Source organism: Carcharhinus amblyrhynchos, chromosome 28 (assembly GCF_965287045.1).
Source record: "Carcharhinus amblyrhynchos chromosome 28, sCarAmb.v2.hapA, whole genome shotgun sequence".
Classification (NCBI taxonomy): domain Eukaryota; kingdom Metazoa; phylum Chordata; class Chondrichthyes; order Carcharhiniformes; family Carcharhinidae; genus Carcharhinus; species Carcharhinus amblyrhynchos.
This window is the reverse complement of record NC_137351.1, coordinates 10,858,564-11,346,150: the sequence shown is the minus strand read 5'-3', so window position 1 is coordinate 11,346,150 and position 487,587 is coordinate 10,858,564. Positions and strand designations below refer to the sequence as shown.

Below are 487,587 nucleotides of genomic sequence, written 5' to 3'. Positions count from 1 at the left end.
TGTCTGCCCTTGTGGAGATCAGCTGACAGAACAGGCCAGGGATCAAATCTGCGACCTTCATGGTCCATATGGCCAAGGAACAAAATGCAATTGTGAACTTCCCCATTAATGAAACATTTTAAAAAAAATGGATTAAAATAACATTTGGGCTAGATTCAGTTCATTCACAGTCAATGGGCTAAAAATCAGACCCCGCATTAATATTCACAGAGCTTAGCGTCCTGTTCAATGACATTGTTTATTAATGCTCATTGCATGTTAAAGAAGCAATTAAAACAGTTTTTTTTGTGCTGGATTTCTGTTCTTTGTATTCAAAACATTTTGCCCCGCGTAGAACATATATATCTGAAAAGGATGTACCCCGGACATTGTCCCAGAAGATACCTATCAAATAGACAGTAGAAAAAGATTGTGAAAAACGCCAACACACAGGAGGTTAGGCCAGTGCACTAAACAAAATTGGTTTGGCCTATGCTAATGATTGGACTTGAACATAAATGCTTCAGGGGTTATATAATTGTTTCTGCCACCCCTATAAATATCTGAGTAACAATAAAATTAATGTGATTTTTCTTCCTAAATAATTTATGCTTTACAATGCATAAGTACCTCATGAATCACTAATCACAGAATGAGTACTTATCCAGGGATGTATTTTATTTCTGCCACTTTTAAATAGAACATTTGTAATTTTAATTATGTAGTTTTTCAGTAAATGATTAAAACAAAAAAAACCTCACTGTTCTATTATAAATAATTTAAATAATTGCTTAAATGCTTTAGTGATAGGTGAGCAGAGTATTTTTCTGTTTTTAACACCATGTCTTTTTAATGTTTTCAGAAATAATGCACTTAGAATCACAGTTTATTTCTATGCATCATTAATGTTTTACTTGTATTTTCACTGAACCGTGTGGCCCTTAGTGATGCTGACTTCAAGAAACCTGGAACCTCTTTGTGGGGAGATCGTAACATAACAGAAAACAAATAGTTAGGGAGGACTTTGGCAGGGGAAGTATTAGAAATAGTGGACTTGTGGAACAGGCTCCAGGCTCACAAATTCCTTCAAATGAGAGTGGAACCTGTTTCTGGCTGGGGTGGAGATCTCCTCATACCAAGGATAGGTTTTGTGTACTATTATCAGGGTCACATAGGTCTCATGGACAAGAGTGATTTCTGATAGTTTCTCCCTCCACTAATTGATGTGTGTTTAATGTATTATCATCTCTCATTGGGCTTGGCATCGTTTTGAGTAGGATAGGAAATACATATTATGATACAACAGGTATTCTGTGCGTGGATGGAGCAGGAAGTCTTTTCCTGCTAGTCACTGTTTATGTGCTTGTAATGCAGTTGCCCCAAGAAAACATTGATAAATGCACTGCACACTGTGAAATTGCACCATTTGGATCCAGCAATGTCTCTGAGTCAATCTCCAGTCTCACAGCTAAGTTAGCTGGGGCATGCGGTTCGAGTGCCACAGTTAACTTCAGACATAGCTTCAGCTGTGACACCTCCAATAGTTCAATAGCCTGCTGAAATAGTTTAAATCACAGATGAAGAATAGCTGCCTTGGGGTGAGGTTGCAAATTGTGAATGGAACAGTTGCACTAGATCCCAAGCAGATCGACCCATGGAAATAGTTTCAGAAGTGGTCAAAACTGGAAATGTTACCAATTCAGGCCAAGGAACAATGTTTCTCCGTTTCTGAATAACATTCACTTTGACTAAGAGTAATAAACAAAACTCAAGTGGTTTTACAGTTTACCCAGCAATGCCACTTTACATAGAGTCATGGCACGGTTAACGTGCAGAAGGAGGCCATATTTAAAAAATTGTAACCTTGAAAGTGTTAACTCCATGAATCAGCGAACTAGTCAGTTAGACCACTCTCTTCTGTAGATCATATTACCAAAATGATTAGCTAAATGCCTTTTAAAAAAGCCAGTTATTTTTATACACAGAACATGGGGCAATTACAGAAAGTGCATTCATTATGCTTCACTTTGTGGTCATACAGTCTGGCAACAGTGTTCAAATGGTCAGGGCAGCAAATATTAGAAAATATTGCAAACAGCATCATATTGCATTATAATTCCAAACCTCAAAGGAAATAACCTTTCCCAAACTCAGGCAGTTTTCAGTATCCTCTACAACAGACTTTCATCCGTCAAAATGCTTTATTCTTGAGGAATGCAGTTGCAAGGTCAAGGCTCATTGTAACAGGACAGCAGTGTGGTTAAAGGGAGCAGCAGAGAAATGGAGATAAATCAAGAACTCGTCATTAGGTGATGCTAACCTTGGATTTCAAACTGCATTCAGACTTTATAAGTTTAGCATTGGTGTGAAGTGCTCCTTGCACAATGCTAAACTTGGATTGTAAATCAAGGCGTTGACACCTGTTTCAGGCTGTTTTTTAAAACTGCAGCATCAGTGTGAAGTGAAACTGCATTGCGTCAAGCTGTACTTGTACCGTAAATCCACCCTTAAAAGCCCATAGGTTAGAAGGTTGATGAAGGCAACAAGTTGCAGCATGGTTAATTGTGCAATATATTGCATGAATTTAAATGCTTACAATATGCCATCACTGCAGCAAGTTAACAGCCTAGAGCAAAACAGTTCATGTTTGAAAACATTTTCTTTGTTAGAAATTAAGTCAGAGAATTGTGTTCCCGACATTACAGTTAATTTCTGGCAGGTTATTGGATAGGATATTATAAACAATTCCTGTATGAACATGCTAACTGGATTTCATTAACTGTCAGTAGATCTGATTATATTTTTATTTAATGGAGTGGAATCCCTATTAGCATATTACTGTATTTAATACAGCTTATTAGTTACTGCTGATTATTTCTCCAATAGCAGTTGTATCATGATTGTTAGAATCATGAATAATACAGCAAAGGAGGCTATTTGGTCCATTGTGCCTGTGCCAGCTCTTTGGTAGAATTAACGAGTTCCACTCCCCAGCCCTTCTCCCATCGCTGTTGAATTCCTTTCCTTCATGTATTTGTCCAATTCCCTTTGAAAGTGACTATTGAGTCTTTTCATGATCCTTTTAGTAGTGTATTCTAGATCACAACTCATTGGGCAGGATTTTTCCAGCCATGCTTGCCCCAAGATCAGGAAATCCCACCCGAGATCAACAGACCTTTGCATGGTTCTGTCCCACCCACTACATTTCCCACGGTGGGCAGGATGCAAAAATTCCACCCATTGTGTGGAACAATGTTTTGGGCATGGACTTCATGGGTAAAATGGGCTCCTACGTATTATAATGACTTTTAGACTCCATGTCACCTCTGAATCTTTTGCTGGTTAACATAAATTTGTGTCCTCTTCCTACCAACTCTTCTGACACTGGAAAACAGTTTCTCAATATTTACGCTTCATTAATCCTTGATGTGAGTGCACAACTTTGCCACTCTGCATCCACTATAGGGACTGCTGCTGGCTATAAAGAAATCAAAATCCGAATATAATTGTTCTCCATTTTAATTAGCATCTTGGAGAACAATGTAGATCTACCTAGCCACAACTGTTTTCCCCTGGATAACAAATGGTATAGAAACTTAAACAGCCTAAAATGAGTGAAAAAATATGCAAGTACAGCAAGCAATTAGGGTTGAAGTACAAGGGTAAGGAAGTTTGCTTTAGTTGTTCAAAGCTTTGGTGAAACCTCATCTGGGGTACAATGCACAGTTTTAATTTCTGGACTGAAGGAAGGATATACTTGTCTGAAAGGAATACAATGAAAGTTCACTCAATTGATTCATAGGATGAAAGGGTTATCATGTTAGGCCTGATTGAGTAAAATGGAGTGTGGAAGAACAAGGGATGGTTTCATTGAAATGCACTGAGAGGATGCCACAGGGTGAATGCTGAATACTTTCCTATCTGGTGAGTTGAGAATGAGGGGGCGGAATCTCAAGATAAAGGGTTGACCGTTTAGGTCTGAGATGAGGAGAATTACTCAGAGAGTTGTGAATATTTGGATTCTCTATCTCAGGGGGCTGTGGATACTCAGTCATTGAGTATATTCAAGTCTGAAATTGATAGATTTTTGGATTCTAAGGGATTCAGGCAGGTCAACGAGTTGAGGTCAAAGATCTTATTGACTTAGTGTAGCTGGCTTGAGAGTCCACATCGCCAATTCCTGCTTCTATTTCTTATGTAGGTCTGTAGGTCATTGGGTCTGAATAAGTGCTTAGTTTGTTTTAAAGAGGTTAAAAAATCTAATATATTGGAATTTTATATTCACAAGTAACTGTCCAAACATCACAAGTTTTGCAATAAAAGCAAATATTATACCCAGTAAATGAGATCTTACTGTAGCAAAGATGCAGTTGTGGAAGCAGTTATAATGTAACAGAAATTGAACTGAACTGTGTCATAGCAGATGGCATTGTCAAATGCAGCCTTTACCCTGTCATGTTCTGCAAAAACAAAAAGAGCTGTGAATATTGATGAGATCTGCTACAATTTAAATTATCCACTGCACAGATCTATTACACTCAATTACATTGTCCACAGCAGTGGAGTGACTTATTTTTCATCTGAAATGTTTCAACAATTGTCTTCCTGATTTCTTATGTGTTCTGAGTGTGAAAGGTTTATCGCTGGAGAGAGAATGTAGAGCATGACACACACACCAACACTGGGACTCTCAATTCAACTGGTTTTGTGTATGAAGGGAATTAATGGTACATTTGCACAGGCTTTGCTTTACCTCTTTTTCTCTATACTTTTAACATTTAACTTTTAACAACAGCAGTTAAGTATCAAAAGCCATTTTCCACCCATCAGAAGTTTTAAGCTTTGAGCCTGGGACATTTGCTCTGATATACAAACGTAAGATGATAAATAAGCTAAATTACTACATAAATATAAGTTTCAGCATAATTTAAGTTAATTCAGTTATGTTGTCAGAGTAACCTGAGCCTACTTTTATGAATGTTCATAAATTTCCTCAAAAGTGGTAGAAGTTTATTTCCAACACTGACAAACAGTTGGCTTTAAGAACTGTGATGAACAACATTCATTTGCAGCTAATTTAATGATACAGTATCCAATATTATGAGAGGTTCCAATAAAGGATTTTTTTAAAGAGGGAAGTGGATAATACTTGAAGATCGAAAATTTTAAAGACTACACATGGCAAAAGTACAATGGAATGAGATGAAGTGGATAGCTCTTTTGGAAAGACAACACAGGCATGATGTGCTAATTTAGTAAGGCTATATGATCCCAAGCTGACTGGTATCATTGTGAACTCATTAAAATCTTTCTACTTGGATAGATATTTTACCTCCTACGTTTTGCCATTTCTGTGCAATTTTTCCTGTACCAATGACTGATCATTTTCAACATTGTTTCTGATAGGACATTACAAATCCTAACTACCATTTGTATTATCTGATATGCCCCACACAGTTACGTCTTGGTGACTCCTTACTGCACCATCTTCCTGACTTTGATATCCTTCCTAAAGTAAGACTCCAAATTATTCGGGATATTCTAACTACAGTACAAACCCACGATTTGCACAGGCTTTGCTTTACCTCTTTTTCTCCGTACTTTTAACATTAGTTTTTTAAAAATACAGTCCTTTTATTTACTTTTCCTCCCACTATATTGAAAAGATTTGTATTTGAACCCCTGAATCTTTGTACTCCTCTAATCCTTTTAGAATTTCACTATTTAGTGTATGTTATTCATCATCCTTAGATATATCACTTCACATGTCATATTTCAGTCCTTTATGGTTAGCTACACCCCTTAATTTTATCATCTGCAAATTCTATCATTATGCCCCCTGTATACACAACATACATTTTATATTAGAGTAGAAGATAGTGAAACACTAGTGGATTTGAGTCCAGAGAGAGATCAGCCATGATCTGATTGAATGGCGGAGAAGGCACGAAGGGCTGAATTTGCTTACTCCTGCTCCGAATTCCACTGTTCCTATGGATCCACGGCATTGCACATAACAAGTTCCATGACCTGCTGTTGTATAATTACAAAGTACTTCGCCATGTATTGCACAATATGTTATTCTGCTGCTATTCCCTTTAAGGGTGCAACATCTGATTGCTGTGTAAAAAGTACTGTATTTTTAAATTATTCATGTATGGGATTTGGGTGTCACTGGCTGAGCCAGCATTTATTGCCCATCCTCAGTTGTCCTTGAGAAAGTCGTGATAAGCCGTTTTGGACTTTAGATGGAGAAATCGGGATATAAAGGCAGATATTGGCTGCAGTTAAAAGTTCAGAAGTAAACAAGAGAAAAAGTCTCAGGCTCTGCAAAGCTTGTCTCAAAAGCAGGGGAAAGTGAAAAGCTGAGATTGCAGATCTCAGAGTCTCCAAGGGACCTCCCTGCACTAATGAGGCTACAGGTGATGAATATTGTCAGTTTTGGGAACAAAAGAAGTCCTTTGGCTGTTTGAAAAAAAGAAAATTGGTTAAAAAGTTAAAAGAAAATAGTGGTTCTGAAAGAACATAAGAACATAAGAAATAGGAGCAGTAGTAGGCCATCTAGCCCTTCGAGCCTGCCCCGCCATTCAATAAGATCATGGCTGATCTGTCGTGGCTCAGTTCCACTTTCCCGCCCTCTCCCCATAACCCTTAATCTTAACTCTTATCAAGAACCCATCAACCCGCGTCTTAAAAATATTTAGCGAGGCAGCCTCCACCACTTCAACGGGCAGAGAATTCCAGAGATTCACCACCCTTTGAGTGAAGAAGTTCCTCCTCAACTCCGTTCTAAACCGCCTTCCCTTTATCTTGAGGCTGTGCCCCCTAGTCCTACTGTCTTTTTTGAGCGGGAAGAGTCTCTCCACCTCTATCCTATCCATCCCATTCATCATCTTATACGTCTCAATGAGATCTCCCCTCATTCTTCTAAACTCTAACGAGTACAAGCCTAGTTTATTCAGCCTCTCCTCATAGCTCAACCCCCTCAACTCTGGTATCAGTCTAGTAAACCTCCTCTGCACTCCCTCCAATCCTTGCGCAGGTGCGGCGCCCAAAACTGCACACAGTACTCCAGCTGCGGCCTCACCAATGCCCTATACAGCTGCAGCAAGACCTCCCTACTTTTATATTCAATCCCCCTCGCTATGAAGGCCAGCATCCCATTCGCCTTCCTGACCACCTGCTGCACCTGCAAGCTGGGTTTTTGCGACTCATGCACAAGGACCCCGAGGTCCCTCTGCACCGTCGCCTGCTGCAGTTTTTCGCCACGTAAGTAATAGTCCTTCCTACCATTCTTCCTACCAAAGTGGACCACCTCACACTTGCCAACAGCGCTGATTTCTCAGAGCGAAATTAACAAAAAGAACAGCATGTTTAGATTCAGAAAGAATGTTCTCAATGGTGGGGGAGTCCAGAACTAGGAGATCATAGCTTGAGGACAAGGGGTAAACGTTTTAGAACTGAGGTGAGGAGAAATTTCTTCACCCAGAGGGTGGTAAATGTGTGGAATTCACTACCACAGAGAATAGTTGAGGCAAAAGGTTGTCTGATTTCAAGAAGAAATTAGATATTGATTTTGATGCTAAAGGGATCAAAGGATATGGGGGGGATGGGGATCAGGATATTGAATTTGATGATCAGCCGTCGAATGGTAGAGCAGGCCTGAAGGGCTGAAGGGCCTACTCTGCTTCTAGTTTCTACGTTTCCATTTAGAGGGGGAAAAAAGGACTTTCCAGCCAGCCAGGAAGCTGAGAAAACTGTAGAAATCAAAGTAAAAGTCTTATACCCTTAGAAAAACTTTTAAAAGTTTAAAATAGGGTCCAAAAAGTTATCCAGCCAAAACTTCAAAAGGGTGGAAAAAAGCACAGGCACAGAGAGAAACAGCAAATGTGGTAGTTAAAAAGAAAGCTGATTGTCTTAAAGCAGTAATGCATTTAAAGTTGTACAACATTTAATGCAATGAGCACAAGAAAGAACAAAAGGCAAGGGGCAGGAAAATCAGAGAACACCCCAGATAGAGGGCAACTTAACACAAGACCTCAAAAGAGGAAATTAAGACCTCAAAAAAGAGGCAATGCTAGAGCTCAGAGGAGGTGATAAGCCTTTAAGCAAGAGACAACACCAGACTAAGCATAGGCAGTAAAAGTCCCCTGAGAGGGGAGCTACCGAAATACCCCAGGAGGACAATGAAAGGTTTCCAGGAGGGCAACAAAAGACCCCAGGAAGAGGGCACCAAAAAACCCTAAATGACTAAGTGAAGAGTTGAAAGCAAAAGTGTGTCCCATCCTTTTATGTTGAGACATTCTTTGAAGTTGTAGCAATGAACTACAAGCAAATAATAAAGCTGTAATCCACTTAAGAGTAAGACAAGCCACAGTAAAGAACAAGTATGAATGAAAAAAAGTTATATGAACTTCACCAAGAACTACAGCAAACAGAAAATGAGGTAAAAGTTTGTAATCTTATTCAAAATGAGAAGTGGCCCAGCTACGTCAAAGCTAAGGGAAAGAAACAAGTGTTGTGAAAAGGGTGGAAGTAACTTGGAAGTCTATTAGGACCAGTAAAAAACAATAAGGCATTCACCTGCATGTGTGAGAAATTGGAATTAGAGCATGAAGATGTAAATAGAAAGTAAAAGGGTTGATAGACAAAAGCACAAGTGGAACGCAGCAACAGAGATTATACGGAACTCAAGAAGAGCTAATGAAATCCCATGTAAACGGATACTATCAATTTTGTGATTGGTGAGAGAACTGCTTCTCTTTGCATGAAGCACCTCAAGGATTTGATCCATGGCACTCTTTGAGATATCGTGTCATCTGTTACAGTATCACCGTACTGTTGAAGCAGAACTATCATTCACCCATGTTAGCAATCCTTTAGAGATCCAACTGAATTATCAAACTACCAGTTGTTAGGGACCAGATCTGAGACTCCAAGGTATATTATGAAGTGAGCCCTAGACATCAACGTTTTTTGATTTTGGCATCTGCGTGAGCATAAGGCGTTTTGCTCCAGGTATATGATTCAGTCAACCCACTAGGAAGTTTTTATTAAAACAAATTTTATTTTAAACAACAGTTACAATATAACACAGGGCAGCACAGTGGCACTGTTGCCTCATAGCGCCAAGGACCTGGGATTGATTCTGACCTTGGGTGATTATCTGTGTGGAAAGCAGAAACAAGAAGCAGGGGTAGGCCATTCAGCCCTTTGAGCCTGCTCCACCATTCATTTGGGGCAGCAAGGTGGCACAGTGGTTAGCACTGTTGCTTCACCTGGAACCTAGGTTTGATTCCCAGCGTGGGTCATTGTCTGTGTGGAGTTTGCACATTCTCCTTGTGTCTGTGTGGGTTTCCTCCAGGTGCTCCAGTTTCCTCCCACAGTCCAAAGATGTACTGGTTAGGTGGATTGACCATGCTAGATTGCTCCTTAGTGTTGGGGGACTAGCTAGAGTAAATGCATGGGGTTGCGGGGATAGGGCCTTTCTTCTGAGTTCAATTATATGCTAATGACTTGTGCCAAGCAGAGATCTTTAAATATTATTCCTGATTAAATCTCATGTAAGTAATGAAAAATTACTTCAGTTAACAATCAATAGAACTGGGGCCTTAATCACTATATTTCTGTTTTATATTTTGCGATCTTGTTGCACAAGAGGCTTCTCGAAGTCCCAATCACCATAATGATACTGTGGTCAATGCAGTCTTGACGGGCTAAATGTCCTCCTTCTGCACTGTTGGAATTCTATGTCAACATTTCCCCCTCAACTAGCACCACCACACAGATAAACTGGTCATCTAATCTGTCTGCGTGGGTTTCCTTCAGGTGCTCCGGTTTCCTCCCACAGTCCAAAGATGTGCGGGTTAGGTGGATTGGCTATGCTAAATTGCCCCTTACTGTCAGGGGGACTAGGTAGAGTAAATGCATGGGGTTGTGGGGATAGGGCCTAAGTGGGATTGTGTTTGGTGCAGACTCGATGGGCTGAATGGCCTCCTTTTGCACTGTAGAATTCTATGATTACAAAAATAATTAACATAATTTATACCAAATGGAAATACTTAAACATGACAATGTATATTTCTTAACAGCTATCCATCCCTATTGTTTCAATTTAAGCAGCATCCTCATAGGCATAAATGCCTCTTCAGAATCAACACAAAACAAGTATACTCACAGGGATTCTATGTTTCCAGTCTTTTAACCTGTGGACAGTTACAAAAAGACACTGAGCTTCTGACTTGCAAATGGAAACTGTGACAATACTGTGCCTTTAAGAAATGTATCTAATCGTGTTTTTCTGCAGGACTTTGTCTGCATCATGTTGTCTGCAACTGGTGTCCCCTAACTGTTACTGAAACAATATAATGGACATCTTGCTGATTTTAATCTGAACTAATGCAGGGTCTTATGGTTTTTAATGTCCCTTGGGATTGCAGAGCAGAAATTAATTGGGATAATTGAAAGGTCATGTCATGTGACTTTGGACAGCTATGCTTTTACAAAGAAACAGCTTTTTTTTCAGACGCTGTATGGATTTGAGACAGAAAGCAGTGTCTCTTGTTTTTTTCCCCTCTCTGGAGCTGGAAATTTTGTTGTATGTATGTTACTGTTGTGGAAACTGCAGGTAGAGTGAGATATCCTTTCCTGTCTTTGAAGTCTGAAGATTGGAAGCTGCTAGAGAACAGGTTTGCTTATTGGTTTTGCTGTCTTAAGGATATACCCTTCTTGAAGGCCATTGGTTGGATCTCTGTCCAAAATTGTTGCCTACTTGTTTTTGTGCTAATCCTGAAGGGTGTATGTATGTGGGATGGTGTTTATCTTAGAACAACAAAGATAGCTGGCTGTTAGAGGTTATACTGTCATATTTAAATTTTGTAATTTGGTAAAAGTTATGCTAATTCTTTTTATTATACTTTAACTGTTCTTTTATAAACTTTGTTTGATAAAAGCTTCTTAGTGGGTCACCTGAATCATCCTGGAGTGAAACATCTTATGCTCACCCATGCCAAAATCAAATGTAAAACTTAGGGTCTAGGCTACCTGCATAAAATACCTTGGAGTTTCTGGCCTAGGTTTTCACACAACCTCCAAAGATCCACCCCTCCCAAACAGTAGCATCTCAGAGAAAGACCTATTTTCTGCATATCCCAGTCCCAAAAAAAAGACAGAAAACAACCTCTACCTCAAGATACCAAGCAGCAAACTGAGCTTGATTTCGCTGTGTAACCCCAGCTCCACCCAGTCACATGATTTTACTGTCAATCAAGCTAATCAAGGCCTACTCAGCAAAATCCCAGGGGACAAAACTAAAATAACAGAACAACATTAATCCAGGTTAGAACAAACATTTTAGAAATTAGGATTAATTATGTTGCTGCAGAAACAACAGAGGCTGCTGTGTACAAGTAAAACGGCATTGATACTTAGAACTGCCTGCTTAAAAAAACCCTGCACAAGATGCATGACACAAATACATTTCTTAAAGACAAAGTATCATCACACAGTCATGTGGAATTCACATGTGTTGGAGAAATTGGCATTCTGCAGAGAGGCAAAAATTCTGTGCTGAGGAAGATATAGCAATGGACAAACCCAAAGATAGAACACACCTGTAAGAACAAGTTAACAGTTCAGGAGAATTGTCTAATAAATATAACACAAAGAAGGAAGAAATGATGAATGTAGAAGTAGAGTTCGGTGCAACTACAACAAAAGGAACATGTCAGTTCTCTGAAAATATGCAAAGCATGAGAAGCAAGAGATTGTTATCAAATGTTGTTAGGAGGAAATAATGGACTCTTGGAAGAGACTCAGAAATGGATAAACTGAATGGATTGCAAAAGCAGATGCACAGAATAAAGAACAACTCAGGTCTAAAAAATTGGTTGATACAGAAGGAAGAAATTGGCAAATGAAGTCACCCAGCTGAAGGAGATGTTCTAAATCAACAGCAGTAGTTCAGGCAGAACAGGAAATTGAGAATACGTTCAGGAACAAGACTGCTGACATAGTTAATAGAAATGCATAGGAACCCCAATATGATAACAAAGTCAATGATTTGGATGCCAAATAGAAACACGAGGAAGAGAAGACATTTTATCAGACCAGAAATACAAAATCAAGATCATTTCCTTCACAAGTGACAGACCACATTTGTGGATCAGCTGTCAAAATATAAGGCTGTATTACATTGTGATTATGGTATTTACATGCATGTAAGAGCAAGTTCCTTTACAGAGAAAAGGATGAACAAAGTTTGGAGAGTACATGTGCGCAAAGTAGCACATAGTCCTTGGTCAGCACAGTCTAGAACAGAACTCAGAAAACAACAAGCATTTTGGAAGATTCCACTACAATGCTATATTTGGAACTGTGCATAGTTGAAGCTTTCTAGAAGTATTATATTAAATGCAAGCATCAAGATCCTTCCACTGAACAATCAATTTAAAAATGTGTATATGATGCTTAATTGATTTTATTATTGTCACATGTATTAGTATACAGTGAAAAGTATTGTTTCTTGTGTGCTATACAGACAAAGCATACAGTTCATATAGAAGGAAATAAGAGTGCAGAATGTAGCTGGGGGTGGGGGTGGGGGGGGGTTGGTAAAGAAAGATCAACTTAGTGTGAGGTAGACCCATTCAAAAGTCTGATGGCAGCAGGGAAGAAGCTGTTCTTGAGTCAGTTGGTACGTGACCTCAGACATTTGTATCTTTTTCCCGACAGGAGAAGGGGGAAGAGAGTAAGTCCAAGGAACGTAGGGTCCTTGATTGTTCTTCAGAATTCAAGGGAACACAAATATCTAGGCATTAGGGAGCCCATTTTCAGTACATAAAATTTAAAATTTATTTATTAGTGTAACAAGTAGGCTTACGCTGGGCACCGCAGGGGCTGGGATGTGTTATAGGCCCTGACAATCACATTTTGACTTAACGTTTTAAGTTTCCTTTCAACTTTGCTTTTTGTTTGGGCCGACCCCCTTCCTTTTTGGGGGGCTGCCCCTTTTAATTTGAGTTTGTTTATTTGTTTGGTGTGCAAAAGAGCTACAAGCTTACATTAACACTGCAAAAAGGTTATTGTGAAAATCCCCTAGTCGCCATAAAAGCCTACTAGTGGCTTGACTGAATTACAGACCTGGAGCAAAACACCTTTATTCTCACACTAATGCCAAAATCAAAAAACATTGGGGTCCAGGCTAACTTCATAATAAACCCTGGAGTTTCAGATGGTAGTTTATTTATTAGTGTCACAAGTAGGCTTACATGAATACCTGCAATGGAGTTACTGCAAAAATCCCCTACACTCTGGCACCTGTTCGGGTACCCTGTGGAGAAGTTAGCCTGACCGTTGCTCATCGTTGGAGTGTGGGAAGAAACCCACACAGACATGGGGAGAATATGCAGACCCCGCACAGACAGTGACCCAAACCGGGAATCAAACTTGGGTCTCTGGCGCTGTGAGGCAGCAGTGCTAACACGCTGTGCTGCCCTTTCTGAAAAACATTCAATGTTTTGGTCTCAACTGTTTTCTGTGGTGGAGAATTACTCTCTGGGTGAAGACGTTTCTCCTCACCTCAGTTTTGTACCTAATAAATAAAATGACAGAGGGAGAAAAAAAAAGCCAGAGCTTATTTTCTATATGCTGCAGCAACGATTTTACCCCCAATTCTCAGGCTGGTTCAGTAGCCAGAAAGTGAATCTTCAACTCCTGGAGACTCCAGGGTAGCCCTGAACAAGACGCCCTAACCCTGTCTGGTGCACAGGGTAAAGCACTCCGCCGGCTGGAGGGGGTAGAAAGAGGGCACCTTTCCTATCACGTGTCCGGGCAAGCTCCAGCCCCATCATTTTTGTTCCGGTTTACAACGCAAGAGACTTCCTTTAAATTTAAAAGCGTCGAGTAAAAGCTGCGAGGAGGAGAGAAAAAATAAATAAACAAGCAAGCAAAAGCACCAGGAGAAATCTAAAGCTTGTTAAACGAGAAGAGGACGTTTGGTTTGCTGGAAGTGAATAAGGTGGGCGGCTCGCAAGCGCGGAGAGGAGCGGCCAGAGCGCGAGGCCTGGGTGGCAGTTGGCCGGTGATTTTTTTTCTCCCCCCCCCACCCGCCCCGGCGCGAGGCGGAACATGCGGCCTCGCGCCAGCGATGCTGGTGCCGCGTGAGATGGAACCCAAGCTGCCGCCGCAGCCCCAGCAGCTGGTCATCCGCATCAAGGTACCGGACGGCGGTGATGTGGACTGGAACATCCCGCTCGGCTCCCAGCTGCTCTTCAGGGATGTGCTGGTAAGTGGGAGGGGGAATCAGAACTGAGGGGCTGCTGGGAGGCTACTGGTTTCCCACCCCACCGCGTGGGGCTGGGGGCTGCTGGTTTTCACACCAGGGGGCTGCTGGTTCTCCCCGCCCTCTGGGTGGGACTGGGGAGGGTCTGCTGGTTTCTGCCCTGGGTGGGACTGGGGAGGGTCTGCTGGTTTCTGCCCTGGGTGGGGCCGGGGGGTCTGCTGGTTTCTGCCCGGGGGGGCGGGGTCTGCTGGTTTCTGCCCGGGGGGGGGCGGGGTCTGCTGGTTTCTGCCCGGGGGGGGGCGGGGTCTGCTGGTTTCCGCCCTGGGCGGGGCTAGGGGGATCTGCTGGTTTCTGCCCCGGGCGGGGGGAGGCTGCTCGTTTCCCTAAAAACATAGAGAATAAAAGCAGGAATGACCATAGACTATTATCTAAATGGGAAAAGGCTTCAGAAATCTGAAGCACAAAGGGACTTGGAAGCCCTAATTCAAGACTGTCTTAAGATTAACATGCACTCGGCAATTAGGAAGGCAAATTCAATGTTCGCATTCATTTCTAGAAGGCTAGAATACAAGAGTGGGGATGTACTCCGGAAGCTGTATAAGGCTTCGGTCAGATCCCATTTAAGGTTTTGGGCCCTATAGCTAAAGAGGGATCTGCTGGCCTTGGGGGTGTGAGCAACAGGTAAAGATGCTGTTCACACATATATCTGTACACCATAGAGAAATAGCCTAAAGTTAGGTAGACTGGATATAGTCAGGCACATTGAGAACCCACATTATGGAAACAACTGTGATCTTTGTCACAAACATAGGACATAAAATTCGCTGCTGCTAACAGAGCAATAGTCAGGGACAATAAAGAAACTGCCTGTGATGTAGGAATAACACCAGATGCGTGGTGTGCAGTGAAGCATACACCACATCCTGAAGGAATGTACGAGGTCCAAGTTATAAAAAGCAAATGGTATACAAGATATGTTGTTTCTACAACTAAGCCTAAAAGGGGGAAAAAGGTCACTGAGATAGTTGGGACAGCAGTGATTAAAGGATTGATTACCGCCAATCTGAACTAGGACATGTAACAGTGTTAGATAAGATGGATGAGTTTGCTAATGCACTCTTGTGATAACAGGAGACATTGTTAGATGGGGAGTAGAGGGGATGGAAACTTGGGGCACCTCGAGCCAATAGGGGAATGATAACACATAGGTGGGACAGGGACCACCAATTAGGGGAGAACAACACATTGCCAAGCCATTACAATGCTTGTAAAAAAGTATAAAATGTGCTGCAAATCTATGTAAGGTGTGCTTATTTTATTGGACACCCGGTCTTGCAAGAACATTAAATAAAATATCTTGCCCCTTCAGAACTTGACTAAATTGTTTGACTGTGAGCTGCGTTTCTCACAGGGGTCCAGAGGAGGTTCAGGAATGAAGGGTTTGGCATATGAGGAGCAGTTGAGGAGTCTGTGCCTATACTTGGAGTTCAGAATGATGAGGGAAGGAATCTAATTGAAACTCTCAGAATACTGAGAGGCCAAGATATAGTGGACAAGGAAAGGATGTTTCTACTTGTGGGAGAAACTCGAGGTACAACTTGAAGGGGTGCTCCTTTAAAACTGAGATGAGGAATTTCTTCAGCCAGAAGGTGAACCTATGAAACTCATTCCCACAAAGGGTAGTGAAAGCCAAGTCCATTGAGTGCATTTTAAGACAGATGTGGGTAGGTTCTTGATCAATAAGGGAATCAAAGGTTACAGGGTGAAGGCTGGGGAATGGGGATGAGAATGATATCAGGCATGCGTGAATGGCAGAGCAGACCCAATGGACCAAAAGGCCTAATTGACCCCTTTCTTATGGAAAGGGCTGTTTAAACAAAGAACATCCCAGCACGGGAAACAGGCCCTTCGGCCCAACGAGCCCGTGCCGCTGCATCTTCCCAAACCTACCCCGCCCTGTGTGTACATGAGTGGAACATCTAATGTAGCCAGATTCAGGGGAGAATAGTGTCAATTTGGTACACCAATCAGCCTAAGAGCACATCTTTGGCTGTTGGTTTTCCCCCGGAGGTAGAGGGCTGCTGGTTTCCCCTCCTTCCCTGGGGAGGGGGCTGCTGGCTGCACTCCCCGGGGAGGGGGCTGCTGGCTGCACTCCCCGGGGAGGGGGCTGCTGGCTGCACTCCCCGGGGAGGGGGCTGCTGGCTGCACTCCCCGGGGAGGGGGCTGCTGGCTCTCTTCCCCTTGGGGGGGGAGGGGGCTGCTGGCTCTCTTCCCCTTGGGGGGGGGGGGAGGGGGCTGCTGGCTCTCTTCCTCTTGGGGGGGAGGGGGCTGCTGGCTCTCTTCCCCTTGGGGGGGAGGGAAACACGGTTGAATAATGCCACCATTGCTGAAACTAGTTGTATATTTCAGATTTATTAATCGGTTCAAATTTCACCAGCTGCCATGTTGGGATTTTATTCCACGTCCTCAGAGCATTAGTCTGGGCCTATGGATGACTAGTCCAGTGACACTAGCAATCTCTCACCACAACCTCCTCCCACCTAAAAAGTTAACTTTTTGCATAGAAATGCTTAATTTGAAATGAATACATATTGCAACACAATAGCAGGCCAGTTACTCATCCTGTCCCATTACATTACTTTATCCCTGTCTAATTTTGAATGTTGAATTTTTTTTTTGTCTTCGCTACTAGTCCTGAAAGTGAAGTCCACAGCTTTAAAAAGCCTGCCGGAAGTTTCTCCTGCCATGCTCTAAATTTCTTGCATTAATCTTGCTTCTTGTTCCTACCCCATAACTACTCGAAACAGTTTGCTGATGGTTTTTTTTATGTTGTATATTTATTCTATGCTTTCATAGCTTTCTTTTAGAAACAGTAACTGTTTGCTTTGTAGTTCTGAGTGTTCATTTCTATCTTGAATCCACACCATTTAGCCTTCTCCTCATCCTTCTGGAATCCTCCGTCATCCAAATGGTATTGATTGGATGTCTTATTTCTCTTTACACTGTCTTATACATGATTCCTATTTAGATACCAGAGACATGTAAACTGTTTTGTATATTGGCTGACATGATGACTGGAATGTTGTGAGATGAAAAGTTAAAATTGGTGTTTTAACAGTGAATATTGTCATTAGTTGGAATTTATAATGAATAATGGAGCTGAGGCCCAATGTTTTGGAGTCAAAGTAGTGTGTTGGATGTGGGTTTATGTGTGTGATCATCCATTTAATCAACAGCTACTTGAATTCCCAGGAATCTGAGCAATAATCCTTGAGGGAAAGTATGTTTGTGTGAATGTTGGTAGAAGAATTCATCTAGTTGAGGTATAAGGGCTTTCACTATCACCAGTTTTCTAAGTTAATGCACGAACAATGGACATTTGGTGAAGAATCAAAGAGTTGTTTGTATCTGTGGCCGTTGCCTCAACAATAATTATTGCGTTCAGAATTGTAAAACGGAAAGCCAAGTAGATGTGTGCTTCTCAGATGCACAGAAATTCCCAAGCTGCAATAGATTTATTTGTCCAACAGACCTTTTGCAAGCATTCTTGCTGTCAGTGATTTGTTGCTAATCATTTTTGTCTAACACACAATGTGTCGAGAATCCGTGTTATCCATTGTTTCCCATATAAGAACATAAGAACGTAAGAAATAGGAGCAGGAGTAGGCCATTTAGCCCTTCGAGCCTGCTCCGCCATTCAATAAGATCATGGCTGATCTGAAGTGGCTCAGTTCCACTTTCCCGCCTTCTCCCCATAACCCTTAATCCCCTTGCCTATTAAAAACCTATCTACCCGCGTCTTAAATATATTTAGCGAGGCAGCCTCCACCACTTCAACGGGCAGAGAATTCCAGAGATTCACCACCCTTTGAGTGAAGAAGCTCCTCCTCAACTCTGTTCTAAACTGCTCCCCCCCCCCCTTATCTTGAGGCTGTGCCCTCTAGTCCTACTGTCCTTTCTGAGCAGGGAGAGCCTCTCCACCTCTATCCTATCCATCCCATTCATCATCTTGTACGTCTCAATGAGATCTCCCCTCATCCTTCTAAACTCTAACGAGTACAAGCCTAGTCTATTCAGCCTCTCCTCATAGTTCAACCCCCTCAACTCCGGTATCAGCCGAGTGAACCTCCTCTGCACTCCCTCCAAGGCCAAAATATCCTTGCGTAAGTGCGGCGACCAAAACTGCACACAGTACTCCAGCTGCGGCCTCACCAGTGCCCTGTACAGTTGCAGCAAGACCTCCCTACTTTTATATTCAATCCCCCTCGCTATGAAGGCCAGCATCCCATTCGCCTTCCTGACCACCTGCTGCACCTGCAGGCTGGGTTTTTGCGACTCATGCACAAGGACCCCAAGTCCCTCTGCACCGTAGCATGCTGCAGTTTTTTGCCATGTAAGTAATAGTCCTTCCTACCATTATTCCTACCAAAGTGGACAACTTCACACTTGCCAACATTAAATTCCATTTGCCAGTTCCTGGCCCATTCGTCCAGCCTATCTAGATCCCTCTGCAGACTTTCCACACCCTCCGCACAATTTGCCGTTCCACCAATCTTGGTGTCATCAGCAAATTTCGACACCATACACTCGGTTCCCTCCTCCAGATCATCTGTATAAATGATTAATAGCTGTGGCCCCAGCACCGATCCCTGGGGCACTCCACTAGTCACCAACCGCCAATCTGAATAGCACCCATTGACCCCCACTCTCTGCCTCCTATTTGACAGCGAATCCCCTATCCACGCTAACACCCTACCCCCAACTCCATGCCCCCTAACCTTCTGTAACAACCTCTTGTGCAGCACCTTATCAAACGCCTTCTGAAAATCAAGAAACACCACATCCACCGGTTCTCCTCTATCCACCGCACTAGACATATCCTCATAGAATGCCAATAAATTCGTCAGACACGACTTCCCCTTAACGAAACCGTGCTGCGTCTGCTCTATCAAATAGTTCTCCTCAAGATGCTTCGCTATTTTCTCCTTGATTACGGATTCAAGCGTTTTACCTACAACAGATGTTAAAATAACCGGCCTATAATTCCCTGCCTTTTGCCTGCTACCCTTCTTAAACAATGGCGTAACATTAACCGTTTTCCAATCTTCCGGCACTTCCCTGGAATCCAGTGAGGTTTGGAAAATAATCATCAAGGCATCCGCTATCACCTCCGCCATTTCTTTCAGAACCCTTGGATGCATTCCATCCGGTCCTGGGGACTTGTCCGCAGTCAGTCCCTCTAGTCTGTCTAGCACTGCCTCTCTAGTAACAATAATGTCATTCAGGCCCTCCACTCCTACCATCTTTCCATCGCTAACACCCGGCAAACTATTCACGTCCTCCTCCGTGAAGACCGAAGCAAAAAAGTTATTGAAGGCCTCAGCCATTTCCTCATCCCCCACCACTAAGTCCCCCCTCTCATCCTCTAAGGGTCCAACGTTCACCCTAGCCAGCCTCTTCCTTTTTATATATTTATAAAAACTCTTACTATCCTTTTTTATATTTAGCGCTAGCCCAGCTTCATAGTTTATCCTTCCTTTAAGAACATAAGAACATAAGAAATAGGAGCAGGAGTAGGCCATCTAGCCCTTCGAGCCTGCCCCGCCATTCAATAAGATCATGGCTGATCTGTCGTGGCTCAGTTCCACTTTCCCGCCCTCTCCCCATAACCCTTAATCCCCTCTCTTATCAAGAACCCATCAACCTGCTTCTTAAATATATTTAGCGAGGCAGCCTCCACCACTTCAACGGGCAGAGAATTCCAGAGATTCACCACCCTTTGAGTGAAGAAGTTCCTCCTCAACTCCGTTCTAAACCGCCTCCCCTTTATCTTGAGGCTGTGCCCCCTAGTCCTACTGTCTTTTTTGAGCGGGAAGAGTCTCTCCACCTCTATCCTATCCATCCCATTCATCATCTTATACGTCTCAATGAAATCTCCCCTCATTCTTCTAAACTCTAACGAGTACAAGCCTAGTTTATTCAGCCTCTCCTCATAGCTCAATCCCCTCAACTCCGGTATCAGCCTAGTAAACCTCCTTTGCACTCCCTCCAGGGCCAAAATATCCTTGCGTAAGTACGGCGCCCAAAACTGCACACAGTACTCCAGCTGCGGCCTCACCAATGCCCTATACAGCTGCAGCAAGACCTCCCTACTTTTATATTCAATCCCCCTCGCTATTTCTTTATCAACTTCTTCATCATTCTTTGTTGATATTTAAACCTCTCCCAATCCTCTTCTTGCCCACTACTCTTAGCCACTCTAAACGCATCTGCTTTTAATTTAATACTCTCCTTTACCTCCTTTGTTATCCACGGCTGATTATCTCTCCTCCTATGATCCTTTTTAACCATACGAATAAATTTCTGCTGAGCACCAAGAAAGATCTCCTTAAAGATCCTCCACTGTTCCTCAGCAGACCTACCTTCCAATCTGCTCCCCCAATCAACATTCGCCAATTCCTCTCTCATCCTATCGTACTCCCCTCTGTTCAAACAAAGGACACAGGTTCGGGAACCCACTTTCTCCTCCTCCATCTGCATCAGAAACTCCACCATACAATGATCACTCTTCCCAAGAGGATCCTTCACCACAAGGTCCCTAATTCTACCTGCCTCATTACATAACACCAGATCCAAGGTAGCTCGCTCCCTCGTTGGCTCCAACGCACGCTGTTCAAGGAAACTATTCCGGCAGCATTCCAAGAACTCTTCCTCAAGCCCACCGCGTCCAACGTGGGTCGACCAATCAATATGTAGATTGAAATCCCCCATAATTATTGCCGTTCCATTCCTGCACGCCGCATTTATTTGCGCGTTAATAGCCCGCCCCACCTCCAGATCATTATTTGGGGGCCTATAGACGACACCCACCAGCGTCTTCCTCCCTTTGCTGTTCCTAATCTCCACCCACAACGATTCCACATTCTGCTCTTTGGCTCCTATATCTTCCCTTACTACCACCTTGATGCTATCCTTAATCAGCAGAGCTATGCCCCCTCCTTTTTCCTCCCGTCTATCCTTCCTAAACACTTGATACCCCTGTACATTCAGCTCCCAGTCCCTGTCACCTTGCAGCCACGTCTCTGTAATGGCCACCAGATCATATCCATTTGTGCTGATCTGCGCCACCAGCTCATTCACTTTATTTTGAATGCTTCGTGCATTCAGATAAAGTGCCTTCATCCCAGCCTTCACCAATTGGATATGGAATCCAATTATGTATCCTTAATTCAACCGAGTTGGTGTTTAGCCCTTCGAGCCTCTTCCACCATTAAATGAAATCATGGCTGATCTCAGACTGAATCCCATTTATCTACCATTACCTCTCAATAATGTTGTTTAACAAAATACATCAACCTTAGATTTAAAATGAATGTGATATTGTATCGTCTGCAGTGTGCAGAAGAGAGTTCCAAGTTCTTATCATGTTTTGTATATTGAAGTGTTTCCTGATTTCATTCTAGAAAGGTTTGCTGTCTTGCCTCCGAGTCCTATGTTCCCAACCAATGATAGTTTCTCTCTATTTACTCCATCTGTTCCTCTTAATATCTTGAAAGCATTAATCAAATAACCCAATAATGTTCTAAATTCAGGGAGTTTTGTACAATCAATCGATATGTACAGTAACTAATCAATCAAAAGAAATGATAATTCTTGAAACATTAGAATAGAAATTCAAGTTTTACTTTAATATAGAAAGAGCTCCTCCAATTCTGAACTCTTGAGGATCCCCAATTTTAATTACTCTGCCATTGGTGACTGTCTTCAGCTAAAAGGTTCTATTAAGCTTTGGAATTCATTTGCTAAATATTTTCTCCTCTCTTTCCCTCTTTCTGCCTTGAAGACCCCTCAAAACTTACTGCTTTAATGAAGCTTTTGGTCATCTACCTTGAATATTTTTATGTGGCTCAGTGTCAAAATTTGCTTGACTATTCCTCTGAAGTTTTTGGGATCTCAGCTGCTGAAAGAGCAGTGCTCCAAAAGCTTGTGATTCCAAATAAACCTATGTTGGACTTTAAGCTGGTGTCGTGAGACTTCTTATTGTGCCCACCCCAGTCCAACACCGGCATCTCCATCTCATCTTTAAATAAAAGTTAAATGTGCTATTTTAATGCAAGCTGTTGTTTACATTGTAAAAGGAGGCTGTTTGGTCCATCATATGTGTCTGGCCCTAACATTAGGAACAGGAGGAGACCACTCAATCCATCAGTTATACTCAGTTGAATGATGACTGATCTGCATCTTAGCTCCCTCAATTTAGTTATACTCAGTTGAATGATGACTGATCTGCATCTTAGCTCCCTCAATTTCATTTCCCTGAACTTTGCTGATGTCTTAAAATCATTATCTCTCAAAAATCTACCTATTAATCTCAGTCATACCAGCTCCATTTGGCCTCTAACATTCACAGCCTTTCAGAGGTTAGAGCACCAAATTTAATGCTTACTGCGGATGGCATCTTTCCAAAGCTGCGTGCAACTGTAACATAATTTCCTCTCTTTTGTTCCAACTCCTTTGAGACAAAGGCCAACATTCCAATAGCTTATTTGATTAGTTTTTTGCACCCTTTCATCAGCTTTTACTGATTTTGTGTAAGAGAACGCAACTTATCACAGCTGTTCAGAGTACCTATACACTATTGCCACTCTGTGTCTCCTACCTGCCAACTGGTTTTTAAATCAAGTTTAAAAAAAAGTTTTAATAAGTTTTATTTATTATCACAAGTAATGCTTATGTTAGCACTGCAGTGAAGTTACTGTGAAATTCCCCTAGTTGCCATACTGTCCTCCAATTCCATAAATTCATATTTTTAAAAAATGTCAATTATTAAATGCCTTCTGAATAGCCATATAGATAAGAACCATAGACACTCCTTTCATTCCTCAAAAGTCTCAAAACGCAACTAGATTAATTAGACATGACTCATGTTTCACAGTGTCATACTGGCTCTCTCTGATCAGCTGATATTTAACAGTAATACTAAACATCCTTGACCAGGCTTCGTGTCACTGCCATTTAACAATATAAAATGTTAAAAATTTGAAATTTGATAAGAAACCTGTTTATGAAACCATAGGTTATGAATGGATTCCTATCATATATATTTTAAATAAATCAGACTGCTTGGTTCTTGCTATCATGTATTATCTTGAAACTGTTCAATGAAATCAGTGGCTTGTGGCTTACTGACAAGCATCCTTAGAAAATAAGAGTAGAAGTAGGCCACTCAGCCTTTAAGCCTGCTCTGCCATTCAGTATGATCATGGCTGATCATTTATCTCAACGCCATACTCCCACGCCATCTCCATACTCCTTGGCACCTTTAAAGTGTAGCGATCTACCTATTTCCTCCTTAAATATATTTAATGTATGTAACCAGTTTATTCTTCTTGTAGAACCGGAGCAAATTTATGGATATTCCTGAAATGTGATACACTCATAGACACATTGTTTCCCATAAACACAATTTCTAAACAAACTGAAGTAGTCATTTATTTTGAGGGGAAATTGTTTTTATTCATTGTACCTTGCTTACCCATACTCATTGTTTATAGGTAATAATGGTATAAATATGACGTAACTGAGAACTTTCGCATTGCTGCTAACTAGTTAGAAAATCAGTCAGGGCTTTCTTCACATTTAGAAGAAAATGGGAAAATAATCTGGGGTTTGTTTCTTTGCAGCAGGAATTGACCTGTGTCAATTTGCTGTTGTAATATATTTTGCACAAAATTTAACATTTTGGGATCCATTGCTATCTTTTTAGGAATAATTCGGCAAAATGCATGCCTCTTGCAATGCTTGATATTCTGGTTTTCAGCAATAATGGTGTCTTCCTAAAAGTCCTGAGGCTTGATTCTGATCGGTGCTCAGCTGTTGTCCAATGAGTTGGCAAATGAACTTGAATCAGAATAAGGTATGCCAACTTCCAACAGCTGAGCACTGCTGCGAGTGGAGTCCCAGAGCTGTAATGATTGTGCGGCAGTGATCATCAAGGGTTAAATCATTTTCATCATTTATTTATCCTTCTTGAAAAATGCAATCCATTATCAAAGAGACAGAGAGCTAAAGCAACAGTATCTCTTCAAGACCTTTGGTTGCAGTAGACATAAAAAAATGTAATTTTCTCCCTATCCAGAGTAGTATTAAGTATTGCACGCACAAGTGTTGCTGTCATACTCCAAATATGAAAAGTTCTTGAATCTATTTTTTAAAAATCAGACATTGGGATTATACATAGCCATAACTCTTAGTAAATCTCGGTTTGAATCAAGGCAAGTTTTGAATGAGACAAGAAAAGTACTTTCATGCGGGGAAAATCAAATATTGCTCGAAAGTTTTGTTTTCTCTGAAAGGGCCTTTGGCTGACCTGAAACACCCAGTAGCATTTTCAGGAGCTGACAGTCATTCATTCTGTGTTCAATGTTGGAAAGCAATGAATAACTTTGAAAAATGTGAAGAAACATCAAACCTAATGTTTGAAGATGGAATGACTGTGTGCTACATTACTGGGTAATTATAGGCCGGTGAGCTTGACGTCCGTGTTAGGGAAATTGTTGGAGAGGATTCTTAGGATGTACGTTCATTTAGAACGGAATAATCTCATTAGTGATGGACAGCATGGTTTTGTAAGAGGAAAGTCATGCTTCACAAATTTGGTGGAGTTTTTTGAGGAGGTGACGAAAACAGTTGACGAGGGTAGAGCCGTGGATGTCATCTATATGGATTTTAGTAAAGCGTTTGACAAAGTCCCTCATAGCAGGTTGGTGCAAAAGGTTAAATCTCATAGGATAAAAGGAGAGATGGCTAGATGGGTAGAGAACTGGCTTGGCCACAGAAGACAGAGGGTAGTAGTGGAAGGGTCTTTTTCCGGCTGGAAGTCTGTGACCAGTGGTGTTCCACAGGGCTCTGTTCTGGGACCTCTGCTATTTGTGATATATATAAATGATTTGGAAGAAGGTGTAACTGGTGTGATCAGTGGATGACATGAAGATGGCTGGACTTGCGGATAGCGATGAACATTGTCGGAGAATACAGTAGGATATAGGCTGGAAAATTGGGCAGAGAAGTGGCAGATGGGATTTAATCCAGATAAATGTGAAGTGATGCATTCTGGTAGGACTAATGTAGGGGGGAGCTATACAATAAATGGCAGACCATCAGAAGTATAGATGCACAGAAGGACCAGGGTGTGCAAGTCCACAGATCCTTGAAGGTGGTGAGGAAGGCATATGGCATGCTTGCCTTTATAGGACGGGGTATAGAGTATAAAAATTGGTGTCTGATGTTACAGCTGTATAGAATGTTGGTTAGCCACATTTGGAGTACTGCATCTACTTCTGGGCGCCGCGCTACCAGAAGGACGTGGAGGCTTTGGAGGGAGTGCAGGGAAGGTTTACCAGGATGTTGCCTGGTATGGTGGGTCTTAGCTATGAGGAGAGATTGGGTAAACTGGGGTTGTTCTCCCTGGAAAGACAGAGAATGAGGGGAGATCTAATAGAGGTGTATAAAATTATGAGGGGTATGGATAGGGTGAACAGTGGAAAGCTTTTTCCCAGGTCGGAGGTGACAAACACAAGGGGTCACAGGTTCAAGGTGAGGGGGGTGAGGTTGAACTCAGATATCAGAGGGACGTATTATACACAGAGGGTGGCGGGGGCCTGGAATGCACTGCCAAGCAGGGTGGTGGAGGTGGACACGCTGGGATCGTTTAAGACTTATGAACACATGAGCAGACTGGGAATGGAGGGATACAGAAGAATGGTCTAGCTGGACCAATGAGCGGCGCAGGCTTGGAGGGCCAAAGGGCCTGTTTCCTGTGCTGTATTGTTCTTTGTACATCATTGTCATGCACTGTAATGATGCTTTGAGATTTGACTTTTTGTCCAATACAAAAATATATATAATACTTCAGGTGAGCAAAGGTTTAGAATAGAAGGACGTCTTTGATGTTCACAGGTGTGATTGTTTAATAGATCAAGATAGGTGGTGAGCTCCACATTGTCCTGTCCTTGAAGAGAAAGTCTTACTCTCTCCTGGAGTTTAGCATCAGTAACAAGCTGATACAGTACAACAGCACCAATAAATAAGCACAGCACTAACATTGTAATCCCACAAGAGATTTCCACTCAAACCGATGAATTACACATTAAACATGACAAAGGTTATTTTGTTGAAGGGTTGCCAGAATCTTTTCCCCAATTTAGCAATAGAATTGGCCTAGTCTCCTAATTTTTTTGAAGAATCAGTGAAAAGACATACTAATTACATAGTTCCACGAACTCTCACAAAATGGACCAGAGAATGAAGCATTTCTTTTAAATAATAAACGTCAATAGTTAAGAACATATGCTACAAAAAATCTGTAAAATATTCCATACATTTTTATATTTGTCCTTGCTGCCTTCTGTCGTTTCCTCCAAAGTAGTTATTTCTTAAAGTTTATTCCTAGCTTTGACATTGATTATTCTATTTTCCATTCAATTTCTTCTTAACTTCATATTTATATTTGTTTGATTTCCTTTACGTGCTTTTGGCTGGTTGCTACTGCATTTCAGAATTTCTGTGAACGAATGTGTCAATGTCTTAATTCACAGCAGCAGATAAATAACTTATTCTCCTTCTCAGACTACAGTATAGGGTTTGAAACCAAAGAAAAAAATCTGATCACAATACTGCAAAGTCTCAGTGTTAATGATATTTATACAGCAAATAGATCTTGCATTGCTAAAAGCAACCTTGGGAGCCCCAGTCGAAACTCTGCATCCATTCTAGAAGCAGTACATTAGGTTATCAATAGTATGATGCAGGTTTGGGCCTTTGTTTCACATGCTGATCTCAGTCATGGTTCAGTGGGGTGGGGGAGGCGAGAATGAGGGCAGAGGTCAGACACTATTTAAAGGAAGAGAAAATTAGAGGAAAGGTAGTCTCTGGTACAAGTTGAGAGTAAATACCCAACATTTGTGCAGGGAGGAAGGCAGGGAATTGTGTTTTTGATTAATCTTTGAAAGTAAAATCTTCTCAGATCTACTTTAGAAAATGACCAGTTTTGTTTGTTTCTTTTAGGATGTTATTGGCCAGGTGTTGCCAGATACAACAACCACAGCATTTGAATGTAAGTAAATTAATGGTTAAAATGTAAAATATATCCAAATTATGGGAATATACATTATCCAGTTTCTGTTTTTGTTTTTGTTAATTTTGTTTTAATGGCAGGTGTTCTATTGTCTTCGTAGAAATACTTTGAGAGAAGTGTATAGGACAAAGCACCCCATCAACTACTTTAAACACTCACTCCTTCCACCACTGATGCACAGTAGCAGCAGCGTGTACCACACACTAGATGCACTGCAGCGACTTGCCAATACTCCTTCAGTAGCATCTTCTAAATCTAGAAAGACAAGGGCAACAGACCACCTCCAAGCAAAACACCATCCTGGCTTGACGGTTTATCTCCTTTACTGTCGCTGGATCAAAATCCTGAAGCTCCCTGATAACACTGTGAATGTACCTACACCAGATGGATGAAGTAGGTTCAAATAGATGGCTCACCACCACCTTCTCAAGGGCAATTAATGATGGACAACAAAATACTGGTGCTGCTATCAAAGCTAGCATCCATGAAAAACAATTTTTTTTTTGTTTACTTTATTCAAATCCAATCAAGTCAAATTAAAGCCAATTCAGAGTCCCAACAAGGTGGGACACTACTGATCCAAGCTGATGAGACAGGGCTCTCACCACCTATCTTGGGCTTGATCTACATGATCCAAGCTGATTGGAGTAGGCCTAGCTCCTCCTCCAAGGCTTGATCTAATTTGCATCTTAGCCAAAAGGCCGAGATGCCACTTTAAAAAATGGCTTCAAACCTAATCACTTCAACCAAGTGCAGCATGTCGATACCGCAATTGATCTTAGACAAAAGGCCGATAAACAAATTTTTTTTAAAAACTTTATTCCAATCTAATCAAGTCAAATTAAAGTCAATTCAGAGTCCCAACAAATTGGGACATTCCCGATCCAAGCTGACAAGACAGGGCCCTCACCTCCTGTCTTAGGCTTGACCTACATGATCCAAGCTGTTTGGAGTAGGTGTAGCTCCACCTCCAAGGCTTGATCTAATTTGCATCTTAGCCCAAAGGCCCAGATGTCGCTTTAAAAAATTGCTTCAAATGAAGCTGAAATGTAACCTAATGACTTCAACCAAGTGCAGCATGTCGATACTAGATCTTAGCCAAGAGGCCGATAAACAAATAGTTCTTTCGTATAAAGAGTTATTTATTTTTGGCTGCTTACATATTATGACTGTGCACAAGTCTCAGGTGTGACAAACCACTTTTAAGTAACTTATTACAGAAGTTCAAGAATTTTAAAGATTGGAGAGTACCTGCATTTGCCTACTATGTTGCATTTTTTGTGATTCAGTTTAATTCTAAGCTTTAAAAGGTGCAAATGCGTTTGGGGACTGGGTTGGTTGGAGAAGGAGAAGGGGATAGGATTGGACCAACTTGGATCTTAAAAAAAAATGCATATATCTATCAACGTTCAACAAGTTTATGTACTGAAGTTTTATATACAGAACACTCTTATGTAACATGATTTTCTGTAACAATAGCGTCATTATGCTTTTCTGTTATCCAAGATTATTGATTTTTTTTTCCTTTCCTTTACTTGAATGTTGCTGTATGGGTGCTTGTTCAGGAACTTTTTCTTCACTCTTGCCTGATCTCTGGTATTGTTTTTCTATTGGTCCAGTATGTCTATCATAGCCAGTGCATTGCTTATTGGGTCCTTGCTTCCACTATTTGCCACTGAACGTTCCTTCTCCCCGTGCTCACAGACTCCATAATTGATTTGCTCCTGCCATGTTTTAAAATTTATTTATTTAAGGATGTAGGCTTTGCTGTCTAGACCACCAGTTGTTGACCATCTCATTGTCCTTGAGAAGGTGGTGGTGAGCTGCTATTTTGAACCACTGGAGCCCATGTTACATATGAACATTTGCATTTTGGAAGGGAATTCCAGGAATTTTGATCCAGCGACAGTGTAGGAGCAATGATATAGATGGTTTGTGGTTTGGAGGGAAACTTGAAGTGATATTCCCATTGCATCTGCTGCTCTTGTCCTTCTAGGTGGTAGAGGATGCAGGCTTGGAAGGTGTTGTCAAAGGGACCTTGGTGGGTTCCTGCAGTGTACCTAGAAAATGGTACACACTCCTGCCACTGTGCGTTGGTAGTGGAGGGAGTGAATCTTGAAGGAGGCGGATGTCGTGCCAATCAGTGTTCTCGATGGCGTCAGGTTTTTTGAGTATTGTTGGAGCTTCACTCATCTAGGCAAATGGCAAGGATTCCTTTACAATCCTGACTTGTGCCTTGTAACTGGTGCACAGGCTTTGGAAAGTTAGGTAAGTTACTCGCCACAACATCCCCAGCCTCTGACCTGCTTTTGTAGCCACAGTATTTATATGGGCTGGCCAAGTTCAGTTTCTGGTCAATGATAATCCCCAGGGTGTAGATGGTGGGGGCTTTCAGCAATGCTAAGGCCATTGAAGGTTATGGAGAGATGGTTAGATATTCTCTCTTGTTGGAGATGGCTGTTACTTGTCACTTATCAGCCCAAAGTGAATATTGTCCTCATGCTGCATGAGAGTACAGACAGCTTCAGAATCTGAGTTGTGAAAAGTGCTGAATGGTGTGTAATCATCAGTGAATGCTGCACTCCTGATGTTATGATGGAGGAAAGGTCATTGATAAAGCAGCTGAAAATGACTTGGCCCAGGGCACTACCCTGAGGGAGGGTAGCAAGTCCCATTATTTCCTTCTTGGTTCTCCTATATCCCAGGACCACCACCTCCAATGCCATAAAATTCTTTGCTATGACCATTTTGTACCAGTGTACTTCTCCATTCTTGTCTCATCTCTCTAGCTCTTAAAGATTCTAATAGACCTCAAGGTTACCTTCACAATGTACTTGAGTACAGGGCATTTCCACTCACTAATAGTGTCGTGGTACGCAGAATATGTGTGTGTGTGTGTGTGTGTGTGTGTGTGTGTGTTTTATGTACGTATATATCTAATACATCTAAATATACATATATGAACACAGTCATTGCATTCTTTATCAACATCCATGGTAAGCTACTGCAGAAAATACGGATGCATGGGATTGAGGGTGATTTATTGGTTTGGATCAGGAATTGGCTAGCCGATAGAAGACAGAGGGTGATGGTTGATGGGAAATATTCAACCTGGAGTTCAGTTACTAGTGGTGTACCGCAGGGATCTGTTTTGGGGCCACTGCTGTTTGTCATTTTTATAAATAACCTAAATGACGGTGTAGAAGGATGGGTTAGTAAATTTGCGGATGGCATTAAAGTCAGAGGAGTTGTAGAGAGTGAGGATGGATGTTACAGTTTGCAGAGGGACATAGATAAGCTGCAGGGCTGGGCTGAGAGGTGGCAAATGGAGTTTAATGTGGAAAAGTGTGAGGTGATTCACTTTGGAAGGAGTAACAGGATTACAGAGTATTGGGCTAATGGAAAGACTCTTGGTAGTGTGGATGAGCAAAGAAATCTTGGTGTACGTGTGCATAGATCCTTGAAAGTTGGCACCCAGGTTGATAGGGTTGTTAAGAAGGCTACAGTGTGTTAGCTTTTATTGGTAGAGGGATTGAATTTCAGAGCCATGAGATCATGATGCAGCTGTACAAAACTGTGGTGTGGCCACACTTGGAGTATTGCGTACAGTTCTGGTCGCCGCGTTATAAGAAATACATGGAAGCATTGGAAAGGGTGCAGGGGAGATTTACCAGGATGTTGCCTGGTATGGTGGGAAGGTCTTATGAGGAAAGGCTGAGGGACTTGAGGTTGTTTTCGTTAGAGAGAAAAAGTTAAGAGGTGACTTAATTGAGGCATACAAGATGACCAGAGGATTAGATAGGGTGGACAGAGCCTGTTTCCTCGGATGGTGACGGCTAACACGAGGGGACTTAGCTTTAAATTGAGGGATGATAAATATAGGACGGAGTCAGAGGTAGGTTCCTTACTCAGAGGGTAGTAAGGGCGTGGAATGCCCTGCCTGCAGCAGTAGTGGATTCATCAATTTTAAGGGCATTGGATAGGCATATGGATAACATTGGAATAGTTTAGATTTGAGGGTCATTAGATTGGTTCCACTGGCTAGCGCAACATTGAGGGCCGAAGGGCCTGTGCTGTAATGTTCTATGTTCTATCTTAGAGTGTGATTAAACTCAATTGACCAATTAAGTTTAAATGGTCAGTCTTTAGAACCCATGGCTGCTGCCTTTAATTATCCACCACCAACTCGGTAGTCATGTTATATGTTGTCAGAAGATTTTTCAGAGTATCGATCAAGGCAGTTGAAAAATATGCTGTTTTATCTCATACGCAGTGCACTATGTTGTATACATATTAGGAGCAGGCCACTCAACCCTTCCAGCCTGCTGCTTGTAATGGTATAATGGTTAAATCGGGAAAGCACTCCAAGATGTTGATAAAGGATGCAAGTAATGTGTTCATATATATGTGTATTTATATATATTAGATATATACATGCATTCTCTGTACCACTACACTATTAATGAGTTGAAATGCCATGTACATTGTGAAGGTAGCCATGAGGTCTATTAGAATCTTTAAGAGCTGGAGGGATGAGACAAGGGTGGAGGAGCACACTGGTAGAAAGTGGTCGTACTGAAGAATTTTGGTACCTGAACCCATGGTTGTATGATCTCTCTCTAATCCACTTCCTCTCACCCAATAACCTTATTGTAATGAGTGAAATATCCTGTTACACTGCAATCACTAATTAATTGTACAACAGTGTAAAGCACAATGGATGACATTTCTGTGTAATTTTATTTCAAAATAGCACTGAATTGCTTGAGTTTAATTGCTGCTCGATGCTCCTCCCCCTTGAAATAATTGTAATATTCTTTTAGAATGGATATGATACTTTCCTTTTCCTTTCATTGAATGTTGTCGGCTTCTAGCTGCTGTGTTCAGTTCAGCAGTCACGTAATCTTTTAAAAATAAAATTCACCTACTGGAATGAGTTAATCTCAATGACATTTGGTCACATTTATTGTATTAACAATAATAGTGAGTTGGATACAAGTTATTTGTAACTTTATGTTCTATTGAATATTATATACCATGAAAATATCTCTTTTGAAACTTCAGATTTGTAACACTTGCAATATTGATTTGAATGTTAATGAAAACATGTATATCAAATTGCAGAATAGTAGTTTAAGATGCTAAGTGCTTCAGTCTAGCTGTTACAAAAATACCATTTGTATCAACAGTATTAGACAGACAAGGTATGATTGCAGTGAGCCACATGAACAATTTGTATTGTATTGTAGATTCAAGGGAACTTACTGTTGTTTGTTGTCATGACATTGGCCTAGAAAGAAAAAAACATTTTTCAATCAAATAAATTTACAAAGGTCACATAATATAATGCAAGATGGAGTATGTCTCTGATGTCATTTTATTGTTGTCTTATAATCCATTCCAAACTTTGTTATTCTCTGTATCACACTCCTAGCATTCTCTTACTTAATACAAATTGCATTGATTAACTAAATTGGATTCAAAATGCATTTTTGTTTTTAAAGATGAAGATGAGGATGGCGATCGAATCACAGTACGCAGCGATGAGGAAATGAAAGCCATGTTGTCATATGTAGGTACATTTAATCAAAGCCTTTTATAAAGCCTTCCAAACATGCACACTGTGAATGAAAGGAGCACTTCTCCCTGTAGAGTGCTTGTCAATTTTATGTATGTTATTAAATACCATGATACAATAAACCTTAATAGAAGGGATAGCTATTTGGTTTCTCATGTTTTGTGTTTGGATCAAAAGTGATCATTTCACTTTAATCTTCATTGATATAATGATTGTTGCTACTCTGCCAAATGGGTTGAATAATTCCCTCAATTTGCTTTTTTTCATTAAATCTCATCTGCAAACACAAGCTGCATTTAGAAATGCTTTTTGAAGGTGGAATCCAGAGACAGAAAAATGCTAATAGAACAGCGTTCAGTGAAGAATCCAGAGACAGAAAAATGCTAATAGAACAGCGCTCAGTGAAAATATCTAGTAAACAAATTATTGATTATAGTTTACGATAGTGAGGAAAAGGTAATTCATATGAGCTGAAAAGTTGCACTTTACAATAGAAATGTAAGAAAAGCCATCAGAAGCTGAACACTTGTTTGATCTTCCCCCTTCAAATGCCACTGAGAATTAGCAGCAAATTCATCAGAGACGAGGAATGAAACCTAGAATGTTTTGCTTGATACAGCATAGTGCTGCAGTGGGCAATACCTTAATCAACTTTTTCTACAAAAATTACGATAGCTTGAAGCAGAAAATGATCTATCAATGCTAACTTTTAAATTGTATTGATTGTACAATAAGGAGGAGAGCTTATGGTCCATTGTATCTTTGTTGGCTGTTGGTAGATCCAAGCAAAATGAATTCCCTATAGCACTGTGAGCTGGATTTTACTGGTGGAAGGGAGAGGGGGGATGGTTGGGGGCGGTGGTGTTTACTGATCATGCCTCACTCATTGAGGAAGAAAAATCGATTCAAATCTAATCGACTTTAAATAAAGCTGCCTCTCAGTAATAACGTGCTCTTGGCGGCCTTAATGAGCCAAGGACTTGACTTCCACCCTTCACCAAAAGGAATCTAGCCCTTGGGAGCTGCTGCCTAATCCAATTGGCCAACAGCTCTAGCAGTGTCAGAATGTAGTAGCGGCTGCTACAGTGACTGCAGGCAGTTCCACGCATAAAAGCGATGGTCCTCCGACCCAGATAGGTCCCAAGTTTTGGGGCAGGAAGGGATTGGTGCCATGGGAAGGGCCAGATGGGGAGGTACAAAGCAGAAGTAACACATTTTGGGGAGGAGGTACCCTGGTTGTGCATAAGACACTTCTGAATGACTTCCTCTCCCTTCCTGCTTGCCTTTTCAATAACTTTGTTTTAAAAAAAATGCCTTTCCACTTTCATCTGTCTGCACAACCTAGTGCATTATGGCAATGGAGGCAGATTGAGGGCTTAGACTAGGAAACAATCAGCCACTTAAGGCCCTCAATAAGCCCAAGTATAGGGTGATTAGTGAGTACCCTACCCATTCCCTGTATTATGAGGACCGTGTCACAGGTGGGCAGGAAGACTGGGCTAGCCACCCAACATTTCGCATGCTCCCTGTCCCAACCTCTGTCATAAACATGCCTGATGTGAGTATGCTGGCGTTGGACTGGCGTAAACACAGTAAAAAGTCTGACAACACCAGGTTTTAGTCCAACCGATTTATTTGATAACTATCCATTCACCTGACGAAGGGACTAACCCCGAAAGCTTGTGAGTCTATTATCAAATAAATCGGTTGGACTAAAACCTGGTGTTGTCAGACTTTTTACTGTATAAACATGCCTGCCAGGGATCCATAAAATCCTGTGTTTTCCTCTGCTTCAAATATTTATCCACTTCCACTAAAATGCAGTTGTCTCTGTTTCAACTCTGGAAAAGAATTCCATATTCCACTAATTTTTTTTGTGCTGAAACTTCCTCTCAGTTATGATTTTAAATTGATGATGCTTTTAGAACCAATTTCCAATCCAAAGAAAATAACCTTACTTTAGTCGCCCTGTCAAAGCCCTTCATAACTTAAAACAATTCTATTTTAAATCTTCTCTTGGCCTTCTCTGTTCCAGTGGAAGTAATCCCAATATCTCGAGTCTCCCCATAACTAGTTTCACATCCCTGGCATAATTCCAGTTACAGCTTAATACTTTCTTGGTAAATTGTACGATATCAGAATATATAGAAACAGTTATATTTTGTGTTATTCAGATGTGACATAATTATGGCACTGTGCTTTTATCTAATGTGCCTACCTGCAAAGATAGAAACTACAGAAGATGGTTTATTTTTTATTAGTTGAGTAAGATCTATACAGATAAAGCAGTAATGGACTTGTGGTTAAGATGTTAACAAATCAACCAAGCATTTGTCGTACAACCTGTGATGTCCTTTTGTCTCAAATTTGTTCGTGGCTTGGAATGTACTCAAGCCTATACAGCTTTGCAGATTATCTTTGAAACTGTAAGTTTTTAGGAACAAAAAGAATATTTGACCCAACATATCCATCCCTTTTTCAGAGATTGCCACGCTTAATTTGCTAATTCTCAGCATAATTCTTAAATTATATTGTTAATTTTAAATGACTACGCCTGGTAACCTATTGCACAATAAACTTTGGGTCATAAAATTCTGCCTGAAATCACTTTTTAACTTCTAATTTCCTAATTCCTTGTGCAACCGTGATGGCATTGAGCATATGCAAATTGAAGCTTGAATTGCAAATTGATCAGACCTGTAGATTGCTAGGGATTTCCTTGCATCAAGATTGTCTGCATAAGGTTTTGTTGACATTTGGAAATGATCTTTCTTTCAGTTTTGGTGTCGTAGAAGAGATGCTCAAATGACCTTTGAAGACCTCTGGTGGGGGGGGGGGGGGGCAGATAATTCAGGATTTCATTTAACCATCATCACTGACTCCTTGACTTGTCATAAGCTGTGATTCTATAGGTGTGGCTTGGCAGTAACAATGCTGTAACCTAGCTCTTGAAATTGTATTTCTTACATCTTGCTGCTTCCAGATCAAAAGATTAGCTTTGAGGTCTTCTCCTGGAAATTGATGTCAAGAGCATTAGCTTTTTTGCTACCTAGGTATTGTGCAGCGTAGTAGCTGAAATAAAACCTTTTTGTATGACATGTTTTTGTTTATTCCTCCAATAAGGCAAAGGCAGAACTTTTCCTCTTTCAAAATTGATGCTCATGAGTGATTTTTTTTTTGTGTGAGATACCCATTTTACAACGGATTCCATGTCTTTCATAACTTTCTTTTGAGTTTTTTTTAAACTGACAACTTTAACAAGGAAAACATATTTATTCAATAGTTAAATAGGCAAAGAGAAATCAGTTATAAATATTGGAAAGCTTGTTTAACCACAAGAGTTATGCACTGGTTTTCACATGGATATACAATTCACTACTATAATTGACTAAATTTCAAAACAAATGCATCTTACATTTCAGTTAAAAAAAATATAGAAAATTATACCATTTAGCTAGGAAAAAAAAAACTTAACAGTGATGCCATTAACCCTAAAAATATTGAATTTATTTGTTGTAAAGCTGGGGTATCATAAGTCTGCACCGATAATAAGTTAACCCTAAAGTCATGCTAATCCCATTATTCAGCACTTGTCCCATATCCTTTGCCCACACACAGACAGACTCACTGCTTGGGCATATACTCCCCTCACCCTCTGGTACTTGTCCCAATCACCATAAACTCCCTCACCCATAATGTTGATCTCTCGCCCTCCACCCTTCCTTCCTCTTCCCCGACCTCCCAACCTCACTCGCCCACTTCCCTTGTCCCCATCTTCTGCCTCTCTGCCCTCCTTCACCCCCTGCCTGCCCTCTCTTAAAAATGCAATTTTCCAGCTTCCATCTATTGAGGTAGAAGACTTGTTAAGGGTTACCAAGATTGCTTGTGGACACCTTCAGCCATACACATCTTGGAACTCACCGCAAGTATTGCAGTGTTTATGCTTCCATATTTTAATCCATTATCCACCAGCAGAATTATAGATAAAGCTTTTACAAATTTGCTGCCTCTGTTTCTTTTGCCAATTAACAATGGTGGCACAGTAATTAGCACTGCTGTTTCACAACACCAGGGATCCGGGCTCGATTTCCGGCCTGGGCCACTGTCTGTGCAGGGTCTGCACATTCTTCCCATGTTTGCATGGGTTTCCTCTGGCTGCTCCAGTTTCCTCCCACAAGTCCAAAACACGTGCTTGTTAGGTACATTGGCCATGCTAAATACACCCTCTGTATACCCGATCAGGTGCTGGATTTTCACAGTAACTTCATTGCAGTGTTAATATGAGCCTACTTGTGACACAAATAAATAAACTTAAAAACTTAATTATGCATGCACTGATTACTGACACTTATGTGGTGAGAAACAGTTTCTCCTTATTTACTTAATCAGTACCTTCATGATTTTGAACATCTTTATTAAATCTACCTTCAACTCCTCTGCTCTAAGGATAACAACCCCATTTCTCTCATTTCCACATTTGACTCAGATTCCTCATCCCTGATTATAAATGTGGCTTTTGGAATTTATAATGTTGAAAAGTGGATGAGACACACAACAATATTTTTTAATAGTTTATAGATACATAAATTTATATAAAGATATATATATTCTAGTGGGTAAAAGTACTCTTGAATCAATTATTATGCCAATGCAGACCTGAACTCAGCTGCTTCAAATCCTGGTCAGTGCTGTCAGCTGATCTGGTGGCTAACACTGCTACCTCACAGCGCCAGGGACTCAGGTTCGATTCTAGCCTTGGATGACTGTCTGTATGGAGCTTGCATGTTCTCCTTGTGCCTGCATGGGCTTCCTCCCACAGTCCAAAAGATGTAAGTGGATTGACCATGTTAAGTTGCCCCTTGGTGTCAGGGGGATTAGCAGAGTAAATATGCGGGGTTATGGGGAAAGGGCCTGGGTGGGATTGTTGTCGGTGCAGGCTCAATGAGCTGGCTGTTCTCCACCTGCACTGTAAGGATCCTATGATAAACCAAGACTCAGCTGGAATTAACTTCCTCAGCATCATTAGAGGGACAGAAAAGAAAGAAATGGTTGAAAGTGCATGAGCGCCAAACAACCTGCCAATATCCTGTGTGCAGAACTGCATATGAAAGATGGCTGCTTGGAAAAGGTACTGAAGGATTGCCAGCACCCAGGTCACTGGGCCTCAGCAAGAATCAGCACCTTTGGGGCAAGGAAATGAGAAAAATGGGAAAACAAAATTTTATAAAAGTTGACAACCTTTCGAAAACAGTTCTAAAATCCAACTGAAAAATTAGTTTTAAAATTCCAGTGTATATACTTGGAAAACCAAAATGCAAATCAACTTGAATAATCTAGTTAGTAATTTTGAATGCACACTTGCCTTATGCTGCTATTAGATCTCCATGTGCGCTCATCTCCTCTAACATGGTGGCTGTGCTCCTTGAGAAACATTTCTCTGGTGACCAATCATAGGCCAACTTACTTTAAATTACTTCTATAGGAATGCGTGCTGTGGCTGCATACCAGATCAGAAGCTCCCATGGACCATGGTTTTCCCACCCCTGATGTGAGTTATTCACAGTTCAACAAAGTTGGGAGATGATCCCAAAAGTTGTGAAAAAATTCTAAAGCAGAACAACCAGTCAATACTGACAACTCTGGCACTCTGAGTATCTATATCGAGCACATCCGTCTTCCCAGGAGGTCCAGCAAATCCAACAGGGAAGTTTGGCAATGGTAGGTTACAATAAAACCTGATCAGTAGATGAAAATGTATTGATCACTGTGATTGAAAATTTTGTAGGCAGGTATGCATTTATGCAGGGCTCTTTGTAATGATCAAATGCACACATTCAAAAAGGTTTAAGATAACTCTCCACACAAAATGCCACAAAGTTTTTTTTTGACATTTTCAAAAGTAGTTCCATAGTTACTGATCAGATCATCAAGAACATTAAGAAAAATAGTTTTTAATGATTTTTATCATTATATAATAGCTATATGCGCCATAAATTTTAGTATCCTTTATGCATTACTTAATAGTTACAGCTCATTAAAAATGAGCCCCCGGGCTTTTTTAAATAACACTTTCCACAGGAGATGACTTTAACCCCTAAAAGACTATTATGAAATTAGTCCATGATGCTCTGTGGGATAAGAGGTAATAACTTGACAGTGTTGTACTTTGAATTGGATTAAACTGCTGATATTTCATCGAAAGTGTGCATACAAATATCAGTTTGAATATTTTGTTTGAACAGGTTTCTAACTGCTGCAAGCACACTTTTGCAAAGTTTAAATCTTGTTTTTCCAATCTTCCAATCCCATCCATGATCGACTATTTTTTCCAGGTTTGGTTAATGGTGACAGTTTGAAGCTTTAAAGTCAAACCATTACCACTGATTCTCAATATTTTTAGTTAATATTAATTAACAGTAATATAATCACTCCAGCATTTAGAAAATGCAAGGCAGAAATTCAGAGGGTGCAAGGAAACTAACAGTTATACTATTTTTCTGTGCAATGCATTATTTTTCAGTTCAAATGGGTGAGCAAGACAAATCTGTGCCTGACTTCATGAACTCAAATTATCTTTATTAATCAGATTAATCATATATTTATAGAAAATCAACTTGGTGCATTTTCCTCAACCACTGTCCACACTTTCCAGAAGCAGTTGATAGAAAATGAGAGGGGAAGAATATACTTTGGCTGGTTTATGGTTGCACCACTGCCACTGGAGCAGAGGTCAGCTAACTCAACACAGCTGAGATTCTAAACTTGGGAGGTTTTCATCCAATGGGTCATTAATACATTGATGCCACGTTTGCTCCCTGAACCTGTGGAAAGATTCTAACACACAAAAGTTGACTGTTGCATTTTGTGTAAGATAAAAATATAATGGCCAGAATTTTACCGCCCCATCCGCCTCAGAATTGGAGTGGAAAATCCATTGACTCGTGTGGGATTTTATGGTTTCAGGACGAGCGAGGCCATAAATCCTGCACAACTGAAGTTGGTTAACACTTTTTTGGCAATTCTTCTCAGCAACCAGAATATAAAAGCACATCATTAGCTTCCCCTTCTGAGCATTTGTGTAACTCAGCAGTGTGTCTTTAATTCTATATCTAGTTGAATTTTAGAGAAAGAAGTCTTTTTTCCCCTTTCTGAGACATTTGGCTGTTAAAATTGTACCTATCTTTTGATGCTGTTTGCTATCAGGATTGCCACAGTATCAGTGGTATCTTGATCCTGTGCAACACTAATGAGTGAGCTATGCTATTAGCTACAGTTTGGTGCTTTTGTTTCACTATTGTTTACTAACCATTCAAGTTTCACTTTTGCTTTTTTTAATCAAAAATAACTGATTGTTATCAGCGTAATGCACTTTTAGGTATTCTGTTAAAAGAAAGCTCTCATCACTTATAGTCCTAATTACTCCATCAACTGGAGTATTATCTTTCAGTGTAACTTCTAATTTGTATTATGGGTATTTTTGAATGTTAGATACCAATTTCATTCTGCCCCCAGCATCATTGGCACTCCAAATTGTTCACTGTTGCTGGGTCTTGTGCAACCAAACTACAAAGCTACTGGCCCTAAAAACTACATAAAGGTGGATCTTCTCAACAATTTGCCTTAATAAATGCAGTGAGTGTGCTTTATTATTTTTGCACAAAACCTATGTATTGGGAGCTTGTGGCGCAAGTCCAATATTAAAGCAACTTTATTTTCAATAGCAATATTGTTCAGAGACTATAATTTCCTGCCTGTTCAAACTGTTGAGGCAACAGGGCGTTTGTGACTTTGTAACAAGGGAGGGGAGGAGATTGCTTCAGTGATAACGGAATTGTAACTTCCTTTCTCATTTCCCAGTTATCTGAACAATGGGGCTACTTTAAATGGGTGATTTTGTGGGTAAGCACATGGCTGTTTAATTTCTGTCACCAATCTTCTAGAGATGAGAAGAAAGTCTGTTCTCATTTGTGAGTTTATCAAGAGAAATAAGTTGAAACAGCTTCATTCAGATTCCTAATGTCTAACAAAGCTGCTTACAATTAAGTACCATTTGGTATTAAGTTCCATCTTACTCTGGTTCTGTGGCATGATAGAGAAAGGAATTTCAGAAGATCAGTTGGAAGATGTAGTAGTGGCAGTATAGATTAACTTAGGAGTAACTGATGATGCAACTGGATGCAAAAAGTGGAAATGTTACATTCCCCTATGATTAAGCACTAAGATTTAACAATGCTGTCCCATGAGAGAAGCCTCAAAACATTTTTTGTTTTCTGTAACAGAATGCACATTGAGCTTCAAAACAAAATGTTACAATGAAAATTTGATATGCTTTCAAACCTTTATTCACCCTAATTTATTCATATGCTTTCAAACCTTTATTCATCTTCTGGTTCCACGCAATTCTTCCTCAGGTAAAGTTAGTTTATTAGTCACAAGTAAGGCTTACATTAACACTGCAATGAAGTTACTGTGAAATTCCCCTAATCACCGCAGTACAGTGCCTATCAGGTAAATGCACCTAACTAGCACGTCTTTCAGGCTTTGGGAGGAAACCGGAATATCCGGAGGAAACCCACACAGGCACGGGGAGAACATGCAAACTCAACACAGTGACCGAAACTGGGAATCGAACCCGGGTCCCCGGCTCTGTGAGGCAGCAGTGCTAACGACTATGCCACAGTTTCATCACCATGCCATTTCTGTCCCTTTCTGTCTCTGCTTTCTCCATCACTAACCCCCCTCCACACAATGACCTGCCACGTGCTGCCACTGGGGTTCTCTTCCCACATTGCCTACTGTGCTCTTTCCTCCCCTGCCCCTATCAGGCTCTCCCCTGCTCTCTTCTTTTTCCTCTTCCTCCTCCCCCCCCCCCCCATACCTATTCTGATGGTAGTGAACAATCACCTTTCTTCCACTATTGTGGCAAGTTTAGTAACTTTCACAGACCAACAGATAAGAAACTGTCTTCTCAATGTATATTACTGACACCTTTACTAAAGACTGCTGAATAAATTGCATACAGCAGTTATATGAATAATGTCTACTAAGGTTTTTCTGCCTATTCCTTTTTTATGGATCAGCTGATTCTCATCTTGCTTATTGTAGGGCTTTGTTCATCATCTACATCATTGAGCAGTGCTCTGGTATTCCCAGAGCAATGGACAGTGAATACTCCAGTCTTGTGATAAACGCATTATGAATTATTTTAATAGCTTGTATTCCTTATAGGATCCTCAAGCCCATTATTTCTCTGATGGGAACATGCTGATAGTAGGCGATCATTTTATGCAGGCGCTAAAGAAGAAATATGGGTCTTAACATCTAATGGAGGGATTGAATGTTTTCACTGCATGATGTAGAAATATTTTTGTTTCAATTTGTACAGTATGTTCCATAATTTAGTGTTAGTTTTACCAATGGAATCAATTATTATAAATTCCATGAATCAAACTAAAATTAAACTCATTGTATGGTTACTCAGCAAATATTGTAATGGTTAATGTTCTGTACTTAATTCATATATAGGGCTTGGGATATGCTGAAAATCATTAAAGATTCTCATTTTTTAAGTTTGAGTAGGTCATCATGGACCTGGATAGCTTAATTATTGGCTTAGAGCAGCCTAAAAACCCACACATTTAAAACTATGTGAATTGGAATCAAACCTAAGGAACAATGTCAATTTTATAGTTGAATCTCAGAATCCAACTGATTCATAAAGAATGAACTTGCATTTTTATAGCACTTTCCTAATTTGTGGCTAATTAAATACTTCAGATTTTTAGGCATTGTTGTAATATAGGCAACCATGAAAAGTCTGTATGGTTTTATACTGTCATGTAAGCTGCTTTGTGTTATTCTGCAGTATAAATCTCAGCTAGTATTACTATTGAAGGAATAATACTTTTCTCTGATTAGCAGACCATTGAAGGAGGAACCAGTCTATTACTCTCTTCTTCACCCCCATCTCGTCTGTTGGAGACTAGTCACAAATTTTACTGTTAGCCAGCAGGACAATTCTGAAATCATGATTTGAAGCAAGCTGAAACAAGACTTGTTATTTCCTAACTCTCCCACCTATGGACTAGGACATTATTGGATTAGATCTGAGTTTTCCATCTGTTCCACAAATGTTTTATTTCTTTGAAGAATTTTATCTTGAAGTGGTAGATTGAAAGATAAATAGAATCACAGAAACCCTACAGTGCAGAAAGAAGCCATTTGGCCCATTGAGTCTGCACTGACCACAATCCCACCCAGGCTGTACCCCCATATCCCTACAACTCTCTAACCTACGTATTTCAGAACACTAAGGGGCAATTTTAGCACGGCCAATCAACCTAACCCACACATCTTTGAACTTTGAGAGGAAACCGGAGCACCCAGAGGGAACCCTTATAGACATGAGGAGCATGTGTAAACTCCACATAGACAGTCACCCAAGCCAAGAATTGAACCCCGGTCCCTGGAGCTGTGAAGCAGCAGTACTAACCACTGTACTGCTGTGCCACCCAGATTCTAAATGTTTACTGGCTCTCCTCTAATCCTTCAAATGATTGTTTTAATATTTCCTCTTCAACCATTATGGCAGTGACTGGCTGTATTTGTAAAGTGAAAACCTTCACTCTGCTGGCAGTTTCTGGGGGCTTTATGGATGAAGTGTACCCCCATGTTTTGCAGAAAAAAAGTAAAATGATTGGGTGGTGCTGATATTTATAACATTCCTATATATGTAAAAAATGGCCTATCAGTACTGGTTTTCAATCATTCAGAAGATAACATCAGGAAAGGCTTAAATACTGTATATGTGGGTTACAGAGGGAGGCTGGACATTATTCAAGGAAGGTTTTAGTTTATTTCAGCACCTGATTCAACAGTGTTGATTGAAGTCAAGCTGTTGGGTATGATATTCAGTACTTTCATTGTCTTTGTCATTCTCCCATACTTTACAAGACGTGTATCATTCTAAAATAATATGAATTTAATGATGGCATGAATCCCAGTATTTGCTAGCTGTTTAAAATATCAGAAATATAAATGACTTTTACAGAAAGAATATTGTTTCTTTGAGTCTTCAGGAATATATTCCTCTGAGGTTCTTTCCTTATAATCTATAGATAGATATTGGGGTTGGTTTTGTAGTTCTGTGTTGTGTAACCATCCCTGTATCCACTGCATTTATGTGCTCCACATTAATGCAGTGGTTTTGTGTACTGCGTAAAAACCCTGTCATTCTGCTTTGCAATGTGGAATCCCTCTACATTGTTGCAGGTGACATGGGAGGTAATTGGTAATTAGAACCAAAGAGTGTGACTTTCTGATAGAATAAGCTTTAAAGTTAAAAAAAATGCATGTTTATTGCCTTATGCTTAATTCTGGATCCTTTCACAACATTGTTGCTATTCTTGAGGAGGCTAAAAATGCCACAGTTACACATTTCTACTAATACAGTACTGTAACTTTACTACAGGGGTAAGGAGTACACTGCCCTGTTTAAGATGCAGCTGTAGCACAGTGTGCATTGTTCTCTCGAGGGTAGGTAGGCGTGGGCAACAGATGCTGGCCTCGCTAGCGATGTCCACATCTGATGAAAGGCTAAGAAATGTCTCTCTTCTCATCACATTTACATAAATGTTCTGTGCCCTTTGGCAGACCAATTGATTCGGAGCAGAAAGATATAAAATTCAAGTCTTTGGAATTTCTTTCCCAGTCAACTTTTTATTATTTGTCATGTCCCCTTCTGGAGGCACTTTCCGCAAGGGCCACTGCACAGCAAATAGGAGCAGAGCTTCTTTATTTTTTATGTTCTTCTCTATCCCACAAGCACAGGGGTCAAAATTTATTCTAATTGGTATTTTGTGAGAGCTCAAAGAAGTTTGTTTTACGATAAATCAGTCAATCTGCTGTGTGTTGGATTGATGTAAAGTGAACACGCTGCAATAAATGGTTAAAAAAGTTTTTTAAAAAATCCCTGTGGAAGTCATTGGAAAAGATCTTGAAATTGTGTTATTTATTCTGAATGCGTAAGGTTTAAAGTTGTGACTTAAAAATGCTTATTTCTATAGTCCTAAAATAATTAGTAATAAAAAGGACATGTAGAAAAAAAAGTCATTTTAATTGTCTTTTCGTTTCTCTTTTAAAAAGTTTTTGCAGGACAGAACTATTTAACCAATCATTTGAGTGGAAAAATAATGATATTTGGAGCTGGTAGTATTGGTTGTTAATGAGTATCAAAATATTATAGTATTTTGGGCCTTGAACGTAGCATCCTTAATGACTTAACAGTCCATCAGTCACATTTTTCTGCTGCATTGTCTTTTGATTAATATCCAGTACATGCCAGTTAATGGCACAGCCTGTTAATGGGAACACTCATTTAAAGGGAAACATTTCCCCAGGCACTGATTCATTCCCTGTATAGTCTCTGTTCCTTTTTGTTGTTGTTGCATCGTGGAAATGATTGGATAACGGGAATGTTTTACTTAACACAAACCTGTTTCCACTAGACAAGCCTTTATATATTTACTGTAAAGTATGATCTGTCAGTTGCACTTTCTCTCCACATTATTGAGAAGCCTAGCGGAAAGGCAAAGAAGCAAATTCAGAAGTATTGTCTGGTATTCTGATACTCATTATGCTGTAAATTTTAAAATGGAATTAGTACTGAGAGATTTAAGGTGTTCTGTAGTCTCTTGTTTGGGAACAGGAGGGTGGGTTACATTTTCAGGTGTGGGACAATTTCAAATGGGCTATGTGAAGCATTTTGTCAGTAATTGTTGTTTAGCTTAAAACAGGTGCTCTGTTAATCTTTGAGCACATTGCAGGTGGTATTTGCGTGAAGAGATGGTGGCTTTATTCTGCAATTTTGGCTAAGCATTGTAGCTATAAGAATCTGCTTTAGCAAGAATGCCGGGGAAGGGGGGAGGTAGTGGTGCAATAAAATGGCATCCAAAACACCACTGGTTTATCACCTACATCCAGTCTGTTGTCATTATGTTCTTACTGGACCTTCTTGAAATTTGATGTAGTCCTTTACTTGCAACTTACCGAACGTAGAGAAGAGAAACAGAAAACGGGGTCACATTTGATGTAGGAGCTTGGGTTTCATAGGTGTTGCTTATCTTTTATTGTGTGTTAGCTGTGGCACACTCTCATCTGAGTCAGGAGATGCTAGGTATAAGTCCCACTCCAGGTCTTGAACACAAAAATCATGGCGATCACTCAGTGCAGCTGTGAGGGAGTACTAGATTGCAAGAGGTGCCATCTTTCAAATGAGATGAAATTGCGGCTTCATCTGTCTTCCCAGGTAGATGTTAAAGATCCTGTGGCACTACTTTGAAAAGAACTGGGAAGTTATCTCCAGCGTCTTGGCCTATATTTATTTCTTTATTAATATCATAATCATAGAATATCTAGCTATTGCTGTTTGTGGGAGCTTGCTATACATGTGTTGGCTGTTGCAATCCCTACATTAAAATAGTGCCTACATATCATTGACTGTAGAACGCTTTGAGACATTTGATGGTTATGAAAAACATGATCTAAATGCAAGTTGCTCTTATAGCTAGTCTTGAAATGTAACCTTAGCTTTGCCATTATTCAGCATGATGTGGCGATGTCGGTGTTGGACTGGGGTAAGCACAGTAAGAAGTCTCACAACACCAGGAGCCTGGTGTTGTGAGACCTTTTACCATTATTCAGCATGGCAGCCAAGCCAAATTTTATTCTCACCCAGCATACTTTCCAGCAGGTGTCACAGCATGAAGCTCAAGAACATAATAAAGGCAGAGTTCATGCTTTCCCACTTTTATTGTAGTGCCCTTCCTGCTGCTCTGCTGAAATCGGTTAATTCAGCACCAACCAGTAATTGAGGTGGGACTTTTTTTTAGGATTAATTGCCTCCAGCGTAAAGTTTAATCATTTTTGGGAAGTGAATGCTTTCTGCAGAAGACTTGGAAGGTAACAGATATATGGAAGTCTGTGTTCAAAGTGACAAGAAAAAGCTTTGCAGATATATAGGGACTTCTCCAACTTTTATATTTGGTTATTCAGGTAATCACAGTAATAATCAGTCATCCATAAATTAATCAATTTGGCAGTATTGGGGAGACTGATCAAATCAAAATGTAATCACAGTTCACCATACACAGCAGACTGAAGAACAGCTTTCCAGTATTAAAGCATGAAGATGTCATGGCAAGGGTCCTCATTAATAACACTGAATGACTACAGCCAGTTCCAAAATACTATGGATATCTGGAGCACATTCTGAATAAGTGGAAGTACAAGTAGTTTGGTTAAATTTGCATTTGTTCTTTTCAGTGACTTTTTTTTAAAAAGAATGTTTGGTCAGATTCACTAGTTAGTAGTGAAAGAACTGCGCGAAGTGTTCATTACACTTGTGTTCGTGCACAGACCGTCTATGGACTTCTGCACTGGAACCTGATGTGATTCAAAAGCCATTTCAGTGTTGCATCCTTTGCAGATGGGACCTGTATGAACAAAGCAGGCAGTCGTAGGTCTTAACCAATTGGATTGGTGAATTCGTAATGTGGTCTGCAAAGTCTGAAACAGGAAATGTAAATTAGAATAGTTAATTCAGTGCCAAATTATGTACAGAAATAAAAGTAAGAGCAAAGGAAAGTTGGAATTAAGAAATAATGATAAAAGAAAGGGAAAGAGAAAGGAAAACAAAAGCCTTTATTTAAATGTTTTGATTTTTAAAAACCTCCAATAAGTAAAATACGAAAGAATGAGACTCTACACTTATAAAAGTTAATTTTCGATGCTGGAGAGGTTGTTTTCAATAATTAAGACTTATCACACCATTAAAAATTTACTTGCCCTCCAAGCCCCAACTTCTCCTGGCAAGTTTAGCAGGTATCTATCACATAAGCACTGTAACTGCATGTCTTTTCATATCTTTTAATATTGGGCCTCTCTGCAAGATTGTATCACAGCTTGGTGTGGCTCCTGCTCTGCCCAACGCTGCAAGAAACTACAAGAGGTCGTGAATGTAGCCCAATTCATCACACAAACCAGCCTCCCATCCATTGACTCTGTCTACACTTCCCACTGCCTCAGCAAAACAGCCAGCATAGTTGAGGACCCCACACACTTTGGACATCCTCACTTCCATCTTCTGTCAGGAAAAAGATTCGAAAGTCTGAGGTCACATACCAACTGACTCAAGAACAGCTTGTTCCCTGCTGCCATCAGGCTTTTGTTTGAACCTACCTCGCATTAAGTTGATCTTTCTCTACACCCTAGCTGTAACTGTAACACTACATTCTGCAGTCTCTTGTTTCCTTCTCTATGAATGGTATGCTTTGTTTGTATAGCGTGCAAGAAACAATACTTTTGACTGTGTCCTAACACGTGACAATAAATCAAATCGAAAGATACTGTTATGTTAAGGCTTCTGGAGGAGCAGGACAACACAACAGAAATTTCCTAATTTGTGTGTAACTGCAGTCAACTGATGGTGTTGTCCAAATTATAACTTAAATGCAGTGAGAGCAAAGATCCGGCACACTTTTTTTTAACTGACAAAACCTGAGCCAATATTTTATATGAATTTGTGAAGCAAGAACAGGAACCAACGAGTTCAGTTGTATACTTGTAGATATCGCAAAAACAGTTGATTGGTGGAATATGAATTGTAACAGAAGGACCTTTACTGAATTCCTATTACCTTGAGCCACATAAATACTGTGGCAACACCAGCAGGTCAGAAGCAAGGAATCCTGTAGAGAGTATCTCACCTCCTGATTCTCCAAGACCTGACCACCCTCTACAAGGCACAAGCCTGGAGTGTGTTGGAATACCGTCCACATTATAAATGAGTGAAGTCCCAACAACAAGCTTGGCTTATCCAGGACAAAGCAACCTGCACCCCATCCACAAACATTCACTCTTGCCACCACCAGCATAGTGTACCATCTACAAGATGCACTACAGGAACTCATCGATGTTCCTTAGACAGCACTTTCCAAACTTTTTGTTATTACCATCTAGAAGGACAAGAGCAATAGACACATGAAACACCACCACTTGATAGTTCCCCTCCGAGCCACATACCATCTTGACTCACCGTTTCTTCGTCAAATCCTGGAACTTCCTCCCAAACAGTAATGTGGGTGTACCTACACCCCAGGGTCTGCAATGGTTCAAAAAAATGCAGCTCACCACCACATTCTCAAGGGAAATTAGGGAAGTGCAATACATACTAAGTGGGTCAGTGACACCTACATCCTATAGATGGATAGAAAAAAACTGAGTGATTTCACATAATAATAAAAATGTTAACTTAGTTTGGATTATGGTGCTGACTTACTGTGTACCACCCAATGATAACACTGTGCTTTTGTATGTTTGCACATGTGTATATGTGTGTGAGGTATTCAGAGATAGGCAACGCATTCTAGTTATAGTGAAACGTAATTTTAATTAAAGTGAAAGTTTTAATTTTTTAACTATTGACTTTTTCGTAACTGATGCAGCAGTCAGTTTTTCTGAGGGTTGGTAATTGTGTTGGTCACTGTGGCAGCTAACTCTGGATATTGGAATGTCTTATTTTGGATATCACGGTCCCTGCTGAGTTGGTTAATTTCTGCCAATCAGCAATTGCAGTGTTTGAATTGGTCATGGTGATCCTGGGCTAGGAAAAAGACAAATAGCCAGGGTTCCTGTTCTGTAGTTGCCATCGAATGGTCCCTGCTGAAACGTGTTTGCATTTGAAAGTGATATGAAGGCACAGTCAAGCTTGACTGTGACACCTCATGCAATTAAATAGTCTGTTGACCCTTGCTGTCTAAACTCTCATGAAGAATGGCCATAGGAAAAAGGGGGCTGTTAATGACCACAGTAGGAAACTGCACTTTAAAGAGAGGGAATTATTAGGGTGGGGAAATGACTAGGACAAAACACTTCCAAAAAGTTAATTTTTACTGACAGTTCTTTTTAATGTTTTATTTAACTTTAAACCCTTATGATGAATAATGACTTCAAACATTGAATGACATTGACGGTCAGCAGTGTAACCCAGTGGAAAAAATTGCTTTGTGGATTGGACATCTAAGCTTACATTGTTGTTCATTGCTGCTTAATTTTTCTGTGTCTTTACTGTCTGGAAAATAAATTGGTTCTGTCAGTTGTCAACCTTCATTCAAAGAATTTTTAAAAAATCTTAATTTATTTATAAGAAGTGCATTGTTTAGCTATGATTGTAGTTTAGAGTTGGTCCCTGTTGGCAATGTAATAGGAAAGCTAAGCATAAACTGATAATAAAAGAATGGTTGCAAATGCAAACATAGATCAAATACACCTAATAAAATAGTATTTAGTGTTATGCACTCCTGAGTGTTTTATGTTTTGGTTGTAAAGAGTTTTTCTTAAACATTTTGCAGATTTGGAGATAATTTTATGTGGCTTGGAATTAAGTTCCATAATTGAAAAGCAGTAAAAATGCTGCAAGATTTGCCAAAGTTGCTTTTAACAGCAGGATGCCTGCAATTTGCATTAGTGAATGATCTTATGTTATAATGTGATGCTAATGCTATTCAAGACAATCTACTGGATGGCTAAGAAAAGGCAGCATTATTAAAACATACAGTACTAGTGTACTGAATAAACCACTTGGAGTAAATTGAAGACATTTGGAATTAACTTGTCACAATCCTTAAAATAATTATTCCTATTCTGGCAACATATTTTCTGTTTCCATTCTGATCTTGATTTTAATGGGAGCTTAACATGGAGTCTTGGTTTGTTAGAACTGCAGATTTGAAGGTTATCTAGTTGATGTGGTGAGTCACCCCAAGACCCAGATTGAAATGCAGCCCAGAGTGATGCTTGCTGAAAAAGTTCTAGGTGAAAAGAGTTTGGGCGAGTATGATTTGTTTCAGTAGGTAGGATGAGTAAGCCAAAAATGCTCTATTTGATTCTTGTTTAAAATCTTACTTTAGAAGTAACTAATGTGGAGAACGTAAAATTCACACTTGTAGAATGAGGAGTTATCTTCTACGGTAAGAGTAAAGTATGTTATTAAGACAAAGTATTGAGCTTTGTGATGTAGCTTACCTGTGCAATACTTGGTAATAGAAGGGGTATAGCATGCTGAGAATTTTGCATTTCTTAAACAATAATATTTGTCACTGATGCGCAAAAACACACCTCTACCTTTCTTCCAAGTACAATGCTACTCTTAAGACTTGGATTTTTTCCTATTCAGTCAACTGTACAAATTAGATGAGACTCTTTCTGTACTGCAGTGGCTTATCTGTGCAATGCACAGTACTTAATTGCCAATTGATAGAATCATAGAACATTAAAATGTTGATGTTGAAGTCACTAGCACAGAAAAACAAAGAAGGCACCAACCTGTAGCAATGTGTGAGTTGAAATCAGTGTCTTAACAACATGTCTTTGTAAAAATTCCTTACACAAGTAAGCAGTTGTTGATGTGAGAATCTGGCATGCACTATTGGTCATGGACATCAAGAACATTAAAGTGGCTGGATTGTTTTAAGATGCCAAAGTTCTATCCATCTTAATGTAGAAATCCATTATATGGCTGTCGTTGATTCGGGGTGCCACCCATTGTAAAATGTTGTTTGCACACTAGGTTAAAAAAAAGCCTGGGTTTTCATATCCAATTTTAAAGTCTTACATGATTAGGCTATAGAGAGGCAAGCGGCAGCCTAAGCTTCGGACATCCAGCTGATTGAGACCAGCAGTTTTAGTTTAAAACCATAGAATTTCTCCAATACAAAATAGTGGGGTCCCTCAGTTGTGACTTTTGGCTACCTACAATAGCTCAACATGAGGAAATGGGATGCAGTCATGGAGACTGTATTTAATTTTGGGCAAGTCCACAAGCGGGGTCACTACATAATGATCAAGATCAAACCATTTTTTTATTCTCTATCCCATCCCTCAGGTCATTGAGACCAAGTTTAATACTCCAGTTACTGTCCCCATTTTGATCAGTTAACAATGCAAACTGGAAATCAAACTTGAATCCTTTTTTCCTGAATGGCTTCAAACCATGAAGTCCAATACCGGATTTCAAATAAGGGAACATCAAAATTTCTATTGTTGATTCTGAAGCAGTATTTGTATGACAGCTGTGATAAAATGACCATGTGTCCTTCACTGTAAATATAGAGAAGATAGCCACTGCCAATTCAGTGGGTTAGAGAGTAAATTATTGCCCCTCCTGTTTAGTGACTTGCATAAGTGTGTGCTGGTGGTGTTAAGCAAATAAAGAGGTGGGCAACATGCCTGTAAATCTTGTGATTTTTGACAGCTACTGATTGGAAAGTTGCTTGCAACTAGAATAGCTGCCTTAGGCAGACAGTACAAGCTGCGGATCAATAACTGGCAAATTTCCTATTAAAAATACACGAACAAAGCTCAAAATAGCCACTGGCGTCATATTTTCTGTGAAAATTGCTACGTTTAGAAATGTCATCGTATTTCAGCAAGACTTTATTTTGAACTGTTTTTCGAAACTACTTGTTAACATTTATTACGGCTCTAAAAGGTCGATCTATAAAACTGTTATCATTAAAACCTACTTGTCTTGACCATTTGAGTAACCGACAGCATCAATTATTTTTTTGCAAGGTAATAAATGCTTTTGAAAATAAGTTTTCCTCAGCACACGGTGTTAAGGTTGGCTTTTTGTTCCCAAGTTGTTGGTATGGGAGAAGGAAAGAAAAGCAATATCAACTCTTCCCACTTTGTTGGCAGCTGAAGATAGCCACTAAATAAGTTGCAAATTCAGGGAGGGAGAAACAAAACTGGGTCAATATTCTGTTTGTTTCTATTCACCATTCAATGTTTTGATTATCTCATGACTTCAATTCATATGGCATTGTGGTAAAATTCATATCAGTGTTGTGATTAGCTACCATATCTTTGGAAAAACTTCCGCCTTGCATTGTAATAGTGACCACACTTCAAAACTACTTAATTGGCTGTAAAATCCTTTGGAATTCCTGGTGGATGTAAAAGACACTATGTAATTGCAAATCTGTCTTTTTTTATCTATATTCTCTATTACTCTAATCAGGATTCACCAGCTCTTACTTGTAACTTATTCTTTCCCAGGACTTTGTAAATGGGGAATTCCTTAGACTTCCCTCCCATCTATACTCTACAGGTTTTTAAAACTCACTCGATTACTTCGCAATTTGATTTATCTCAATTTCTCCCCTACTGATTTTCATTTTGATAGTGTTCTGCATTTTGGGGTCTCTTGCATTCTCTTAACTATTCATAAAGCTATATTGGTGAAAGTGGATGTCTTAAACACTGTTTCATTAGTATTCTTTCAAGAGGGAGACTTGTTCTGCTCAGACTGGCTTGTCTGTGACTCTGGCTCCAAACCATTACACTTGACTCATGTCTGCCCTTTGAAATGGCCAAGCAAGCCACTCAGCTGTCAGGGCATCTAGGAATGGGCAATAAATACCACCAATGTCCACATCCTGAAAATGATTTTATTTTTAAGAAAGTAACCAAAAATTGTGACCTGTGTTTTTTGGAAACTCTTTCTTTTGCTGACTGTGCGTTAATACAGTCATTAACACATATGGTGTGACACAGATTATATTCTCTCTGTGCTACTCAGTTCTCAATTTTTTAGAAGCAGCTCAGTATTTCTCAACAAAGAGATGTCAGGAGATAAGATTATTCCTGTACTATTCTTGTGCAGTACTGGTATCTTACTGAGTGTAGCATTGGTGGAGCAAGTCAGCCACAAATACTGTGGCCGTGGAGAATAAAAACAAAATAAATGAAACTTTTCCTCAAATCTTAAAAAACAAATCTGTCCAAAGTCAGTACTAATAATGCACGTTTACCAAGAACTTATATTTAGTCCTTGCTGCCTACATTTAAAGAGCAAGACTTTCTAATGACTATAATTAATAAGAGTGCATCAGTGTTGTCCACTATTTTCAGTTAGTCGTCGTTGCCTGAAGGTTCAACTTCCTCCAGTGAAATAAAATTTCAAGTTATTTTGCTGTCACTTTCCTGTTTTCATTTATAGTTGCATTCTGACAATTGCCATGAAATCTGTCTCTCTATCAGAATTTTTGGCAACTGGTACTGTCCAGATTGAAACAGGGAAAACAAGGGTAAAGAAATATGGGGAACAGGTGGAGAGGTGGATTTGAGGCGAGGGAGAAATCAGCCATGATCTGATTGAATGGTGAAGTAGGCTCGAAGGGCTGAATTTGCCTACTTCCACTCCTAATTCCTATGTTCCAATGAATCTTAAAAAAAAATTATGATTTTAGCTAGAGGGGCTATTGGCTTTCTACAGATGGTTTTTCAGAAATGTTTAACTTTGTACCTATCTTGTAAATCAGTGGGAAGAAGTGAAGTGCTGGAAATGATTTTTTTTTTAACATAATTGTCACTAGGAATTCACTAATGTCTTATACTGGACATGAAAACATTTTGTACAATGCCCATTTGATCTGTGAAAAACATAAGACTATTAGATTACAGACATTATTGTTTCAAACATTGATTATGCCTGGGGAGAAAATTTTGAGCCTGGGTGAAGTAGCAATGGTTATACTTTTGTTATGGGATGGAGGGAGCAATTTAAGGTGATGAATTAAGGATACCATGCATAATTTGTACTGTTTAATTAAAGCATATTGGTTTGTGTACATTTTTGACATAATGTTTCTGCACTAACATACCAAATAAGCCTAGAGATAAAGAACAAAGAAAATTACAGCACAGGAACAGGCCCTTCGGTCCCCCAAGCCTGCACTGACCACGCTGCCCGACTGAACTAAAACCCCTTACCCTTTTGGGGACCATATCCTTCTATTCACATCCTATTCGTGTATTTGCCCAGATGCCCCTCAAAACTCACTATTGTAACTGCTTCCACTACCTCCCCCGGCAGCGAGTTCCGGGCTCCCTCCACCCTCCGTTTAAAAAAAAAACTTGCCTTGTATATCTCCTTTTAAACCTTGCCTCTCGCACCTTAAACCTATACCCCCTTGTAATTGACTCTTCCGCGCTGGGAAAAAGTTTCTGACTATCCATTCTGTCCATGCCCCTCATAATCTTGTAGACTTCTATCAGGTTGCCCCTCGACCTCCGTTGTTCCAGTGAGAACAAACCCAGTTTCTCCATCCTCTCCTCATAGCTAATGCCCTCCATAGACAACATCCTGGTAAATCTTTTCTGTACCCTCTCCAAAGTCTTCACATCCTTTTGGTAGTGTGGTAACCAGAATTGAACACTATATTCCAAGTGCAGCCTAACGAAGATTCTATGAAGCTGTAACATGACTTGCCAGTTTTTAAACTTAATGTCCTGGCTGACGAAGGCGAACATGCCGTGTGCTGCTTTGTTTACCTTCTCCAACTGCGTTGTCACTTTCAGGATTCAACAGAGTGGTGGGACATTTGGAATTAAAGTTTCCTATATGTGGCCACAGTAGTTCTATATACTATTAATAGTTGCTACGTTAAATTTTATTAGAAAAATCCTTAAAAATGATCTCCTATCTCTGTAATCCTGTGCATTTATCATGGCCACCCCACCTAATTTACCCTAATTAATTTGACATTGAGAATGTGCAAATTCCGCACAGTGACCTCTCCAATCAATTTTCTCCCTACTCCCCTGAGCTCCTTGCCCTTCCTGTCCTAAAAGCAGTGGCACATGAGGGAAAATTATTCAGAGTTCAAGCACTCTTCAGATGCTTTGACATTGGCCATGGGATTAAATGAGAAGGATTGATTCTTTGACTGTTCGTTTGGGGAAAGGAAGAATCTTACAGCACAGAGAGGAGACCATTTGGTCCATTGTGCCTTTACAGGTTCTTTGAAAGAGATACTCTCTGCTCTTTTTTTTTACTTTTTACCAGATTTTAAATCATTTGCAGGATGTGTGCATTGCTGGCTAGGTTAGCATTTATTGCCCATCCATAATTGCCTTTTAGAAGTGGTTATGAGTGGCCTTCTTGAACTGCTGCAGTCCCTGTGGTGTAGGTACAACCACAGTGCTGTTAAGGAAGGAGTTCCAAGATTTTGACCCAGTGACAGTGAAGGAACAGTGACATGTTTCCAAGTCAGAATGATGATTGGCTTGAGGGGGATTTCCAGGTGGTAGTGTTCATATGTGCTTGCTGCCTTTATACTTCTAGAGGGTTGAGTCATGGGTTTGGAAGGTGATGCCTAAGAAGCCTTGGTGATTTCCAGCAGTGCATCTTGTAGATGGTACACATTGCTGCTACTGTGCATTGGTGTGAAAGGGGTGCCAATTAAATGGCTGCCTTGTCCTGGATAGAGCTTTTGGAGAAAACATTCCATCAAATTTGTGCTCTGTAGATAGTATATTTGTTTTGTGGAGTTGGGAGGTGAGTTATTCACTACAGAATTCCTGTCTTTTGACCTGTTCTTGTAGCCACAGTGTTTAAATGACTATTCTAATTCAATTTCTAGTCAATGGTAAGCACCAGGATGTTGCGAGTGGGGGATTTGGCTATGGTAACGTCAAGAGGCGATTGTTTGATTCTCTTTTGTTAGAAATGGTCGTTGTCTGGCATTTATGTGGCACAAATGCTACTTTCCGTTTGTCAGATCAAGCCTGGACATTGCCCAGGTCTTGCTACGTTTCGATATGGACTGTCTCAGTATCTAAGGAGTCACAAATGTGCTGAATAATGTGCAGTTAGCGAATGTCCCCACTGATGGTATTGGAGGTTTCTGGCAAAGCATGTCTTCAGACATTTCGGATCCCAATTATAACACTTCTAACAAATGTCATTTTAACCACGTCAAATTAATATATGAATTGTTTGAATGCTAGTTTTATAATTCATGTATGCAAAATCTTGAATTTTGTCAGCCAGGGAAAACACAATCTGAATTTTGTTTCACAATCATTTTAACATTGTTGTTGCGATGATTGATCCAGTTTTAACTTGGAAAATAGCAGTGCTGTGAATCTTAACCCAGATTTGTAAGATCAAATTATCGAGTGGATGTTAAATTCTATAACGACACTTTATTTTGCAAATGGAGATTATAGTGTTAATCTTGCTTTTTAATCAGTGTATTAATAGGCAAGATAAATGCAAAATATTGTGGATGCTAGAATCTGAAATAAAAACAAAAGTGCCAGAAAATCTCAGCAGGTCTGGCAGTATGAAGGCTCAATGTTGGCTGTACTCTCTCTCCACAGATGCTGTCAGACCTGGTGAGATTTTCCAGCACTTTCCTGTTTTTGTACTAACGGGCAAATTGGGTCGACAATGGTTTTCTTTAATTGGCCAGAAGCATTGTTGCTTTTAAAAAGTAAACTGCAGAATCCTAAAAATCTGAAAACATTAGCAAGACATCACAGAGAAAAGACATTAATACTTCAGGTAGACAGCCTTCATCAGATATTAGTTCTGGCAAAGCGTGTCTCCTGACCCCAAGCTAACTGATATTGTTAATAGATACCTTTAGCTCATACAAAATATCACATTTCTTTTTATCACTATCCTTCCTCAAAAAACCCACTCATAATCCATCCAATCATTCCAGCTACCATTTAATCTCTAACCTCCCTTTTCTTTCTAAAATGTTCAAATATATCATGCTAGTGTCAAAATATAATTTAAAAACAACAAACTGTTTAAGTTCCACGAGTTTAACTTGCTTGTTCACAGCAGTTATGTTTCTTACGCAAATGTATAAATTACTTTCTTTGAGACTGTGATCTTGGTGCATTAACCCTTTACGTCCCTTATATCACATTTGATCTGGCTGATACTGTTCTATTTGGTCCAGCAGTCATATAGTTTGACTCCTTCAAGTACAAACTGTATCTCCAGGATCTTTTCCAATTGCCGTACGGTCATCTCCAAAGTCCCTAAGAATCAATGCAACTCACTTCTTGTTTCTTATTTGCATGCTGCTTCTTGGCTCAAAAGGAGCAGGTGTTTGATCAGCTTACATATGTGTGTAAATCCTTTCCCCACTTCCCATGACCTCAGAATTATCTCTGTTGTCAGTGTATGACTTGAAGTCATGGATGAATTAAATTTTCCAATGGAACATGGAGAAGCCCATTACTTTTGGGCCCACAACATAAATACTGTCTGATGCTGATTCCATTCCGCTTTGTACCTACTCACTTAGTCTGATCTAGACCATTCAGAATCTTGGTAGTTTTGTTTGCTTCCAGCCAAAGTGAAAATTTCATGTCCCATCCACCATCCAGACTGCATGTTCCCATCTCCGTGAGATTACTCCCATCCTTCACCCATTCTCACTGAACCCTTACCAATTGTTTTCTTGGATAAAAGCAAATTATTGCGGATGCTGGAATCTGAAACAAAAGCAGAAAATGCTGGAAAATCTCAGCAGGTCTGAAAGCATCTGTGTTGAGAGAACACATGTAAGATTTTAAGTGTGGATGATTCTGACGAAGAGTCATCCAGATTTGCCCACCCTATCCCAACAGGTTGAATTTGTAACGTTATCTTCATATTGCTCCCTGGCCTCCTCAGTCCACCCTATCTCTGCAAGCCCCTTCAGTTTTATATATCCATGTGCATCCTTCAATCAGCTGACTCTTTTTATTATCTTGCCTACCCTATGCACCAGCTTTGCTGGTAGACCTTTCAATAAATTTGGCCCAACTGTCTGGAATTTGTTTCCTTGCTTCTCTTCACCATTAAAAATCTTCTTGATATTCATCATCATAACCAAGTTTCCAGTTATTGTGATCCAAGTTTACCACCATGGTTATTTTTCTGTTCTTTAAATTAAATTAATTATCTTTCACCACCCTGTACCCTATCCTGCCTAATGTCTTGAAATATTTTTCTCATTATTAAAGGTGTGTGTAGAAAATACTAGATGACCTTTTCAATGTACTTTAATGTTTGAAAGACTAAGTTATTCATTTTTACTTAAACTTGAATGTGATCATACTTGTGTGCTTTTTTTTTGCAGTATTATACTACTGTGACAGAACAGCAAGTTAATGAAGTAATGATTGAACCTTTGCAAATATATCCACGAGGTAAGAAGATTGACTTTGCCTCTATGTTCTGAGTAAGTAAAAGGCATAAATAAATCAGCATTTGTGTTTTCTCTGTCAGTTACGTCAACGCATAGAATCACAGAATTGTTACATTACATAAGGAGGCTATTTGGCCCAATATGTCTACACTGACTCGCCAAGTGAGCACATGACGTAGCTCCATTCCCATGTCCCTGCATATTGTTTCTATTCAAATAATCATCTAATGCCCCCTTGAATGCCTCCATTAAACCTGTCTCCACCACACATCCAGGCAGCGCATTCCAGACCCTAACCACTTTTGTGAAAAAGTTTTTTCTCATCACGTTTGCTTCTTTTGCAAATCACTTCAAATCTGTGCCTTCTCATTCTTCATCATTTTACAAGCAGGAATGGTTTCTCCCCAGCTAGTCTGCCCAGCCCCCTCATGATTTTGAGCATCTCTATCAGTTCTCCTCTTGGCTGCCTTCTCTTCAAAGAGAACAGTCCCAGTTCCTCCAACCTATCTTCATAACTGAAGTTTCTCAGCCCTGGAACCATTCTTATAAACCTCTTCTGCATTCACCCCTTCCTACATCTTTAATAATTAAGCTAAATTTTTAATCTTTGATGTTTGTGCACATTCTTCATCCTTATTTGCAGAATGGAATTTTGGTTGGAATGCCAAATTTTCCATTCTAATTTGCAATGGATCTGGCCACAGACAAGACCAGGGAATCCTGCCCAATATATTGTGGGCATATCCACACTGGGATGTTTTAACCTCAGCACCTATCACGATAATTTCGAGCAAATTAAGGAACCAAGTGAAGAGTAAAACAATAAATTCTGCAATGTATTGTTATAACGAGTACATGGGAATTATTTAGATTCTGGAATCTTTTTCTTGCTAACTTTTCTAAATTGCCCATTTTTCTTCCATGTCGTCTATAACCCTCGATGCATTAGTGCTTCCATATTTCTCTGTAATTGTGTGAGGTGCTCAGTTGATTTATTTTTAATACACTGTCACAATAGCCAGATGGTTTAATAAGTGAAACTGAGGCAGTGGTATTAGCTGTTCTAACAACAAAATCTCTAAATCGATTTCTACTGTTCGAAAGTATGAAGGGATTTGAGTTAAAACCTGTTATTGTAGATCTTAAATATCTAGATGAAAGTGAATAGGAGACAGTTATTTAATTTTGAAATACAAGTGGCTTAAACAAGTTCCACAAGCTGTTGAGATTTCCAGCTTCTCCTAAATGTCTTAATTGTAAATTGCTACCTTGATGCAGCCAAATGTATTTTATTAGACATAAATATTCTATATTTGATGTTAATTGGATTGTTTTGCTAATTTCCAATTGGAAACAATAATAGTTATTGTTAAAGTAATGGTTAAATGACTCAGTAGCTAAAATTTATGTAGTTGCTTGACCAAATGCATCAAATAGGCAATTTTGTTGATATTATAGCACCAAAAAGAGTTATTGTTTGATCTGCTAACACAACAGTACTAAATATCAGCACATGTCTTGATGAAAATTAAATATGTCAGAAGTGTTACCCATGTCAAAATGTGCATAGAGACGGAAGGAGATTATTCACCCCCCCCTCAAATCACACAAGATAAAAGAGTACAGAGTAGGTGGGAGGATACAGAGAGATGTGGAGGAAGTCAGGGAACTTGGAAGTTCATTTCCATTGATCCTTGAAGGTAGCAGGATAGGTCTATAAGGTGGTTAAGAAGGCATATGGAATGCTTGCCTTTAGTAGCCAAGACATAGCATATAAGTGCAGGGAGACCATTCTGGAACTATATAAAATGCTAGTAAGATCATAACATGATTACCATGTGCAGTTCTGGTCAACTCATTACAGAAAGGATGTAATTGCGCTACAGGGAGTGTGGAGGAGATAAATGAGGATGTTGCCAGGAAAGGAAATTGCAGCAGTAAGGCAGGATTGGATAGGCTGGGTTGTTTTGCTTGGAACAGAGGAGGAGATTTTCAAGATTGTGAGGGGCCTGGATAGAGTGGATGGGAACAATCTTAGCAGTGGTTCTCTTAGAATATTCGTTATCAGGGAGGGCAGTAATGAGGGAATTGATTTAAAATGATTGATAGAAATATTGGAAGGGAGATGAGGAAATATTTTTCACCCCAAGGGTTGTGGGGATCTGAACTCATTGCCTAAAAGAGTAGCGGAGGCAGAAACCCTCCACTTATTTGAAAGCTGATTGGATATGCACCCTCATATACTGTAACCTCCAAGGCTATGGATCAAGTACTAGAAATGGGATTATACTGGGGTTCATTTTTCAGCCAGTATGAACACAGTGGGCAGGCTGGCTGCCTTCTAGGCCATAAATCTTCTCAAAATTTTCTAAATATTTGAAAAGGTAGTATGTGCAGTGATACGGTGAGAGGGTGGGTGGAGTGTCTGAGTTGCTTCTCAGGAACGGCAGCGTAGACAATGGGCTTGATATTCTTCTTAGAAACATAGAAAATAGGAGCAGGAGTAGATCACTTGGCCCTTTGAGCCTGTATACCACCATTCAATATGATCATGGCTCATCTATCTTAATACCATACTCCTGCATTCTCTCCACGTCCCTCAACACCTTTAGAGTCTATAAATCTATCTGTTTCTGCGTAAATATATTCAATGACTTGGCGTTCTGTGGTAGGGAATGCCATAGGGTCACCATCCTCAGTGAAAAGCATCTCCTCCAATTAGTCCTAAATGGCTTACTCCATATCCTGAGAAGGTGACCTCTTGTTTTAGACCATCCAGCCAGAGGAAGCATCACCCCTAGATCCAGTCTGTCCAGCCTTGTCAGAATTGTACAACTTTCAATGAGATCCTCCCTCGTTTTTCTAAACCCCAGTGAATGTAGGCCCAGTTGAGCCAATCTCTTCTCGTCAATAATCCCAAGAATAAGTCTGGTGAATGTTCACTGCAATCCCTCAATGGCAAGTATATCCTTTTTTAAGGCCAGGAGATCAAAACTGCACAATATCCCACCTGTGGTCTCAGCAATGCCCTGTACCATGTAGCATGACATCCTTACTACTGTACTCAAATCCTCTTGCAATAAAGGCTAAAATATTATGCTCCCTGCACCTGCATGTTTGCTTTCAATGATTGATGTACAAGGACACCTAGGTCCCTTCATACATCAACATTTCCCAATCAGTGGCCATTTAAATAATATTCTGTCACCCTGTTTTTCCTATCAAAGTGGTAAATTCGTATTTATAAATGTTATGCTGCATTTGCTTACTCAACTTGTCTGAATCACTTTGAAACCTCTTAACTCCTTCTCACCACTCACTCTCACCAAGTTTTGTGTCATCATCAAACTTGGAAATATTGCATATGGTTCCCTCATCCAAATCATTGATCTGTTTTGGAAAAACTGGGACCTAAGCATTGGTCCCTGAGGTACTCCAGTGGTCACTGCCTGCCATTCTGAAAAAGACTCATTTATTTCTACTCTTGTTTTCTGTCTGTGAACCAATTCTCAATCCATGCCAATATACTAACCCCATCCCATGTGCTTTACCTTAGTGCACTAACTTATTTTGTGGAACATCATCAAAAGCTTTTTGAAAATCCAAATACATCACATCCGCTGGTTATCTCTTGTCTATTCTGCTAGTTACGTCCTCCAAAAATTCCAGTAGGTTTGTCAAGCATACTTTTCCTTTCATAAATCCATGTTGACTTTGTCTAATCTCATTGATATTTGTTAAGTGCCCTGATATCATATCGTTTAGCATTTTCCCTGCCATTGATGTCAGGTTAACTGGTCTATAATTCTGATTTCTTCCTCCATCTTATTTAAATAACAGGGTTGCACTTGCTACCTCCAATCTGCTGGGATTGTTCCAGAATCTAGTGAGTTTGGGAAGATGACAGTCAGTGCAATCACTGTTTTCATGGCCACCTCTTCTAGTTTCCTGCACCTTTGCTGCAATGATTCTAAGGTCTGCTGCACCATTCAGTTAGGTTAAGACTTGCCTGCATCTCAATTTCATTTATCACTTTGCTCCATATTCCTTGACACCCATATCAAACAAAAATACGTGCACCTTAACCTAGAGGGCTCCAATTTTTCTAGATCTTTTGGGCAAGAGTATACCAGATGTCAACTACTGTCTGTGATGAAATGCTGCTTGATTTCACTCTAGCATGACCTAGCTCTAATTTTAAGATTATGCGCCCTTGTTGTGGATTTCCAATCAGGAAAAGAAGTTCTCTAACCTATTGAATAATTCTTTTAATTATCTTTATCAGATCTTGCTTCAAATTTCAAGGAAATACACACCAGGTTTATGCATAGCTCATAATTTCACCTGTTAAACCACAGTACCATTCAGGAAAAATTGCACTGTAACATATCATAAGAACATAAGAACATAAGAAATAGGAGCAGGAGTAGGCCATCTGGCCCTTCGAGCCTGCCCCGCCATTCAATAAGATCATGGCTGATCTGTCGTGGCTCAGTTCCACTTTCCCGCCCTCTCCCCATAACCCTTAATCCCCTCTCTTATCAAAAACCCATCAACCCGCTTCTTAAAAATATTTAGCGAGGCAGCCTCCACCACTTCAACGGGCAGAGAATTCCAGAGATTCACCACCCTTTGAGTGAAGAAGTTCCTCCTCAACTCCGTTCTGAACCGCCCCCCCTTTATCTTGAGGCTGTGCCCCCTAGTCCTACTGTCTTTTTTGAGCGGGAAGAGTCTTTCCACCTCTATCCTATCCATCCCATTCATCATCTTATACGTCTCAATGAGATCTCCCCTCATTCTTCATATCCATATACCTTTCCTCAGTTCTAGTCTCCAATATTTCAGATGAAGTCTGATTAATTATGTTCTGTCTACCCACTGACTTGTAATTTGTGTACGTAGATGCCCAAATCCCTTTATTGTTCCTGGCCCCTCCATTTTGAAAATAGTATGATTTATCTTTCTTGCCCCAAAACCTTGCACTTGGCCACAGTGAACACCATTTACCATAGTTTTGTCCATTCACTCTTTCTAAGCCCCATTGCAACTTCCTGCACCACTCGCAATACATTCTGTTCCTCATTTACATATCATCTGCAAACATTAATATACATCTGTTTATTCCTTCATCCAAGAATAAGTATGTTAAAAGTTGAGATCCCAAACACATACCTGAAGAACACCACTTGTCACATCCCTCCAATCAGAGTGTATATTCTATCCCTATCCTCTATGTTTGGCATCCTTTACCACTTTCCAACTCAAGTCAAACAGCTACTTCCAATTCCACACGTTAATTTTGGTCTTTAGTTTTTTGCCTTTTTTGAAATTACCTGTGAATTGTTTATCATAAAGCTGTTGAACTGTTTTTAAAACTCTGTGGCATTAAAGAAAAAAACACCAGTTACAGTTCCTTCTGGAGGGCTACAATGCATGTTGTCATTCTGAAAATATAGTCACTTTCTCTTTAGAGTGTTTCTTACTTTAAATTTTTAAAAGAAAACAAATAAATTAATCAAAACAACACCAAAATAGCCAAAGATTGTTTTGGGATAAAATGAAAAATAGAACTTCTGGTTATATGTTAAAAAAACGTTCAAACAAAATGTCATGTTTCATTTAAGACGCTTCCAGCTCCCATGCATTCTTCAATATTTTGTTTTATGAACAAATAACTAAATAACTTTAAAATAAAACCATTTTTAATAGATGTAATTAAAATGTAATAATTACAAAAGAAGGGTCTATGCTAATATTGTTTTCCTATTTTAGATAAAACATGCTTCAAAAATGTATTTTATATTTCCAGTCCATTAAAAGTATTGACTGTTCCTTATCGTTGTGACTATGACCCTCTACCAGGATTTGAGAGACCAATTGCGTTCAGTATCCCATCCAGGTGCCCAGATCAAAAAACATTACACTCATTTTGGGATTCTGTGCTTAGGAATAGAGTTTCATTTTCTAAACAGATACAGGAAGTGAGAATGAGCTTATCAGCAAGCTTTTAAAATGTTTTAGTTCAGTAACCAAGGTTTTTGGACTCAAATAGCCAAACTTCAATTTTAAATTTAGAGAACGTTATTGTGCTTTCAACTCACTGCTGCAATGGGAAAAGTTTAATACTAAACAGAGTATGTTCATTCTTTTATAATTGAGGTACAAAGTCATAAATGTACACTCAAAAATATTCTTAAGCATCTCGAAGTATATTTTTTGTAACAAAAAAAATCTTGGGACTGCTCAGGTTTTTTTGTCATGGATGCCCATTGTGCAATGTATATTTTCTGTTCTCAATATCTTTGATAGTTTTTTGTTCCCCTCTTTTCCGGAAGGTGTTGCCTTCTTATTACGGAACAGTTCTGTGTATGCTGGTACCTTGGGTACTTTGCCCAACTAGTGAGTATGGTCATGAGGATAGCAAGCCAAATCCTGATCCTTATTGATGGCTACGTGTACGTTTCCAACAGAAGTAACTGGCTGGTGATCAGGGATTTGTGGCGAATCAGCCCCCTCTCCCTCCCTCCCCTCCACCACCATTAATCTTTGGCAATGAATCCAGTTGTGGCTCAGACGAGCTAACTGCACAAAGCAGGAACTGAATACAATGTTATCTTTAAAAACAAATTCAAAACCTATGTGATATATATTTTACAATTAAAAATTGCTGAATTTTGGATTAACTATATCACTTGGTATGCCGTGAGAGTGAAGCAAATAATCATTTGGGGAAAGATGAAGAAAATCGAATTTATCTTGGTGAGACAATCAATCAAGATTGACAAGTGCTTTAACATACCATTTGTGGCATTGTATTTCTGCAGTGAGTTCAAACCACAGCATCCAATATATCCACAAGAAAATCTTTAAGCAGGAACAATTACTTTCTGGTTAAAAAAAAATCAGTTAAATGAGCATGGCTTAATCTAGTATTTAAGGAACTCTCATTTAGTAATCTGTTTACCAAGAATCATTTCAATTTCTGATTATTCTCCGTCAAACACCCTTGTCTAAACAGTGAGCAATGACCTCAGGTACTTCAGAAAAGTTGCTGTATCCAGTAGAGCTAGAGTGTGAAATATGTAACAGTTGAAATTACATCTTTGTTGAAATGCCTTGGATTAACCTGTGCTTATACTTCAGTTGTTTCAGTGTTACATTCAGTAACTAAACAGGATTGTGCCTTCCCCCAACCCCCGCCAAAAAAATTAGCCTATTAAAACAGCTTTCAAACAAACCACCAAAAATCTTCAGAACTTTTTCTTGACTGTTTTGTTGTCTGTCAAATTTAACCAAAAAGTAACCCATTCACCTCAGATGAAACAAAATATTTCTATTGCATCACATTTAAAATTTTACTCTTGCAGGTTACAATTTATTAATCCCAGCAGTGGATTCTGTCATCAAGTTATATTATTTGCCCATGTGTTAGATTTAGTCTGTTTTTTAATATATAAGATTAAAAACTGAAGGTTGAAATAGACTGCTTGTATTTGTAATCTTTTAATCTTTATTTGAATTTTGTCCTTTATATCTTTTATAGACTACATCAGGTTTTTTAGTGTTCAGTATTGCAAGGTGGAAACACATGTTTAAAAAAAATTCCCTATACATGCTTCTGAGCCCCTTTTTCATCATTTTCAGCTGCTAATTTTGGTGTCAGTCTCATTTCTTTCAAATGATTCATTTTTAACAAATTTGTAAATGGCCCTGATGTGTTCTGCAATTTAGTCAATTACTGTTTCAGCCTGCAAGCCACCTGGGAAACGGAACATACATGGCCTGAAGGTAATAATTTCAATAATTGTTTCAGTAAAGTTGGGAATGGATTTGTAATGCTGTGTTCCAGTTATTGAAATGTCATCTGAAAACCTTGGCTCTTCAAACTCTGACAAGCAGGGGGTCTCTTGTTATACAAAGTGGGGAATATTTCCCATGATTTAATCACACAGCTGTGAATTCTTGTCTTATTTCCATTGAAGCAATTAGAGTTACAAAATAGGTTATCATTTTTAATTTTTTATATTAAAAGGTGGTTAATTTTTTGTAATGTACATTTTAATGAGGGACAGAAAGTGATATGATTAAAAAATTATACTCATTATATGAATCTTCACAGCTCAGAAGGAAATAAAACGATTTTTCAGCTTTTAGGCAAAAATATTCCGGAGTTGTTCTTCATAACCTGTTGCGTATGTAATCTCCAAGAAATATTTGGTTAGGAAGTGAACAAGAGGAAGGAAGGTAGTTTTGCATTGGCTTTTACTGTTTAAATGAATGAAGAAAAAAGCTGGAAATGAATACAACAAAACCAAAATTAGCATGAAATAAAATGTTTTATTTCTTAGTTTATTTATTTTGAGTGCTAAAACTGGCTTCTGTGATACTTCAGAATTGATACTGCAATGCAACTGGGAAAAAAGTCAGGATTCCTTCTCTTGATTGCTATTCAGCAATAGTTTAAAAAAGTGTGTGTGAACATCTGGTGAAGATCAACACTGGGGCAGCTTTAATGTCGCTTATAGTAAAAAGCCTGCTGACACTCACTACCTAGGCATTCTGTGTCCCTTTGGTTAGAGATCAGATTGCCTGGAGCCATATCCTAGCAAGGATCTGTAGGAGGGACTTGGGAGGGAAAAATTTCATTTCCTTGATCTACTGTAAAGTTTGTGTGTGCAATATGGCAAATTTTGATTTGGTTTATTATTGTCACGTATTAGTATTGTTTCTTGCAATCTATAGAGACAAAGCATACCATTCATAGAAAAGGAAACAAGAGAGTGCAGAATGTAGCGTTACAGTCTTAGTAGAGCATAGAGAAAGATCAACTTAATGCAAAGGCTCGAAGGGCTGGATGGCCTACTCCTGCTCCTATTTCTTATGTTCTTATGTTCTTATGTTCAAAGAAGGTGACCAGGCCTCTTCAGTTACTGCTGAATGACTGATTAGTAACTATGTGTACTTGATTTAGATGAAGCCTATCTATGTTTTTTGTTTCTTCTCCCTCCCCCCACCCGTTTCAACCCATCCACCATGGAGAAACATCCCAGAATAATATCAGCTTCATACATTGATTTCTCTGATTTAAGAAGAGCTCAAGCTCATTTCATAACTCGGTTTGATTTTTTTTAAGTAAAGGGATGTCTCAGTTAGGGCAGGATGTTGATGATCAAGTGCATTAGGACTTAGGTGCTGGGTTGGTAATAGAGCTTGGAGTTTTTGGAAGATGAGAATGGAGTAAGGGCAAGGGAAATCCTAGAATAGTCAAAGCTGGAGATAACATAACTATGTATAAGTACTTTCAAGGCTCAAAGTTTTGAGTGCAATAAAATGACTTTGGAAATGCATAGGATAACAGTTTAAAGTTCAGTTTTTGCTCTTACTACACATGATGGAGTTGATACCAAAGAGATAAATAACTAGACAATCTGTTTAATAATGTTGGTTAAGGAACAAGTATTTGCAAACATATAAAAAGGAAGATAATAACAAGTAGGAATTATTTTAATGGAAAAAGCATTAGGCCATTTTTGGGGAGCTTTATCCAGGGACAAAAATGTTCGTAGACTCATAGGCTTCTCTGAAATTATTTATTGCAGTGGTGATGCCATAGGATAGCTTGGTTAGATAGACATCACTGCAATGTGTTTGAAATCAAATTAAAGGAAAAAAGTTTTCAGACAGTTTTAGATGAAGATGTAAATTTACAGAACTGTACAGGTTCAACAATTGGGAAAGACACAGGTTGGGTATCTTCTGTCTAGCAAAGAGAAGACTAAGAGGTGACCTCTTATTTTTTAAAATTTATGAAGGGGTTTGATTAGACATAGAAAAAATATTTTCACGTGTGTGGGAATCCAAAACCAGGGGCCATGAACACAGGAGTGTGATGCAGTGGTGGAACCCACTACCACATGGAATAATTAAGAACATAAGAACATAAGAAATAGGAGCAGGAGTAGGCCATCTGGCCCTTCGAGCCTGCCCCGCCATTCAATAAGATCATGGCTGATCTGTCGCTGCTCAGTTCCACTTTCCCGCCCTCTCCCCATAACCCTTAATCCCCTCTCTTATCAAAAACCCATCAACCCGCGTCTTAAAAATATTTAGCGAGGCAGCTTCCACCACTTCAACGGGCAGAGAATTCCAGAGATTCACCACCCTTTGAGTGAAGAAGTTCCTCCTCAACTCCGTTCTAAACCGCCCCCCTTTTATCTTGAGGCTGTGCCCCCTAGTCCTACTGTCTTTTTTGAGCGGGAAGAGTCTCTCCACCTCTATCCTATCCATCCCATTCATCATCTTATACGTCTCAATGAGATCTCCCCTCATTCTTCCAATTAGCATTGAAATATTTAAGAACAAAAGCCAGCTAAATTTATAAGGGGGTGGGGGAGGAATAGAAAGATCTGTTGATGTGGATATGATGAAGTAGAGTGGGAAAATGCTTCTTTGGACTAGAAACACTGGCACAGAGTAGTTGAGTTAACAATAAAGAGATTGAATATTGCTAAAAAGAGATACATGTTTCTGAAACTTTGCATTTTGTACTGTCAAGAAAGATGCAAGAATGTATAACTTGAAATGTTCACAATTTATATCAATTGACTTTGATTGGTAAGAGACTACATGGAGAAAGCTTTGAGAAACTATAGGTTCCCCATGCTTCTGGGTACTTCAAAAAAAGCCTCCAGAATCTTGAATATTTTAATAACATTGTCTTCCTTTCTTCTAAACTCCAGAAAAAATAGAACCAGTTTGCTCAGCTCTCACATAGGACAACACCCCCATCCAGGGAGCTAATTTAGCGAACCTTTGTTGAATTGTCTCCAATGCAAGTACATATTTTCTTAAATGTGGCAGCTAGAACTCCAGATGTGATCTCACCAAAATCCTGTACAATTCTAGCAAGACATCTTTATTCCTGTACTCCGATCCCCTTGTAATGAAGGCCAACATGCTATCTGCCTTCCTAATTTCTTGTTGTATCTGTGTTAAACTTTTTGTATTTCTTGTATGAGCACACCAGTCTTCTTGAACATCACGCTTACAAGCTTTTCACCTTTTAAAAAATATTCAGCTCTTCAGTTCTTTTGAACAAAGTGAATAACTTCACAATTTGTTACCTTATAATCCATCTTGTTTTCATGCTTCAAGTTCCTCTCTAGGTATGAGGAGTTGTCTTTAACTTTGGCACCAGGAAGGCAGCATAATCTTTGGAGATCTTGGTTGTGGTTATGGAGAACAGTTTCTACCCCTTGAGTTTTCTGTTTTATATCGCTACCACATTCCTTCTCGCTCCTCCCCACTTGAATAGCATCCTTCAACCTGGTGCCATGGCTAATCCTTCTCATCCACGCAGATAGGAAGCACCTGTTGTTGTCTGGGGTTGAGGCTCCTCCATCACTACTTGCTAGATCCCCTTACCTGCTTGACTCACAGACACACCCACCTGTCCCTGACTGGTGACCAACTCAAAAGATCTGCCTTGCCTAAGGGATGTGATTCCCCTCCTGGGACAAAATGTCCTGGTAACTTTCCCCCTCCATGATGCATCCCAGTATCCACAGATCTGCCTCCAGCTCAGTGATTCTGAGCAGACACCCCTGAAGTCACAGACAACTCCTGTAGGTGTGTTTGCCCTGAAGAAGATTGGTATCAGGAAACTCTCGCATCCCGCAGTTGCAACTCATCACCTGCCCTGCCCTTAATATGTTCACTAAGTTCTTACTTTTTAATTCATTTTAATTAATAAACCCAACTACTCCCAGTAAGTTTTTTTACTGCTACAAACCTTACACAAACCTTACTACAATTAAACCTTGTTACCAACAAATTATATCAGTTCTTAAAAAGATAAACAAGCAAAATACTTATCAACTAGCCACTTAGCTGGTTCTCTGCAACATCACTTGATTTTGTCTGAATGCGGACAGTGCACAGACTAAGCCCCACTTCTTGCACTGGGTCCACTGGAACTCTTGCTGCCCTTTAACACTTTTTAAAGTCACTGGGTTCCCTGGGAGTCTTGCCCCCACCTCCTGTCATTTTTTGAAGTCTCCAGGTCTGCTGGAAATCTTGCTCCCTTTTGTGTTTTTGAAGCCTTTGGGTTTGCTCCAAGACTAATGTGATGCCAGATAAGTAGGCTATACATCCCAAAAATTGGTTAATCAATTTAGAAAACATGTTCAGCAACTTAATCTTTATTGGTAGAGTACAGATATACTCAATGTGCTTATAAAATCCTAAACAAAATGTTCAGTTAGATGTGATTTTTGCAATTGAACATAGAACATTACAGCGCAGTACAGGCCCTTTGGCCCTTGATGTTGTGCCGACTGGTGGAACCAATCTAATGACCCTCTAACCTAAACTATTCCAGTATTATCCATATACCTATCCAATGACCATTTGAATGCCTTTAAAGTTGACAAGTCCACTACTGCTGCAGGCAGGGCATTCCACGCCCTTACTACCCTCTGGGCAAAGAACCTACCTCTGACTACATCCTATATTTATCACCCCTCAATTTAAAGCTATGTCCCCTCGTGTTAGCCATCACCATCCGAGGAAAAAGGCTCTCCCTGTCCACCCGATCTAATCCTCTGATCATCTTGTATGCCTCAATTAAGTCACCTCTTAACCTTCTCTCTAACGAAAACAACCTCAGGTCCCTCAGCCTTTCCTCATAAGACATTCCCACCATACCAGGCAACATCCTCGTAAATCTCCTCTGCACCCTTTCCAATGCTTCCACGTATTTCTTATAATGCGGCGACCAGAACTGTATGCAATTCTCCAAGTACGGCCGCACCAGAGTTTTGTACAGTTGCAACATGATCTCATGGCTTCGAAATTCAATCCCTCTACCAATAAAAGCTAACACACTGTACGCCGCCTTAACAACCCTATCAACCTGGGTGCCAACTTTCAGGGATTTATGTACATGGATATCTCTCTGCTCATCCACACTACCAAGAGTCTTTCCATTAACCCAATACTCTGTAATCCTGTTACTGCTTCCACAGTGAATCACCTCACACTTTTTTCCACATTAAACTCCATTTGCCACCTCTCAGCCCAGCTCTGCAGCTTATCTATGTCCCTCTGCAAACTGTAACATCCATCCTCACTGTCTACAACTCCTCCGACTTTAGTGTCATCTGCAAATTTACTAACTCATCCTTCTACACCGTCATCTAGGTCATTTATATAAATGACAAACAGCAGTGGCCCCAAAACAGATCCCTGCGGTACACCACTAGTAACTGAACTCCAGGTTGAATATTTCCCATCAACCACCACCCTCTGTCTTCTATCAGTTAGCCTATTCCTGATCCAAACTGCTAATCACCCTCAATCCCATGCATCCGTATTTTCTGCAGTAGCTTACCGTGGACGAACCTTATCAAACGCTTTGCTGAAATCCATATACACCACATCAACTGCTTTACCCTTATCCACCTCTTTAGTCACCATGCAAAGAACTCAATAAGGTTTGTGAGGCACGACCTACCCTTCACAAAACCGTGTTGACTATCCCAAATCAAATTATTTCTCTCTAGATGATCATAAATCCTATCTCTTAAAATCCTTTCCAAAACTTTGCCCACGACAGAAGTAATTTCCAGGATGGTCTGTACTCCCCTTCTTGAACAAGGGGACAACATTTGCTATCCTCCAGTCTTCCAGCACTATACCTGTAGCCATTGATGACATAAAGATCAAAGCCAAAAGCTCTGCAATCTCCTCCCTAGCCTCCCAGAGAACCTTAGGATAAATCCCATCCGGCCCAGGGGACTTATCTATTTTCATACTTTCGAGAATTGCTAACACTTCCTCCTGATGTACCTCAATCCCGTTTAGTCTAAAAGCCTGTATCCCAGTATTCTCCTCGACTACACTGACTTTTTCCTGCGTGAGTACTGTCAATATTTGTAAAGTGCCCCATAACAACTACCCTGTTACTTTCGCTCCTATCCAGGATCACCTTTGCAATCCTTTCATCTACATCTCTGGAACTTTTTGGAGGCCTGTTTTTAAAAAAAACTCACAGCAGGGTGCCCAGGCAGCAATTCGGAGTGCACTACTAGCTACACTAACAACCTACTTAAGATAATCAGTTGAACGTGCACATTAACATATGAATTAGGAGCAGGAGTAGGCCATTTGAACTCACAAGCCTGCTCTGCCATTGAATAAGATCATTGCTGATCTGATTGTAACCTCAGCTCCACATTTCCACCTACCCCCTATAAACTCTAAATTTCTTATCAAGAATCTTATCTAGCTCTGCCTTAAAAATATTCGAAGACTCTCCTTCCACTGCCTTTTGTGTCAAGGATTTGCCTAACAGTAACAGTAACAAGAATTTTTAAAAGGTCAAAATCTACCTAGAAACCGATTACTCAGCCTTCAGGAGAACAGTGACCACGACACCACACAACTCTGCCACAGCAATCTCTGCAAGACGTGCCAGATCATCAACATGGATTCCATCATCTCACGTGAGAACATCTTCCACCAGGTACATGGTACATAATCTTGCAACTTGGCCAGTGTTGTCTACCTGATACACTGGAGGAAAAGATGTCCTGAGGCATGGTACATTGTGCAGATGCTACAGCAACGGATGAATGGACACCGCTCGACAATCACCAGGCAGGAGGGGAACACTTCAGCAGTCAAGAGCATTCAGCCTCTGATCTTTGCGTAAGTGTTCTCCAAGGCGGCCTTCGTGACGCGCAGCAATACAGAATTGCTGAGCAGAAACTGATAGCCAAGTTCCGCACACACGAGAACGGCCTCAACTGGGACCTTGGGGTTCATGTCACACTATTTGTAACCCCTATGACTTGCCTAGGCTTGCAAAATCTCACTAACTGTCCTGGCTTGAGACAATTTACATCTCTTTAACCTGTGCTTAACCCTCTCTCCACTAGCGTTGTCTGCACCTGTAAAGACCTGGTTACCTGTTAAGACTCTCATTCCAACCATTATCTTGTAAATCGAGTCTGTGCGTAAACATGCCTTGTTTGTGACTCCAACTCTTCACTCACCTGATGAAGGAGCAGTGCTCTGAAAGCTTGTGCTACCAAATAAACCTGTTGGACTTTAATCTGGTATTATGAGACTTCTTACTGTGCCTACCCCACTCCAACGCCAGCACTCCACATTGTAGGGACATTAACAGCCAGTACTTCTGGGGCGGGCAAGCCTCAAAGTAATCAGGGCGTACCAAAGGCATGAGAGTATCTACAGATGATCAGATGTGAATTGCTGTAGTAGGATAAACAGATTACTTTGAAGTGCTTTAGAAATGTTAAGTTCCACAAGCAGAAACAGTTTACCTAAATGACTGGGCGATTTAGAGTTATAAAAATGTTGAGCTCCACAGGAGGAAAGAATTTGAGATATGTCGACAGCCGACTCTGGAGTTTAAAATAATAAAAGAGGAAACAGTATAACCGTTACCCGCCACCCCCTTAGAAGCAGAGCAGCCAGCCCATAACTGACATCCGGGAGGTTAGGATTTCACAGACAAGGGATCCTGTAGCTTTTCCTTCTCAGACATGCTACAGTGTTGCTTCTAAGTCTTAGAGCCCATGCGTTGCAGGAAACCTTCATAAAGGCAGTTTAAATATTTTCACTGGACCAGGAAAATATGATTCCCAGACTTGATCATTAGCCCTGTACTGTGTGGTAACCACAAGCTGGATTTGATTTAGAGTTATTTAAGTTGGATGTTGTTTGGAAAAGGGAAGTCTTGGTGAGTTCAGGGATCGTAAATCGTAACAAGGGGGTAATTTTTACATAAATGGTGTGTGTGTTTAGGTATTCGTGTGCTTGAGTGTCTTAGAGTATTGTCCTTTTTGTTGTATATTTTTTCTTTTAAGTTAATAAATATTCTTTAATTTTTGTTTATATGATGATTGTACTAGTTCCTTACTTGGGTTTTACATGATTCCTCACAATATTCCTAAAAACTATACACCTTCACGAACTGTTGTTTCAAGTTGGGACAACCTCACAAGTAACATCAGTGCGGTTTGTAACAATAGATTAGTGACCCTCAGTTCTCCTCATCTTTGTCTTGAATGTGCAACCCCTTATTTCTTTTGTTTACACAGTCCTGCACATGAATGCATGTCACTTCTAGTAAGTGTAAATGAGCCATGTCATGGAAATATGTTCAAGCGTTGTGCTACTTTCAGATCATCTGGGAACTTTGGGAGCATATAATTCCCTGTTGCTTTCTCCGTGGCAACTCCTCAGCTAATCAGAGTCAACTTTCCAACCAGCACATATATTATGGTATAAATTGTTGTGATCGTTTGAAATTTGAGATTTTTGCATTTGTTCTGATGAGTGAAAGACAAAAAGCTTCAGCAACATGCCTCTTTTCAACAATATTCAAGCTCTAGACATTAAGAATGTTATACATCGCGGTTAGTTATTTCAAAGATTTTATTTTTAAGATTAACAAAAAAATTGTTGTTTAATTTTTTTGTTCCTTTTTGCAGATAATTCTGTAAATGAGGATTCGAGTTACCTTTTTTGTTTTTTCCAGAGAAATATTCCACAGATTCTCTACAGTGCAGAAAGAGGCCATTTGGTCCATGAAGTCTGCACCGACTCTCTGAAAGAGCATCTTACCCATGTTCAACCCTATCCATGTAACCCCACATATTTACTTTGGCTAATCCACCTAACCTACACATTTTTAGACACTAAGGGACAGTTTACATGACCAATCCATTAACCTTTGAACAAGCCATTTACTTTTATTGTAAGTTGTGCAGTTGAAATTCAGTTTTTGCATCCACGTTTCCAGAGCTTTCTACTAGATAGTATCAAAATTGAACCAATTTTTAACTGCCCCTTCAGCTGAAAATCCTCTAGAGCTTTTCAATAAAATTTATCACCACCAGCAGGGAGAAAAATGAAATGAAATGAAATGTGAAGTATAAAAGGAAAACTGCAATTCATCTGTTGGAGGATAAACACATGAAATAGCGTAGCCAATTTTCTTTACAGATGGTGACTGTCCTATGTGTTTCCAATATTTTCTATTTTTATTACTGAAGTAAGTACACCCCTCATACCAATGTGATGTAGAGTCCACACATTGGAACTTATTTACCTCAAGAGAATTGTAAAATATATTACCCTGTCCCTGCCCTCTGGCTTTCACTGGTAAAAGTTGACAACCCTAAAACTGGTGTTAACTAATCTCCTTGGGACCCGTAGAAGCCTGGAGTCATGGTTTGGTTGTGTTGAAATGACATTTTTGAGTTGTGCCTAGAAGTCTTTCATGTGAATCAATATGTAGCTGAGAAATGAGCATAATCAGTGAAGAATGAATCTTTATTGTGTCAGTGATTTTGAAGTATTGATAAACATGTGTTTGAAGTCCTTAATTTATTTCTCAGGTTACAGTGATATTTACTTTTCAAATGTCTTATCAGAATGACTTCCAAAAACCTGGTTATCTAACTTGTGGATGTTGCTTATTGTTCTGCTGATGCAATCTCAAAAGTAATCTTGATGTGAATGATCATATCAAAATGAATTTCAAGACCAATTATGATTAATTTAAATGATCTGATTACATTCATTGATAGCAATTCTAATTAAAGTTTTAAAAGTTTATTTTAGTGTCACAAGTAGGTTTCATTTTATAGTAACTTCATTACAGTGTTAATCCCTTGTCCCACTTCGGGTATAAGGAGGGAGAATTTAGCATGGCCAATGCACCTAACCAGCGCATCTTTCGGACTGTGGGAGGAAACTGGAGTATCCGGGGGAAACCCACGGAAACACAGAAGGTGCAGACTCCGCACACTCAGTGATCCAAACTGGGAATCGAACCCGGGTCTCTGTGAAGCAGCAGTGCTAACCACTGTGACACCGTGCCACCCTATTTGAAGTATTAAATTCTGAATTATTTGAAGTATTAAGTTTTTTTTTTTAACAATCCGCCCTGGTCTCCCCCTCCCCACCGTGCCAGCACTTTAGTTAAGAAAGCCCACCAACACCTCTACTTTCTCAGAATACGAAGGAAACTTGGCATGTCAGCTACGACTCTCACCAGCTTTTACAGATGTACTATAGAAAGCATTCTTTGTGGTTGTATCACAGCTTGGTCTGGTTCCTGCTCTGCCCAAGACTGCAAGGAACTACAAAAGGTCGTGAATGTAGCCCAATCCATCACGCAAACCAGCCTCCCATCCATTGACTCTGTCTACACTTCTACACTTTGCCTTGGCAAAGCAGCCAGCATAATTAAGGACCCCAAGCACCCCAGACATTCTCTCTTCCACCTTTTTCCTTTGGGAAAAGGTACAAAAGTCTGAGGTCACATAACAATTGACTCAAGAACAGCTTCTTCCCTGCTGCTGTCAGACTTTTGAATGGACCTACCTTGCTTTAAGTTGATCTTACCCTAGCTATGACTGTAACACTACATTCTGCACCTGCCTCTCTATAAATGGTATGTTTTGTCTGTACAGCGCACAAGAAACAAGACTTCTCACATGTTAATACATGTAAAAATAATAAATCAAATAATCAATTTTTTTGCAGGTTTCCTGCCAGTATAAGTCAGTTTTCCTGTTTATCTTGAACATAGAACATTACAGCGCAGTACAGGGCCTTCCGTCCTCGATGTTGCGCCGACCAGTGGAACCAATCTAATGACCCCCTAACCTAAACTATTCCAATGTTATCCATATGCCTATCCACTGACCATGTGAACGCCCTTAAAGTTGGCGAGTCCACAACTGCTGCAGGCAGGGCATTCCACGCCCTTACTACCCTCTGAGTAAAGAACCTACCTCTGACATCCGTCCTATAACTACCACCCCTTAATTTAAAGCTATGTCCCCTCGTGTTAGCCATCACCATCCGAGGAAAAAGGCTCTCACTGTCCACCCTATCCAATCCTCTGATCACCTTGTATGCCTCAATTAGGTCACCTTGTAACCTTCTTCTCTCTAATGAAAATAACCTCAGGTCCCTCAGCCTTTCCTCATAAGACCTTCCCACCATACCAGGCAACATCCTGGTAAACCTCCTCTGCACCCTTTCCAATGCCTCCACATCTTTCTTATAATGCGGTGACCAGAACTGTACGCAATACTCCAAGTGCGGCCGCACCAGAGTTTTGTACAGTTGTAACATGACCTCACGGCTCCGAAATTCAATCCCTCTACCAATAAAAGCTAACACACCGTACGTCGCCTTAACAACCTTATCAACCTGGGTGCCAATTTTGGCACCCAGACCAACCTTGGTCTGCTGATACTTTCTTATGTGATTTAACTGTCATTTCTCATTGCTGTGCTGTGATTGCATAAAATGATTTAACTTAAATAAAAAAGTAACTAAGTGGCATGGCATGTGAGCTTGTACACAGATCTCGATTTCCTTATATTCAGGCAGGCGATGGCCATGAACACTAGATGGAAGTGAGGTGTGGGGTTGGTTGGGAGGGACAGGGTGCAGTGCAAATTCAAGTGTGATTGACTTCTGAGGTTTTCATTATTGAAAACTGAGTGTACCATCCACTATTTAGTTTTAGGGAATAGGTGGCACTGCCTCAAGAGAATGCTGGAGACCATTTTGTGGTAATCGCAATCTCTGACAACTGCTCTAATGTAAGATTTATAGTATAAACCTTGCCATTGCCTCTAGCAGCCCTGTCAGCAACAGATCCATACAAAGCTGGTGGACAACATGAAGGGAAACCCTACGAATACAACATATGGTTCGAGCATTTTGAAAGATATGAAGCAGTCTTTAAAGAATGCTGATGTTGGTTTTAATGTATCTTTTTCAGTGTTATCCATCTTAGAAGAGCAGCATGAAGTAAAGCTTATTTTTGTTTCCAAGAAGGCTCTGTGATTTAGTATGCTAACGTCATGTACAAATAGAATACACAACCGTCTGCATGCCTAGCAACAAGCCAATTAACCTTCAGATGGAAATGAGAAATCTGTGGTAAATTACAGGTTAATTAGACTGCTGTCCTCAGCCCATGAATGACTGATAAAAACTCCTTTATCTGCCTGCAGGTAAATACACGGGCAGGGTCCTCTAATAATAGCTGCCCAGCAGTCACTGAAGGCCTGCCGAACAATAGGTAAGAGTCAAGAGCAGAATCAAAAACGGCTTATGAGATATGTTCTCTGCATGATAACGAATAGTGCTAGATTCAAAACTGTTATACTATATAATTTTAGAAGTGTTTCTGCTGGGAATTCTTAACAAAAATGAGAAGAAGACTATTATAAAGGGCAAATGATGTTGGAATTAATATTTATCATTGCTTCTGTCATCTCATAACTGTTACTCATTAAAATATCTAAGATTCAGTATAGTATTTTCTAAATAGAAAAATAGATGTTGCTGTACTTAAGATTATTAGAAAATATTTAGATGAATTTCAATCTCAAATCAGAGAAGTGCAAATTATTTAATAAACTCCACATTGAAATTTATAATAGTATTTTGTTTTCTTCCTGATTTTCCTCTATCTTCCTGCTCTTGTTAAAGGAGTATAGTTTCATGGGTATGTATTGCCCACTAACATCTTGCTTATGTTGGTATTCTTCATAAGTAAGCCTTCATTGTAGTTGTTATTGGGCTAGTCAACTGTAATAATATCACACGTGAGCTTGTCCTATTCACACTGACGAGCACATATTCCAGCAGGGGTCATGGGAGAGCATTCAGGAGCAAGAAATCTAGCTGATGTTTATCTTCTTCAGACCCTGAGGCCAAATATATATCCCTGCTACTACCCTTACTGAGATATTTTAGTTCAACATCTCAGAGCTGGCTAGTATGTATGACTCAGTTTCACAGTAGGCAGTTAAGTTACAACGGAGAAGGGTCTGCTTTTTGAAAATCATTATTTATTTTTCAGAGTGCTGGGGAAGGGGTACCTTCTATAAAGATACAATTAAGAGAACTTTGCCATCTTTCTGATATGATGTAATTCTGATTTGTGGATTAAATGCAAACAGCAGTTAGTGCCCTTTTATCCGAAAGAATAATTACACAAAAAATTTAGCTTGATGATATTTCTGAGTTCTATGGAATACATTTTCTCTATTGTTGTGTTAATTAGATTAGATTGTGTATTTCTATGTGGACATGTGCATTTTTATATCTGCCTTTGCTCTTTTTCATCAGCTTGAAGAAATCCTCTGCTGAACTTAAGAAAATACTGGCAAATGGACAGGTAAGTAGTTGGTGGAAGCTGCATGCATGTAAAATTCCTGTATGTTTAATTGATATTTAATTTTGCACTAATCTGCTTTGAATAACTGCAAGTTGGAGAAGTGTAATAACTTCATATGAACGAGTTAGTTCACACTATGGATGGTGTCTGAACCCAAAGCATATGTTAGCTTTAGAATGACTTAAAAATAAAATTATATTTTAATTTTTTAAGTTTGTTTTCAGTCCTCCAACTGCTGAAACCCTCATCCAAATTTAACTATTTTAAATGCTCTCCTGGTAGGTCTGCTATCCTCAAACTTCGATAAATAGCAGTGAATACAAAAATGATTAGTCACCTTTATTTTTGCTGATCTATAACATTTGGTTTACCATCTGGAATATATGGTATAACATAAGGAATACTGGAATAATTGCAAGGTAGAATTGAAGTGATATGCAGAAGTTTGAGTAATCAAGTGTTTTTACCTGAGCCATGCGATATGCCTAACTCTTCAAAGTCTAGTCACCTACAATTATTTTACAACGTGCAATTAATGAGATGACTTTCCTTTCTGCTCTCTTCACGTTCCCTACCGGTTTTGAGGTTGGTTTACAAGATATTTGGCAAAAATCAGTAGTATTTTTCATGTAGGACTCTTGTATATCATTTACTCTTCTGATTATTCTGCATGACCATGTGGCACTTTCTTGATGGAATTGAAGTGGCCTTTCACTGTTGTTGCTTTGATTTAATTCCAACCCTATAATGTGAGGCATAATTCAGAAATTACTCCACATAATAGTGTCATACTAAAATGAAATGCCCATGTCTATAGTTTGGGTAGCTTTCCTGCCTCTCCTAGTGTTATCAATACATGCCTAAAGTGTCCTGATGCTTGCATGAAGTTTTCAAATGTGTATTTTTTTTAAAGCATCCATTTCCATTCAGTCCCCATAGTGTTCTTACACAATCTATACCCAGTTTTCACTTGAGATCCCAAAGACTGAACCTTTGACAATTATTAATTCCATTCATATTTTGCCTTTCTAAAAAAAAGTGTCTTTATGAAATCATAAAGTTCAACACAGAGAAAAGTTATTCAGACAATTATGCCCTAAACTGGTGCCAACTCCATATCCAAGGCATCTACTCTTAATCCTATTTCCATGCTCTTTCTCAAGTATTTCACTCCTGTGTGGCTGACGAGGTTTCTATAATCCCATTTCACTTAACATTTCGAAAAGAGGTCCAAGTAAAAACAATTCTTATTCACTGATTAAAATATGAATGAATTAATCCTTCCTCCTGTTTGCTCAGCATTGAAAATATCCATCATTAATGTAAGGTAGATGAATCAAGTTGATTATCTGTAAGATATGGTATGAATGAGGTATCAGTGAGTTCATGTAGTGAATTTGTATCCACATATACAGTTGGTAAAATTATGTACAAAGCAGCACATTTAATGTTTGTTAAGCTGCTCCTATTTCATCGTCTTAAATTGCTCCACTGTTGCCACATCAGTGACAAATCTGTAACTGGTAGTATTTCACACAGCTAAAAATACTCCCTGCAGGCAACCCTAGTTTTAAAATAATACAACCCTTGTATGTTTTATAAACAGTGGCTGATCTGTTTGTAACCTCAACTCTACATGCCTGCCTGTCCCAATAATCTTTCACCCTGTTGCCAATCAAGAGCCTATCTATCACTGCCCTAAAAAAAAATTCAAAGACTCTGCTTCCACCATGCCTTGAGGCAGAATGCCACTGTTTCACTTTTTGTGCCATTCAGGTAGACATAGTAGGATCATTTTGCAAACATACTATTATACTTTACTAAAATAATGATTGCAAAGTTCGGATTTGATTTGAAAAGAAATAAACCACCAGGTGAGGCTATGTGAAATCGGAAGATCAGTGAGTTAAATAGATTGTTGCTACTACTTGCTTATGTGCAGCAAACCAAGTCCTTTCATATATCTTGTTAACACTAAACATTCACCAATTTATGAGTTTGAGAATTTTTGAAATAAAAACTACTGAAGCAACACAATGACTTTGCCAGTGGAGACTTAGAAGAGTGGAAGATTATATACTTGTTAAAATTGGTGTACCTAGTCATGGAAAAGTAGTTGTACAAATCATTATATGGAAGAGTTCTAATTGTTGACCAACTCATAGAAGAGTAAGATACAGACAACATCCTCGTTTTTGTTACTGGTTGATTTTCTATGGTATTGCATACAGGGAGTTTAGATTAAATTTAGCCTATGGGTAAAGTTGCAAGGCAAGGAGTGCTTGGACCAGGGTGCACAGACCCTGATCCAAATTTGATCCTTATTTTCATATATTTTTGACTTATAATTAAATGGCAAAATGTGGAAATTTGGGTAGCAGCAGGATAGATTTGATTGAAGCATAGGAGTTTTCTGCAGTATAAGTTGAGGAGTTGAGAGATATGAGGCATTAAAGCGCAACGACTCACAGGACAATGTAATTACAAGATAAATTTATATATGCGTAGTTTCAATTATAAATGGGAACGCACAAACTTAAAATGGAAGTAAATTGGCAGAAGTGCCACATAAGCAAGTAATGTTTTATAAACAGGAACTATTTGCAAATATAAATTTATCAGTAGATTAGTATAATAAATTTAGTCTCATCATGGGCATTGTTGCAACTTTTTTCAGTGTAAGGAATAGAAGTTTAAAAATGTGATGCTATTTGTTAAAAATGTATTGGTTTCAGAACTAATCAGATGGAAATTAAGTAATGATCCATCTACAGTGTATTAAAGTAATTTACTGCTGTATCAAAATGATTGTTTTATTTCATTCTGTCGTTAGTTTCATTTTGCTATTTCCTTAATGGATAGGCTACTTTCTGTGCTCTCTTCACTTTAAAAATACTACTTTTTCCAGCACCCTGGGAATGACTAGTTCTGCCTCAGTGTTTGAAGTATTGTTTTCTTGCATTCTCTGGTGGTCATTGTGTTGTGTCTATTTAAGTCAATATCTTCAAAAGTTTCTTTTATGGCTCCTGATAAGGGCAATTTTGATGTCAATTAACATACATTAAACGGAATACTCTTCCATCAAATATTTTTTCTGAATGGGACAGTAACTGTAAGTAAAATAAAAATCACATTTGGTGTACATAACTAATCAGTGATGTCAGCGATCCTGAGGGGTAGCTGAAATTAGATGGAAGTAAAGTTGGTAATAGGGAGTAGAAAAATGACAAATGAAATTAGAAGGTAGGTAAAATGAAGGCGAGCGTCAAATAAACCTAGAATAATGTCAAGAAGACTAAGTTAAGGGCATCTTAACTGCACACAGCATTCGCAAAAAGGTAGAAGATTTAAAAGCAGAAATAGAGGTAAATAGGTATGATCTAATTGTCGTTAGGAAACATGGCTGTAGGGTGATTAAGACTAGGAACTAACATTCAAGAATATTCAACTTTTAGAAGGACAGGCAAAAAGAAAAAGGAGACGTTGTTGCGTCGATAGTAAGGGCTGAGATCAGTACATTGCGTTGTTTATAGGCCAGTAAACAGTAGTGATTGTGTGTGTGCAGCATTGTATTGATCAGGAGATTAGAGAAGCATGTAGCTTGGGTAATATGGTAAACATGGGTGACTTCAATCTGCATATAGACTGGGTAAAGTTAATGCGCATTAATGCCTGGGAAGACATGTTTCTGGAGTATGTTAGAGATGCTTTTCTAGAGCAATACGTTGAGATCCAACCAGAGAACAGGCTATTTTAGATCCAGTAACGAGAAAGGATTAATTAGTAATCTGGTTCTAAAAACACCTTTGGGGATGAGTGACCATAATAAGGTAAAATCTTACAGTATGTTTGAAAATGATTTACATAAGAGCATAAGAAATAGGAGAAGGAGTAGGCCATCTAGCCCTTTGAGCCTGCCCCGCAATTCAACAAGATCATGGCTGATCTGAAGTGGATCAGCTCCACTTTCCCGCTGTCTCCCCATAACCCTTAATTCTCCTGTCTATCAGAAACCTATCTACCCGTGACTTAAATATATTCAGCGAGGTAGCCTCCACCACTTCAACGGGCAGAGAATTCCAGAGATTAACCACCCTTCGAGTGAAGAAGCTCCTCCTCAACTCTGATCTAAACTGACCCCCCACCCCCCATCTTGAGGCTGTGCCCTCTAGTTCTGCTATCCTTTCTAAGCGGGAAGAATCTCTCTACCTCTACCCTATCTATCCCCTTCATTATCTTATACGTCTCTATAAGATCCCCCCTCAGCCTTCTAAACTTTAACAAGTACAGACCCAGTCTGTTCAGTCTCTCTTCATAGGCTAGCCCCCTCATCTCTGGTATCAGCCTAGTGAACCTTCTCTGCACTCCCTCCACAGCCAGTATATCCTTCCGCAAGTGCGGCGACCAAAACTGCACACAGTACTTCAGCTGCGGCCTCACCAGTACCCTGTACAGTTGCAGCAAGACCTCCCTGCTTTTATATTCTATCCCCCTCGCTATAAAGGCCAACATTCCATTCGCCTTCTTGATCACCTGCAGACTGGGTTTTTGCAATTCGTGCACAAGGACCCCCAGGTCCCTCTGCACCATAGCATGCCGCAGCTTTTCGCCCTTTTAAATAATAATCCCTCCTACTATTATTTCTACCAAAGTGGATAACCTCGCACTTGCTAACATTATACTCCATCTGCCAGGTCCTCGCCCACTCGCTCAGCCTATCCAGATCCCTCTGCAGACTTTCCACACCCTCCACGCAATTTGCTTTTCCACTCATCTTCGTGTCATCAGCAAATTTCATCACCCTAGACTCAGCCCCCTCCTCCCGATCATCTATGTAAATGGTAAACAGTTGAGGCCCCAGTACCGATCCCTGCGGCACTCCACTGGTCGCCGACTGCCAACCAGAATAGCACCCATTGATTCCAACTCTCTGCTTCCTATTAGACAGCTAATCCTCTATCCACACTAACACCCTACCCCCAACTCTGTGCACCCTAACCTTCTGCAGCAACCTTTTGTGAGGCACCTTATCAAGCGCCTTCTGGAAATCTAAAAACACCACATCCACCAGTTCCCCTCTGTCTACCGCACTAGTCACATCCTCATAGAAATCCAATAGATTAGATTTAGTTCAATCTAAAGTCAGGGTGTTAAATTTGAACAAAGGAAACTATGAAGGAAAGAAGAGCAAATTCACTTAGGTGGTTGAGGAAAAATACATTAAAAGGCATGACAGTACACAGGCAATTGACAGTCTTTACAGAAATATTACATAGTTTACAGCAATTATATATTCCTGTAAGGCACAAAAAACAAGAAGAAATGGCAGTCAACCATGGCTAACAAAGGACGTTAAGATTTGTATAAGGTTAAAGGAAAAGGTTTATAAAGTTGCCAGAAATGTTAGTAAACCTGACGATTGGAAGGATTTTAGACTTCAGCAAAGGAGAAAAGAGACTGATGTAGGGAGAATAGAATATGAATGTAAACTAGCAAAAAAACATAAAAATGGATAGGTATGTAAAAAGGCAGCATTTGTCTAATACAAATGTGGGTCAATTACTGGCTGGGTCAGAAGCATTTATAATGGGAATAGAGAAATGGCAGAGATGCTAAATGATTGGGGAAATGATTGGGTCTGAAGGTTGACAAGTTACTAGACCTGATGATAGGTGTGGAGATAGTGGATGCATTGGTGATCTTCTTCCAATATTCTGTAGATTCTGGAATGGTTCCTGAAAATCAACAGGAAGCAAATGTCACTCCACTATTTAAGAAAGGAGAGAGAGAGTAAACAGAGCTAAAAACCTGTTACCCGTACATCAATAGCAGGGAAAATGCTTGAACCTATAATAAACAGTATGACAAATGGGCGCTTGAATAATAATCTGATTCAGCATTGTCACCATGGGTTTACGAACAGGGAAGAAGGGAGTGCAGAGGAGGTTTACTAGGCTGATGCCGGAGTTGAGGGGGTTGAGCTATGAGGAGAGGCTGAATAAACTAGGCTTGTACTTGTTAGAGTTTAGAAGAATGAGGGGAGATCTCATTGAGACATATGAGATGATGAATGGCATGGATAAGGATAGAGGTGGAGAGACTCTTCCCGCTCAGAAAGGACAGTAGGACTAGGGGGCACAGCCTCAAGATAAAGGGGGGGCGGTTTAGAACAGAGTTGAGGAGGAACTTCTTCACTCAAAGGGTGGTGAATCTCTGGAATTCTCTGCCCGTTGAAGTGGTGGAGGCTGCCTCGCTAAATATTTTTAAGACGCGGATTGATGGGTTTTTGATAAGCGAGGGGATTAAGGGTTATGGGGAGAGGGCGGGAATGTGGAACTGAGCCATGACAGATCAGCCATGATCTTATTGAATGGTGGGGCAGGCTCGAAGGGCTAGATGGCCTACTCCTGCTCCTATTTCTTATGTTCTTATGAATCATGTTTGATGAACCTGTTGAAGTTTCTTGCAGATATTACTAACAGAATTGATAAAGACAGAAAGGCAGTCAGTGGATATGGTATGCTTGGATTTTTAGAAGCCTTTTGGAAACTCCCTCCATTGGAGGGACGTGCTGGTGAGGTGCATTGATGTGAACAGGGACCGGAATATGGTTACTAGGGAAATTTGACAGTAACTTCATTGCAGTGTTAATTAAGCCTTGCTTGTGATTAATAAATAAACAAACAAGGTTTGTTAATAAAATTAAGACACAAAGGATGTGAGATAATATATTGAAATGGATTAAGGATTGGTTAACAGTCAGAAAACAGAGTAAGGCCGTGTGGGTCAAAAAGCAAAACTTTACAATGGAACATGGTTGTGTTATGGTATTGTTGCTGGAATTGTAATTCAGAGTCCGCGAGGTAATTCTGTGGGATCCAGGCTCAAATTCCACCATGATAGATGGTGAAATTTAAATTCAGTAAAAATATCTGGAATTACCATGAAACCATTGTTGTAAAAAATGCATCTGGGTCATTTAATGTCTTCAGGGAATGGAACCTGCCACCCTTACCTGGTCTGACCTACATGTGAGTTCAGGTCCATAGCAATGTGGTTGACTCTTAAATGCCCTCAGTTCAAGGGCAGTTAGGAATGGGCAATAAATGCTGGGCCAGGCAATGATGCCCACATCCCATGAATGAATTTTATAAAAGCTGTTTTCTATATGTACAAGAAAGTATGTGTCCTGAAGTCAGGAGCCACAAATTCAATGACACCTTTGGAGATTTTAAATATTTAATTTAGACTTGTAGCAAGAAAAGAAAACTCATTTAATATATTTAAAAAGTTAAAATTAGTCTTGCCCCAAAAGACTCTTACTTGTTTAGATTCACAAATGACCATCCCTTTAGGCAATAATCCTTATAGATGTTTAATCTGTAAAGTTCAAGTAATTTGTGGTGCAGGCTTGAAGGGCCGAAGTGCCTGTTCCTGTGCTGTACTTTTCTTTCTTTAAAAGTACCACAAAGGCCAATCCGCTATGGTTGTATGGGTTCATAAAGCTTCACTCATGCTGTCACTTGGCTGTTAAATGTCAAGACTTTAAACCAAAACCCTGTTTTCTGGAATGATAGTGGTAGGGAAACTATTGGAGAAACTTCCAAAGGAGTGCATCTACCTCTGCTTGGAGAGGCAAGACTTGATCAGGGATAGTCAGCATGGCTTTGTCAGATGGAGGTCTCACCTAACAAATTTGGTTGAATTTTTTGAGGAGATGACCAGATGTGTACATGAGGGTAGTGCAGTTGATGTAGTTTATGTAGATTTAAGCAAAGCCTTTGACAAGGTCCCACATGGAAGACTTGTAAAGAAGGTAAATGCACATGGGATACAGGATAATTTAATAAAGTGGATTTAAAATTGCCTCAGCTGTAGGAGACGGAGGGTGTTGACAGAAGACTGCTTTAGTCACTGGAAGCCAGTGTGCAGTGGTGTACCACAGGGATCTGTGTTGGGTCCCCTTTTATTGGTTATTTATATAAATTAGATTGATGACTATGTGGTGGGTAGGATTAGTAAGTTTGCAGATGATAAAGATTAGCCAGATAGTCAACAGTGAGATTGAGTGTCTTGGACTACAAAAAGATATAAACAGAATGGTCAAATAGGCAGATAAGTGACAGATGGAATTTAACCCTGAAAAGTGTGACAGCATGTGAGGAAAAACCTTTTTTATCCAGAGAGTGGTGATGGTCTGGAATATGCTGCCTGGGAGGGTGATAGAGACAGCTTGCCTCAAATCCTTTAAAAATAATCTGGATGAGCACTTGGCACATTATAACATTCGAGACTGTGGGCCAAGTGCTGGTAAACAGGAATAGATGGAAGCTTGGGCGTTTCTTGTGAGTTGACGCAGACTTGATGGGCTGAAGGGTCTCTTTATGGAATGATTCTATGATTCTAACTGGACACTTCTCTGGGGGTAGCTAAAGTCTGCTCACTTCACTTCTGTGCAGTTCTGTCCCAGCACAGAGCACACTCTTCAGAATTTCTTATATGGCCACATCTTAGCACAACTCCCAACCTCCAATTAAATATCTGTTTTCTCTCATCTTTTCCCATTGCTCTGATCCTGCTTTGAAGTTTACTTTTTCCCAGGATATAACGGTTATCACTTTAAGGTGAAATAAAATTGAATAAATTTGCCTCCTGACCTCTTTTAAATTGTAAGCTCCTCTTATCTACCTTTTGAAATTCAACAGCTAAAAAGCCAAATCATCACTTATCTTATAATGCAAATTGCTAATCATGTTTTACTTGCCTGTAGAACATTTAACTCTGCCCTATTCACTTCAAATATCTGCTTTCCACAGCTAGCCCCTTTGATTTCCTCAACTTAGAAAACTCAGTCCCCAGCTTATTTAAATTAGCCATACACACACCCACCCCACAATCCTGCTTTACAGAATACAAGCAATAATAAAAAAAACTTCCTTCACATTCCAAGCTCACAGGTGAGACAAAGCTGGGTGGAATGTGTGTTGGAGGAAGATACAAAGCGTTTCAGGAGGATTTGGACAGACTTAGTAAGTTGGCAAAAACGTGGCAGATGGAATATAATGTGGGAAAATATGAGGTCATCCACTTTGGTTGGCAGAACTGATATGCAGAGTATTTCTTAAATAGAAAGATATTAGAAAGTGTAGATGTACAAAAGGATTTAGATGTCCTTGTCAATAAGTCACTGAAGGCTAACGAGACAATTAGGAAAGTTAATGATATGTTGGTCTTTATCACAAGAGGGTTTGAGCACAGCAGTAGCAATGTCTGTCTTTAATTATATAAAACCTTGGTTAGACCATTCTTGGAGCACTGTGTGCAGTTTTGTTCCCCTTACCGTAGGAAAGATATTATTACCACAGAGGAAGTGCAGTGAAGGTTCACCAGACTTGTTCCAAAGGTGGCAGGTCTGTCTTGTGAATAGAGATTGGGTAAACTGGGTCTGTATCCTCTGGAGTTTTAAAGAATAAGAAGCAATCTCATTTAAACCTACAACAGCAGTAGAAATGACAGATGCAGGTCAGATGTTTCCCCTGGTTGTGGAATCTACAACCAGGGGACAGAATTTTAAAATAAGGGGAAAGATATCTTGGGCCGATATAAGGGAAATTTTTTACTTGGGGCTGGGGGGTTTGGGTTTGAATCTTTAGAGTTCTTGCCCCCACAGGGCTGTGGAAGCTCACTCATTGAATATGTTTAAAGGGTGAGAAATTTCTAAATACCAATGAAGTGAAGGGATCATAGATACCCAACAGTGCAGAAAGAGGCCATTTGGCCCACTGAGTCTGCACCGACCACAATTTACCCACTAATCCCTCTAACCTACACATCTCAGGACACTAAGTGGCCATGCTAAAATTGCCCATCAACCTAACCTGCACATCTTTGGATTGTGGCAGGAAACTGGAGCACCTGGAGGAAACCAATGCAGACATGAGGAGAATGTGCAACTTCCGCACAGACAGTGACCCAAGCTGGGAATCAAACCCGGGTCCCTGGAGCTGTGAAGCAGCAGTGTTAACCACTGTGCTACCGTGCCGCCCATATGGGATATGGGAAAAAGGCATTGAAGTAGATGATCTCGTTAAATGGCAGAGTAGGCTCAATGGGCAGAATGGCCTGCTCCTGTTCCTAACAGTCATTGTTTAGACAGTCGTGTTTCTGAAAATTATTAAATCTGTAATGCTGCATCTGTATGATTGTTGGGCAATCATAGGGTTTATATTTGTCCACTTTCATGTACCATGCCCGAAGAGGAACTTAGCAATCATAGACTTCAATTAGACAGTCCATGATTATGTTTGACAAAGTACTGCAGTGGTCTGTTATTGCCTTCTGCAGTATGGCTGACCAGGGAACTTTCCCACTCTTTCCACGTGCAATCAGACATATTAGAAGGATTTATAGGCTGATGATTAACCTGCTTTGGCCACGTAATGAATGCATCTCCCAAGGCCATCAAGTCTTGAAGAGAGACTCAAACTCAAAGCTTCTGGTCGCTACCACTGCACTACAAGATCCCCTGATTATATTCTAACATTTTATCAAGCAGATTCCCAACTGCAATGTGGTTTGCATATTTTAAATAAACTAAAACTTCATCTCTGTATTTAGTGTAAAGTGCCAGCGCCAGTAGTGCTTAGCCAATTCAAGTTTCAGCATACTATAATGATGGTTTTATGGTTCAGGTTAGAAACTCCGAAGTGTTTTATGAAGCCTGCCTGAATCAGAAATTTTGCATCTTGAGTTTGGTTAGGATAAGCATGATATATTCCACTTCAGGTGTGAGTCAAAAGACTTACTCGGGAGCTTTTATCAAACAAAGTTTATTTAAGAATATAGTTAACACATATAGTAAGAAAATTAGCCATAACTTTTATCAATTACAAACAAGAAGCGAAACAATCACTATGATATCTAACCATTAACAAAGATATCTAATGTGTTCCATTCAAACCAAAACCCTTGCCATAGACAAATCCCTTTAAATAGGTTCAATACAGTAAAGTTTACTGCTCACGTGATAATGAAATTGAGTCCTTTGGTTGAAATTTGCAGTTCTCTGGATTCACTCTGAACAATTTGAAGATAAGACAGCTTCTTAAAACACCAGAGAGACTCTGGCCCAGCCCCCAACAACAGCAGATTTTCACCCTTCAGGAAAACGAGAGAATTTCCAAAGGGGTAAAAAACAGGGAGAGAGGGAAAACACTTCTTTTTAGCTTGCTGTCCCTTCTAAAACTAAAAACTCAAACCTGCAGCTCCAAACTGAAAATGAAAAAAACTGTTTAAAAACACATGACTATCTCCTAACAATGCAAGATTATAAAACTAATCCCAGATAAACACAGCCAACCATATTTAAGCCATTTTAGTAGCAAAAAAAGGACATTTCCAGTCAAGCTGGCAACAATGACATCACTGAAGCTGTGAGCTGCAGAAATCACGTTTCAAAAAAAAACCTTTCTTAAAGGTACACAAATGTCACATGGTATAAATACTTCGAAGAGTTTCTCTGAAAATGGTGCGTTCTGACATGATTTTTATATTGAAACTAGTTGAATTCCTAATTTTTTAACTGTATATTTTTGAAAGCCTGCATGCTGGTGGTTCTGTTAAATCATCTTTTGCACCGGCGATTGCTCAGCTGGTAAAATTGGTAGTTAGCTGAGCCATACCAACCATAAAGGTTTTAGGTTCGTGACTCTATGATCTGTGCAGAGTTGCTTGGTCTCTGCATGGATGACTGCAGAGGTAGTCTCTACCCTGGAGTTGGATAAGGGAATGTGAGCCAGGATTCTTGATGCTGATCACTATCCAATGATCTTTTCTGAAAGTGTGGATGTCAGGTGAAAACAGGATGAAGGAAATTAATTGTGATCTATACAAACACTTTCCATGAAGAGTCATGATCTGGTGATCAAGAGTAAGAGCATTACTCGCCTTGTCCAAAAGTGCTGAGGTTAGGTGTAATGCACTGACAGAGTAGCTGATTCAGCATACAACAAAGATGTTATCGAGAACATTTTGGGCTGTGCTGTATGTTTAGCCTGTTATGGTAATGGAGGAAATACTGAACTTTAAAAAAACCTATGTTTTGAATTTTGAAATGGAACCAATCCTGAAGCTGACTCAGATAGTAAAGTTAGTCAGTGTCAGGAATGGCTGCCGAGTATTTCTCAAAGGGACAATGGAAACCCTCCTTGAGTTATCAGACAAGGTACTTCTAAAAGCATCCAAAGACTGATTACCATCCCCAAAAAGACAAAGGGACATAATTGCCATCCTATCTCGAAGGCCCCGGTGTAATTACCTAGATCGACTGGTGTCTTCCAGTTTCCTCTCAGAATACACAAAGAATGGGGTTAAAAGCTAACTAGGAGAGCTGCCTAGGACCTGCTTGCTACCTGCCTGCATCTATCTGCTGTCAGGCTATATGTGTTGTGAGGAAAAGCAGCTGGAAGTATCATACCTTCGGTGAGGGACATGCTACAGGAAACAGTGACCCTGGAAATAGGAAATAGCCATAGCTGGAAAAAAAATTGAAATATTTACCAAACCACAGAACACCTGATGTGAAGAATCAGCTTTTTGCTTTTACAAGTCAGCTATATTGTAATCAATTTGTAATGGCCACATGTGTCATCATCTACTTCTGGCAAATCAAGGACTATTCTATATAATTTCTTATTTACATTTACCTACTGTTGGATTCGACTCTCACTTCCATCTGTGGGAATGTTGATGTCTGTTTTAAAGTGAAGGTTTATTTATTAGTCACAAATAGGCTAACATTAATATTGCAGTGAAGTTACTATGAACATCCCCTAGCTGCCACAGTCCAGCAACTGTTCAGGTACACTGAGGGAGCATTTAGAATTGTCAGTGCGTCTAACCAGCACGTCTTTTGGACTATGAGAGAAAACAGGAGCACCCAGAGGAGATCCACGCAGAAATGGAGAGAACATGCAAACTCCACACTGTGACCCAAGCTGGGAATCGAACACAGATCCCTGGTGCTGAGAGTAGCAATGCTAACCACTGTGCCACCATGCTGCCAGTTTTACCAAATGATTTTACCATTTCTCCTTGCCATTTTGGTAGTTAATAGAGAACTTCACCTGGGGCTGCTTGTAACAACCCACTAGCCTATGGAAGAGCTTTTTTTTTTGCTTCAAGTGTTTTGTGATTTTAATTGGCAACTACTGTGCTGGAAAAGAGACATTGACCTGATTTGACACAATAAATAAAATTGATTGTTAAATATCATATTTGATACTTACATCTTTTTGGCACACTAGCATGATATGTCATAGAGTGACAAGAAATATGTTCATGCACTTGTTTAAAAAAGAACATAAGATATAGAAGCCGGAGTAAGCTATTCAGTCCTTGGAGCCCACTTCACCATTCAGCGTGATCATGGCTGACCATCCACTTCAACCCCATTTTCCTGCACTGTTCCCTTATCCCTCGATCTTTAGGTAAAAATCTATCAATCTCAGTCTTGAAACACTCCAACGACTGAGCCTTCACAGTGTTCTGGGATAGAGAATTCCAAAGATTCACCGCCCTCTGAATGAGGAAATTCCTTCTCATCTCAATCCTAAATGCCTGCCCCTTATTCCAAGACTGTGTCCCATTGTTTCTAGACCCAGAGCCAGGGGAAACATCCATCCTGCATCTACCCTGTCCAGCTCTAAGTATTTTGTATGTTTGAATGGGATCATCTTGCATTCTTCTAAACTTTGGAGATTAAAGACCCAATTTACTTAATCTTGCCTCATAGGAGAATCCTTCCACTCCAGAAATTAGTTTAGTGGGCCTCTGTGGCACTCCCTATATAAGTATATCTTTCCTTTGGTAAGGAGACCAAAACTGCGCACAGTACTCCATGTACAGACTCACCAAGGCTCTATAAAATTGCAGTAAGCTATTTTCAGTCTTAAACACAAATCCTCCTGTCACAAAGGCCAACATAACTTTTGCCTTCTTAATTGCTTGCTATACCTGCAAGTTAGAACATAGAAAAACTACAGCACAAACAGGCCCTTCGGCCCACAAGTTGCATCAATGATATCCATACCTACAAGGCTTACCTATAGCCCTCAATTCTATTAAGTTCCATGTACTTCCACAGGGCTCTGTACTGGGACCTCTGCTATTTGTGATATATATAAATGATCTGGAAGAAGATGTAACTGATGTTATCAGCAAGTTTGCGGATGACACGAAGATAGCTATCCACAAGTCCAGCCATGAACATTGTCGGACAATACAGCAGGATATAGATAGGCTGGAAAATTTGGCGGAGAAATGGCAGATGGCATTTAATCCAGATAAATGCGAGGTGATGCATTTTGGAAGAATTAACGTAGGGGGGTGTTACACAATAAATGGGAGGGCCATCAAGAGTATAGAAACACAGGGACCTAGGTGTGCAAGTCCACAAATCCTTGAAGGTGGCAGCACAGGTGGAGAAGGTGGTGAAGAAGGCATATGGTATGCTTGCCTTTATAGGATGGGGTGTAGAGTATAAAAGCTGGAGTCTGATTTTGCAGCTGTATAGAACGCTGGTTAGACCACATTTGGATTACAGTTCTGGTCGTCGCACTGCCAGAAGGATGTGGAGACTTTAGAGAGTGCAGAGAAGGTTTACCAGGATGTTGCCTGGTGTGGAGGGTCTTAGCTTTGAGGAGAGATTGGGTAGACTGGGGTTGTTCTCCCTGGAAAGACGGAGAATGAGGGGAGACCTAATAGAGGTGTGCAAAATTATGAAAGGTATAGATAGGGTGAATAGTGGGAAGCTTTTTCCTTGGTCAGAGGCGACGATCACAAGGGGTCATGGGCTCAAGGTGAGAGGGGCGAGGTATAACTCAGATATCAGAGGGACGTTTTTTATGCAGAGGGTGGTGGAATGCACTGCCAAGTCGGGTGGTGGAGGCAGACACTCTGGCATCGTTTAAGACTTACCTGGATAGTCACATGAGCAGACTGGAAATGGAGGGATACAAATGAATGATCTAGTTGGACCAATGAGCGGCACAAGCTTGGAGGGCCAAAGGGCCTGTTTCCTGTGCTGTACTATTCTTTGTTCTTTGTACTCATTCAGAAGTCTCTTGAAAGACCCTATCGAATTTACCTCCACCACCAACTGATGGCAGCCGATTCTACTCACTCACCACCCCCTGAGTGAAAAACTTACCCCTGATATCTCCTCTGTACCTACTCCCCAGCACCTTAAACCTGTGTCCTCTTGTAGCAACCATTCCAGCCCTTGGAAAAAGCCCCTGAGAATCCATCCTATCTATACCTCTCAACATTTTATACACTTTTGGTCACCTCTCATCCTTTGTCTCTCTAAGCAGAAAAGACCGAGCTCGCTCAACCTATCCTCACAAGGCTAGCCACACAATCCAGGCAACATCCTTGTAAATCTCCTGTGCACCCTTTCAATAGCTTCCACATCCTTCCTGTAACGAGGCGACCAGAACTGAACACAGTATTCCAAGAGAGGTTTGACTAGGGTCTTATAAAGCTGCAACATTATCTCCCGACTCCTAAACTCAGTCCCTCGATTGATGAAGGCCAGTACACCATACACCTTAACCGCATCCTCTACCTGCGAGGCCAATTTAAGAGTCTTATGGACCCGGACCCCAAGGTCCTTCTGATCCTTTACACTGCTAAGAGTCTTACCCTTGATATTATACTCCTTCATCCCATTTGACCTGCCAAAGTGGACCACTACACATTTACCCAGGTTGAAGTCCATCTGTCACTCCTCCACCCAGCCTTGCATCCTATCTATGTCATGCTGCAACCTCTGACATCCCTCCAAACTATCTACAACACCACCAACCTTCGTGTCATCAGCAAACTTACCAACCCATCCCTCCACTTCCTCATCCAGGTCATTTATGAAAATTACAAACAGCAAGGGTCCCAGAACAGATCCCTGGGGCACTCCACTGGTGAACGACCTCCATGCAGAAAAAGACCCATCCACAACTACTCTCTGCCTTCTGCAGGCAGTAAAAAGTCTGACAACACCAGGTTTTAGTCCAACCTATTTATTTGATAATATACTCGCAAGCTTTCGGGTTAGCCCCTTCGTCAGGTGAATGGAGAGTTCTGGATCTACAAGGCAACAGCCTCTTTGATCCCATGCCCTCTCACTTTCTCAAGAAGTCTTGCATGGGGGACCTTATCGAACGCCTTGCTGAAGTCCATATAAATCACATCTACTGCTCTTCCTTCATCAATGTATTTAGTCACATTTTCAAACAAAATAGCTTTCAGTGACTCATGAACAAAGGCATCCAAGTCTCTTTGAATTTCAACACTTCACCAGTTTCTCTCCACTTGAATACTCTGTATTTCTGTTTTTCCTACTAAAATGGATTAACTTTTATTTCCCCACATTGTTTTCTGTCTACTAAATTTTTGCCCAGTTGCTTAGCCTCTTCAAATCCTATTGAAGCATCTGGCGTCCTCCTCACACACTTGATATTGTGTCATCAGCAAACTTAGAAATATTACATTTAACCCCCATATCGAAATCATTTATATAGATTGTGAGTAGTTAGGGCCCAATCACTGATCCTTATAGTACTGCATTAGTCACAGCCTGCTTACCTAAAAATGACCCCATAATACCTACTTTCTGTTTTCTGTCCATTAACCAGTTATCAATCCATTATTTTCCCCCAATCCCATGTGCTCTAATTTTGTTTACTAACCTCTTTGGGGCATTATCAAATGGTTTTGAAAATCTAAATACATTACATCCACTGGTTTCCCCTAGTGTATTCTGCTAATTGCATCCTCAATAAATTCTAGCAGATCCATTAAAGAAGAATTCCCTTTTATAAATCCATGTAGACTCTACCCAATCATACCATTAACTTGTAAATGTCCTGTTATCACATCCTTTATTATAGATTCTAGCATCCTCCCTACTACTGAAGGCCAGCATGTCTATAGTTCCCTATTTTCTTTCTCCCTCCTTTCTTAAACAGTGGAGTTATGTCTGCCAGCTATCAATCTGCAGGAACTATTCCAGAGGCTATTTTGAGTTTGAAAAATAATCACCAAAATATCTACTATCTCTGCAACTATCTCTTTAAACATTCTGAATGCAGATCACCAGGTCCGTGAAATGTATTTACCTTCGGTCCCAGTAATTTCTCTCCTTTTATTTAGAAGTATTAATATCTTGAAGTTCCATGTTTACATTAGTCCCTTGATTCTCCATTATTTCTGGGAGGTTTTAGTATCTTTATAAGACTGGGACAAGAATTTGGTGTGTTACTTTGTCTTTTTCTTATTCCCCATTATAAATTCTCCTGACTTGCTCATGATGGACCCATATTTGTTTTTGCTAATCTATTTCTTTTTATATACTATAGAAGCTTTTCCAATCTATTTTTATGTTTGTCGCTGGTTTGCTTTCCATTCTATTTTCCTCTTCTTAATGTTTTTCTTGGTCCTCCTTTGCAGAATTCTAAAATGCTCCCAATCCTCAGACATACCATTTTTTGGGCAACTTTATCTGCTTCTTTCCTTTGATCTAAAACAATCTTTGCCTTTTTTTGTTAGCCATGGTTGAAACACTTTCCTTGCTGGGTTTTTGGTCAATAAAGAAATGTATTTTTGTTGTAAACTGTGTATTAGTTCATAAAGGTGTTTATATTTGTCTTTAAATCCAACATCTAAACATGGCCAAAAATTGCACTGCAACAATACATGGAGAATGCTTAAAGCCTCTCAGAGGTAAATATATAGTTTACATGTAGATAACAAAGAATAATCAAATGTGTTCTTTGATATGGAGCTGCTTTTGAATAGCCAGTGGAATTTATTATATAATTTTGCTGTGATACAATGCAGCATCTGATTGTATAGAGTACAAAGAAACTATGATATGGTGTAACGTCAAACAGAACCACCAGCATGCAGGCCTTCAGAAGGGCCAAAGTGAACAATTATACACTTGTAACACTGTTCAAGAAGGTGTACTCAGTGAATCTGATTGAGAACTGTTGTTTATTCTTTTATTTTGTCTTTTATTGTACTAAGGACAATTTTAGTGCAGAATTGATACACTGCAAATTCCTATCTGATTTTACTTTATAACACACATTTTCCAACCAGCTGACAACTGTCGTTTCCTGAAATTACCCAGATTTTACTAGGTTGGAGAAGAGGCTCTACGTAGAGGAAAGCTTTGATCCATCCCTGTGACTGATGGAAAACTGAAAGACTTTTAATGTGGATTGCAATTGTGAACCATTGATAGGGTGGTTTTGGCTGAGGTAAATAAGATGGCTTTTAGTTAAGGAATTAAACTATAAATGATAAATACAAATATAAAATAGTGATAGACAAAGATGCAAATGAATAATATGCAAATAAATGGATCTACTGTTCTTTGTTGGCCTTATTGGGAAGCACATTCATGTTTCTTACTTTATAGCTGCTAGTATGCATTAAGCTTTTATAGCTGGCATTTTGATAAAGCTTCTTACTGTTAGGAAGATAAAACTCACGTCCTGTAGCAGTATTTGTGAATTGCTGGTTTACTATTTTGATTTCTGACATCCTGCCCTCTTGCTGCATGGGAGAGTTTGACTAAGGTTTATTTAATGAGATGCCGGTTAATTTGTATGATGTCGTAATCCCCTAGTGTTGCAGAATTTGGCTGATGCTAAATCCGCTTCTGCATAATGGGTGTGATGCGTGGATTACTGATTCACTTTGAGGTGGGATTAGATTAATTACAGTGATGAGTAATGTAATCTATCAAAATGAGATAGGAATTGATGCTGTAATTAGCGAACATTGTCATAAAGCTGGAGATGCTTCTGTACCTTAATATGACCCATTTCCTATGGTGCTAAAATTACCCTGTTTATGTTCTGAGTTGGATTCAGCAATACCAGTGCAACATGTGCAGTGTAGACATATATGTAGTCTGCTTTTGTATTTTACGTAGACATAGTTATGGTAATGCCATGTTTGCAGCTCAATCATGCTGACTGTGGATTTTCTAAAATGGTGATGGAAATGTAAAATCAAGGTGCAATATTGTGCAGTTAAAGTTAAAATGATGGCAGCTCTTTGCCATTTGATTCAATAGTGAAATTACCTGCCAAAGGCTGATTCACTTCTTCTGATATAACATCATGTTAGTTACTCTACAAAAATGTCCCTGACATTACACTTTTAGTCAGAAGACATCTATAATGTAGGTGCTTCGAGATTGGTTAATTTTCATCTGGGTTACCTGGACAATTGTGGTTGCGCATGCTTAGATCTTTCCACATTATATAAATGATGGGTAAAATAGTTTGTTAACTGATTGGAAAATTTGTGTTAAAAAGGGAAATCTGCACTGCATCAATTCTGTACTAAAATTGTCATTAGTACACTAAAAAAACAATACGGACAGTTCTCATTCAATATCATTGAGTATACCCTCCTTGAATACTGTTGCAGGTGTGGATGTATTCACTTTAGCATTTTTGAAGGCTCTGCATGCTGGTGGTTCCATTTGATTTGATTACACCATACCATAGTTTCCTTGTACTCTATACAGGCAGACTTTGCAGTGCATTGTAGCAAAATTGCATGATAAATTCCACTGGCTGTTCGGAAACACTTCCATGTCAAGGAACACATTTGATTATTCTTTGTTTTCTATATGCAAACAATATATTTACCTCTGAGAGACTTTAATCATTCACTGTGTATTGTTGTGATGCATTTTTTGGCTATATTTAGATGTGGGATTTAAAGAAAAATTAAACATGCTTTATTTCTATCTTTTGATATTTTTATTGATTCAGATACTGTAAATGTAATTGTGTTAATATATTCTAAACATGTCTTTTTGATGTTTTTGTCAAAGATTATTGTTATTCAGATTATAGTGTTTCAACTATAACTCGCTGTTCTTCGTGGCATTAAGAATTCAGCAGTTTCAACTTTTTTATTACCTCACAACAGCAAGAGTGCACAATATTGTAAATCAAAGAAAATTGGCCAGATTTTATCCTGTGGTGTAATTGGTGGGTGTATGATTGTATCACATGATTTTACACAAAACTGACATTGCCACTCACGATCCTGGCCACAAATTGCTCTGTTTTATACACACATTGCTAGTCAATTTAATCTATCTTTTGAGATGTTTGTATTAATTTTAAAAATCTTTCTGAATTGCTAAACTAACTTTCTGTTATTTAAATACTAACAAGTAATTAACGAGTAAATGTAGTCTCCTCATTGTCTTTGTGTTTGCCATCCACCCTACTTCTCATTTATCAGTGATGCTACAAAATGGTGATTCTCAGATTTTCTATTTATGCTTATTTTCATGTTTAGAGAATTAATTTCTGTCTTTAAAACTTAAAGGGGTCGTAACAATTAGTTTAAATGGAACAAATTATACATTGATCTGCCAAAGCTAATTTCTTTCCAAGCGTAAGTCGATTTTGGTTAAATCTTGGTCCTATCAAACTTCATTCATTTAGCCTTGTGGGTGGGTAGAATAAAATGCAATCTTTAGATAAAATACAAGTGTAACATTGTAAATGAAATGTATCAACATTTGTAGCACTTTTCCAGTTTGCTCCAGGATTCAAAGTATTCTGTGTGGTTGGTTGGGATTTTGCTATGAACAAATGGTTCGAAGATCGGTACTTTTCAATTTAAGATAAAATAATAGGAGCAAATTTGCTCTTCAGTTGAAACTGATTATCTGTTGTTTTATGCAGCTGTTGATTAAATGATTAATTTGTGATTTAGTGTCAATTATTTTTATTGATGACATTCCTATTAAGTGACTTGGGACTTATTTTGCTACGTTAAAGATGCTACCTAAATGCACATTGTTTTGTTTTTGGTGTCTGGATATCAGCTTGTCACTAATTATCAAATACATCACCATTATGTCAAATTTCCATGTTTCTGATCATCTAAAAGCAGATAGAACACAGAGCTTTGGACAGTTATACATCATAGTATTTTTATTGTGTAGAAGTAACAAACAAAAATTTTACTCTGGTTTACATTGTGAAAATTACCAGATGGGTAGAAATGGACAGTATACTGCTAAGCCAGAAGGTCCAGTAGAAATGATGACTACATAAGTGATCGGGTTAAGCTGCAGTGATACTTTGCTTACCTAATGGACTATTCAAGTAGCTGAGAAAGTGTTTTGAAAATAGCTGTTGCGATTTAATAATTGTTTACACGTAACTTACTGTCAGTTTGACTTGTGCATTTAAATTGGTCACAGTAAATAGATTATAATGGTGCTTTTAAGGTGGTGGGGAGAGGTGAAGCTTTTTTAAGAGACCTTTGAGGAAGGAGGGCATCTGTCCATTGTTATCAGACTTGCTTATTAAGTTGTATTGACTGAGACATTTGTGTCACTGCAAATGAAAGATGCTTATTGATTTTCTAACTGCTGTTCACATCCCTTTCACACTTTTTAGGATAAAAAGTTAATCATCTTGGATGCGTATTCATTCTCTGTGAAGGGAACAGACTAAGCCTTTTTGGCATTTCATGAATCAAGTTGTTCAAGTTGAGTGTGTCAAGCAGACAATTACCAGCTTGCTCTTTACGCCTGTCCCTTGATATCACCTGTAACAGAGTAGCCTAATGGAGGGATGTCCCCTTGACATTTGATAGTAGTGGCAGTGCTCCAATCTTGTTTGTTTGCCAGAGAATCAATTCAGTACAATTCAGGACATAATATAACCAAGCATTAAAAATGTGCTACCTGGTCGTTTAACAAAATTATCAGTGACAGTTCAATATTGACTTCATATTAGGTGTTAAAAAAAGTTAAAATTATGATCCTCCTGCTTGTCATTGAGAAAATCAGTTATTGGCATGTTGAAAATAGCTTTTTGCTGAGTTTCATTGACACAGGTTATGTGATATAAATATTTATTTCATATCTGTCACTCACTGGTAATGCCAACTATTGATTCCAGTATTGATAAAATGCCACTGGTTCATTGGAAGCATTTGACCATGTTGTGTTTTTGAATTACTTGCTGCTGTATAGAATGCTATTTGCTAACCCTCCTCAATTGCTCGCAATTATGCTTGAATTAAATGGTTACTACAGTGAACAAAGTATTTGGGTTATTTTAACCAGAATGTTTTTATCCCAGCAAATGTTCATTGGAGCTATTAATAAAATGTGTTTATATTAAATAGATTGGTTTAGCAGCGATTGTTTGCAAACCAAGTATAATGTTTAAACATTTACTCACTGGATCAGTGGTAATAAGCCAAACTTTTTAAAAATTAAATTAATTTGACATTTCAGTTTTTGTCTTTGGCAATTGATTTTTAAACATAGATTTTTCATTTATGCTAAAGATTTATCACTTTCAGAAAGATTTGTAGGAGCTCGCATCCTGTTTATTTCATCTATTGCTGTTTTTTGTCATAGTTGATGGTTATTTATAGAATAACCAATAGCTGGGAGTAATTGCAAGGCAATAATTGAGGAATATAGATAATGCTCCTAAACTAATAGACCAGACCTAAAAAAAATTTGTAAGGATTGTTCTGAGATTCTGTTTCAGGTTAAAATTTTGCAATAGCTATCTGGTATTTTTATTTGTGTTTCATGTAATACATTGTTTTAGTTACTATGTGTTTTGGGAAGTTAATCTGTTCTTGCTGGGTTCAACCCATTATGCATTTGATATAACTGTGGATTTATTGAAATAATTTACAGTTGATTAGTATGACATTTTCCTCGAGGCTGCTTATCAGGGTTATTTAGAACATTGTTACCTTTGTATGGAAAATCCCAGTTAATCCCCATGTATATCTCATTCCAGTGTATTTTTTGTGTGACACTTGGTTAACCACCTGGAATTGCTGCCACCAGTAATGATAGACCTGTAGCGCTTCAGATTTTATCCTGCTATTCTTTCCTGTAATTTGAAATGTTTCCTTACACAATCCAAGTTTGGAAGGACAGAAGATAACACTGTAACACAACTTTTCACAGTTGAAGTGGATACCATAAAGTTAAAAATCTTTACCAAGATCCTACTGTGTGCAACATGTTATATCTGTCAGAATTATTAGACTGCTGTTGAAAGGAGGAGTAGCCAGCACATCCAATAAAAACTCTTATCAAAAGTTTTTGCTTTGCATGTAAGAAAACTCTCATATTAGGCATTTATGCATCTATGAAACGAATCTCAGTGGTAAAATTTTACTTCTAATATTGTCTATCTTGTGTGCCAGCCTGTTGGGCAGCTTAAATGTCCCAGTGACAAATTAATTGAAATAGTTAAACTCTCTAGAATTAGGTAACTGCAAATACCAGCAGAAAAAAAACCCAGGGACATCTGTTTTTAACATCACAGCACTACATCACATATGGAAAGATTGAGTTAAACTGAACTCCTAAATAACACTGCAATTATATCATGCACACAAACTGGAATACCTGATGTGTACCCATGACAAATAAAAGAACAAACGTCAATTGAAGACAGCAGAAACATGAATGGTAGAAATTTGAAATAAAAACAGAAAATGTAAGTCAACATTAACTTGCTTTTATGTAGAAGCTAATGTAGAAAAAGTAGAAATGTGCCCTAAGATACTTCATGGAGGTACAAGGAAGAAAATGAAAATGAAGTTGAAGAAAGGTATATCAGGGGGATGACCAAAAGCAGTGGATTTTAAGACGAGCCCTAAAGAATAAGAAGGGAAACAAAAGGGGGAGGAATATAAGGAGGAAATTCTAAAGCAAGGGCCAAGCCAATGAAGGCATGGCTTCATGCCATGCTTTGTGCAGAATAGGATATGATGAGCTGAAACTTATGAGTAGTGCAGGATGGGAAGCCACTAGAAAGAGAAAAATAAGTTACTTCTTTGTGGGCAACTTTTCAACCTAGTATGTAGAAATTCATTTTGTGATGAAAATACCCCTTTAGGTGATCCTTCAAAGGTGCAGTAGCACTGAAAGCTGAGAATGAGGTAGCAGTTAGTTTTGCCACCTAGCCTCCTAAACAAAAATTATTTGATGTTTGGCGATGACTAGAATACAGTGAAGGATAAACTGGAGGGAAAAGTTGGCACACGTTTTTTAAAAACTGTGTGCCAAACTGCTGTAGGGATTACTTCTTAACTTGCTTACCAAGTTGCAACAATTGAAGTCTTTGACATTAGCACTTCTGCAGCACCTGTCTCTTGTTTCTATGTGACTGGCATTGAACGCTACAGACTTTGACAGCAGTGACACGCGCTTTGAAGGATGGCTGCATTCCTACTTGTTTGTAATGAGGACTGAAGCCATTCTCAGCTAAATTAAATTTTCAGTTTTGAGGCAGAATGGCATGATTTTATACCGAATTCTCATTTTTGCCTTTGTATTGCCCTCAGGGTATGAGTGATGCCAGTCACTTCCCTTTCCTTTCCATCCGCCCCCACCCCCCACCTAACCACCATTTAGTTTCCTCACACTGACCCACCTAAGCCATGTTATATCATTCAGTTTTGACATCTTTTATCAAACATTAATGAAATGACCCAGGCAAACAAATTGTCATTAAACTTTCCATCACTTTGTCCCTTGGTATTGTCTTTTATAAATTGAACAGCAAATGTTGTATTGATCTTTCCCCACTTGCTGCTGAACTTGAAATGACCTGGATGCTTGTTGTTTATGGCCTTGAGTTACTTTTCCTTGACATTTCTATATGCTTGCCTGACATTACTAGCTTTTTTTTCCACCTTCCCTTCTTTTAGATGAATGAACAGGACATTCAGTATCGAGACATCCTCGGTCATGGCAATGGAGGGACAGTGTACAAGTGAGTATCTGCCTCTACCTATTACCACGAAATGTGTGAGAAATGTTGGTAAAGGGTTTTTTAATGTCTTTCCAGCATCCATCAAACAGTTTTGGCTGAAGGCATGCATATCATATTGATTTGATGTTGAAGAATGAAAGCGATTCTGTGGGTGCCTTTCTGTGTACACTTTATACTCAGTCATTTCCATTACAGCTATGATGTATTATCAGTGTTCAGCAAACATGACAAGGTGACACAGGTCGCTGAACAGAAATTTCTACTCCTGTTTCCACCTGAATCAACTATTATTGAAATAGTTTATTGAGATTGAGGTATTGATCACTGCTTGCACTAACCTTGGCTTAAAGGGGGACTGTTTACTCTGCATTGCTCTAACTTTTATAAAAGAAACATCCCATTTATTTTTACAACTACTTAAATTTTATTGCAATGGGTTGAATTACTTTGTTGTTTCTCTTTCATTTCAAAACAATCACACTGTTCACATATCGGGATTAGAGTTCACCGATTCCAGTTGCTAATTAACAATGCATTTTAAAATGCACTTCTTTTGGTGGAGGGGAAGCAGCATGTAAGTTATGACTTGCACAACAAGCAAGCTTATGTACTGTTGGGCCAATAGGACTTTCAAACATTTACCTAAAAATGAGAGATTCTGGCATCAATACTTCGTCATCACTTTCTCCGATGCCTGTTGTGTTGTGCAAGTAGCTTTCCACTCAACTGAGTACAGTTACAATCTGTCCTTTACAGCGTTATCTTGTGTTATATATGCTAGTGAATAAAACCCCACTGCGTCAACCAGAGATTCACTTGCTTGTTTTGTGCATGTAATGAGGTAGGTGTGCAATTTTTTTTTACTCCAGGTAACTGTTTAGCAGCTCATTGGAGCAAAGAACATGGGAAATAGTGGAGAGAAAAGAATAATCACTGCAATCTAATTCTCCATTTAGTATCTTGACTAATAACTTTGTTTTCCAAACACTTTCCACTCCTGAGTATAACTAGTACATAAGTAGTTTTAATCACTTATGTAGTTTTAATCTTAGTTGGAATGTAAATTACACAGTTGAATATGATGTGTACTTGCCAGAGTAGAGTTACAGTACCAACAGTTGTTATGCAAATAAATTGATGCTGCAGCTGGAAAGCTTTTTTATATAAACGGCTACATCAAGCAGTTGGAGATTTTAAAAAAATCTCCTATTACATATACTTTTTTTTTAAATAAACGAGAGAAGTGAGTGATGCACGATGAGCTGGCGCAGTAGTGCACTTAGAACACAGCAGGCTTGTTTTATATTCTTTATTGTAATACCAGACAGTGGAATGGTGTTGAGCAAAAACAAGTCAGCTCTACATAGAAGGGAGGAACAAAAATTATCATTGCAGATCTCTGGTGTGCTTCCCAGCGCTCAAGTTGAGAGGTGCTGCTAAAGCCAAGGGAGCAGATTTATGTATGGCCCCAGTTACTTGGAAAATCAAAGAATTTCACAACTGCTAAAATATAATCAGGAAATAACTTGGAATACGTTGTTTCTTGAGAATGAATATTAAGGTTTGAATTTCATTGTGATTTGGGAATTATTATTGTTTCCATATTACTCTCTCCCTAACTAATACCCCTCCCAGTATTTCTCCTCTCTCTGATGTACTGATTTCACACCCAATTTCTCTTTTCGTATTTCCTGATTAAATTTTGCCAGTATCCCTGCACTCAGCCTGCAATAAGCGCACGAAAACAATGCAGTGACAATTATTTCTTTTTCTGTGTAGAATTGGCCTTGTTATATCTTTGCAGAAGCAGTTTGTTAGATATTTAAGTGATAATTTACACATGTATTATTTTCAATTGTCCCCATCAGGAACCATGAAATTGCCAACATGCCATATCTGAAAGAAATGATGTTAAAAGAAATCTGTGTTTATTGATGAGCTGGAAAACTTGTAGGTTTTAGATTTGCAGTATCATACTGAAAAATACTGATAGTGAAGTCCAAAAAAAGCTTTGATTGATTGCAAAGGGTATGTAGTGTGTGCTCCATTTAGAGTCCGGAGTAATTATTCAAAACACTAGATTTGTAATAAATAATGGATATAGAGTTTTGAGATTATAATTAGTATGCACTCTGGTTGCATTGCTGCCTCACAGCTGGCCGGTTTCTTTGTTTTTTTATTGGAAAGGCCTAGTGTGGAGGCCATCACCCTGGTTCAGAAGTACAGGAGATGAATCGCAATAAAACAAGTGGTTAGATGTTGATAATCTTAAGTTTCATATGGCTTGCGATTATAGGAACAAGGAAAAAATATTATAGTTGCAGGTATTTGAAAAAGAATCAGTTTGAATTGGAGCTTGTACAATTCATTATTGCATATAGCTTTCTGAAATTCTGTTGAAATTATAGGCTTACACATTCATGACCATTTCTATCACCTTGAGGGCAGTTTTTAGCACTTAATTTTTTTTTTAAATCTGTAATTTTGATGAGGGACAAAATGCTGAAAATTTGAAAAATGAAAGAAAATGCTTAAAATGCACTTCAGGACAGTCAGAATATAAAAGAAAAGGATAGATAAAGTTTCAAATGTATTCTTCATTTGAAGACTAACTACCCTATCTGACATGTTAACATATTCTTCTTTCTTAGATGTCATTTAACCCGTGCACTCCAACATTCTCCATTTTTATGTAATTAATATGGAATCTGTACAGTGCAGAAGGAGCTATTTGGCCTATCGAGTCTGTATGAAAGAGCATCTCACCTATGTCCCCACTGCCCTATTCCTACAATCCTGTGCATTCACCATGGCTAATCTGCCCAACCTACACATTCCTAAACACTTGGGGAAAATTTACCATGGCCAGTCTGCCTAACCTGCACATCTTTGGACTAAGGGAGGAAACTGGATCTCCCAAAGGAAACCCATGCAGACATGGACAGAATATGCAAACTCCACACAGTCCGTCACCCAAGGCCAGAATGGAACCTGGATCTCTGGTGCCATGAGGCAACCATGCTAACCACATTCTAAAGATTTTAATTACCTTTTCCTTCAGTTACTGAGTATTTTAAGCTGGATAAATTCATTGTACACCCTTCAGATATGATGTTAAACTCATGCCCCATCTGCCCCCTCAGGTGGATGCACAAGGTCCCTTGGCACTAAAAGTACAGGAAGTTATCCCTGGCATCCCAGTCACGATTAATCCCTCAAATCAACATTACAAAAACAAAGTATCTTGTTATTAATTTAGTACTGTTGGTGGGAGTTTTCTGTTTGCAAACTGGTTTCAGATATATTTTATTAACTGTAAAAGTACTTTCAAACATCCGGTAGCCATGAAGAATGCTATGTATTATTTTCACACTTAATGCATAGGGGTCACCGAATAGCTCTTAGAAGATAGGATGTTATTTTTTGCTCTACCCTATTCCAGGGAGACATGAATAAATTGAAGTGCATGACCTGCCTGAGATCAGTTAAATCAGCACTGACTCCAAGGATAGTATCTTAATAGTTTTGAGTTCTGATTCCGTGCTTTGGTAGGCAGCTGCAGTCTAGGCCACTGGTGGAGCTTTGGATGACAATTCTAGAATTAAAGCACAACAATATTGGAAAAGAATATTTCAAATTTTAGACTACTTGGAATTTTTTAAAGAGTTAGTTATTATCTTGATTTAAATCGCAGTGTTGCTGACATATTGTGTTGTGAATTTTCATTGGACATACATCATCTATCTACTTACCAACGTACGGAACAATTTTAGCAATGCTTCCAAAGGTGGCAAAGCTTCCAAATGACTAGTTTAAACAAAACCTTTCCATCCAGATGTAGAATATGTTTATGTTTCGATTTAGACAGATTCATTGTAAGCTGTGTGGACAGCATTCAGAGCCTACTTGATAAAACTGTTCAATTAAAGCAAAAGCATTTACATGGTGTAATTTACCTAAATTGCCAGTGGGCCTCTTACACACTAGCAGTGTTAGAATTGATTTAAGCAATTGATTTTAGCTGAAGCTGATAAATTTCTGCTTGTTAGTTACAGTAATTTTGTAGAAGACTTTGTAAAGCAGTATTGAGTGTGCATTTAGCTGATGTTTAAAAGCAGTGTTATTTACAGTGGGTTTTTACTGTTTGTTTAGATGTTTGGGCAGTTTGCCAGCCTAGTGAAGCTTAAAATTTTTCTTCTTTAAATATTTAAACAACAAATTATCCAATTTTCCCATTTGCACTGAAAACAAACTCCCTATGTAAATAAATAGACAGATAAATTAATTCTTCTGATTAAGGGAAATAGCTTCTGGGCTCAGAATTAAGGCAATGTAAAGTGTGATGTTAAAAGCATATATTTTCAAGTTTGTATCATCAATTCATAGTTTGTACTATTGTAGTCTGTGCTAGAATAGTACTTAAGTGAGTACTGAGAGGATGCTAACTTGTGAGAGATGCCATCTTTCGGGCAATTTTTAAACCAATACGACTCAAATGTGTGGTATGGTCTTCTGTCCTATAGTGATTCCATGACTTTAAACCAAAGATCATTCTGTCTGATTGGATAGACATTAAATATGTTGTTTCACTATTTGAACAGATCATGAAGTTTTCCTAGTATCCTGGCCAGCATTACTCCCTCGGTAAACACCTTCAAAAACCGATTAATTGCTCATTCATCTCATTGTTTTTCATAAGACTTTGCTGCACACAAATGCACTGCAGCATATGTTTAGTCAGTTTTACTTAAGTGTAATATATTGTGTGGGAGATATTTGAAACCTGATAACGTTTTCTATAAATTGAATCTCTATGACTGCGTTTACATTAAGAAAGACCCATACTAGTATCACTAATTCCCTAGGGTGAGATGTGCAGCCAGTTGCATTCCAATTGTGACTTGTTAAGACCACCTGTTTGCGAAGCCCTGTTTTAGTCAATCTTTTATGATGGTGGTTTGAACATATCCCAACTATTTTGTATTCAGATTGCACTGAGACCTAAACTTCAGTCAGTGGCATTACTTAGTGCCAGTTTCATTCAGTGTAAAAGTAACTTCAGTGTCTTTTTATGAACATTATGACAATATTAAAGCAAAAAATGTGCAGAAAATACTCATTGTTACTTTCTGAGCAAAGTTGAAATGTTCATTTTTTAATCCTCAAACAGGGGAACACACAAGAAATAGAAACAGGAGTAGGCCACCAGGCCCTTAAATCTTCCCCATCATTCAATGTGATCATGGTTGATCTGTGCTGACCTCAATTTCTTTTCTGTGCCATTTTCCCATAGCCCTTTATTCCTCAATCTATCAAATATTCACCCACCTCCACTTTGAATACTCCTAACAATCCTGCCTCCACCACCCTTTGGGGCAGAGAATTCCAGAGATTTTGGTCACTTAAAACTATGCACCTCAGTTTTAAATGACCAGCCTTTTACCTTTTACCTTGTACCTACGTCGCCTTGTTTGAGACTTCCCCACTAGTTAACATCTCACCATCTACCCTGTCTGAGCCCTCAAGATCTTGTATGTTTGAATAAGGACAGCCCCTCACCCTTCTAAACACCAAGGAATACAGAGCCACGCTAATGATAGGGCGATCCTTTCATTCCAGGAATTAGCCTGGTGAATTTCCTCTGGACTGCCTTCAAAGTTACTATTTTTTTTCGAGTAAGGGACCAAAACTGTGCACAATATTCCAGGTGACCCTTCACCAACACACTGTACAATTGCAATAAAACCTTCCTATTTTTAAACTCTAGTTGCTTTGCAATAAAGGCCAAAATGCTACTTGCTTCTTAACTACTTGTTGGACCTGCCTACTAGCATTTTGCAATTTGTGTACTGTGGAACACCTAGATCCCTCTGTTCATCACTCACCTGCAGTCTCTCTCCATTTAGGTAATCTGCCTTTTGATTCTTCCTACCGAAGTGCATGACCTCACACTTCCCCACATTAAACTCCATTTGCCAGGTTTTCGCCCAGTCACCCTAACTATAACCCGTTGCAGAATCACAAATCCTCATCACAACTTGCCCTTTTACCTACCTTTGTATCCTCAGTAAATTTAGAAATCTTACATTCTGCTCCTTTCTCCAGGTCAACAATGTAAATAGTGAACAATTGTGGACCAAGAACTGATCCCTGTGGTACTCCACTAGTTAACCTTTTTCCACTCTGAAAAGGACCCATTTATTCAAACTCTCTTTCTTACAGCTAGTTTTCAATCCATGTTAACACACTTCTTCCATTTCCATGGACTTTTACTTTGTTATTATTATTATTCCAACTCATTTTCCATGTAATAATTTCCCAGCAATGATATATATATAAAGTTAGAGATCATAATGACGAATATTGTCTCATATAACCTTCATTAATGCGTGTTAACAGCCAGTTTTCACGATTGCAAAGAGCAGGAAAAATGAAATGTCAAAATTCTAAACCACTATTTCATCATGAGTTTCAATGATTGCTTGATCTTGGTCACTACAATCAAATCAAGCACCTGTACAACATTTAGTATTAGAAAGGCCAAAGTCATTGTTTTTGATCACTGCCCCAAACTCTACAAACTGCATCTGCCTCCATGTACAGTCTGAGATTAAGCCAGTCTGTTCACAACATTAGGCCTGGATTATTGCTCCAAAGGTGGGTATCTTAAATCCAGAAATTTCCTAACTCGGTATACCTGCCTCAGGAGAAACTACCCTACTGACAGGTTCTTTGTTTTGGGGGGGCTGGATGTTCGATGGAGCCTGGCCCACCAGCTCTGGACACGTGTTGGAGGCAGCCACAGGGTCTGCAGATTGTTTAAAAGGTCCACCTTGGTTCTCTGGAACGATATCTTGTTGCTTTTTTATGTTTCAGACCCTTCAGTGTTCACCTCTTGGCCTCTCATGCTTCCCTAAACTTGCCAACTCATAGCACCATCCACCTTCAATGGCACCTTATACCCTCTGTGACAATAATGTGCCAACTCATGTCACCCACTCACCCTTTGCCCTTACACTCTCCATGCCAGCTCAGCTTTCTGACAACACCAGGTTTAAGTGTGTTTACCCCAGCTCAGCTTTCGCCATGGACAGACATCAGAGACCATGTTGAGATGAAATAAAGGTCTAAATCTATTGATTTGATTTATTATTGTCACAGGTATTAGTATACAGTAAAAAGTATTGTTTCTTGTGGGCTATATAGACAAAGCATACTGTACACAGAGAAGGAAAGGAGAAAGTGCAGAATGTAGGATTATAGCCATAGTTAAAGAGTAGAGAAAGGTCAACTTAATGCGAGGTAGATTCATTCCAAAGTCTGGTGGCAGCAAGGGAGAAGCTGTTCTCGGGTCGGTTGGTATGTGTCCTCAGACTCTTGTAACTTTTTCCTGACAGAAGAAGATGGAAAAGAGTATGTCCAGAAGCGTGGGGTCCTTAACTATGCTGGCTGCTTTTCCGAGGCAGCGAGAAATGTAGACAGTGTCAATGTATGGAAGGCTAGTTTGAGTGATGGACAGGGCTTTGTAGTTTCATGACCCTTTGTAGTTTCTCATAGCCTTCCCTATAATAATACACTTACATTCATAAAAATTCATTTGAAACTTTTACATTTCCTAAAATTCTTAATCCCTTCTAAAAGTAAACTACCATTCATAATCCCATATCAAAGACAGCTCATCTTTTAACAACTTTGTGCTGTCAATCAAACGTAAACTTTTAGAGCCACTACTGTTTTCCACAGGCTGTAACTTAGCTCAGGCATCCCTTCATAAAGACCCCATAGGATAATATCAACAAATAGCTATTATAGCTGTTAGCCTCTCATTGATGCAGGCAGGCAGTTTCATTTAATTTTTAAAGAGCTGGGAATTTAAATAACTTCACAGTTGAAAGTTCAACAGACCTTGTCAGTCCTTCAAGAACAATTATGCTTACTTCGTAAAGTTGTGGCTTCCACTTTAGCAGTGAAAATGGGATTTGTTTGAACTCCATAAGGAGTTCAAATGGCTCTGCTGAGTTTCAGTTTCATAGAACATTACAGTGCAGTACAGGCCCTTCGGCCCTCGATGTTGCGCCAACCAGTGGAACCAATCTAATGACCCGCTAACCTAAACTATTCCAATGTTATCCATATGCCTATCCACTGACAATTTGAATGCCCTTAAAGTTGGCGGGTCCACAACTGCTGCAGACAGGGCATTCCACGCCCTTACTACCCTCATGTGCAAGTCACACCTACCCACAAAAATGGGATTTGTTAAAAATGGAGCTGAGATTTCTGAATCGGGATCCCATCTGCCATTTTGGAAAGGCTGTGGAGTATCTATAGTTCATCAAAAATCTGGGCCTTAACTTACAAGATTCTGACCTCATATTCATGCCATCATTATGACCATCTATTTCTACCTCTAACATTGTTCAACTTTGTCTGAGCTTTTCTGCTGTAAAACCCTTCCTCATCCCTTAATTACATTTAACATGATGTGGCCCATACCTCTGGAGTTCCCCCAGCGCTACAACTGTCCCACATATGTGCTCCTTAATTCTTGCCTTGTGCATCCCTGATTTTAATATCCACCTGTTGCCTGGGTCCCAAGCTTGGAATGCCCTCCCTAGAGCTCTCCACTTCTCTGCTCCACTTTACTCTTGTAAGACATTCCTTTAGAGCCTACTTCTTTGTCCAAACTATTGATCACCTGACCTAATATCTACCTTTGTGGCTCAGTGTTATTCTTTGTTTTACAATGTTCCTCTGAAACGTCTTAAGAGTTATTGAATGGTTACAGCACAGAAGGTCTTGGCTGTGTTAATAGTGCTATATTTTTGTTGTTAATTATGCATTTCTAAATTTGTTTCTGACAAATTTATTGCTGCACAACACTTCTTATGATTGGTAATTATATATAATCTCATAACAATTGTCCAAGAAAACCAATGCCAAACCACTGTTTTATTTCATGGATATTAGTGATTTTTTTAACTGTGCTAAACAGTGGTTTTACTGCAGTGAACACAAAATGTCAACAGTAGCTGCTGACAACCTTTACTGTGACCCACACTTGAAATAAATATTTCTTTATGGTTAAAAGGGACATGACAACACTATCGATGCACCAAAAGATTCTTAATCCTGTCAAGCATCCTTTCCGCTATTTAAATGATCATTTCCTGCTTTCTTTGCTTTTTGTATCCTTTATTTCTCTATCAGAGTTTCTCTCTTTCGGATGTTGACTGTCCAGCTGTGCGTTTCCAGAATTTAAAATAATGATTTCAGAATTCCAGCATTCAGATTATCCTTCCTTTTTCTCCTATGCTGAGGCAGTGTGTTACTCTCTATCTAATGTAAAATATTAGAAGAGAGCCTGTCATGAGTGCTGACCTTTTTTCCCCTGGTGAAATATATAGACAATGGATACTTCATACTGAGATATAAGGCTGTAATCTAATGAAAGAGCTCAGATATCCTAAATCAGGAGACCAAACCTGCAGCATTTCATAACTATTTGAGCCCTGAGAACAAATTTCAACCTTGAACTCCCTCCTCAGTACAGGATCTGTTCTCTTTGTTTTGTGTGCCTTTTAATTTAGTTTTCCAGCTAGCTCTCTGCCAGCGATGGTAGACCAACATTATGCTACATCAGGTCCATGGTATTTTCACTTTGAATGATTGCAGCAACATGAGAGCACTTTTAACCTGCTCTTGATTGTTGGATTTTCAAAGTTAATTGTGTATTACAAAAATTAGAAAAATTGGGAAAGTGAAGTTTAGACATGTTACGTCGGTTCATATACTAAAATCTTTGAAGGTACCAGGTTGTTTGCAAAAAAAAACATACAGAATACATGGATGTATAAATAGAAAGCTAGGAAGATGTGATAAACCTTTCTTAAGGGTTTGACCTCAGCTAGAGTAAGGTCAACTTCTCGGCAATACACATTAGTGAGAATGTCAAGACCTTGGAGAAGGTGGAGAGGGTATTTATTAGAATGATACCATGAATATGGGACTTAAGTTGTCAGCTTTGTGGATAGACCAAAGAAGCTGGAATTGTTATAGAGGTTTTTGAAATGAGAAAGATTTTGATAAAGTAAATAAAGAGAAATGGGTTACAGATAATCTTGGTGGAAATAGGACAGAAATTTAAGATAATTCACAAAAGAACTGGAGGGGAGATGAGAATTATTTTTGACATGGTAAGTTTTTATGATCAGGAATGCACTAAATAAAAAGGACGGTGGGAGAAGATTCAATAGGGAGATTGAAAAAGGAATTGGATATGTATTTGGAAATGAAAATGGGACCAATTGGATACTTCTGTCAAGGAGATAGGCCTGATGGGCTCAGTGGTCTCCTTTTGTCCTGTATAATTCTACCCTATGGTGTACATTGAAGCTAAATTGCAGCTTTTACTTGTATGCATCATCTAAAATTTTGATACAGATTGTTATCTAGATTCCTAATGCACTATAGATCACTTGCTGCTTGCCCACACCAAACCTTGGTAGACTCCATCCTTTCTCACCAGTCCCTCATATATACTCCCCAATACTTCCCTTCCTCCTCGCCCACCACTCACCCACCCTCCATACTCCATCCTCTCTGCCCCATATTTTTTCTTTCGCGCTAATCTTCTGCCTGGTTCCAGACTCTCTGTTCTGGTGACTCCAGCTGGTTTTGTTACTGGAGAACAATCTATGAAAAGGAAAAGTAAAATATCACTGTGAAAAGAGGCGCAAAGAGGAAACCCCAAACTTTGACAAAGGATGAATTTCTCAAGTGTTTCCAGAATAATTATACAGCACAGAAGGAAGCCAGTTAGTTAAAAGTACTGTACTTTGGTTTTCATATTACATGCATGTCTCCTGTCACCCCACCTTCCTCATCACAGCCTAGTGGGGAAGAATCCTTTTCTCAACCCCTTCTTATGTTAGTAAAGTGGATTTCATGCACAAGTTACCTGTTATAAAACCGTGACAAGGAAACTTATTTTTAACATGCAGTATTTTTTGTTGTATTACTTTTTTCACATCCGCCATTACTTTGTGTTATTGGGTGGGAATGGGGAATGTTTTCTGCTGTGGTAGTCAGTGGGAAACCACACTAGGGGTTTAGAACCATAATCTATGGCAGGTTGGGCACAGTGCTCTGCATATCACACCATCATGTCTATATTTAAAAGGTGCCCGACGTCACTGACTTACCATTTGAAGAAAGGAGATGGGCCTCTGAAAAAGAAGCTGGATCTCTGGGAACATCCTTAAGACTGGACCTCCTCAATAATACTGAATTTGGAAGATGCACCTATAGATGCTCTCCCCCCAGTCCACTCACCCATTGCTGAGCTGTTCTGGGGTCCAGCATTTTTATTGGCCTCCATTCTGAGCTCCAGAGGCAGCCCCAGGCATTGTTCAGATAAGTCCTAGCTTTTGCATGCCATGTTGTTCTAGATGTGTTCTGTTTTCCCACTAGTGTTGTGGAGAATTGGTGTGGGTGCATCCCCTTGGCAGGATGTAAATCAGTTTCACGCTGGCCTGTAGTGGATTTCTCGGTCTGCCATGGTGGGGATCAACAGAAGATCCTCTGGGAAATTCACGCCAGTGTAAAAATTATTTTTGGACTCCTGCCAATTTTTCCCTGTATGCATTTAACCCACAGACAGGGCCATGTAAAATTATGCCCATTATTTCTGCTCTACAGCCAGATTGGCATAAAGTTTAACAAAAATTGGGACAGGAGCATCAGTTGGTAGTTAGTCCTGGCTAAGCCAATAGGTCATAAATGTCTTCTGACATTTGGTTGTGAGATGATTACATGCTTGCAGCATTCTGGTTCTGGTAGATGTCAGTCCATGTGAAGTTTCTGATCTTCATTACAAATTAGAACTAAATTGGTATTCTAGGTCTGTAGGACTTGGTGCAGGGAGTGAAAGATTTGTGGTAGATTGTGCAATAGGGGAGTCAGGTTTTAAAGCATATTGTTGAGGAAAAAAGAGTTTCCTTGAATTTCAAAGCCTACTGAGGATTAAAAATAGAAGAAGACGATGATTCCACTACTCTGTCTTCTTGATAAGCACAAAACATTGACTTAAACAAAAGTAATTTTAGAAGATTTCCCTGTTTAATTAACTTCCAAGCTGTTTATTTGTATAAAATTATCTGTTCTTCCAATGTAATTACGGTTTTTTGTTTTCCGGGTTGTTTTATGTATTTAATCACTATCAATTAAGTAACTAGTCTGTTAAATTGACTAATGGTCACTGGTTTCATTTTCAACATTTTAAAAAATCTTTAGAAACTTAGAAAATAGGAGCAGGAATAGGTCATTCGGCTCTTCGAGTCTGCTCTGCCATTCGTTATGATAATAACAGCTGACCATCCAAATCCGTAACCTGTTCCCACTTTTCCTCCATCCTTTGATCCCATTAGCCCCATGAAAGATGCTTAATTCTTTCTTAAAAGCGTACAATGTTTTAGCCTCAGCTTCTTTCTGTGCAAGAGAATACCACAGATTCTCTGGGCGAAGAAATTTCTCCTCATCTCAGTCTTAAATGGTCAGACTGTGACCCCTGCTTCTGGACTCCCCATTAATGCCAACCATTATTTCCTACATTTCTGTTTTTAAATTCAAAAAGTTTGAAATCCCTTATAGTAATTTTACCAATTGTACCATTGTAGTTCGATTGAAATATTTTCAATACTTCTCATTTCTGGAGATAAAGGAAAAATATAACTTCAGGAATGGGTCTGTTTGTTATTCAGTCCCTTCTTTGTTAATTTCTCCACATTAAATAAAATTGTTCTATATTTTTTCTGAAAGCATCAGCACTTACTAGTATGTGATTTCAAAAACACCAAATACCCTCTGGTACCTCATCATTCTTAATCTTTGAGCCTATCTTATGGATCTTGGCAGTCTACTAGATTATGGAAGGCACAACAGCCAGGCATGTGCAGAAATCTTAGGTGACCATTTGTGCTTGTTGGTTGACGGGGCTAATTTCACTTCACCAGATTCTACCACAGCAGACTAAGAATCAAAGCTGGCGATGTCAAGTCCATGTTGACTTAAGCCAGTTATACAGGTATTTTATAATTTCGAGGCAATGGTGTCCCAGATTCTTCTGCCAAAATAATGGTGAGACTAATGGTGCCCACCATTATTTGTTTGGAAATAGTATAACAGCTTCAAGCAAGGGACAGACAATGCATTATAAACATGACTATAAATGATGGCTGAGCTGTCTTAGCTTTGATATGGCCTTTCCCCTGGAGAGATCTGATGTTAAATCACACGTATTACAATTTCTTACTTTACAGACAAAGTGTACCATATATAGAGAAGAAAAGGAGAGGATGCAGAATACAAAGTAACAGTCACAGCTAGGGTGTAGAGAAAGATTAACTTAATATAAGGTAGGTCCATTCAAAATCTGATGGCAGCAGGGAAGAAACTATTCTTGAGTCAGTTGGTACACGACCTCAGACTTTTGTACCTTTTCCCCAACAGGAGAAGGTGGAAAAGAGAATGTACAGGGAGTGTAGGGTCCTTGATTATGATGGCTGCTTTTCTGGGGCAGCGGGAAATGTAGAGGCAATGGATGAGAGGCTGGTTTGCGTGATGGACTGGTCTTTATTCACAAACTTTGTAGGTCCTTGCAGTCGTGGACAGAGCAGGAGTCATACCAAGCTGTGATGCAATCAGAAAGGATGTTTTCTATGGTGCATCTGTAAACGTTGGTGAGAGTCGTAGTTGACATGTCAAATTTCCTTAGCCTCCTGAGAAAATAGAGACGTTGGTGGGCTTTCTTAAGGACAGATTGTTGGTGATCTGGACACCTAAAAATTGAAGCTGTCGACCATTTCCACTTTGTTCCCGTTGATTTAGACAGGGGCATGTCCTCCACTATGCTTTCTGAAGTTGACGACAATCTCCTTCATTTTACTGACATTGAGAGAGAGATTGTTGTCGTCACACCAGTTCATCAGATTCTCTGTCTCGTTCCGATGCTCTGTCTCGTCAGTGTTTGAGATCCAACCCACTACGGTGGCATCTTCAGCAAACTTGAAAATCGAATTGGAAGGAACTTGGCCACACAGCCATAGGTGCACAAGGAATATAGTAAGGGGCCGAGGACACAGCCTTGTGGGGCACCAGTGCTGAGGATAATCGTGGAGGAGGTGTTGGTGTTGTTGCCTATCCTTACTGATTGCAGTCTGTGGGTTAGGAAGTGTCGGATCCAGTTGCAGAGGGAGGAGTCGACCCCTAGGCCACGGAGTCTGGAGATGAGTTTTGTAGTAATAATGGTGTTGAAGGCTGAGCTGTACTCAGTAAATAGGAGTTTGATATAAGTGTCTTTGTTATCCAGATGTTCCAGGAGAAGAAGTGGCACATTGTTGAAGATGCAAGCTGTTAACACCACAGCAAGGAAAAGCCAATCAACTGGAACCTGAGAGAGTTTTAAACATATAACAATTAAAACAGGGTTGAGTGTAGGGATAAATGTTAATATTGCCAATCAAATCTTTCTGGACGCTGAAATTAACCATATGGATGTGAAGTTTAATTCCTTCATGTTTTAATTGTTATATGTTTAAAACTCTCTCAGGTTCCAGTTGATTGGCTTTTCCTTGCTGTGGTGTTAACAGCTTGCATCTTCAACAATGTGACACTTCTTCTCCTTGCTTCTGACATCTTACAGCTTTACAAATCTAAGTCCCAAGTTGGTCAGTCTAGTCACAGCACAGATGGCTTGCCCTGAATCCTGAAGCAGATTTTCATAGGCTATGTCTATTTCAGTCTGACATACAGATGTCAGACAGGCGCATACCGAAGCAGCTCCTTTTTGGGGAACTCTGCTGGAAGATGCTTGCTTGGAGGGCAGAAGAAACGTTTCAAAGACACACTCAAGGCCTCCCTGTAGTCGCTTGACATAGACACGACCATCTGGGAAACCCTGGCACAAAACCACCCTACCTGGCGCTGCCTCATCCTCAAAGGCTGTCAAGTTTACGAAGCAAGGTGTATTGCTGAAGCACAACTCAGGCGCGAGTTGCGCAAGTCCAAAGCCACCAGCGCAACAACTACAGTGTCTACACAAGTCTGTCCAATATGTGCCAGGACATTCCGTGCCCAAATTGGCTTGATCAGTCATCTTCGGATGCACCACACCTAGCCTCAGAATGACTGGTGTCAAGGTCCTCATCAATGACGATGGACGAACAACAACTATTTCAGTGTTGAAGTAATGACATGGGTTAAAAACTGTATGGACTATGTGAGGATGATCATGTCCCACCACACTAGTCTGTATAGCATGCAAGAAACAATACTTTTCTCTGTATCCCAATACACGTGACAATAATAAATCAAATCTCAAAACATTGTTTATAACCTTGCACTCAATACACTAACATCTTACCACATAAGTTTAATAAAAAAACATTAATCTGTCATTTTTGAATTTGAATCAATGTTGCTATTGAGGGGATATGGTTATTTATCAATCAACATGAGCAATGAAGAGAACAATAAACATATCATAAATGTTTAATGTAGAATTTGTTTGGTTTCCCCATCCTTTCCTTAATAGTCTTGACTCCTTGGTATCATGGGGCCACAAGAGCTAATACTGTCTGGTGCCAGGTGACCATACTTCATGTTTTAACCTAATCAGTAAGAGTAGGATTTTTCCGTAGGCTTCAGGACTTCAGTGGTGGTGCAAAATGCGTGCTCTAAATACCAGTTTATGAGGAAGCAGACCAGCGGAGCTGTTTTCCTTGGAGTGTCCAATTAAGGGTGATGGGTGGGTCCTTAGTTTGGAAGGTCAGCAGGAAGCCATTATGTATTGAAAGATTGGCAGCCCCACCATCAGAACTAGGTGCTATTGAAGTATTTTCGGAAGGCATTAATTATGCAAAATGCCTGCCCACCCTGGGCAAGTACTGTAGTGGTAGGAATGCATTGAGTATCTGTCCCTGTGGATCCCTGCTACTTTACCAGCCCTCCAATTGCAACCCCATCACCCTGGGGCCAGGAAACTTCAGCTCTATGTGTCTATGTGACTGCAAGAAAATCCTTACTGAGCAAATTCTGTCTTCACCTGATGTTCACATTCAACAGTAATAATTAGATAGTGATCAGTTGTCTGAACTCTGCATGTTTTCCCCTTCTTGAGCCAAGTGCTTTGAGTCAAATTGCAGTGCCTCAGCTGAGCTCAGTTAATTTAATACAGCTGGGGGCTTGAATTTCTTGGTGAGTATGACTCAGCTACTTGATATAATAACTCACAGTTCCCACCTGTTTTTAAACAAAAATGTGAAATCCAGAATCAGAAGTTATATTTTGGTCCATTGAGCACGCTCCTTCCATATGGGCCATGTACAGTTCGCACAGTTGCGGGTAGTGCAGCTTCCTTCATCCTGGGAGAGATGAATATCCACAAATAAAATACTAAAGAACAGAAGACAACAACTAAGTGCATCATCAGGCATTTAAAACACATTAGCAGTGACATGACACATTTAAATATGCTTGCTCCTTGGTTTTTATGCAGCTTAATGCTGTGCCATTTAGTTTTTGTCTTTTGTATAGTTTTTTATTGTAGTTGTTGGGATACAGCAGCCAGGACAGAGCAGAAATCTTAGGCAATCATTTCTGCCTATTGACTGATGGGGCCAATTTAAGTGCACCAGATCCTACCACAGGGTTTTTGTACAGTTTTTGTATTGCAATTGCATAGGACAGGCTGGTTGGACCCGAGAACTTTTCTCTGCATGTCTTTTATGTTACTGTGCTATAAAGGGAAAATATAGGGGTAATCCTGTCATAACAGTAATTATTTCTCCTTCTAGATTCAGGCCCAACTTTAGATATCTCGTGTAACTCTGTTCCTTCTGTCTAATCACCCAGTGCTTGGTGAACTAAAATGCTAGTGCGTACTAGCAACATAAAGCATTTTTCTTAATTTTGGTGAACTTTACATGTCTTTGTCGACAGTGAAATATCAATGATTAAAATGTGCATTGCATGTCCACTTGAAATCCATGTTGCTGTCCAAGTGAGCAAGAAGGAATCACTTAAAATGGTAGTTGACCATGCAATGTCTGATGACGACTCTCTGATGCTGGAAGGTAATTGAGTGAAAGATCTTTGATATATGATATTAAATACAAGGGAGTGATTTCGAGGCTGTAATCTAATCTTTAGATTCAGGTGGATGTTCATAAACTACTTGAGTTTCATTCTTGCGATTTATCTCATCATCTGAACAACCTTGATTAGGTTACATCCTGATAATCACTCCCTGCTATCACATTCTATATTTAATACTGATCACAGGTAAAGGGTTATATGCATAACTAATGAAGTAAAACAATGTGATTAATTATTCATGAGTAGTAATTATACACAGTCATTTCTACATTTTAATTATCCATCTGGTATCTCTTTCCTGTCTAGCTCTTTTCCGCCAGTGGTGTTTCAGAAGCTTATAATGAAGGCAGTTTTCAATACCTATTGATTATATCTTGTATATAGGCTTTAAAATTTCCTTTTTATCAATTGCAATTTTTTTTGCTAATATATATATGTTAAAATGAAATTTCTGAAGGATACTTATCAGTTGTTATGTATATCCTGCCTCAGTAACCATTGACAATTTGATTGTTGGTGCAACCTTTGTTTAGTAATGTTAGTTTAGCTCGGATGGTATCATTCTTGCCTTTCAACTCAAAAGATTTGTGTTCAAGCTTTATTTCAAGATTTGATTTTAAAAGTATAGCATGGAAAAGTGTTGAATTGTTAGAAGCACCATTTTTTCAAATGAGATACACTTGTTCATTTGGCTAGAAATTAAAGATTCCGCTGTTGGGAGGAGAGTAGAAATAAGTCATGGTATCTTAACCAACATTCTGCCCTAAACCAACATCACCAATAACCTATCATATCAAATAACTGATCATTCAGTCCAGTTGTTACTTGAGATTCTGTGGTGTGCACGTGGCCTTATCTGTGCAATAACAGTCACTGCACTTCAACGATAATTTGTTGGAAGGGATGTGCATCCTACGTACATTATTGGATTAAATATAAATGCAAGTCATTCCTTTCATTTCCTTAAATAACATTTAGTATAAGTTACTGATATGGAATTTAAAAAAAAACTGGAAAACATAAACAAATATGGTGCACAATTAAAGGAAACAAAAACTGCTATTAGATTAGTCAAAACTCAATTGAGAAATTATTACTGGACGTCTGTTGGAAATTGCAAAAGCTTAATGGCCAATGTCAGGAGTAGGAGGACCAAGTTGCACAATGCCATTGACACATTCCTTAGGATAGATTTGAATTGACTCCCAGAGTATGGGAGAAAGTTTTTGACTACTTTTCATCTATCTTCACATCTGTGAACATGCTCACTTACCAGCAGAGTTGTGTTGTCAGCATCAAAATTGCAAAAATTGACGAGAATATAATCTCAGAAAAAATTGGGAACAATACACTGGGCTCTGGTCAGGTGATGTCTAGCCAAGGATCTCTAAAGGGATGGGAGCAGTGTTAGCCTCTTTCCGATATATTTCTATTGCTCACTGATTTTCCCTTAGGTTACAAATCTGCTCATGTAGTTGTGATTTAAAAAAAAAGAGTGACAAGTTGTTATCAGGAAACTATCAGCCCATTAGTTTGATCTCTGTCATCATCGGCAAGATGCTGGAAGGAATTAGAGATACACTCTATGATCACCAATATAGAGAAGCTATCAGAGATGCTCCGCATAGCTTCTAAAAAAAAGTTTAGCTTATTGATTTGATTAAATATGTTGAGAGTGCTAATAGTTTTATATACGAGGGTATTCCCATTGTCCATTTGAATTTACAAACAGTCTTTATTGGCTACCTCAGAACAGGTTGGTCAATGGGATAGAATTGACTGAGTAGAGAGTTACCATAACATATTAAGAGTTGCTTGCATTTCTGACAGCAGGAAATGGTTATTAATCGTTGTGGATCTGCTTGGAGACCAGTTGCCAGTGGTGTCTCTCAGTGATCTGTGTTTAAGGTTGTTACCGTTCACCATCTTCACCCATGACGTGAATGTGGTGTTGAGAGTAGTCTGCAAGTTTGCAGATGATACTATTACCAAGCAACAACATAACTAAACTTCTCAAGATGCTTCAGAGGATTTTAATAAAATAAATTATAACAACAAGCCGCAAAGCAGATATTAGGTCAGATGACCAAATCCTTGGTCGAAGAAATAAGTTTTATGAAACCAAAAGGGAAAACGCTGGAAAATCTCAGCAGACCTGGCAGCATCTGTAAGGAGAGAAAAGAACTGGTTCGAATCCCGAAGACCCCCACTCAAAACTTTGCTGTATTTATACTAATAGCTTTGACAAACAATCATCTGGACTTGAAACATCAGCTCTTTTCTCTCCTTAACAGACGCTGTCAGACCTGCTGAGATCTCCAGCAATTTCCCTTTTGTTTTCAGATTTCAGCATTGGCAGTAATTTGTTTTTATTTAATAAATTTTATGAAGTGTCTTTTAGAAAGAAAGTGAATTAAAGGAGTTGAAAAGTTAGAGAGAGAATTTCAGAGTTGGACAAAGATAACTGAAGGTTGGACGCCATTGGGAAAGCAATTATGTTACAAAGATTTATGCAGGTGTTTGGGCTGTATTTTTTCCACGAGTCCAACTTTCTTTTTATTTAAACAATTTGTTCAGATATATTACAGTTTACCCATATATATCGTAAATTACAATCCAAATACATTATAATTTCAGTCCATTTTATCAGCCTCTTCAAAATAGGTGCTGCTGAAACGTGGTTGTATCAACAAGCTGGCAGAATTGGCATGTCGTAAGAACAAAAACAGCCCAGGAAACAGGCCCTTCGGCCCAACAAGCCCGTGCCACCATTTTAACATTACCAGTCCCCCCCTCCACCCCTGACCCTTATCTATGCTTATGGCATTCCACATTGAGGGAAAACTAATTTAGGGGCAATTTATTACCTCCAATCAGCCTAATAGCACATCTTTGGGGTGTGGGAGGAAACCGGGGCACCCGGAGAAAACCCACGCAAGCACGGAGAGAATGCGCAAACTCCCACAGACACTGGCCCACGTCCATGTGTCTGCACAGCAAACAGTGATAGTCACTGAGCTGTCGTGTTACCCAGCATCAGGTCCAGTTTAAGCACACACTAACGACATGAAGTACTAGGCTATTCTCGAACATCCAAGAGCAGCCCTTGTACAACCCATCACGTGTATTCCCCTCGTTGGACAACAAGGCAGACCAACTTAAAACCTGTGAATTAAAAGAGAAAAACATTAGTATCATTCCACATCCTTATACATTACCAGGGACGCCCCAATGCTAATGAACCTTATTTAAAACAATCTCCTATATCCTTCCATCTCCAACCCACTCATGTGCCTGTCTAAGTAACTCTTAAACAACTCCAGCGTGCCTGCCTCCACCACCTTGCTTGGCAGAGCATTCCATACCCCCACTACCCTCTGTGTGAAAAACCTCCCTCTAATATCCGTGCTATACCTCTTCCCCCTCACCCTAAGCCCATGGCCCCTCGTACTGTGCGTTCCTAACATAGGAAATAGCTTACCACTGTTTACTCTATCTATACCCTTCATAATCTTATATACCTCTATTAGATCCCCCCTCAGTCGCCGCCTTTCAAGGGAAAACAGCCCCAATTTGCTCAATCTTTCCTCATAACCCATACCAGGCAACATCCTGGTAAACCTCCTCTACACGCTGTCCAGGGTCTCCACGTCCTTCTGGTAGTAAGGCGACCAGAACTGGATGCAGCACTCCAAATGCGGCCTAACCAACGTTCTATACAACTGCAACATTAAACTCCAGCTCTTATACTCTTTACCCCTTCGTATAAAGGCTAACATACCATAAGCTTTCTTCACAACCTTCTCCACTTGTACTGCCACCTTCAAAGACTTGTGCACTTGCACCCCCAGGTCCCGCTGTGTTTCGATACTCTTTGTGGATTTATCCTTTATCATATAACTCCCCCCTACATTATTCCGGCCAAAATGCATCACCTCACATTTATCAGGATTAAACTCCATTTGCCATATATCTGCCCAATATACCAGCCTATCTATATCCCATTGTATTGCCAGACACTGCTCCTCACTGCCCACCAATCCAGCCATCTTATTATTATTATGTTATTATTATTATTTTATTATACAGTCCCCTTAGATTATTTTTTTTTCACATATCGAGGTAAGTTGAACTGCATTTCAAAAAAGCACCAATAAAATACAGGGAGTCAGATTCTTTTCATATAATACGCATTAAAATATAGTGCACAACTTCAGTTTCATGTCTTTTTTTCACTCCCCAATTTTCTCCATTCCTATTCTGAAATATCAAATAATAATAATAATAATTAGTGTCATCTGCAAATCTGCAAAAACCCTCTTCCAAGTCATTTATATATACACTACAAAAAGAAGTCCCAGTACTGAGCCCTGCGGCACACCACTGGCGACAGACCTCCAGCTAAAAAAGGACCCTTCCACTACCACTCTCTGTCTCCTCTTACCAAGCCAGTTCTCAACCCATCTAGATACCTGGCCTTGTATCCCATGAGCCTTAATCTTTTCAACCACCCTACCATGAGGGACTTTGTCAAATGCCTTACTGAGCTATTAATGAGGGTAAACTACTGCAGGCAGATCTTGACTAGATAGGAGAATTGATAAGCATTTGGCAAATGATATTTAATTTGGACAAAGATTTGTATGTGGGCACATATAGTTGCATGCAACTCGCACAGAACTGAATTCTGTTTAAAAATGAAAAGATCTTAGCATTTGTGCACAATTCTCTTAAAGTTCACAACCAATGCCGTGATGTATTAGCTAAAGGAATTAAAAGGTTCACAAGTTAATTCTGTGTATTTTTATGTAGACATCTGAGCTAAATAGTGGTGAGGTTAAATTGTATTTATCTTAACAGATTATTTCAGATAGGCTATGTTAGATATTAGGAAGTCCTTTTTTCCCCAGAGGATCATATACCTATGAAACAAGTTGCTGATTCATACCTCAAATAATAATTTAATAATTAAATAATAATTTATAATTAAATTATATTTAATAATTTGCTGTTTACCTTCAAAAAAGAGCTGAGCCAGTTATGAAGTGGAAATCACAGAATCCACAAGACGGATAGAATACTAAATAATATTAGTAATGGTCATTGTGTTGTCTTTGACCAGTTTTAATTGCTTAGGGAGATCAAAGAGATTTTTTTTTCAATTTCTTCCTCCCTTTCAAGTCTTAACTGTGCAGAGCAGCTCCATGGACCAGTTGGCCCTGCCCCATCTACTTTATCATATGTATCATATCTTGTTTAAAAAGCAAGGGAAGAAGTTGAGTATATTTACTCAATGTGAATGAGAAACAGACATCTGCCAACTAATGTATTCTGGGTGAAGTTAAGAGAACAAGCTAATCTCCCTGTGGCAAGTAAATATGTGGGTCATAGGTCCAAACAAATAGAACATACTTGGGAGCACGTTAAATGTTAACTTGTATGAGTGACGTTGAATGTTACCATAGATAAACACACTTTCCTTTAATCTCTGGTTTTAAATCTGGCTTTTACCACTGAAATGAAGTCTTTTCTGAATCCATTCAGGTTTCTAGGCAAGATTATTATGAGAAGTCACAAATAGCCTGCATCTTATTGGATGCAGGCTGAAATACAGAGCGAGTGTAATTTGGCACTAACCTAACAGTCCCACTGAAAAATGATGGTGCACGAAGAGAAAAATTGGTGAGGTGCTCTGTTGAAGTTTGGGTTTAACAGAGGGAGCACTACTTGGCATTGTTTGTCTTGGAGTGCTTGACGCTTACGTGGGATGTTAGAAGAGGTAATGTCTTTTTTTAAAATTTTTTAAAAATTCCTAAATAGGAATTAAAATCAGAATTTTTTTTTAATTCCTAAAGTACAACACCAATGCACAGAGAAGACCAGACAAGCTCTTCATCCATCTCCTTGCTTGCTGTAAAAACCAATTCAAATTAAATCCAATACATGGTCCCCAGAAGAGAAACATACAAGATCCAAGCTGACAAGAAAAGGCATTGTACCTGATCTTCGGCTCGATCCCCAGTCAGCTGTTCCTCATCTTAATGAGCACAAAGACTCCCCTCACCTAGGGAAAAAAGAATTTGCGAATAGAAGGGTAGAGGATAAAGTAGAAGTTTTACATGACTGTTATTGGAAATTAAAAGCTTTACTTTTGAGATGACTGGTATATTATGTGGAATTGTGGAAGGGAGTTGGAATGTTTAAAGGTAATTTGTGTGATTTAATATAAATTAACTTATTTGACACAAATCCTTTGGAGATGTGAGTGGCCTACTGTATGTATCATCTTGACTGTAAGAAGATATGTACAGAGGCAATTTGAACTTCAAAAGTTCATCAAGTGTTGAATAGGTTTCAAACAAAGTACATTGGAAATCGTTTGATTATGTACACATGAATATATTATCAGCCAGTGGGTTGGCTTCAAAGAAAACATGTTGAATGCTGCTTCTCTCAGGTTTCATGCATGTGCAATTGCACGGTAAGTAAGTATAGACAATTAGATAATTCCCCCCCCTCCTTCCTGGTATTTTTTTTTTGTCAAGAATGGAGCTGATAATTAAAAGGAATAATTAGAATGGTCACTATTTTCAACTTGGAACTGTGAGTTGTTAATTAAAGCACTACGTGAGTGTTGGATTGTATTCTAGTGTAATTGTACCTTTTGCGCAAAAGTGCATTAATCACTTTGCAACCCAAGTGCTGAAATGTGTTGGTAATGCAGACATTTGAAAACCTAAGATCAGTTTGAAGCAGACAAATGACTCTATCACAGCTAATTTACAATCGGAAGAAAGGATGGAAAGTGCGCTTATTGCTTTTCAATTTTGTGATGTAATGCTACAAATTGTTAACTGAAATAAACTGTTAAAATAGCACAATAAACTGGAAGATGGTGTTTGTAAGTGAGTCCTGGGCCTGAACCTTTATTGGAAACTCAAACCCAGTCTTCATGGATGAATTAACGTGCATCATAATTAAATCATCAAGTGCTCCCTTATTCTTCAGATAGTAACAGTAAACCATCGTTGTTTCAGGAAGATCATCTTTCTTGTCAAGTAACTGACATGCTAATTAACCTGTTGAGATCCTCCAGTGGAAGAGCATTTAAAACTGCCAGACTTGGTATAGAAGTTCAGAGCATTTACTTATCTTCTAATGATCTGATGGTAATGGCTTCTTACTTACTGTAGGTTTATCTTTACTTACAGAATAGGATGCAAGCCCTTATTTAACATAATAGTTGTTGAACCACAAAAGACTTGATGATGAATGTAAAGTTAGATATGTATACAGTCCCCTTAGATTAATTTTTTTTCACATTTCCAGGTAAGTTGAACTGCATTTCAAAAAAGCACCAATAAAATACAGGGAGTCAGATTCTTTTCATATAATGCACATTAAAATATAGTGCACAACTTCAGTTTCATGTCTTTTTTTTCACTCCCCAATTTTCTCCATTCCTATTCTGAAATTATCCTGTTATGGGGTGCAGACAGCCATCCATTGACTCGTTCACATAGTCATTCTTCGTATGTACTATTAAGGATAGCATTACTGTTGGACTAATTGTCTACTTACTTAACATCTATGCCAATATGCAATTCCCTGCAGTACTCAATGGTTATTGTTCAAAGAAATAACTTGCATTTATGAGGCACTACTAAAGTATCTTAAACATCCTAAAGTGTACAATAAATTGCATTGTGCAATTACTGTTGTTATCTGTGAAATGCAGAAGCTATTTTGCACATTGCAACGTTCCATAAATGGCAATGAGATAAATAATCACTTGATTTGATATTAGTGATGGTAGTTGAGGAGGCAGTGACAGTTAGAGCACTGGAAGAATTACGTGCTAATTATGGCCAACAAAGTCAGAAGTAGACTTAGGAAGAGAACTTCGATGTGTGGGATCATGATGAGTGAAATTGCTGCCATCCATAATGGAGCAGACAGAGGAAATTAGAATTGTGCATCAGAGTTAAGTTATAAGCCTTGATGAGGCTGGCTGATAAACCTTGGCGGGATTTGTAGATGAAGAACAATGATATTGATGTAAGCAAGTGTAGGATAAGGTGAGTTCCAGAAGAGCTGGAATTTTTGTATGGAACTGTTTGAGAAGCTGTCAAAGACAGCTCAACCATAAGGTGACAAAGATGTATTTGCTTATGCTGCTCCAGAATAATTTTCTGACTAAGATATTGTTTAGACTCATTAGTATACTTAATATACCTAATGTGTCAAGGTTACCAAAGAGCAGGCTGTGATATAAAGATGCTTTACTAAATCTATGACATTAAAGTGTAGAACGAGAACTGCAATTAAAACAGAAAATTAAACCAGAAAATATAAAATGTTATCAGGAGGTTAAATGATGGAAAGATAAAAATAAGGTTATAGAAATACTGCAGAAGAAATTACTGGAGTTAAATAATTTAATTCATTGGTCAAACCTGTTTAATGAAAAGTGCTCACAGAGTAGATGGGGAATTTCACACTAGACTTGGATGTTAAAAGCTTTTTGATGCTTTTATACGTTAAACTTGAGCAAATTGAGGTGCTTTAACCTAGAGTCCCCAATTACACTGGAGACTTTGTATTGGTATAAATCTGTCCTAAATTTAATCAGAATTAAACTGCACTGATATAAATCTGGTATTAAAATTCACCCCCTCTTGTCTAAGGCAGAGCTGTTTTAAGGTTGGCATCCCCAGTGTAAACCGACAAGCGGATCTGAAGTAGAAATAGTACGAATACTGCTAAACGCTTTGTAATCGGCATGTTTTACATTATGACCCTTTAAAGTTAATCTGGCCAGGACCTGGAGCAATTTGAAGCAGAAAAGCTGCAGGTCCCTGCATAAATAGGGCTCCAGAAACATTTATGACCTCAAATGGGCTTTATTAGGGGAATAGGAAGTGGTTTGGTGTTTGGGGAATTCTGTAAGTGGGTTATGATATAAAACAGCCTGATCAGTTTGCTGTTACAGAAGTGAATAGATATGGTGCATAGGGATTTTGTTCTTTAATTGGGTATGCATTTATACTGGTTTGACCACACTTGGAAATTACCTGACATCCTGGTGACTAGCATTGTGGGTAAGGAAACAGTTCTTTCACTCACTCTTAGGGCTTGCATTTGAATGTGGCAAAGTCTGGTAGTTTACTTTTGAAGTTTCCAGGTCTGTCTAGGAGGGTACTAAATTACATAGCCAGTCCTGATATTGTAAATAAACCTGTTCCTCTATTGCTACATCTGGAGCTGTGTGGTTGGGCATATACTTGTGCCATTTGGAGCCACAGCAATAAAAGTCAACTTTGTGGAAACTTGCAGGTATATGATATGATAAAAATCTCCTTTCCCTGTCTCTACAGTTAATTAATTGACTGTGGGCACAAAAGCGTCAAGTGAAATGACAGACTTCTGAATAGGTATGGGTTCCATAACTTATGTGGCATTAATTTGGCAGTCGCACCAGGAGGATGACTGGTGTGGAAACTAGAAATATCACTAGTACTTTTTTAGGTCAAGGCATGCTTGAGGCATTATAAAAGGGACCTTTAGTTTGCATCTAACCTGTGGTATTTCTATTGTGGAAGTGGTTTGTGCTGACAGTGCATTCAATCAATAGAAAATACTAAATTCTTTACCATACTCATCCCTCACCTTAAATTTCATCATTTGTCTTTACCTGGGTTGACTTTTACCCAACAAAGAGCTTAAGTGGTTCTTGTGAAATTTAGCTTGAATACTGCAATATGTAGAAAATAATTGGATACTCAATCTTTATCTTTCCTCCCCTCTGTTCCAACCGTGGGACCAATGTAAACATGCATTGAATCACCCTGTTCTTTCACTTATTCTCACTGCTTTTTTCAATTATATATGTGTACCTATCTGTTGGGTAACATTTCTTTAGTCACGATAATACCTAGCTTTAAGAGACTGTATAAAGTACCAATTCTGCAGTTGTTGTTATATGCCATCATATTTTATCTTTTCCCATATTTTCATATAATTACACATTTACACCAACTACTGCAACATTATATGTGTATCTGTTGAAGTTTTGCAGAATGAAATTGCAGGTGTGAGCCTCTGATCAGGCTGATTTTCCATAGAGTATGATGATTTTGTTCTATAAATGTTTTACCGTGGCGTATTGACCAATGAAGTCAGTTTAATTAAATTAGTTAACCTAAAATAGCTTACTTTTTGCTGCCACTTAAACAATCTGTTAGTTGGCAACATCTGTACACTGATCATTCACTAGGACATAAAATATAAGGATAGTCCGGGTTAAGAAATGGGCTGAAGATTTCTCCTGCTAGTAGTGATGGTAGATGTTGAATACTTACGTCCATATTTGAATTAATGTCTTCAAATGAGACAACAGTAACATTGATTTCTCATTTTTAATTCCTCAGTTTATAAAGCTGCATATCAGGAACACAAGTATGTCCTTGGTGTTCAGTGTTTGGGTGGGGGCGTCACTTTCATAGAGGAACAGTTGGTCTTGCATGGAACAATCAGTTAATTGTTTTAGGCAATGTAGGAAATAAAAAAAACTTTTTTTCCCCCCCTTCAGCTGGGACAATCAACAAACAATGTCGCAGCAAATGTGCAGTCATTTTCTCTGACTCTCACCTGAGGAAGCTGACCCAGTGGTAGTGGAAGAATTTGCAGATTCATAATGGTCAGCGCTCACCAGACAAATAGACACAAGCTAACCGACAATGTACAACATCGGGAAATGCAGCCCTGAGAGTCCCAACCTCTGCTAGTGATTGTTCCCAAGTTCCCTCAGCAGTTGCTTTGTTAGACCATTGGCTTGCAGCATTGTGTTCAGTCAAGGTAGCTATTAGTGGGACGGGAGTGTGCTATTAGGACATCAGTAAGTTCTGCTGTCCATCATAGAAAACCACCATTTAGGGGATAAAGAGCCACAGTAAGATATGCAGTTGCTCACCTATCATCATTGCTGCTGCGAGACTTTAGAGGGTTATACAAAAAAGTGAACATCACTGCTGATTTTATTGAACAAAACTGTATTCAACACAAACATCACTTACAATATATGTGTCATAATGTAAACAACAGGCATCCATTGACATTTGTAACTTGTTTCGCTTGTGTTGCTTTGATATTTAGGTTACTCAGTGACTATATTTTAATTCCATACAGAGCTTACCATGTTCCAAGTGGAAAGATATTAGCAGTCAAGGTAAGATGAAAATTCTGTTTATTTTTGCGTTTGTTAAACAGTAGCCAGAATTCTTCGATATCGTACCCACCACGACACCATGCCCTGCCACAGCTGCAGGCGAGAATGGAGAATTTGGTGCTCAACCAAATCTTCATTCACAGCAGCAACACCGGTGAAACACAGCCATGGGTGAGGTCAGAGAATCTCAGCCACTGTATGCAACTGTTAATTTTTTGAAATGCTCTTTTTGTTGGTATTATGCACATTGCATCGTTCAGGCAGTTTTTACCTCGTATGAAGTCTGAATTACTAGTTTCCACCCGTCATAACCAACAGCACTGAGACCAATTGCCAACCCACTTGAGATCAACGAGTTCAGTATTATTTGGGAATTAAACCTGGTTACTTATGGTTTGTATGGCTTAAAGCCATACCAGGCAAATTTTTTCCCTACCAGGTCAACATATAGATACTTTGAGTAATGCAGTATGATAATGAATTGTTTATGGTTTTGTCTAGAGTTTTGAATTGAATGTCCACCGTGGGAAATTGTTGCATTCAATAAATTGGTGTATTTGTAGGCTGCCACCAGGAAAAATAATAAACAAAGCTCATAGGATTTTTGCAGTGCAGAAGGAGACCATTTGGCCCATTGAGTCTACACTGACCACAATCCCACCCAGGACCTATTCCCTTAACCCCATATATTTACCCTACTAATCCCGTGACACGAGTCAATTTAGCTTGACCAATCAACCTAAACTGTGCATTTTAGGACTGTGGAAAGCTGCCACAATATTTTAAAATCCAACTGGTTCACTGACTTATTTGCTGGAAGGGGACCTGCTACCTTTTTTATTCCCACAATGTGTTAATACCCTGTGAATTAGACTAGCAGGATGATGATTTGTTTTTTTAAAAAAGTTAATACTACAAATAATATTTCAGAATATAAATGCAACATCCCGATCACTAATCCCACTTGCCCTTACGGCAACAGTATCCTGTGTGTGAAGTTAAATGGAAGTTATGTGCATCAATTATAAATTATGTAATTACAGATTTGAAAGATGTATTCTACCTCATTTGTTCAAGCTCCATTTGCAAAAATCATTTTGTCATTGACCCACAGAGGAAGGTGTACTGGACATAATGTGCTTTAAAGAAAGTTTTATCCTGTGTTATAATTTTAAGGTAGTTCACCTTAATTCTGCTCTCCAACATATTGTTCACACATTATAGTTTTACAAGAATAGACATGCAAGTCAAAAAACTGAAAGATTTTGACATAATGAAATGATTTCTTGTTCATTTCTGAATGAGAATAAATCAATCATGACTCAATTAAACAGGTGTCTTTCGTACCCATTTTATGGCTGGCAGAATAACATCAGTCCCTGCCCCTAACTTCGATTAGACTATTGAAAAGAAAAGGAAAAAAGTTTAGAACTGATTATTTAAAAGTGCACCACGCTAAGACAAAAGCAAATTTACGAAGAAAGCAGAAATGTAGGAAAATAACTTATAGACATTGTAGACCTCTGAAATTGAATATTCTTCTTAATCTCCTCACATTACCAATGACAGAGATGCTTATAGGGTCATCAAGGTTCACATCATGGAAACAGGTCCTTTGGCCTAACTTGTCCGTGCCACCCTTTCTTTTTAACCACTAAGCTAGTCCCAATTGCCCGCATTTGGCCCATATCCCTCCATACTCATCTTATCCATGTAACTGTCTAAATGCTTTTTAAAAGACAAAATTGTATCCGTCTCTACTACTACCTCTGGCAGTTTGTTCCAGACACTCATCACCCTCTATGTGAAAAAATTATCCCTCTGGACACTTTTGTATCTCTCCTCTCTCACTTTAAACCTATGCCGTCTAGTTTTTGACTGCCATACCTTTGGGAAATGATGTTGACTATTTATCTCATCTATGCCGCTCATTATTTTATAGACCTCTATAAAATCAGTCCGAAGGCCCCTATGCTCCAGGAGAAAAAGTCTCATTCTGTCCAGCCTCTCCTTAAAACTCAAACCATCAAGTCCTCGTTGTATCCTAGTAAATCTTTTCTGCACTCTTTCTAGTTTAATAATATTCTTTCTATAATAGGGTCACCAGAACTGTACATAGTATTCCAAGTGTGGCTGTACCAATGTCTTGTACAACTTCAACAAGATGTCCTGTATTCAATATTCTGACCAAGACCAACACCCTACCATTAACGGAGCAAGTCCTGCCCTAGTTTGATTTACCAAACACATCACCTTGCATTTATCTAAATTAAACTCCCTACATTTGCCATTCATCAGCCCACTAGCCCAATTGATTAAGATCTCATTGCAATCCTAGATAACCTTCTTCACTGAACACTATGTGACCAATCTTGCTGTCATCTGCAAACTTAATAACCATGCCTCCTAAATTCTCATTCAAATCATTAATATAAATGACAAATAACAGTGGACCCATTACCAACCCCTGAGGCACACTGCTGGTCATGGGCTGCTAGTTTGAAAAACAACCCTCTACAATCACCGTCCAACTTCTGCCATCAAGCCAATTTTGTATCCAATTGGCTATCTCACCCTGGATTCTGGATTTAATCTGATGCAACAACCTACCATGTGGTAGGTGCCTTGCTAAAGTCCATGTAGACAATGTTGACTGAACTGCTCTCATTTACCTTCTTGGTTACCCCTTCAAAAAACTCAGTCAAATTCGTGAGTCATGATTTTCCACTCAGAGCGTCATGCTGACTGTTCCTAATAAGTCCTGTCCCTCTAAGTGCCTGTAGATCTTATCTCTCAGAATAACTTCTAACAACTTACCCACTAAAGATGTGAAGCTCACTGGCCTGTAGTTTCCAGGCTTTTCCCTGCAGCCCTTCTTAAACAAAAGTACAATATTTTCCACCGTCCAGTCTTCAGGCATCTCACTTGTAGCTGTCGATGATTCAAACGTCTCTGCTAAGGGACACATAATTTCCTCCCTAGCCTCCCACAATGTCCTGGGATACACTTCATCAGGTTCCAGGGATTTATCTACCTTGATGCGTTTTAAGACTTACAGCAACTCCTCTGTAATATGTACATTCCTCAAGACATCATTTTTTTTTCCCCAAGTTCCCTAATATTTATACCTTTCTCAACAGTAAATATAGATGAGAAATATTCATTTATGATCTTACCCATCTCAAGTGGATCCGCACAGAGATGAACTTGTTGATCCTTAAGAGGCCCTACTCTCTCCTTAGTTACTGTTTTGGCCTTTATGTATTTGTAGAAGCTCTTTGAATCTCCTTTGCCTTTTCTGCCAAAGCAATCTTGTGTCCCCTTTTTGTTCTCCTGATTTCTGTCTTAACTCTACTCCTGCATCCTCAATACTCTTCAAGGGATCCACTTGATCTCAGCTGCCTTTGCATGTCACAAGCCTCCTTTTTCTTGACCAAGGCCTCAATATCCTGAGTCATCCAGGATTCCCTACTTCTACCAGCCTTGCCCTTCATTCTAAAAGGAGTGTGCTTACGCTGAATTCTGGTTAACGCTTTGAAATCCTCCCACTTGTCAGACGTCCCTTTGCCTGCCACATACTCCCCCAATCAACTTTTGAAAGTTCCTGTCTAACACCATCAAAATTAGTCTTGTCCCAATTTAGAATTTTAACTTTTGGGCCAGACCTATCATTCTTCATAGCTATGTTAAGACTAATGAAATTATGGTCACTGGTTCCAAAGTGATCCCTCACTAACACTTCTGTCACCTGCCTGCCCTTATTTTCTAAGAGGAGGTCAGGTTTTGCCCCCTCTCTAGTTGGACTATCCACATACTGAATGAGAAATTCTTCCTGAATACACACAATTCTTTCTCTGTCCAACCCTTTTAATACTATGTTGTCCCAGTCAATGTTGGGAAAGTTAAAATCCCCTACTATTACCACTGTATTTTTCTTGGAGCTATCTGTAACATCCTTACGTATTTGCTCCTCAATTTCCTGTTAACTATTTGGGGGCCTACAGTACAATCCTATCAAAGTGATCTCCCCTTTCTTATTTCTCAGTTCAACACATATAGACTCAGTGGGCGAGCCTTCAGAAATATCCCTTCTAAGTACTGCTCTGATATTAACCCTAATCAAAAACGCAACTCCCCTTCCTCTCTCACCACCTGTTCTATCTTTCCTACAGCATCTGTACTCTGGAACATTGAGCTGCCAGTCCTGTCTCTCCCTTAGCCATGTTTCAATAATAGCTATAAATATCCCAGTTCCATGTACCCATCCATGCCCTGCCTGTCAGGCCTCTTGCGTTGAAATAAATGCAGTTTTATTTGGACTTCCCTTGCTCTCTGCCCTGCTTTTGCCTGACCTGTCTAGTACTTGGATTACCAATGCTGCCTTTACTATTTAATTTGCTGTCCTCAACCTTCTCTTCTAACTCCCTACTGCTTTGTGTCCCAACCCCCGCCAAACTAATTTAAACCTTCCTGAGTGGCTCTAGCAAATCTCCCTGACAGGATATCTGTACCTGTCCAGTTCAGGTGTAACCCATTCCTCTTGAACAGGTATCCCTACCCCAGAAGAGATCCCAATGATCCATAAATCTAAATCCTTGCTCCCCTGTAACTGCTGTCAAGGCACGCATTCATCTGCCTAATCTTCCTATTCCTATTCACTAGCATGTGACACCAGCAGTAGTCCAGAAATTACTATGCTCAAGGTCCTGCACTTTGCACTTTTGCCTAACTTTCTGTATTCACGCTTCAGAACCTTATCCCTTTTCCTACCTATGATGTTGTTACCAATGTGTACAATGATCTGTGACTGCTCACCCTCCCCCTTAAGAATGTCCTGCAATTGCTCAGAGACATCCTTGACCCTGACACCAGGGAGGCAACACACCATCCTGGAGTCTTAATTGTGGCCACAGAAACACCTGTCTATGCCTCTAACTAGCAAATTCCCCCATTACTACTGCTTGCTTGCTGTTTGCCTGATCCTGTTCTACAGCAGAACCATGTGTGGTGCCATAGGCCTGACTGCTGCTGATATTTTCTCCTGAAAAGCTATCCCCCACAACAATATCCAAAATGGTATACCTGCTTGAAAGTGGAATAGCCACAGGAGACTCCTGCATTGCCTGCCTGCCTGCCTGTCCTGGTAGTCACCCATCTGCCTGACTGAACCGGTGATGTGACAACCTCCCTGTAACTAACGTCTATCACATTCTCTGCCCCTGTGTGCTAAGCAGTGCGTCCAGCTGCCGCTCCAGTCGAACAATGTGGTCTGTGAGGAGCTACAACTGGACACGCTTCTTGCAGACTAAGTTGTCAAGAAGACTAGATTGCCCCCTGATTTCCCACATTCAGCAGGAGGAGCATACCACTGCCCTAATTACAATACTGCCCTTATACAGTTAAAAGGGTAAAAGAACCTCAACTCACCTTTCCCTTGCTTGTGGTACTCACTGACTTTTGTTTTGGTTGGAGGAGATAGGGAGGGAAACACTGAAAAAGTGTTTGGAGTTTAACTGTCCCTTCACAACAGTTCGTCCATGAATCACTATCTGGAAGCAGTGACCGCACTGATGCAAATCATCCCCATGACAGCCAATCAGCGTTGCCACTCTGCTGCCCTTTACTGGACGCTCGGCTTCAGTTGAGCACAGAGAATGTCTTACTGAGGCCAGTGACTGCACCAATGCAAATGTCCCCTGTGACAGCCAATCAGCCTCACCACTCATTTTGAATAATTAGTCCTAGCTGGTGAAACTCAATAGGCAAGTTTGAATTCGAGCAGTTGAAGAACTCCGTCATCTCTCTTTACATCCTAGCTATGATCATAACACTATGTTCTACACTCTTTCCTTTCCTTCTCTATGTATGGTATGCTTAACAATCTCTTCAGTGTAATAGGAGGCCATTCAACCTATTAAGGGCACACCGACCACAATCTTAGCCAGGCTCTATCCCTGTAATCCCACGTATTTACTCTGCTAGTCCCTCGACATTAAGGGCAATTTAGCATGACTTGTGAAAAGGAAGGGCAGGAAAGGCAGTATTCAGGAACCATGAATGACCGGGGAATTTGTGAGTCTAGTCAAAAAGAAAAAGGATGCATACATAACATCCAGGCAACAAAAAACAGAAGAAGCATTTGAAGAAACCTGGGGGAAAAAAAAGAGCTCAAACAGGGAGTTAGGAAGGCAAAAAGGGGTCACAAAATATCCTTGGCAGACAGGATTAAGGAGAATCCCAAGGCTTATTCCTAATATATGTATAACATATATTAGGAACAAGGGGGTAGCTAGAGAAAGAGTTGGTCCACTTAAGGACAAAGGAGTGTAATTATGTATCGAACCAAAGGAAGTGGGTGAGATCTTTGAGTACTTTGCATCGGTATTCACAAAGAAAAGGGACACGTTGATTGGTGGTGTCTCAGAGGGATGTGTAAATCCTTTAGGACAAGTCAGCATTACGAAGGAGGATGTGTTAGGTGAATTAAAAAGCATTAAGGTAGACAAATCCCCAGGGCCAAATGGCATCTATCCCAGATTACTGAGGGAGACAAGAGATGAAATTGCTGGCCCTCTAACAGAAATCTTTGTTTCTTTGTCAGCCGTTGGTAAGGTCCCAGAGGATTGGAGGATAGCCAATATGGTCCCGTTATTTAAGAAGGGTAGCAGGGATAACCTGGGTAATTATAGGCCAATGAGCTTGATGTACGTGATAATGAAATTTTTGGAGAAGATTCTTAGGAATAGGATCTATACGCATTTGGAACTGAATGGTCTTGTTAGCAACAGCGTGGTTTTGTACGAGGGAGTCATGTCTCACTAATTTAATTGTGCTTTGAAGAGGTGACAAAAAGGTTTGATGAGGGAAGGGCTGTGGATGTTGTCTACGTGGGCTTTAGTAAAGCATTTGACAAGGTCCCTCATGGTAGGCTGGTACAAAAGATTAGATCTCAAGGGATCAGGGGTGAACTAGCTAGAAGGATTCAGAACTGGCTTAGCCAGAGAAGATAGAGGGAATCGGTGGAAGGGTGTTTTTCCGAATTGAGGTCTGTAACTAGTGGTGTTCATGATATGGAGGTGCTGGCATTGGACTGGGTAAATGCAGTACAAAGTCTCACAACACCAGGTTAAAGTCCAACAGGTTTATTTGGTAGCAAAAGCCACTAGCTTTCAGACCGCTTGCTGCTCCTTCATTAGACAAGTGGGAGTTCTGTTCACAAACTGGGCATATAAAGACAAAAACTCAATATACAAAATAATGGTTGGAATGCAAGTCTTTACAGGTAATCAAGTCTCAAAGGTACAGACAGTGTGAGTGGAGAGAGCGTTAAGCACAATTAAAGAGATGTGTATTGTCTCCAGACAGGACAGTTAGTGAGATTTTGCAAGCGCAAGTTGAGAATATGGACTCTATCTTGGTTTCCAGAATGTGGTGTTTGCTGTAGAGCTGATGTATGAAGTGGTTGAGGAATGTGAAAGAGGTGCGATAGCAAAGTCTCTCAGCCTAGTCTGCGTTATAAGTTGACCTGAATGGGTTCATGGTCCTTTCACTAACTATCCTGGTTGGAGACAATACACATCTCTTTAACCTGTGCTTAACCCTCTCTCCACTCATATTGTCTATACCTTTAAGACTTGATTACCTGTAAAGACTCAAATTCCAACCATTATTTTGTAAATTGAGTTTGTGTCTTTGTATGCCCTGTTTGTGAAGGAGCAGCGAGCGCTCTGAAAGCTAGTGGCTTTTGCTACCAAATAAACCTGTTGGACTTTAACCTGGTGTGGTGAGACTTCTTACTAGTGTTGTTCCGCTGGGACCTCTGCTGTTTGTAATATACATATATACTTGGAAGAAAATGTAGATGGTCTGATTAACAAGTTTGCAGATGATACTAAAATTAGCAGAGTTGTGGGTAGTGATGAAGCTTGTCAGAGAATACAGCAGGATATAGATAGGCTGGAAAAATGGGTGGAGAAATGGCAGATGGACAAATGTGAGGTGATGCCTTTTGGTAGATCCAATTCAGATGGGAGCTATAAAATAAATGGCAGAACCATCAGGAGCATAGATACACACAGAGATCTGGGAGTATAGGTTCACATTCTTAAAAGTGGCAACACAGGTGGAAAAGGTGGTGAAGAAAGCATATGGCATACTTGCCTTCATTGGGTGGGCCGTCAAGTATTAAAATTGACAAATTATGTTGCAGTTGTATAAGACATTGGTTAGGCCACATTTGGAGTACTGTGTCCAATTCTGGTCACCACACTACCAGAAGGATGTGGAGGCTTTGGAGAGAGTACAGAAATGGTTTAGCAGAATGTTGTCTGTTATGGAGGGCATTAGCTATGAGGAGACTTTGAATAAATTAAGATTGTTCCCCCTGAAAAGACAGAGGCTGAGGGGCGACCTGATAGAAGTTTATGAAATTATGAGGGCTATAGATAGGGTGAACAGTTGGAAGCTTTTTCCCCAGGGCAGAGATTACAATTACAAGGGGGCACAAATTCAAGATAAGGTTCAGTGGAGATGTGCGGGGGAAGTTTTTTTACACAGTGGGTGTTGGAGGCCTGAATACATTGCCAAGTGAGGTGGTTGAGGCAGTTACATTCACCACATTTAAGATTTATCTTGATAGGCATATGAACAAGGGGAATAGAAGGATATAAGCAGTTGCTCTAGAGAGGACAATATGATTGGCGGAAGCTTGGAGGGGTGAAGAGCCTGTTCCTGTGCTGTACTGTTCTTTGTTTTATCAGGTCTCCCCTCAGCCTCTTTCTTTCCAGTGAAAACAATCCTAGTCAACCTCTCCTCATAGCCAGCGCTCTTGAGATCAAACCACACCCTGATGAATCTTTTTTGCATTCTCTCCAAAGCTTCCACACCCTTCTGATAGTGTGGTGACCAGAACGGCACACAAAATACTCCAAAAGGGGCCTAACCAAGGTTTTAATAGCTGCAACATGATTTCCCAACTCCTACGCTCAGTGCCCGACTAATGAAGGCAAACATGCCATACGTCGCCTTAATCACCTGGGTCATGTGTGTTGCCACATTCAGGGAACTGTGGGCCTGCACGCCCAGATCCCTCTGTATGTTAATCCTCCTATTTACAGTATAATTCATACCTAAATTTGATCCTCCAAAATGCATCACCTTGCATTTGTCCAGACTAAACTCCATTTGCCAGTTCTGTGCCAAAGTCTCCAATCTATCTATATCCTGTTGTATCCTCAGACAAGCTTTGACATTTACAACAACTCCGCCAACCTTCATGTCATCCGCAAACTTACTAATCAGACAACCCACATTTTCCTCCAGGTCATTTATATGTACTACAAATAACAGAGGTCCCAGCACTGATCCCTGTGGAACAGATCTCCATTCTGAAAAACACCCTTTCACTGCTACTGTGTCTTCTATAACCAAGTCAATTCTGTATCCATCTAGCCAGCCCACCCCAATCCCATGTGATTTTAGCTTTTGTACCTGCCTGTCATGTGGGACCTTGTCAAGCACCTTACTAAAGTCCATATAAACTACAGCTACAGCCCTTCCCTCATCAAGTTTCTTTGTTACCGTTCAAAAATTCAAGTTGGTGAAGACATGACATTCTCCGTACAAAACCATCCTGTTTAACTAACTAACTAGTTCATTTTCCTCCAAATGTGCCTGTCCCTCACTATCTTCTCCAAAAGCTTCCCTACCACTGATGTCAGGCTCACCAGCCAATAATTTGTTGGATTATCCCTGATTCCTCCCTTAAACAAGGGAACACTGGCTATTCTCCAGTCCTCTGGAACCTCGGCTGTGGTCAAAGAGGATGTGAAAATATCTGTTATGGTGCTAGCTATTTCTCCCCTTGCCTTCCGCAGTAACCTGGGATAGATCCCATCCAGCCCCGGGGACTTTTCACTTTCATTGCTTTGTTAATGTGAGCCGACTTGTAACTAATAAATGAACTTCAAAAACTTTACTTGTATATCTTAATGCAATTTAGGATACTCAACACTTTCTCCTTTGATTTTTGGCATTCACTAGAGCATTCACACACCTATCCCTGACCTCAACATCCTTAACAATGAAAAGCACTATATGAATTTTTTTTTCAATTATAGTTTAAAGAGCACAAATGAGAATTTTTTTTCTTTAGGCTTCAATTTTGTTAACGTTTTTTGGAAAATTAAACATGAGGTAAAAAAGGCTCTCTAATTTCAATATGTTTAGCCTCATGAAGATACTATGAAGAATTTTATTTTAAGTGAAAACTTGAGGTAGAAGTTTTATAATGAGTTTATCCTGCAATTGCTTCAAGAACATAACAGGTTTAAAATAACAAAACCGGTGAAAAAATTTATGTGAAGTAGATCTGAATACAAACAACGATTAGTAGTTCTGTCCGAACTTTGAAGCACAATTTATATGTAAAATACCCTGTTGGTAACTATTACATCTGGGGCAGGGGGAATCTAGAAGCCAATGGATTTTGTCACATCATTGGAGGTATACTCACGACTAGTGATATTCCCTGAAAAAAATCATAACTTACACTAAATCCCTTGGTTCAATTTTTTAACGCCGATATTAACCTGTTTGAAACAAATTGAAAATCAATCCAAATAACCTACCTCTCTGAAACAGCCTCCAACTTGAATTCCAACTGTAGTTACAAAAAATTCCTCATTCATTTTTAAAATAATACATATGATGTTCAAAATGTGTATATATAGACTTAAACAGGATGAGATCTAGATGGAAAGAAAGAATATGTCAATTGCACAGTTTAATCCCAAGTTGTACTAATGTTTTTGGTTGTGGTTTTTTCAAAAACAATGAGTAAATTGAAGTCTTTGGAAAATTTGTTGTGTAGTTTTCATTTTTACACATGTACAAAGAAACGTAGGTAGCATTTTTCTTTTAACCTTGACTACTGTTGAGCACAACGCAGCATTCAAATGCTTAATTTGATTAATCATTTATAAAGTAATCATGCATCTCATGCTGCAAAAGTACATATAAAGACAATTGTGTCAGCTAGGGATTATATAAGTAAATTAAACAGGAATAGTAGCTTAATTTGACCTGTGATTCTGCACTCCTTCCCTTAAGTGGAATGTGTGCTGCTCCTGCAAATAGACGAAGTCATCCATGTCAGCCAGTGATGAATTGCCTTATTTATACTGTATATTTTAATAGCCTTGCACTAATTTAAGTTGAGCACAAAGAGTAAATTATAATTCAGTCAGTTGACTGCTTGTATTTAACTTGACAACTCATCCTTGTTTGTCCTGGAGGTGTATTGGTGATCTGAGCAAATTTACTCAGGTACTCCACTCTCAGCCTTAAATGCTGTTCCTATTAATTGAGGGACACTGGGATGTATGGCGGTGAATTATTCCATTTTTTTTTACTGGGAGACCCTGAGTTGAATTTTGTTGGTGAATGACTATTGATTCACAAGTATGTGGTTTTAAATTTTCCTTGGCAGCAGGATATTACAGTTACAAGTCAATTTGAAGCTGCTTTTTATAAATCACCCTACAGCAAGGTAAAAAATGGGTTTCCACATGATCTCAAATATGTTCCCTACTCTATATATAAAAAAAGAAGGCTTTTGTGTGTCATGTTAACTAGTCATGTGCTGATTGTTCTTTGTAACTTGAGTGTATTTTCTAATTCAAGCTTTAATTTCTGCTTTATTAATCTTTCCTCTCTGGCATCACAAACTACAACATACACAGAATACCCCAGCTTGTCTTTTCATTTATCAATTCCAATTCTTGCCAAGCTTTCTGGCTTCCCATGTCCCAAAGGATTGATTTTTAAGATTCTTGTGCATACTTTTAAATCCCTCCGTGACATTGTTTCTCTATCTCCATGATCTTTCCATACAGCCACCTGTAATATGAGCCTGCTTCTTATGTCCTCTTTTACTTCATCATTGGCAGCTGACCCTTTAGCTACTGCGTCCCTGTCCTCCAGAATTCCTCCTCTTAGTAACTAATTTTCTCTCTGTTGCTGAGAAGGAGTTTCCTAAGGACCTTTCTCTTCTATCATGCTTTCCGCTGTTCTGAATCCTTCACTTTCACATGGTATGGCCTGAAGTTTGCTGTTACAGTGACCGTGAAACTGTCGCCATTCGCCAGTTGTGAAACTGACAGCTATTCTGGAATCTGCACGTGCACAGTTAAACGCAGAATTGCAAAAGTTGCTGTCAGTTGTTCCCTGTCCCCACAGGGTGCCCTCTTAAAGTGCTGCAAATTAAAATCTTTAGAAATAACTTGAATTGATGTGAACTTCCATTTTTACATTATTGGCTTCACTCTAAAAACCCTTGAAATATTTACTCCTTGTTAAATGAAGTGTAATTTTTTTTTGAGTTCAATTCACTATTATTATCCATATGGAATTTTTTTTGGGTGCATTGTTGATTCGTTACAATATATATAAATGAATAATAACAATAGAAGAAAATTTCTCTACCACAAAGATCTAACTTTATTTAAATATGCATTAAAACCTATTTCAGCGCATTAAAATAATCAGTGAATCCTGCCGTAATTGCATATTGTCATCATATATCAAAACCCCTATTGAAAGTTACAGGGAAGGGCACAAATGAGTTCAGGATTTGGTTTGTCTTGCATTTGAGATATTGCATCTTTTTCCAGAATGCATCAAACAATAATGCTGAGACTGTTAGGAGGTGGGGGGTTCACTTGTTCATAACACCCTATTTTCGTCAAAATTCTTCAAGAGCAGATTTCATCAAGAGAAATCTGCCCATCAGATATCCTTCCTGCCTGGTCCTGAACCATTGAATAATCTGCTTTTCTAAAATACCAGTACCAGATGAGACATTGAAAAAGGATAGCATTCTCAATGAAGTTGCATAAAAGAGTTTCGTGATTGTAGGATCTGCATGAAAGGATTTTAATTTTATGAGATAGTATAATTGTGTATGTCCCCAAAACACCACAACTATACAAGTTCCCTCCAATTCAACTTATCATCTACTTTGATATCTGGACACTTGAGTTAGTAGTGTCTACCTCATGAAACTTTACAGGAACAGTACCATTAACAGGTTTTTTTCCTAAAATTTATTATTAGTTCTTCTGTCTTGTTTTTGTCCAGTTTAAGAGATGTGTTGATATCACATCACGTTACAAAATTCTCTACTGTGCTCTTATAGTTTATTATTATTTGTAAGACCCACAAGTACCATAACATCAGCAGACTTAAAGATCGGTAGGTGGAATTTAACAGGCCTTTTTGCCATGAGTTGGACATTGACTGACTGCTGGGGGAGGGTGACCTGACTTTTGCGACGTGATGGGTTGGGGCATTGTCCTTCTACATGGGGGTCGCGGGGGTCATGTCCCAATATTTGCATGTTGGGTGGAGGGTGTTGCCCTTCTGCGTGTCAGGGTAGGAGGTTGCTCCCCTTGTCAGCAGGGAGGGGAGGGGTTGGGAACCTTTAATTTAACTTCTGAGATCGGAAGGCCACCCTCCTCCCTCCCGTCCCAAAAGCTGGTTGTGTAATCCTTGCGAGCACTTTGAAACAGAATGCTGCTTAATCGGGTAACAAAAGGCATCTATGAAATCAGAAATTTTTACAGTTCTTGTCGCCCTTTCCAGCACTTTGTGCAATTCTGTGAAAATTTCACTAATTGGCCTGAATTTTACCGACGTGCCAGCCCCGTTTCCGGGGGCAGGTTCGGCTCGGAGAATGGCATTCTCCGTTGGCCTTGGGTGGGATCGTGCGAAACTTGGGTGGACATGCCGGTAAAATTTTGTCCAACGTATCCTACTCTGAACTACGTTATTCATGTGGAGGATAAAAAAACAAAGGTGAAAGTACATAACCCTTAGGAGATTCTTTGTTTGTTAGCGTTGGCTCCAAGAAAATCCAGGAGACTAACACCCATTGGGTCCCATTGTGAAGGGACTCATTGATCCAATGTAGGAGAGTAGGATTAACATTAACATCAGGATGTTTACATTTTTCAACAAGCTTGAATGGTTGCATGGTATTAAAAACTGAAGAGTGATCAACAAAGGTAGTACAAACATAGTTGCTTAACCTATCCAAGTGTCGTTAGAGAAGATGGACCAATGTCAGAACAGCATTGTAAGTTCACCTATGTGGTAGGCAAATTAACTTGTTGATTTCAGGGGATGTGTGCATTGTTGGCAAGGCCCACCATTTGTTGCCCATACCTAACTGACATTGAAGGGAGTCACTTCCTAGGCCATTTGAGAGGGCAGGTTTGAGTAAATCACATTGCTCTGTCTGAAATCGCACTTAGACCAGACCAGGTAAGAATGGCAGATTTCCTTCCCTAAAGAACATTAATGAACCAGATGAGTTTTACAACAATCAGTCTCATGCTTTCAATTCCACATTTTATTAATTAAAGTTTAAGTTCCACCGGCTACCATGATGAGATTTGAACCCCCTAAGCACTGGCCTGGTACTCTGGATTACTATCACAGAGGATAACAAAGGAGGTGAAGGAAAGTGTTAAATTAAAAGCGGAGGCGTTTAGAGTAGCTAAGAGTAGTGGGCGAGAAGAGGATTGGGAGAGGTTTAAATGTAAACAAAGATTGACAAAGAAGTTGATAAAGAAAGGCAGGAGAAACTATGAAGCTGGGCTAGCGCTTAATATAAAAAAGGATAGCAAGAGTTTTTATAAATATATAAAAAGGAAGAGGCTGGCTAGGGTGAACGTTGGTCCCTTAGAGGATGAGAAGGGGTACTTAGTGGTAGGGGATGGGGATATGGCTGAGGTCTTGAATAACTTTTTTGTTTCTGTCTTCACGGAGGAGGACGTGAATAATTTGCCGGGTGTTAGCGATGGAAAGGTGGTAGGACTGGAGGGTCTTAATGACATTACTGTTACTAGAGAGGTGGTGCTCGACAGACTGGAGGGGGGGGGGCTGATTGTGGACAAGTCGCCAGGACCGGATGGAATGCATCCAAGGGTTCTGAAAGAAATGGCGGAGGTGATAGTGGATGCCTTGGTGGTTATTTTCCAGATGTCGCTGGATTCTGGGGAAGTGCCGGAAGATTGGAAAACGGCTAATGTTACGCCGTTGTTTAAGAAGGGTGCCAGGCAAAAGGCAGGGAATTATAGGCCGGTTAGTTTAACGTCTGTAGTAGGTACAATGTTAGAATCCGTCATCAAGGAGGAAATAGTGAGGCATCTTGAGGGGAATTGCTTGATAGAGCAGACGCAGCACGGTTTCGTTAAAGGGAAGTCGTGTCTGACAAATTTACTGGAGTTCTATGAGGCTATGTCTAGGGCAGTGGATAGAGGAGAGCCGGTGGATGTGGTCTTTCTGGATTTTCAGAAGGCGTTTGACAAGGTACCTCACAAGAGGTTATTGCAGAAGGTCAGGGGACATGGAGTTGGAGGTAGGGTCTTAGCGTGGGTAGAGGATTGGTTGTCAAATAGGAGGCAGAGAGTGGGGGTCAATGGGTGCTATTCGGATTGGCGGATGGTGACCAGTGGAGTGCCCCAGGGGTCGGTGCTGGGCCCTCAGCTATTTACCATTTATATAGATGATCTGGAGGAGGGAACCGAGTGTAGGGTGTCGAAATTTGCTGATGACACCAAGATTGGTGGAACGGCAAATTGTGCGGAGGGTGTGGAGAGTCTGCAGAAGGATCTAGATAGGCTGGGCGAATGGGCCAGGAAATGGCAAATGGAATTTAATGTTGGCAAGTGCGAGGTGGTCCACTTTGGTAGGAATAATGGTAGGAAGGATTATTACTTACCTGGCGAAAAACTGCAGCAGGCGACGGTGCAGAGGGACCTCGGGGTCCTTGTGCATGAGTCGCAAAAACCCAGCTTGCAGGTGCAGCAGGTGGTCAGGAAGGCGAATGGAATGCTGGCCTTCATAGCGAGGGGGATTGAATATAAAAGTAGGGAGGTCTTGCTGCGGCTGTATAGGGCATTGGTGAGGCCGCAGCTGGAGTACTGTGTGCAGTTTTGGGCGCCGTACTTACGCAAGGATATTTTGGCCTTGGAGGGAGTGCAGAGGAGGTTTACTAGGCTGATGCCGGAGTTGAGGGGGTTGAGCTATGAGGAGAGGCTGAATAAATTAGGCTTGTACTCGTTAGAGTTTAGAAGAATGAGGGGAGATCTCATTGAGACGTATAAGATGATGAATGGGATGGATAGGATAGAGGTGGAGAGACTCTTCCCGCTCAGAAAGGATAGTAGGACTAGGGGGCACAGCCTCAAGATAAAGGGGGGGCAGTTTAGAACGGAGTTGAGGAGGAACTTCTTCACTCAAAGGGTGGTGAATCTCTGGAATTCTCTGCCCGTTGAAGTGGTGGAGGCTACCTCGCTAAATATTTTTAAGACGCGGGTTGATGGGTTTTTGATAAGAGAGGGGATTAAGGGTTATGGGGAGAGGGCGGGAATGTGGAACTGAGCCACGACAGATCAGCCATGATCTTATTGAATGGTGGGGCAGGCTCGAAGGGCTAGATGGCCTACTCCTGCTCCTATTTCTTATGTTCTTATGTTCTTTTGTACATTACCACTAAGCCACCGTCTTTCTCCAGATCAGCATATGTTTCAGATCACCTGATCAGTATGTGGAACAAGAGGATCTAAACAACATTTTAACACAATGTACTCAAAACACTTTGTGACTTTTAATGTAAGAGCAACTGTTTAATAATCATTCAGTTCATCTGTCCGCAACATCTTAATAATTGGGACAATGATGGCTGATTTTCAACATTAAAGGATAGTATGCGTGTCGAATGATTGAGAGAGAAAGAATGATGAGAGAGAAAGGAACCACCAACTGATAAAGCATAGATAACAGTGTATTAAGTTCAAAGTTACTTCTGACCAATATCTTTAACCCTGAAAATCCAATTTTGTGTCTAGAATGTCACATTTGCCCATTATGATAAAAACAGTTCCATAGATTTTTAAAAAATTAACGTTTATGAAATTTCAACTTCTATTTCACTGCCTATAAAGAATGAAGGATAATAGGTGATTTTTTTTTAACTGCCTGTTTTGCGGTCTATGAGAAATCTTGAATGTGATTGGCTACATAGCTTATTTGGTGATGTCACTGTTACTGGACATCAGAGATCCCTTTGATTCTGGTATCAGCTCAATGTGCTGGTGGGAAAGGTGAATGGATGCCACAGAGGTTGCTTGTGAACAGCTTTCTGCAAGATCAGCGACAAGCAGCGTTGCTTTGTCACTGAGTGCAAAATATGGGCGGGAACTGGCTTTCTACAATATCCAATTTTTAAAATTGCTGTGCCTAAACTGGTACCTGGATTTACCGCAGGTTGTTATTTCACTTGTGATCATTCAACCAAATTGTATCTATTTATTGCAATAAGTGTAATGATGTAAAGTATAGTCAGATAACTATTAAAGAATATTTTTGTGTCAATAATTTTGCCTGTATTTAAACTCTGTTGTATGGATACCTATATGCAATTAGATAACCTAACTCTCCCTGGAGAAGTTGATCATGGTTCTAAACTGCAAGAGCAAAATTGAGTAGTTTGTTCCAGTTGTTTAATTCGTCATGCATTGAACTCCAGATTTGAAATTGTTCTTCTGTTATGTCTTTCCGTTGGCTATAATGTAAACACTAACAATAGAGTCTCTCATTGTTTGAAGATGACTTATCAAATTAAAGAACTGTGATATCATTCTTACCCAAGACCTCATTGTCATTCAAGATCCAAGATTCCAGGGCCTTCCATTGGTCTGTTGAGCAAAGTTACCACCCACTAGATCGTACAGATCAAAGTACCTCAGATTTGATTCATATGGTTAGCTGACCTTATCTGGGACAGCAATTACTTGGCATCGTTAATTAAAAGAGGAGAAACTAGGTTCAGTTTCTGCTCCTGATCATGATGCAGAAATTCTTGCAGTTAAAGACTGAATCAGTGTTACCTATGTTTCTGTCTAATCTCCTTCCTAAAAGGTGGCCACATAGCCGAAGTGTCAGAAAGCCACCACAGCTGTAGAAATATCGAAGGAAGTACTGAGTTACTTAACAATGAATTTATTAACAATACCTCCCTTTGCTTAGGATATTGAAACCTAACACAAAATTAATAGTTTATGAGCTTTACTGACCTGAAGTGATTGCACCAACAATGTGGCAGGACTCGGCACCAGCAGTATCCCAGTCAGTCTTTTTTTTAGAGGTATTAGTTGAGCGAAAATCTTTACCTGGAGTAGAACTGTTTGAATAGTATCTTGGGAACTTCAAAATTCACTATGAAATATTGTACTTCACTGGCATTTTCAGCCTAAGTTTATGTTTTGCAAACTGATGCATGGCTTGAACCCATAACCTGAACTGGAGGTGAGAATATTAGCAACTGGGTCCAGCTACCACTAGGAGAATAGATAATATCTTAGAATTCCTCCCTTCCCTTATAAGTCATTAGCTTTTTAAAACCCAACCATGGCGATTCTTAACCGTTGCTTCTTGAGTTGCTTTACCTTCTCTATTACTTCAACCTTGATGGTATCCTACAAGGTAGGCCTTAGATTTTCAGTGTGGTTTATCAATAAAAAAAAATCGTAGGCTTCAATTTATGTTGAAATAATCCACCATTGATTGATGACAACTGCTGCAATCTGTGATTTAACGTATGAAATTGCAAGATCTTGTGAATTAGCATATGGTGACATTTTGTTTTATTTTATTGCAGGTTATTCTCTTAGACATTACAGTTGAACTTCAAAAACAAATTATGTCAGAGCTAGAAATTCTTTATAAGGTAATTTTCCAGCATTCAACTGCTAATTTTCTCTGTGTGACTTGTTTAAATTGAGAGACTGTTCCTAAAATGTCTTATTTTTGTCATTCAAATGCTTACAGTGTGATTCATCGTATATAATAGGATTTTACGGTGCATTTTTTGTGGAAAACAGGATATCAATATGTACAGAATTCATGGATGGTGAGTTTGAAGTTATTTTGTACTTTTTCTTAAGGAATTAAATTGAACTGTTGGGATTTTTTTTGTCCACAAATCTGGCTACTTCCATGATGTGTTCTTTTCTGCTAGGGTATGTAAATCAAAACTAGAATAAATGAGGACACTTGGCAGCTTAGAATGCTTTGGAGAAGAAAAAAATCTAACCCTAGAGCCTGCATTGAGACATACTGCAGAAAAAAATTCAGTTTAGCAGCAGTAACTTGTACACTTAAATCCACAGTGGCCCTGCAGCTTATCAGTGAATATAGCTAGATTTGATGGCGCTTGAACTATTAGCTGAAACCTGATTTAGATGGCAAATAGGCAACATTTCAATTTGGAGTATAGCTTAGAGGATTTGTGGGTGTCTTGATAGAATGTAATGTATTTGCAGTGGATTCAAAGCAGACAAGTTGGTTGGGGCTATATGAATTTATGTGTTTGGTATACAACACAAAAAAAAGAATTATTGAATGCCAAAAAGTGCAAAGTTATGTTCATAAACGATCAGTACATATCCACACATTGTCATCCCAAATAATGGGTTAAAAGGCTAAATGATTCGTCTACATTCATTTGTGTATATTTTTGTTTTATTTATTCTTTCATGGAATGTGGGCATTGCTGGCGAGGCCAATATTTGTTATCCATCCCTAATTGTCTTGAACCGAGTGTCTTGCTAGGCCATTTCAGAAGGCAGTTAAGAGTCAGTCACATTGCTGTGGGTGTGAACCATGTAAGGGTGGCAGATTTTCTTCCCTAATGGGCATCAGTGAACTAGATGGGTTTATACTACAGTCAAAGATAATTTTATGGTTACCATTACTGAGACTAGCTTTCAATTTTTATTAATTGAATTTAAATCCTACTGGCTGCTGTGAAGGGATTGGTACCCATGTCCCCAATGCATTAGCCCGGACCTCTGGATTACTATACCAGTGATATCATTATACCATCATCTCCTTATATATGTAAAGCCATGAAATATTTTCTTTGAACTCTGTTCTTTTGGTGCTTTTTACCATGTTGGGAAGGCCTTGCCCCATGCTGGGGATATGGTTGATCTCAGCAGGGTGGAAGTATGGTTCCACAGACACTGATCTAGGCTGAGGGTATAATTCTACACACACCAACCCATGTTAGAGATGTGGTTCCACAGCTGCTGACCCAATCTGGGGGTGTAATTCCATGGACAGTGACTTGTCCTCAAGTTATAGTTCTGCATGTACTGAAACTTACCCTGGCATGGTTCGGTAGGTAATGTCACTTGTGGCATAATATGATACTGTGTATAGTATCACCTTCAAAAGATGTTACTATCATTACAAGTTAGAAGTGTACAGCCAGAAAGGGAATGGGTGACCGCCAGGCAGGTAGCACAAGTCTATCCCACTTGCTAATTGGTTTTCCATTTTGGAAGCTGATGAGGGTGATGACTCCTTAAGGAAATGCAGCCAGAGTCAAGCTGGTGGCACTGCAGATGGTTCAGCGGTATAGGGGATGAAGATGAATTGGTGGACAATAGGTGATAGGTGATTTCTTAATCAGAGGATCAGACAGGCTTTTCTGCAGTAGTAAAAGCGACACCAGGATGGTGTGTTGCCTCTCTGGTGCCAGGGTCAAAGATATCACATAGCAGCTGTAGGACACCATTCAAGGGGAGGAGGATCAGCCTAGAGTTGTGGTCCACAATAGTGTCAACGGCATAGGCAGGAAGAGGGATGAAAACCTAAAAGTAAGTTTCAGGAAGTTAGTAAGGAAATTAAAAAGCAGGATCTCAAAATCAATAATCTCATGATTACTCCCAGTTCCATGTTCTAGTGCGCTAGGAGGATTGATTGATTAACTAAGTGCTTGGATAAATGGTGTAAGAGGGAGAGCATCAGATTTCTGAGGCATTGGAATTGGTCCTGGGCAGGCGGTTCCTGTACAAGCCTGGTGGGTCACATCTTAACAGGACTGGCACTTGTATACTTGCAGGGAGATTTGCAAGTGCTGTTGGGGTGGCTTTAACTAGCTTGTCAGCGGTGGTGGGAACCCAAGGGAGTAGCAGTGGGATTAGAAGATAGGAGAAATAAAGCAAGCATTGAGTCTGGGACAAATGCAGTATGATGTCAAAGAGACAAAGTGAAGGGTGTTCTACCTGAATCTGTGCAGCATTTGTACCAAAGTGAGTGATCTAAGGCACAAATTGAGGTAAATATGTTTGAAATAATTGCCATTATGGAGACATGGCTGCATGGTGACCAAGACTGGAAACTGAATGTTCAACAGGATATCTAATGTTGAGAAAGGACAGACAAGAAGGGAAACGGGGTGGAGTTGCGCTGATAATCAGGAATATGATTAGTGCTGTTGTAAGGGAGGATCTCACATTGGAGAAGAATAGGTGGACTCTAGATGGAGCTAAGAAACATTAAAAGGCATCAGACATTGGCTGGAGTTATTTGTAGGCAACTTAATGGTAATATGGGGCATGATATTAATCAGGAGAAGAGAGAAGCATGCATTTGGACAATGCTGTAATCATGGGTGACTTCGCTCTGCATTTGACTGGTTAAACAAAGTGAGCACTAAAGCTGTGAAAGATGAGTGAATTGCTAGAGCATTTTATTGAGGAGCCAAATAGAGGACAGGCTATTCTGGATTTAGTATTATGCATTGAATACTGGCTAATTAGTAATCTTGTTGTAAATGAATCTTGAAGAGTGAGTGACCGCAATATGATCGAATTCTACATTATGTTTGAAAGTGAGTAAATACAATCTGAAACCACAGTGTTAAAGTCAAATAAAGGAAATTATGAAGTCATGAGGGGCAAGTTGGCTGAGATGAATTGGGAACGTACATGAGAAGGTATGACTGTGCATAGGCAATGGTTAGTCTTGCAAGAACTAATAAATAGCTTATAGCACCTATACCTTCCCCTCAAGGTGCAAAACCCTCCCCCCAAAAAAAAGTCAACCGTGGCTGACAAAGAAAGTTAAGGATTGTTTAAGGTTAAAGGAAAAGGCTTATAAACTTGCCAGAAATAATAGTAAACCTTTTTGGAATACAGCAAAGGAAGGCCATTCTGGAAGAAATCGATAAATCTAGCAAAAAACATAAAAATGGGCAGTAAAACCTTCTATACCTATGTAAAAAGGAAGCGTTCAGCCAAGACAAATGTGGATTCATTACAGGCATGTAATTCATAATGGGGAATAGAGAAAGGACACAAGTTAAATGATTACTTTCTGACTATTTTCACTAAGGAAGATGCAAGAAAGCTCTCAGATGTAGAGATTCGAGGGATCATGGAGAATGAGGAGTTGAAGGAAATTAAAATAATTAAGAAGGTTCTATTGCAAAAATTAATGAGACTAAAAATTGCTAAGTCCCTGAGACCTAATATTATGCATCCCAGAGTGCTGAAAGAGGTTGCTATGGAGATAGTGGGTACATTGATGATCACCTTCCAAAATTCTATAAATTCTGGAATGGTTCCTGAAGATTGAAAGATAGGGAGGGAAAGAGAAAACACAGGGAGCTACAGACCTGTTAGCCATTCATCATTAGCAATGAAAATGCTGGAATCTATTATAAAGGATGAGTCAAATGAGCACTTGGACAAGTGCAATCTGCATAGTCGGCATGGATTTATAAATGGGAAATCATGTTTGAAGAACTTGTTGAAGTTTTTTGAGGATGTCATTAATAAAATTAATAAAGGAAAGTTGATTGATGTAATATATTTGGATTTTCAGAAGGCTTCTGATAAAGTTCCCCGCAGGAGGTTGATTAGCAAAATAAAAGTACAAAAGGGGTAGAAGGCCATATATGGTATGGATTAAGGATTGACTAATGAGCAGAAAACAATTGGAATAAACAGGTCTTTGTCACATTGACAGACTATAGCTGGTGGGGTACCACAAGGAATCAGTACTTGGGCCCCAGCTGTTCACAATATATATCAATGATTTGGATGTGGGACCAAATAGAATATGTCCAAGTTCATGGATAATACAAAGCAATGTGGTAATGTGTGTTGTGAAGAAATTGTAAACAACCACAAGAAGATTTGGATAAATTTAGCAAGTGGGCAAGAACATGGCTTATGGAGTGTTATGTAGAAAAATGTGAGATAATTCACTCTGATAGAAGGAATAAATGTACAATGGTCGGCGCAACTTGTGGGCCGAAGGGCCTGTTTGTGCTGTAGTGTTCTGTGTTCTATGTTCTATGTTCTATGTTCTATGAACAGTATTTCCTAAATTAGAGAGAAATTAGCAAGTGTAGATGTACAAAGGGACCTGAGCGTCATTGTTCATAAGTCACTGAAGGCTAACATGCAAGTGTGGTAAGCTATTAGGAAGGCTGGTGGAATGTTAACCTTTATTATAAGAAGCTTTGAGTGCAGGAGTAGTAAGGCCTTGCTTCAAATGAAGGGAAGGTTAGTTAGACTGCACCTGGATTATTATGTACAGTTTTGGTCTCCATACCAGAGGAAATTATTGCCATCGAAGGAGTGCATCAAAGGGTCACCAGTCTTGTTTTGGGGATGGCAAAACTGTCTTATGAAGAGAGATGAGGCAAACTGGGCCTGTATTCGCCAGAGTTTCGAAGAATGAGAGGTGTTCTACTTGAAACCCACAAAAGGCTTAAAGGAAAAGACAGGGTGGATGCAGTAAAATGTTTCCCTTGGTTGGGGAGTCTAGAACCAGGAGCAGAATTTCAAAATTGGGGGGAGCACATAAGGCTAAGATGACGCTTATAAACGTTTGGAAACGTCTACATCAGAGAGATGCTCAGTCAGTGAGCGTGTTTAAGGTAGAAATTGATAGATTTCTGATTAGCAATAACATAAAGGATTATAAGGATAGTGTAGATGAAAGGTATTGAAGTGCGTTATCAGCCATGATTGTATTGAATAGCAGAGCAGACTCGACAGGCTGAGTGGCCTACACCTGTTCCTATGTTCCTTTCCTTGAATAGCACCTATATTGACCCCAGTAAGACCAATGGCATTGGGAAGACCTAGTAATAAAATATTAAATTTTCCACGGCTGCAATCTCTCAAAAAATGCTATTATGATTATCTTATTGTGAAATCTATTCTACAGGAGTCAGCAACTATTAAACCAGATTTAGTTTGAGCTGTGAAACCTACCACATTCAGACTGATTTTTTCCCACCACTCAACTATGTCAGAATTCTGCTCCTAATGGGTCACTTACCTCTTGTTTATTCCTCCATTGATGAAAGGGTCCTGCCTGGTCAAACATAATTTTAATGGTGCAATTTTTCATGTTATCCATTTAATATCAAGTTGATTGGCAGCACTTTCATGGTACATTGAGTATGCCTTTATTCAAAGGATAAAATTAAGTAATCTATTTTTCTTATTTCAGTTTAAAAATATAAAATAAATAAAATAGTTTGTGAACTTCTGTTCCCTTTCTTGAATATCAATTTGTTGGATGTAGTTTGGAATTTAAACCCCAATTACCTGTATTCACTTTAATACTGCATTTGTAGTGTTTTTTTAAATTAGTATAAGTGCCTTAAGTAATTGGATATTATACTTGACCTTGAACCAGATAGGGTTCTCCAATATATTCAGTCATAACAGCACAAAGGTAATTTATTTTAGAGCTTATAGTTAATGATTATAATAATCATCATTTAATATGTATTCATGTTTTTCTCCTCTATTATAATTTCCTTTAGGAGGTTCTTTGGATGTATATAGAAAAATCCCTGAGCACGTACTAGGCAGAATCTCTGTTGCAGTAAGTTAAATATTTTTAAGATTTAAATCTCAACATTATATTTGGGAAAATATTCAATAACTCCATTTTACATACAATAAATTCTGAAAAAAAAATCATGACACCAAAGATTATTCTTTGTGTATGTTTTATACATTATATATAACACATACTGAAGAATCTTGGGTGACAGACACAAATTGCAATTTGCATATTATCACAGCCTAAGGGATGTTTGGAATTGTAGATACGGTTAGCTGGCTAAAGATTACAGGTAGGTCTTGTAAAAGTAATTAGATGTAACACTTCTATAATTTTTGGGCTGGTTGGGGACATCCTAATGGAGTTTGTTTTTAAAACCTTTTATGACTAGATCTGAACTCTTCATTTGCTGAAAGAAGCATAACAGCAGGTGTAAGCATGACTGATCATCAGAGCTGAAGTAAATAGTATAATCTTCCATTGGTTGGCTTACAAGGTGAAATACATTTGGGTTCCACATTGCAGAATGTTAGATATGTTTGTGTTTATGATTTACCATTTTGCACATTCCCAATCATCCAACTGTTTGTTGGGAAAATGCTGAACAAGTGGAAAACACAATCAGAAACTAGTTACCCTAGATCATTTGTGCAAAGTTTGTTCTGTGGAGTAACAATAAGCTAGAGAACAGATGAGATGTGGAGGAAAAGCTAAGAAACAAATAACCTCACCAGTGTTGTTGTTCTTATGCCAGCCAGTAGCATTCATCCCTTGGCCAACAATGCTGAAGCAGGTTATTTGATCATTCACATTGCTGTTTGTGGAACCTTGCTGTCAATAAATTGGTTGTGTTCCCTACATTAAAGAAATGATTACAATTCAGAAGAAATTCACTGGCTGTAAAGCACTTTGAGATTCTTCTTGAAAAATGCTTTATAAATGAAAATTGTTTCTTTTGTCCAGCCCTTCCAAGTGTGTAATGTATGAATGTTCTTGTGTAAGTTTTAAGAAAATTCCCCATTAGTAATATAGGCATGGGGTCCAAACATCTTTGTGGGCTGGTTAAGATTTAATACTCATACTATTAATAGCATTTCATGCACTATAAAATCAGCTGTATAAATTGCACGTTCAAATAGGATTTCTAAAAGCTGTGTTATAATTTGGGTACTTGGCAAATCTTATTTAAAAAAAAACCTGGATCACGTTGTGTAAAACAAAACCATTATTAGCACCTTCTTTAACCTTTAATAGTACCTTGACACCCCCTTTGTCTTGTGTCCATTATATTTTGGTCAGTCTCTCATGAGTTCGCACCTATTCTGCTGCATCTTCTCCATCCCCCTCTCCAGCTGTTTGGTCCTGTCGCATTTCTGCCCCTCTCCAGTTCTGAAGAGTCATACAGACTTGAAATGTTAACTTTGTTTCTCTCGCCATAGATGCAGCCAAATCAGAGTCATTTCAGCATTTTCTGCTTTTCCTTCCCTTTAAGTTATGGATTGTTTATAAAGTCAGTTAGTTATATCTCCTTTGGGTAGAAAAAAAATCTAATTCAGCAATTCAGTGCTCCCAGTGGGAATGCACATAGGAGTGAATGTTGGCAATATGTTTGGAGTGTTATATCTTGGATTTCTTTTTCTTCATTCATGGGACATGGGTCCCACTGGCTGGCCAGCATTTGTTACCCATCCCTAGTTGCCTCGAGAAGGTGGTGGTGAGCTACCTTTTTAAAATGCTGCTGTGGGTTGACCCTACTCATGCTCCCTTCCAGCACTCATCCTTGCTAGCAGTGCAGCAAAAAGCCATATATATAACTTAACCTCTCAAGCTTGTTCCCATGAAATGCTGGTACTTTACTATATCATGGATTCAACCTAACATTTTATTGAATGCTGCAGGTGCATAATCATAGTTTAAATGCTAAGAAAGAAATACTCTGTAAAATCCTTCCCTGTTGTGCTAAACAGGTGTTGCACATGTATTCCAGTCCAGTGTAAATATAACCAGCTGGCTGAGAAATAATGGCATTAAAGTCCAGATAATGGCATTAGAAACAAAGATGTAATCATCAAGTGCCTCTGCCTTCTATTATTAATGAAAATACTAACCCATTTTGGGTTAATGCCTTTGTTTTTGGAAAAAAAAGCAACATAAGAATTACATATGAACATGTTAATGTATTCATTACAACATTGCAATCCAGTGGTATTTAAATCAATATTTTGATAAATGCGGACAGTTTTCTGATCTATATATGGGATTCCTGGCTTTATAAAGAAAGGCTTAGAGAACAAAAGGAAGCAAGTTATGCTAAATTTTACAGAATGAGGTGGCCAATTCAGGACACCGCTCTTTAGGAAGGATGTTAAGGCCTCAAAGAGGGTGCAGAGGAAATTCATTAGAATGGCTCCAGTTAGTTATTAGCAGAATTCAGTTCAGCAGGAAGGCAAGAGAAGCTGGAATTGTTCCCCTGGGAGCAGAGAAGGTGAAGGGGGCAATTTAATGGTGGTATTCAAAATCACAAGGCGATAGAGTAGATAAGGGAAAAAATGTTTCCAGAATGACCTCTGTGGCAAAAGGGTCTGTGCCAGAGAACACAGATTTAAGGTAATTGAGAAATGAATCAGAGATGACATAAGAAAGAAATGTCACAAGATTTCATCATTGGAAGTGCACTACCAAACAGGGCTTCAGATGTAGAATCTGTAGCAACTTTGAAAAAGAAATTGAATAAGTATTGAAGGGTAAGAATTTATAGGGCTATGTGGAAAGAACAGAGTGGTGAAACTAATAGTTATTTCAAAGAACCAGACAGCATGAATAGCCTCCTTCTGTTCTGTGTCTTTCATAATTCTATGAAATAAAAATTATTGAGACATCTATTTCTATTTGCTGTACTCTGAAAGTCATCCAAGCCCATTTTCCATCCAGTCTATAGCAACAAATACAACTAAAAAAAAATTTCCTACAACTAAGGCCACAGAAGTTATACTAGTGTTTATTAATGGCCTTGAGTAGAACACATGTATATGTCATGCTTTGTGTTCTGTAGCATTTTCTTGGTCACTCGTAGTTTTTAACACCCCATTACAGTACAATAGCATATCTTCCAATCTACCATGAACACCATTTGAGAGATCTGCTATGCAGAATTCATGTAGTATTTGCTAAAGTGTGACAACTAAAATATAACAGAAATTAAGTGTGACATTTATAGGAAGTATGTTGTAAGGACATCCCAGCAATTAAATGCTATTAACATCAGTGGTGGGCAAGCTTCTAGGAATTCATTTGTGATAGAATTAGTAATCACATGGAAAAATGTGGGCTGATTACGAAGAGCTAGCATGGATTTCTAAAGAGGATGTTATATTTAACTAGCTTGCTGGACTTTTTTTGAGGAGGAAACAGAGTTGATGAGATTAATACTGTTGATGTGATGTACATGGACTTTCAGAAGGCATTTGATACAATACCACACAACAGACATGTGAGAAAAATTATAGCTCATGAAGTAAAAGGGACAGTAGCAACATGGATATATAATTGGCTGAATGACAGGAAGCGGAGAGTAATGGTTGATGCATATTTTTTGGGCAAGAGATAAATTTATAGTGGTGCTCACGAGGGATCAGTATTGGGACCCTTGTTTTTCCTGATATTTGTTAATGATCTAGATCTTAGTGTGCAGTAGAAAATTTCAAAGTTTGCAGATGACAAAACTTGGGAGTATTGTAAGCTGTGAAGAGGACAGTGTAGAACTTCAAAAAGGGCATAGACAAGTTGGTGGAGTTTTCAGATAGGTGGCAGATGATGTTTAATGTGGAGAAATGTGAGATTATGTATTTTAGTAGGAAGAACATGGAGGGACAAAAAAGGATAGAATTCTAAAAGATGTGCAGGAGCAGAGGGATGTGGGTGTAAATGAGCATAGATCATTGAAGGTGGTAGGACAGAGAGCAATTAATAAAGCATATAGTATTCTGGGCTTTATTGATAGGGACATAGGGTGGAATTCCCCCAAAGAAGCCTAATTGTCTTAATAGCAAGAATAATGGAATGATCCATGCCAGGCTCTCAGGCATGCTCCGCACTGGAAGCCTCCCACAGTCAGCCACTTTTTTTAAGAGTGTTGGGAGTTTTGCATCGCTTCTAGGGTAAGGGCCTAAACATGCTAATGACCCTGAATTCAGAGCACTTGGTCATAATTTTGCAAGAGCGCTCCTATCTCACAGTGCAATGGGAGACCCTCCTCTTGTGGACAACAGGGTCCCCCATTAGCGGCACAGGTCGTCAGTGGTGGGACATTGGGGCCGTCCTGATTGGACCCACTGCTAGATCCTCAACGTTCCTCCCCCCCCACCCCATCGTGACCCACGACATGATTCGGCCCTGCATGACCCCCCAGGATAGCCCCCTCTCAGTCATAGCCCTGGGCACACTGGTGATGCCCAACTGGGACACTGGCAGTGCCCAGTGGCCCCTCTGGGATGTCTGGTGGGCACCGCTAGATGGGCACTGCTGGCCATGCCCCCCACCACCCAGGGGCTTCAGTGGCCTCAGAGCCCCTGGCGTGACCACTGCACCAAGTCTCCGCTGGGAGAGACCAGTAGTGATTCTCGCTGTTGTTTGTGCCACGTCTGAAAACAGACAGGAGAATTCTGTGCACTGGGAGTTGAACAGGCTATGCATCTTTAAATGCTACTTTAAATATGCCAATCAGCCTCATGCCCTTTCTGGCCATGATCTGGTTCGCACCATTAGAGAAGGACTGGGAAAATCGCAATCTGTTTGGCGTCAGGTGTGAAACCAGGTGTGATTTTTAGGCCCGCACACGATTCTCGGGGTTGGCACAATCTGCACCAGATGTGACGAGGTCAGGAAATTGCTTCTATATTACAAAAGCAAGGAGATTATACTGAACTTGTACAAGAAACAAGTTTAGACCTCACCTGGAGGCTGAGAACGCATTGGAGAGAGTGCAGAAGAGGTTTACAAGGATGGTTCCAGGGCAGGGGTGAGAAACTTCAGTTATGATGATAGATTGGGCAGTTCAGTGGCTGTGATTAGCACTTGTGGAATGTATTCAGTCAGGCTGGATTTTTACTGCTTTTTGTGGACAGGACATACATACCTGAGCAATTTTCCACAGAGCTGTAACTATACTGGAACAGCTTGGCTAGTTGTGTGGTTTGTTCTGAGGCATAAGTCCTCAGTACTGCTGTCAGGGCCTGAGGCCTTTGCATTATGCTTGCTCTCCAATGCCTGAAAAAATGTTAAGAATCTAGGATGTGCACGTTGTATTACTAAGTCCTGCCAGTTGAGTTATTGAAAGGAGTTACAGCAGTATTACTGATGCGCATTGTGTTTTGAGGCAGTTTGTTAATTGCAGCCAATGTAGAATCTGATCCACTATCAGACCTTGGCTTTAAGGAGGTCTCAGTAGATTGGCAAAAGTTACATTTGAATTTTTACTAGCCTAATCATGATCAGAGTAATAAGAAATGCCATTGAAACAAACAATCCAGGTGACTTAGTGACAAATTATGCTTTGATTACAATTTTTAGGGTATCTTTTGCACTTTTCTTCTAATCATCATTGTCTTGAAAAAATGTGGCTAGAATAATCCTGGATTCAGATTCTTTTAATTTCCTTTTATGGAAATTTTATTGTAGTATCTTCTTACTCCTCATCTTGCTTCTCAGTCTATTCTAATCACACCTTTAATTGCTCATTGGTTGCATTTTCCATTAAGATGCACATCTAAAGCCCAGCTGGCTAGGCCACTGAAAATGGATACTACATATTAAAAATAATATCTGAGTATCGCAGACTATTAGTTGTATCAATGACCTTAGTCAAGACCACCAAAGTCTTGCCCAGGGACAAAAAACCTTAAATTAGAAGGTAATTATGTGGGTTGGGTTTTTAAAATCATGAGCAAAAATCTTTCAGCAAAACTATTGCTGCATCAGAGGATGACTTCCACATATGTTTTCTATATTTTCAGAACTATATTTGCTGTATGTTTAAAAAGACAACTGTGAGAGATTTTTGATGGTGTGGAAGCAATTTTTTTTTCAACACTAATTGGTTAGCAAAATAAAATCTGCAAAATTTTTGGTACCCAGTTGATGACTGTTCTTTCATTTAGCAAATTCTTTTGCTGTATTTTTAACAAGAAAAGATTTGATCATTCATTGGATGGGGATAAATTCTGCAATTTGGAACACTTAATTATAGGTTGTATTTTTTCCACATTGGCAGTCTTATTCTGACATTCATTATCCCTTGTAGTGACAATTAATTTAAATCCAAGTGATCAAACATCGACAGCTATTAGTCTCAGTTCATTCTAATTCACAGACCTTCATTTTCACAAAGTCCTGTAATTATCTTTGGAAACTGCCCAGGGCAATGGAGTTTCCCTTTGAATATTGGCTTTTATCAGTAAATTGGTCATGATTTGCTTGTTACTACAGTAATTTAATGTATAATTTTATGAGATCTTATATTTGCACAGCCAAAATGTAAGTATTTAAATACACATGCTGATTATAGCGTGGGCAAACAAAAGTTCTAACATCAATGCAACTTGTGTTTTTCTCACAGTGAAACAAAAAATACTAATTCAGCATAAATTCTCACTCTGTACTTAGATTTGACCTCGGTATTCAAAATCATGAGGGGTCTGGACAGAGTAGATGGGGAGAAACTGTCGCTATTATGAGAAGGATAGGGACGTACGGTGATTGACAAAAGGAGAAGGTCTGAAATGCATTGCCTGAGTAGGTGTTGGAGGCAAATTTAAGCAAGGCTTTTGAAAGGAGAACTGGATGCTTACCTGAACAGAAGAAATTTGCAGGCTATGGGGAAAAGGTATGGAAGTGAGATTAGAAGAATTGCTCTGTCAGAGAGCCAGTATGGACATGACAGGCTGAATATCCTCCTGTGTTGTAATCATTTTACGATGGACACAATTAAAAATTTTTAGATCAATCTTTTTGTTCTTTTAAGATTCTACTCTTAGTTTCATCATCTTTCTTTAATGACAAAACTGCAAATTTAGACAGTTTTGCAGTGCTGTGTGAGCCATAAAATTTATGCAAAAGAGCTTTCAGAAATCAAAACTATTTATTTAATTCTACTTTATGCATTCCCTCTTCACCCCATGTGTTCTTATTGTATATCTGGGATTCACAATTCACTTTAGCTTCTGATGACCCTCACTCCATCATGTTATAAAAGTTCCAGAGACTGAGACCCCTACAGCATCTCACAAGTATTTTATGTATAAAATTGCATAGAAATTATACAATTAAGTATATTAATTGTTTTAAATAATTTTTATCAAATGTGACCATCATTGCACTGCTGCTGAAGAAACAGTTTTGCATTCACACTCAGAACCCTCACTCTGCCAGTGGCTGGAGTTGTCTCTAATGAAAATTCTATCCCCCACAAGCACAAATACAGTAATTCAAATATGATGGACAACTCAAACTATCCAAAAGCAAAGATGCAGGAACAAGTGTTGGGCGAGACTGCTAATAAAATGAACAGTGTGTAGCCATAAAATAACATCTTGTGACTGAATCTAAACAGTGTAAAATTTATTTAAAAATATTGTTGATACTTTAGATTAAATATTGAACGTTTGTAAATGCATTGCTGGCTCATGAGAAAAAGATGGGAGACACATGAGTCATGTAACAGGTGCTTACTGTGATGATTGGCTACTAGAAATGGGTACGGTCTGTGTCAAACCCAGGGCTAAATTGATGGGGTTGGAAGAAACTTGGGCCAGCAGTTGGCCTTCCTGAAACCTTCTGATGGGCCCTAGTCAAGAACCTCCGCTGCATACCACAACTGATCTTTTAACCATCATTGACTTTGAAATATCCAATTGAAACAAGTTTTGTGAAATATGTAAGCAGCACATTTTTGAATAAAAGGTGCACAAACAACAGCGATGTGACTTCTGAGTGCAAAATAATTTCTATCATTTTTAGCTATTTTGAGTTTTTCTTTTTGGTGTCATTAATATTAACAGGCACATTTTAATAATATATATCTCTCTTTAAAATTGTTTCTCCGTGGTTTCTCAGGTAAAAATGTTACATAGGACAGTAAGTACAGATTTTGTTTTCATTTATCAAACTATAAATTTTAAACATTTTATTATGCCAAGCTGGAGAACGGTATTTTCTTACAAAGTCTGAACGCTCCTGAAACAAATTTTATGTTTGAAGTATGTGTTAAGGTCAGTGATATAGCCCAGCGTTACACCTTATGACAAATTCTGCAAACATCTGTATCACTGCCCAAGTGCATAAGAAGCACAAGAAAATAATGCCTTGCGGATTTTGTAATGAATAATTACTCAGAGCAGGTAGATTAATTAAAAGTAGGAGAGCATCCTAGTACTTATGATCACAACATAGTAAGGTTCAATATTAGCATCAAGTGTGATGCAAGTAGATGAAGGAGTAAGTTAATAGATTGGTGAAGACTAATTTATGAGAAAATGAGGGCAGGATTAAAGGTAAATTGGGAGAAAATAATGAAAAGCAAAGTCAGAAAAGCATTGAGAAATCTATAAAAGGGTATTCAACGGAGTTATAAAAATGTATTCTGCATAAAGCCAAAAATAAGTAAGCTAATTATGGGGCGCAGTAAATGGATAAAAAACTAAGGAGAAAATGAATCTAAAGCAAAAGGCATATGAGGTTTGCTTTGGTACAAAAGAAGAGGAAGGCGAAGGCAAGTAAAAGGAACTTGGATCAGTTTTTAAAAAAAAAGCAGGAAGGCAAAGAAAAATTACAGAATCAAGTTATCAAGGAACATAAGAAATAACAAAGCATGCTACAGACATAAATAACAAAAGCAAAATGAAAGTAGAAATAGGGTCAATTAAGAACATTAAAGGATTAGCAAGGTGATATCACAGTAGCAGAGAAATGGCAGAATAACTACAGTGCTTCTGTTTTTACTAACGGTAGCAAAATAGACACTTGGCTAGAAAATAAGTTTTAAAAGAACATTAATTCAGTTGGGATAGGAATGGTGAATTGAGAAACTAGCAAAACAAAAAGAGGGATAGAACTCCCAAGTCCAGATGACACATAACCATGCATAGTCAAGGAAACTATACATAAGATACTATACATATAGGAGCAGAAGTAGACCATTCGGTCCCTTGAATCTGCTGTGCCGTTAGTTGCTGATAGGTTTCTCAACCTCGTATTCCCACCTTTTCCCAATTACCTTTTATCCTTTTACTTAAATACATTGGTCTACACAGCTTTCTTTGACAATGAAGTCCAAAGATTCACCATCCTATGACTGAAGAAATTCCTCCTCATCTTAGTCCTCGGATCCTAGTCTTTCTTACTAATAAAAACCATCTTCCCCATGTCCACTCTATCGAGGCCTTTCAGTATGCTCTAAGTTTCAATGTGATACCACCGCCCCCCCCCCCCCCCCCCCCCCCCCGCCCCACCTTCATCCTTCTAAACTCCATCTATTACAAACCCAGAGTCCTCAAACACTCTGAAAGATATACATACGTTGGATAGTTATGAATATATATTTGATGTTCAGATTCAGGACTAGATCTAAGTACCAAACAAGATTCCACCTGGTAGGTTCATGACAACAGTTAAGGCATTTGTAGTCAATGGCCAAATATATGATGGACAACAAATCAACTATAAAGATACTAATAAATCCCGGAAATAAGAAATTTGTTTGCTCAGGGAGTTGGTACGTTGCAGAACTTTCAACTAGAGGAGATGATTGTGGCACCAGTTAAGATGCTTTCTAAAGGAAACTAAGTAAGTAGCTCAGAAAGAGGAAATGGGAAGATATGCTGGAATAGCTGAGATAAAGCAGATAGAATGGGGCGAGACTCATTTGGGGTATGAACACCAACACAGACTAGTTTACCCAAATAACCTGTTTCTGTGTGATTTTTATTGCAATACTAAGTATGACCATTTTGTAAAAATTTTTTGAAGATAGAAATACCAGTTTATTAGCACACTTGAGCAATAAATTACTTAAGCATTGTAGATATTTGATTCTGTGAAAGGAGGATAGTGCATTGGAGATGAAAATTACTAGAATTTAGTTATAGTGACCAGAGGGCTGAAGGGAAGGGAATATTAATCCTTGTTGCTGAGTAGTTATGAAGCTCTCCACAATGCAGTATTAAAAATGTTTCTCTTGTTTTAAGGACCATAGGTACAGTACATTTATCCAGGAGGAACTTTGATTTTAAACTCCAGTAGTTTTGGAATTGGAATATGTGCATACTTTCAATCTTAATTTCAAAATTTCCATTTACTTGCTCTTTCTGTTTATTTTACACAGCCCGGAGCACCAGAAAATATTACAAATTGATCCTTAAAATGTACTTCCATCACTATACAGAGCATTGTGTTGTGCTTCAGGAACTAGTTAATAAATGTCAACATTAGGAAAATTTCTATTAAAATGCCTTTTTACTGCATTTTAGCACAATAGTCTCAATCTGTCCTGCACTTCCACAATGCATCACAAAGGAATGCAGACATTGACTTCATGAAAATGGAACTATTCAATATCAAGGACATATACATATGAAATACAAAAATGATAGACAGGAACAGACCAATTGGTTCATCGAGCCCCTGACCATTGAGTCATGTTGTAATTAGACATCATTATCCCTAATACTTCCACAGCAGCCATGTAATCTCCTGGGACAGGCCCAAAAACAGATTAAGAAAAAAAAAATTAAGCAAAAAAAAATTTGGAGAATTCTTCTCTGATTCCCGAAGCATTTGAAAAGAGTTCAAGTGGACCACAATCACTATAAAGCATATCATGTACCATGGCCCCAACCTTTGTATGTAGTGATATCAGCCTCAGTCAAGCGCACACATTGTTTGAGAGACTATGATGAACTCCTTTAAAAGCTTGTGTTTTGGTCTTTACTAATTAGAAAAATAGGTACAATATTACAGTTGCAGTTTGCTGGTTTTTTTCTCCTGATATCTAGGTGGAATTTCAGTACACATGTGTTAATGTATGGTGGAATCCATTTAATTTTGCTTTTTAAATATTTGCTTACTTTACACAGTAAATTCAATAGAATTTTAAAATGGTGCTCCAAGGCATGTTGATTCAGCATCCATGTCTATGCACCCTTCTTAATTAGTATGTGGCTATTATAGTAACATGAAATAGTTGTGGGAATCCATCACTTCTTATTGTGTAGTCTTAACCCAGTGGATCCAAACAAAATTATAATGATGTATATAATTATTTATTCTGTTAAATTGTTGTGGTATTTGGATTGTGTGGTTTAAGAAGACCAAAATATTTGAGAACAAAAAAAAGCAATTAGTCCCAACAAACCCTTTCCCTTTGAAAAAGCAGAATTTCCATATTTTTGCTTTATCCTTCAATCACTTCTCTGATTAAAATGTCATTTATTCTTTCTTGAACCAGTTTATACTACTTGCTTCAAAGGTCTTTCTTGGCAAAATCCTACCAACTCAATTTACCCTGAGAAAATGCCAGAGTTTTTGGTTACAGTAAATAGCTAACAGAACCATTTTAATTTAATACAGCTTAAGAAGTACCCAAAAGTCAACATCAGATGATTACTATTTAAAAATGTTTTACACCAAATATTTCTAATAATCTACAAAATATAACAGGCATCCTGTTACACATTTCTTATTCTGTTCACATTTATGGAATAGAACAAAAAACAAAGAAAATTACAACACAGGAACAGGCCTTTTGGCCCTCCAAGCCTGCATCGACCATGCTGCCTGACTTGACTAAAACTCCCTACCCTTCCGGCGACCATATCCCTCTAATTGTTCTCATTGGAGCGACGGAGGTTGAGGGGAGATGTGATAGAAGTCTACAAAATTGAGAGGCATGGACAGAGTGGATGGTCAGAAGCGTTTTCCCAGAGTGGAAGAGTCAATTACTAGGGGGCATAAGTTTAAGGTGCAAGGGACAAGGTTTAAAAGAGATGTACAAGGCACATTCTTTACGCAGAGAGTGGTGGGTGCCTGGAACATGTTGCTGGGGGAGGTGGTGGAACTGGATACGGTAGTGAATTTTCTTGACAAGTACATGAATGAGATGAGAATAGAGGGATATGAACCCCAGAAGGATAGGGGGTTTTAGTTCAGTGGGGCAGCATGCTCGATACAGGCTTGGAGGGCCAAAGGGCCTGTTTCTGTGCTGTAATTTTCTTTGTTCTTTATTCCCATCCTATTCACGTATATGTCAAGGCACCCCTTAAAAGTCACTATGGTATCCACTTCCACTATCTCCCTTGGCAACGAGTTCCAGGTACCCAACAACCTCTGTGTAAAATATCTGCATCATACATCTCATTTAAACCTTGCCCCTCGCACCTTAAATCTGTGTCCCCTATTAATTGACTCTTCTACCTTGGGAAAAAGCTTCTGACTAATCTCTCTGTTCATGTCTCTCATAATCTCGTAGACTTCTAGCAGGTCACTCCTCAACCTCCGTTGTTCCAGTGAGAACAAATCAAGATTCTCCAACCTCTCCTCATAGCTAATGCCCTCCACTCCAGGCAACATCTTGGTAAATCTTTTCTGCACCCCCTCTCCAAAGCCTCCACATCCTTCTGGTAGTGTGGCGACCAAAATTGAGTACTATATTCCAAGTGCGGCCTAACTAAGGTTCTGTAAAGCTGCAATATGACTTGGCAATTTTTAAATTCAGTACCCCGGCCAATGAAGGCAAGCATGCCGTATGCCTCCTTGACTCCGTTCTCCACCTGCATTGCCACTTTCAGTGACCTGTGTACATGTACACCCAGATCCCTTTGCCTATCAATATTCTTAAGGGTTCTGCCATACGCTGTATATTTCTGATCTGTATTAGACCTTCCAAAATGCATTACCTCACATTTGTCCGGATTAAACTAGCTGTTAGTTGTGCTATTGTGCAAATGCTGCACTGTTTATGAGAAATTGAAAATCTTGTTTGTTTGCACTTTCTGCCAGAAATGTTACTCCTGGTGCCATATTTTGTCACATTTCTTTATTGACATTTATTGTCCAGTATGAACTATATGTTTGCATTTATAATTGAAACTGCCATGCAGTTACATCCTCCTCCAGTGGTGGCATTGTAGTTCTTCAGTTTCACATCTTCCATTTTCTCAGCCCATGTTGAGTAATTCTTCTAATTCCTAAATTGTGTAAATTTTGCTATTCAGTTGTAATTTTGATTCCCTGCATACAATGTCACCAAAGATTGTCCAGTAATCTTCCATGATTATTGTACTGGGGCAAGAGCTGAGCAAGACCAATGGGATAAATAAAGAAATGACAGAGCAGTCCCAAGACCTTAAGCGAGAACTCAACAAGAATGATGAGGATGGACAGAGTGGTGGGAGAGAAGCCCAAGACCAGAAGTGAGAGCTAAGACTAACAGGGAAAAAAGAATGGGCCAGTGAGCAGACACACCAGGTTTGAGGAAAAGAGAATGAAAACCAAAGTTTGATGTCAATGGAAAATAGGCAAGTGAATTATGGGTTAGTGAATATTCCTTTTTTCTCTCTCTCTGTCAATACTGCTTTAAACAAGGAGTCGAGAAATTAAAAATTTAAATCAGGGCAAGTAAAACGGTGAGTGAATTAGGAATAAAAGTATTCACTGCAAAGCACATCTAGAAAGTTAAAGAAAATAAATAGTTTAAACAAAGTACAAACTAAATTCTAGAATAGGGAACAGTTTTTTTTAGATCGACTTGAGACCTGTTGCTTGCAGTCCCTGCACCATTGAAAAATTTGGGATGCTTCATGTGACTTGGGGAATCACCTGTGAATGAAGTGTCTCCAGCGCTTGAGTTTCTGAGCTTAAGGAGTTGCTGGAGGTTCTGCAGAGCATCAGGGAGGCTGAAGGTTTCCTGGATCATCTATTCTAGGCAGTGTCTACCCCACAGGTAGATATATTTCAGAAGAGGCTGGAAGTACAAGTCTTCAGGGTGTGTGCCAATCTCAAACTGGTACTCAACATTAGAGACTGCTGGGAGTGACAGACAACACATTGAAGAAATGCAGTCAAGACCATGTCATCAATGGGTGAGGAATCAGCCAAGTGTAGAAATGCAATTTTAAGACATTCTAGACCAGTCAGTTTAACATCATGGTAGGTAAAGTTTCAGAAACCGTTATCAAGGAAAGAATTAACAGGCCCTTGAAGAGGTTTTAGTTTAATTCAGGAGACCTAGTGCAGATTTGTAAAGGGCAAATTGCATTTTGACTGATTGAATCTTTTTGATTAAGTAATAGAGAAGTTTGATGAGGAGTATACAGTGGATGTTTTCTATATAAGTTTTAAAAAACTATTTGATGAAAATACCTCATTAAAGATTGGTTAACAAAATTGAGAATCATGGAATAGGAAGGTCAGTGTCAGCTTGAACAAAAAAATTGGCTGAAAGATAGAAAATAGCAAGTTGTGATAAATGATTGTGGAGAATGGTAGTGATATACCCTTTGGCTGACAGTACAAGGGTCAAGGGAACCTTTTTAAGTTTTTGGCAAGGGATACATGGGAAATATGAGCAAGAACTTGTTAATATGATGCGTGATAATGACATGGAACTTACTGCCTAAATGAATGGTGGAAACTGAATAATTTCAAATAGAAGTTGGATGAGCACTCGAAGGGAAGAAACATGTAGGACTGCAAGGACAGAGCAGAGGAATGGACTGGCTGGATTGCTCTACAGTGGGTCAGCATGGACTCATCGGGCCGAATGACCACCTCCTATGCCATTCTGACTATGGGCAGAATTTAATGCTCCTGTGGTGTCGACTTTGGGGCAGGAGAGTGCTGGGCCTCACTAGGGTGGTCATCACACATCAAACCTGAGAAAGCAAACACTGCCAGAGTTGTTTGTGGACATCTGAAGTAGGGAAGGAGGCAGGGTTCCCTCATTCATCAATCCCTGATTGAGGGACGCAACATTGGGAAGGTGGGAGCCAGCAGACAGCCATCCCAACCTTTCTTCTGAGCTCCCCACCCACCCCTCCTCCTACCCCTCCAGTCCATCTTCCCATCTACCTCAGCCAGCAAACCCCTCCCTGCGACTTTCATCCCACCCTCCCTCACCTGTGGCCTGAGTTCCTCATTGATCCTCAGCCTCTGGTGCGTGCATTACCAACAGAGATCCTGAGAGATGCCTGAACCTGGCCAGTTTGAATGGGCACTTAATGACCGTGGGCTTTCCCCACCAGAGGAAGTGGAGGGCTTTGACTGGTTCTCCAACCAATTGGCAAGAATTCTTTCACCAATATTAAGTTCCACTCTACGATTCTTAAATGCACTTGCTGTTTTTCAGACCAATGGGTATTAATGGTATGGAATATATGTAAACCTAACTTAAGAGTTCCCCCAACTCTATAGAATCACCACCTTCAAGCTGTCCCTTCTAAATTAATTCCATTTGGTGATGCTGTAAGCAAATTTTATTTTTAACTTCTTTGATCCCTTCAGGTAAGGCGTTAATATACAGAACTTTTTTTTGCTCCAAGTACGTTTCATTTTGATTTAACATGAAATATACTCACTGGCTGCCCTTCCCAACTGCTTCCTTGCCTGTGCTTGTCCATCTTTCAAGACTCCTTAGTCTTCCATCCAATTAGAAAGAAAAACATTCAGGGACAAGTTCCTCTGAGCAACAACTATTAGGTTTTAATCATCCTTGGGGTGTGCCTATTAGTGGCACCTCCACATGGTTTATTCAAGAAATTACCTTGATTGATATGATTTTGAAAAGGACTATCAAGTTGTAAATTTTCTTCATTGTATCACATCATGTGCAACATGAAGTCTGTATCTGTGATTATAAAAAGTATTGTGCAATTTAACTTGATTTGTCATTAATGAAAAATTGCAGAGTTTTAATACAAGACTCAAGTTGGTTTAAGTTGACCACACAATCTTAGTGAGCTAGTCCTGGAATGTTCCTTAAATGAAAAATGGATAAGAGACAATTTACTTTTTAATTTATATTTAACATTCAATCTAGGAAAAATTGCTGCTTCTAACCCCATAGGCTAGCTGTGTAAAACAAAAGCACAGTCTGCAAGTTTCAGCCCCACCTATAGCACAGAGGGTCAAGCAATGTTATGAACTACCTCACTAGATTCTGTTGCTAGGTCAAGCTTGTTTTAACCCACAGTAATTAAACTTTGGGTAACCTTTGTAAAATGTGTCAAATCATTTGCTGTGCTGGCTGCATACAGTTTCTATTTATTTGGTAGCGACTGGATTAATCAAAGTACAACTAGCCAAGAGCACTCCAAAGAAATCTCTTGAGTTTTGGCACAAAGACCCAGGTTTAATATAAAAGCAAAAGACTGCGGATGCTGGAATCTGAAACAAAATGAAGGGTCATCCAGACTCGAAAAGATGGCTCTAATCTCTCTCCACAGATGCTGACAGATCTTCTGAGATTTCCCAGTATTTTCTGTTTTTGTCCCACGTTTGGTATGTCATCTTGAATGGCTTTGCTGTGACACTGTGACTTCACCAATGGTGAGGGCATCTGCCTTTCTAGAAACCCTTTATTCCAAACTAAAACAAATTGTAACAGCCTTTTTGAAAATTATATTTAACAACTTCTGGAGAAAAATCAATAGTGTTATTATTTTAGTTTTATTTTATCATAACATTCCCAACAGGAAACAGATACTAGGTTACAGAGGTTACCCAGTTGTCAGCTACATGAATAAACTGTTGATAGATGAAGAGATGGTACATTATTTTCTAGTTGGAGGTACAAACTCAGAATTTACTTTTCAACCTGGAGTACTAAAGGCTGAAAATCTTCCTTTTTTTGCAGTGGTGACCAGATAGGCTTTGTTGAAATTTTTCATAATTTTCTCAGCTCTCTACTCTCGCAGATTTAGGAAAATAATTCATCAAGTTTGAACTTAGAATTCTGGATGACACTAGGAAATGTTTAACCTCAGGAATATTATAGAAAGCATAAATTCTGCATAAACAGGCTGTAATTGATCTACAGTTTGAGAAGAGTATTAGTTCATGATGATATTCACTCCCTATGGCTATTTGGGCTTTTCAGCCATTTACAGTTTCATCAAGTTCAGGTTATGACTGTTGGGAGAATAGTTGTAATTGTTTCTGAATGATGATCTGAAGGATATTCAGTGCCAGAAATGTTTTTGGAAATCTTTGTTCCAATGCTGACATTTTATGGTAAAAAATACTTCAATATTTCCTGTCAGTAATCCACAACTGTCGATCATTAACATTCCAGATGTTTTGAAATTCATTCATGGGATATGGACATCACTGGCAAGCAACAACAAAGAAATACTGACATCTTTCCCAGTCAGATAGTGTGTGAATTGCAGAGGAACTTGCTGTTGTTTACATGTGTCTACTGTCCTCCTCTTTCCTGATGGCAGAGGACAAGGATTTGGGAAATGCTGACACAAAAGCCTTGAAAAGTTGCTACAATGCATCTTGTGGATGGTACACAATGCAACTATAATGCTCTGTTGGTGGAGGGATTTGATGATGAGTGTTGTTAATGGGGATTTGATGATGGCTGTATCATTGAGTTTCGTGGGGAAGTTGTTAGTCTTTCTTGTTGGAGATGGTTGTTGCTAGGCATTTGTATGGTATGAATTTGGAGATTCTAAAGAATATTGGAATAACTGTAATGTGTTTCTCATTTAATCTTGCAGGTTGTGAAAGGCCTTACCTACCTGTGGAGCCTAAAGATTTTGCACCGAGGTGTGTAATACTCTTTGTTAAGCCTTTTTATTGTTTGTTTTTTAAAAGTTTGTTTTTTTTTATCTCAGATATTCAAGAAGGCTAACATAATTCATTTGGTGAATGGACTAGTACAAAATTGAGGTTTTAACTCACCAATATGGCAAAAAAAAACTGGTGTCAGCAACATTAAAGTAGAAGTGCACTTGGATATATTGTAGAGAACTATATACAAGTTATATATGACTTATGTACAGTTTTTGCCATAGTTGCTCAAGTTTACATTCAGGAGTTTTCATAATGAAATTTAGTGACTGTAAGAGGTTAAGCTGTTTCTACAAATTACTTCTCTTCCCTCCCATCTTGTGTTCTCTTGATTCATTCGTTTCAGCAAGTGAAGTGAAGGAGTGAAAAATCCTCCTGTGGCTAATCCAAGTACTTTTATTTAAGTGTGAGTCTTGATAATGAATGCCAATTGGATATCTAACAATGGAGGATGTCATAGACAACCTTGACCCTGTTATTACCTGGCACATATCCAGTAGAATGTAGCAACCAGAAATATGTACCTGCCCAACTTCTTTCCTGTTGCCCAGAGAAACGTGGTGACGTGATTCTATCCTTGCTCTGGCTGAGATCAATTAAGTGCAGACTTTATTTCAAACCATCATTTCATAGTTGAAGCCTATTAATTGGAACACTTTGGTGGAAATGAACTTATCTCATTTATCAGATCATCTCCATTAATCCAAGCTCATCAGTATTGATTGATCTCTCCATGTTAGCCACATCTCCATCAACTGGCGCCAGCTATATTTACAAGCATTGAAAACCACAGTGGTGTCATCTTTGGGTGATTAATTAGTAGAAGTTGTGCATTAGACTCTCTCTTTTTATTCAGAGTTTGAATGCATACTTGTTGATATTTGTGTTGCATTACATTGTGCTTGTTTTATTTCCACCCCTTTAATTAAACACCTGACACTGGAAGCATCAGATTGAATTCCTGTTGAAATTAAGTTATACAACCATAGAAATAGTTCAGTCAAGCATTGTTACACATGGCATCTTAGCAGGGGCAGTGAGTACTGTCATTATTTCTTGAGTTTCAAGGCAAACATTTACATCTATGAAAGAAAGCATTGGTGGGGTGAAATTTTATCTTCTGGCTCTACTTCCCTTTCCTCCCTGTAGGTAGTGTCCAAAACTACTCTCGCATCCGCAGTGCCAGCATCTTTCTAATACTTGCCCAAGGAGAAGACACCATCAACTTTTGGTTTCAGAAGCTTACTTGTAATCCTTCAGTTCTAATTGAAATTTCCTTGTTCTTTAGTTTCATGAAAAAATATAAATGATGTGTGTTTCAGAGCTTATTAACAAAATCACAAAGTTTCCTGAGTAAACCTTGGTTTTCATTTCATGTAATCCAGTGAAAGAATAGTTGAGATATCAAAACAGTCATCAAAATAGTTGGCAACACCTAGGTTACTATTATTCAACGAAATCACCTTGATAGGATCACTTCAAAAGGCAGAGATGAACAAAATGATAATAACAATTGATTGTTTTGTTCCATGTAACATGGACACTGATGTTGGCACTGATGTTGGTAAAGTACCTCGTTAAATTAGGTGGCACATGGCGCTCCACAGAGTTTACTGAAAGATGCAGGTTTAATCTCCATGTTAGGGCTTCCACTTCAGCTGCTTTATTTCAGAGTAATGTGGAGAAGCACTGAGCAAAAACCAGACTTTTCCAACAACAAAGGAGGAGAGAGAATTGGATGAAAATTGATCCCTTGGTTGCAAGGATGCCTTGATTGCATGATTTCAGCAGAGGCCTAGGAAAATTATCCAATGCCCACTCATAGCTGGGGGAGTCGTATCTTTAATTTTTAACCACCTAAAGAAAAAAAATTGATAAAAGTTTTATTTTGTAGGGTGAATCCACTTTTTAAAAAATGCATGTCTTTTTCAAAATATTTCTTAAATTACTGTGCCATCATGATGGTAGTCACAGGAAAAACTGGCTGCAGCACCATGGCAGAAATAAAACAATTGAAGAATAAAACCAAGCCTGCATATCACAGTGCATCACACAATTTCAAAATTCTTAGGACTGCTGTAGTAGGTTATGAAATGATCAGAATTCCACCAATCTCCTGAGTTGTGATGAAGTTTAGCTGCATAGTCCCATTCTTGTTTTACCCTTTATTCCATTACTTCCAAACAAGGTACATGCAGACACAATGTAAGATGCAATTGCACTTTGGGAACACTCTATGCTGCATTGCCTAGAACAATTTACTTATTGTTATGTTGAGGGGAAAGAACTGGTAATTTAAAATTAATTCTTGGTAAGCCACTGGGTAGTAAAACTGACCTTGTTTGCATTTTATTATTATCAGAAACAATGCTAAAGAATGGTTTTCCCCTCAACAATATCCTTTAGAAAAAGAATCAGTTACAAAGAGTTACCATTAACTTGAACATCCTTTTGTTTGTTTCTGTTGTCGGGTATTTTTGTTGGAATGCTGAGTGATGGTTACATCATCAGGGGAATTGACTTAAAGAAGTCCCTCAGCCCCACCATGTGAAAGAGATAAATTAACATGCACAGTTGAAATTGAAGCACCCGGGGTTAATGACTGTGTCTCTGCTGATGTCAGTTGCTTCATACGGTTGAGCTCTGTAACTGTCTTCGAGTCTGTCCCTGATGTCAATACTGGCAGTATTGTTCCAACAGCAGCTTCAAAGCAATCAACAGAAAAATAAAAGCTATGCTTAAAGTTGTTTATTTATAAAGCTGATTTTTGTTTAAAGGGTCAATGGTTACACTTGCTTATTGAGCTCTGTTTAAAGTTCTTAACTCAGAATTGACAGCTCCCTCCTGTGTTAAACAGTAGCTGTGCTGATGCCTTGCAGGAGAGGTATGCTGCCAAAACAGAGGTAAGAGCCTCCACAGAGCTTGTGAGATTTCATTAATAAATTGTGCTTCTTTGTAAATGTCACAGGACAGATCCATCTTGGTTTATCAACTATCTTGTGATACTGATCAATTTTTTTTATTTTATACAAGAAAATTGAGTGGTTGCGTTGTAATGAGAATACTTTGCTATTTGAAAACCTTTTCTCATACATGTTATTCAGGAGCATTATAAATGTGTGCAGCAGGTGCAAAGCTTGTCGTTCTAATCTATATAGCCTTTGTGTTGCTTTCATCCTCTGCATTACTGAGTCATAGCTGTAATTACAGAATCATTAAATTCTGAGGTGCTTTTAAAAGGGATTGTTTCTATCTCCTTTTTTTGTCCCTTTGCAGATGTCAAACCCTCTAATATGCTGGTGAACACACGAGGACAGGTCAAGCTGTGCGATTTTGGAGTGAGCACCCAGGTATGCTCATGGGGACATCTTTATTCAAATCACCTGGCCACAAGTCAAAGGGATCCACAACAGAGACCCCCTGTTGAGGGAGAGACTTATTCACATTTAATCTCTGAGTGACTTTCCTTCATCAAAGTATGATTGTTCATTGTTTAATGACAGAAAAATTGCTGATATTGTAATTACTATTTAAAAATAGAACAGTTCATTGATATGCGTATTTGATATGAAATGTTTGGCCAGACAATAGGGAGGGCAGAGCACATGCCGTGTCTGGGGAACTGTGGAGGCCTGCAATAAAAATTAATGTGGAGATCAACAATAGTGGCGGGCGTTTACAAGGCGATGCACAAAATTTAATTAATTTCCATTTTTGGCCCTGGAGACATTTGTGGTGGTGACCTGTGAGCTTGCTTTGGTGTTGATTTGAATTGCAGTCGCCCTTTTTTCTCAGTCAAAGATTTTGAAGAAATAGAAGGTCAGTGGTATATTAAAAGTTGTCAAAGTCTATTCTCCCCAGTGCATTTTATGTTCTCCATTTCGTCAACGTGTAAGCAGACAGCTCATGTCAGGATAGTGTGCTGGTCTCCTGTGACAGAAAATTTTGTTCAGACTGTTAGATGTTCAGAAAACTGACTTTGTTATAAGCAAGTGCAGCTTTTATATTGGAGTGATATAAGTTTATTTTTGTAGCCATACTAAGGTCAAGGAAATGTACTTCATAATTGCATTCTACTTTTGTTTTAAAAATTTAGAAAAATATACATCTTAAGTTCTTGTACATGAAGTATTGAAAGAGTGCTATTTTTCTGACAGGATGTAAAGTCTAACTTGTTAGCATATTTCCACTGAACTGTATACAAGTTCATGTACACAGTTTGACTCTTGTCAAAGGCTACTGGTCAAATGGAAACCATCAGCATGTTGAGGTATTTGACCAGTAGCCTACAACTCTTATCAAAGTCTATTGGCCAAATACTCAACATGCTGATTGTAGCCAAGCCTATATGTAATTTAACTGCACTAGCTGTTGATAACTCACTTAAAAAGATCATATCATAAAAGAATGGAGGTATTAATATGACTGGTCTCTGGCAATTTTCCCCAATTTCTTATGATTCCGGATGAGATACGCCAAAGTTATTATGCTCTGGATGAGGAGGAATGAACTGACTCCCCATCTTTATCTAATCCCCTTGGTTGGTCACAACAAGATTAATTTAAAAAGATCCCTTCCCTTGTGGAAATCTTTTCCCAATCCAAATGTAGTTATGTTTTAAAGTGAGTCAGTTTAACCAGGTTTCTTGAGTTAAAGAAAAAGTACCTTTATTGGTTAATAAAATATGAGTAGAAAATAATAAAAATCAACATATGCACAGATTAAAAATGAGATACAAGTGCAAAAATAAATGTTTAAAGACATACCAATCAATGTTTGGATTGGCTTTGAGATGGTGAAAAGTTGGTGACTTTTTAAATTACATTGGTGATTTTAGCATTTGATTAGTTTATAGATTCTTGGTTCCGCAAGTTAGCTGAAAGGATTTGGGCTCCTTTCTTTTTGGCTGTCACTTTGCTGGAAGCAAGTCAGCAATCAGAAAGAGAGACTTTATTTGCCAGCATCAGAGTACCAAGTCAAAATTCTTCAGCTGTGATCCTCACAGCTGCACAGTAGAACAAGTATACCAGACTAGTCCACAAAGACTGGTTGGCTTTTAATCCATTTTCTTGTGTATTCCTTGAAGGAGAAAACCATAAAAATGTCTGGGATCTAATTCATAGGAAATAGTTTCTGCTGAGATGCTAATCAGCTTCCATTATCTCCACAGGAGATTATAGTTCAGTTTGCATTGCATTTCATCCAGCAAGTGGTTATACTGCAGTCTCAGCCAATTTTTGGTCCGATGCCATTACCTTTAAAAAATTTCTTAATTAAAAGTTCAAAATGTCCATACGTAATTCAGGTCTATAATCCACTGTCACGACACTATATGTGTCAGGAAAGATGGACAGGTTGATTTTCTTAGATTCATTGAGGTTTACAACATGGAAAAAGGTCCTTTGGTCCAACTTGTCCATGCCACCCTTTTTTTTAGAAAAATCTCTAAACTAATCCCAGTTGCCTGCATTTGGCCCATATCCCTCTATACCCATTGTACCCATGTAACTATCTAAATGCTTTTTAAAAACATTTCTCTTAAAAAGGGAAAGTTGAGGGATGACTTTATAGAGGTCTTTAAATTATGAAAGGTTTGATAGACTGGATGCAGAGAGAATGTTTACTCTTGTAGGGAAGAGCATAGAGGCCACCAACGTAAGATGGTCACCAAGAAATCCAATAAGAAATTCAGAAGGAACTTCTTTGTGCAAACAATACTGAGAATATGGAACTTGCTATCACAAGGAACAGTCAAACTGAAGTAGTATTGATGCATTTAAGGGGAAACTAGAGAAGCATATGAGAAAAAGAGAGAGGAATAGAAGGTTACAATGTAGATTCAAATGCAAAAAGAAAGAAAGAGGCACCAGTGGATCATAAATGTCAACATGGACTGGATCAGTCAAATGACCTGTTTCTGCCTCTTATCCAATGTAATCCTGTTTAGCCATAATTTCCACTTATTGACTATTATGTGATTCATTAGGTCTTGATGTTGAAGACGTATGTAGAGGAATTGTGGTAATAGTTCCCCATTAGCTGCAATAAAAGCAAAGTACTATAAATGCTGAAAATACTCAGCAGGTGGAGAGAGAAATAGAGTTAACATTTTGGGCTGAATATAATTTTTTTTGGATTCAACTCGATTTTAATCCAGTGGCTACAATATTTATTTAATGAAGAGACTTGACTGAAAGTCAGAAATATGTTGCTATGTTGAATTTTACTCATTGGCTCAGTTTTAGTGGAATTAATTTTAGAAATGTTTTTATTGTGTTCTGGCTTCTTGTTGACTGAGTGCAGAAATGCTGTTTCAAAGAGAAACTACTTTGTGCAGTGCCATATTTTTAAATTAGTCTCCGGAAAGATGATAACAAGACTACCACAAAATCCATATATAAAACATAGTGTTCATCATGTGAATAAAGGGGTAAAAAAACCCCTGAATTTTTGGAACTTGTTGGGAACAGCAATATGAACTAGGCATGTTACAGACATTAATAAATAAGTATCTGCAGTTGCAACCTTTGCAGGGGAAAATTTGTAAAAACAAACATCTTAAGATGACGGTCCTAAAAAGGATTTGTCTGTTGCAGCCTGAGCGGCACAGTGGTTAGCATTGCTGCCTCGCAGCGCCAGGGATCCCGGTTCAATTCCCGGTTTGGGCACTGTCTATGTGGAGTTTGCACATTCTCCCCATGTCTGCGTGGGTTTCCTCTGGGTGCTGTAGTTTCCCCTCTCAGTCCGAAAGATAGCTGATTAGGTGCATTGTCCATGCCAAATTCTCCCTCAGTGTACCCAAATAGGTGCTGGAGTGTGGCGACTAGGGGATTTTCACAGTAACTTCATTGCATTGTTAATGTAAGCCTTCTTGTGACACTGATGAGTAAACTTTAAAACTTTTGAATATCAGATCATAGGATTAATGACCATTCAGTAGTCTAGTTTAAAATTTCCGACTCCACTAAATTTATACCAATTTCCTTTTCTAATTTTCTAAGCAAGACTAAGTACCTTGATTGTACTGGGTAGTTTATCATAGACAAGGGTGGCAAGGGTCACAAAATGGTCTGTGACAAAAGGTCAGAGAAGGCAAACACCTTTGGATTGAATACATCTTTTGCAGACTCTTCATCTCTGCATCCTTGTCCCCAATTCCATCCATCTCTTTTGCTGATTGTGCAATGCTTGCTTCATGTAACAATGTTGTTTTGTTCAACACTAATGCATTCCAAATTTTATTTCTTTTTCTTTTGCTTTCTATCCCTTTGCTCTGTCTTTCTTAATCCAACCTGTCTTTCTCTTTTTCAGTATCTGTTTTGACTCGAATTCATCAATTTTAATGCACTCTTCTCCACTGTCATTATTCAATTTCTTCCTCAATCCTTAAATTTCAACAGTTCAGGAAGTAACTGGTTGGTCCCATCATTTACTAAATTCCAGATGCCCCATTGTGTTCACTGTCCCGTTTATGAACTTGTACTTGCAGAAACTGCAAGGCAAAGGGTGAAAGAAAATGTCTCAAGAACCATGCACAGTGATTCACTCCAACAACATTTGAATCACTGAAGTTGTAATAAATTCCTTGGTATTATCTCACCTAACTCCACTTCTGCAACTTCCTCCAATTTTATGTTCTCGTGCTTACGTCTTCCAACTTTCTACACTTGTCCCACTCTCTGCAGTGTCGCACATTTTCCATCCCTCTTTTCCACTATCTGTTGTCTTCAGCTCTGGAGCTTTCAATCTAAAAGTGCCTCTCTTTGTTAAAACCTACCTCTCTGATTTCTTAGTTACATCCTACAACTCCTCAATGACAGAACAGCGTCAGTTTCTTCTCTATGAAATACCCTGGGACATTTACTAAAAGCAAATTGTTGTCTACATACTAAACTGTACCACCCTTCATATTAAAGAAGATAAAACACCAATATTCACTTGTCAAAGAAATATAAAATTTAATGACAGTATTATTACTGTTTTAGATACAAGTACATGAAGATGCAGATACTCTATTCATAATTTATTATTTTATTCATAATTTTTACCTAAATCACAACTCCATTTCTTTTGTAGCTGGTGAATTCAATCGCCAAAACGTATGTGGGAACAAATGCATACATGGCGGTGAGTAAATATTCAACTAATGTCACAAATATTGGTGAATAGTGCCTTTCTCAATTTTGCCAAACATAAATTGGACAATATCATATTTCCTGAGGCAATCATAAAATACATTGTTGCAGTTTATTCTTCTAACTCTGCATTCTGCTTTTAACAAGCAAAATGTTAACGCCATATTTATGTACTGGATGGAGAGAAATATATATCCGTCCAGATTTTGAGAATCAGGATTTCTTTTAGTTGGAGTCCACTGTATTTCTTCCACCTCCGTTATCATTGGATTGGGACAGTGAAGATGAAGCAGTTGTCAGTGGAATTTATATTTAGTTGTAAATTTGTCGATTTCACATGCACTTCTTGACATTTAAACTTCGATAACTAGTGATTTAAGAAAGGAATGATGTGGGGATGCTGGCGTTGGACTGGGGTAGGCACAGTAAGAAGCCTCACAACACCAGGTTAAAATCCAACAGGTTTATTTGGTTACATGAGCTTTCGGAGCACTGCTCCGTCATCAGATGAGTTACTCACCTGATGAAGGAGCAGCACTCCAAAAGCTTGTGCTACCGGATAAACCTGTTGGACTTTAACTTGGTGTTGTGAGACTTGTTACTTAAGAAAGGAATAAAACAGTAAACAAAAAAGATGTGTGGGTTAGATATATTGACCATGCTAACCCTTGATGTCTCGGGATGCATGAATTAGCAGGTTGAATATGTGGAGTTACGAGGATAGGGCCTGGGTGGGATTGTTGTCAATGCAGACTTGATGGCTGAATGGCCTTCTCCTGCACTGTAGGGATTCTATGAAATAGATTGAAATTAATTTGCAAGGAATTATACACCTTTTGCTACTCTCCTTGCTTAGCTCTATCAGATGTACGTTCTGTCCCACTCTACAAAATGAGCACCAGAATGTTGCATTCTCTATTATCCATATGTATGGCAGCTGCCAACTCCGTTCGGACATGCACTTTATTCCCATGTAATACCGTAGTCTACTGTCACTGAATGTTGTACTAATTATCTTGTTAAAAGTTGTGCACAGCGTTTACATATTTTATTCATAAACCCTAATGCCTGCTATCAACATGTTTGGATGTTCTTTCCTATCAACGTTTACCAATACTATGTTACTATGTAAATACTTCCAATTTAACTTTCTTTGATCAAATGTCACGATGTAGTTGCAGGCTTTGGTCTCAAAATGGCTCTGGGTCAAATTTCTGATGCCTCTTTCACAACTTTACTGCCATCTTGTATTTTTAAAAAGTATCATTCATAAACTGATTGGACGCTTTACTAAAATACAGTGCATAAGTTCTGGCTTTCCCTCTTTTTTGGCATGATAAACCTCAAAATCAATGTACTCAAATTGATGCTTATTTGTTAAAAATGTCAAAGCAACTGCATAAATTAAGGTGGAAAATAAGATACCAATTTTGCATTTATAAGACTGCAGAACAGTTTTAAAAGAAAGGAGAGACACACTTTTAACAATCAAATTAACAAAGCATAACATTAGTAAACAGCAAGTAAAATTGCAGTCATCAACACACCCCTCCCTCATGAGCTCAATGCACTCTGTTTTGAGCAAGAGATCAGCGAGAGCATGCCCTCCCCCCTTCCTGAAGCCTCAGATGAACCTACATCTGAGGTCACCATTGCAGATGTCTTCTCAAAGGTCAACCTATGGAAAGCAACTGGCCCCTCTGGGTATATGATGTGGAGATGCTGGCGTTGGACTGGGGTATGTTGTCTGTACCTTGAAGATTTGATTACCTGTAAAGACTCGCATTCCAACCATTATTTTGTAAACAGAGTTTGTGACTTTATATGCCCTGTTTGTGAACTGAAATCCCACTCGCCTGATGAAGGAGCAGTGCTTCGAAAGCTAATGGCTTTTGCTACCAAATAAACCTGTTGGACTTTAACCTGGTGTTGTGAGACTCCTCCCTATGGGGTACCGAGAAGAGCACGCCAATCCTGTGTGGACCAGCTGGCAAAGATATTCAGACATTTTCAACCTCTCTTTACAACAGTCTGAGGTCTCTATCTGCCATCCTCCTGGTGCCAAAGAAAAGCCAAGCAGTGTGTCTTCATGACAAGTGTCCTGTGCCTCTGACATCCATCATTATGAAGTGCTTCAAAAGATTAGTCATGGCACACATCAATTCCAGCCTCCCGGACTGCCTGGATCTACTACAGATTATCACAACAGGCTCACAGCAGACGCCATCTCCCTGGCCCTGCTCTGGAACATCTATGCCATACTCCTATTTATTGACTACAGTTCAGCCTTCAACACTATTTTGCCTATGAAACTCGTCTCCAAACTCCATTGCCTGGGGCTCAGCTCTCCCATTCTGACTGGATCCTGACCGTCTTAACCCAGAGACCCCAATCAATAAGTATAGGCAACAACAACACAGAGATATTGATCGAGTAGTCAGAGGCTTTTTCCCAGGGCTGAAATGGTTGCCACAAGAGGAGGTTTAAGGTGCTGGGGAGTAGGTACAGAGGAGATGTCAGGGGTAAGTTTTTCACTCAAAGTGGTGAGTGCATGGAATGGGCTGCCAGCAATGGTGGTGGAGGCGGATTCGATAGGGTCTTTTAAGAGACTTTTAGATAAGTACATAGAACGTAGTAAGATAGAGGGTTATAGGTAAGCCTAGTAATCTCTAAGGTAGGGACATGTTTGGCACAACTTTGTGGGCTAAAGGGCCTATATTGGGCTGTAGTTTTTCTATGTTCTGTGTTCTAACACCTCCATGATCATCCTCAACACCGGTACCCCACAAGTTTGTGTCCTCAGCCCCTTAGTATAATCCTTATACACATATGACTGTGTGGCTAAATTCCCTTCCAACTCAATTTTCAAGTTTGCTGATGACACCACCGTAGTGGATTGGATCTCAAACAATGAGATGGAGTACAGTAAAGAGATACAGAATCTGGTGAACTGGTGTGCTGACAATAATCTTTCCCTCAATGTCAACAAAACAAAGGAAGTAGCCATCGACTTCAGGAAGCATAGTGGAGAACATGCCCCTGTCTACATCAACAGGGAAAGTAAAAATAGTCGAGAGCTTCAAATTTTTAGGTGTTCAGATCACCAACAGTCTGTCCTGGTCCCCTCCTTGCTGACATTATAATTAAGAAAGCCCACCAATGTCTCTATTTCCTCAGAAGACTATGGCTCTCATTAATGTTTACAGATGCACCATAGAAAGCATTCTTTCTGGTTGTATCACAGCTTGGTATGGCTCCTGCTCTGCCCAAGACTGCAAGAAAATACAAAGGGTCATGAACGAAGCCCAGTCCATCACTCAAACCAGCCTCCCACCCATTGACACTGTCCATACTTCCCACTGCCTTGGAAAAACAGCCAGCACTGTTAAGAACCGCATGCACCCCGGATATTCTCTCTTCCGCCTTCTTCCATCGGGAAAAAGATACAAAAGTCTCAGAAACTGATTCAAGAACAGCTTCTTCCCTGCTGCCATCAGACTTTTGAATGGACCTACCTTGCATTAAGTTGATCTTTCTCTACACCCTAGCAATGATTGTAACACAACATTCTGCATTCTCCTTTCCTTCTCTATAAACGGTGTGCTTTGTCTATATAGCGTGCAAGAAACAACACTTTTCCCTGTATATTAAAACATGTGACAGTAATAAATCAAATTGGCAAACCATTTTACTCTAACCTTTAAAAAATTGTGTTTCCACTCCTTCATTATCTACTTTTTACTTTCATCTCTTTTGCAGAATTCTGCATCCAAAATATAGATCGAAGTGCACAACTACAGTCTGACTGCTGAGAGGAGTATCAGAAGAACATGATTTAACTGTTGAATTTATAAAAATCTCCAGCTCTCCCCGTGGCTCAATGTATTTGTCCAGTCACTAGCTCAACCATAATTACAGGAGGGTCCCAGTTACAGATTTGAGTCTTTGTTGATTTTTCAGCAGGAGAGATGAAGGGTGCAACTATTGACTCCTGTGTACAGAGATGAATATCAGTTATAATTCCCATTCCTGATCACTATCCAACGACCTCTGCATATGAAGATTAGATTGAAACTTAATATCTCTTTTGTATGTGACAGTGATAAAAGTAAACTATCCCTTCCCATCTTTCTCAACTGGTTAGCAGCCTTTGACAAGCTGACCATTGTCAAAGATTTTCCATTGTCGCCCAGCTGGGTGGAACCACACTTACCTGTTTCTATTTTTATCTATCTAATTGAGAATCGAGCCAGAGAATCACCTGCATCAGCTTTGCTTCCCATTCCCACATTGTTACCTCTCGTATTCTCTAAGGATGTATATCCCTGAACAACTGTTGTATCTAATTTACAGGCTGTCTTTCAGTGTCGTCATCTAAAGATACAAGATGGCGGCTCTATCTCACTACCACCTCTTTCCTCCACTTTCTCTAAATGATCAGACTGCTTGTGCAACATCAAGAACTGGATGGGCAACAGTTTCCTCCAAGTAAATATTGGAAAGACTGAAACCTTCTACTGGCTCCATCCTTTTTGAGACTGAACCAGGCAGTTTGCAACCTGGATCATATTTGAGCCACAGTTTATAACCTGGGTCATGGCTGAGCCAGAGAGCAGAGAGAAACTTCTAACTACGTGTACCCACTGTCAGTAAAGTTGCCTATTTCCACCTATATAGGATAAAGGCAATATACTGTTGATGCTGGAATCGGAAACAAAAGCAGAAAATGCTGGAAAATCTTAGCAGGTTTGACAGCATCCGTGGAGAGAAAATAGATCCAACCTTTCGAGTCAGGATGACCCTTTGAAATCTGGAAACATTGGCTCTATTCTCTCTCCACAGATGCTGTCAGACCTGCTGAGATTTTCCACAATCCAAAAATGTGTGGGTTAGATGAATTGGCCATGCTAAATTGACACTAGTGTCAGAGGATGAGCGGGGGGAATAGATGGGATTGTGGTTAGTGCAGTCTTGATGGGCTGAATGGCCTCCTGCACTATAGGGATTCTATGATTTTCTGTTCCACCTATGTAAGGTTGCCCAACGCCACTTATGCTTCATCTCATTGGCTGGTGAGTTCTCAGCTAACCTTTGTTACTTCTAGATTAGACTGTTCCAGTGCGTTCCTGCTGACAACTACATTCTACCACCTGTAAACTTAAGTTCATCCAAAACTCTGCTCGTGTCTTTACTCACACTAAGTCCTGTTCACTGATCACCCCTGTGTTCACTAATCTACGTTTGTTCCTGGTTCAACACTGCCTTGATTTTAAAATTCTTTCTTGTTTTCAAATCCTTTATTGCCTTACCTCTTCCTGTTTCTACAATATCTGCCTGCCCCACAGCTCTCCAAGATGTCTGTGCTGCCCTACTACTGGCCCCTTGATCATCTCCAATTTTAATTGCTTCACCATCAGCAGCTATGCTTTTAGCTGCGTAAGCTCTAAAATTCCCTTCCGAAACACTTTCTACCTCTCGTGTTTTCTTTACAACACTGCTTAAGCCTATTCCCCTGACCAAGCTTTTGCTTACCTGCCCTAATATCTCATTTTGTGCCTCTGTATCAAATTTTGCTTTATAATGATCCTGTGTAGCAACTTGGGACTTTTTATTACATTAAGGGCACCACATAAATACAAATTGTTGTTGCCCCACTCAGTGGTTAATTAGCTATATGTGCAGATGTAAATTATGACTATTTTGCTGGGTTTCTTAAGAGCGACCAGTACCCATGGAACTAGACTTCAGCATTGAGTCAGTGCCTTCAGGAGAAATGGTGAGAAAATTGGCAAGAGAAAGCAAATTTTCTCTCTTCCTTGAGAAGAAACAAAATAGGTCTGGGGCATTCATTTAACACAATCCGTCAAAAATCTGATGGGCAAGGAAAACACTGTCTGGAGAGCCTTGGACACAAAGCTGTATCCTACCACTGAATTGAGAACCATGTGAGTGCACTGCAGTTATTGGTTAACTAGCCCCAGATCTATTCTTAATTGATAGTTGATGCTAAATCTTTCAGGATGTTAAATTAAACTTAAGGCCTAAATATTAAACGTAAAAAATGTATTTATTAAGTGTGATATTTTCAATTACCGTCCATTTGTGCAAGTAATAAGAATATTGCCTTTCTAACAATCTAATCTTAATGTGGTTTCTTGAATGAAAAAGACCTGAAAACAGCACAGCTGGACAAATCAGTAAAGCTGACTTCAAACACTTAAGTCCCTTTTTATATGATGGGCTTTGTAGCATTATCTAATTGGATGGAATTTTTTTGTTACTTTGAGTGAAGAGTAGCTCATGAAAATCCAGCTTAAACACATCCTTGCCCATTAATAGAATTGCTGTGGATTTTTTTGACTACTCTTCCAAATAGTGTTGCATCAAGCAAATCTGATGCTTGTATTATAATACTATTTTTAATAACTTTGATTTTACACAGAAAATGTTTACTTTGAGATGCTACATCTCAAAAGGGATACATCATCAAAGGGATATGTTACTCACCTTGAAGACTGATTATGTTATTCTGGTTAAATTCTGGTTTCAAAGTTTGGAAATGGATATATATCAAGCATAAATACTACAGCATTGTAAATGTCTTTTCTCCTAAAGTCTTAACTGGTATACACTTACTTTAAGTGTAAACTAGAACTGTAGTTAGTTTGAACAGATATTCTTGAAGGTGAGTACTGAAATGCTTTGGATTGGATATAAAGTATGTACTTGAAATTTCCCACATGCCATCTTCCTGGTCTCGGCTGTGCTTCTGATGAGAGACTCCAAATGGAGATAAGTGCTGGAATTTTACTGCCTCGCCTGCCCGAGGCCCCTAGGATCCCACCCCAGGCCAACAGAGAATGTTATTCTGTGAACCTCACCAGCCTCAATTCTGGGGCAGGCAGGTGAGATGGTAAAATTCCGGCCAAGGTGTTTCCCACAGTGAGGAAACCTTCTTTGATTGTCCAGGCTGGGTTAGGATAACTCTTAGGGCAGTTCAGGAGGGAATTGATGAGAGGCCTGTAACTTGTTTATGTGTTCACGTAATTAGACAATTGTCTCGGTTAAGAACCATAATCACTGATGTTGATTTTTAATAAATAAGTGGCACCGGAGTTCACACAAAGGATAGGGTGAAAGCATTGAGGTAGTTCTAAGCAATCTATGAGTCTGGATTTTAAAAGTGGAAGTCTTTTTGTAATTTTCGAGATGTGGATGTTGGTGGAAACTGCAGCTGTTACATCCTTTTCCCTAGTTGCCCTGAGCAGATGGTGATAGGCCATTTATCTGCTGCAGTCAATGTCTGCAGTAGTTTGATGTAATTCAGCAGCTTTTAATTTTTTTTAACTTGTTCATTTTTGGAATGGTGGGCAGTGCTGGCAAGGCCAGCATTTACTTCCCATCCCTAAATCTCCTTGAGGAGGTGATAAGTCCCCATTCTGAACTGTTGCAGTCTGTGGAAAAGGTATGCCCACAATGGTGTTAGGTAAGGAAATTCCAGAATTTTGACTAAATGACAGTGAAGAATCAACGATATATTTCTGCGTTCAGGTGGTGTGTAACTTGGTGACAGTGGCCTCCCCATGTTCCTGCTGCCCTTTTTCTTCCAGGTTGTTGTTGGGAATCAGATCAGCAACTCTAAGATATATTGTGATGTTAACCTATTTTTGATTTTGGCATTAGCATGAGCATAAGTTGTTTTCGCTCCAGGTGTGATTCTATTGACCCACTAGAAAGCTTTCATTAAAACAAACTTTAGTTAACAACAGTTAAAATGTAACACAAAGAATTAACATAACTCTTACCAATTGAAACACTTAAACAAAAGAAGGTGTAAACAGCTAACTCTTTCTATTAGTTCCAATTTGAGCAATACCCCCCATAGCTGTAAACCCCTCTTCAAATCAGTTAGCAAGATCCACAGGGTTATGTGAATTCCCAGTCCTCAAGCCTTTTAACCTCTCTGGACAGAGATATAGAGAGACATCTGTCTTCCGACTGTCAGACAGCAGTCTCTAGAGACAAACCTATCTTCACACAGCAGAACTCCAAAGAGAGAGAAAAAAACACTTCTTGACTTTTGCAAATCTCCAGAGAGTGATACTTGTTCCCTAGCAGGTTCCAGACTTCAATTTCTAGAAAGAGAGAGAGTAAAAGAGTTGTTCTTTTCAAATTCAAACTGCAACTGCCTGTTTTTCCTTATAAGCCTAACTCCACCCACATACATGATTTTCTTGTCAGTCAAGCTAATCAAACCCAACTCTGAAACTGCCAGGGAACAACTCTAAGAATAAGAATAATAATGCATTAGCTTAGATTGAACAAATGCTCCAATAGTTGGGAACAATTAACCTTCTGAAGTATCAGTAGATAGGCTGCTGGCTGTTATACAGTTGGCACCATAATCAGAGTTGAAATACAAAACAGTCCCTTCAGAAGAAACATGACACAAATACATTCTTTAAAGGCGCAGTAATGCCACATGGTAGAGGTTGCAGGTTTGGGAGATACTGCTGAACATATTTTGGTGAAATATTCCAGTACATCTTGTCAACTGTGATGGAGGGATGAAAGTAAAGTTAGTGAATGACATGCCGGCAAAGCAGGCTGTTTTGTGTTCCTGAAGTGTTGTTGGAGCTACGTTCCTACAGGCAAATAGAAAATATTCCAGCACACTTGTGATTTAAGCCTTATAGATAGTGAAAAGGCTTTGAGTGACAGGAGTTGAGTAACTCACTGCATATTTACCAGCCTCTAAGGTGCTACAGTAGCCATGGTCTTTATGTGCCTGTCCCCACCCGGTAGGGATTAGAATAAGAAGGGGAGGCAATTAGACTCATCCCTTTTGGAGGTGGCTATTGCCTGTCATGGTTGCCACTTGCTGTTAATGAAGCCAAGCCTGAATGTTTTCCAAGAATTGCTGCATAGGGGCAAAATCTGCTTCTTTAGCTCTGGAATGAACACTGTGCAATCATCAGCATACATCTGTTGACATTATGAGGGTGATTGGTGAAGCAGTTGAAAATGGTTTGAACCCAAGACACTGCCATGAGGAATTCCTGTAGTGACTGAAAGATGATTGCCCTTCAAAGCCACAACCATCTCCTTTGTGCAAGTTATGATTCCAACCATTGGACAGTCTGATTCTCATTAACTTCAATTTTCCTAGGGCTTTGTGATGTCGTGCCACCTCCATCACTTTGCTGATGACTGCAAGTAGACCAATGATAGGTATCTGATCAGATGGGACTTTTCCTGCTTTCTGTGGACGTGGCATACCAGGGCAAGTTTGGACTTCATTGGCTAGGTGGCAATGTTGTAGTTGCACTGGAACAACTTGGTTACAGGTGTAACTAGTTCTGGATCGCAAGTTTTCAGCCAGCCTGTTGTCAAGGCCTGTGGTCTTACTGTTCCCCAGTGTGTAAAGACTTCTCTTGGAATGAATCAAATTGACTGAAGAATGGCATCTAGGATGCAGGGAAGCTGAACAGGAGAACATAATTGCACACTTGGCACTGCTGGCTGAAGGTGATTGCAAACACTTAACCCGAGCCTTTTGGACAGATGTACTAATCTTCGCCTTCATTTCAGATGGGGACATCCATTTCCTATTAGTTGTTTAATTGTCCACCACCACTCGTAACAGGATTTGGCAGCATTGCAGAGCTTTGATCTGATCTATTTCTAAGTTCTGTCCCCCGTTTAGCATGCATTTAGTCCATGTTGTAGTTTTGCTAGATTAATGCCTCAGTTTTAGACATACACGATGCTGGCCCCAGAATGCTCATTCATATACCTCACTGAACAAGGGTTGGTACCTGATTAACGTGACAGTGATAGAGTGAGGGATATGCTAGGTCATGAGGTTACATATTGTAGTGGAATACAATTATGCTGCTGATGGCGGTTCCTCTAGAATGCCTAGTTTTCAGCTGCTAGACCCGTTCTGATTTATCGTATTTCCACAGCAATGGTACTCAACAGTATGATGGAGGACATCCTCAATATACACATGCCACAAATTTACAGGTGTTAGTGAGGAGGACTGGACATGTGTGTCTTTGTCATGTTTGAATTTGGTGCCAAGTTTGATGCTAAACGATCTGTCTTTTAGGTTTTTCGAGAGGCTTGCTAGTCTGTTTGAGGACAGATAAATGTCAACCAGGTTACTGAGAGTCTGGTTCACATAGGCTAGATCGGATAAAGACAGCAGGATTCTTTCACTAAAAGACATTCGTGAACCAGTTAGAATTTTACAACAATCTGGGAGTTTCATGGTCACCATGACTGGAACTAGATCCAGATTTATTTAATCAACTGAATTTAAATTCCTCAGCTGCTGTGGTGGATTTGAATTCTTGTCCCCAATTTATCTGTCCATGCCTTGAGGTTACTAGTCGAGCAGTACAAAAACTTTACGATCATATCCCATAATGTCTTGTTGCGCTACTTCAGAGGGCAGTTAAAAGACAATTGCAGTGGTGTTGGACTGGAGTCCAGGAGAGATGACAGGATTAGTACCTCCAAAGACATTGGTGATTTTCGTAACAGTCTTACAACTTAATGGTCACTTTTACTGATTCCAGATTTTTAATACCAGATTTTTAAGATTGGATTTGAATTCTCAAACTGCCATGGTGGATATTAATCTAAGTATCTGATTATTAGTTCAGTAACATAATCACCAAATGTCTGTACCCTGTTTGTTACTGTACTTCTGGTACCTGATCTACCTGTTCACATAATCCATGCTCTGTCTAGTTTTCTTGAAAATTCAGACCTCCGTAAAACAATCTTGTTCTTTGAGGTCCTCAATAAGTGCCTAATTCACAATAGAAACTGTTTTGTTGATATTTTCTCCCCAAAGATATTGACCTAAAATGAACATTCTTTGATAATTATGCATGCAATCAAAATGGTGCTAGTTATATGAGATTAAACCCATTGGGTAACTTGAAATTATAGAAATATTACAGTAGAAGAATATTATTTTCCAATGTGAGTTCTGCCTCCATAGGGGGCATACTTACTCTAATCCTTCCTTACTCAGATCCTTTACTCTTTTATACTGCTGTATAATGCCAGATTCAAATGTAGATTACAATATCCAAGATTAAGTTTTTTAACTTTTGTGTTATTTTTATGGCGTGCCCTATGTGTTCAGTAGTATTGCGCATTCTAAACAGACTAAAGCGTGCATGACATTGATGAGTTCAAAGATATGCAGATTAGCTGCATTAGTCGTGCTAAATTGTTCCTTAGTGTCAAAGGGATTAGGAGATTAAATACATGGGGTTACAGGGATAGGGCCTGGGTGAGATTGTTGTTGGTGCAGACTCGAAGGGCGGATTGGCCTCCTTTTGTACTGATTCTACGATTGCACAGCATCTGAAGTACTGGTCTACAATTGCGTAAAATGGAAATGTAGAATTGCTGGTTTAATTATAGGCATTACCCAAGAAAACTCGATGTAAAAAAAGACAAGTGTTTGCAGCTACCAAATCTGGTAGGTTTGCTTTGGGTTTGCCACTGGGTGGATAAAATGTGTGTGCTGCTATCATATAAAAGAATCATAGAATGATACAGCACAGAAGGAAGCCATTGTGTCCCTGCCAGCTCTTTGAAAGAGTTACTCAATCTTTCCCCATAGTCCTGCAAGCTTTTCCTTTTTTAGTAGATATTCAATTCCCTTTCGTAAGTTACTATTGCACCTCCTCCCATCATGTCTCAGATTTGTTTTCTGATAACCTTAAATACGTGTACTCCAGCTACTGACCTTTTTGCCACTGGAGAGTTTTTCCATTTTTACTTTATCAAAACCCATCATGATTCTGAAAAACATCATCAGATCTCCCAGAGACTTCTCTGCTATAAGTACAATGATCCCAACTTCTCCAGTTTCTTCACATAACCGAAGTCCCACTTCCCTGATAGAGGTGGAGAGGCTCTTCCTGCTCAGAAAGGACAGTAGGACTCGAGGGCACAGCCTCAAGATAAAGGGGGGGTGGTTTAGAACGGAGTTGAGGAGGAACTTCTTCACTCAAAGGGTGATGAATCTCTGGAATTCTCTGCCCGTTGAAGTGGTGGAGGCTGCCTCGCTAAGTATTTTTATGACGCGGGTTGATAGGTTTTTGATAGGCAAGGGGATTAAGGGTTATGGGGAGAGGGCGGGAGTGTGGAACTGAGCCATGACAGATCAGCCATGATCTTATTGAATGGCGGGGCAGGCTCAAAGGTTTAGATGGCCTACTCCTGCTCCTATTTCTTATGTTCTGCACTCTCTGCACATTTTTCCTGAAGTATGGTGCCCAGATTTGATCACAATACTCCAGATGGAGGCTAATTAAAAAGGTTTAAATAACTTCTTCCCTTTTGTTCACTATGACTTTGTTAACAAAACTAAGAATCTAATCTGTTTTATTAACAGCCCTCTCAACTTAAGTCTGTTGCCTTCCAAGATTTTTGCATGTGCACCACCAAGTTTCTGTGCACCTTTACAATTGTGCCATATGATTTGTATTGCCTCCCCTACTAAATGAATCTCTTCTGACTTCTCTGCAATAAATGCATTTGTTATGTGCCTGCCTTTTTCAGCAATGTCCTGTTGAAGTCTGTTAATATCCTCATTGTTTACCCATTTAATACTACATACTACAGGCGCAGCACGGTAGACAATGGCGCTTCAAAGCGTCAGGGATCCGTGTCCAATTCCCGGCTTGGGTCACTGTCTATGTGGAGTTTGCACGTTCTCCTTGTGTCTGTGTGGATTTCCTCCGGGTGCTCCGATGTTCTCCCACATTCTGAAAGACGTGCTGGTTAGGTGAATTAACCCGAACAAGTGCCGGAGTGTGGCAACTAGGGGGATTTCACGGTAACTTCATTGTGTTGTTAATGTAGGCATTACTTGTGACTAATAAATAAAATCTAAACTTTACTTTTACCTTTTTGAATTTAATAACATCTGCAAACTTTGGAATTTGGCGAGGTGATGACCTAGTGATATTATCGTGAGACTATTAATCCAGAAACTCAGGTAATGTTCTGGGGACCCAGGTTTGAATACCACCACAGCAGATGGTGGAATTTGAATTCAATAAAAGTTATCTGAACTTAAGAATCACTGGTGATCGTGGAACCATTGTCAATTGTCGGAAAAACCCATCTGGTCGCTAACGTCCTTTAGGGAAGGAAATCTGCCAACTGTATCTGGTCTGGCCTACATGTGACTCCAAAGCCACAGCAATGTGGTTGGCTCTCAATTGCTCTCTGAAATGGCTTAGCCAAGGGCAACTAGAGATGGGCAATAAATGTTGGTCAGCCAGCAATGCCCATGTCCCATGAATGAATAAAAAAAAATTTTGTATAAATGCAGGCCTGGGTCATTGATATGCATAAACAGTGATCCTAATACCAAACTCTGGAGGACACTACCATATACTTCCCTCCAGTCTGAAAAGCAGCTATACTGTCTGATTTTTGTCCCTTAGAAAATGTTCATGCAGCTGTCGCCTCTTTCAAGGTCTTCAATTTTGTGGACATGTTTTTATGTTATTTTCGAAGCGCCTTTTGCCTGTACACACAACGTCCACTGCAAAATCCTCATCAACCCTCTCAGTTCATCTGAGCACTCAATTATTATTCCATCATGTTTTGCCTTTACTAAATCTCTCCTGACTTTCATTTATTAACCCATATTTTTCAAGTGTTAATTAATTTTGTCCTGAATTATTATCTCTCAAAGTTTCCCATGTCTGCCCTCGGGCCCTCAGGTTGACTGGTCTGTTATTGCTGGGTTTATCCCTCTCCCGTTTTTTGAATAGAGGTGTTAAGTTTGCAGTCCTCCAAACCTCTGACACAGCTCATGTGTTTGAGAATTGGAAATTTCTGGCCTGAGTTTGTGTACTTTTCATCACCTGCAACCTGGAGGCATGCCATCCTGACCTGTTTTCTACTTTGAGTGCTGCCAAACTTTTAAATACCTCATCTTAACCTGTTATCCTTTTCATTTCTACTTCAACTTACTTATTTAATGTGACATTCACAGCATTCTTTTCATTGGTGAAGACAGAACAAGGTATTTACTTAGCACCTCAGCCATGTCCTCTACTTTCAGAAGGTCTTTCTGGTTTCACATCAGTCTATCTCTCTTTGACAGCCCTTTTGCTATTTGTATGAATTTTTTTTAAAAATTGCATTCCCTTTTATTTTGCCCATTGATCTATTCTCATGTACTCTTTTTATCCCTCTTATTTTCTTTTTCAGTACTGGCACAGTGGTTAGCACTGCTGCCCCACAGTGCCAGGGACCCGACTTTAATTCCTTATCTATGTGGAGTCTGCATGTGTTCCCCGCTTCTGCATGGGTTTCCCCTGGATGCTCCTGTTTCCTCCCACAGTCTGAAAGATGTGCTGGTTAGGTGCATTGACTATGCTAAATTCTACTTCAGTATACCAGACAGGTGTGTGGTATACTGAAGTAGCCGGAGTGTGGCGACTAGGGGATTTTCACAGTAACTTAATTGCAATGTTAATGTAAGCCTACTGTTGACTAATAAATAAACTTTTCTCTGTTTTTGGAATTCGGTTTGATTTTCTGCTCTGTTCCAAAACTCGTATTTATCATAAGCCTTCCTTTCAGTTTAATTCTAAGCTCTTTATTTCTAGTCAGCCAGCAAATTCAAGTTTTAGGTGCCCTTCCTTTTCCCCTTGTTGGCAATGTGTTTAGTCTGCATCCAAACTATCACCTTTGTGGGTTTCTCATTGCTCATTTACTGTTTCGCCTGTCAGCCTTTGATTCCAATCCAGCTCGATCAAATTCCTTTTCACTGAAATTAGTCCTCCTCCAAATGAGTATCTTCACGTTTGATTTTTCTTGTCCTTTTCCGTAATTACTCCAAATCTAATGATATTGTGATTGCCAGCACCACACTTAACCTAAAACAAAAGTGGTTAGAGCTGACGACTGAAATGTTAACTCTTCTGATCAGGATTTTTAGAAATGGATAAAGGAGTAATAGAATCAGATAAATTCTAATTGGATTGAAATCAAATATAAACAATCTTGAATACCAGTAGAAATGTAGCTTCTGTTCAGGCAAAGGCTTTGCAGAAGAAAATTGAAGGTGTTAAAGCCCCTCACTCTTCCACTTAACAATTGACTGCTGAGTGTTTTGCTTTTAATACTTTCAAAGAACTTAACATGTAGTTTTGCACTTATTGGGTTACCCTTTTGCCCTTCATTACTGTTGATTATAGCCAATTATCGCTGTGTAATTGAATGGGGAAAAACTGCTTTATTTAATCATATAACCTGAAGGTTAATGTAAATTAGGTTTTGAAGGTACTCTGTAGTGGGAGAATCTATAATTAAAACTGGTTGCATGTTTTCTCATCCTTCTTGTAAAACACCAGATCTAATTTGATTTTTTTTATCACTACCTAGCTACCCTATTCTCATTTTGATACAGTTAATAATTGCCTTGCAAACAAATTGTGATTTTTTTTTGCTATTGCTTAGCTCAAAACTAAGAGTTGAATTTGACCCATTGTCTAGAAATTTGAGGGTCTTTTGTTGTGCCTCAGATAATCCTTTTATAAAAAAACAAACAAGTTAAATTTTGCAGGCCAGCCTTAAATCATTATTGAACCACTGATCTTATTACAAAGAAATTATTTGTACTGTTATCAGTCCCCCTCCAGTGATATGGTATATGGCAACAGCATTATTGAAAAGTAAAAATTAGAATCTTTTATTAATCTTCTCCTCCTTTATATATCTTGGCCTGTGAGTGTAATGTATGTCACATTTAGAGCACTATATTGATTGCAACCATTGGAATGTATTAAGAGTTCAAAGTGGTAATATTTATTGAAAATCATGTGGATTCCTCATTAAAATACTTCATTGCGCCATCTGTGTGTTGGGCAGCAGATTTGTGATTATGATTCAACCCTTGTCTGCCTTTTTCATGGGAGGCTGGTGAAATCAGAAGGATTCTTTCCAGTACCTGCAGGAGACCACCTTAAGAACAATGTTGGTGGAGGTTATGAATGTGTTGCCAGCTTGACTGTCACCCGAGCAATTGAATTGTGTAAAGCTTTTTTTTATTAAATGGGAGGAGGTATTGAAACCTTTCTAATTCAGATTATTATGAAACTGAGGTGGAAATGTATTCAGCGATTTCCATTAGGTTAAATTTTCGATTATGGTTCAAAAATGCAGGCCTTAAAGTGTTATTATGTTCCTTTTACAGCCTGAAAGGATAGCGGGTGAACAGTACGGAATACATTCAGATGTGTGGAGTTTTGGGATTTCGTTTATGGAGGTTGGTACACATATCTGATTACTGCTTGCACGTTCAGGACAAAAATTTTGCCGGCCTTCTTCTGACATTTATTTGCTAATTTCTCCATTTCTCTTCAAAACGTACAATTGAGTTAATAACATAACAGAAAAATAAATAAGGAGCAGGAGTAGCCCGTACAGCCCCTCAGGCCTGCCTCACCATTTAATACATTCATGCTGATCTTCTGCCTCAATTCCACTTTTCTGCTGACTGGCTCTCTATACATCTTGATTCCCTCAGAAACCAGAAATCTGTTTTTAAATATACTCACAAAGAAGAGAGCGTCCATAACCCTTTGGGGTAGAGAAGTCCAAAGATTCACAATCCTTGATTGAAGAAATTTCTCCTCATCTTAGTCCTAAAAGATAAACCTCTTATTCTAGGACTGTGCCCCAAGTTATAGAATTCTCAGCCAGGAAAAACAGCCTCTCAGCATCAACCTTGTCAAGCCTTTCAGAATCTTGTTATGGGTAAGATCCTGGCATGGATAGAGGATTGGCAGAAGGCAGAGAGTTGGGATAAAGGAGTCTTTTTCAGGATGGCAGCCGGTGACTAGTGGTGTGCCTCAGGGGTCGCGCTGGGACCACAACTTTTCATAATATACATTAACAATTTGGAAGAAGGAACTGAAGGCACTGTTGCTAAGTTTGCAGATGATACAAAGATACGTAGATGGACAGGTGGTATTGAGGAAGCAGGGGGGCTGGAGAAGGACTTGGACAGTTTAGGAGATTGGGCAAAGAAGTGGCAGATGGAATACAATGTGGAAAAATGTGAGATTATGCACTTTGGAAGGAGGAATGGAGGCATAAACTATTTTCTAAATGGGAAAGTGCCTAGGAAATCAGAAGCACAAAGGGACTTGGGAGTCCTTGTTCAAAGTTCTCTTAAGATTAACATGCAGGTTCAGTAACAGGAAGACAAATGCAATGTTAGCAATTAATGTTGAGAGGGCTAGAATACAAGAGCAGGGATGCATTCCTGAAGCTGTATAAAGCTCTGGTCAAACCCCATTTGGAGTATTGTGAGCAGTTTTGGGCCCCGTATCTAATGAAGGATGTGCTGGTCATGGAAAGGGTCCAGAGGAGGTTCACAAGAATGATCCCTGAAATGAAGAAATTGTTGTATGAGGAGCAGTTGAGGAGTCTGGGTCTGTACTTGGAGTTTAGGATGGGGGGGGGATCTTATTGGATCTTACTGCGAAGCCTGGATAGAGTGGACGTGGAGAGGATGTTTCCACTGGTAAGAAAAACTAGAACCAGAGGAGACAACCTCAGACTAAAGGGACGATCCTTTAAAACAGAGATGAGAAGGAATTTCTTCAGCCAGAGAGTGGTGAATTTGTGGAACTCTTTCTGTAGAAGCCTATGGAGGTCAGATCATTGAGTATCTTTAAGACAGAGACAGATAGGTTCTTGATAAAAGGATCAGAGGTTATGGGGAAAAGGCAGGAGAATGGGGATGAGAAAAATATCAGCCATAATTGAATGGTGAAGTGGACTTGATGGGCTGAGTGGCCTAATTCTGCTTCTATGTCTTATGGTCTTGTACATTGCAGAGAGATCACCTCTCACTCATCTATATTTCAGAGTATGGATCCAGTTTTTCAGTCTCATTTCATAGGACAGCCTTCTCAACCCAGAAACTTTTCTGGTGAATTTTCGTTGTAAAACCTTCAATGCAGGTGTACCTTAAATATGGAGGCAAAAACTGCACATATTACTTCATGTGTGGTCTCACCAAAACTTGTACAATTGTAGCAAGATTTTTATACTCCAACTGCTTGCACTTTTCTTCCTAATTGTTTGCTGTACCTGCACGCTAACTTTGCCTTATAGGGGCGCACCCAAGTTTCTCTGGATATCAGCATTTAGAAGTTTCTCACCTTTTAAAGAGTATTTTTTTTTGTTCTTACTAGCAAAGGAAATAACCCCACAATATACACCACCTGCCACCTTGTTGTCTATTCCCTTAACCTATCTGTACTTCTTTGCAGACTCTTTGTGCCCCCTCTTCATAGCTTACATTCCACCCAGCTTTGTATTGTCAACAAACTTAGATACATTACTCTTGGTTTCTTTTTCTATGTAATTAATATAGATGGTAAAGAGCTGAGGCCCCGGCACTGATTCATGCAGAATACCAGTTGAAAATCACTTGACTCTATCTAAATCTGAACCTGATGAATACCTACTTAAATCACAGGAAGGCTGAGGGTATCCATAGCGCCCTGGTATAAGTCAGAGCATTCCAGAGAGTGCATGAAAATTACTGATTTAGTCATCCAGCCAACTAGGAGGCACATGAGCTCAAGACAATTCCACCTTCGAAAGTTTAAATTGTGTACTCCAGAAATTGTCTGGCTCCATCTTCAATTAATCTAAGGACAGGGATGTACCCTTGGCTTCTAATTTCAATAATAGACATGTAAATCTGACCAAACACATGATTTCACAATTCTTGGCAACAACATAACTGTATGTCAGAGTGATTTATTGTGCATGCAGCATTTTGGGATGCTGTGAGAGATGTGACAAGGCTTTTATATAAATGCAAGTTCTTTGGGTTTTTTTAATACACAATATTACAGCTCATTGTATTGCAATAAAAGTAACCACAATTCTGCAGTTCAGAATTCCTTCTAATGATGATCCTCTGATGTCAATGATATCTCTTTAAACAAGAAGGCAACTTGGAGATGAAAGAGTTGATGCGCGTCCTATCACTTGCAGTACAAGAGTCTCCACCCTCTTTTCACTTCAGACACTTAAAACTCAGAAAAGGATAATAAATCCAATTTCACTTTTTTTGTCCGAATGGAAATTCATTTTGGTTACATTGCTCATTCATTTAAAAAAATGTACATATGAATGATAACAATAAGAAAGAAAATGACCCTATCATAGAGATTTAATTTGAACTAAAATGTATTAAAAACTATTCCAGTGCATCGAAATAACCAGTCAGTACATTTCACATTGAGTGCATATCATCATCCATTCATCAGACTCCTGTTAAAAATTCTTGCCAAGATGGGCACAGGCAAGTTCAGGAATTGATTCTCCTGCCTCTGAGAGATTTTAGCCTTTTCCTTGAAAGTTTCCCACAGTAATATTGAGGCAGGGGATGATTCTCATTGTTCATGACACTCTTTACTTTCGTCAAAATTCTTCAAAGGCAGATTTAATCAAGGTAGGCTTGCTCATCAAATACCCATCTTACTCGGTTCAGTAACCTCTGTACCCCTAAAGAATCTATTTTCTTAATACAGCAATAGCAGGTGAGGTATCCAGAAAGGACAGCACTCTGAACTACAGCTGTATTGAAAAGTTTCCTGACAGTGGGATCCATTTTGAAAGCACAATGGAAAGGAGCTCCTGGAAAAGTTCATGGAAGTAAGCGGGGGGGATGTTATGGCAACAGCAGAGGCAATGGGGGAGCATCAATAGATCTACCGGTGGGATTCATGGATTGCAAGCTGCCTTATAGAGGGAGTGGAAAGCAGTTAGTGGGGTTTTTTAAGCCAGTAACTTTACACGACTGGAGATGTAGGTCCCAAGATGAAGACAACCTGATTGTAAGTTACAGGAGCAGCCTTTTCCTTTGGTGCACAATAAAGGGTGTTGGTCACGGAAAACTAGCATTAGGCTGAATTGCTACATTGGCAACGAGAAGAAAAATCTTTTTTTTTCCAGACAACTTCCGAACATCAAGAATTTCTCCAGTAAGAAAAGGCCGTTGTAACTCTTTCTAAAAGCTCAATCCCTGTGATACTAATGGGGAAGCCTGGGCCCAATATACTGAGCGTGGGTGGTACTTCTTCCATGCTATCAACATTGGAGAGATGAATAGCAAAAAGTGATATTGCAAATAGTGTGCAGGGCCCCAGCATTCAATGTGATAAGTCTTACTTATCGAGATGCCCCAGTTCAAAACTTTTTAATGAACTGGTAGACCTAGTAAAAAGCCACTGCGACCCAAAGCCTCCAGTAATTCTCCAGTAGTATCGCTTCAACATGGCTGAGAGAACCCCAGGGAACCTTTCTCTGAGTTCTTGGCTAGGTTGTGGAAACCTGCTGAACGCTGTGAACTTGGACTGTCCCACTGTTGTGGGACAGATTGGTATGTGGCATAAATGACCTAACAATCCAAAAGGTGTTTGCAGCACCCCGTTTGAGCCTTAAAAAGCCATTGAGATAGTCTTGTCATTGAGAACACAGAAAAAGGGGCTCAGGTGTTACAAGGGGCATCAGGCATCAGTCTTTCAGCTAGGGGTAGGGACCTTATGCAACCAGTCCTCAATAGAGAATGATTGTGTCAATCAGTTATTAAAGGGCTCCTTTCAACATAGGAACCCTAATGTCACCACCAGTCAAGGAATAGCAGTACCGACTCCAAGAGTGTTAAAGAACATACTCCAGAGACATGTAGTTGTTGGATTATTGTCAAAGGATACAACCATAATCATGTTTCAGGAACAGGAACACACGAGGCTGGAACCTAAGCATACCATGCAGGTATCCTATCTTCCAGAGACAAGGATGCTACAACTGAATCACATTGTAACACTGAGAGTTGCCCTAATAATGGTGGAATTACTAATAAATTGCCATCCCTTGAAGATGGAAATGGAGGTAGGAGAACAGACTAATAAGCAGCTCTATTTGGGAATCCAACATCTGAGGTTGGAAGATATGAAGACTAAACTAGCCATCTGCACGGGGGAACCTTTACAAATAAGAGGCTCCACACTGACCTCAGTGACATAAACGGCAACGATCTCACCCCCAACTCATTGTTGTATGGGGGCATGTGCCAAGTCTTATGGGGAAAGATTGGCTCCAGCAGATTTGGCTCCACTGGTTGGAGATCATTAGGCTAGGTGTGGGGGGACTGTACAAAGTTATCTGTAGATACCCTGGAGTCTTTCAGGAGAGCCTTTGGCCCAATAAAGTGTGTTGGTGATGCAAAACTGGCGTTTGCTACATTGAGATAGTACAATCGTTTATGTCCCTTGCCACCACATCTGTAAACTTCTCCCTCCAATTCAACTTATCAGCTACTTTTATATCTAGATACTTGTAATTAATAACTATTTCAATGTCCACATCATGAATCTTCACAGAACAATATCATTAACTGATAATATTTTAGTTTGAGTTATAACAACAACTTACATTGATATAGCACCTTTAGTAGATAACATACTATTTTCATTTAAGTTACAACAACAACAATTTGTATTTATGTAGCATCCTTAATAGAATCAAACATCCCAAGCTGCTTCACAAGAGCTTTACTGGACACGTTTTGAGATATTAGGGTAGATGAGTAGATTTAAAGAGTGTCTTGAAGGATGAAAGAGAGTTGTTGAGACAGGTGGATTTAGGGAGTGAATTTCAGAGCATTAAGGCCTTGAAAGCTATGGCATGACTATCATGGTGGAATGATTAGAATTAGGGATACTTGAGGCCAGAATTACTGGAAATCTTAGTGGATTTTATGACTGGAAGAGATTATAGAGATAGACAGGGGCGTCACCATTAAGGAAACTGAAAACAAAGAAGAGGTATTTAAAATTGGATTTACATCAATAAACAGGGGGCAATGGGTGAAAGATACTTGATGTGAGCTTGGGCGCTGGCAGCAGAGCTTTGGATGACTTCAAGTTTACATAGAGTAGAATGTGGGAGGCCAGCCAGGTGTGTATTGAATAGTCACAAAGACATGGATTAGGGTATCATCAGCAGATAAGACATGGGAGGGAAGGAATTGCTCAATGTTGCAAAGGTGGAAATGGGTGATTTTAGTGACTATGTAGGTAACTGATCAGAAGCTATTTTGCTGTGAAATATGATACCAATGTTGCAGGCTCAGAAAATTGCCAGGGAGGAGATGCAGCTGTGGTTAAGGAATGGAATTTGTAGTGGGGCATGAAGACCATGGACATCAATCTCCCCAGTATTTAGTTGGAGGAAATTTCTGCTAGATGACTGACAAACAGTCTGGCTACTTAAAGAAGAGTGGAGGAATCTAGAAATGATGATATAAAACTGGATATTTATCAGTTAACATGTGGAAACTGATGCTGTGTTTTTGGAAAATGTCCCCAAGAAGCTGTACGCAGAAGAGAAATGGGTTGGGAGGGTCCAAGGATAAATCCTTGAGGGACTGCAAAGATAATGGTACAGGAGCAAATTGCAGATGATTCACTGGCCACAATTGGCGAGATGAAAATGAAACCAAGCAAGTGTAATCCCACCCAGCTGGACAACAGTCTCATCAGCTGAGCAGTGGTGCAAAGGCGTTAAAGGAGGATGATGTGGTCAGCTGTGTCAAAGGCTGCAGACAGGTCAGAAAGGATGATAACTGATAATTTGTCTTTATCACAAGGATGTCAGTTGTGACTTCAGTAAGAGCTGTTTCAGTACTGTAACAGGAGTAGAAATTGGATTTCAAACATGGGGTTCCAGGAAAATGATAAGAATTTGGGAAGTGCAAAGTTGAGGACTTTGGAGAGGAAAGGGAGGGTGTTGATGGAGCAATAGCTTACAAGGGGCAAGCATTGATTTTTCTGAGGAGAAAGGTGATGGTGACAGATTAGAATGTGAGGGAATATACCTATAGAAACATGGGAGCCAAAAAGAGAAATTTACTGATTAGCATTTACTAGGAATAGGGTTGAAGGAGCAGAATATGGTCTTGTGGATAACATGAGCTCAGTGAGGGGAGATGGAGGAGAAGCTAAAGAAGGATGCAGTTTTAGGACTATGGCAGGGATAAAACTGGAAGTTTTCAGTTGCCAAGGGAAGGAAGTGGCAGAGGGAGTTGAAAAGATGGTCTCAATCTGAATCACCGTGAGCAAACTCATCAGACTGCAGAAACATGGAAGAGGGTTAAAAATGGTTTGCAGTACAGAAAATAAGCCGGGGGATTATCCTTGTATTCAAGGAATGGTGTACTGTTTTGGAAGATGAAGGCAGAATCCAATAGCATGTTATATCATCCAGCCAGACATGGTGATAGAAGATTAAGCCAATTTTCTGCCATATCCATTTAAGTCTGCATCACTTAAACTTAAGGGAATGGAGATCACAGTCTTCCCAAGGATACAGCAAGAGTGAGCAAAGGAATCTTTTTAAAGGGGATGTGGATTGGAGATCATGGAGTTGTTGAGCAGATCTGCAGGTGCAGAAGTATTGTGACAGGCAAAAGTTGGGCAGTGGGATTTTGAAAGTACAGTTGTAAGTGAATTAGAAGAATTTTATCAGGGATGGGTGGACACAGAAGGATGTAGGATTGGCGAAGGGAGGGAGGATGTGGGTGGTGAATGATGCTGTATGAGAAGGTAGTCAGAGATGGACTTACCTGTGATTGATATGATAGGAGTAGCCATGCAGTGTCAGATGGTAAGATCTCGGGTTCGTCATGGTTATGTTTTGGTTGTTATAGCAAGAGTTTTCAGACTTTGTTAGGAACAAACAATATTTATTGATAAGCAAAACTTGGTCCAGGAGCTTTGCAGTTCTGGGTCGATTCCTTGCATGCTTACTACATGGCTGCTCAAAGATTCCCCTTGAGAGAGGACTCCACCCTTTGGGGTGATCATTCTCTCTGTTTCCATTGGTCCCTGACAAGTGATGGAAATGGAAGTAGGGCTGGAGGCTGAATTGAAATTCATGCCCAAAAATGTAAATCATTCAAAAACACTTGCTTGCATGATCCATGGCAAGTTACGATCAGAGTATAATGTACATCTTATGAGCAAGTGGCATGAAATTTACCCTGGGATTTGTATTGATTGTAATGTCTGCCAATAGTTCAAAACCTTCGTTTGGAACAGCTAGACACATTGGGATGTATCTATGGTGTATTTCACATTCAGTTGTTTCTAATGTTTCAATTTATTAAAGGGCATTGAACCCTTCTGCTAAAAGTGTTCTAGGGTTTAGCTCACTGAGTTGTCTGCATACTTACACTAAATATTGCACGTTACTGTTCCATTCAACTGATACAAAATGGTGGTTATTAGTAATTTAGATGCCTTAATAGGCTTGGATAAAGAGCTGAACAGCTACATTTCAGCTTTGTTTGTTCTGTAATATTCACCATTTCAATTTGTTTTCCACATTGCTGTCTATTGATGACTGAGTTCATATTCTTTTGAAACTAAATTAGGCAATTACAGTCCGTCAGACTAATAGATTGATTACAGTTGCTAGGCGAGAAATCGCCAGAAGTTCACCTTAGAAGTCTGCTTTCAGTATGTTTCTTGCCTTCATAAATCACGTTAAAGGAAGCATTTATTTAAAATACTAATTAATGTTAAGTGCCTATTTATGATCCTAAGGCAAGCCCCTGTTAACGATTTATAATTTCCACATATGTGCTCAAACTAGAAGCAATGAAGTGATTTGATATTCAGGCTCAATATGTTTTCCAGTGTAAATTGTGATTTACCTTTTTCATATATTGTAGCTCTCGCAGTGGGATATGTGGAGAGCTCTATTTTTATTACATTGAAATGGTTCAGCCCGATGGTTGATTCATTCAGTTAATATAATGTGCAGTAATTTAGAAAAGTAAAAAAGATTTTTATAACGAGGCAATTTGCCACTTTCCTTATTTTGCTCCAGTTTAAAAACTAAGATATTTTCTGAGTTGAACCCTTTGGGACAATGATCACATTTCTAACAGTACATGTCATATAATTTGTTTTTTAAGGGCAAAAACCCCATTACGTTCTCCAGTGAGTCTTGAGGTGGTATTGTTCTACAATGGTAGCACAAAAATCTTCAATCAGCACAACATTTAACTTTCATTACCATTCTTTTCTTTATTGAGCCCACAGTATATCCCTCCTGAGAGAGCACTGGTTAGTAGTGAGTAAAAACCCTGGTTTGATTTCATACATAAACTATCCAAGCTTCAATTGTGTTTGTTTAAGACATCATCCTGCTTCTTGAATTAATCACCTTAATCATTCCTAACAAGAATTTTATCTGCCTCAGAATTTCCATAAAGATTTGCAGTAAGGACTCTACACCAAACCTGCTACCCTTCAATGAGCTTGAATTCTAAAGAGCACGTTCTTCAAAAATAAAAAGAAATTAGAAGCAAAATCATGACAAATACAAATACATTTAAAACCGTGGAATGCATTAAATGAGTATAGACTTATGCAAAGTGGATAGAGCCATGAAGAAGGCCTATTGTGTATCAGCATTTATTAACAGGGGGTTAGAGTTTGAGTCGTGGGGTTATGGTACAACTGTACAGGACCTTGGTAAGACTGCATTTGGAATTTTGTGTGCAGTTCTGGTCACTTCACTGTAAAAAGGATGTGGAAGCATTGGAGAGAATGCACAGGAGATTTACCAGGATGCTGCCTGGTTTGGAGGTTAGGTCTTATGAGGAAAGGTTGACGGAGCTAGGGCTTTTCTCTTTAGAGCGGAGGAGGATGAGAGGCAACTTAATAGAGGTTTATAAGATGATGAGGGGGATAGATAGAGTGGACGTTCAGAGACTATTTCCTGTGGTGGATGTAGCTGTTACTAGGGAGCATAACTGTAAGGTTCATGGTGGGAGATATGAGGGGTGTCCGAGGTAGGTTCTTTACTCAGAGAATGTTTGGGGTGTGGAATGGACTGTCTACTGTGATAGTGGAGTCGGATACTTTAGGAACTTTCAAGCGGTTATTGGGTAGGCACATGGAGCACACCAGAATGATAGGGAGTGGGATAGCTTGATCTTAGTTTCAGACAAAACTTGGCACAACATCGAGGGCCGAAGGGCCTGTACTGTGCCGTACTGTTCTATGTAATCGTAAATAGTGGATATGGCCAAAGATCCATAGAATCATTGGTTGAATCATGGAAGGAGGCCGTTTACATAAGAACATAAGAAATAGGAGCAGGAGTAGGCCATCTAGCCCTTTGAGCCTGCCCCGCCATTCAATAAGATCATGGATCAGTTCCACTTTTCCGCTTTCTCCCCATAAACTTTAATTCCCTTGTCTATCAGAAATCTATCTACCCGTGACTTAAATATATTCAGTGAGGTAGCCTCCACCACTTCAATGGCAGAGAATTCCAGAGATTCACCACCCTTTGAGTGAAGAAGTTCCTCCTCAACTCTGTTCTAAACTGCGCTCCCCCCCCCGCCCCCCCCCCCCCCCCCCGCTTATTTTGAGGTTGTGCCCTCTTGTTCTGCTATCCTTTCTAAGCAGGAAGAATCTCTCTACCTCTACCCTATCTAGCCCCTTCATTATCTTGTAAGTCTCTATAAGATCCCCCCCTCAGCCTTCTAAACTCTAATGAGTACAGACCCAGCCTATTCAGTCTCTCTTCATAAGCTAACCCCCTCATCCCCGGTATCAGCCTGGTGAACCTTCTCTGTACTCCCTCAAAGGCCAATTTATCCTTTCGCAAATGCGGGGACCAAAACTGCACACAGTACTCCAGTTGCGGCCTCACCAGTGCCCTGTACAGTTGCAGCAAGATCTCCCTGTTTTTATATTCTATCCCCCTCGCTATAAAGGCCAACATTCCATTTGCCTTCTTGATCACCTGCTGCACCTGCAGACTGGTTTTTGCAATTTGTGCACAAGGATCCCCAGGTCCCTCTGCACTGTAGGATACTGCAGCTTTTCACCCTTTTAATAGTAATCCCTCCTACTATTATTTCTACCAAAGTGGATAACCTCACATTTGCTAACGTTCTACTCCATCTGCCAGGTCCTCGCCCACTCACTCAGCCTATCCAGATCTCTCTGCAGACTTTCCGCGCCTTCCACGCAATTCGCTTTTCCACTCATCTTCGTGTCATCAGCAAATTTTGTTACCCTACACTCAGCCCCCTCCTCCAGATCGTAGATTTAGCCCATCAAGTCCATGTGGGTGCTCTGCAAGAGCAATTTAGCTAGTCCAGGTTCCCCACTCTTATCTACTTCCCTTTTGAAAGCTGCACTTTAATCTGCCTCACCACCTTCCAGATCATAATTGTTCATTTTTTTTTAAAGTTTTTTCCTGCAGTTGATTCTTTTGCCAATCACAGATCTGTCATTTGGTTCTTGATACTTCTGCTCGTGGGAACAATTTATTTCTATCAGCTCTGTCTATACTTCCCCCCCATGATCTTAAAACTTCTACAAATTTCTTCTTAATCCTCTCCTTAAAGATCCTTAAAAGCTCTAGCTTTTCCAATCTGATCACCTAACTGAAGCTTCTCATTCCTGAAACCATTTTTATGAATCTTTTCTGCACTGTCTCTCTCTCTCTCTCTCTCTCCCTCTCGAGCATTCAAATAGTGTGGTGCCCAGAATTGGACTCAATACTTCAGCTGAGGACAAAACAGTATTTTATGAATAACCATCATTGTTTCCTTGCTTCTTAACGCATGTCTCTACATATAAAACCCTGCCTGCCGTAACACTGTCAACAATTTGTGTATATAATCTTGGGTCTCTCTTCCTGTGCTCCCTTTAGAATTGTATCTTTTATGTTACCTCTCCTCACTTATCCATCTGAAATGTATTTCTTCACATTTCTCCACATTTTATTTCACCAGTCATGTGACTGCCCTTTCTATGAGCCTATGGCGTCTTGAAATCTGGCACTTTCCACCTCTTGGTTCATAGTACTTCCAAATTTCATATCGCCTGCAATGTTTGAAATTATGCTCTGCAAGTCATTATTATGTAATCAAGGAAGGCAGTGAGCCTAATACTGACACCTGGATGTCCCCCGCTGCGCACCTTCCCCCGCTGCGAAAAACGATCAGTTACCACTATTCTGTTTCCTGTCATTTGGTCAACTTCGTATCCATTTTACCACTGACCCCTTTGTTCCATGGGCTTTAATTTTGCTGGTAAAGTGTGACACTTAGACCTTCAGCAAAATCTCAATTAATTTGGTAAAATATGATTTGTTTTTAACAGGTCCATACTTGCTTCCCTTACTGCATTTGTCCAAATGACTGATAGTCCACATCAGTTTGTAATAATCCAAAGAAACCTAAATAGGCTAGGTCATGGGCAGAGTGGTGGCAGATTGAGTTCATACGGATATGATATGTAGTAGGAGAAGTATAAATCTGGATTAAATATTAAATGATAATGTGCTTGAGATAGGAGAATAGTAAAGAGACCTGGGATTAGAATCTAGGTTACAGTTTTTGAAAGTAAATAAAATGTTGGGATATATGACCAAAATGCAAATTGTAACTAAGGAGGTGATAAAATTGTAACTGGTTTTCGTGAGGCCTACCTGTTCTGCTTTGTTAGCATATGATATCTTTGACTGAAAAGATGTACGTTGGAGGTAATCTGTTAGCAACTGATTAAGCTGAATCTTGAAAGGGGCAGCTAAGTTTTGAATTCTGGGATGATGCAGCTCAGAGGACAGTGATAGTGGAATGCAATTTTGGTTAACCAGGACACCAGTTTTCCCTGCAAGTTTATTTGTGACAGTTCACCTGGATTATGAACTCACTATAATAAGCACTTTAATACCTTGCTGTAATTATGACCTCTCCTCAACATATTGATCTCACCTCAACTGAGGGAGGCAATGGTGTAGTGTATTGCCATTGGACCAGTAATCCAAAGACCCAGGGTAATGCTCTGAGGACCCAGGTTAGAATCCCGCCGTAGCAGATGTTAAAATTTGAATTCAATAAAAATCTGAAATTAAAAGTTTAATTGTGAACCTGAAATCATTGCTGATTGTCACAACAAAACCCATCTGGTTCAATTGGTGTCCTTTAGGGAAGGAAATTTGCCACCCTTACCTGGTTGAGTCTAGATCCACAGCAATGTAGTTGGCTCTTAACTGCCTAGCAAGCTATTCAGTTCAAGGGCAATTAGGTCCAGACAGTGACACCCACATCGCACAAACGAATAAAAAATAAACTGGAAAGGCAGTGTAAATTTTTAAAAATGCTGGAAGTATGCTGCAGATGCATCAGAATCCATAAAAAGAAAGAATTTCTTAAATACCCATCTGGTTCACTAATATCCTTTAGGGAGAGACATCTGCCATCCTTACCTGGTCTGGCCTATATGTGATTCTAGACCCACAACAAATTGGTTGACTCTGAACTGCCCCCTGAAACGCAAGCCACTCAGTTCAAGTGCATTTGGGGAGTGCAATAAATGCTATCCCAGCTGGCGATGCCCACATCCAATTAATGAATTTGAAAAAATATTTTGCAAGTAAAACCTTCCCCCAAACAGAGGTGTTGGGGCATTATGTAGTGCCCGAAGAATAAAACAGGTCTATTTCCCATTATGCCATCTCAGCTATTTCCAAGGAGCTGTTGATGAATGGAGGCTCGTTGCTAATTCTAAGGAGAAAAAGAAAATTAGACCAAGTTCCACCATGCTGCTCTTGTGCCATCTCCTGGCAGTTGGCCAGAAGCGAAGTCAGAGATCATTACTGAATAGTTCGCTTGGTGTGATCTTCTGACGTTGGATTGTGGCCTGAAAGACAACAATGAAGGAAGAAAATCAGTGGAAGAAAAGGGTCCATGACCAAATTGTAAAGATAACTTACTGAAATACAGGATTGCTTTGTTTAAATGTCATCTTTGTCATCAGATTTATTTGACATATTGATGCCATTACAATGAGAAAGAACATCACTTCAAGCCAACGCCATGCCAGGATCCATTTTGTGCAATTCCCTTAATTCATCACCTCAAATTGTTCCTGTTGCCAATGACTGAGAGCTAACCACCAGTGCTTCATTATTACCATATTGAATCTGTGCTTCATCACGCAGGTCGTGTTTCATTAAGTGCATAATTACACCTATACATATAGTATTTACTACGGTGGGGCGGGGTCGGTTAGCTCAGTTGGCTGATGCTGGTTAGTAATGCAGAGTGACGCCAATAGCGCAGGTTCAATTCCCGTACTGGCTGAGGTGATACATGAAAGCCCGCTTTCTCAGCCTTGTCCCTCGCCTCAGGTGTAGTGATCCTCAGATTAAATCACCACCAGTCAACTCTCTCCCTCAAAGGGCAGAGCAGCCTGTGATCATCTGGGACCATGGTGACTTCACATATCATAGAAAGCATCTCCTTCTTGGTGTAATGATTATCCTCAAGTTCAACACATAATCTATTATTGTATTGTTGGTATTTTTCATATTTTATTCAGGCATAGTGCAAAAAATGTTATTCACATTGTTACACTTTCTTGAAGATCTTGAGGCTGGAAATGATTGCACTGTTTGTGGACAGAACATTTAATGTATTTATATGTCATTCCAATGTGCACTGTTTCAATATTGACTTTATTGATTTATTTTAAATAGTTCAGCCATCCACTAAAATAGGTTACAGAAAACCATATTACAAATACATGAAGGGGACAATTATCAAAGTTCACGCAACATAATTGGGAGTTCCAACTGCTGTTGTACTTACCAGGAAATCACTGATACACCTCCATGATTTTCTACCCAGCAGTGATTTTCTGATGTATATAGTTGATAGGTCGGCATCCCTACCCCACTTCAGTCACGCAAATTTGGAAAATTGACCACTTGATGTGCGTACTCTACTATTTGCAAACAGTAATCTATGCTTTTGTGGCAATGGCGTATGTTATTTATTTAACAGTTTCTCTTGGCTATTGTTTCTTCCTGTATTATTCCCCCATCTATTCCCATTGTGTGTATGCTGAGATTGGTTTATTTTTTTTCTAAAGAAATTCAAATGAAGCATTTGATTTAACGGAAAGTACTAGATATGCCAGTAAACCTATCCTGTGCCTATTTTATCTTTACAGTCCTTGTTCACTCTCTACCCCTTAATTTTTGTCACAAGCCATCGTCTCTGGAGTAAGGTGCACAGAACAATTTGGCTTTGTTGTATTTTGTTAATTGGCATGTCAGATGTTTCTCAGAGGGCCCCTTTAACATGATGTTTTTTTATTGAAGCGGTTTGAGTGATACAGTGTGTTGAGTCGGCAAGGACAAAGGTTTTAGCGAGGAAAAAATGTGTCGTGAGATAGGTGAGTAACAGGCAAAAAGAGACTGACAAGGTCACTGCTATCAAAGTAGCACCAGCAATTGAGATAGAGGGGTAATAGACACACCATGCTAATTCCATGATATCAGCTGTTACCATTTGAAGTACGACAGTTGAATGCAGAGTGCGATTCATCGTGCAAAATGTTTGCAACAACAAATTGAATGCCAAAATCAGGTTGTTTGCTTTCCATGCAACTAACAATGTGTTTTGTGAACTGTCTATAGTGTTTGTATATTTATATATGTTCGTATCTTTGAACAAGTTTTCACTACTGGTTGCCTTGATAGAGTTATACAGTACAGAAGAGGTCCTTTAGCCCATTCAGTCTGCACCGACAAAATCACATTAAACCTACACTAATCTCACTTTCCTGCACTTGGCCCACACACTTGATATTTCAAGTGCTCATCTACCTACCTTTTAAAGGTTGTGAAGTTCCCCCAGCTAGTACCCTTCCAGGCAGTGCATCCCAGACTCCCACCACCCTGTCGGTAGAAAGAAAGTATTCCTCAAATCCCCTTTAAACCTCCGGCCCCTCACTTTAAAATTATGTCCCTTCATTATTAGCCTTAAGGGGAACAGCTGCTTCCAATCCATCCTGTCCAGGTCCCTCTTAATCTTATACACCTCAATCAGGCTTCCCCTCAATCTTCTGTGCTCTTTAAAAAAAAAACCTTAGCCTATCCAGCTTCTCTTCATAGCTCAAATACTCCATGCTGGGCAACATCCTGATGATATCCTCTGTATCCTCTCCACTGCAGTCACATCCTTCCTATAGTGAGGCAACCAGAACTGCGCACACTACTCCAGCTGTGGCCTAACCAAAGTTCTGTACAGCTCCAACACACCCTCCCCGCTCTTATAATCTGTGCCGCAACTGATAAGAGCAAATGTCCCTTATGTCGTCTTAACTACTCTATTAACCTGTCCTGCTGCCTTCATGGATCTGTTGACAAGCACCCCCAGATCCCTCTGTTCCTTGTGTCCTCCCATTCATTGAGTACTCCTTTTTCATTTTATCCCTTCCAAAATGCATCACCACACACTTTCCTGCCACTGATCCACCCATCTGACCAACCCGTCTATGTCTTCCTGCAACCTGAGAACTTCTTCCTCACTATCTTCATATCATTCGCAAACTTACTTATCATCACCCTCCCATTGTCATCTACATTGTTTATATATATCATGACCAATAAGGGACCTAGCACTGATCCTTGTGGTATGCAACTGCACACTGGTCTCCAGTCACACAAGCAATCTTTTACCACCACCCTCTGTCTCCTGCCACAAAGCCAATTTTGGATCCACCTTGCCAAGTTACCTATGATCCCATGTGCTTTTGCCATCGTTATCAGTCTTCTTTGTGTGACCTTACTGCACCACCCTCATCTACATAGCCAGTCACTCCCTCAAAAATTCATTAGGCTTGCTGACTATCCCTGATCAAGCCTCACCTTTCCAAGTGGAGATTAATTTTCTTCATTAGTTTCCCTATCATTGATGTGAGACTCACTAGTCTGTAATTCGCTGATTTATCCCTACGGCCTTTCCTGAAAAGTGGAACCACGTTAACTGTCCTCCAAATCTCTAACAACTCCTCTGTGGCCAGAGAAGAATTAAAAATTTGGATCACAGGCCCTCTAATTTTCTACCTTGCCTCCCACAGCAGCCTGGGATGCAACTCATCCGGACTTGGGGATTTGTCTAATTTTAAGCTTGCCAAAACCTCCAGTACCTCCTCACTCAAACTGCTGAAAAACCTCAGATCCTCCCTCTGTGAAGTTTGTGCTTACATCCTCCTGCTTCTGAGTGAAGACAGATGTGAAGTATTAGTTTAACTCTACAAATATCCTTTGATGATACAGAGGTGTTCAAGAAGATGGGTGGAATTTTCCGGCTTTTCACACCGGCGGGATTCTCTGGTCCCGCTTCAGTGAATGGAAACTTGCCTGAGCACCAAATTCTCTATCCTTGCCTGCAGCAGTGTTAGAGCATGAACAGCTGGAAAATTTTGGCCAATATGTTTGTACTCAGTAAAAAATGTATTGATTTCAGCTTCTTATTTTTTTACTCACCTTGCCTACAAGAGCAATTCTTGCTGTTATGCAATTCCATGGGGAAACTCCTCACCCTCCAGAATTTTTCCAAATGAGTATTTTTCATTTCTGAGCTTACATGGTTTATTAAAAAGCTACTCAACTGCAAGCAGCATCACCACCCTGCCTAATCTTGCCCTTACCTAGCATTCACACTGCCTCGCTTTTGAGTAAGGGTCACTGAATAGTTTTTGGGAGCAAGAATTGACTTTTCCTTTCTCCAGCTCAGATGCTGAAGTGAACTAACTCAATATAAACTGGGAATTGAATTCTCTGGTTTGTATGGATTACAAAGCCTTTCTGAGTACCCTATTTGGAAATCCTTTTTTTTCCTATTTAAGGGGGCTCCTTAGATGTTCATACTTCAATATTTCAAAAAACTAAAAGTCTTAAATATGCTTCATGCCTGTTTCTTTTTTTCCCTAATTTTTGATTAATGAGTGCTAATAACAATGTTAGATTTAAACAAAACTTTAGAAATCAGCAGAGCAGATAACAAATATGAGGGAGGAACAGTGTTACTTGCACAACAGAAACACAGCTACTCAGTTGTGACATAGTGCTGACAAAGCTGTGTGCCATTTTGCATTTGTCTCATGATTGCAGGCTGTGGACGTCACTAGTCTTTTAATGATGCAAATGTCTCTGTATTCCATGTTTTCAAACGATGCTTGAAAACCATTCCAACCACTTTACAATGTTATGTGATTTTTAGAAAAGACCTTGCCAGTGAAACTTGCTGTATAAACCAGAAGGAACTCCTTTTTGTATGATTTAACATATTCCTTCTTGCAATTTGGTATGTGTAGTTACAATATTGGGACTAGCCCTCCCATTCCACCCTTTGCAAAAAGAAAACCTCAAGGTTACTGTTAGTCAGTGAGTCTAATGAGGACATTAATCCTATGTTTTGTTTTATTATTTAATTTTTTGTGAGCAGGTTTTGAAACCTTTTCTGTCTCTTGCTGCCAAAAGTCATAAATTATTCTTATCCATTTGATTTATGGATGTTTAAAGCGACACTGTTAACTCAAAGCAAATGAATTGTCATTTCTTTAAACAGGTGTCGACTGATAGAAAATGCAACAAGAATCCTCTGTGCTTAGCATTGAACAGAAAGCAATTCATTATCTTTGAGGATGGTTCTATACTTGGTTTAAATTTATAGAAACAAAGTATATTTTCAAAATTTAATTTAAATTATTTTTAAACAAGGCAGATGGTAACACGATATAATATGCAAAATATAAACTTTTTACAATATAAGTGATGAAAGGATCCACATTGGGCACTGACGATTTTGATAAATTAACCATTCAGCGGTACCAGTTTCTGTAGTGGGACACTGGACATGAATTAGTAATGACTACTGGTATCGCTGAGTTATGTTGTGCAAGAATGGCACTTGCTTTGGAGAAATTGCAACAAAATGAAGTGTATCTTTGTATCGACATAAACTATGTAATGAAACTTAGAAATCAACTGGGGCCAGAAGGCTATGTCTTCATGATAAACTAGCTGCAATAAAAATGTACCTGTTGTGTTGACATGTCAGTTATAGAATCATAGGATCCCTACAGTGCAGAAGGAGGGCATTCAGACCGTCGAGCCTGCACCAACCACAATCCCACCCAGCCCCTATTACCCTAACACTTTATATTTACTCCATTAACCACCACCACCGCCCCCCCCCCCCCCCCCCAGCAAAGTTGTCCTTTGTTTATAAATTAATTTATGTAAGTTGTAATATGTTAACACTATACTTGAAGGAAAGTTGACCATTGTTTTTGAATGCTGATGAACAAAGACCAGAATTTTCCAGCTGTTCATTCCAGCCAGATCTTCTGGTCCCACCAATGGCCCACCTCCACTGCAGGCTTTTTGGCAGCATGGGATGCAGTCGATGGGAATTTTTTTCCGTTATTCAGCACGGAATGTGGGTGTTGCTGGCTGGTCAGCATTTATTGCCCATCTCTGAGGACATTTAAGAGTCAATCGCATTGTTGTGGATCTGGACTCACAGGCTAGACCAGGTAAGGATTACAGATTTTCTTCCCTAAGGGATTTTAGCAAGCCAGATGGATTTTTAAACAATCAAAATGGTTTCACAGGATTCAATCACAGGATCCAGTGACAATACCTCTACGCCACTGCCTCCCCTAATCCCAGTGACAGCGGTGGGACCTAAAGATCCCACCACCAGTGATTGATACACTCCTTTCCCCCCCCCCCCTTCCCCCACAAAGAAATACACCACAGGGAGGCCAGAAAATCTACCCCCTCCTCAAAAGTAGCATGTATATAAAACTATGCCTAACTAGAGATCAGCTACTTTGCCTGACCAGAGAGCAGTACATAACTAGCAATATAGTTTAAGTCTACTTAAGCAGGACAACTCTAGACAGATATCTGTAATATACCAGCACCCTAAAACTCAAACTGAGTAATTCAATGCTATATCCAGTATTAACAATGGTAAACAAAGTTCCCCAAAATCTGGTAACTCTGACTTAAATAAAGAGGCATATTGGCTGTGAACAAACACTTGAAATTTCCCATCTAATGCTAATCCCACCCAGTTCTCTTGTTTGCTGATAAATTTATGTGGAACTTTATTCCCATGATTACAGGCAAGTCATCATTTATGTGACAAATCTCCAACTATTTCTCCTATAAATATTTTTAAATTTTACTTCAGTAAAGCCCCTATTTACTCTCAGCATTATACCAAATTGGCAAGAAGCACATTTCTCAGGACACCTGATTATGGTCAAGATTTGATAATTAGTCAAAACAAACAAGGGTGTTCGCTAAAATTGATTTTGCATAGCAAATGATACAAGCATGAACTCGTAAAACTGATGGTTGAGTAAAAGTCACATCAGCATGATGACGGTATTTAAGAGTAAAGTATCCATTGGTATGCTCCTGCTTTATCTAAATTAATAGCTCAGTAATTTTAAAAATACTCCATTAAATTTGATTGAGTATCTGTACTTTTTGATGATGTAGGCTTGATATAATCTATGGTAGTGCTGGTAAAAATAGATTATTTTCCTGATGACCTGACGAAAAATATTGTTTGAGTTGCTAATATTGAAATTTTTGCAACACGGCTTTATATTTTTTTAAGACCAGATTTCTTTTTAATGCCATATCAATGACATTTTGTCAGGATTGATCATAGTTAAAACAAGAAGGTGGAATTAAATTTACAGACACTATGCTTTCAGCTTAAATTTTTACATAAAAATCGCTAATGCTTATTAAGAATTAATTCTTCAGTGGCAGTTTGATTTGTGTTTTGAGAGGAGATCATTTTAAATTCACAAGAAAATCAAAAGGTGAAGTTGTGGAAGAGGCGCAGTGGGTTTAGGACATCAGGGACCTAGTATGCAAGTCAGCTCTGCTGGTTTTAAGAGCTCATCTTGAACTGGGTTTAGGATATTTTTCAACCTAGAGTGGATTTGAGTACTGTAGTATGAACCATTTCATTATAATCAAATTGGCATTTTCGCTTAGCTGGCAGTGATGGATGTGCATGGAGATTCTGTCATACTTGTACTTGGGGGGAATATTGTCCAATGTGTTTGCCATTTGCCATGTGGTGAATTGAGAATCCAGATGTGGAGAATTGCATTTCTGATAAATAAAATGTAAGTCATAGGCATAAGTAATAGACAGTAGCAACGTTGAACATGTGATTACAATACTCACTCATACTGCATAGGCACATCGACTTTAACATTTTCCGTATGTTAGCACAATGGTGAGGCAGAAGATGTAGTCTTCCAGCTGCTAGTCTTTTTTACTGAATGTGAGTTCTTCCTTAGTGAACAATGGTAGATAGTAAGTAAATATGTTAGCTGTGGTTCAGTTGGTAGTGCACATGCCTCTGAGTCACAAGTTTTTGGGTTCAAATCTCATTCCAGAGCTTGAGTACAAAATTAAGGCTAACTGTTCAAAATCGACTTCATGGCTAAGACAGTGTTGCATTATTGGAAGGAGGTGCCATCTTTTCAATGAAACCTTAAATTGAGCCCTATTTGCTTGCTTGAACAGGTGTAAAAGAACCTATGGCACTATTTCAAAGAAGAGCATGGGAGTTCTGGTCAATATTTATCCTTCAGTTAGCATCATAAAAAACAACAATGTGATTGTGACCAGATAATCAGTTTGCGGGAATTTACCGTGCATATTGGCTGCCACGTTTCCAACAGACAAGAGTGACTACGCAGCAGAAGTACTTTATTAGTTGCAAAGTGCTTTGAGATGTCGGTACAAGTTGAAAGCCACTTTGTAATTCTTTTGAAAATATACATGTGTAGGGTACATTTTCCAATATTAAGAGTTTCTGTAAGGTGATTTCTGATAAAATTAAAGCATGTGGCTTAAACTCTGTCACCATAGAGACATTTATGGCCACAAAGTAATTCCTTTTGTATAATGCTGCTCTAGAGGATGCTTTTTTATGTTTCAATTAAACCATAAAGGGAGTTTTATTGTACATCAAAAGGATCCATTTCCAAATTTAATTCTGTCAAGGTACATGAATGTTCACTTCCCTGTACTGACATTCTCATTTTGATGAATGCAAGCATTTACTTTTTACTTTTTGAGGGTACAACTTTAACTTACTAGCTCTGTCTCTGGCAGGCTAATTCCAGTACAAACAGAAGCCATGTTATAGTGCAATGTATGTGTATGAAATAGATACTCCCCTGTGCTATGGTGGTTATCATATTACATGCTGACTTCCAATCCTAATACAATCTGCCACCAATGTTCACCCAATAACATTTTTTATCGCTACACGCACATTGTACTTTGTATGTTTGTGAAATTCTAAGATATTTGGAAATTCTCAGCATAGAAATAAAATGTCATTTATTTTAGTGCGTTTCATGTCTTCTAATGTCCAGAGCACTTTGTAGTCATTGAATTACTTCTGAAGTGTATTCAGTCGGTCTTGTTTTGTAGCAGTATGCTATGTTTTATCCATGGTCATTTGGGATGTGGGATTTGGTTAAAATAGCAATTTTAGAGTTGAATCGCTAATGCTGCAATCGTGCAATCTGCAAATAAATTGTTTATTTAAAAAATGCCTTTTAAACAAAAACAATAAATGAAATGTAATTTACCCCTTTCCCCAACAACATTCATTTCTTTCTGGCCTTTACTGATATTTTATCCCTTGCCCAAAAATCCAGTGGTACCTTGCCCTGGAAAATTCTTTTTCAGTGAGTTTGGATGTGAAGTGCTGGTGTTCTGTTCACATTTTATTGGGGCCAACTCCACTTCCAACACAAACCAATCCCACCCTAAAACTGTGCTTATTGAAGTCCACATATCCACGTCCTTTTAGTCCCTGGAAAATAATGAGGATGTAGAGATGCCGGCGTTGGACTGGGGTAAACACAGTAAGAAGTCTCACAACACCAGGTTAAAGTCAAACCAGTTTATTTGATAGTAATCCCACATGCTTTCGGAAACGATGTTCCTTCATCAGATGTGTGGAAGGTTCTGATCAGAGAAGGGCATATAAAGTCACATACAGTTTACAGAATACTGATTAGAATGCAAGTCTTTACAGCTAACCTGCTATTCAAGTCTTAAAGATGCAGACAATGTGAGTGGAGATAGCATTAGCGTAGGTTAAAGAGATGTGTAGTGTCTCCAGACAGGACAGTAAGTGAGATTTTGCAAGCCCAGGCAAGTCATGGGGGTTACAGATAGTGCGACATGAACCCAAGATCCCAGTTGAGGCCGTACTCGTGTGCGGAATTTGGCTATCAGTCTCTGCTCAGCAACTCTGTGTTGTTGTGTGTCGTGAAGGCCACCTTGGAGAACGCTTACCTGAAGATCAGAGGCCAAATGCCTGTGACTGCTGACATGTTCACCAACAGGAAGGGAACAGTCTTGCCTGGTGATTGTCCAGTGATGTTCATTCGTCCGTTGTCATAGCATCTGCATGGTCTCCCCAATGTACCATGCTTCAGGACATCAATTCCTGCAGCGTATTAGGTAGACAACGTTGGCTGAGTTGCAAAAGTATGTGTCGTGTACCTGGTAGATGGTGTTCGTGAGATGGTGTCATCCATGTCGATGATCCGGAATGTCTTGCAAAGGTTGCTGTGGTGTTGTGGTCATTGTTCTCCTGAAGGCTGGGTAGTTTGCTGCGAATAACGGCCTGCTTGAGGTTGTGCGGTTGTTTGAAGGCAAGAAGTCGGGGTGTGGGGATGGCCCTGACAAGATGTTCGTCATCATCAGTGATGTGTTGAAGACTCCAGAGGAGATGTCATAGCTTCTCTGATCTGGGGAACGGAGGATGAGGAGATGAGGAGACAAAAACTACTGCAGCCTTTTCTCTTCATAACCAGGGTTGCAGAAGTAGATTCTAAGTATCAACCTGATAAGATTGGTTACGGATCATTTATCAAAGTTTGGAGGTTCCTTGTCTTTATTTAGCCTCTGAGCAGAGGTTTTGGAACAGCGAGGATAGGGCTAACATTATCATTGTAAAGGGATATGAGGAAAAAGATAGGGAATTTGTCTGGAAAAGATAGGGAATTTGCCTGGAAAAGATAGAGCTATCATGCCAACAAAACTGGTTTGCAAACCAAATTGGCTAAATGCTCTACTCCTCTGCACAAGTGGACGTTCCCACCTACCTGTCCTCTGGTCCACTTGGAGAGATGGCAGAATCACTAAAGCTTTTTTAAAATTGCCTTTTTAAGAAAAAATGTTTTGATTACTCTGGGGATAGATGACCATAAGTATCTTTGTTTTTAACAAAAAAAAGTCAAATTGAATATTTTGGAAGATGATTGGTCCTTTCTATCTTAGTACATTCCATAGATTTTAATCATCTACTAAGTGGCTCTGGCTAAATATAGTGCACAAACGCAAAGGTTCTATTGAGGAATAGGGGACAGAGAGTTAATTAAACCTCAAGGCGATAACCAATACAGTATTTTTAATGAACTGAAAAGTTTGCCCCCGTTCCAGAATGAAGCTTGCATATCATTCCTTTATCATAGCCAATATGAGACGATCACCACATGGTCCCTTTAAGGAATGCATGGCATTGCTTTTGCAATTTTAAATTAAGTCTTTCGAACACGCGACTGTGTCAGGGATTTGGGTCTTCTCACATCTAATCTGATCGCATTATGATAACATACCTACTAATTAAAGCTGAAAATAGAAGAGTAATTGCTGTTAAAATATGCTGATATTTTAGTCGGTATGTAATTCATGCTATGAGTACCTTGCATTCGATTGTTACTTTGCCCGTAAGGACGTTGAAGTCAATTATAATAGTACTGCTGTCCTGCACATGCATTTGATAATTCCTAAAAATTAGAACTCACGTTTTTATATTTAAAGCCAAAGTCATTATAAAGCTCTTGGTTAAAATGTGATCTTTTATTGTGGGGGTCTTGGCAGAAGAGTAAGTAAACTGTGTATGGAAAGAGTTAAAATTCTCTTGGTAACACAGTGCCAAAGTGTAGCAGATGCCTGTAATACATAGCTATGGCCATCGTATTAACAACAGCTGTTCGACTAGAGGCCATCTAAATTAACATTTGGGGGCAGCAATAAACAAAATAACTGTCAAGCCTCTTTTGCAAGCGCCAGCTTTATGCAGATCAAAAGGTTAAAAAAAATTGCAAAAAGAAGCCTGTGTTAAAATTAACTTGGCAGCAACAAGACTCAAAATGATACATTACAATAAAGCCAGGGATATATGCCAAACATTCAAAATAGTGCGATGGTGCACCATCTTCCAGAGGTGCCAAAACACTGATGAAATTGTGGTCTGCCGTTAATTGCAGTTTGCAGTAACATTGGAAGTAGGGGAATGAGAAGAGTAAAGGTACTTGTGCCTTAGGGGAGGGTCATGAATTAATAATTGCCATGTGCCGGATGAGCCCTGTCATAGGAGCAGAAATGAGGAAGTTGCCTCGCAGAGGGCTATCAATCACTCACTGACCATAACTTCCAGTAATTAGTGTATTTTATGGTCACTTGCTTCAGTGGCTCGGAAGCACATATGCTCCAGTCGTGGCTAAACTTTGCTGAAATAATATTCCAGAATGATTTATCTGCAAGCTGCACTGGGATGTAACCCTATATTGGTTGGAGCTTAGAGCTTAGCTGCATGCAAACGGCAGTAAGTGTTAGTTTAGATACATACAATTTACACAGGTTGAGACCTCCATTCTATTACACTCAGCTGCAATCTCAGTTTATACAGTTAGGCCAAAAGGCAAGTATTTTCCTCCCTCTGTTCCAAACACAATGCAGCACCTGGTAAGAGAACAGTCAGTAGATTTATTTTTTAATTACAGGCATATATTTTAATTGATTTTTATTTTAAAAAAGTTGCACAACTAATTCTGTCATGAAGGTATCTGTGAAGTAATTAGAGTATATTTCTTTCCAGCCATGAAGGAGTATTAGTGACCCACCTCTCTCTGGTACCAAGCATAAAACAAATGTGTGACTTCATCACTTTGTTACTTGCATTTGTGCTGATTCACTGGGGTGAAGATTCTACAGGTTATCAGCTAATGGCTGTTATACATTAAAAATTGAAGCCACTCTCTCTCACAGCCCTTTCAAGGCTTTGCTCTTAAGCCCTGGACAGTTTCCTCAAGTGCAGCTGTGAACTAGCTGCTGAAGATTAAATTAATTTGTAATGCTTTCTTGTCCTTCCTCTGTAAATCCTGCACATTTAATAGAAGCACCACTTCAAGTTGGCTCTGTACTTCCTCGACTATGCCATGACCTTTTGTTGTCAAGTTAACCTCACAAGCATCTTGTTTTCACTTCAGAGAAACAAAGGCTTTTAAATCCATTTGGATTTTGCCACTCTGTAGGAAGATAAGAGAATTGATTTGGGATTAGTAATAAATCACTACTCTGAAGTATTAAATATGATATGTTGGCTTGAGAGAAACTTAAACAGGATATTTAAATATGTCATTTCACAACTATTCACTATGTATGTAATATATGAATTACCACATTCAAATCTTTTTAAACTTACCGAAAGTGGGGGCATATTTGACATAGATACTAAATAGGAAGTTCCACACATAGATACTTGCTATGAAAAATGGAATAATTTCACCCTGCTCGTATCAATATCACAATGGCGCAGCATGATAGCACAGTGACTAGCACTGCTGCTTCACAGTGCCAGGGACCTGGGTTCGATTCCCAGTTGGGGTCACTGTCTGTGTGGAATTTGTACATTTTCCTCGTGTCTACATGGGTTTCCTCTGGGTATTCTGGTTTCCTCCCACATTCTGAAAGAAATTAGGTGCATGGGCCCGAACAGACTGTGTGGACTATGCCGGATTATGGTGACAAAGGGAATTTCACAGTAACTTCATTGCAGTGTTAATGTATGCCTTACTTGTTACGAGTATATAAACCTTACTATGTTGCAGTCAGGGGCACTGTTCTAGAATTGGAGCTAAGGCACAAAGTTGAGGGATTTTTACTTCTTAACTACTGCTATTTCTGATCTGAAAATAATTGATATTTGCGCTCCTTGTTTGAAATAGCAAGTCTTTTATTTTTCAGCACAAACCTTGTTCACCCTAAAAGACAGCAAATAGAATCACATTATAAATTAACAGCTGCCATTTTTAAGTTATTTTTCACAATTATAATTTTTCTAAACTGGTTTTCCACAATAGCTTGTAAAATGTTAATACTTCATTTAATGTTGACATTAATTAGCTATTTCACAATTCTTAGCTTTGTGTATATTCTACTATACTTTGCCCATTAAAACATGTTTAACATTTTGTATATACAAAAAATTAAACATCAGGTTGTGTTGCAGAGCCTGACATTATATGAACCAACTATAATTTTATGCCATAATCTCCTATGGCATAGTTTATCATCTGGAGCACAAGTGTAATGTTTAGCTGTTAACCTGGGCTGTTTGCCTTTAAAGTCACTGCTCTATGTAAATTGGTGAGGTCAATTAAAAGGCAGGTGTCATTAATTGTAAATTGCAGATTTTGGGCTAACAACTGATTTCCTTTTTATAAATAATTTGACATCTGTATCGATGGGCTAGATTTTGTGTCCATGTTGGGCACATTTTCAGTAGAGAGGCATGTAAAATATGATGGGTGCCCAGTCCACTGCCTGCCCACTATTTTTGAATGAATAATTAAAGATCAATTAAGCTTGTTAGCAAGCCTTCTGACTGAGATAATACCCTGCCCATGCTATAATACAATCCAAGAGTCCCTTCCTGGCTCTTGGATCCCTCCTTTGCCCCAAAAGCCAAGGACTTGTGTGGTTCCAGTAACCATCCATCTTTAGCATGTTCCTTCATACAATCATGGCAGGACCTACTACTGAGCTCTGGTGCTGCCCTGACTGCTCAAGCTACTGGCCGTCCTTATTGGTTGGCAGATCTCAAGGGTAAGATTACTTCTCGCTGAGGGGTGAAAGTCCCACTCATCCAATTTAGCCCACCTGGAGCGTATTATGCCTGTGGGACAGACTTCTTTCTGCTGGGTCAGCTGCTGCTGACTTGTGGGGAGGCGAGCCATCCCTCCCTCCACTCCTGTAAAATTCAGCCCAAAGTGTGATGTCCAGATTCTGGCAGAGTTTTATTCACATTCACAGCTAATGATTTTTTTCAAAGATCCTTTTATGCTGTTTTGTCGGAAACACAGTGGCTCATTTGTGCAAAGAAAGTCCATTTATAAAAATGCAATAAGTTGAACTGTTTTTGATGGTGTAGCTTGAGGGTTAAGTGTCGGGCAGGAGCTCTTGGCATTCTCTGCATTTCTTCACGTTGTGCTACCTGAGAAAGCAGTATTATGGTCTGTGTAGAGGCCATTAAAAAAAGTTTCCATTTAATAGCTGAAAGGATTTTAAGACTATTACTGTAATAGACAAACTAAAAGCATTGTTGACTAAACACTACTTTCATAGCTAGCTTATGCTTTAAGCTTCAAAACCCTTTTACCTATAGCACAACTGAAAAGAAAATACTTGTACCTTCCAGTAGCTTTTAAATAATCATTCAGTTTTCCTGGACGAAATTATTCTTAGATACCAAAGGTTTATTCCGCTCTTTTCCCAACCTGGAAACTTTTAATCCCAGAGATGACTTTCCTGGTGTAGGTTTCTCCTCCTTAGCTGAAACTAAGTGAAGCTTTTAGTCCCATTTAAATCCTCAAGAGCTTGGTTTTTTTGATCCAAGCATGAGCTCTCATCACATTCCTCTTGGCGAACCTTGGAGACTTTTGGCCTGTAGGTACTCTCCCTCTCCTGGCAGACTAAACTACGGTAAGAAGTCCCACAACACCAGGCTAAAATCCAACAGCTTTATTTGATAGCACAAGCCACTAGCTTTCGGAGTGCTACACCTTCATCAGGTAAGTAGGAGTTCTGTTCACAAACAGGGCATATCAAGACACAAACTCAATTTACAAAATAATGGTTGGAATGCAAATCTTTACAGCTAATCAAGTCTTAAAGGTACAGACATTGTGAGTGGAGAGAGGGTTAAGCACAGGTTAAAGAGATGTGTATTGTCTCCAGCCTGGACAATTAGTGAGATTTTGCAAGCCCAGGCAAGTCGTGGGTGTTTACAGATAGTGTGACATGAACCCAAGATCCCGGTTGAGGCCATCCTCCTGTGCGCGGAATTTGGCTGTCGGTTTCTGCTCAGTGACTGCGCTGTCGTGTGTCGTGAAGGCCGCCTTGGAGAACACACCCGAAGATCAGAGGCTGAATGCCTGTGACTACTGAAGTGTTCCCCAACAGGAAGAGAACAATCTTGTCTGGTGACTGTCGAGCGGTGTTCATTCATCTATTGTCGCAGCATCTGCATGGTCTCTCCAATGTACCATGCCTTGGTACATCCTTTCCTGCAGCGTATCAGGTAGGCAACATTGGCCGAGTTGCAAATGTATGCACCATATATCTGATGGATGGTGTTCTCGTGTGGGATGATGGCATCCGTGTCAATGATCCAGCATGTCTTGCAGAGGTTGCTATGGCACGGTTGTGTGGTGTCATGGTCAATAATCTCCTGAGGGCTGGATAATTTGTTTGAGGTTGTGCGATTGTTTGAAGGCAAGAAGTAGGGTGTAAGAATGGCCTTGGCAAGATGTTTGTCTTCTTCAGTGACATGTTCAAGGCTCCGAAGATGATGTTGTGGCGTCTCTGCTCTGGGGAAGGACTGGATGACTAAGGGTACTCTGTCCGCCGTGTCCCGTGTTTGTCTTCTGAGCAGGTCAGTGCAGTTTTTCGCTGTGGCCATATCCTGTTATTAAGAGGGCATCTTTCAGCGTCTGGAGGTATCTGTTGTGATCCTCCACATCTGAGCAGATCCTATGTGTACAGAGGGCTTGTCCATAGGGATGACTTCTTTAACGTGTTTAGGGTGGAAGCTGGAGAAGTGGAGCATCACGAGGTTATCCTTGGGCTTGCAGCACAGTGAAGTGCTGAGTCATGTGTCCAAGAATGCAACTGATTCCGGAGAGTAGTCCATGGTGAGTCTGATGGTGGGATATAACTTGTTGATGTCATCATATAATTGTTTCAGTGATAGTTGAGCCCAAAGGAAGAAAACGTCATTGATATATCTAGTATATAGCATCGGTTGAAGGTCCTGTGCAGCGAAGAGGTCTTGTTTGAACCTGTGCGTGAAGGTGTTGGCATATTGAAGTGCACATTTGGTTCCCCTGCTGTTGTGTGTGTTTGGATGAAGAACTGGTTGTTGAAGGTGACGACATTGTGGTCCAGGATGAAGCGGATGAGTTGTAAAATTACATCTGAAAATTGGCAGTTGTTGGTGTTGAGTACTGAGGCAGTTGCAGCAATGCCATCATCGTGGGGGATGCTGTTGTAGAGTGCTGAGACCTCCATTGTGAGAGAAGTGCTCCTGGTTCAACTGCTCCATGTGTGCTGACTTTGTGTAGGAAGTCTGTAGTGTCACGACAAAAGTTGGGGGTTCTTTGTACAGTGGGTTTCAGGATGCTCTCGACATAGCCGAAGAGGTTCTCGCACAGGGTCCCATTGCCCAATATGATGGGATGGCCGGGTGTGTTTGCCTTGTGTATCTCCGGGAGGCAGTAGAGATCTCCAATGCAGCAGTACATGGGATGAGAGCACAGAACGTGCTCTGAAGGTCTGGATCAAAGGTCTTGTTGAGTTGATGGATGTATTCTTTGTTCGGATCTGCGGGTAACTGTAGTGTTCCTCGTCGTTGTCGGTACAATTCTTTGCAGTAATCTCTTCTGTTCAGTATGACAATGGTTCCTCCTTTGTCTGGTAGCTTGAAGACAATGTTGCGGTTGGTCTTGAGAGCACAGATAGCATTGCGTTGTGCTTGGGTGATGTTCGGGGTTGTCTTGACTGCAGCTGATGAATCTGGTGTTGACGCAACTCCTGACGGCTTGGGCACACGTGACAAGTCGAGGGCTGCGGCCTTTCAGATGATTCCAATTTGACTCTTTCCTTTTCAGTTGCTGCGCCGCGGATCTCTCTATCGGCCGTTCCGGTTCATTGGCTGTCTCGTTGCGTTTGCTGTTGGCCTCTTAGGGTTTGTGGAAGAACTTCTGTAGTCTTGTTCGCCTGATGAATTTCTCTGTGTCTGCTGCGAGACTGATGGGATCTCTTTTCGTGGTGGAGCAGAAATTGAGCCCTCGGCTGAAAACTTTGATTTCATCTAGTTGAAGCGTGCAGTGCGATAAGTTGACAATGGACTTCCCTGCAGTGGTACTGTTTTCTGCAGTGGTACTGTTTTCTACTGTGGTACCAGGGGAGGCTTGGTTGCTGCTGGTGGTGATGTGTTTCTCAAGTTTCCTGTTCTTCGTGTGCATGTAGATGGCATAGTTCCTTTGTTTCATCTGCTTGGCAGAGTTTCGCAGCTGGTCTGCATCCTGAGTGCAAGTTGAGAACGTGGACTCTATCTTGCTTTCCAGAATGCGGCGTTTGCTGTAGAGCTGGTGTATGAGGTGGTTGAGGAATGTGAGAGAGGTGTGACAACAAAGTCTCTCAGCATAATCTGTGTTATAAATTGACCTGAATGTGTTTGTGATCTGTAGTCCTTTCACTAATTGTCCTGACTGGAGACAATACACATCTCTTTAACCTGTGCTTAACTCTCTCTCCACTCATATTGTCTATACCTTTAAGACTTGATTACCTGTAAAGACTCGCATTCCAACCATTATTTTATAAATTCAGTGTGTGTCTCTATATGCCCTGTTTGTGAACAGAACTTCCATTTTCCTAATGAAGGAGCAGCGCTCTGAAAGCTAGTGGCTTGTGCTACCACATAAACCTGTTGGAATTTGACCTGGTGTTGTGAGACTTCTTACTGTGTTTACCCCAGTCCAACGCCGGCATCTCCACATCAGACTAAACTACATCAGGGAGTTTTAAGGATATCTTGGAAACCCTCTCCTCTCAAAGCTCTTCTTCATGGTAACATGAATCACATGTTAATTAGCTATTCTACCTTGGAATTAAATGGATAGTAAAAAGCATAACAATTTACATCCTGACATTCTCCATACCTTGTTGGGACTTTGGAGATCGACAGTTCAAACACTGTAAACATAGATGCTGTGACTCCAAGTGTCACGCAACAACCCTGGTCTCCTTTTAATCTTTAGCAGACTTCAGAACAGGTCATTAGACCCTAATTTGACCCTAATGTAAGAAACAGTCCCAAAACATAACAATCTTATAAATCTCATATTTTTAACCATAGACAAATCTTGGTTTAACATCATCCCAAAATATAGCATCTCTGGTGGCATTCCATTAAGGTGTCAGTTTAGTTTATGTGCTCAGGTCCTTGAATGGAACTTCAGCCTTCTAATATAGAAGTGAGCATGCTGTTGTTGACATTGTGAATTCTGAACTCAATGGAAGATATTTTCTGTGCCTTCCTTGCATCAGGTAGATTTAAGGTCAAACGTTTTTCTCTAATTTCACAGAAATGTGCATGAAAATTCAAGATATAAATGCATGTTAGACATTTAATTTTTGTTTGAACAAATAGACCTCCCAAGGCATTGCACAAGGAGAATCAAGATGAAGCGTGGTCTTAAATTGAATCAGTGTTAAATGGCAGAGGATAATTATATCAGGGAGTGTGGAAATAAAGGTACCCATTTTAAAGTAATAAATTCTGTCCTTATTTTCATAGATTTCTGCCACAGGTTCCTTTGTGCATGTTTACAATGAAAACTTGCTCATTTGAACTTGTCAAATTGTCTCAGCACCCTTCTGCCAGTGGGGTTGCCGACTGCAATGCCCTCATAATAGGAGAGTATAACAGCAGCAATTTCCATTATATGTCTAGGCATAGGAATTGATAATGCTAGAAGTTGATTTTTTAAATATATATGGATATATTTGAGGTTCAACAGTATAGAATGTAACCAGTTTTGAAGCCAGTTCAAAAGCCTGCAGCACCCTAATCTTAATACTGAATATGGAAAAGGGACTAGATGGAGGCCAAAACGCCTTTTCCCGTGAGAGAGAGGTTGTCAGGGTGAATGAACCTCTCAAATGTTTTCTGCTGACTGCTACAACAGAAAATAAGAACAGAGGCCTGGGATTAATTTATGTTTCCATGCAGCATAGGTAAAATTAACAAGGTAGGACTAAGTGTGAAAAAAATGTACGCTGTTGGCTGCTTCATGCACATGATGAGAAATAAATACTTGAATAATATTTTATTGGGCTATCAGAAATTCCCAGTATACCTCACATGCAAAGAATTACTTCAAAAGTCCACCTATTGTTTTCTAGATAAACACAACCATTATGATTACAGCAAAGGCTAATAATGAGCTCAATGACCAATGATTTACATTTGTTGCATGGTAATTGATGGAATAATATTGGCCAAAGCCAACAGCCTGACAGGCAAAGTAGATGATCTCAGGGCATGGATGGGTACATAGACTGAGATATTATAGCAGTTACTGAAACATGGCTAAGGGAAGGACAGGGCTGGCAGCTCAATGTTCCAGGGTACAGTTGCTATCGGAAAGATAGAACAGGAGGTAAAAGAGGAGGGGGAGTTGCACTTTTGATTAGTGAAAGCATCACAACCGTACTGAGAGGGGATATATCTGAGGGTTCAGCCGCTGAGTCTATATGGGTAGAAGTGAGAAATAAGAAGGGGAAAATCACTTTGATAGGGTTGTACTATAGGCCTCCAAATAGTCGGCGGGAAATTGAGGAGCAAATATGTAAGGAGATTACAGATAGCTCCAAGGAAAATTGCGTGGTAATATTCGGAGATTTTAATTTTCCCAACATTGACTGGGACAGCCATAGTATTAGAGGGTTGGATGGAGAGAAATTTGTTGAGTGTATTCAGGAGGAATTTCTCATTCAGTATGTGGGTAGTCCGACTACAGAGGGGGCAGAACTTGACCTCCTCTTGGGAAGTGAGGAAGGACAGGTGACAGAAGTGTTAGTTCTTCAGAAGGATCACTTTGGGACCAGTGACCATAATTCTATTGGTTTTAAGATAGTTATGGAGAATGATAGGTCTGGCCCAAAAGTTAAAATTCTAAATGGGGCAAGGTCAATTTTGATGGTATGAGGCAGGAACTTTCAAAAGTTAATTGGGAGAGTCTATGGGAAGGCAAAGGGACGTCTGGTAAATAGTGCACTTTCAAAAGTGTGTTAACCAGGGTTCAGGGTAAACACAGTCCTCTTAGAGTGAAGGGCAGGCTGGCTGAAGTAGGGAACCCTGGATGACTCGGAATATTGAGGCCCTGGTCAAGAAGAAGAAAAAGGCACGTGACGTGCATAGGTAGCTGGGATCAAGTGAATCCATTGAAGAGTATAGGGGGTGTAGGAGCAGAGTTAAGAGAGAAATCAGTAGGACAAAAAGGGGCATGAGATTGTTTTGGCAGATAAAGCAAAGGAGAATACAGAGAGCTTCTACAAATATATAAAGGGCAAAAGAGTAACAGGGGAGAGAGTAGGGCCTCTTAAGGATCAACAAGGTCATTTATGTGCAGATCCACAAGAGATGGGTGAGATCCTAAATGAATATTTCTCATCAGTATTTACTGTTGAGAAAAGCATGGATGTTAGCGAACTTGGGGAATTAAAAGGTGATGTCTTGAGGAGTGAAGGTAGATGAGGGCAGTGCAGTTGATGTTGTCTACATGGACTTTAGCAAGGCCTTTGACAAAATACAGCATGGTAGATTGTTGCATAAGGTTAAATCTCATGGGATCCAGGATGAGATATCTAAATGGATACAAAATTGATGTCTTGACAGAAACTAGAGGGTGGTTGTAGAGAATTGTTTTTCAAACTGGAGGCCTGTGACCAGCAGTGTGCCTCAGGGATCAATGCTGTGTCCACTGTTATTTGTCATTTATGTTAATAATTTGAATGAGAATGTAGGAGCCTTGGTTAGTAAGTTTGCAGATGACACTATGATTGGTGGCATAGTGGACAGTGAAGAAAGTTATCTCTGATTGCAACGGCTTCTTGATCAATTGGGCCAGTGGGCTGACGAATGGCAGATGGAGTTTAATTTAGACAAATGTGAGGTGATGCATTTTGGTAGATTGAGGGCAGGACTTACTCAGTTAATAGTAGGGCATTGGGGAGAGTTATAGAACAAAGAGATCTAGGGTTCATAGCTCTTTGAAAGTGGAATCACAGGTGGACAGAGTGGTGAAGAAGGCATTCCGCATGCTTGGTTTCATCAGTTAGAACATTGGTTACAGGAGTTGGGATGTCTTGTTGAAGTTATACAATATATTGGTAAGGCCACATTTGGAATACTGTGTGCAATTGTGGTCACTCTATTATAAAAAGGATATTATTAAACCAGAAAAAGTACAGAAAGGATTTACTAGGATGCTACCAGGATGTGATGAATTGAGTTATAAGGCGAGGCTGGACAGACTGGGACTTTTTTCTCTGGAGCGTAGGAGGCTGAGGTGTGATCTTATAGAGGCCTATAAAATAATGAGGGGCACAGGTCAGCTAGATAGTCAATATCTTTTCCCAAAGGTAGGGGAGTCTAAAACTAGAAGGCATAGGTTTAAGGTGAGAGGGGGGCAATATAAAAGTGTCCAGAGGAGCAATTGTTTCACACAGACCATGTTGAGTGTCTGCAACAAGCTGCCAGAGGTAGGAGTAGAGGCGGGTACAATTTTATATTTTAAAAAAGCATTTAGATAGTTACATGGGTATGATGGTTATAGAGGGATGTGGGCCAAATGCGGGCAATTGGGATTAGCTTAGGGGCTTTAAAAAAAAGGCAGCATGGACAAGTTGGGCTGAAGGGCCTGTTTCCATGCTGTAAACCTTTAAGACTCTATAAATCTATTGCTTCCAGGCTTTTGGCGAAGGTCAAGTGTAGTATCTGTTCGGCTTTTTGGCTAAGATCAAGCTTCAAAGCAAGCCCAAGATGGGGTGTGATGCTTTATTTTGTCAGCTTGGATCTTGTTTGTCTTTCTTAGGAGGACCATGAATAGGGTTCAGTTGGATTTTGAATTTGGTTTTTGGAGCAAGCAAGGAATGGATTTGGGTTAGCCTGCTCCATTCTGAGCATTGGCTTGTAACTTTAAGGATGGAGTAAAAAATGAATAAAGAAAAACCTCTGAAAACTCTTTGGTGATCTATTTCAGTAAGAACATAGACATCATCCTGATTTTGGGGATGGTGATGGCCTAATGGTATTATCACAAGTCCACTAATCCAGAAATTCAGCTAATGTTCTGGGGAGCTGCGTTCAAATCACACCACAGCAGATGGTGGAATTTGAATTTAGTTGAAAAAAAGAAAAATACCTGATTTTAAGAATTTACTAAAGACCGTGGAACCATTGTCAATTGTCGTAAAATCCCATCTGGTTCACTAATATCCTTTAGGGAAGGAAATCTGCTGTCCTTACCTGGTGGGGCTACTCCAGAGCCACAGCAATGTGGTTGACCCTCAACTGCCCTCGGGCAATTAGGGATGAGCAATAAATGCTGGCCAGCCAGCAACACCCATGTCCCACCACTGAATCAAAAAAAATTCTCCCATGTTGTATTATTAGATTCATGACTGTAACATTTTCAGTTTGTACACTTGGACATTTGAAAAAAATCAGTATTACAATTCTAAATTTTGCCTGAATATAGCTTATGTTTTAAGAAAGCATTTTGAGCTTTGTAATGGGATATAATAATCATCACAAAAGCATTTTTAGATAATAGTAACATACAAGAATGTCATAACATTAAAGAATCCTGGCTTCCCTAATAGCCCGATTGATAAATACAATATAACTGAGCTACGCAGACTTGGTTTAATTTGCCATTTGCATTGCATTTTTACTAGCGGCAGGTGGCCCTCTGTCATGTGGGGAGACCACCTGATTAATCCTAATGGCCTCTCTGTGTACTCGAGGAGTGGGCAGGTAAGGTTGAGCCTTCCCATACCCACCCTGTGATCCACAGTGGGGCTTCCCGGTGGCGATGGCTGCACCTGCAGATTACACCAAGCATTCCCCACCCATCCCAATCACCCACTTACCTTGTTCCAAGAATGGCATTCATGCTGCTTTCCCAGCTGGGAGCAGTCCCAGCAATGGCCGCCATTCGCTGCTGAGACTGAAGGGCAGCTGATTTTCCGATTGGCTGGCAACTCTGGTGGCATATCATTTCTTAAAGTGACGGGAGCCCTGACGGCAGCTCATTAGCTGCCTATTTGCCACAGAATCCGGCTGGATTTCCTTGAACCAGCTGAGCCCCTGTCCATCCTTCCAGCCTGTCATCTAGGCCATTTGCCACCCTTATATAATCCAGCCCTCTTTGTGCAGTAACAAAGAATAGGATAATGGCAGAAAACATGGAGAATTTCTGATTTCAGAGAGGCCCCTGCATGCCAGATGTCTGGCTCTAGAAATGTAATAGTTACAAACAATAGTAACTGAAATGCATTTCTTGACTTGATTGTCGATTGATGTTTTAGTTTGAGTTTCCAGATTGCTGGTAATGACCAAGGGTGCATATTAGTATTGTTTAATTTCAACATAAGCCCTTTATTTTATTCGATTTGATTTATTATTGTCACATGTATTAGTATACAGTGAAAAGTATTGTTTCTTGCACACTATACAGACAAAACACACCATATAAAGGGAGGGAAAGGAGAGAGTGCAGAATGTAGTGTTACAGCCCTAGCTAGGGTATAGAGAAAAATCAGCTTAATGCTAGGTAGATCCATTCAAAAGTCTGATGGCAGCAGGGAAGAAGCTGTTTTTAAGTTGGTTGGTACGTGTCCCTCAGACTTTTGTATTTTTTTTCCTGATGGAAGATGGAAGAAAATATGTCCGGAATACGTGGGGTCCTTGATTATGCTGGCTGCTTTTCTGAGGCAGCGGGAAGCGTAGACAGTGTAAATGGATGGAAGGCTGGTTTGAGTGATGGACTGGGCTTCGTTCACAACCCTTTGTAGTTTCTGGTGGTTTTGGACAGAGCAGGAGCCATACCAAGCTGTGATACAACCCGAAAGAATGCTTTCTATGGTGCATCTGTAGAAGTTGGTGAAAGTTGCTGTGATAGGCTAAATTTCCTTAGTCTCCTGAGAAAATAGAGGCATTGGTGGGCTTTCTTAACTATAACATCCGCAAGGAGGGACCAGGAAAGGTATTGGTGATCTGGACACCTAAAAACTTGAAGCCCTCGACCATTTTGACTTCGTTCCCATTGATGTAGACAGGCACATGCTCTCCATTATGCTTTACCCACAATATTCAAAACTCCACAATGGCTATTGTATTTAAAAAGCATTTAGACAGTTACATGGGTAAGATTCGTACAGAGGGATATGGGCAAATCTGGGAAATTGAGACCAGTTTAATGGTACTCCACTAGTCACCATCCGCCAATCCGAATAGCACCCGTTGACCCCCACTCTCTGCCTCCTATTTGACAACCAATCCTCTATCCACGCTAACACCCTACCCCCAACTCCATGTCCCTTGACCTTCTGCAATAACCTCTTGTGAGGTACTTTGTCAAACGCCTTCTGAAAATCTAGAAAGACCACATCCACCGGCTCTCCTCTATCCACCGCCCTAGACACATGCTCATAGAACTCCAGTAAATTTGTCAGACACGACTTCCCTTTAATGAAACCGTGCTGCGTCTGCTCTATCAAGCAATTCCCTTCAAGATGCCTCGCAATTTCCTCCTTAATGACAGATTCTAACATTTTACCTACCACAGACGTTAAACTAACCGGCCTATAATTCCCCGCCTTTTGCCTGGCACCCTTCTTAAACAATGGCGTAACATTAGCCGTTTTCCAATCATCCGGCACTTCCCCGGAATCCAGCGACGTCTGGAAAATAACCACCAAGGCATCCACTATCACCTCCGCCATTTCTTTCAGAACCCTTGGATGCATTCTATCCGGTCCTGGGGACTTGTCCACAATCAGCCTCTCCAGTCTGTCGAGCACTGCCTCTCTAGTAACAGTAATGTCATTAAGACCTTCCAGTCCTACCACCTTTCCATCGCTAACACCCGGCAAATTATTCACGTCCTCCTCCGTGAAGACAGAAACAAAAAAGTTATTCAATACCTTAGCCATATCCCCATCCCCTACCACTAGGTCCCCTTTCTCATCCTCTAAAGGACCAACATTCACCCTAGCCAGCCTCTTCCTTTTTATATATTTATAAAAACTCTTGCTATCCTTTTTTATATTAAGCGCTAGCCCAGCTTCATAGTTTCTCCTACCCTTCTTTATCAACTTCTTTGTCAATCTTTGTTGACATTTAAACCTCTCCCAATCCTCTTCTCGCCCACTACTCTTAGCTACTCTAAATTCCTCCGCTTTTAATTTAACACTTTCCTTCACCTCCTTCGTTATCCACGGCTTATTACCTCTCCTCCTACTATCCTTTTTGACCATCGGAATAAATTTCTGCTGAGCACCAAGAAAGATCTCCTTAAAGATCCTCCACTGCTCCTCAACAGACCCTCCCTCCAACGTGCTCCCCCAGTCCACATTCTCCAATTCTTCTCTCATCCTACCGTACTCCCCTCTATTCAAACAAAGGACGCGTGTCCGGGAACCCACTTTCTCCTCCTCCATCTGCACCAGAAACTCCACCATACAATGATCACTCTCCCCAAGAGGATCCTTCACCACAAGGTCCCTAATTCTACCCGTCTCATTACATAGCACCAGATCCAAGATAGCTCGCTCCCTCGTCGGCTCCAACACACACTGTTCGAGGAAACTATCCCGGCAGCATTCCAAGAACTCTTCCTCGAGCCCCCTGCGTCCAACATGGGTCGACCAATCAATATACAGATTGAAATCCCCCATAACTACGGCCGTCCCATTCCTGCACGCCGCACTTATTTGCGCGTTAACAGCCCGCCCCACCTCCAGATCATTATTCGGGGGCCTATAGACGACACCCACCAGCGTCTTCCTCCCTTTGCTGTTCCTAATCTCCACCCACAACGATTCCACCCTCTGCTCCTTGGCTCCAATATCGTCCCTTGCTACCACCGTGATGCTATCCTTAATCAGCAGAGCTATGCCCCCCCCCCCCTTTTCCCTCCTGCCTATCCTTCCTAAACACTTGATAGCCCTGTACATTCAGCTCCCAGTCCCTGTCACCCTGCAGCCACGTCTCTGTAATGGCCACCAGATCGTATCCATTTGTGTCGATCTGCGCCACCAGCTCATCCACTTTATTCCGAATGCTTCGTGCATTCAGATAAAGCGCTTTCATCCCAGCCTTCACCTGGACCCTATTTACCGTAACGCCACCAACCATACTCACGCCCCCTACTCCCTCTATTATTGGGACATCCTCGGCCTCCTCCCTTACCTGTACCCTCTCCTTAACTTTAGACCTCGTAACATCACCTACCCTCGCACCCTCCCCCCCCCCAATTAGTTTAAAGCCCTGTCTACAGTCCTCTTTACTCGATTCGCCAGCACTCTGGTCCCAGAACGGTTCAGACCAACCTGATGGGGCCTCAGCTTTTTACCATTTATATAGATGATCTGGAGGAGGGAACCGAGTGTAGGGTGTCGAAATTTGCTGATGACACCAAGATTGGGGGAACGGCAAATTGTGCGGAGGGTGTGGAGAGTCTGCAGAAGGATCTAGATAGGCTAGGCGAATTGGCCAGGAAATGGCAAATGGAATTTAATGTTGGCAAGTGTGAGGTGGTCCACTTTGGTAGGAAGAATGGTAGGAAGGACTATTACTTACGGGGCGAAAAACTGCAGCAGGCGACGGTGCAGAGGGACCTCGGGGTCCTTGTGCATGAGTCGCAAAAACCCAGCTTGCAGGTGCAGCAGGTGGTCAGGAAGGCGAATGGGATGCTGGCCTTCATAGCGAGGGGGATTGAATATAAAAGTAGGGAGGTCTTGCTGCAGCTGTATAGGGCATTGGTGAGGCCGCAGCTGGAGTACTGTGTGCAGTTTTGGGCGCCGCACCTGCGCAAAGATATTTTGGCCTTGGAGGGAGTGCAGAGGAGGTTTACTAGGCTGATACCGGTGTTGAGGGGGTTGAGCTATGAGGAGAGGCTGAATAAACTGGGCTTGTACTCGTTAGAGTTTAGAAGAATGAGGGGAGATCTCATTGAGACGTATAAGATAATGAATGGGATGGATAGGATAGAGGTGGAGAGACTCTTCCTGCTCAAAAAAGACAGTAGGACTAGGGGGCACAGCCTCAAGATAAAGGGGGGGCGGTTTAGAACGGAGTTGAGGAGGAACTTCTTCACTCAAAGGGTGGTGAATCTCTGGAATTCTCTGCCCGTTGAAGTGGTGGAGGCGGCCTCGCTAAATATTTTTAAGACGCGGGTTGATGGGTTTTTGATAAGAGAGGGGATTAAGGGTTATGGGGAGAGGGCGGGAAAGTGGAACTGAGCAGCGACAGATCAGCCATGATCTTATTGAATGGCGGGGCAGGCTCGAAGGGCTAGATGGCCTACTCCTGTTCCTTTTTCTTATTTCTTATGTTCTTACAAGTTGGGCCAAAGGGCCTGTTTCAATGCTGTAAATTTCTATCACTCTATACGGTAATGATCTTAAAAGTATTTTACATGAAGTAATTTGTTTTCTTGAAATGATTTTTGTATTATCCCGTAATGCACTCTAGTTAGCTATTCACATTCCAGGAAATGCTCTATGGCATTAGCTGCTTTGATGATATTGTATTAAGCTACCTTTACACATTTGCACTGAAACAGATAAAACTTGCACTGTTCCTATGTAACATTGAAAAAAAATGTATTCATGTGTCTGCAAAAGCTGTGATTTGGACTCAGAAGCGGAACGGTGGTTGATAATTTTCATCAGGGCTGCATCCTTCTGGAGATACAGCCTCTTTCAACCCCTGGTGATACAGAAACAGAGAAAATTAAGAAGGACATTAGAGCTTCATTAAATCTGAAGCACATTTAGTACAGTGAAATATCTGCAGGCTATTTCTTAGAAGATTACATACTATGCTGTGTGTTCTGTTTTCTTTTAAAATAGCTCAGTGCAGGAATTTATCCATGATTAAGATAAAATCCAATATTAGACTTGTGTTTAAATTACCTTTTTTTAAAAAGTTTTACATTTTGGAGATTATTTTAAAAATAAAATTATGAAGTGTTAATTTCATTTAGGTTTTTTAATGGTAGAATTTGAGCTCTTGTCTTACAGTGAGACTATGCCCCACATGCAGATCCATAACTAGACAAATATTATTTCCTTTTGCAGCTTGCTCTTGGGAGGTTTCCATATCCTCAGGTAAGATTGTTCATTACTGGCTTTTGCCACCATGACATTCATCCCTATGTATGAAGGTACAAGGGAGCAATCCTGAAAGTTTGTGCCACATACAAATAAAGCTGCAGTGTTAAATTGAAATATGCTATCTGTCCAATGCTTTGGAAACCATTTTTATCCCCTCTTTCTCTCCTCCCCAGCTGTGGTCTGTATCGGCTAACCAGTCTTTGGTTTGTCTGATTTAAAAGTCTTGTCGGCCTACATTCTTTGAGCATCCATTAACTTGTTATTATTATGCAAATAAGAATTGTATTACACATACAAATATATGCATGGTTAGATTGCGTGTGTGTGTCACAAGCATGCTTACTGAATAATCAGCTCAGATTTCCTCCCCTTGTTGATATTTTCTTTCCTGTTTGGTCTCCCCCGAAGTTTTTTTCGAAAATTATGACAATGACTCTTATATCTGTTTTTGAAAGATTTCCAATTACTGTTGCATATCATATGGCTAAGCAGGTTGATGCAAGTCAGCATATTAACTAAGTGTATGATTGATTAAATATTACATATATGATATACTGGCGCAAGTGTAAGAGATTTTGTTCCCTTTCCATAAAAAGGAAGGGGGGGTAGAAAAATGACTGACTTCTCTTAGGCTGTGAAACCAGGCCGGGTTAATAAATTACATTGAAATGACCCGAAGTAAAAATAACTTCTGTGCAAATAGTGCCCCTGGTATTGTAAAGCTTTGAATGTTTTCACACCCCATTAATTTATTACTTCTCTTTCTTCATCTTTAAATTTCATTTTTTTTAAATTCAGACTCCCCGCTGCAGTAGTGATTTTCATCTTGTTGTTAATTTTCCCAGCTCCATATGGAGCTCCAGACATTTCACCTGCAGGCTGTACTAGATTTTGCTGTAGTGATCGCACTTCCGGAGGCCAAAACTGTCAGTTAAGGTTCCTGGTGCATCTGTCTGCACCAGGCATTTTTTTTGCTGGCACTGAGAGTGTGAATAACAAATTGGATGCACCTGAGATTTGGATGATTAGTGTGTTTGTGTATCAGTGCTATGTATGTACTCCTTGTAAGCAGATAGCTCTGGGGGGGCCTAAATAGCCGCCATAGGTGGAACTGTACTCAAACCTTACGTTTTGGCTTCCCCAAGTACGCTGTAAACATCCCTCACATTAAGAGGCTCGAAATATTTCATCCTGCTTTGTCATTGATTAGAAAAGAGTCTTTAATTTCATTTCACCCCATGTTGTGATTAATTTGCATTCTTTGTCAGAAGTTAATGAAGTTTTTTACGGTTCACACTGAAAATCCTTGAAGACATCTTATTTGATCTTCTGTTTATACAACCGCCGGCAGATGCTGTTTTGATTGATAGCACGCTTTCATTCCCCAAGTTATTTTAAGCAACTGCTCCGTTTTGAATACAATATATAGCTACTATTTTCCCTTTCCTCATCGGAGGAAAAAAAATTAACAAGAATTTATGCTAAAAACTGACACTAGCCTTTGGGAGGTTAGTCTCCTCTGTTGCTGCTTTAAAATGTTTTTGGTCTTTATGTAGCTCTAATTTAATGAAAAGTAAAAGTTTGCTGAATAGATGTCGAGTACTAATTGGAGTCAATGCAGGACAATCCCTGAAGCGGCATGTACCAGGGTTTCTTCCTTTTTTTGCATATAATCCATATTATTGACACTACTTGCCCTGAACATTTTCATTCGGATGCAGACAACTCATCAAGGATTTAAATGCTTGTTTGACTTGGAAACTGCAGTTACAAATTAAAAAATTGTTTTTTTTTGTAAATTGACACCTTCTAGAATTTTAAATAAATCCTTAGTTAAACATTTACTTCAGGATTGTTTCTCATAATTGCAGATTCAATTATAATTTTTTGCTGAACTAATTTATTGTGATATAATGTCAGAAAAAAGCATGAATATTTGAACTATGAAGTCCTGCTTCAAAAGAGAAGCTGTTTGCTTCAGGTGAAAAGAATTGCTGGGGCAATTGGGCTAATGTTATTGCAAAGAATTCTTACCAGTCCATTAGTTTATCTAAAATTACAATTCCTGCCAATTTTAGTTTGTCTACATATGTATTATGCAGCATTTCACTAATGCATTGGCTTTTTACAAATAGAGGCATATGGTGGAATTCTACCACCCCGCCCACCACGGGAATCAGAGCATGTGAGGGGCAGTCAGTGGGAAGGTCTCTTGACCTTGGTGGGATTTTTCGGTCTTGGGTTGAGTGAGACCATATAATCCCGCCAATAGTGTAGAGGTCTAAGGGAATTATAATGGAATCTTTATATAACATTGGTTTAGCCTCACCTGGAGTATGGATTCTAATTCTGGGCACTGCATTTTGGGAAGGATGTGAAGACTTTTGAGATGGTGCAGAAAAGATTTACAAGTACTATTCCAGGGACGATGGATTCAGTTACTTAGATAGATTGGAGAAGCTAGAATTGTTCCCTTAGATAAAAGAAGGTTGAGAGGAAATATGACAAGTGTTCAAACCATGAGGGGTTCAGACAAAGTAGAGAGAAATTATTCCAATTGGCAGAATGGTTGAGATCTAAGTGATTCCAATTTAAGGTCACTGGCAAAAAAAACCTAACAGTGACGAGAAAAAGCTTTTTTATGAAGCAAATAGTTAAGATCGGGAATGGACTAAGAATGTGATGGAGATAGATGCAACTGGTTTAAAAACAGAATTGGATAAGCAGCTGAAGAGAAAAAAATTGCAAGGCTACAGGGAAAGGGACTACCTAAGTTGCTATTGCAAAGAGCTAGCATGGTCATCAGGGCCCCAATAGCCTCCATCTGTACTGTAATATAAACTATTTCCATGACTGACCATTTTTAAAACGTAAAAAGTAATATTTTAACACTGTTCTGATAACCTGTCTTCCCTTCAGCTGAAATGTTTACTGAAGTGCTAAGTCCCCTTCATGGTTTTTATAATGCTGTATACTTGCTTTCAGGTAATCAAATAAAGTATACTACTAATAATACTTTTTTGAACTTCACCACATATCAAGAATGTAGGATGCTCTTTTAAAGTAAAAAAAAGTTTAGTTAAAATGTAAAGGATAGAGAAACTAAAGATTCAAATCTGGTTGGTTTTGAGGAGTCTAATATTTCAGCACGACCCACATGCATGTCCCAGTACTCAAATTAATCCGATTAGTTGTATTGCAGTTTTGCCATTGATCGTTCGGTATATATCATTGCCCTATTAAAAAACTTTTGAAGCACAATCCATCATTTCTTAGGGTGGGTTTAAATATTTAGAACTGAAGTGCAGGAAAGCAGAAAGTGACCCTACAATTACAGTGCAGCACTTGGTGAAATGAAAGTTTTTTGTTTCGAAGGTCAGGGATTTTAAAATAATGGCAATAAATTGAATTTTATTTGCAGATCAATCAATTATATATTTCTGGATTGCATGTAAAACAGAAATCCAGAGCTTAGCTTGAATGAAAACTTTAGGCTTTCTTGAATGTGACCAAGACATAGACCCTGTTCAGTCAAGCGACTAAATAGAATTTTGCTGTTTTTAAAGATTTAATTTCTTGAATTAAAGCAAAGGTGTTTTTATTAGTTTCTCAAGGGTGTATTTTGTTTGAATAATGAGTATACCCAGCACAAATGGTTTTAATTTGTGGAACATGTGCAACTTTAGAATGAATAAGCACTGATTGAATTTCTATAATATAAGCTGATGCAATAATTAGCTCTATTAATTGCTATACTCTATTTCAGTAAGATGTTCTGGTACCCTTGGAGTTTGGGTCAGTTTATTCAATCTCAAACCTGACTACAGTCTTATACAAATCACTTAGGGCTCAATTTTCCCAATCTGTTTTGAGCTATAAATGCTAATTGAACACAAAGTAAGCGTAAGATAGGCTTGTGTAAATTTTGTGATGTTTACTTCTCCCTCTTACCTCCAAAAATAAATGGCTAACCTCTAGAGGTACAGGCTAGCTGCTTTTGGAGAGAGTCACCAGCCTAATTTCTAATTGTTTTCATGGCTCCAAAACTGAAAATAGAAATTAATAACAGCACGACTTGTGCTCTTGCAGTAATATGCTTTTAATTTTTTTTTAATTTTAAGTATTGAAAGGTATTTATTGCATAAGCCCTTCTCCCCATCAAAAGAAATGTTTAATTTTAAATATTCCTTTATATATTTTATATATTCCGAACACTTAAAAATCTTTTGTAGGGCATAGTACTTTGCTTTGAGTGTTAACAATAATGGTATCATAAACTGGTTTCTAAAACATAGTTTATAATTTTTTTAATACAACGTACAAGGGAAGTCATTGCTTCTCTTCCATATCTGCTGAGGCTCTTCTAGCACCATTCATACACGTTTGGACAGAATGCAAGAAAAATTATATTCTCTGATAAATAATTACTCTCTCACTTCTTAATTCATTTGTTTTCTTCTCTTTTCAACTTTCCCTGTCTCCCTATAATTGATGCTATTATGTTTGGTGCCTTTCATGGTTGCTTCTAAGCTCCAAATCATTGAATGTTGCTGCACAAAGTTACTTAATCCACCAAGTCTATCCTAGATTTTATTCTCAACATGATTATATGATATTATAATATAATAATCTATTATAATCCCACTTTGCTGATCAAGGATCTAAAGCCCCTCTGTACAATTGTGTTTCAAATAGTACTCTGAAGGAATAGAAGCTCACTTGGAATGAACTCTATATGGTCTTTCTTCCAACGTACATATCAGAAAGTGATCACTGAGTTCACTCTGTGTGAGTACACTGTGTGAACAGTGAGTTCCTTGTTATTTTTAAGGGATGAACTAATGCCCTGGGAGTTCAGTTGTTCTGAGGTGCTGATATAACAGGGCACAGGGCAAGAAGAGGGTAATATAACATGTTGGCAGCTTGGTGAAGTAAGTGAAAAGTTCAGAGGGATACTGATTGCAGAATATCTATAAACAGAGCACAGCAAACGTAATCTTAAAAGTTCATCTGTAAGAATGTAGTGTTTATAAACTACATGAAGACCTAATAATATACTTTTTTGATGATCTATGAAGAAAAATTGTGATTTTGCACCACGATACATGTTAGGCCAATTTTGTGGCAGCATCTTTATCAATTTGCAAATGGAGGGAGAGCAAACTTAGAACAAAAGAAATGCCAGGTTCGTATAGTTTGCGTTACCTCAACTGTTCCTTTACTATCATAATTGTAAGAGCTATATAGATTTTCCTGGGATTCTCTTGGTAGTACGGAACTTGGGTATTGCTGTAAATAGAAACATGCTATTGAATCTTTTGTCCTTGCACTTTCAGCACAGAACTGCAAGAATGCCAAATTTCAAAGGGAACAATGTATTCAAAGGGAATTCTGTGTGAGAAAATGGTGCTGATTGGTTGGCAAATGGACTCTGGTCGAGGTCTTGCAATGGAGAATGCATAAGACAGCAGTTATTCCTCAACTCATGAATGGGCCTAAGGTTGTAACTTATGGATTTGTAAAATGCCCAGTCTACCTCATAATGGACAGAATGCTGCTGTCAAGCCAAAAAGACATTCTGCTTATCACACAAATGAGTGTATGAATTTCAGTGCTGGTGTGATGCTAGATATGTAAGCCATTGGTGCCAATAACTGGCAAATTGTATCAAACAACACATCCATTCGGCTGTTGACAACAATCAGACTACGGATTATACTTGACCAGCCCGTGCTTGTAAAACACAGAACATAGGTTCCAGCATTGGATGTGATTCCGCAACTGCGCAGCACTTGCATAACAATCGCGAGTTTCTAAGCATTATACCAGCAACTGACTCAAGATTATGAATCAGGCTGGCAATAGGGCTCACTTATGTTTGCTAGAAGCTACATACATTCACATACAGGGGCTGTCCTCTGTAACCAAAAAGAACATCTGTAGACATTCTCCTTTTTCAACCAAACAAAAGCTTGCAGGACAGTGTTTCCATGGGCATTCTGCATTGCAACATCTCAGCCAATTGGAGTTGACTTGCCTGGTTTGAATTTAAATAACTGTTGTTTGGTGTATTCTCTATGATAACATTTTGACCGATTAGAGTCCATTTGCCAACTAATCAGAGGCCTTTTCTCATGCAGTTTAAATTGTCATTCCCTGTGAAGTTTGGTATTCTTGTGATTCGATCCTGATGAGTACAAGACAAAAAGTTTCAACACATTTCTATTTTTAAATATACATTTATACTTTCTGTGTATCAGCTGTAAATATAAGTAAATGTCAGTAAGCTGAGTCCTTCCAGATTATATGAACTTGATTTTAATGCTATACATTTAGTTCTTTCATTAAGATTTGCTTTTAAAAGGTATAATTTTTCTATTAAGTTCTTTTGTATAAAGCATTTTTTCCTCCCCTGGAGAGCTTTGCTGCATATTGATGTCTTTAGTCCATGCGAGCATATAGTTAACTAATCAGAGTGTCTGGGTGCACTTACTTGGACATGATTAAAGGACACTTGAGAGCAATTCTACAGAAATACTGGCAGATGCTCCAAGACTTCTTTGGATAGTTTAAATAGGCATTAGCTTGTGCACTGTGAGCAAACCAATTTGGATCTGCCTACTGTTGTAGTAGCAAATAATCCACTGTGTACCACTTAATAGAATCAATTCACATTAGTTGTCACTACAAGTTATTTTTAAGGATTATTTTTTGTATTTGTTCTTGCTTTGCATCCCATCAATTCCCCCCCTGACATCGCATGCAGACATTTCTCAATAGAGAGGACGGATATATAGACTGTTACATGCATATATTAACATCTCTCTAAGTCGTTGGAGTTCTCAGATGTGTGATTTTCTGTTTTCTCTTTGATTTGTCTTTTGCCTGTGGTGAATATTGTGACTCCTTCTGCACTTCCTTTTCTATTCTCCTTCGGTTTCCCTACCTCTCAAAGTGCTTGACCCTGATGTGCACATGTCATGATGTATGACCATGGGACTAAACCTAGTGCATCCAGCAACCAATTTAAGATAATCAGTTGATCTAGTAATATGGCTTATTTACACTTGCTGGAAGCAACATACATTCATACACAGGGACCCATTCACTACAAACAAAAAGAATATGTTTGAGCCTTGCACTTTTTTTAAACCTGGGAGTTTGGCAAGCCTGTAGCTCCCCCTCACTTTCTCAATGGCAGTGCCTCAGTAGCCAATCAGACAGCACCCTTTTCTCCTGTAGTATAAATTGTCGTGATTGCCTGGAATTTGGCGTCCTTGTGTTTGTCCCAATGAGTGCAAGGTGAAGTGCTTCAGCAAGATGTCTCTTTTTTCATCAACATTCAAGTTGTGTACTACCAAGTGACTGTTTACTTTTTCTTCTTGTGGTGATATCTCTCAGCTCTGTTCGTTCATGCCTCTTTGGCCAAAATTTCTGGTCATTTCCAGGAAATGCAAATTATAAAAGGGAATAACAACATCCCCCTAGTGAGGCAATTAATTTTTCTTTCTCACCCTTTCAAGGGATTCAGTTATGCTAGCAAGGTCAGTGTTCATTGCCCATCCCTAATTTCCCTTAAAAGGTGCTAGTGAACTGTTTTCTCCAACTGCTGCATTCTTTGTAATAAAGGTACACTGCACACAACAGTTAGATAGGAAGTAACAGGATTTTGATCCAGTAATGATAAAGAAAGATAGGTATCTATGTCTGGATTGACTTGTCGAGGAACTTGCCAGTGATGGTGAATTTTGAAGGGGTCAAACTACTTTTGCAAAAACAAATTATTTGATTCTATCAGTTTCTTCAATGGAGGATGCAAAAGTGGACCCTCAAAATCATTTCCATTGCTTGCTTTAGAATTCAAATCTCCTATTTTAGACACCCCCTTCTTCCATCATTCAGGAACAGGATCAGTCTGGATAGCATATTTCTTCCTTGCGGCTCCACAATCAAAATACTTCAGTGGGTTATCTTTGTTTCTCCTGCAGAAAGCAGAAAAACTGAGGAAATTAGGGCAAATTCACTTGTTAAATTGAAGATGCAATTATAACTTGAAAGCTTAAGTCTTAACTCCAGAAAACTGGAGAGATTGAACACTTAGTTTTAATTTTTTTTCTTTAAGAAAAAGGTTATTTTATTGCCCCAACAAAATGCACTAAGTTCAAGTTAAATATTTGGAGTTGAGCAACCTTGAGATGTGCTTTGCTATTTAAATGCCAATCATATTCCTGTAATATATAAAACCTCACGTGCAGCCTATGAAAAGCTTTGTCACCCAAATAATGAGAGAGCACTCCAATATCTGTTTCTTCGATGAACAAACAGACAATGGTCTGAAAAGCAGTGAATTTTCACTAGGTGATAAAAATATTAGAGATAAAAATTTGTCAACTGATATGGGAAGATCTGACCTGGGTCACTGGTAAATCTCTCCAAGAAGAGCTTAAGGGCAAGTCATAATTCCAGTGTGGAAGAGAGAGATGAAAGCTATAGCTGGTTTCTTCTGTAAGTTACGTTTCAGGTAGGTGAATCCATTTTACTACTCTGATTGTGCTTTTGATAATCATGTAAAAGGGAACAGTGGAAGGTCTACACAGCCACTTTCTGTCAAAAAGCATTGCCATGGCAACTGAAATAGAAAAAAACTGACAGTGAAAGTCATCCTTTTTTCCCTTTGCCTTAACCAGAGGCATTGATTAAATGGTGAACTGCCACGGGAAAACTGGCAAAGTGTTCAGTCTACGAATGCAATTCATTGAAAACGTGGCAGAAAGATGATAAAAAGTGAATACTGGAAATCTGAAATAAAAGCAGAAAATGTTGTAAGTGCAATCAGCATCTACAAAATTAACAATAGGTTATAATTTTGGGGACAAACTGCCTTTGTCAGAGCTGGTGACTTTCTGGTGAAATGGCTATTTCCAAAAATCAACTCTCATCCTTTCATTTAATGGATGTGGATAGACCTCTTTTGGAGGATGCTGATTTGAAACCAGTCATAAGTTTTCTAACAGAAGATGTGCTACTTTTTTCAACACAAGAGTTGACCTTATTTTCTTCCGACTTACTACAAGAAATAATCAAGCTAATCTTCAAGCATACAGCAACTATTTTTCAATTGAACTCAGGAATGTGTCTTGAGAAATTATTTCTCTGCCCAGTGAAAATAGGTGCTTCACCTACTTAAGTAGTTGCACTTCAATAGTGCTTCTTTGATTGTAGATCGCTTTGAATATATGTAGTAAATAGCATTTTGAAAGTTTTTAATTATTAGCTTCCTCTGTCTGGTTTTAAAGAAATGCTTCTTACAAATCATATGTTTATATATATATATATAAAAAATATTTATGAAAACTAAGTTTTGTGAAATTTTAATACTATACTGTGTATTTCATACACAGAATAGTATTTTTGGTTCTGATTGTCATTTTTGCACTTAAACTGGCAGGTGCTAAGACCTGGGGAAGTTCTGAATGAAGTGGTAGGTTCCCAAATACAGCTTTGATTTTTTTGTGCTCTCTACAAGCTACCTGTTTCTTTCCCTGTCATCATCTTTTTTTGCCTCTCTTCCTTTGATGGTTAAGTCTGGTTCTCTTGGCAGTTTTCGGCATCTGCTTCACATTTGCTTGTTGCTATTTTGGAATGCTTTCATTCAATAAAGACACTGATCCTAGTTTATGACAGAGTGGTAAGGGGATGAATGACATCAGGGAAATAGTTTAAAAGATGGCAATTGAAAAGTATGTGAACAAGAAAAAAGATTAAAAAGTTAGGAGTACAATTTTTAAGGATAGTTAGGATTGCTAATTTTAAAAACATCAGCAATTATGAAAAGATCTATTTACACCTAGGTCCAATAATTTTATTTTTATGGGATAGGTAATGGAACATTTTTCTGTGTGGGGCTTTAGTTGTTAAAGTTAGAAACTCAAATGTGAAACCAGTCCATCCCAATGGTTATGTAAAATGGATATATTACTTAAATCTTTCCCCAACATGGAAAACTAAATGTAATATCGGCGCCTGTATCATACACTGATTTAAAAATAACTCAGACTCCTCTATTCACTCCTTACAAGTCGATATATAAAGTGTGATCATTATTAAGAGGTTGGAGATTTTCCAGCCCACACCCGCCCCAAAACCGTAAAATCCTGCCTGTGGTCAACGGACCTTCCCATGGTCCGCCCCTCACCAGCTCCAGTTCCCATGGCTGACGGAATGGTAAAGTTCTGGTGATGATTTCTGTTTCACTTAATTTTGCATATACTAACAGATGCAAATTAAACCATCTTTCTAACCATAACTAATTATTTTCATGTTTGAGAATATTACAAATTGAAACAGCCCTGTTTAATTTGAATTCTTTAGGCTTGCTGCAGAACAGTATACCAAATACTGAAGCAGAAATGTACGCCTTGTGTTCCAAGCCTCCCTGCTTGAACTGGGGCTTTTTTTGACAGAGAAGGCAAGAGGGCTTTTGTTTTCTTGTCACTTTGTCTACCCATAAATTCATTACTTCACTGTTTCAATTTGAGTTTTCCCCAAAAGTCTGCAAAATACTAACAAAGTTAACTTTGTAATTGTCATCACTTTATCAGATGCTGGGCTTTGTGAAAAACTGGGCAGCTGCATAACCACCCACTTGTCTTGCTTTCATGCATGCGATAAGTGAAGTGTTATCTCTGTAAATTAATTAGCTCTTAATCACAATTAAAGTGTTCGTGCTGATCAGCTTAAAAGTGGTATTGCTCAAAAGTATACTTTTTGAAAATAAAATTGATTTGTTATTTTTCCAATAAATTAAACTTCATCGCCATGTTTTATGATGTCACTAATTATATTTCCCCTGCCTTACTTTTCTCTTCTGTTTTTTCTTAACCATTCATTGCAGTGGCTGAGGAGGCAGACATATAGCTGGCAACTGGGTCCGAAGCTTATGTCACTGCTCCTCTAGAGCCAGCTATTTGAAGGCCTCTTAAAGCTGCCCAGGGATGATACAAATTCCTTTCAGCAGTTCCCACATCAACAGGAGTAAAATCAGCAACCTCATAGTGTGGGGGATTCAAACCTGTGTCTCACTGCTCTTTGCACTGGAAATTAGTGCTCATTAATGCATTACAGTCCCATTGCAATTCAACCTACTATAGCACTGCCACAATTAGGTTGATTTTTTCAAGTCATGATTGCTAAGCTATATTTCTATCAGTCCTCTACTAAACCTTATTAAATTGTTTTGAAAGTTTTTAATTCATCATTTCTATTCTGATACCAGTTTTGCAATGCATTTATTTAAATAGGTGGACCATTTCCCCCTGGTGATTCACTCTTTTTCTCTTTTAATTATCTGTTTTTATATTTATAGTGATATTCTCTTATGTCATCTTTTTGAATACTTTATATCTTAATTATCAATGAACCATCGGAGAACTCTTAAATCCCCTCATGGGCTCCAGTTACCATAAAGATGCTAGCAGGCAGTGAACTGGTGTGAATTCTATAAAACCTATCTTGGTAATTTGTTACCTCCCATTTTCTAGTTTGCAAGTACATTGAAGTATAGATGCGACAGTGTCATAGTATTTTTGCAGGAACCCCAACTTATATATGCATGCTGCAGGTGAGAAATTAGTGGGAACTCATAACTCAAGCCAAAGACCATTCCGATAGGTTATGGTTGGTCTAGTATACATTTATGGGGGTAACCCATTGCCCAGTTCTTGCCCCAGTTTAAATGAGACATTAATAGTTCCTGGAACCTATAATTAAAATTAATCACAAATACAAAATAAAGCAATCACACTGTGCCTACCAAAGATATACCAGTGTGATTCAAATGTGTGAATGTGATGATATTTGGCCCTTTTTAAATTGCACATCCTTCTTAATTAGCACCTTTTTTGTAGGAGGAGGGGTTGTATTCTTCCCATGATTCTGGCACAAATTTTTGATTCTTCATCCTATAAAACTGTTATTGGAAAATATTTTATATTAAATCTTGACACTAATACACAGATTCATAACATTGCTTGCGTACTCATTTATTTTTGGACTGTGTGTATATCATGTATATAAAATATATACAGTTTGCACACACATCAAATATTCAAAATTAATTGGGGTATATTTTAAAGGAAAGCGCATCAGGTGTGTAGAGAGATGCTGGTTATTTTGGTGTAAAAGGTTCTCAGTCCCACTTTATCTTGTGTATAAAATTTGGTTGTAAGTAAATTTCTGTTGAAAGAACAAAGAGAAGACAAAGAAAGTTTTCTGGAAACCACTTTAAAAATATCTTTATAATTTGAACTGAAAAGCTCTGCAATTGGGGTGTTTGCATGGGGGAATTACATATAATGAAGCTGTTGGACCACAACATGTTGGTAATGCTCTTTAGAATGTCGGTCTGAATCAATCTAAACATCTAGAAATGTTTAGATAGAGCACATACAATTAATAAAATGTATGTAAAATGTAAATAAGTGAAGCAATGTGTGACACTTTGCTTGGGGCATGGGGCACAGAGCCTCATTGAACTGGCTGTTTCTACTTCGCTAAAAGGTTAATGACAATTTAAAACATAACTCAATCTTAAAAGCAGTTTATCTGAAGTAGAGCTGGTAGCTAATATTTCTGACTAGCAAATCTCTCTGGCACTTATAAAATGGTTAGGGGTTGTACAGAGAGGAGAATGAAAAAGTGAGGTTACATGGTTGTATTTAATTGATAGAATTAATCAATTATACTCATACTGCATTGTCATATTGAAGTGAAACATTGTGTTATTGCATAATGTAAGGCAAAATAATTATATCACATTAAAGTTGCAATTTGTCAGCTTTTTTAATTAATGCAGTTGTTCTGAGTAGGACAAATGAAGAGAGTGATGGAGAAGAGACCAATCAGAGCATTTCAGGGCAAGTTTTTTTTTGTAGAGGAGGGTGACAGTCCTGTATGTTGGTAGATTTTTGATTTCTGCGCTGTTTGCCAACAGAGTCACCTTGTTATTAATAAATCATTGGAATCTGAGGCCACAGTGATTTTTAAACATTGTCCTTTCATTCTCAAGACACAAATTAGAATCTAGTGCTGGCACATTGAAAACAATCTCTGTCTGATGGCTGTAACGGTCCTTACTATCCCAGCACAGTGCAGGAGAACTGAGGTGAAATGTCCCAGCGCAGAATGGGGAGCAGAGGTGAGCTGTCCCAGCGCAGAATGGGGAGCAGAGGTGAGCTATCCCAGCACAGAATGGGGAGCAGAGGTGAGCTATCCCAGCAAGGAATGGGAAGCAGCAGTGAACTATCCCAGCAAGGTATAGGGAGCAGAGGTAAACTATCCTAGCACAGAATGGGGAGCAGAGGTGAGCTATCCCAGCACAGAATGGAGAGCTACCCCAGCACAGGATGGAGAGCAGAGGTGAGCTATCCCATCATAGAATGGGGAGCAGAGGTGAGCTATCCCAGCAAGGAATGGGGGCAGAGGTAAGCTATCCCAGCACAGAATGCTGGGCGGCACGATAGCACAGTGGTTAGCACTGCTGCTTCACAGCTCCAGGGACCTGGGTTCGATTCCTGGCTTGGGTCACTGTCTGTGTGGAGTTTGCACATTCTCCTCGTGTCTGCGTGAGTTTCCTCCAGGTGCTCCGGTTTCCTCCCAAAGTTCAAAGATGTGCGGTTAGGTTGATTGGTCATGCTAAAATTAGAGTCCTGAGATGTATAGGTTCGAGGGATCAGGGGATAGGGCTTGGGTGGGATTGTAGTCGGTACAGCCTCGATGGGCCGAATGGCCTCTCTGTACTGTAGGGTTTCTATGATTCTAATGAGGAGCTGACTTGAGCTATCCGAGCAAGGAATGGGGAGACGAGGTGAGCTACCCAGCACAGAAGGGGAAGCAGTGGAGTTTTCCAGCAAAGACTGGGGAGCAGGGATAAGCAATCCCAGCACAGAATGAGGGACAGAGGTGAGCTCTTTTCGTAGAGGCGGGTGACACCACTGTATGTTGTAAATTTTAGATTTGTGCTGTGTTGGGCAACAAAGCAACCTTATTATTAATATCTTATTGCAGTCTGAGGGCACAGTGGTTTTGAATATTGTTCTTTCATCCTTGAGACATAAATTTGAATTTGCCAAATATACTAAGGCCTGTGCCTGTTGGCTGTGAACGTTCACACTATCCCACTAGAATAGGGGAGCACACACCTTTGGAAACATATTTTTCTAAACCAGCAGTTTGCTGAATTAAGTTTTGCATCCATTAGATTATGTGTATTTGTATAATAATGGTTTAAAAGTGCATTCAAATAAATTATATTGGTTATTCTTATGGTATTTATTCCATTCAGAATATTCCAAAGTAAATATTAATTCCTTGTGAAATTAATTTGGACAGTTTCAGACCAGAATTGTACTGGGAATTGGCATTCAACTGCCCTCACCCAGCACAAAATTGTCAGACCCTGAAATTCCATAAACTGTGATCCTAGCACTTGCGCCAGATTGTGTACGCTGGAGACTTCCAGCACTCTCCTGACCAGAGAATACTATGCACTTACGGGAAGGATATCAAATTCCCATGGAGCTGACAACTGCTCAATCCACGATGGCCACAGCTCTAGTACCCGCGCCCCTAAGCTACCAGGAATTCTTGTCATTTGCACCAGAAACTGTCCAAATCTTGCAACTCTGTATGGAATTACATAAAACTAAAGTAGTAGTTTGGTAGTTCAAAGCACCCCTTGCATGAGCCCCAGTTGCACCTGGTTGGTGACCAACATGCTGTTTTTCTGTGCATGAACCAGTTGCCACTTAAGTGCCAGTTTCTGACTGACTGAAACCAGGTTAACATCTGGCCTGGGATTTCAATGCCCGCTGACATGGCGAACAATGGTCCTCCCAAAATATAGACCCTAAAGTAAAATCACAAAGGCATGAATATGATGATATTGGCTGCTGCTTTCCAGGCCTCCTATCTTGCCATAACTCCAAAAGCAAAAATATCAAATTGGTGAAATGCAGGGTTATTTACTGAGTTTAGATTTAAGACTTACTATGAGGAAGTGGAGAGCCGGCTTTATCTTGCAGCCAGCCTTGTTATACTTGACCAAAGAATGCCTGATGTTAACATTATGTACCTGCAATGGGAAAATATCCATTTCCCCAGTGCAAACATCCCTTGCCTTGGTAAGCAGAAAAATTCAACCTAAAAAAAGTGTAATTTCCCTTATATTAAGTGGGAACTGACATAGTTTGGATTTCAGCTAATTCATTTGGGGAGGGATGTATGAGTGAAGATTCTAATTAAAAAAAAAATTGCTGCTTTGAAAATTCTCGCTTCATGTGGGGAGAGAGAAGATTGGTCAAATCACTTGTAAATTGTGCCTGTGTTCAGCAGGCATCAAATAACCAGTAGATTTTGTGTTTTGAATCATCTTTTAATTTGAAAGGCAGAGGATTTGAATGCACGGGGAACAAATGTAGCATTTAATCTTGGATTTGTACAAAAGCCAGCAATTGTTATTTATATCAGATGTGTAAACAGCACTGTAACTGTATTATGCTTTCTTTCCCCCTCACTTGTATAACCTGGAGGGTACTAAAAAGTGTTCTGCAAAATTAACATTCTGCTGACTTTCGCCTATAAATGAGAAGAATAGCTATTAACATTTGTGTATTTTCATTATGTAAATGGTGTTAACACATGCCCACAAATTGCCACCAGCTATGCAATAATTTTCTCTCAGTGATCGTAATGTGTCCAAGTGAGTCATTTTGATTATGACATGCTAATTACATATTGCCTTTCAGATTCAGAAAAGCCAGGGATCTTTAATGGTAAGGTTTTATGAGTTTGCAGAGAAAAAAAATTCACTTTTTTTCCTGCTGGCTGCCTTTTTGCATGCTTGAGTGCTTTACTTTAAACTTAGCAAATTGCATTTTTGTTACAACAAGCACTAAAGTGCCTGTAGTAGATTAGGTATCATTAGAAATAATAGAACATCTAGGGTGTCAATGTTTTTATAAGACTTTTGCGCTGTTGATTAATCTTGCAACATTTTACTGCATTAATGATTTTCTCAGTCTACTGTAAAAGACTGCGTACAAGCTAATACTTCTCTCTGTTCCACCCCACCCCCCATTTGCCATTGCAGCCACTACAGTTATTGCAGTGCATCGTTGATGAGGTGAGGCACCGTCTTATGTGCTTTCTCTTCTAAAGTCATTCTTAATGGCCTGGAAAGTTTTATTTATATAATATACACATTTTTTTCTTAATGAAGCTCTTTGCTCAAAACAATCTCTTATGCTTGCCACCCAATGCAACCTCTTAGCCATCGAGCCTAGGCATGCCAGACCTATATCGAGCACAAACCTGACCTTATCCATGAACACCATTCAGGCACTGTACAGGAACTAGGTAGAGCCATGGCTTGAATTGCTGAATAATTACCTTTAGACTAACCTGAGCAGGAGCCTTCCCAAGAGGCTCAGCTCATTTAATGGCTCTAAAACTCAATCTAGAGGATGTCAGTGGTCATGCTTGATTATTTGCCGTGGTATTTTATGAAAGCAATAAAAAAAAAGCTTGAGACTAAGAAAAAAAAATAGAGGAACGCTGACTAATTTCAGAGGCTTTTTTTCCTTTGAATCAGTTCCCTTTGGTGTGACAGGTATTGTGACTGTTTCATGCTGCCTTGCCTTAGTTATTTCAGCACTATGAAGGAGTACTGCTGTGCTCCCTCAGCTTATAATTGACAAGAGACCAGAGATAGCCCCTAAACGGTGACGGAGCTCCACTGTTCTCAAACTGACATTTTGTGTTAAGAAATAACTTGTATTAATGAATTTCTGTGGGGTTTTTTTTGCCCTGTAAGGTTGAGCTTACTCACAAACTTGGTGAGATAATTTTTTCTTGCACGGCCTCATCTTCCTCCTCCTTTGCCACTTTATGACCACTGAGGCCCTAGATTCTTGATTGTTTGATTATTTTTATCCAGATTTTTCACAAACTGCAACTGTGCTCGCCCCGAGGCGAAAGAATATTGATTACACTGTAAAATAACAAAATTTGCACACAGGCTATAACAGATCATCAGGGAGATTTTAAACCAACCCTTCCCCCCCACCCTTTTTCTGGCGGCCTCTCTCAATACACACATTAAGTGTGTTTGCTGCCTCTGTGCCTTTTTCTTTATGCCTGAGCACTTTGCTGACATGTGCTAATAACCAAATGCCAAGAGAGAGTCCAGTTGGTGTTACCACACACTAAACATACTGAACTTGTCCTTTAGCTCATAGATTGCAGGTAATTAATAATTAAACTGTTTCAGTTGTAATGGGTTGACCTCCATGAACTGTTCATTACTCACATGGCAAAGGCATCACTCAAAGTATTTTTTCATTGCCCTTCTCTGTAATCTAGCTGAATATGTGGAATTCAGTGGGCCACCTAAATTTAAGCTGACCAAGTACGTGTTTAAGCTGCTGCAAATTAAAGCTCCTTACAATGTGAATATTGTGCTTTGGGAAAGAACGGACAATGTTTGCATCCTCTGTGTGCCATTTAGTTTAGAAATTGGAAAATACACTGAGGCTATTAATTGTGTGACAATTCTTATCTATGGTTCCATTCAAGTGTGGCTTTTTGGCACAGGTCTCACATGTGCTTAGCCACGCTTGAAGATAAACAATTTTTCCTATCAAATAACCTAATTATTCTTAAACCAGCTATTTTTAAATTCTGTTGGCTCCTGGTCTCTCCATTCCGAATTACCTCTCAATAAAGGATATCATTTCAGTTTGTTTTTTTTTACATACCTAGCAGTGCTGGGTAAATGAGTGTTACTAACTGAGGTGAGTTTTGGCATACCATTATCAGAATGGAGAAAAAAAGATTCACTTCTAAAAAATACAGCAAAATACCAGCATTTTATGGAATCTACTTAAATGTAGAGACCTTGAATTGACATTATGGCAAGTTTAGCATACAGTTAACATATTTGCAAATCCCTTTTTCCTTGCTATTTTACCAGTGGCATTAACCCATTTAAGTAACAGAGAAAGAAATTTCAGATAAATGCATTGTATTTGTGCACAGATTTTCTTGTGTTGTGGTAATTTTTCTTCTTCCATCTTGAAATTATACTAAAATAATAAACATCAGAATGGCTCAGTTGGTTGCATGGTCACTTCTGAGTTAGAGGTCATGGGTTCAAGTCCTACTCCAGAACTGTTGACATGGTACTGAGAAAACATTGCATTGTCAGAAGTGCTGACCTGGAGATGGGACATTAGATCAGGAGCTAGTCTGCCTATTCCTAGAAACATAGAAAATAGAAGCATGAGTTTCCAGGCCATTCGGTCCTTCCAGCCTGCTCCAATATTCATTTTGATGATGCCTGATCTTCAAATTCAATATCCTGATCCCACCTTCCCCCTTACTCCTTGATCTCTTTCGCCACAAAGTTTGTGACTAGGGAAGGGATAAAATCCTTCCCTTGACTAGCAAAAGCACATTGGTTATTCAGCTCATTTCTGTTTGTCTTACCTTATGCACGAAATGGCTGTCATATGTTTCTATGTAACAACAGCAGATTACTTTTTAATTTGAGTTGTGGGCAGCAGATTAGAGCAGATTACCAGGAAATAATGAGGCGATTAGGCAAAATTTAGGATACATAGGTTGGAGAAGGAAACTGCAGGGGATGGGCACAGTTGAAATGTGGAGCTTGTTCAAGGAGCAGCTACTGTGTCCTTGATCAATATGTACCTGTCAGGCAGGGTGGAAGTGGTCGAGTGAGGGAACTGTGGTTTCTTAAGAAGTTGAATCTCTTGTGAAGAGGAAAAAGGAGACATGTAACGATGAGACGTGAAGGCTCAGTTAGGGCACTGGAGAGTTACAAGTTAGCCAGGAAGGACCTAAAGAGAGAGTTAAGAAGAGCCAGAAGAGGACATGAGAAGTCTTTGGCAGGTAAGATCAAGGCAAACCCTATAGGTATGTCAGGAATAAAAGAATGATTAGGGCAAGATTAGGGCCAGCTGAGGACAGTAGTGGGAAGTTGTGTGTAGAGTCTGAAGAGATAGGAGAGGCACTGAATGAATATTTTTCATCAGTTTTCACCCAGGAAAAAGTCAATGTTGTCAAGGAGATTACTGAGATACAGGCTTTTGGACTAGATGGGATTGAGGTTCATAAGGAGGAGGTGTTAGCAATTCTAGAAAGCCTGAAAATAGAAAAGTCCCCTGGGCAGGATGGGATTTATCCTAGGATCCTCTCAGAGGCTAGGGAGGAGATTGCAGAGCCTTTGACCTTTATGTCATCATTGTCTACAGGTATAGTACCAGAAGACTGGAGGATAGCAAATGTTGTCCCCTTGTTCAAGAAGGGGAGTAAAGACCATCCTGGAAATTATAGACCAGTGAGCCTTACTTCTGTGGTGGGCAAAGTTTTGGAAAGGATTTCAAGAGATAGGATTTATAATCATCTAAAGCGAAATAATTTGATTAGGGATAGTCAACACGGTTTCGTGAAGTGTAGGTTGTGCCTCACAAACCTTATTGAGTTCTTTGAGAAGGTGACCAAAGAGGTGGATGAGGGTAAAGCAGTTAATGTGGTGTATATGGATTTCAGTAAAGCATTTGATAAGGTTCCCCATGGTAAGCTACTGCAGAAAATACAGATGCATGGGATTGAGGGTGATTTAGCGGTTTGGATCAGGAATTGGCTAGCTGAAACAAGACAGAGGGTGGTAGTTGATGAGAAATGTTCAACCTGGAGTTCAGTTACTAGTGGTGTACCGCAGGGATCTGTTTTGGGGCCACTGCTGTTTGTCATTTTTATAAATAACCTAGATGAGGGTGTAGAAGGATGGGTTAGTAAGTTTGCGGATGACACTAAAGTCGGAGGAATTGTGGACAGTGCGGATGGATGTTGCAGTTTGCAGAGGGGCATAGATAAGCTGCAGAACTGGGCTGAAAGGTGGCAAATGGAGTTTATTGTGGAAAAGTGTGAGGTGATTAATTTTGGAAGCAGTAACAGGATTACGGAGTATTGGGCTAATGGAAAAACTCTTGGTAGTGTGGATGAGCAAACAGATCTCGGTGTCCATGTGCATAGATCCCTGAAAGTTGGCACCCAGGTTGATAGGATTGTTAAGAAGGCATACGGTGTGTTAGCTTTTATTGGCAGAGGGATTGAATTTCGGAGCCATGAGATCATGTTGTAGCTGTACAAAATTCTGGTGTGGCCACAGTTAGAGTATTGTGTACAATTCTGGTCGCCACATTATAGGAAGGATGTGGAAGCATTGGAAAGGGTGCAGAGGAGGTTTACCAGGATGTTGCCTGGTATGGTGGGAAGGTCTTATGAGGAAAGGCTGAAGGACTTGAGGTTGTTTTCGTTAGAGAGAAGAAGGTTAAGGGGTGACTTAAATTAGGCATACAAGATGATCAGAGGATTAGATAGGGTAGACAGCGAGAGCCTTTTTCCTCAGATGGTGATGGCTAAAATGAGGGGGCATAGCTTTAAATTGAGGGATGATAAGTATAGGACAGATGTCAGAGGTAGGTTCTTTACTCAGAGGGTAGTAAGGGCGTGGAATGCCCTGCCTGCAGCAGTAATGGACTTGCCAACTTTAGGGGCATTCAAATGGTCATTGGATAGACATATGGATGATATTAGAATAGTTTAGGCTAGAGGGTCATTAGATTGGTTCCACTGATTGACGCAACATCGAGGGCCGAAGGGCCTGTACTGCGCTGTAATGTTCTGTGTTCTACCTCAAAGTAATTCATTGTATGTGAAGCACTTTGGGATATTCTACAAGATATGATGCAGTGTTAAATAAATGCATTTTCGTTCTTCCATTACTACATCAGTTTCAACTCTAACACCATTATTCTCATCATTCCCATTTTGCTTGCAGAATTAGAGGCTAAATTAATTTATGGCTCAGAAAAAAGCCATTCAGCCCACCAGGTCTATACCAACTCTTCATTGAGCATCCAATCAATCCCATTCCTCTCTCATTATCTCTAGAGCCTTGAAAGTTTATTTCTTTCACGCTCACCTAATTTCCTTTTAAAATCCTTGATTGCCTCTGTTCCTACCAGTCTGATTGGCAGGGAATTCCTGGACATTATCATTTGCTGTGTAAAAAAGTTTCCACACATCCCATCTTCAAGGTTTTTGATAAGATCCCACATGCGAGATTGATGACAAAGGTAAGAGCCCATGGGATCCAAGGAAATTTGGCAAATTGGATCCAGAATTAGCTGAGTGGCAGGAAGCAGAAGGTGATGATTGAGGGATGTTTTTCTGATGGAAGTCTATGTCCAGTGGGATCCCATAGGGATTAGGGTTGGGCTCCTTGCTTTCGTGGTTTACATAAATTTAGACTTGAATATAGGAGGATTAATCAGTAAGTTCACAGATGATTCGAAAATTGTCGAGGTGGTAAATGGTGAGGAGGATGATGGCCTTACATTACAGAAGGATATAGATGGGCTGGTCAGATAGGCTGATCAGTGGCAAATGGAATTCAATTCAGGTAAGTGTGAGGTGATGCACTTGGACAGGACAAACATGGCATGGATCCTGGGAAGCACCAAGGTTCAGAGGGACCTTGATGTGCACATACACTGGTCCCTTAAGTTAGTAGGACAAATGGATAAAGTGGTTAAGAAGGCATATTGTATACTTGCCTTTATTAGCTGAGGGATTGAGCTTAAGAGCAGGGAGGTTATGTTGAAACATATGTTTGGCCTCAGCTAGAGTATTGTGTGCAGTCCTGGAATCCACATGAGGAGCTATGTGATCGCACCAGAAAGATGCAAAGGAGATTTACCAGGATGGTGCTGGGCTGGAGAGATTTAGTTATGAAGAGAGCTTGGATAGATTAATTATTTTCCTTGGACCAGCGGAGACTGAGAGGGACATAATTGAGATGTATAAAATTATGAGGGGCATAGATAGAGTAGACAGGAAGAAACTTCTCCCCTTGGCAGAGAAATCAATGATCGGGGGCATAGATTTAAGGTGAGGGGCTGGATGTTTAGAGGAGATGTGAGAAAAAAGCTTTTTCACCCACAAGGTGGCAGGAGTACAAAACTCTCTGCCTGAAAGTGTGGTGGAGGCAAAGACCCTTAAAACATTTAAGAAATATTTAGATGTGCACAGGATACCAAAGCATACAAGACTATGGATCATGTGCTGGAAAATGGGATTAGAATGGTGAGGGTTGTTCTTGACTGGCACAAATGCGATGGGCCAAAGGGCCTTTTCTGTGGCTTAGACCTCTTACTTTAAATCTGAGAGTCCTAGTCTTTGTACTATCAGCTAATAGGAGCAGTCTTTCCTTGTCTACCTTATCCAAACATGTCAAAATGTTGTACACCTTTGTCAATCTTTGCTTAATCTCCTTTGCTCAATCTCCTTTACTCAAAGCTAGGAGAACAATCTCAGCTTCTCTGACCTTGCCTGGAAGCTAAAACTCCCCCATTCTTGGAATTATTCTGGTAAGCCTCCACTTCCCCCACCTTTCCTAAAATGTGGTGACCAGAACTGCATGCAATACTCTAGTTGTGACCTAACCAGAACTTTACAGACATTCAGTACAACCTCCCTGCTTTTGTCCACAGTACAGGTACTCTTGCTTATGATCATATGCATTTTGCTAACCACTCTTTTATTACGTCCATCCACTTTCAAAACTCCAGGTGCATGGACTCCAAGTCCTTCTGTTCCTGCACATTCTTTAAACAAATAGCAACAAATAGCTAAAGAATAGTTTGGTATGATATTTCACCTTTCTGTGTTCTGATTATTGTGCATACAATAGTAAAGGTCCTGACTCATTTGTTGTCAGGAAAACTTCCTGGCTGGAAGTGCACCTCTTAAAGATGTACAAGCCAAAGCCAAAATGTGGGCAATATGCTTCGTGATTAGTCATTTTCATATTCCTTTAATTCATGCTGGCAACTGCATTTACCTGGTTGCCAGGGACAGTGATTGCTTGCTGACAGTAACGAAGAAGAAATTTAAATAACTCACCAACAAAGAAAATCAGTAGATATATGGGTACACTAAAATGCATCCATAGAGATGGAGGTCTGCCAGCATTATGACCTCAATCCTACTGTTGGAGATGTCTCAGCCTGTGCTCATGGCCCAATCATAAACCCCAGTGTAATGTTAGACCAAAAAGATTGAGACTGTGATGTTCAGTGTCAAATAGGTTTTTATTCACTGACTTTTCTTACCTTATTCCCCCCAACCACCACCCCCCCACCCAATTTACTTTTCTGATTTGATTGTATTCTTCCAGCAGCCTCCTGTTGTATGAATCGGAGACAAAGCTCAGATGAGAGATCTACTTAATTTTCTCCCTTGTAATTACTGATCTCATTTTTCTGATAATTTGAAGTTGTAATTGGCTACGGCAATTACATGTATATTTACTAATCACATTTGAAGCTCTGATTGTATCTATTTGCTACCATTGATAATGAAGCACACAAATTGCAGAGGTGCTTTTCATGTCGTTTTTTCAACACATCAAAGATCTCTTTCAAACCACTCCCCCCCCCACCCCCACCACACGCACACCTTTCTCTTTCTTTCCGTAATGAATACACGCATGCATTTGACACAGTTATATAGTAGAGAAATTGTTTGGCTCCTACCAAATGCTACACACATTGAGTTTTGCCTGAAGCATTGAAAGGTTGTATGTAATGATATATTGCTCATCCAAATGGCTGAAGCAGTCCAAAGCACTGTGAGATTAAAATAAGTCATCTCTTTGTTAATTTAAATAGGTGCATGTATCATACTTTGCTGGGTAGTTTTAACAGGGATGTCACGAAGAATGCAGCCAAAAGGTATTTTTAATGGAAAAATGAGAACAGATGAAAATGCAGTCACTTCCAGCTGCCTTTTATATTCTGCTGTTCTTCAGCAATTGCAAATTTGATGAGGCAGCCATTAAACTCCTGCGGATCTTAATTTTAAGAAATTTCTGCGCATAATTCTGCACGATTTGAGTCTTTTTTGTTGAAATTGCAAAGGAATTGCATCTGAGGTTTTTTGTTATGCACTGGGTGGTGCAATCATTTTGCTGCCTTTAAATTGGCTGCTGCAGTAACTGCTTATAATTGTAATGGTACATCTTTTTATAGTTTTACTGGGACCTCAGTTAGTAAACCAATTATGTGTCAGCAACTTGATTATTTTTGGAACATGTCTAATTTTTTTCTGAGTAGCTTCTTTGTAAATTAATGATTGTGACTGATTCTAGTGAACTGTTCAAGTTTAAAGTTATGTAAATGTAAGTTTTAAAATAACCTTTTGGGGCAAATGCTTGTACTTTGTGATATGACTAATTTAACCATGTTTAAAATTAAAGAAAATGCTTGTATGTTTAGATAGCAAAATAATTGAATCATGTGCACAGTATTACTGTATTTGCATTAAAGCCTGGTAATTATCCTCTTGAAATGAGAATTGATTGACTTATATTAACAATATAGATGACCAAATTCCAACTAAAGACATTTAAGTTAAAAATTCAATCAATAGCCTTCTCTAAAAGGTTCAGGTTTGAAGTCAAAGCAGCTGTGTGGAGTTACTCAATTTGTCAGAAAAATTTAATGTAACTAAAATAATTATTTTTTTCTTTGATTTTTCTCTCTCTCTCTCTCTTCACTATCTCTCTCTCTCTCCCTCTCTCCCCTTTCTGGCTCTCTCTCACTCACTCATATTCTTTGTTTTACTCCTTCCCAGGATCCACCAGTCCTTCCGGTTGGAGTGTTTTCTGAGCCATTTGTACATTTCATCACTCAGTGGTAAGCTCAGTTTGCAAACATGCCATCTCCTCAGTGTAAATGATACATTCCATTAGCTCTCAGACTCTAGGAGACCTTATGGCTCTCCTCCGTCTTTCCATAGACAGGGAGGGACTATGGGCCGTGAACAGATGGATAGCAAAGAAGGAAAAGAATACAGTTGCCTAATTTCTGTGAATGTTACTTACATGGAAGGTCATACGACACCGTAACATGGAGCAGCTTTTGAAATTATCAGATGTCACATAAAAGTTTTAAAAAGGGGAAGGAGGGGTAACTGGTGTGAAATGTTCACAGATGTCAAGCTGAAACCTAAATGATAGTGGGTAATAGCTTTGTTTTCCCTGGAGAAGCAGCTACTTTGGAATCATAGATTAGGACCGTTACCAAACAAGTCTTTAGACAGCTTGAATTGCTTGCTAATGGGTGCATTATTCCAGAGGTGCATATGTTTGTTTATGGAGACAGCAAATTGTCCTCTGCGATAGTTAATGGTTTATAACTATGCTTCTTGTTTAGTACTCGAGTCTGTTAATTTTTCGAGTGTCATCCTTTATTAGCATAAGATGTTATGGGAATACATTGCCTCAAATGACACTTGCATTTCACAGAAAACAATCCCTGTATTATAAAAACATTAAAAGATGTTTTGATGCAAAAAGAAATAAACTTTTTATTGAATTATTTTAAAGAGCGTACAATTTTGCTGAAGGGTTTAGTTCATAATTTTTTAAATCATTCACAGTGAAGATATTATCCCTTTCCCATTTCAGATTTTTAAAAAATTAAACAAATACAGTATTGAAAAACCAACCCAGTTCTTTTACATATCCCAGCCCCCTCGTAAAGTGCAAGTACATGAAATAAATGTAATTAAAGCAGATGGCAGTAATAGTGATATCACAGCTGTCATCTTTTGTGTGGATCTCCCTCCCAAAAAATATAAAATATAAGGAAATGCTATTTTGAAAAAACATGCAGATTATTTTTAATTTTGTTTTTTAAGAAGTTTTGACCCCAGTGGTTAAAAAAAAGTGAATATTTCGCTTGTCGATTTTGGAAGAGTTGTGCAGTGCAACTTGTGGGAATTTGAGAATTCTAAAGATGGAATTGCATTTTCCTTAATTCTCCTAGGATTGGTGTAGCATTTTTCTATTCTGTCCAGAAATTATGCAGCACAGTCTTGAAAGTGTGATTTACTTACAAGTTTATTCTAAGCACAGGCAGGGTTTGCATATGTCGATTTCATTTGTATCCTGCATTATTATTTCAGTTGCAATTTTATAGAACATCTTTAAACTTTTTTTTACGTTTCCTCTCCAAGACTATGGGTAAGTGTCCCATTAGGTGTGCTATTGAGCCATACAAATCCAAGGTCTAAGATTTGATTGTCCTGTGATGATCTCTGCAGGGACAACAGTAAGAACATGACAGTTGGTTCCTTTGTCCCCAGGCTGAGAAGGGGGAGAAAGTCTACCTGGATTCCCATTGCTAATTGCCATACAGTTACCTCCAGTGTAAAATGTGTATGTATATAAACATCAGATGCGGATGGAATTGGGCTTGTCTCTTCGTGATCAATTCGCCCACCAGCATTGCCTATCCAGGCTTGCACGTGAAGTATAGGTATTTCCAGAATGCAGCTGATATCTGTAGAAACATCGACCATCTTAAAGAGCGGAATATTGAGGAAAGAAAATTGACACTACTTACTACCAAAACCTTCTAACCAGGACTCATTTTATGGATTTATCTTTTTGCTGAATGTGCGCTGTGCTGCAGAGAGTGAGCTATAGAACTGTTCCTGTGATTACTCGTGGCAAATTTATGAAATTGTGGAAGGGTTGGAACTAAGCATACAAGACGGACAATTGCTATTTGGAACCTCCTGTTGGGGCAGCATGGTGGCACTGTGGTTAGCACTGCTGCTTCACAGCGCCAGGGTTTGATTCTGGCCTTGGGTCACTATCTGTGTGGAGTTCGCACGTTCTCCCTGTGTCAGTGTGTGTTTCCTCCGAATGCTCCAGTTTCCTCCCACACTCCAAAGATGTGTGGATTAGGTTGATTGACCATGCTAAGTTTCCCGTTAGCATCAGGAGGATTAGCAGGGTAAATATGTGGGGTTACGGGAATGGGGAAGATGGGATTGTGGTCGGTGCAAACTCGATGGACCAAATGGCCTCCTTCTGCACTGTAGGGATTCTGTGATTCTTGGCAAGCTCAGGAATAGCACTGATAGTGAGGAATCTGTCCACTTAGCAGGATTGGTACACTGAAGAGGGTGGGAGCATTGATCTTTAGACCAAGGCCTCTTTATACCATATAAACAGATTGGCCCAGATTTTGTGAACCCAGTGGTGATGAACGCAGAGAAGTTCACTGCTATTAAGGAATGCAACAGCACCACAAGACATGACAAGTTCACATGTACTGAAATCCAGAAATTGCAGTGCGCTTGTCTGGGCTACACAGGAGCCCACGATGATGGTCCTGCAGTTTCTATTCTTAAAAGTGGCAGGAGTCATTAATTAGAAAACTTTGCCTGTTTGCTCACAACTTACACGGGCTATTAACCACAGCTATGTGTAGTAACCCCTCCAGATGCTTATTACAATTATATTGCTAACTGGAAATAAAAATATTTTTCCCGATTTCCCCCAGCTCATCTCTCCACCAGACTGTATATCCTCCGCTCTCTGTTGGCATTCCTTTCCTTCTCTCCACCCAGCCCATAGCTGTGGCTCCTCTGCTCCCTTTTTTAGCTGAGGCTTCACCACTGACTGGAAAACCTAGTTCATCGTGTATGGAATAGGTACAGGCATTTCACCCTACATTTAGCAGACTATGCACAGTTTGCACGACCACAGATTCATCCCTAACCTATTTATTTTCATGATTGAGATAATATTTTAATCTTCTATGTGGGAACATCTTTAAATTCAATGCTTCATTGTATTAATTGTCCCCATTCTTAAACTTTTGATTTTAACTTCAAAACTTCACCTCCTTAACGATTTTCACTGAAATTTTCCCCCTCACTGGGATAGCTCCTGTAGTGTGAACAGTTTTTCATCACCCATCATTTATGTGAGATCCTTTTATTATGTTTCTCTGTGAAGGGCATGAGCGCCAAGTCTACCTACACATAATTTCCCTTTCCAGAGTTAGCGAATATCAATTAATAGTGTTTTCTGAGTATATACTTTCCTGCTTCCAAACATAGAGTCCCAAGCCACTTGTGGCATTGTCCTCCTAGCTAATTCAGCTTGGGTCAACAAATTCAGCAAAAGCAAGGGACCTAAATAGGGTCTTTCTGTAAGGTACAGTGCCACTGTCGTTTAAAGTAATTTTTTAAAACTTTTTTTGAGAAGTCAATTTTCCTAACTTTTTGATTAGGCGAATCTGTATGTGGTCTATTCGATGATACCCATCATTTAAACACTGATGACTCGTGAGTGATGCTTTCCTTGTTCACTCCAGAAAATAATTAAATAAAAATAATAGTGTAACAAAAGTAGTAGGTCTAAAAATTTAGTTCCATTTTGGCCATCTTGTCCACTGAGTGCTAACTCCAGTATGGGGATGTGCAAGATGTCTGGAGCTTTGGGCCTCAGAGCTCATTGTAATATAGATTTTTAAAAATTAATTTACAGTATGTGGTTTTTGCTGACTGGGCTGGTGTTTACTGCCCATTCCTAACTGCCCTTCACTTCAAAGGGCATTTGAGAATCAACCACATTGCTGTAGATCTGGAGTCACATGCACACCAGATCAGGTAAGGATGGCAGATTTCCTTTTCTTAAGGATATTAGTGATCCTGATGGGTTTACATGACAAATCAACAATGGTTTTCATGATCATCATTAGACCATTCCAAACTTTTTTCTATTGCATTCAAATTTCACCATCTGCCATGGTGGGATTTGAGTCTGGTCCCCAGATCTTGTCCTAGGTCTCTGGATTACTATTCCGATGACAATACCACTACGTCACTGCCTCGCCTAAATTCGGGCAGTAGTAGGAGCCTGCACAGATGTATGTATCAAGGTTCACATAAGTTATTAATAAGATCACTGGACCTTGAAGGAGAAATAACTGGGCTTTGAAATGTTATTGGAATGTTGTCAGGGATTGAGAAAGAAGATTGCTGGAGTCTATAGGAAGAATAGCTGGATGATGGAGGTTTGTTGGGAAAGAAGTTTGTGGTGGTCTGAAGAAGGAATGGAATGTAATGATTGTCAACAGAGGGTTGTCTGCGATTGGGAAGCAAAATGATGATCATGGGAGTCTGCAGAATTGCAGGGACGAGAGCACTGAATGTGAATCTTGTAGATGTAGTTGGGGAGTCCCGAAGGATGGAATCAAAAATGAGGTTTAATTCATTTTAATTCTGTGCTGCCTGGCTTTAGTTTTAGCACTGTTGCTGGCTGCTCAGATGCAAATATAAGTATGAGGGGTGGGGGAGGGGTTGGTGGGGTGCGGTGGTGGCAGAAATGGGTGTTAGGGCTCTTATTTGCTTGTTAATGGCCAAACACCTGCTGTTGACATAGGCAAGTTTGACAGGCTTTTGTATGAGTGTCACCAAAATTGGACACAAAACTGTACCAAATGCCAGTTGTTACAGGGCCAATTTTTTGAAAGTAGAAAATCAAAAAAATTGACATACATTTAAAACTTTGGAAGACTATAATCTCTCTGTTAAGCTGTGAAACTATGATCATATTTCAGAATTCATAAGGATTATGAAATAATTACTGTGTTTGCTTACCACAGCATGAGGAAGTTGTCAACAGAAAGGCCTGCACCTGAAGAGCTCATGGTAAGTCACCCAATTTATTTAGAACTTTGAAATTATTTGATTGTTGAGCAACATTCACAAATTCAAGCAAGACCTAAAAGAATTTGATACTGCCCTAACAACATATCACAATTTTTGTGATTTTTAACCTTAATCGATAAATAATCAAAGAGTTTAGCCCAGTTTTTTTTATTTTACATACATTTTATTTGAAAGATCTATTTGTCTATTCATTTTTGTGCCTATTTTTAGTAAGAAAGGGGGCAACACAGTGGCACAGTGGTTAGTACTGCTGCCTCACAGTGCCAGGGACCCAAGTTCGATTCTCGGCTTGGATCACTGTCTGTGCAGATTCTGCACATTCTCCCCATGTCTGCATGGGTTTCCTCTGGGTGCTCCGGTTTCCTCCCACAGTTCTGAAAGGCATGCTGGTTAGGTGCATTGGCCATGATGAATTCTCCCTCAGTGTGCCCGAGCAGACCCCGGAGCGTGGCGACTAATGGATTTTCACATTGCAGTGTTAATGTAAGCTTACTTGTGATGAATAAATTAAAAAAAACTTAAATTTGAAAGGTGTACCCACGCTGAGCCTGAACCCACTTAATTTGGTACCTCTTTAACAGCAACCAAAAGACAAGGGGGCAATTTTACCAAAAAAAATCTAAGCGCCAAACGAGCATGAAAACTGGAGAGAAACACACCCATTTTTATGTGAGCTCCCAGAGCAATCATATGGCACTTAGAAAAAAAGTTGCAAACTGTGATTCTCGCCAGTAGGAGGAGTGGATGGAGCCTATTCTCGCCAAGAAGCTGCCTGCTGGGCTCTAAGGGCACTATTGCAAGTATACACAGTGCACTGGGAGATCTGTCACTCTCCCCACCCTACTAGTATTGCACCCCCGCATATACACCCCCACCCCCCCCCCCCCCCCCCCCGCCAATTGCTGCTCCTGATACCTCTCCCACTCACAGGTCCTCTCCACCACCCATCAAATCCCCTTCCCCCATCCTCCCAGTTGCTGCTCTGGCCGTGTTTCACCCCCTCCCCCAATGCAGAGTACACCCCCTATGGAGCTGCCTGCTTCCCTGTTCATGGGCCCATCCCTTCTGGCCCTGCACCCCTTCAGGCACTGCCTCTTCCTCTTAGGCTTTGCCTCCTTGGCACTGCTTGGTGCCCATTGGGCAGTACCACTGTCCCCGTTGGGCACTGCCAGGATAAGATCACCCCCGAAGGGTTTCATCTCATCTGCCTTAGCTGGGTTAAAATACAGGACCTCTCGGTATAAAGGACAAGGCCTAAATTGTGAATAAAGCATACAATAAGAACTGCAACTAACACCACCACTTGGGTCAGGCAGGATCAGCGGAGAGAGAAATGGAGTTAATGTTTCAAGTCAAATATGATTCTAAGAATCGTATTCAACTTGAAACATTAAATACGTTTCTTTCTCCACAGATACTGCCAGATCTGCTGAGTATTTCCAGCACTACTTGTTTTTGTTTCAGATTTCCGACATCCATAGTATTTTGTTTCTATTATCCTACCAATTGGTCAATCAGTCATATTGTGTAATTGGCTGTCACGTTTACCTATACAACACTGCTCAATGAACTTCAAAACTAATCTATTAACCACAACAAGGTGTTACAAAAATATGTTACTTTGCAAGGAAAATATCTCAATCAGTTTAAAGCAATTTTTGGAGGGGAATTGTCCCATACTCTTGCGGATGTGTTATTTGCTGGTTGCAAATTATGTTTTGACATCTAAAGCTCACACACATTCAGGTGGGAGCAGATATTCTGGTTAGTCAGACATTTAAAGGAATGTTACATTGCACATGGGACACACCAATTAGTCTAGTCATTAGACTTGCCTTTTTACAGCAAATAATTAGTACAGTTGTACTGTTGACAGCCTGGCCTGATATGTTTAATTATATTTCCACATGCCATTCAGGAGCTAATTTTCATTTCAATGTGTTGACAAAATAAGCAGTTGTCTTAATAGTTTCCAGGAGACTGAAATGACCATTATGCCCAACAGGTCCATCCCTTTTTGATGGGTAATTTCTACTTCCAGCTTTTTAGATGAAAATGTATGCCTTACTTGCCTTGCTCTGAATATAATTTCAGCCTTGCAACCTTCTGTACTTGAATTAATATCTTTCACTCTTAGAAGCTTGTGATGTTCAAACAGATTGTATTTACCTATTTGGTTGTTAATTGCCTCAGAAATACCAGTCCATGAGGCATTTGGCTTGTTGTAGATTGGGGACATTGGCTTCTGACCTCCAAGGGATTTATGAATGAGAAAATCCTATATCTGCTTTAAATTATCCATTTGTCAATGAGTGTTTATGGGACAAATTATGCATTTGATTGAGTCTTAACATGATACGAGTCCACTTCTTCAGTCAGTTTCTTGTTCAGACTACTTCTGGGCAGTGCAATGTAAGCAGTGGTATGTATTTGGTTTTTTCAACTCACGAGCAAAGAACATTCTTCTTGTCTTCTCAGAATTACCTTTTGTGGGATTAGAGTTTAGAATTCATTATAGATGGTGCAGAATACAACTACATACTCAGTTTTATTAATGATATTGAGCAGTTTGCATTAATTGACATAAATCTTTGTTCAGTTAAATATCATGAATGGATTACCAGAATTCTTTTTAATCAGGATTAAAAAGAAAAAAATTGTGTTTCGTTCCTAACATGGATTTGAATGCTGTGCCCGTTCAAGAATTTTTCTACTACTGGCCTTCATATGGTTTTGGCTGAAGCGGTGAGGTGCCATAGGTGAAGGCAGGCACGGCAGTATAGTATCTGATAATCTTATTGAAATTATCACTTGTATTTTGTAATGACAGATCACAGAACAATTTGCATTTACAGAGCATCTTGTTACATCTTCAGATTCATTTCAAAGTGCTTCATATAAAGGAAGGAATTTCTAATCAGGTACTAGGCAGTCCTTTTTTTTAGTACCTTCTCTGACCTTCAATGTAGTCAGCTTCCTGTATTTTAAGGGAGCAAGAAATCACGTTAAGTAGCCCTTAAAGAGCCGCTTATACCAGGTGTTGGGTAAAAGTTAAAGGGATGCAACTGGAATGGAAGTGTTGGCAGCTTTACAAATGATGCTAATATTTCAATGAAAACAAAAGTACTGGAGATACTTGGCAGATCTGACGGTATCTGTGGAAAGTTCATTAAAACTCTCAATATTTTCTACTTTTATTACAATTTTCCAGTATCTGTGGTATTTTGATTGTGTACTGATACTTTAATGTTCACTTCAACTCTTTCAGAACTGGTTCGGTCAGTAAAATGGCTGTCTGCGACAATCATTGTGAATGCAGAAAGCTGAGCCTGGCCAAACAATGGATTGCACAGCACTCCAACCCCATATTTGAAAATTGATGGAATAAAAGTATCAGAAAACGAGCTGGTGGCAGTAGCTCTCCTTGCCACTCCAAGGAGCTGTCCCCATAGACCACATCGCAGTATATCTGAAAGATGGTGGAGGAATCAGAATTGAGGGTGAAGCTGACTGCCCCTGTCACTGGTAATTCATGTTGGCTGGATTTGTATTTTTAACAGATCACATAGCACTGCATCTGGCTATCTGCTGCCCCAGGGTTCATGTAGCTAATTCTAAGGTCACTGCCAAGAAGTTGTGCCTCTCAATGTGGGTGGAGGGTATTGGCAGATGAGTATAGTCTGATGCAGCTTCTTCTCCATTGCTGCCTCTCTTCTAGAAAATTGTCTGGTGTGTCCTTGTTCCTTCTGAAATATTGCATGTAGCATCTTTTGAAAAGCTTGTGATCAGTGTGCCACTTGTGATTATTGGTTGTTTTTGTTCTGTTTATGCTTGGTTTACTTGTTTTGGCAAGAGTCCCGTAGACTTTGTTTATTGTAATATGCCAGTGGGAGCAACTGCAATATGAATAAGCCATCTGATAGCTTTTTTTTCTGAACTCAGGTCAAAAAAATCAGCTGCAAGCAAATCCAGGCTGCCTCGACACAAAAAATAAGGCAATATGTTTGTAATCAGAAAATTGGGTTCAATCAGCAGAATAGGTTCAGTAGTAAAAAAAAGTTAGAACAATTATTAATGAAAATTATCTGAAAGAAACAGATACAATAGATAATAAAACTCCCTTCAAATGTAGAATGCTTAAAAAAAAGCCTTCTCGCATTAGCAATATCTTCACTGCTTTATCTTTCCTTAACTCCATTCACCCATCTGTATTGTGCATTAGCAATTAAGGTTGTGCTCTGCAATAATACCAATCATTGATATGGCAAGAATGACGTATACTGTAATCCAAAGGAGGCTTCATGCATCTCATCTGAAAAATAAAAGACCAAAGCTAACATTTCCAGGACTCCTAGGAACATAGGGACATTTAGTCCCTTGGACCTGTTCCACCATTCAGTCAGATCATGATTGATCTGCAACCTAGCTCCATATCCTAATTTTTGAGTTTGTCTTTCAATTAATGATTGAATTTGAACCTAAAACATAAAAACTTAAGTCATTCTTAAGTTTGTGAGTACAAGAGAACACATGTCATTTCAAGACAAAAAACAATATCAAAAGTTGTCCACAAACCTCTACTCCCTCTATGTATCTGCCGTGTGATATATTGTAACTTAAACAACATAACAATTCCTGGAGTAGCAGACTAGCCAGCACCTTCAGAAGGATAGAACCCAGAAATTTAACTCATATTTTCCTCTTAAAGATGCGGACTAACTTGTGTGGTTTCACATTTTATGTTCCGGCTTCAGATTTCCAATGTTTATAGTTTCCTTGTGCTATAAAGGGAAAACCCATATCTTGCTTTTTGATTTCATACAGTCCAAAAATTGTTAGTCCTTTGAAACTTGATGAAGTTACTTCTCTCTGTGCCAGAATCCATCTTCTGCAGCATAAGGAAGATGTTTATTGCCATCAATATTATGACATGAGCCACATCACAAAAGAAAAAAAAACCAGGGTCTTTTTGTGCAGTACAAACATTATTGCAATTTTTTACTTCAGTTTTTTTAAATTTGTTCATGGGATATGGGTGTTGCTGGCTAGGCCAGCATTAATTGCCCATCCCTGAGGACATTTAAGAGTCAACCACATTCAAAAAGGCCTGTACAAAATACCACCTACAAAACTTCTTAAACTATTTGAACTGTTTGCAGAACACCTTCTCTGATGATTTTGTCATCTCATACCCTTGTCCCTTGTACACAGAAATTCAAGAGTTGCATTATCTAACATGTTTGGAACCATAATTCTAGAATGTATGCCAACAAAATAGGAGGTCTTACTTACCATTTATGCTCGATACAATTCCTAAATATCTTTCAGTATTCTCAGCAACTTCTGATTTAAATGATATATCCTTGCTAAGCCTATCTCTGGCTACACATAACTGCTTAGCACTCCTTATATTTATATCTATGTATATACTATAGATCAATATATGTACATATAGGTAATTTAACAGGTTTTATAACATGCAATGGTAGTACAGGCAGGAAGGGGGAATTGAGATAGGAGGCTGGACACTCTTCCCCTTGCCTCTTAACCACCCTGGCAACTCACTGACATATACATATAACAAGAACTGGACAAGTGGCCAACTTAAATCTTATCAGGGAATGAAGCTTACTTAAGGTGAAAATATCAGAATAGGCCCTGCTGCTTAATTATATTACTCCACCATCCCATCCAATTTTGAGTGGCGTAACAGTAGATAATCCAACCCAACCTTTTTTCATTCAAACCTCTGAGCCATTGTGTTTTTGTGCCCACAGAAATGGCACCTCTGATCATTATGTCAGCCATTGTATATTTGGCTTTTTAAAACTTGTTCAGTACATTTTTTGTGTAAAGTCATTGAAGGGATTTACTGTCATGTTCTCTATTGACACCAAGATGTTTTGAAATCCTGCTTTTTTGCAGCATTTATCCCACTGATGTTTTTAAAAGATGAGCTATAAAAATGATCTGCATGTAAAATATAGCTAAAATACAGGATTTAAGTTCAGCCATTTAGGATCCTATAGGCTTTGTGCCAGCCAAAAGACAAGTTTTTATGAATCACAGAGAATTGTACAAGATTTTATCATGTTCATTTTGAAGATAGACTCGAGTAGCTGGTAAAGAGCTAGAGTCTGCAGGGCTTTCAGGGAGCTGCTGTCAGCTTTGAGGCAGCCTTCACTGATTGTAAATGACATCCAGCAAGGGGGAGGAATGCTGCTGGAGAATAATTCCCAATAGGTCATTTATTCAGCACTGTTTGTTGATTTGACAATGAACAAGCTGTTAAGAATATCTGTGGCATCCAGCAGAACTAGTAAGTAATAATTATACTGTGTCTCTCCTCACTTTATCTCCTGGTGTTATTTTTGTTGCACTCATCTACACGGCTTGAAATGTTTCTTCTCTGGAGCAGTTGAAACTGCTGTTGTATTTAGCACTTTTGTTTTAAAGTCACTCTTTCTAATCAAGCGGCAGGCAGCCATTATAATTCAAAAACAAGTAGTTCTGACCATTTTAAGTGGCAACATTCTGTGAGTTTGTTAATTACATTTCTGCAGTAAAGCCCTTTTTTAGCAAAGACACATTCTTTACTGGGAGGAACTGGAGCATAAATATAAATTAGAGCTTATAAGTGCAATGCCATTTCATTTGCTCGGCAGACTAATGAAATTTGGGAGTATTCTTACCCCTCTGAAATAGTTTGAATCAATCCAAAATAAACCCTTTATTGACATTCAATTTCTGCTGGTTTGCATGCGTGCTTCTTGTTCAATGGGATTCGGGGATTAATCCACCGTTTGGTGAACCTGGACCCTTTCACCTCGAGGGGAGAAATTTATCATAGAAGTGTGAAATTGTGGAAACTGCACAGACTTAAATAAGCAATTTAAAACACTAAGCTCACCATGAAATGAGTGATGTTTCACTAAAGATGCATTGTGGTGATTAAATTCAAGCCGACTTTTATGGGTCCAGTTTAAATAACAGTAATGCAAGTGCTGGGAAAATTGTGGCTTTTCCGGCTGGTGCTTCAGTTCATTGAGTAATGCCCAAGTTCAACCTATAAACAACCATAACTCCAAAACCCCAAGTTTGAATGCTATGTGCCTTTTAACATAAAACTAGAGTTGCATTATACACAATAATAAAAAGAAACTGAGAATGCTGAAGATTCAAAATAAAAACAGAAAACACTAGAAGCACTCAGTAGAGACTCTTAGCATTTGGAAGGTAACAATATTTCAGGTGGGACCATTTTACACTTGGACTTAACAGAAGCCATGATCACCTTCAGGTGAAGAGGGGATAAATCTGGGAAGAGGGAGGGGCATAATTATCTATAACTTATATTGAAATGATTTAATAGTACAATATTTTCTTTCATTTGAATTCTCCAGCCATTCACGCTGGTGGGATTTTCTAGTCCTGTCGACAGCAGACCCCCTCCCATGGGTTTCATGGCAGTGTGGGGTGGCATCAGTGGTAAATCCCATTGACAGTGTTGGGACCAGAGAATTTCCGCTGTTACTCCCCACCCCCAACCCCCAACCCTTAGTTACAAATTTCATTCAAAAATCTTTTTTTTGTTCTTTGGATCGGAGTAACTGACTGTCCAAGGAAGTTGGTGAGCTGCTTCCTTTGATAGCAATTGTTTCTCGAATGGAAACTTGCAAGGACACTTCAGAGAACATTTAGAATTAACCATGGAGGAGACTCAAAGTTACGGCTAAACCAGACAGGCTAGAGGTGGCAGGTTCTCTTCCAGTGCTATTGGTGAACCAGTCGAATTTGACATCATTTAAGTCAGTTTGTTTACTTGCCAACCTACAGATGAACAGTTATTGAATTCAATTCACAACTTACTTTGACATGAGGGCAAGACCTTTGGTTTGCTAGTGAGTACCATAACCAGCCACTATAATAGAATATTATGTAAACTAACATCTGCTAAAGATTAGAGAAGTTGTCATCAGACTTATGTGATTGACTATTAAATCTCAAAATCATTCAAGTAGGATTTAGTACTAATAAACCCCTAAGCTGGAAAAATATAGGGGGAAACAATTATTGCAAAATTGCTCTTCAGTAAATAGATTCACTGAGCCATAAAGACCAGAAGGTTTCAAATGGTTTTCATCAAGTTATCTATTGTCACCTTGGATAACAGTGAGATATGATTGGCCTCAGTGCCTCCCAGTTGGACAGGAATTCAGAAATATTTCACACCCCTAATTGATATTTGATGATCTTTGCTGGTAAGTGTGCATCTCAGATGAGGACAATGTCTGGCTCAGCTGTAATTCTCTCTGCAAACAAGTATCCTTTCCACTGGGCTTCGCTGGGCTCCGACATGAACTCAGTGAAGTACCCAGGACAACTTGCTACACACCTCAGCATTCTCAGGAGAGATGGCAAGCAGATTTAAGAAAAAAATGAGTATAAAACATTTGCATTTAAAAACTGTTTTCACTTCTTAGAAGCATGCCTTCATCAAACTGGTATGGCATTTTGCAACGACATTCTTGGCTGTTGTGGCCTTTTCATTGCTGCAGTGTTTCTCCCATTGCAGCAGAAAATCAAATCAAGCAATTTCAAATTTGCCAGCAGATAATTTTGAACAGTAATTCACTTCCCTCTGGAATGAATAGGAAGCAGAGCTTCTCAGTATTGAAATAAGCTGTCATCTAAATATTGAATGTAGATTTTGCACAACTTACAGAGGGACCTTTGTATTAATAGCCCATTGAAAAAGTTACATTCTTTTGCACCTATCCAATTTTTCCTCGTGTCAGACTAATTACTTGTTTTCAGGTACAATTCCAAGAAGACTGGTATTCTTCCAGTATCTTACCTAATCTACCATTGCTCATGCCTTCTTATGGAGCAGTGTAAGTGAGTCCAAACATGCTAAGCTGCTTTTTCTTGATTGCCACACAAAGCCATGGATGCTGAGACCACATGCTGAATGTTTAGGTTTTGATGGGACATCACTGGCCAACATGCTGTTTCTGTAGCCCCATCCTGCCCCTGAGCCATTTTCCCAGTGGCAGGTTGAGATGGGGTACTGCACAGTTGAATCACATAATGGACAGCTTATTATTGAAGCCTGACTGGAATTTTCCAGTTGGTCTCCAAGGGTCCCAGGAGTTGTCAGGAAAATGGACAGCCGCCTGGAGATGGCCTCCTGTTGCCAACAGGAACACCAGTGCTTCGGGCAGATGTAGCAGTCCTTTGTTTTAGTCGCAGTTGCAGGACACTCTATGGAGGAGCTTCCCACAAAGGTGCCCGGCTGCTGAGTGCTACTTTCATTTTTAAGAAGTTGAGGAGGCAGTGCTCCCATCGTGGACTGCCTTCTCCCTCACTTACATACAAAAGCAACCTGCAACTGCTTCCAAGTTGTTTGGGCCCCTTGGACCCGCCCTCCTTAATTAGAGCCCACCCACTGCCTGCTAATTGGCCAATTCTGGGAAAGCCACTGAAGACTGACTATTCCCCATACAGTGTAGATATTGACCTCCATTTTGGGGTCAATAATCCTGTCGGGAAATCCCTGTTCCAGTTGTATGAACTATTTTTGTCACCTGAATTAAAATCAGATACCTCAGCACAGATGGGGATTCATTGATTAGATTCATCCAGAACTTTAAAAATCATACATGACTATAGTCACCCAATATTTTATTTAATAGCACCATTTAAGATTTAGAAAACCAAACGGTCCACTGAAAATTTTTAGGCTTCTTTCTCTTTATCTACTATTTCAAATTGTATTCGTATTTGTAAGGGTTGCTTCACTGCTGTTAAAAGAAAAACTCAGTTAAACTATCTTTAGCACATAGGATGACTTACATAAAAAAATATTCAGGCTGACTCTGAACCCATTGCATCTGAGGTGTGTTAATTGTATTTTCCAGGAGCTCACGAAAGCTGGCTGCCATTTAATGGAATCTATGCATAGAACAGAATTAGGTCACAAAGAAACCTGCATCTTATGTTTCGATCAATGTGTCGACTAATACTTTATCAGAGACAGTTGATTATCTCATGCTGATTCAATTCCTATTCTATTGGGTGCAGTTCTGCTGCAACAGAATACGCAGTGCATTCATATTAAAAACGTAGATTCAATCTATCTGCATGTAAATGTAAGAATCCACAGCTGGAAATGTTTATGTGGGCTGATTTACTAATAATACATATTAATTTGCTTATTCTAAATAAGTAGCCAAAGTAATATGGTAAATATGTACGTTTTAATGATAAATCTTGATTTTTTTTCATGTACACTGATGCACTTAAGTTCTGCAATGCGTCATCTAAAGTACTCCAATTGTTACAGACTGAAGAGTTGTTATGAAACACATGCATCTGATAAAACCACCTGCCCCACTCCTTCATTGCTCACTACGATGGTCTAAACCTTTCTGATTTCTTTTTCTTTGCTTCTCTTTTCTCTTCTACTTCACCCCACCCCCAGCCTAAAATTGCTCAGCTCTCCTAAAGGTGTTGATTTATGCTGGGATTCTATAGTTGGTCTGACACTGATGTGATGTGGCTCAAGTGGTTGTGAATATTGGCAGGTTCAAGCCTGGTCCACTCATCCATTTATTGCCCTTGCAAAACGTTCCAGAGATCAGAGCAGGAACATGTTTTGGTATTTTTTCAGTTCTTTCCCCCCAGTAATAGATGACTTGGAATATAGATCGGGAAGAGGATACGGAAGGAGAATTTATGATATGTGCACAGAAGGTTCTTGATCAATTGTTTTCAAACCAACAAAGAAGGAAGCAGCATTGGCTTTGGATTTGAAAAATTGAGTAAGGAAAGTGGAGTGTGTTTACAGTAAGCAATCATCAAGCTAGCAGCATCCACAATGTAGTTTTGTTCAAAGTAGAGGTGAGGCTATATTGGATTTGGTGCTGGGAAATGAGCCAGACCAGGTGTTAGACTTGGAAGTTGGTGTGCATTTTGGTGATAGTGACCATAATTCGGTTATGTTCACCTTAGTGATGGAAAGGGATAGACTGGAACCTTGGGACAGTAGTTTTAGCTGGGGGAAGGGTAATTATGAGGCTATTAGGAGAGAATTAGGAAGCATAGGTTGGACTAGGAGACTACAGGGGCTGGGAACGTCCGAAATGTGGAGTTTTTTCAAGGAGCAGCTACTGCGAGTCCTTGATATGTATGTCCCTGTCAGGCAAGGAGGAAATGGTCGAGCAAGGGAACCGTGGTGCACTAAAAAAGTTGTTTCGCTGGTTAAGAGGAAAAAGGAGGCTTATGTCAGGATGAGACTTGAGGGCTCAGGTAGTGCACTGGAAGGCTTTAGATTGGCTAGGAGGGAGTTAAAGAGTGAGTTAAGAAGAGCTAAAAGAGGACACGAGAAGACTTTGGCTGATAGGATTAAGGAGAATCCTAAGGCGTTCTATAGATATATTAAGAACAGAAGATTGGTTAGGGCAAGATTAGGGCCAGTTAGAGACAGCAGTGGGAAGTTATGTGTGGAACCAGAAGAGATTGGAGAGGCATTGAACCAATATTTCTCTTCGGTATTCACGCAGGGAGACATAAATGTAGCTGTGGAGAACACTGGGTTACAGGGTTGTAAACTGGATGGTATTGCAGTTAATAAGGAGGATGTGCTAGATATTCTTGAGGGTTTGAAAACAGATAAGTCCCCTGGGCCGGACAGGATTTACCCTAGGATTCTCTGGGAGGCAAGAGAGGCGATTGCAGAGCCTCTGGCTCTGATCTTCAGGTCATTGTTGGTCACAGGTATAGTGCCAGAGGATTGGAGGATAGCAAATGTTGTCCCATTGTTTAAGAAGGGGAATAGAGACTTCCCCGGGAATTATAGACCGGTGAGTCTTACTTCTGTTGTGGGCAAAGTTTTAGAAAAAATTATTAGGGATAGGAATTGTAGTTATTTAGAGAGTAATGTATTGATTGGAGATAGTCAGCACAGTTTTGTGGAGGGTAGGTCGTGCCTTACTAACCTTATTGAGTTTTTTGAGAAAGTGACCAAAGAGGTGGATGGGGGTAAGGCAGTTGACGTGGTATATATGGACTTTAGTAAGGTGTTTGATAAGGTTCACCATGGAAGGCTTCTGCAGAAAATGCAGATGTATGGGATTGGGGGTGATTTAGTTAATTGGATCAGGAATTGGCTAGCAGATAGGAGACAGAGGGTGGTGGTTGATGGAAAGTATTCGTCATGGAGTTCGGTTACAAGTGGTGTGCCTCAGGGATCTGTTTTGGGGCCACTGCTGTTTGTAATTTTTATAAATGATCTGGATGAGGGTATAGTTGGGTGGATCAGTAAATTTGCTGATGACACCAAAGTCGGAGGATTGGTAGATAGTGAAGAGGGGTGTCATAGTTTACAGAGAGACTTGGACAAGTTGCAGAGCTGGGCCGAGAGGTGGCAGATGGAGTTTAATGCGGAAAAGTGTGAGGTAATTCACTTTGGCAGGAATAACAGATGTGTAGAGTATAGGGCTAACGGTAGGACAAAGAATAGTGTTGATGAACAGAGGGATCTAGGTGTATGTGTACATAGATCCCTGAAAGTTGGGAATCAAGTAGATAAGGTAGTTAGGAAGGCATACGGTGTCTTGGCATTTATTAGTAGGGGGATTGAATTTAGGAGCCGCAACGTCATGTTGCAACTGTACAAAACTCTGGTGCGTCCGCACTTGGAGTATTGTGTGCAGTTCTGGTCCCCACATTATAGGAAGGATGTGGAGACATTGGAGAGGGTGCAGAGGAGGTTTACCAGGATGTTGCCTGGTATGGAGGGAAGGTCCTGTGAGGAGAGACTGAGGGATTTGGGGTTGTTTTCGTTAGAAAGAAGGCGGCTAAGAGGGGACATTATTGAAACATATAAGATGATTCGAGGTTTAGATAGGGTGGACAGTGATAGCCTTTTTCCTCGGATGGAGAAAGCTAGCACGAGGGGGCATAGCTTTAAATTAAGGGGTGGTAGATATAGGACGGATGTCAGAGGTAGGTTCTTTACCAGAAGGTGGTGTGGGATTGGAATGCCCTGCCTGCTGCAGTTGTAGATGCGCCTAGTTTGGGGGCGTTTAAGAGATCCGTGGATAGGTTTATGGATGGAAAGGGATTGGTTTAGGTTAGAGGGTCATTGCTTTTTTAATTGGTCGGCGCAACATCGTGGGCCGAAGGGCCTGTTCTGCGCTGTAATGTTCTATGTTCTAAAGTAATCGTGAAAATAGATAAAATATTAAAGCTAATTATGGTTATGTAATAAGGGACAGGTCATTTGGAAAAGGTAATTTTAGGATAAGGCAGTAACGCAGCAATGAAGCATTTATTAAAGAGAGACTTTGAGGAGAAATGATAGAGCATGATGCACTACAGATGGCAAAGGAAGTAGAAGTTAAAAGGAAACAGGAAAAGTAGAGATATGAACATTTAAAATGATGGTGGTTTGATTGGGAAAAAGTTGGCCCTATTAAGGGCCCAAAGGAAAATCTTCATAGTGATGGGTTTTAGTTAAGTTGGCAGCATGGTTGGTGCTGGTTTGGAGAGCCGAAGGGCCTGTTCCTTTGCTGTAGTTTTCTTTGTTCTTTATTCTTTGTGTAAGGTAGAGGAAATGGGAAAACTGAAATGAGTACTTTGCATCTATTTTCATGATGGAGTTGGATGCTATGACGGTTTCACTAAGAGAGGGGAGGGAAGTTCTAAACAAGACCACAAATAGAGGTGTACCAATGAAAGTTGGCACCTGAGTCAAATGCTGAAAGAAGCACAGTTGGAGGCACTGATCACAATCTTTCAATTCTTACTGAATACAGGAGGACTGCCAAACACAGGACAATTGCTAATGTTATACCACTGTTCAAGAGAGACAAGAGGGATAAATCAGGCAACTACAGGCTCGTCAGCCTGACATCAATGATAGGAAGGTTAGTGGAAACCATGATCAGGAACACAATAGACACCACTTGGTAAGGCATGAGTTAATCAATCAGCATATATTTGTGAAAGTAAGTTATGTCAGACCAACTCAATTGGATTCTTTAAGGTAACAGAATAGGGTGATCTAGAATAGCCCTGGGGATTAAGAGAGTTAGTTATATACAGCGATTGGAAAAAGTGGCGTTGTTTTTCTAGAAACAGCGAAGATTAAGGGGAGATTTGATAGTCATGGTCAAAATTACCAACATATTTGATAGAGTAAATAAGGAGAAACTGTTCCCAGTGGCAGAAAGGTCTGCAACTAGAGGACTCAGATTTAAGGTGACTGGCAAAAGTGGTGACAAGAAGAAATATTTTCTTGCACAGCAAACTCTTGTGATTTCTTGCCAGAAGCAGATTCCATAGAAACTTTCAACAAAGAATTGGATAAATATTTGAAGAGGTAAAATGAAGCTCTCGGGCAAGAGTAGGGGAGCTGGAATAATTGTAAAGTTTCATTTGCATTCCTTTCAGTGGGATATCACAATTGGACTTTTTCACACAGCTGATAACAGACCAGCTTTGTATTTCAGCTTTCCATTTTCTTCCTGACTGCCTGCAGATCTTTTAAGAGCCTTTATGTGGATTGACTTGGAGTCTCCAGAAATTTATTATTTATTTCCTGGATATTGCTACGGTAACCTGGGAGAAAAATCAAACACAGAGTAAATATAAATCAGAAATGGGAAACAAGTTTGACTAATAATCCAAAAGCACCTAACCAGGTGAAAAATAGTCTATTTGCTTTCTAATTGATATGAGAAGACAGTGTCCCATGTGACTTATAATGTTAGTAAGAAGCCTCACAACACCAGGTTAAAGCCCAATAGGTTTATTTGGTAGTAAACTCCACTAGCTTTCAGAATGCTGTTCCTTCGTCAGGTGAGTGGGAGAACTCCCCACTCACCTGACAAAGGAATAGCATTCTGAAAGCTAGTGGTGTTTACTACCAAATAAACCTGTTGAACTTTAACCTGGTGTTGTGAGACTTCTTACTGTGTTTACCTAGTCCAATACTGGCATCTTCACATCATGACTTATAATATTAACAGTAGTGCAAAGTGAAGTCATGTGATGAAACCTCCTGGAATACATTCAACCGGAGTTTGCAAACCTAGCTCACATTTGATTTGAAGCTATTTTCCAGAGTTAAAAAGATATGGTCTAACTTATTTAATACAACCAGTTCCTCTGTCAGGAAGCAGAGATAGTTCTAAATGATTTGTTTTTGTATTGTTGGATTTTACAAAAAGATATAGGCTTAAGTGAGCTTACTTTAGTGTTTCTAGGTATGAAAGGGTAATTTAATTTTAAGATGTGTCGCTGTGTTCAGAGAATTTATGGCATGAAAGGTAAACAACAGCTTGGAAAAAGAGTGAGCTGTTGCTTAAAAAGCTGGCGTCACTTTTAGGGAAAAGACCTTGGCCGTAATTCACCGTCTGTTTGCACTGGCAGGATCATCTGGTCGCACTGCAAGAAAACAAGTGGTGGGGAGATCCCCATTCTTGTGTTTTTAGTGTAAAAGAATCCCTAGCAGTTGGAGCTAAGGAGTGAAGTGAAGGCAGCTGTCTCAGCTCTGCCAGAAGAAAAGCCATATAATAGAGTAATGGGCAAGAAAGCAAGTCTCAGAGAAACTAAAAGATAGCCAATTCCAGAAACTAGAAAATGAAGAGAGGTTTCTAGAAAGATTGAAGTAAAATGGAAAACAGGAACTGCAATTTGAGCAGGGTACTGTTCACTTATAGACAGAATTGGAAAGAGCAAACTAGATGCAATTGGTGAGAAAAAAGCCAGGTATCTGAAGAAGTCGTAAGGTTGATGTCCTTAATGTCTTTGGGGCAATAGTATTTGGTTGGGAATCGAGTACCTGAGAGATTATGTGAATTTGAATACTCATGGCTTTTCAAGACAAAGGAATTCTGAAAGGAAAGTTGGAAACCCTGGAGGTGCACTTGACTATGTTTATTGTGTTTAGAATTTACCACAAAACTTTCTGTTCATCCATGCTTTCTTAAAAAAATAAAAGTTATGGTTTTATAAGCCAAGGTTCTATTCTGGGATCTTTCCATTCAATAGTAACATTAACTTGGATTTTAACACCTCCCCAACGTACAAACATAAAACAAAAACATTTTTTGTTTAAACATAGTTGACTGTGTAAGTGAATAATTGGAGGAATAGCACCAAATTTTCCAATTAGGCTCTTTATAGCCTTCTGAAGTCAACATTGTGTTCAACAACTTCAGACCACAAACTCTCCATTTTGAATTTCCCCCACCCCCCCAGCCCCGATGCCATTATGTATTTCGTTCTCAAGTTTTTGCTTTTGGGCAATGCTGATCCTTTCTCTGCTATTAACTGTTATGATTCCAGGTGATGTTGATGAGGACAAATCAGATTTCAGAGTGAAATCTGGCTTGATAGATCCTAACTTTGTTTTCTTTTAGAAACTGTGGAGGAAAGTTACCAGGAATCTGCTGGTCAACTTTTAACATAGAGAGTAAATCACTTACTAAAGAAGAAAAGATAGCTATATTATGCCAGATAAAAAAGTTAGAAATATCCCAGTACCAATGTACGAGAATAATTCAAATCACACTATTCCTCTAACCCAACAATACCTTTACAGACTCATGTACAGTCAGATAGGTAAACAATTTAGAATAACTATCTTATACTCTAATATTCATGTTAAGTATGAGGTTCATGTGAATTAGCAGAACTGCAGATGTGCTGTACTCCAAAATAAATGGCAAATTCCATAGAGTCTTCAACAACTCACTTGGACACTTGTTACATTGTAAGTCTCACCTTTCTTATGAGGATTTCCAATCTCCACATTTAAATAATCTGTCTTAGAATTTTGTTCAAATGTTGCTCCCACTCGGGTCACTTCAACAAGAATCCACCTCCAGGGTTTGAGCCTCACTTTCTGAGATTCCTTTTTCTTCCATCTCTGAGTATAGGCAAACTTCACCTTCCCAGCACAATTTTAGATCTTTGCCCATACCAGGCAGAATACTACTGCTCCAAAAGGCCCTGGCTAATGAGTCACTAATCTTTGGTTGTACTCTGATTTTCAGGGCTTCGTTTGAACCCACTTTGTGCCAAGTCTGCTCGCTGCAGCTCTTTTGGAGCCTAATTCTCTGCTCGTTTCTCTCAACTTTACCTATCGGGACTTTTTTCTGATTCCTGTCTCTGTCCCTTACCTGAGACTTCTTTCTACGACCTTTTTCTAATCACTGTCCTTGCCTTGGGCTTTCTTCTGGGACCTCTCCCTGTCCGCTACTCCATGTCCAGCTCCCTGGAGCACCTTCTCTAAAATGGTGCTCTGGTTTCGGTCACCTGACGTGTGGGTTCTCACAGTTTCACCTCTTCCATTCTGGGCAGGCGTGCTGGACTGCCACCCAGCCTGTAGATGGTAAAAGACGCCAACAGTAGATGTGCAGCCACTCCCTGGGTGGCACATGTGCAGGACATCCGAGTTCCCAAACTCTGATTGCCAATTTAAAATTAAAGTAAATATTTGCATTTCTTAATATAATACATTCTGCTATTTCACTTTCAGACAGGTATTCTACTATAACAGCTACTCTGAACCAAAGCTTCAGGTTTCAGTACAATTGTTACAACTCCCGTCGTCATGTCTTCCATGATATCATTGTCATTCAATCTCTCCTACCCTCTAGGGTGGCACAGTGGTTAGCACTACAGCCCACTGCGAGTTTGATCCCTGGTTTAGGTCACTCTCCCTGCAGAGTTTGCACGTTCTCTCTGGCCATGCTAAATTCTGCAGTGTACCCGAACAGGCACCAGAGTGCGGCGTCCAGGGGATTTTCACAATAACTTCATTGCCATGTGAATATAAGCCTACTTGTGACACGAATAAATAAACTTAAAATTTAAACTAACCCTGACCTTCTATTTTGCTTCAAATGTTCCTCTCCCTCTCCCAACAACATGAAGCCCATCATACTTCTATCTCTCCAAGTCCTGAAGAAGAGTGAGATTGGACTATGTTAACTATGTTCCTCCACAGATGCTACCACACCTGAATTTTTCTAGCCTTTTTTTATTTCCAATTTCCAGTACCTGCAATATTTTGCTTTTACTTTAGTGAATAATTGGTAATCATTTAATTTTTAGTTGACTGGGTACAGAAATACAGAACTCACTTTCAGAAGCATTTATACCTTTTTGTCACAACAAACCTCCCTTAGGCTTGCAGTTTAATATTCCACCCTGCTCTCTGTTTTCTTTTTGTCTATAAAATGACTTGTTGCACACCTGAAATAGTTTTATCCCTAGTGTGCTGAGAGCACTAATGATTAGCTTTAATCATACTAACAGTAAGATAGGGACCCATTTGCAAACATAAATTACGCAAACACATCAATATATTTATTAGTAAAATTGTATTTCATCTTTCACTGAGCACTAAGGTGATTAATTTTCAAAGTTAGCCTTGAAAGTAGCAAAAACAATACAAAAAATGCATTGGTTTCTATATTGTTACTTATTTATTCATAGAATCATAAAATCCCTATGGTGCAGAAGGAGGCCATTTGGCCTGACAGGTCAACACTGACCACAATCTCACCCTGTAACCCCTCGTATTTACCCTGTTAATCACCTTATTTAAGACATGAGGTCTGCAGTATTGTGTGAAGATGTAAGTGTAATAGTTGCTTTCTTGCTCTTTCGTGAAAGATGAGGAGATAAGACAATTTTATTGCTCAAAGGGGTATGGCTACATCTGAAGATAGTTCTTCAGTAGCATGTGCACTTAAAGGCTCGTTGACCTTCTGGGGAAAGGGCTTTGATTATCTGGGGGCCACAGAATTGGGATGGGAAGGTTTCAGCAGAGCAGATTTACTTATCCTGGCATTTTAATGATGCTCTGAGAAAGCGAAGATCACACCTTGCACTGGGATCAAAAACAGGATCAAAAGATAAACATTGTATAAAGTGCAATTTGCCAGCAAGATTTTCGGAATGGCTACAGGGCAGCAATAAAAATCATCAATTAAGAGGTCATTGCTTTTTTTTTTGCTTAACTAAACTGCTTTCAATTGCAGTACAGAGGATGTGCATGGTAAATACAGTGCGTAGTCACATCACATTAGATCCTTACTGTACCTAATGGTCAAGTATTGTGATCTTCAACCCCCTTACACACTGTAATATTATGGCCACAACTATTTTTAATTGTTTATAGGTATCCACTTATTATTTTCAATAACCATGCACATGTTATGGAGGATCTTTAATTTTTTGTTTTAGATGGACAAAACATCTGATGTCCAATGGAGTTCGTAATGCTGATTTCCAGTCCTGTGAGGCCAATTTCACTAATGTGGTAACCAAGAAAGGAACCATGTGTTTATAAATAATGTAAATTCTTTTGACATTGAATTAATGGCTGAATTTAGCTGTGGGCGTCAAGATCTTGACGTCAGGACATCGAGCGGTGGGGGGGTGGGGTGGGGGTGCCTGAGCTTCCATTTGCTGGCAACAAGATTTGCAGAGCAGTCTTCTCAGCTATGGCCTCCTAATTGACTGCCACTGAGCATACTGTTCTACCAAGAAGGGCAGATGGGCTCTTGATGTTTACGACCTAATCAGAGGGCCGACAGCTCTAAAACTTTAGCAGTCCCACCTGGAGAGGTGGGCACTTGTGACTTAGGTGAGGCCTGAGATGGCATCTCAATATGGAGGTGCCATCGGCAGCCTGATCTTTGATGATCAAATAACCAACATCTAGATTGTGAGGTGAATTGCACTGGGGGGAAAATTGCTCCACTTGATTGGTTTTGGCCACACTTGTGGGGCCTTTCATTAACGCAGTGCCTTCTTCGCTGTATGGAGCTTCAGATTCCAGTGCTCCATTGAGCTGGTGACATCTCATCCACAAAATTGTCTCTAGTTGGGGCCTCCACAACTTTAATTGCCTGCCCTCATCCATGAAACCAGCAACCAATATGTTTCCCAGCCTGGGACAGTGCCCCAATGGCACAAATGCATTGGTGAGCAGCTCCAGTCCAGCCATTTATGAACTCTAAGCACGTCATCTAGACTGATAATTCAGCATAGTACTTTAGAAGTGCTTTAGTATTGGAACCACTGATTTCAGGTGAAATGTTAAACTGAGGCTATGTCTTCCCTTCTAAGTCAATGTAATAGGTCCCATGATGCTGTTCAAAGACTACTCTCCTGGTATCCTGATCAATATTTATCTCTCAATGAGCACTACCAAAAGAAATGCCTAGTTAGTTATGTCATTGTTGTTTGTTGGACCTTGCACATTGCACAAATTGGCTGCTGATGTTTCCTCACATTACAACTGATTGCACTTCAATGGGATGGCATTCGCTATGAAGCACTATGTAACAGTCTGAGGTGGTGAGGCTTGAAGAAGCCTAAGATCAGGTGTATTGCCTTTACTTGTCAGCTTTGATTTTTTTTACTCCATCCATCCTTAAAGTCACAAAATGCTCAGAATGGACCTGGCAAACTCAAACCCATTCCTTGCTTGCTCCAAAAAAAAAATTCAAAATCCAATTCATGGTCCCTACAAAAGAGACAAACAAGATCCAAGCTGACAAGATAAGGCATTGCACCCCATTTGGAGTTGATCTGATGCTTGATCTTAGCCAAAAGGTAAGATGCAGTAGCTTATAAGTCTCTCTTTGCCTGGTCCACTCTAGGCATTGGATTGTAATTTTAAAAATGGAGTAATGTTTTTAAAAACTGCAAGATGAAGTTCAGAGAATCTCCCATTTTTGCTATCTTTATATAGCATTTTTGAAACCACAGTCGCTCCAAAATTCCACTTTCTTTACCCTAGTGGGATCACTAAAATTGCCATAATTTTTAAGAAGAGAATTCGGCCATTGTCTGTAGCACACTGTGAGTACATTTGGACTACAAATTGCATTACCACAGAATATGTTACACATTCCCATGAACCTTATCATACCATTGCTGGGTCAACACATGCCACTTGGGTGGCACAGTAGTTAACACTGCTGCCTCACAGCACCAGGGACCCAGGTTCAATTCCCACCTTGGGTCACTGTCTGTGCAGAGTCTGCATGTTCTCGCCATGTCTGCATGTGTTTCCTCCAGGTGTTCCGGTTTCCCCCCACAATCCAAAAGATGTGCTGGTTAGGTGCAATGGCCATGCTAAATTTTCCTTCAGGCACCGGAATGTGGTAACTTGGGGATTTTTACAGTAACTTCATCGCAGTGTAACGTAAGCCTACTTGTGACACTAATAAATAAACTTAAACTTATTATGCAATTTGCATGCACCAAAGCCAATATAAACAAGAACTTCCAAATTTTAATATGAATGTGATAGGTAACCAAGAGGAGAAGCTTTTTAGTGCTAAACTTGATTACAGTTTGGGGTCTCTGGATGAAGGTGATTGAGTTGGAAATTCCAGTGCTCTATAGTTCAACCAATGGAATCACCAATGCATGATTGACTGATATTACTGAAATGACAACATTATGTCACACTAATTTAGGGTTGTTACCTCAGTGGCTAAAGGTACTCGCCAATATACCACTGAACTATACAGATCAGAATTTTCTGAGTTTGATTCTGGGTCTGTGCTGAAGTCAGCTGAACCCAGAAGAGCAGCAATGCTATAGTTACCCTCTGAAACCTCTGAACCAGATTACAATAATTAGGAAGGAATTCTGCTTCTGATTTACGATCAAGTAACTTCAGCCAAAAATATGAATCTGGATCATAAGTGAAATCAGGATTAATTGTGATGCCTCTCCTCAGTCAACTATCCTGCCCTTAACCATTCAGCATAAAGAAATGGAGATGGTAGAGGGCTGTTGGTGGCTTTGGAACCATGACTTAACAAGGTTGGTGTTGGAGTTGGGGATGAGGAAAGGAAAATTTACGGGAAAAGATCTTTGGTTTAATGAAGTAACAAACTATAACCTTTATGTAATTGAAGAATAGAATCTGCACTTCTTCAAATTTGGAAGAGGTGTTACTAAGTAAGTAATGTTCCCATTGGAATGAATTTGCCGAGGAAAGCGGCAGCACTTTTTTCAAATATGGTGTAGTTTTTGTTATACTCTCGCATGTGCTTTCAAACATTATGATTTGAAGATGATGTAAGTTCCATAAAATGACTCGATCTGCTGCCTTAGTACATGATCTTTTTCTTTTGTTTTGGGTAATTAGACAATTAAGAAATATGAGAATGAAAGTACAGCACATTGGAAGGTGGGGCTTCTTACATTTATTACAGTTAAATAAATGTATTTACTTTAGTACATGTTAGTCCAGAATTATGAAATTACAGTTGCTGAAAATTCTGAGAATACCTAGTTTTAATTTCTCATATTGTGATATCGTACTTCTGGAAAACTTGCGCTGCATTTAGTTGTGTATGCCACTCCCACTTCTACACTCAAAACTGGGAACCAAACATCATTGGAGCTTGGGGCACACGTTTATACAAAGCCTCACAGAATGGCAAATACAAAAAGTAATGGTTCCCCACCCTCACTAAAACAGTCTTCCTTAACTCAATGACAGAATACTGCATCTACATTTTTATGGAGCTGATACCACTGGGAGACGGGAGCTGGGCTTGTTTACAGAATATGAGTGCAGCTGACAGCCCACATATCTGCGGTTGGCTGCATTAATATAATGTAAAAGTGCCTGTAGTTTCTTGCTTTAGTAGCCAGCTGCCCAAGCTCAATAGTATAAATTTGCCTCCACCAAAGCTTTTTTTGTTTTACGATTCATTTTCTGTGTGATTCTCTCTCACTTCTTCTGTCTTTTCTCCACTGAATTCCCAATGGAGCAGTAATCATTGTAGAAAAGCCTTTTAGCACCTTCGTTGTCACCATCCTCTTGTGATGATTGTGCCCAGCTGTTAGTATATAAGGAAATATTTCTGACAAAGAGACTCTGCCTATTTGGCTTCTTGGCTTCAATAATTTTAAGAGCTCACCCCTTCCAAAAAAAACCTGTTGAGAATTAAAAGGAGCTATAGATGTGAATTGAGTGTTAAGTATTAGTGAGATGGAGATTATGGCCTCAGGGATGCTAGGAGATAAACAACTGCAATTAGGAGGGAAGCTGATCGAGTAAACAAATTCATACCGAAACAGATGCTTTAATCATTTTAAGAATTGATTCAACGGGACCAAGGAATCGATTTTTGTCTTGTTTAGTTCGTTGAACCCCTGTGATAACTAGGAAGTTAAATATTTCATAGAGACTGCTTTTGGTTATTTTCCTACTCAACACAGTAGGTAAACTGACTTAAAGCAGTCGCCAGGCCGGTGTTTGTTCAGTATTCATATGGAGGAACTAATTGTCCATGTAGTGCTCCTGTGTTCAAATGAGTTTGACAAGAATTTCAATTCATTTCAATCAACTTAGACCCAGGCAGATTGCACCAGTTGCTAATATTAATTTTTTCTTTGCAACATGGACTTCATAAATGTGCTAATGTGCTCACTCACCAGCCAAGGCATTCAGGCACTTCTGCATAAAGTCTAAGCATATAATCAATAAAAAAGGATTAGGCCAACTGTGAAATTTGTCTTTCATCCACGTACATGCCTGTGTCAATGAACTCCTAGCACACAAGTTTCCCTCCTACTATTGAAGAGGGGATTAATTAACAAGGTACTTAATTTGTGATGTAGTTGAACCAATAAACTTGTTTAACGCTTTTTTTTAACGGTTTAAGTTACTTGCGTGCTTTGTAGAAGCCAGAGCAAGCATTAAGACTGAAGGCTTTTATATTGGCGCAATTTTACTCTGACCCTCATCACCATTGGGATGAAATAATTAACATGCAAATGTACATGGGCAACTCTTTAACAATGACCTATTCTTGAAATGTCGGTGTGATGTTTGAGGATGTACATTTGTCTTCAGCAAAATAACCTAAAATCTGCCTTTTATATATTCTGCTGCTATATCCTTGCTACTTCCCCTAATGAGGTCTTGACCAAGAGTACTCTGTAATTGCTTTAGACTCTTTTTAATTTTCGAGCTTATTAATCATAAGTAGAGTTATTTAAAATTGCTTATATTAATTTTAGAGTGGAAAACTATTACTGGCTGAGACCAATTAAGAATAGCTATAATATCCCTAGCCAGCTAATTCTATTGTTATACTTGAGCAGAGTATCATGGTGCTGATATACTTTAATGCTTGTTGTATGCAATGGGGTATATTAAATGAAATGAGAACATTGATTTAAATATTAAATTAAATGAGATAATGATCTAAAACTAAGCCTAATGGTATTATTTGTCACTTTTATTTAAGCTTTTATTTGTACACAGCAATGGTTGGAAAGAGACTGTATGTATCCTTGCTTTATAGATTTAGATTTCTTGAGGCAAAAATGATCTTTGGGGGACATTTGTAAATATAATTTTTTTTGATGAGCTGCCTTGCTTTAATCTTGTCTAAAACTTATGAGTATTTTTAAACTAAAATCTCTTAGATTAACCTTATTACAGTAGTATTAACACAACAAATAAACAGCAATCTCAGGATTTGTTCTTGTAATTAGAGCACCTGGATCTCACACCAGTACCACAATGCAATGGCTACAGCGTGAATACAGCTAGGAAGTACCAGACCCCAGCACTTTGCATGCATCTGTGAACATGAGTAGAGTTGTGGTACTGGCAATTTTCACCCCTTGAGGCAACCTGCGTTGAAAGGAAAGTAGAAATACATGACTGTAAACTGCTGGTGTCACACTAGTACAGTAGTGTGAATATGCTATTAAATTCTTGTCACCTAAATTAAGCCTCCCATTTAAGCATGTTAATGAAATATGGTTAAAAGAAAGATGAGGCGAGTATATGTTTGGATTTAACCTTTGTTTGGCATAAGTATCTAATTTGGACAGAAGATCTTTCTGCATGCTTTGCCATCCTGGGTCTTGGACGTTTTGTACAATGTTAAAGCTGCTATATAGATGCAAGTTGTTGTTTGTGTCTTATGTCCTGCTCATTGGTTGTATTTCAAAATAAAGTAAGTAAACTGAAATTAATCCTGAAAATGAATTGGTTGCAACTGCATCCAGAATGAATCCACCGAGAGAGAGGCTGAAATTAATTTTTAGAAAATATACCTAGCTGTGTGGTCACTAGGCTTATGTAGCCTATTACAAGACGTCCCATGGTATTTTTCCTGGGTAGTCTGGAGTACATTTGAAATATTTATCTGCCGAGATGGAACTATGTTTAACCAGGCTTGGCCCTTTTAAGACCACTGCTCCAGCACTGTAGGGAAGCAAACTAAACAGGCAGATCCAGATAATAATAATAACTTGTAAATTAGAGGGCACTGTAAACTTCTAGACCCATATCAGAAGAATCTAGCATGAAATGACTGGCACTTTCTTTCCTTTGCTGCATCTTATAACTTAACACTTTGAAGCATGATATGCTGGATACAACAAACTTTTATTGACATACTAAAGAAAAGCAATCACCGATACTGTGTATTCGCTTCCTCAGATTGGTTTCTGCTACTTACCAGCACAGGTAACAAACCATTTTTTAATTTTTTCTTTCATGAGATGTGTGCGTCACTGGCAGGGCTAACATTTGTTGCCCATCTCTGCTTGCTCTTGATCTGAGTGGCTTGCGCAGTCATTTCAGAGGGCAGTTAAGAGTCAACCACATTGCTGTATGTCTGGAGTCACACGTAGGCCAGAGCAGGTAAGGATCGCAGATTTCTTTCCCTAAAGAATGTTAGTAAATCAGATCTTTTTAATGACAATTGATGATAATTTCATGGTCACTATTGCTGAGACTAGCTTTATGTTCCAGATTTCTTACTTGAATTTCAGTTTCAATTCTGGTTAAACATAGTTCCATCTTGGCAGATAAATATTTCAAATGTACTCCAGACTACCCAGGAAAAATACCATGGGACATCTTGTAATAGGCTATACAAGCCTAGTGACCACACAGCTAGGTATATTTTCTAAAAATTAATTTCAGCCTCTCTCTCAGTGGATTCACTCAGGATGCAGTTGCAACCAATTCATTTTCAGGATTAATTTTGGTTATCACCGGAACATTTAGCTTAGGCCTCTGGATTACTAGTCCAAGACATTAGCACTGTGTCACATCACCCCGTTATTGTTTTCAATACTGCACTTTGGACTTAAAGTACTTAAAATGATTTCTTCTGACATAACTCAAGTTTGGAAAGATAACATCTATAATTGCATTGCTAGGTATTTCTAAAGTTCAGGGAAACAATTTCACATGCCAGCTTTTGAACTTTTCTGAATCCCTGGTAACAAAAGTTGATGAGGTTAACGTTATAATCTTAGCCAATCACAACACAGTTATTGTTTCAGCAATCAACATGAAGTTTGGGTGATTTCTGGATATGCCAAAATTTATCAAAAGCCATCCCCTTTCTGAATTCATTGTGGGAGTGGACTAGACTGTCATTTCTCATATCAATGTATTTTGTAAGGATGTGAAATTTGTTGTTGTTGATAAATTAACAAGTTTTAGAGATTCCAATTGATACTTAGTGTTGTGGTCAAATACTATTAATATTATCTTTCCTCCCTTCACCCCACACAATTGTTTGATCTGGATGCCTGCCACCACAACAGGCATTGTCCATGGACATCGTACACAGATAGGAAGGAATGATACGACTATTTTGGACTTCCATTTCCAACAAAATATCTGATCAGAAACCATTCCAATCTTTCAGAACAGTGCAATTTACTTTTCCTGTTTTTTATTGTCAATTTTAATTCATTATGGAAATTTATAGTAACTTTTTAAAAATCACAGATGAAATTACATATCCTGTATGGTATTTCTCTCCTGGGGGTCCCCTCAAGCTGTTGATTTTTGCTAGGATGCAGTTTTACAGGTACTCAAGTACCCAGTTTTCCAATGCAACCATAGACAGCAAGTATAATCAAACTGCTCAATTTGAAGGAGGGCATAAAACACTCACTGAGCCCAAACCTTATCCTTAATGCTGTTCAACTGTAACCTCCACCAGGATATTTTCCAGCTGGCACCTGAGTTTTGCTTTTCTCTCTCGTCACCCTCTCTAGCCCAGGGATGCTGTGGCCACTATGTATTCATTGAGCAAGGACAAGATTGGTTATGATGCACCACTTGGTTGAAAAACTTCTGCAACACATGCTTGAATTTCTGATATCTGCTCCTGCTGGAGAGACTTCCAACAGTAGTGCTAATGAAAAGTTGCCCCCATCATCTCCTATGCAATCAGATGGCCTGCTCCCGAACACCTATCACTTTCCCAAAGGCTCTGAAATTGTGTTGTACAAATGAAAACAAGCACAAAACAGTGTGATATGAAATTCCTTTGTCCCTGTATTAATCTGTTTATTTCCTGCAATTATGTTAAACATACACATTCTAAGAGAATTTCAAGCATAAGTAACAGGCCACCAGATGGTAAGATAGAACAGCAACTGGTTGGGTGACTTTACTCTTTACTGATGACGGGGCTGAGGTTAGGAACTCATTGGGAATTGGGAGGCAGGTCTTTATACTGACAATGTTCAACAACTGCAATTTTTTTGAATTGGTTTTGTTTGGGATAACTATAAAATCTGTGGGCTGTTTTTGGGAACCTGTTTCTGTTAAAATTGTTGTAGGATAGAGGTGGTCTGAACCCAAAATGTCTGAATCCATTCTGACATGCAAATGAGCATTGAAATTTTTTTTCTGCAATGTAGTCTAGTTCTTTCTATTAACCATTACATTCGTAGTTTCACACCTTGCGACTCTTCACAAATGCAGTCAGTTTGGAGGAAGAATGAGCAGGGAACTTGATAATTGAAAATAACGTTCTGAATTCTGTAATTTAAAAAAATACTCTTTTGCTGCAGAGCCCTTTATAATATTACCTAGATCATACGGATTTAAATTGCCATACAATAGTGCATAGTTAGATTTGATTCCAATTTCATACATAATGCTGTGTGACCTTTTAATTAGATCCTTTCAAAATGGAAACATACAAATGCTATTCACTTTAAAGTTCCTTTAGGAGCTTCTGAGATTTTGTGTTGTCCTGATGAAACCCTGACCAGGAAGCCTGCTATGCTCCCAGTTCTAATGTGCCATTAATGATGGGCTAATGTACAATGCAATATTTTTGGACCATGGGTTCATTGCACTTGTGTGTTTGAGGGCTTTCGAAAGTGTACTCAAGGTCCTAGTGTATTATGTCATGTACTACTCTCTTCATACCACACTCTGTTGATCAGTATTCTGAATGCTGTATTTAAAAGAAACTAGAAACATGCTGATTCTTTTTTAAAAATTTAACTAGTAACAATTATTTTGTTTGGAAAGGTATCCTATTCATCTGCCCCTTTGCCATTGGTGTGTAGAGTGTGAGCATAACTTAAACATGTCAAAGTGCTGAAGTGATATATTTGGTAATTTCACTTGGTAAAATTAAACTTGGGAGTGGTTGATTAGTTTCATTACAGCTCCCCACCAGTGGCTTTGTCAGATGCAGGTATTGCATTGAGTCATGCGGCCATCCCAGGCTCGACTCCCATTCTGTGCACTGCACTGCAATTATCCACAGTACCTCAGTTAAAGGAGTTAAATAAATCGTACAGAAATGCTCCTCTCTATAAAGTAAATCTCTTCTACAAAGCACATGGACTCAGTTGAAAAAATAATTGAAGTCACTTGTGAAGCTCCAGTGGTTGAATATCCTGTAAATACAAGACTAAACTCATACTTGGAAAATGGTCAGTTGGATTTACCCAATATGCCCTCAGAAAGGAGTATAAAAGTCACACATGAAAATATTTGTTACTTTGAAGCAAAAGAATTTGAGGGATTTATAGAGGCAAAGAAAACTGGAGGTCACCATCAAATTTATGAGGAGCAAAGGATCACTCAGTCCACAGGACATAATGGCAATCGATGCTTGCCTTTTCGTCTTATTTGTGGAGTGTAACCTTGTTCTGACCCAGATATTTCAGTGTACGTCATATTGTTTGTATGCTTTCAGGAGTGAGAGTGTATGCAGAAAGATTGAGAGACCAGAAGTGAGGAGGTCTTGAAATGTGACACACTCGGTTTTAGGGGCAAACCTGCAGATTGCAAATAAATATTTTAATTTCACAATTTGTTGGAACAGGAAAATGTAATTAAAATTGCTGCAACACAGTCATAGATTCTTCTGCAATATTTTTTGAAGATCCTTTGTATGTTTATTGGACTAGAAGTAGGACCTTACCCATTTTTAAAAAAAATATCTGTACAGCCTGTGTAGGGTGTTGTTAGCCTTGAAGTTTAACCTCTATTAGAAAACTCTGTGGGCTGCCAGTAGCCGAAGATTACCCTTTCTCAAGAAAATGAGAAGTGACAAGTTGATTTTAAGAGGCTGGTTTGTCACTGTTTGCCTCATTTTCAAAGTTGACATAGAAAATTAGTCTGACTGGCACTCACTCTGTGGCCTGCTTTCCACTCCATTGACTCGGTCTCTTCCTGCTGACCTCTTCTCATTCCAGCTAGCTACTGTCCATGTAGCGTTGTAACATTTTCTTGCTGAATTCACCTAATTTTTATATTGTTACTGAAGCCTGAAGAGACTCGCACCTAAGCTTTTCCTGTTCTTATATTTGTGTCTGCAATTGCATTTAGAATTGAGTAACGTACAAATTAAAGAAACAATTACCTTGAAAACTTTCTCTTGTGTAAGTAATACTTAATAAAATTCTGCTAGCTGTTTTGGTTCTTCTCAGCATTTGTGGCAAGTTTAATTACAACAATGCAACAACAATCGTGCCAAGTAAGCAGAAAAACAACAATTGGGTTAATCTGCCAACCTGCTCCCATATAAAGTAATTTGTTTCTTGGTTCATAACAGGAAGTGGAGTAGTGAGGGTCACAGGTAATTTAAATAGTTTGGAATAAAGAACAAGTATGTGAAAATCGAGTTACAGAAAAAAAAAGAAAGCTCGGTGAAGGGGTTGGTGAGAAAGACCAAAATTGAATGCACAGAGGGTTGACATTACTAGTTCTGCTTCTTGTTTAGGATTTGTATTCAAAGTTTAGTTTCAGTTTCCACTATCCCTAAGTTTTGACACATACATCGGTTCATTTTTACTAAAAGCAAAATACTGCACATGCTGGAAATCTGAAATAAAAATAGAAAACAGTGGATAATCTCAGCAAATCTGGCAGGTTTTGTAGGAAGGTCATATGGACTCAAAACATTAACTGTGTTTCTCTCACCACAGATACTGTCAGACCTGCTGAGTGTATCCAGCATTTTATTTTTACTGTTTATTTCATGACCTTTCTGTGCTGTTTTATAATGGTCTCACGTTCAGAGCAATATCGGTTTTTCAAACTCCACTTGCTTATAAGCATGCTTGATAAAGTAAGGTTTTAAAGGAGCTCAGCGTCTGTTGTTTACTTGGACTTAGTGCACACTTAACTGTCTTTGGAGAGAATTAAGCATTTTAAATTTGCTTGCAGTGGCAAAGTAAGATTCGTAACCTTCATTTTAGCAACTGATTCTCATTTTCCCAATCTTGAGCTGAGACCTCCTGCAGGTTGTTTCTACAGAGCAACTATTCCAGGATTTTATTGAGGCAGTCAAAATCCCTCACAGAATTAGCAAACTTGACCCTGATTTATTTTGAAACTGGCTTTAAGTTTCCAGAGGTGAAGGGCGCTATCTTGGCTGACAAAGATATTTTAACATTAGTACTCTTTACTCGTGCAGGTACTCAAATGACTGTGTTCCCCGTGTAGGCCATTATGCATAGAAAGCTGCTGTTCTTGATTTCCAAGTTACCCAGTCCAGATACTGTAATTGCAAGGAAAGTACTAATTGTTTTTTTCTTGGGGCTGTCTGCATTACCGTATAAATTGAAGGTAAATTAAGGGACAATTACTTTCATTATGTACTGTATGCCCTGCTACCCCCATTGAGGTAAGATTAAAAACAATCACTTCAAAAAGCTGGCGACATTTAAAGTTTTAATTTTCCCTCCCTATGGAGACTGGCCATTTCAAGTTTGTACACTCAGTAGGAAGTAGCTAAGTTGAACTCAACCAACAAACCTGTCACTGAATGGCTTCACAGGGAGTACTAGTAATGCTTTTCTAACGTGGATGCCAATCAAGGAGTGTCAAAGTCAGGAGACTTAAGTACCACCTGCGGTGCGCAGCAGTCTTGGAAGTTTCCTGGCTCAAATGTTGAGTGGTTTCATTTCCTGTGGAGTTGTTCGCTGTCAGCCCCCCAGCAATCTCTGCTTTGTGTACATTCTATTTATTTTCTGCTTTTGTTTATTCGACTTTGCACTGATAAATTTTGTTCACAAGTGAAGAGGAAAAAAAATGTCAGATTAATTATGAATCTCAGCCAGTATATTAGTTGGATCTTGGGTGTCTAAAGAATATTTCCTGCTCATCAAAATCCTGGAATGTCAAGATGTTTCTGCCTCACAGTATGTCCTTGTGCTTGCCAATAATAATGGACCATCTCTGATAGATATCCTAATGGTAACACAAAAGCAAAACACTGCAGATTCTGGAATAAGAACAGAAATGCTGCAAATGCTCAGCAGTTCTGGCAGCATCTGTGGAGAAAGGAATAGAATTAACATTTCAAGTTGTTAACCTTTCCTCATAAGTTAAATTAAACTCATGATGAAAGGTCATTGATCTGAAATGGTAACTGTTTCTCCCTCACATATGATTCCAGACTTGCTAAGTATTTCCAGTATTTTCTGTTATTACAGTGGGTAACTATATTGCTGGCAATATAACTAACAACTGAATCTTGCATGATAGAATACTTACTGATTCCAGAATTGGTACCAGCAAAAATCTACAGGCATGGGACAGGTTACCAAGTGAGGTGTAATTTTGTACCATTTTACCAAAACCTGCAGTATTTGTCCCATCTTAAATACTGGTAATTTAATGATTCAATTAAACTGGCATGTGCTTAGATCTGGTGTACTTCACTCACTATGAAACATTTTAAATTGGCTGCCAAGAATATGTGAATGCATCCTGTTACAAGTTTACAGATGCTGCTAGTTTATCCCAGTATGAATCTGAGCTTCCTTTAATTTGCTATATTTTGAAAGCTAGTTTGGGAGAATAAAATTGAAACTCTAATAATTAAATGACAAAGCCGGTTTTTTTTTTAAACATGTTAACATCTAACGGGGAGGCGCTGGCCTAGGGGTATTAATGCTAGCTATTACTCCAGAAACTTGGCTAATATTCTGGGGATCTGGGTTTGAATTCCGTCACGGCAGATGATGGAATTTGAATTCAATAAAAAAAAATCTGGAATTAAGAATCTACAGATGACCATGAAACCATTGTTGTTTGTCTGAAAAACCCATCCGGTTCACTAACGTCCTTTAAGAAAGGAAATCTACCGTCGTTACCTGGTCTGGCCTACATGTGACTCCAGGGCGACAGCAATATGGTTGACTCTTAACTGTCCTCAGGCAACAAGGGATTGGCAATAAATGCTAGCTAGCCAACCAGCGACACCCATATACCACAAATTAATTTTTAAAAAACTTATTCTTTCTGCATACCACATATAATCACAGGTCTTTCAGGCCATTTACACCCCTAAGGCAAGGTTCTGCAGATGTTATCCTTGTGGTCTCAAAGGTTTAATCAATAAGAACTCTGAAATGACAGTTCATTCTTGACATTACTTTATACGCTTTTGTCCAGACATCTTCCTGTGCAGAAATGGAAGCCTGGTATAATGGAAGCTTTGAAACCAGATTAGACAGCAAGTCTCAAATCTGGAATTCTGTTTTGCTAGTGCTCAGTCCATAGTTAAAACCAGCCTGCAAAAGTGCTGTCTTTTACTGTACAGTTCAAAGATTCTTAAAGCCAGGGTATTTAAAAGATGGGAATTAAATGTGTCAGTAACAGTTCTCTGCAAGAGCAACTTAGCTCCACTTCCCCCTAGCCTTGCAATGTTCAGTTTTTTTAAATTCTTTCACAGGACATGAAGTGCTAAGCTAGCATTTTTATTACCCATCGATAAGGTGTTGGAGGTGAACTCATCACCTTGAACTGCAGCAGTCCATGTGGTGTAGTTACACCCACAACATTGTTGGGGATAAAGTTCCAGGATTTTGACCCAGTGATAGTAAAGGCATAATGGGGTGTGGCTTTGGGGGGCAATTTGCAGGTGATGGTGTTACTTACCCGATTCCTTTTCAAAGCCGCAATGTTTTTTGCCTCCACACATTCTTAGGTAGTACATGTCAGATCCTTATCACTGAGTGAAAAGTGATTTCCTCACTTCGCTTCGGTTTAATTTGGTTCCTTTGCCAAGGACCTTATATCAAGAGTAGCTGGTTCTCAACCCTTCCACAAATGTACACAGTTTCTGCCTATCTACTCTGTCCAGACGTGCCGTGATTTTGAACACTTGTATCAAATCTCCTCTCAACCTTCTCTAAGGAGAACAATCTCACTTTCTCCAATATATCCAACTAACTGAAGCCCTTCACCCTTAGATTCTCTCAGATCTTTCCACACCCTCTCAAAAACATTCACAGCCCTCCTAAAGTGCTGTACACTAAAGAAATGGAAACAGTCCCCCAGCTGAGCCTGAACCAGAGTCTTATGAAAGTTCATCACAACGTCCTCACTTTTCTGGTCTTTGCTTGTATTTTTGAAGCCTTGAATACTTCTAATATTTTAATCACTTTCTCAACCTTCCCTACCATGTTCAGTGATTCAACTTTGCCCACCCCCTCGCTAAATGTCAGCAAAATCAAAATCACTCTCTTCTGTTCTTACATATGCTGTACGTGCAGTTGATCTCAAGTGCATCAACTGCTGCTACCTCAGGTTTAGGGCACAGTTACAGAAAGCTAGGTGTGCTGCTCTGTTCCTCTCAGCTTCCTCCCCCCACCCCTACATCTTAATCATTCCTAAAACTGCTTCTTTTCCCATGAAGCATCTTCTCTTCTGCCCTCACCTTGTCCCCTCTGCCACTAGAATGCTCATGCCCACCTTTATTTCCTCAAAGCTTGATTCCCCTTGATGACCTCCAAAATACAATTTTTCGAAAACACTGCAGCCCTGGTTCATATCCATCATGTTAGCTGATTCCCCACACCTAAAGTAATTGATTTTAAAGTCCTTGTTGTAGCCTTGCAATTCTAACATAACCTTGCAGCATGTTGCTCCTAGGTTCTCTTCGATTCTCCACTCATCACCTGACTTTAAAAAGCCTCCTTACGCTTGTATCATTGGTGCTTACACATGTAGACGCACACACCCACACCCTTCTGTTCCTCATTGTCTACCTTCCTATACGTATTATGTTCCTATAGAAAGGGGATTGTTGTAATTTTTGTTGTTGTTCTGATACTACCCTGAGAAACTCCTGCAGTTCTGAGACTGATGAGGCATACATCAGTGTTTTCTTTTCACTATAAGACATTCAACGCAACAGTATGCAAAAACTCTATTTCTTTGCACTGGGAAATGTAAATAAAAATTTCTGTGATATGTCATAGAATGTCATTCCAGCAATTCTGTGCTCCCATTCTGGCACCTGACTTAATGGGAACAAGATTGTGGAAAAGTTGTTGAGTGTGATGGGACTGTTCTGGGACCCTCATTCCTGTTGAGCAAGGCTAAAAGTGCAGAAATCCTGCATTAGAATATTCAACCATAGTGAATGCATATTTATGTATTTCCTTATATAGTCATTACACATGATGAATTTTAACATGGAAAAACCTGAGTGGAAGATATATTCTGACCTAACCTTAATAGTTATTAGCTTAATCCACAAATACTTCCTTTTTATTTGGGCTACTTGCAAAGTAACATCAGCATTTTTTTTACTCTTTCTTGCAGGTTCACCCATTTATAGTGCAGTACAATGACAAGAATTCAGAGGTGGTTTCCATGTGGGTTTGCAGGATGCTTGAAGAGTGGCGTTCTCAACAGGGGATCCAGCGACCAACCTCACCAGTGACTGTAGACAAAAGGACATTATGAAGACAACAAAATCTCAGCAGTGCAAGCAATTGTTTTTTCCCTCCAGTGTTGCCAGATCAATGTAGCTGAGTGTTCCGTGACCACAGCATGCCTTATATTATCTCGTCTGAGCGGACGACATCTGTAACTGTCCTCTGACTTGGCAGGTGGTCTCAATTACAGCCATCATGATGTGATCTATAGACAGTCTATGAGAAGGGTTAGATTGCAGGGGGTCAACACATTACAAACAGCAGCGTCCAGGGGTTTCACATCTAATTCGCTGCACTGATCATGTGCGCCCATGTGAATTCTGACATATTCTGCCCTGATTCTGTAAGACTCGTAGTGTTGCTATTAGAGAGAGCAATCTGATCATTAGACCTGGAGATATGGTAAATATGGAGAACAAATCGAGGATCTGCCATTCTTCGCTGATTGAAAGCAATAGTCTTTCGGATGTGTACCTATTTTCCTGCAAATGCTTTATTACATTTTGAATGCTGGCAAATATAAGGCCTTAAATTTATTGTTTTCTTTTGTCACTATTATTTAAAATAATTTGGCTAGGCTTGTAACAAAATTCCAAAGCTATGATATACAATTACAGTGTTTTGTTTTTGAATTGCAGGTTTAGGATAAAATTATGTAGAGTTATTATTGATAAAGTCAACTAGCACATTTCCATCATTCTACTGTGCATAGCACTGATCTCAGCTTAGTCTGCAGCACACAGCTGCCACGCATCATTTAAATGTTCCTTTTAAATAAGTTACTTGATTTGTTCAATGATGTTCATTTTTGTTGATTTTCCAAAAGTTTGCATTAAATAAAAAAAAGTTAGCAAAAACTGCAACAGTCACATCAAAAAATTAAACTCATGATATTAATTAAGTTTTATGTTACGGCTTCCTCAAGGCAGCTGTAAAATATGTGGTTCCAGCAAAAACGTGCACATTAACTAACAGTGATTGTTCAGCCAGAAGTTTGAAGCATTAAAAAACAAAAGAGTGCTGTATTTTTAATTTCTGTGGAATTTGTCTTAATGTCCCTTTGCCTTGTGTACAAAGATTTTCAGTAAGTGAAATAGTATAAATTGTACAAAAAAGTTAGGTATAGTATCAGTGTTAGGCTTTACACATGGTTTGTGCTAAATAAGGAAGATTGAACTTTCATTTATGAAGTGCCTATAATGTCAAAGTAAAAGCAGCATGCTGCGAATACTGGAAATCTGAAATACAAACAGAAAATGCCGGGAAAACTCAGGTCTGGCAGCATCTGTAGAGCGAGAAACAGTTAATGTTTCAAATCTGTTTATGAAGAAGTCTCATGTGGACTCAATGTTAACTGTTTCTCTCTGTTCACAACTGTTCACGTTACATTAAGTGTTGCCTAACTGATGTTCTATATAGGTTTGCTTTTCAATCCTATCCTTCTAGAAATGAACCCTATGCATTGTTTACCTTTTTTTGCTTTCTCTAGTTAGATCAATGGGTTGTAGCTGGTTTTATTTCCTTTCTGTCTTTATTTCTCTCACTATTGCCCATTAGGATCTTGTAGCAGACACTGAGCATTTTGATTGTCCAGAAGTATAATCCTGCACTCATTGAAGCTTGCTTCAAGCAGAGCTAACTATGGAATGTCACTGGCAGAATTTGTGGATTTGTCTAATGGATGGATCGTTTCACTGCTGTGACAAAGAGAACCACCACTTATCAGAAGGCAAGCATTTTTGCTGCCATGTAGGCAGATAAGAGAGCCAATTTGTGCATAGCAACATCCAACAAAACAAATGCTGAATGAATCTGTTTGATGGTTGAGGGATGGGTATAGGCTGAGACATTCCTCTGCTCTTTAATTAATGCCATATGATCTTTCCAATCCACCTAACGAGGCAGGTAATATACCTGCTTTATTTTTCATTCAAAAGATAACACCGCCATAATGCAACATTTCTTTGGCTACACTAAAGTGTCAGCATAGATTTTGGGTTTCTGGACTGGGCCTTGAACTCAGAACATTCTGTTTACATTAAGTAAAGGGCAGGCATCTTCAGCATTCTCCCTGTCCCACTTAGGCACTGCATCCCTATCGCTGTGAAATTAGTGGTTGACCTGCTTCTGAATTTTAACCAAATAACTCCCGCTCGCCACAATTTTTGCTTTTCCAAATCCCCTTCAAGACATACCCCAGCTAGAGCACCTGTTCAACATAGCTTGAGACCAGGAGATAAACAGAATGTAAATCAAACCTGCATCTTCCTACATTGTATCACTTAGCATGTGCTCGTTGCTTGGAGGGATACCTTTGTGCATTGTGGTTTTCTATAGACTTGCCATAATCGTGGGACCTCTGATATCATCTTTTGCACATAAAGGTTGGAGAACAGAAGCCATTTCTTCCCCCATTTGGAGCAGAAGTTCCATAAACCTTTGGGAACATGGTGTCCAGAGTGTGCAGCTGAAATTGAGTGGATTTTAATAGCTGTAAGACAGCTAGCCACTTTAAAGAATACAAGAGAATAATTAAAGCTTTAATCTGCAACTTTATATTGGACATTGACTGTTGGGTGAGTTTGAATGGCTTTGAAAATTCCACTATCTGCTCCTACACAGATGAAGGGAGATTTGAGAATAAATTGAAAATTTGTCAAGTCTCAATGACAGAACTATTGAAATTGTCACAGAGTTAAACATGAAACTTGAACAATTAAGAATAACAATTCTATTATCAGTGCTGGGGAAAGAATGCTGCAAGTGGACTGAATCCTTAGACATCACTGAGAAGCAGAAAAAACAGCCTTGTGAAATTTCAGAGGCCTTGAAATCCACTTTAAATCCTCTACTAATATTACTTATGAATGCTATATGTTCAACACCAGAGCTCAAAGAGGGGTAGATTATTAGTCTGTATGTGACAGCACTCAGCCATCTAGCTGAAGAGTTTGAGCAACTGAAGGATGATCTGACCAGTGATGGGATTGTCTTAGGCGCAGAAGATCCTGCCATGAAAACATGCCTGCTGAGAGAAGAGAAAGATATTCTCAAGAAAGCTATTGACATGCAGAAGCTCTGAGGTTGTTGATCATCAACTGGAGAGTTTTAATGGGAGAAGTGATGAGCCTTTGCACTATGCTGAGAGGAGGTCCAAATCTTACAAATGTGAGATAATGGAGAAAAGAAAAATATTTACAGAAGGGCCAGCACAAAGATTAAGGCTGGAGTACAGGATGTAAATATTGTGAAGGATACCATACAAAAGTAAAGGAAATGTCCAGCATGGAGAAATCATGCTCTAACTAAGAAGTTGAATCTGTTTGCATGCAAGTGTTTTGCTGGAAAGAAGGAAAACAAGTCTATAAAGATGTTTGCTGGAGAGATGTGATGGAGGGCCCTATATAAATCAGCAAATTAAGAGGTGCATGCAACATGGATAATGCAGTAATCATGGGAGACCTAAAGACTAGGTAAATCTAATGAGTACTAATGTTGTAGAGGATGATTCCCTATACAAGGTAATTTTCTAGAGCAGCATATATTTGACCCATTGTTTGCACCAACAGAACATCTTACCTAGGCCCTATCCCAGTAACCCTACCTATTTACCCCACTAATCCCCCTAACTGACACATTTTGGAACACTAAGGGACAATTTAACATGAGCAATCAATCTAACTTCCACATCTTTGGAGTATGGGAGGAAACTGGAGCACCTAAAGGAAATCCACAGAGACACGGGGAGAATGTGCAAACTCTGCACAAACAGCTGGGGTTGAACCCGGGATTCTGGCACTAAGGCAGCAGTGCTAACCACTGGCACCACACTGCCTATTTTAGATCTAGTACTTTGCAGTGAGAGGGTTAATAATCTTGCAAAAAGTTTCAGAGAAGAGTGACCATAATGTGATAGAATTGTCCATTATGTTTGAAAATGATGTAGTTCAATGTGGAACTAGGGCCTTAATTCTAAACAAAGGAAATTGGGAAGGTACGAGAGGCAAGTTGATTGTGGTGGATTGGAAAAACACATGAGGATAGACAGGAAATAGCTGATATTTAAAGAAATATTACATGGTTCACAAGAAATATACATTCCTTTAAGGCACAAAATACCCAGCAGGAAAAGTGAATCAACCATGGCTAATAAAGGAAGTTAAAGATTGTATTAACTCAAAGGAAAAGACTTATAATGTTGCCAAAAACCAGTAAGCCAGAGGATCAGAAACATTTTAGAATTCAGCAGAGGATGAACAAGAAACTGATGAATGGAGAAAAATATATGAATGTAATCTAGTGAGAAACATAAAATGGGACTAAATGTTTCTATGGGCATGTAAAAAGGAAAAGATTAGCAAGGGCAGAGACAGGAGAATTTAAATGGATCACAGAAATGGTAAAAAAAAATTACTTTATGTTCATGGTGACGTAGTGGTTGATATTGCTGCCTCAGCGCCAGGGACCCAGGTTTGATTCCCAGATTGGGTGACGGTGTGGAGTTTGCATCTTTCTCCTCATGCCTGCGTGGATTGTCTCCTGGTGCTCCAGTTTCCTCCCACATTCTGAAAGATGCCCTATTCAGGTGCATTGACCTGAACAGGCGGCGGAGTGTGGCGACTAAGGGATTTTCACAGTAACCTCATTGCAGTGTTAATGTAAACCTTACTTGTGCCTAATAAATAATCTTTAACAAGAAATCTCACACATAATTGTAAACCAAGGGACAAATTAGAATGAGAAACTGAAGGAAATTAATGGGACCAAAAATTCATAAATCCCCTGGGACCAGATTAGCAACATCCCAGAGTGTTGAAAGTGGTGCCTGCATTAGAATATCATAGAATTCCCACAGTGCAGAGGAGGCTGTTCAGCCCATTGAGTATGCACTGACTCTCTGACAGAGTATCTTACCCAGGCCTTATCCCCCGACCTATCCCCATATCCCTGTACATTTACCATGGCTAATCCAGTCAACCTACAAATCTGGGGACCCTAAGGGGCAATTTATCACGGCCAACCCATTTAACCTGTACATCTTTGGACTGTGGAAGGAAACCGACACACTTAGAGGAAGCTCAAACAGACATGGGAGAATGTGCAAACTGCACTCAGACAGACATCTAAGGCCTGAATTGAACCTGGGTCCCTAGACCTGTGAGAAAACGGTGCTAATGTCTGCACCACCATACCAGCCTTAGAAGATTGTAACATGGTGGCAGCATGGTTTTGAAGATTTGACAGAACTACAGAGAATAATCAAGGTTGTGATAACATCTATCCTAATGACGTGTTCCAAAAAATCTCTGACCAACCCAAGGAGTAGGTGATGCATTACTCACAAAACAGGGGAAAACGATTGACTGCCAAATAGATTCTAAAATGTTACAAAGCTGTTTTAACAGTTCCTAGTGAGTATTATCTTGATGTAAAGTCCAGTCTGAAAGACAAGATAGAGGAAGTTGAAAAGATGGGAGTAATGAAGAAACTAACAAGTCCTTCAGACAATGTCTGGATGCCTTTTCTGAGGTAGCATAGGTTGGCAAAGGACCTAGGAGCAGGAGTAGGGCATTCGGCCTGCTGAGCCTGCTCCATCATTCAATGACATGCTCACTGATCTGATTGTGGCCTCAAATCTACTTTGTCATCTGCACCCCACACCCATAATCCTTGTCTATCAGAAATCCACCAAATTCAGCTTTGAATAAGTTCAATGACCCAGCCTCCAGTGCTTTCTGGGGAAGAGAACACAGACTATTGACCCTCAGAAAGAAAATCTTATCTTGGCTTTAAAGCGGAGGTTTTTATTTTGAACTGCCCCACAAGAGAAAATATCCTCCTGGTGTCTACGCTATCAAGCAGAGATGGTTGTGCCTGCCATTTGGCATTTCTGTTCTTGGAAGAGTATCAATGCTGACAACACGAGATAGGCAATACTCTCCCAGGAGCGGAAATGATTGTGGATGATCTGCTAGCCTGTGGATGTGGTGATGCAATGGGGGAAACTACTGAGACTGCTAGACAGGGCTGTCCAGGTGAACCTGGCTGAACTGAAGCTTCAACTGAAAATGATCAAGTCAAGTACATAGGTCATGTACTGACAGTCAAGTTCACCCTCTTCCTGATAAGGTGAGGGCTGAAACAGAGATGCAGCAACCAGTAAGTGTGAATGTGGTGCAATAGCTTTTTGGATATGTGAACTGCCCACCAAAGCTCTTGTCCAACTTATCATCGGGAGCATGAACCTTTATGTAGGCTCACTGCAGAGGATGTTCATTGGAATTGGGGTACTGGATAAGCAGCACCTTTCACTTGCATCAAATAGCTAAAGACGACAACTTCAGTGCTGAGGTAATTCAGTGTCAGCCATGAAATCATCCTACAGTGTGGTGCCAGTAAGAACTTGGAGCAACCATTGAGTAGCAACCATAAGGGTAACTGGTTGCATTTGTATCCAGAGCATTAACACAAACTGATGCTGCGCAGATTCAGAAAGAGTGCCAGGTTATTGTCTTCGCCTGTGAGCATTTTGATCAAGTCCTGTTTGGGAGAGACAAAATGAAGGTAAAGTCCAACCATAAGCCACTTAAAAACATTTTTCTTTAACTGTTTCTATTTGCTCCCAAGTGTTTGCAAATAATGTTACTTTGTTTGCAAGCATCGATCTGTCAGAGCGGAGCTTGGTGCATGTGCAGTAGCCCCACACTGATTCTGATTGCTGGCCAGCACAGCAATCCCGCTTCGTTGGCCGTGTGACTCCCTGCTCCCCAAGCACTGACCTCCAAGACCTCTCAGTCCAGTCCCCACCACTCCAAACCCCAGCCTATCTCAATCTCCCCAACCCCACCCTTAGCAATCCCTCCAATGCCCCCCCCACCCTAACCAATCCTGACCTCCCACCCCTCCACTGCCTCAACAGCCCCCTCCAAAGGCCAACCCCAATAAGCCCTTCTCCCTGCCAATGTGCCCTATGTAGAATGGCAGCGGGACCCTCCACCCCACCAATCTTCCCCCCCACAGGCCCCAACCCTCTCTCGTCCTGCCCTCTTGGCACTCTGTGCCCAGTGGGCAGTAACAAGGTGCCCCCTGGGCATTGCTGCTTTGCCCCTTCGGCAGTGCCGGGGCCCAGCTGGAAATGCTCCGTAAGTAGGGAGCTGTTATAAACCCTGCTGGAGTGGGGGTGGGGGGGAGGCTAGCAGAACATAAGAAATAGGAGCAGGAGTAGGCCATCTAGCCCTTCGAGCCTGCCCCGCCATTCAATAAGAACATGGCTGATCTGAAGTGGCTCGGTTCCACTTTCCAGCTTTCTCCCCATAACCCTTAATCCCCTTGCCTACCAAAAACCTATCTACCCACGTCTTAAATATATTTAGCGAGGTAGCCTCCACCACTTCAATGGGCAGAGAATTCCAGAGATTCACCACCCTTTGACTGAAGAAGTTCCTCCTCAACTCTGTTCTAAACTGCCCCCCCCCCCCCCCCCGCCACTTTATCTTGAGGCTGTGCCCTCTAGTCCTGCTGTCCTTTCTGAGCGGGAAGAACCTCTCCACCTCTACCCTTTCCATCCCTTTCATCATTTTATACGTCTCAATGAGATCTCCCCTCATCCTTCTAAACTTTAACGAGTACAAGCCCAGTCTATTCAGCCTCTCATAGCTCAACCCCCTCAACTCCGGTATCAGCCTAGTGAACCTCCTCTGCACTCCCTCCAAGACCAAAATATCCTTGTGCAGATACTTCAGTCCCGGGCCTGTAATGGAATTCAAATAGTAATTTTGATATTCAAATCAGCTCAGCGTGGAGCTGAGGTTGCTGGAATTCTGGGGCCAGGATATGCGCAGAGGCCATGGTGCCCAGCAGGAAGACTGCTTAGTGACCTTTGCTGATGTCTTCCAACCCACTGCGCTGCTCGAGCATCTGTGCTCCCCATTGATCCTAACAGCCAGGTGTCTTACTCAGACTAAGCAAATTATGCAACATGATGCAGCTCTCCAAGTGCTGCAAGTAGTAGTGATGATAAGATGATCTGAAACCATCAAGAACATAACTTTTGTTTTAAGAAAGCATTGGGCTTTTAAAGATTACGTGATTGTCCAAGATAGTACAAAGAAACTGGTCATTATTCCTAAGGAGTTGAGAAAAGAGATACTGAAACACGTTCATGCAAGCCATCATGAATTGAGTCTAGTTTGAGGAAGGCAAGAGAAGTTCTCTACTGGCCATAAATAAGCAATAAGATCAAGGACCACAGCAGTCAGTGTGGTGCTGGTAATAAGCATCATGCTAAGTAGTCTAAAGAGCTGTGCAGAACACAAACATGGATGAAATTGGAGGATGCCTTTTCATTGTCACTGGAATGGATTATCTTGTCACAATGGACTACTATTCAAACAACCATTAATAAGATGGTAGAATGTCTGAAAAAGCACTCAAGTGATTTTGGCGGACATTGCATTGAGCAACAGTAGCTCTCGGTTTATGAGTGAAGAATTCAGGAGTCTTATAAATGATTGGAAAATTCAACACAACTCATCATCTCCATACTATCTCCAGTCAAACAGAAAGGCTGAGACAGCAGTAAATATTGACAAAGGGATCATCAAAATGAGTGGAGGAGACAGTGGCATAGAGGTATTGTTGCTGGACTAGTGATCCAGAGACCCAGAGTGCTGCTGTGAGGATCCAGGTTCAAGTCCCAGCCTGGCAGATGCTGATAAAAATCAATAAAAATCTGAAATTAAAAATTTGGTATGACTATGAAAACACTGTTGAGGGCACTGGTTCACTAATGCTCTTTAGGGAACGAAATCTGCCGTCCTTACCTGGTATGGCCTGCATGTGACTCGAGATCCATAACAATGTGGTTGACTCTTAAATGCTCTCTGGGATGGGCAATAAATGTTGGCCAGCAACACCCACACAGAAAAATATTTAAAATCAAGAAACCAAGTAGAACCAGCACAGATACGTACAGGCAATCCTAGAATGCAGAAACTCACTGACTGAAGGCATGGCAAACCAGTCCCGTCCAGCAACTAATGTCACACTGCACCCAAACAATTCTTCCAACAGCTAACAAACAGGCCAGAAATTGTAACAGGTAATAAAATCAAAGCGAAATGACAGAAAACTAAATTTCACTTTGATAAAACTGCCAAATCATTGCCAGAGCCGAAAGTTGGGGAGCCAACCAGAGTGAAATCATTCAACGCTCTCAACAAAATCACTTAGCAACTTGGGAGAGAAATTGTCACCTCAGTCATACACAATGGAAGTGAACTACCGGATATATCGTCATTACAGACTCATACGCGCAACTGCGAGAAGCTGTTCTTTCATAGCTGACAGCTGATGAGGAAGATGGGATTGCACCAAACGCACAAGGAACTGAACAAGCATCAGTTCCAGAGATCAACCATTCTCCAACAGATCAGCAGTAACACTCGCCATAGCAACAACATTCCCCTGAGCAGCAACATCGCTCCAGGAATGAGTGGATAGCAGACAAACAGCTAATAGCACCATGCACTCGTGCCATGAGAAAGTTTTAAAGATTAGGTGTGCAATACATGTGCAGGGACAGACAAAGTGGGACAGACGAGAATGAACAAATGATTTTCTGTGATGATCTTCGTTATAGACCGCATGTGTGTGACCTGCAACTGCAAATAATAGTGTATACAGATTGGCTTTTTTGTGAAAAGGGGGATGCTGGGAGGAGTGTCTTTATTCACTGTGGTTTGGCACAGTCATGTGACCTCTGGTGTCATCCTTTTTGTGAAAAGTGGAAGCCATTCCTTCCACCGTTTGATGACAAGTGTCCATCACGATCTCAGCAGTTGTTTGTACCACCCATCTTGTTATACAATTTTAGTGACATCTAATAAATGACAATTTGAATGCTTTATATTGGCCATTATAAATCAAGGGCTTGTGTGACATTCATACCAGAAGGACAGAAGCACAGAAAAAGATGTTACTTTGCATCAGATTTTACAAATATTTTAATTCTAATTTTCGCAAAAAGAAATGTTTCATGGAGTGAAATCATAATGTGATATTAGCATTACAGGGAACCAATGAAATGTAACCAATTTTTTTGTTTCCTGCAGCTTCTAAGATGTTTACTGTAAAAAGTAAGAGCGATATATAAAGCTTAAATCTATGCTATAGTTAATTCCCGTAGATCTTTAGCTGCCTCTAACTAAATTATCTTGTTGTTCTGATTACAATCTAGCCCCAAATGACACAATCATTCTAAGAACCTCCAAAACATGCAGACTCACCAAATTTGAATAGCATAAACCCAGCAACAAAAGACTTTATATAAATCTGAATTGCTTGCACCTCAAGTTTTGAATTTGCCAGGGCCACAGAATCACAAATAAAAGATTCCTGCATTAACACATCTGAATGCTAATCTGCATGCCTGATTTTAACAAAGTATTCTTCTTTAATTTGGAACTGTTTTTTTAAAAACTTCTGCTGACATAAAGAGCAAAGGAATTCCATATTAACATGGTTGTATCCCACAGCACAATTTCACCCCAAGGAGAATAATCGGGAAGCATCCTCTATTGCTGTCCTTACACTCTGCCCTGACCTACATCAGCAGCAAGCCCTGCACCCCCCTCCCCCCCCGTGACTATGAATGACCTGGTGTCATATCTAATTGGAACAAATATGCAATCCTTCATTATACGTGACATTGGATAATTTCAGTGCAGAAAGGGGAACGAACAGGTGGAAATTGAATAATTGAAAACACTCTATACTTGCTTTTTTTAATTGGAGGGTAGGAAAAAAAGGAGATAATTTTTGGTCCAATGAACATCTGAAGTAGAGTGTCTAGGGATTTTTCGTTCTCAAAATGTACATCCCTTTCCAGAAGAGGATGTTCAATCTAAAAGATTAAATGGTTGGTTGTCCTTTCAGGTAAAAATGACCATGTTGATCACCTGAACTGTTGGAGCTGATCTGCAGTCAGATGGTTCCACTGCCAATAGGACAGGATAATGCCGACAGTTGTGTTCTGTGTTGTGGCTACGGACTTCCTCCCCTTGCATTTTTCTGTGCCTCTGATATTTGCCTACTTTCAAAAGAGGCCATACTGTTTTTATTTGATTGTTCCAGGCACAGCGATCTTGGGCTAGCTTCTCCCAAGACCCTGGGGCCGATATCAGAACTCCAAAGCAAACCCTTCAGAGCGTCTTGTTGCGCTTCTTTGACTACTATGAAAACACACCCCAGACTTGCGTCCTCAGTAGAAGATTTGCATTGGTAAGTGAGTGTTCGGGATTCTGCCTACATAAACCAATCAAACTCAGTTGAGACTATCTCAGTATGGTGTGGATGCTAGTCATGCCAGCTCAGGTGAACTCAGTGCCAGAGATGAGGGGGTTGGCCTATGAAGAGACACTAAGTAGACTAGGTCTGTACTCATTGGACTTTAGAAGGATGAGGGGGGATCTTATAGAGACGTATAAGATAATGAAGGGGATGGATAGGGTAGAGGTACAGAGATTCTTCCCGCTTTGAAAGGATAGCAGGACTAGAGGACACAGCCTCAAGATAAGGGGGGGGGGGGGGGGGGGTGCAGTTTAGATTGGAGTCGAGGAGGAACTTCTTCAGTCAAAGGGTGGTGAATCTCTGGAATTCTCTGCCCGTTGAAGCGGTGGAGGCTACCTCGCTAAATATATTTAAGTCACAGGTAGATAGGTTTCTGATAGACAAGGGAATTAAAAGTTATGAGGAGAAAGCGGGAAAGTGGAACTGATCCACTTCAGATCAGCCATGATCTTATTGAATGGCGGGGCAGGCTTGAAGGGCTAGATGGCCTACTCCTGCTCCTATTTCTTATGTTCTTACGCCTGGTATTTTGGACTGCCATCTGATTTTCAGTAGCCTCAAGTGAAGTTGGTTGAGTTTCTTAGCATGACACTAATACACAGTTCAAGTCTTGCATGCATGGAGCAGAGACAGCAGGACAAAACTTCTCTGAGCTTTCGGTTGGTGGACAAACTTACTCCTCTTCATTCTCAGACTGATGTTCAAAATCTGCCAAAAGCTACACTTGCTTCTGCAGTTCCTGAATGTATTTCATCAACAATATAGACTGGTCAAGTGAGTGAACTATCAAGATAAATGAACAAATCTTCTGTTGACTGGTTCTGGTCATGACTGAAACCTTGGGCTCAGGATGGAACTTTTGTTATTGTTTTCTTTGTACTTGGATCTTTTTATTTGCATCTTACTGATATGTCAGCAAGTTCAACCTGATCATATTAACAAAATTTGTATCAACTGATGACTGCAGGGTGATCCTTTTGCTTTATGTCACATGCAGCTGCTCTAGTCTTTCAACACCAATAAACCTGTTAATTGAATTATTAAAAAAAAATAGAACCCAGTGCAACTTCTAATTCTTAATTCTACACTGAAAGTGGAGCAGTGCTTTGTCAAAGACAATACACTTCACTTCAGCTTGGATGGAGGGAAGCGCCACTAATTATTTCTGTCACATTAACAATGATTTATGAAACACAGGATATTGCATCTCATAGATTCCCTATAGAGCTAAAGAGGCCATTCAGTCCATCAAGTCTGCACCAACTCTCTGACTGAGTCTCTTACCCAATCCCTCTCCCTTGGCCGACACTCGCGAACACTCACATTGCTCATGGCTAATCTAGCCTACACATTTTGGGACACTAAGCAGCAATTTAATATGGCCAATCCACCTAACCTGCACACCTTCGGACTGTGTGAGTAAACTGGAGCATCTGGAAGAAAGCCAATGTCAATCTCAATGGCATTTATATCACTATCCTGGTGTATTGGTATGCAAACAAGAGAAAACTTCTGCCCAAACACTTTTTCAAGAAGGTGATCCTTCTATAAAACTTTCCACTCCACAATGAAAACCGTCTTTTAAGCTAGAACATTAAACATTTTATTAAAGCGCTCTACCAGCCCAATTGCTCAATTGCATTGTGCTATCTTTGCAGCTGTAACTAAGTGTATTTACAGTTTAACCTCAGCATTGATGTAAGACAGATCTTGCTTTGCACCAATGCTGAACCTGTATTGTACATCCAGAGCCAGAGGTCGAGACCATGTGGAGTTTAAATCCAAGGCAATGTGAAACCAGGTGTAAAAAGTGCCTTGGGGAGGTCCCTTCACCCTCCTGAAGACTTTGACCCACCTGCAATGAAGGAAAAATTTTAAGGAATCAAAACATTTAAAATGAGAGATGAGCTTTGCACCTGGTGCACACATTCTTCACGTCAGTGTATAGGGTGTAAGTGGCATCACGAACAAGGGCATCACTGGGCTTTTTAAAAATCAGACAATTGTGTTGAATGACATGTGAAATCATTAATGCTTTGTATTGAGGTATAGAAGTGTTAGTTACTAACTGTAGTGTGTAATAAAACTGCAGGAGACCTACTTATATGTAGGTCATACATATCTGGCAGAGATGTACAAGGCTGGAATCCAGTTAAGTTTCTAATGGAGGGTTTAAATTGTAACAACAAAGTTTGCAAGTATTCTCCAGTTTCCTACTTTTTGAAAAAAAGGTCAATGAGATGGCAAGATTGAGTTATAAGTGTTGGCTTTGTTGCTAAATTGTTGCCTGGTGTATAATTGAACAATATCGACTAAAATTGGGTGGCACAGTGGTTAGCACTGCTGCCTCACAGCACCAAGGACCTGGGTTCAATTCCTAGCTCAGGTCACTGTCTGTGTGGAGTCTGCATGTTCTCCCCATGTTTGTGTGGGTTTCCCTTGTTTGCTCCACTTTCCTCCTAAAGATTTGTGGATTAGGTGGATTGGCCGTGCTAAATTGCCTCTTTGTATCAGGGGACTAGCTAGGGTAAATGCATAGGGCTATAGGGTTAGGACCTGGATGGGTTTGTGGTTGGTGCAGACTTGATGGGCCGAATGGCCTCCTTCTGCACAGTGGGATTCCATGATTCTATAGTCTGCCATCACATGTAGACCAGAGTGGGTGAAACAAGCAGAGAATCACCACTTCACGCAGAAAGTTTCATCCATTTTAATCACCAGCCTGTGCTACCTAAGCTAATCTCATCAGGAATGCTAACAGGACATTGCAGTTGACCTCAGGACCTTCTTCTGTGGTTAATCCCTGGTGCTGAGGATGATTCTTGCAGATGGTTCAGTTTATGAGATGTCAGTGGCTGTGTGTTTGTAGATGGCTTCTGAGCCTTATCCCAGCCTGACAGACTCTCCCACAGTGAGAACATTAGCTGTCAACCTTTAGAGGTGATGGTGGATTGTTGGCTCCAGCAGCTGCCCTCTCCTTCCATCCCTCCCACCATTCTCAGTCACTGCTTGTGTTGATTGGAAGATCTTGACACCTTTTGTTGTGATGAATTGCCATCTTGGTCATGAAAGGACATTTGCTTCCCATGTGTTGTTGTGAACAGAACAGACCTCCATCATTGTCTTTGAGCTGCTCGCTTTGGCCCCATCTGAACAGGTTCAGTGGTGTAGCTGAGTAGAGTACCTGTTTGGTCAGTCGTGAATCAGGTATTCTGACAGCGTGTCCTGTCCATCTCTGCTGATGTGAGATTAATGCGGCCTCTACACTTAGCATATCTGTGTCTTAGACTTTACTGTAGACTCTCATTCCTGCTTGAATCTTATTAAATTGATATTTATCCTCTACAGGTCACAGCATAAATTGCTTGAGTACAGGATTTGAGTACAGAGATAGAGATGTTTTACTGCAATTGTATATGGTTTTGGGGAGACCACACTTGGAGTACTGTGTGCAGTTTTGGAGTTCTTATCTGAGGAAGGATGTTCTTGCTATAGAAGAAGTGCAGTGGAGGTTTACCAGGCTGATTCCTGAGATGGCAGGTCTGTCATATGAAGAGAGTCTGAGTTAGGATTATATTCATTGGAGTTTAGAAGAATGAGAGGGGGGATCTCATAGAAACTTATAAAATTCTGACAGAGCTAGACAGGGTAGATTCAGAAAGAATGTTCCTGATGGTGGGGGAGTCTAGAACTAGGGAGTCATGGTTTGAGGATAAGGGGTAAACCTTTTAGAACTGAGGTGAGGAGAAATGTCTTCATCCAGAGGATGGTGAATGTGTGGAATTCACTACTACAGAAAGTAGTTGAGACCCAAATGTTGTGTGATTTCAAGAAGAAATTAGATATAGCTCTTGGGTCTAAAGGGATCAAGGGATATGGGGAGAAGGGGGGATCAGGATATTGAATTTGATAATCAGCCATGATAGTAATGAATGGCAGAGCAGGCTGTAAGGGCCAAATCTTGCTTCTGGTTTCTATGTTTCTATATAAAAAATAAACCCATACGTCCAAAAAGAGAATTTAAAGGGATGAGGAATTTGGGAGGTAAGATAATATGGAGGCTATTAGATTAGATGCCTCATTATACATTTTCCCAATTTTTATTTTTATTTGCACAAGTCTCAGTTGATCTAGAATCATTGTTTCTATGCTTATCTGAACAAAATCATTCTGAAGACTATTTCACAGGGAGAGTATTCCAGATTTCCACTCCTGTGTGTGGGAAAAGTACTTCCTGATTTCACCCCTAAATAGTTTAGCAGTAATGAGAAGCTATAATAAAGTCACTGCACATTTCAAAACCCACACATTGACACTTTGAAAATTAATAAGTCCAAGAAAGATTCACTAGGTGGGAAAGGTTTAGCAGTCAAATTAATGAAGATGTTTTATAATCTTGGTGGATGCATGAAACATCAATTATTCATTTTATTTCATCCACCCTTTATTATCAGGTTTATCTTTACAAGTTGAACATTCACAGTTTAGCGCAACTGAAATGAAATAGGTCCACAAGCACTAATTTATTCTGGTAAAGGTGAAACCACTTCACAATGAGCCATACAAGCAATCAAAGCATAACTTGGAATAGAAGTAACTGGGCAGAGGACAGAACCGTATTTCCTGCTAAATTGCTGATTTATTTTAGCACCCAAATTTAAAAAAATACAGTCACTCTTAGCTGAGATTTCACCTAATTTCCTCAACATGCTTCACAATAATTTTGCTGTGTTTTGATATTGTTGCACTTCAATTTAAAAAAAAATTCACTTCTGAATCATGCACCCATTGACTACGTCTATACTTCCCACTGCCTTGCCAAAGCAGCCAGCATAATTAAGGACCCCACGCACCCCGGACATTCTCTCTTCCACCTTCTTCCGTTGGGAAAAACATACAAAAGTTGGAGGTCACAACTCAAGAACAGCTTCTCCCCTGCTGCTGTCAGATTTTGAATGGACCTACTTCACATTAAGCTGATCTTTCTCTACACCCTAGCTATAAGCACTACATTCTGCACCTCCCCTATGAACAGTATGCTTTGTCTGTATAGCGCACAAGGAACGATACTTTTCACTGTATTCTAATACATGTATTAATGCCTCGGTTTCCCCCCACACTCCAAAAATGTTAGGTTGATTGGCAATGCTAAATTAACCCTAGTGTTCGGGGATTAGCAGAGTAAATATGTGGGGTTACAGGAAATAGGGCTTGGATGTGATTGTGTTTGGTGCAGACTCAATGGGCCAAATGGCCTCCTCCTGCACTATTCTATGATGTGACAATAATAAATCAAATCAAATCAATCACAAGGTTATTTTGTTGAATAAGTTAATTATAAAGTAACAGGAAAACAACAAACAAGGTGAGGCAGGTTTTTATGGCCTCACTCAATCTGAAACTGGAAAATCCCACCCGTGATCGATGGACTTTCCCATTGTCTGCCCCTCGCCCACTCCGATTCCCATGGCGGGCGGGGCGGTAGAATTCAGGTGAGTGCCAAATCACAGTCCATATAGACCTTCCAAAATGGGTAACATTAACCAGAGATTAACCTGTCATTACAAAATAAATTTTGATGGTGTTTTAAGGCCTCTGACCAATGTTCTGAGTTCCTCCATCAGAGAAAATGGTTTCTCTGAACCTACCTATCCTATCCCTTAATCATATTAAATACACTCATTTGATTACCCTTCAAACTGAACTCCAGAAAATACAAGCCATGTTTATGCTATCTGTCCCATATTTAATCCTTTAATCCTGTTGTACTTTTAATGAATCTGTGCTTCACTCCTTAGGCCAGTTTAACATTTTTATTTTATCAACTGCTGAATTTTTATCTGAGGGACAGCATTAACCAGGAGGCCGCTGACTTACTGAGAGAAGTCGGACTGTGCTAAGTTCAGCAAATTTATTCTTTCCAAACTGAAAGATGAATAAATTGGATTTTGAACTATTGTCGCCATTAGAAATTTTTGATTTCCATTAGCTGTGTCTTGTTGATTGAAAGTGTAAACAGTCCAACTGGTGAGAGTTGTGCTCGAAACAGAGATAGATTTTAGCACTATCGATAATGGATTTGCCAACCCTGTGTTCATACAATTAGCAGAAACATTTAGTAGCTCGATATTGTGCAGCCCAGGCACATAATGAGCAAGAATACCGTTAGGGTGGATTAATTTACAGCCTCAGGCTTCCCCATAACCTCAGTGGTTAGCAAGCTGGCTCCCTTGGTTTCTAGAACCCTCTTTCAGTGCTTCCAGATAGTGGGACCAGCCTTCAGCCGTGTCCCCACCCCCATTCCTTTGGGAGCCCCCCCAGCAACAGTAATCCATACCTTAAGAGCATCCTCATGCTGTGGACTCCACCACCTTTGCTAGATCACAGGATACTGCCAGTGTTATCCCACGTTACTGCTCCCCCACTCTTATTCTGAACAGTATCTCAACCAGTTCTCTCGGACTTGGCTATAGCCTTTAGTACTAGTTCTTCAGGTCCTACCAATGCCACCACACCCTCGACTTTTACTAGACATTGGTGTCCCTCTGGTTTTGAACAGATTTCTTCAATGCTCCCAACCTTATCATTCTGATCAGTACTGTTATATCCTGTACTGTTATTTTAGGACCCTCCACCCCTACTGCTGAGAACACCATGTTATCCCTATTCAAATGCAGCCAATCCTTGGTCATTCTCCCTTACTGCCAGATCCAGAATTACCCAGCAAACCAAAACCCAAATTCTATCTCCTAATGTAGCCATTCCAGGTTACCTAACCCCACCACAGCACTGTCATAACCCTGAACCCCTCCCAAATACTCCTTAAAGAACCACTCCCCCACCACCATAACTGCTGCCCATCCACATCCATCCCTCACCAAATCCCAAGAACCTACCTTTAGGGATGTTGCTTGCCATCTTCCCATAGATTCAGAGCTTTGAAAGAAACAAGAGGTAAAATATTAAATATGCAGATAAAGGTAGGTGTAATAACATTAGAGGAATGCCATTTGTAATTTGCATGCAAAAACAGAGTTATGGACGTTTAAAAAAATATTGGAAATCATCCTGGAATATTGTGTAATGAAAATGGATTTAAAGGCCCCTTGAGCCTCCTCTGCCATTCAATAGGCTGATCCGACATTACTCATGCCCACCTTCTTGCCCTTTCCCTGTAACCCTTGATTCTCTTACTGATCAAAAATCTATCTATCTTAGCCTTAAATATACACAAGGACTCTATCCCCTTAGCTCTCTGTCGCAAGGAGTTCCAAAGACTCTCAACTCTCTGAGAGAAGGAATTCCTCCTTATCTCTTAAATTTATTCTGAGACTATGCCCTCTAGTCCTAGACTCTCCCATGAGGGGAAATATCCCGTCAGCATTTACCCTGTCAAACGCCTAAAGAATCCAGTATGATTCAATGAGATCACCTCTCATTCTTCTAAATTCCAATGAGGAGAGTCCCAACCTGTTTAGCCTTTCTTCATAAGACAATCCCTTCATACCAGGGATCATCCTAGTGAACCTTCTCTGAACTGCCTCCAATGAAGTAACATTTTTCTTTAAATAAGGGGACCAAAACTGCCCCCGGTACTCCAGATGTGGTCTCATCAGTACCTTGTACAGTTGCAGCAAGACTTCTCTACTTTTATACTCCAACTGCCTTGAAATAAGGGGCAACATTCCCTCCATTTGCCAACATTTTGCCCACTTACCTAATCTATTAATATCTCAGTGTAAACTGTTTGTGACACTCTCCCAACTTGCCTGTCCACCTATTGTGGAACTAATCTCTAAATATGGCTTCAGCGCATTTGTTTTCTTCCTCTGTCATTATTTATTGAAAATAGTTGCAATCCCAGCATTGATCCCTGTGGAATCCCACTGGCTACAGGTCGCCAACCTGAAAAAGAACCTCTTATCCCCTTATGCTGTTTCCTGCTCATTAGCCAGTTCTCTATCCATGCCAATATACTACCACCATCATCCTCGGCTGTTATCTTAGGACTTAACCTTTTATGATGTAACTTGTTGAACGCTATCTGGAAATAAATGCAACGCATCTACTAGTTCCCCTCTATCCATTCTGATTGAGACGTCCTTGAAAAATTCTAGTAAATTTGTCAGATACGATTTCCCTTTTATGAAGCCATGCTGACTCTATTTAATTAGATTATGATTTTCCAAATGTACTGCTATCACTTCCTTAATTGATTCCAGCATTTTGCTAACAGTAAATGTTAGGCTAATTGGCCACTTATTAGCTGCCTTTTGCTTGCCTCCTTTTTTGAATAGGGGTATCACATTGGCAGTTTTCCAATCTTCTGGCACTTCTCCAGAATCCAAGGATTTTTTGGAAAATTACAAATAATGCATCCACTATTTTTATGTAGCTACTTTTTTTAGGATCCTAAGATGAAAGCCATAACTTATCTGCCTTCAGCCCATTAGTATGTCTAATACAAATTCTCTAGTGATGGTGATGGTTGGTGATTCCTCCCCCATACTCTTTAGTATTAATGGGATTTTTTAACTATCTTCCACTGTAAAGACTGATGCACAATATCTGTTTAACTCCTCTGCCATTTCCTTGTTTCCCTTAAACTATTGCCCCAGATTTATTTTCTAAGGGGCCTATGTTCACTTTGACTTCTCTTTTTCTTTTGATATATTTAAAGAAGCTCTTATTGTCAGTTTTTATATTCCTTGCCAGTTTGCCCTCATAGTTTATTTTCTCTCTTTTTATTATCTTTTGCTGGATTCTGAACTTTTCCAGCCTTTGGGACTATCAATGATTTTTGCTTCCTTATATGCTTTTTCTTTCAACTTAATACTCTTAACTTCTTCAATTAGCCATGGCTGGTTTATCCCTGTCTTAGAATCTTTCCTCCTTACTGGGATATATTTTTGTTGAATTCTCCTTAAATGTCTTCCCCTATTTGCTTAATGTTTTTCCTGCTAATCTATCCATCGAATCCACTTTAGCTAACTTGATTTTCATTTCATTGCAATTTCTTTTAAGTTAAATATAGTTGTTTCACACCCTACTTTCTCATTCTCATTGTACAGGTCCCACTTCCCCTGAGAACCAGTCCCAATGTCCCAGGAATCTGAAACCTTCCCCTTGCACCATTTTTCCCGCCACATATTCATCTGTTATATCCTGGAACTTCTTAAAGTTTTAAAGTTTATTTATTAGTGTCACAAGTAGGCTTACATCAACACCAAAATGAAGATACTGTGAAAATCCCCTCATCGCTACACCTGGCACCTGTTCGGGTACACTGAGGGAGAATTCAGCGTGGCCAATGCACCTAATCAGCACGTCTTTCAGAGTGTGGGAGGAAACCGGAGCACCTGGAGGAAACCCATGCAGACACGGGGAGAACATGCAGATTCCAAGGAGAACGTGCAGACTCCTAATCTGATTAGCATGTGGCACTGGTAGCAATCCTGAGATTGAAGTCCTAATTTTCAACTTGCTTCCTAACTCTTTGTAATTGACATTTAGACATCATCCCTTTTTTTCAGCCTAAGTCATTTGGTGGTGATGTATACCACACCGCTGGCTGTTCACCTCATCCTCCAGAATATCCTGTAGCTGCTCTGAGACATCTTTGGCCTTAGCATCAGGTGAGCCAACATACCACCCTGGAGTCCAGTTTGCAGCCACAGAATAATTTAATCCCCTATAACCCAAACTTTCTATTCCTCTCCTATGTAGCAGAGCCAACTGTCATAGGGATTTACAACAAGGAAACAGGCCCTTCAGCCCAACTTGTCCATGCCATGACACTGTGGTGTCACGAATTGGACTGTTGACACATTTGACACATTCAATTGCAGTAAATCTCTGACCATGATCATATCTTGTACATTACACAATAGTGTTCCACCTTCTCTCCTGTTGTAAATGGAATACGCCCTGAACTCGTTGACCAATATCCATGGATGGTAAACCAGGACTTTAGCTTGATTTTAATTCTGGCTCTGTTTTTTGGATGGGTAATTGCTGGAAATTAGAACTTCACCTGCTGCTCCAGAAATGAGGCCTAGAATACTTTCATTCTTGATCGCATTGTGGCACAGTGTTTAGCACTAAAGTTTCACAGCATCAGGGACCTGGTTTGATTCCCAGCTTGGGTCACTGTCTGTGTGGAGTTTGTATGTTTTCCCTGTGTCTGTGTAGATTTTCTTCGCGTGCTCCAGTTTCTTCTCACAATCTGAAAGACGTGTTGGTTAGGTGCATTGACCTGAACAGGCGCCGGAGTGTGGCGACTAGGAGAATTTCACAGTTACTTCATTATAGTGTTACTGTAAGCCTTACTTGTGACTAATAAATAAACTTTTATTATAACTTTAATTCCAACTTGCCATTCCAAATAGGAAATCCCTCTCAGCCCAGAAATCACCCACATCTGCAAGGTAATTGAGGCTCTGGAAGACCCATGATTGTGGGGGAGTCGGTGTGAAGCTTTTAGACCCCAACGTCTTTTGGCCTGAACAAAGAACATTTAAAAAAATTAATTTAAAATATCCATTTGGACCCCTGAGCCCCTTGATCAGCTTCACCACTGGATGAACCAGTGGAGAACTCTCTGCTTCTTCCTGCTTAGACCACCATAATAAAATTACAACCAAATACCATAACATTAACAGGATATGGCAGGCCTTAAGGAAGACTTCTTACTCCCCACTCAGAAGACCTGGTTATTAAAGTTAAAGTTAAAAGTTAAAGTTTATTTATTAGTCACAATTAGACTTGCGTTCACGTTGCAATGAAGTTACCGTGAAAATCCCCTAGTCGCCATACTCCAGCGCCTGTTCAGGTACACTAGGGGAGACTTTAGCATAGCCAATCCACCTAACCTGCACAACTTCGGTCTGTGGGAGGAAACTAGAGCACCCGGAGGAAACCCACGCAAACACAGGGAGAATGAGCAAACTCCACTCAGACATTGACTCAAGCTGGGTATTGAATTCAGGTCACTGGTGCCGTGAGGCAGCAGTGCTAGCCACTGTGTCACCGTGTCACCCTAATCAGTTGTCTCCCAATGTCTCCAGATGGGTTAAAATTGTTCCAACACTAACACCAACATGGCTAAAACCTATACCTGAAATATATAAATATCCTTACATACAAATTAGGAGTAGGCCAAGGCCCCTTGAGCCTGCTCTGCCATTCAATAAGATCACGGCTGACCTCAACCCCACATTCCCATCTACCACTGATAACCTTTCACCCCTTATCAAGAATCTCTCAACCTCTGATTTAAAAATAGTTAGACTCTTCTTTAGCTCTGTGATCAGCATCTCCAGTTTGCATTTATACAGTTTACATTTTTATTGTGTGGTTTACATTTTTCCAAGTCAATGGCCCAGGTTTTGCAATAGCTGCAACTGAAACTATCAGTGCTCAGAATTATTATGGTGGAAATCAGATTTTGGCACACACACACACACACACACACACACACACACACACACACACACACACACACACACACACACACACACACACACACACACACACAGTAACCAGTGTTTCCTGATTCTGGATTTTCCACATCCACATCACCATTCTCTCTGACAGTGAACATGGGCTAAAAGTCGGCCCAAAAAGTAGTTTGTCTGAGGGAAGTTCAAAGGAAAATAGTAAGTGTGCCTCAAATTTTTTTTACAGTATCGACGTATGTTTGACATGTAAAAGGCTGGGAATTACCACACTGAGGCGTCTTGATCCCTCAGCATCTTAGAGCTTTGCCAACTCTCATCATTCAGAAAATATGGAGAATTTCACACTCCCTACATTCTACTCCGTTTGCCAGATCTTTGCCCACTCACTTATCTGTATCCATCTTATGCCTATCCTCTTCACTTCCTACTATCCTATCTATATTTGTATTATCAGCAAATTTAACAGACTCTCCTTTGGTTCCTTCATCCAGTCCGTCTGATTGCCCTCTACAGGTAACTGAACCTGATTCATGGCAGTTGGCAAAATCAGAAAAACCCTAATCAAATATTCTCTCTTGCCTCTCCCTTTAATTACCCACTTAGCATTGGGATGTAAAAAGTGCCAAGTAGCGTTCTGGGATATACTCTCCTTTGCCATAACCATCCTGAACAAATAAATACCTAGGACCAGCAGTTTCTGAAATACAGTCCGTGGGGTCATGTGTGGCCACAGACCTTGGCAACCCAATCCAAGAAGCTTAGACAAATCTATCTTGTTTACACTTGTGTTCCTCCTCACTGGTTTACCCTGTTTGAATTTCATGGGTCAAGAAGTTTGCAAAGGATATTTTTCAGGTTTATCACATCTTTGATAAGTAAATGCTATATCAAAAAAGTTAAATTTTTTTTTGAATTCCCAGTTTGAAATATATGGCCATTGATCAAAGAATTGATTTAAACCTTATATGTAACACCTTAGTAGCTGACAAAATACATATGGGCACTCTGGTTTTACCGGACCGCAGAGCTAAAGGCAAAGGTTAGTTTTGTTTAATTATATAAATTTTTAATCATTTTGATGTGACCCACTTGGGGCATTTTCACAGCACACTGGGTGGGAACCACTGCCCCAGTGCATGAATTACAAAAGGCTAGCATGCAGGTACAGCAAGTAATTAGGAAAGTTAATAGAACATTATCATTTATTACCAGGGAATTGAATACAAAACTAAGGAGGCTATGCTTCAGTTGTACAGAGCATGTGTGTATGTGACAATACTGGAACCAATCAATTATTAAATACACATCTGGCAGTCATACTAAAATTTTGGATTTTAAGATGCAAATTTGATTTGATTTATTATTGTCACATGTATTAACCAACAGTGAAAAATATCGTTTCTTGCGCACTATACAGACAAAACATACCATTCATAGAGAAGAAAACGGGACAGTGCAGAATGTAGCGTCACAGTCATAGCTAGGGTGTAGAGAAAGATCAACTTAATGCAAGGGAGGTCCATTCAAAAGCCTGACAACAGCAGGGAAGAAGCTGTTCTTGAGTCGGTTGTTACATGACCTCAGACTTTTGTATCTTTTTCCCAAAGGAAGAAGGTGGAAGAGAGAATGCCTGGGGTGTATGGGGTCCTTAATTATGTTGGCTGCTTTGCCAAGGCAGTGGGCAGTGTAGATAGAGTCAATGGATGTTAGTCTGGTTTGCATGATGGATTGTGCTACATTCACAACCTTTTGTAGTTCCTTGCGGTCTTGGGCAGAGCAGGGCAAGGAGTTTGCAAAGGTTATTATTCAGGTTATCACATCTTTGATAAGTAAATGCTAAATCAAAAAAAGCTGTGACACAACCAGAAAGAATGCTTTCTATGGTTCATCTGTAAAAGTTGGTGAGAGTCTTGGCTGATATGCCACATCTCCTTAGTCTTCTGAGAAAGCAGAGGCGTTGTTGGGTTTTCATAACTATAATGTGTAAATGCTATTTATACTCTTTTTTGCCCATTTCCTGTAGGCACAGAGTTCTAATAAAGCAAATTAACTGCTAGTATCTCACCCAGACACTCACACTTCATATCTGATTTGGTGATCCCAAAAGAAGGACTTCATAGGGTGGCACAGTGGTTAGCACTGCTGCCTCACAATGCCACGGACCTGGGTGCAATTCCCGGCTGGGGTGACTGTGTGGAGTCTGCATGTTCGCCTCGTGTCTGCATGGGTTTCCTCCGGATGCTCCGGTTTCATCCCATAGTCTAAAACACGTGCTGGTTAGGTGCATTGACCATACCTAAATTCTCCCTCAGGGTACCCGAACAAGCACTGGAGTGTGGCGACTCAGGGATTTTCGCAGTAACTTCATTGCAGTGTTCATGTAAGCTTACTTGTGACACTAATAAATAAACTAAGCTTAAACTCATAAGTGAGCTTTCACTCTGTGTAGTGGCAGTCCATTTTACCTGGGGACAGAGCTATAACCAACAAATCTGACCTAGTCCTCTGCTAAAATCAATGAGTTTGCATTTTCCAACCAGTATTATTGGTTAGCACTTAAGAGAACCTCAGCTGATAACTAACAATCTGGGGCTATTGAATCCAAATGCATTATCCCACCTGAGATCAACCACCTTCATACAGACCTGTGTTGGAACTTGTCCATTTCTAGTTTTTATGGTTCCAAGTCAATGACGATGGGGGCAATTTTAACCTTGATCATTGGTCATGGGAACTGATGAGTTTGGATGGCATGCTGGTTTTACACTCAGCCTGATGTTATTCTTCATTTATATAAAGAGAGGTAACATGCAGACTGTAGCTCCAGTTCCACCTGTATGATAAGAAGCGAGTATATTATCAAATAAATAGGTTGGACTAAAACCTGGTGTTGTCAGACTTTTTACTGTGATAAGACTGACACAGAGAAGCTCGGGGAGTACTAAATATTGTGCCACCAACATAAGGTAGTCAATAAATCCAATAATGAATTCAACAACAAGAACATATATGCCCATATGTGTTTTCTTTTGTCAGTTATTGTGGTGTTACAGAAAGTTTAAATCAATTCTTCAATCAATGGCCATATATTTCAAGTTGGGAATGCAAAAACACCTCATTATTTTTTTGATTGAGCCTTTAACATAATGAAATGTCCCAAGGCACTTTTAGAGAAACTTGTTTACCCAAAGTGTGGCTGGAACATGCAACTCGCTACACGGAGGAGCAGTTGAGGTGAATAGCATTAATGCAGTTCAGGGGAAGTTAATTAAACAAATGAGGAAGAAAGGAATAGAAGTTTATGCTGACAGATAAAGATGCAGTTGGGAGGAGGGTGTAATTAAGGATCTGAGAGTTAATACTGCAATAGGCCAACATCAGTGGGCTAACTGAAATCATTACAGAAGGAAGGATGTGTGCAGTATAAACGCGGGTTATTGGGCTGAATGGCTTGGGTTTCAGTGCTGCCAATTCTATGCAATTCTTCCCATGAGTCTTCTGGACAGTCAGAATTTCCAATTTTTAAGATACCAATAAAACAAAATTGCTTTTAAGCTTTTATTTATTAAACCTATGTGTTATGGCAGCTCTAAGAAAAAGCAAGTTATGCTTGACTTTATATTTGTCCAAAGGTGTGCACGTTAAGTGGATTAGCCATGCTAAATTGCCCCTTAGTGTTAGCGGGACTGGGTGGGATTGTTGTCGATGCTGGCTCAATGGGCTGAACGTTTTAGTGATCAAAATGAATGGCAGTACGGGCTCAATGGGCCAAATGGCCTACTCTCGCTTCTAGTTTCTATGTTTCTATGAATGGCCTCTTCCTGCATTGTGGTGATTCTATGAGTTTGGTTCTGGACTGCATGTTTAATTTTAAATGATTACTTGTACAATTTTTCAAACGCACCTTGAACATCATAATGACGTGATGTTCAAGCAGTGAATTATTTTGTTTTATTTGCTTGGGAAGCTTTATTAATAACATTCTTAATTACCAGTGTGAGGTAAGATCAAAATAAACACAGTTTTCCTCTCTGAATGAATAAATCAATATGTAAATCAGTCAGAAGCTTATGTTAAGTATTTATGCAGTTTATATTTTCCTTTGAATGACCACGCTGGTGTTACATCACCCACCCACAACATTGCTTTAACTCACATTATCTGGTAGGAAAGCTCATTGTTTCACATTTAATTAAACATTCTACAATTACATTATACATACAGTAAATTCCGTTTGAAGCACTCCAGGCCCGATAATCATCCTTTCCTAACCATTAATTTCTATTGTAATATGTAAACTAAATCAGATGCTTCTGCAATACAGCGGACTTCTTTCAATGTATCCCCATATTATAGAATTTTAATGTTATTTCCTTGCCTCGATCTGTTACTTTAATTGCTGTGTCATTTCTCACCACACTTCGACAGCCCAGGAAGATTGGGTGAGCTTATAACTTGGTCGTGTACAAAATTGCTTCAAACTCAAGTCTGAAAGGCCTCAACCGCAGTTGTGGAAGATTTGTTTACTTTGCTCCAGTTTGGTGGCACTGTAACCAAACATCGCTGGTTCCTATGAAGCGCCTTGGGACATTTTATTACATAAAGGTGCTATATAAATATAAGTTGTTGTTGGCCAGGTTGCAGGGGTCACATTCTACAATTCTTGGGGAAACTCTAATGCTTCTTTTATGTCTTGCTGTCAAATTTATAATGACTTTGTTCTCAGCTTATGGCTTGTTAGGAAGGGCCAGCTATTATTAAAACAACAAATCCTGCTCCCCATTGAGTGAGGAAGGAAACCTAACTAGGATTGTTGAAAGTCTTCTGTGCAGTGAATATACGGAGAAAAAATAAGCACAAAGTATCGTTACGTTTTTGTTTTCTCTGCCTTCTCCCATATCATCACATCGGTGTCTAAACTTCCACCAGTCTGGTTACACAGGGGATGCTTCAGAATATTTCATAATGGTCTCAGGATTGTGCCACCTATAAAAATCTGAATGAAGGTAGCAGCTCCCTCTTATTTGCTTAACACCTTGGGGCCTGTTCTTTCTCTTTGTGCTTTGGAGAGTCCTGGCACCAAGGCACAGATTTAACAGAAGGAATACTGCTGGCTGGCTAAGTGCGTGAGGCCAGTCCCAACCCCTCCATCTCTATCCGTCCTATCTCCACCCCAACCCCTTTATCTCTATCTCAATTCCTCCATCTCTATCCCAACCCTTCCATCTCTATCCCCACTCTTCTGTCTCTATTCCAACCCCTCCGTCTCTATCCCAACTCTTCTGTCTCTATCCCAACCTCTCCATCCCTATCTCAACCCCTCCATCTCTATCCCAACCCCTCCGTCTCTATCCCAACCTCTCCGTTTCTATCCCAACCCCTCCGTCTCTATCCCAACCCCTCCGTCTCTATCCCAACCCCTCCGTCTCTATCCCAACCCCTCCGTCTCTATCCCAACCTCTCCGTCTCTATCCCAACTCTCCTGTCTCTATCCCAACCTCTCCATTTCTATCCAAACCCCTCCGTCTCTATCCCAACCTCTCCGTTTCTATCCCAACCCCTCCGTCTCTAACCCAACCCCTCCGTCTCTATCCCAACTCTCCTGTCTCTATCCCAACCTCTCTGTTTCTATCCCAACCCCTCCGTCTCTATCCCAACCCCTCCGTCTCTAACCCAACCCTTCCATCTCTATCCCAACTCTCCTGTCTCTATCCCAACCTCTCCATCCCTATCCCAACCCCTCCGTCTCTATCCCAACCCCTCCGTCTCTATCCCAACTCTTCTGTCTCTATCCCAACTCTTCTGTCTCTATCCCAACCCCTCCGTCTCTATCCCAACCTCTCCGTCTCTATCCCAACACCTCCGTCTCTATCCCAACCCCTCTGTCTCTATCCCAACCTCTCCGTCTCTATCCCCAATACCTCCATCTCTATCCCAATCCCTTTATTCTATCCCAAATCCTCCATCTCTATCCCAAACCCCCTGTCTCTATCCCAACATCTCCATCTCTGCAATTGCAGCACCAAAATGCTCATCTAAAGCTGTTAAAAGTTGACGAAACGTTATGTTTAAACCATATAAGGAGGAAAACTTGGCCACTTAGCATGGTGCCTTATTGTGTCCTCATAAATGTCCCAAAGTGCTTAATAACCAATTAATTTGATGAATCACTGACTGAGAGTTTCAAGTCACTTCAAAGTGGAGGAAAATTAAGGTTTCCTATCAGGGTGACAGTATACTTTACCACAGGATTGCCAAAGGTGAGGAACCAGGAAAACCCCTGGATATTTTAAACTAATGATGTGGAGATGCTGGTGTTGGACTAGGGTAAACACAGTAAGAAGTCTCACAACACCAGGTTAAAATCCAACAAGTTTATTTGGTAGCAAAAGCCACGAGCTTTTGGGGCGCTCGTTGCTCCTTCATCAGGTAAATGCATTCACTTGACAAAGGAGCAGCGAGTGCTCCGGAAGCTAATGGCTTTTGCTACCAAATAAGCCTGTTGGACTTTATCCTGGTGTTGTGAAACTTCTTACTGTGTTTTAAACTATAGCAGCAGCCACAAAATCACAGTCCCTGTGGAGTTATTATTTGTGGTTGAGTTAAATATTAGGGGAAGCATTAAAAATTAAATCAAGGCCACAAGCTCTGGAATTCCTGACCCCTAATATCTTTGCTTTGCCACCCTGCACTCTTAAGATGCTGCTTAAAACCAATTTCTTTGGCCAAGCATTTGGTCACCTTTGGTTTGGTATCTGTTTTTGTCTGATCTCTCTCCTGTGAATGACCACGCTGGTGTTATATCACGCACCCACAACATTGTTTTAACTCACATTATCTGGTAGGAAGGCTCATTGTTTCACATGTTTTATGATGTTAGAGGTGATACATAACAGAAGTCTGTTGAAGTGTAATCACTGTCATGTGGCCAAACGTAACAAGTGAATGAATGACTGGATAACCTTTCTATATATTTATTCGTGTCACAAATAGACTTGCATTAACACTGCAATGACGTTACTGTGAAAATCCCCTAGTGGCCCACACCCCGGTGCCCATTTGGGTACACTGAGGGAGAATTTAGCACAGCCAATGCACCTAACCAGCATGATTTTTGGACTGTGGAAGGAAACTGGAGCACCCAGAGGAAACCCACGCAGACACGGGGAGAACATGCAAACTTTGCACAGACAGTGACCCAAACCGGGAATTGAATCTGAGTCCCTGGCGCTGTGAGGCAGCAGTGCTAATCACTGTGCCGTCCTAGATTGTACAGTCAGGATTTTCAGGACTGCCACGGTGGATACAATGAGCCAGCCAAACGTCCATTGACTTTGGTAACACTGGTAAATCCCACTGCAGGCATGACCACAAAATCCCGCCAATAGGATCTACACCTCACATGTAGAAGCAGGGACATGTTAAAATCGCAGAGGAATAGTGAACGAATATCGATATGCTACATGCTCATCACCTAATATTTCCCATATTAATTTTGAGTCACTTAATAGCTACCTCTTTAACCACACTTTTGGTACCTCTCCAAATGCCACCCCCTTTGGCTCTGTGTCAGTCTTTGCCTCATTATGTTCCAATAGAGCATTTTGACTTGGTTTACTGTTTTAAAATTGCTTTGCAAAGGCACGTTGTCATCACCGATGAGGACAGAACAGGTGGATTCCTTTCCAGCTGTAGTGTTCTTTAACAGATACAATAGTGACTTTTAAGGGGAATCTTGACAAATACATGAATAGGATGGGAATGGAGGAGTACAGTGCCCGGAAAGGTAGTGAGCAGCATAGCCGGTGCAGGCTTGGAGGGCCGAAGGGCCTGTTCCTGTGCTGTAATTTTCTTTGTTCTTTGTTCTTGTTCTTTGAAATTGAGTGAGCCAAATATTTTAAAGTGTAAACTGCTGCGCTGCAAATTGCTTCATGAGTAAAAGCACCAGTTCTAGTCCATGCAGTTCCAAAGATGCCTGGCTCAGTTCTCTCGTCTTTGTAACCAATTGTTTGAATTTAAATAGGACAACATTTTTCAGGACTGCAATTGGTCATTACCTAGAGAAGGGAAAATTTTAAATAAAATTAGTTGAGATTCTTGCTCCCAATCACTGTTCAGGGCACTACAGTGGTTAGCACTGTTGCCTCACAGCACCAGGGACCCGGGTTTTATTCCCAGCTTGGGTCACTTTGTAGAGTTTGCACATTCTCCCCGTGTCTGCGTGGGTTTCCTTCAGGTGCTCCGGTTTCCTCCCACAGTCTGAAAACCTGCTGGTTAGGTGCATTGGCCATGCTAAATTCTTCTTCAGTGTACCCGAACACGCGCCGGAGTGTGGCAATAGGGGATTTCACAGTAACTTCATTGCAGTGTTAATGTAAGCCTACTTGTGATGCTAATAAAACGAACTTTAAACTTCAAGAACAGGCAATCTGCCCCCAAAAGGATTCTAGAAAAACAATGAATCACATGTGAAAAGACAGCCACTTTAGACAATAGTCAGGGTGAAGGAGTGAGAAATTTAAACAAAATTATATTTCTATGTGTTAGGCTGCCAAAGTTACAAAGTAATACAGTTGCGCACACAAAAATACGTAGATACCTGATTGGTCAATTATTGCAATGTAATAACCTATAAGAAAAACGTGAACCAGTGCTCCAGAGAAAGGGACTTTGCTGTAAATAATACCTTGCATTTCCCTGTGGTCACAGCAGGAAAAAAAATGTAGAAACCTTTTGGAAATAAAGTTTGACAGAATGACTGCTGCTTGTTAATACAGACGTCGTGCAGATCTGTTTCTGGTCATTTTAGAATGCAGGCCGTGTGGGGGCGAGCCACAGGGATACAACAGCTGAAATCACACTGCAAATACTATCAGTCATGACTGGAAGCACAAAGGTTGCAGACTAGAAGTTATAGACTTAACTTTGTCTTAATCGCACCATGTGTCACAGCTTGCTGGCAGCTAACAGTACGATGAATGAGATCACTGAGCTATTGCCTTACAGAACTAGACTAAAGTGTGACAAATTTATTTCCTTGAAGGAAAGAGACACTTTAGGCGGAGTTTTTATCCGTTTATATTTATCATTTTACCATTTCTTGTAAGTTCTGACAGATGTAGTTCTGTGTAGCTGCATAGCTACAGCCCAAGAGAAAGTGTCGGTTTTTATAGATCTTTTGGAGTGAAATTTATAGCCGAGGCTTCAACATGAGCGGAGGCTGATCCTTTAACAAGGGTTTTGGTTTGTATTCTCTGTTTGTGGGTTCGTCTTTTTTTCTCCCACTTTTACGTCCCTCAATGTTGTTTGCGTCCTGAGAAGTGGTGATGGCCTTCCAGTCAGTTAACCCGGTGGAATGATCCATCGCGCACACATCTCTGCAGTTCCTGCTGGTGACCTTCCATAGTCAGTTCTGCAAGATACAACCTTCAGTGATGCAGAAATATGTTTCCTGGACAGCGGCAAATGCTCAGCGTCTGTTATGACACCCTAAAGTTTATTTATTTATTAGTCACAAAGTTTACACCAACACTGCAATGAAGTTACTGTGAAAGTCCCCTAATTGCCACATTCCGGTACCTGTTCGGGTCAATGCACCTAGTCAGAACGTCTTTCAGACAGTGGGAGGAAACTGGAGCCACCCCACCCACACAGACACGTGCAAACTCCACACAGATAGTGCCCCAAGCCTGGAATTGAATCCGGACACTGTGAGGCAGCAGTGCTAATCACTGTGCCACCCAAACGGACAATAGAGAGGAGGTAAACCAAGGCAACTAATTTAACTGGATAAAATGCCAGAAAATTGGCAAGCAAACTGCTAGGGTGGTTACTAGAGGAGGGAATTGAAAAGCTGTGATCTTATGTCAAACCAGACTAAGTTGGTTAGGATTGTATTCATTGGAATTTAGAAGTGTGAGAGGGGATCTCATAAAAACTTATAAAATTCTGACAAGGTTAGACAGGGTATATTCAGAAAGGATGTTCCTGATAGTGGGGAGTCCACAGCTAGGTGTCATAGTTTGAGGGTAAGGGTAAATTGAGGTAGGGCTGAGGTGAGGAGAAATTTCTTCATCCAGAGGACATTGAATTCACTACCTCAGAAAGTAGATGAGGCCAAAGTGTTGTCCGGTTACAAGAAGAAATTAGATATAGCTATTAGGGCTAAAGGGATGAAGGGATATGGGGTGGAAGGGGGGGAATCAGGATATTGAATTCGATGATCAGCCATGATCAAAATGAATGGCAGAGTGGGCTCGAAGGGCCGAATGGCCACCACCCACTTCTAGTTTCTATGTTAACATTGATTACACCACACTTAGGATGTTATGAACAAGTTTGATCTTCATATCGTATGAAATTATGGAAGGAAAGGCTGTTACCAGGACGGAGAGGCTAAACTTATCAAGATCAATACGTATTGGGGGCAGCACAGTGCAGCAGTGTTTAGTACTGTTGCCTCACAGTGCCAGGGATCCAGGTTCAAATCCAGCCTTGCATCACTGTCTGTGCAAAGTCTCCATGTTCTTTCCATGTCTGCGTGTGTTTCCTCCGAATGCTCCAGTTTCCTCCTGCACTCCAAAGATGTGCGGGTTAGGTTGATTGGCCATGCTAAATTGCCCCTTAATGTCAGAGGGACTAACGTGGGGTTAAGGGGATAGGACAAGCAGGAGATTGTTGTTATTAGTGCGGACTTGATGGATTCTATGATTCTAAGAAAAATCGAACAGACTTGGACTCATTTCCTTAGAAAAGAGGAGTGGTGATCTGATCAAGGCTTTCAAGATTATGAAAGGATTTGAAATGGCAGAGATAGAAAAGATGTTTCCACTTACAAAGGTGACCAGAACTAATTGTCATAGCTAAAAGATAGTCACTAACAAATCCTATAGGGAACTGGGGAGAATACCCTTTACCCAGAGAATGTGGAATCTGTTGTCTCATGGAATAGTTGAGACAAATAATAGTGATGTATTTAAGTGGAATTTAGATGAACAATGAGGGAGAAAGGAACAGAAGAATAAGCTGGGAGTGGATGAAGAAGGGTAGGAGGAAGGTAGTGTGGGGGTGGTAGGGCCTTTCCTGTTCTCTCAATACAATGTAATATAGTTTAAACACAAACATAATCCAACATATCCAAGAACTCTCCATCACTAAATATCTATGGAAGTGTTTCTTGCCACTGATCCTTTTGTTAAGATTAGTTTCTCTCCCCATCTAACTGCAGAGGTAATAAAACAAGTTTCATGAATATAATTGTTCATTGCTACATATTGTTGGAAATTGCTTGTCAAGCTTGTCAATTCAAATTGACTTGAGTTCTAATTTATTTCAGTCCTACTTGGCGTTTCAAGGCTCTATACTCTTGCTGATTGGCTCTACACCTGAGGAAACTTTGGCTGTAACACGGTGAATTATCTTGATCTGGGCTTTGTTCTTAGAATCAAAGAGGCACAAAAGGAAGCCATTTAGCCCATCATCGCTATACTGGCTTTTTGGCTGAGTTATCCAATTAATCTCATTCTCTTTTCCCACTGCCCTGTAAATTTTTACTTTTGAATTATTTATCCAGTGCCCTTTTGAAAGTTGACAGTGAATCTGCTTCCACCACCCTTTCACACAATGCATTCCAGATCACAACGACTCACCAGGGGAAAAAAAAGCATTCTCATCACCCTATTGGGACTTTGCCAATTACCTGATATCTAATTCTTTTGTTATAAAGACATCCCTTGCTTGAAACAGTTGTCATATAAACTCTTCTTTGCTGCTGTCAGGCTGAGCAACTCCTTCTTTATTAAATTACCCACTGCTTTAAACTCCCTTCACTCAATGGGTTATGAATTCTCTACATGCAGCACAATTAAGGACCCCATGCACCCTGGACATTCTCTCTTCCACTTTCTTCCATCGGGAACAAAAGCTAGAGGTCATGTACCAACTGACTCAAGAACAGCTTCTTCCCTGCTGCCGTCAGACTTTTGAATGGACCTACCTCGTATTAAGTTGATTTTTCTCTACACTCTAGTTATGACTGCTACACTGCATTATGCACCCTTTCGTTTCCTTCTGTATAAACGGTATGCTTTGTCTGTATGGCACACAAGAAACAATACTTTTCACTGTATATTAACACATGTAACAATAATAAATTAAATCAAATCAAATAAGCATCATCTACACATTTGTAAATCGATGTAACGATTGCTCAATGGAAGGATCTTGAGGCTTGCATTTAACGTAACACTTCTAGAAAGCTTCGACTATGTACGGTTCCAAATGTAGTGTTGTATTGGATTCTTCCATAATGCTTGTTGCTTAGTTAAGGACTCCATGCACCCTGGATGTTCTCTCTTCCACCTTCTCCCATCGGAAACAAAAGCCAGAAGTCACGTACCAACCGACTTAAGAACAGATTCTTCCTGCTGCCATCAGACTTTCAAATGAACCTACCTTGTATTAAGTTGATCTTTCTCTACACCCTAGCTATGACTGTAACACTACTTTCTGCACTCTGTCCTTTCCTGCTCTATGAGCGGTATGCTCTGTCTGTATAGCGCGCAAGTAACAATACTTTTTATTGTATGCTAATATATGTGATAATAATAAGTCAAATCAAATTAAGAGCCATCACATCAGAACGTTGTGGATGCTCTGTCCTTGGATACATTTAAAGCAGAGGTACACATATGTTTGGTCTCTCAGAGAATGAGGAGAGGTGAAGAGTGGGTGGGAAAGTGGAGTTGAAGCCCAGGGTCAGGCATGATTGTATTTATTTATGGGATGTGGCTGTCGCCGGCCAGGCCAGCATGTATTGCCCATCCTTAATTGCCCTTGAGAACTTGATGGTGAATTACCTTGAACTGCTGCAGTCCCCGATGTGCGGTACACCCACAGTGCTGTTAAGGAGGGAGTTCCAGGATTTTGACCCAGTGACAGTGAAGGAATGGTAATATGATTCCAAATGGAATGTGAGGAGCTTGGAGGAGAACTTCCATGTTCCTATGTACCTGCTGCCTTTTTCCTTCTAGATCTAGATCGTAGAGGTCATGGGTTTGGAAGATGTTGCCTGAAGATCTTTGGTGAGTTGCTGCAGTGCATCTTGTAAATGATGCATACTGCTCCCACTGTTTGTTGGTGCTGGAGGGAGTGAATGTATGTGGATGGGATGGCAATCAAGTGGGCTGCTTTGTCCAGGATGGTGTTGAACTTCTTGAGTGTTGTTGGAAATGCACTCACCAAGGCAAGTGGAGAGTATTCCATTACACTTCTGACTTGTGCTTTGGAGATGGTGGGCAGGCTTTGGGGAATCAGGAGGTGAGCCTCTTGTAGTCACAGCCTTCATATGGCTAGTCCAATTCACTTTCAGGTCAATAGTAACACCTCGTGGTGGACCCTCTGAACTGGCCCAGCAAGTTGTGCAGGTGAAGGAATAGGCAATAAATGCTGGCCCAGTCAGTGATTCCAGATGCCCAGAATGGATTTTTAAAGGTATCAGCAATGCTAATACTACTGAATGTCAAGAGGTGATGGTTAGATGTTATAGATGGTCACTGTTTTGGCACTTGTATGGTGCGAATGTTACTTCTCAACCTACGCCTGCATTTTTAAAAATTCATTCATGGGATATGGGTGTTGCAGGCTGGCCAACATTTATTGTTCACTCCTAGTTGCTCTTGTTTTGATGGCATTTGAGATTCAACCACATTGCTGTGGCTCTGGAGTTGCATGTAGGCCAGAACAAGTAAGGATGGTAGATTTTCTTCCCTAAAGGGACATTAGTGAACCAGATGGATTTTTCTGACAATTGGCAATGGGTTCATGGTCATCAGTAGATTCTTAATTCTGCTTTTTTTAAATTGAATTCAAATTCTATCACCTACTGTGGTGGGATTCAAACCCAAATCCCCAGAATATTAGCTGAGTTTCTGGATTAATGGTCTAGCAATAATCCAACCAGGCCATTGCCTCCCCTCGAATATTGTTCAGGATAATGTCCAGGTCTCGCTGCACTTTGACATAGGCTGCTTCAGTATTTGAGGTGTCACAAATGGTGCTGAACATTGTGTGATTATCAGTGAACATCTCCACTTCTGAGTTTATGATGGAAGGAAGATCAATGATGAAGCAGCTGAAGATAGTTGGGTCTAGGACACTACACTGAGGAACTCCTGTAGTGACATCCAAGGGCTAAGATGATTGACCTCCACCACGACAACCATCTTCCTTTATGCCAGGTATGGCTCCAACTAGAGTTTCCTCCCTTTTTGATATCATGTGAAGTGAATCGAATTGACCGAAGAATGACATCTGTGATGCTGGGGGCTCTGAAGAAGATCAAAATGGGTCATCCACCCATTGACTCCAGTTTTGCTAGGGCTCTTTGATATTACACTCAATCAAATAGAATCCACTCACCCTCACCTCTTGCATTCAAATCTTTTGTCCATATTTGAACCAAGGCTGTAATGACGTCAGCAGCTGAGTGACCCTGGAAGAACCCAAATTGAGCATCAGTGAACAGGTTATTGCTGAGCAGGTGTTGCTTGATAGCACTGTCAATAACCTCTTCCATTACTTTACTGACAATTGAGAGTAGACTGATGGGGGGGTGGGGTGGGGCGGGGGGAGGGGGGTGGGGTGGGATGGTGGTGGTAATTGGCCAGGTTGGATTTGACCTGCTTTTTAAGTGCAGGACATACCTGGGTAGATGCTAGTGTTGTAACTATACTGGAACAGCTTGGCTAGGGGTGCAGTGAGTTGTGGAACACAAGTCTTCAATACTACTGCCGAAATATTATCAGTGCCCATAATCTTTGGAGTATCCAATGCCTTCAGCCTTTGTGAAGTGAATCGGATTGACTGAAAAATGACATCTGTGATGCTGGGGGCCTCTAAAGGAGATCAAAATCCACTCAGCACTTCTGGCTGAAGATTGTTGTGAATGCTTCAACCTTATCTTTTGCAAAGGTGTGCTGGGCTCCTCCATCACTGAGGATGGGGATACTTATGGAATCGCCTCCTCCAGTGAATTATTTAATTGTCCACCCCTATTGATGATTAGGTTTGGCAGGATTGCAAAGCTTTGATCTGATCCATTGGTTGTGGGATCACTTTGTCTGTCACATGCTGCTTACATTGTTTGTCACACTAGTCCTGTGTTATAGCTTCACCTGGTTGACACCTCATTTCTAGATATGCCTGGTGTTGCTCCTGGTAATCCCTCCTGCATTCTTCATTGAACCAAGGTAGATGCCCTGGCTTGGTGGTCATGGTAGAGTAGGGGATGTGCCAAGCCGTGAGGTTGCAGATTGTGTTTGAGTATGATTCTGTTGCTGCTCATGGCCCACGATGTCTCATGGATGCCCAGACTGGAGTTTCTAGATCAGTTTGACGTCTATTCCATTTAACATAGTGACATTGCCACACAACACAATGGAGGGTATCCTCAATATGAAGATTGGACTTTGTCTCCACCAGGACTGTGCAGTCATCATGTTTACCAATACTATTATGGACTGATGGATCTGCAATAGGCAGATTGCTAAGAATAAAGTCAACAATGTGTTTTTCCCTCTTGTTGGTTCCCTCACCACCTGCCACAGTCTCCGTCCAGCAGCGGTGTCCTTTAGGACCCTGCCAGCTTGGTCTGTGGTGATACTACCGAGCCACTCTTTGTGATGGACACTGAAATCCCCACCCAGAGTGCACTCCAGGCCCATGCCACCCTCAGTGCTTCCTGCAAGTGGTATTCAATATGGAGGAGTACTGATTCATCAGCTGAGGGGAGGAAGGTACTTGGCAATCCTTACCCATGTTTGACCTGGTGCCATGAGAGTTCATGGGATCCAGAGTCGATGCTGAATAACTCCCTCCTGTCTGTGTTTCACTGTGCCTCCACCGCCACTCTGCTGGGTCTATCCTGCCAGTGGGACAGGATATGTCCAGGAATGGCGATGGTGAGGTCTAGGGCATTATCTGTAGAGTATAGTTCCATAAGTATAACAATGTCAGGCTGTTGCTTGACAAGTCTGTGGGACAGCTCTCTCAATTTAGGCACAAACCCCCAGATGTCAGTAAGGAGACTTTGCAGGGTTAACGGGGCTGAGTTTGCCATTGTCATTTCCGGTGTCTGGGTCAATGTTGGGTGTCCACTGGGTTTCAGTCCTTTTAGACTTTTAATGATTTGTTACAACTGAGTGACTTGCTAGGCTATTCCAGACAGAACATTGCTATGAGTCTGGAGTTACCTGTGGGCCAGACCAAATAAGGGTGGCAGATTTCCTTCCCTAAAGGACGTTACTGAACGATAGAATAATAGAATCCCTACAGGAGGAGGAGGCCATTCGGCTCATCAAGTGTGCATTGACTCTCCAAAAGTGCATCTTACCCAGACCCACTCCTCTACCCAATTTTGTAACCCCGCACATTTACCATGGCGGTGCCACCTAACCTGCAAATCTTGAGACTGTGGGTGGAAACTGGAGCACCCGGAGGAAACCCACGCAGACACGGGAACATAGAACATTACAGGGCAGGACAGGCCCTTTGGTCCTCAATGATGAGCCGACCTGTGAAACCAATCTAAAGCCCATCTAACCTACACTATTCCAACATCATCCATATGTTTATCCAATGATCATTGAAATGCCCTTAATGTTGGTGAGTCCACTACTGTTGCAGGCAGGGCATTCCACACCCTTGTTACTCTCTGAGTAAGGAACCTACCTCTGACATCTGTCCTATATCTATCACCCCTCAGTTTAAAGCTATGTCCCCTCGTGCTAGCCATCTCCATCTGAGGAAAAACCCTCTCACTGTCCACCCTATTTAATCCTCTGATCATCTTATTAAGTGACTTCTTAACCTTCTTCTCTCTAACAAAAACAGCCTCAAGTCCCCCAGCCTTTCCTTATCAGACCTTCCCACCATACCAGACAACATCCTGATAAATCTCTTCTGCACGCTTTCCAATGCTCCCACATCCTTCCTATAATGCGGCGACCAGAACTGTACGCAATACTCCAAGTGTAGCCGCACCAGAGTTTTGTACAGCTGCATCATGAACGTGCAAACTCCACATGGACTAGTCACCCAAGGGCGAAATCAGACCCGGGTCCCTGGCGCTGTGAGGCAGCAGTGCTAACCACTGTGCCACTGTGCCGTGGGTTTTCACGACAATCAACATAGTCATCATCAGACTTTTAATTCTAGATTTTTATTGAATTCAAATGTCACCATCTGCCATGATGGGATTTGTGCTCAGGTTGCCAGTTATTTTGGGTCTCTGGATTCCTAGTCCAGTGATAATACCACCACCACATCCCTATTGAATGGTGGTGCAGGTTTGAAGGGCTGTTTGAAATACTTCTGCTTTTATTTTGTATAATCACCTCACCAGAAAAGAAAGTAAATTAATAAAGGTGAAAGGAGACTATCTCCTGCTTCATCTCTCGACAGTGACAGTGTGTCTTTGTTTTGTCAAGTGCTCTGGATGTTGCCAATTCCAGGACTCGTTGAAGGGCAGCGCTGTAAGATTATTGCCACTTACTGTGTGGCACTGACAAGTGGAATTTCCCCACGTCTGACCAAATTACAATATTCTCTTACTCATCCCTAAAAAAACCACCAGAGCCGGGGCCTGCACGTCAATTCCTATGTTCTCAGCTATTGAACCAAGGAAAGCCTGCTGACTCAGCAGACCAGGCGGCACCAGTTGTAACAAAGCAGACCGCACCAGTATCGAACACAGTGTGAATTAACCAAAAAAACAGCCTGAGGAGGGTGGATGAGTTTTGCAGCCAAAGGTGCCCAAGAGTGTGAATGGTCAGAGTATGAATGCAAAACAAGAATATTAGAGTGAAGGGGGTGGGGGGAGGGGGCGGGGGTGGGGGGGGGGGGGAACGATGGGGGACAGGGATGCGTTGTTGTCAAATCCTCGATTTGCCCCAGATTACAGTTATCTAGAATTTCAAAGCTTCTGGGGCTCTAAAGCAGGTTCTGAAACCCAGACAGACCAATGGTTGGTGAGCCAGCCCACAAAAGTAAATAAAAAACAGAAGAACTGTCAACATTTGGAGGACAAATTCTTGTACAAGTTCTATTCATTTTCTAATCTCTGCAACTAAATAGCATATGGAACTTTCAGCTCTTCATTTCAAAGCAAATAAGTCTAAGAAGATATAAGTACTATAATCATTTAACCTTCAATTTTACATTACTCCCACATTACAACACTGGTTATATTCAAATGTACTTTGTTTGGGAAGACCTGAGGTTTTGAGAGCTATATGAATGGAGTGTGATGTTTCTTTGCTGTATAATGTGCCAAGGCAATCAAGCAGGCTGGTTAAGTACTGCTCGTTAACAATCATTCATTTTTGGTGGCCCGTTTGATATCTCATATTCTTAAAACATAAACATGGCACCAAGTGTGTTAAGTGAGCTTCTAATGCCACCATCAACATCTCCGAAACACTGAGAGTTCTGAATTATTACATTTCAGACGTACCCATCTCAGCTGCACTGGCTTTGGGCCTGATGAATATTGCGGGGATTCAGTTTGGGACTGAAAGGTTTCCCCCCACCACCAGATGCAAACATTCAAAACACAAATCACTCAAAGCTACTGAGATCTTCAACGTCAGTCAATCCCGTGAGCCAAACCAATGAACTGTCCCAACCTCTCTCCCTCCCTGCATCTCTCTTTCCAAAGCTGCTGAAGTTTGTACAATTGCTGGCAGCTTATTGGTGCCTCAGCCACATCTCTTTGCCCAAGGCAAGGCTGTGAGTGTGGTGGGATATTCAACCTGATGGAGCATCACAGCCAAGTCATTGCTCCCCTCATCTGACATCCACATGTGCCCACTTTACTCTGCATTTCAGTGTAACAGTTAGGCAATTGCTTCCCCTCCTTCTCTCAGAGCCCTGAGTCCACTTCCAGGCTGAAATCAGTAACTTAGCAATGATGAGATATCAAATCTGGGACGTTCTGATCTATATCATCTGCATAATTCCACACTGGGCTCAACATATCTCTTCCCTCACTCCCCTCCCTGCCAGCTGCCTCTCTATTTCTCCTTCATCTTCTTGTCTTTTCTCGGTTCCTCCCCTTCCACTCTCTTGCTTTGTTGCTCCATACTCCCTCCCTACCCCACTCTCCCTCTGAAGAGAGAGCATGATTTCCCTTTAACACAAATCTCCAAAGAGATTTTCCTGCAATCAGTAATTTGCTGTTATTTGGCTCGGAGAAACATTGTGAGAACAGAGGTTCTTCTTGACACAGTGCTGAAGAGGGCAATGAAGCTACTCTGCGGTGTCAGGGAGAAGAGCTATGTGTAGCTCCTGTTGGGTATGATAGTAAAGTAGTTATGATACTGGACTAACAGCTGGGAGGTCATGAGTTCAATTCCACTATGGCAAGTTGTGAAATTGAATTCAATAAATCTCTTAAATTGTGCCTGGCACCAGGAAGAAAAGTGAAAGCTTCTGGAGATTGTTGTTTAAAAAACTGGACTCATTCACTAATGTCCTTCAGGGAAAAGAACCTGTCACCCCAGAACACTTTGGGTTACTTGAAACTCCAATCTCCCAGCTCATGTGATGAGTCGGAATGTCCTCTGAAATGGTCTAGCAATTAGTTGAATAAGGTTGCGCACTGCCCAGATCCTGGTTTAATTCATTCAAACCTACTTTATGATAACTCGGTCACACAGTCAGCCATTGCACCAATCCACAGGGGCCAGGCAGGATATTCATTGTAAATTAAACTTTAAGAATGTTAATGTTCTCGGTAATAACTGTCATATAGTGTAATGGTATTTTTATGCAACAGATGACAGTACATCCTTCTTTTCAGAAAAAAAAAGGCTCAATAAGAAAATGCTCTCCAGCTTTTGGAAGAGATATCTTAGAGTTTACCAGGGTTAGAGGCAATAAACCTGAAGCTTATTTCACAACCTCGGTACATTCCAATTCCCTATGGGTGATGAAGTACTTTTTGAAGCATAGCCACTGTTGTAATGTAGGAAATGCGGGTACACAGCAAGATCCCACAAACAGGTAGGTGATGATGAAATTAAAACAGAAAATGCTGGAAACACTCAGCCTCTGTGGAGAGAAATACAGAGGGAAAATTTTGGTTTGTTGAATCTTTGATCAGAATTGGATGCAGATTTCCAGTAGGGAGTCATACATACGAATTAGGAGCAGGAGTAAACCTCAAGGCTGCTCCGCCATTCAATGAGATCATAGCTGATCTGAACGTAACCTCAACCCCACATTCCTTCCTACACCACCTCCCCGATAACCAACCTCAATAACCTTTCACCTCCTTCCTTATCAAGAATCTATTCAGCTCTACCTTAAAAATGTTCAAAGATTCTGTTTCTATTGACCTTGGAGAGAGTTTCAGAGCCTCTGAGAGAAAAATGTTCTGCTTATCTCTGTCTTAAATGCGTGACCTCTTATTGTTCAAATGTGACACTTAGTTCCAGATTCTGCCACAAGAGGAAACACCCTCTCCGCATTCACCCTGTCAATACCCCTCAGGATCTCACAGGTTGGAACTGGTTGCCAGATGTCAATGAAGTGGTGTTTAAACACTTAATCAAGCTGTTACAAAGAAAAAGGGGATTACTGGTTGAAAATAGCATCCTTTGAATTTTCACTTGCTTATTACATGATGCCGGACCCATATTTTGAACAAACTTTGACAGCATTTACCCGTCAATAGGTTTATGTGACATTTATTGGCTCAGATTTTACTCTATTGCACTAATTAGTTAACTCTTTCTCCTTCCAGAAAGTGGGGTTACGTGAATGGGGCCTGGGTGGGATTGTGGTCAGTTGCAGACTCGATGGGCTGAATGGTCTCCTTCTGCACTGTAGGGAGATTATGATTCTAAGGTTTCGATCAAGTCGCCTCTTACACTTTTAAACCCTAGTAGATACAAAACTAATCTCTCTAATCTTTCCTCATAAGACATTCTTGGTGTTGTTCTCGTAAACCTCGTCTAAATTGTTTCTTATGCATTTACATCTTTCCTTAAATAAGGAGAACAATACCGTACACAATACTCCAGGTGGGGTCTCACCAATGCCCTGTGCAACTGAAGCATTACCTCTCCACTTTCGTAATCAATCCCCTTCACATTAAACAACAACATTTTTCTTAGTTACTTTCTGCAGCTGCATAGAATGGTTGCAGCATAGCAATGTGGTAATAATCAGATCATTCTTTTTGTGGCATCGATTGAGGAATACACATTGTCGAGGACTTGGGGGATATCTGTTATTCTTCTTAATAAGCTGTGGAACCTTTTATTTGAGAGGACAGATAGATCCATGGTTTAATTGGTCTTGCACAAGTAAAGGTGTTGGGGTGATCCTTCCATCCCACTACACTGTTTTTTGAGTGCAGTGAGCCGGGAGATTTGAGTGGCAGCCAATTCACCTGATTTGCACTGGGTGTCTGTGCCTCCGGGCATCTCCCAGCATCGGATTTCCAGTGTTGTCAGCTCTGCCCCAGCAATATATATGCAACCCACTAATTTAAATCTAATTTAAATCCCATTAGCTAGCCTGGGACTGACATCTCCAGGTCCGCTAGCCTCTCCTCACCCGTCAGGAGTAGTTCACTCCAGCAGGGTTTACTATAGCTCCCCCCTTGTAGGGATCCGGTGGCCCGACCCCACTGGAGTGAACAGGGGGCAATCAAGGCCCCCCCCCCCTCAGTGGGTCAGGCACTAGGATGGGGGTGCCCCCTGGGCATTGCCACCTTGGCAGTGCCAGCCTGGGCACCCGTCACTGCCCAAGGATCAAAGTGCTAATGCCACCAGGCATTGAGCAATGCCAAGGAGGTGGGGCCTTATGGGACAGGGCCTTTGCGGGGTTGGGGGGGGCGGGCAATCAGTGGGGGGGTGGGGGGGCTCGCTGCTACTCTCTAGTCAGGATCAGTGGGGGAAGGAGGGAGGCAGGCCAGCGATTGGGGCCTTTGAGGTTGGGGGAGGCAGCTGCTGAGGGTGTTGGGGCTGTAGGTGGGGGATTGTTGCGGGGGGGGGTGCGGGAGGTCAAAGTGAGCTGGGAGGCCAGGGACAGAGGGGCGGGGGGGTCATTGGGGGTCAAGGCTGGGCCCAGATATGTCTGAAGACGAGTGATCTGGCCGTGGTGTGATCAAGCGGCCAATGATGCGGGGATCGCAGGGCTGGCCAGCAATTGGGAAGCTGGCAATGTGGGCTACTACACATACACCGATATCGGTGCTGACAGGTCGGCACATACGCAATGGCCCACTCAGCGCTATGCTGCCAGCCTCTCCAGCGGGAATAGGCCCTGCCCCGTGTTTCTGGAGTGAATCACGCTTGGGCACTCTGCAGTGCGCAGAGATGGGGGATTCATTTTGAAACTCCCGCTGAAAAAACCAATGTGATTTACTCCAGTTTTTATGCAAATTCGACACTTTGAATTTTTCTGGGAGAATCCCACCCAGTAAGTCTTTTATATACAGCAGAACAAAGGGGTTGTGAAGAATACATTCTTCACAGCTGGAATGTAGGGTGGTAGGACATTGAGAAACAGCCAGCTGTTATAATAGGAAGACACCGGGGTAAATATTCTGGAAGGACGAAATCAAAGAGCTGAAGGATTTTCTTCATCCGATCTGACTTTATGAACATGCAGCCACACAGCAAGTCAACGCACCAACCCATGGGGGCCACACAGGGTATTCATTTTAAATTAAACTTTAAGAACGCTAATATTCTCTGTAATAACTGCAATAGTGTAATGGTATTTTCATGCAATAGATCACAGTGTATCTAACTGGAAATCTCCAACAGAAAGATAATGCTATTTACTGCTGTGCAGACAGTAATGTGGTCGAAGTGGAAATTAGTGCGTCTTTGATTTTGTATGGTTTCACAGTTTACTAATAAAATGCTGTCACATTTAGTGTGATAGAGCGTTGAATCAGCCCCAGTCAATTTCCTGAATTATTTTGAATCATCCTGTATCTGTTTCTCAGATACAGTAGTGCTGTTAGATATGACACTTGATCAGCATCACTATTTTGAGGCAGAGGGACTTAGCATTGTTGAGCTCTTTGATTTAATAAATGCATCATTTCTGTGCCATGGCCAGTAGTGCGACTGCTTAGCCAGCCTGCACAATACAGTTGTGTTTGGGAAACAATGGATTCCAAACCTAAGAGCCAGATCATTCATTGGATGCATTGTCTTGTCCTTCTTTGTTTCTTCCCCACAGTTGCAAGACTGATTTCAGAAACCCACTAGGAGTGCTGGAAACAAGATTGCACCTTACTGCATCAATGCATCATTTATCTCATGATTAAATATTATTGTTTCCTCCTTTTTTTTCTCACCTCTCCTGCAGGTGTTGGCTTATGACTATACCTTATCACTGTGGCCATTCTTCACTACTGAGCAAGACTGAATATTGGCAGAACTGTTGAGTGTAGCTCAGCCAAATTTGGTCCTATCCTCGTTCACACAACAGCTCTTTCCAGCGAGGATCTCCAGATAGCAGCCAACAGCAGGAGTCTTGGCTGATTTATTTCACTCCCTGTCCCAGGTGAATTGAAGCCAAAGTATTGTCCCAAAGGCTGTCCTGGCTGAGATTAACTGAGACAGGACAGACAGGCTATCGAACCATGACTATTGATGGCCCATGTGTCTCAGTGGATGGACCATTTACCAAGTGGGTGCCATTTGGGAACAATGTGATGTTTATTGCCCATTGGGACAAACAAAAAAGATGTTGATTCAACATTTTCTCTGAGTATTAATATTCTGAGTGGCTCTGCCTGGGAAGTGAGGAATGATGAGGATTAAGTGGATGTATCTTATTGTGGTGTACTGAGGGATTTAGTTTCACTGGGCACTTGAAACAATTAAAATGATTGTCAAATAAATCCTAGATTATTCATTAGATTATAGATTGATTTCTGACATAAACAAATTACATTCAGCTTCAGATTGATCAGAACAACCTCCACCATGTTGAACCTTCACGTCCTTCACCACTGACCACTGAATCAAGAACAGCTTCTTCCCTGCTGCTGTCAGACTTTTGAATGGATCTACCTTGCATTAATCTTTCTTTACACCCTAGCTATGACTGTAACATTACATTCCACACTCTCTCCTTCCCTTCTCTATAAATGGTATAGCACGCAATAAACAATACTTTTCACTCTATACCAATACATGTGACAATAATAAATCAAATCAGCTATGACTGCAGTGTGTACCAAGTACAAAATGTACTGCAGAAACATACAAAAGCTTGATTGACAGCACTTCTCAAGCCTGTGACCTCTACAAATTAGAAGAAGGACAGGGAACACCACGGTCTCCAGACTCCCCCCCTCCCCACCCCCAAGTCACACACCATCCTAACTTAGAAATACAAGCCCTACAGTCAAGAAGGAGACCATTCAACCCATCGAGTCTGCACCAACCATAATCCCACCCTGGCCCCATTCCCACAATCCCATGCGTTTACCCTAGCTGGTCCCTCTGAGATTAAAGGCCAGTTTAGCATGGCCAATCCATCTAACCCACACATCTTTGGACTGTGGGAGGCAACCAGAGCACCCAGAGGAAACCCACGCAAACAGGAAGAATGTGCAAACTCTACACAAACAGTGACCCAAACCAGGAATTGAACCTGGGTCCTTGGCACTGTGTAGCAGCAGTGCTAACCACTGTGTCACTGTGCCGCCCCATATTTCAATGTTCTTTCATTGTTGCTGCATCAAAACCCTGGAGCTCTCTCCCTAATAGCCCTTACACTACACGTACTGCCGTGGATAAAGAAAGACAGCTCACCACCGCCTTTTCTCCAGCAATTAATGATGGGTCATAAGTCCTGAAAGAAAGTATTGTGGCACAGTGGCTCCCATCACTGTCCTTGAGCTCAAAGCTCCAGGTTCTGTCTTCTTGCCCTACCCATGGTGAAAGTTGTGACCTGCCTTTGGGCAGAGGATTTGAGAAGATTGGGGACCTAGCATATATAGTGGGTAGCATCCCTGCCTCTGAGCCTAAAGCTCTGGGAACAAGTCCCACTCCAGGACTTAAAGGCCAAGGAATGTATGTCCATAAAATGGCCAAACAGGTTGATTGTCGGTCTGTAAATCCTCTTAACTCCTGCCTGTGTGGCAGGCGGTAAAATGTCAAAGTCTCCTGGTCAGCTTTGCTTGATGGGGAGTGGTGGTCCTCAAGGTATAGCCTCTGGCAGTAGGCTAGTAAAAAATTAGCCATTGAAACAGATATAAGCATGTGCTTTGCCTGCCTCATGCGCTTGGCCTGGAAAAGTAATAAAAAGAATTAAGCGGCCTTAAAATCACTGGCTTTGCCAGAGTCAGCCGCATCCTGTAATTGAAAACAATTTCAAAATAAACTAGGTCAAAGTTTTGAATGAAACATTTTCACCTCTTATTCAATCTTACTCTACGGAGTTTCTGTTACCAACCAGAAAATATCTCAATTATTCTCATTTTTACGAATTAGGCACAAAATAATCAGAGAACCATAAAGTTGCAGATGGAGTGTAGAACTTCTGTTCATTTATCTTCTCTGTTCCAGTTCTCTCTCCCTCACCCAAAAGCAGCAACATGCACTGGGATAAAGACCCTCTGGTTATCAACCTATCCATCCCTCCCTCACCCAGATGTCCCCTCTTTGCATTTGATCTCAGATTGTGAGTGCTATACAATAAATACAATGCACATTTTTGGGGTGCTGCACCATAGAAAGGACGCTAAAGCTATAAAGAGTATAGGGTACATCTCCACCAGCATTACAATAAGAATGCAAACTCTAGTTGCAAAGACAGGCTTCACCTACTTTTTTCTTTTTCGTTTGTGGGATGTAGCATTGGCTTCCCATCCCTAATTGTCCTTGAGTACGTAGTGGTAAGCTGCCTTCTTGAACACCCTGCAGTCCATGTGGTATAGCTACAGTGCTGTTAGGAAGGTAATTTCAAGATTTTGACCCGATGACAGTGAAGGAATGGTGACATAGTTCTAAGTCAGGATGGTGTGTGGCTTGGAGAGGGATCTGTTGGTGGTGGTGTTCCCATAGAACTGCTGCCCTTGTCCTTCTAGGTGGTAGAGATTGCAGGTTTGGAAGGTACTGTTGAAGGAGGCTTAGTAAGATGCTGCAGTGAATATATTGCTTCATTTTCTGCTCCCTTGCCCAAGGATATAAGAACCAGTTGCAAATTTGCACATTCTGCAATGAATAAATTACAATAGTAATCTGTCATACAAAATTAAACAAAACAAGTAAGTTAATTGTTAAGGGGCAGAGTTGGCTTTGCAAACATGGAAACATTAAGGGTGGGATTTTCTGAGATTTTTTCTAATTGTCCAGCTAGTCTGAAAATGGGAGAGTTCCAGATCCGTTTTTTGGGTGAGTTTTCACACCCAATCTTATGCACTCTGTCTTTAAAAAGGTGGGCCAGCCAAAGAGACTGTGGACGGGGCTTAACTCGCCAGACAGCCTGTAGAGGGAGGTATTGAGCACACGCAGACCTCTGATGCTGCACATGCGCATTAACAGTAGCAGGGGTCTGACAGACAGAGAGAGAGCTGTCAGGCCCCTGCTACTGGGGCAGCCTTAACTAACTCTCCCTCCCAAAAATTGCAGGGGAGATAAGCCCCTGCCACACCTCCGCCACCCAGACCGATTGTGGTCCCAGTTCCCTCACCACTGATTGCAGGCAGAATGGCAGTGGGGCCCTCCTCCCTCATCGGCCTGCCCCAATTGAGTCTTCCCCCTGGCACTGCCCCCCCCCCCCCCCACAGGCCCCAGCCACTGGCACTGCCCAGTAGACATTGCCCAGGTGCCCAGTGTCAAGGTGCCAGGCTGGCTTTGCCCAGGTACGTGGGTGGCACTTCCAATCTGGCATTGTCTAAGCAGCAGCATGCAGCTGCCCCAGGGGCCAACAATGGCCTCCTGTTCCACCAGTCAGGCCAACACGATTGTTTTCCATTCACGGGAAGCAGATGTTTTCCTCACCAGAGAATCTCTCCCGACGAGGCTATAAGGCGAACGAGCCCAGGCAATTGAGTGGAAGGCTCGCTAAACACACTGAAATCAATATTTAAATAAATTTAAATAAAGTAATCAGTCTCTTGCCCATTTCTGGCGAGAAGTTGTCCACCGGAAATCCGGATGTTGTAAAATCGCAACAGGCACAGAAACTGGCGCCATTCGCTCTAACTGCTTTACACTTGATTTTACGACATTTTCCTGCTCCAAAATGGGCGAGAAAAGGTTGTAAAGTGCCTGGTATGGTGGGACGGTCTTATGAGGAAAGGCTGAGGGACTTGAGGCTGCTTTCATTCAAGAGAAGAAGGTTAAGGGGTTACTTAATTGAGGCACATAAGATGATCAGAGGATTAGGTAGGGTGGACAGTGTGATCCTTTTCCCTCGGATGGAGATCGCTAACACGAGGGGACATAGCTTTAAATTGAGGGGTGACAGATATAGGTTAGATATCAGAGGTAGAGAGTAGTAAGAGTGTAGAATGCCCTGCCTGCAACAGTAGTGGATTCACCAACATTAAGGGCATTTAAATGGTCATTGGGTTACATAGGGATGATATTGGAATAGTGTAAGTTAGATGGGCTTTAGATTGGTTTCACAGGTCGGCGCAATGTCAAAGGCCAAAGGGCCTGTACTGCGCTGTAATGTTCTATGTTTTACGTTCTATGAAGGGATTTGAAAACAAAGACACTAATTTTAAAATTGAGGCATAACTGACTGGAAGTCCAGGTAGGTCATTGAGCACAGGGACGTTGAGTACAAATTGGTGATGGTTAGGATCGTGATAGCAAAATTTGGAATGAGCTCAAGCTTTGGAGGGTGAAAGACGGGAGGTCAGCCAGGACTCTTTCATTAATCCTCCACATGAACACTCTTGGAGTCAAGTGGCATTTTAAATGAGCACAAGTACTGGAAAATGTGATTAGAATAGATAGGTATTTGATGGCTGGTGCAAAGGACAATAGGCCAAAGTGTCTCTTTCTGTGCTATCAAGCTGAATGACTCTATGACTGGGTTGCAATAGTCACATGTAGAGATAAGAAAAATGATTTCAAGGAGGTTCAATTGGATAGTTCCTGTCCTAGAGAAAATATGGGGTCAGAATCTCAGTGCTGGATCAAATGGATGGCCAGAGTTGAGGAGAACATGATTCGAATATGATGTCAATGGAAATTGTACACAACTTAAGGTTTACTAAAAAGCAATACGTTTTCTACATGTATATAGTGAGGAAGGTGGGTCCATGGATAGAAAGTCTGCCAAGATATTCCAGAAAGTAAATGTGGATCACACAGGACCAACCCGCAATGCTGACTCCAGACTACATTTGTTAATCTGTTTTCTTCCCTTAAAGGCATAGGACAAGAGCAATTAAAATAATTTGCTATTAATAACTCCTTAATTAAAAAATGAACAATCTATACTAATATTACATGGTAAAAGGGAAAATGTTCATTATCGTATACCTTTGTGGAAAATGTCAGCACTTGAAGCTACAATTGAGGGAGGCGACATTTCATTAATCCTCCACATGGTCAGCCTCTGATTAAAGTGACACACTGACTACAAGGCTTCAGGCTCACCCAGCCAAGTTAACCACCAAACCAGTCATCACTGCATTCTAAACAGTGTTACTACTTTTTTTCTTGTACTGCCCATGTGTAGGTGAAGAATTATACAGAAATTGACAATGAAAAAACCATTCAACTGCTGTCCCCAATTTATTACACAAGGATAAAATATCCCATCATTAGCCAGTCAGAGACAATGTATGCAGAGTCCAACTTAAATTAAATATCTAAGATCCTGAAGGATCTTGACAGAGTGGATGAGGAGATGATGTTTTCTCTTGTGAGAGAGACTAGAACTAGAGGCTCACTGAACAAAATAAGGGAGCACCCATTTAAGACAGAAATTAGGAGTTTTTTTTCTCTCAGGGAGTCGAGGGTCTTCGGGAGTCAGAAGGCAGGATTTTCCAGTTGCGCTTGCCACAAGGTTGGAAAATCTTGCCCGAGGTAAATGGATTTTTGCATGGTCCTGTCTCGCCCGCTATGATTACCATGGCAGACGGAAAGGGAAAATTCTGCCCAGAGTTTTTGAATATTGTTAATCTATCTAGATAGGTTCTTTATAAGCAAATCTTGGTGAGGGTGGGGGTGGGGGGTGGGGGGGGGGGGTTGGGGTGGGGGCGGGGGCGTTGGTGATGGTGAAGGGTGATGGGGGTATGCAGGAATATGAAGTTTAGATTATAATCTGATCAGCTGTAATCTTATTGACTGGCAGTCTTGTGGGGGCTGACTGGGCTACTCCTGCACCTAATTCATAAGTTTGCATGTATGGCGGGTGGTGTTCAAGGATATTGGTGATGTCCGTCCATTCATTTTCCATCTTATTTTTCTTCCCCCCAACCCCCTTCCCACTTTTGTCCTCTCATCCTCTCTCTGGCGGTGTGAATGTCCACAGGTACAGGACGGTCTCCAACACCTTATCGGTCAATGGAACAGTTCACCACAAGAACCATCACAGCCAAAACTCCAATCTGCTCACCTCATGCATCCACAGACTGGCACTCACCTCAAAAATGCACTGGATTAGCATTAAATAAATGGGAACATTGGCTACCATCCCCTCCATTGATGGAAGAGTGCTGGGACTGATTAAGAATGAATCACCTAACTCAACACAGACCAGCGGCTGAGCCTCAGAAGTCCTGGTCAAGAAAGAGCTGGACTGGTTTTTGATTGGGGTACCATGTAGAAGGTAAGTACCTTTCTCGGTAACACTTAGCACAATTACAATAGCCAGCACAAGAATTAAGGCTGAAACTCCAGTGCAGTGCTGTAGAGTGCTGCCCTCTACTGGACGAGATGTTTAACCAAAGCCCCAGGCTTGGTGGCGGGGGGGGGGGGGGGGGGGGGGTTGTAAAACTCTTGTTACTCTATTTCAAAGAAGTGCAGGACAATTTTCTCTGGTGTCCTGACCAATATTTATCCCTCAATCAACATCACAATGAAATGGTTTATCTGATCATTACTGCATTGCTGTTTCTGGGATCATACTGTGTGCAATCTGGCTGCCATATTTCTTACATTGCTACAGTTCAATGTACTTCATTGACTGTGTAGTGCATTGAGATGTTTGGTGGCCATGACAAGTTGTGTGTAAATGCATTTGGTCCATGTGATTTCCTGCACTCGTTGCCTGAGGGGGTCGGAGGGGAATCTCCAGAGTGTTTTTGTCCCTTACTGGCTTTGAGTATTTTCTCATTTTTGTGCCTCCTCCTGGAAATTGCATGTCCATCCAATCATTTTGCTCCTTGTTTTCCTTTTCCCCTCTTCCCATTGGGGCAAGAGGCAACGTTTAGTCATAATGCTCCTCTGGTCATTATAATGTGAGAAGCCTTGACAGAATAGCTGATACTTCGCATCCTACCAATTTTGTAAAGTTGTAAGTTTGTGGGTCAACATCCGAATGAGTAGTGCCTTTATCCATATTAATCTTCAGCATTGGAGAGTCAATGGCATCTTGTTCTATTGAATGCAGTTTTGCTGAACATCTACATAAATATAGAACTATTCCAAATGGTCACTTGGTAGCACAGAGCTTGAGTATTGCTGAAAAAGCTTTTCTTCATGTGTCCATCCAGACGGACTTGCAAGAGGATTTGGTATTCTTGTGAATCGGTCCAAATAAGTACAAGACGAGGATCTTTGACAAATGTCTATTTTTTCGGCAATGGATATATGAAGGCAAAAAGTTTAATTCTTAATCTTAGAATCCCTGCAATGCAGAAGGAGGCTATTCAGCCCATCGAGTTGCACCGACCACAATCCCACCCAAGACCTATTCCCATAACCTCATATATTTACACTGCTAGTCTCCCCCTACACCAGGGTCAATTTACTATGGCCAATCAACCCAACCCACACATCATTGGACTATGGGAGGAAACTGAAGAGCCCAAAGGAAACCCATGCAGACATGGGAAGAAGTGCAAACTTCAGACAGTGACCCGAGGACGGAATTGAACCTGGGTCGTTGGCACTGTGAAACATCAGTGCTGACCACTGTGCTATTGTGCCACCGCATCAAAGTAGGTATGTTTAAGTAAGGCATGAAAATATATGTTGACTTTCAAACATGGGTGGAATGTAGATAAATTGCATTAGACATATCTTGTAAGCTTTACAATATGATGGAACCAACATTACTTGATGACATTTTTTTGGTCATAAAAAAAACTTGCTAGAATTGGTGGTTTCATTAATTTCAAAGCCTTGACTTGTCTCAAAAGAGTCTGGAAAAGTGAACTTTTGTCACTTTATCCTCTAGAGGTATGAAGGCCTCATCTGGCATTTCAGACTCCAGTACTTTGTCATCCTGACCTTGTTTAATTTTGTCTCTGACATCCTACCACATTCTCTCGGCAATGACAGATTGCCCTTCAACATGTCAACTAACTCTTCCTAGGGCTTTGTTGATGTCCCAAAGTTGTGGTTTGACCTTCTCAGCGCTTCCTCCATGACCCCTGATCCCTGGGTATCTGAGAGAAAGAGTATTTTCTCTGTTACCAATGTTCCGCTTTCTCTCTTTCATGCGGTATGATCCCATAAACATTGCTCATTTTCCAATATCTTGGAAAAGGAACCATTCATCATGTGCTTGTCCAGAGAGTCACACCTGATTTACTCTCCCGGCTAGGACCAGATTTTTTTGCCACCCAAATTATGGCATTCTTATTTAATTGACGCTTTTAAATTTCACCTCCATGCGATATTCAGTGTCCAGACCAGTCCAGATCCACTCCTGAAGTGATGGCAAAGAAACAGACAGCAGAAAACAGCATAATCCCCGCCAATGGCTATTCCAACCACAACTACATTGAATGCTTGAATGAGGATGGGTTATTCATCATTGAATACATCAGTGCCTTTCCTCATCTGATCTCCAGCCCTGTCAACACACTCAAACATGTCTTCTAACAAAAATATTATTGGCAAATAATCAAGAGCAGGAACCCTGTGGATGGAATCAAGGCAAGCGATCCAACTGCTACCCCTGTTGAGATCAGCTAACTCTGCACATTAAACTAACTCACTGCAAAAGGAACCAGAGACCCCTCTGGTCTCTATGGGTGAGTTGGATTCTTCTTTCACAAAGTGAACCATTGGGAGAGACTGCAATTATAGAATTCTTCCATTAAGGTTGTCTTCACCTGAACACCCACTGGGAAGGTGATAGGTTGTGGGAGATTTCCTGCTGCTGATTGCATTGTTTGTGTAGCATTGGGATAGATGGAAGGTTGGATGATGGTAAACCACTAAAGAAAAACAAATGCATACTTCACCAGAGGTTGGACCACACATCCCACGAGCAACAGAGTTGCTCATGTCTTGTGACTGTTTGTACATCACTGCAGTAGGTTTCAAAGTTCTACGCTGTATCAGAGAAACATACAGGGGAGGCCTTTCCAACCACTACCCAATAGACACATTCCTCCTGCAAATTTCCCCTTTTCAAATATTTATCCAACTCCCTTTGAAAGTTACTACTGAATATGATTCCACCACCCACTTCAGGAATATTCTGCAAATCACAAGAACTCACAGAGTTGAAGTAACTTCTCATTATTCCTCTTGATCTGCTGTCAGTTATTTACTTTTGTGTTACTCTGGTCAGTTGCCACTGTACTTTCTCCTTATTTATTCTTTTAAAACATTTGATTTTATGAGAGTTGTATCTCACAACAAAAATCCACACCCTCAAATCTTTCTACAATTATTCAGCAAACTATGTCCAACATGGGCAAGCAATTCATCTCAAAATGTATTGTTAGATTGTCAAAATGTGAGATTGTCCCTGAATTGGACAATCAACCAAGCTTCCTTCTTCTCCTCACCACTTACTGACCACAGTGGACACAGGAGGAGGTCAGAATTGGGTCCAGTTGTGAAGCTATTCAGAGTCTCCTGCCATGAAGAAAGAAGGAGCTCCCGCTGACAATGTGTGGAATGCATCCCAGCGAGATCCAAGAACTCGCAATGCAGGAAGGGAGATTGGAGGGAAGATAAATTTTCAAATATATTTTTACTCCACCCTTAAAGCCAATGCTCAGAGTGGACCGGACAACCTCAAATCCATTCCTTGCTTGCTCCAAAAACCAAATTAAATATCCAATTGAACCCAATTCCTGGTCTCCACAAAAGAGACACACCAAGTCCAAGCTGAGAGATAAGGCACTGCACCCCCATCTTGGGCTCGATCTGACGTTTAATCTTAGCCAAAATGCCGAGAATTCTCATCAGAACTTCACAGTGACCGCAATCATTGCCCCCGCCGCGGCTTGAGCAACTCTTAAGGTGTAGTTGTTATTGCCTTCTTTGGTTCAGTCTGACGGTGGAGGATTAGTCATGCTCAATGCCACCGCGCCCCTCAGCAAAGCTGTTTCCACTGATAAAGTTGAATAACCCATTCAAACTAACAATGTGAGCGATTCTGGCAACGCAACCGACCCCCAAGATCCTGCTTTGACCAAAACCGGTGAGGACCTGGAATTAGTTCATCACTATATGGGCAGCTACAGAGCAGCGATGATGCTTCCCCCTCAGGCAAGTGGAGAGACCCTCCCTTACACACCGGTTAACGGAATCATGCTCTAGTCTACTTTTCCTGCTGGCAACATCAACGACTTTGATGGTGCAGCTTTTTTGTACAATCTGACTCCAGTATTTGAATTCCAAGTCTGGGGTGAACGCTGACTTATTCTGTAAAGCTGCCAGGATTGTACAATGAATCCCCTCCTGCCTTTCGCTTCAGGTGCTCAAACATTCACAGACACCCTTTAGGAAACATCTCAGCAGCCCTCTAAAGCAGTCTGTGTTATTTACATCACAGCAACCCCCACAGAGCCTTGGACAGATTGCACTTTCACACACTCTGCCACACTCCAGCCCCGTGCTTTAGAAACCAATTCCTTTGCGGGTTCCAAAATGCAATTCAACCTCCAGCGAGTGTCCAAATGATACAACATTAAATAGAATCGGAATCCATTGCCAGCTCAGGTCCAATGCCTTTGTATCGGAGATTGTATGAGAGCTGTACAGTGAGATTGGCACCTGACAATAATTGTCTCGTTTTGTTAACTAACCACATTGATGTCAATGTTCATTTTGACGTAAACTAGCAATACTCAATGACTTGGCTTCAGTCACTCTTGGTAACGTCGTTAGATTCTTAGAGATATCTGTGTCTTTTCAAACATTTTAATTTGTTTTATCTTTTTCATTCATTCATAGGATGAGGGTGTAATGGCAAGACCATCTTCACTGCCCACAGCCAATTGTCCTTGAGAAGATGGTGAATGGCTGTTGCCTTGTGTTTCCCCCCCTGGGTCTCCATCCCCCAATGCTCCAATTCCACAACCTAACTACACACACCCACGCACACAGTTATATTCCCCTGCCAGGATATAGGGACGTGATGTTCCATTTACAAGCAAACACACGGTTGGGGTGGGGGACAGATGGCAATCTTTCTCAAGCCATGACTGTAACACTACATTTTGCACGCTCTCGTTTCCTTCTCTATGAACGGTATGTTTTGTCTGCATAGCGCGCAAGAAACAATACTTTTCGCTGTATACTAATACATGTGACAATAATAAATCAAATCAAATAAATATTAGCATTTAAATTCAGTGATCCAATATAGAAACTTGGCAATTGGCCTATCAAACAGTAGGGCTACTTTTCTGGCGGCAGGACTCACTCTGTTTCAGATGCGAGGGGATCTGGTGGTGGTATCAAACACCGAAAGGGATTGATAGAGTAAACGCAGACCAAATGTTTCCTCTTGTTGGGCAATCTGGAACAAGATGTCACACAATCCCTAAGTACAGAAGGAGACCATTCGCCCCATTGAGTCTGCTCCCACTGCAATCCCACCCAGGCCCTATCCCCATACATTTACCCTGCTAATCCCCATGACACCAGGGTCGATTTAGCATGGCCAATCAACCTAACCTGTACACCTTTGGAGTGTGGGAGGAAACCGAAGCAAAATCGTGCGGACACGGGGAGAACGTACAAACTCCACACAGTGACTGAGGCCGGAATTGAACCAGGGTTCCTGGTGCTATGAGGCAGCAGTGTTAACCACTGTGCCACCGTGCCAGCTACAGGATTACAGGTATAGGCTGAGAGGTGGTAGACTTAAAATTGAGGTGAGGAAGAGCTACTTCTCGCAGAGAGTGGTGGATTTGTGGAACTCGCTGCCTTACAAGCAGGGTGGAGTCTGAATCATTGAATGGTTTCAGGAAGGGAATGGACATGTTTCTGATTTTTTAAAAAACGGGTTAAAGGGACATGGGGAACAGGTGGGGAGGTGAATTTGAGACCCAGAGAGAGATCAGCCATGATCTGATTGAATGGCGGAGCAGGCTTGAAGGGCTGAATTTGCCGACTTCTGCTCCTACTTCCTATGTTCCTATGTTTGACACTTCATCCCTGTTTAACAGTATCGGATGGGCAAATTTTGCACGGACCAGAAATCAAACCTCTTCCTCTTCCAAACCTCTTCCAGCCCCATTTCGAATCGCTTCCCCAAATGCGCTTTGAGTGGGGCCAGGATTCCGATTGGCGGTGATGCCTCTGCAGCTGAATAGTCTGATGACATAGTCTGGCCCCCCCAACCCCACCCGCCGTCCTCCCGCACCCGGATAAAGTGTCCCACTGGTGACCTGGAACCCTGAAAACCTCCAGCAGGAGAGGAAAGAAATCAGAATGGGGGTGAGAGCAGAAACTGGACAGATTCGAATCATGAGTATTAGCAGCAAAGCTTTGGCCCAATCAGAAGAAGCACTTTAGTCGACCACCTCCTTAATAATATGATGGGGAATGTATGCGTCATTTTAGATTAACAACATTCCCTCAGCTAAATTGCTAGAAATGTAACTTTCAGTGATGTAAGATTATTAATAATTAAGGACTAATTGGAAAATCATTTCCGAGCTTTTTAGTCTCTTTTACCTCTGACACTCGCTATTAATGAACAGCGAGGATGGATGAATACTGTAGGGCTGCATCTATTGCCATTAAATATTTACAATCAGTTTGGGCCTTTAGCTAATAGGTGAAAGCTCAAGCTTTGCTGAGCCCTACATTATGGAAATATCAACTGCAATTAACACAAACTTTCCTACAAGAAGATAATTATCCCATGAAAACAATTTCACTGTAAATATTGAAAGCAATCGCACTCTCAGGATACTCATGCAAGTGGTTTACAGGAGCTTTAATTGTAGAATCCAATTAGTCACTAGGTTAATGTTTAAATGTGCTTAAATAGTGCTGCCTGTAATTTCCAGCAGCTGCTACTGTATAAGTGGTTCTGTGTCTTCTTCACTGTCTCACTCGCCTCTAGATTGTTTTAGTGTGGACACATACAAAAACACTCGCACACTCAGGTTCCAGTCGCAAAAACACTACCAGGGCTCTATAATGCTTTTCACAAGTGCTGGGAACCTAATAGCGAGTGCAGCCGGGTATTTGACTGTGAACGGCCTCACAAACAAGCCCCATATTTCCTCACCCCCATACACACCCGTCCACCAGAAGCTATTAAGTGACTGCTTCCCTCCGCACTCCTTAAACACACAACGTGGAGATGCTCCTATTGGACTGGGATGGGCACAGTAAGGAGTCTCTCAATGCCAGGTTAAAGTCCCACAGCTTTATCTGGAATCATGAGCTTTCTGAGCGCTGCTCATTCATTAAGTGAAGGGAGTTTAGTTCAGAAACACGCTATATATAGGCAAAATCACAATTGCAAGATAATTACAGATTAGAATGTGATTCCTTAAACCCAGGTCACCGAGGGCAAGTGTAGCATATTTACTTGCTGTCCCGCGGTCATTTGGGATCTCTTTGACGGTAATTGCTCAATACTTTCCTGGGCAGCCTATCCACATTGAGGAAGCATCACATAATTCCCTCATTTTTTTGTAACTACTGCAGGAGGGAAAGTACCAGCTCCCAGTGACTGTAGAATAACATTATAAAGAGTTTGATCCACTAAAGGGTATTAATAAACTTAACATGTCCAACTGACCACTTGTAAAATTCGTGCCAGGTCTCAAATGCTAATTTCTGCATGTTAAGGGGATTGGACCAACTCAAAATTAAGGTAATGGAGGCCATCAAGTATAATGCTTCTTGTAGCTAATGTACTAAGTTCCAGACAAAAACTATCGAGAAAAGTTGATAACACTTTCGTAAATTATGATGTTTTCATACCAGCCCACATTAGTCTGTCATTTTCAATATAGATTCTGAATTTGTCAAGGTTGCATTCTGCTGTGTAGAGTTTCAGCACCCACATTCCTATGCTTATCAAAACAATCAAATTTATCCATTTACTGAAGCTTAGTCATATGTTTCACTTTTAAGAAAAAAGATATATATACAAGCTGCCTTATTCATGTACATGTGAGAATGTGTCGTGGATGTAAATTTTTTGTAATATCTCGGGTTTTTGGGGTCTGCTTGTTTTAGTTATATAAACCCTGATCAATGAAAATCAGTTTACTGCTTTAACAGAATGGCGCTGTAACTCATTCCAGTTCTCACTACAGAATTCATGATTTATTTCACAGGATTACCAAGAAGTGAAGTCCATGTCTCTAACCAGATCCAAGGATGTGTTTCAAAGCAGCAGAACCGCCTTCTCGAGTTCTCCAGAAATTGCTGCCCAGATTTTGTAATGAAGCCATTTGCCAAAGGCGGGAGGTTGTTGCTGAGGTGAGTGTTTTATTTACACCTCTCCCGAGACTTTTGAGTTTGTGTGTGTGTTTTACCCTCCCTTTCTGATCTCCAAACTTGCAATCAGGAATTCCTCACGTTATTTCAGTCAATCCTAAAAGCGAATGAGACTACTTATATGACAGACCCAAAACTTTTCAAGTTGACAGGTAATCTCACCAAATATAATTTTGGAAGTGGATCCACCCTCCAGGTTGCTGGCGAGGAAAAAAGAAACTAGCTGTTAGTATTAACAGCTCTTTGAGAGACGGTGCTAACACAGGAAAGCGCCGATTATTCACCAGAGTATCTCATTTTGAAAGTTTCTTTATCTATCTATCTGTCTATACCTCTATCTATCCCTCTTTATCTATTCCTCTCTATCTATCCCTCTATCTATCCCTCTATCTATCCCCCTATCTATCTATCTATCTCTAAATGACTGAACTAACTTTAGTTTGTGAAAAGGTAAAACAGTCGACTTTGATGCCGGGGTTTAATGGGAATTATTTCAATTTAGGATGTGATTGCATTAAAGAGCAGCATCTCCGCCGTTCTGAAGCATTGAGAAATAATGTCATTATCTGAATTCTGGGGCCCAGCTGTCTTTAGCAGGGGTTTTCTGTTCAGAGATCGTTCTCCCACGCGATGTTGCAAACACAGACAGCTTTGAAGATGAGACTGGGGAAGATTGCTCATCACCATTCCTAACCATTCACACTGGAGGCTGTTAACTCTCAGAAAAGAACTTAGTCAATAAACCTGCGTTTGATTGCTCAGATGTCATTCTGTAAACCCAGTTACCCTAAGCAGCTGAGTAACTGATAAAAAGGAGGGGGGAGGCAGATTTTAGAGTGAGAATAACGGGCATTAAATCCCTTTGTACAAAGGTTATTCGAAACTTGCTGAGGTCATGTATACATTCTAGGGGTGAAGTTATTATGGTCAGAAAGGGACTACCAGCCAGTGAGTTAATGAAATGTGTTTTAAAATGTATTTTTTTATTGAAACACGATTGTCAAGGTTTGAGAGGTAACTCCTTGGGTTAGCTTGCATTGCTTGTATCACAAGGACGGCACGGGATGAGATATAGGGTCTTTGCAGAACCTTGACCCTGCCTTGCCCACCTCTTGCTATCCATCAGACCCAAGCATCTAGTCAGAGAGAGGCGAGTGAAGAAAGAGAGAGAGGGGGAGCGGTGTCCCTTCCAGGAGCTCCTAATGCACCCGTCCGTGCATCAGTTTAAGTAACATGTCTTTAAAAAAATCACATATATATCTTACGTGTATAAATTTATTTAGAGGTGAGTAGAGACGGTTATATATCTACCTCGGTCCCTAATGAGAAATAAAATCATGTCACAATCTGTGAAGTAATTCAGAAATTAACTCATTGTTAACAAATGAATGATTGAATTCTATTTAACACACTTCAGACCGCGAAAATAAAGAGTCCCAGTAAAGTATTGACCTGGGTTAAAATTGCACCTGTTTTTTTTTGCCCTATGCTGTTGCTCATTTAGTTGCCGCTTTACAATCTATCCAGTCTATTTGCCAGGGTCTGACCTCTGTGTGCCCATCTAACTTCATTAGCAGATCGGGTCATCCCAACAGTGCCAGGCATGTAAACAGCCATTAAAGGGATTCTATTATCAATAGCCAGTAATTAAAATGTCAACGTTTAATTTTCAGTAGACTCCCATTCTCTGGGAGCAATCTTTTCCCGTAATAAGATTGTAATCGAAGCGAGAAAGCTACAGAGAGAGAGAGAGAGGAGCGAGAAGGGGATCTAATGTATGGGGCTTGTTCAATCGATACAACAGTGAATTGATCTGCCTCTGAAATTAAATTTATTGGGGTCATGGGTTTATTTGCTGCTGATACAATTGTTAAATGGTGAACATTCATTTTGAATAGCAGCATTTATTAAACTTTCACTGAATTAGACCGCCGTGATTTATGTTGCAATCTAGCTGAGAGCCCTCCAGGAAAGGAGAGTTGCTTCTTTATATGACACGGCTTTGTAAGTTTTAACCGAAAAATAATTCGCCCGTCTGCTCCAAAAGTAAAACTGCTGCATATTGCTGGGGGGTGTGGGGGAGGGGAGTGGGTGTGTGTGTGTGTGTGTGTGTGTGTGGTGGTACTGAGTGTTTGCAAGGATTGACTCCAGTCCCGCCCACACCACCACTAACCCCTCTCCCCTCTACACCAACTACCCCCCCCCCACTCGCCCCCCCCCGCCCCCCCCCCCCCCGCCCCCCGGCCCCCATCCTCGCCGAAAATCTCTTAAAGATCCCGTTGCTGTAACTACTGAAAATAGGTCCGAAATTTAAGTCCACCCATCTTATTCTGGGATGTGGTGCCATTCATCCTAAACACACACACACACACACACACACAGATACATACACAGACACACACTAAACATGCGCGCACACACACACTCACAAACGCACACACAGGCATACAAACATATATTCCAGTGCACACACACTAACACAGACACACACATGCACCGGGGCACACATACATGCACGCACACACACACACATAGACCAGGGCTGACACACACACACACACACACACACACACATACACACACACACACATAAACCAGGGCACACACATACAGATACACATCCACACATATACACCAGGGCTCACACACACTCGCACAAACACACACATACACACACACACACCCACACACAGGTACCCAGTCAACCAACAGTCTCTATGCAATCAGTAACCCTCTCCGCAAACACTGATAAAGACGTCAACATTATAAACAAATAGATCTTGATGTATAACTGTCCGCTATATGAATCGTTGCACACACATGGATATATACCGATCCTCTATATAAAGTGATGTACGCACATTTATAGATTATGAAAAACTCATACTAAGCGCACACGTTTTCCGGACGAACTTTTACCCTGATCGAACATGTCAAACTTAGTTTTGATTATTTAGTATTCCAGGATTTACCAATGTTTTTGAGGGATTTTCTTTTTTTTTCATAACTACAGGAAGCCTGGAGTATGTGTGGTATCCTTGATTGTGACTTGTATGTTGGTCAGTGTGGGTGTGGGAGGGGGTGAATGTTAATAAACATGAGGAAGTTAGCTGTGCAGAAGCGAGACTAAAACTGGGCGCCAATAAATTGGAGTGAATGTGAGCGCGGGACTGACAGGAAATTGAAACCATTGAGTGTGAGTACAGGTGTGTGTTTGAGTGTGTTTGTGTCAGGGGACGGGGTGTGTATAAAGAGGATAGGGGTATGTGTGAGGGAGGAGGTGTATGTGTGAGGGGAGAGGGTGTGTAAGAGAGGAGAGCTGCGTAAGGGAGGAGGGTGTGTATAAATGAGAAGGAGTGTGTGGAAATGAGTCAGGAGTGTGTGTCAGGGGGTATGGGTGTGCGAGGGGTCAAGGGTGCATGTGGGTTCAGGGGTGTGTGAAGGAGCAGAGGGGCATGAGGGTTAGGGGTATGTGTGGGGGGGGGACAGAGGTGCATGAGGGGGTGGGGGTGTGTGAGGGGGTAGGGGTGTGTGTAAAGGAGTCTGAAGTATGTGTCGGGGATAGGGATGTGTAAAGAGGTCAGAGGTGCATGAAGGGGCAGGGATGTGTGTCGAGGGTCAGGGCTGTGTGTCACAGGACAAGGGTATGTGTAAATAAAGAGGGGTATGTGAGAGGGCAGGGTGTGTGTAAAGGAGTCAGGGGTGTGCATCAGGAGATAGGGGTGTGTAAAGGGGTCAGAGGTGTATGAGGGGTCAGGGGTGTGTGACTGGGATCAGGGCTGTGTATCAGAGAGGCAGAGATATGTGTAAAGGGGTCAGGGCTGTGTGTCAGGGACAGGGATATGTGCAAAGGGGAGAGCTATGTGCCGGAGTGTGTGTAAAGGAATCAGGGCTGTTTGTTGGGGGTAACGATGTGTGTGGATGAGGAGGAGTGTGTGAGGGGACAGGTGATGCATTGATATGTTCTTGACAAATGTTAATCAGCTTCTGTCACAAACATCTTCTATCTAAATATGTTATTAATGTAAACGGCCAAACATCCTTAAATCAGCAATTTGCATTCATATAACGCCGGTGTAAAAAAAAGTCACAGGGAGCTGCACATAAACCTAATCAAACACTGACAGCGAGTCTCGAGGGGATATGTCTACCCAACATCACATTGTTATCCTTGGAAACCTTAAAGCTCTAAAAATAAAGTGTGTTTTAGATTCTGCAAAGATTATGTAATTAAAAACCAAACCTTATCTAGAGTCTCACTACACTCCCCATTCTATACCTCGGTCAACGCGCAATTAATAAATAATCATACATCTTATTTAATAACTATCCGAACCATACCTAAACATTATTCTGACAGTTATTACTAAACTGATGCGGAGTGAATGAGAAACAATGTGCAGAAAGTATTATCCGTTACCTATATCACTGACTCCTTTCTGAGTGAGTGGGTGAGTGAGTGGGTGGGTGGGTGGGTTAGTAGAAGGTGCTGTCGTGATCAGGAGGACTTGTAAATAGTGTAAGACCCTCTAATCCCTCTTAATGCAACGGTCCCTGACTGGTACTTAAGGACTTCAATCCAACATGAAATCGAACCATTCTGTTGTGTCCAGCGGTATAGTTCAGCTGGGAATGGGGCTTGCAATTCCCATGCACCTGTGCTAAGAAAAAAATGGTGCAATTCTGATCAGCCGAATCGATAGTGAAATCCGGAAGCATTTTGGGTGTGAAAGGATTGCCTATTAATGGACGGAGTGAGTTTGTAAATGCCCACGAGTGCCTAGTGCAATTATTTATAGAATGCAACCGTATTTATCTTGGCTTAGGACTGCTTCTCTCCTGTTCTGAGGGGAACATGAACTGAGAAATTAACTTACGAGGTTTTAAATAGAGAGCATGCAAAGCACTAAATGGGCTGTTTGTTTTAAGAGAGATTAACCTAAACTATTTGTAATGCTAATTTTTCTACGTAGTTGGAAGTCTTGTCATTGCAGAAAGGAGTTGTGCTGGTCTCTCTAATACATCGTCCGCGCTGATTTCTTTTCCAAAAGTTAGTTAGTACCAACGGTTACAAGAGTTTGAAGTTCCTAACTATTTCCGCTGGTGTGAGAATGAGCAGCGAAAATAAACAGCTTTTGGAATGACTAAACTTTTTAAAATTTCAGATATCGTAAAATCAACACACACACAAGACAAATTCACACACACGCAGCAAATTCACCAGAGCAGATTCGCACACACACATACAGAGCAAATACACACACGTAACAAATTCACACACACAGCAAATTCATACACACACACAACAAGTTCACACACACATACACAGTAAATTCACCCACACACGCTGCAAATTCACACACGCACTCAGAGGAAATTCACACACGGAGCAAATTCACACACGCATCAAAATTACAAACAATATTCACAAGCATCTCCCAGATGATTTGGGGCTGACAATTCTATATTCAGGTTGAAGCACACTGCTCTTGGTAGAATTTTCCTAGCCCCTGAGATGTTACAAAAACTTTGGAAATGGCATTTTAAAAGTTATAACTCGATTAATGGTCCAGTCCGCCCCCTCCTCTCCCAGGGCAGGCACTGGTGAAGATAATCACCATTGTTTTAGACGGCTTAGTCATGCAGCTGGATAGAGACGTTTACTGATAGAACTATCACATTTATTACACGTTTCTATCTGCAGAATGACATGTGGGTTATTGCTGAACACGGTACATGTTGCATTATTATCGGTAAATGTTGGGGTTTTGTTTTAGGGCTTCTGACCCTGAACTTTTGGACATTAGTCCTAAGTGGAGATCTCAAACGCCATCATGCGGAAACAGGTGAATAGTTCATTTTGCTGTTCGCGCAGTTAAATTATCAGCGCCAAGTTGTGTAATAATAAGGCTTAATAACATGTACTTAATAATTACCCTAAGGGTTAGTCTTTATAAATAACTGTGAGGCGCATGGAGGCTGGAACATAAATCTAAACAGATAGCAAATACTGCACAGCGGCCGTTTATTAAATATGGTTCAGACCCTCCACACACACTGTCTTTCACACACTCACAGGCACACTCTGTCTTTCACACACACACCCACACACTTTCACACACACACAAACACTCACGCATGCACACACATACACTCAATCGCATTCACACACTCACTAACACACACAGACGCATGCACATAGCCACTCACACACAGACACATTCATGTATACACACACCCTGACATGCACACACACACACACACACACACACAAATCCAGACATACTCACAGACATAAATTCGCACACGCACTCTCGCACACACATTCACACATCCACACACTCACAGACACACACTCACATATGCACACACACTCTCTCACTCTCTCAAACACACTCACACAGACACATACGCATACTTACTCACTCACTTACATATGCGCACTTAAGCACATTCACCCTCACACTCAGACCCAGACACACACACATACACATACTCACACATGCATACATACACGCACACACACACACAGACACACTCACATACATACACAGACCTAGGCACACTCACATACATTCCCGTACGCATATACACCTTAACTCGCACACACAAGCACACACTCTGTCATGCACATACACACACTCCCCCCCCGCCCCCCCCCCACCCCTCCACACACACACTCATTCACAAACACAGTCGCACGCACATAAAACAGACCCTTCGGCCCAACTAGTCCATGCTGGAGTTTATGCTCCATTCCAGCCCGCCCCCACCCTTTTTAATCCAATTCAACCCGTAAATCAGTCTGTCCCTTTCTCCTGCCTATATTTATCTGGCTTCTTCATGGAGGCATCAAATGCTTGTAGACAGGTACAAGTCTCCCAATCATCGGGAATGTATCACTGGACTACGATTATCCCATACAGTGACTGATGTCGTTGCCCACATTTGGTTGTCACTTTTCACTGTGGCCAGCAGCTGGGGCAGCCCCCGAACAACAATGCCCATGTTTGATGTTCAAGTTGAAGTTTACCTTAGGGTGGAGCTGAAAATTATTAAACAAAATTGTTTGATTGGATTCAATCGGATTGGATTTTAAATTCGTGCTGAAATGTAACTCCTTGGATTGTAACAGCGATTGTATTTCAAAAGTACTTCACCAGTAAGGCACTTTGAGGCGATGAGAGTTTGAGGTGAAGTTTGAGTTTGTTGAGGTTGAAAATTGAGTTTGAACCCCGCCTTCCTTGGCATGTACCCGCCAACCCTGCTCGCTGATAGACGTTGATTTAGGTGCAACACATTTAGTTTTTTTTAACTAACTGTATAGGTCATTCCTAAGATTCCCTGCATTAGTCACTTGTGAGTTGTTAAGCCACTAAGTGCAATTGAACATCATTGGATGTAGTCCCTTCCCTCCCCCACCCCCACCTTTCAAGTTATGTTCGAATTTCAGGCAGTTATTAAATGTATATAATTATATACTGTATTCTCTAATGCCTGGCAGCTTTACAGTTCCCACAGACGACACGGCGTCTTAGAAAAACATTTTCTGTCCAAAAATACTCTCATTGCCATTTTAACTTTACAACAACAAGAGTTGCGGTTAGTTCATAAGGAAACAATAAAGAGATGTCGCGTTTGAAAGGCGGGATTATGTGGTGCGAATGGTGTATAATCTAGTCAACTATCGCTAAAAAGAGGGTTCCACCAGCCAAATAACTTTCTCCTCGCTCTTTGCGGTGGGATGGATTTAGTGTAAGAGAAACACATGAAAGTCCCTGCTGGTACATGGCTGAAGACCGTTGAACTTGGGAGTTTACTGATTAAGTGTGGGTGTATGATGAGCGTGAGAGAGTGTATGTGTGTGGTTAGTGTGTGCAAATGAATGTGTGTATGAATGTGTGTGGATGAGTGTGTTTGGTGAGAGTGTGTATATGTGTGTGTATGTATGGCTGAGTATATGTACGTGTCTATGTGCGGCTATGGGCGGTACACTGCTGCCTCACAGCTCTAGGGTCCCAGGTTCAATTCCGGCCTCGGGTGACTGTCTGGTTGTGTGTCACCTGGCTTTGGATGACTGTCTGTGTGGAGTCTGCACATTCTCCTCGTGTCTGCGTAGGTTTCCTCCCATAGTCCAAACATGGGCAGGTTAGGTTGATTGGCCATGCTAAATTAACCCTTGGTGTCAGGGGGATTAGCCCGATAACATGCGTGGGATTGTGGGAATTGGTGGATTGTGGTCGGTGCAAGATCGATAGGCTGAATGGCCTCCTTCTGTACGTAGGGATTCTATGATTCTGTTCTATGATGCTATGTGTGTGTGTAGTAAATTGTGTTATGTATGAGTGAAAGTGTGCATGTGAGATCCCCTGGTCTACAATTATTGCTTAATAAGACGCAACTCAAGAGAAACCATGGCAATATCATGATTAAATAACCCAGTTTTAATGAATATGATTAAATGCAGGTTTAACAACTAAAAGTAAAAACATTTTGATATTTCCTGAAATGTCTGTCTTTTCCACTTATCCGCTGGCTCGGGTCCTGCCGCACATGTACAGCGGGGCTGACAAGCAGCCCGTATTGTAATTAACAAAGACTAATGGACAAATCATTAATGAAACGTTCCTCCCATATTTACTGATCTAGAGACAGGGGCTGCGAGCGCACACGATCCTTCCAGAGGCTGGAGTGAGTGAGCTGTGTGCGGAAGTATAGTTTTAATATGCATCCATCTGCAATCTGCTCAGGGCTAGCTCCGGTTTCCACACACCATGCATTTACATGAAGTGTGCAAGTGCCCCAAATGTGAGGCCATCCGTCCGCCCAGCGTCGCCGTCTCACGTTTCCCAGCAAAGCAACTTCAGAGAGGAACTTCGATGTACTTATGGATTGATGAAACGGGGGGTAAAAAAGGGTCAACAATAAGGGGGAAGCCCACTGACTGAGATCAGATGAGGTTAGTGACTCTTGGGACCTCATCCCCCCCTCCCCTCCCTCCCGTATGAACAACCCTATTCACATGATTCCAATGTTCTGGGGCTGTATTCAACAGGGGTCTGGTTAAGAAGAAACTTGTCTCTCTATATATTAAAAAGTGAATTCCAGTCGACAATTCAGGAACAGATTATTTCGATGTTTTGCTTAAAATGGTTGTTTTTTTCTCTTTTGGAGAGGTTTACAAGCAAATGCTGATTTATCTGCCCCTGTGCACATCGAATCCGGACACCAATGTTTCCCAGTAGATGTGTTGGACTGTTTGTTTCTCTTGTACTCTTAAAAAATCAGGTGAAGAACTTAGGCCTTCGGGCCGGGTTCGCTTTATTGGGACACTGACGTTCACAGTTAGTTGTAAGATGCTCGCTGCAAGTGCATCACCACCGAGCTCAGTGCATGTGTGTGAGTGCATTGCCGGCCACAGTATAATTAGTGCAAATCTTCATTGTAAAAGGAGAAATGTGACTGATATAAATATGCATGTATTTAAACAAATATGGGCGTCCCTGAACCTTTGATGGTTGCGCGCACCGAAGGTCAATTATAATATGCTTGAAAACATGTTTCCAGAAAGCAAACAGAATCCGCAACTAAATTATTTGACGAAACGTCACTGTGTCACCACAAAGCCCATTCAGAGCCCGCGGCCTCCTTACTGGACACTCGAAGCTCATCTGACTGTAGTCTAGGAATTGTTGGCCGTAATGATACACCCACTCTGACCTCTGAATAATTAAAAGCAGGCGAATAATTACCGTATAAGATTCTAATTATTGAGGAGAAAGAAAGGCCACCGACGGAGCTGCAGAAAGCTGAAACGAGATACAATATCAGGTTTACGTCGATGCTCCCTGACTCAATAAATTTTGCATTTGCTTCATGTTCCCTGCGAGGATATCAAATCCGCCACGCCAGTTAAACAAATAATAGTTCTTTTAAAAAAAGACAGCTAAATGTCCTCTATTTTACATTTCAACTAATAGCAGCTATTCAAGTTGCCGGTGTAAAGTGCAAATGGGTGAGTTGCATTCTACAGAAATCGCAAACTCGCTCCTGTCTCCACGCTGCGTACAGAATACATATGGCGTAAAAAACTGCTGCCAACCCCTTCTTTAGTTCAACGCAAGTCTGCTTAACAAAAGTAATAGCTTGGGGCAGTTTCCTGGACGTTATTAAGTTCTGTTTGATTAGTGTAACTGTTCAAATTTGAATCCAGACAGTATGATTAATTACAGTTTAATTAACGTGTCCATTAAGAGCAGTAAACGGCGTCATATTGCAAAAACAAAAAGAGAAGACAACGCCTGGAGATAGATAGATAGAGAGAGGGAGAGAGAGAGAGAAATAGATAGAGAGAGGGAAAGAGAGAGAGAAATAGATAGATAGATATAGAGAGAAATAGATAGATAGATAGACAGACAAAGAGATAGAGGGGGGAGATATATAAATAGATGATAGATAGATAGATAATACACGCTTCGAAATAGTTAATTCCAAATCTAGAGTCGCAATGTGTAACTAGTAAGAGATTAAGATGAGCGGTCCCCGCTAAAGTAGGTTGTAACATAAACACTTTCTCGAAGTTATTTTGAATTCTAAATATTTTTTCTTTCCAAAATCACTATCATATAAAGTATCAGCTTCCCACTCAGGTATATGAAACCTCCCGACAGGAATTCAGCGCTCCATGCCTGTGTACAACACTCAGACACTATTAGCTCCGGTGTGATTCTAGATGTACATCCCGATTAAGTGACTTTGCTTTCGGTTTAGCGACAGAGTGTGGCCCTGTTTTTTTAAAAAAACACCACAGCACTCTACACAGGCTTTTGAATCCAGCTGAAATTGGCCCTTAAAACGGGTAATAATTTCAGAAAAATTTATTTGGAAGTCGAGAAGATGATGCCAGCCGAGAGCCATTGATAGCACAGTTGTGTCCCCAGTAGGGCTAAATGATGGTTATTGATCAGGTTATAAATAGTTAATAGAGGCAGCATTGCGTTACACCACTTACCGCTGAATATTGCACAAATATATCAGAGTGTTTATGTACACACACAGCATCAGCCGGACCACACGTTGTAGTCAGGCTGCCGTTTAAAACCCACATAAAAGGAATGAAGGCAGACCATAATTTTCAACTAGGGAACTAAGTAATATCTGACAGTAATTTTAATTGCGTGACTCCCAATCTCCACTGCTGGAGTGGGGGTGGGGTGGGGGGTGGGGGGGGGGGCAGGACTTTGGACATGGTATCTCCCTTGAAGGTTTTATCGTCATAACTTGGGGCTTGACAAATTCATTTGCCTGTGTTTAGTCTTCCTGTTTGCAAGTATGGTGACACCGTTAGATTTAATTAAAGACAATTGTGCAAACGCGCACACGTTGGGTGAAAGCTGCACCCCGTGCAGACCAACAAAAGAAAACGTCCTCTTTAAAAAGTTTGCCCCGGGGCAGAGCTCGGCGGACTGTGAGTGCCCACCCCGGGGGCTGAATCTTAATGCCACGTGTGACTTTTTTTTTGAAAGAAAGCAATCATTACATTCTGGTTTTCCCGATTCGTAATTACACCCCCCCCCCCCGTAACATTATTAACAAATACAAATAGTAGGAATTTCACGGTGTCTATTCTTTGAAGCATCAATTGATATTCCATTTAAAGAAAAACACGTACCCCAGTCTCCAATGAGTGGCAATAAGGCTGGAGCTGTCCTATTCTCTCCTCCTATTTTGGCTTTTCCTTCATCCCTCTCTCTCTTGCTCTCTCCCTCTCACATTGTCTCCCTGTGTCATTTCCCTTTCTGACTCTCTGCCTATAAACGATTCGTTTATTCCACGGGATTTTAAACGCTGAAATTAATCTTTGGTTTTGTAAGTTGAAAATGTTTGTGGCGACCCTCACCCTCCCTGTCGCGGCTTACAGACCCCCTCATTCTGAGAGACATGAAACCAAGGCCGCTGGTTTAGTAGTAGTGGGGAGGGAGGGAGGGCGGGCGCTGAATTTGAGTTAAATAGTTTTAATTCTGTCGACAATTCGTTGGAAGAAAAACACACACACTCAGAAACACGCACAAACACGTACACACGCACAGACCCTCATACACAACCACACACACAAACACACACACTCTCTCACACACACACACAGTCTTTGATACCCACACAGACACACAAACACACTCTCACACACAAACACACACATAAGTACACTCTCTTACACACACACAAACGTACACACATACAAACATCCACACAAGCACGCTCTCTCTCTCACACACACACATATAACTGTACAGTTGATGACCTGAAGCTCTTGACCATCTGAAATAAGCAGGAAGAGGAAGATAAAAGTAGGCAGCAAACAACAAGCGAAAAAAAATCCACTCCCCCCCCGATCCCCTGTTGCAATAAAACGGGAGCTTACCTTCAAGTGACATGTCTTAAAGATTTCCCTCTCTATTTTCTCTCTCTCTGGCCTGCCCAAGATGTAACTGGATGGAGCATCGCTTGATTGACGGAAAGGAATGATTGACGTTAGCGGCGTCCCGTAGACAAATGGTTAATGTAAATCTGCCCGCGCTAAGTGGGTGTGTCTTCCTATTATTTTAGCTGTCACTTGATCGATGTAAACCTATTCAACTAAGGATCAGCATCGCACCCATCGGGCTGCCATGTGCCTGCTCTGTTGCATTAAGTAGACGGCACAATTTTTGGGACATGGATTTGCGAAACCTTCTTTGAAATACTCGACACCTTTTCACTGCCTTCCCACACACACACACACAGAAAAACACACAAGGAGCAAGGGGCATAGGGATTACACACTGTGGGACAGGAGTTTCGGATCCCACACCCCCCCACCCCCACCCCCGTCTCCTCCCCCAACCCCCCTCACCTCCTCACCGCACTCGCCTCAACCCGCAAAAGGATAACGGAGACAAGCTAAGATTACGACATCTTCCTGCCTCATGCCTCCCTGGGAGCAACTTTTATTCTCTGAAAATTGGAAAACGGCGCCGTGTTCGGATCGAACAGATACAAAGGGTAAAGTTTATTTTCTTTTCTCTTTCTCGCTGCTTTTGTGAGTGTCTGTGTGAGTGAGAATGCGTGAATGAGTGTGTGAATGTGCATGAGTGTGTGACTGTATGTGAGAATGTGTGAGTGAGTTTGTGTGTGTGTTACAGTGAGTTTCTGTATGTGTGTGAGTGGGAATATGTGAGTGTGTGTGTGTGTGCGAGTTTGTGTGTGTGGGAGTGAGATTGTGTGAGTGTGCATGAGTGTATGACTGTAGGTTTATGTATGTGTGACTGAGCGTGTGTATGAGTGAGAATGTGAGTGCATGAGTTTGTGTGTGTGACTGTGTGTGAGTGAGAATGTGAGTGTGTGTATGCGAGTGCAAGTCTATGTCTGTGTGACTGTATGAGTGAGAATTAGAGTATGTGAGTTTGTGTGTGTGACTGAGTGTGTGTGAGAGTTTGAGTGTGTGTGAGCGAGCCTGAGTGAGTTTATGTGTGAATGAGTTAGAATTAGTGCCAGTGTGACTGAGTGTGTGTTTTAGTGAGTGAGTGTTTGAGAGAGTCTGTGAATGTGTGCCTGTGAGGGTGAGTGTGGGAATGCACACTTTTGATGATGGGCCTTTCCTATCTTATGGAGGTGCACTCTGTATAATTACACGTCAATGTAGCGATCGGTTGAAACGAGCCCGTTTTACCGATTCGGGTTTAAAGTTATCTTTTAGCCTAACCCCTATCCGGCTGATGGGCAATGCTGAGGATTGTTAGTCCATCTCCACGCGTATTTTTCCAAAAAAAAGTCTTAAGTCAAGAATGGTTGTCAGTGGTGATCTATATTGTAGGAAGTACTTCTGATTTAAGCCCATTCACTTATCTGATCCGGGCTAGTGATGTGATGTAAATACTAATTGACCGTATCAATGGTTATTGTAAAATCGCTGGAGTACTTAAACCCAGTCGCTCATCCTGTCTCTCTCTCTCTCTCTCTCTGTTTTTGGATTAAATACATTTAGCAGGATGATTCCTCGTAAGGATTACAGCTCGGCGGGACTAAACTAAGTTTATTTAAAGAGCGTGTATTTTTAAAAAATAGGGAATCTGGGTTTAAAGATTGCGATTGCCTCCGCTGCTAAGAAAAAATACGATTTCTTTTTATCTGCATTGTAGAATAAATCTGAACAGGAACCTTCTCGAATCCTGAAGTGACACAGATCAGGTAGGCATTGAGCAGAAACTGAGCTAACAGCTGCGGTTGTGTTCGCTTTGGTGAACGTTTCGTTATTGTATGTGTGAAGTCTTTTTAATCCAGTGAGATATTATAACCCGTGTGCCGCTGGTATTAATAAGTGGATAAAGTGTTTGAATATTATCTCAAAGGCAGGCACACCGCCGGTTTATACTATTAAAGGGAACTTGTGCCCGAGTAAATCAGCCGAAAATCCTCCATAACCTACAACCAAAAAAAAATCCTGTTATTAAAACGTCCTAAATTTGGAGAGAATTTCTTCAAATGAATTGGAATAAATTGCATTTTCTTGTTTTAAAAATCCTGATCGGAATTTTGCCTAAAATAATTAAATATTGACACGGAGACAGCCCTAAATATTTATAAATGAGAATCCCGTTACTTAGATCGGAAATATTTTTCTCAATTACCCCAGAGGATGATGAATTATTTTAATTATTGCTCCTAAATTGTTTGCGCGGTTAATGCGTTAAAAGGAGCTTTTGTTCTTCAGATGATGCGCGTTTTGCCCTTGGTTTCCAAATTCTCTGCCCTCTTTTTTTAAAAAAAGAAACATTTTTTATCTGGAATTTTTTGGCGCATTGTATTTCTGTTTTCTCCACAGAAACTGCGGAATGGAGAAGATTTCCAGTCAGCTAGGAGTTGTGAATGACGCTTCCAGTTCTCCCAGTTCGAAGCAAGAACTCCAGCCTTACAGCCAGCGAGAACATCCCGGTTCCAGTAACCTGAAAACCAACACAATCGGGGAAGCTGTTCTGTACGGGCTGCCTATTGTCTCCCTGGTGATTGACGGTCAGGAGAGGTTGTGTCTGGCCCAGATCTCCAACACACTGCTGAAAAATTACAGCTACAACGAGATCCACAACAGGAGGGTGGCCCTCGGTATCACTTGTGTCCAGTGCACCCCGGTTCAGCTGGAGATCTTACGCAGGGCCGGGGCGATGCCCATCTCCTCCAGAAGATGCGGCATGATCACCAAGAGGGAGGCAGAGAGGCTCTGCAAGTCTTTCTTGGGCGAGCACACGCCTCCCAAACTACCCGAGAACTTTGCCTTCGATGTCTCCCACGAGTGTGCCTGGGGCTGTCGCGGGAACTTCATCCCAGCCAGGTATAACAGCTCTCGGGCCAAGTGCATCAAATGCAGCTATTGTAACATGTACTTTTCTCCAAATAAATTCATCTTCCATTCTCACAGAGTCCCGGACACTAAGTACACCCAACCAGACGCTGCAAACTTCAACTCCTGGCGGAGACACCTCAAACTTTCTGACAAAACTCCGTCTGACTATTTAGCTCACGCCTGGGAAGATGTCAAGGCGATGTTCAATGGAGGCAGCCGCAAGAGGACCCTCCCCAGCCACGGGTCCGGGGGGTCGTCAACCCTCAAAGCTCAGGGTCCCAGCTCCATGCCCCCCAGGAGCACCGAGATCGCCCACAAAACCATGAGGTGCGAGGACGATGGACGCGGCTTGAGTCTGGGCAACAACGTGAGGAGTTACCCGGTCATCCCAGTGCCCAGCAAGAGCTTCGGGATGCTGCAGAAGATCCCTCCTCCCATGTTCCCGCACCCCTACGGATTCCCCACCTTCGGACTTTGTCAGAAGAAGGACGACAGTAACGTGGTGGGGGACAAGGCTCAGGGAGCTTTGCCCAGTATGTTCTGGTCCGGCAGCAAAGACACGGTCTACCCATCCTTCCCAATGTTCTGGCCGGCGGCCGGTACCTTGCCCGTGCCCCCATACCCCCAGGCACAGGCGAAGGTCACCGAGAACCCCAGTGCCAGGCAAAATGACATCGATGTGTCGGAGCAGAGTGACCGGAGCAGTAACACTCCCAAGGACAGTTTGGTGGATAGTGAGAGATGTTCCAGCACTCACTCCCGCAACGAGGAGGACAGATCAGGGGATGAGAGCCGCTCTATCGAAGGGATGTCCCTCACGCCCCGAAAACTCAACTACATCTCGGCCTTCAGGCCGGTGGTCAAAGACGCGGAGAGCATCGCCAAGCTCTACGGCAACAGAGAGGTGTACAACAGCGCAAGGCCCGGTTACCTGTCCCCCGACTTTATGAGTGAAAGTTCGAGTTACAGGTCAGTGTCTCCCGATGTGGACAGTGACGGCGAGGAACCGGAGGTGGACGTAGAGTCCAACAGATGTCCGGAGGACGAACCTTCCCCACCGCTGGTAGAAAATGTCCCAGAGACAGAGAACCCGTTGCCCCAAGAAACTGTGGCTAATCCTGAACCCACAGCAGAAATCCCCAACAAACAGAGCCTGGGAACACCTTACAGAGAGCAGGAATCAGAGGAAGTGAGACCAGGAGAACACATTGAGGAAGAGAAAGAACTGGAGGTAACTTTTATTGTTTAAAACATTCACTCTCGGATTTATTAAAAGCCTGGTGGAGATGTTGTCATCACTTTGTTTAGTAGGGAACGGTGGACAATTTGCAGAAAGAGTGTTAAATAAAACTATATATTTGGAATGCTGAGCATTTTTAAACAACAAAAACCGAAATATAATCTTGGCGTAGTCTCACACACCTGAATATTAACATGCAGCCAGATTGAAATAAGATCTATTTAGCAAATGATCAGAAGCTGTTTCTGCAGCTGCAGTCGCGGGGATTGTGAGTGAGATTGGAAACGCTCCTTGTGTTCGGCTGCGTTCCATTTGCTTTCAAGTGTCCATAATTGCATTTATTGAAACTAACGCACACGAATAGAGATTAATATCAGCCAGAGGGGTCGGGGATTCTGGAAATCCCGGGGACATTGTGGAGGAGGGGCCCCCATTCAAAAGAGACACACAAAAAAAAAGACAGATCCCGAATTTCTCCTTTATACTGGCGGCTCAGGTGGGCATTAGGGCGTTTAAGACATGGTCCTGTCGCTTCTTACATTATTTCTTTCTCTGTTTGGCAGGTGTTTACACATGAACGGGACAGTCACCTGCACAGTGTGAAAAACCCTTCCACGGCGGTTCCTGCACCAACTTACATCTGTAACACAGACACAGCTGGTAACCAATCCCCCCCCCACCACCTCCTTCATTTCACTTACTGTTTCAGTCTCCACAGAAACGCGAAACTTTCCTGAGCTTTAATTACATGTCATTGCCATCTATAAACGCGTGAAAAGTGGCAAGAATGAAATGAATGCGAACATAAGTTGTACGTTTATTTATTAGTGTCACAAGTTGACATACATTAACATTGCAATGAAGTTACTGTGAAAATCCGCTAGTTGCCACACTCCGGCGCCTGTTCGGGTAACACTGGTCAATGCACAATCGGTTTGAGGGCAATTATTTGTTGAGCAAATTCTCTGAGTTTGATAGTTAAAGCTGCGTGTGTTTGCTGGAAGGATGATGGGAACAGTTTGAACTGTACTTTCAATGGGGAATTGGATAGATACTTGCAGTGTTATGGGGAGCAAGCACGGGATCGGAACTAATTACATAACTGTCAAAGAGCCAGTACAGACACGGTGGGCCGAATAGTCTCCCTCCGCGCTGTAATGATCTACGGGCATTGATTTTCCAGTACCCTAATGCAACTACTTACATTTTAAATCTTTAATGAAAACTTGAATAACATGGGGGCAAAGGGCCAATTCTATCGGTGGCAAGGAATCCGCTCTGCTACAGTCCGAGGCTGGTAGTGTCTTCACTGCGTGAAATTGGGCGAGGGAGGTTCTTTCCTAACTCCCAGCAATTATAGAGGCCAATTCTCTGGGCTGTGAGTCTGGCAACTAGAATCAGAGGTCTCTTTCTTCCACTGAAAATCGGCCTGTTGCCTTTCAAGAACACGACAAGGAAGACAATCAACTCACGGCGGAGGCCCCCGAGCCCAGGAAGTCATATCAGGAGCAGGGCACTGTCAGCCAGGACACCTCCGCGAACACTGAGAGAGGTAAGCGCTTTCAGCATGCGGCCGCCTTTTACAGGACTGGGATCAGTGTGGAAAAGTTGTCTGGAGTCAAAGCAAATTGGATATTCCCAATGTGACGAAAGTTTGCTTTGGGCTATTGGATGTTAAAATGTAGAGATGTTCATCGTGTCACAATCACTGTGGAACAGGCCAAACAATGCACATTGAACGAAAGCAGTGAACTTATCAGCCATGTTTTACATAGCAGACACCTTCAGTGTAAGCTCCCACATGTTGGCCCTTTATCCACGGTCTTTGGGAGTATTTAAATATTGGTGCTTTCTTGTGTTTGGGTGGCCCTCGTTTCCCGAGCTCTCCAAAGGTGTTTCCCAGACAAGTCTGCTTGTTCAGGGGAACTGCCTGACTCAGATTCTCCTCCCCACCCCCTCAATCTGTCGTCTTAAGGTACGCAAGCATCCTCGATCTTTAAAAAAATTCCCACCCACCCCCCCCCCCCCCAAATGTCGATGTTTTTATACCAGATTGGAATAGAAAATGTCGAAACAAGTTTGAAGAAACAAATATTTGTCCTCGCTTCCTAACACTGACAAGGTTCAATTTTGTGTTTGTATCCCAGGCGAAGAGGCGATTAGACTGGAGACCCCGAGAACACAATTGGTGGAAAAAGATATTGAAAATATGGGGAAAGGTGTGAATTTTGACTTCCTATCGCTAAATTATATTCTTGATTAAGAACAATTCCACCAGCCTCACCCTTCATTCGGGAAGAAGGATATCTTAACCTCCGCTGCAGCAACATGTAAATAACTGAGAATCAGGATTAAAGAAGAGTGATTTTGTCACCCCTTTTAATCATTTATCACCTCTTGCTGTTGAAATATTCGAATGTCTCTGCATCTAACATTGGGGCTGAAGTTTAAAAATTAACTTTAAGGGAATTAATTAAGACCCTCGATGTTTGAATGATGCCTGCACAAATATTAGCTTCACAAGATATTTTGTTTGTCATGTAGCTTCGAATTAATAAGTGTCTCTGACTCGTCTCCCAACCTTTTGTGTCTTTTCTTTTGCCGCCAATTGATTTCCCAATTACAATTCGGAAAGCAGGAAGAGGTTTTTTTATTTTAAATCTGAATCTTATACGGTTATTAGTAAGAGTAGTGGACATAACCCGGTCTCCTGTGAATTAATATGTAAGAAATCCAGGTTGAGTTTTGTAAATCGCTGCAGCCACTATTTTAGTTTAAATTCCTCTGGAGCAAGTGGTGCTTGCATCTGGTAGAGTCTCAAGCAGGCTGAAGTTTAATTAAAGCATTATTAATAGGACTGTGCGTATCCTGGTTGGACTAAGGACTGTTATCTCTACTGTAACTTGGCAAAGTTTGAACTAAAGTGAAGAGCATTTACAATGAATAACATTGCCACTATATGTGGCAATCGCGGGAAAATCGTGCTGGTTAATGAGTAAACTGGTCAATGGGAACAGCAGTCTGTAGTGTGGCCGAATGGATTCGAAAGGACAGTTTAAACATGCATGCTCAGTTGAAGTGGCACTTTAATATTCAGAATCAAAACTGCCGGCCATGTGGTTGGAGCACACGTCCCTCACACCATCCACACACATATAGCTTACTGAATTTCTCGACCAGATTGGGAAATGTCTCTCCTTTTTAATGGCTCCTGACACCATCCTCACAGCAGGTTTATGTACAAAGCAGGAAGCGAGTTAAGACCCCTCAACTCTCTGTATTCATATTTCAGAAGAATTACAAAAACTGCTTTTGGAACAGATGGAACTTAGGAAGAAGTTAGAACGGGAATTTCAGAGTTTAAAAGGTATGTCATACCGGAGCTGTTGTGGGGGGGATTAACACGGGACAACACGTGAACGGAAACTGCTTCAGTTGAGCAAATACCGCTCCCACCGATCAATCGGTTGTGATTTTCATTTGTGATCATATTTCTGGTCCTGGATACTAATATATTTAATAACCACCTTACCGGGAAATAAATCTGAACACAGCTGGGCTACAAACATAGATTAAACCCGTTCCTTCACCTTTCAGAATGTCACCCTATTAAGTTTATACAGAGAGCAAAATAGGACAGGATGCAGGTGAGGCAAGAGAGGGGAATTGGTGAGAATTTCAACTACATGAGACAGAGAGAGAAAAATATATTCATTAATTGGGATTAAACCCAATAGACAGGGCGAGGAGGATCTTTTCTGAAATAGATGGAACAAAAAAGTGTGTCAATAAATATTCACTTGAAATCTGCCCTACTTTCCTACAGATAGTTTTCAGGATCAAATGAAGAGGGAATTGGCCTACAGAGAGGAAATGGTTCAACAACTCCAAATCGTTAGAGGTAAAACGCAATCACGTGTCGGTGTTTATAGGAATGATCTGAACGTTCTCCAGTAAGCATTTCATCCAGCGCCTTAAGAGCATTTATAGTTAAATTATTTTTCAATAATTCCAGTTGTAATAGCACTGACCTTTTCCTGTGCTGCTGCGAAACGCGCCCTTACCTTTTCAGTGCAGACTGATTAGCCTTCGCATTCTGGATCCTGTGTACAAACGGCTGGAAGGCATCATTACAAATAAATGATTGAATTTTTTCTCTCACTGCAATTTTCATGCTGTCTAAATTAAAAATCGAGGCGTAAAATTACCTGTGAAGTAGTGCTTAACTTTGGTTTAATTTTCAACTGGTTTTCAACTTGCCTTCCAGCACATTTCACCTCCGTGGGCGCTGAACATTTTGGCTGTGTGGCTGATTTTTGTGTGTGTGTGTGTGATTTTTATCTGACCGTCTAGAACTCATCAGAGTTTTGTGAGGCTGCTGAATGAGAGAATTTTGGCGACGGGGTGGCGGGCAGCGGGGGTGGTGGTGGGGGTGAGGAGGGGTTGGGTGAGGGGGGAGCAGAGGGAGGCTGGAGTTGTTTTGTTGAGACTTGCTGAAGTTCAAGCGTCTCTGCTGCTTTTCTCAGTGATGGACTCATTTGGTTTTGACAGATACACTCTGCAATGAACTAGATCAAGAGAGGAAAGCACGCTACGCGATTCAACAAAAGCTGAAAGGTAATGACTTCATCCCAATATTCTGAATGACATGGTCCTTATAGACACATAGAGGGATGACAATAGACAAGAGCACAATCCCTAGGCTGAAGGAAAAGGGACTCAGGTGGACGAATGAATGAGGAGCTCCAAGAAAGAATGGAGGAATAAATGATATTAAAGGAAGAATAGGTAAAATAAGGAGGCAGATGGGAATAAAAAAATAAGTTAAAGGAAACGTGAATACGGTGAAATGAATTAAAATACTGAGTGGAGGGCAAAATCTGATCAGTTTTAGGTGGAAAGTCATTGAAAGTAAAAGGGCGATAGGATGAGATCACATTTATTAGGGGAAATTCGGAGAATTAAAAAAAGAGTTGTCGTGATCTCGAATGCGCTGGAAGGGCGGTGGAAGCAGATTCAATAATTACTCTCAAAGAAGGGATAAATACCTGCAAAGAAGTGGGAGTCTGGCAAAAGAGGGAGGCTAATTGGATCTTACTTTCAAAGAGGCAACACCAGCACTGACGGACCGAGTGGCCTCCTGCTCTGTAATGTTCTATGATTTGTTTATACAAAAGAGGAGGTTTAACAAAATTGGGAGTAATATTGGTGAAGTCTACGCATGCTGATGGAAAAGGGAGTTAGAGATACAGGTCGCCATTTTCTAATCATCTGTGTGTTACATTCCCGTCTCTCTGCACCAGAAGCACACGACGCCCTCCATCATTTCTCCTGTAAGATGCTGACCCCTCGACATTGCACCGGGAACTGTTCCTTCAAACCTCCTCTGCTCCCGCAGTGACAAAACCAGCCGTTTTACACAAGCGACGCTATAAATTTATCCTTAGTACTGTAAATAATAATTTAAGAGAGAAAGAGAGAAAAAAAAGTTTTTAATAAAAAGATGCAAAGCCGGGGAGGGGAACCTAAGCCACTGAGAGCCAGGCGAGGCCAGTGCACCTGTAACAGTCCACGGAGATTGTGAATATAAATTCAAGGACTAAGAAGCACGAGATTTTCTATATGAAGAGATTGACCTCAGGGTCATTGTTACAGACCTACCTGTTTAATGTCCACTTATTTAAAAAAAATATTGTTCAAAAGAAATAAGTGGTTATGTGCAATTTATCTTTATGTAATGTGATTTCGTTCGTACAGTATTTAATGGTTGTCATTTATTAGTTATCTATTATTTATTTGCCTTTCGCAGCCCGAAATCTAAAGGAGAAAAAAAACAGAATTACCTTTGTATATTATCGATGTTATTCAAAGAGCACTTTAAGGGGTAATCCAACGTGTAAAGAATTCCATTTGTTCAGTGATTTCTTCATAAAATAAAGTCGGCCTTAAACCGTTTCGGCGACTTGGATTTATTCTGGTGATGTTGGGTTGAGAGAGAATGGGTTCCTGGGCGTCTTCGGGATTGGACTTCCCTTTCTTTTCTCATCCCAAACATTCCTCGACCTCCCCTGGGATTTTCGTTTTTTTTTAATTCTGGGCGAAATGAGTTGAGATTCCGAGTCGAGTTTTGGGCGAAGGAGCGGATTATTTGGAGTTTTTAGATCTTAGCCATCAATCAAAGTAACATTTTGCAAAGTCTTTGCCACATTCTCCCAGGATAGATTCTCCCACTCACGGTGCCTACACTCACTGCTACATGGACTTGTCACTCACTCCCCCTTTCCTGTGCTCCCTCTCGCTGTCACTGGAGACTGAGATTTAGCGTGTTAGACATTATAAGATCATTGTTGAGTTAAAATTAGCCTGGCCAAAAGAGAGAAAAGAAAACTAGGATTTTTTTGTGCGGCTTTGATTGGGAGTTAGACAATGAGGGGAATAAGCTGTGACGGGTTACTATGGGATCATTATTACCCTGTGGAGTGATATGGTCGCTGGGGTCGTGGAAGTTTTCTCCATTAAGTGTTTATCTTCATACGAGCAGAAAACTAAGGGCGTTAACAATTTCGTTAGCAATGCTTAAAGCAACCAATTTGAGACACATAGCAGAGCAGACTACCCTGCTGTAAAAAAATGCCTTCACATTCACAACATGGAAATATGCTGGACTAATCATTAAGTAGCAATGTGATTAATGTGGAGCCAACAGATAAAGGCAATTGGAAAGGAATAAATAACTGCCCTGGCGGATTTACTCAAACCCAAGTGTGAAAAATAGGAGCATTCGCCCCGCAGAATGAAGTCTGAATAGATGGGAAACCCAATGTGCAAATAGTTCCACACACAATTACCACAAATACATTTTCAACATTTCCAATTCTAATTCCAGTTTTGAGGGAGAGATTCTGAGCGCCGAGAAATGCTTTAATGCGATAAGTGGTCTCTGGTTATGAAAAAGTCTCACTTGTCCGCAGGAAGTTGAGGAACATTCTTTTGTGTATAACTAGTTATCTGATTCTTAATATACAGAAATATACTGTATGCATATACACTGTGATATACTATGTATACTGCATATATAAGCATTGATATATTGTATGTTCTGTATGTCTATCACACAATGATATACGGAACATACTGCATGTGTATGCACTGTTATATACTGTATTTACCACATATATATACACTGGTATACTGTCTGTACTGTACAGATAGTGTGATATACCGTGTATATTGTATGTATAAACACTACATGTATACTCGCTGTACTATGTATATGCACAGTGTATATGACTTGTGTATAATCCACTGAAAAACTGTACATACTGTATGTTTATAGGGCAATATACTGTGTATACTGTAAGCATATACTTGCATGTATACTCTATATATACGGCAGATATACACTGTACACACTGTATATATATTACATTTATACTGTATACACACTGTATACACTATGTGTATATACTGACACATTCTATGCTCTATGTATATACACAGTGGTATACTGTATATATGCACCTTGTGTACCGTATGAGAATATACTGATACACTCTATACTGCATACAGTGATATGCTGTTTATATACACCGGATATACCTAATACATATACATGATGATAAATGCAGTTTTATGGATATTGACAAACATAAGTCGTTCATAAATAAGTAAAATTGTAATTGTCTGGGGTAGATTGATGACGGAAGGACAGTATGAAGATAATTAAGCTTATAAAGACAAGACTTTGTTAGACAAATGTGCTGAATATTTTGCCCTTCTCCATTTTTTAAACGCTGCTGAATGTTATTGCGGGTTTATAATTCACAACTAATGGAGGGGGTGGGGCGGGAGGGGGGGGAATGCTTTAGAAACTTACGGCAAGTAGATCAGGGGATGGATATCAGCGAAGGAGGCGAGTGACGCCAAACTGGCATCTTCAGAGGTTTCTCTTGGAGGGAGAGATTCCAGGAGGGTAAGACACGTCAGCCCCGGTGTGTGGCTGGGGTAATGGGCTTTCTGGACTGGGCAGCCCGATACACCATCGCAGAAATAAATATCAAGGTGCAAGGGAGTTGAGAAAGCAGATTTATAATCCACTCCGTTCGTGGGTTTATTTATTTTTGCATTGATTCGAAACCTTAAAGCGGCGACAGTCTTTCAATTCCCCAACAGCTTGAAATGGAAAGTAATGAACATTAGTTATTAGTCGAACATTAATTAATATTTCCCCATTTCTTTCTTCCGCTACCACCTCTGAGCACTTTTCCTGTATCTTACAACACATTCAAAGGCGCAACATTGGTCTTTAGTAAATAACTGCGCCAATTGAGAATATCCAGTGTTCTGGAGAATTACACGCCGTCTTTGCCATTTCCTCCCTTGGTCTTAGGAATTCCAAAGTCAACGTATGCGTCTTTGTCAGTTCAATTGGAAATAAGCGATTCCATGTCACTATTGGAATAAAAAGTACCGACTCCCTCTTAGTCCTCCTTGGACGCACGCCACTACATTTTGAATGGAACCTTTCTGTGTATAACTTGACTGAGTGGCTGCATTTTATATCCAATCCATTGGTTGTGAGCCATTTCTTGGGAATGTGAATGGTGCTATACAAATGCAAGTCCTCCTGTACTTAAGAGAAACAACGCAGGGGAAATTTGCATTGAAAGCTTGTAACTTGCGAAATTCCCCTATGGGGATATTGGCTAAGTCTTCACAACTCGGTACAAAAAAGCTTTGGTATTTAAGTTAACCCATTTATAATCAACTGGTTAGTGGTGGTGTGGCCAAGACTTATTATTTGGATTCAGTTCCCTGCTGCTTTGGTACATGGGTTCGAATCCCACAGTTGCCAACAAGCAGATATACAATGCTGCTCACAATGAGAAATGTTAAGCATTTGCACACGATGCAATTACTATGCTACAGTCACATACTCTCTCTAACAGCCTATATTCACCCTGAGCTTCCAATGTGACCCAAAGGTACAGTACTGGCTGCTGGTCCAGGGATAATCAAATGTAACTAATTAGCACATCTGCTTGGTTAGAAAAAGTTAATTTTGTTTTACTTTTGTGTTTTTTTTCTCTCATCTGCTGAGAGCTATCTTTTTATGGGCAGCATGGTGGCACAGTGGTTAGCACTGCTGTCTCACAGTGCCAGGGACTTGGGCTCAATTCCAGCCTCGGGTCATTGTCTGTGTGAAGTCTGTACATTCTGTCTGTGTCTGTGGGGGTTTCCTCTGGCTGCTCCAGTTCCCTCCCACAGTTCAGGTTAGATGCATTGGCCATGCTTAATAATCCCTTAATATCGGGGATAAATATGTGGGGTTACGGGGATAGGGTCTGGACAGGCATTGTTGTCAGTGCAGGCTTGATGGGCTGAATGATCCTATGATGATTCTATCCACCAAAACCTTGAGGTCAAATTCCTGTGTCCTTCACACCATGGCCCATTCACCCACCAGCCTGTGCTCCCTGTACTACATGGATTCTCAATTGCCTCAATTTTAAAATTCTCAAACTATTTTCAAATTCCACTCATCCTCACCTATCCCCATCCCTGTAATCTCCTCCCGTTTCACAACACTTTGAGATCTCTACACTCTAGCCAATTGTTCATTACTGGTTTTAATCACTCCAACATGGGTGGCCATGCATTCAGCTGCCAAGGCCTAAAGCTCTGGAATTCCCTCCCTAAAACTCTCTGCTTTGCTTCCTCTCTCACCTTCATTAAGCCAATCCATAAAATTCACTTCTGTGACCAAGCTTTTGTGCACTGATATCTCTTTATGTGGCTCGATGTTAAATTTTATTTGATAGCACGCCTGCAAAATATTTAGAATGGTTTGCTATGTTAAGGGTACCATATACATGGAAACTGTTGTTGTTAGTTTCATAAATGACGATAGCTCGTGGTACCTTGTCTTCGGGCTATTTCACCCTGGGCAGCACCAGAAAAGAGCTCAAACAACCTCCCCACATACACAGTCTTTCCAGCAGGGTGATAGGACTGAATCCCTGATTAATGGCTTTGCTGAATCAGCTTAGAGCACTGATGACAGCTGTGCACTCCTGAACTGCTTCCTCAACTAATATCAACCAAATCAACACAGCCTGGTGGAGTTCATAGTTTAATACCAGGCATAACCAGCAGAAAATGATGAAATAATTATTTACATTTATAAGTGTGTTAGCAATTTGTAACCACTTAACGTATCTCACACAATGAGTTACACAAGGCACAGCGACTGATGTTATGTAGGTGAATGATATTGTACAGACAGCATTGCCTGTGTAAACTAAGTAAGAACCATGGGTAGTGAGATTATTTTAATCAATAAATGGGGGAAACAAAGATAAATGTAGTCAACAGCTATAACTGGTGGCAGAAAATATCTCACACATGAGGGTTAATATTGTACCTAGAATCATAGAAGTTTACAGCATGGATACAGGCACTAAGGGCCCAACTTGTCAATGCTGCCCTTTTTTTAAAATCCCTAAGCTAGTCCCAATTGTCTGCATTTGGCCCATGTTCCTCTATGCCCATCATACCCATGTAATTGTCTAAATGCTTTTCAAAAGACAAAATTGCACCTATCTCTACTACGACCCCTGGCAGCTCATTCCAGACACTCACCACCCTCAGTGTGAAAAAAATTGCCCCTCTGGACACTTTTGTATCTCCCCACCCTCACCTGGAAAGGACAATCAGCTGCAACAACTGAGGCAATTACTCAGGAGGGTGTTTGCTGCTGTGTTGGGTTTGGGTGGGTTGTCGGCTTCCATGTCAGGGTGAGCTGGATGACTGGCTGGCCTCCACCGCTTGTATTCACCTTTGTGACCTCTATGAATAACATACAGTTAGTAAGGATTTGGGAAATTTAAACTGAAGCGTTGGATGTCTTTTTTGGGATTAAGTTGGACTCAATCTTTATGAAATAATACGTTGCAAATTTGTTGAGACAGAAAAATCAAACATCATGAGGATTTTGTCACCATGAGGAGTTGAAGAAAAGTGATACAAACCTTCACTATACATTTATAAACAACTGATAAATGTTTACCCAATGAAAACATTTAAAGGTGCCAATGCCTTTAGTATCCTTGTGGAGATTTGAGGGGTATGATGTATGTCCCTTATTTCCTTCCTCCCACAGACCTTCAGACATCTAGATCTTAATCTCTGGATCCTCTTCCTAAATCTTTCAATATATCTCTTCTTTATAAAGATGCTCCTTATATCCTACCTCTTTGACAGAGTTCTGACCACCTTTCCCAAAGCTTTGGCTTGGTTTCAAACCTTTGGGGAGGCATGAGAGGATGGGGGAAAATTTGGAAGCAACAAAAAAAAATCATTAGGATGGTCACATTCCATTTTAACTGATTGGCTCTGCATTAGGCAGGAGTTATACTGCACCTAGTGCAAGAAACTTGACTTCAGTGTGCTTGAGAGTCAGATGCCTGACCTGACATGAATCGTACCCATGCCTCCATATTGATTTTTATCCAACACTACATTGTAAATAAATGGCCCAGTTACTGATCTGCTCCAAACTGTGAAAATAGAGGCCATAATAAAGCATGGGGATTGCCAACCTCTGGGATTGGCCTGGAGTCTCCAGGAATTGAAGATCAACTCCAGGACACTGCTATATGTGCAAACCTGGACATCAAAAAATATTTTTGTCTGGTCATTTTCTTCGAACATTTCCCTTGGCCAATTACAAATTATTGAGAGGTGGTGTGGGGCAGTAAGGTGGGGAGGAGGCCATTTGGTTAACAGTCAAACACTATCCAGTTGTGATAAAAGCAAAATACTATGTGTTCTAGAATCAAAAACAAAAACAGAAAATGCTGGAAAATCTCAGCAGGTCTGACAGCATCTGTGGGGAGAGAGAATACAGCCAACGTTTCCAGTCTAGGTGACCCTTTGTCAGCTCTGGAGTCACATGTAGGCCAGACCGGGCAAGGACGGCAAATTTCTTTCTCTAAAGGGCATTAGTGACCCAGATGGATTTTAACCACAATTAATAATGGGTGCATGGTCATCATTAGACTTTTAATTCCAGATTTTTAAAATTTGAAATCAAATTTCATCATTGTGGTGGGATTCAAGCTTGCGTTCCCAGAGTATTACTCTGGGTCTGTGGGTTTTTATTCCAATGACAATACCATTATTCCACTGCCTCCCCAAGTGAAAATATTTCTCCTTATCTCTGTTTTAAGTTGGCGACCCCTTATCTTTAAACAGCAGCCCCTAGTTCTGGATTGTCCCACAAGAGGAAATATTCTCTCCACATCCACCCTGTCAATACTCAGGATTTTATGTGTCTCAATCAGGTTGCTTCTTACTCTTCTAAACTCCAGTGGATACAAGCCTAGCCTGTCTGACCTCATAAGACAACACTCCCATTCCAGGTATTAGTCTGGTAAATCTTCTCTGAACTACTTCCAACACACTTAGGTCCTCCCTTAAATAAGGCGACCAATACTGTACACAGTATTGCAGATGTGATCTCACTGGTGCCCTGTCTACTGACTATAGAATGCAACAGGATGTCCTGAGGCCAGAATGGCGCTATCTGAATGCAGAAGTCATTCTTGACATAGAAGTGAGGATCAGGATGAAGCATTCAGCCCTCCAAACCCTGCTCCTCCATTCATTACCATCATGGCTGACCTTCCAACTCAATAGCCTAATCCTGCTTTCTCCCCATAACCTTTGTTCCCATTCGCCCCAGTGTGGGGTGCGAATGTAAGCCACACCAGGACAACGATGGATTCACCTCCCCTCCCAAGGTATAAAGGCTCCTTCTCATTTCAAAACAGTACATCCGAGTGGAGGGACAGTGTAACTCCAGTCTGCGGGACAGGCTGACATACATCTCTCGCAAAGCCCTCTCGTTATTGATCCCCGCTGTTGGACGAGCTGACAGAAGAAATTCGTGCAAATCTGCCCCAGACTTTGGCGAATGTTTTGGTGGAGCCAGGGAACTCTGATAGAAACCGGGAAAGCGCCAAGCTCGCGTTCCAGCGGCATGGAGAGAAATTTGAACTCCCTGCGAACTTCTTCAATATTGGCCAGGAGTAGACCTTTATTTCTCGTTTCTGATAATATTGGATTGATTGTTGGAAACCAGCGCAGCGCTGGCCCAAGTAAAGACTGTCTGCCACTGGGCTGGAGCTTCGAGGGGTTCGCACCGTGCGCAATTTTCCGGGAAATGTACTGTAGACCTTTCCCTTTCTTGTTTAGGGGCAGCGAATGTGTGTGTGTGTTGGCTTGGGGGAGTTTCATTGGAATAAAGTGGTCTGAAATGTCAACTCTGTCCCCAAAGATGTTGAGTACTTGCAACATTTCGGGATAGTGGAGTCAGGGCACAAGGCGAATGGGTCAATTCCTCTATTCCCCAGTGTCTTTACAGGGTTTTGTTTTGTTTTGAATGGAATTGGATCAGTGCATCAAACAGCCTCCTGTCGCCCCGTAATCTGACAGCAAATTGACCTTACGGAACCTGGAGCAATTGTTTGACACAGGGATCTGTGGCGCTTTGTCGCCACCCTCTGAACACTTTGGCTAGCTGTGTGTTTCGCAGGACTGGATGACAGACAGCGCTGGGGAAATGTGCCAATGTGTAACTGAAGTCTGATGGCCGCATCGCTCCCAGTAAGGCACTGATCTCAAACTGATATCTACACAATAGCTAGACACGGAGAGAAACGACTACGTATCAAAGTGAGCATTCATTAATGGGCTGTGTAGTGGTTATGTTACTGGACCAGAGATTGCACCTTGGCAGTTCATTGCTTTTTATTTTAGAATTCACTCATGGGATGTGGGTGTCACTGGCTAGGTTAGCATTTTTACTGCCCATCTCTAATTGCCCTTGAGAAGGTGCTGGTGAGTTACCGTCTTGAACTGCTGCAGTCCCTGAGATGTAGGTACACCCCACGTTGGCACAGTGGTTAGCACTGCTGCCTCACATCCGCAGAGGTTCAATTCCAGCCTCGGGTCACCGTCTGCATGGAGACTGCACATTCTCCCCGTGTCTGTGTGGGTTTCCTCCGGGTACTCCAGTTTCCTCCCACTGTCCAATGATGCGCGGGTTAGGTTGATTAGCCATAACAAATTGACCCTAGTGTCAGGGGGATTAGCAGGATAAATGCATAGGGTTAGGGGGCTAGGGTCTGGGTGAGATGTGGTTGGTACAAATTCAATGGGCCAAATGGCCTCCTTCTGTTCTGTAGGGACTGTATGAACACAATGCGTTTAGAGAGGGAGTCCCAGGATTTTGATCCAGTGCCAGTGACAGAATGGTGATAGGGAAACTGCCAATAAATCTCAAGGTAAAATCTGGTAATGGGGAGAGTGACAAAGGAATTGACTGTCCAAGCAACCTATCTGATTCACTGATATCCTTTCAGAGCAGGAATCCGTCATTATTGACCCAGTCTGGCCTATCTGTGACTCTGGTCCCCACAACAATGTGGCTCATCCTTAACTGACCATTTCAAAAAAGAGTAAACCAGGTTCGAGGTTTAATTTCTAGAGAGTTGGAATTGAAAAGTAGGGAAGTTATACTGGAGGTGATCTTGAACTCTAATTGAGGATGGCACAGTGACACAGTGGTCAGCACTGCTGCCTCACTGTGCCAGGGACCAGGGTTCGATTCCCGGCTAGGGTCACTGCCTGTGCGGAGACTGCACATTCTCCCCTTGTCTGCGTGGGTTTCCTTCAGGTTCTTTGGTTTCTTTCCACAGTCCAAAAGACATGCTGGCTGGGTGCATTAGCCATGCTAAATTCTCCCTCAGTGTATCCAAACAGGCACCGGAGTGTGGCGACTATCGGATTTTCACAGTAGCTTCATTGCAGTGTTAATGTAAGCCTACTTGTCACATTAATAAATAAATTTTAAAAATCACCTGAAATACTAACTGTGCTTCTCTCCACAGCTGTTGCCTGCCCTGTGCATTTCCAGATTTCTTTGATTTTGGTATGGAATTGATGCTGAACCCGTGTATTTTTATCCTTGATTAGGCTTCAGCTCTGGTCACTATATTATAAAGAGGATGTAGAGGCTCTGGTTAAGGTGTGGAGAAGATTTGTAGGAACGATACAAGAAATGCATGGGTTTATCTCAGGAAAGGATCGACAGGCTTACTCTGATTCCTCTTGAGAAAAGAAAGCTGAGAGGTGACTTGATAGAGATGTTTAATAATATGTAATGTTTTGATTGGGTAGTGGAGAAGAACAAAGACCATCGATATAAACGGGTCACCAAGAAAATCAATGGGGAATTCAGATGAAACATCTTTACCCAAAGAGTGGTGAGAATGTGGAACTCGCTACCACAGGGAGTGGTTAACGTGAGTAGGATAGATACATTTAGGGAGAAACTAGACAAGCAGGTGAAGGAGAAGGGAATTGATTGGGTTACAAAGAGAGATTCGGATGAGAAAAGATGGAAAGATGAACCAGTGGGTCATAGATGTTGGCATGGACTGAATAGTCTGTTACTCTGTCATATATCCGATGTAATTCATTTCTTAAATGGCCAATTAAACCACTCAAAATTGGTTCAGGAAGAGTCACCATCACTCCTGAGGGCAACAAGAAATGGACAATTATTGCTAGCAGTGCCCAGATATCTCACTGTTCCTCAACAATTCCTCTGTATGTAGAGCCATAGAGGTTTACAGCATAGAAACAGGCCCTTTGGCCCAACTTGTCCATGCCGCCCTTTTTTTTAAACCCCTAAGCTAATCCTAATTGCCTGCACTTGGTCCATATCCCTCTATACCCATCTTCCCATATAACCGTCTAAACGCTTTTTAAAAGACAAAGTTGTACCCACCTCTACTACTACCTCTGGCAGCTTGTTCCAAACACTCACCACTGTCTGAGTGAAAAAAAATGCCCTTCTGGGCACTTTTGCATCTCTCCCTTCTCACCTTAAACTTATGCCCTCTAGTTTTAGACTCCCCTCCCTTTGGGAAAGAGATTGACTACCTAGCTGATTTATGCCCCTCATTATTTTATAGACCTCTATAAGATCACCCCTCAGCCTTCTATGCTCCAGAGAAAAAAGTCCCAGTCCGTCCAGCCTCTCCTTATAACAAACCATCAAGTCCCGGTAGCATGCTAGTAAAGCATTGAAATAATAAGTTAGACATGAATATTTATACAAAGTACATTGATGCAGAAATTGCAAACTGTGAATCTCTCCCACCATTACTCAGTTGTGATGTTATCATGAAATGAGGAGAAAGTAATTAACACAGAAAATGATAATTATGAACTGTAATGAAACTGTGGGTAATTATGGGTGCTTTTTAAAAAATTCATTGATGGGATGTGGGCATTGTTGGCAGGGGTAGAACTTACCACCTGTCCCTGTTCGCCCTTGAGAATGAGAGTACTAATCAATTTCTCTGAGTATCTTCTGTCTGCCACTTTAGTGGTTAACCTATTTTTAATAAAGAAGTTAACAAATGCCCTTCATTGATGGGCATTTCATGTGCATTTATTAAATGTCCTGCGACTGGCTAATATCATGGGCTGGTCACTCGGAAGTGAAGGAGGAAGTGGAAAGACTCAGCAGGTCTGGCAGCGTCTGTGGAGAGAGATGTGGAGAAACAACAGTAATATTTTTGTACACTACTGTGAGGCTCTGAAGAAGTCCTACAGACATGAAATATTAACTCTGTCTCTTTCTCAACTGATGCTGCCACACCTGCTGAGTCTTTTCTGTGTTTCCTGTTTTTATTTCAGATTTCCAGCTTCCCTGGTATTTTATTTCTATTTTAGTGAGGGAGTATGTTAGTCTAATGAACTTCATAACAACTAACGTCATAGTGGCCCATCAACAATGAGGAGATTTTTCAAGAAAACTCATTCATGGGATCCATCATTGATAAGGCTAGCATTAATTGCCCATTCTTATTTGCCCTTTGGGAAATGATGGTGAGCTGTCTTCCTGAGCCACTGTTGGGTGTTGATGCTCCCAATATAACAACTGATTAGAAAGTGAATAGAATAAATGCAGTAATTTGTGAATTGTTTAGCTTCACTCTCATGTTATCTAAATCTATTCTAGCTCTAGGTTGAGAGCTGCAAGTTTTTAGGTGTCCAGGTTACCAACAACATGTCCTGTTCCTTTCCATGCAGACACTATAGTTAAAAAAGCCCATCAATGCCTCTGCTTTCTCAGAAGATGAAGAAAATTTGGTCTGTCAGTTATGACTCTCACCAACTTTTACAAATGCACCATAGAAAGCATTCTTTATGGTTTATCACTCCTTGGTATCTCACCTTTGACAAGGTCCCACCTGAGAGGTTAGTTAGGAAGGTTCAGTGGCTAGGTATACATGGAGAGGTAGTAAATTGGATTAGACATTGGCTCAATGGAATAAGCCAGAGAGTGATAGTGAGGGATTGCTTCTCTGAGCGGAGGCCTGTAACTAGTGATGTGCCACAGGGATCAGTGCTAGATCAGTTGTTGTTTGTCAATGATATCAATGATCTGGATGATAATGTGGTAAATTGGATCAGCAAATTTGCTGATGATACAAAGATTGGAGGTGTAGTGGACAGTGAGGAGGGTTTCCAAAGCTTGCAGAAGGATTTGGACCAGCTAGTAAAATAGGCTGAAAAATGGCAGATGGAGTTTAATGCAGACAAGTGTGAGGTATTGCACTTTGGAAGGACGAACCAAGGCAGAACATAGAAAGTAAATGGTAGGACACTGAAGAGTGCAGTAGAACAGAGGGATCTGGGAATACAGATATATAATTCCCTAACAGTAGCATCACAGGTAGATAGGGTCGTAAAGAGTGCTTTTGGCACATTGGCCTTTATAAATCAAAGTATTGAATATAAAAGTTGGAATGTTATGGTGAGGTTGTATAAGACAATGGTGAGGACGAATTTAGAGAATTGTGTGCAGTTTTGGTCACCTAATTACAGGAAGGATATTAATAAGGTTGAAAGAGTGCAGAGAAAGTTTACAAGGATGTTGCCGGGATTTGAGAAATTGAGTTACAGAGAAAGGTTGAATAGGTTAAGACTTTATTTCCTGGAGCGTAGAAGAATGAGGGGAGATTTGATAGAGGTGTATAAAATTATGATAAGTATAGATAAAGTGAATGCAAAGCAGGCTTTTTCCACTGAGGCTAGGGGATAAAAAAAATGTAGAGGACATGGGTTAAGGGTGAAGGGGGAAAAGTTTAAAGGGAATATTGCGGGGGGGTGGGGGGGGGGGGCGCTCCACACAGAGAGTGTGAAAAACTTGGACACGTACATGGATGAGAGGGTTGTGGAGGGATATGGTCCATGTGCAGGTCAGTGGGACTAGGCAGAAAAATGGTTCGGCACAGCCAAGAAGGGCCAAGGGGCCTGTTTCTGTGCTGTAATGTTCTATGGTTCTATGGTATGGCTCATGCTCTGCCCAAGACTGCAAGAAACTACAAAAGGTCATGAATACAGCCCAATCCATCACGCAAACTAGCCTCCCATCCATTGACTCTGTCTACACTTCCCACTGCCTCGGCAAAGCAGCCAGCATAATTAAGGACTCCACGCACCCTGGACATACTCTTCTCTATCTTCTTCCACCGGGAAAAAGTTACAAAAGTCTGAGGTCACGTACCAACCGATTCAAGAACAGCTTCTTTCCTGCTGCCATCAGACTTTTGAATGGGCCTACCTTGCATTAAGCTGGTCTTTCTCTAAACCCGAGCTATGACTCTAACGTTACGTTCTACACTCTCTTATTTCTTTCTCTATGAATAGCGTGCAAAAAACAGTACATTTCACTGTATACATGTGACAATAATAAATCAAATCAAATCAAAACCTTACAAGTAACTCCAGTACCACAGTATGTGGCTGTCCCTTGAGAAATGATTGGTGTCAAAGTTTGTTTCTCTACTGTCTGGTGCAGCCCCTTGGGACATTTTACTATTTTAAAGCTAGTGTATAAATGCATATTGTTGCTGTTGTATTTGTGCTATTTACTTCAGATATTCCTCGCGATTACAAGTTGCAGATGCTCATCACTCTCTACAAAAAGTGTTACTCATGAATTTCTTAAAAAGGAGTTTATATAACCCTTTTCACAATCACCGTACACCTGAAAGTGCTTTACAGTCAATGACTTAGTCCTTGAAGTGTAGTCACAGTTGTGATGTAGGAATCGCAACAGCAAAGTCATTCACAGCAAGCTCGTACACAAAGAAATTTGACAATGACTGGATAATCTATTTTTGTTGTGTTGCTTGTGTTGAGGGATAAATATTGGTCAAGACACTGGGGATATCTCCCAATTCCTTTCTAAAAAAATGCCATGGAATTTGTTCATATTTGCTGAAGCCATGGTCTTGGTTTAGTGAGTCCACAAAGTCTCCACCTCTGACAGTGCAGTGCTCCCTCAGTACTGCACCAGAGTATCAGCCCTGATTGCTGTGTTTATTGGATCAATGACTATCTTATATTTGTGACACTGAATTTTCTCTCCTGATCTAGGAATGCTAAGGCCAGTCACAGCAATTTCATTGTTGCTGAGATCACCCCTCTCGCCTCCCTGTAAGGGAGCAAGAATGTGGAATCTTCTGGTTTATATATTCAATGCTGTAATGGCCTGGGAAAATCTTTAAGCAGCGGACAATATTTCCTTAACATACCTTGTGTCTCCATCACAAATAACAGGCATCATTCAACAAAACCCAAGTACAGTAAAAGATATTCTTCATTTGCCACATTGCAACAGGAAGTTAAATATTGGCTCTGAAGTTGATATTTCACAGTATGAATAAACAATATCCCCTGAATTCGAAACCCCCATGACCCTGAGAGGAAGGCACTTGGAGCAGCTTAATGCTCGGACATGGTATCATTTTCTTTAATAAAAAAAATAATGTCTTAGCCATTTTTCTTTTTATAGGTCGCAAGTTGTGAATAGGGAGGGCGAGTTTTTTATTTGCCTTGTTATATAGCGTCACCTGGACCTAGATTGCAATATCCCCAAACTCATTTCACCCAAGACCCCTCCAAGCAATCAGTGAATGGAGACTTTCATCGCATCTGTGTGGACTACATTGAAACCCAGGTCCCAGGAGTGAAAGGTCAACCTGCTTATGCCAGCTGAGGTATTTCAGCAAACAGATTGATTCTGAGCTGGAACACAGGCCAAAGAGGAACAGGATGTTGATGGTCCGCTCTCTCTCTCTTATTCTTTTTCGTACACGCGCTTGTATATTTGTGTTGTCTGTTTTCTTGCTGTCTATATGTTTCTGTTTGTGTCTCTACCTCTCTCTGTCTCTCTTTTTATCTGTGTTTTGTCTGTTTCGCTGTCTCAATCTGCCTGTTTTTTTCTCTATCTACAGGATCCCAACAACTCTTTTTAAAGAAATCAAACATTAACAGTCTAACTGTGTGTGAGCTAAACAAACAGGCACTCTGAAATACCAGGAAAAATCTGCAAAATCAAAAAAACTAGAACTCAGCCATTCTATTAGATTCAAGATGAGGGGCAGGAGGTATAGGGGGGATGTGAGAAAAATTTTTTTTACCTGGAGGGTGGTGATGGTCTGGAATGCGCTGCCTGGGAGGAGGATAGAGGTGGGTTCCCTCACATCCTTCAAAAAGTACCCAGATGAGCACTTGACACATCGTAACATTCAAGGTCAAGTGTTGGTCAATGGAGTTAAGTCAGGTATTTCTCGTATGCTGGTGCAGACTTGTTGGGCCAAAGGGTCTCTTCTGCACTCTATGATTCTATGATTCTAAGATAGTTCAGTTCTGGAGCTGTGAATATCCAGAGGGATCCCATCAGACGCACTCATCTCCAAAAGGCTACACTTGTGACTGGGTGGGATTTTGCTTCTACATGGAATACAACTGAGTATTGTATTTAACAAGATCTGAGAAATCTCCTGTTATCGCCTAACTAGAAGCGGGAGAAGAAGTCATTACTGATTCACTTTGCCTCACAGGATGATGGAGCAATTGTTGTGACATGCTCCATCTGGTGGCTGGCCTCAGAACTCACCAAGCAGCTGATTTAATTCCATTGTGGGTAATCCTACCTGGAGAGAGCAAAATCCATTGTGTGGAACAGCAGCAAAGGTGAATGAAGAAGGAATGGGAAGCAAATAAATCTTGGAGCTGATGATTAGACACCTCACCTTTTAAATATCTTAGTATTAGGCTTATCATGTCTCTCTGAAACATCTCAAAATACTTCCTGAACAAATAATTACTCTCAGGCAAACCCAGTACTCATTCTGCACCCAAGAACAGTAATTAAATGACAGAAATTCTACTTTTGGTGGTGTTTGCTGAGGGAGCAATCTTGGAATAGATCCTTTGGGGATGCCATCTTTTGGATGAGATGTTAAGGCAAGGCCTCATGTGCCCTGTCTTGGGTGGATGTAAAAGATCCCACAGCCACTGGCTTGAAGAAGAGCAGGGGAGTTCTGCCCAGTGTCCTGGCCAATATGTATCCCCCACTCAATCAGATTAGCTGGTCTTTATCACATTGCTGTTTGTGGGAGTTTGCTGGGTGGAAATTGGTTGCTGTGTTTCCAACTCAGATCAGTGAACTAAACCCCAAGGCATATGGGATATGTAAGGGATTTAATTTAAAGTTTATTTATTAATCACAAGTAAGGCTTACGTTCAGAGGCGTAGCCAGGTTCTAAAGTTAGGGGGAGCGAGCACATAGAAAAGGTGCGGCCACCACGACACATACCAAATAATTTTAAATTCATTATACATTTTTATTTTGTATTGAAAATCAAAATATAATAAAAACACGTGTTTTATTTAATTATTTTATATTTTAAACGTAAAATGAAAATAAAACGAAGCAATATGGAAAAGGTACGAAGCAACTACAACACCCTCTTTCATCCAGGCTTCATTCTAGCTAAGTTATCTATTACTTTATTAGAATCTACCTCAGTAGCCAACTGTCTTTCAACGGAGATCAAAGCTAACCCAGACAATCTATCTTCACCTGTTGTAGAACGAAGGTAGGACTTCATGTGTTTGAGCTGGCTAAAGGATCATTCCGCAACTGCACTACTTATTGGTAAAATCAGAAAAATCTGGTACAATGTGGACAGGTTAGGATAAATGGAACACACGTCATTGGCCATCATGAACTTTAGTACATTGTTGATGGTCAGTTTCTCAACACTTGAATTTGCCTTACTGCTTGTGCTCATTATCTCTTTGTACATGTCTTTGAATGAAAGAAACTCTTGTACGATTTCAGTTTGACTGTCGATGATGTCTGAGTACGTATCTGCTAAAAATTCTAATTTGTTCACATTATCTGCGTTGTCAAAATGCTTTGGATCTAAACCACTAAATTTGGAAGCTACATTTTTAAAATGCTCAAATCTTTTACTTGTGCTATTTATAACAGAATCCTAGGACACTAAGTAGGATTCAACTGTAAAGTTCTTTCGGGCATCAAATACTCCTTCATCCTCTGCAATTTCATCATGGAATCCTTTTCTTTTACGTTCTCTATGCAGCTTGTATTCTGTATTTAAAAAAAGGTATAGACACTTCGTGGACTTCCAAAAAACATTTTGGATTGAATATTGGAGCTTACTGCACCAATTGGAACCAAATTTAAATGATGTGTGTAGCAGTGCGTAAAGAGTGCATTTGGAGCAACTTCCCTAATCTTTGTTTGGAGACCAGATATTTCACCTGACAGGGTGCTTGCTCTATCGTAAGACTGACCATAACACATAGTCTTTCTAGGCAATCTTAACAATAGACATATAACACCCTCATGATGAAGTGTAAAGCAACTCAAACTTGCCTTTGCAATATGTATGCTGTATATTAAATTGAACAACCCTGTAATCCACATCGCCTTTCTCACTTTGCTCCCACATGGTAGGGCATGTGCACTTGTCTCTGCTGAGCACGCATGGCAGGATGTGTGCACCTGTACACACTGAGTATGCATGGCAGGATGTGTGCACCTGTACACACTGAGCACGCATGGCAGGATGTGTGCACCTGTACACACTGAGTATGCATGGCAGGATGTGTGCACCTGTACACACTGAGCACGCATGGCAGGATGTGTGCACCTGTACACACTGAGTATGCATGGCAGGGTGTGTGCACCTGTACACACTGAGCACGCATGGCAGGATGTGTGCACCTGTACACACTGAGTATGCATGGCAGGATGTGTGCACCTGTACACACTGAGTATGCATGGCAGGGTGTGTGCACCTGTACACACTGAGTATGCATGGCAGGGCATGTGCACCTGTACCCACTGAGCACACATGGCAGGGTGTGTGCACCTGTACACACTGAGTATGCATGGCAGGGCATGTGCACCTGTACCCACTGAGCACACATGGCAGGGCATGTGCACCTGTACCCACTGAGCACACATGGCAGGGTGTGTGCAATTGTACCCTCCAGAAACTAGAAATCATGGTAATAATGGCAATCATATTGCTTCCCTAAACTCACTAATTCATTGGCTATGCTTGAGACACAGCTACCTCAAAATAACCAGTGCTTAAAATGCACAAATCAATCAAATGTTCATGCAAATGGAGAGATACAAGGTGCCAGATTCTAGTTCAGCTTTGGAGTAGTTAATTCTAATGATACACAGGCGCATAATTTAAATTTTTGGTCACCATTCATTCAATACTGTGTCACACAATATTGAATGAATGGTGACTAAAACTATTAATTACGCGCCAAATATTTTCACTAAACCATTCACTAATTTGATTAATTAAACTAACTTGATCTTTGCAATGTACTTAGAATTTAATGTACTTACCCAATCTCGGCTGGTGATGTCCGTTGGCGAGGGATGCTTGATGTCGACTGCATTGTGACAATTGCTTTTCTCCTTTGTGCCTCTGCAGGGGCCCATGAGGAACGCCCTGTTAAAAAGGCGCCACTTCAGCAAAATGCGCTCAGGGGGAGCAGTCACTCCCCCCTGGCTACGCCACTGCGTACATTACCACTGCAGTGAAGTTACTGTGAAATTCCCCTAGTCGCCACACTCCAGCATCTGTTCAGGTCAATGCAACTAATCAGCAACTCCTTCCAACTGTGAGAGGAAACCAGAACCCCAGGAGGAAACCCACACAGACATGGGGAGAATGTGCAAACTCCGCACAGACAGTGACCCAAGCCAGGAATTGAACCCGGGTCTCTGGTGCTGTGAGGCAGCGGTGCTAACCACTATGCTACTGTGCCGCCTTTATTCAAACATTATGAGATATGTAAGGGATTTAATGCAAGTTCTAGGTGGCTGCCAGTGGCACCTGCAATGTTGTGCAATCCAGTATTCGGTCATGCTCATATGCCATAAGCATAGACATGGGTCAAGGGTGGAAGAGGAAAAGCACAATGTTAAAATGGCGGTGTGGGCTCGTTAGGCCAAAGGGCCTGTTTCCTGTGCTGTGTTGTTCTTTGCTCTCTAATCCAAGACAATTGGTAAAGTCAAAGCCAAGACACAGGGCTTTCCTTTACTGATGGTGTTTGCTGACTTTGTTTATTCTTACAGCTCTCTTCCTACACCTAGTGTCCCAACTTTCCCCTATTTATACACACTTCATCTCATAATCCAATGATAAATCGTATTCCTAGCGTCAGTGGACAAGTTTCTTAAAAACATATATGAGTGCCACTGGCATTTTTTGCCCTGCCCTAATTGCCGTTGGCTTTCTAGGTCATTTCAGAAAGCAGCTAAGAGTCAACCCCATTGCTGTGAGCCTGGAGTCAGGTGTAGGCCAGAGCAGGTAAGAATGACAGATTTCCTTCCCTAAAGGACATTAATGAATCAGTTGTGTTTTATAACAATCAACAATAGTTTTGTGGTCACCATTGCCGAGACTCGTTTTCAATTCCAGATTTTTAAAAGGTTTAATTTAAGTTTCACCAACTGCCGTCGTGGGATTTGAACCTCACAGCATTAGGCTGGATCCTGTGACATTACCACTATGTCACTCCTTCTTTGCCCTCTATTTGTAATCTCTTTCTGAATAAAATCAAACATCAATAAATATGCAAAGTAATAAACAGAAAGATATGGAGAGGAATTGAGGAAGTGAGAGATCTTGGATCGCACGTCCACATGTCCTTGAAGATGGCAAGACAGGTGGACAAGGTGGTCATGAAAAGCATTGCATTGAGTGAGGGACTGAATACAAAAGTCAGGGTATAATGATGAAACTATATAAAACGCTGGCTAGGCTATAACTGGGCACTCTGTACAACTCTGGTCACTACATTACAGGAAGGACATAATTGCTCTGGGGAGTGTCCAGATGAGATTTACAAAAATTTCGCCAGGTCTTGAAAATTGCAGCTATGAGGAGATGGTCATGTATTTTTGGACAGTTTTAGAAGGGACAGCAAGCCAAAAAGAAGTATTTTCCTTCTCTCCCTGTTGCTTGGACAATTCTATTAGTTAGCTGAAAACAAGGTCTTGTTTTTCTGAAAGGTAAAAATCTGCAGTTGTTGGGGGCTGGACCAGAGTCTCTCTGGTGTTTTAGGAAGCTGCCTTCAAGCTGTTTGGAGTGAATCCAGAGGACTGCAGACTTCAACGCAAGGGACTCTATTTCAGTGTTAGTCTGTGCTGTGCTAAACTTGTGAAAAGGGTCTTTTGTCTATGAGGTTGGTTTGATTGGAACATTGTATTCTTGTTGAGGGTTATACATTATGATGATTGTTTGTCTCTTGTTTGTAATTGATAACAGTTCTTGCTAATTTTCTTACTATACATGTTAATTATATTCTTAAATAAATTTTGTTTGATAAAAGTTCCCTAGTGGATCATTTGAATCGTACCTGAAGAGAAACATATCATACTTATCCTAGCAAAATTCAAGATGCAAAACCCATGATCCAGACAGTCTCCATAAAATACTTTGCAGTTTTTGCCCTGAGCCATAACAATCCTTAATTCCAGGCATTTTTTTTATTGAATTCAAATTTTACCACCTGCCGTGATGGGATTCAAACTGGGGTCCCCAGAACATTAGCTGATTTTCTGGATTAATAGTTAAGCAATAATATCACTAGGCCATCAACTTCCCTCGCCGTCATTTGATGTATTTGGCATTACACTTGCAATTCCGTTCTTTTTACCCCATTACCATTGATTGGTATTCAAGTTTTAGCAACGTACTGAAGGTTGGAGAAAAACATGCTGCCTTAAAGAGCCACTGCTAATTGTCGTTCCCCTCAAGCCTGCTGGTTTGGGCCTCTCAGTTTGGGCCTCCTTGTTTCAGCCTCATGACTTGGGGGCCCCCTTGTTTGGGCCTCCCATTGGTGCGTTCTGGAAACAGGCCGTGACCAATTTTCACCTCATAATCCTTAAGTAATGTCCGAGATTTTGCAGATTATTAGGAGTTGCATAAGGACGTACTTCCTTAAGGAGCCGTTGCTTTTAATTTTTGGTATAGTTTTCCCATCATTAATTTCAGAACATCTCTAACTAATGAGTGACTAAAAGAGAGTAATTTTAAATCCCATGTCCATAAACAATTTCCAGAAAAAATTAGTGAAAAGTACCTAATATTTATTTAATTGCATAAACAATTCAGAGGATCGGATGTTTCCACGCACAACTCAGCTACCCAGTGCAGATGGAATGTCTTTTCTGAATTCCAATTTCAGCAGCTTAAGTAAACAGATCAATGAAATAAATAAACCTTAAGGTCAATTACTATGTAATAATAATGTCTGTCAATGCACTGCATTATGATATATTTGGTAATGTTTACACTGGGGATTAGGTTCTGGGGAGGTCTTGGAAATCCAAGGGGTACAGATATAATAAACATTATAGTAATGTGTTTGACATAAACTAGAAAACAGGCTGAGTGATGCTCGTGACATGGATATGTTTACGCATTAATCCAGCGGCCTAAACTAATCATTCAGAAAGTTCAAATTCCAGATCCACGCTTGAACTGTGAGGCAAAAGGAAAACTGGTATCAGTAAAAGTGACCATACCTTTGTTGTAAAAACCGCACCACGTGGTTCAGTGGTGTCTTCCTGAGAAGGAAACCTACTGCCCTTATCAGGTCTGGGCCTAGGTGTGACTCCAGTCCCATTTTTGTGGTTGGTGCTTAACTGCTCTCTGAAGGCCTCTCCATTGCTGGGGCGATTTGGGATGGGCAATAAATGCTGGACTTGTCCTTGATGCCAACATCAGGGTGGCATACCGGTTAGCATTGCTGCTTCACAGTGCCAGGGACCTGGGCTCAATTCCAATCTCGGGTGAATGTCTGTGTGGAGTTTGAACATTCTCCCCATGTCTGCATGGGTTTCCTCTGGGTGCTCCAGTTTCTTTCCACACTCTGAAGGTGTACGGGTTAGGTGGATTGGCTATGCTAAATTGTCCCTTGCTGTCATGGAGATTATCAGGCTAAATATGTGGGGTTACAAGGATAGTGTGTGGGTGGGATTGTTGTCGGTGCAGGCTTGATGGGCCAAATGGCCTCCTTCTGCACTTAGGCATTCTATGAAGTTCACCCTCTGAATCCTAAGAAGGAACAATGACTGAACAAGCAGTGAGAAAGAAACTTTTTTTATAATAGTCTCTTTCATTTCTGAGGATTTCTATTGCTAATATTGGAATCACAGAATTTCTACAGTGCTGAAGGAGATCATTTGGCCCATTGAGAACCAAAGAATAATTCCACTCAGGCCCTATCCCTGTAACCCCACGTATTTACCCTGCCTCCTGACACTGAGGGACAATTTAGCATGGCCAATGCATCTAAGCCACACATCCTTGGAATGTGGGAGGAAATCCACGCAGACATGGGGAGAACGTGAAAATTCCACACAGTCAGTTACCCAAGGCCGGAATTGAACCCGGGTCCCTGGTGCTGTGAGGCACCAGTGCTAATCACTGTGCCACCGTGCTACCTATTATTCCAATGCCTAGATAAAGGGTTTGGACATATCAGGATGATGCTGGGTTTGGCAGTGTTTGAAATCTTGGTGCATTGCTGAGTTAATACACAGACATTCTTGGGAAACGAATTGCCTGATCAGAATCCTGGACGTGGATGGGGAATTATTCACTTTTTTAGGTTCTAGTCTGCTCCTCTCCAAAGGACCAAATTCATGTTGAAGTTTTGTGGCTGTGGGTTATGGTCTCCAGTTTGGTATTTTGCCTGAATCGCTATTCATAAGCTACTTGTGGAGGTGGGGGAAGGGGACGGGGGCGGGGGGTGGTGCTTTAGATTGGGGGTGTGGGGGTAGTTGACACCACAGTGAGGTTCACCTGTAGGCCACACTTCATTGCAGAGTTCACTGAGTACAGGTCAAGAGCAGGAGCAAGGTTTACGCTCTCCAACCCAATGACTCTGAGTCTAATTGTTAATCCCATCCCTAGAATCACTGAACTCAGCACAGGCCACAGTGCGAAATTGTTGTTGTGGATGGCAGCACAGCAGTTATGTTACTGGACTAGCAACCTGGGAATGTGAGTTCAAATCCCAGCATGGCAGCTGGAGAATTCAAACTGAATTAAATAAACCTGGAATTTCAAAAAGCTAATCTCAGCAATTGTGGCCATGAAACTATTGGATTGCTCTAAAATCACAAATATGGTTCACAAATGTCTGTACTTAGTCTGATCTACACATGACTCCAGACTCATATTAATGTAGTTGATTCTTAACTGCCCTCTGAAATGGCCTAGCAAGCCACATAGTTGTATTTAAGAAGATAGCTCACCGCCACCTTCTCAAGAACAATTAGGGATGGATAATAAATTCTGGCCTTGGCAGGGATGCGGAAATCTTGCAAACTAATTTGAAAAGAAATTAACGGCGTTATAAGCCCACAGAAACTTGGCTTGGCCTTGGTCTTCAACTGGATTGGTCAATGATGCCCATGGGATGGGAAGCTAATCTAACTGATGGTCAGTCTCTGAGCAATATTGTGCTTCATTGAATAAATGGAAACAACAGCTCCCAGGCAGATGCGTGGTCTGTGCTGAGACATTAGATTCTCGGCACAATGCGCTTTGAGTTTGCATTTTGACTTCATTCACCTGCCTGAATTCCAGATCCTTTTAAACCCTTCCTAACAAAATTCTATCAGTCTCAGTTATGAAATTTTCAAGTAAACTTGATCTATTTGGAGAGTGAGTTCTAGATTTCCACCGTCCTGTGAACTAGCTGGATTATTCTTCGGTACAAAATTTCTAATTACAATTTCTGATCATAGATCTGAATTCCTCATGGTGTATTACAACCTTTATTAATATTTTAAGTTTATTCAATGTCTGAATAATTCAAGGGCTGCTGTTCCCCTAGTTAATGGATTACTGAAGATAGCAATCGAATCTGCGGCTCATTGTGCAACTACATCTTGCCCCTGTTAACTAAGTCCAGCATTGAGATATTTCTGATTACAAAATTCCGAATGTCCATTCCTGGACCATGTCTGGAAACTACAAACAGCAATGGGAAATCCTACACACAGCAACACAGAGATCGGCAAGCTCCTTGGCACAGGGGCTGACATACAACATAATACTTTGACCAAAAGCCTAGCTTTCTCAATGTGCAAATAGATTTAAAAATTCTCATCCTTATTTTCAAATCCCCCACCCAATCTCTGTAATCTTTGCCAGGATCTTTCCAATTCCGGCCTCTTGTTCATCCCTGACCTTTACCCCTTTACCATTCGTGGATGTGCCTTCAGCAACTGGGCTCCAAGCTCTGTAATTCTCTCCCTAAACTTCTCACCTCTCATTCTTCTCCTTTAAGAAGCTTCTCCAAAGTTTTGGCTACGTGTCTCAATGTCCCTTTGTGTAGCTCAGTCTTTGTTTGGTAACTGTCCTATGAATCTCCTTGGAATGTTTGACTATGTTAAAGATGTGTTATATTAATATAAATTCTTCATGTTAATGTTTACAAAACTAGGAAATAGCAGTTGTCCCATTTTGATTTGATTTGATTTGCTTTATTATTGTTATATGCATTAGTATACAGTGAAAAGTGTTCTTTCTTGCTCACTATACTGATAAGCTATACTGTTCATAGCACTGCTGCCTCACAGTGCCAGGGACCTCGGTTCAATTCCCAGCTTGGCACTGTCTGTGTGGAGTTTGCACGTCCTCCCTGTGTCTGCATGGTTTCCTCCAGGTGCTCCAGTTTCCTCCCACATTCCAAAGATATGCAGGTTAGTTAGATTGGCCATGCTAAAATTGTTCCTCAGTGTCAGGAGGACTAGAAGGGTAAATATGTGAGGTTAAGGAGATAGGGCCTGGGGGGTATTCTTGTTAGTGCAGGCTCGATGGGCCGAAAGGCCTCCTTCTGCACTGTAGGACTCCTATGATTCTATGATTCCAAGGAAAGGAGAGGGTGTAGAATGTAGATTAACAGTCACAACCAGAGAAAGATTAAGTTAATATGAGATAGATCCATTCACAAGTCTGATGGCAGCATTTGGTGGTGTCACACTGGTGAAATACAATATAAACAAGTATTCTGATGGCTCAGTGGTGAAGTTAGGAGATGTGCATTATCGAGAATTAAAACCAAGGTTTTGGAAAGTGATGATCATTTTGGAAGAACTGTGTAGGATCATGTTCTAATCCAATACTACCATCTAGTGGAGAGGGAACAATGTGCCATCCTTGAGCCCAAAATCAAGCACTGGTATAACTATTTTGCAGGTGATCTTAAGGCTCAAAGTGATTGGTGACAGAATTTATTAATTTAATATGGACAAACTCTGCCATTTTTAGTTTAACTTGTGGATCTTGCAGTCAACGCAGGCAATAAAATCTCTCCTGCCAAGAAAGATTCATTGCAGCTTGATATGGGTTGGAGATGAGGTGCTTTCTTTAGCATCCCTTCACATCCAATTTTTTCCCCCTTTTTGGGGAATACAGAGGGAAGTGGTGGAAGGATTCCCAAACTGAATGTGAGCCTGTTGAACTGCCTTGAAAACTTCCTCCATGGCCAAGTCAAACCAGGAGCTTCCAGTCCAGCAGTGGGGATGCTTCCAGTGTGCCACAAGGCATCCTAGTGGAAGTGAGGTGACAAAAAGCAATATATTGAATATATAAATATAACTCCATAAACCTATGATCTTATAATAGCTCATGTGTTATGTGTGTTACAAACAATTATGTAGAATGTAATGCACAGAAACAGGCCCTACTGGTCAGTGCTGGAGTTTACGCTCGATATAAACCTCCTCCCAAACTGTTTTGTCTCACCCTATCAACATAATCTTTATTCTTTTCTCCCTCATTTACTTACTCTTTAAATGCATCCATCCCACTCATCTCGACCATTCCCTGTGGTAGTGAGTTCTACATTCTCACGGTCTCTGGGTGAAGATCTTTCTCCTAAACTCCTCATCCGCATAAACACATGCATTTACTATGACTAATCTAACTATTTTACCCATCTTTTGGCACTAAGGGGCAATTTAGCATGGCCTATCCAACTAACCTGCACCTCTTTGGACTGTGAGAGTAAACCAGAGGAAACTCATGCCGACAGAGGAAGAACATGCAAACACAAATGGACACCCGAGTCCTTGGTGCTGCGAGGCAGCAGTGTCAACCACTATACCACCCAGATGTGGGCATTACTGGCAAGGTCTAGAGTCACATGAAGGCCAGGTGAACTTGGCAGATTTCCTTCCCTAATTGGCATTAGTTAACAAGATAGCTTTGTATGACAATCAACAATAGTTTCACAGTCATCATTAGACTTCTTATTCCAGATTTTTATTGAATTCAAATTTCCTCACCTGCCGTGATGGGATTTGAACCCTGGTCCCCAGACCATTACTCTGGGTCTCTGGATTACGAATCCAGTGACAACACCACTTTGCCACCATCTCCACAAACATGATAGCTTAAAACGAGTTGTTGGTTTCTGAGAGTTTCAGCGACAGCTGTTGTTAATCTTTAAAAAAGGATTTGCATTTACATAGCACCTTCCACAACCTTGGCACATCTCAAATTGCTTCAGCGCCAATGAAGTATTTTGAAGTGTCGGAGTGCAATATGATGTTGAGGTGCAGTTTAAAGATAATCTAATTAAATAAGCTCAGGCAATTGCATGGCCTACTCCTGATCCCTGTTGTTGGTGTCTATAATTCTCAGTGTCTGATTGCTCACTTATTGAAAGCAATCCATAACTTTAATTATGTTGAATATGATTCATAAGCCATTAAACTGAACAATTTGTATATTAATTTTAAAATACTCAAGAATTACACATTGCTTTGGAATTACTCTTGCTGTTTTGAATTAATGTTATAGACTTTTGTGTCTCCCTGCTGAAGTTTGAGGTATCACACAGCCTGGTTTCAAGGATTTGCAGTACCAAAACAGGCCATCTGATCCACCTGACCTATCCCACTGTTTATCTTCTGCATGAGCCCCCTTTCAACTTATTTCATCTCAGCATATCCTTCTGTCCCTTTGCCCCTGAGTTCCAGCATCCCAAGTAAGTTCCTACAAACAGCAGTATTATAACGGCCAGGTCACCTATTTTTGGTTAAGGGCTAAGAACAAAGAATAAAGAAAAGTACAGCACAGGAACAGGCTCTTTGCCCCTCTAAGCCTGTGCCGATCATGATGCCCTAAATAAACTAAAAAAAAAACTTCTGCCCTAACTTGGACCATATCCCTCTATTCCCACCCTATTCATGTACCCATCCAGATACTTTTTAAATGTTGCTAAAGTGTCTGTTTCCACCACCTCCTCGTGTAGTGCATTCCAGGCACCCACCACTCTCTGCGTGACAAACATCCTCCGCACACTAAACTTTTCTCCACACACCTTGAACCCGGGACCCCTGTTAATTGACTCTTCCACCCTGGGAAAAAGTCTCTGACTATCCACCCTGTCTATGCCGCTCATAATTTTGAACACCTCGATTGGGTCTCCCCTCAGCCTCTGTCTTTCCAGTGAAAACAGTCCTAGTTTATTCAACTTTTCGTTATAGTCAACACCTTCGCTAGCTAGTGAACCTTCTTTGTGCTCTCGCCAAAACTTCCATGTCTTTCTGGTTTTGTGGTGACGAGAAAAGTAAAGTAAAGTTTATTTATTAGTCACAAGTAGGCTTACATTGACCGTGCAATGAAGTTACTGTGAAAATCCCCTACTCACCACTCTCTGGTGCCTGTCCAGTACACTGAGGGAGAATTTAGCATGGCCAATACATCTAACCAGCACATCTTTCAGACTGTGGGAGGAAATCGGAGCACTTGGAGAAATTCACGCAGACACGGGGAGAATGTGCAGACGCCACGCAGTCAGTGACCCAAGCTGGGAATTGTACCCAGGTCCCTGAAGCAGCAGTGCCAACCACTGTGCCACCATGCCGCCCTGCACGCAATACTCCAAATGCAGCCTAACCAAGGTTTTATATAGTTGCAACATGATTTGCTTGTACTTAATGCCCCGGCTGATGAAGGCAAGTATGCCATGTGTCTTCTTAATCACCTTGGCTGTGTTGCTGCTTTTAGGGAACTGTGGATCTACATGCCCAGATCCCTCTGTATGTAAATGTTCCTAAGGATTTTGCCATTTACAGTATAATTCATACCTAAATCCTCCAAAATGCTTTACCTTGCATTTGTCCAAATTAGACACCATCTGCCAATTCAGTGCCAAGTCTCCAATCTATCCATATCTTGTTGTATCCCCTGACAATCCCCGGCACTTTCAGCAACTCTGCCAATCTTCGTGTTGGCTGTGGGTGGGAGTGCAGTGCTGAGGTCAACGGACCTTTGCATGGTTCGTGTCCCGCCCACTACAATTCCTGTGGCAGGCGGGACAGGAAAATGCCACCCACATCAAAGTCACACGCAGACTCTCGTGTCCTCAGCTACTTCAAGTTGAGTCATTAAAATTAGTCCCAATAGCAGCAGGTGTTTTATTTTAAATCTTTTCCAGTTAGTTTAATTTGTCTTTCCTTTCTCTGGTTTGAGGTGATTGAAGCCTCTCAGCTGCAAGTGCGATGAGTTAACTTTGCAATCCGGCAGTGCAGTTGGGACGTTCTGGTCTGTAACGTCTGAATAACATTGAAAACAGTGACGTTTTACCAAACCCTTGTTGGGGGAGCAATGTTATTGAGTAAGTTAATAATCTTTACAATGTGTGGCTCAATGAGAGAGAGAGACTGACAGAGAGGCATAGTGTGAAGGAGAGGGAGGTTGTGAGAAAGAGAGGGGAATAAAAGGAGGATCAGAAAGAGGGGGGTGTGAACAAGAGGAGTGAGAAAGAGGGGGATGAGAAAGAGGATGTTAGAGAGAGGGGTTAAGGAAGAGGGGGGTTGGGAGAGAGGGAGAGAAAGAAATCACCAGGAAACAAAAAGAAAATTTAATAATAAGCAGCATCTGGGGAACGTATCAATTATTTGGTTAAGGGGATCTGGAACCAGTTAGGACGGCTCTGTGACACGGTGGTTAGCACTGGGTTCAATTCCGGCCTCGGGTCACCGTCTGTGTGGAGTTTGCATGTTCTCCCCGTGTCTGCGTGGGTTTCCTCCGGGTGTTCCGGTTTCCTCCCATAGTCCAAAGTTGATTGGCTATTCTAAATTGGGGTAAGCACTCGTCTGTGTCGCTATGCGCGATCCTCTTGGAGATCCTCTCCACTTGGAGCCGGCAGTTTTGTAGCCATGATGTAGAGATGCATCTCCACATCATATTCTAAATTGCCCCTTAGTGTCAGGGAGACTATCAGGGTTATGGGGATAGAACCTGGGTGGGATTGCTGTTGGTGCAGGCTCATAGGACGAATGGCCTCCTCCTGCACTGTAGGGTTTCTATGATTCTGTGAGCACAAACCGGGATTGCTGCTGAGATTCCTGGAGGAGCTGGGAACATCCCCACACACACCCACTAGGTGGTGCCCCAATCCTATTATAGGCTGAAACTGTGATGGTCGGTATGAAGGTTTCATATTAATGGAATAAATACCCCCAGGACCTCGAGACTGGATTGCTGCTTACACTGCCCACACCAGACACAAGATTCGTGTCATCCACAAAATTACTTATCACACCATCTACATTTTTATCCAGATCACTTATATATACTACAAACAACAGAGGTCCCAGCACTGATCCCTGAGGAATACCACAGGCTATAGATCTCCATTCTGAAAAACACCCTTCCACCTTTTCTCTCTGTCTTCTATGACCAAACTATTTCTGTATCCATCTAGTTAGCCCACCCTGAATCTCATGTGATTTCAGTTTTTGTACCAGCCTGCCACGTGGGACCTTGTCAAATGCTTGACTAAAGTCCATTTAAAGTATATCCACAGCCCTTCCCTCATCAATTAACTTTGTCACCACTTCAAAAATCAAGTTGGTGAGACAATACCTTCCCTGTACAAAACCATGCTGCCTGTCATTAACTAGTCCATTTTCCTCCAAATGTTCATATATCTTGTCCCTAAGTACTTTCTCCAAAAGCTTCCCCACCCCTGATGTCAGGCTCACCGGTTTATAATTTCCTGGATTATCTTTGCTTCCTTTCTTAAACAAGGGAGCACTGGCGATTTTCCAGTCCTCTGGAATCTTGCTTATGGATAAAGAGGATATGAAGATATCTGTTAAGGCTCCAGCTATTTCTTCCCTTGCTTCCCACAGTAACCTGGGATAGATCCCATCCGACCCCGGGGACTTGTCTACCTCAATGCAATTTAGGATACTCAACATTTGCTCCTTCAATATACTCACATTCTCTAGAGCATTCACACACCTATCCCCGACCTCAACATCCATCATGTCCTTCTCCTTGGTGGGTACCAATACAATGATTTCATTAAGGATTTCATCCAATTCCCGTGGCTCCACATGTAACATCCCTCCATTGTCCTTGAGTGGGCCTACTCTTTCTCTTGCTACCTTCTTGCTCCTAATAAATGCATAAAAAGCCTTGGAGAGCAATTTGTTAGATGTGTCCAGGGGGACTTTCTGGTACACATGTTGACAATCCAACCAGGGAGGAGCTGTACTAGACTTGATGTTAGGGAGTGAGCCAGGCCAAGTGATCAATGTTTCAGTGGGGAGCTTTTGGGTCTTAGTGATCTTAATTCCATAAGATTTTGGGTACTCATGGATAAGGACAAGAGTGGCCCTCATGTGAGGGCGCTGAATTGGGCAAGGACCAATTCCAACCAAATTGGAATGGAATTGCCCCTGTTTGCTAAAGACATTTTGTGGCCCCTTTTAGCCTCCGAATTCTATGTTTATGTTCCTTCACACTTTCACTATGTTCCTCAAGAGTTTTGTCAGCTTTTATTTGCCTAGGCCTATCATATACTTCCTTTTCCCTTCTGACTAAGTCTACAATTTCCCTTGTCTTCCATGGTTCCTGGATCCTGCTATTTCTATCCATTTTTGCAGAGACATGCCTGTCCTGCACTTCAATCAACTGGCCTTTAAAAGCCTCCTGCACGTCAGACGTGGACTTGCCCTCAAATAGCCGCTCCCAATCCACATTCCCCAGTTCCTGTCTAATTTGGATGGAATTGGCCCTTGCCCAATTCAGCGCCCTCACATGAGGGCCACTCTTGTCCTTATCCATGAGTACCCAAAATCTTATGGAATTAAGATCACTAAGCCCAAAAAGCCCCCCACTGAAACATGGATCACTCAGCCCGGCTCACTCCCTAATATCAAGTCTAGTAGAGTTCCCACCAGCAATGCGGCCCCCCCCCCACAGTGTGTTGTCAATCAACACACTGCTGCCTCCTGGACACCTCTAACAAATTGCTCTCCATCCAAGCCCATGGATCAAAGAGAGGCCCAGTCAATATTGGGGAAATTAAAGTTTCCCACCACAACTACCCTGCTTTTTTCACACCTTTCCAGTATCTGACCACACATCTGCTGCTCTGTCTCCTGCGGGCTGTTGGGGGGTCTGTAGTACACTCCCAATATTGTGATTTCAGCTTTCATAGTCCTGAGCTCCAACCATAATGCCTCAGTGCAAGATGTCTCCAATGTCTCCTCCTTCAACACAACAATGATGTGCTCCCTAATCAGCAATGCAGCTCCTGCCACCCCTTTTGTTTCTCTTCCTGTCCTGCTCCTTGACCTCAGCTCTTCTGCTATTGACTGAGGTGACTGTGCTGACTTTTCCCAGAATGCTCTCCTGTGTCTCTGTTAAGTACTGGCCAGCAAGCTGGCGAGAACTCATCAGCTCTGCTCCAAAATAGCACCATGGGATTGTTTTCACCCATCTGAGAGGGCAGCCGGGGTCTCAGCTTTACATCTCATCCATTGACAGCACTCCCTCAGTACTGCAGTGGGGATTTAGCTTAGATTTTGCGCTCACATCCCACAAATGGGACCTGAACCATTTCTGATTCAAAGGTGAGTGTGCCAGACCACCTTCATCAAAAGTAGGAAGCCTGGCTGATAGCTTATGCCCCTTCCAATGGGAGCTCTGGTTTATCATCTTAACACCCATGGAGACAAAGGGAGGGATTTTCCTGCCACGCTTACTCCAAGAATGGAAAATCCCACCCTAGGTCAATGGATTTGTTGGGCTGTGACAGTGGCACAGTGGTTAGCACTGCTGCCTCACAGCGCCAGGGACTTGGGTTCGATTCTCGGCTTGGGTCACCATCTGTGTGGAGTTTGCACATTCTCCCCGTGTCTGCGTGGGTTTCCTCCGGGCGCTCCAATTTCCTCCCACAGTCCAAAGATGTGCGGGTTAGGTGGATTGGCTATGCCAAATTGCTCCTTACTGTTAGGGGGACTAGCTAGGGTAAATACATGGGGTTATGGGGAAAAGGTGTAGGTGGAACTGTGTTTGCTGCAGACACGATGGGCTGAATGACCTCCTTCTGCTCTGTAAGATTCTATGACCTTTGCATGGTTCAAGTTTCGCCACTACAACTATCCTGGCAGGTGGGACAGGAAAATGCCACCCACAGTAAAGTCACACTCAGACTCTTGTGTCCTCAGCTACTTCAATTTGAGTCATTAAAATTAGTCCCAATAGCAGCAGGAGTTTTATTTTAAATCTTTTCCAGTTAGTTTGATCTTTCTTTCCTTTCTCTGGTTTGAGGTGATTGAAGCATCTCAGCTGCAAGTGCGATGAGTTAACTTTGCAATCCGGCAGTGCAGTTGGGACCTTCTGGTCTGTAACGTCTGAATAACATTGAAAACAGTGACATTTTACCAAACCCTTGTTAGGTAATTCCATAAGATTTCGGGTACTCATGGATAAGGACAAGAGTGGCCCTCGTATGAGGGTGCTGAATTGGGCAAGGACCAATTCCATCCAAACTGGAATGGAATTGCCCCTGTTTGCTAAAGACATTTTGTGGCCCCTTTTAGCCTCCGAATTCTATGTTTAAGTTCCTTCACACTTTCACTATGTTCCTCAAGAGTTTTGTCAGCTTTTAGTTGCCTAGGCCTATCATATGCTTCCTTTTCCCTTCTGACTAAGTCTACAATTTCCCTTGTCTTCCATGGTTCCTGGATCCTGCTATTTCTATCCATTTTTAGGGGGGCAATGTTACTGAGTAAGTTAATAATCTTTACAATGTGTGGCTCAATGAGACAGACTGACAGAGAGAGGTGGCATGAGGGAGAGGGAGGCTGTTTATTTATTAATGTCACAGTAGGCTTACATTAACACTGCAATGAAGTTACTGTGAAAATTCCCTCGTTGCCACACTCCGGTGCCTGTTCAGGTACATGGAGGGAGAATTTAGCATGGCTAATGCACCTAACCAGCCCGTCTTTCAGGCTGTGGGAGGAAACCGGAGCACCTGGAGGAAGCCCACGCAGACATGGGGAGAACGTGCAGACTCCACATAGACAGTGACTCAAGCCAAGAATTGAACTTGAGTCCCGGGTGCCATGAGGCAGCAGTGCTAAACACTGTGCCATCATGGGAAAGAGGGGATGAGAAAGAGATGGAGTGAGAAAGGGGGGTGAGAAAGGAGAATGCGAAGAAGAGGTGGGTGTGAGGAAGGGAAGTGTGAGAAAGAGAGGGGTGAGAAAGAGAGGGTTAGAGAGAGAGAGTAAGAATGGAGGGGGAAGGCGGGTGAGAGACAGGGAGAGAAAGATAACATGAGGAAACAAAAATAAAATGTAATAATGAGCAGCATCTGGGGAACTTGTGGACCCTTAGAGGATGAGAAGGGGGACTTAGTGGTAGGGGATGGGGATATGGCTGAGGTCTTGAATAACTTTTTTGTTTCGGTCTTCACGGAGGAGGATGTGAATAATTTGCCAGGTGTTAGAGATGGAAAGGTGGTAGGACTGGAGGGTCTCAATGACATTACTGTTACTAGAGAGGCGGTGCTCGACAGACTGGAGGGACTGACTGTGGACAAGTCCCCAGGACCGGATGGAATGCATCCGAGGATTCTGAAAGAAATGGCGGAGGTGATAGTGGATGCCTTAGTGGTTATTTTCCAGATGTCGCTGGATTCCAGGGAAGTGCCAGAAGATTGGAAAACGGCTAATGTTACGCCGTTGTTTAAGAAGGGTGCCAGGCAAAAGGCAGGGAATTATAGGCCGGTTAGTTTAACATCTGTTGTAGGTAAAATGTTAGAATCCGTCATCAAGGAGGAGATAGCGAGGCATCTTGAGGGGAATTGCTTGATAGAGCAGACGCAGCACGGTTTCGTTAAAGGGAAATCGTGTCTGACAAATTTACTGGAGTTCTATGAGGATGTGTCTAGGGCGGTGGATAGAGGAGAGCCGGTGGATGTGGTCTTTCTTGATTTTCAGAAGGCGTTTGATAAGGTACCTCACAAGGGGTTATTGCAGAAGGTCAGGGGACATGGAGTTGGGGGTAGGGTGTTAGCGTGGATAGAGGATTGGTTGTCAAATGGGAGGCAGAGAGTGGGGGTCAACGGGTGCTATTCGGATTGGCGGATGGTGACTAGTGGAGTGCTCCAGGGGTCGGTGCTGGGGCCTCAGCTTTTTACCATTTATATAGATGATCTGGCGGAGGGAACCGAGTGTATGGTGTCGAAATTTGCTGATGACACCAAGATTGGTGGAACGGCAAATTGTGCGGAGGGTGTGGAGAGTCTACAGAAGGATCTAGATAGGCTGGGTGAATGGGCCAGGAAATGGCAAATGGAATTTAATGTTGGCAAGTGCGAGGTGGTCCACTTTGGTAGGAATAATGGTAGGAAGGATTATTACTTACGTGGCGAAAAACTGCAGCAGGCGACGGTGCAGAGGGACTTGGGGTTCTTGTGCATGAGTCGCAAAAACCCAGCTTGCAGGTGCAGCAGGTGGTCAGGAAGGCGAATGGGATGCTGGCCTTCATAGCGAGGGGGATTGAATATAAAAGTAGGGAGGTCTTGCTGCGGCTGTATAGGGCATTGGTGAGGCCGCAGCTGGAGTACTGTGTGCAGTTTTGGGCGCCGTACTTACGCAAGGATATTTTGGCCTTGGAGGGAGTGCAGAGGAGGTTTACTAGGCTGATGCCGGAGTTGAGGGGGTTGAGCTATGAGGAGAGGCTGAATAAACTAGGCTTGTACTCGTTAGAGTTTAGAAGAATGAGGGGAGATCTCATTGAGACGTATAAGATGATGAATGGGATGGATAGGATAGAGGTGGAGAGGCTCTTCCCGCTCAGAAAGGACAGTAGGACTAGGGGGCACAGCCTCAAGATAAAGGGGGGGCGGTTTAGAACGGAGTTGAGGAGGAACTTCTTCACTCAAAGGGTGGTGAATCTCTGGAATTCTCTGCCCGTTGAAGTGGTGGAAGCTACCTCGCTAAATATTTTTAAGACGCGGGTTGATGGGTTTTTGATAAGAGAGGGGATTAAGGGTTATGGGGAGAGGGCGGGAACGTGGAACTGAGCCACGACAGATCAGCCATGACCTTATTGAATGGCGGGGCAGGCTTGAAGGGCTAGATGGCCTACTCCTGCTCCTATTTCTTATGTTCTTATGTTTTTATGTTCAACACAGGCCAGGGTTGCTGTTGATTCCTGGAGTTGGGGGGCACTCCCCAACATACCCACTAGATGGTGCCCCAGTTCTATTACAGGCTGACACTGTGACGGTTCGTCACATATTAATGGAATAAATACCCCAGGGCCTCAAGACAGGATTGCTGCTTACACTGCCCACACCAGTAGCATTGCAGACACAGTGGCAAGATTGCTTTATGTTTATTATTGGGAAAGACAACGGGGGCCAGATTTTACCATTTTCATTCTAAGTGCTGAACCTGGGCACAATTCAGATCTGACTTGTAAAAACTGTTCTCAGGCTCCCCCATGTTCATTTAGCCGGAAAAAAATCGCGGGTCCGAATCGCGCTGTGGGCGGGGTGGGGTGCAGCCGAAACGACCGGAGCTCTGAACTGTGCGTGCGCGGTGAGGAAAAAGACGTTAGAGAAAGCGCGCCCGTGTCAGATCGCTCCCGGGTCCCAGAAAGTGGAGAAAGCGGCTCGGGAGTGAAATGCAGGAGCGATGACCCCCACACACATCACTGTCCCCCTTATCCACCCCCCCCCCCAGTCCCCAGCTAGCCAGATCAATCACAACCCTCTGCCCCCCTTCCCCTCCACCAATCAGCTGCAGAGTAGCAGCGGACCCCCCCCCTGCCCTTTCCCCTGACCGCCAACCCCCCCCCCCCACCCTCCCCACCAGAGATACATCTTATCCACCTTCCCCCCCCCCCCGCCACCCCACCCCACCCAGGCAATGATCTGGCCTCAGTCCCGCCCCCCCCCCCCCCCCCCCCCCACAACCCAGACAATGATTAGTGCCACACATTGGGTCCTATTTTACCGTCGCATCGTGCCCGATTCCGGGCGTGAAAGCGTGGTAAAGTTGGGTGTGAGGCCACTAACGTAATCCATACCGATGGCCACTTTATCGAGATCCGGGAACGGACGCGATCTGATTCGCTCCCGAAACGGGCAAACCGGCGATTTAAGTGTATTTGCACGTACTTCAGTTGAATTAATGAACTGCCCGCCCACCTTTATCAGCATTTCCCCCCTTTACCGCCGCGTTCACCAATCCGGAATGAACCCACTGAATAAAAGTCTGAATCGGGCGCTCCAGCTGCCCTCTGACTCAGATCAGTGGTGGGGCAGAGGAGGGAGGCCAGGTCATCCTCTGTGTTAGAGGCGGGGAGGGGGGGGGGGGGGTGCAGTGAGGCCATATCATTCTCTGGGTGGGGGGGGGGGGGCCTCACTCCCTGGCCTCATTCCCCCCTGCCCCCCCACTCCCCCAGAGAATGATCTGGCCTCACTCCCCCACCTCCACCCTCCCCAGCCCACCCTCCTCCCCACCACTTTGCCACGTTTTTACGCCTGAAATCGGGCACGATGCAACAGTAAAGTAGGACCCAATGTGTCGCATTAATACAAACTCTTCCAGATAGAAAAACTCCCCAAGGTGCTTTGGAAAGAAACAGACAACAACAACAACTTGCATTGATATAGCACCTCCATCATAATAAAGCATCCTTAGACACTTCACAGAGTACTACCAAATAAAGTTTGATACTGACCTACATAAGGAGAAATCAGGACATTCACAGCGTGCTCACAAAGCTAGGTTTTCAGGAGTGTTTTAAAAGGGGTGAGAGCGGTGATGAATTGGAGAGATTTAGCGGAGCATTTCTGGAGCTGCAGCTGAATGTGTGACCGGAATGTGATGAGAAATGGGAATGCACAAGAGAATAGGAAAGGTCAGAGTTCTCTTGGGATTGCTGGACTGGAAGAGGTTAGAGAGATAGAGAGGGACAGTGGAAGAACGCAGGGTGATTTCCACAGGCTGGATAAAGACTGTGTTAAATATAAGGGGAAGAAGAGCAAGTCGGGAGGCTGTTGGAGTAGGAGTTCCCAAAGTCAAGAGTCGCAGGTCTGCAGAGAGACCAGCAGAGATTGAAAATGTGGGTTTTGAAAAGACCTTCAAACATGGAGAGAGAATTTCGGAGAGTATGGGAAAGATAGGCAGGGGAGGTGATGGTTTAGTGGTATTATCATTAGACTATTAATCGAGAAACTCAACTAATGCTCTGAGGACCTGGGTTTGAATCCCATCACGGCAGATGGTGGAATTTGAGTTTAGGCGGCACGGTGGCACAATGGTTAGCACTGCTGCCTCACAGCGCCAAGGACTGGAGTTCGATTCCTGGCTTGGGTCACTGCCTTGTGGAGTTTGCACATTCTCCCCATGTCTCTGTGAGTTTCCTCCAGGTGTTCCTGTTTCCTCCCACAGCCCAAAAATGTGCGGGTTAGGTGGATTGGCCGTACTAAATTGCCCCTTAGTGTCAGGAAGGCTGGTTAGGGTAAATATATGGGGTTATGGGGGTAGGGCCTGGGTGGGATTGCAGTCAGTGCAGACTCAATGGGCCAAATGGCCTCCTTCTGTACTGTAGGATTCTGATTCTAGGTGGAGGCCCCAATAGGAAAGGATGAACAGAGAGAGGAAGCAGAGACAGACAGACTCCAAAGACTGCGGGACAGCCTGGAAAAGAGGAAAGAGGTAGGTGGAAGCAGTTAGGGCCTTGTAATTAAGGAGTAAGAACCAGAAGCTGGCAGTGCAGAGGGCCTGAGGATAACAGAGATCTGTGAGAATGAGAGGGAAGGGGTGAGGTGTGAATGAGACACAGCGTGGAGTAGGATACAGATAGCATAGGATTTGAATGAGTGACTTGCTGTGAGGATAAGGGAGGTTGAAATTGATGACAGCCCAAAATAAACAAAGGAAACTGAGGCCCAATTTTTGCTCCCCGCTGCCCCTCACCCCCTCCATCCCACACAAGTCACAACCCTTCTTTTCTTTCCATTGGCTTCAATGTGTTAAACAGGTGGCTGATGCAAAATACCAAGTCCAGCACAATGGTACACGGGTTAGCACTGCTGCCTCATAGTGCCAGGAACCCGGGTTCAATTCCAACCTTGGGTAACTCTCAGTGGGGAGCCTGCACGTTCTCCCCATGTCTGCGTGGGTTTCCTCCGGGTGCTCTGGTTTCCTCCCAAAGTCCAAAGATGTGTGTGTGAGGTGGATTGACCATGTTAAATTGACCCTTAGTGTCAAGGAGATTAGCAGGGAAAATATAGATATAGGGCTGGGAGGGATTGGGCTGAATGGCCTCTTTCTGCACTGTAGGAGTCTGTAATTGTTGGCTTTCACCAATGACCAGTTCTACCTCCACTGACAGGTTTAATTGGGTTTCATTCTTTAAGTCTGACTCAGTTTTGAGGCAGAGTTTGAGACAGCGTGTTTTGAAGCCTCAAATTGTGTTCGCCCTGCCCTTTTGCAAGTCACCATCACCCCCTCCCCTCCTCAGCCCAGATGAGGGTCTGATGCCCAGTGTTAAGAGCCATGGCCAATGGTGGTCAGTGATGGTAGAAGAGCTCAAAACTTGAGGGACAACGGCTGCTAGAGGTGGACTTATGTTTCCTTCAAGTGAAATTGCTAAATTGCTCCTTAGTGTCGGGGGGGCACTAGCAAATGTAAATGCATGGGGTTATGGGAATAGGGCCTGGATGGGATTGCGATCGGTACAGACTTGATGGGCCGCGTGGCCTCCTTCTGTGCTGTAGGGTTTTTATGATTATTGATTACTCAGTAAGTGGGGCATGAAGGAGGTGATGCAGGAAACCACCTGAATTCTTTTCCTCCAATGCTCATTGAATCCTCCAATGCTCTTGCAACTGAAGAGGGGAGTACAATACCGGAGATGTGGAGAAATGTGGAGTGAATCTGCCCCTAGGCAGGGAACTGGGCCGATTAAATCCTAATCCATTTCCCACTGACTCCAGCTCTGTGTTTCATTTCTGTCATTATGATGATTTGCAGATCTGCAGGAGGGGAAGGGTTAACCAATGTCCCTGAAGATTTGCTAAGTCACAGGGTGTTGCCCAGCTCCCATTGTCCCTGAAGCTTACAACAAACTGGTTTGAGCCAGTTTGATGCAGACCTGCCCAGTCCAAGCGACCAGGGGCCAGCGAATCTCTGGCATTTAGGCTGTTTTTATGCTGGTTTACATCCTGTGTTTGAGCTGCTGAATCCCGCCCTTCATTAACCTTTCTCAAGGGCCCATGCCTGAAGCATCGCCCCTTGTCTGTTCTCCCCACTCCTGCCCCCTGATATGCTGAATGCTTCCAGCATTTAAGCTCATTTGGCCAAAGTAAACCTGCCACATTGGCTCCGATTAGAAACCCTCCTCTCAGTGTCAACAGTAGTGACTTCAGGGAGCAGCCCATCTCTCTCTCACAGATATTATCCTCTCCTTCCATCAATACACAATTTGAGGCTCCCTGGGTTTCTGTCCTACACACTTTCTCTCTTTCTATCACGCTCTTTCATAGTTTCCCTGGGACCATTTAAATTTACACGCATACAACTCTCTACCTGTTTCTATCACATACTTTCTCGCACACACTCTTTCTCTCACAATTATGTCTTTGTGGGAGACATTTTCACTTTCCATCATTTCGCTCTCCCTCCCTCTCTCCTCCTCTGCCTCTCACTCCCTCTGAATCCACCACGCTAACATACATATTTTACATTTTTCGAATCTCTCTGCCTCAGATATTTTCTCTTTCTCTCTTTCAACAACAACCTCCACCTGCCCTCTCTTCACCCCTCCTCTCCACAACCCCACCCTATAATCAGTTACAGTGACATTGATCCACGGTTTACACCACAAACCAGGGTTAAAGGTCATTCTGAAACGGAATCAGCATTGTGAAGATATTTAACCTCTGACCAGCTCTCTGGAGTGGGGTAGCTGCTGCTACACTGAGCCACAGGCTGAGTCTGATTGAGTTACAGTGTATGGGCAATGACTAAAAACTGACCTGTAACACCACAGATACAATTTCTGACTTGCTTGCTCAACCCAACCTGCTTTGCACCTTACAGCCTAGTATAAAGTTTATTTATTAGTGTCACAAGTAAGACTTACATTAACACTGCAATGAAGTTACCATGAAAATCCCCTAGTGGCCACACTCCGGCACCTGTTTGGGTACACTGTGGGAGAATTCAGCCCGGCCAATGCGCCTAACCAGCCTGTCTTTCAGACTGTGGGAAGAAACCTGAGTACCTGGAGGAAACCCATGCAGTCGGGGTGACGCAGTGGTTAGCGCTGCTGCCTCACAGTGCCAGTGACCCGGGTTTAATTCCAGCCTCGGGTCACTATCTGTGTGGAGTTTGCACCTTCCCTCCGTGCCTGCGTGGGTTTCCTCTGAGTACTCGGGTTTCCTCCCACAGTCTGAAAGGCCTGCTGGTTAGGTTGATTGGCCATGCTAAATTGACCCTGGTGTCAGGGGGATTAGCAGGTTAAATGTGTGAGTTTGCAGAATAGGGCCTGTGTGGGGTTGTGGTTGGTGCAGACTCAGTGGGCTGAATAGTTCCTTCTGTACTGTAAGGATTCTATGATTCAGACATGGGGAGAAGGTGCAGACTCCGCACAGACAGTGACCGGAGCCAGGAATCGAACCCAGGTCCCTGGCGCTGTGAGGCAGCAGTGCTAATCACTGTGCCACTGTGCCACCCATTCTGGTAAATCTCCTCTGCACCCTTCATGAGGTGCTGACACTTTCTGTATTTTAAATACATCTCAAATGGATAGAATCAAATCACAAGGGTTGGAAATTCTGATTCAAGTGAAGAATGCGAGGAAAGAATATTCCTGTTTATGAGGAAACTAGAGCTGGGAATTAATTTTACAATAAGATCGCCTTTGTAACGTTAGTTTTCAGAATTGGAAACACCAAAATGAAATGTTATTTTTTTCTATGATTTATGTATTCAGTTAAGTGAGGAGATCATCTTGGCTTTTGTGGAAGTTAGTCTTTCAAAGTGTAAACAGTAAGAGATTAAAGGAAAAATTGGCAGTGATACAATGGCCTAATGTTATGTTAAATCATTGTTGCATAAACTGTTCCATAAATAGAGAAGTGTGATGGATCGAGCCAACTGTGACTGGCTTGTAGGGACCTTCCTTGGTCTGTGAGCTGAGTAGCAGCGGGTGATAGTGGGAGCGATCGTGCTGACCTGGTGGGTGAGGGGCAGCATTCAGTGGCAGCGTCATTGGTCACCATTCCATTTACAACAACGCTTTATTCTGCCACATGGTGCCAGCTGTCTTTTGCACTGCCCCCCCCACAGCCATGTTTCGAGCTGTTGAAACAAGCTGCCTGCCATCCTCTCGGAAGTGACTCTGTTCTCCTCACCTCTGCCCCTGTGCTAAGTATGCACTGGAATGGTTGTTCCTGTGGCTCTGAAATGCTGACTCCCTCACCCTAGAGTGGATCTTCCAGTAAAGATAAATGTGCCCATTTGCCACTCCCTACCTGTGCAAATTACCCTGACCTTGAGATTTGGAACTAGGTCAAGGACAACATATTTTTTAAAATTTATTTATTAGCGTTACAAATAGCCTTCCATTAACAGTGCAATGAAGTTACTGTGAAAATCTCCTAGTCGCCACACTCCGGCACCTGTTCAGGTACACTGAGGGAGAATTTAGAATGCCCAATGCATCTAACTAGCATGTCTTTCAGATTGTGGGAGGAAACCCATACAGACACGGGAGAATGTGCAAATTCCACACAGACAGTGACCCAAGCCAGGAATTGAACCTGGGTCCCTGGTGCTGTGAGGCATTGCTGGCATCCTGAAGTCACATATCCACTGCAACCCCTTCATCACACCCAGTAAAGCCAGCTTAGACAGGACCGGGCAGCAGGAATCTCTCACCCACTGTCTTTACGGGGTCTCCATCAGGTCTACGTTGCCTGGAATATCTCCATTGGGACTGCCCTAAACTTGGCCTCATCCTGTCCGAGTTCTGTGGAGCAGAGAAAACCAGGCTGAGCTGTATACTGGGTGTCAGAATGAGATGGAAAAGAGAGAGAGAGAGACTATGGTGAAGAGATTGTGAAAGAGGGAGGGGAAAACAGACACGGAGCAAAAGGGGGAATAAGAAACAGAGGACAACAAAAAGCAGTGAAAGACATGCTTGATTTTTTTTCCACTCTCTGATGTGGTGTAAGTGCTTGTGTTCCTAACACTGCACCCCCTTGGACCCACCTAATTCACTAGAGCCTTGTGACTGAACCATTCCTTAGCTGCTCACCGAATCATCAGGGGACACTTTCAGAACTGTAACATTTTCACATTTAAAATAAATACATGCAGATGTGGAACCAGCATTCTGAGGAGGTTTTGGAAAAACGCCAAGAGTTTGTTACACGGGTCTGAGAGAAAGAGAAATGCCAAGCATGTAGCTCACTTTACTTTAACATTGACGTTAATTGAACTCTTCTAATTTCTGAGTGTTCTCGGTGACAAGACCTTTTAATGGGTTCGGGTTCTGACAAGATGCTATCGGACCTGGCAGCCCACCTGGGCAGCGTGTAAGATTATTAAACGTCTATCTGCACACTTTGTGATAATGTTTCCTCAAGAATTTGAGAAGGAGCCAAGCCTTTTCTGCAGAAATTGTCTGCTAACGATGGCTGCATCTCTCCCCACCGTTTCCCCCATTCCTGGTGGGTCCCAGGTTTGATTCCCAATCTTGTGCCACGTCTCAGGGTCACAGCCCGGTTGGAGATTGGGATGTTGGAATTGGCCTCAGCAATGCTGAACTAACTGGGGTAGAGCGACACTCTGCAGGAAAGAATGTTCCTCATTCCTGAGACGCTATCAACGTTGAGAATCACAGGCCACACTGTGGCCACTTTGCCGAGGGACTGAAATGATACTGGGAATGTGTTCTTGCCCACAGGGCTAGAGGGGAGAAAATCAGCGGAAAAAAGAAGCGGCTAAAGGTTGTTTGTTCACTTTGAGCAGTGGGTGTAGTCTTTCTTATCTTGGCAAATTCGCCTTTGAGTCAGCAGGCTGTGGGCTCAAACCTTAAGCGTGTAATCTAGGCTGACATCTCTGTGTGGTGTGGAGAGAACTTTGGAGGTGCCAGCTTTCAGTTGATGTTTTAAACTGAGACTCTTTACATATTCAGATGGATCTCTTGACTCTATTCAATGCTCTCCCAATGGCCTGATCATTAACCTTTCCTCGGCCAATCCCGCCAAATAAAAAAGCTCATTTGGACACCCATTCACATTCTGTATGTGGGATCATGATGTGTAAAAATTAACTGCCAAGCCTGGCAACAAAACGATAACTGCTCCTCAGAAATGAACTGCCGGTTGTAAAGTTCTTTGGGAGATACAAAGGGTAAGGAAAAGTGCCAAGTAAATGTAAGTTTTTTTTAATATAAATGTGGTAAATTGAGGTGGCACGGTGGCACAGTGGTTAGCACTGCTGTCTCACAGCACCAGGGATCCGGGTTCAATTCCGGTCTCAGGGTCACTGTCTGTATGGAGCTTGCACATTCTCCCCATGTCTGTGTGGGTTTCCTCTGGGTGCTCGGACAAACCAGAGATGTGCAGGTTGGGTTGATTAGCCATGCTAAATTGTCCCTTGTGTCAGGGGATTAGCAGAGTAAATATGTGGGGCTTTGGGAATAGGGCCTGGGTAAGACTGCGGTCCGTGCCAACTCAATGGGCCGAATGGACTCCTTCTGCACTGTAAGGTAAAAAACCTAAAAATAGTTTTGTTCCCCTTATCTGAGGAAAGACATACTGGGATTGGAGGCAGTCCAGAGAAGTTTCACTAGGTTATTCCTGAAATGCAGCGATTTTCTTTTTGATTTATTATTATCACATGTATTGAGATACAGTGAAAAGTATTGTTTCTGTGCACTATGCAGACCGTTTATAGAGTACACATGGGAGACGGAAAAGAGAGCATGCAGAATATAGTGCTGCAGTTACAGATAGGATGTAGAGAAAGAATAGCTTAATAAATGGTAGGTCCATTCAAAATTCTGATGACAGCAGGGAAAAAACTGTTCTTGAGTCAGTTGGTACATGATCTCAGACTTTTATATCATTTTCCTGATGGAAAAAGGTGGAAGAGAGAATATCCAGGGTGCATGGGGTCCTTGATTATGCTGGCTCCTTTTCCAAGGCAGCTGGAAGTGTAAATGGCATCAATGGATGGGAGATTGGTTTGAGTGATGGCCTGGGCTACGTTCACAACCCTTTGTAGTTCCTTGCAGTCTTGGCCAGAGCAGGAGCTATACCCAGCTGTAATATAACCAGAAAGAATGCTTTCTATGGTGCATCTGTAAAAATTGATAAGAGTTGTAGCAGACTTGCTAAATTTCCTTAGCCCCCAGAGAAAGTAAAGGAGTTGGTGGGCTTTCTTAACTAAAGCATGTGTGTGGAGGGACCAGGGCATGTTGGTGGTGATCTGGATCCCTAGAAACTTGAAGCTCTCGACTATTTTCATTTATCACTATTGATGTAGACAGGGGCATGTCCTCTATTATGCTTCCTGAAGTCAATGACTATCTCCTTTGTTTTACTGACATTGAGCTAGAGATTATTGTCATCAACCAGTTCACCAGATTCTCTCCTTCTTTTCTGTACTCTGCCTCTTCATTGTTTGCGATCTGACCCACTACAGTGGTGTCATCAGCAAACTTGAAAATGAAATTGGAGCAGAATTTGGCCACACAATCATAGGTGTAAAAGGAGTATACTACAGGGCAGAGGACACAGCCTTGTGGGAACCGCTGTTGAGGATAATCGTAGAGGAGATGTTGATACCTTTCCTTATCGATTGCAGCCTGTGAATTAGGAAGTTCAGGATCCAGTTGCAGAGGGAGGTGCAGAACCCCAGGCATGGAGTTTGGGGATGAGCTTTGGAGGAATAATTGTGTTGAAGGCTGAGCTGTAGTCAATAGGTAAGAGTGTGACATTGGTGTCCTTTTTATCCAGGTATTCCTGGGTTGAGTGTCAGACCAGAGAGATGGAGTCTGCTGTGGACCTGTTGCAGTGAGAGGTGAACTATAGTGGATCCAGGCAATCTGAGAGGCTGAAATTGATTTGTGCCATGACTAACCTTTCACAGCACTTCATAATGATGGATGTCAAATCCACCAGACAATAGTCATTAAAACATGTTGTCTGGCTTTTCTTTGATACAGGAATGATTGTCATCTTCTTGAAGCAGGTAGGGTTGTTGTGAGGAGAGGTTACAGATGTCTGTGAATACCCCCGCCAGCTGATCCGCACAGGACTTGAGTGTTCGTCCAGGCACCCCATCCATCGCTTTCCGTGGGTTAACTTTCAAGAAAGACCATCTGATGTCTCTGATGGTGGCCTCAGACCAAGGTTTCTGAGGTGGATGACATCCTCTCGCTGATCTCATGCTCAAAAAAGGCATAGAACTCATTGTGGAGGTGTGCGTTGTTGTCGCCAGTGCTACACACCTTCACCTTCTGGTCTCTTATGTCATGTAGACCTTTCCATAATTGGTGGTTGTTTGTGTGGCTAGCCCTAGCTTTCTCCAGTACTGTCCATTGGCTTCTTTGATGGTTCTCCTTAGATCGTATCCGGATTTCTTGTATAGGTCAGGGTCACCCGACTTGAATGCCTCAGATCTGACATCAGTAAGCTGTGGATGTTCCTGTTCACCCATAGTTTCCTCCTCAGAAGACAGGTTGAGCAGGTTGGGCCTGTACTTATCGGTGAGAGGCGATATTATTGAGATATGTAGGGTTTTCAGGGTAGATGCCAAGAGATTGTTTCTCCTTTTGGGGGAGGAAAGGACTAGAGGACATAATCTCAAAGTAAGGCATTGCCCCTTTAATGCTAAGATGAGGAGGAATTTCTTCTCTCAGAGGGAGTGAATCTGCGGAATTCTTTAGCACAAAGGGCTGTAGAGGTTGGATCACTAAGTATGTTCGAGGCTGAGACAGACAGACTTTCAATGAGTGAAGGAATCAAAGGTTATGGGGATAAGGCAGGAAGTGGAGTTAAAGATTATCATATCAGATCAGTCATGACCTCATTGAATGGCAGAGCAGACACGAAGAGCTGAATGACTAACTTCTGCTTCTACATCTTATCGTCTTAGGGTTCTAACAATTTGAAGACAGGTATTAGAGTTTCTTTAGGTGGGGATGAGGAAGGGAGTGGAACAACAGTGTGTAACTGGAGTTAGGGTGCAGATCAGTAGTAGTCTAAGTGAATGGCAGAGGAGATCAGATGGGCTGAATGGTCCACTGTACCCTGTTCCTGAAGTTCTTCCTTCACTACATATGGGCCTGAATTCTCCGGCCTTCCAGCCGCGTGTTTCCCGCTGGCGGGAGGTGGCATGTTGTTTGCTAGCGGCAGGATTCTCTGGTCCCGCCGCTATCAATGGGAATTCCGATTAACGTTATCCCATTCCAGCGGGAATCCCTCAGGTGGGGGTGTGCTGCCAGCCAGAAAATGTGAATGGCTGTAGAATCCTGGCCATGGCATACAGAGGAAAATCCTTCCTGGTCGAGAGACAACCAGAAACTCTTTGAGACGTTGGATTTTTAAGTTTATTTCAAACAATATTTGCTGCCAATAAGAGCAGTGATTTATGCTTCACTTTCTGACTTAACGGTGGGCGGCACAGTGGCACAGTGGTTGGCATTGCTGCTTCATAGTGCCAGGGATCTTGGATCCAGCTTGGGACACTAACTGTGTGGAGTTTGCGCATTTTCCCTGTGTCTGCATGGGTTTCCTCCGGATGCTCCAGTTTCCTCCCACAGTCCGAAAGATGTGCTGGTTACCTCATAAGTAGTGAAGGAAGAACTTCAGGAACAGGGTACGGTGGACCATTCAGCCCATCTGATCTGCTCTGCCATTCACTTAGACTACGGCTGTTCTTCCTCAGTGTACCCGGAATATGGCACCTAGGGGATCTTCACAGCAACTTCATGTTAATGTGAGACTACTTGTGACTCTAATAAATAAATAAAGTTTATTTAAATAAAGTTTATAAAGAGTAAAAATGACCACGGTTGACAGATCCACAGTGAGTGGTTGAGTTAGAAGGTGGTTATTTTTCTCCTGAAGATTGCTGTCTCCCTGGTGTTGTGTATTTGATGTGAAGTGGCCTTGTTCTGTTTATTTACTAGGTGCCATGTTATCCTGGAGATGGACATTATTTCACCAGAGGCTGTTTCAAGTAGCTGGCCTTCACGACAGCAAAAAGCAGCTCACACCAGATGGAACTGCTTAGCATCAGGAAGATTTACTAGCTTGAGTTCCGTCGTTCAGCGCACCATCCAATTAAGAGGCTCCCGCTGGATTAAGGATGGTGCATTTGAAGTGGTCATCTGGGACAGTCCCAGTGGCTACCGCGGAACACAGAAATGCGTCATAAAAGAGATGCAGGGTTTGGTACTTGCTACAACGGGAGCTACATGTCACTGACTGACTCTGAAAAGAAAAATTTGGACTTGCATTTATATCACATCTGAATCAGAACTTCCAAAGTGTCAGCACTGTTGTAATACAGCTGCATTTGCACACAGCAAGATCCCACAAACAGCACTGAAATAAAGGACCAGGTAATCTAATTTTTATTGGTTCAGGGATAAAATATTGTAAGGGCACTGGGAGAATACACACAAACAACACTTGGGAGCAGGAGTAAGTTACTTGATCCGGCGAGCCTGCTCCGCCATTCAGTAAGATCATGGCTGATCTGATCCTGGCCTCAACTCCACTTTCCACCCATCCCAATAACCTTTGACTCCCTTTAATGTCCAGAACCTATCTCCCTCTGCCGTAAGGTTATTCAGTGACCGCTAATTGCCTTTATCAGGCTCCACGGAAGAGAGCTTCAAAGGTTCATGACCCTCTGAGAGAGAAAAAAGTCTTCTCATCTTCGCCTTAAATGGGGAACCCTTTATTTTCAAACAGTGGTCTGGATTTTTCTTCCACTGAGAGATCAATAGTCTCATTCAGAAGCTTCCTCAATACAGAGACTTCCACAAATTCAGGTTCATCTTGATTGTTGGCAAAAGCTGGCATTCCCCCAAGGGGAAACATCCCTTCAGCCTCCACCCTCAATAGTCAATCCCCTCAGGATCTTATGTGTTTCAATAAGATCACCTCTCATTCGTCTGAACTCCAATGGGCATAGACTCAACCCGACCAATCATTCCATGTAAGCTAACCCCGCCCCTCATCCCAGCCATCATCTGCGCTTCTTCAAAATGGTGTCGTGGGATCTTCTGGCACAGCAGTTAGCACTGTTGCCTCACAGAGCCAGGAACCTAGGTTCTGTTCCCAGCTTGGGTCACTGTCAGTGCGGAGTTTGCACATTCTCCCCATGTCTGCATGGGTTTCCTCCGAGTCTTCTGGTTTCCTCCAACAGTCCAAAGATGTGCGTGTTAGGTTGATTGGTCATGCTAAATTGCCCCTTAGGGTCCCAGGATACACAGGTTAGAGGGATTAGCAGGGTAAATATGTGGGTTGATGGGGAAAGGGCCTGGGTGGGATTGTTGTCGGTGCAGACTAGATGGGCCAAATTGCCTTCTTTTGCACTGTAGGGATTCTATGATCTATAATCCACCTGACAGGGCAGATAATACCCTGGTTTAAGACGTTGTCTGAAAGATTGGACGTCTGGCAGTGTAATGCTCCCTCAGTACTGCTTTGGGACCTCCTGAGGTTATGAAAGGTGTTATATAAACTTAATTCCTTTTCCCCCTTCTGCTTTGAATTAGCTGAGTTCAATGGGTGGTGGGGCGTGTGGGGGAAGGGGTAATGATTGGATATTGCTTTTGAGGTCTTAATGATTGACTGTGAGGACACTGGGGGCATAGTTCCCGCTATAGTTGAATAGGCTGTTGATTTGATTTATTATTGTCACATGTATTGGGATACAGTGAAAAGTGTTGTTTCTTGCGCGCAGTGCTGGAAAGGCATACCGTTCATGAAGTGCACAGGGGAAAAGGGAAAGAATAGAACACAGGAAACAGGCCGGAATCTTATCACTATTCACGTCGGCAGGATTTTCCCGTCCCGCTGCAGTGAATGGAGATTTGGCTGGCTGCCAATTTCACTGTAGCAGGAGCGTGGCGTGAACAGCTGGTAATATGGTGTCCATAGTGTACAGCTACAGGTCGGGTGAAGAGAAAGGTCAACTTAACATATGACTGGACCAGCCTGTTGACGCCCACTGCTTGGGCTTAGATCTTGAAACATGGTAAGCGGCGTCTGTGGAACTCACTCTAGCGGCACTGAAGGCCTTCTAGAGAGAAGCACCAACTGGATAATTATACATAAGCGGTGTCAGCTTCTTCCTATTATTCAAACAAACTCTTCAGCCAAGCTTTATCTGAAGTGGTTAAGGCAGAAATTCAAATAGCTAAATCTATGCCTCCCTTGAGAAAAATAAATATTTTTACAGTCTTGAGCCTTCACGGAGTGGATTTTACTAAACTGGGGCTGCAGAGTCACAGAAACATGAAGAGGACATTCAGCTTTTCCAGTCCGGTCGTCTATTGAAGAGACTTTAATGTTGCTTCTCCGGCGTTGTGCAGACAACATCTGGAATCCATTGTTGGTGTTCAAACACAACACTGTATTGTAAAAGAAATGTTACCTTCACTTTCACTCTGCACTTCCATCTGCTGCTAGCATGCCCCGCGTAAGACAGAGGAACGATCTAGAAGGGAAGATTTGCATTTATGTAGCACTTTGCATAACCACTGAATGGCCCAAGGTGTTTACACTTTCATGGTGGTGGCACTGTCATGGTGTAGGAAATAAGGCAGTCAATTTGCACAGAGCAAGTTCTCATAAACAGCAATGCTATAATGACCAGATAATCCATTTTATTATGATGTTGATTGAGGGATAAATATTCATAGAATCCCTGCAGTGCAGAAGGAGACCACTTGGCCCATTAAGCCTGTACTGACAACAATCCCACCCAGGCCCCATCCCCATAATCCCAGATATGCTTAGCCTGCTAATCCCTCTAACCTACACATTCCGGAGCACTAAGAGGTAATTTAGCATGGCCAATTCACCTCACCTGCACACCATTGGATAATGGGAGGAAACTGGAGCACCTGGAGGAAACCCATGCAGACACGGGGAGAACATGCAAACTCCACACAGACAGTGACCCAAGCCGGGAATCGAACCCAAGTCCTTGGAGCTGTGAGGCAGCAGCATAACCACTGTGCCACCACTACTTCCATATTGTCCAGGACACAAGTTTCCTGCTCTTCTTTGAAATAGTGCCATGGGATCAATTATAGAATCCCTGAAGAAGGAGGCCATTCAGCCTATTGAGTCTGTACTGACTCTTCAAAACAGCATCCCAACCTACCCCTCCCCTCTGCCCTATCTCCATAATCTTGTGCATTTATCATGGCTAATCCACCTAACCTACACATCCTGGGACACTAAGGGGCAATTTCGCATGGCCAACCCAACTAACCTACACATCTTTGGAGAATGGGAGGAAACCGGAGCACCCAGAAGAAACCCACGCAGGTGTTACGTCCCTGGGTAGCTGTCTTGCCTCAGTGGAGTTTAAGTCCAACTCCAGGATTCAATTGCAAAAACCAAAAGCTGACAATCTCATGCAGTACTGTGGGAGTGCTGGATGAGACATTAAACTAAAGCATCATCTACCCTCTCAGAAGGAACAAAAAGGCAGCGGAGTGGCACAGTGGCTAGCACTGCTGCCTCACAGTGCCAGAGACTTGGGTTCGATTCCGGCCTTGGGTGACTGTCCGAGTAGAGTTTGCACATTTTATTATGATGTTGATTGAGCGATAAATAGTCACAGGATCCATAGAATCCCTACAGTGCAGAAGGAGGCCATTTGGCCCATCAAGCCAGTACCAACAACAATCCCACCCAGGCCCCATCCCTGTAATCCCAGATGTATTTAGCCCAGTGAAAGCAAAGGTAATATTCCTTCTACAATACACTGTTGTGTTTGCACACCAACAATGGATTCCAGATGTTGCCTGCACAACATCTGAGAAGAATTCGGGTTAGGTGCATTGGCCATGCTAAATTGCCCCTTAATGTCCTGGGATGTGCAGGTTAAAGGGATTAGCGGGCTAAATATATCTGGGATTACGGGGATGGGTCCTGGGTGGGATTGGTGTTGGTGCAGATTTGATGGGCCAAATGGCCTCCTTCTGCACTGAAGGGATTCTATAGATTCTATGAATATTTATCCCTCAATCGATATCATAATAAAATGGGAGAATGTGCAAACTCCACTTGGACAGTACGCCAAGGCCAGAATCGAACCCAGGACCTTGGCACTGTGATGCAGCAGCGCTAACAGCTGTACTACCCTGCCACCCTTTTGTGCTCTCTGAGAGGGTAGATGATGCTTTAGTTTAATATCTCATCCAGCACTCCCGAGGTACTGCATGAGGTTGTCAGCTTTTGATTTTTGCAAGTGAGTCCTGGAGTTGGACTTAATCCCCAGCGAGGTGAGACAGCTACCCAGGGTGTCACAGCTCACACCTGCACAGTGACACTGAGGCCCATAGTTGCATCCAAGGATTTAGCAAAGATTTGGGAGCCAAACTTTGTTTCTCTATTTTGCCCTTTCACAGTGGAACTGGGGAATATCAATGTTGGAACCCCTTCAGTCCAGGAACAAAATGCCTAGCTGACCATTCTTTTCCAATGTTCTCGACCCCCTGCACAGTCATTTGGATGGTTTGGGGATAATGAAGCATGCTTAGACCAAACCCACGACCTTCAGTGAAGGAGCAGAAAATATTGGCAGAAATTGCCCCCTAATTATTTTTTTTTAAATGCTGGAACAAAATCCTGAATGAAAGACATCTTGTGTGCCTGCAGCCTTCATTAGTGAGAGGAAAAAAATTATAATTCCCATTTTATCTTGACTTCCTAATTAGAACGTTGTACTGTAGAATTATAATTGTAATAATATTCTGCATTTCCTTTTAAAGAGGGTTGTAAATTATTCAATCTCAATAATTAGAAGAGGGAAATAAGGCAGTGCTGGGTTACAGCAATGTGCCAAAGGCGAATCTTTCATGTTTAACTACAAATATCTTGCTGCCGCATTCGATTATGAGTTGTGACACCAAAGTAGAGGTTTATCTGTGCTGTAATGATAACACTCCCAAAGGCTGCAAACCTAGACCAGGACGGAAGCAAAGAGCTGCTTTGCCGATGGACATGTGACAATGGAGGCTTTAAAAGTTTAAAGTTTATTTATTAATGTCACAAGTAGGCTTACATAAACACTGCATTGAAGATACTGTGAAAATCCCCTAGTCGCCACACTCTGGTGCCTGTTCAGGTACACTGAGGAAGAATTTAGCATGGCCAATGCACCTGACCAGTACGCTTTTCAGACTGGGAGGAAACTGGAGGAATCCGATGCAGATACGGGGAGAACATACAAACTTCACACAGGCAGTGACCCAAGCCGAGGATCAAACCTGGGTCCCTGGCTCTGTGAGGCAGGTTAATATTTTAGGATTTGATGGGATGGATTTCTGCACAACCTTGCTCAGGAATTCCCTTTCGCCCAGGCAGGTGATGGGCTAACTGACTGGTTAGGTGCATTGGCCATGCTAAATTCTCCCTCAATGTAGACCAATAGGCACTGGAGTGTGACACCTAGGCGATTTTCATAATAACTTCATTACAGTGTTAATGTAAGCCTTCTTGTGACGCTAATAAATAAACTTTAAAACTTCAGAATGTCACAGGATACACTTTAAATTAGATACAGGAGCAATAATACCTGTTCTTTCAGATGCTGAACCCTGGGTTAAACAAGAAGGGTGGAATTCTCTGGTTGTTCATGTCAGTAGGATTCTCTGGTCCAGCCAGCAGAGCCCATGGGTTTCCTAGCAGCATGGGATGGTTTCAGTGGGATTCCCACTGCCAGTGGCTGGACCAGATAACCCCACCACCCACGAATAGTAACACTTGCATCGCCGAGAAACATGTGGCGGGGAGGCTGGAGAATCCCGCCGAGAGCTCTTCAGCTTTCAGCTCCATGGAACATCGTGGAATTTCAGAATTCCAAAGGAACGGTGCATCAGTGGTAACATTTTTAAAAAACATCCCAGGAGTTCAACAAGCCACTGCATTAGTTGTTATGGCAAGACACTAAATAATGTTGGGAAGAAGCACGTCAGAAAGAAATCGAGGAGAGGTTGATGTGATCTGATATATTCGCACATTATGATTTGGACATACCTACAATTATCACAGCAGACGCATCCTCTACAGGATCGGGAGCTGCATTGTTCATGTACAAAGAGATGGAAAACCAGTCTATAGTGCATGACTTTCAGTAACAGATCGAGAGAAGAGATGCGCAGAAATCAAAGGAAAGCATTAGCAGCTCTGTGGGCATGCCAGAAATGTGCTGGCCACGTCTTAGGTCCTCACATTACAATAAAAGCAGATCATAGACCTTTAGTCACATTACAGAATTCAAAAGAACTTGCAGCAATGCTATCAAAAGTTCAAAAGTTTAAATTAAGATTGATGAGGTTTGATACTCATCTGTATTTGCTCAAGGAACATTTCAGAGCACAGCAGCTGCATTCTCACACACTGAAACAGAGAATCCAGAAAATCTGGAGCCTGAATTTTTTTGTCCACTGGGCGTGTTCACTCAGCAGGCCCACAAGCGGGTGCGTAATGTGCTTCCCACCAGAATTAGGCCTGGGATGCGGTTTCACATTGCCCAGTCGATTATCGGACTGCCAGTGTGTAACACCCACTGAGAAAGGCTCAGTGCTGCCAGGGAGGGTGGGTAAAGAGGGCAGGCGCTGAGGAAAGGGAGGGTGCGGGCTGGCAATGTTGATGTGCTCCCGCAGGGGGACAGTTGCTTCACTGAACACCTGTCTCAGGGAGCTGCAGATCTGTGAACAAGAAATAACAAAAGAAAAGTAATTTAAACACAAACCTCAGTGCCCAGACAACCTCTTTACTTTTAATTCAGCCCTGTCAGTTCATCCCACCCTGGATCAAGGTTGAAGCTAAAATATAAAGGCCACTGGCCAAACAGCCGACCATAAAAGCAGACAGGCCATGTAAAATTGCGTTCAATTGGCCCTTTAACTGGATTAAATTGTCTGCTTGATTATTGGTGGGTGCACCTCCGCCTCTCATGCACACCTGGCTATATGATCTGACTATTGTGCAAATGCACGATGATGTCAGAACACGTTTGTGATATTTTTTCTTGTGATTTCATGCTCCTGGGTCAGGTGCACGCTGCCCAAGTAATGTAAAATTCTGGGCATGACATTGAATTTGTGGAAGGAGATGGGGAGTCTGCTATATCGACAGTCCATGCTAACCAAGAACCACACAAAGATTGGGTGAAATCAAAGAGGCTCCAAAATTAGATGAGGAATGTCAGAAAATAGAACATTTTGCATTAAAGAATGGCTGACACATATATCACTGGGGCGGCACGGCAGCACAGTGGTTAGCACCCCTGCCTCACTGCGCCAGGGACCCAGGTTCAATTCCCAGCCTGGGTCATCGTCTATGTGGAGTTTGCATGTTCTCCCCATGTCTGTGTGGGTTTCCTCCCACAGTCCAAACATATGCGGGTTAGATAGATTGGCCTTGCAAAATTGCCCCTTAGTGTCAGGGAGACTAGGGTAAATGCATGATGTTATGGGGATAGGGCCTGAGTGGGTTTGTGGTCGGTAAAGACTCAATGGGCTAAATGGTCTCCTTCTGCACTGCAGGGTTCTATTTTCTGTGATAATCCTATTGTGCGGGCATACAGCATGCAAGGAGTATGTCTGGCAGTGACTGAGGATTTACTGGTATACTGTAATAGGAATCCTAAGAGCATTGAGACTTGAGATCTCACAACACGTACATCAAGGTCATTTGGTTCTTACAAGTGCAGAACCAGAGCATATTCAGTTCGGTGACCCATGTGGCTCTCAAAGTCAGTGGAAATAATGATATCCAGATTTACTGACAGGAATCAAAAGAACCAGTAATGTTGTCTTTTCTTCTGACAAGGCCGTGGGAAAGTGTAGGAATGGATTTATTTCAGCATAAATTCTGAAGAGCAATAGATTACTCCCCAAGGTGGATTGAAGTGTTACATGTTCACTTAGTGAGAGGCAGTGATAACATTATTGAGAGAAATTTTCACAATCCATCGGATTCCTGATGTTATGATATCAGATAATATTCCACAGTCTGCGAATACGGAGTTTCAAGAGTTTACAGAATTATTTGTTCACAGAAATAAGGGTGGCACGGTGGCACAGTGGTTAGCATTGCTGCCTCACAGCTCCAGAGACCTGGGTTCGATTCTGACCTTTGTGGAGTTTTGTACGTTGTCCCTGTCTCTGCCTGGGTTTCTTCTTGGTGCTCCTGCTTCCTTCCACAGTCCAAAGGTGAGAGGTGGGTGGATTGTCTATGTAAATTGTCCCTTAGCCTACCAAGATGTGTAGGTTAGATGGATGAACGATGGGAAATGTGTATTGGGGTATGGTGGGAATGAGGGCATGGCTAAGGTACTCTGTCAGAGAGTTGGTGCAGACTTGATGGGCCGAATGGTCTCTTCTGCTTTGTAGGGATTCTATGACACCAAGATGTCAGAATTATGAAGGTACTAATGAAAAAGAGTGAGAAATTTCAACAAGTTTTCTTGGGTTATAATTTGGAGTGGATTGGCTCAATGTGAGTTACTGGTGGGAAGAAGAGTGAGGACGCAGATTCTCAGGCTTCCATACACATCGATGCCTCGGGTCAATGACGCAGACTGTGAGAAAGTACAAGGTAGAGAGGAAACTTACCAAAGTAAACAGATGAAACACAGTCGTCACAGATGAGAACATTAACAGATCCTTGACAGAAAGAAAAGGCTTGGATCAGAGATCAATCGAGATTTGGAGAAAGAGCGGTGAAATCAGTACATGTGAGATCTGATGTTGGCCGGCTGGAGAGGCACAGCAAGGAGAAACAGAAGAGCTTTGATTTCAATTGAGCAACAGAGTGAAAATCAGAGAGCAGCAAGGTCACAATAGCCAGAAATGAAAGAAGACAATCGAAGTCACTGTCAAGAAGTATAAGGCATGCCAAGAGCGTATGCCAGTTAAGAACTACCAAGTTTACAGTTGGAACAAGTTCATTTATGGGATCCTAGAAGATACATGACAACCAGTATGGTGGTCAGCACTCATTTGGCACTGAGGTCCAATTAAGTCATTACGCACAAAGGCGCAACGGTGAGATATAACTGAAAACAAATCAGAACCATCCCATCTCCCCAACCAACCTGCAATCCAGTTGTACTGGGGACAAGATCTCAAATGAAACCAGGAGCAACATCCAAGAATGACAATCCCACAAATCATTGTGAGCAATTAAAGAAAAAGTAGCACAGTGATTAGCACTGCTATTTCACAGCGCCAGGGACCTGGGTTCGACTCCCGGCTTGGGTCACTGTCTGAATGGAGTTTGCTCGTTCTCCCCATGTCAGCATGGGTTTCCTCCCACAATCTGAAAGACATGCTGGTTGGGTGCATTGACCCCAACAGGCGCCAGAGTGTGTTGACTAGGGAAATTTCACTGTAATTTCATTACTTGTGACTAATAAATAAACTTTACTTTAAACCTTCAGACAAGGTTACCATTACATGATCTGAACATCAAACAAATTACCTCTCACACTTGGAGACTTATTGATTCATCAGTCCTATATACTTACGTAATGGTAACTAACCCTGAACATGTATTGTAAAGAGTTCCTACTTCTTTGGCCAGGGGAGGGGAGTAGCTTAAAAATGAAAAGGGGATATTGTAAAATATCTTTAAGGGATAGCAGCATGCCATCAATAGAAGGACAGTGTGTCATGTGATCCAGCTCAGTTTTACTTTGGCGTAGAGCAGAACACAGCACACATAGCTCTGCTGCTGCTATTTTCAAGCTTTCTATCCATGCACATCAGTTCTCACTCACCTAGTTTAAATAAATGAACTCACAACGTGTTTACATAATCCCTTATGAGTGATTGTTGTGTTTAAATCATTATAAAAACACAATAGGCTGGAGAATACAGTGCAGACAGTCCTTTAGAGGGAAGGAAAACCATTTGGGATTCCCTCTCCTGAGGATATCTGCTGGATTAGGGAACATTTACTAACAGTTTTCCAGAAACCAGACAGACTGATCAAAAGCAGGACTTGCTTCAAGTTATCAAGAAAAATTACAATACAGAATTGCTCACCTACCTGGTTAGAAAGATAATTGAGATGATGTATTTGCATAGAAATAAGGCACGTTAAAGAAAACACTTACCCAGCAAGACTATGAGATCATGGGAAATTCAAAGATTTGAAAACTGCTTTTGCACCAACTAGAGAAGGAGGGGATGCAACAGTCTTGAGGAGTTTGGTTTTGCCAGCAAGCAGGATGATGGACAAAAGCACCAGAGGCAACATGAGGCAAACCTTTTTTTTCAGAGTGTTGATGTTAACCGGGATACAATGTTTGAAAGGGCGGTGAATGCAGATTGAACAGTAACTGATTAAATATTAACATTCAAAAAAGAAGCAGATAAATACCTGAAGAGAAAAAAAATACAAAGCTACGGGAAAGAGCAGGGGGAATGGGATAAATTGGATAATTCCACAAAAGATCTGGAAAAGAGATGATGGACTGAATGCCTCCAATCCGTGTTATATCATTCTATGTCTTTGAGTCATAGAGGTTTACAGCATGGAAACAGGCTCTTCGGCCCAACTTGTACATGCCGCCTCCTTTGTTAATCTCTAAGCTAGTCCCAGTTGCCTGCATTTGGCCCATATCCCTCTATACCCATCTTACTGTTGAAACACTTTTTAAAAAACAATATTGTACCCACCTCTACTATTATCTCTGGCAGTTTGTTTCAGACACTCACCATCCTCTGTGTGAAAAAATTGCCCCTCTGGACTCTTCTGTATCTTTCCCCTAAGGTTGTATGATTGTATGAAGAACTAGTGTCTCCAGGGGAGAAGAGTAAGGAAGAAACAAGCATGGAATTCTTTATTTAACCTGATGTCGGAGTTCAGCCAATCAGACATGATATGCAGTGATAGCTGTAATAGTTAGTTACACATGAATTTGGTTAGTTTGTCTTGGCAGAATGTGGAATATGTTAAATTGCAGTGCTAGTAAGAAAGGTAATAATAAACGCCATCATATAGGCTAGGCACTAATGCTGTGACCACATTAACATGAGATATAGGTGATATTTGCCTCAGGGGAAGCATGATATAAGTCAGTTCCAAGTCTGGTAAATATTATGAGAATGTTCCCAGACAGAATGGGCTATGGAGCCAAACCATTGCAAATTCAGTTGAGTTTAATTGAATGCAGCGTATCAGGATAAACACTTGGAACAGGCAGATCCTTAATGTGAAATCTTCGCACTCAGCAACACTGCAGAAACTTGTCTGAGATTGGCTTGGAAGCAAGAAGACTCAAGAGGGAAATGTTGATATCACCAGAATGGCATGTTGTAGGAGGGCAAAACCTTTTAAAATTATATTTGAATTTTAACCCACTTGAGATATCACTGAGTTTTCGGAAAATCCAGGTCAGAATGCACATCAAGAAATGGGGACCCTGATCAAAGAAGCAAATCTTAACTTTTATTTCACCTTAAACTCATCATTTAGAATCATAGAATCCCTGCAGTGCAGAAGGAGGCCATTTGGCCTATCAAGTCTGCACCTACCACAACCCCACCTAGTCCCTATTCCTGAAACCCCACATATTTACCCTGCTAATCCCTTGACACTTGGAGTGTGGCCAGTCCACTGAATCTGCACATCTTTGGACTGTGGGAGGAAACTGGAACACCTGGAGGAAACCCATGCAGACACGGGGAGAATGTGCAAACTCTGCACAGACTGTTACCCGAGGCTGGAATTGAACCTGGGTCCCTGGCAGTGTGAGGCAGCAGTGCTAACCACTGTGCCACCCTAAATTAGATTAGTCAATATTTTTATATTCATTGATAAATGTGCAGGTCATTGGCGAGGTCATCATTTATTACCCATCATGTTAGGTTTCAACTGCATTGCTGTGGGTCTGGACTCACAAGTAGGACAGGCCCAGTAAGGATGCCTGATTTCCTCCCGTAATGAACCAGATGGGTTTTTATGACAACCAATGATAGTTTTATGGTCACCATTACTGAGTTTTCAACTCCAGATTTTTTTTTTAATCAATTGGATTTAAATCCCTCCAGCTGCCAGCGTGGGACTTCTCCTCGGAGCATTAGTCTAGCCCTCTGGGTTACTAGTTCAGTGATATGGGCAGCACGGATGGTACAGTGGTTAGCTCTGCTGCCTCATAGCGCCAGGGACCCAGGTTCGATTCCCAGACTTGAGTGACTATCTGCGTGCAGTCTGCACGTTCTCTCTGTGTCTGGGTGGGTTTCCTCCAGTTGCTCCGGTTTCCTCCCACAATCTAAATGCAGAGCTAGCGGACAGAATTGTTGAACTTGTAATCACATTTGCTCGCATCGAACTATCAAGAAAGAACTGCTAGGCAAGCCCAAAATGTGTAACATTGAAGAGCTACTCAAGATGGGGTGGCACAGTGGCACTGCTGCCTCACAGCGCCAGGGACCTGGGTTCGATTCCTGGCTTGTCCGTGTCAGTGTCAGGCCACTGTCAGTGCGGAGTTTGTACTTTCTCCCCGTGTCTGCGTGGGTTTCCTCTGATGCTCCAGTTTTCTCCCACCTTTCAAAAGATGTGCTAGTTAGGTGCAATGGCTGTTTAAATTCTCCCTCAGTGTATCCAAACAGGTGCCAGAGCGTGGCGACTAGGGGATTTTAACATTGCAATGTTAATGTAAGCCTATTTGAGACACTAATAAATAAACTTTAAACTTTAATGCCAAATCTCTGTATGAGCACAGAGACCTAGGCTGACAGTCCCACTGTACCAGGGGAATGCTCCACTACCAGTGACACCTATCAGGTGACATGTGAAACCAAGGCCCCACCTGCTCTTTAAGGTGGATGTAAAGGATTTGAAGAGGTGTAGTTATCTCTGCTGTATAAACAGAAAATGCTAGAAATACACAGAATGTCTTGCAGCATCTGTGAGGAGAGAAACAGAGAGAGACAGTGTTGTAATAGTATTGTCATAGAATAGAATAGAGCAACACGGTGGCATAGTGGTTAGCACTGCTGCCTCACAGTGCCGGGGACCCGGGTTCAATTCCAGCTCGGGTCACTGTCTGTGTGGAGTCTGCATGTTCTCCCCGTGTCTGTGCGGGTTTCTCCCACATGCTCCAGTTTTCTCCCACTCTACAAAGATATGCAGGTTAGGTTAATTGGATATGCTAAATTGCCCCTTAGTGTCAGGGGGACTAGCAGAGTAAATACATGGAATTCTAGGGATAGGGCCTGGGTGGGATTGTTGTTAGTGCAGGCACGATGGGCTGAATGGCCTCCTTCTGCACTATAGAGAGTCTGTGATTCTATTGTCGCTGGACTCATAATCCAGGGACCCAGAGCAAGATTTGGGGACCCAGGTTCAAATCCCACCTTGGCAGATGGTGAAATTAGAAGTCACTAAAAATTTGGAATTAAGAGTCTACTGATGACCATGAACCTATTGTTGGTTGTTGTAAAAACCCATCTGGTCACTAATGTCCTTTAGGGAAGGAAATCTGCTGTCTTTACCTGATCTGTCCTACATGTGACTCCAGATCCACAGCAATGTGGTCACCTCTCAAATGCCCGCTGAAATGAGGGGGCAGTTAGGGATGGGCAATAAATTCTGGCCCCAGTTGGCAATGCTCACATTCCATAATACGTTTCAAAAACTCAAGTACAACTTTCAAACTGAAGGAGCATGGAAATAATAATGGGTTATATGCTGTTGAAAGTGAGGGGAGGGGGAGGTGGGAAGGATTAGAAAAAGGCCGAGGATAGGATAGAGGGTGGGAGAGATTAAATGACAAAAATATCTTGAACAAAAGGCAAAGGGAGTGGCACTGGTTGTTGGAAACAAAGCATTTGTCTAGAGTGATTGTGAAGAGTCGAACAAGAACAGAGCTTTCCCAAAGCAAAGACGTATAAAAACAAGATTCAAACTAGCGCACTGCAGTAAAGTAGAATCAAGACGTGGGACAGACTTCAGGGTCTGAAATTGTTGACCCCCAAGATGGCTAATCCTCCAGCCAAGGTGGACGGCACGATGGTACAGTGGTTAGCACTGCTGGTGTTGTGAAACTTCTTACTGTGCTTATCCCAGTCCAATGCCGGCATTTCCACATCATTTGAGCTTTCATGGGCACAGCAACCAGAGGTAGAAACGTGAGGGTAAGAACGAGATAGTGAGTTGAAATAACAAGCAGCCGAAAGCCTGGGGGTCAGGCTTGTGGGTCGAGTAGAACTGTCCGTCAAAGTGGTCAGCCAATCTGGGTCGGTCTCACCCAAAGTAGAGGAGATCACATTGTAAGTAACCAGTGCTGTATACTATATACTATAGATTGCAAGAAACTACAAAGAGTCGTGAATGAAGCCCAGTCCACTGCCTGCCATCCACTGCACTCCCTGCTGCCTCGGAAAAGTAGCCAGCATAATCAAGGACTTCACGCACCCTGGACATTCTCCATTCCATCTTCTTCCATCGAGAAAAAGATAAAAAAGTGTGAGGTCATGTACCAGCTGACTCAAGTATAGCTTCTTCCCTGCTGTTGTCAAGACTTTTGAATGGACCTATCTTACATTAAGTTGATCTTTCTCTACACCCTAGCTATGACTGTAACACTAAACTCTGCATGCTCTCCTTTCCTTCTCTATGTATGGTATGGTTTATCTGTATAGCGCACAAGAAACAATACTTTTCGCTGTATCCCTACACATGTGACAATAATAAATCAAATCAAAAAATACTAAATTGAAACAAGTGAATTGCTGCTTCACCTGGATGGAGTGTCTGGGCCTTGGACGGTGAGGAGATGTTGTCTCTGAGATGGAAATTGCCAAAAGGTGGCAACCCTAACCTCAACCCCGATGCTGAGAACAGGACTGAAGAGGGCACAGACTGATTAACATTTTGGATACAAAACTCCATCAAAAACAGAAAGTGGAAGATAAGATAGAAGAAGAGAAAGTGGGAGCAGAATAATGGGAATGATCAAAGGTCAGACATCCACAATTGGTGATTGGGCAGAATAGCGGCAGTGAGGTAGAAAATCAACCATGATTTTAGTGAATGGCAGAACAGGCTCGACGGGCCAAGTGGCTGCTCCTATTTCTTATGTGAAAGGTAGCTAAAAGTTAGTCTGTGGACAGATTTTCATTTACGCAAGCACAAATAAAAAGGGATAGGATTGATGGAAATGTCAAATGAAAATCAGGATAATAAAAGAGATAGAATCAAAACCAGAAAATACAGGATAAACTCAGCAGGTCTGGCTGCATTGACGGAGAGAGAAACAGAGTTAACATTTTGAGTCCATATGTCTTTCCTTCAGAGTTAAAGAACCTGTTGGAGAGTAGAGGAGCTCTTCTTCAAGGGTGGCATTCCATGAGAGAGAATTGGCAGACAATCAAATAAAGGCAAAATACTACAAGTGCTGGAAATCTGAAACAAAAACAGAAAACGCTGGAAAAACTCAGCAGGTCTGGCAGCATCTGCAGAGAGAGAAACCGAGTTAACGTTATGTTAGTAAATGGAAGCAAGATGACGTGGAATCAGACAGTAGAAGTATAAAAAGGGAGTCTAATTTCAGAAGTAAGCACAGACAATGACATAAACATACAGCAGGTCTGTCATCACATAGGAAAAGAAGGCAGATTAATGGTCTATTTCTGTATTTTCTTTTGCAGCATTTTCTGCATTGTCTGTGGTGGCACGGTGGCACAGTGGTTCGCATTGCTGCCCTACAGCGCCAGAGGTCCAGGTTCGACTCCGACCTTGGGTGACTGTCTGTGCGCAGTTTGCACATTCTCCCCATGTCTGTGTAGGTTTCCTCTGGTTTCCTCCCACAGTACAAAGATGTGCAGGTTAGGTGGACTGGCCATGTTAAATTACCCTTAAGTGTCCCAAGGTGTATCGGTTAGGGTGATTAGAGAGGCAAATATGTGGGGTTATGGGGAAAGGGTGAGGCGTGGGCGGGTAGGTGGGGGTTGGGCCAGGGTGAGATGCTCTGTTGGAGAGTAGGTGCAGACTTGATGGGCCAAATGGCCTCCTTCTGCACTATAGGGATCCTATGAATTGTTTCAGACATGCAACATTTCTCTTTAGCCTGGGGGAAGTTAAATTTCTTACTGGAATTACAGAATTACAGGCAGGCCTCCATTTAAGTGTCCTTTCCATTCCCAATTGCTTAATAACTGATAACAGTTTGTCAGTATTGCAGCCCCCCGTCATAAAAACCCATGACACGGTATTTAAAAAAAACAGATTAACCGGGACTAGAAACTTATCCTGAAACAATCTCTTCACAGATTGACAGACTTATTAAATGCTGCTAAATCATCTCGATCTTGTACACGAGACTGACAACAAAATGCAGAGGAATCGTCAGTTACAATTCCTACGAATATAAAACATTTATCTCCAGTATCTTGAACTAGGCAGTTTTTTTTATCTGAAGGCAGTAAATGACTTGATGGGGCTGGGAAAAGGAGATTGTGAATGTGAAGTTTTCTCTTTTGTTCTACCTTATAGATTTGGCAGGCAGCAGTTTGGAATTATTTGGAGTCACGTTACCCAATAGTAATTGAACAAACTCAGGCTTTGCACTATGGTTGTGTTATTCACATCCAATCAAGTTTATAATGCATGAATAATGTCAACTTCTTGAATGCTGTGCAAACAAGCAGATGAGCCTTGACGGTTGGCGCCTAGCACAATGTGGAGATGCCGGAATTTGATTGGGGTAAACACAGTAAGAAGTCTTACAACACCAGGTTAAAGTCCAACAGGTTTATTTGGTAGCAAACGCTAGTGGCGTTTGTTACCAAATAAACCTGTTGGACTTTAACCTGGTGTTGTAAGACTTCTTACATAGCACAATGCCAAATACACAACTATCAGAAGTGGTTTTTATACTTTCATTCTTTGCTTGAAGGCTGCAGGCATCACCTAATTGGACTGCGCTTTGCACACATTCTTTCTGTTGCAGGATAATGGTGGGATTTTGTTTTAACATCTAAGCCGTTTGTTTTCCTTATGTTTTGTTTCCTCCAAACCGTCAGACTCATCGTTGGCCATGGGTCCCATGGGCATCAGACTCTCTTACTTTACACCATTCCTGAGGTGTGAGTGTGCAGAGGGACATCTGCTGTACCTTTCCAGAAGTGAGCAGGAGCAGGTCTTGTCACTGACTTGTTTTCTTTAACCCAGGGATAACTGAAGCCAGTTGGGACACCCGTTTCTGCTAGTTTTCTGACAGACAAAAGTAAGGGCTAGCTCTTTTTCTGTCAATAAGTTAGAGTAGGTGATGGCCGAGTGGTATCATCACTAGACTATTAATCCACAAACTCAGCTAATGTCCCGGGAATCCGGGTTCGAATCCCACCACGGCAGATGGTGGAATTTGAATTCAATGAAAAAAATATCTGGAATTAAGAATCTACTGATGACCATGAAGATATTGTTGATTGTCAGAAAAAAAAAACCCTCTGGTTTACTAATGCCCTTTAGGGAAGGAAATCGTAGAATCATAAAAACCCTACAGTGCAGAAAGAGGCCATTCAGCCTATCGAGTATGCGCTGACCACAATCCCACCCAGGCCGTACACCCATTTCCCTACATATTTACCCACTAATCCCTTTAACCTATGCATCTCAGGACACTAAGGGGCAATTTTAGCCTGGCCAATCAACCTAACACACATATCTTTGGACCGTCGGAAGAAAACAGAGCACCTGGAGGAAACTCACGCAGACATGAGGAGAATGTGCAAACTCCACACAGACCCAAGCCGGGAATCGAACCTTGGTCCTTGGAGCTGCGAAGAGCAGTGCTAACCACTGTGCTACCGTGCTGCCCCAAATCTGCCGTCCTTATCTTATTTGCCTACATGTGACTCTAGAGCCACAGCAATGTGGTTGACTCTCAACTGACCTCTGAAATGACCTAGCAAGCCACTCAGTTCGAGGGCAACTGGGGATAGGCAATAAATGCTGACCCAGCCAGTGAGCAGGAGGAGGTCTTATGGCAGACTCCTTTTCCTCAACCCAGCAGTAACTGAAGACAGTTGGGGTATCCATTTAGTTTTCTGACAGATAAAGAATGGCCAGCTCTTATTCTGTCAATAAATCTGGGAATTCCGGTCTCTTTGCGATTGCCCTGTATTATTAACTTTCAGCTCACCCACTCTGCATTGGAGAGATATGACCAGCAACTAATTGCTAAGAACCTCCCTTATCTCATGATCTCATTTACTGGAGGGGTTTGCTCAAGTAGCTTGCTGACATTGTCCCCTCTAGAGATTTGAGCAAACAAATCTAAGGAGATATTCCAGTGCAGTATTGAGAGGGTGCCTTTTCCATGAGGCATGGAACCAAGATCTCTTCTGCTCACTCAGGAGGATGTAAAGTAAATATTCTCTCTCCAAAGGGGCAGTGCCACTTCTTATGCTTGAAGAACTTAGACGCAAGCTGGCAATGGCAATGGGTAGGGATTCCCAAGAGTACCTGAGGATACCACTGGAGTTCAAGCAACCTGAGATGGTGCAATTTATCAGTACTGGCAAGCGTCCCCTCAATTGTCCAGTGATGGCCGCTGTCTTATCCCCTAAGGCATTGGCTTGTTACCTGGAACCTATTGGGAAGAATCCTATTTTAGGCAGCTTCATGTTGTAGATGTTCAAATTCAGACTCATTGAGCATTATCAAATGATTAATCCGTGGGTTTTGAAAAGAGAGGCACCATCACGAGACCAACTTCTGCCCTAGGGTGCTTGACAGCTGGTTGATGTCGCTAAGAATCCTCCCTACCTACAACAATTGCTCCTTTTTGCCTTAGTTCCACATAACTTGTTCCTAAACCTTATTCATGGGCTAAAGAGACTCTTCCGTGGCATTCCTAGAAATTCTTAAGGACTTACTGAACACATGTTCTACAGATTGTCTCAACTGTACACTTACTTTGGTGTGATCAGGTCAGACATGAAAAGTCAATTTGCTACTTTTTTCTCTCTTAGGCATCGCCGGCAGGACCAACATCCCTACCTGCCCTTGAACTGAGTGCCTTGCTTGGCCATTTCAGGGAGCAGTTAAGAGTCAACCAAATTGCTGTGGCTCTGGGGTCACATGTAGGCCAGACCGGGTAAGATCAGCAGATTTTCTTCCCTAAAGCACATTAGTGGGTTTTTGCAACAATCGATGATAACTTCATGGTCACCATTATGGACACTAACTTCATGTTCCAGATGTTTATTAATTGAACTTAAATTCCACCAGCTGCCATTATGTGATTTGAACTGGTGTGCCCAGAGATTTGCTTGGGCCTCTGAATTAATAGTCCAGTGATATTACACTACCATCCTCCCCACAAACAAGATCAAGATGATAGAGATGGTCTTCTATCTCTGTAATAACACCCACTGTCCACTTGATACTGAAACCTTCATCCATGCCTTTGTTATCTCAAGACTCCTCTATCACAGTGCTGTCCTGGTCGGACTCCCAACTCCCATCCTCCATAACGTTATGCTCTTGTGTCTGAACTTGCACCAAATTCCATAATGACAGCAAAATACTGCGGATGCTGGAATCTGAAACAAAAACAGAGAATGCTGGAAAAGCTAAGTTGCTCTAAGTTTATTCACCTGTGTGTTCGTGGACCTGTATTTGTTCCCGGCCCAGCAAAGCTTGATTTTAAAATGCCCATCCTTGTTCTCAAATCCCTCCATGGTCACACCCCTCCTGATCTCTCGAACCTCCTTCAACCCTACTGTATTAACTCCACGGAGGCAAAAGTCCCATCACCAAGTTGCTTTATTTACACCAGACATCTGTACACAGCCAGCTCTCCAGTTGCTCCCTGCTGAATGCAGGCTGGGAGTTTGACACATCTGCCCTTTAAATAGGGAGCATGAGGCTCCCTGATTTAACCATCAATTAAGACTCATCCTTCCTGAAGATTCATCAGCTAGTTTATACTCTACAGGCCAACCTCATTAGCCTGGCTGAAGTCATCACATCTACCATCCTTTGGGAACTCCCAGAATTCCTCCATTTCTGATCTCTTGATTATTCTAACTTCCTTCAACCCACCACTGACAGACATGCTTTCAGCAGTCAGAACGTTAATCTCTGGAATTCCCTCCCTAAACTTCCCCACCCGTTTTAAGAGCCTTGTTACCATCTACCTTGTTGATCAGGCATTTAAAGTTTATTTATTAGCGTGAGAAGTCGGCTTACATTAACACTGCAATGAAAGTCTGTGAAAGTCTCCTAGTTGCCACACCTTGGCACCTATTTGGGCACAGTGAGGGAGGATTTTGTATGGCCAATGTACTTAACCTGCACATCTTTGGGTTGTGGGAGGACACTGGGGCATCTGGAGGAAACCCATGTAGACATAGAAAGAACGTGCAGACTTCGCACAGGCACTGACCCAAGCCGGGAATCAAACCCAGGTCCCTGGCACTGTGAGACAGCAGTGCTAACCACACTGCCACCATGCCGCCCTAATATCACTTCATGTCACCTTTCCTAATATCTTCTTCTGTGACGCGGTGGTGTCACTTTCTGTCCAACCATGATGCTGTGAAATGCCTTTGGGGACACTTTGCTGTATCGAAATAGCTGTGTAAATGCAAGATGTTGTTGAGGGAGAGGCAAAATCTTCAAGGAAGTCTCTGCTAATGTCAGCATCTGTCTGAAATCTCTGAACCCCAGTGTCTGGCTGTGTGCATGAGCTTCACGGCAAATAGTAAGTGCAATTTGTGATATCCCAGCACTTAGAAACAATTGTTGTGACAGGCTGAAATTGAGGTTAGTGCCAGGGCTCGGAATGTGTAGCAGTAAGTCTTGTTTTCGCTACAGGGATGTAATGACCTCATTCAAGCTGCATTCAGAAATGTGGATGAGATGCTTTGAAACGGCACACAGACTGGAAATCTCACCAATCCGGACAAATCAGTAGCTTTGAATTCTAAAAACCAGAGTGTAGATGGGCAGGGGAGCCAGGCACTATCATCATACAAAGCACTTCCTCGACAGCCTGGAATTAGATTGCGTTGCCTGATCTCCCTCTGGGAATTATGCACGATTGTGAGAAACAAAAGGACAGATTTTAACTGCAAACATGATCATTTCTCACTTCCTAGAGGCAGCCAGAGGCAATTGCCAATTCACTTCCCACTCCCAAAATGGGATTGGAGAGGGGCATGGAGGAACTGGGGGCTGGTGAAAATTCATAGAATCATACACTACAAAAGGAGAACTTTTGGCCCATTAAGTCTGCATTGACCACAATTCCACCCAGGCCCTATCCCCAGAACCCCATATATTTACCCTAGCCAGTCCCCCTGACACAAAGGGGCAATTTAGCATGGCCAATCCACCTAACCTGCATACTTTTGGACTGTGGGAGGAAATCAGAGCACCAGACACGGGAAGAATGTGCAAACTGCACACAGACAGTGACCCAAGCTAGGAATCGAACCCCGGTCCCTGGTGCCATGAGGCAGCAGTGCTAACCACTGTGCCACCCTATGATATTATGATGATAAGCACAAGATTGGGGCTGCCCACAGCTGCCTCCGGATTAATGATGAGGAGGGAGTTTTGTATTGGTTTGTGGGACAAATCCCACGTGATCCCGCAGAATTCAGAAGTAGGACTAGGGGTGCAAACTGAGATTAAACATATTCCTGGAGGTTTCATTGCATGATTTCATAGAAACACAGAATCATAGAATTACCACAGTGCAAAAGGTCATTATTCAGCCCATTGAACCCACACCAACAACAATTCCACCTAGGTTCTATCCCATAACCCTATGTATTTACCCTGCCAATCCCCCCGACCCCAAGGGTCAATTTAGAATGGCCAATCCACCTAACCCGCTCATCTTTGGATGTTCCTCCACACTCCAGCCATTCTTCACCCAACACATCCATCCTCAAAACTCACTGTTTTCCTACACCAATAGGAAAATAAAAAGACTCATTGACCAATTGGCTTGACTGACAGCCAAACAGACTTCTTCCCAGTTTTAATGTTTCTTATATCCAACAAACAGAAATATTCAAAGAAAGTGACAAACAAAACCAATCTTTTTTACTGTTCCAATGATTTTGTTCTCCAGGGCGGCACACAGCAATATCCTGGAGATTGGTTTTCAATTTCTGGAGACTCCAGGCCAGTCCTGGAGGGTTGGGAACCCTGGCCTGGACAGAATGCAACTTTATCCCAGAGCTCCAAGGGTTCTGCCAGTCCTGACCCCACAATAGAAAATGTGAGAATCACCTGAACAACCACAGCAACTTCCATTTAGATAAAAATCATTAAAAAAGACAAACAGAAACCAGAACAGTTCTGAAAGCTTATTCAAGTGTCACAAATAGGCTTTCATTAACACTGCAATGAAGTCACTATGAGAATCCTCTAGTCGACACTCTCCGGTGCCTGTTCAGGTACGCAGGGGGAGAATTTAACACGGCCAATGCCCCTAACCAGCACATCTTTCGGACTGTGAGGGGAAGCGGGGGCACCCAGAGGAAACCCATGCAGACATGTGGAGAATGTGCAGACTCCACACAGATGGTAACACGAGCTGGGAATTGAACCCAGGCCCCCAGCATTGTGAGGCAGCAGTGCTAACCATTGTGTCACCTTGCCGCCTGTTGTGTTTAATTGAGGCAAATTCTGAAGCGGATACGAATATAGATGTGCTTTCCATTATCTACCCATCACCCAGTTGGATAATGAGAGCTTTTCCTTTTCAATTGGTGTAGGAAGGCAATGCGTCACAAGGCTGGATGTGTTGGGTGATTAATGGCTGGATCAAGGGGAGTCAATTATATAACCATAAAACCCATAGAATCCCTACAGTGCAGAAGGAGGCTATTCGGCCCATCAAGTCTGCTCTGATTCTCCAAAAAGCATCTTACACAGGCCCACCTCTCCACCCTATCCCCGTGACCCTACTTATTTAGCATGGCTAATCCACTGAACCTGCACATCTTTGGATTGTGGGAGGAAACCGGAGCACCCAGAGGAAACCTACGCGGGGCAAACGTGCCAACTCCACACAGACAGTCACCCGAGGCCAGAATTGAACCCAAACCCTTGGTGCTGTGAGGCAGCACTGCGCCAGAAACCTTCAGGAATACATTTAATCACAATTGGCAACACTGCTTGTGTCCTGAAGCTTGAAAAAGAGAGAAGTTAAAGTTAGTGCCTGAGAACGGAATCAAATGCAGCACTTTATAGGAATGTGAGAATCGAATGGAACGGGTGTTGGAGCGGGGGTGGAGGGGAAACAATGGGTAGAGATATCCATCAATATGTGAATTACTATTACTGATGGCTTTTATACCCTGCGTACAATTAAGGAAATACCAGTTGCAGAAATAATGTAAAACATCAACATTGATCTAATGCGATAGAGGTATTAAAAACCTATCAGCTATTTGCCTCACCCCATTGATTCTCTTGGACTAGTCCTAAAAAGGAACAAAAGATGATACAGATGCCAGCATGCTACAATCACACATTGTGTGCCTGTTCAATCAGAGGTATTTCTGGAATGTATCTGCCAGTTATAGATCGTGTTGAAAGCATTTGAAAAGGTGCACGGCTGGAAGTGGCAGAGCGAGGGGCAGGCAGGCGGTTACCCTTACCCAGGGCTGCTGCAGCCAATTAGTTTCCCTCATGCTGACCCGGCTCAGATGACTGCAATTGAGTCTTCATTCTGAGACTTGGTGTGTGTAGACGAGTACCACACTCTGAGATATCAAAGGACGAGGTCAACCATCGCTGGCGGAGCTCTTTGTGTTATCCTTCACCTGTCCTTGTGTTTCTCTACAACGCAATAGTAACTACACCTCAACCGTTCTTAACTGGTTGTAAAGCACTTTGGGACATCTTAATGTCATAGGCACTATTGAAATTTTTCCTTCCTTTCCCTCTCCTTCTCTCTCCCGCCATCACCCAGTGTACATGACAGCAGGGATGGCACGGTGGTTAGCACTGCTGCCTCACAGCGCCGGAGATCCAGGTTCAATTCCGGCCTTGGTTGACCTGTGTGGAGTTTGCAGATTCTCCCCGTGTCTGCGTGGGTTTCTTCCGGGTCATCCAGCTTTTCCCCACACTCCAACAATGTGCAGATTAGGTTGATTTGGCCATGCTAAATTGCCCATTGGTGTCAGGGGGATTAGCAGTGTAAATATGTGGGGTTACGGGGATAGGGTCTGTGTGGGATTGTTGTCGGTGCAGCTTCACGCCTCCTTCTACACAGTAGGGAGTCCATGATTTAATAAATGTTACAGAAGGCGGGATTAGGATCTCAGGGGAATTATCTTCCATAGTGGGTGTGGTTTGGGAAGCACAGAATGCAGAGTGGATTTTCCTCTTTCTGTCCCTACCCAGACTTGTATTTGCGAAGCCATGACCTCTCCTTGCCTTCGCTGATCGAGGTCGGCCACGTTGCTTTACCTCCAGCTTGTTAATAGCGAGCAAAGGTAGGAAGGTAGGAAGCTCAGGTGGGCATTATAATAAACACACAGCGATCTCTCTGAACTTTTCTTTCTGATCTTCTCCCATTCTCTTAAAACTGCTAACGCATGCTGTGATACAGCAGAAACATCACTTAAGCAATCATTCTTATTTATAAACAGTGAGTGTGAGCAATCTCTTTGACCATAGGAGCATCACAGCTAAGCTCAATACTGTCCTCATCTACATAAATGTGAATTCATCCTTTCCTACCCAATACTCATTGCATGAGATTTCCATATTGAGTTACATGACGGTAGGAACAGAAAAATGCAACAAAAAATATCTGGAATTAAGAATCTACCGATGACCATGAAACCATTGTTGATTGTTGGAAAAACCCATCTGGTTCACTAATGCCCTTTAGGGAAGGAAATCTGCCGTCCTTACCTGGTCTGGCCTACCTGAGACTCTAGAGACACAGCAATGTGGTTGTTTGTTAACTGCCCTCTGAAATGGCCTAATAAGCCACTCAGTTCAAAGGCAACTGGAGATGGACAATAAATACTGGCCCAGCCAGCGATGGCCATGTCCCACAAATGGCCAAAAGAAAACCTTTACTAGTTTTCATACTTCCCAATCCAGGGGTACTGAGGCCAAATATCGCACCCCTACTCCTCATACAAACAGGCATAGATCATTTAGCCCTTCAATCTTGTTCCAGCATTCGAGGAACTCATGGCTGTTCTGTGTCTTAACCCCATCTACACATCTTGCCTCTAAAACCATTACCATCCCTTGCCAAAAAAAAAAATCAGTCTCAATTTTAACTGACCAGCTACTGAACTTGGGGCCTTTCTGCTCTCTGTGAACCAGACCCCACTGTGCATCTACCCTTTAGACAATAAACAGCTAAGGAACAAATAAGAATTCACTTCCCTGGCAATTCCTTCATTTGGTTGATTTTATGAGGCTTTTTGCATTTCTGAAACTGTAGTCACCTTGAGATTTTCTATTGCCTTTGGGAGAGTGGAAGAAAGGGGGAAATCTGGAGGGATGGGGGTGAAAAGAAAGGTAAGTGTTGAATGTGGATTAGAATCGCATTTCTCTGGTAGCAGAAAGACAATACAGAAAGTTCTTTGATCCCTTTGCAAACCTTCCATTACTCATCTGATGAAGTGAATTGTGTATTCTTGAAAGATGCTGTCCACACCTTGTAATCTAAATTAATTCTCATGAAGGAAGATGCCACAGCGCTAAGGAGAAGTTAGTTGTGCCTGTTGCTTGTGCGGAACTGAGTCTTAAAACTTGGGGGGGGTGGGTTCAGTTCAACCACCTGGTTTGACCTGAGCTTGTTCATCTTGGCTGCAGCTACAATGGAGATATAAATCTATTAGAAGCAGTTCAGAGAAGGTTTAAAGTTTATTTAAGTTTATTTATTAGCGTCACAAATAGGTTTACATTAACACTGCAATGAAGTTACTGTGAAAATTAACATTGCTGTCCCACAGTGCCAGGGACCCGGGTTCAATTCCAGCCTTGGATGACTATCTGTGTGGAAATTGAACATTCTCCCTGTGTCTGCTTGGGTTTCTTCTGGATTCTCCAGCTTCCTCCCACACTTCAAAGATGTGCAGGTTAGGTGGATTGGCCATGCTAAATTGCCCTTTAGTGTCCAAAGATGTGTAAATTTAGTGAATTAGCTGTGGTAAAATGCATGGGGATTGGGAAAATAGGATGGGATGTAATAAGTCTTCGGAGATAGAAGTCCCATCACCAAAACCCCTTTATTTACAAATTATAACAGCAGCACACAGAGTGCCAACAGCAATCTATATCTGGGGGTGTCAGAGGAACAGACACTCCTGATTCAGCACAAGGCAAAGGTTCCCTGATTGGCCCATCAATTAGCTCCTTATTCAGGAAGTTCGTACTCCAATAGGTCAATCTCAATGGCTAGATTGAAGTCATTACAGGATGTTCTTTTGGCGAGTCGGTGAAGACTCGATGGGCTGGATTGTCTCTTTTTGCACTACAGAGATTCTATAGTCTAAGGTTTATATTAGCTCTGGGTTCTGGTATAAAATGGGGGCTATCAAATTAAGAATAAAAGGACATAAGAAATCAGAGCTGGAGTTAGCTATTCAGTCCTTTCAATAAGATCATGGCTGATCTTCTATTTTAACTACACCTTCTCACACCATTTGTACATTCCTTCACTCTCTCAATATCTAAAAATGTATTGATCTCTGACTTGGTTGAGTGTCAGCCATGAGGGCTGAGTGATAGTGCTTTAGCCTCTAGAGTCACCATGTTCTGGGCTCAAGTCTCACTCCAGGGCTTGAGCACAAGAATCGAAGCTGACACTCCAGTGTTGAGAGAGTGCAGCATTATTGGAGATACAACCTTTAAATCAAGGCCCTATTTGCCCACTGGAGTGAGTTCACGGCACTATTCCAAAGAAAAACAAGGAAGTTATCCCTGATGTCCTGACCAATATTTGTCTCTCAATCAATAAGGAACCATCTGGTCATTATTTGTGCTTTGGGACTGAGTGAGGGCAGAAGGTTTAGTTTTAGTTTAGTTACGATATTGTGATTGGTGCAGGCTTGGAGGGCCAAAGGACCTGTTCCTCTGCTGTACTTTTCTTTGTTATTTTTTCTTTATCACAATGTTGTTTGTGAGAGTTTGTTGCACATAACTTGGCTGTTATGTGCCCTACATTACAGCAGTGACTACACTTCAAAATTACTTCATTGGCTGCAAAGCACTTTGAGTTGTCTGGTGGTTGTGTATAAAAGCAAGTCATTTTTGTTAAGAAAGCACGTGTTCATCTGCAATTTGAACATGGGATTTCTTGCAATTTTTAGCCACAACTCAAAGAGCAAGGAACGCACAGCAAACTGCACTGTGCCTCTTAACCACCCACTATTCCCACTAATTGGGCGGCACGGTAGCACAGTGGTTAGCACTGCTCCTTAACAGCTCCAGGGTCCTGGGTTCGATTCCTTGCTTCGGGTCACTGTCTGTGTGGAGTTTGCAAGTTCTCCTCGTGTCTGCGTGGGTTTCCTCCGGATGCTCCGGTTTCCTTCCACAGTCCAAAGATGTGCAGGTTAGGATGGTTGGCCATGCTAAGAAATTGCCCCTTAGTGTCCAGGGATGCATAGGTTAGAGGGATTAGTGGGTATAATATGTAGGGATATGGAGGTAGGACCTGGGTGGGATTGTATTTGGTGCAGACTTAATGGGCTGAAGGGCCTCTTTCCACACTGTAGGATTCTATGACTATACCAAATGTGCAAATATCCTTTCTATCGGGCGATTGGAAGGCAAACTCGGCTGTGTTGTATATCAAGCGGCCATTTCATTTTGCACAATCACCCCAAACTGAACTGGCTGTTCAGTTGTGTGGACATCAGTCAAGTTTGGTTGGAGAGTCACTCTGATTCTCCCAGCGCAGACTGGCATGTCAAGAATGGTAAGTAGGACAGGGCAGTGCAGGCGGACAGAGCTGCCTGTGGATGTGGGACTCAGTCGGTCCCCTCGGGAGAGGAAGGAAGAGAACTGACAGGGGCAGGGTAAAATTAAATTATTTCTGAAATAATTGCACTGGCTTTGAATCAGCTCAGACACTTCAATTAGCTCACAGAAAGAGGGCACTCATGAGTTAGATGCCAGGCTTTTTGAGTTACAAATGATCTTTGCCAACAAACATACTGAGATATTTGGCACAATCGATCATATAGACTTGTGAATATTAAGATCAAAATGTTGTCACTTTCGGCGTTTAACTAGCTGAGAGATTCAGTGGGACAATTGATGGGACGTTTGTCACAGCGCAGGAGAATTCAGCTCCTAGTTCAGTTTGCTGATCAGCCTTGGTTGAATCTTTTATCACTCCTCTCGCTATTAAACTGAATCCTCCTGTGAAAACCAAGAGCTTTGCTCTGATGGTAAATGGGTCAGTTTCGAACAGTCTTGGCTGATAGAGGTTCTCAGCTTCTCAGCTGTACTTCAAAATAGCCTGACACACATCCCAGCCTCAGTCCCACATCACCCCTTCTCAGCTGCCCCTCCTGAAGGTGCTGAATCACACGGCAATGCAGGTAATAAGTGTCAGCTGTGGCTTAGTTCATCACACACTCATCTCTGAATCAGGAAGTAGTGAGTTCATCGTTCCAATCCAGGACTTGAGCACAGAAATCTAAAGTTGACTTTCCAATATAGTATAGAAGTTGAAGACAAATGGGGGCAGCATGGTAGCATAGTGGTTAGCACTGCTGCCTCGCAGCGCCAGGGATCCATGTTCAATTCCCAGCTTTGGTCACTGTCTGTGCGGAGTCTGCACATTCTCCCCGTGTCTGTGTGGGTTTCCTCCGGATGCTCTGGTTTCCTCCCACAGTCCAAAGATGTGCTGGTTAGATGCATTGGTCATGCTAAATTATCTCTCGGTGTACCCAAACAGGCACCAGGGTATGGTGATTAGGAGATTTTCACAGCAACTTCATTGCAGCGTTAATGTAAGTCTACTTGTGACACTAATAAATAAACTAAATTTCCATTTTTGCATGCACAATAAACTTCTATTCCAGTCATGAGAGAGTGCTGCACTGTTGGAGTTGCTGTCATTCAGATGAGTTAATGTTAAAGTTTATTTATTCATTACAAGTAGGTTACATTAACACTGCAATGAAGTTACTGTGAAAATCCCTCAGTCGCCACACTCTGGCACCTGTTCGGGTACACTGAGGGAGAATTTTAGCATGGCCAATGCGCCTAACCTGCATATCTTTGGAGTGTGGGAGGAAACTGGAGCACCCGGAGGAAACTCATGCAGACACAGGGAGAATGTGCAAACTCCACATAGACAGTGACCCAAGCCAGGAATTGAATCCGGGTCACAGGCACTGTGAAGCAGCATGCTAAGCACTGTGCCACCGTGCCACACACCTATTCAGTCAGGTGGACTATTTTGAAGTGGGCAAATTCTCACTGTTGTGATAGCCAATGTTTATTTCTTGATCAACTACATTAGAGTCAGATTCATTGGTCGCTATCGCATTATAGGATCTTGCCTTTTTTTTAAATCCCTTTCACGGAATGTGGATACTGCTAGCAAGGCCAATATTTCTCCCCCATCCCTTATTGCCCTTCAATTGAGCGGCTTGCTAGGACAGTTCAAGGGGCAGCTAAGGGTCAACTATGTTACTTTGGGAATGGAATCGCATATTGATCAGACTAGGTAAAGACAGCAGATTCCTTCCCTAAAGGACATTAGCGAGCCAGATGGGTTTTTATAAGTTTTTATGGTCACCATTACTGGACAAACTTTATATTCCAGATTCCCTGATTGAAATTTAAATTCCACCAGCAGCCATGGTGGGATTTGAACCCACCTTCTCAGAGTATCAAGCCATGGGATTACTAGCTCAGTGATGTTATTACGATGCCACCATCTTCCCTAGCTGTGTGTAAATTGACTGTTTCTTTGGATAAGCACCATTTGCAGGTTGATGGGGCAATGGATTGCTTTTACAGAGAGCTGCCATGGATTCAGGAGGCTGAATGGCCTAATATTGTGCAGCAACCAATCAACTGTGACAGCATTCAAAAGGACTTAATTGATTTTGGAATGTCCTCTGGTCGTGAAAGGCGCTATGTAAATACAAATTGTTCTTTAATTGTATGGGTACAAGTCGTCCTCTTGTAATGTATCAGAATGGGGAATGAGCGAGAGGAGAGAGGATGAAGGGGTGCACCAACCCCCCCCCTCACCAGTTCCCCCCACCCCCCACCGAAGTATCTGTGATAGGTATTATTTCACCCTCTTCACTGTCAGCTTCCAAACTCGGAATATGCTTGGTATCCCGTTACCTTTCCCCGCGCGCAGTCGCATCTCTGAAATCCCGAGGTGAAGTAGGGAGTGCCACCATTCCATTAGACCAACGGGGAAGGGCAACATGGGTGGCACCAACTCTGCTCTTGCTCCACTCGCCTGCACTTTCCAACAGTTATGGAAAAAAACACAAAAGAAAAAGTCATTGCCCTGTTAATCTCCATCGCACAGGACCCCAAGCAGCGTGTAATAAGTGCTTGCTATGTCATTGTATGGAGTATGAAATTTATCCGTGCATAGCATCTTGACCACAGTCACTCCCCCACAAGCCACAGGCAGTTTAAAAATAAATCAAGCACCCGAATACTAGCTTTGAATGTGCAGTTTCCACTGTTGCCATGGTAACGCTCTCAACGTGACTGATCTGAAGAATCCAGAGAGTGTCACTAGCATTTGTTGGGGGTGGAGGGAGGGGGGGGGGTGGCGAGGTAGCAGGACCTTGCTGGTGACGAAGAATATTCATAACAAATCTTGTGCAAATGCCAGCTAAGTAAAACAGAACCGAACAAACTTTTGCTCAATGCCCTCCCTCTTTCCTGATGGTGCTGATATTTTGTGAGGACGAAGTTTTGATAGCTCCAAGTGTCCAACATCTACATTTTGGGGGGGGAGTTGTTCCAAATTTCTACCACCCCCTTGACAAGTGATTGTTATTGTGTCACAGAGCCTCCTGCCTGGAGGTTTGGGGGTTGCGAGGGTGCTGTTAATGTCATTGAAGATGGGTTGTGGACAGTTCCGAATTTCAAAAATCTGGCACAGGCACTTGGGCTGAATGGCTTCCTCCTGTCCTCCGAGATTCAATGGATGGCGTTTAATGGAGGCGATGGACCTCTCGCTGGTTGGCAGGAGAGCCGGTGAGAGCCCCACTGTCACCACCTTTTGGGATGGTAGGAGTGGGGGTGGGGGGGGGATTGGCGCAGTGAACTGCCAATCAGACTCTCCCCTGCTCTTTCTTGATGCCAACAACTAACCCCCACAGGCTTCCCACATGGTGGAGTGCCCTGCCCGACACTGAGTGAACACCACTGGCAGTGGGATGAGGCCCTTGAATGCCTATTAATTGCCCAACTGAGGGCAATTGGTGTCGGGGTGGGAAGGCCATCCACATGCTTTCCCACCACAGACTTAATTGGGGCAGTGCAGTGACCCACCTGCCACTCCCCCCAAGCTGATTAAATACCCACCCTCGCCATAATCAGTGTTAAATGTTCCATGGGGGAGGCCATTCAATTTCACCCCCTGACTCTAAGATGCTGCAGGTCTGAAGAATATTAAAAATAAAAGCTCCAAACTGTCCTGCTTGGAAGAAAGGAAAAAGAAAATTATTTTCTCTGGGCCATCGACAACAATGAAAATCAGGGGCAACTCAGTGAGAGATTCCCAATAAAACTCGTCAGCAATCCTCAGACAACAAGCTTTAGAACGCAGAGCTGCATCAAAGTGTGCAGGCTGGCTGAGGGAGTTGGCAGTTCAGGTTAATACTCACATAAATCTGTTGACTCAACTAATCCGCCACCTGTCACCCTCTCTGTTGGAATGTCACCACTCAGACCTCCCTGCAAAGTCCAAAGAGCTAGGCTGACAGATCTGCTGGCTTCAAAATGCCTCATCTTTGATCATTCACTATTAACTCTTTTGGTGACTGTATTCACTGTGGTTCTTAACCAGATGGCACGGTTGGCGGCACAGTAGTTAGCATTGCTGCCTCACAGCACCAGGGACCCGGGTTCGATTCCCAGTTTGGATGACTGTCTGTGTGGAGTCCGCACATACTCCCCGTGTCTGTGTGGGTTTCCTCCGGGTGCTCCGGTTTCCTCTCACAGTCTGAAAGATGTTCTGGTTAGTTGCATTGGCCATGCTAAATTCTCCCTCAGCATACCAGAACAGGTGCCGGAGCGTGGCGACCAGGGGATTTTCACAGTAATTTCATTGAGGTGTTAATGTAAGCCTATTGCGACACTAATAAATGATTTAAATTAAAATAACAGATCAGAAAAATGAAAAAAAACCATCATTTCCAGCGCAATGGGGAAAAGGCAGGAGAGTGGGATAACAGGGGAGCTTTACTATCGACACGATGGGGTGCATGGTCTTCTGTGCCATACTGTTCAGTAACTCTATTTCATTCAAATGTGGTTTAAAACCACCTTTCTTTTTGGCCTCAGCTAATTTCTTGCAACATAATTAAATGTGTTAATTGTTCAAATCTCGTTAGAGGTGTTGAACCCTGCGCATGGATTAAGTTGGCTTCAAGGCAAGATATGACAAGGACTTTCTGCTTCTATTTGTCGCAGGAGGGGTTTTGTTCGGCAAAAACATCAGAGGTGGATTCAGGTGGAAGTCGGCTGAAAGCAGGAAAGAGGTGAGTTACCATGCAGATTGAGCATGGTAGACTGACCTAGATGAGTTGTGCAAAAGAGGACCTGTTCTCTCGGAGGTATAAGAATAGGAGGCAGTCATTTATCTTCTCAAACCTGTTCCTCCATTCAATTAAATCAAGGAAGGCCTCTATTTTAATCATCCACCCACCTTGGTTCCATAGCCTTTAATATCCTTGCTAAACAAATGTCTATCAGTCTTCAAAAACCCCAAGCCTAAACATTGTTTTATGGCATCAGTTGCAGATCTCTGTGAATAAATGCTTCCTGACAGCTTCCTGAACAGCCATGCGCTTGTTTTATGATTATGTCCCCTTGTTCTGAATTCTCCCCCCAGAACAAATAGCTTCTCACTCTCTCTCCTCAATGAAATCATCCCTTAATCGCCCTTACTCAGAGGAATGCACATTGAAAGACAAATTAGAGAATTATAGGCTGCACAGTGGCACAGTGGTTAGCACTGCTGCCTCACAGTGCCAGGGACCCGGGTTCAATTCCAATCTTGGGTGACTGTGTGGAGTCTGCACGTTAAAAAAAGCTTATTTATTAGTCATAAGTAAGGCTTACATTAACACTGCAATGAAGTTACTGTGAAATTCCCCGAGTTGCCATACTCCAGCGCCTGTTTGGGTCAATGCACCTAACCAGCATGTTTTTCAGATGGTGGGAGGAAACCGGAGCACCCGGAGGAAACCCACGCAGACACAGGGAGAATGTGCAAACTCCACACAGACGGTGACCCAAGTCGGGAATCGAACCTGAGTTCCTGGTGCTGTGAGGCCCCCTCATGTCTGTGTGGGCTCCCTCTGGGTGCTCCATTTTCCTCCCACACTCCAAAGATGTGCAGCTTAGGTTGATTGACCATGCTAAATTACCCCTTATCAGAGTAAATATGTGGGGCTAAGGGGATAAGGCTGGGAGGAATTGTTGCTGGTGCAGGCACAATGGGCGGAATGGTTTCCTTCTGCATTGTAGGGATTCTATGATTCTAGATTGGCTGTCCAAATTTGGATTGTGTCCAGAGAGAACATATGGCATTCAGCAACACTGAGGTGAAATGTGCATGGGTACAGCAAGCAGAGTTGTTTTCCATCTATTTTCTCTCCTTCACTTTCTGAATGCGTCATCTCCTGCTTTGAGCCTGCCCCAGGGCTTCAAGTAGCCCCCAGCTGTATTCTCCCAGCCAAAGAAATAGTTACTCTCCTCCTACAATGTCAAATCCTTTAATCACCTGAAACATCTCAATTAGATATTCTCAAAGGAGTACACGTCTAGTCCATACAATCACATAGGACAAGGGAGTCCTCATAAGAGTTGTTCATTCTTTGAAGGAAAAAAAATAACTTTTTCTACATGCTGTAAATTACTTTTTTCAATTTGAGGAAGTTAAGCCAGTTAGCAATCAGTTTTAGTTCTCCAAAATAGACGTGAAATGCTTAAAAAAACGTCTTTTGCATCCACCAGTTGATCTTTAAATATAGAATGATGTCTATGGTAATGTGTGATCAAAGCAAATGGACTGTTTGAAGGTTACAATACAAAGTTCCTTTTATTCCACTGGCACTACAGTGGTATCAAACCCCAAGGAAAAGTGTAACTCCAAGAAATTATTTACAGAGAATATTCACTGTCAATGGTCCAGGAATCTCTGAGAGCCTTGGCTTGTCAACACAGCCACACACCAGGTTTGTTCCACTGCCCAGCTCTTGGCTGCAGTCCTGTTCCCTATCTTTCTCTGCTGAGACCTCTCAGACCCAGGGGTGCTGCCAGTTGGTTTGACTAGGTTTCTAAATCCCTTCCTGGCTCCTTAACCACCCTCAGAGGCTGCAAGCTGCCCTAGGTTTCTGCCGCACCCAAATCCTGGCTTTTTTTCTCACCTCATCGAATCTGGCCCCGCCCCAGCTTGTTAAACATGATGTGGAGATGCTGGCGTTGGACTGGGGTAAACACAATAAGAAGTCTCACAACACCAGGTTAAAGCGCAACAGGTTTATTTATTAAAACTTATTAAAATTTATTAAATAAACCTGTTGGACTTTAACCTGGTGTTGCGAGATTTCTTACTGTGTTTACCCCAGTCCAAAGCCGGCATCTCCACATCATGACTACCATAGACACCGCAAACTGCCGGCTCCAAGTGGAGAGGATCTCCAAGAAGATCAAATATATTGACCCAGCTTGTTAAAGACAGCGCACCCTGCAATGAGGGGCCTATAGGGACCAATCAGTTTCCCTGCTCAGTGCCCCCATTCAATATCGCCACCTACAGCTGGAGGTGATCACGTGTGAATACAGTGAAACATTCCAGCCTGTATTGATGCAGGATGCAGAGGAATTTTCTATTAATAATTGGAGGAATTAGGACCAGTGATGTAACTTCTGTCAATAGTGAGACATGTGCTCATAGCTCATTAATTCATTTGAAAGTTTGGGTATGGATAATGTTTTGCTTGATAATCTCACTGCTCTCTTAACACCCAACAGGTCATTACTTCCTCAGCCCAGGACAGAAGGGAGTAATACAAAACCAGCAGGAGACCATCAAATGGGCCATCAGATTGAGGAAATGATACTTGAGAACTTGGACTTTGAGTCCACAGCACGAGTCCAGGTGGGTATTGCAGAAAGTTGTGCCAAGCTCTTGTTGATTGTTCTTCCTTCTCTTACTGAAAGAGTTAATAGTCACACAAGTTTAAAAATCACACAGGCTGAAAAACAAAGGTCTTCTAAAACAAAAGTCTTCACAGACAGAAACCAAGGCCATTAGTCTGGCAAAGTCTATAAATATCTATAACTGGGTAATGGGAGTGATCCACAGTTACAGAAACAAGCTGAACTATAAAGTTTTCATGCTGATTGGAGATTCTGATGAAGCAAGCGTAAAGTGATAGTGATTAGTTTATTCTAATTACTTGTTATTGATTTTGAAACCTTTAATTACCTTTGTATTTTGGAATGTGCCATTCTGGCTAGCTACAGGGATGTGAACTATAGCTTCCCAGTGCCCTTGCTATAGACTGTATTCAAACACCACTATAAGAAAACTCTGTTCCTTGTCTGGTTACTCAAAAGGTAAAGCTGTGATCAGTTAAAAAGCTGACATCAAAGCCCACAACACCTACTCATTCACACACTACCACGTTGGTATCCCTTTAGCAATGGTAATTCAACTCTCTTAGAATCACTATGTTGATGCTACCATGGTAGAATGTGTTCTTTTCATGTGTCCATTGGTTGTCCATAAGGAGTCAACTACTAACTCATTAGATGAAGGAGGATCTATCGCGTTATGGAATTCTGCATCAACTTTACTAACCCCCTCCACCCTAAGTATAATATCCACCAGAGACTAAGGCACTGGAATTCCTAAGGACTACCCAGTTTGAAAGCGCACTGGTGAAGAGGTGCAAGAGCTGCAAGATGGCACAGTGGTTAACACTTCTGCCTCATAGCGCCAGGGATCTGGGTTCAATCCCTGGCTTGTGTCACTGTCTTTGTGGAGTTTGCACATTCTCCCTGTGTCTGCATGGGTTTTCTCTGGGTGCTCTGGTTTTCTCCCACAGTCCAAAGATGTGCACGTTAGGTGGATTGGCCATTCTAAATTGACCCTTAATATCAAGTAGCTAGGGTAAATATATGGGGTTATGGGATAGGGCCTAGGTGGGATTGTGGTCGGAGCTAACCTGGTGGGCTGAATGGCCTCCTTCTGCACTCTATAATTCTATGAAAATTACCATTCTGTTCTAAGTGGATATGATCATTGTGGTGTATCTACGTTTCACCTGTCAAAGCCCAATAAGTTAATACCTCACAGGGCCAACAAACAAAATCTCAACTGAGCCCTGAATTAGAGTTCCTCAGTGGCGTCATTAAACACAAGGCTACTTCATCTTCCTCATTGTCTTTCTGTACTTGGAACTTATAAAATCACCAAAGATAGCTGTGGAAGGAAAGTGTTCTGATTTTCCAACGTGTGTGAGTTAGGCATTGATTGATCCGGACCATCTGCACATTACTACAATAAAAAACCTCTCTTTTTTTTAAAGGTACAGACAATGTGAATGGAGAGAGGGTTAAGCACAGGTTAAAGAGATGTGTATTGTCTCTAGCCAGGACAGTTAGTGAGATTTTTCAAGCCCAGGCAAGTCGTGTGGGTTAAAGGTAGTGTGATATGAACCCAAGATCCCGGTGGAGGCCATCCTCATGCGTGCGAAACTTGGCCATCAGTTTCTGCAGAGTGATTCTGTGCTGTCGTGTGTGGTGAAGGCTGCCTTGGAGAACGCTTACCCGAAGATCAGAGGCCGAATGCCCGTGACCGCTGAAGTGCTCCCCGATAGGAATATATATCTCAAGATGCCTCTTACACATTGCTATTGTATCTGCTTTTACCACATCCTCTGTCAACACATTCCAGGCACTTACCACCCTCTGTGTAAAAAACTTGCCTCTCACATCTCCTTTAAACTTTCCCCCTTTTAAAATTATGTCCTCTAGTAATTGATATTTCTACCCTATTTAAACTAATTTTTAAAACCTGTTTTGTTTTATATGTAACAAGCTCAATGCCTCTTCATCTGAACCTCCACTTATGGCTCCTGCTGTTTTCACTGGTGAATGACTGAATCTCATTGGCTAAGTAAAAATGATCATGTAGCTATTGAATTGTCAAGAAAATCTAAGTGACTGCATCGTTCCCTGTCGATTAAGAAACCCAATGTCTTTTGCCAGTTTGCTGTAAACGTGACTCTAGACCCACACCAAAACTGTTGACTTTTAACTAATTCCTGAAATGGCCCAGCAAACCACTCAGTCGTACCAAACTGCTACAAAAAATCAAACAGCAATAGTTCAAGAAGAAAGTCCACTGCCACCCCCTCAGGGCACGAAGGGATATGCAATAGATGCCGGCCTTTCAAACAACACTGAGTACATTTTTAACATCCAAAATTCCTACCAATGGCTCTGTGCTGAAATGAAAGGAATCTGAAATAACTTAGCAGAGGCCTGTGTCTCTTCACCAAATTCCTTTATTTACAAAACTAATGCACTCTTTGAGTATTTCAGGTACAAAGTCAAAATCAAGAGTACCAGTAGCCCTGACACATCCATATTTATGTGAGGATCCCTGATTGGGCAGTCAATTATGAACTCAATCAAGGAGCTCATACTCTAAGAGGCCAACCTCTTTGAAGTCATTACAGAACCTAGGCCAGAGGGTATCAGGATAAACCAAGTTTGAAAATATAATGTTGGCTACAAATGTTGAGTTGCATTTAGTGATTTCACCAAGCTTTGCAAACAACCATATTGGAATGCAAACATTTGATCCAAAGTAGCTGCAAATCTTTCACAAATTTTTCTCCCTCAACTCCGGAAGGCAGTGACTCATGCTGGAAGAATCGCACAGGCATCTGCAAAGTTCTGATATTGGGCTTTGTTGGCCTTATACAAGCTCTGATTATGTGTTGGTTGAGTAACTGCGCAGGGTGATTACATCCTGACTCAATTCTACCCTTGCTCACCATCTGCACCCTCCAGTAAGGATTCAGAAACTAGTGGCCGGGGATAGGAAGCTGGGTTTGTACTTTCCGTTGCCTAGTCCCCAGAGAGCAAAGGTGGGCACTCCCTGCTGAGATCATTGAACTCACCACAAGCTGAGGCTCTTCCTGGCACCAACCACTCATTCACCACTCCCTTTCCCCAGCCCATTTTCAGTATTCATTAACATTGTTTTAATGAGTGAATCCATTTGTTACTCAAATGCTCAACTTTTAAGTTACCAATGCAGCTGGTGTGGCGATACCCCAAGAACGAATGAACAGAAGTTGAAAAATTGTCCAGGATCCAGCTCCTGAGTGTTTTTCAGGTGTCTGCGTGCTTTTATGAACTTTCTGAATGTTCTTAGCTTCAGTTTGCAGGCTTTAAAAATTGTACCCCCGACACTTAGCCTCCATCACCTTCTGCGAAAGATCCCCTCTGAAGTCTGCAACTTTATTTGTGTCAGGATCACTGTATAGAATATTGATAACTGACTTGAACTTATTGATCCATATAGTAGAATTCTTGACTTAAAATGTTTAAAGCTTTTAGCTAATTAATCTTTAACTCTTGCGTAACCTCCATACAGAATATATATGGACTGGAATCCTCCGATCTTATTCGCCCTATCACCATTGCCAGCGAGAATGGAGAATTTGGTGCTGGGCCATTCACTGCAGCGGGACTGGAGAATTCAAGCCGTGGTCAAAGAAAGAAGCTGGAAAGTTCAGCCTCGAAAGGAAAGACTGCAAAGGTTCAGGCCAATAATGGAGAGCAGCTGTCCACCTAACTATGGAAACCATCATGATGTCGCTAATCCTGGTCTCACCAGCCAACCTTAAAATGGACACTTTGCAGATTAGCTTGGGGTCACTAACTGGAAATCCAAGGTCAATTAGGGATGGGCAATAAATGCTGGCCCAGCCAGCGTCAGCCACATCCTATAAAAATGTAATAAAAAATTAAGACTGGGAATACTGGGTGGTTTTCTTTCCACCTTTCAAAGGCACTGACGTTAATTGCAGAATTTCTGCATACATTTATCCCCAGTTGAGATCACCAAATTCAGCCAGAGTTGCCAACAATGTTCCCTCTAAGCTTCCTGGTCATGTGGCTTCGCAACAACCCAAAAGCCCCCATGTGGGTCACACAAAAGTCCTCTCCCCCCCACCTCCCCGTCACCCTGTATATAACCGCACCTCAATAGCCGTACAGAAATATTAAATAAACTGCGCAAATTGGCCACGTATTGCCAAAAAAAGGTCACGTTAGTTGCAGATTTTAATTCCTGAGCTGGGCCAGCATTTATTGCCCATCCCTAACTACCCTTGGATTTCCGGTTAGTGATCCCACGCTAATCTGCAAAGTGTCCATTTTAAGGTTGGCTGGTGAGACCACGATTATCAACATCATGATGGTTTCCATAGTTAGGTGGACAGCTGCTCTCCATTATTGGCCTGAACCTTTGCAGTCTTTCCCTTCGAGGCTGACCTTTCCAGGTTCTTCCTTTGACCACGGCTGGAATTCTCCAGTCCCGCTGCAGTGAATGGCCCAGCGCCAAATTCTCCATTCTCGCTGGCAATTGTGATAGGGTGAACAAGATCGGAGGATTCTGGTCCATATAAATTCTGTATGGAGGTTACGCAAGAGTTAACGATTAATTAGCTAAAAGCTTCTAAACATTTAACTAAGTCAAGAATTCTACTATAAGGATCAATAAGTTCAAGTCAGTTATCAATATTCTATACAGTTTTCTTGACACAACTAAAGTCTCCAGGAATTAAATACAAATCTGACAAAGCAAAACTCGAGCGAAAAATGAAAGAAGAAATAATACAATTATATTTTTTTAATTCAATAAAGAGTTTCTTTGAACATTTTCATTATTAGTAATAATAATATCCAGAGAAAAGATGAAGACTGTTGGATTGACAGTCAAATTAATCCAATCAGATTGGGGGTGGCATAGTGGCACACTGGTTAGCACCGCTGCCTCGTGGCGCAAGAGACCTGGGTTCAATCCCCAGCTTGGGTCACTGTCTATGTGGAGTTTGCACATTCTCCCTGTATCTGCATGAGATTCCTCCAGGCGCTCCGGTTTCCTCCCAGTCCAAAGATGTGTGGGTTAGGTGGATTGGCTATGCTAAGTTGCCCCTTAGTGTCAAGGGGACTAGCTAGGGTAAATGTAGGGTTATGGGGGTAGGACCTGGTTGGGATTGTGGTTGGTGCAGACTCGATGAGCCGAATGGCCTCCTCCTGCACTGTAGGATTCTACGAATCAGGTAATGACGGGCATGGAAACCAGTGTGACCTGAGGATGGATGTGTTGGATGTTAGAAGTTCTGTGATGACATGTCCAGGAATATATTCAACATGAGTCCCTAACCCTAATTGCAACTCAGGCCAGGAATTCACCTCCCTGTCTGGCATTATGACACAGTACCTTACTGGGTGGTGTCATTGGAGGCCCAGTTAGTGAATCTCATGTGGTGGAGTCTTATTGTGCCAACTAATCAAAAAATCACATTGCCTTTGCTGCTGAAAGGAGACTCCCTCCAGAGAAGCTGAATCCTGATACTCATCAAACTTTCCAAAAAAAAGATCAATATTATGCTTGGATCTCAGTATAAAGTGCAGATGTGAAATGAATCAACTCTCTTTGTACCTGCAGATCCCTGTTTATCCTGCAACAGAATCTAAATTAAAGCAACATGCTGCACACATTCATTGTTCTGCAAGATGTTCAGAATCTTCGTCTCTGATGTACTGCTGATCTCATGCGCCAGTTTGACTTGAAATGTGCGGTGGTATCCTTAGGTGACAGACTGACAATACAGCAAGTGTTGAAATGTGAAGGATTGGGAGGTAAGTACATCAGGATTATCCATTTGTGTTATATTTGAATCAGGGAGTCTATATGACTGGAATTAGTAGGAAGTGATTTGGTGGATTGGAATTCTGTACTTGGATCGGAGCTATGCTTGGCCTGGGCACATCAATATGGAATCAATAGGGTTCCAGCTACAGTTCAAAGTGATTTATTAAAACAATATCCTCATGAACTTAAATTTGAGAAGCATTGTGTTTTTGACAGTGGATCAAAGAGAAATGGAAAGAAAGATTTTTGTATATTTTTCTACCCCGCTGCTTTGGCTCCAGGGAATGCTGCCTCCTGCTGGTGTAATGTTCCACAGTGTCAGCAGTTCCACAATACCCCACCCAATGGCCAGTCTCCATGTGTGAGCACCAACAGTGAATCTCAGTATTTTATTCTATGGAATGGGTCCACATTACTGAGGCAAGTGGTCAGAGCTGGGGAGGTGGAAGGGGGTGTGGATCTTGACAGGGTCTTGATGTTGAAGGAAGGAAGCCTGGAGCATGAGTTGCCCAAGGTTTTCCTGTGATTTGTTAATAGGGGAGTTGGTCATGGATGGAGGACATCTTTTGTTTCTAAATTTGCTCCTTTCTTCAAGTTACAAAGGTAATGCATAGACTGGACTGGGCAAGATCTTAATCCTTCACCTTGCTGGCTCCAAAAACCGATTCAAATTAGAATTGAGTCCAATTCATCATCCCCACAAGAGAGACATACAACATCCAAGCTGACAAGACAAGGTTCTTGGTTCTTGAACTGATGCCTGATCTGAGCCAAACTGCCCCAACTCCTCCCATCCCTCAAGGGAACTAAAAACTCCAAAAAGATCCACTTGCCTTTCTGGGCCTTTCCTGCTCCAGCTCCACTGTTTAGCAGCTAGGCTGTGCCTAAAAACTTCAATAACTGTTGGTGAAAAATTACAGTCAGGCGTGGCATGGTTATTGAGTGGGGTGACACAGCACCACAGTGGTTAGCACTACTGCCTCACAATGCCAGGGACTGGTGTTCAATTCCTGGCTTGGGTCACTGTCTGTGTGGATTTTGCACGTTCTCCCTGTGTCTGTGTGAATTTCCTCTGGGTGCTCCAGTTTCCTCCCACAGTCCAAAAATGTGCAGGTTAGGTGGATTATCCAGGCTAAATTGCCCCTTATTAATTTGTCAGGGGGCTAGCTTAGGTAACTGCATGGGGTTGTGAGGATAGGGCCATTCAAAAAATACTCTTGAATCAGAAAACCTGAAGTGTTACAGCAATGTTAAAAACTATGTGATGAGATAAATTGATAAATTGCCTTTTTATTCACTTTCTCACATATTCTCCTCATCTTTAATAAGGCTGCAGGCATGTCCCTGGATAAAGTTCCATTAACATCATGTCCAAATGACCATTTTCATTTGCACAGCACAGAATAGTTTAGCCACGTTTCAGTTATCGAGTGCAGACCTGGGTTCAATCCTCTGGGATTACAATCAGCAACGGCATCCTAAATTAGGAAGTGGAAACTTGGCTCGGATTCTCACTCCTAACCTCCATCCAGTGAACCCTTTTATGTGAAGATGAACGGGCTTGGTTATAATGCACTCATTCTCATGATAGAATAGATTGCTGACTCACTTGATTCAGCGCAGCAGGAAGGGCATTGAAGTCAGGTCACACTCTGTTCTCTCCCAGACTTCAATGGGCACGGTGGCACAGTGGTTAGCACTGCTGCCTCACAGCGCCAGGGACCCAGGTTTGATTCCCAGGTTGGGTCACTGTCTGTGCAGAGTCTGCACTTTCTCCCCATGTCTGCGTGGGTTTCCTACAGCTGCTCCTCCCGCATTCTGAAAGGTGTGCTGGTTAGGTGCATTGGAACTAAATTCTCCCTCAGTGTACACAAACAGGTGCAGACCAGGGGATTTTCACAATAACTTCATTGCAGCGTTAATGTAAGCCTACTTGTGACTAATAAATATACTTTACTGTACTTTTACTTTGATTCCAGCCTTTTGTGACTCTCAGTTTGCACATTTTCCTCACGATGTGTGTGTTCCTCCGGGTGCTCTGGTTTCCACCCACAGTCCAAAGACGAGCGGGTTAGGTGGATTGGCCATGCTAAATTGCCCAAGATGTGTAGGCTCAGGGGGTTTAATGGGGTTATGGGGATAGTGCTTGGGTGGGACGCTGTCCTGGAGAGTCAGTACAGACTTGATGGGCTGAAAGGCCTCCTTCTGCATTGTGGGATTCTGATAGTCGCTGTTCCTGAATGAGTTCAGAGACACTGAGGTGAATTGCAACATTTCTATCAACAACCCGGCTGTGGTCAGTGAAGTCTTTGTGAATCACAGATCATAACCTTCACCCAATAAACCATCAGAGAATCAACAGGGGAAAATTCCAATGAACTGGGACTCTTCTGGCATCTGAGTGTTTTAGTTGCACGCAAGACAGGAAATTTACAAAATAAAATTTTAGGGAACTTAGGACCTTTACCAGTATGACAACTGATCTGAAATTGTAGGGACTGGATTATAATGAAGCTTCCGGCAGATATTTGAGAAATTTTAGGAACCAAATAGTCTAGTGAAATGTCACGAACAATACAGCCGTAAACTCAGCTTTGAACATGACAGATTAGGAACTAGTGCGGAGGGGTAAGAGCAGTGCTGGAAATAGCTGCTGCTCTGGGTTAGGGAGAGGATAATCAACCAGTGTAATGATCATTAAGTAGGGACTCCTGTTAGAAAGTGTGTGTGAACACAGGTTCATGGGATTGAGCTCAGCTGCAAAGGCCTTCATTAAAATAATGAGCAGGAGATTATTGTATGCAACACAATTGTCTGTTCCCATCACTGGGAGCCTGTACATGCAGGTTTAGAGCAATGATGCCCAGGGTGTGGTCCACAGCGATCTCCAGGTGGTCTGCAGGCTGGTCCAAAATACAAGTCACTGAGATGCAGCCATGTGAGAGAACTGGGCAGACCCCTCACCCTCCCCACTCATGTAACATCATAGAACCAGACTGGCTCCTGTGTATGTGGCATGAGTCATGATCATTGTGAGCAACAGCATGGATGTTTATAAGCAAAGTTTATGTTATTATTACAAAGCACAGCTGTGCGGGAGGATTGTGTCCTGAAACATAGAAGAGAACCGAGCTGAATGCGAAACCTGACATGATACTGAAGATCGCAGCTTGGAACCAGACATTAGCCACTCGTTGGTGGGTTCTGTGGTCCCACTGGCAGTGTACCCTATGTCACGGGTTCCCAGCAGTGTGGGGTGGCTTCAATGGAAATTTTAGTTGTCAGTGTTGAGAGCAGAGAATTCCCCGGCAGCGAATAGCAGACATACTACCGAGAAAAGTGCTGAGGGGAGGCCAGAGAATCTCATCCATTGGTATCTCATCAAAAGCAGTACCAGTCTCCCCATTAATTGCATTGAGTTATTTGCAGTGGCAAATGTCCACAAATAAAGACCATTGGCATCTCTCTCCATTAGAGAGACAGTGAGGCAAGAGGTGAGCATGCTACCGGCTGAGTCTCAGCTGACACTATCAATGATACTCCTAATCAAGCAGCGCAAAGGAAAGCTGATGTTGTGATTTAAAGATATATTGTTGTGTTTCGTTGAGTTGTTAGAGCCTCATAATTTCACTTTGGATTACGCTTTTTAGCTTTTTTTTCAAAAGCTCGTGGTCTCATTGAAATTTTCCCCTGAGGTTGTTCACATTTGGGGAAATCTTCTAAAATGTTTTTCTTTATGGGGATTCCCCTCTTTATTGGAGGAGGAAGCAACTTGAGAAACCAGGCACAGCTGAAGATCCAGACTGATGGAATCCAGTGTGTGGTCTCCTAAAAAGCCTTCTTAATGTGGGCCTGAAAATTACATACAGGAAAACCTCTGTTTTCCAGGAAATATATGGAGAAGTTCCTGTAGCAGCTACTCACTGCAGATTGCATTTCATTGAAGAGCATGATAGATTTTGATTTGATTTGATTTGATTTATTATTGTCACATGTACTAACACACAGTGAAAAGTATTGTTTCTGGCGCACTACACAGACAAAGCATACCATTCATAGAGAAGGAAAGGAGACAGTACAGAATGTAGTGTTACCGTCATAGCTAGGGTGTAGAGAAAGATCAAGTTAATGCGAGGTAGGTTAATTCAAAAGTCTCATAGCAGCAGGGAAGAAGCTGTTCTTGAGTCAGTTGGTAGTTGACCTCAGACTTCTGTATCTTTTCCCCAACAGAAGAAGGTGAAAGAGAGAATGTCTGGGGTGCATAGGGTCCTTAGTTATGCTGGCTGCTTTACTGTGTAAGAAGCCTCACAACACCAGGTTAAAGTCCAACAGGTTTATTTGGTAGCACAAGCTTTCGGAGCCTCAAGCTTCTTCATCAGGTGAGTGAAGAGTTGTGTTCACAAGCAGGGCATAAAGACACAGACTCAATTTACAAGATAATAGTTAGAATGCAAGTCTTTACAGGTAATCAAGTCTTAAAGGTACAGGCAATGTGAGTGGAGAGAGGGCCAAGCACAGGCTAAAGGGATGTGTATTGTCTCCAGCCAGGACAGTTAGTCAGATTTTGCAAGCCCAGGCAAGTCGTGCAGGTTAGAGATAGTGCGACATGAACCCAGGATCCCGGTTGAGGCCATCCTCATGTGTGCAGAACTTGGTTATCAATTTCTGCTCAGCGATTCTGCATTATCACCTGGAGAACACTTATCTGAAGATCAGAGGCTGAATGCTTGTGACTGCTGAAGTGTTCCCCGACTGGAAGAGAACACTTCTGCCTGGTGATTGTCAGGCAGTATCCATTCTTGTCGTAGCATCTGCATGGTCCCCCCAATGTCTCGGGACATCCTTTCCTGCAGTGTACCAGGTAGACAGCATTGGCCAAGTCACAAGAGTACGTACCGTGTACCTGGTGGATGGTGTTCTCACTTGAAATGATGGCATCCGTGTCAATGATCCGGCATGTCTTGCAGAGGTTGCTGTGGCAGGGTTGTTTGGTTTCATGGTCACTGTTCTCCTGAAGGCTGGGTAGTTTGCTGCAGACAATGATCTGTTTGATGTTGTGCAGTTGTTTGAAGGCAAGAAGTGGGGGTGTGGGGATGGTCTGCTTTGCTGAGTCAGATAGAATTATAGACAGTGTCAATGGATGGGAGGCTGGTTTGCGTGATGGATTGGGCTACATTCACAACTTTTGTAGGTGGCATTCTACTCTGCCATCATTGCTGTTCCTGGTGCAGACCTACTGAGAATCTTTCTGGGTCATTAATATGCTTTATATATTTATTATAAAGTTTATTTATTTATTAGTCACGAGTAGGCTTACATTCACAATGTAATGAAGTTACTGTGACAATCCCCTAGTCGCCACACTCTGACAGCTGTTCGGCTATGCTGAGGATAATTTAGTACAGCCAATGCACCTAACCAGCACATCTTTGGAGTGTGGGAGGAAATCGGAGCACCCGGAGGAAACCCATGCAGACACGGGGAGAATGTGCAAATGTCACACAGGCTGTGACCCAAGCTGGGAATCAAACCCAGGTCCCTTGCGCTGTGAGACAACAGTGCTAACCATTGTGCTACCGTGCTGCCATCTGCCATCTTTGCCTGGTCTGGCCTACACATGACTCTGGACTCACAGCAATGTGGTTGACTTAAAATGCATCCTCAAGGACAATTAGGAATTGGTAATAAATGCCACCCATGAAAAAATAAAAAAAGTTGAAGATTCTGGGACTGTGGTGTCTGGCAGAGGAGTATACATCAGTAATCTCAATTCCAGGTTTTCTGCATATTGGATAGATGCTTCAGAGTCCCTTCCCCAGTTACCGTTAGCTGCTATGGTTGAGTACTGAACTCAACTGAATAGTAGAAGAAGGCTTTTGAAATTTTAACATTAGAAAGGCAGAGATGAGTGCCATCCCTTGCTGCTGTCAACCCATTCATCAACAGTTCATGAAACTGGTATATTTAAATGAATGGTGTGTCAAAATGACTGATTAATTAGTCAATTAAGACAGTTGTTACATTTCTGCCCTCTTATCCCCAAATGTATAATGGGTAAAATGGTTTTGAACCAACGATAGTTATCATGTCCTGTGGTAACCAATAAATCCTGACAGTTAACTTATTGTTTGAGATGTTTCAGTGAAGGCCTCCTTATCCTGTAACCTGCTTTAACTCAGTACAGCTATATATGGTTTTGATGATCTGACTTGTCTTTCTGGATAGTAGCTAAAGCGCCATACCATTTTCTTTGAGAATCCAGTCCTTCTGAGATGTCATTATAATAGTCTGTAAATTGACAGGCAAACTATGCTCATCCATGAGAATGGGGCAGGTTTTAGAGTTCCAAAGTGTTCTTCTATCATTGATGAATGCCGGTCTTCAAAGCAAGAGGATTTGAGTATAGGAGTAGGGATGTCTTACTGCAGTTATACAGGGCTTTGGTGAGGCCGCACCATGAGTATTGTGCGCAGTTTTGGTCTCTCAGTCTGAGGAAGGACATTTTTGTTACTGAGGGAGTCCAGCAAAGGTTCACCAGACTGATTCCTGAAATGGCAGGAATGACATATGAAGAGAGATTGGATCAACTGGGCTTCTACTCACTGGAATCTCAGAGAAACATATAAAATCCTGATGGGACTGGACAGGCTAGATGCGGGAAGAATGTTCCCAATGTTGGAGAAGTCCAGAACTAGGGGTCCCAGTCTAAGATTAAGAGGTAAGCCATTCAGGACTGAGATAAGGAAGAACTTCTTCACTCAGAGAGTTGTGAATCTGTGCAATTCTCTATCACAGAAAGCTGTTGGGACCAGTCCATTGGATATGTCCAAGAGGGGGCTGGATGTGACCCTTTTGGCTAAAGGGATCAAGGGATATGGAGAGAAAGGAGTGGGATGCTGGAAGTACAAGATCAGCCATGATCATATTGAATGCTGATACAGGCTTGAAGGCCTGAATGATCTACTTTTGTACCTATTTTTTATATATCTCTATTAAATATGGCATCCCCTTCAATTCTCAAGTGACCAACTATTTAGTGTCTCTCCATTCTTAAGACTTCAATCTCATTTTTTGTGATTTTTTTTGTGCAATGCCATTTGTCATGGCTTGGTTATCCTGTGGTCTGTGAACCTTCCGTTATCTTTAGCTTTAAGTGGCTAAGGGAACGAGTGTTTTCCGCTGACGCCCAGATATTGCCATTGCATCCTTCATTCTTTATTTAGATCAGCTTCCTGCTCCAATCCTCTTTGCTTCCTTCCTCTGCTAACTTACCATTTTTTTTCTCTCTTTCTCTTTAACTCAAAATATTGCTCACTTGTTCTTGGCTGCAGCTCAGAATGTATCATTTTCATGACCAGGTCACTGTTATATCTGCAGGTCGCCAGCACATTCCCCAACAGTGCCTGCAGCACTGAGTTTTTTTGGAATACATCTCCCATCCAAAACACCAGCTTCAGAGTTTTTAATTAAGCCTCTTGGATTTGTTACTGAGTCTCAGCCTGGGCATGTTGAGCTTCCATTTGAGGTTATTGAATTTGTTGTCTTGTTTCCAGCCAGCCTTACTGATCACTTGCTGGTGCTTGTTTTATTTTGCTGCTGAGTTATCGGACTGAGCTATCCTCGGGCCCGGGGATGCTGTGTTCTCTTCCTGAAACCTATTTGGAAATGAATGATGGTGGGCCGAGTTCCTCTCTGCATTGCAAGGATATGTTCTGTGTTAATGTATCACCCACAGATCAATTTGATCTCTTTGCTGCCTAGAAATAGAGGGAGGTGATGGCTTAGTGGTATCACCGCTAATTTATTAATCCAGAAACTCGGCTAATGTTCTGGGGACCCGGGTTCAAATCTCGCTGTGCCAAATGGTGGATTTTGAATTCAGTTTTTAAAAATCTGGAATGAAGAAACTACTGATGACCATGAAACAATTGTCGATTGTCGAAAAAAAGCCCATCTGGTTCACTAATGTCCTTTAGAGAAGGAAATCTGCTGACCTTACCTGGTCTGGCCTACACATGACCATAGCAATATAGTTGACTCTCAATTGACTCACCAAGGGCAACTAGGGATGCGCAATAAATGCTGGCCCAGCCAGTGATGTCCGTATCCCATGAATGAATTTTAAAAATCTCACTATTTTAGCTAACAACATTGTATTTAGCTGAGAAACAAGTTGACCCTTTAATCTAGTAAAATATTCCACGCACTTGTCAGGGGCATTATCAAACAAAATTTGCCAAAGCCACGTTCAGAGGTATTAGCACAAAATCTTGATCAAAGAAGTAGATATTAAGGAGCATCTTAAAGAGAGGTAGGGAGACAGAGAACTTTAGGGAGGAATCGCCCACTTTGGGAGCTGAAAGACGTGGCTACCAATGGTGAAATAGCAAGATGTTCAAGGGGCCAGAATTAAAGAAGTTCATTTTACAGCTGGAGGAGGTTACATAAACAGGGAGGAGCGAGGCGATGGGAAAGAAAGGGAGGGAATTTCAAAATTTTACATTGTCAATCGGACCAGAAGCAAGTTAGAACACTGGCAGGAGAGAGATTTGGATGGCTTCAAGTCTAGGAAGTTTTTTTTAATTCATTTATGGGATGTGGGCATCACTGGCTGGGCCAACATTTACTACCCATCCCGAATTGCCCTTGAACTGAGTGGCTTTCAGAGGCCCAATGCCGCAAGTAGGGACATTAATGAACCAGATGGTCATCAGATATTTTTATTGAGTTCAAATTTCACCACCGACCCTGGTGAGATTCATACCTGGGTCTCTTGACTACTCACCCGGTGACAATAGCACTACA

The 487,587-nt window shown here is 41.1% G+C and overlaps 2 protein-coding genes and 1 long non-coding RNA gene across 6 annotated transcripts; 2 read left to right on the top strand and 1 right to left on the bottom strand.

Annotated features, from left to right (window-relative positions):
- Positions 1-219: 219 nt before the first annotated feature.
- LOC145359415 (uncharacterized) lies at positions 220-13,751 on the bottom strand. The gene is made up of 3 exons (XR_013889581.1): positions 13,645-13,751; positions 4,334-4,439; positions 220-384 (listed from the first exon to the last, which is right to left on the bottom strand). It is a non-coding gene; the product is annotated as an uncharacterized LOC145359415 (long non-coding RNA).
- A 71-nt stretch (positions 13,752-13,822) lies between these two features.
- Positions 13,823-308,110, top strand: map2k5 (mitogen-activated protein kinase kinase 5). Of its 4 annotated transcripts, XR_013889610.1 has the most exons (24): positions 13,823-14,263; positions 27,326-27,374; positions 32,900-32,967; positions 58,962-59,031; positions 66,778-66,818; positions 79,103-79,170; positions 80,226-80,274; positions 105,079-105,143; positions 133,485-133,524; positions 152,249-152,317; positions 152,419-152,500; positions 158,228-158,289; positions 176,022-176,070; positions 179,371-179,444; positions 184,171-184,221; positions 200,482-200,553; positions 242,502-242,531; positions 251,986-252,018; positions 258,341-258,367; positions 258,685-258,717; positions 267,315-267,376; positions 272,150-272,195; positions 286,037-286,147; positions 307,132-307,238. XR_013889610.1 is itself a non-coding variant. In XM_080214339.1 (23 exons), exons 1-23 carry the CDS (start codon positions 14,126-14,128, stop codon positions 307,273-307,275), a joined length of 1,422 nt encoding a protein of 473 aa, XP_080070465.1. In that variant the 5' UTR covers positions 13,823-14,125; the 3' UTR covers positions 307,276-308,110. The 4 variants fall into 4 exon arrangements, 3 of the variants coding, with proteins under 3 accessions (XP_080070465.1, XP_080070467.1, XP_080070466.1); XM_080214339.1 differs by lacking the exon at positions 286,037-286,147 and having other exon boundaries at positions 307,132-308,110; XM_080214341.1 differs by lacking the exons at positions 184,171-184,221; positions 286,037-286,147 and having other exon boundaries at positions 307,132-308,110.
- A 74,007-nt stretch (positions 308,111-382,117) lies between these two features.
- skor1b (SKI family transcriptional corepressor 1b) lies at positions 382,118-389,958 on the top strand. The gene is made up of 9 exons (XM_080214209.1): positions 382,118-382,167; positions 382,802-384,548; positions 385,121-385,217; positions 386,002-386,109; positions 386,705-386,776; positions 387,850-387,924; positions 388,384-388,458; positions 389,109-389,174; positions 389,861-389,958. The coding sequence occupies exons 2-9, from the start codon at positions 382,812-382,814 to the stop codon at positions 389,956-389,958; spliced, it is 2,328 nt and encodes a 775-aa protein (XP_080070335.1). The 5' UTR covers positions 382,118-382,167; positions 382,802-382,811.
- The last annotated feature ends 97,629 nt before the right edge of the window (positions 389,959-487,587 follow it).

Bases quoted from the DNA above. Each gene is read 5' to 3' on its own strand.
- map2k5 (XM_080214339.1), top strand. From the start codon at position 14,126: ATGCTGGTGCCGCGTGAGATGGAACCCAAGCTGCCGCCGCAGCCCCAG. The intron at 179,445-184,170 runs GTATGCTCATGG...TTTCTTTTGTAG, and splicing joins ATTTTGGAGTGAGCACCCAG to CTGGTGAATTCAATCGCCAA. The intron at 184,222-200,481 runs GTGAGTAAATAT...TTCCTTTTACAG, and splicing joins GAACAAATGCATACATGGCG to CCTGAAAGGATAGCGGGTGA.
- skor1b (XM_080214209.1), top strand. From the start codon at position 382,812: ATGGAGAAGATTTCCAGTCAGCTAGGAGTTGTGAATGACGCTTCCAGT. The intron at 386,110-386,704 runs GTAAGCGCTTTC...TTTGTATCCCAG, and splicing joins CTCCGCGAACACTGAGAGAG to GCGAAGAGGCGATTAGACTG. The intron at 389,175-389,860 runs GTAATGACTTCA...TCTCTGCACCAG, and splicing joins GATTCAACAAAAGCTGAAAG to AAGCACACGACGCCCTCCAT.